Source organism: Pomacea canaliculata, linkage group LG14 (genome assembly GCF_003073045.1).
Source record: "Pomacea canaliculata isolate SZHN2017 linkage group LG14, ASM307304v1, whole genome shotgun sequence".
NCBI classification, from domain to species: domain Eukaryota; kingdom Metazoa; phylum Mollusca; class Gastropoda; order Architaenioglossa; family Ampullariidae; genus Pomacea; species Pomacea canaliculata.
Window position 1 is genome coordinate 16,744,707 of NC_037603.1, and position 443,838 is coordinate 17,188,544.

The 443,838-nt window shown below is 39.4% G+C and overlaps 8 protein-coding genes and 4 long non-coding RNA genes across 51 annotated transcripts; 6 read left to right on the forward strand and 6 right to left on the reverse strand.

Annotated features, from left to right (window-relative positions):
• Positions 1 to 9,504: 9,504 nt before the first annotated feature.
• Positions 9,505 to 36,168, reverse strand: LOC112555408 (protein Mo25-like). 4 transcript variants are annotated; one of them, XM_025223792.1, is made up of 10 exons: positions 36,056 to 36,101; positions 26,228 to 26,314; positions 24,066 to 24,265; positions 22,424 to 22,612; positions 20,629 to 20,793; positions 17,053 to 17,171; positions 16,421 to 16,589; positions 15,342 to 15,467; positions 12,842 to 12,985; positions 9,505 to 11,892 (listed from the first exon to the last, which is right to left on the reverse strand). In XM_025223792.1, the coding sequence occupies exons 4-10, from the start codon at positions 22,535 to 22,537 to the stop codon at positions 11,662 to 11,664; spliced, it is 1,068 nt and encodes a 355-aa protein (XP_025079577.1). In that variant the 5' UTR covers positions 22,538 to 22,612; positions 24,066 to 24,265; positions 26,228 to 26,314; positions 36,056 to 36,101; the 3' UTR covers positions 9,505 to 11,661. The 4 variants fall into 4 exon arrangements, with proteins under 4 accessions (XP_025079577.1, XP_025079573.1, XP_025079574.1 ...); XM_025223788.1 differs by lacking the exon at positions 24,066 to 24,265 and having other exon boundaries at positions 36,056 to 36,125; XM_025223789.1 differs by lacking the exons at positions 24,066 to 24,265; positions 26,228 to 26,314 and having other exon boundaries at positions 36,056 to 36,168.
• LOC112555405 (dimethylaniline monooxygenase [N-oxide-forming] 5-like) lies at positions 36,136 to 50,468 on the forward strand. Of its 3 annotated transcripts, none has more exons than XM_025223784.1 (11): positions 36,136 to 36,207; positions 36,949 to 37,069; positions 37,698 to 37,867; positions 39,621 to 39,773; positions 40,321 to 40,447; positions 42,039 to 42,209; positions 42,642 to 42,750; positions 46,978 to 47,127; positions 47,551 to 47,736; positions 47,881 to 48,014; positions 48,241 to 50,468. In XM_025223784.1, the coding sequence occupies exons 2-11, from the start codon at positions 36,963 to 36,965 to the stop codon at positions 48,452 to 48,454; spliced, it is 1,521 nt and encodes a 506-aa protein (XP_025079569.1). In that variant the 5' UTR covers positions 36,136 to 36,207; positions 36,949 to 36,962; the 3' UTR covers positions 48,455 to 50,468. The 3 variants fall into 3 exon arrangements, with proteins under 3 accessions (XP_025079569.1, XP_025079571.1, XP_025079568.1); XM_025223786.1 differs by lacking the exon at positions 36,136 to 36,207 and having other exon boundaries at positions 36,849 to 37,069; positions 48,241 to 48,290; positions 49,098 to 50,468; XM_025223783.1 differs by lacking the exon at positions 36,136 to 36,207 and having other exon boundaries at positions 36,849 to 37,069.
• A 515-nt stretch (positions 50,469 to 50,983) lies between these two features.
• Positions 50,984 to 152,990, reverse strand: LOC112555404 (sodium leak channel non-selective protein-like). Of its 4 annotated transcripts, XM_025223779.1 has the most exons (42): positions 152,739 to 152,990; positions 150,795 to 150,941; positions 150,042 to 150,221; positions 146,510 to 146,593; positions 144,263 to 144,411; positions 142,913 to 143,038; positions 128,943 to 129,091; positions 127,701 to 127,843; positions 125,426 to 125,530; positions 124,032 to 124,253; positions 123,042 to 123,209; positions 119,734 to 119,793; positions 116,870 to 117,001; positions 111,993 to 112,142; positions 101,796 to 101,930; positions 93,045 to 93,119; positions 92,734 to 92,807; positions 92,257 to 92,508; positions 91,626 to 91,736; positions 90,105 to 90,272; positions 83,465 to 83,644; positions 82,961 to 83,081; positions 82,669 to 82,800; positions 80,976 to 81,143; positions 80,535 to 80,639; positions 78,015 to 78,121; positions 76,619 to 76,739; positions 76,183 to 76,281; positions 75,865 to 75,958; positions 75,634 to 75,740; positions 74,737 to 74,811; positions 74,451 to 74,585; positions 73,066 to 73,137; positions 72,491 to 72,639; positions 67,112 to 67,205; positions 64,569 to 64,698; positions 62,994 to 63,109; positions 59,226 to 59,383; positions 58,442 to 58,592; positions 55,863 to 56,069; positions 53,989 to 54,091; positions 50,984 to 52,440 (listed from the first exon to the last, which is right to left on the reverse strand). In XM_025223779.1, the coding sequence occupies exons 2-42, from the start codon at positions 150,912 to 150,914 to the stop codon at positions 52,271 to 52,273; spliced, it is 5,397 nt and encodes a 1,798-aa protein (XP_025079564.1). In that variant the 5' UTR covers positions 150,915 to 150,941; positions 152,739 to 152,990; the 3' UTR covers positions 50,984 to 52,270. The 4 variants fall into 4 exon arrangements, with proteins under 4 accessions (XP_025079564.1, XP_025079566.1, XP_025079565.1 ...); XM_025223781.1 differs by lacking the exon at positions 111,993 to 112,142; XM_025223780.1 differs by lacking the exon at positions 101,796 to 101,930.
• A 406-nt stretch (positions 152,991 to 153,396) lies between these two features.
• LOC112555409 (putative nuclease HARBI1) lies at positions 153,397 to 172,727 on the forward strand. Of its 16 annotated transcripts, XM_025223793.1 has the most exons (15): positions 153,397 to 153,678; positions 153,927 to 154,128; positions 154,413 to 154,625; positions 155,569 to 157,293; positions 157,602 to 158,138; positions 158,239 to 158,310; positions 158,537 to 158,616; positions 159,023 to 159,102; positions 162,706 to 163,640; positions 164,735 to 164,890; positions 165,246 to 165,399; positions 166,031 to 166,110; positions 169,449 to 169,535; positions 169,768 to 170,013; positions 170,246 to 170,288. In XM_025223793.1, exons 1-3 carry the CDS (start codon positions 153,535 to 153,537, stop codon positions 154,589 to 154,591), a joined length of 525 nt encoding a protein of 174 aa, XP_025079578.1. In that variant the 5' UTR covers positions 153,397 to 153,534; the 3' UTR covers positions 154,592 to 154,625; positions 155,569 to 157,293; positions 157,602 to 158,138; positions 158,239 to 158,310; positions 158,537 to 158,616; positions 159,023 to 159,102; positions 162,706 to 163,640; positions 164,735 to 164,890; positions 165,246 to 165,399; positions 166,031 to 166,110; positions 169,449 to 169,535; positions 169,768 to 170,013; positions 170,246 to 170,288. The 16 variants fall into 16 exon arrangements, 1 of the variants encoding a protein (XP_025079578.1); XR_003097476.1 differs by lacking the exons at positions 153,397 to 153,678; positions 153,927 to 154,128; positions 154,413 to 154,625; ... (2 more) ...; positions 165,246 to 165,399; positions 166,031 to 166,110 and adding exons at positions 170,724 to 170,803; positions 171,405 to 171,471; positions 171,704 to 171,783; positions 171,880 to 172,107 and having other exon boundaries at positions 169,469 to 169,535; positions 170,246 to 170,491; XR_003097474.1 differs by lacking the exons at positions 153,397 to 153,678; positions 153,927 to 154,128; positions 154,413 to 154,625; ... (3 more) ...; positions 165,246 to 165,399; positions 166,031 to 166,110 and adding exons at positions 170,724 to 170,803; positions 171,405 to 171,471; positions 171,704 to 171,783; positions 171,880 to 172,107 and having other exon boundaries at positions 169,469 to 169,535; positions 170,246 to 170,491.
• A 1,377-nt stretch (positions 172,728 to 174,104) lies between these two features.
• Positions 174,105 to 175,102, forward strand: LOC112555412. 2 transcript variants are annotated; one of them, XR_003097496.1, is made up of 3 exons: positions 174,105 to 174,116; positions 174,682 to 174,748; positions 174,981 to 175,102. It is a non-coding gene; the product is annotated as an uncharacterized LOC112555412 (long non-coding RNA). The 2 variants fall into 2 exon arrangements; XR_003097497.1 differs by lacking the exon at positions 174,105 to 174,116 and adding an exon at positions 174,537 to 174,584.
• Positions 175,103 to 175,507: 405 nt separating this feature from the next.
• Positions 175,508 to 179,819, forward strand: LOC112555411. Of its 13 annotated transcripts, XR_003097487.1 has the most exons (8): positions 176,187 to 176,225; positions 176,457 to 176,536; positions 177,567 to 177,633; positions 177,854 to 178,100; positions 178,318 to 178,564; positions 178,785 to 179,032; positions 179,263 to 179,342; positions 179,443 to 179,819. It is a non-coding gene; the product is annotated as an uncharacterized LOC112555411 (long non-coding RNA). The 13 variants fall into 13 exon arrangements; XR_003097489.1 differs by lacking the exons at positions 176,187 to 176,225; positions 176,457 to 176,536 and adding an exon at positions 175,508 to 175,547; XR_003097486.1 differs by lacking the exon at positions 176,187 to 176,225 and having other exon boundaries at positions 176,331 to 176,536.
• Positions 179,820 to 202,076: 22,257 nt separating this feature from the next.
• Positions 202,077 to 385,754, reverse strand: LOC112554850 (myosin-VIIa-like). 3 transcript variants are annotated; one of them, XM_025222903.1, is made up of 48 exons: positions 385,602 to 385,754; positions 379,209 to 379,272; positions 374,671 to 374,931; positions 368,932 to 369,116; positions 359,738 to 359,859; positions 353,497 to 353,753; positions 339,106 to 339,259; positions 338,443 to 338,519; positions 336,246 to 336,502; positions 333,807 to 333,885; positions 330,160 to 330,291; positions 329,133 to 329,268; positions 323,979 to 324,085; positions 317,704 to 317,841; positions 310,443 to 310,688; positions 309,808 to 309,987; positions 309,394 to 309,489; positions 295,448 to 295,570; positions 294,171 to 294,278; positions 293,294 to 293,425; positions 290,643 to 290,720; positions 287,273 to 287,479; positions 283,020 to 283,106; positions 280,466 to 280,561; positions 277,961 to 278,196; positions 275,237 to 275,354; positions 274,036 to 274,164; positions 272,543 to 272,716; positions 271,691 to 271,918; positions 268,757 to 268,963; positions 256,453 to 256,661; positions 255,250 to 255,419; positions 248,766 to 248,950; positions 246,925 to 247,046; positions 245,393 to 245,553; positions 242,789 to 242,880; positions 241,621 to 241,682; positions 236,484 to 236,636; positions 235,727 to 235,832; positions 228,831 to 228,945; positions 226,218 to 226,304; positions 223,892 to 223,998; positions 221,814 to 221,932; positions 220,856 to 220,922; positions 216,696 to 216,812; positions 213,018 to 213,101; positions 204,299 to 204,418; positions 202,077 to 203,316 (listed from the first exon to the last, which is right to left on the reverse strand). In XM_025222903.1, the coding sequence occupies exons 2-48, from the start codon at positions 379,224 to 379,226 to the stop codon at positions 203,239 to 203,241; spliced, it is 6,522 nt and encodes a 2,173-aa protein (XP_025078688.1). In that variant the 5' UTR covers positions 379,227 to 379,272; positions 385,602 to 385,754; the 3' UTR covers positions 202,077 to 203,238. The 3 variants fall into 3 exon arrangements, 2 of the variants coding, with proteins under 2 accessions (XP_025078688.1, XP_025078690.1); XR_003097330.1 differs by lacking the exons at positions 202,077 to 203,316; positions 204,299 to 204,418 and having other exon boundaries at positions 213,070 to 213,101; positions 216,696 to 219,879; XM_025222905.1 differs by lacking the exons at positions 202,077 to 203,316; positions 204,299 to 204,418; positions 213,018 to 213,101; positions 216,696 to 216,812 and adding an exon at positions 219,886 to 220,491.
• LOC112554853 lies at positions 226,329 to 230,597 on the forward strand. Its single transcript, XR_003097332.1, has 3 exons — positions 226,329 to 227,959; positions 230,072 to 230,165; positions 230,255 to 230,597. It is a non-coding gene; the product is annotated as an uncharacterized LOC112554853 (long non-coding RNA).
• Positions 256,670 to 259,544, reverse strand: LOC112554852. Its single transcript, XR_003097331.1, has 5 exons — positions 259,489 to 259,544; positions 259,194 to 259,272; positions 258,767 to 258,994; positions 258,289 to 258,451; positions 256,670 to 257,883 (listed from the first exon to the last, which is right to left on the reverse strand). It is a non-coding gene; the product is annotated as an uncharacterized LOC112554852 (long non-coding RNA).
• On the reverse strand, positions 347,988 to 350,479 carry LOC112554851 (craniofacial development protein 2-like). The gene has a single exon (XM_025222906.1). The coding sequence runs from the start codon at positions 349,645 to 349,647 to the stop codon at positions 349,018 to 349,020; it is 630 nt and encodes a 209-aa protein (XP_025078691.1). The 5' UTR covers positions 349,648 to 350,479; the 3' UTR covers positions 347,988 to 349,017.
• Positions 385,755 to 391,218: 5,464 nt separating the features above from the next.
• Positions 391,219 to 414,765, forward strand: LOC112554989 (monocarboxylate transporter 12-like). 2 transcript variants are annotated; one of them, XM_025223086.1, is made up of 9 exons: positions 391,219 to 391,376; positions 393,343 to 393,569; positions 394,936 to 395,079; positions 397,438 to 397,682; positions 397,799 to 398,044; positions 398,294 to 398,537; positions 401,763 to 401,813; positions 405,108 to 405,291; positions 409,562 to 414,765. In XM_025223086.1, exons 2-9 carry the CDS (start codon positions 393,350 to 393,352, stop codon positions 409,584 to 409,586), a joined length of 1,359 nt encoding a protein of 452 aa, XP_025078871.1. In that variant the 5' UTR covers positions 391,219 to 391,376; positions 393,343 to 393,349; the 3' UTR covers positions 409,587 to 414,765. The 2 variants fall into 2 exon arrangements, with proteins under 2 accessions (XP_025078871.1, XP_025078872.1); XM_025223087.1 differs by having other exon boundaries at positions 405,108 to 405,262.
• A 7,085-nt stretch (positions 414,766 to 421,850) lies between these two features.
• Positions 421,851 to 432,043, reverse strand: LOC112555863. Its single transcript, XM_025224411.1, has 5 exons — positions 431,763 to 432,043; positions 429,864 to 430,015; positions 425,688 to 425,781; positions 424,102 to 424,171; positions 421,851 to 423,502 (listed from the first exon to the last, which is right to left on the reverse strand). The coding sequence occupies exons 1-5, from the start codon at positions 431,871 to 431,873 to the stop codon at positions 422,100 to 422,102; spliced, it is 1,830 nt and encodes a 609-aa protein (XP_025080196.1). The 5' UTR covers positions 431,874 to 432,043; the 3' UTR covers positions 421,851 to 422,099.
• Between the last annotated feature and the right edge of the window lie 11,795 nt (positions 432,044 to 443,838).

The following is a 443,838-nucleotide window of genomic DNA, read 5'->3' on the forward strand; positions in this document are numbered from 1 at the left end:
ATAACTGCCAACGAAGAATAAAATCAAATACAGAAAACACAAAGATGAACCAAAAAACAAGAGCTGAGAGTAACATGATATTGCAAAAGGGTGTGAAAAAGGACTAGTATTATGGGAAAGGTTGCTAGGAGTAATATTTATGGAAGAGGTTTAAAAGATTCAATAGTGGGTACATGGCGGATATGGGGAGATAGTTCCATCGCTGCACAATAACTAAAAATTGTCCATATGTTGTTGCTCTGATGATAGAGTAAAGAGACCGTCATCAGACTAGGAGTTTTCTAGCTGGGACGTAATGGAAGTTAAGTTCAGAGAAATAATTAGGACAGGACCCAGCAAAGAAATTAAAACAGCACAGAAAGTTTGTAGTAGGTGTGTGCAAGCATGCATCTTTTTGTTACAGAAATTTGCATTGTTTGAGCCTAACCAATTTTTTGTAGTGCTGTTGTATACAATACATTTATAGAGAATGTGGATTTAGTTCTGAAGCATCTTTAATATTTTTTTGTGTGTCCATTATCAGTGATTCCAAACAGAAATAAACATGGAGCAAGCTCTAGCAAACTTGCTGACGCTGACATAATTGCACCCTTGTGTATGAGAGAATGACATAATTTTGTAGGGTACCCTATAAATATGAGAGAAAAAAGGGTGGAGAGGCAAAAGAATATTAGGAGCACAGACACTGAACATGCAGCAGTCCTTACCGCTCTACTATACATCTATTTCACATATTAACTACATTGTTTCAATGATAGATTTGAATGAGCTTGACTCCAATGCAGCAGCAGATCCAATGTTGACAATAAAATCACAGAAGAACTTAAAATTTAAAGACCAAAGAAACCAGAATGAATGCTTTAGCCATGTAACTGAGATTCAAGGAACACTAAAACTGAACACTGGAAGACAAAAAGTGAAGATTATCCCTTAGGACTTATCATGTGTCTAGCAGGTACACGGACTTTTCGCCGACGGACGTTTCGCCGCCGGACGTTTCGGAGCCGGACGTTTTGCCGACCGGACGTTTCGCCACCGGACGTTTCGGAGTCGGACCATTTGCCGACCGGCGTTTCGCCGCCGGACGTTTCGGCGCGGGGCACTTCATTTCGGCATTTCACGCGGGACCTTTAGCCGAAGTCAAGTGTGGGACGCCCCTTCGCTCACACATTTCTCTCGCCATTGTATCAATGTATCAGTGAACTCTCTCTCACTATCCCTCCTCATATGAACCGTTAGCTCACACATTTCTCTCGCCATTGTATCAATGTTTTTTCTCAAAGCTGTTGCGCATAATCTGTGACAATCAAAGTGAACTGTCTGTGAAGTCTGTGTGTAAAATTTGTTTGAAATAAAGAATTATTGTGTAATCTAGTAGTTACTTTCATTCTTTGAGAAGTAAGTAAGCTCTCTCTCTCTGACATAATGCGACGAAACGTCCGGCGGCGAAACGCCGGTCGGCAAAACGTCCGACTCCGAAACGTCCGGCGGCGAAACGTCCAGTCGACAAAACGTCCGGCTCCGAAACGTCCGGCGGCGAAACGTCCGTCGGCAAAACGTCCGCACACGGTCTAGCAAGTAGGGAGCAAAACACTAGAATATTGTGCTACTTTTTTGCACCTGATCATGCCTTGATTACATGTGCAAAACAACTTTTGTAACTTTATTTCACAAACAGTTGGGCCTAAGATGCTGAAATTTACAGAGTAGATATAGTTTGCCAGTATTTTTCATTAGCTGTTTGGTACAATCTTTCGAAATTTCTGGAATTTACGATTCAACACATTGAACCCTAATTTTACTGCATAGCCACAGAAGGCAAACAGCTTTTATGTTTAGAATAATTGGAAAAGTATTAATCAAAAGTTCCAAAAAATTTAATTGAAAGTGAGGTGCATGGTGTTAATTTTGGTCATGGAGTCATCATCACTCCCTTGACTGGCACCAACCAGACACTGGGCATGCTGACCCACCCACGCCTCTGACCTGCTGGTACCGTCATAGAAAACAGATGAGACACAGAATTTGGTGAAAGCTCACCATGACCGGTTCTGTGTGATGTACAATCTTTCACATTCACCATCTAATTCTTTCTTTGCTTGTCCAAACAGCGCCCTGGAGGACTGTGTTCAAGAGAGTCTCATCTCATAATGTGACTGCATCACACCAGTTTCTGGAGTTTGACAGTGGCTTCAGGTAGCCCACCATCATGAAGACAGTGCTGCATATGAAGTCATTTGTTATTCTGTCTTTGTGTGTGATACAGAACAGCCGCTTTAAATATTTCAAATGCCTGGAAGCACCTCTTGTTTCTGAGTGAGGTTCACTGTTCAGTTGTACCACAAATTTGTATTACTGGACTGCTGGCAGACAATTTTTTCCAACTACTAAAATGAGGCATGGTGGCATGATACTAAAAAGCTTCCAGTGTATTCCTATTTCAGATTAACTACTAAAACGTGGCATGCTACTGCAAAGCTTCCGGTTTAGTCACATTCTTTGTTAGGCTTGCCGAGACTGACAGTGAAGAACTTCGCAAGAGACAGCAATCCACCTATACACATCCATGGTCGTACAGCAGGGTGGGGATGATAAAGGACATGTACAGTTTCACATTCCCTTCATGGTATTTTTTTTTTTTAACTTTCAAGGACAGCGACATATCACAGTTGTAAGTGCTAGTGCTTCACCAGCCTCTTGAGCCAAGACTTGGAACTGGTCGAAGGAGAAAAATCTGCAAGTTATTCAACTGTTGTCATTTTAGGTATTCAGTTTAATCACTAGTTTGTCAGTTCTGCACTATCTTGTAAATGTGTGCTCAAGTAAACTTGGGGACAATTTTGCAGTAATCCTACCAGATCCTAGAGTAACATTTGCTCGTATTTTCAATGTAACTGCATACTAAGTTGATAGCAAAGAGTACCTCTAAAACTTGTCATTTTACAGCCATGGCAAAATGCCTTTAACTTTTTATTTGTCATAGCTGACTGAAATATAAACAAAAAGACAAAACACTTCAAATCAGCAAGGAAAACTATTCTGCATTCATACTTAAAACAACCACCACACTGAGACAGCACTAATCAGAAAAAAAAATTAGCAAAGCATTTTTTGCAAATTTCCTGATGTTTTTCTTGCTATTTTTATGAATTTTTTTTCAAATATTGACTTTTCCAGGGGACTGGAAATTGTTCTTTAAAGTATACTGACAAAGGTTTTTTGTCCTGACCTGGTTGGACTCCATATATCTGTAAAAGAAGAAGAAACGTTCACAAGCATACAAAAAACATGCATGCAATAATGCACATGCACACACCCCATGAGTGAAAGCAAAATGAAGAATGATGAAGCAGAACAGGAGAAGTGCACTTCCTTAAGAGCGTAAAAGGTGCCTCAAAAGTTCAATGGAATGCTTCTTTTGAATCAAACATCGTGAACTTGTTTAACATGGTCATCTTGGCAAGCTAATGTGAAGACAATCTGTAAGCGTAGAACTACAGATACACTCTAGCCATTGTTGGTGAGTATATACATGCCATCATAGTGTATGAAGAAATATGATTTATCACTGATATCACAACATCTAAAAGTAGTTAAATAGCAACTTGGAGGTACATATAGCAACTTTCCAAAATGTCATACATTAATGTATTTTGACTTCAATGGTTAGGAAGAGACTAAAGAGTACATTTTCAGGTCACAACCCTATTAAGGCCTTCTTTCTGTGGGAAATGCATTTGTGATTATATGACATGTCTTACACAATATTGTCAAGATCAATGAAAAAGCATGAAAACCAGAGTGTCAAAAACTGATAAAACAATTTTATGTTGATAAAACATTAGATGAAGTGAAATGCAACAGGCAGAAGTTTGCCACAAGTACTGCACTAGTTGAAATGAACAACAGAGCATACAAAAAATATTGTTAATTTTTCTTATATGTGACATAATGCAAAGCTTCTACATGTATTTCTTCATTTCATGATACAACCAATCTGAGCTACATTTTTCCCATCTACAGTACATCCTAAAGAAAGTGTCATTTTTTTATTTTCATCTTCACGTCTACATAGCTTTCAAGATGCTATTATATGAGGAATAAAATCTGCTTTAAAGCTGTGTGTACTCCAACATTTCTTGTAGGATTACCATGGAACAACTGTGCAGCTCTGTATCCACAGGCAACAGATCTCTAGAGAGACCTTTTCCACTTTTTGTTTTGCTTTGTTGTGTACATCTCAGATAGTATGCATAACATGATCTCTACTCTCACAAAGTGGGTAGTACATAAGATGTCATGTGATTTTAAGTGATCCTTGCAAAAATTTAAGTAGCTCCTATTCCACAATTGGAATGTAAAATAAACACTTGTCTTTACAAATTGATCTGTGCACAGGCACAATTTCAAGTTCAGTAAATGCTCTTGAAAGCTGATCAGGGCGTCTGAAACATGTTTACCAGAAAATATTTTACATAAGTGATCCCCAAATACAGTCTTATTACCTTGTGATATCCATCAAACAAATTTTTGTTGATAACAAACACAAAGTTCTCAAAATCATGCAGCCATTTATTTGTTTACATTATTAAATTTGCAATAAACCTTTGCAGCAGAACTGCAACAAATTATAAGATTTTGAAATATTCTTTATTCAAAAAGCAAAAAATTAGTCTTCTAAGGCAAAACATTGCATATTGTTCAGTTCATTAAGCAAATAAACTGAAAACTCTAGTCTGCCAATGCCAGCAGGTCTTTTACTCTCTACATGAGGACTAAAATGCTTACAAAACACTCTATCTTTGTTTGCTGTTTGTAAGCTATTACTGCAGTGATAAATATTAATTTCATTCTGCTAAGAGTGCAGACACAAAGAGCTTGCATTATCAACGTTTTACTATGCTGTTGGGAAATGCTAATCAACAAAAGGAAATCAATATGCAGAATAAACCACTAAGCATGTGCTCAAGCACATGCACACATACATATACGCACACCTTCTGACCTCTGTTCCAACATTACATTAGCGGCACATTATATGTCAGGCAAGAACAAGAAATAACCCAGGGTTTTTTGGCAGAAAATAATTAAAGGAAAAATTCCTCATGCAAATAAACAAGGATTGGTGAAGAAAATAACACAGCAAAGCTATAAATGCACAAATTATCGATTAAGGCTTACCTTTGGGAGAATATGTAGAACACCTTAAATCTTAGCAACAATCTTCAAAACCTATTAGTATGTCACGTCATGACTAATGATGTTTCCTGCTATTCTACCAATTTAAAACAAAAGAAATTCAAGAACATAATATCTGCCAAATAAAGCAATCTAGCATGAGCACGAAATGTACATAAACAAGCATGAAATATTTTTGCTACAATTGTCACAATGACCTTAATTATTTATCAAAAGCTCTTAATTCCAGTACAAAGCAAATGTTAGCCATGATCTGACACAGAAATCACAACCTTAGCTAAAAAGAAAAGACTTTGCAGATGTACTAAAACTTTGTTTCAGATAAAAACACTGTAGTGAATAGTTTGTAGTAACTATTGTTCAATGTCCATATCTTCTTTAGAAGCAACAGCATTTACCTGTCACAGTCTTATCCCCATTCTGTGACCTTCACTGCTGCCTGGGCTTCAAGACCAGCTGAAGTGCAAACAGTTTTTTTTTTCATATGGTTTCATTAAAATATAGTAAAGTGTAAAATATCAGCTATGAAATTACTGGGGTGTGGATATATTAGCATTGTCAAGGCCAGTTCCTTTCATCTGTACACAAAGACAAAATTATCAACATCAAAAACAGGTCAAGAGTTCATCGTCCGGCACTCTGGGGGATGGCAAACAGCTCATGAGCAGTTCACCATTTTTAGTTGATGGTATTGAAGGCAGAGCCATCCTTTTACTACCATAACTTTCCCTGATAAATCAGGCAGCCATCCACTACAAAGTGTGCAGAGCACTTTTTCTAGTCAATGTCAAAATATTTCATCCATAGCCAGTCTCCTGAAAATATAAAACATTAAGTTGCAAACAAAATGTATATCATGAATAAGGGATTCCTGTCTTGCAAACTAGACTTCTCTCTGGTCATAGGAGAAAACCACTACAGAGGTCATAGCCAATGGAAAAACTTTGAATCACTTTGACTAATGACCTTCATGAGCTTCACTAGGATGCAAAATTCACAAATAAAAAAAAAGCTAAAATATAAAAAATAAATATAAAAATCAAAATGTGGTCCCTAACTCTTCAGTAAACAATTATTTCTCCAGCATAAAAGTACAGACTGAAATGGCATACCCTATAATGTGACCAATATTTTTGACAATTATTTATATAAAAACTGAATTTAGGAAGCAAATGCAAGGAAGTATGTCTTTGAAAGCCAAATGGACAAAAACACATTATATTTCAGCTGATGAAGAGTCTTCTCAACAGACAATGCTTATTATGTGATATGAACTCATGGTATCAAAACCATACTTGATTACTAGTGAACATGCACCTCTTCTCTGACAGTACTTACCTATGCAAATTTCATGTCTACCCTGTATGTACACCTGATCAGTCTACTTTGACAGTAGTTTAAAAATGCAAGGGAGCCCGGGAGTAAGAAACACAACAAATAAAATCAACAGTATTCAAGATAAAAGGTTGACATACATAATTTCTCTTGACTTTATGAGAGAAAACGAAACTGTTTTTATATCATTTTCTCAAAAACTTCCTGTAATGATTTTTTGTGAAGGAATTCAAAGCTGTTGAACTTCAGTACATTTTATTAAATTAGAATAAGAGGGATTCACTTTATCAAATTTACATCTACTTGATATCTAGCAAAAGAGAAGGGAAATTAGCTATTCCTGAAATTTTGATGGATGCACATATTTTTGTTTGTTGCCTTTTTGTATAAAACTGAGGATATGTCATGCACTAGTACTGGCATGATGGCCTGCTGTATTCAGCTGGCATTATCTGTGAGGAGCTACACATCAGCTTAAAGAAAGGCAGGCTTTGTGATCGTGCTTTAAGATGTGGAGAGTAATTGCGGGTTGGATGAATGCACAAAGAAATATTAAACAGTCAACTGACAAATCATATGAAGCTTATTGTATACTTCTGCTGCTACACATCTATTAAATGTTAAGTGCCATGAGCCAAAGCTTTAATTGAAAAAAAAATGGAATCACCTTTCTTTCTGATATTTCACAAATGGTTTGAATCTCACTATTTTGTAATGAATTTAATCTTTATTGAACACTATGCACCAGCTCAAGTGTAAGAAACTATGGTAAGAGGGAGGAAAATATTACAGTGCATTTCACCTGTAGGATCCCCAAATAACACAATGGCTATTGGATCCACTGACAGCCATGCTCTGGTCCCATATTGATTTCAAGACATGTCAATGGGCATCAGTTCACCTAATATACACCGGTTATAAAGTCAAATTGTAATGATTAATACAGTATCTCCTAATTAGTATGAGTGATAAGGTCAATCTGTAGTTACAGACACAAATGGTTTGGGTTCCCTTTGTAAATCACCAAACTTGCATAAATAAGTCCTAAGTACTGATATGGGTGCCAAGTTAATGAATTACTAGATTATAAGTCTACACAAGCTGATCCATTTTTAAAAGGTCTCTGCCATCCTGGCAGCAATATCTTTATCGAATAAAGATCCCATGTTCCTGTATTCCATCTCAGTAACCATTGTTAGTGGCAACACTTTTTATTCTGGTTCTTTCACTGCCATATGCAGGTATAATATCCTCATTGTGGCTCAATGAAGGTATTATAAATATAATTTAAGCTGCAATACCCATTGCTCTTCTTTTAACTAACTGTATGAGTCTCTTAAATGTAATGCTTAGGTGAGATACTGTAACTCATGAATTGAAAGTTACTGTGCCTAGATGAATTAGTTGACAAGCCGAATGATACAGAAGATTAGTGGGACAACAAAGTAAGATCTTCATTTCTTGCCAAAACCTGCTGTTATTGAAGAATACCAGATTATTGAAAAGCAAAACTGCAACTAAGAAAGAAAGTGTGAAAAGACCGATTAAGTCATGTGTGTACACTCTGTAATAATTCCATTTGACTGATCAAGCCAATTTCCAGCTATAAACATGCTAAGTTTTGGTCTCGACATGCTTAAAAGTAGAGTGCACTGCACCCACAACATGTTGACAAATACAGGAAATGAGTAAACATACAGAGCACATATAGTACTAAAACAATATATTCATATTCAAATAAGAAAATCTGCACTGTCACCTCAGCATTATGACTTGATGGTATAACTCATCTAGATGCACTTGAAAAATTATCTGGCTTACAAGACAAAGGGTGTTAGTGTTAAATTTTTTAAATACTAAAAATACAAAGCACATTCTGAAGAACCCAGAAATGTAGAAAAATATGAATTAGTCTTGATGCAAACTGCCATTACTACAGAAGTTCATTCTTCATACAGTGTTCCCTCGTTTATCGCGGGGGATAGGTGCTATGATCAGCCGCGATAAACGAATTTCCGCGAAATAGGGACATACATGCAATAATAATATATACATGTAAAACAATATCATGTGAGTGTAAAGTAATATATTAATCATGGTATTAATACAGTACAATAACAAATTAGTGTAAAAAAAAGATATAACTACTCAAAGAAACCAAAAAAACTGATGCGAACTGGGAGATAACAATCATGGCTCGTCGCTTACGCATAGCAATGGATTTCTGTCACACAATTATTTCTTTCTTTCTATCTACAAAATAACCATGGTATTTTAATAGAAATACAAATATAGCTAAATTTTTCGTCTTTTTCCTGTTGAAGTATCTATGGTATTTTGTAGAACGATAATTCCCAGCACGAAAATATCGATCGATACTTCACTCGAAAAAAAAAAATACCGCGAAGTAGTGAATCCGCGATAGATGAACCGCGAAGTAGCGAGGGAACACTGTACATTGCTAGCATCTGCTTCATAACACTTTAATCTCAAAGACGAAAGACAGCAGCCAATAAAATTAAGTAACTTTATCTCTAGACTCTTTCTCAACAAGTTCTTCCTCATTAGCTTCTGGGACACTCTTAGTATTAAATCCCATCACCTATCACCATATCTCAACATACAGAAGTGTGCAGTTTTTATAGTCTAGATTGTTTTTAACTACTAATGAATCGAGGAAAGAAATTTGACATCATGGATGTTAGTGGATGAAACAGTGGCAGGGGTGATTATCATGAAAAAAGCGATTTAAAGAAGAGTATAGTTGCATGTGACAAGCTCACTGAAATGTTTGTACAACAGCAAAAACTTTACAGTTATACTTTCCTTTTTTGTTGAGACAATGTTCCTGAAGATTACGCATTTGAAATAAGGTCCACCTGAACCAAAACTCTAAAGCGGTTTCCCGCTTTACCACACTTGCTGGCAAGCTGTGATTGAAATGTTTCAAGAAGGGTAAACAAAATAGAGTACAAATAAATCATTTTATTCCAAGAAAGAAAGTGGCATCTTTTTACTGTTATTAAAGAGATTTAATAATTATTAATTCATTAGAATAAAGAGAGGAACAAAGTAAACTAGAAAGAACCACACATTTCATCAATTCCAGTGATACCCATGGTCCTACAAACACACAAAAAGAAATCTTTCATTCTGCATATCCCATCACAGGTACCCATCAAGTCAGCTGTATACACCTGATGATTCTTTTCATTTTTTTTAAAACAGTGAAGGTATGCAGCCTGACAATGAAAGCTAAAAAAATTTGTACACACCATTTTACTGAGTTTTGGATAACCAATTGAAATTGTGTAATTTTCACTGATACTGAAACTCTCCTTCGTTGTATCTCTGCAGTCCTGTCTACAATTATGGGCTTTTCATTTTCTTGCTTATAATTGAAGCTGCGTTTATGAAACTGATTTCTTTTTCTTTTTTGTATCATCTTTAAAGATATTTGCCAGCATCGTGGTGCACACTTTTTGTATGCTTTTGTTTTGCTAGGAGCCATTGTGTTAAAATACACCTGTTAGTGATGTGAAGTATATCACATTCGCATATAAATGATGATGAGTGTTTGTATTGGGAACCCATGTTACAGCAAGCAGGACAGGAACACTTCCAATCAAGAAAACTAAATCCCCATTAATCACTACAAAGGAGATCATCCAATGTTTCTGGCAAAAATACCAACATTTAGTTGAAGATTCTGAAGACCTTGACTTATGATTAAAGATTTTCATCTCTGTACTAAACAGTAACCATGTGGATATGGATGTGTGCACTAATGTGAAAAAATGCAATAATTCTCTAATAGTGCAGAGTAACAACTGCCTAGGGAACACTATCATACCAGATAAACATATGCACAGAGAAAAGGTGATTACCGATTCAATTTATTAGCCTTTATGAAGAATTAAAACAGGCTGTCAATATTCATTAAGTGCTGACTACTGCAAAATTCTGATGATCATCGCGTCAAAATCTTTGACTGCTAATGACTGCCTCCATTTTGAGTATCTTTTTGAAACACAAATACTTATTAGAAATGCAGCCCATGCATTAAAATAAAAATCTGTGTAAATCTGCCTAAAGTGGATTAAGGGCCTGTGTACCATTAAGGGGTAATAGGCACAAAAAAAAAGAATTTGGGGTGAATAATAAAGGAGAATGCATATGTCATTGCAAACAAAAACAGTCCTCAGACATCCAGTAGTTACAATAGCAATGTTGATGCCCAGTTTACTACTTTCTTTGAGATTAAAAATGTCTTTTGACTGATATTTTCAAGTATTAATATCACTAAGAGTAACATTCTCCCATCACTTAGATTAAAGTACAACTCTGCTGAAAATTTTTTAAAAAAAAGATCAAATTATCTTTTGCATTAGAAATTTTTATTTGACACTTTCATTAGAACTTTTTATCAATTGGAAAAAAATCCATCTACCCAGTCCTTTATATTAAAGTTTCATTTGTAAGGTTTACAGATAATGATATCAGGAACAGAATGTATCACTTTAATCCTCAACCTTGGTCAGTGAGGCTCATCTTGAAAGTTTCACAACAGCTGGAGTAAAAGAACCATGGCACTTAACACTTTTTTGTTTTTGTCAACAGCTAGCTGATGGATGCTACAGTAAACTGGTCAAATATCAAAGGCCTGACAATGAAATGAAGAGGTGAGATTCAACTAACACATTCACTTTTATACTTTATTTTACATCAAATATTGTGACAGTGTTGACCAGTCAATGATATTTTTGTCAAGTGCAATGCAAAAAGTTGTCTACCCTAAAGACTTTAAACATCATTACAATCAGTGTACTGAAGATACAGCACTGAAAACCTACAAACAGAGTGCTGCTTTTCAAAATGTTATAACATATTATATGATTTACTTTGCTGTTTACAAGTATTAGGACATATTCAAACAACCTTGCTGAAAACAAAATAGGAACAAATGTGCACTGATTCCCACATTCTGCAACCAACGAACTTCTTCATAGATGAAAACCCCACCCCGAAATGCCATTCCAAACTTCCACAGTTCTTTTAACTCGCTACCCCTGAAGAAGAACAATCATCATAATAGACAAGCAACACTACAAGAAGCTTAAGCCACTGTTATGAAGCTGCATCTGTCTTCAAGTCTCCAGGAACACTTTTTTGTGAGTCAGCTGTGTCAGGGGCACGCAACTCTTTAATCTGCTTAATCAGGTAGGCCTTTTCATCGTTGAACTGCTCATCTTCGCTACGGTCTGTGTGGAATTTAGTCAAGAATTCCACCAGCTTGTCTTTGTTGCGTAGCAAGATGTCCAGAATAGGTTTTGGTTTGTTGGGGTTGGCAACAAAAACCTGCACAAGAAAACGCTATCTTAGGACCAGTATTAGTCCTCTAGTGCATATACTCTTGCTCAGTTTCCTCTGCACAATTGCTCAATGCTTTATTGGTGTTGAAAAACAAAATCTGCTAGTTGTAAATGCTTAAACATGTTATGATATGAATACTTAACTCTAGCTCTACCTGCAGGGATTCATCTTACATTTGATGTATCAATATCCACCTATACATGTGTGTGTCTGAGAGTTACAAGGTTAAGATGCTGCTTGCTGACAGTATTTCCATTTGCATAAATTTCCTACTGTGGAGATCAGCACCCTACTTATTTCACATTTTCAGACTTCTGCCACACATTTGAACTGTGAGAGGTAGAGTACAGTTCGATAAATCAAATTCTTGATAGCCACCTTTGTGCCCCACTCACTTAAAGATACTCTCTTGATATAAGACAGCAAATGCTTTTTGCTTTGCAGTGTGCTGCTCATTGAAGCATATCTACAATGTCAAACATCAAATAACTAACTACATACTAACAGCAGAGCTGTGGTGTTAACAATCCACCCAGATTAAAAAAAAATCACTGGTATCAGTATTATTAACAAAACTAATAGAAGGTAAGTGTTCTTAATTATTGGAAGCGTTAAGAGAATAATTAGACACAGAAAGTGACAGCACAGTGAAGGAATGAGGATATGGGCAGTGACAGCACAGTAAGAGAAGAAAATAGATATATGGAATTGCAATTTATTCAAAGGTATTCAAGAAAAACAACTATTTGTCTTATATATTTACTCTCATTTGGGATATTATCTTTTATTTTGTTAACTGAAAAATAATCCTTTTTCTGAGAATTCTTTAGAATTGTGCTACAAACTGCTTTATTCAACACACATTCAAGACATACAGCCACCTCACATACATCAATGGTTTGACTCTGTATATTTGTGTGCCAGTGACCAATACCTTAAACACATGGAAGGCCTCAAATTGGATGTTGCGTGACTTCTCTCTTAACATGATCATCATAAGCTTGAGATTATCAGGACTGCTAATGTAGCGTGTCATTGTCTGAAAGTTGTGACGATCTAGCAACAATTCTCCCAGCAACTGAAACATGCATGTTAATGCAGTTAAAATTATTAGTAATGCAAATGGATAAAATTAAATCAAAAGCAATATCCTCAACATTAAGCATAAGTTGGTTATTTTGTAAAAAATATCCAAGGTAACTGACTAATAAAATCAATCACTATAATAAATTTTATCAATACAAGCTGATCTTAATCCACTTATAAGACTGGCTAAAGCATAACTGCATCCTCTAGACTAGGACAGTGTCTGCACTAAATGCTTATCACAAACAGTGCAATAAATGTTGCAGGATTGTTGACAAACCACTAATTAATGCATGGATGGATGCAGCAGCTGAGAAGTTCTCCTAGACGCCTTTACTGAGTGACAGAAAGCAGATGAACCATGTTAAAGTTTGTCCAACTCTGGATGTTTGCCAGCTATTTCTTCCTTGGTCAACCTTGGTTGGCTTCCCTTAAAAGGATTCTAAAGGCAAAATAAAACTGCTTAGAATCACGTAAAGAGTAGGATAAATTTGAATCTCGTCTATTTATATGTGTGTTCATGGGGAAAACTTTGAAGGTTTTTAGTAGAGTGTTGTATTTAATAACAGAAATTACACGGGACTCTTTTTTTGCTTCCATGAAGTCTCGTTCTCCGTCACGTGACCCTATGACGTGTGGTTTCCATAGTGAGAACCAAGCCTCGAGAATGTGCTGCACCCGACTGCCCCGAAAAGATGGGAAAAGATTCAAAATTTTCTTTTCATCAGTTTCCGACAGACAGAGCCTTACAAGCCTTACAAGCAGAGTGTGTCATACGAATAAAAAGACGATGTCAAATTTTCGCAATGACCACAGACACTTCCTGTGCGTGTGACATCATAAGGAGACTGATGTCACAAGGAGACTCCTCTGCTTGATCATCTCGGGAAGATATCGTGGTTACTCAGCGGAAGGACACAAGGGTCGATTTCACTTGATTTTTTCAATTTTTATAAACATCGGCAACCGAAATACATGTAGTGCTAATAAGTGGTAATTAAGTGAGAAACGAATCCTTTATTTCTCCTCTATTGCTCTCGTGCTCTGTAATTGTAACTAAATATATTTTTGAAACGTTTGACCGTCGCCAGAGCCTTATCACAAGCCTTGAGTATCCCTTTAAGGGTGCCCTGAATCTACCTCAATAACTGGGGATGGGGAAGGAAAGCAGCCGGCCAACATACCAAAATCAAAGATAACCCCAATATTACCTTTATGAATCAGAATGCAGGAGGAGGTTTCCCACATAAAAACTTCACTAGAACAGTAACTGCACTGAAACAGCATTAGCAATGGAATTACAAGGCACAAAGGGAACTCTTTAGTATGCGCACCGATGAGCTTACAGGGTCACTCAAAATATAAGGAAGAAACATTAAGAATGTTTTCAAAGATTTTAACAACAGAATCATCAAAGCAGCCAAAGAAATTATACCATGAGATGTGAGAAAGAACTACATCCTATACTGGACAAGCTCAGCAAAGCCAGAGAGAAAGCCAATACCAACCCTAGCCAAGAAAACATCAAGCTTCAGTTCCAAATTCTAACAGAACATAAAACATTAAATCTGATGGTAAAGCCTTACCATCTTTAAAAATATAAAAAGTATCTGCCAATGGTATGGACCTGAACAAGGAAATCAAAGAGCCAGATTAAAAAAAAATGCTGACAAGTACAGTTTTTCCTATTTATTGTATTCAAAAATCTTTTATGCTTGATTTCAATATGCCAAACAAAAATGAGATGGCTTTTTGTTTATGTTTGAGGACAGAGATGTCTATTCAATTAAGCCATCTTTTCTACTGTTGTGTAAAAGTCATATCCATCTGATGTGTATAGGGCCAATTCTCTGACCACCCTCTAAGCAAAAAAAAAAAAAGTTTTGAAGGCTGTCTCTATTCTTTGAATGTCTACATGAAGTAAAGTTGAGTGCCTAATAGTAACTAAATTTAAAGTTTTTTTCAAGTTGTCTGGATTTGTTGACCAGGAACAAGCTGTGAATCATTCTGTAAAACAGGCTGTTTATTTTCCCTGAAATCACAACTTTGGAAACAAAGGGTTAAAAAAAAATTTGGTTGTCTTGCTGCCAATGCTTGGCCACTCATGGCGTTTGTTTACCTCAAGTAAGAGAGAGTCACTTGTGCTACCACCAAACCTTTTAAGGATAATACCAATGCCCCACTACCTTCCAAGAATTTTAATATTCATAGGATCAAGGATCAAACATATCAAACTTATAAATTTATATTTACACAAAATATTAGGGAGATACATCTGCTGTTCTGACAGAAACTATGTACAGTCAAAAGGAATCTAAGGCAAACATGCGCTACAAGAGATAATTTACCTTAAGCGCCTGCCTGCGTGTGACATAGTTTTCAGAGTACAATAAATGCTGATAATGCGTGAAGAACTTGTCATAGTTATTCTCCAAAAACTCCGCAGACAGTGCTCGATGCTTTGTTATCAACTCCTGTAAAAGAAAATTTATTCAATGAACTTTGTAAACCTTTTTTTCATGTCTAATTTAAACCAAAAGCTGGTACACTTATAGACAATGCACTCATCTTTGGAGCAGAAGGATGTAAATTCTAGTCTTGCATAGGCTGGAATTAATTAAAGCTCAAGTTGTTTGGATCAAGAACAGCACAATTTTCCTACACTTGCTGTTTTGATAGCTGACATTTTCTGAGCCAAGGGTTTGTCAGATTCACTTGCTCAACCATGCTTTAGCATAAGTGCAGGCAATTGGCTGCACACCAAGCCACTATATTTTGGGCAAGGTGGTTTCTGACAGTAAGCTATGGCATTATAATTAAATTTTCTGTTCTTTCACCAATTTTGAGTCTGAGGCATTAATTAGTGCAACAGATGTAACTTTTAAAGCAACATGCTTTAGCGTTTGGCTTGATCTTAAAGAGCATTTTAAAATTCCTAAAACTTTTATTTTTAATTTACTTTTAATTATGGTTGTATTTAAAAAGATTTACTGGCATCAGTGAGTTTTTCAACACAATGTTCTTTTGTACCAAGAGCATGCTGTATTAAAGTATTCAGTTTCTTAGATAACATTAAAACTGATTCAAAGTTCATAAAATATTCTACTGGACTTTTTTTTTTATAGTAGTTTCACATTTTGTTAGTGGACTCTCAAAATTCATAATTTGTAGGCAAAGTGTTAAATTCTTAAACTTTTCTAGGTCTTGAATGGTTATTTGGTTTTTTTGAAGTTTTCCTTTAAAACTTTCTATGACCTGATTATTGTGGGAAAAGTTTTAATTTAAATGACTGCATGGAAGATGATGGTAAAACGGGATGTAGTACTTAACAAGATGAGTTAGGATTGGTAAAAAGGAAAAAAATCATGTATGTGCATTTTATTAATGATATTTCTCATAAAAATGTCATTTTTATATACAAACTTACTTTAAACGTGGAGAAAGCATCTGAAGCAATGTCGAAAGTGGACACTTCCACATATTCAAAAAACTTGTAGAATTCTGCTGAATGTAACATGATCTTTGCCAGTGCCTCATACCGACAACACTCACGAAGCATCATGCCACAGCTGAGTGCTATCTCGTGTGTTTCATACCTGTTACAGATAGGCAACTTTCTGTGGCCATCAAAAACCATTTTTGTCATCTGATCTACTTCATACCTGTTACAAACTGTCCAGCTTTCTGTCCATCAAAACTTATTATACTATCTCATATTTTTCATACCTGTTACATACTGGCAAACTTCTCAGGCCATTCAAACCTCAATTGCATTTTAAAATAGCTTTATGAGCTTATTATAAAAGATAACTCTGAACTAAGAATGAAAAGGTCAGTTGTAGATGCTATTAAAAGTGGGGCTCAAAAAATTTCATATTTTATTAAATGTCTAAATGCAGCATGAAATCAATGGGAACATTAAGCGATGGCCAAACTGGCTGAATAATCAGAATATTCATAAATATTCAACCTAGAGGTATGAATAAAAGTAATATCTAGTGTAAAATAAGGATTTTAAAAACTGTAAACTTTATTATGTGCCAATCAATGACTATTTACCCTCTTATAAGTTCAATCAAAATGTCTGGTTTCATGCAGATATGTTCCACTGTTGGTGAGCGAGTGCCTATTTGGCGTCGAAGAAGATTATTGAAGATAACCACCACATCTTTCCTGCCCTGAAAAAAACCACAAAAAAAAAAATGTTAGCCTTAAAATATACAAAGGAAGCAAAATGTGTTTATATGAGGTTCAGCAAGTGTAGGTGAGGATAAATCTTTAGGAATATGTTAAAGGAACAAGGGAAATTTTTATAAGTGAGGCTTAAATGATAAATAATGCCATTCTAAATCATTTTCACTTAAAAATTTTAAGTGCAAACTGCTTGTTTAGTTGCAATCACATCTTTCCGTCAGAACTGGCTGAAATCTTGCTAGCAATTATTATACATGATATTTTTTAGGATGGAGGTCATACACAGTTAGATATACACAAAGTCTCCTTGAATGTCCAAAGCTGGCTGAAACAAGTGAAGAGACTGCAAATAAAACTACATGATAAAGGGACTGTGTGTGCAGTTAACTGCTGGTTTAGCTGGTCAGCAAGAAAACATATGTGCCAGGATTTCATTAAATTCCTCGTTTCAAAATATTTTTCCTTAAAATTTAGAGTGTAACATGTTTCTAACTTAGTGCTTAGCCATATCCCTAATATTTTAAATTCTGATGGGTTCCATTTAAACTTCAGGTGTAGGGAATATTTTATGGGTGAATTTTTTCTATTTCCTAACCAGATAGCTTCTGTTTTTCCGAAATTTATCTGCAGTCCTGACATTCTAGTGAATCTATTTAATGTAACCAAAGTGTTATTAAAAGATAAGTCATCACCTTCCATAAAGATTTGTGTGTCATCAGCAAACTGTAATATTTTGTGTTCTTTTTCGTTTATTCTAATACCTCTTATGCTAACATTCTTCCTTATCATTACTGCTAGGACTTCAGCACAAAGTATGAATAGGTACGGTGATATTAGATATTGGCTTAAACGAGTTATTACACCAATGGGAAGAGTGGCTGTGCTAAAATCATTAATACTATCAAAATTAATTTATTTATGGATACTGTGGCCTAATCCCCCTATCCAAGATATACAAGAACTCCAAAAGCAATGCTTTAACTTTGTGTGGGATGGAAAACCTGATCGAATAAACAGGAAAGTTGTAGTGAAAACTGTTCGTAATGGTGGCTTAAATATACCTAACATTTATCAATATATAAAAGCGCTAAAGCTAATATGGATTAAAAAGCTAAAATGTCACTGAACACCAATGGAAAGATGTAGTGATAAAGATATACCCAAAGCTCGTAGATATAGATAAATATGGCCAAAATGTGTACTATGACACACAACATAAAAATAAATTTTGGAAAGATGTATTAAATGCTTATAAGGAATTCTATTATTATGTCAAACCAGAGACATCAGAGGAGGTGATGGCAGAACCAATACACTTAAACAGTAGATTTCAGCTTGGCAAGAAGGATATTTTCTTCAAAAAACTGGGTTAGTCAGGGGTTATATAGAATTCAACATTTTTATAATGAATCTGGAGTACTTTTGTCCCTGGGTGAAATTAATGCCAAGTATGGAACAACAATAGATATAGTTACATACACGGGCTGTGCAAAAATAATTAAAAAATTTGTTCAGTCAATGGGCATTACAATTAGGAACAACACTGCACAAGAAACATCAAAAACTATTAAACTAATTAATTCTATAAAGAAAGGTTCTAAATATTATTATGAAATATTGACAGAAAATACAATCAGGCCCAAATGTTGTGAAAAGTGGGAAAATAAAATAGGGGCCCAATTACCCTGGAAAATAATATTTTCCAAGGTTCAAGGAATAAAAGATATTAAACTAAGATGGTTTCAGTGCAGAATTACCCACAGAATTCTAGGTACAAACTCCCTGGCAGAATATATGGGGGTAGAAGTTAATAATAAATGCACTTTCTGTGGCAACGAAAGGGAGACAATTGAACATCTATTTTGGCGCTGTAAGGCAACCAGACTATTTTGGACAAGCCTAGAAAAGGCAATAAGGGAAAAATGCTCTAAAAATAATAAATTAGCACTTAACGAATCTGTAATACTATTTGGATATGAAGCAAACTGTCCAATACATAAGACATTAGAGAATATACTACTAGACATCTCAATGACTTTAGACCGGTGGCCTTAACATCGTTGGTCATGAAAGTATTTGAGACAATCATCAAATCATTGATTCTTAATGCCGCTAACAATCGTCTTGATCCCTTGCAATTTGCATACCAGTCCAAGCGAGGTGTTGATGATGCTAAACTGTTCATCCTCCACACTGTAATCAAACACCTGGAGAATCCTCACGCCCATGCTCGACTATTATTCGCTGATTTCTCTTCGGCCTTTAACACTATCCAGCCACATATCCTAGCTCAAAGACTCCTCGACGAGTTTTCCCTTGATCATCAGCTAGTGTCATGGATAATTCACTTTTTGGTCGACAGGCAGCAACGAGTTCTTGTCAATGGCACTTTTTCCGACTTAACCACCACATGCACCGGCTCACCTCAGGGATGTGTTCTATCCCTGCTTCTGTTTATCCTGTATACCAACAGTTGTCGCAGTAGTCATGAGGGTCACTATCTTGTCAAATTCTCTGATGACACTGCACTGCTGTCTCTCCTTAGCGGGCCGGTGCACACTCACGGTGATGCTTTGGAAGAATTCATTGTTTGGTGCGATGACAACTTTCTAGAACTTAATGTGAGTAAGACGAAGGAGATTGTCTTTGATTTCCGTCGGAATTCTCCACCGTGTCCCGTCTGTGTCATCCATGACAAGGAGGTGGAAATTGTTTCTGCTTTTAAATACCTGGGCACCATCTTCGATAGGCGACTTTGCTGGGATGTCAACACTCAATCTGTCGTGAAGAAGGCTCAACAACGCCTCTTCCTCCTACGGAAGCTGAGGTCTTTCTCTGTCTCCCCCCAATTTCTTCAGCTTTTCTACAGATCATATATTGAGAGTGTGCTGTCCTTCTCGTTCATCTGTTTCTATAATAGTTTATCGGTGAAGGACAAGAGCAGCCTACATCGGGTGGTATCCACCTGCTCCAAAGTCGTTGGATCCACCCAGAGTTCTCTTCAGGATCTGTATAACAGGAGGACTCTTCTGAAAGTGTCTGCCATCCTTCGTGATGACAGGCATGCTCTGTCGGGTGAACTTGTCCAGCTCCCATCAGGTCGCCGATATAGTATGCCTGCATGCAGGACAAACCGACTGCGGCTGTCTTTTGTTGCTTCAGCCGTCAGACTTTTGAATGGATTATGAATGTGATGTGCATGCGATCATGTATGACTTTAATCGAGCTGGTATGATTGACTGCAACACGACTGCCTGTGGGTTGCATATATAATCGAGCTGCAACTGAATTGCCCTCTAGGGATTAATAAAGTATTATCTTATCTTATCTTATCTAGAAGCAAAGTTTTAGGTTGTAGGACATCCTACAACAGCCTCAGCTTTACTCTTTGCTAGTTAATTAGTTTTACTCATTTTCACTGCACAACTTGACAGTGCTCACCTCAAACTCAATCTTTGGAAGATTTTGCACAAGCATTAACAACATGTTTGATTGGTACATCTCCACTGCTAGCTGGGACATGTGCTCTGTTTGTGGCTCCTGTTCTGGGGTTCCATACAGCATTGTCTTTATGGCTTGGAGTGTTTTGCATACATCTTCAGAGGTCTGTAATGTACAAGTTCAAAACGCTCTTCTTTAAGAGGTCAGGAAAAAAGCACAAAACACTCAAGCACAGTCCACTAAAAAGAACAAAACAAAGATTCCTTATACCATATAAAAGACAGGTATCAGTTATCCATCTGAACATTGACTTGGACTACAAAAATAACAACATAAATAATGGTGAGTCTTTTTAATTCTAATGTTTGTTGCTAGTAAAATGTGACTTATTTCTATGCCCCATTTGTTGATGATATGAAATATATATATATTTTTTAAAATTTCAAGCATTGTGAGCATTTTGCTTTCCAAATATCATGACATAAGGTTTTCAATATATTCATCTATGTTATTTCAACCAGATAAATCAAAACAAAACAAGGAATATAGATTAATGGAAAATTTAGCATTTGAAAAAAGAAGATAAACAATTAATAAATTATTGAATTTATGTGAATGTGTTTTATATTTATTGGAGCTTTTCTGAATGAGAAATACTTGCATCCTGAATTAGGAAGGCCACATGATGTAATGGGGTTTTGTATGAGTTTATTAAATATTTCATTCTAGATGATGTTTTTCTTTATTCTCTTATCTTTAATAAAATACAATAAGCAAATGGATACTAAATCATGTCATGAAATTCATAGGAGTCATAAAGTATGAATTCAACAAATACTTTATAGGAAAGAGGTGAGAATTCATATTTACTTACCCTTTTTATGCTTTTGTTATTGTAAATTCATGCCTAAATGAGTAACTAATTATCAGTTTCCATTCAGTCTATTTATCTTCTGCTATTTTAAGTGCTCTTTATTATTATTATCTCATGACACTGATGCTACACTTTGTAGCTTCTAATCCACTCTCAGAAAGGTTTCTAACAAGTCCCTTCCAGCTTTTGAATTAAATCTTGAGACTAAAATATTGTAAAATGACGGTTATTTAACCATATCTGATTATGCTAGTGACTTTGCTTTCTTGATATTTGGCATTTTTAGTCTAGGTCTATGAAGCTGAGTGCTTGTGGGGTAAATGGCTATTTCTACTAGATTATAAATTACCATCATTAAGTCTTGACAACTACAGTGACTGTTTTGAACACTGCAATGTGAACTGAGTAATGTCACAAACACATCACGCTGTTCATAAATAAATATATTAGGAGAAAAAAATTTTTGGCTTCTTCAGGGATTGTTTTACTATTACTTTCCTTAAAGAGCTAAAATTGTCAACCACTAAGGTATTTTGTACTCCAACAGCCAAAAATGACAGTAAGTAATATTTGAAAGCTAATGTATATTTTGATAAAGTATTTCATTGTTTATGCTTAGATATATTGTGTAAATAATTTTTTTTTGTTATTTCTGTATTGTGACCTACTTTCATGACAAGCTTTCTATCCATACAGTTATCATTTTTCATTTGAATTTAGTTAAAAAAAAAACAACTCTCTCTTGCAAATCACAAATTGGAAAACAATATTATTTACAACTGAATTCCTTTTTAATCCCAAAAAATCACTGATACCTAAAAAAAAAAAAAAAATGCACTAACTGTCGATGATGGAAACAATTTAAAAAAAAAAAAAATATAAAGGTATATATTCTCATTTTACACTCTGAAATACAGTTACCTTTTTAACTTCCTTTTCACCCTTTTCACGGTCCTTGGCCAGTTGGGTCAAAGATTCTTTGAGGGTCTTCACCAAGTCCTGTGGACTCTTGGTTTTTGGTCCAAACAGTGGCATGGTAAGTACCCTGCTCCTTGTGTATTGCAGTCACAGTACAAAAACAGCTGACTCTCTGTCACCCACAGATTGTTGCTGAAATGATGAAACAACACACAGGATATGATGGTTTTAAACAAATCTGCTTCCTACAAATGATTTAACTGTCACTGTATAAGGCAGATGTTACAGTACCATCCAGAAAATCCATTTTAAAATGCATATAATGAGAAATTTTCTAGTTTCAGGCTACCTTCGCCTGTTCAAAACTTTGCACTTTAGAATACACTGCAGAAACAATCTGCCGATATGTACCTACCACAAGCTTTATATGCAGTTTCTTTTACTGCCCTGCCAGATCAGAAACACGTCTATGCATGTTGCTTTGAACTATTTTGTTAAAAGTATTCAGAATTCATGCACAATGCAGATATGAAAGACAAGACAAAACAAACATCATAAGAACACTCAGTTTTACACATAAAGATTTATTCATAATGTTTTTTTCTCTTACTAACTCAAAGCATTGGCATAAATGAATGCACTCAAGCACATGAATAATCTCACTCCCACACACGCGTGCATTTGCGCACACACAGTCTCCTCAAACTTAAAAAAAACAACTTTATGCACTCCATAAACTAGTCATTCCTCAATGAGAAATTTAAAGACCTTAAGTGAATGCACTTCCCAAATGCCATCTAAGTCCAGTCTGAAGTTATAAGCCGTTTTTCTAGCCCTTTAAACTATTCAGAATCTTTTTTTTGTAGTGAATATATTAACTTCCACTGAAGCAGGTGGCAGCTGTGCATTTCAGTCATTTTGACCTTTGTACGAAAAAAAAACTAGCACCCAATTAAATAAAGATTTTTTTTCTGCCAAGGATCTAAAATGAAAGATAACTGTATAAAACAGACAGTTAAAATCTCTGCTGTATTGTGGTCCACCATACCCTTGCATTTATATACACTGTATGAAGCAGGACTTAAAAATGTTACTGTATTCTGTATTATACGATCTCATGTATAGACAGTGTATGAAGAAAAAACTATATTTTTGTGCACAACACACATTCTTGCAAAATTGTTTGTTCTCTCTGTTTCCATTACATTCTCTTTTTCTCCCCTTGTTCTCCTGTCTTGTTAGTATACATATGTATATTTTTTCTTTACATGCTTGCCTGTGTGCGCATGTGTTGCATGCGTACCTGTGTGTGTGGTATGTCCATTTCTCCTCTCCTTGTTCTAGAAATGAACTTACATAGTAATCAACTTTTTATTGTAAGCTGTATTTTCACCAATGATTTTCTTTTGCGTCTGGGGTGCAGTATGTTTGTTGAGTGGAGATTTTGCATGTGTTGCACTATGTGCTCGAGGGAGCATGTAGTGTGTAGTGCTTCTGAGTGGTGTACCTTGTGTCCACTGCAAAAGTAGGTACCACGACAGCCGTTACAAGAGGAGGACGACATAGTGTGAGAAAGAGGGATGGCGCCTTAGAGGAGATCAGTTTGTATAAAGACATGAACTGACGGTCATTTCACAAAGACTACCAAGAAGTGGAGTCTTGCATGAAGTCATTCCTGAAGAGTCACCCACTACATGACAATGAGCATCAGCATAAGAAATGCCGGTTTGTTTGTGCCAGCGAATTTGTGTTGAATGGCTGCCTCTTCCTTCCACAATGGACAGTCTTTAGAAGCAGTGGGCCTAGGGTTTGCAGGAACTTGCCCCATGGCCATAAATCTGACAGCTGAAACAATGCAATGGAGAGGGAATAAAAATTAAAACCTTAACTTGCAGATGCCCGACCTAGATAAAGTCGAATATTTTGGGAAGACAAAAAGTAAGGCAGCAAATTAGTTTGTATTAGGTGACCCTCTGCACTGCTGTGACTCCCTGTAATGCTTGCTCTGAGCAGATGTCAACCTGACATCCCAGCTTGGTCAGGGCAACAAATAAGGCCCCTTGCAGAGTGAGGGATTAATAGACAGTCATTTTGATAACAGGGTCAACAAACACCTTACCATTTTAGAGGTTCTGTGCGTTCTACACTAGACTAGAAACTGTCTGGTTCTTAGGTGCTTTATAGACACAAAACCTGTGGAGATATTTGTAAAACCACAGTCTACCATGGAATAGGTGAGTGGCAAGAGCAGCCAATCCTACTTCTCACCCTCCACAACAAGAAAACAGGACCAGGCCCCCTCAATCATCTTGGACATACTTCTTGTTCTCTGAGGACAGCTCATTCTCTCAAAAGTGTTTTCCCAGTTTCGATATATTTGTAGTCTTAATGGAAAATGTATTGTTCATTTCTTCTGCTCCCTACCCACTATGAAGCCCAACAAGTGGTACCAAAAATGGCATCAGGGCTACAGAACATACTCGTCTACAAAGATGGAGATCAGATTGACCCAGGTCACAGCCTTCTAGCAAAGCTAGGGTATTGTACAACCTACCGAGCCTCACCAAGCATCCATCTAGAAGTCCAGGCCTTGTGTGTTGCTTTAGACTTGAAGTCCTGACAAAGACAGTGGGAGTTCTTTGATCTTTTCATAAAGAAATCACAGACAGAGGCAGCAGCAGCAGATATTCTTTAGTGGCTAGCACAGCTAGGAGGGTGGTAAGCCACAACAAAACAGCTTGCTTCCTTTGTGAGGCAGGTCATTTTGTTTTCAGAAAAGTCTAGTCAGAAAAAGTATGCGATGGAGATGTAGCAGTGCAGAATTATACTTAAATAAAGAATTCCCCAGTGCTTTTATTCTGTGAACATTCAATTGTGCTTTGGAACAAACTACAAGAATTTTTCTGCAAGATGCATGATGGAAAGATCAGTTACTGTGTGCTATGTTTTTTCTTTACAGTCAATTTTCCACCACCTTATGCATCTTTCTGGATGTGGTAAAAAAGAAAATCTATTTTTACAAAAACAATCTTTTCTGAAAACTTTTGTTTATGGTTTTAATGCCTACAGTTATGTCTCTAAATCTGATTGAAATTCTTAAATCTATAAGAGAGTTGTTACCAGGGTTGAAGACTCCTGTGTGCTCTGTATAAAAGACTAGAGAGTGATAATGAATGTATAATACATTAGTTTAATACTGGTTTTAAAATAATTTTTTACAGGTTAAATACAGAAGCAACGAATAGAGGGAAAAAAAATCATTTTGAGCTACAAAATCATCCATTAAAGTGGATGCTGATGACCATATTGTTTCATAATTTTAGTTTTTGTCAAAATCAGAATTTGTATCTCCTCACAAAATTAAAAGGGCTGACGTAATCTCCAGCTGGAAAAAAACCTAATGTTACGCAGGTTTTGTTTTTATTTAAAGCTGAAGAGACTGCTGTTTTGTTTTTAGCTAAATTACCATAAAACTCATCTTTATATATTTCTTCAGCTTCATCATCTAAGCCTGCATCTATACAACTGGCCACATGACCATCGCTAAAGAAGTGACTTACCATTTACCTAAACAAATCTATCTTTTAAAAGTGCACATTTATCTGATTTGAAGAACAACATTCGGTGCTAATGCAATTATCATATATCTGTCAGTAGAATCTTAGATGCTGGAAAATTTCAGGCCAGCCGCGTTTTTTTTTTTTTTTTAAAGTAGTAGAAAGAGCCAAACACAAAGTATGCTGTCTCACTAAAAGGAAATGAAGCTTTTGAAGGAATAACACAACTTGCAAGTGGATGGATACAGACCTGAATGGGACCACTTCAGACATGTGGAGAACAGACAGGCCTTTACCAAATAACTGCCTGCAAAATGGCTGGGGATTCTTTGCCCACCTGCAGAGAAGGCATGAAGATGAAACAATGCCAACAGAAGTCCAGGTTATATTAGAAGAAATGTAAACAAACCACTGCAAAGATGGGAACAATGCATAAAAGAAAACAAGGAAAAAGAAAATCCTCATCCAAATATAAGATCTTCTGAAGCATGTACAATCTCCCTGCAAACTACGTGAAACCGAAAGGATCTGAATAAATATCAAATAAGAGCCTAGACCACCAGCATCATACCTCAAAAGAAAAAAAAAGTCTGTACAAATCCAATGACAGAATGTAAGGCACTAATAAATCTTGCCAATTTTATATCTTATGAAAGCATCATCAAAACACGATAGCAAAAATGACATATGGTAGATACTGAAAAAAATAATAAACTGAATTTCACCATAAGGAAGTGAGGTCAGCATACTGTGCACAAAAGATAACGAACAAACTAACAGTTAATGATACAACAAAGAAACCCCAGCATCAGCAAACAGATGAAACTGTTGCCCATACCACTTGAGAAATCAAGAAAGAATATAAAGCCTTATTATCTTCCCTCTGCAGACTGACTACTGTGAAATTATTGCCAATATATATATTATAAAGAAGCCTATTCTTACATTAAGTGATATTTGAGTAACACTGTACTGTTTATCAATGAAGTAAAATTACTTTTAAATGGGCATCACTGTATAAACTACAAGAAGTATTATTAGCATGCAATGATTTGTCATATGCACAGATTTATGTGCGGGCAGGAGAGTATGGCCACCATCCTGTTGAAGAAGCGATGGCGCTGGATTGGTCACGTCCTCCGAGGCGGGAGCAACTCCATCATAAAAACTGCCGTGCACTGGACGCCAGAAGGAAAACGCAAGCGAGGTCGGCCCAAGATCACCTGGCGCCGAACTGTGGAGGCAGACATGAAGACCCAAAACCTCCGCTGGGGTACTGTGGGGAGTCTAGCCCAGGACAGGCAACCTTTGTCGCTGCCCTACGTGCCGACCGGCATAACGGGAACTAACTATGTGTTGTATTTACAGAAAAAAATCAAAAGACTTGTATTCATTACCTGATAATAAAATCCCATATCTGTCCGAGATCAAAACTTTTACAATGTCCTATGACCCCCAAATATTTGTCTAGGAAACTGAAGAGAGCCATTTCAATGGAATCAAGCAGATTTTACCTTCAGCAAAAGATTTTTGGTGTCTATAGGTTTATTATGTAGCTCTTCAGAGAGTCACTACAGTTCCCTTATTTTTAAAACTATGAGTGTGCACCATCATAATTATTAGTTGGTTTCATGTGGTAACTTTGTGGATGGCATGAAGTTATTATAATAAAAAGCAGTAACTTTTAATAAAGAGAAAAACAATTTATGCAGAGGCTTTGGCTATAAATACAATAACTTTTTGACAAAGAACAAATTTAATAACTTAAATGTAAAACACATGTATAAGGTAGGTTGGTTGGTTGTGTATCATGCCATTCCAGCAACTAAGGCTATATCACGGCGACAAAGTAATCTTGCTTTAAAAAGTTTAGGGGCATATCCCCCAAGCGATATAACCAAAAATCTTAATCAATAAAACCACACAAGAAGCGAGAATAATGTAAAAAGGTGAGTAAAGTGTAAGGAAAAAAAGGTTGGTCCAAAAAGCCATCAACAAATCAAAAACCCAAAACTATTAGAACATAAAAAGCTTCAATCTTATGACAGAGCCCTATCCTTCTTAAAAATGCAAAAATAGCTGCCAATGGCATAGACTTAAACAAGGAAAACAAAGAATCTGTTGTAAAACACTGCTGGCGGATACTCTGGAGTTCAGGACAACTAATTAAAACATGTACCACACTAAACTTTCCTTGACGGAACTGGGTTGCAAAGCTGTGTCCTAAATATACGTTTGTCAGAACTACCTCCTCTCACCACACAGAACGGCACAAAGATAGGTGGTCGGAAAGACAGGGAAGGGTGGCATGTAACTTATTTGGGCCCAGAGTGTCCCAATGGCATTGCCACAGCGGCTGAACATAGGAAGGAATACTGATTTACAGTCTGATGACAACAGCGATAAATTTGCCAGAAGACTGCCAGTAATTTGCCAGAAGAGTGACATGCAGCCTTGGCGGCCTGGTCTGTTTGAACACTGCCTGGAATACCAGGATGGCCAGGAGCCCAAATAAAAACAGTGTCCTTGTTTCGCTAAATGAGTGAAGATGACCCCACGGAATTTTACTTCCTGGACCATTGATAGAAATAGATGGTTTTGGAAACATACCTCACAGTTTACAAAGTGGATGAAAATTTGAGGAAGAGAAAATTTGAAGCCATTTTCTGTCCCCCACCTTTGTACACCATTTATGCACAGTTGAGGCCGGCTTTCAAGGCATGGTAGGGATTAGCCTCGAATGCAGAGAGCAAAGTCATCTACATACAATGAGGCCTCCAAACCTGTACAGATTTTAAGATTGAATCTATTTTGACATTGAAAAAAAAGCTAGTGAAAGAATGCTGCCCCGAGGGACACCCATTTCTTGTTCCTGAGGATCAGACAGGATAGACCCTACTCAAACCTTAGAGGTGGTGCGAAAGAAAATTAATGGAGAATAGCATAAGCCAAAAGCGTGAAGATCCAACAGAACACCTTGCTTCCAGGTAGTCGTACACCTTCTCCAAAACAAAGACAAAACAACCTAGTAACACTTCTGTCTTTATTTTTACTTTTCTGGTGTTTTATATATTTGTTCACTTTATCTTTTTCTTCTTTTTTTTTTTTTTTTTTTTGCTGCGCAATGAGCATTTTTCTGAATGGATACCTGCGCATTACAAATAGACATCATCATCATCATCAAATCAAAAATACACCCCTAAAACATGTTCTTTGATGATGATGATGATGGGGTCTTATAACGCGCAAAATCCGTATCATGGAGAAACGCTCAATGCGCCGAAAAAACAAAAAAGCATCCCTCACAAAAGTCTCAAAATGGACCAGATGGTCCATGGTGCTGTAGCATTTTCTGAAGCCATACTGCAGGCTGGAGAAGAGATCTTGAGACTTGAAATGCCAGGTGAGCTGGGCATTCACCATGTGTTCTAGGGTTTTGCACAGACAACTAGTAAGAGGGTGTCATGAACCACCCTGGTTTAAGGCCAGAACAACAGGGCTGAGGTCAGGTAGGTAATTATAGGTGGGCAGCAGTCAGTGAAAGCCTGTCAATTTTTACGACTTGACAGGTCACCTTGATGGAGGCAATTGAGGCGCAGGGTCGGGAGGTAAGATGTAGCAGTTTAGGGGTATAGAGTGGTAGGCAGTAGCTTCTCTAGTAATAGACCGATATCATCAGGGCAAGGTAGATTTGGTGCAGGGGGCTGTAGTAGTGTTCTAGTAGTATATAGTTTATGGTAGATGTTTAGTCATGGCCTTTTCCCGATACACCAGTGGAGATTACTTTCTCTGAGCGCCATACCAGCTGTAAGCAGAAAGTCCATGAGGGAGGCCCGTTTCACATGAAGGCGCAGCGCTACTTGGAATCTTGGAGAGTGAGGAAGGGATCTCCGTCCTCGTAGACGACAAGAAGGGGATACACCTTTGAACCGGCAACAGCAACTCTGCCACCCATTGCCTGAGGCAACAGCTGGGGGTAGCAAATACTTTGCCTGCATTTTCCTGAAGTCTTAGTTGTCTGGAGCCAGTGATAGAAAACTAAATACCAGAAGTAGACATCATGGTAGCAGATGACAAAGAATGACTAGTAGTGTGGTAGTGATGGTTGAATTTGCACTTAACACCATTGAAAAAAATCTTGAGAGTAAACTGTCCAGTGTTTGAATGAGAAAATGCATGGGGCCTAGGAAAAGAAGCTTTTTCTGCACCTCAAAGTTGTTTTACTTTTTCAGCATATGATCACCCACCACAAAATGAGTCCTAATGTTTGATACAAAATTAATACAAACAAATAACATATGAACTATAAAAGAATAAACAACAGTACTAATGATGAATAAAAACAAGTACAGAAAACGCAAAGAGGAGCCATATAACAAGAACAAGAGCTGAGTAACATGATATTGCAAAAGGAAGGGTCACTAGCATTATGGGAAAGGTTGTTAGGAGTAATGTTTGCGGAAGAGGTGCCTTTTCAGAGCACGTTTAAAGGATTCAATAGTGGGTAGGTGGCAGATATGGAAAGGGAGAGAGTTCCCTTGTTTTGCTTCACAGTAACTAAAAATCCTGTGGCCACATGTTGTTTTGGTGACAGGAAGAGTAATGAGACAATCATCAGACAAAAGGGGAGTTGTCTAGCTGGGATGTAAAGGAAACACAGTTCAGAAAAATGACCAGGGCAGGTGCCAGCAAAGAAATTAAAACACAGCACCGACAGTTTGTACTGGATGTGAGAACGGATGGGAAGCCAGTGAAGGAAACGAAGGAGAGGGGTGACATGGTGGTTTCCTAGCTCTAAGCACCAGATGTGTAGCAATGTTCTGTACTTTCTGGAGTTTATGAAGAAGGTATATAGGGCAGCCAGCAAGGAAGGAGTTGCAGTAATCGAGTCTGGATAAAACAAATCCATAGACAAGAGTGTTGGTAGCGCGCGTCGACAGAATGTGACAGATGGCGCTGATCCTGAGTAGCTCATAACAGGCAGACTGACAGACAGCTGTGACTTGTTTAGCAAGAGTCATGTCTGAAGTGACGATGAATTCCAGATTCGTGATGGAGGATACAAAGGTGTTGTTAGTTTTGCCCATCTTGGTGGACAAACGAGTGAAGATGAATTTCTTCTTCTCGAACATAGGAGGGCTTCCATTTCATCATCATTGAGTTTAAGTTTGTTTGTTACCATCTGGTGCTGGTAGCAGAGTGATATTCAGCTGATGGAGTGGAGCAATTCAGCTGCATATCATTGGCATATGATTGATGAGAAACGTTGTGAGACTGAATGCAAGATGAAAGTGGCTTCATGTACAGAATAAACAGAAGTGGACCGAGTACCGAGCCCTGGGGGACAGCACAAGAAAGTTGAGCAGGGTGAGATGTTTTACTACCCAGAATTATCAGAAGAGAAATCATCGGAAGAAGATGCCAGGATACTTCAGGTGCTGAAAGAGAAAGAATAGCAAGATAAGGAACAACTGTGTGAATGCAAACCCTGAATGCAAATAACTAGCTGCATCCTTTGGCTCCAAGAGCACGAAATCTCCAACTTGAAGGTGACCTAATGAACCTGTCTAAAATCTCTCTTCCAATGTATTCCTGACAGCCACCCACATTTTATGGTAAGTGGTGCAGGAGAATAAAGAGGACACAAACTTCTGCCATGTAACTAACTTTTACTCCTAACTGTGTGTTAAATGTCTGTATGAGTATGTATGCCTGCCCTTGTGAGCGAAGACAAATTTCTGTCCTGGGTCTCCTGGACAGACAATAAAGTCTGTTTTGATTTTGATTTTATTTAAGTTTTCTGCTTTGTTTAAAGATATAATGACATTTAAATAAAGTATATTGTTTACTGTCTCGTCTATTATCAGTAATATCTAAGTTAATGTGAAGTCACACCCCCAAGCATCAGCCAGTGGCACACATGCTTAGAAAGTTCACACCAATGTGCTTTATTTTAATTCATGAACGACTAGGGATACATTTAGGATCATTGGATAAGTTACTGGAAAATAATTGCTACTACTGATGTCATCCTCAATGGTTCCATTATAATCAAATAATAATAATAATGTGGTAGTTGATGCTAGTCCCATGACCTATTATGACAACAATTATCTGTTAGAAAGAGATAATGATCATCTGGATAACTGACAAGGATGATGGGACAGAGAAACAAAGATAAACACTGCTCATCTACATCCATCCCTTACTTGCTAAAGGAGGCAAAACAATCTGAAGTAGACAAAGATGTTGATTAAGAAAGGAGTTCATACTGCTATCACACTGCTAGGATTGCAGCCCAGAAACAAAACCAATTTATACTACACACATTCTTAAAACTGAAAAATGAACTGATCACAAACTCCCAACTCTGTCAGCTATATTTGTATCTATGCTGCTTCATTTCCCCCCACCCACCCAACCCCAAAAAGAGTTTACTGTTACCCTTCAAAGCACAATCATCACTTAATAATCCTCTGTCAATCTGCCCTCTTTTCGTAGCAAGACGACACTGAAATTCTGTGCTTTCACCAATTTCACTTTGGAAACACACTTTTTACTTAAAAACTACACTATTTTATCATTCTTAAAAAAATCCTAGATTACCTCTTCCCCACTGAAAATTTTTTAAAACTCATTCTATCTTTTTGATATATGATGAACCACATAGGATGCTGCATGTTGCGTAGATTAGATTTTGGATCTAAGCATGTCATGTCCTCTGGTGATGAGACATGTTTGTGTCATCCTGCATCTTACTCCCTGAATGTCACTGACTGCTGTTGCCTTCACTTCTTCAGTGCCAGGACTGTGCTTTCTCAATTGTGCTGGCCTCAAACTTCAAATCTGGTATTCTGAGGAATTTTTCTTTTTTGCTGGCCTATATGTGAAATTCAAGACATTGCTTGTACCTTGCTTTGTGAAGGTCAACTTCAAAGTCCACTGCTGGCAGGAAGGGAGTGAGCATAATGATAAGAACACTGGAACTTACTGTTTTACAGATCAGCATCCATATTATTATTATTTTTGTATGTTTTTCTCTTTAGTAAAGCGCTTTGAGCCTGCCTTTAATGGTGGGGAAAAGCGCTATACAATTCAACTTTATTATTATCATTTTTGTATCAAAAATAGTTATGGCCAGCAGTTCAACAGTTAAATGGCAATCTGCAGACACTTGTATCTCTTAACTTTTGACAACCAATTGTCACCGCAACTTTTATTCCATGTGCCATTCACTTGATAAACTCTGCTGGCTGCGATCTTGTACTAACCTGAGGTGGCCTAGGGTCACCCAATGTATCTGCTGTTGTTAGGAATGTGTGTGTGTGGGAGAGAGAGAGAATGTGTGTGTGAAAGAGACACTATTTCGACATGTACATTTATATTATCTTCTGTATCATGTATACACTATTGCTAGTATGAGCACTATTTTGAATTGCTCCTGGGGATCAATAAAGCTGTAGTGTATCTTCTTAGTCTGAGGCAAACAAATATGTCTGTCCCATGCAGCAACTTTCAAATCTAACTAACCCTGCTAACCCTGTAAGATGTCCATCATATTTAATAATTTTTACTCCAAAACTATTTCAACTAAAACGGATAATACCAATCATTTAACTAGGTGAATCACACTGAAGTAGAGTTACGTCATTTAATGTGTAAACTGGAAGACAGTCATTTTTTCTGGGTTATCTTTCTTTTCAAAACTAAGATCACACACGAAGATGACTAGCAGCTTTTCTTCTTTCAAAAAAAAAAGAAAAAAAAGAACCTACTTCTGAAGTTTATCTTGTCTTTCATTATCGTAAGTTATGTTTATTCATTTCTACATATTGTGTAGAACCCATTACAATCCACTGAATAAAGGACTAGACATCGCAGTGATCATAACTATATAATCCTGTGTCCAACCTTTTCTTTAAAAATAAAATTAGACATGCCCAGTTTCCTTTAAAAAAGTGCTTGTTTCATGCTGAAATAAGGTATAATTGGTTCTAACTTTGAACTTTAATTATAACTTTGATTTATTTTTTAGTCATGGTGGTTCGATGTCTGTGCTGGTGGGAATGGGTACCTGATTCCTCAAAGGGCTGGGGAAGGTAAGGCAGTGAGGGAAAAGAGATGGGCCTGCCCTTACAAGCTAGCCACAAGTGAGGTCTCTAACACCTTATTTCCCAATGGACTGAAAACATCAGGAGACAACTTTTACCTTTAGTTTATTTTTTTTATATAAATTCTTGAAAGTCATCCCTACACTCGCGGGGGTGGGGGTTGGGGGTGGGGAGGATATTGGTGTTTTACACCGATCCAGCAACTAAGGTTATATCACAACAAGGCAGCCAGCCTCGTAAACAGATGCCACACGCAGAAGAGAACGGCATGTCTGAGACAAGAGCTGAACCCAGGACAGCCAAGCCTCACTGTACTGGTGACAGGCACTAACTGTTGCACCAGTGGACCACGCCATTCATAATAGGGTATCTGAGTTAAAGGTCTGGACTCAAAGAGTTAAAGAGCAATATTATAGTTGGTTTTATCACCATGAGTAATGTTTATTTATTTCTACTTGATGACTGAGTGTATACTTACTTCCTGCAGGAATAAACTATCGGAGGGCAATGCAAAGTCTGTGTAACCCTGTAATACTGCCTTCTTTTGTTTTTTTTGTTTTGTCCTTCTATCTTGCTTAGATCATTCTTCAATTCTGTCAAATGGATGTTTTTGTATTTTCTAGGTTAAAGCTCAATCTTTCATGTATTTATAAAGATGTTTATTTTAAATTCTTTTCTGTGAAAACTGATTACTTGTATTTTCAAATGGCATGTTCTCAAGTAAAAAAAAAAATTGCAAATGCTTCCTTTGATGCTTTAATGTATGATTTCAGTGGCTGTTTCTCCTGTCTTATAGTGAAATGCATTTGAACATTTTGGTGCAAGTAATAACTTTAAACTGGGTATGTTCTGTTAGTTTAAACTATATTATTATGCAGTGAAGTGGGCAAAATTATGAAAGAACAACCTTTACTTCAGATGCAATTAAAATTCATATTTTCAGTGCACACACCTTTAGTATTATTTTTATATTAATGCACTAGACCACCAAACTGTTGTAGGTAACATTCAAATTACGAAACTAAAGTGCACAATGCTTCTAAGTAAAAGAAAACAAAATTTGTACAAACATGTTAGTCATGTAGCATGTATGGTGATATGTTAAGGTGCTTGAACAGATACACTCCACTGGAGTGGCTGAGCAGACTGAGCAGAAGGGAGTGGGGAGTTGAGTTTTGTAGTATTAATGACCTGTAATGAACCACTTCACTTTTTCCCATCAGTTAAAATTGGCCATGCAAGTAAGGTTCGTGACGTCACTTGCCACCCGAGTTCACACTTTATTATTCAATGTGTTTGCACGCTTCAAGTTAATCTGCTTTTATTGTTAAATAGGTGTACTGTCACCACCACACCCACTTTTTGCTGAAATGTGAAGGGAGATTACTCAAAGCACGTCTCGCACGGCCGAATTGGCAGAATACTTATATTTGTCCGTTTCTCTTTTCCAATTCAAGACTGTATCACAGTTTGCGACAGCGTTGTGCTTCATTAAGATAACCTAAGCCATGAACCTTTTTATAACAAAAATGACAACGAACGCATCAACCGTCAACATTTGGTGAAACTTTCAATTTCGTAATGTTTATTTCCCTCCCTCCTCCAAACCTTCTTTCACTTCATTTATTGAACGAACAATATCCATTTTCTCCTTCTTAAAGCAAATTTTGCAATTTGGCAAATGAAGACAGTTGAATAAGTTTACTCAGTAGCAGCAAGCAGGTACAGATAACTATATTATCATTGCGGAAGGTGAAAGAGCAGTGTTATTCAGTCAGCATGAATATGGCCGTCATTTCACTAAGAAGGGGACTAAATCCACGCTAGTTTACGAGTCATTATGCTCACAATTAAAACGGCACTGTATTCCCAATAAAGACCACATAAAATGTAGTCAAAAACATCACACAACTAATTTGTGCACTCTTAAAAATGTAAACTAATTAGTTATTGCTGGAGATACTTACTATAAAGATCGTGGAGCACCAGAGCTAGATCATGACGTCATAAGGTCTACTAATGCGCAGACCCGGAAGTGGTCTTGACTTACCAACAAAATCGCAAGGTGGAAGTGTTGTTGGTCGTCTGCTGGCAGTTTAATGTAGTCATAAAACGTACGGTGGGTGGTGATAAAGGTTGGCATTAGATGAGAACATCGCTCCATTCTAATAATGATATGATATGATATGATATTCTGATAATAATTCATAGTCTTACCTCCTCTTTTTTAATGATTCAACTGCATAACTCAGAATAACATTCAGTGAGGTCCATCGAATATAGTATATACATCACAGACGTATATATTAGTTCGTGAAATACATATATGATCAGGTACCCCCCAGCAAACACGCAAGAGTGGCCGAATCTTGCGTGTTTGCTGGGGCCATAGTCTGCAACAAATCTGCTAACAGTTTGATAGAAATTAACATTTTCTTCCAACTACTCAAAAAGACTGTAGCAAACATGCTTATACACAGCTTTAATCGACTACTAAATAAAATGAATTATGTTGCGAACTGCTAACTATAGTTTTGTTTTTCATTATTTACATTGGAGAGCTGTCTTAGCGCATTTTCACTATTGATACCACGGACGTATATTTAGTTCGATCATGGATTGGTATCGCTATCGCTAACAGTATTGGTGGACTTTACACCACATCACGCGCAGTCCGGTGATACAAATCCGGGCTTTACTCAGAACGCGCACTTTGGACCCGTGTAATACAGTTCGATCTCTTCTTTGTTTTAGAGATCATTACTAACATTTAACAAAATTCAGAGAAAAGTTATGAAAATGGCAGTATCGAAACGTGAGACTGACGTAGTTGTGATCGGTGCTGGTATATCGGGATTAGTGGCCGCCAAGTGCATGAAGGAAGACGGATTCAAGGTGACAGTCATTGAGCGTACAGGGGAAATTGGGGGTCTTTGGACGTTCAGGGAGCATGACTATGGAGTGATGCGTTGTACCCATATGTGAGTTAACTTAGTTTTAGTACACAAGATGGCACATCTGTGATGGGATCTCATAAGATAACCAGAAAATGTACTCATTACATTATTCACATGTAAGAGTACTTCAAATAAATTGTAGTTTATACTCAAAGTTGTTGGGACCAAGAACTAAAGATAATGTGCAGCAGCACATATTTTAATCAGGAAAATGCCATTAATAATTGGTATTAGCAAGCTGTTTTCCCCGACAAAAAAATTTGGATCAGTAAAATGGTTTGCTTTTGTCAGTGACTGAATAATTTGATAGAACAGATGCCAATCATATTTTGTATAGATTTGAAAATCAAATTTGTTAAAAAGTGTTCACTTTCAAGGAGAAAATTATCCAAAAAAAAGTGCTGTGATACCAACAGTACCATGTTTGTATATAACATTACCCTAGCATATTTAGAAGTCAGTTATTACTTGTTTTTTTAATGAACTGGTTTAAAAAAATTGTTTTGGGGATTACTTAGTGATTCTTAGAACCAAACATGTAAGTATATGTTGTTTTCATTACAACTTGAACATGGAATTTTTAGTGTCGAAATCAGAGTGTGTGCATCCGTGCGTGTGCGTGGGCATGGGCATGCATGCACATGTTTTGCAGAAATGTGTCCAAGTACAACTACTGTTTCTCCGACTTTCCATTTCCGGAGGATGTTGCTGACTACCCCCATCATAGTGATATGGCCAAGTACATTGTTAATTATGCACAGCATTTTAATTTGGTGGAACTCATTAGTTTCCATACCATAGTAACAAGTGTTATTCGCAAAGGTCAGTATTCTTATTGAAGACATATTTGATGATTAATGAATTGTTTGAATATTCAGTGTTACTTACCCTGAACTCACTTAAATATTTGTTCAGTTTCATGTATAATGAAATTTAAATAAAATAATCTCGCACAGATATTTTTCATCAGAGATTGAGAAGGCATTCCCATTATTCAAGAAATGTCCTATTGAGAGTGTATATTTTCCATTATTTATATTACATAACCACACAATTTTTTATTTTGTATGCCATGTTTTTAAATAAAAATTTGATTCAGTCTTTACCTAAACACATATTGTGACAGAAGTAACCCAGTTCCTTGACATAGTTTGTGGTCATTGTGTCTGCTGACTGGTGGTAAACTACAGTCAGCCATGCTTGTCATCATTACAAGCCGTGCACATAAATGCTGGAAGCCAACCACATTGAAACAGCATACCTTTTTGCTCTCATCTGAGTTGGAAGTGTAGGAGCAGCATTCACTAATGAACAGCATTTCTATCATGGTTCATAGATGCTATTTAACAATTTAAAGGATATGTAGTGAAATTATGATAATAAATATATGGTAATAAATACTTCACATATTAATTTGTTATGAAACAAACATTTTGAATTTTACGTTGACTTTGCCTTCATAATTCAGTCATTGTTACCCTTTACTTTTTTCAGCTAGCATTTAATTGACAAGCAAATTAACTTACCTGGATAAATTTTTTTTCATTTCTAATCTTTTACTTACAAGGGATGTTTTCCACACGTGCATTTTTTTTAATGACAGGTCAAATAGTGTTGGGCAGGTCTGTCTTATTTAATAAAAATGTTAATTACATAGAAAATTATTTTAGAGTATGTACCCTATTGAGACTTTATTCTGCTTTTGAATACAGCAGTTATTTCCCTAGTTTTTAAGTTTATAACACTTCAAAATGACTGTAAGTTAAAATGTTGATTGGCAGCTCCAATTACTCCTTTTACATGTTTCTCAGTCTCTGTCTATGCTCTTTTGTGTGTGCATGCACACCCTTCTTTTTGAATGCTGTATAGATGCACAGTGTTCAGTCCTAAACACATTTTTGCAGTACCCTTTTTTTTGTTTTGTTTTTGTTTTGCTTTTTTTGTTGTTTTTTTCTTTTTTGTTTTGTTTTACAACATTTATAGGTCAATTTTTGCCTGTGAATTTCTGATACAAAGCAACTTTTGTGTAATGTTTTGTGTTTCATATTATAAGATACATTATTGGTGGAGAAAATAAAAACTTGGGGAAAAAAAAAATGCAACTATTCATACTTACAGAATACAAAAAAAAAAAATGTTGATTGACAGCGAAGGGTCATACCCACTGAAACTGGCGTTTCAACATGTCAGGAATGGGTAATTAAAGGATCCTGTCGGAAAATAATTTGAATTTCTTTCATTTAAACTAGGAAGAGGTACTTCAGGTAAAAGAAGAATTGGTTTCTCTGATGTGAGAATTTGTTAGAGAAGTCTTGCTTATACGATACAAAAAATATTTTCTACATATAGGATGAGTGACTTTGGCAAGGGAAAGTTTTAGCTTGTTTGGAAAATTCACAGTGTATTCAGGTTTACATTGTACAGGTTTCATCGTATGTTCATCATTTCAGTTGTAAAATTCAGTAAAATGCTTTAACATTAAAATGAAGGATATATTGTCTGAAATTTTGAATTAACAAAATGGATCAAATTTCTGTTTGAAGTTTTTTATTTTAACAAATCTTTAACAAAACAGGTGAAAAATGGGAGGTGGTGATCAAATCTGTGGAAGATCAAGGTCACACACCTCAGGGGACTGAAGTCATTTATTGTCCATTTTTGATAATTGCCTCAGGCCATCATGCCAAACCTAGCCTGCCAAAGTTCTTGGGGCAGGAGACATTTAAAGGTAAATTATCAACAAAAATAGTGCGCTGATGCTTCTTTTCTTTCAGTTGAAATTTGTTTAGTTATCAATCTAAACCATCTTAAAAATTACTAAAATTATTTTATTGAAGAAGCTTGATGGCTGTGTGGTTAGTGTACTGGACTTTGGAGTGTGAGTAAATAGATTCAACACTTTGTTGGGTTAGTGACTGGAAAACTGTCCATCTGGAACTGAATATGTAACTCATCTTTCAGATAACTTGATTTTCCACATGCTATGCCCTAGAACCCACGACATTCTTTCAGTTCGATGACCTGTGAGCATGAAGAGAAGAGAAATCTACCTTTACCTGATTGCATTGAACAGGTGTCATGACTGCAGTGATACTAAAACTGTGTCATACTGTAGCTGATAACGTTTTATCATACACTTTTGAAATAACTGATATAAATGAATTGGGATATTTTTCCTACAGTTGTCAGATTCTGTGATGTACATGACTTTGATTTACTTCTAAATGTGCCAAATGTAAAAATGCATCCAAGTAATAAATTTTCTTTCCTTTAAGGGGAGATCATTCATGCAGTGGACTACAAAGATCCACTTACCAATGGTCTTGTTGGCAAGCGAATTCTGATTGTTGGAATTGGTAACAGTGCTGTGGATTCAGCTGTTGACTGTACAACAGTAGGAAGGTAAAGACTGAATAATGCCTGGTGCCTCCATTTGTTTGTTGCAGTCTGCATAAAATATTTTCATTTAATCTGCTATTCTGTTTTGAAGTAAAATGAGAATGTTAATGGTTGCTATGGCAAATATGATGTAAAAGATTATATGTACAAATATATTTTTGTCATTGTGGTACTTGCTCAACCAAATGTTTAAAGAACATGTTAAGTTAGGAAGTTTGAGACTAGTTGCCTGGGTTTTCCCTTATTACACTGGAGCTTTAAGAATAACCAGAGCCTGGAATTATGTATTAAGTAGAGGAAATGGGAAGGTCTAAAATTTGATCAAGAGAAAAACAGTAAAATGCATTTTAAGACAAGAAATGGTTTTTAACAGTAAGAAAATGCACAAGCACTAAAGCGTTTGAACAGCATGTGACAAAAATATTTAGCAATTAAAGATGCATGGCAGACAGAAGAGCAAATTGCATTCTGTCCTGGCCTGTAGCATTCATGAGAGAACAAACCTCCACAGAACTAAAAGGCAGTCAAGTCTCAACCTCTCATTGACACAAAGCTTGTAACAAGACAAGTTCAGCTTCTCACATGCTCTTCTTCCAATATCATGAAGAATATTGTTTGCTTAAATTGTATTTTCCATTTAAAATGTTGTATCTTTACATCTGTGTATATTTTGTGTGTATATTTTGTGTGTATATATATATGTAACCGAGTGGTGGGGGGTGTATGGTGACGACAATTAACACACGTCCAGCACTCAAATCAAAAAGGCACAAACAGTCAGCAGGTGTGTGACCCTTTAATGCTGGTAAAATGGTCAAGGCTGCGTCGTATCGTCCGAGGCTGAAGAAGTCAGCGCTGTCTCTGTTTCCGTTTTCTCTCTCTCCCAGTTCCCGACTTTTTTTTTTATGCTGCGCAATGAGCATTCTTCTGAATGGATACCTGCGCATTACAAATAGACATCATCATGATGTGCCAGCAAGCAGCACAATACGTTCTCGTAGAACGGGCCCCCACAGACTTGCTGCCAACAGTTGATGTGACGCTCGGGGACGGCAGTCCCTGCATGCTGGTGTGTTTGGGAAAAGGCCCGGGCTACCACTCTGTCCTAGCCTATATACCACTAGAGCACGTGGCCCCTCTGAACTACTATGAACTTGTCCTGACGCTATCTTTTACAAAGGGAACTACTGGGTTAGGGTTAGGTCGTAACTGTGTCCATCAATCAAGGCGGCCCGTCATCCCCCGATCGGCGATCACTCGTCACCCGCCTGTTGTTTCACCCTCGCTTCGGCTCTCTATTGTTCTGGCGATCACTCGTCACCCGCCTGTTGTTTCGCCCTCGCTTTGGCCCTCTATTGTTCTGGCCTCTGCTGCCTTGAACCAGGCTGGTTATATACCTATCGGGCGGGTACTTTTTGCAATCCTTTCGCGATCGCATGCATCAGCACTTTCGCCAAAACCTAACAAGCGCCGGACTATCGGTCCTCTACATCTACATAGTACATATGATATGGATAATCTGTATACATTTTTTTTTTTGGTTGTACCTGTGGATTTCTTTTATGTTATCCTATAAAGCATTTTTTGTATGCAGGTGCAAGTCTGTGGTCATTAGTACACGCTCAGGTGCCTGGATCATACCCAACTATATCTTTGGCTTCCCTGTTGATCTGTATGCTTGTCGTGCATTTTTCCTCTTGCCCTGGAGATGGGCTAACTTCATCTTGGAGAGAATCATCAAGTTTGTGTCAGGAGATCCTCGCAGGTGATTCAATTTTTTTTTCTGCCACCCACCTCTGCTATGAAATCTATACTGGGTCATTTTACATAACCTCTCTTATGTAGCCACGTGATCATAATTGTAGTTGAAACAAAACTACTTTAATATCAATAACAATAAAAATAGGTTGAAGCAGTTTACAAAAATATTGGTCATTAACTGCTGGATACATAGTGTTCAAAACCCTAATGCAAGGGAGATGTATGCAATTTTTTTTGGATAAAAATAAGGGCTAGACGTCACCCTTAGGCACAAAAAAGGCAGGAAATTCCCAAATGTCAGATTCTTTAAGCCCTTTGTTATCATTTTGTAAATTTACTTATTATTTCTGAATATTGATTTGCATGTTTAGGAGGGAGACATGAAGTAAAGAGGGCAATTATGTGTCATTTATTTATGTGTCAAGTATTTTGACAGGTGGGGTCTGAATCCCAAGATGAGAGCACTTCAAACACAACCCACAGTCAGTCCCACCCTCATCCACCATATCCAGAGGAAGAACATCAAGATTGTGCCAAACATTGCTGTGAGCTGCATTTTCAAATATTTCTTTTCTTGATAGCTGTCATAATCTTATTTTTCCTAGATGGTGGTTCATTAACATTAAAAGTACATGTCTTTTAAGTGCTTGCAACTTTTATTCTGTTTCCACTTTACAGCCTGCTTTGAATCAGTTTAACCGCTTGCATCTTTAGCTGGATGCTTCTGTAGTTATTCTGACACTTCAAGACAGGTACAGGATAAGTCAAAAACTAAAACATAAGATTTATTGTCAGGCATCCAAAGGGATGATGATGATGATGATGATGATGATGATGATGATGTAGTTTTATAACGCGCTAGTATCCGCATCACAAAGATGCGCTCAATGCGCGGTGATCCCAGCAGCCACCAAACTGCAGGTCAAATGATAACTTCAAATAAGTTTAAACAAGTGAGTCTTAAGATTTTTCTTGAAAGATGCAAGACTCCTTGGTCGAGAGGGGAAGCGAGTTCCACAAAAGCGGTGCTACATTGGAGAAGGATCTAAAACCCGCAGTCTTCTTGTTAGTATTCCCTGACTGAACACTCGGTCGTTCAAGTCTAAGGTGGGCTGCTGAACGAAGGTTCCGCTGAGGTTGGTAACGGCGAATGAGTTCTTGTAGATAGACAGGCGCAAGGTCGTGAAGACAGCCATATGTCAAAGTTAACACTTTGTGATCAATTCTTTTCTCCACAGGAAGCCAATGTAGGTCACGTAGTACAGGAGTAATGAGGTCAGTTGGTTTCTTTCGTGCAACAATCCTCGCAGCCATATTTTGCACTCGCTGAAGCCTCGACAGCTCGCTCTTTGAAATCCCCCAGAGGCAGCTGTTTGCATAGTCTAATTTAGAACCGATGAGGGACACAGCAACTGCATTTGCAGTCTTCTTATTAAGACTGGGTCGGAGTCATCCAAGTGTGCGGATATGGAAATAACATGCCTTGACTACAGAACTGACATGATCAGACATAGTTAGAAGATTGTCGACATAGAGTCCAAGGTTCCGTACGGAGCTGGAGAGAGGAATTCTAGCTTGACCCACTTGGATGGAGTCTAGAGAGACTTTGCTAAGGCTAAGCTTGGAACCACATAGCATCGTCTTCTCATCATTAAGCTTGAGTTTATTCCTCAGCATCCATGACTTGACCTCTAAACAACAAACTTCTACAGCACAAGCTGCCTCACGCACCGACTCACTGTCAGTACTAAATGAAAAATAGAGTTCAGTGTCATCTGCAAACATCTTACGGTTCACATTATGCTTCTCAATGAGAGGACCAAGGTGAGATGTGTAAATAGAAAATAGAACCGGGCCCAAAACAGAGCCCTGCGGGACACCGCACAGCTATGGAACTGTCACTGAAGAAGCTTGATTGACCATCACCCTTTGATTATTGTCACTGAGGTAGGAATGGAACCACTGCAAGGCGGAACCACCAATGCCCACCTCCATCTGGAGACGAGTTAGTAGAGTGGTGTGATCAATGACATCGAAGGCCGCACTCAGATGAAGGAGGACCACAAGAGTCACTTTCCCTGCATCCGCACTGCACAGAAGATCGTTCATAAGACGCAGAAGGGCTGTCTCACAGCTGTGCCTGGGTCTGTACGCCGACTGGAATTTATCCAATAAGCTGTAGCGGTCCAGGTGGAGTGTCAACTGCTGAGCAACTACACGCTCCACAAGTTTCGAAACAAAAGGCAAAGTCGACACAGGTCTATAGTTATTACACAAGCTCGGGTCCAAGTTGTGCTTCTTTAAGATAGGCTTGATCACAGCTGTTTTAAATTGTCTGGGTACAGTGGCAGAGAAAAGGCTAGCATTGACTATGCGTACGAGTACAGGAAGCAGAATGTCAAGGTGCTGGAGAAGAACACCAGTGGGGATAGGATCATCCACAGACGTGGTTGGGCTACAACGCCGAACTAATTTCAATAGTTCATCTTCTGTCACTGGTTGAAAGGTAGAGAGGGGCGTGCCACAAAACAAGTCACTGGTTTGCTCCACAGTATCAACCAAGTCACTGAAGCTGTCCATTATGGTCTTTATCTTTATCATTTCAAGTGGATGCTCACTTCTTTCTAGAGAACATTTTCTGTCAGCTTAACCCTAGTGTTGATATATGGCTCACAACTAGAGGTGCTTGTGGTTCCAAACACTAAAGATGATATGAACCCTCCTGCTTGGAGGCAACAAGAAAAAACTGACACCTAGCAGTCAATAGAAGCTCAAACATGGCATTTCTGCAAGTCATGTTCTTTCATTTCTTAAATTTTGTCAATTTTATAATTTCTTTTTTGCAAACTGTAAAACACTTTATTTCAAATTCATGTTTAAACATGTATAAGTTGTGAGTTACTAATATTTATATGACATCATAAGTGTTAAGATTCCACTGCCAAGGTGTTGACAGTTCAAGGTTTGGCTCGCCTCATTTCTTTCTTTTTTTTTAACTTTACAAATTTCTTTTGAAACTAAAAGGTCACAATTTCCTATGGGTTTCACTAGGTAGCATAAACTTACTCTGTTGCTTTATGAAGCACATGTTTCACGTTGCCTATATAAAGGTGATCATTCTGAAAGCCAAGCCAACAACTTGCCAGTTAGATCCAATACCCACAAGCCTTCTTGAGTGCTTAGGTATTTTACTTCCTTCCATCACAAACATTGTAAATGTCAACTTGTCATCAGATGTTTTCCTATCTTTGTTTAAAAATGCCCTGGTGAAACCACTTCTTAAGAAATCCACACTTGACATCAATGTGTTGAACAATTATCGCCTAGTTTCCAACTTACCTTTTTTCTCAAAGGTCATAGAGAAAGTAGGTTTTACATAGATCTGGGCCTACTTATAAGAGCACCAGCTCATTCCCCATTCTCAGTCAGCATACAGACCTTTTCACAGTCCTGAAACTACTCTAATTAAAGTGACCAGCGACATATTATCTGCCCTTGATAGTGGTGATGTTTCTGCCTTAACTCTATTTTGACCTGTCTGCTGTATTCGACACCATCGACCACTCTCTGCTCCTTCATAGATTACACACCCTGTAGGGGATTTCGGGACCTGTACTAGTGTGGTTCAACTCCTATCTCACTGATAGGACACGCAGACTGTGTTTGCTGATCAAACATCTCAGTCTGCTCCTTTTTCATGTGGCATCTCTCAAGGCTCAGTACTCAGCCCAGTTCTATTCATTCTTTATATGAAACCATCCAGTCTCACAGCATTTGTCATCAACCATATGTTGATGACCATGAACCTGTACTGCTCCACTCCATCAGCTGAGTCTCACTCTGCTACCAGCACCATAGAAGATTGTGTTAATGACGTCAAAGACTGGATGGTAACAAACTTAAACTCAATGATGATAAAACAGAAGCCCGACTATGTTCGAGAAGAAATCCATCTTACTCTTTAGATTACTAAATCACGGTGGGCGAAATAAACATCCCCTTTGCGTCATCCATTAGGAATCTGGGATTTATTGTCTTGGTGACTCACAACTTACACACGTTCAAACGTCACCACCAAGACATGACTCTTGCTAAAAAAGTCACAGCTGTCTGTCAGTCTGCCTATTATGAGCTATGCAAGTTCAGTGCCATCCGTCAACTTCTGCCTATGCACATTACCAACACTCTTGTCTGTGCATTTGTTCTATCCAATTTTGATTACTACAACTCCTTGCTTGCTGCCCGCCCTGCATATATTCTTCACAAACTCCAGAAAGTACAGAACTCTGTTTCACGTCTGGGAAACAGGACCATGTCACTCCTCTCCTTCGTTTTCTGCACTGTCTGCCCATCCATTCTCGCATCCAGTACAAACTGTCCGTGGTGTGTTTTAATTTCTTTGCTGGCACCTTCCCTGATTATTTCTCTGAACTGCTCTTCCACCACCTACCCACTATTGAATCCTTTAAACATGCACCGAAAATGCACCTTTTCTGTAAACATTACTCCTAACACCCTTTCCCACTATGCTAGTCCTTCTTCACATTATCATGATACTCTCAGTTCTTATTTGGTTCCTCTTTGCATTTTCTGTAATTGTTTTTGTTCATAGTTATTACTATTGTTTATTCTTTCATAGTTCATGTGTTATTCATTTGTTTTCCTGTCCCTCGTATGCTGTCCATGTCTCATTCTTGTTCCTAGGCGCTAAGAACATGCTGCTTAGGAGTGTGAGTATGCGCTTTACAAATTTTGCATTTATTATTATTCAGAAAATTGATGGAGACACAGTGCACTTTGTGAATGGAGAGAGCGGGCAGTTTGACAACATCATTTATTGTACAGGGTACAAGATTGATCTGCCATATCTTGCAGATGATATGCACAGTAAAGTGCTCGATGAAGGCAGCAATAATATAAAGGTACTAATAAAGACTTGCATATTTATAATTTTATGAAGTCCCTTGTTTTACCTTGTAAAGACTGGTTTTCATGGAAAAGTGAAATGGTTTAACACCCAGTTCTTGGGAAGAAATTATTTTCAAGCAATGAAAACCATATTTCAATTTACAAGTGGCCTTGCCCTGGCATACCTTTTTGAACTGCTGAAGATTAAAACTTGAAGGGCTAATGTTGCTTGTAAAAAGGTAGGCTACTACAGAAGATAAATAATGTTCCATATCAAAGACAATATCCTAAAGAGTGACTCATAGAGAAGATGATAAAGGATTAAAAATGAAAGGTAATCATTCACGATGTCTCTTGTAGAAAACAGTATCGATGATTTAAAAAAGAAAAAGACAGAAGGAAATTGTTCCAGGAAATCTTTTTTTTTTTCATGGCAGTTGTACAAAAACGTGTTTTCTCCAGCTTTGGGACCTAGTCTGGCATTTATAGGCTTTGTGCAACCTGCATCAGGAGGAGTTCTTACAATGTCAGAAACTCAGGCTAGGTGGTTTGGACAAATCTGTCGTGGCCGCGTTCAGCTTCCACAAAAACACCTAATGGAGATGGACATGGAGATGGAAATGGTAAGAAATTTACCAGAACTTGCACAGCATTGTTGTGGAGATGGACTTGTATATGCATATTTGCTTTGTGCCCCTCTCAGTGTGTGTGTGTGTGAGAGATGCGATAATTCTGCCATATATAAAGCAGTGTTGTTTTGTTTTCAGGTAGCACAGAAAGATCGATGGTACAGCTCTGCACGTCACACCATCCAGCGTGACCCTATTGTTTATAATGATGAGATTGCATCCTTTTTTGGAGCTAAACCAGACATAATCAAGCATCCAGCCATTGCATGGAGGTAATTTGTGTATATATTTATAAAAGCTATTTTATCCATATCTTCTTAAAACAAAATTCAAGTCTTCTGCAATAGGAGGTGTTAAGATTTAAATATCAAAGGATTTAGAAAATTTGTTTATAGAACTTTGCTTTTATTGTTAAGCTGTTTATTTGGATACTTTGATCTCTTTAACATTGTAAATAACAAGCCTTCCTTGAGTGAAAGTTTTGTCTTTCTTATTTAGATTACTGTTTAGCTCATGTGGAGCAGCCCAGTGGCGACTGCAAGGACCAGGTCAGTGGAATGGAGCAGCTAAAGCTGTACAAAAAGTGCCTTTAACAGACCTCATGCACTATTCAGGAATGGCTTTTGCACTTTTCACTGGCATGATTCTACTTCTTCTCCTTTACATAATGTGGTATATGATGTCATTGTTGTTTGAAAACTTCATCGTGTGACATGAATTTGAAGGACTCTTGTTAGTGACTTTACTTCTTTGTCACATTCTTCAAGCATCATGCCCTTCATATAAACTGTATGCTGTTCGGAATAATGTGTAAATAGCTAATTTATAATGAGATAAATATGATAGCTGATGAGTTTGGACATCATTTTCATGATTATTGTTTGACTGTTCCAAGCACCTGAGCTACTGATCGTCTCAAAGTGTTCGCAATAGTAGCAAAATAACAATAAGAGATAAACATTAATTTATTTGCACAATCATGTCTGAATGCTTTTTTCTTGCAATTGGTGAAATGGTTTGACATTGTTAAATGTTTTGATCTCATTTCTGCCGCTATTTGGCATCATGAGTGTATTTCGAAATGGTTTATACTCTTAACAGTTCTTTGTTATATGTTTATAATTAGTTTTCTGATAAAATTTGGAGAGTGGTGTCAGATCCAATTCCCACAAGCCTTCTAGGTGTGAAAAACCTTACCAGATTTAGGGGATTAGCTCTCTGGATTTTGGTCCATTTTGTTATATTTATAAGTTAATTTTGATTTTAGAGTCCATTGCTTGACCTGTAGTGATCTTAGTGAGGTGCTGGACTGTGTTTCTTGATTGTGACATTTTGTTTCACTTCTACTGCTTCAGTTGATCCGCTAACAGTCCCTTCTTTCTTCCACGACGCCATTTCCATCTGAGCCCAGTTTCTTGTTTGTGCACGTCGACAGCGAGATGAAACGTGCGGTGTGGCTAAACTTCTTGGCGACTTGAGTCTGCAAAACTGTTTACAGCTTGTGTAACCTGCAGAGATGTATCCTCAGCATTCTTGATCAGTTCTTTTTAATGATTTTTGCAGTCAGCTGTGTGCTGAGTGATGTTACTTTCGCACTAGTGCCACATTGGGCGCCAGAAATGTAACCAGCATGTCAGTTCCTGATGGCTAAATAAGGGTGGGCTAGTTGCACAAGAACACAACAAAGATGGAATTGCCACATAACCATAGATTTCATTCAAAGTTTCACTCCGTGGCTGGTCTGTCATCTCTCCACTCTCACTTCCAAAATCAAAAGGCCTTTCTCAACTGTCAAACTACACTACTTATCCTATCCCTGTCAAACGTTCCAGCAACCATCCCCCCCATTTCACACAGCCTGGTCATGACTTTTCCCTATCACCCGTGATGGCAGTGGTCACCCCTATCTTGCACTGTCTGGTAATGGCCTTCCCAAGTGGTTCCGGCGACTTTATAACTTCTGGTGTAACAATAGGTCCAGTATTGATGGGTGGACAGGTCAAGGCTGGCTATTACATACGCAGCAGGTGTGAGAAAGGGACAGTCATTGGAGCTGTTCGACCCCTACCCTCTACAAAAACAAAGATATAACTTAATATGCTGCTAGAGTGCTACACTTACAAATTATTTATTTAACCACCCTTTTCCTCGATTTTTGCTGCAAGTCTTGGTTTAGCCAAGATTGGTAGGTAGAATGAGAACTTCATGACTGTTGCACGCAACCATCTTAAAGAACTGAAAGGTGGTAGGGTCTTCATGAATACACTGAAAAAAAATTATACATCACACCTTTAAAATGTTTCAGTTAAGAATTGCGTACAGTTAAACATTATACGTTTCAAATTGTTTTGTGAATGTAAATAACTTTGATAGGTAAATAACAATTGCTTGTTATATTGTTATACTGTTTTATGATGCAGAATGTTTATAAATGTTTAATTCAATGCCTTAGATGTCTTTTTTGTGTGAAATTTATGGGCAGCTTTGATTTTTGAAAATGAAATGAAATATTCACAAAATTTGTAAAATTAATTAAAAATCCACTTCTGAAACTTTAAAGTGATTTACAATTGTCAGGGAACACTATTGATATGGGTGTCATCTAGGTGTGAAATTTAAAAGCCATTGGTCCTTGTGTGCAACAATGGCAGAATAAATGCAAAAAGGATAAAGCACTGTTTTAAAGATATTTATTTCAATATTTTAAATAAATAAATTTATAGGTGTTTAGTGTTATGGTTCCTGGAATGAAAGCATACTGATTGATCTCCTAACTACAATCCATCTCAGTTACGACCTAATTTTGGTGGATTTTAGTGAACAATAGGATGAAGCTGGGTAAACCTTAACTATCTGAAATTCAGAAATTCAAACACCCATTGTACATTCTAACAAGCAGACATGGAAATTCTGATGAGTACCAAGTTTTTGAGTTTAAACAACTGTTGTGAATGTAACAAGCTGCTAGTGCAACACTTCGTGAACTCAGTGCATTTTTTTCATCCTAAATGCTTACCAAACTTACTGTCTTGTTCAAAAGATACTTTATGTAGGTCTATGCGACCATTTCCTACATTTTTAGAGAAGAACACTTGTGTGGTGTTGGGTCCATGTACTAAAAGGCCCTTATGAAAAAGCAATATATTTTATAACAATTTGGCTATGATAAAGATATGGCCTCTATTGAGGTTATGTCATTAAAAATACCAAAGATACCCACTTACTATTTCAAGACAAAACATTTGTAATACTTCTTTATTTTATTGCAACCTCATTCACTTCTGCATGTTTCAGGTTAACTGAACAATTTTTACAAAAAACACAGATCAAAGTGAGACATAATCCCTGTTACACTTTGGTCACATCCAGCAGTAGCTCATGTTCTCAGTGTTGAGAAACACAATCACACGTAAATGGCAAAGCTTTAGCTCTTTACAGTTCATTCACAATGTAGACTATCTGTGTTAGAATCAAAACAGTCTTTTCAGTGCATTCTTTTCATGCACAACAATTTCCACATGGCAGAATGTGGGTTGTGTTACTACAGCAGTTTGTAAACTAAGTCTTCTTCGTTTCACACTAGTATTTCAACAATTTTGCAACGCTGTTTTACACAGTCTTCAGGGCTGCAAATTTGTTGAAATACTAGTGTGAAATTATCACTGATAATCTTCCTGATGGTCATAGACTGGATTATACCGAAAACGACCCAAGACAAAAAAACAACACTGCTATCCAGTAGACCTTCACTAAACAGCTAGAGGACCTGGACTTTGCAGATGACATTAGTCTCCTATCTCATCGGCAACAGCATGTATAAACCAAACTGAGTAAGCTAACAGAGGGAGCAGAGAAGACTGGCTTAAAGGTCAACAGAAAGAAGACCGAATGGATGAAAATCAACACCAAGCAGGAACTGACAATCCAACTTCAAGGGAAAACAGACCGCTTTGTGTATCAATGGAGCATTGTCAAAGACGATGGAGCAGACGATGACATCAAAAGCCGCAATGCTTTGAACAGCCTACACCCCATCTGGAACGCACAAGTATTATCCTTCTGCAGTATTACCTGCATCTTCAACACTAAGGCAGTCCTACTGTATGGTTCTGAAACATGGAGAGTGACAAACTGATGCTTACGCCATATTCTGGGAATAAAATGGCCTGAAAAGATCTCCAACAGCAGCCTGTGGAAAAGAACCAGCCAGAATGCCACTAGCCAAGACATCAAAAAGTGCTAATGGGGCTGAATAGGACACACCCTGCACAAACCAGCTGACACCATTGGTAGGCAGGCACTTGAATGGAAACCCTTAGGAGAAGAGAGTTGGGAGACCAAAGCAGACTTGTTAAAGAGCAGTAGAGAGTGAGGCAAAGGACGTTGGAACCATATGGCCCCAACTGAGGGGGGCTGCCCAAAATCAGGTCCGCTGGTGAGGTGTTGTTATGGCCCTATGCTTCTTGAGGAATACCAAGGAATAAACTCAAACTAATTTCAACAATTTTACAAGCAAATCTGGCCAAACTCATGGTGAGCTATTGTCTACACTAGTGCTGTATGTGCACTGTTCTTTCCACCAGCTATTGATATCTGTTGATACATTTTTCCCTACAAGGGCAGTATCTGTTGGGAATGATGGCAGCATTGAAGTTTCATCACAGTAGTATTCCGAAACCAGAGGCAGTGCTTTTCCACCTGGAAAATGGCATCCCAAAACAAGAACAATTGGATGAAGAAAAGCAGCATCAGTGAATAATACACATGTTAAATACATGGTTTCTCTTGGTCTGGATCAGTGATGCCCAACCTTTTTCGGCCTGCGAGCCATATCCATTTCGGACAGCCGTGTCGCGGGCCATATCCATTTCGGACAGCCGTGTCGCGGGCCACTTCACCGCAAAAATACAAAAAAGAAAAAACATAGAACAGATACCATTTTTATTAGAAGCAAGTTGTACTTTTAATCGAGGTACCCACAGGAAAATGACGAAATTCAAACGCTGTTTCGGTATTGCTTCCTTATCAAAACCCCATTGTTTTATACCTTGCTAGAAAGCCCGGAGTCTGTATTTTCAATCTCTTTAACGACTGATTCAAATATTAACCAATCAAAAGATCACTAATCCCCTGTGGAATGCGGCGTTCCTCGTTCTCAAACACTGGTTTCCTCCCAAGACGAAAATCTAGAATGAAATCCATCGAAAGATTGAGAGACGCCCCTACGTAGGGATAAATACTTCTTCTTCCCTTTTTTTCTTTTTTTTTTTTTTCCTTAGGTTTTCTTTATTACTAACATGCCGATTTCCTTTACTGTGGGCAGAAGCTTCGCGGGCCGGACGGCACCGTGTCGCAGGCCGGATATGGCCCGCGGGCCGTAGGTTGGGCATCCTTGGTCTGGATCATCACATTATTACTAACAATATTTCCAGCAATTCAAAGAATGGGTACAAATATATACTGATACAGTGTACTACAACTATTGCATATAAAATGTCTATCAACCACTAAGTCTTTATTGCCTAGCTATTTAGTAATGTAGTAACGGATGAAACCTTAAGGTGTTGGGGTGTAATGACTGATTATGTACCAGGACTGCTAGACTGAGGTATATTTTATGATGGTGGTGCTTCTGGGTTTCACTGTCTTTACTTTTGTGAATGCCAAGAGCTTACCCATCAGGGGATGAATGAGTATCCCAAATTTGATTAGGCACATTTATCAAAACACAAAATTAGATTTAAACGCTGAAATTTGACAATTTTAAGCCAAAGTTTATAAGATATCTTCTAAAACACAATTTCCATAAGTAATATATTAAAAATACGAAAAATTCTTGTTTGTCAAAAGAAACGATTTCAACTGATTCTCAAAGGTTTTTACCTATTGACTAAAGGCATCTCAACTACTTCCAGCTAGTATTTTGACATCAATTTTACTTATAATAATATGTTTAGCTGATGCATATTCCATGAAAACAAAACCTATAGTTTCAAAATAATCTGAACCATCCAAACATGATGGTCAGAATAAGTGAAGTTGGACATGGACTCAAATGATGTTGAATGAATTCAAAGAAAATTAGGCAGCAAATGCAGCTAATGTGAGAAGGACTCACATCAGATGCAAGGCAAGAAATTATTTCAAGACTTAGATAAAAATGCAGGTTTCAAGACATTAAGTGAATGATCTGTGTAAACAAAAACAAAACAAAACAAAAAAAAAACCCTGTGAAAAAAATATTACCTGTATTAATTTTGCTGCGTCTTCGGACACTAGAACGTTCCTTTTCACCTCTAGCGCTTCCTTCACTAAGTGTTGGTGTCAAAAACTTGCGTCCAGATGCACCCTGTGCCATTAAAAATATACAGTAATGAAACAACTCCACTGTTTACACTGTGTCAGCAACTATGTCTCTATTATGGCAAGTCACTTCATCGAAATGGTGAAAACAAGAATTCCAGATGACTACCACTAACAATATGAAGTGACAAAAAAAAAAAAAGGGGGGGGGGGAGGAAAAAGATTACTAAAAAGTTAAGTACAAGTACTGTTAAAACCAGGTTGTGAATTAAACCAAAACCTTAAATCTGATGGTAAAGTTTACCTTCTTTAGAATGAAAAAAAGCTGCAGATGGAGTGGACAAAAAAACACGCAAAATGTGCCAGTTGTAAAAAAATGCTAGCAAACCCTCTAAATGCCACAACAAGTAATTAAAACATGGACTACCCTAAAGTGTTCCTGACACCAGTGACAGAGTGTTGGGGGTTCACCTTGTAAAAAGGTGGGAATGCATGACATAGGTGTGTTCCATCACATTATGCACAGAACAGCAAGGAGGTGAGTGGTCATAAATAAGGAGAAAGGGTGGCAGGTAATTTGTTCTGGCCCAGAATGGCTCAGAGGAGTTGCTGCAGGAACCAAGGAGGGGAAGAGGCTCTACCTGTTGAAGACTGTAAGTGAAAGGTAACATGGAGGGATAAGTTTTGGCTCATTGGTATGGATGCTGAGGAGGAAAAAGAGCACGATAGGCAGGATTTCCAGAGTAATATGGCAAAGAAAAATCGGGGGTTCATCAGTATCTGCCTATAAACTTTTACAGGAGTGGTGGAAATGGCACCCAAACAGATGTAAAGCCCATGATGACGAATAGGGTCAAGAATTTTGTGATAGGATTCTGAAGCAGAGCCATGGATACAATACAAAATATCTTTATTAAGCCATAGTCTAGCCTGACACAACTCAGAGTATGATGCGTATGAAGACCATGTGATTTCCTCCTGCCCCCTCAACCAGCTATTTGAAGAATGTTCAATTAATTTTTTTTTTTACATGAGAGGCATAGAAATTTTATATGGGGAAAGGATAGTTTGTTAAAGATGTCCCCCAAAAAAATTTCACTTTAGTACTGTGCTGTTTACAGTGATGGGTCAGGAAACATGCCTCACATTTTACAAATGTGGATACATTCTGAATTTATGGGAGAGAATTTGAAGCAGAGAACAGGAGGGCAGCAAAGCAGCATATGCTGACAGGGAGCATGGGAGAGTTTGTTAGGAAAAAATATAGATGAAAGAGCCATTAAGAGTAAAGAGTGGGCCAGTTTAGTCACCCAGCCAGAGAGAGTGAGGTTCACTCCTGGCACAAGAACCAGGGGAACGTTTTTAAACCTGGTTGGAATTCAAGAAACAAAGATACAAAATGAAACAGGTAAGCAGCTGAGAAAAAGGAATTCACATAATAAAACAATGCTTAAACTTTTCAAGACAAATGGGGGCCATAAGTAAATCAGTGTATTTAGAAAGATCTGCTCCAGTTGGTTAAATAAAAACTTTTTAAGAAAGTTGCAAAATGTTTGGAAAGGCATGGCTATGAGGTAATTAAAGTTTAATCTTATTTCACAAATTTTAAAAATAGTGAGCTAAATCTTTATTCTAATTCAACAATATGCAATATTTTTTCTGAACAATTAACAAAGAATGCCATTAAACAAAATAACTTACACACAGAAAATGGAATTAGAGAAGGTAAATATATGCACAAGAGGGTCTCTGTACACTGCATACAAGTCAATATTTCCCCAAGAAAATCCCCAAAAGACAAATGAATGAATGCTAACCTGCAGGGCATTTGGTGGCTGTATTACAGGATTCCGAAGTTCTACATGCCCCTTCTTACGTGTGCGAGTGGGAACTGGGGTTGCCCCTTCCTCTTTAGTTTCTTCCTTTACTCCTTTGGTATCAATTAATCCCATACCCAGTTCAGTGACAGTGAACAGAGGTTCATTTGTTGCTCGTAGGTTGGAGATGATGTTTGAGTGCTCCTTCTGATAACAACAAAAATGTCATCACATGATTATCTACAGAACAGCAATTTAAATATTGAATTTCACATTAAAATTCTACAGCAGTTTGTATAATAACAGCTATTATTATAACAATAACAGAATTTAAGAGTGTGAAATTCTGTTTTACAAAGCAAACTTCATCTCTGAACTTTACCCAAAACAATATTTCTAGTTTATTTAGCCTGGCATCCCAATGGGATCATTAAAATCCTATTTTGTAAATGTGGTTAAGGCTGACTTAGATACCAGCAGAAGATCAACTGGTCAGCAGTTTGTTTAGATCCAGAGAGGGCTCTATTGTGGAGGAGGGTGCCACACCAAACCTTCCACCAGGCAGAGCCCAGCAACACAAACAATGCTGTCTTCTCCTCTGCTACCAATGGCACAAAAAACACCTAGGTAAAAATTAAAGGGGTGGGAGAAGTTTGGTGGTAGGACATCAAGAAAGAGTATAAAGAGTCATTATCACTGCAAGTCACACCACAGCACAGCCAGTGGATACTTAAATACACACTGAGAGGAAAGGACAAAGAGCCAATGAACAGGCATTGAATATTAAGATGGCCAACCCAAGCTACTGGCTGTGACTGTTTCAGCAACACGCTAGACTGCATCAAAGCCAAGACTTGGGTCTTAACCTATCTTGGAGACTGAGAGTCTGCTTAGCTGTATAGGTAACACTAGCAACTAGCAAGTGGTCATTATATTAAAGATATTAACAACCTATGATTGTGCATTAAGCACTATCTCCATCAAATGTATGTAAGCATATGCTGTGTGGTAATTTACTCAGTTACATTTCTGGTGATATTGCGGGACCTGAATGAAGTACTATAAGTGACCACAGCTTGGTGAAAAAGTGCTGTTCTTAGTGAAACCAGGACTGTTGCAATATGAAGCAGTAGCAGACATTCAGAGATGGAAGTAATGTCATGAACACTGTCTGCTAGAGGCTACAGACAACTTGGAACAACATATATAGCAGATAGCATAGAAGATCTCCAGCACCCAAACTCACTGCATGCAAAGAGGTGTCTGCAAAAGAGCACTCAGCACTGGTGTGCATGAAACAAACTTCATGGTCTCAGCATGAATGCCGATAATTTCAGTGTTTAGAAACTGTATAAGTTTGCACTGGGTGAATGCAAGTGAATGCAAGACCATGCAGTGCTGGAGAACTTATCCTGTCTGATATAAGGCACATGCAGAAGGTCAGCATGAGCAGATCATTAAGACCAACCGGGCTGATAAAGTTTTAACAACTCAGACAGATATCCTGAAGCAAGGCCATGGAGATAACAGTGGCAACTACCACCTTATAGTCAATATGAGCATGGACTAGCAACAAGTGCTGCTCACATGATCAGATTTGTGCTTATGCAAGATAATGCAGGTAGTATGGTTATAGGCTCTTTGAAACTTGTCAAGTGAGCTATTTAAAAGATCAACAAATAGGGAGTCTGCAAGTGGTTATTTGTTCTAGTTAAGGACTAACTTGCAATAAACTAAGCTCTACTACAGTGGGTCCTGGCAACATCAAATAATTACTTATTTAAAATTGTATAGTCTAAAAATAACTTATCTACATAAACAAACACTCAAAAATCCAAATTTTGCATAGCAAATTAATACATATCATCCAAGAAACTGAACAGTACAGGTCTTCTTCTTCTTCTTGTCCTCTTCATGCATCAGGTTGCACATAAGGCCTCGACCAGAGTCTGCCACTGATGTCGATTGGCTGAAACCCACTCTAGGTGACCCCATGTCCAGCCCTTCCCTTTCATCTCCCTTTCCACTGTTCGCCTCCAAGTTTCCTTTGGGCGGCCTCTTTTTCTTCGGCCATCTGGAGTCCATCGCAGGGCGACTGTGGAGAGGTCTGCTGTCTGCTGGCGGAGCACATGTCCAATCCATCGCCAATGCCTTCGTTGAACTTGCGTGGTGATGGACTCGGTTCCAGCCCTTCGGTGGAGTTCTTCGTTGGTGATCTTATTTGGCCAGATGTTAAGTAGGCGCCTGAGGCATCTGTTTTGGAAGACGTCAAGTCTCTTACAGATGGATTTAGTCATCTTCCATGATTCGGATCCGTAAAGGAGGGTGCTGATCACAGTTGACAGGAAGATTCTCAGCTTGATCTTCTTACTGATGTTTGTTGCCTTCCATGTGCTCCTGAGTGAGGCGAAGGCGTGGCTGGCTTTTGCCATTCGGGCTCGAATCTCCACCTCCGCATCCCCGGTGTTTGACATTTTGGACAGGTCTTCATTAAAGAATAAAAGGTCAAAGAAATAGTTCTATCAAAATATATGAGAATGTACAGAAAAAAAATTGATTAAAAAATACAGAATACTTGCAGCACGAATGCGCTTCAGGCACTTGTCAAGCCAGTTGCGTATTGTGAGTTTGGCAACCTCCTCCTCCACAGTGTACTCCAGCTCCTCTCGTGCTAGTAGTTCTTCTAACTGCAAGGACTTCCGGATATCCACAGACCGATAAGACAGCATGCTTTACAAGAAAGCAATTACAACATGTTTCATAGTCAGTAATGACATTGTACTTTTATATCAGCTATTTTAGATAAAGTATACTCACCCATATTGGATTATGTGCAAAGGCAGCAAATCTCAATGACCAAATGCTTCATTTAAGTTATGGCGGCATCATCATCATCAGATATTTGAATAACATAGTTTACATCCAACAAAAATAAATGTCAAAAAGGATTATGAGGATGGTTCTCAAGCTATAAGCCTGGCCATGTCATCTGTCTTTTTATAGTTTTATAGGTGGAAAGGGTCTTCATGAACACATTGTGTCCCATTTCTTATATTTTTGGCTATTCTCACACCAGCAGACAAAAGAAAGAGAATGAGATCACTTGCTTCAGAGGTCTGTAGCTTCATTATACCACACCATACAATGATCATAGAAAGCTTATACAGTCAGAACAATCAAGATTCCCATATTTTTAGATGTTTTCCATATTATTTCATCTTATAATTGGCAATGTTCAATGGACAGTGAAGTACTGCCAGTTAGAACAAAGGAAATTTGATCAAAGGTACAAACATACAAACACCATCAACTCTTTTACAATTACATAAAATATCTGGCAACAGATTTTTCATGGCCCAATACCTCAGAACATCATGGAAAGTAACTTCCCCACTGGGATGAAGTTTTTCAATCTCGTAGCACATGTGTTTGAACAACAGTCGATCCTTTTCAAGATCAACCTCAAGACGTCCTCGTAGCAGACGCAACAAGAATTTGACACGGTGAGCTGGAATCACTCCCTATTAGAAAAAAAAAAAAAAATCAAACAAAAACACAAATATCATTAGCATACCCTATAATTCAATGTAACATTTTTGGGGGGGGGGGGTTGAGTGAAATTCATGATTACAAGGGTTGTTCAAAAAGCTCTAAGCCTCACTCAGAAAGAAGAGCCATAGCTGAGCATTTTTGTTGTGGTAACACACTATCACTTCTTATAAAACTAGAAAAACTAATACAGATTTCTTTAATTTTTGTGCGGATGAGCCCCATACAAAGGTGAAGGGTAGTGCGACAAATCTGAAAATGGACAAGACAGAGGCCCAAGCAGTCATAAAGTATCTGCAAAAGAAAGGTATGACACCCAAGGAGATCTGAGGACATGGTCCAGACACTTGCTGAGGACTTCTCTTCCTATGCAACTGTGAAGAAGTGAGCTGCTGAATTTAAGCAAAGAAGGGTCCTCACAGAAGATGACCCTTGGTCAGGTCATCCAAAAACCTCAACCACTGATGATCAAGATGCTATTCACCATATGGTTTTGGATGACAGATGCCTTACTGTCCAGCAGATAGCTGTCCATAGGCTTTAGTTCTGGTTCAGTCCACACTGTGTTAACTGAGATCTTGGGGATGAGCAAGCTGTCTGCAAGATGGGTCCTAAGAATGCATATGCTAGAGCAGAAGCTGCAAAGGGTTGACATTTCCAGGACACTTCTGGCTAACTTCCATGATGACCCTGAGAATTTTGACCATAGACTGGTAACTCAAAATGAAACCTAGGTTCATCATTGATTCAACCTAGGTTCATCTTTGATTCAGGTTTAAACCTGAAGCAAAGATTCAAAGCAGTGGAAAACACTGTGGTCCTCCATCCCAGAAGAAATTCAAGCAGGCAGCATCTCTTAGCAAGGTGATTGCATCTGTTTTGGGAGATTCTGTGGGAGTAATCATTATAAACTATCTGGAAAAGGGAAAAATTATTAATGGACAGTACTATGCATCATAATTGACGCAAACGAAGGAAGCAGTTAAGCGGAAACGCAGAGGGGAGCTGAAGGTAGATGAGCTCTTGCTCAGGATAACGCGCCCATTAACTCTTGTCAGGTTGCAGTAGCTGAAACAGCTAACTGTAGCTTTGAATTGCTACATCATCCCCCTTACTCCACAGATTTACAGTGATACCTCGGTTCTCGAACGCCTTGACTTTCGACCAAATCGGTATTCGACCAGGAAATTCGAGAAAATTTTGTCTTGGAATCCGAACAAATATTTGGAACTCGAACATCCGAACGTCCGAGATGAGCCGAATGGCGTTCATTCTGCCCAGCGCGCCTTGCTTGCGTCATCAGTGTGAGTGCAGAGGAGAAAAAAACAGCAAACAATTGACAAATTCTTCCTTGAAGAAATCAGACAAGCAACTGCAGAGCAAGATTCTGATTCTCCTCAGCAAAAGATACAGAGAACAGAAACACCCGAAGAGCAGTTACCCTCTGTTTTTATTGAAGAGGACTCCCCTTCAAAACAATAACCATCCCCCTTCCCTCCTCCCTCCACATTCATTCCCTCCTGCCATAAAGTTTGGTACAGGTACAGTAAATGAAACAAAATTTACTGTACTGTACTGTACAGTACATTTTATTTTATTTCATTAATTTTTGTTTTAATAAATACACTTTTATTTCTTATTTCTTGTTGAGACTCGTGTTTGTCTACATATTATATACAAATTAGGCCAGTAAATAGGCATTTTCTGGGGCTTGGAACGAATTAATCCAGTTTCCATTATTTCCTATGGGTTTCATTGCTTCGGTTCTCGAACAATTTGGTTCTCGACCGTCCTCCCGGAACGAATTATGTTCGAGAACCGAGGTATCACTGTATCTTCATCTGACTTTTATCTGTTTCCTAAACTGAAATTCCACGTACATGGTCATCATTTTTTTTCGAGTGATGTCCCCTCACCTAATTGGCTGGAGGGGAACAGCTCTCTGTCCTTTTGTCTCATCTGTGGATCTATGTTGAGTTTTGGTTTCTCCTACTTAGATCATGAGTTCTCGTATGTACAGAAAGAAGTTGTATTAACCAAGCAGCTGCAACATGAGACTGTTCTCTCACATTAGTGTGGATAGTCATGCCTGTTATGGGCTATGATTCTTGCTGTCACCTCCTACATGCCTGCTTCACAGCAATCAAGCAGTCACATACATTTTGCAGGGTGTACAGCATGCTCTGGAATACTTGCATAGCAGAGGTGTCATACATAGGAGTGTGAAGGCTAGCCATGTTTTAATATCAGCTAGAGAATGGGTACATCTCACTGGCCTCCACAACTCTCCACAGTTGTAGGAGGTCAGTGCTTGTGGATAATTTATGACGTCCCCAACACGCTGATGGTTGCCTCCAGTATTTCAGTCCAGAAATTCTTGAACAGAATTTGGCTATTTCTCAGTGATTGTAAAACTAACCTGATGGTGTTACTGCTAGAATTTTTCAGTTATTGTTTTTGAGACCAACATTCATTATTATTATGTTTGTGTGTTTTTCTTTTTAGTAAATTGCTTTGAGCCCACCTTTAATGGTGGAGAAAAAAGCTTTGTAATAAACCTATTATTATTACTTTCGAAACAATGATGATGTCATATGTGCTGTGGAGGAGTTTTTGATGGTCCAGAATGCTACCTTCTTCCATGATGGGATTGCAATGCTTGAGCATCATTGGAACAAGTGCATTGATGTCAAGGGGAATTATATCGAAAAAATAGTGAAAAACTGTCTTGTTTCTGCGGCTCCTTCTTGGTGAAGCTTAGAACATCTTGATTGATCCTTGTATGCTAAAGGTGTTTTTTTATTTCTTTTAAAGAAACAGTAGAAAGAGATTATTATTCAAGAGAAGATATTGCTCAGACTATTTGTATGTATGTTTTTTTCTCTCTGATGTAACTGAGTGGTGGGAGGTTCAGGTGTTAGTAAGCAAGTCATCCTATATACTCAGTTACAAACAGGAGGTGGACAGTCGGAAAATGAAGCTGCCTTTTTTATTATTATTTCCTGGGCTTTTAAGCAGCAGCCATGGCAGTTTTTAATGGCATTTTGGAGCAGCATGAAAATGTTGTTGCTCCCTTTATTTACTCTTGTGGATACCTTTCTCTTTCAATGTTTTATTGGTCCAATTTGGAGCAGAGCCCCTGTCTATCTCTGCTTTACCCTTATATGTCACTGATCTAGATCTCAAATCTTTTTCATGGTAATAAATTGCCTAGTGCTGGCCTACACTATCCTAAATATTATACAAGGTAAAATGTCATCTTGCAATGGAATATAAGTACTACAAACCCTAAGTAATTTAAATGGATGATTTAACTGTTATAATTAGATACGTACCTTCACTGAGACAAATGTTATTAATTCTCCAATGTTGACTTCAGTGTTATTTCATTTAGCTCTGGTATCGTCAAAGACTTCTGATTAGGTGTTTTACTCAAGTGCAGTTTTTCCTTTGTCCACTTTCTTTTTTGGGAAATGTTATAAAATACTCACATATAACTACACTATATAGCCATGTATTATAAAATAGTTTAAAACTACACCATATAACATTGTTAAAACAAATGCCAAGAACTATGCATACCTTTCTGTTTATGTCAACAAGATTCCATGTGTTTTGGAACTGCCGGATATCATTGTAGCTAAGTAATGCATCCTCTTCATTGGAGTAAAAAAGAGAGAAGTTTTCCATGATGATGGCTGAAGACACAAAAAAATACTAATTATTAACACAAGATGAGAAAATGATAAAGCCAGGAACAATAAAAACCAATGGGACACAGAACAATATGAATTCAAGCTTTCAAACATGTCAAATGACCGATAAACATCTTAACCATCTGACTGTTACGATTATTTAGCACTCTAGTAGTGTACTAAGTTATGTCTTTGCTTTTGTAGAGGGTAAGGGTGGAACAGCTTCCAGGACTGTCCTTTTCTCATGCCTGCTGTATGTAATAGCCAGCCTCGAAATGTCCACCAGTGGCTACTCGCGACTGGACCTATTGTTACATCAGAAGTTATGAAGTCACCCGATCCACTTGGGAAGGTCATAACCAGACAGTGGGGGATGTGGGTGACCACTGCCATCACAGGGGGCAAGGAAAGGTCATGACAATGCCAGAAAAGAGGTGGGGAGGGGGGGAAAGGTTGTTGGAGTGCTAAACAGGGATAGAACAAGTAGTGTAACTTTACAGCTGAGAAAATTGTTTGATTTCAGAGTGACAGTGGAGAGATGGCAGGCTTCTTGTGTGGATAGACAAGATTTCAGTAAAGTAGTGGGTTGAGTAGCCTTCAGAGAATTCATAGCGTAGAGTTGAGAGCTTGTAGTCTAAGACTATTCTAGCTTTAACTGGTAGCTAATGAACAGAGTAAAGAAGTGGTGTGACGTTCAGATTTGCAAGTCTGGAAAACAAGATGAGCAGCTGAGCTCTGGACTTTATGAAGCTTATCAATGAGGTACTGTGGACAATCAGCTAGAAGAGAGTTGCAGTAGTCTAGTTTAGACAGAACAAATGAGCAGATGAGAATTTTGGTAGTTGAGATGGACAGATTAATGTAAAGGTGTTGGCAGAGGGTTTAGCAGCACATCTCTCACAGGTGTATGAGTGACAGATATCAATAACACTGCCCAGTTAAAAAATATCCTTCTTGCTCATTGGAGCTATATGGTGGTTACAACTCCTGTTATTCTGACTGCCAGGCACATGATCCCAACAATCTATTTCACAACAATATCTGCAATAGTTGGCTAATTAATACAAGAATTTTTTTTCTTTGCAAAGGTAGCAACCTTGAGATTATTTTTAAAATATACAGCAGCAAATACACTTTACAAAATTTGATTTCTCTAATAAAAGGAATAAAAGACTTCCAATAAACTTGGACTGTGGTCAACACATTGTACATACTTTCACAATCTCATTTGGCTAAAATCTTTTTTTCTGAAACCAGTGCATAAAAATCTGCCATGGTCACATATCCAAAGATGTGTCTTATTTAGGAATTAATGAAACTCAGCCTAACTTTTAGACTATCACAATAAAATATTGAAAGAGTACTACTTTTCCCTACCACTTACAGGTTTAACTAAATGCCCACAACCATTCAATGGATACAAGCGACAGATGACAGATGGAATTTAGCAAGTTTACCCTACCAACAAGTAGATTCAGCACAATGTAGGTGATGATAACATAGAAGGAACAAAAGTAAATGATGGAAGCCAGGCCATTGCCACAATCTGTTTCCCAGTAGTTTCCTCCTGGTGTGCAGAATGGTGGACTCACCTTGACACACAAAACATCAAGATTTTTCCTTTATAAGTACATGCACAACTAATTCTCACTATTACCGGTAGTACAAACATAAATTTACTACAAAATAGTATTTCTTCTTTGAACATTACCTGAAATAATTTTAGGAGATACAGGGAGTGTTAAAATTTCTCTTTTTCAAATTTTCTTTTGTGCACATACCAAGTTCCAGTCAGTCATTCATTAAATATGAATGTGAACCAGACATAGTAGTAATTTTTAACACCGAAAAAGGCTTGCAAGGATTCTTTAAAGGCCGATATCTTCCCACCTTGGGGAAGGGAGTGATTTTGCCCATGCGAGGGAAGGTAGGAGTGATCTCCACCCTGCCTTGGGGCCAGGGTAGCAATTAGGGAAAACTGACCGCTGGTAAAAGTCAGCACCACGTGTACTCCTACCTTCCCTCGCACGGGCGAAACCATTTTAAAAAACGCCCATCGTGACATCGGCCTTTAACATAGATATCACTATTCACTAGCTTCCAATCATCCAATATCTGAGATAAAATGCACTGAATAATTGCTCTCACTAAGCAAAAACATGAGATTGTTTCCTTTTTGAAACGAGTTTGGCGACATAACCATGCAGGGCTCCTACTGAGAGCTGGAAGCATGTAAAATCCAAAGAAAATTATGTGAGAAGATAAATCACACCTTCTGAAAGGCAGTTAATAAGGAAACTGTTCCTGATCAAGCTGCTGATGTAAAGTTGCATCAAGTTGTTCCCTGTTCCTATCATCTTTCAAACACCTAATGAGTAGATTTAGCAATATTGGAACTGGATGAAAAAAAATCTTTTTGGCTCCTTCCACAATAAACAGCTTCCAGAAGAATACTCCTAAAAGAGTGTATGTCCTGGCTTGGTAGATCTATAATCTAAAGGTAATACATTTTCAACAATCAGTCATTTTGCAACTGAGTCTGGACAAATGATGAAAGTTGGCAGCCTGTAAAAAATCTGAAGAAACAAGCCCAGGTCCCTAAAGATAGTAGTACACCTGTATGGGATTGGATTGGGCCCAACACAGGCATGCACGCACACATACATAGAGGCAAACACACTGGGGATGATGTCACAAGATACCTGACCATTTTGGGACCCTGTGCTCGAGGGCTCACCAAGACAGAGGGAGATAGGTAGGGGCCGCCTAACAACAAAGGAAGGGATCTGGGAAGTTCTAGAAAATTTGAGGGTAAGAGAAATACGAAGGTCAGGTGGCAGGCAACAGGAGTCAGTCAGAAGGAGAGCGCTGAGGATGAAGTTATATCCCAACAAGTAGAGAAACTAAGGTGACCAGACGTCCTGCTTTAGGCGGGACAGTCCCGATTTTGACCTCCTGTCCCGCCTGAATATCGGGGGGGACGCCCAATGTCCCGCTTTCTGGCAGTCCATCAAATGTCCCGATTGTCTTTAAAAATCACTTTTTTCGGCGTTTTTTGACGGTGACGACACCATCATCGGCACGTGTCCCGCTTTCGCCCCCGAAACGTCTGGTCACCTTAAGAGAAACTGAGTTATGTTTCATTTTGGAAAACTGTTTGACCACCCCTGCCATCTCCCCTGTTATAAGTGTTTAAAGTCAGCAATGACCTAACTTCCCATCTCCATCATAGAATGGTATTTTGGTTTAATGATGAAAATCAAAGTTAGTCTGTAGTACTAATCTATCTGTGGTCATAATCTGTGACATAATCCTTCAGTATTGTGACTGATATAATTTGCTCCTTAGTAACTTCACATGCTGCTCAAATGTTACAAGTTTTATCGATTTCTAGCAGAAGATTCTCTGAACTTTGTTTTCTTTAATAAAATGACTACATTTTCTATTTCATTCAAAAGCAACAAGTTGCTTCTGATGGCTCTTGCTACGGCCAGGGCTTGAGTGTCTAAATGATTCTTAGAGCTATGCCAACTAGAGCACTTAGCTCCTGGCAGACAGGTCTAGAGGTAAAGACCAGACAAAGAGTGGTTCACTGGTCCTCCAGGCCACAGGGGTTTGGGCAATTGACTAACAATTCATTCCCGTGAAAAAGATACTATTACATAAATGAGTCTAAAGACAGTCCACCAAACAGTGGCACTGGAGAGGCAGACCAACTGGAGTTATGATGGCTGGGGACCAGCGTTACAATGTTCCCAACCTGACAGCCCACATACTCTCACCAAACATCTCATTTCCATTAGTTGCTGGAAGGTGAGAAAGCTAAACCAAGTTAAAGTTAGCACAAAGCGCTAGACAGAGTACCACACATGCTATTGATCACACACACTCTTTACATTGCCACCCTTGCCTTTCAACATAAATGTATTAGATGGATGACATCAAGAACATGAGTGTAGATTGTACTATTAATTTAACAGAAGTCTTCAAGTGTCAATATCTTACCATACAGTCATGCATGATCTTGTTCCAATCCTCTCCTGTGACAATGCGGAAGAGTAGTAATATGGCATAAGATGCCGTCTCAAAGTTGACATGCCTGTAGAGACACATTGCAGATGCAAATTCCACAAAAACACAAAACTTGTATGGATGTACCAGACCAGCATACTAGGCAGGTAAACAAGTAGGTCGGGTACTATCAAGTAAGTCAATGGCTTACATATCACTGCTCTTTGTATTACTATTATGAGTTAGGTCTGACGTGCTCAAGAATTTAGCCATCAAAATTTTGAAGTCATCTATGAAATTTTTACAAATATTAATATTAGGTGCGATCTTTACTTGTCCTGGAAGTAGTTGCAGTAAGCACTACCATGTCAGTAAAACTATTTCTGTGAATGTTAGTAGTCATGTATTGCATGTAAATTTTGATGACCATTTCTTGTTCTAAAAATCTGATTACACTAGAAGAATTTGTAATATGAACACCACATATCTAATTGCAATCTTATAAGATCCCTTCTACTGTGCCTCACCTTTAGGAAAGGTAACTATAAAGCTACTAGTCTTTGTTTATATGACTAACCCTTAAAACAACATTATAATAATCCAGTCTTGAGTCTTTTTCATATTCTATTGCTACAGCCACTTTAGGGCTGATGACCATATGGCATTGTAATACTCTAAAATTGGTCAAAGAAGGGCTTTGTTTAATTGCATAAAAATGACCAAGGAGCCACAAAAACCCTTTTAATTAACCCAGAGCTTTATTCGCTTTGTTAATAACTTCTTTAATATGGAGCTGAATAAAATCCGTTATTTATAGTGAATTGTTATGGATAAAATGTTAAAGATAGATAAAAAGTTACTTTAAAGTCTTATTTAAATTTGGTTTGGCGAAACAGTAACTTGCTAAGCCTCAGTTGTATGATTTATCTGTAATCTGAGTTTTGTCTACCTACATATAAAGTCTGTTATTTCAATATGTTGGCAGTGCTGGTCAGCAGCTTTGATTGGCGTGCAAGTTTGTGTTGGTCCAGAGGGATGGAGTGGATGGCACCCAACCTCTCACTAGATAGATCTCAGGCAGCACAGTCTACACACAAATACACCCATGGCACAATAGCTATCCTAGTGAGAGGGAAAAGTGCCACAAGAGGAGTCAGCAGAGAGAAACTTGAAATAAGCAAGACACAAGTAACACTGCCAGCAAAATTTAATGCCATCTGAACCAGCAGCCCAGTTGAGTACTTAGCCTCTGAGGTGGAAAGTTTGTTTTTAATTTGCCCTGCTTGGCAGAGGTGGTACAGGTAGCTGCAGGCAGCCAGCAAGTGGTTGCTTTATTAAAGGTATCAATAACCTGCAGTTATCTTTGAAAAATCTGTGCGAGGTTACCTGTTTACATTGATATATTTTGTAAATTAAAAGTAAAGTTAATGACTGCTGGTGTAATTGACAAACATCCTTCCTTTAAGGGGGTATCCCATCTGTGCCTTGTGCTTAGTTGCATCTAAATTTGTTTAGTTAGATAACAGTAACTCAAGTGAGCTATATATCCACAAGTTATTGCTGCTCCCACTGAGGCCCTCAGACCTCCTACAACCATGGAACGAAGACTACACAAAATTTCACATCTTCAATACAGCTTTTTGCTGGTCATCTAGACTCCCACAATGAAATCATCAAATGATCACTGTCACTGGGTATGACTGCAGCATAGTATATGGAAGAATCTTGGATCTCAGTAAATGCTGACAGCTCAGGCACTTATGCCACAGGAGGAGCTGGTATATATACACGCAGTTTCCAGAGACCTACGCAACCACATCTGGACTACCAGCAAGAAACCAACGCTCTAACGACAGTGCTAATCTACCCCCACCTGCACAGAGTCATATGGAAAAAGACCTCTGTGAAAGCATTAACATGACTCCTATCCATAGGGGTCCCACACCATCTTCTTAAGTTATGGCTGCAAATCATTTCTTTTATTCATTGATTCAACTAAACATTAGTCAATGATCACATCTACAAAAAGCTCAAGGTGTCATTCTTACCAATCTGTGTCTATGGTCTCAAAGGCCAAACACCAGATTTTCTACAGAACTGCCCCCTGCTGTGGGATGCTTCGTGTGCATGCTTCTTTCCTCTTTCTTTTTCTTCTTCTTTTTTTTTTCTTTATCTTGTACGTGTTAGCTGTATAAGTTTCAGTCTGTGTCAGCATGTTTGCTATATGTATTTGGTGTCGATCTTTTATTTTTATTTTGGTATTTGTGACATTAGTGTTAAGTAGAAGAATATGCTACATAAATCCACTTATTATAACTTTATTTAAACTATATGAACATATATATTCTAAACTTGATGAACAGAAACTAACTCTGCCTGGAAGCCGCTTGGGTAACCTGCTGGTCCCAAACCCGGATGAAGGAGGAGGGTTGCGAGACAAGGTGGAACGGCAATGGTCAGACCAGACTTTCGTCAGGGGAGGCTATCATCTACTCTGGACATGAAGACCCTGACCATGACCACACACAAGGAGTAGCAGTACTGATGACACCAGAGGCTGCAAGATCACTAATAGCATGGGAACCAGTCTCCCCACGACACGTAAGCCAGGTTCAATTCCAAAGGGAGAAAGATCACGATCATCCAGTGCTATGCACCTACCAACGCAGCTAAAGAAGTGGAAAAAGAAGACTTTTACAACTCCCTACAAGCACTGGTTGATCGTACTCCAAAACGAGACCTAAAGATCATAATGGGCGACATGAATGCCAAAGTTGGAAATGACAACACAGAAAAAGGACATATAATGGGAAAGCATGGTGTGGGCAACTGCAATGAAAATGGTGAGATGCTCACAGACTTCTGCCTGTTCAATGACCTTGTAGTCGGAGGCACAGTTTTTCCACACAAAACCATTCACAAGACCACCTGGACTTCACCAGATGGACATACAGAAAACCAGATCGATCACATCACCATTAATCGCCAGTTTAGGAGCCTGCTGGATGTCAAAGTAAAGCAAGGTGCAGATGTAGCCACAGACCACCACCTGCTTGTGGCAACCATGAAGATAAAGCTGAGGTCTTTCCATGACACATCAGACAGATCGCACCACAAATTCAACGTGCAGTTTCTTAGAGACCGTAGAAAGCAAAAAGAGTTCAACTGCGAAGTTAAACACAGGTTTGCGACACTGGAAGGACTCCTGGAAGAAACAGTGGCCAACCACTGGACAGGATTATAAGAGATCTGGAAGACTGCCTGCACACACGTTCTGGGAAAAAAAAGGAAAACAGCACAAGGAATGGCTGACTCTAAGGACCTGGCAAAAGATATAGGAAAGGAAAGAGCTGAAGCAGAAGATCAACCAATGTCAAGACCAGCAGGAAAAAGAAGAGCTCAGAGCAAAATACTGGGAGATAAACAGAGAAGTGAAGAAGACCCCATGGGACGACAAGAGACAGTTCACACACAGGATGGCAGAAGAGGCAGAACAAGCAGCTGGGAAAAATAAGAGACTATACAAAATTACAAGAATTCTGTCAGGAAGGAAAAACACCAATGCATGCAGACCAATAAAGAATAAGAATGGCAGCGTCATCACCGGGGATGCAGAACAAAGATCAGGATGGGTGGAACATTTTTATGAAATACTTAACCGACCACCACCAACAACCACTTTGGACATTCCCCCAGCTGCAGAACAGCTCCAAGTAACTACCAACCTGCCAACCAAGCCAGAAATCATCAAAGCTATCAAGTTCTTAAATTCTGGCGAGGCAGCAGGCCCAGATGGCATTCCTGCAGAAGCACTCAAGGCAGACCCAACAGTCGCAGCAGAGATGCTACAGCCCCTGCTGAAGAAAATTTGGGAACAGGAGCAAGTTCCCGCAGACTGGAAGCTTGGCTACCTTATAAAGCTACCCAAAAAAGGTGACCTGACACAGTGCAGCAATTGGCGAAGGATTACGCTGTTGTCCATTTCAAGCAAGCTGCTGACCAGAATCATCCTGGAGCGACTGAAGAATGCCCTAGACAAGATTCTGAGGCAAGAACAGGCAGGCTTTCAGCAGGGGAAAATCATGCACCGACCAAATCGCTACTCTACAAAATATTATCGAATGGCAGTCGCCACTATACATACATTTTGTGGATTTTGAGAAGGCCTTTGACTCCGTAGACAGGAAAACCATCTGGAAACTGATGCAGCACTACGGATTTCCACCAAAGTTCATTGCCATCAACTGTATGAGGACTTGACATGCCAGGTGATAAACAACGGAAAGCTGACTGCCCCCTTAGCAATGAGGACTGGAGTGAGGCAAGGTTGTATGCTCTCACTCACAATCTTCCTGATCGTCATAGACTGGATCATGAGAACAAACACCTCTAACAGCAACACGGGCATTCAGTGGACCTTCGCCAGGCAACTTGAGGATCTTGACTTAGCGGATGACATCAGCCTGCTGTTCCACAAGCAACAACACGCACAGATAAAGCTCACTCGACTCGCAGAAGAAGCAGCAATGACTGGCCTGACCATCAACATCAAGAAGATGGAGGTAAAGAGGGTCAACAACAAGCAAGAAGCCCCACTCCAACTACATGGGGAATGCATTACAGAGTCTGACTGTTTCACCTAACTTGGCAGCATAGTCAACAAAGATGGAGGAATAGATGAAGACGTAAAAAGCCGAATAAACAAAGCCAGACTTGCATTCCACAACCTACAACCTATCTGGAACTCCAAGGCTTTGTCTTTACACACCAAGATCCGCATCTTTAATACAAATGTAAAGTCAGTCCTTCTGTATGGATCTGAGATATGGCGTGTGACAAATGCAATCACCAACAAGATAGAGACATTCGTCAACAGATGTCTGCGCCGCATCCTCAACATCAGATGGCCTGAGAAGATCTCCAATACAGACCTGTGGGAGAGAGCCAACGAAAACCTGGCATCCAAGACATCAAGATGCGGAAGTGGGGCTGGATCACGCCTTGTGAAAGCCGGCCGACAATTTAACAAGACAAACTCTGGGCTGGAACCCACAGGGGAGGCACAAGGTTGGGAGACCCAGAGAGAAGTGGAGGAGATCAGTTCACAGAGAGGTAGAGACAGGTCCGATGGCGGAGTGTGGTTGCGGCCCTATGCTCCACTAGGGGTGAATAGGAACAAGGAAGGAAGGAATGAACAGAAACTATGTTGCACAGCAGTAATAAGGACCTGCAGGTTAACAGGCTGAATTGAAATGTAGTCAAACTAAAAGTGATATGGACAATTTTGGAGTTAAAAGCAAGTTGTTTATTGATTCCTTTTCTGCAAAGGTGTACTATTTCCTTTTCCAGGATATACAAAATCAAGACACTTACCTCCCAAGATTGTATCCATATTTCACCGAACCAAACAGAATTACACCCATGTAGGCATAGAAAAGCATGAGAAGAAACATCCCCATGATGATGAAGAAGCTTTTAAATACAGACATCACCACAGTCTGCATCAGCATCTTCAGAGTGGCCTGCAACACCACATTCATTTGTAAGTTCAAGTATATTATGAAAAACTATATGCATACATTTCCCAATCCCATAAATGCCTGGACACACCTCTATTCAACTCCACCTGTGCATATGCAAACAGTTGCACAATCTTGCTTCCTACTAATGTTTCAAGCAGCTAAAGCAAGCTATAGTGGAATTCTACAATGAAAGAGATCAAGTTTATGTTGAATAATAATAGATATAAATAAATGTGAAATTGTAATACATCTTGTTTAAAAGCCTTTTTCTCAGAAAACACCTTGCAGCAGTAAAAATTCCATTCCAACTAGTAAAAATCAGCTTGTCAAACTCCTTCAAATCTTTGATCATCAATTGTGAAAACGAAAGTGACATTACTATGCTTGATTTGATGTGGGGGGTGGAGTGGAAAAAAGAAAGCTTACATGTTTTCCTGTGATGGTGAAAAAGCGAAGTACAATGACAAAATATCCAAGTGAATTTATGGGATCTCTCACCTGTAAAAATAGAATTATAAATGATCACAATTAGTGAATTTGTGAACTGACAACCAGGGCTTCTGCTAAGGCTAAATTCTTTGGGGTCCCAGGGACCCCTTCTTCAGATTTTTAAGGGGTCCCTGTTCTTCGCCCAAATTTGAAGGGGACCCCATTGACGAAAATTGAAGGGGTCCTCTGAACTTTTAATGCGTACTGTACGCAATTTTTTGCGTAAGCAGAAGCCCTGGACATCATCAGCATAACCCTTACAGTAGCCAGCCAATACTGTGCACATTTTTCTGCATATTCTAATCATTTCAAATGTGTGGCGAGGAAAAAAAAACCAGTGTCATTTGAAGCTGTATTATCTTTAAATGAAATTCTATTTTCATATATTAAATTCCACTAATCAGAATCATTGCTCTATCTCTCATTATTTATTCTCACAGAGTAGCTGGATTTTTGTAACCTAATAATGCCAAGTTCAGAAATAAATTTATAAAGCATGAAATTTTCAAAAATTCTGTTTACTCTATAAACAAATGTAATGTATAAAAATAATTCAATATTGTATTATAAGGAGACAAGATATTCAAAATGTTACCTTTGTTTATTGTAAAAACTGGTGCTAAAACCAGCAATACAGCTATCACTAACCTCAAGCAATTTTGTAGTACTTTCCAATAAATGAAAATAAAAGATAAGATGCTTAACACAGCTGTTAAATGGAACAACTTAAAGCAAAAGCTCAAAGATGAGTACTAGTTTTCTTCCCCATCTCTGTTATCTATTTTTGTACAGAAAACCAAGTACTTCATGCAAATATATGCGGAGACACTGTTTATGGAACATCACAATCAAAACAATATCAAATAATAATAATACAAACACGTGATTTATGTAGTGCATAATCACACTCACAAAGGAGCATGCTCTTAGCGCATGATTGAGACAAATAGGAGACATGGACAACATACAAAGGATGGAAGGTGAAACACTTATGCAGATAAGTAATAAAAGACAAAAACTGAAGGCATGAAGAAGAAATCAGGTAACAAATATAATATGAACTCAATCCTGATATAATGAAATGTCAGTTTCAGTAATGTCTGAGTATTTGCTGTAAAAGTTGTAGTTGGAGTTGTAGAATTTTGAAACTTTTACTAGTCAAGAAAAATACTATTCTAGGCAAGCAATTAACACATTCAAAAGAGGAAAACATTTTCTATGGACTTGTATTCCTTGAAAATTATTTCTTACATGACATTATGGCTGATACTTCTACTGTACTAAGTCTTAAATATCTTTCAAAATAACAAAATGAGACTAACTGATGCTTCTCTGAGATCCAAACTGTAATGCAGCACGATCCATATAACACCAACAAATGTGACCAGCATGTCGAAGCGGTTGCGGCGACTAGTCCAATAGCCCATAGGAGACAGTGCAACCATCTTCATTATCATCTGTCAGATGTATTAATTTTATTCTCCTGAGGTGATCATCCAAATCAAAACAGAATTTTCTGCTAGTCACACATCATTCTTAATATCAATGTTTATCTAAAAGTAATATAGTACACTCTACTTGTGGTAAATTGTGTAAAGTTGTCCTCACCTCAACAAAGAAGAGTAATGTAAAACACGTTGAAAAGCCTGCTAGCACAAACATCTGATCCCTGTAGTCTTTCCACTGTAATATCAAAAATATTAATGTCAAATCACAGGTCTTAACTTTGTATGCCCTTGTTGGCTTAATTAATAGTAATTCATGTTGATATTAATTTTTCGAAGAACAACATATGGTCATAGGATTTTTAGTTATTGTGCAGTGAAACAATGGAGCTCTCTCCCTTTCCATATCTGCCACCTATACCACTGTTGAATCCTTTAAATGTGCACTGAAAACACACCTCCTTTGTTTGTTTTCCTATAATTTGTATGCTGTCCATGTTTTGTTCTTGTTCTTAAATGCTAAGAGCATGCTCCGTAGGAGTGTGAGTATGTGCTTTACAAATTTTGCATTAAAAATTTTTTTTCTCTGCATGAACATGCTGTTTGGCCTAAATATTTAAAAACTCTTATGTCCAACGTCAATGCCACATCATGATTCACTCTAATTTAAAAAGGGCACTTTTAAAAATATGAAATATTTATATGAGTGAAATGGTTTTGATTTTTTTCCTCTTAAACATATAAAAAGTGAAGGAATGGCCAGGTTAAAAAAAAAAAAAAGTAAAGATGTAAAAAAAAAAAAAAAAAAAAATTGTAAAGCAAATAGGGTTGGGATATCAACAAGTTAAAAGTACACAATGACTAAACATTGTGTAGGATAAAAATAACAAATTTAAACTGTTAGAGTGTTAGTACTAAGTCTGAGTTTGCTGTGATAATCCACAGAGAATCACACTTCCTAATATTTGGTGAACAATTAATGGTACTACAAACACAGGAGTGAGACAGTAAACTTAACAGGGACAGAGAGGAACAAATTTAGGATGAGTTGTGCACTTACTGGAACAGACAGCATGAGACAGTTTGCAATGACAAGAAGTACGATGAAGCGTTTGAAGTACAAATGCTGGGTTATGTCATACATTAGTGCGCGAAATGCACTTCTTTCTGAAACATACAGCATAGACAGAACTGTTAAATTACAATATAATTTGTCCACTGGTACTTTTACAACAAGACAGGCATTTTACTGGAATCACTGATGACACCTGTGTTTAAAAGTAACACTTGCCAGGTCTAGGTGGTATGTGTAGTGGTTGAGCCAGTTTAATGCGACCCTTCAGATCTAACCAACGTCTTTGGTCTACTGTCAACAATGCAGTGCCCTGTAAAATAGATTTTGTAGTCAGATTTTTACATCACCTAGTTTCAATCATTTATAAATAACATATATGTCCAAACTGAACTATCAATCAATGTCAACAGCATGACATTTGTGTCCATGAAGGCACTTTCACCAAACCATGCATATTTTTAATAAACTGCAACAGTTTCATCAAAATTTGTTAGAATATTCTTGTAAGTCCTTAATAATATCAAAAGAACTAACCTTATTTTCACTGTAGTTGGCAATGACCACACCCACAAACAGTGTAAGACCAATCATGTACCCGATGAAGACAAAGAAATGGATATACACTGCTTCAGCCTTAAAAAATCAAAAAGAAAAGTATTGATCCTTATAATGAATTCACACTTTATCCAAAGATAAATTAATGCTTATGGTGAGCACAGTCTCACAGACTTCTCCAAATACAATTTGTGATTTTTATTATTATTTTAATAAGACATGCAGGAAAATTCCAATCATCACATCGCTATAGTAAATGTACGAATTTACTTCAAAAAAAACAACAAAAAAACATGACTAACAATCATTCCAGCTCCAGCAACTTTTAACTCATCTGAAGCAGAACAGTTCAATGATCATCCAGTTAAAGAAATTCTTGAACCGACTTGACATTGTAAAGACATGAGTGACTTACTGCTCCAACTCTGTCAATGATAACATCACGAACTTCCAGCCAACCTTCTAGAGAAAGAACCTCAAACAATGCCAGCATTGCATTACTGAGGCTGTCAAAATTGAAGTTTCGAGGATTTGCCCTGAATAAAGCCAAATAATTTTCAGCTTAAAAAAAATCATGATGATGTAAAACAGAGAAATTTAAATTGCCACAAAAAAAAAAAAAAAACAAAAAAAAAAACAAAAAAACCCCAAAAAATAATAATTACAGATGGAAGTCAGCTAAAATAACATCACAAATAAGAACAATCTTCAAATCAGCATGCTTTATTAAGTACCCACTCTTCAAACACACTTCTTCAGGTCAGACATGACTATATAGCAGTCATACAAAATATTACTTGTCATTTCTACCGGCAGATCTACAACTACCAACATGACAGCTACACACTTGGAAACTGGAAAATTTCTAAGCATGCAGTAATGGTAGTACCAAATTTTAAAGAAAAAAAAAAAATTCAAAAGACTGAACAAATTTGATTAGACAATTTAAGACGATTTGAAATATATCTCAGATATATTGACAAATAGCACTCTTTGATAAGAATGCAAAGATTGACCCAGATACTTACCAACAATGGGAAGGAACTGTAGGCAAATTTGGACAATTTTGATAGAAGCCCAAGACTCAAAGAGTTTGTACAAAGCCATAGACAGATGATACCCTCCATGGGGATGGGTTCTTAGCACTCTCCATAAAGTCTGATTCATAACTAAATTGACTTCATCCTGCTGCTAATGAATTTCAAATTCAGGATTAACAAGGTCATAGCCAGGTGCAGACAAAGCAACTATAACCTTGTCTTAATGAGCTTTAAATTGAACAAAAAACACCACTAAATCATCCCAAAGTCTTTTTCATTTGGACAAGATGCAAAACCTAAACATCGACAAAATCTTCAAGGTCCAAGTAAGAGATAAATTTGCAGTTCTAAATTGTTCTAGACTGTTATGTAGACAATTTCACTCAACATATTTAAGAGGTGCTACTTTCATCAGCTGAAGAGGTGTTAGGGAAGTAGAGAAAGAAAAAACAACCTTCAGTCACAAATGATATTTTAGATCTCTGTGACTAAAAGAGGGCCCTTACTGAGGAAAGAATGGCATGAGGTGACAACACAAAGGCCTACCAGTGTTGGGAGACCCTTGTCAAGATAGGTCAACACGATAGTATTTTTTTTTCATTTCATTTCCCTTTCTAGTACTTCACTACTGAGTCAATGCACATGCAGGAATACATGCATAGGCATCTTAATCTGGTAGATGCCTTTCAAGCAAACAAATGCATTTTTTCTAAAGTATAAGTGCATGCACACACACACACATAGGTGGAGGTGAGAAAAATCACAGCTGACCATGTGCGTGGAACCCAAAATCCTGGATCCTGTTGTTGGTCATCTGACTTTGGTAAAGCCATCTTGGATATATAAACTCTCATAAAGAAAATACCAGTGCAGTTTTCCTATAAGAAACAATGTACTGAAATATAAATTACTGATAAACCATAACTGCCATAGCCAACAAATATCATTATTTGTGTATAAACGTTTTCTCACAAGAACATGTACTACTAAATGGTATATCCCATATACCCCTGTTGACATGATGCTGACAGTTGATCTCCTGATGATCCAATAATGTATAAGGGTCATAAGGGAGCTAGTTCTTCAGTAGATAAGCATAACATCCATCTCTGAAAACACAATACAAGTGCAAAAAAATTCTATTTTGGAGATGTAAAAAGTGTGCGTTTAGGACAATGTCCAAGGTATATATTAAGGGAGTTGTCCACTAAAACAGTAATAATAAAGTAAAGAATAACAGTATTTGATGAGGGTAGCCTTGACGTTGGTATTGAAGTGTGTTAACTGACAATTATTGGTAATCTGTTTCACCATGGCAATTGATTTAATGAAAATGTGGATTGTAATTCATCAGACATTGTACTATCGTACTAAGTGTTTTTTGACTATTTTGCTAACAAGATTTCGGACAATTACATCCTTGGACTTGATATTGCTGCCTGGCAGCTTTTCCTGTGATATTCTTCTGGGATGCTCTCTATCCAAATTTCGACCAGTCTCTGATGCTGATATAAAGGCGATTATTCTGAAAAAACAACTTGCCAGACCCAATACCCACAAGCCTTCTTCTTGAGTGCTTAGATATTCTGATTCCTTCCATCACAAACATTGTAAATGTCAGCTTGTCTTCAGGTGTTTTCCCATCTTTGTTTAGAAATGCCATGGTGAAGCCACTTCTTAAAAAATCCATGCTTGATGTCAATGTGTTGAACAACTATTGCGCAGTTTCCAACTTGTCTTTTCTCTCAAAGATAATAGAGAAAGTAGTTTTTACCCAGCTCTGGGTCTACTTACAAGAGCACCAGTTCATCCCCCATCTGCTCAGTCAGCATATAGACCTTTTCCCAGTGCTGAAACTAATTAAAGTGACCACCGACATATTATCTGCCCTTGACGGTAATGATGTTTCTGCCTTAACTCTACTAGATCTGTCTACTTCATTCAACACCACAGAATCCTCTCTGCTCTTTCATAGACTATACACCCTGTACAGGATTTCTGGACCTGCACAACTCCCATCTCACTGATAGGACATGTAGACTGTGTTTGTTATGGTCAAACATCCCACTTTCTTGTGGCGTCCCTCAAGGCTCAGTATTTGGCCCAGTTCTGTTTACTCTGTATATGAAGCCACTTTCATCTTGCATCCAGTTTCACAATGTTTCTCATCGATTATATGCTGACAATGCACAGCTGCTCTACTCCACCGGCTGAGTTTCATTCTTCTACCAGCGCCATAGAAGTCTGTATTAATGAAGTCAAAGACTGGATATTGACAAACAAACTGAAACTCAATGATGATAAAACAGAAGCCCTCCTATATTCGAGAAGAAGAAATCCATCTTCATTCGTGTGTCCATCAAGTCACATCAAGGTGGGCGAAACCAGCATCACCTTTGCATCCTCCATCAGGAATGTCGGATTCATTGTCACTGCAGACATGACTCTTCCTAAACAAGTCACAGCTGTCTGTCAATCTGTCTATTATGAGCTACACAAGATCAGCGCTATCTGTCACATTCTGTCTACTCGCACTACCAACACTCTTGTCTGTGCATTTGCTCTATCCAGACTCCTTGCTTGCTGGCTGCCCTGAATACCTTCTTCACAAACTCCAAAAAGCACAGAACTCTGCTGCGCACCAGGTACTTAGAGCTAGGAAACAGGACCATGTCAGCCTGCCCTTCGTTTTGTACACTGGCTTCCCATCCATTCTCGCATCCAGTACAAACTGTCAGTGCTGTGTTTTAATTTCTTTGCTGGCATCTGTACAGATCACTTCTCTGAACTGCTCTTCCCTTACGTCCCTGCTAGACAACTCCTCTCCTCGTCTGATAATTGCCTCCTTACTCTTCCTATCACAAGAACAACAACATGTGGCCACAGGATTTTTAGTGTGCAGCGAAACAATGGGACTCTCTCCCTTTTCATATCTGCCACCTACTCACTATTGAATCCTTTAAATGTGCACTGAAATTGCATCTCTTCCATAAACATTATTCCTAACAACCTTTTCCATAATGCTCATCCTTTTTCACATCCTTGTTTTTGCAATATCATGTTAATCTCATCTCTTGTTCTTGTTATTTGGTTCCTCTTTGTGTTTTCTGTATTTGATTTTATTCTTCGTTTAATATGGTTGTTTATTCTTTTATAGTTTATATGTTATTTGTTTTCCTGTCCCTCGTATGCTGTCCATGTTTCATTCTTGTTCTTCAGCACTAAGAGCGAACTCTTTCGGAGTATGAGTATGCGCTTTACAAATTTTGCACTTATTAGTATATGACTCACTTTGCTCACAATCTGTCGATCATTGCAACGTGCCAGTTTACCACCAAGTAAATGGACTCCACAAATGGCAAACACAAACATCAGTACAATCAGCAAAACTGAAACCTGTTATTAAACCAGAAGAAAAAGCCATTACTTGTGAAAACACTTCAACCAGATCAGTTCTAGGCAGTGAAACCTGTTTGCTTGATTAACTCTCAAATGCTTTAAAGAAATTACTAAAGCAATGATTAGTTTTCTGAAAGTGAAGTTCATTTCAGATGATTCTGATTCACTGCTAAACGCTACTACTTTCTGATTATAACACTACTACTACAGAATGCACTCTCTTAAAAGCAGTTTTGCCATAAAATGACAGCAACAAATTGCAGATACCAGTTCTTTTAAAATGAAGAGGTTGCCTACAAAGCCAAGTCCACTAAAATTTTCTAATAAAATTACCAACAAAATCTCTTTAAAACCCCGGACCAGTTCATACACCACTTTACGCATGTGTGGTACAAGGCTGTAGATGCGTAATGGACGTAAACAGCGCAAAATCAAGAGAATCTGCTCAGGAGAATTTGCCTTTACGTTCTTGGGCAGTGCCAACAAAAACACCACGCTCACCTTCAATAGAATGAAAAAAAATAATCTAAGTTGTAACATGTTATTCACCTGGTAACATGAAGACAAATCTGTAACTAGATAAGATTTTTCACTGAAATTATTATTTTAACTTTCTTTTTTAATAATAACAATTGTCTAAAAACAATGACATCAATTACAAAATAAAGTTCTATAAACAGTTCTGTGCAATATGGTGCATCAAGAAAAATTTTATGATCAATAGAAAAAGAACCCTTTAACTTGCTGATACTATGCTTATTTTTAACATAGCTATTTTCTAATATTTTTAATACTGCAATTGAACCCTGCACTTATCACAGTGTTGTGGTGCAGTTTTAATGAAAGAAATATATGTTGTGGCATAATACTGCTTCATTTAATATACCTGGGATGAATAAATATGCTACCTGCTATCAAAGATTGGAAATGACAAACTGAATAATGACATATATCTTGGTGAAGCCAATAGTAGCATCAATGACAGTAACAATAACAAGAGCTACCATAAAAATTAAGTGTCTGTCAGAGAAAGGGTTGTAAATTAATCATGACTCCTTTTCATGTTTACATAGGGTTGGGGCAGTCTTGCAAGAACACCACCAAAGAGGACTTTTTCTATGCAGGAAAGCTAATGGTTTATTCCTCCAAAAAGTGGGTGGTACAAAGGCGACACTCCTCTTCTTAATTAGAAAATTAGGTTAAAAGGTGACTTAACTGACTATAAATCCAAACTTGCCCAAATGAATCTGAAGAAGTGAGACCAAAACCTCCAATCAAACTGTTTTTCTGTATAAATGTTAATGAAAGCAACACATTTTTCATAAAACATGGTGTACAAGGCTGGAAGTCCGGTGTTGTTGTAAGTTTTCACAGGGCCGGCAGATTGTTTGTTATTGGCGGGATCTGCTGAGGCATGGCGAAAGAGGATACTTGGCAGTGATTGGCTAGGGTTAAAACCGCTAATTGTCCTTGTCGCATAGGAGCATTGTGAAATGTTTAACCTTCCGAGAGGTATGTAAGGGCAGAGCTGAGACGAAATGGGAGAGCAGATCAGGGAGAGAGCACAGAGATGTGACAGAGAAGAGAAAGCCCTGATTTTTAGAGCCTCTGGTGATGCGACACAGCCGTGGCTATTGTACGAGCCTGTGTATTAAAGGGTCGCACACCTGCTGACTGTTCCTTCCTATATTCGAGTGTTGGAAGTTTGTTGTCATCACACCACAACCCCCTACCACTCAGCTACAATGTCTCAAACAATTAAATGAGATGACAAAGAAGATAAAGAATGTGAAAACTCACTGCAACTTGCAGTCTACCTACAATTTTGAAAACTTAAATAGATAGATAAACAGCCAGAAAAAAGCTCCTCTACTCTAAAACAGAAACTAAAGTAAAAGATGTAGCTTGCAACTCACATTTCAGTTTATTTTCTGAAAACTACTTTCAAGTTTTTTAAGAAGAAATTTTTGTTTTTTGTTAAGAAGAAATCATTAATATCAAATATTTTATCAACTAAAAGACTTACTCCATAGATAAAGAGATCAAGGACACCACTGAAATCATTGACGACAGCCTTGGGAGTGAAGAAAAGACCATTGGCCAAAACTTTCAAGGTCATCTCTATTGTCATACAGATGACAAATGCATACTCTGCAACCTGTAACAAAGTTGACATGAACCTCTGAAACAGGCAATATTAATGTGACTTCTGGTTAAATTAAATTTCCTGCTTCCTCATACATTCCTCCAAATGTCATCAAAAGAGCTGAATGAGTCATTTTAAAGGGGAAGAATCATATTGTAAGTTCTGGGAATACCTGCAACACGCCATTCTCTGTAATTCTGTTGCGTGGCGTCTCAAACATCATGGAGATGCATGACAAAATGGTGATAATAATCATCACCCAGTCTACATAGGATACTAATCCCAGCAGCTTGCTACAACACAAGAAAAGTGAAACATACCTGAAAACACACTATAACACTTATAGGTAATACATGCAAAATCTACCAGTGAAAATGAAAGAACTTAAGTACTGTAAATTGACTACAATTTTTATGATAACTATATAGACAGGAAAATAACAAAAGTATGAGAATTCACACTCATTTCAGTATTTAGATGAGTTGGAACAATAATATTTTTGACCAGTTGTACCAGGTGAACAAATGGTGGAGTATTTTAAACACATAGCTGAATGTCTATAAAGGCATACACTCCATATGTACATGCACTAATCTGGTATAAGAAGCCCCCCCCCCCCACACACACTCTCTCTCTCTTTTTTCTCATATATATTTATAGATATCTTCTGACTCACTGGAATTGTTTGTACTTGGACTTGGTTTCCTTTCCAGTGACAGGGTCTCGTGTTGCATAGTTATACTTTGCCTGCACAATCATCTCACACATTTTACGCAGACGACTCTCTCGGCCAACCAGAAACAGTGGTGTATCAAAGAATGGATGGTTTTCTCTTAAGTCAACCTCCTGCTGGTTCCTATCAATATGAAAAACATGATTTTTTGTTTGGTAGTAGAATATCATTTTTTAAAACACTTACCAGATGACATGACTATATTGAGATCACCCTATCAGCTACCTCCTCCATTCCAGCTGTATGCTTCTGATTGGACAAACATTGACCAATGGCCAATGACCACCCACCTCAACCACTTTACCTTCCATTTTTCCCTACCTGACCAGTAAGCTTACAATCACCAGTGAGAATGAAACAATGGCAATGGTGTCCGCTGTTTTGTGCAGGGTGTGTCCTATTTAGCCCCATTAGCACTTTTTGATGTTTTGGCTAGTAGCATTCTGGTTGGTTATTTTCTACAGACTGCTGTTGGAGATCTTTTTAGGCCAATTATTCCCAGAATACGGCGTAAGCATAGGTTTGTCACTCTCCAGGTTTCAGAACCACACAGTAGGACTGCCTTGGTGTTGAGGATGTGGGTAATACTGCAGAAGGATAATGTTCAGGATAATGTTCCTGATGGGACATAGGCTATTGAAAGCATGCCTGGCCTTGTTGATGCAGCTTTTGCTGCCATTGTCTGCTCCACCGTCCTTGTTGAAAATGCTCCCAGGTACACAAAACAATCTGTTTCCAGGATGTTCTCTCCTTCAAGTTGGATTGTCAGTTCCTGCTATTCTCATCAGTTCGGTCTTTTTTCTGTTGACCTTTAAGCCAGTCTTCTCTGCTTCCTATGTTAGCTTACTCAGTTTGGTTTGTGCATGCTGCTGCTGATGTGATAGGAGACTAATGTCATCTGCAAAGTCCAGGCCCTCTAGCTGTTTGGTGAAGGTTCACTAGATACCAGCGTTGCTGTGTTGTCTTCTGTCATCTTGCGCATAATTCAGTCTAAGATCATCAGTAAGATTGTCAGTGATAATATGTGACCCTGTGTTAAGCCAGTCTTCATTATGAAAGGTTTACTGTTTGACATTGTGGACAAGTCTTCGTACAACCTCTGGATAAAGTTTATGAGCTTAGGTGGAAAATGGAAATAAAGCTGCGCCTAACAGGTTGAGTTGCTTTGTTCTCCAGCAATTTTTCTGCTTTCTTGTGCAATGTCTTTGCTTATTCGTATCCACATATTTCCTTTAGTTACAAGTTGTATTTGTTTCTCTTAAACTTTTATTTGTTACCATTTTTACTGCTTGTAATTGCCTTGCTTTCTGTTTCTATGGATTTTACTGTAACGGTTACATTCTCCAACATTACTTTAGATCTAATTCTTACTGCTCCTTTTCTATTTTCTAAAACTTAGCCTCTAGTATTTATTATCTATTATTGTATTTGTCTTGCTTTATATTTTTTAAATCTCTCTGAATTTTACTTTTATAATAGTTCTTAATTTTTCCAAATCTCTTTTCACCAACACTTTCACTACATAACTGTACAGTTTGTCTACAGGACTTCTCAGTTAACATTGTTGAATCCCCTTGCTAACCTTGAACTTCCTGCCTGTTTAGTTGACATTTTGAGGAAACTTTTTCTTTACTATGATTTTGTGAATGCTGACACCCCATCAAGAAAATGGATTTGAATCCATTATTACTGTGCCGGTGGTCATAAACAACGCCCTTTGAAAAAAATCCACCACCTGCTCTGCCACAAGTCCTTATTCTGCTCCATGTACCTTGTCACCCAGTTATGGCACAGATCAGATTCTGCTTCTGCTAATGCTTTGCTGTGTGTTGTCAACTCTCTACTGGATCATGTTTCGTCCACATGTCATTTGAACACTCCCTTCTGCAAAGCTTGTAGTACTTTGAACATTCACAGCTATTGTAAAGATTCTCTGACTCAGCATCAGGATCAGTGTCAGCACGATCAAAGTGAACTACTTAATGTCATCACCTGTAACATCAGCTGGAAACAGGACTGACCAATTCAATATGGTCGTATGAGAACAGGAGACTGCCTAGTTTCCCCCACACAACAATTAAACAGTCGTCTCCATGCTGGGCTTTTCAATGCCCAATCTGTATCATCAGCACAACAGTCACTTAAGTGTTTTGAAATCATAGAGTTTGTAAGAGATTGCCAGCTCAATATCTTCATCACCACTGAGACGTGGCTTAAACAGCAAGGCGATGAGAGCATGTGTGTTGATCTAACTCCAGCAGGCTACTGTCTGAAATTATTCCCCTGTCCTACATGTGGAGGCTGCACTGCTATTATCTAAAAATCATCACTTGCCAAGTACCTGTTTTTTACTACAGCTTTATCATTTCTACATACATCTTTTGAATGCGTACAAATCTTTTTTGGCTCCCTATTGCTCGATACATCTGTTCTGCATCTATAGACCCCCTCTGAGTGCCAAGAACAAACTCACAGCCTCTATCTTTTTCTCAGAATTTCATGATATGCTGGACTAAAGCAATGCACTCAATGGACCTGCAGTGTTTCTTGGAGATGTTAATGTCCATTTTGACAAGTCTCATCCTAAAACAGTAAAAATATCAGAATTGTTGCACACTTTTAGTCTCACTTTTGTCACTTTTTTAGTCTCATCCAGTCTGTTCTGCAGCCCACTCATAAAAGAGATCACATCTCCGACTGGGTCACGCATCGACCTGATGACCAATTAGTGCAGTCAACTGATGTTTCTCAGGATCTCAGATATGAACATTACTGCGTTTGGATTGAATCTGATCACAGATGCCCATCATTGGTGCCAGTTTTTAGACTCACTTGCCCTTTATGCCATGTTCATATGCTCACATTCAAAGCACAGCTGCAAATGGCGCTGCTCCAGCCACCCTCTGCTGAGCAATTCGATGATCACCCCCCTAGTCTCTCGACATCTGATGCAGCAGTCCAAATGTGCACCTTGGTATTCACAGATCTGCATGTTCCAATACCTGAAGAGTACTCGCCGGTGAGCTGAGCATGTTTTGGTGGAACACTGGACTCAACATCCACAAAGAGACTTATAACGCTGCAAAGTGTAGCAAAATATATCAACAAGGGCAAAACATCATATCTTCAGGCCACAATAATTAATTGCATGTCCTCCAAGACATTTTTTGACATCTGCAGTCGAATGACTGGAATTAGCAAAGCAATACCGCTGCCCATTGCCTATCCTGCTTCACAGCTGCCGCAAGTGTTTTGTGGTTATTTTGCTAACAAGATTTTGGACATTCGATCTTCCTTGGATTCAATATCGTAGCCTTTGCAGTTCGCCTGCAAGCCACGTAGGGCCTGATGCAACTCTCATGCTTTTCAATGCTATCCTACAACACTTAGACACTTCTGGAACCTATGTTCGGGTCCTGTTCATGGATTTTCCAGCGCCTTCAACACAGTCCAGCCACATCTTCTAGTAAAGCGCCTACTAGACCTGGATGTAAACACCGGCCTAGTTCTATGGATTCGATCATTACTGAAGGATCGACCACAGCGGGTGGGTCTCAGAGTTCCACCGACAGGTACTGTAGGGTCCAGCAGCTCGTCTGAAGGGGTAAATCTGTCAGGGGATGGAATGATTCTGTCAGATGAGCAGATCCTCAACACGGATACCCCTCAGGGATGTGTGCTTTCCCTCATCCTGTTCTCTGTATATACAAATGAGATTACTATTAACAGTGCTATTCTCAAACTTGTGAAATATGCAGATGACATGGCCCTTGTGGGCTGCCTGAAAGATGAGCAGTCCCTGTCACAGTAGCTGGCCTGTGTGGGGAACTGGAGGAGTGGTTTGACCGCAGCTTTCTGGAGCTGAACGTTGAAAAGATGGTGGAGATGGCCTTTGGAAGAGCATGGGAAGGAAGAGATGGCACAACTCCTCTCTCCCCACTAATACAAATCAAGGGACAGCAGGTGCAGAGGGCTGTTGTGTTTAGATACCTTGGTACAGTGATTGACGGGAGGCTCTCCTTTAGTGATCACGTGAACCAAGTGTACAAAAAGGCCCGGCAACGGCTGTACCTTCTGAGGAGACTCCGCAGCTTCAACGACAGCTCTGGGGTGATTGAGACTGTGTACAGGTCTCTTGTTGAGAGCATCCTCTCATTTAACATCGCTGCCTGGTATGGTCACCTCCTCGTCAAAGACAAGGCAAGGCTGGCCAGAGTCATCCACCAGGCAAATAAAATTATTGGTAAATCACAGCTGCCACTTTCTGACTTGTACCTTCATGCAGTCAGAAAGATGGTACATAACATCATTTCGGACCTAACGCACCCTCTCCATCCCAACTTCCAGCTGTTGCCCTCAGGCAGGCGCTATAAAGTGCCACGTGTACGGAAAGCTGCCTACCAGAGGTCCTTTGTGCCAGCAGCCATCACCATCATAAATAAAGGCACAAGGACTCAGGAGGAATCAAACACAGTCTGATGAGAAGAGGGTGCTGCATCCATTATCAGCCATCACTTTGTTGAATGTTTCGAACAAACAATAATGTATCTTTACTCCTAACTGTGTGTGTTAGATGTCTGTATGAGTATGTATGTAACCCTGCCCTTGTGAGCAAAAGAAAAATTTCTGTCTTGGGTCTCCTCGACAAACAATAAAGTCTGATTTGATTTGACACTGACGTGATATTCTTTTGTGATGATCTCTGACCAAACTTCCACCAGTCTCTGATGCCGTTATAAAGGCGATTATTCTGAAAGCCAAGCCAATGTCTGGTGCTTAGAGCTATGAAAAGGACCATGCCACCCTTCTCCTTCGTTTTCTGCACTGGATTCCTATCCTTTCTCGCATTCAGTACAAACTGTCGGTGCTGTGTTTTAATTTCTTTGCTGGCACCTGCCCTGATCATTTCTCTGAACTGCTCTTCCCTTATGTCCCAGCTAGACAACTCCCCTCTTTGTCTGATGTTAGTCTTCTTACTCTTCCTGTCACAAGAACAACAACATATGGCTGCATGAGTTTAAGTTATTGTGCAGCGAAACAATAGCACTCTCTCCCTTTTCATATTCACCACCTACCCACTATTGAATCCTTTAAACGTGCACTAAAAACACACCTCTTCCATATTAGTTTTCATGTCCCTTGTAAGCTGCCCATGTTTTGTTCTTGTTCTTAAGCACTAAGAGCATACTCCTGTGAGTACGCACTTTATAAACTGTGGACCATCAGCCTCCAAATGACGTCCCTGTCGAGACTGTCAAAGGCCTTATCACAGTCTACAAAAGTTATATAAAGAAAGGATTGCCACTTGATAGACTGCTCAATGATAATACAGAGGGTGGCAATATGGCCTTTCCTGGCAATACCCTGCTTGTTCTGATCTCAATCTCTTGTCTAGTGGCTTCTTTGGTCTCTCTAGTATTACCCTTGTCAGGACTTTGCTGGGTTAGGGTTAGGGTTTGCAGCTTGATCCCCTGCCAATTGTTGAACTGGTAAAGATCTCCCTTCTTTGGTAACTTGACCTGGTGACCAAGCTTCCAGTCTGTTGGTACTAGCTCTTGTTCCCTGATCTTGTGTAAGAGGGGCTGTAAAATTTTTGCCATTGTTTCTGGGTCTGCCTTTAGTGCCATCCGGGTCTGCTGCTTTGTCACTTTTTAAGCTTTTGATTGCTTTCATGATTTCTTAGTGGGAGGGCTGGTGTTGACAGGACTTTGTTAGGTTGCTAGTGGTATGTCTGGTAAAGATGGTGGACAAGGTGGATTCAGGACCTCTTCAGTATCCATCCAGCGTCTCTTTGTCCTGCATCGCTTGTTATGGTCCTTCCATCTTTTTCTTTTGCTTGTTTGGGTTAATGTTCCTACCTGACAGAGTTCATGTCATTTTGTATAGTCGCTTTATGTTTCCCTGTATAGCTGCTGTTTTTGCTTGTTCTGTCAGTTCATGGGTGAAGCGTCTCTTGTCCTCCCTGACAGACCTCTTCACTTGGCAATTGGTTTCCCAATATTCAGCTCTGAGACCTTCCTTCTCTTGCTGGTCTTGATGCTGGCTGAGCTTCTGTTTCAGTCTCTTTCTTGATTCAGTCTTTGCCCAGGTCTCTGGAGTCACCCATTCCTTGTGTTTTTCTTTGCCTCTTTCCTAGAACCTCTTCTTCCAAATGCTCTTGAGTGTTACACAATGTTCTTCGACTGATTCTTCTGTCAGTCCTGAAAGGGCCTCATACTTATTCTTGATTTCACAGTTATAAATTTCCCTTGTCTCCTTGTTCTTGAGGTACTGAGTATTAAACTTGTGGTGTGGTCTGCTTGCTGAATCAATGAAGGACTTCACCTTAAGGTTTGTCTCTGACCTCCTGCAATATCATCGGATCATGAACACTGTAAATCACATGGTGAGTTAGTTCACCTCAGACCATGAAACAGCAGATTATACATGGTGAATTCTCAGTGCATTGTGTCAATGACTGAAAAACCTGTTAAAGTACTATTATCTATTAAGAGATTTTGACATTAAACATACATATGTACACAGTCTCCTCTCAAAATCAGAACAGTGTAAAACACATGCAGGACAGAACACCATTATGAACCTTTTGAGTTCTGCCTGTTGCTTCTTTTGCTGCAAGGTCTTGATGTCAACATCATCCATGCGACGGGAACTTGTCACCGCTGATGACAACATTGATATATCACCATTTTCTTTCATTGCTGGATGTGGTTTTAATTTCAGGCTGTTGGGACGTGATCCACGCATGCTTCTGCAAATATACCACTGTCACAATCAGTGCACATGGAAACAGTTTTGAGATTGGAGATGACACAGATATCTCTGTCACATTCCAACCAGCAAGTCTGACAAAACAGCTGCTTTAAAATTTAAAAGTGATCAAAATTCAGCTGAAGGTTTGAGAATAAAAATAGTCTTTCTGAGTTACTGTACTCATAATAAGGAGCCTGAAAAATATCAGAGGCATCAGACCCAAAGTGACACTTTTTGAGTTTGCTGCCGAAGTAACAAACTCATGTTGCTACAACATGAACTTATCTCCCCTACTACTCTATTTCATGAAATTCTCTTTTAACATTAGTTGGATGATGTATTATTGTTGCACTCTAGTAGTGTACTAAGTTATGTCTTTGTTTTGTAGAGGGTAGGGATCAAACAGCTTCCAGGACTGTTCCTTTCTCAACCCAGCTACATATGTAATAGTCAGCCTTGAGCTGTCCACCCATGGGTACTAGTTACTGTAACTATTTAGTATTATTACACCAGAAGTTACTAAGTCGCCTGACCCACTTGGGCAGTGCTTGGCAGGGTTGACCACTGCCATTATGAGGAGCAGGGAAAGGTCGTGACCAGACCGTGGGGGGGAAGCGGTTGCTAGAACATTCGACAGGGATAAATAGCGTAGCTTTACAGTTGAGGGAGGCTTTTGATTTTGGAAATGAGAGTGGACAGACAGCAGGCCAGCCGATGAGTAAAACTCTGAATAAAATCTACATTTATGCGAGAATTTCGATCTTTGTTGTGTTCTTGTATTTTTTTTCAAAGTCAATAAATGTAGAGTGGAAGAAGGAAGAGTCTTCCCAGCAGAGTGATCAGTGTATACAAAGTTTGCTGACCAGATGAGCAGAGTATAATGCAGGGAATGTGGATTGCCACTGAAGGAAGTTGGAAATGAGTCTGGAGAGTGAGACCATGGATGTGTATAGGTGGATTGCTGTCTGTCTGCCGAGACCAACACTTAGTCTCTTGCAAAGTTCTCCACAGTTAGTCTCGGCAAGCCTAAATAAGGAATGTGACTAAACCAGAATCTTTGTACAAGCATGTCTCATTTTAGTAGTAAACTGGAAAAAAAATCGTCTGCCAGCAGTCCAGTAATACAAGTTCGTGGTGAGACAGAAAGACAGGTAATCAGACAACAAAGATGTTTATAGAAAATACAGTTTGGTTTGTAAGTAATCAGTGATAGGCAACCACTCAAAAAAAAACTATGTAGGGAGGTGATATGATCAGTCTCGTGCACCTGGAGCACCAGACAGGTAGCAGCATTCTCAATGTGTTGAAGGGTGTAAAGTGTGGCAACAGCATGAGAAGAGAAAATTTTTACCTTCGTTCCATGCGAATATGGTGTTGATGACCCAGAAGAGACATTGTACGACCTCCAGCTGGTACCAGCTGTGCAGAGCCTCCACACATTATTTTCTGCTGCGTGGACTCACTGCCAACACATGCCATCCTCTAATGTACCCTATGGTGTACCTATTTTTGTGTTTTAGACTCTTAATACTAACCTGCAGCTTTACCAAAGCCAGCATACGATTACTGAAGATACAGCATCAGAAGAAATGTTTTTTTCATTGCCACTACATGTATTCAGTGATGAATTAGATGAATGATAATCTAAAGACAATAAGATAATTGCAAATCTTCTTCAAGAAATTTTCAAAAATTTAATAATCCAACTTTCCAGTGTTCAGTTGGTTTTCTTCATATTAATAATTTTTGTTAAAACTTTAATACTAAGAAGTGACTCTTTATCATTGAAAGTAAACTGTTTGAGGCTTGTTTAGTATCTATGTTTGTTAAACTTAAAGCTTATTACATTTGCACTTGATTCAAGAGTCACAAAATAACCATGACCACTAACCCCTTTACAGAATTGTTACTTATCATTATACAAAAAATACTTAGGATAAAGGAGGAGGAGATTTTTAAAGCCTTCAGAAAGTACAACTTACTGCATGATGGTGGAAATGCCACTCTTCTTTTCTACTGCACCTCCACACCGTGCAGTATGTTTCGGTGATTTTACCAATCTCATATGACTGGCATGCAGAAAAGGGGAGACAGAAGGCCCAGAATTCTGAGTATCCACAACTAAATTAAGCCCACTTTCTGGACAAGTGAACTGACGAATGAAGCTCTCTCGAACATCTGATACATTGAAATCTGATGGCATCTTGTACACCTTCACCATTTGTGGATGATCCCTTGATCATTATTAACACAGAATGAGTAACGAAGAAAATCTATTGCTGAAAAAACTGAATTATAACTTTTACACAAAGTGTCTCTAAAACTATTACATGATACATATTGTCAATTTCAATTACCATCAAACTTTCACATATGAAAGCATGAAATGATTTTACTGCACTTTTGCAGTTATCCTGTTATGATGCAAAAGCATTTTAATTTTTTTGTTTTAAACTTACGGAAACTTGGAGAAGATACGAAGTCGGAGAGGCAGCTGTTCCTGTGTCTCAGCACTCATTTCACGTAATTTAAGCTAAAACATAAAGCATGCATCCCCTACTCAGCCATCTAACTCCTCAATCTAACCACACAAAATATCTCTTCATTATATCTCTGACTAAACTAATTTAACTTTCAAAAAATACAATTAAAAAATAAAAAAATATCTGGACTTTTGGCTTTAAGAAAAAATTTAACAAGCAGGATTCTTACACTTTGAAAAGTAATATTTTAATATTTAACATTAGTACACATAAAAAGACATGCTTACCTGTTTCAGTTTCTTGATGTCTTCATCTAATTCAAGATTGTCAAGAATAACAGCAACAAACAAGCTGATGACAATCTAACAGAAACAAATACAGGAACATTTAATAAAAACTGCAGTTTCTTCAAGATGTCAGCATCTTTATTTATGTTATCATGATTTATGGCCATAACAATATCCTGCAGTCTTTTATCTGCTTACTGTTTTCATATGATTACTTTTGGCATGTCTATAACATATCAATTACGTTTATAAAAAAGCTAATTCACTTTCAACAATATGCTTTTTACTTAATAACACTCATTCACACACCTTATTATTTTCACAATATCCAGAAGCAAATTTAAGAATACGGTAGAATAATATAAAGGAAGCATGCATAATAGTTTTTCCACATTATGGAGCAACACAAAAATAAGCATGGAACACAAGCGCAATTCTAGCATGCAGGGTATGAAGAACTGTACAAGGCCACATTAGTGATCAGAGAAAAAGTAGGTGAAACTTATCATGTCAAATGTATTGAAGTTGTAACAAACAGTAGCAAAATCTGTAGTAAGAAGTTCCAAACTATGCCTTCTGAGCACTCTCAAAATGCTTTAACATCCTATGGTATTTTTAGTATGATGAGAAATGAAATTAACATTTCTCAAATGATTCCTGTGCTCTGTTTATATTTGAACCTGTTCTTTTTTAATATTTAAACTCCACAGCACAAATCTGCAATGTATTTTTATGAGTCATTCAAGTGACCACAATGTAAGAATAAGCTAAAAATGAGATATTTTATATTTCTAAACTGAATGTTTATACTGTGATGGTAATAAAGTGGAATTCAAAAATAATGATAATGTTTTTATGTCCACACTGATAAATAATAATGATATACCTAGTATGTCATCACTATAAAAATATGAATGATGGGTAGTAATCATGCTACCTAAAATGGTCTCGGCTTAAATATAAATTGCTGTGTCTAAGGTATAGTGAATGTTGCATTTCCCCTTCCCTCACAAATCACATGGAAATAGGGAGTTAGAAGCCCATTTATTACATGAACACAAGCACTACTCCCTCTTAGGCTGGTTGGTGAGAATTTTGGTTACTCTAAAGTCAATGTGAAAAAAATGGTGATAGAGTACACAACAATCACCACGACAAAGTGCAAGTTATATGATGTGAGGGTTGTTACTTATGCACTATCTCAAGCCCACAGGTCTTTCTGTCAGGTATCTTGAAAACTTAATTCCCCAAAAGATTCCTCATGGCTTATTGTTTTGGTGTTTATATCTTTTCTAGTCAACTAGGCATTCTAGTCTTAGCTTTGTACCAAGATTTGAAAGTTAGCTCAGTATAAAAATAAAGATTGCCATAGCAACAAGCAAAAGCTAATACTGGGATTGCAAAGAGAATTATTGATCGTATAACCAACTTATAGACAATAATAATAACCAGGCTCCTGATTCCACAAGATGCCAGAGATCATTTTTGTGTATACACTACACCTCCTGTGTATCAATGGCAACAATTCCAAGTGATAGGTGGTTAAAAATTTTCTTTCAATAAGCACCAGTACAAAACCAGTTATAACAGCTGGGTTTCTCTTAAACAACATTGGAGAAGAGACATAGGAAATGTTTTCATTAACTTCCTTGACCAAATCCCAAAAATATCCAACTTTCCATAGTCATACACAGATTCGATTCATTCTACACCTGCTGCGATATCCAGCACAAACTGTGAAAACAACTATAGTAAAATGTCCACTGAAAGTCTACACAAACATTTGATTTTTGGTTGAAGAATCAAAACTGAAATAAAAGGGCATGAGTTTGATGCCAGCAACACTGATGATGCAACCAAACAAAAGCTATATGACATAAGTGCTATTATCAACCATCAAAATACAACAGATATTCTTTCTATGTGAAAAATAACAAGGAAAAACTTGCTAGCTTTAGAACAGCCATTACTGAGGCACTCTTGTCAAAACCTGTTGCTAGTAAGACACATCAGACACCAAGGCCAATAGCTGCACAACTTTAAATTACAGAGCACCCGAACCTATCAGAACTTATGTTGACAATGACAATGGCAATTCTTTAATAAAAATAGGTAAAATAAGCAAGAAATGATTTTTTTCCATTTAGCCCCCGCCCTTATATGGGGAAAGAATAAACTAAGTAATTGAACTAATTAAGTACTATGAGAATAATTAGTAGTAAACATAAGGTAAGGTATCAAAGGAGAGTGGAATGTGAATATGTACAAAAGTTGTGGTTAAGAAAACCGCATTTACAAGGATTCCTTTAGTTGGGAGGTATCTCTATAGGCCTCCTCTAATTTTCTTGAATGTATTAAGTAGATGGTGTCGAAAGCAGTTCAGGTGCTTGAGATGGAGAGGGAGGCTGTTCCACAGCACACTCCCTGAATATTTCAAACTTGATGATGTAAAAATGTCTATTCTAGGGATGGGAATATTCAGTTTTGGATAAGTTCTAGTGGTATTGGAAGAAAATAGTAGGGAATGGACAATAGTTTGTAGGGTCACTTGGATCACCTGATTTATGTATTGGGATTACTTTTGCTTAAGGTACGTTGGAAATATCAATACAGAGGTGATACAGTTAGGTCAGGGTTTCAGTAAAGGCCGATGCTGAGAGCTTTAGAATTTTGTTGTCAATGCTGTCTGGCCCTCTGGTGTTAGTATCTTTGAGTTTGGCTTGATATATTTCCAATATACTCATTGGGGGACTGAAAAGAGCGGTATCAATTTGTTTTGATGTACAGAAGCTTTGTAGTTTGTCTACTTTGTTTTCTTGTGACTTGTCATTTAAGACTACCCTAGTAGAAATTCCTGCAAAGTATGTGTTCAGCATGTTAGTGGGTATTGTAATTTAATTGTGGGCCTGGTTTGTCTTGACTTAATGGTTAATTGCTTGCTTTCCAGATCAGTTTAGGGTTTTTTGCATTCTATGAGCTTGCTAAAGTAGTTACTCATCTTGCTTTGTTTCATAGCGGCGACATTGCTTCTTTATTTTTTGAACTCAGCTTCTTGGCCCCTCTTTTTAAGTGTATCTTACATTAATCACAGTCTGGAGATCTGGGTCAAACCAAGCGGGTTTAATGTTGTGTTTAACACATTTGGTCCGCAGCGGTACATGCTTATTGTCTATTATTAGACATTGGTTGTGCCAGCGATTGTGTCCTAGGGGTCTGTAATATTGTATATTTTATTCAGGGGAGAGTTGTAGGGATCAGCTAGAAATTTAGATTCCACAAAGTTTTTAAAGGAGTGATAGGTGATTGTTTTGTGTGAGCTTCTGGAAATTTTGGTTCCATGTTTGTGGCTTGTGCAACAGAAAGCATCCAGTACAAGAGAACAAACTGTCTGGCCATACAATAATTGTTGCAAGAGATTGTGATGTTTGATCACTCTGCCTCAGTATGCAGAAATTATAATAAGATTAACCATCCAAATCTTGAACATTCAGACCTCCCAGAGCCAGTGGCTCAATGACTCAAAGGATTTGCTAGTCTCATATTCATAAATTTCATAAACACATCAAAGAAAAGGTCTATGCTGTCAAATGTGCCAAACTCCTAATAGGTATGCCTGCCATTAACAAACTATACCAAATTTATGACATTGCAGAAACCTTTGCTATATGCACTATAAGCATTACAATAACGTGGACAACAGCAGGAAGAATCCCCTCTAAGCACTCTGAAGCTTTACAACTAAAGGACAATGACTGTTTGCATTTGTATATATACCTGTTTGTGATTTTGTTTTGTTTATTTTTTGTTACTCCTCAAGAAGCAGAGGGCTGCATATCAAGCTGTTTATAGGATCAGGGAAACTTTAGGAAGAACATGATACTGTATCAGAAGCCAATGCAAGTCATTCTCACAATCTTTCCTAAGATGCAATCCTACATTATCTTCCAGTCCCATGAAACTGTGAAGAAAATAAAAATGAGACAGAGAATAGAGACAAATAAACAAACAAACAGCAAGCAAAGGGAAAGAAAAGCCCAAATGACAGCCATTGAATGTTGTCAGAAGAGGCCACTCCAAAACTACCTAAAATTGACAGATAATCTTCAACAAATTAATAGCAATAATATCAGTTGATAGCACAGATCTAAATCTAAATTGTGCTCAGCTATGTTTATATAAAATAGTGCTGTTTGGGATAGGGCAGTGTAACGTAAAGTGCTGGGCTTGTTAAGCCACCCTTCATTGCTCTACACATTATGGAACTTGGGACTTTCTATACCTTGTCTCTAACCAAGGTATTGTAGCTACAGCAGTACCATTTAAAACTGATGTAAAATGTTCCTTGGGGTTATCCTGCGACGTATAAACTTCTACAGCACTATCAATATCTGGCTTAAAATCAGAGCTTAATTTGCACGAAGGTAGGTAGTTCAAAGAATGTGAACAGCAGACCAATCTGGCTAAAGGGTTCCTTATTCCTTGAAACTGCTTTATATACATGTGTTTGAAAATTTACACCTATAAAAGGTTTTGTATAATGTCAGATGTTCTATATATATATATCTCAAATATCTCCTCTGCCCTCAAAATGTGTAAATTCAGCTTCTAAAACCATCTACATGTTTTATTAATATTGGTCAGATGAACTAAAAGATAGAGTAATGTTTCTGTGCATAAAACTAAATCAGATCAAAACCCACCTCTTTAAGAAATATCTTGCATTACCAAGCATATTATTCTGGTACTTCAGCTCTTTATCTTCATCCATGCACTCAGTGCCAGTCTTGGTGTCATCCATTTGCTAGTGCTTCTGCTTTTTGAATGTTGGCTCATTTGTAGTCTTGTGTGTAGCACACTGAACTTGCATCCACTGAATCCAAAATTCATGCCCTCTGTATCATCAGAAACCCTTTTGCCTCAAGCCCCAGATATCCTACCCTCATGAGAAGGGGGGAGTAAAGACAGGTGGCTACAAACTATGGCTGCAAGCATCAAGTGCTTACTCCTGAAGGCTTGTCCCCTGGTGACACTATTTCTGATATAAAGAGAGAACAATCATAAAAAGAGGTTGTATTATGGAGACTTCTGATGACAGCAAGCTGCACAGAGACAGAAGACAAGGAAACTATATTCATCCATCATTGGCCCTAAAGCTATCCAGAGGAGAAGCTACTTAAAAGGCTATGACTGAACAATAAGAATGATGATACAAGTCTTGTGACATTCAGATTCTGAACTAATTAGTTCCTGCCTGATACTTGCAGACACTCTTTGAAACAGAAAATGGAAGTTAAAATTTAATTATGAGAAATTTAAAACAGGGTGATTCATTACATTATGTCAGCTATATAATGTAGGTTTTCTGGCATTACCATGTTGCTGGTCTGAAGATTATCTTTATAAAATGCTTTAAAAATTATGTACTCTGACAAATTTCATACAGTGGTAAGAAATATTTGTTGGTTGTCCTTGTATGGTGGCAACCTCTTGGTGATCTTCCAATGGGAAACAAGTATGATCCTGATCCTATTACAGTAAGAGGATTGGTGGTGATATTTACATGACATGAGATGAGATGAAGTTCCGTATAGAATAACCCAAGTCTAACACAAAGCTTAAGCTCAAAACTTTTACCAGTTATTGTCACACAATATGCTGCAAGTTTTTTTTTAAAGGAGGGGGAACGAAAATGGAATGATTTAAATTCCAAATTATGAGATCCTTGACACCCACTAATGTCTCAGCCAATAGGAGAGCTTAACCAAATATTACTCAGGGCTTCTGCTAAGGCTAAATTCTTTGGGGTCCCAGGGACCCCTTCTTCAGATTTTTAAGGGGTCCCTGTTCTTCGCCCAAATTTGAAGGGGACCCCATTGACGAAAATTGAAGGGGTCCTCCGAACTTTTAATGCGTACTGTACGCAATTTTTTTGCGTAAGCAGAAGCCCTGTTACTATGATACGCCATAACAGCAAGTCTAGTTTGGCAACATCAGAAAAACTAAGATTTTGACCCCCTTAAAAAAAAAAAGCAAGTGATCTTTTTATCACATTAACAGCTAGGTTATTCAACTAGATTTTAGGTACAGGTTAACCCTATCATCTGCAAAAATTTCCCTTTCAATGATATGGGAAGAGGTGTTACGCTGACCACAAGAAATATGGTTGCAACCCTCAATTTGCAGAAACCAGGATGTAATTGACAAAGCACCTCCAATTTTGTAACCATTTTCTCCATATAATCTAAATATCATATACAATATCTTTATATAACTTAAATATCACCTAAATATTCACATTCATATTAGCCTGATGTATGTTTCTTTTTTTCCCTAGTAGCTTCTTTACAAAAAGTTATGGCATTATCCTTCTCAAATTATGAAAATCATGCACATAAACAATAAAAGATACAGGTCCAAAACTAGTAAGGATGGAAATGTTTATACGCAAGTAAAACACCCAAACAAGACAAATCACTGGTCAAAGCCAGTCAGCCATGCTTATTGTCATCTGTGCCAGGCTTCTCCAGATTAGTGACATATTGGGCATACACAATAAGCATCAGCTACAGTTTGTTTTCAGCTTGTCAACATAAGCATGTAAATTGCTGTCTTTTAATTAAACTGTCAATGTGAAACACAAGGCACATTTTATACACAAACCAGCAGAATGAAATTAAAGGAAAAACAGCTACATCATGCTGTAGTTGGCTTTGTCATGCACACTGTAATGCTGCTGCTGATGATAATGAGTTTTTAATTATAGGAATATAATTAAGTTTCAGTTTAAAAGCTAGACAAACACCAGCATACTGCTTTCTTTACTGAATCAAAGGAGCACATTTTAATAAAGAGAAATAAAAAAATGATGAGATGTACAAGTAAAAGATACAAAATAAGTGAAATTATTAAATTTTAATTGCAAGTCAAAATATTAACTATTTTTGTATTAAAACAATGGAACATGCATTTGAAAATAAAAATAAAATTGTGTTCATCTACAAATATTATGGGGGAAAATGAAGGAAGGCAACATTTACACCACTAAAAAACACGTTCCATCCCAGAAAATGCCCTTCATGTAAAATTTTTGCAACAAAAGGTTATTAGATTAACATTTATTAACTTATATTAATGCTTTACACAGCACATCAAATACTTCGCTAAATTATTTTTTATTGCCGGGTTTCACTAATGATTCACAAGACCTCAGCAAATAACTTTCCATTTTTAAAAAGGGTTCAAAAACAGTTTTTTGACAGCACTAGTATAGAAAAACTTAATTACCATTTGCTTCAAAGTCCTGGCATACCTCTGATGTTTCTCTACATAACTTTCTAAATAGTTACACCCAGAGTGACAGAACATACAAATGCTCCAATGTTTTGATCTTTACTGTTATGTACAGTTGACATTTTCAACCTGATGCTGAGGTAACTAAAACTGTGTAGACTCTAGAACAGGGGTGGGCAATTAATTTTCCCAAGGGGCCGCATGAGAAATTGGGATGGTTTTTGAGGGCCGGACTAATATAGTTAACTCAGTTTTACCCAATACTGTATATATAGTATATATAGTATATATACTGGCGGGTGGGCCAGCGGGCGGGCCGGTCAGAGACAGGAGGCGGGCCGGATCTGGCCTGCGGGCTGGCCTTTGCCCAGGTCTGCTCTAGAAGGTAAGGAACAACCTTTGGCTACACTTATTAAAACCCAAATCCTTAGTCTTTGTGCTGATGATAAACAGCTATACAAATTGGATGAGTATATTTGCAATTTAAACAATAATTTCAAATCAGAAGAATGTTTAACAACATGTCCTGCAATAATAGTGTCACTACTTATTAAGTGCACTGGGTATTCTTACTGCTGCAAGCAAAAATATGTCTCTAACAATATTTTCATAGCTTGATCTTCCATATGAACTTCTCATAAAAGCTGATGCTTATGGATAAAATTGCACTATTGTTGGAAAATTAAGTTATTGAGGGGCAAGTAAATTTATTTAGTGAGCCTAAAATGTGGGTCATTCCACATAAATAAAAGGATGTTAAAAAAATAGGATACCTGACATCATTGTATGGCTATGATGATCCTAGATGAATTTGTTATAAGCAAACTCTTCAGTCATGCAATCTCAAAATATTAAGAAATATGCAAAATGACAATGAACATGTTTCTGATATATTTGTACAAAGCAATTACTATAACTCTTGCTTCAAATATGTAAGGAGATACAACTATATTTGGCAAATCACAGATAAATAAAAATGTGGAGAAGCATGGGCACAGCTTACCATAATACACAGGACCATTTCATATGGTGTGACAATAACAAGAACTATGCCTAGGATACATAAGAAATAAATCATCTGCACTGACATCAACTAAGAAAACACAATGGAGAGCTTCCACAGGATCAATAGGAAGAGTCATGTGAACGCCTTGTCTGAGACTGTTCTGTGACAATGCTGAGAGCAGCTCATGCACACATACATTTGATTTCAAATATTATTGCCCCATCTAAGGTCCCCGTCAAAAGCATGCAGTAATAATTAAATGTGTGCATGACTTGCTCACTCTGGTCACAGCTCTTGCTATATCCCACTGTCATGATGAGAACCACCTTGTCACAGACATGGCAAACAAAACACTCCTCCAAGATCACTGTGGACACAAGCAGTGTCTAACTCTGTCCACCTGCTTGAAGCTCCTCACAAAGGACGAGGAAGGCATAGCCAACCTCTCTACTCACCAGCGTGACAAAAAGGTGGTAGAAAATGAAATAAATGGCGACTAATGGTGCCACCCGTCCCGTTTGGATCATCGTAACGTGCATTACTTCAATCCAACCCTTTTGTGTTAGGATTTGAAACATCGACATAAAAGCCTGTGTCACCGTAAGCCCGCAGCCATGTTCAGAGAAGACAGAAAACAGAAGGTAGGTCAGTAATGTAGTCACTTGCAGCAATAATGTTTTGGAAAACTCTCTCAGTGAAATTATGGCAACCAGATTGAGAGTTCATATTTTTACTAGCCTGACAGTAATGTTCTTTTTTCTTTCAATATTCCATGGGAAAAAATATATATAAAGTATAACTTTTCAAGAAATCTGCCCATAATAATGAAGTCTGCACAAGTCTGGTACCATCTCACCAAGAAAGTTTTGCATGATTTAAAGGCAAAACTTTCTGCTAATCAATGCAGGTAACTGGATACATTCATCTAGGTAACCTGAAACACAAGGTTCAGTAAAAATAAGTTTTAAAAAAGGGAAAAAGTGGGTAGAAGATTAAGAAATAAGGAACACATTGTAGGACACAGAAATATGGAGGGAATGGTTGGGAATATACATCCTGAGGACATGTCGAGGAATTCGGCTGGTACAAGTCCATTTAAGTATAAATGTAGATCTATCCATTATATGCCACCTCTTGAGACAACCCAAGATTGTGCAGTATACAACCCATAAATATAGCAAGAGATCTCAGTATCAACAGTAGAGGCTGATGCCATAATCTTTCATAACACTTACTGTAACAAGATGCTATATGCATCCTGCTATTGTAGTATGTCCACATTTTTACTGTAATGCTGGGTGCCATATATATATATAAAGCATTATACTGATAGCTTCCTGCTGCAGGTGAAGGTGCTGTAATGTGGGCGACACATCGAGCACTGCAGTAAAATATATACAGCCAAGATGCTACATTAGATGCTTGAAATCACACCTTGTCCTGCTGTGTGAATGTCACATGTTCCAATACCACTGCACTGATAAGTGGCAAGACTCTCAAAATACCTTTTATATTGCAGTGTGTGAATGCTATGCTGATAGGTGACAATGGCAGTGCCACTGATGAAAGAAAGTGGAAGACAAAATCAGGGGAACAGTTACATTATAGTATATGTCATGGACGACAAAAACATTGACAAAAAGGTAATTGAAAGCAGAGTACTTCATGGGTCTATAACTCTGATGGTACATCTGCCCATCAGACAAGGTCTTTAAGTTTTCTTAATTATAATGTTGAAAGCTTGTTAACACATGATATTTTATTTGTAAACTGCTTTAAATCTTTTGCTTGGCAGAGACAATTGTTGAAGTAAACACTGATCTTTCAATTATTTTTCCAGAATATGTAAATTTCAGTGCCCCATCTAAAAAAATTATTTAGGCAAGGCTAATTTTCAACTGAGCTTTTCTTTCTGATGAAAGGCCGTTTTTCTCAGTTTGCAACCAAACTCAGGTCTAACTGCAACAATACAGTTGAGAACAGAAAATCAGTAAATTGTGACAAAGACATGTTGATAACATGCTATGTGGCACCAGAAGGAAGTCCTTTGTATAACTTGGCAGACAATAAGGATGGTACTCTTTTGCTAGATGAAAAAGTATTACACAATATAACAAATAAGTATATATAATTTTATATCGAGACTTGAATGCTAGGGCAGGTGCCGAGTTTAGAAGACATGACAAGCAACATATTAAATAGGAAGATAGCAAGATGTGTTGTGGAAAAAAAGTAACAAAACAACAGGTTGCCTTCAGACAGGTAGTAGATAGTAGGTGCCTTTTACTATTATGCAGAAACATCTCTTAAAGCATAAAAAAATAATGTGGCCTTCGATGGTTTTGAATGCGCCTTCGACTCAATTAATCGAAAATTACTATGGAACATTTTGATGAGAAATCGTGTAAATGGAAGAGTGTACCAGGCACTGTGAAGAGTCCAATCTGTGTATGTGTACACAGAAAAATCTGTAGACACTGACTTCAAATGTCCTAAAAGGAGTCAAGCAAGGAAGTCTATTCAGACTTCTGAGGTTCTTTATCAACAAATTAGCAACGGAAGTAAAAGAGGGAAGCATGGCATCCAGCTGTTACCCAAAGTTACAGAAATCTTTTTGCTGCTGTTTGCTGGTGAAAAAAAATTGTGGCCCAAAAGGCCACAACAAATCAAAACCTAAAACCAAAAAGTGATCGCTGCTGTGCAGTTTGTCGTATAATGCCCAGTTAAAATCTAATAACAGTGCTGGGCTGGCCACCAATCAATTTCCATAAAAAATGATCCTCACAATTTCCCCCTAGTGTCAGTCAAGGGTCTCTTGTAGTGCTATATCAAGAGAAAAGGCATTGGAGTTCTTCAAAGTTGACTCAGATCCCTCCACAGTTCCACTGAAGGATTGCTGACATTTTCTTTCTGTGAGGGAAAGGTGCAGAGTGCCTAACAGAGGGAGAAGAAGTAGGCAGGGGATGGGGTGATGGGGAAGGGGATGCTTAGCCCTGCTTGCCAAGAGAGGCAAAATGGTTAGAAACAGGAATTGATGGTGCTGCTATGGTAGCCTCAGATTTTTTCTGCTGAGTCGTGAGTTTTTCTGGCGATTTTGGTTTTGTTTTTGTGTTTTTGTCTGTCTGCAATATGGCATTCTTGTTCTTTAATGATTTTGTGTTGCTGGCGTGCAGTGTTTCTGACTGGTGAAGAGGAATACTTTGACTGGGATGCTTGTGTTTGTGTGGTTTGAGATGTTTTTGATAACTGGGTGCCATCACAGCCTGTACAAGGAGGAAGCATAGCCTGACGGACTAAGAGAGGACCCTCAGAAGAGACCCATGTCACATCCATCTGGATAGATACAGAGGTTGATGGTTGTCTTGCAAAGACTGTCGAGTAGGAAGGAAAAGCCACCCACTGTGACATCGAGCATTGGCATAAGAGAAGCCATATTCCGTGCATACACACTTCAGGCAGTCTCCGGAAGAAGCATCATGAGACCCGTCACAGTTAGTACATTTGGTGCTTAAGGAAAATCAGTTGCAGCATGGCCTGTACACAGCAAAAGCAATGGGCTTGGGACTTGCAAAAGCTACCCCCAAGACCATAACACTGACAGTTGAAGCAGCACAATGGTGAAGATATGAACAGAGAGACTTTGACCTGCAAATACCCAACCGCAATGAAATCATGTATTTTGGGCAAACAGAAAGTTAAGAAAAAAAATTTGTAGGGATAGATTTCCTGTCTTTCAGGATGACTCTGCACTGCTGAGACTCCCTGGGATGCTAGTTCTGCCTTGATGTTAAACTCTGACATCATGGAAAGATCAGGGCAAAGAATGACCCTGTTTGAAGAGATGAGGGATTGGTGCTGTGTTACTTTTATGGGTCGGTCGATGAAGTGTTTTTTGTCCTATCGGCGCAGTGCTTCACTTGCCTTCTGATTTGCGCGCTAGACGATGCAATTTCCAGAGACCAGACGTTTAATAGAGGAAAAGTTGGGAGAAATGTTTTTAAATCCTTTTGCTATTGTGAAAGTAGAAAAGGATGAGAGTGCCTGGTTGACTCTGCACCCTCTACCACAAGAAAACAGGGCCAGGCCCCCTCAGCATTCTTTCTCATGCTCTCTCTCACCTCAATCTCACTATATGAAGATTCATCCTCTCTTACTCATTTTCCCAGGTTTGTTTTAGCAGGGGTCCTAAAGAAGGCCACAGAGAAAAACCGTGTTGAAAGAAAGGCATGATGAGAAAATGAAGGCAGGAGAGAGACCAGTGAAGACAGAAGATAGGAAAGATAAAACTGTAGTGTAACAGGGAGATGTTTGTTTAGAAAAAGAATATAGATAAAAGGGCCAGATAAAGGAGAAAAAGAAAAGGATAAGAAAAAGGGGTAGGCCAGCTTAGTCACCCAGCCAATGAGACTTTGAGTGTTCACGACCAGCACGAGAAGCCATGCCCATGGGGGTAAAACTGACTGAACTTGGATAAAACTAGTATGATGGTCTTCAGAAAATGGGGTCATCTTTCATTACATGAACAGTGGTTTTAATGAAAACAAGGAAGTGAAAGTAATAGCTTGGTACCAATATATAGGGAATGTAATTCTCAACTAAGATGAGTTTGAATGTGATACGGGGCAAATTATGCATGAAAGGATGAGGGGGAATTGGTGTTTTACGCCATGCCAGCAACTGAGGCTATATTACGGCAAGGCAGCTAGCCCTGTAAACAGATGCCACATGCAGAGAAAGAACAGCGTGCCCGAGACGAGAAATGAACTCTGGGCAGCCAACCTTCACTGTATTGGTGACAGGCGCTAACCGTTGCGCCACCAGACCGCTATGAAAGGACGGAAATGTACAATAGAAATTTAAAAAGCTCTAAACAAAATGCTGACATAAAGTGCTGAAATTTGGGGCTGAGGCAAAAGTAATCATGCAGTAAAAAATTCACACTTTTGCTATATCTCACAGATGTACCTATCCATTCTTCAAATGTGATGTATGACGAGGTGGAAAGACATCCTTTGTATATGTATACATATGTAAAGTGCATTAAGTACTGGTTACATATAGTGAAATTACTTGCATCAAGACTTTGCAGACAGGCTTATGAGATGCTTATACAACAGCATGAGTCCGAAAAAAACAACTGGTTTGCAGATATTAAAAAAAAAATATTAGGAGAAAACGATTTTGGTATTATCCAGCTTCTCCAAGGAGTAGGGGATGTTTGCATCAGAATTTAAAGATCGTCTTACTATTTTACCAAACCAGACATTCAGAAATAGTTAAAAATATCAATCATGCTCTTCTTTCAGTGATAATATGCAGTCCGAGAAACATTTGTTATTTGTAACATTTAGGCGTACTGGTAAAATACTGAATACTGGTCTGACATCAATAAGAGGGGGTTGACCATGATACAACAATACAAACAGGTATCCAGTCTGTAACAAAACAGGTTTCACTGATGTTCACTTACTATACACTACTGAGACATACAAAACTACCTGTAAAAAATGTATAATTTCCTCCAAACTTCTGACATAAAGAGAGTAGAGGAGGTACTGACAATAAGGAATGAAGATCACATTATCTCTGTAGCAACATACATATAACTGAAGCAAATAACATTAGAGCAAAACAATTCCAGTGAACACAAGTTAAAAGGAACTGTGCAAAGTTATGCATTAATTTAGGGTACTGTGGACTAGGATATATGTTTATATGGGGGTAATATGCCTACATTAAGAGATGAACAATATACCTCCAGCATGATAATAATATATAAAGTTTTGGTGCCTGATGCTCAAAAATGTATCACTGGATTTGAATGAAATAAAAACATTTGTTCATGTAGGTTGGTTTTTATATTCTTATTTATTTCGTTAATATTATGCTTGAATCTTTCCTATGTCATAATGACTAAGTCAACATTATTAAAAAGTGTCAAGTGTCTCAAGAAATGGCATAAAAAGCCTTTAAAAATGACAACAATTTTGTAAAATTCTAGGTCTGTTAAAAGACTGAAGCATTTCACGGCACCCGAGTCTAGTAAGGATTGTGAGTTAAAGCCCTAGAAAAAAAAAGTCATTTTCTCACTAGCTGAGCTCTTCTTTGTTATGACATTCTACATTCATGCATGCTGTCTGGCTAATATGGCTTCATTAAGATGCAATAGCCATGCCCTGCTTTATCCACCTGTACATGGACATATAATGGTGAAAATGAAATAAGCAGAACAAACAGAGAGCAATGCTTCTTACTTTAGTCCAGGGTCAGATGCACATCACTAGCTAGATAGTTTAAAGCTGAATTTTTCAGCTGAATTTTTCAGCATGAAAAATGATGAGAATGCAAAAGGTTGAACTGGGATGGTAAGTGTGTGATCCCAGCATGTGTAATTAGGGGGATCTAATACACAGATGGAATATTACCAATTCTAATAGTTTTTTTTTTAAATATCAGGATTCTTTGTGGAATTATTGTTTTATAATGAACCAGCAACTAAGACTATATCCCAGAAAAGCAGCATCTCTATAAGTGTCTGCTAGAGACATTATACTTAATAGGAAAGAACAAATCGCTATGTACAAGCGACACTAGTGTCACAAACGTGCCACAATATGAGAATGAAAGTACTGGAGTATGAACAGAGTTAAAAGTGAGTAGCTCCAGAGAGAATGGGACCAATGGGCCATACTGCACCCCCCTTGTAAAAAGAGTTGTCACCCTGCTAAATGTTGTAAATTATAGATTGCATAATATAAAGAGGCAGTCATGAAAGAGGTAGGAAAAAAGGATAACCAGCAAGAGCAGGTGAAGTCAACAAAGCTTAGGAGACTGCATGGGGTCCTGCCTTCAGCCAAGCCACTGTGTGCACCTGTCACACCTATCATTAAAACTGAGGCGATTATGTTTTTAAGGACATGTTGGATTTCACCGTCACATTGTGTGCAACTTTCAATCCCCTCTGCCCCAAACTGAATATCAGCAATACTAGGTGGATATTTTGTGAGTAAAATAAGTGATGTTTATGGAGGTCAATCCTTACCTGCATCAATAATATTAAATTTATGTAATTGATGTATGTAATCTGAAGCATTGACCCCGATGTTTATCTAGGAAGATGTGTATTTACGCACAAGAACAAGAACCCATTGAAAACATTACATGGATGAGCAGGCCTAGCTCTCCCTCATTATGATACTATATTTTACATTGGCATTCTAAAGAAATCCTGACCTTATGCAAGAACTTGGTGTGGTTCAGACAGAATTTAATTCCCCTCTAAGTCCATCAAAGGGAACCCCTGCATAAATCAGTATATTATGAATAACTACTTTCACATCAAGAAATCACATCACTTCCACAAGAGGGTGGTCAAATACAATGGAAAGGAGAGCTTGGAGGGCAGAAAGAGAGTCTGAAATAATCTAAAAGTTGTGCTCCGAAGAGCGGTGAACATGCTGCAAGGCAAGCAAGATGGCGTGAAGTTCCGCTGTGAAAAGAGAACATCCATTCGCCAGTCGGACTGAAGGAGCCCATTACGGTTGGCAGGACGGAACTGCTACCGCAGCAACTGGGCCACCACTTGGGACTTTGGAGCCATCTGTAAATACAGAACAGAATCCAGGATAGTCAGAAAAGAGTTCATGAAAATGCTGGAGAAAGATGGGGTCACTAGTGTCGCCTTTTTTTAAAAGCTGTAAGATCAAGACGAATCTCTGGAACAGGAAGGGTCCAAGGAGGAGCTGGTAGTAGAGAAAGAGACTCTACCTGTTGAATATCTACTCCGGCAGCTTGTAGGTGAGGTGCTACACGGAGTGATAATGGCTTTTGTTCCTTGGTACAAATGGCTCTTTTTATGTGGTTTCAAGACACTAGATCACAGAAAATTCCTGTGAGTGACTAAAGATAAAGCTTTTAAAACCAGCATTATTATCCCTTGGAAAAAGTGACTTTCAAGCCTTTATCAGCTGGCTAAACCCCTTCTGTGATAGGTACAGTATTTTGGAAAAAGTAACTTATGGTGAAGTAGCCAATGTACTGTATGAGAAAGTGAGCAAGTGGTGTTCAGGTGAAATCAAGAAAATCCTCTCATTGTACAGTGAGTAGAATATTTTTAATGTGCACTAATTGGTGATTTTCTATCAGATGCTTTCCCATTACACTTTGGTTGTGAAAATGAATCTTCATTGAGAAGAAAAGAAATTCAAGCTTAGTCTGACGGCGCTGTTATGCTGCAACATGACATGCATTCTGTAACTAAAGCCTCTGATAAGAAAGTCTGATAGGTGATAGGAAAACCAGTTTAAGAATAAGATGTTTTCCTGCAGCTATAAGGCAAATAAAACAACTTGGATGACCCTGCTACTTTGCTGGTGGAGAAGTAAACAAAAAAATCCTGAAAGATTAGTGTGTTATCAAATAAAAATCATACAAAAAGTTAATTACATTTTGAGAATCCTGATAAAATGAATGACCTAATATAATGAGCTTTTTCTTTTATCTGAGCAAGTTTGCTATAATGAGATTCTGCCTGTATTATTATTTTGACATGCCAGCATCAAGTATCCAGCTGGGTCTGCCACTTTCAGAAAAATCTGACTGCTAGTGCAGAAAGCACTGCATGTGAACTTTCTCACTTATTTTCTCCAGTTAAGGTAAGAAAGACTGAGCATAAAGATGAAACCAGTTAGCTGAATGCCATGTGTTAGTCATCTAGTGTTTTGTGATGTACTGCACATCTGGCCCCAGATTATTTCTGTATACATGCAGACATATTACACAGGATGGAAAAATTAGTGTCGTTTAACACATTCTGGCAGAGGCTATGCATATGTGCTGCAACTTCAACAAGTAAACACAGTGGGCCAGACATATGTATGCACCATATCCAATACTTTTTACTCCAAAACAAAAAAGCATAAAATTAGATAATTTAATTAAGCAAACCATTTTAGAAAGAAAACTCAACCCTAAACACAGAAACAAAGATGTTGATTTAAGATCTAAATTATTCCATGTCCCTTTCTATTCGCGGGGACGTGATAGCACACATCAAGTCAGCTGGTGGCATTTTTTTTATTGGGGAACCAGTACTGTACACTAAAGTTTCTTTTAATCATCATGAGTTATATAACCCATATATATATAAAACATATATTCATTTCTGCATAGTGTGTGACCATCAGTATAACTGTGTACGTACGGCGCTAGACATTGCAGGGATATATTAAACTTGTGTCTAAAAATACTATTTTCTTAGAAATGTCATTGAATAAGCAAAATTTCCTTAGGGATCACAAAAATGTTTTGTTTCAAAACTGTTTCTGGACTGATGTAAGAACAGTTTATTAAACTTTAATTATGATTTTGGTTTGCCCTTCCATCTTGTCTCACTTTTTACGATCTTTTGAAAATACACAAACTTGAAATTCATGCCTATTGGGAAATCAGTAAGAATATTAAGGTTATGGAAAACAATCTGTAAACCATATAAATTCTCCTTACAGCAGAAACTATATACCATTAAAGAAATGTGGGGAATGTGTCAATGTTCATGCAGCTGCTGAAGCCACTTAGACAAAAAAACTTTTTAAAAGATACCATATGTAGGCTTTATTATTATCTTCTTAATAAGCAAACTGCAATTTAGTGCTGTCTCTTATCCCACTGAGGTCCAGGGGATATGTGACAGAAACCTTTGAAGGCTTCAATGTGTGCAGTACACTACTGCTACAATGGTGAACAAAAAAAGTTTAATCATATAACACACATACTCAGAGATCATCAGTTCTCTATGAAAAAGGGAAATGAGTTATCTTTTAACACTGACTTACAAATGCCTCCATGATAGTGCTTCAGAATGCCTATAAGAGATTGTTCTCTTGTTAACTACAGAGCAATCTGTGTTCAAACATACAGTGTTGGCTCAACTTACCTAGAATATATTCTCTCTTTAATATGCCATTAGGATTTATAGATTTCATTAATTATGCTGGAATAAGCTTTTCTACTTACTGTGATTATTCAAAGCTTCTTATGAAAAAAAAAACCCAACCCAAAAAACAACCGAATACTCATATACTCATCTATTATCCCTGTGACTGATTTTTTTACTTCAGTCTAAGCAGACTAGTAATATATGCTATACTACTACTTGGTCTATATTAGACTTTAGTCTTAGTGTTATTTTTGTATTTAGCTTTCTTATAGCACAAACTAATCTCTATTCTGACAACACCTTTTGAGTAATGTAACAAATTATATTTGCGAGACCCAAGATCTGAACTCATAGCCATGTTTATCCCTGTCTTGGTGGCAAGTACATCACCAGATCACTGGTAAAAACCTTGCCCCATGACAGGCATGTCTCTGAAGTACCAGTTCAGAATGTTAACCTCTTTGCTTCAGGATTTACTATAAAGAAACTATGTGCCTATTCATGTCCAGAAATCCACGTAGATTTTATAAGATTACATGAGCAGATCCATAGCAGGAATGGCAAAATTAGAATGGACAAATAGTAGTAACAGGGAGATTCAAGTTGTGGCAAGGCCGGCCACATGCTCTGGAAAAGGGTTGTGAAGATTAGGTAAAAATTAAAAAGTTTGATTAGTATGGAGAAAAGTAGAAGTAACTGACACTCATTCACTCACCCCATTCACAAAAAAATGGTACAGCATGAAATAAACAACCACAAGCACTTGCAGACCAATCAGGTTTTTCAGGCCATTTGAATCCATTAAGTCTGTGTGGACATCTGTCCACCCTTCCTGGCTCAAAATCTGGAACATGGACTTGAGTGCCTGTTGACCAAGGGATCAGACAGAAGGGAAGAAAGGTAGAAAAAAGCAAAATGGTGTTTTTTAAAAAAATGCATCTGTTTAATATTTAGACCATAATGCTCCCACAGACATGGATGACCTGTGAAAAAATGTTTAATTAAAAATAAATGGAACAATGTCCAGAATCATTTTCTGAGTTATGAGTGAATAGCATATGCTTAAAGGCCGATGTTGAAGTGGGTGTGTTTTCAAATGGTTTCGCCCCTGCGAAGGAAGGTAGGAGTACATGTGGTGGTGTACCAGTGGTCAGTTTTCCCTAATTGCTACCCTGGCCCCGAGGCAGGGTGGAGGTCACAGGTGATAAACCGAGCAATAAAACGTCTTTCTCAGCCGAGTACTTGGTGTTGGCGTTTAGAAAGCTGAAGTGAAACGGTTTGCAACGGAACATACTGTCAGGGTTAGGACCGACGATTGAATGTATTCTCCATCAAATAAAAAGAAAAATAAGGGAGAAAGAGATGAACAGCGGAAATGACACAAACATAAAGACAACTGAATTTTAAAACTTTATTTTTAATGCTTTCATCTATCTGTTTTTATCTCTCTATATCTTTCTTCACTCATAAGGGATGATAATATTCAATATTTTCAGGTTATTCCCCTGGTGACTGACATAAAATATATCTGTGTTTGGGTGCAATGTTCGTACCTGTAAAATGGGCAACAATTCACACCTGTAACACAAAGCCCATTCACCATCTACAATAGCGGCCCCACGGTCCATGTTTGTCTGTTGGTGAGTACAAGGCGAAGGACATTGTAGATCATGTTCATGCACATTCAGTCTCGTGCACCTCTTCACTCCAAGTGAACATTTCAAAAATGTGTGGACATGTGCTGATCATCTTTGGTTGTCCTCACGGACATAATATCGTCTGTATTCTGTAACTAGTCTCCATTAGGTCACAGTTATTCTGTAAGTGAAAGAATGTACCTTACAGTACATCGGGGATTATCCCCATTCAATATAAAAGATTTGCTTATTGTGCCAATGTGGGACATGTAAATGATACATTCGTGAAAACAGCTGCCACGGATCTGCAGCCGTTGACTTCTTGAAGCGCCAGTCTGTCGCAGTTTTACTTCAAGCGAAACAGTTTCCTCTGACCGACGGGATCAGTGTGATGACAGATGCAAGGCATGCATGTCAAAAAAATTCATATCACACTGATGATGTTACTCTGGTAGTATCAACCCACAAGGTTCTAAATCTTCAGCATATCACCAAAGAGGATGACATGTGCACCTAGCAGCACCTGGTGGTGGGTGCGAGAGGATGTATGAAAGTATGAATAAGGCAGGTGTTAGAATTTATGAGCATGTTCACGATCGTAACGTGACAGTTAATAAGTTAGTGAAAAATAAAGGTGTTAGAAACATTAACGAGAGGTGGCATGTTACTCAAAGTATAAAAGCTGGGATGAAAAAACTGGCGCAAGGTAGTAAAGACAACATCTGCAAGATGTGGCACCCTCAGCTCAGTGACAAGACAGCAGCGGTCAGAGATCATGTGTACTGGTGTATTAAACATTGCGATGGCGACCCTGTGAGACTAAGGCACTTGTTGGATGGATGTATTCCACACTTCCAAAACATCCATGACAAGTGTAACCAGCTCACCTTGATATCCCCACTTATGAGGAAAGAAAGATAAGAGATAAAGAGACAGACAAACAAGCAATAAAATTAAAGTTTGAAAATTCAGTTCTTTTTATGTTTATGTCAGTTGCGCTGTTCATTCTTCTCTCCTTCGTATAGTCTAGTTTTGTTTGTTTGTAGAGAATACACTCAGTCCTAACCCTGACAGTATGTTCATACAGAAGTCGTTTCACCTCAGCGCTCAGAGCCTACGGCAAGTACAATGGTCGGGTGAGCAGAGGGAGACGTTTTATTGCCAGGCTATTCGGCGGTGCCTGTGATGTCCACCCCACCTTTTGTCAGGGTAGTAATTGAAGATGATTGGCCGCTAGCATTCCGCATGGCGTGTGCTCCTACCTTCCCTCACATGGGCGATACCACTCATTTCCCCCAGGTGGGAGGATATTGGCCTTTAAGATTCCATAAAAAAAATAACTGAGAAAAAGTGAATACAAACCACATAAATCATGGTAATAAATCAACCAAAAGCGCTTTACACTGACCATTCCAGAGACAAATGAAGCCTGAAGTTTACTCAAACACAGAAACTAAGGAATGGTTATACCTAATAGTAGTTCTAGTGTGCTGAGAGAAAAGAATAAAGTACAGATAAAGACATTTTCTTCATAAAAAAATCAATTAAACTTGTGAAGCACATTTATAAAAGTCAATCCTCTGTAATATAATTAGCTTCATCATCTTTAAACTGTCAAAAACAACCAATTGGATAAAAAAATATGCAACACTTTCTACATTAGCACCATGCATACCATGGAAAATGCAGGAGGCTTTACCTCATTTGTTTTCACATTAAACAACAGATTACAGTTAAAAATATATTTGCTATGAAATAAATTTGTGCTATCCTTTAGGAAGATTTTTTCCTTAGTCACTATTCTTGAGTTTTATCTTTATAATTCTGAATAATATGATGAAACAATTATCCATTATCTCTGAATTATTTAAACACCTTTCTTTTTTCTATCTAAACATAACTATTTTTGTGTCATACTTCTTGCAACAATTTAAAGCAGAACATATAGGCTTATACCTGCTCAAAAATAATTCTGCCAGTTGAAGTGAACTCAATCAAGGAGTCTCTATGATGACTATTAATTATCAAGATTCACAATCTAATGTTCCAAATAAGTTAACTCTTAATAAATTCAGTGCATATAAAACAAACCCAAATAATCATGTGATAAATACAGTCGATAATTACCGAAGAAAAAGAATTCTGCACAACTAGCATAAAGTTAGAGACACTTACACCACTTTTTATTTTGCTATCCCTTTTTCATGCTTTAATATCAATTAAAAAAACAGATTGCACTTTCCTTGCAAAAAATGCAAAGTCTGTTGAAAGTCACATTAACCAACAAAAAAAAAAAGCATAAAAATTAATTTGTATTAATTATATTTATTATTAATAATAAACGTACAATTTACATCATGCATAATCAAGCTCAAGAAGAAACATGCCCTCAGTGCTTGAGACTAGTGGGAGACATGGACAGAATATGAAAGACAGAAGAATGGGAATGTGGGATAAATAAAGTGTTATCTTAAGTAACAAAAGACAAACATGACACAAAGCAGAATCAGGGAACAAACATTAAGGATAGAGAGGATCGTGAATCTGCAGAAAAAGATGAGCAAACAGACAAGTCAATAGAATATAATCCCAGCTATTGACAACTATGTTGACAATTGATTGCTATAAGGAGTAATGATCATAGAGCGGATGTGTTTTTTAGTGCACATTTCAAAGATTTAATGGTGGGAAGGTGGTAGATACGGAAGGGAGGAGAGTTCCACTGTTTTTGCAGAACAGTTAACTAAAAATCTGGGTCCCATAACAACTCTATGGAACAGAAAGCTCAAGTCTCAAAAGTAGGTTACAGGGCAGAAATTAAAAAAATTAAGCAGAACCATTACAAAGCTGAGAAACTAATGTCAGTAAGATTTTGGCATGGGATTTAGTCCTGGGTCTCCTATGATTTAAGACAGGAAATCTGAAATCCCTTATATTGATCAGAATCTCATCTAATTAATACTCATTTCAAAACCAAAATCATTCACGAAAGAAGATATTAACTATAGGCTACATTATGCTTTTGTTCAAGGTTACCCACCTATTCTTCAGTCAGGAACATTATGAAAATCAAAGGTAAAACTGGGAGAAAAGATATTTTGATCATACATTGCTCAAGTTGTCATGGGGACCTAATTTTAACATATTTAATACAGATGAAAAACAATGCAATACTTAAAACAGTACTATAGGTGGCACAAAGTACAATGTGTTTCAATATTTACACCTATTAACCTACAACAAATCATTGATGCACCATTTTAAAGAGCATTTTTTAAACATTTAAGTCATGTGATTTGCAAAGAATATAGTTTTCTTTTTTTGTTGTTTTCTTGTACTAATTTCATGTGAAATATTTGTATGGAATGGACAGCTCCTGTCATGAAAGTAGGTTATGAGGCAGAAATTAAAAAATATTATTTGCATAAAATATATATAAATCACCACACAATTAAATATGTTATTAAAATATACATTAGACTTAAAATGACAAACTATTATCTTGTCTTTTGGCTTTTGAAGTACAAATTCATGCCCAACTGTGTAATTGGTGACTGTCTCAAACACAGCTCTTGGCCAACTTTTTGCCTACTTTCAAACATAATAATAATGGGAACAAAATGCACAGTATCATGACCGAGAGATTGCACTGGGCAGACCAATAATGATAAAGGAAAATATAATAATATAACAAAATACCTGACTAGTTGACTACTTTAGCTCCTTCATGAAAGTAATTTATAGTAAAACAATCCCAGAACTAGCAGTTTATAATTATGCACACAGCACAATGTGTTTTGTTACTACCCAACTCGCCTCACAGTGTGCAAAACAATTACTGTAGATGTGAAGACGTTTACTTCTGCAGGAATGATGCATAAGGAAAGAGTTAAAAAAACTGATTTACTTAATGCATTTAATAAGCTCACAAAAATGATAAAAAAGTGATGTTTACCTGTGGAAAGGTAGCAAACTTGTCAAAGCCATCAATGAAGCAAAATAACTGGAGACTGATACTTGATGCAATGATAAGCAAACACATGGTGAAAAGAATAAGGCTTCCAAGTTTCTTGGGTGGCCCAAAGATCTAAAGAAAAGAGTAAATGTAGACCAAATACCATGAAGAGAACCAAACTTTCAAACTATGTAGACTAAAGAAGTATTATACATAAAGCAAAAAGATGATGAAAATACAATATTCGTTAAAATTTTCTTGGACATGTTTTTTTTCATTTCCACCCAACTGTTTGTTCACTTGTTGGAAAACAAAAGGTAGCTTTCTCATATTTCTCCTTTAGTGATTAGGGGATTCAGGTTAACTTATTTCTTAATTTACAATAAGTTAGTTATGACTCAGGTAGATGCCTTGTGTTGATCGAGGCTGCTTAAATTAGATCCTCTTTATGTATATTATCCCAGATTTTCTACATGATTAATGCAATAACGGTATGTACAAGACTATACAACATGTGTTTGCGGTAATGTTTATTTTGTTTTATCTAATTCCACTTAATCTATGATAAGAAACACTTGTAGCAATAAGGGATCAGACATGCAACTTTCATTTTTCACAGACGAGTTACATATTAGCTAATCTCCCACTTAGAAATACAATGTTATTCACAGCAATAAAGATTGCATTTCAGATGCTAGGATATGGATGACTGAAAATAAGCTAAAATACTTTATTTATTCAGATTTATAAGATTCTCATTTGTTCTTTAGTTTTGTTCAGATTACACTTCTACAACTATCTTCTTGCTGGTTGCCCACAACATTTTATTCACAAGCCTGAAAAAGTCCAGAATTCCATGTCTTGTTTCATTTTCCAGACTTGCAAATCTGAACATGCTTCATCAATTCTGCACTAGCTAGCAATTAAAGCAAGAACCGACTATAAAGTCTCAACACTCTACTATGTATTCTTTACTGGCTCCTCCATTTTTCTTATCTCTGTCCACACTCCTGGTTAAAACCTCTGCTCATCTAACTTGCACACTCTATTCCTCAAAGAAAAATAGTCACATGCAGACATTGTGTATTCTCCTGTGTTTCTCTATTTTGATCAAAAGGTAGCATTCAAATGCTCACTGAAAATGTGTTTTTTTAAAAAATATTATACTTGATCTTTTGTACAGGTAGTCCTCGGGTTACGACGGTCTCGAGTTATGTCGTTTCGTGGTTACGACACTCATTCCCACTTACAGCGACAGTGATAACAAAGAAACGTAGTGGGCTTATTATTGAGATGGAAAGATTATTGGCGCTTTGGTTGGAAGACCAAAATCAACGCCATATCCCTGTGAGTTTTATGGTTATTCAGGAGAAGGCTAGGCGACTGTTTGAGGCATTGAGAAGAGAAAAGGGGGAAGGAAGTGAAAGTGAAGAATTTGTGGCGAGTAGGGGTTGGTTTATGAGGTTTAAGGATCGTGCCAATTTCCATAACATTAAAGTGCAAGGTGAAGCTGCTAGTGCTGATGAGAAAGCAGCAACTGAGTTTCCTAATGCATTGGCTAAGATAATTGAGGAGGGTGGTTACTGTGCTCAACCAGTGTTCAACGTGGATGAGACAGGCTTGTTTTGGAAACGTCTGCCTAACCTAACACTGTTTATTACTGCTACAGCACTTACAGTACAGTATTTCATTATTAAACGTACTGTACTACAATATTTTACAGTACTTATGTTTATTGATAATTATGTAGGGTACTGTGTTAGGATAGGTGTTTGGATAGGCTAAATGTTTGTAGTACTGTACTGTTATTGTGGTATAGCACTGTATGAACATATGATCCGACTTACGTCGAAATTCGGTTTACGACGCCGCGTTTAGAACGGATCCCCGTCGTTAAGTCGAGGACTACCTGTATTTATTTTCTTACCATTATGCATTAACAATTTCCTTTTTATGTAGCATTTTATAAACAACATGCATTCTTGCAGACTTAATGTCTTACTTTAACCTTGATTACCTGTGGACTCTTAAACCTGCACCTCAGTGGCTGAATGTTTTATGCATCACAGCATTGTTAGCCAGTATAGTTATAGTTAGCCAGTATTTTTAATGTTGTTTGATTATTGGTCAGCACAAAGAGTGCAACCAGGTTTGGTTGTGATGCTGTGTGATAAAACTTATTTCTTATTATTATTAAATCTTACCTTGGTATGCATTAGCATCACTAGTTGTTATCTAATGCATGGAGTTATGAAATGTGCTTAAACCTTATGCTTTGTAACTATGTAGGATAGGCTACTGATTTTTCTCTTGAGATTAATACATAGTTGCTGTATTTATTAATGTAGTGAACGATGTTCTGATCAACATTGAATTTTCATATTTTGCACATCATCATGCAGTCGTTGATGCTAACCAATTTCGAGTACCTAGTATCTCTTATTGTTACTCCATCTGTGTTCAGGTAACAAGAGGAAGATTGAGAAAAACAGAAGAGAAGTTTTATGTTCGAATAAAAAGATGAAGTAAAAGCTTTTTAGGGGTCAGTTGCACGACACATTTATAATTTTAAATACTTTTAGGTCTTAAATCTATTTATCAGTTTTATACACACACAGTGCAAAGGACACTTTTAGAACTTTTTTTTAATAAAAATTGTTTTAAATAGGAGAAACTGTTTAAACCAGACTCTCTGTCTTATCAGGTCATTTTGCATATGTGCTTAAGCAATGCATCTAAATGACATGGGCATGATCTTTGAGAGAATGAAAGCAATTTTCCATCTTATGAAGTTCTCTTCTAAACCCTAACACCTATTCCCACACTTTTTATCTGTATATTATCTGTATAAGGTGAATACCTACCTTGTAGCAGAACCCTTCTAGCATTGGTGACACCTTGATAAGTCGCACTAGCCTCATCACCTGTACCCAAAGCACATGAAAATCTATAGCTGCAAAGATTTTTAATAATGCATGACTAAAATGCTTAGATTTCATGCAGAAGTAGCAGGGAATCCGAATATATTTTACAATTAAAAAATATACTGTAGTCATATAGAACATATAGCCCTGTAAATTACCTTAAAAGACCCTTGATAACCAAAACAACTTATAAATCAAGAATGGCAGATATATATATATATGCCAGTAAAACTGAAAGCATGCAAAACAACTTGGACTTCCCTGGTGGCCAGACGGAAAACTAGATTGACCATAATACAGTTGCTTGCAAGTGGAGAAGGAGTCTCCGAGATGTCCAAGTGAGAAGAGGTGCAGATGTTGCTTCAGACCACTAGCTCCTAGTGGCAGTCTTTAAGATTAAGCTGAAGTCTTTAACTGATCCAGCAGGAAGACCACACCACAAGTTCAATACTCAATACCTCAAGAACAAGGAAACAAGGAAAATTTATAACCATGAAATCAAGGATAAGTATAAGGCTCTTTAAGAACTTACAGCAGAATCAGTGGAAGTACACTGGGCAACACAAGAGCATTTGGAAGAACCTGTACAGATGTTATAGGGAAGAGGAAAAGAATACACAAGGAATGGATGACACAAGAGACCTGGGCAAAGATTGAATCAAGAAAGGGACTGAAACAGAAGCTCAACCAGTGTCAAGACCAGCAAGAGAAGGAAGGTATCCGAGCTGAATATTGGGAAGCCAACTGCCAAGTGAAGAGGTCTGTCAGGAAAAACAAGAGATGCTTCACCCATAAACTGATAGAATAAGCAGAGACAGCACCTATACAAGGAAATATGAAGCTACTATATGAAATAACACCAACTCTGTCAGGCAGGAATATTAAACCAAATGCTGGTGAAAGACAAAGACGGCAAGACCCTAACAAATGATGCAGGACAAAGAGACCACTGGATGGAACACTTCAAAGAGATCCTGAATCAACCTTGTAAACCACCCTTACCTGACATACCACCAGCAACTGAACAACTTCACATCAACACCAGCCCTCCCACTAAGACATAAATTATCAAAGCTATCAAAAGATTGAAAAGTGGCAAAGCAGCAGGCCCAGATGGCATACCCCTAGAAGCACTAAAGGCAGACCCAGAAACAACATCAAAAATTTTACAGCCCTTCCTATACAAGATTGGGAAACATGACCAACAGACTGGAAACTGGCTACCTGGTCAAGTTACCAAAGAAAGGAGACCTCTCCCAGTGCAAAAACTGGCGGGGGATCATGCTGCTGTCCATCCCCAGCGAAGTCCTGACAAAGGTAATATTAGAGAGACTAAAGAGACCAGACAAGAGACTGAGACCAGAATAAGCAGGATTTTGCCAGGACAGGTCATGCATTGACCACATTGCCGCCCTCTGTACCATCACTTAGCAGTCTATTGAGTGTCAATCCTACTTTTATATAACTTTAGTGGACGCTGAGAAAGCATTTGACAGTGTAGAAAGGGGTGTCATCTGAAGGCTGGTGATCCACTACGGATTTCCACCTAAGCTCATAAACATTATCCAGAGTTGTACAAAGACTTGTCGTGCCAAGTTATTCACAATGTCAAACAGTAAACCTTTCATAATGAAGAACACAGGGTCGCATATTATCACCGACAATCTTCCTGATGATCTTAGACTGGATTATGTGCAAGGCAACCCAAGACAACAACATTAGAATCCAGTGGACCTTCACCAAACAGCTAGAGGACCTGGACTTTGTAGATGACATTAGTCTCCTATCTCATCAGCAACAGCATGTATAAACCAAACTGAGTAAGCTAACGGAGGAAGCAGAGAAGACTATCTTAAAGGTCAACAGAAAAAAGACCGAAGTAATGAGAAGCAACAACAAGCAGGAACTGACAATCCAACTTCTAGGAGAGAATATCCTGGAAACAGATCACTTTGTGTATCTGGGGAGCATTGTCAACGAGGATGGTGGAGAGGACGATGACAACAAGCTGCATCAACAAGGCCAGGCATGCTTTTAACAGCCTACGCCCCATCAGGAACTCCTGAGCATTATCCTTCTGCAGTAAGACCTGCATCTTTAACACCAACATGAAAGCTGTCCTTTTGCGTGGTTCTGAAAACTGGAGAGTGACAAACATTATCAACAAAAAGCTCCAGACCTTTACCAACAGATGTCTACGCCATATTCTGGGAATAAGATGGCCTGAAATGATTGCCAACAGCAGCCTGTGGAAAAGAACCAACCAGAATGCCACTAGCCAAGACACCAAAAGTGCAAATGGGGCTGGATAGGACACACCCTTCGCAAACCAGCTGACACCATTGCTAGGCAGGCACTTGACTGGAACCCTCAGAGGAAGAGGAGAGTTGGGAGACCTAAGCAGACTTGGAAAAGAACACCAGAGAGCAAGGCAAAGGACATTGGAACAACATGGTTCCATCTGAGGGTGTGGCTGCCCAAAACCGGGTCTGCTGGTGAGGACTTGTTGAGGCCCTATGCTCCTTAAGAAGTAATGCTCCTTAAGGAGTAGCAAGCATTTTTAAAAATTATTATGTACTGTTTTTGAAACTGTTATTTTACCCTCTGCAGGGCTGGGCAATGCACAAATATTGTTCTTGATGCAAAATATCCTGCACATCCTCTCTTGTTTAAACACTCCAAAAGCTCTTGAACTAGCTTGCTCATACACATTTATCCTTGAATTTAACCAGCCACTGGTTTCTTGGTTACCTCATCGGTCATCCAATGACTGTTCAGAAAGCATCTTAGCCTCGCACTGTGATAACATCTACCCCTACTCCCCATAGCTGAATACTCTTTAATCTGTTATCTCCTTTCTACCCATAAGACACATCTTTCCTGTCATACAGGTGTTTTAGGAGTTTTAAAGCTAGGACCTAACATTTTCTTAGGAGTTTCCACTCCCAGCAATTCACTCAACAAAGAACCTGTCACTTTTTCCTGTGCAACATTACAACCAACCAGCTGCTTGTTGTGTTCCTGTGCAAAATTACAAATAACCCTCGGCATCTGGAATGAAATACATGGACTGACTGATATTTTGTAAATGTAGCTTCGTCCAGTTCTAAGTACCTTAAATGAAGTTTTGTTGGTCATCTTGTATCACTCTCAATCATGAAAAAGCATGAAAAAATTGCCACATGTAAGACATGGTCAAGATATAATATAAAAATCTAAAGATTAAAAGAGTAAACTCTCGAAGAAACCTGAAAGAAGGTGAGTGGAGTGCGGTAAAGCTCAGGTATGATGTGAAGGGTGGTGCCAAACACTAGCACCAACTCAAAGACATGAAGCGAACGTCGAAGGTAGCCACGTATTCCAAGACACCACACTTTAAATATTGCCTCCAGGTCAAAAAGAATGGTCAGCACAACCTGGTCACAGAAAAGGTGTATCTTTCATTTCTGTAGATTTATGAGTACCTATAACTAATGCACATCAAAATCTAGGTGTTGCTCTGATAAATCATCAATGTTGCTCTGATAAAGTGCTGTTCAGTTAAAAAGTCCTCAAGTTATGAATGTTATTAGCAGCTATTCACACATAGTTTGAAAATCATGTTTTCAAGTGTCACAACCTGTAACCACTATACTTCGTATAGCACTTGCATATCTTAGTGCAAAACATTCTACTGTACATGGGTGCATGCCACATTAAACAGAGAATCAATGCACATTATGCATACACTTGTAGTATGCTCATGCTGCTATACTACAGAATATCACTTCCTGACATCCTATAAAGCAGTGAAGTCTAGTGCTATAGTTACAAAGCAGTGAAATATAGTGCTGTAGTTATAAAGCAGTGACACAAACAATTTAAGGTAAAGTAACATCTGCAGGGTCTTGATATCCCTTCACGACTATGCAATACCTTTCAAAAAGAGTAGAATCTGACATTTTTTTATGAAAAGACTTATGCTTGAATGAGAGAAAGGTATAAGCAAAAGCACGATCTAATAAATACAACAAGCCTTCCTGCACATGATTATGGTTTTCTGACACAGTAGTTTTATTGTCAGGAAACCATTCTTACCTCCAAATAACATAAAAGACTTAGTGAAATAGTCAATAACTTCTTCCCTCAAATATTACAGTTTTGATGAGGTTGCAAATATGTCAAAGAAATTATAAGGAAGACTTCTGCAGTAGCTGAGGCTTAATTAAAAGATCAATATTTAAAAAGGTTATGGTTACCTCTGCATAATAAAACATATCCAGTTTATGTGCAGGCAGTTTGTCATAATGGTTGAAGCGAAGACTGGCTGCAATAGCTGCATCAACAAGAATAAGAATCAGAATGAGAGTGTGGAAGAAATTGCTTCGCAATACACGCTGAAAAATAGGCGGAGCTAGGCCTTGTGCTTTATTCTCATCCATCATCACCAAGCGCCACATAGTTCCATCACTCTGTATCACCTGGAAAGCATCAACAGATAATATTGGTCCTAGTATTTTGCTTTCTGAGCTTTGAAATTATTCAACAGTCAAAATCCATATAATTTTGTTCTAACATACAGATATATATATATACAAAACACACGTCTTTTCTAACAACAAAAAATCAATTGAGACTTGAAGAATAAGATCCTCAGAGGACCTCTAAAATATTGAGAAAGAAAGATTTGCACAACATAAAGAGCCAAAGTACAGTCAGCTTCTGCAACTAATTAAGCATGCATGCTAGACTGTGTGGTTTACATTCCATTCAGAGACAGAGTTTTCAATGAGAGTTGGTGTTGCTTTAAGGTCAAAAATTGAAGCTGCAGACAAATCTAGTGTTGTAGTTATAAAGCAGTGATCCACATCATAGGTAGAATGCCCTTTGGTTATCCCTTTAGCATCATCACCACCAAGCATGCACAAGCATAGCCAGGTAAAATTACAAAACATTTAATAACTTCTCTTCTCTTTCACAGATTGCTTTCTCATGTTTGCTAATATAAAGCTGCCACTACATGTATTATGTATTACTACTTTGTGCTTCTTGTCCTATAATGTGAAAATCGGACCTCCTACAGGGGAAAAAAGACAAACAGCTTAGTCACGTGCATGGTAGGTCCCTGGGAGTCTCTGCTTGCAACCACCAAGCAGCGGAAACTTAAGTGGTTCAGTCATGTGGTTCAACATGACACTTTGCTGAAGACAATGCTCTATGGATATGTTAAATCTGGCTGACAATAAGGCAAACAAAAATAAAGCTGGGCGACTAGCTTGAAAGAGTGGACTGGACCTTCTCATGTGGGTGAAAGACCAGCCCTGGTGGCACAAGTTCTCCTCTGCATGCCACCATGTCTCCCCTATGACTGGTACCTCCAAGAACAGTTACAGGATAAAATGAAATGTCTATCTGAATTGTTGACATTTCTGTCTGGTGAGTGGGGCCGTATGCTGTTTTCTAGAATGGATCACATGGTTTGCAGGCCAGGACATAGGTCCATGCAGTCTTCTGCAAGAATTTGCATTGCTTTTAACATTATCTCCACAAAATGTGTGCAAGTGTCTGCTATGTGATAGGTAACTCTTGTTACATTCATAAAAATTGCATAACATACCAACAATTAAAAAGACACACTACAAAGAAATTCTACCTGTGATGCATCAGATTCAGTTGCTCCACCTCGTGACCCCCACATTTGTTGGAACTGTACACGAATCTCAGCAAATGTCTCAATGATGACTGCAATGAACACATTCTGGAAAAAGAGAGGAAATCAATTAAGGAGACTGAAAACAACACTATTATGTAAGGTCAACAAAAGCAGGGATGACAGAAAATTTTCAACCTAGCTCAAACAGGTCCAGCAAACCATGAAAATCTAAAGATATAGCCACAAAATCCCGTTTATAAACATATCTATAAACATATTTATAAACATAAACATATATAAACATATCTAAAAACAATGCCCCCTTCAGCAGCTGTGAAACTCAATGAAGCATATGTGATCAGGAATTCAACAGTGCAGGCTGGTTAGCTAGACGGCAACATTCTAAATAGTTTGTGCATGAATAGAAAGTTTTCAAGTACCTACACCCTACAAATCTACAATAAACTACTATTTGTTGTCATAAAATGTTTTTCTTTGAAGACTTACCCAATGACATGACTATATTAAAGTCACTCTAGACAATTCAATCCCAGTTGTATGCTCCTGATTGGATAAATATGGATCAATGACTGGAAAGAATGCAGATTCAACCAAGTCACCTTCCTTCTCACCCTGCATGACCAGTGAGTTCACCTTTCATTTTTTAACTGGACCACAACTAAGACCCACTGTGGGAAGGTGAGAGGAAACTAGCTGTCATGTCATCTGGAAAGTACTTGAAGAAAGAAATTCCACCACCAAAAATGATATTTCTTCTCCATATTGTAGGAGACAGCATGAATATATGTAGAAAAACAAAAAGGTGATGGGAGTGGTGTCTGTGCTGGAAGGAGTTTTTGGAGTTGCAGCTAAATTGACCACACCCTCCAGTACTACCAAATATCCAGAAAGTGAAGAAGACCTGGACATAAATCTGGGCCCCATCAGAAGTAAAAGAAAGGAAGCCATCCAACAACTAAAAAATGGCTAAGCCCCAGGAAATGATGCCCTGAAATGTTGAAGTTGAAGGAAGAAGAAATCACAAAGCTGCTCAATAAGATCTTCCAGAAAATATGGAATACTGAGCAAACAGCAGAAGAACGAAAGAAGGGTATGATCATTAAACTGTCAAAGAAAAGTGACTTAAAGGACTGTAATAGTTGGTGATATATATAACCAATATCTCAGACAAGCAAAATCTTCCACTGAATCATTTTGAAAATGCCTACCATTGATGACATCATCAGGCGTGAAAGAGTAAGTTTTACAAAGGAAGGTCATGCGGTGATGAAATCTTCACTTTGAACCAAATTAAACAACAAAGCAAAAGAATGGAACAGCACTCACTACACAGTTCATAGACTTTACGAAAGCATTTGACAGTATACACCATCATTATGGAAAATCATGCATCAGTATGGAACACCAACTTAACAAACAACTGGCCATGAACTTGCTTATGAAACAAACAACTAAAGACAATAAGAGGAATCCACAAGCTCCTACATCAGTACTGGAAGACTTAGATTATACTGATGATACTGTTATGCTACCCAGTCAATACAAGGATGCTCAGGAAAAGATCAACAAAATAACCACAACTGTGTGAAAAAATAGGACTTAAAGTAAAAATAGACAAACAAAAGAAACGAGAGAGAACACCAAGTCAATATATAGAACCCATCACAACTGGTAGCACAGAAGCAGAGAAAGTCCATGAATTTACATATCTTGGCAGTCTAGCAACAACAGATGGAGACACAGAAAAGGATGTGACAGACTCATGAATGAAAATCAAGCCTTAGCCATGCTAAAATAAATTTGAAAGTCCAAAATGTACAGAAGCAATGTCATTTCATGGGAGTGAAGGTTGAAAGATAACACCAAAAATCAGGCAGAAACTAGAGGCCTTCCACACAAAATGTCTGAGGAAAATCTTAAAGATATTCTGGCCAAGCATAACTATACATGTTCTAACAAAGAAATCCTTATAAGAGCCAGCTGCATAAATATGACAAACCATAATTCGAAATTGAAGGTGGAAATGGCTAGGGCATGTGTGCATAATGAAATCAGAGGCACTACCCAAAATAGCCCTTCGTTGGACAGTTGATGGAAAGAGGAAACATGCCTACATGCACCACATTCTACATGCACCACTTCTTACAAAGAAGACTAAGCAACCACTTTTAAAAATTATTTTACTTTTTGCAGCTGCTGACTGTATAAGAAAATACAATTGATTCACTCATATATGAAGATGAGTTTTTCTTACCTTAACTAGCCAAGCAAGAAAAAAAATGAGAGAGATGAAATAGAGATACGCTTTCCAAGAGGGCAAACTGTCAATGGCGTTGTACATTATAAACACCCAGCCTTCCTGTGATCCTGCTTGGTAAACTGTAAATACACTGGTAGCTGAAATAAGAAAAAAATTATTTGGTGACAACACATTAATATAAGAAGTGTATTGATACTGTATTTTTTGCCATCCACAACTCCTGTTCTAATAGGTACACATTTTATTTTCTGACAGAATAACTGTACCTACTTTCAAAAATAAAATACTGACTGCCTGTTTACCTCCTTAAGGGAAGTAATCCATAAACAATTGATGTAGAGGCCAACAGTTTCTTCCTTAATATATTCATTTATTTTTGTAGTGTGATGAGTTTTGTGATACTACCCAGTTCATATAACAGTGTGCGAGCAATAGCCATAGCTTTGAAGATATCTGTGGGTGCTAACTGTTGAAAATTATATCACAGAAGACAGATTACTTTCTTGTAAGAGTGCCAATCAATTCAACTGAACACAAAAGTCAAAAATAGCAAATGCAGTGGTGTAGCTTCCTTTCAAAGACTAAGATGGTTACGAGTTACAGCTCATAGTTCACATTTACAAAGTCCTTTTTAACCCACAATAAAATCAGATAAATTAATACTAAATAGTTCTTGTCCACAGAGCAAATCATTTATAGATTGTATGATCATGAAGCAGAGAGGATAGATCGAGAACACTGCATAGACTGTGTGACCTCCTCATTGGCAAATAGCACATCTTTGAAACTAGATAATAATAAATGGTTGTGTTAAAGGTGCTAAAATTTACATAATATAAAATATTACAGAATATATTGTTTCTACCGACCAGATTCTGTGTATGACTCAGACTACTCAAGAAAGTGTTTAAATTGCTATTATTACATGTTTATTATTAGGAAAGGGTACTGCATTAATAACTGTTTATGGTATTTGTTGTTTCTTCCTTTTTTAAATAGTCTAAGGCCATTTGTCAAACAGCAGCAAACTGACTCTTCATGTTGATCACTTTAAATATAATGTATTTTTCAAAAAACTTCATGCACAGTCTTCAAACAATCTAAATAAATATGCTGTCTCATTACCAAAGCTTGGCATTATCAAATCGGTTCTGTTTACCCTAGTCAAAAGAAGTTACACAGCAAGGGATGGAAAGATCAAATGCATTTATTAAAAGTGAATTTATTAGTACAGACCAAGGTTGTCAAAACCATTGAAGCCCATGATCTCTGGTGTCAGGTTAAGAGACACACATGTCATGCCCTTAGGGCAGCTGTACCCTTCCCCTGGATTAGCAGCACAGTGTGTGTCTGGTACAGCCAGGTCAAACAATGAGATGTTATTCCTACAATGATAAACATGTAAAACATGAATTCAAATATGCAAATATTGCCTGCCATGAAATTTTAATTATTTGGTATGTATGTGGTAGAGGCTGACTAAGATGCCAGCTGAAGGCTGATTGGTCAGTAGCGTGGACAGGTAGTGTTGAATGGTATGCTGGTTTATCTTAGGTCCAGGGGGGAATGGAGGGGATAGCGAGAGAAGGGGCAGCACCCAGCCCAAACACCCTCCCTCCAGGTGGACACAAAAGCGCAGCCATCCTGTATGGCCAGGTATTCCAGGGGATATAAAAATGGAAGACGAGAGGTTGAGGGGAGAAGGAAAAGAGAGAGCAGCTTGAGAGAAGGACACGACAAGTCATCACCAACCAGCAGCCCAGTTAACTAAGGACTAAGTCTGTGCTTGGAGTTACGTTCTGTTTTAAGCTTCAGGTGGCCAGCAAGCGGTCACTGTAATAAAGACGTTCCAACGACCTATGGCTATGCGTTCGAGCATTATTTAAAGAGTGAACACGAGTGTGAGCCGCGTGGTAGGTCACCTTGTTACATATATGTGTGTGGTTGTGCATGAGAGACAGACAAATCTGTTATTGCTTTAAGCATATTGACTACAACAAAGGTTCAAGAACCTACTCAAATCTGGCTATACACCCATTTTCATTCATAATTCACCTGTATTCTTACACTCATATATGCATATAATTATACAGCGAAGACATAATAGAAAAGATTATAAGGTTGCACACCCCCTTCCACACACCTATAATACCTTTTACCTCCCTCCCCCAACCACAGCTCCTATACCCACCCTGACCCATCATTCTGTCTCTGCCTTCCTTATACACACATTCACCTTCACATCTTCATACACCAACACCCTTCTTCTCTTGGTCAGTTACCACACAGCTTAACAGTTCAATGTCAAACATTTTTCCTACATCAAGAATATAAAAGTCCAAAATGTCTAATTACTGACTCACTGATGCTGCTATATAAGGTCCTTACTTCAATATTTTACAGTATTTATCTCTCAAATTTGTACAAAACAGGACATATACTTAACACATGTACTTCATCCTCTGTCATACACCTTGGCACAAGGGACAATGGCGAGCTACTGGAGATTAAGTGAAATGGTTCCAATGACTATTTATCTCTAATACTCCTTTAAAATGAGTATTCGGCTTTCTTATGTTATTCTTGCTTAAAATATCAATATACTTTTCTTGTTCTATACAACCTTTGAAACTACCATACATATCAGACTGTGAGCTATTCTGAAGATCAGCATACCATTCCTGACAATAAATATCCCTTAGCCTATCTCTAAATTTCTTTAAAAACAGTTTCTCATTCTCCACTGGGTGAAGCATCCATACATAGCTAAAATCCACAGAAAATAGCACCCTATGCATTTTTGATACCCAGATATCATACCCCATCTAGCAGATCTGCGAATCAAACAGCTTGAAAAATATTTTTGCACACTTGTATTTCAGGATATTCATTCGGTTTGGTATTTTAATGGTCTCTCGTTTACCTCTTATCACTAATCACTCACAGCATTATTTACACCAAGCTTGGTAGAGAATCCCAGGTATGTGCATATATTAACTACTTCCAATTTATCTTTCCCTTATAGCGACTGTTCTCTAGCTGTTAGGTGACCTCCTTTACTAAAAAATAATTATTTTAGTTTTATCTAATTTAACCTTCAGACAATCTGGCTGGGCTGTGTTGTGGAGATTCTCAGGATGGACTGCAAGTGTACATCAGTAAGACGACTCCTGTGTTATGTTTTGTTGATCTTCATCACAGAGAAAAGTTGCTCACACAAATAAGCTCCATGTTGAGGACTTTAGCACACAACGATTCTTGGTGTATTATTCAGTGATATGCTTTCTACTCCCCACTACAATTTTCTTGGATATGTGACCACATCCTTGCAACTAGTCCACTCTTTGGGCCGCACATCGCTGGCGCTCCATCTGTTGTAAGTGCAACAAGTTTGTCCCAGGGCAGGTTCATGTCAGTTACACTTTGACATACGTTGTCAAAAATGTCCTTTCCTGTCGTTGTCCCATGCATGGATTTTATGTCTAATATTTCTTCTGTGATATTCAGACTGGAGTCGACTCCATGGATGAAGATGGCAAGTTGTGCGGTGTCAGTCGTGTCAGTGCTTTCATTGATTACAGGAGAGTAAGCAACGAAGTCTTTGCTTTTTTCGATCAGCTGTGTTTTCACATCAGTGGCCATCTCACAAATCCTATTAGCAACCATGTTTCTGCTGAGGCTTACATTTGCAAACATTTGCTTTTTGTTTGGACACAAGACTTTACACACTTTCATCATGCAACTTTTCACAAACTCTCCCTCACTGAATGGCCGGGCTGATTTAGCGATCTCCTCTGCCACAATAAAACTTACTCTCACAGCAACTTCACTTTGTGATGTTGCTATAGTGAACAATGTCTGCTGTGATCTCAGATTCCTCTTAAGTTCTTCCACTTTCTTTAGCTTCTGTTCTGCATTCAGGCTTTTCAACTTGTCCTGATGTTTAGTCTCGTAGTGCCATCTCAGATGATATTCTTTGGTCACAGCTATTGTATCTCCACAAAGTAGACACACTGGTTTACCCCTGATATTAGTAAACATGTATTCAGCCTCCCATTGGCTTTGAAAGATTCTGTTTTCAAAATCAACTTTTCTCTTGGCCATTTTAACGGCTAGCTTTAATTTAAAATTTGATTGGTATTGAAATTACAAAAATCCCTCCACTACACAGTGTAATGTTCTTGATCTTTATTAAGTAAATTAAGATTAAGTAAAAGTCTTTAGAAAAGTCACAACATGTGCTTAGCTCTGATCATCTGCCTTTGTTCCCCGACAGATGGCGCACCAATACCTACAACTAGCGTTAAGTTCGCACACTACACACAGCTTTCAATTAATTCTAATAAACAATCGCATGCTCTGCTCTGCTCAGTACTGTTTTCTATGATGTGTGTTGTTATTGCATCAGTATATGTATGTAAAAGAAGATGCACAGAGGGTAAATGTTAAAGGGCACCTATCCAGTGAACTGATATTGAATACAGGAGTGCCACAAGGGTGTGTTCTATCTCCAGTATTATTCTCTGTATACACCAATGAGATGCAAATAAATAACGGAATTCTCTGTTTAGTTAAATATGCAGACGACATGGCACTGATTGGTCACCTGAGAGATGAGAAATCTTTGGCCCACTATACCACACAAGTGCAGGCCCTTTGCGAGTGGTTCAAAAGCAGCTACTTAGAACTAAATGTTGGAAAAACGAAAGAACTAGTTATAGATCAGAGGAAAGGAAAAGAAATGTCCACTCCATTAGTAATCGGAAATGAAGAGGTTGAAAGGGTGACAACATTCAAATATCTTGGAACAGTAATAGACGATAGTTTGAATTTCACTGAACATGTAGGGACAGTGCATAAGAAGGCACAACAACGGTTGTATCTGATCAGGAAGCTTCGTAGTTTTAATGTAAGCGAACACATTTTGGTAGATGTTTATTGTGCGCTGGTAGAAAGCGTAATTACATTTAATATTGTGTCTTGGTATGGCCAGACAAGCGTGACAACCAAGAACAAACTGAGGCGCGTCATAAGCACAGCCAGCAAAATCGTAGGCTCACAACAGCTAACCCTTTCCCACCTGTACGATTCAGCCCTTGTCCGGAAAGCAACACAAATCATGCTTGACCCCACCCATCCACTCAACCCCCGCTTCGAGCCTATGCCCTGAGGACGGAGATTGAGAGTCCCTCTTGCGAAAAAGAACGTTTACAGAAGGTCATTCATCCCATCGGCCATCTCTGCTGTCAACAAACAAAAGACTATAAGCGACTAGTAGTGTTACACACAATGGGGATGACGTAATCCCATCTCTGTTATACGCTGTCATTATGTAGTCATGGAACTGATGTATTGTCCACTGATGTATTGTCCTTGATGCGGGTGTGTGTGTGTGTGTGGGTGTGTGTGTGCTCACTTCTGCCATTGCTGATGTTATTGTTGATGTCTTTGATTTTTACTCTGACTGCTTGCATGCTGGAAGACAAATCTCCTTTTCTGGACAATAAAGTAATCTTATCTATCTTATCTTCCCCTGTGGGACCCCGGGGTATGCTTGCCTAGCAAGCATTGTAAGAATAGGGTCCCTGCCATCCAGCCAGGCATGTCGTAAGAGGCGACTAAGGTGGACACCTCACCTAGAGGTAAAATAGGTTGTGGTAGGGCTAACAACCCCACCATGTAAAAAAAAAATCATGTTACAGAAACTAAAACCAGAGAACTCGTCACAGATGGCGAAGGTAATGAAGCACACCAGGAGACTGGACTAATGACGGACGACAGCCAAACCCGAAAGGGAGCTGGCGCCCCGACAGCGGATTTACTGAAGCCGAGGCAAAAGTTGAGGGTGGGGTGCTGGAACGTCCAGACCTTGTACCAGACTGGCAGGATGCTCCAATTAGTCAAGGAGTTTGACAACTACAACTTGGACATCCTGGGAGTCAGTGAGGTCAGATGGACCGGCACGGGAAAGAGGAGACTAGCGTCAGGACATACCATCTTGTTCTCAGGAAGATCAGACGCTCAGCACTCTGAAGGAGTAGCTCTACTCCTCAACAAGAAAACGGAAAAAGGCACTGCTGGAATGGAAGCCTTATGGACCCAGGCTTTTGAGAGCAAGATTCCATTCAAAGTACACCAAGCTGACAGTGCTAGCTTGCTATGCACCAACAAATGACTCTGAGGCAGAAGACAAGGATGCTTTTTACGATCAGCTCCAGGCAGCCTCAGAAAGCGTTCCAGCCCACGACATGTTGCTCATCATCGGCGACCTCAATGCCAAGGTGGGAAGTGACAACACCTACAGGGAGCATGTCATGGGCAAACATGGAATCGGAACCATCAATGACAACGGAGAGAGACTGGCAGACTTTTGTGAAGAAAACAACCTACTGATTGGAGGCACACTCTTCCCACACAAAGACATCCACAAGGCAACATGGACATCACCAGATGGGATCACAAAGAACCAGATAGACCATGTCATCATCAACCGAAAATGGAGGAGCTCACTTCAAGATGTTAGAGCCTACAGAGGAGCAGACGTTGCCAGTGACCACACTCTTGTGATAGCCACAGTTTCTCTGAAGCTGCGTCGATCACGAGGAAAACAGGCACGTCAGCAGAGAGTGGACTCCGGCAAACTAAAAAATCCAGCCACCGAAAGGGCCTTTGCTATGGAAGTAAAGAACAGGTTCCAGGCACTAGGAGACCAACAAGAGATGACCTTAGACGACTTCAATCGAGTCTTACAGGAATCAGGAGAAAAAATACTGGGCTTCCAAAGGAAAAAGAAAGAACAGTGGATCAGAGAAGAGACATGGAAGAAGATAGAAGAGAGAAAGTCAGCCAAACAAAGAATCAACAGCACCAGATCTGAACGCCTGAAGGAACAACTCAGACAAAGGTATACAAAACTAAACAAAGAGGTAAAGAGGATGGCAAGAACCGACAAAAGAGACCATATAGAGAAACTGGCAGATGAAGCAGAAAATGCAGCAAGTAAAAATGACCTGAAGACACTGTACAAGATAAACAAACAGCTAAACAACGGGTTTAAGAACAGTGATGTTCCAGTGAAAGACATGAGCGGTAATGTTATAGAGGGAGAGGCAGGAAAACTACAGCGCTGGAGGGAACATTTTGAGTCGGTTCTGAACAGACCAGATCCCCCTCAGCTTGCAGACATCCAGCCAGCAGCTATAGACCTTGACATCTGCACAGACCCACCAAGCCTGGAAGAAGTGACAGCAGCAGTCAAGACAATGAAGAGCGGCAAAGCACCAGGGGCAGATGGAATAACAGCAGAGATGTTGAAAGCAGATATAAATGTGACAGCTCCCAAGCTGACTGAAATCTTCAGGCAAATTTGGGAATCAGGGCAGGTCCCTGTTGCGTGGAAGACAGGGCTCATCTTCAAGTTACCCAAGAAAGGAGATCTTGGAGACTGCAATAATTGGAGGGGCATAACACTTCTTTCCCTCACCAGCAAGGTCTTCAGCAAGATTGTTTTGTCAAGACTGACGGCAACTCTTGAGAAAGACCTCCGACCACAGCAAGCAGGATTTCGCCCTGGGCGATCCTGCTCCGAACACATCTTCATTCTGCGACAGATTCTGGAGCAGAGCAACGAATGGAACACACCGCTGTACATCAATTTCATCGACCTGGAGAAGGCTTTTGACAGCATCCACCGCGAGTCCTTATGGAAGATCCTGAGACATTACGGAGTCCCTGCAAAACTTGTTCAGGTCATTGCAATGCTGTATAGCGATTTCAAATCCCAGGTTGTCTGTGACACGGAGCTCACAGACCCCTTCAACGTCAGTACCGGGGTGAAGCAGGGCTGCATTCTGTCGCCGTTCCTCTTCATCCTGGCCATGGACTGGATCATGAAGACTTCCACCAACAGTGAGAGGAGAGGGATCAGATGGACCATGACTATGACAGCAACAACAACGCTGGAAGACTTGGACTTTGCTGATGACATCGCCCTGCTGTCACACCGCCACCAAGACATGCAGGAAAAAACAAAGGCCTTCTCAGAAACAGCTGGAAACCTTGGCTTGAAGGTCAGCACAAAGAAAACGAAAAGTATGAGAGTGAACGCCAGAGTCCAAGACAGCATCAAACTAAATGGAGAAGAGATTGAGGAAGTTGACAGTTTCACCTATCTTGGGTCCAAAATGTCAAACACCGGGGATGCGGAGGTGGAGATTCGAGCCCGACTGGCGAAAGCCAGCCAGGCCTTCGCCTCACTCAGGAGCACATGGAAGGCAAAAAACATCAGCCAGAAGATCAAGCTGAGAATCTTCAAGTCAAATGTGATCAGCACCCTCCTTTATGGATCAGAATCTTGGAAGATGACCAAAACCATCAGTAACAAGCTTGACGTCTTCCAAAACAGATGCCTCAGGCGCATACTTAACATCTTTTGGCCAAACACCATCACCAACGAAGAACTCCACCGAAGAACTGAAACCGAGTCCATCACCACGCAGGTTCAACGAAGGCGTTGGCGATGGATTGGACATGTGCTCCGCCAGCAGACAGCAGACCTTTCCACAGTCGCCCTACGATGGACTCCAGACGGCCGAAGAAAACGAGGCCGCCCAAAGGAAACTTGGAGAAGAACAGTGGAAAGGGAGATGAAGGGAAAGGGCTGGACATGGGGTCACCTAGAGCGGGTTTCAGCCGATCGACATCGGTGGCGGACTCTGGTTGAGGCCTTATGTGCAACCTGATGCACGAAGAGGAATAGATAGATAGATAGATATCTATCTTATCTTATCTTATCTTATAATTAGGCAAAAAAGACACAAATTATCAATACACAAGCAGCAATTATTTCTACACTGTGGCTTGCTGTTTATACTCGGATATTTATCTCTTTGGCGGCAGTCATTAACTCTTGACGACGCAGGAACTGGACAGTCAATATTCCACAGTTGGCACATATCATCCACAGTCCACGTGTATAATTCACAGTTCACACGTATCATGCACAGTTCGCACATATAATTCTAGTTGGTAGGTATATATATAATCTCCTGTCCTTGGAGAAGCTATACTCCCACCAACTTGATCTTCACAAGTTTGCTTCTCACAACTTAACGTCTCATCGAGACGACTTCCGCTCGCCAGCCCGCAGATTCGGAAAGTGAGGAGTTTCTATTAGTCTTTTGCTGAGCTGCCTCATCATCCACGTGGGTTGACCCTAGTCACCCTTTGATCTCGGACCGATTCAGGGAAGTTAACAGGTACTAAAAATCTTCGACCCGCGGCCCATGTTCAGGCCAGCGTGTCCTGTGTCACAGGTCAGATTTATGAGCCCCGCCTTCACCATCCCTTCAGGTCATCAACAGGAGCAGTGGTAACTTGACCAGTGCACTGTTGGTGGTCTGTACAAACTTCACTAAACTCATCCCATCGCTTGCTGTGCTTGACGGGAACTTTTCTGTTCTTTGCCTTCTAACTGTCACCGTCGCCGGGCCATTAACAATGATTAACTAAAATTCTTTCGCGGGCCAGGTAAAATTTCATGGCGGGCCGGATGTGGCCTGTGGGCCGGGTGTTTGACACCCCTGCTTTAACACTATCATACATACTTTGAATGATGACACCCCCCCCACCCAGTTTACTGTATAGACCCATTTGTTACAGCACCTGCCATACACTGGTCTTTGGACACTATTGTACCTCTTCTGGAAGTCAATGAATGCCACATAAAGTTTCCTATTATGGGCAAGCTGCTTCTCCACTGAAGCATACAATATGGTTTACAGTTGAATAGTTCCTATGAAATTCAGCTTGTGCTTCCTCTACCAAATGTGTCTTCTGCCTACCAAGTTAGCCTTTTATGTATATGTATAATACTAGTAAAAACTTTACTTAGCTTGTTAGTAAAATCCCTCTATAGTTATGATAGAGTTATATTATTGACTGAAATGTGGCTCAGAGATCGTGGTGATGACTGTTGATCTAACCCCAGTTAACTACAGTATACGGTCATTCCCCCATGTTAGTCTTGGAGGAGGGATTGATGAGATCTTTAAAGCATCTCTTGTGAGTCACCTTGAGTTTGGCACCGATCTCCCCTTTTTACATTCATTTGAATTTGTTAATGCAAGACTTTCATTGCCAGCCAGAGTTCATCTCATGTATTTATACAGAACACCACCACCCCAAAAAAAATGTGTATGCCAAAAGGATAATGGACCTGCTCGATGTCTTCCAGTTCATCCAGTCAGTCAATGAGCCTACTCACGTAAAAAATCATATCCTGGGTAGGGTGGTGCACAGACCTGTTGATCATATGCATGATGGTTACTGTGTCAAATGTGCTCTCTTCAAATCCTTATTGTCAGCGGTTTGATCCATCAGCCAGTCATCCAGTACTGACACCAGTATTTTGCACTCAGTGCCATCGTCATGTCTATGTTTCATGATGATCTGGGAACCAAACTGGCCCTCTGCCCCTCAACCTCTGCTGACAGGCTTGCAGCTGTTCTCTGCGCCATGCTGGAAGCCCATGCTCTTGAGATGTGTACCCAAGTTCACTCCAACAAACATGTGCCATGGTACCCCAGCATTCATGTTGAGCTGCTCACTGCAGCTAAGGCACATCATCGACGAGCTGAGAGGTTGTGGTGTAGGTCTGGGTTGATTGTCTATAAACAGATGCTAAATGCTGCTAAGCATACAATCATTCACTTTGTTCATTCAGCCAAAACTAAATTCCTCCGTGCTCACGTCAGTACTTTTTTGTTGAGAAGGAGCCTATTTAGGAAAGACAACCATCTCTTGGGCCACATGAACAGGCTGCAACTGCCCACAGTCACTGCACCTGCTTTACTGCACAAGGCCTTCGGTGAGTTTTTTGTCCATAAAATTCTTGACATCTGGTTTAAAATTGATCAACTGCCTGTGCACCCTTCAGCTCTTGCTAACCACGTCGATGATCTGGCAAGGCCCAAGTACTCCTTTGCATTCTTTCAGCTGATCTCAGAAAGTGAGTTTAGGGCCATCATACTCCTGTCAAAACCCACAACTTGTCCACTGGACCCAGTTCCCATCCCACTACTGGTAGACTGTCTTGATGTCCTACTCCCTGCCATCACAGAAATAGTAAATGATAGCTTGTCCTCTGGAATTTTCCCGTCTACGTTCAAAACAGCATTAATGAAAAAACATCAACATGCAAGACAATTACTGCCCAGTCTCAAACTTGCCATTTCTTTCCAAAATTCTTAAGACAGTAGTTCTCAAGCAATTTTTATTCTATCTTAACTCTGAAAATTTGATTTGTCCATCACAGTCTGCTTTTGCCCTTTTCATAGCACTGGGTTGCAGTATTCCTGATTTTTAGCCGAAACAGGAATACTGGCCCCGGGGAAGCAGGCATGTGGGCGATAGTTAACCTTAACTGTTGCTACCCATGTTAACATAAGAGGATCTATGATGGTGGCTTGGTGGAGACCAATACTCCAGCCAACAGTCACAGCATTTCGATGACTTTCCCTCAAAAGTGTTTGTCTGACTGTCGAACATCTACCTCTCATGGGTAGTGCAAGTTCTGGTCACATAGCCCTTTGATTTCGACGGTGAAAGCAGACAGTCCTGACCACTCATTGCTGACTAGCCCCCTTGCTCAAGGTCATCTAACCCAAACGCCCATCATCCTGAGTCTTGCCCTCATTAGGAATGCTGAAGTCGTTTTGACTGCTAACTGGTTGCTCTGTCTACTCTGATGTCGTGCTGAGAAGTGTCTTCCAAGGTCCTCGTTTCACTATTTCCCTTTGCACATTCACAATGACACATACAAAGAGGGATGCCATTAGTCACTCACCATCCAATCATCAGGTAGCCAGCGTCGATGAGAGACCACCCCCTACTGATCCCTACAAGTGACGTGGTGGATAGGTGACTAACCTGGTAGACAGCTATGGGAGCCCCTGAGGTGTCACTCTGTCCATAGGCAATGTTGATGCTTCTGCCGGCCTGCTGGTCGCACTTAGCTGCTGTAACCACTTTGGGCTGTCTCCCATGTATAGCACCTCTGCGCTTCTACCTCCTACAACATCTCTACGCCAGCACATTCACCCCTCACCCTTTTTTGCATAAGGGGTCTCACTGATTTCTTCTTTGGTTATCTGTTCATTTATGGGCTTGCTATCTTGCACTGTCCCTATAATCACAGGTGTCACTTTCTACCTATCCCTCATTCAGTTCTGTTTTGAAATGATTTATCTACTCTTCCTCCTTTATTTCCTCCATTATAAATTGCCTCCTACATTTCTTTATTTCTTCCCAAAAGACCCTAGGATTGCTGGCAGCCTTCTCAAGAGACTTGATTTTTTGTGGATAAAGGACTGCTCCTTTTTTTAGTAGGTGCTTGTATACTTTTCTTTCTTTACAGTATGCTATCCTTCCTGTTTTCCTCCTTATACATTACCACTTAGCAGTAAGCAGAATGCACTTGAATAAAAGAGCAGCATAAGAAACAAATACAGTAGCATAGTAGCAAGTGACAAAAATAAAATACAGATAAGAGGGAGAGATTAACATGGTGAGAAAAGGAGACCACCAGAGGATCAAGCATACTTGTCCTCTTCACCATCAGTACCACTACCAAAAAAAAAAGCCTGTCACTTTTTGTCATTATAATCTTTAAAAACTCATTAATGCGCACTTTATTAAGACATGTCATGTTTCCAGTGTGAGACCTTACCAGAGAGCTTAGATAAAGAGAGGGTCCACTCATGACCGCAGGGAAACTCGTAGGTTAGAGTTATCTTTCGTAATGTGATGCTAAGAAACGACATGGCACAAGCAAGCGAAGGTGATCGTCTGAGGCAAGGTGGACAATTTTTTTCTGCAATTAACTGTCAAACGCCAGGTTTAAATTAACCTCAAAAGGAAAACGTTTCTACGATTTCCCAAAGGACGAAGAGAGGTAAGCTACGAATTTATTCTCAAATTACGATCCATAAGTGTACTGTAGTTGAGAGCAGTCTACTACAACACGTTTGCTCGATTTCTATGATTATTAAAATGACTTTACTGATTATACTGTGAAACTGTGTGATGAATTCTCACTTATCTGATTACAAACCTATTTAAATTTTTTATAGTATTATCATTTAAGGCATTCGTCACTGGGGTGAGGTGTTATAAAAATATTTGTTATTAATATATTGAAAAAATAATTACAACAGGTGCAAAATACGGATGAATTTTACAAGAAGGAAAGATTTTGACCATCCTACACCATCTGATGTGTATGGAAAAGGATACTGTCTTTGCTCTGATCATTTTGAGGAAAGTCAGTACAGCTGTCCAACCCAAAAAAAAAATCTTGTCTGGAATGCTGTACCCACAGTTTTCCCATTCAGATAATAATATATTCCATTATATATATTACTAAGCCATATTTTACCAACATTTATCATGAGAGATCACTCTAATTGGCACATTAGGCTAATGTTGATCATAGCTTGCACTGCAAAAGGTCTATTTGAATGCGTGTGTGTTTGTACAGATTCTACATATAGATCTACTGGATATTTTACCTTCTGTTAACTCCTTTTCATTATGCTAATAGGTGCAAAATCTGTAAATCACATTTCCATGTACCTGTATTAGTAGGTAACTTGATGAGAATGACTATGACCATGACAGTGATTGTTTAAATGACTAAGACGTTAGTGATAAAGATAATATCACTTTCAATAATTTTGATGATGATAACTGTAGTGATCCTCTAGCCATTTTCTCCATACAACCACCACCAAAAAAAAAACATTGCAGAAGAAAATGTGTTGCACTATATTTCAGGATATCTTGTTAAAAAGTTAATGAGAAAGATTTGTGATCAATGTAAGACAACTATTGCAGGATCTCTCACAGGATCAGAATCAGAAAAGTTTCTTATAAACAAGCAGTTTGGTGGACTCAATATTCCAAGCAAAATTCTGAGTGAGACAGTTAAGATATTAGAGTGTGCCTATTGTAAAAACATTGACCAGTTACTTCCTGGGGAAAAAAAAATAAAATCTCAGATGATTCGACTTCTGTGGGAAGAGCTAAGAACCATTGACCTCTGTTGTCCACTTGGTGCGTGTGATCTGAAAGGAAGTGTGATTAATCTATTTATTAATGTTAGCCTTCATTTTTCTCTTTTTTGAAAAAGGAACAAAAAGAAATCGAAAAATGTTGAAGTTGCATCATTTGTAGCTTTTAAGCTAAAGTAATTTAAAATTGTTTTAGAACAGTGTAAAAGAAAATGTTATAAATCTTTATTTAAAGTACATGTGTGAATGATCCCTTTTGAGTATCTCCTTGCTGTATATTTATAGTAAGCATAGCTGTTATCTTTAAATTGTCCACCAATGTTCCTACAATAAGGGATATACAGATATATACATTATTATTAATAGTAGTATTATGATTTGTTATTATGATTATTAGTAGTATTAAGATTTGTGTGAGAATTTATTGCTGCATGCTTGTAAGTAAACAGAAATCTATATGTCTCAGTATGTGAGCAAGTCTTCTGAATGTGGCATGTGTAAGTCTGTTTTTAACTGCTTTTCTGATATTCATAAATTCTCATAAATTAGATTTTTATGGATTTTAAACAAATGCAAATTTGTGCTCATGGATGAACTGTTTGAATTTATAAAAAGTTATCCTTTTTAAATATAGTCAGCTGTCATACATGTATTAAAACTCTTCCAAACTACCCTCATCTAAGCAATTCCCATGAAAAAAAGACACAAAAATCTGTTCTTAGATTAAACTCATTTCATATCGCAAACACCTAGACATTTACTCTAAAGATAGATAAACACTGCTAGCGACGACTTTGTTTAATAGTGCTTGATCTGCCTTGATCTGCAACTGCGTCACTACTTTTCTTAACAAGTAAGGACAAAGAAGGACCCTCTCTATATCTAAGCTCTCTGACCTTACTTTGCTACTCCTGCCCCTCCAGAGAAATCTTTATCGACATTAAATTCTCAAAAGTATGCCTATGCTGTAAGTTCTGTTAACTGAAAAGATGACATAAAAAACAACGGAATGAATGAAAAAAAAACCCAAAAAAACCTGTAATTATGGATGCATGAATGTTCCTTTACTTCGTCAGGCAAGATGATTTAAAAATTTATTAAAAAATCCAAAACAGTAAACAAAGTTTTTAAACTTACTGTGTGGAGTCATTTCGAACACAATGGTGCTTCATGAGACCAAAGAACTGCACGCCCACAAAACCATAAAGTGACATGAAGAACAAAAAAAATATAGTCACATTGTAGATCTGCTGACTCGATCGCCTGCAAAATCAAACACATTCTAGAACTGTAATAATCTGAGATGCAACAACTTACGGCTAAAAACACATAATATAAAACCTCCTTATTATTAAGACCTTCCTTATTGCAACCCCTCTTAGATGCAACCCACAAAATTTTCCAGGATGTATTTCACAATATAATAATTTCTATCATGACTACCTTCTAAACATGACTTACAACCTACAGTTTGTGCTCTATTTTGAGTGAATTGGGACCAATCTGGTATTGACTCAAAATGACTGGACCCATTCATTGTCGTCTGTGTTTACCAATGGCTAATCACCTAATTGTGCTTCGTTAACAACCTTTTGTAGAGGTCACGTGTTTATGAAAATTAGATTCTTGTGACCAAATGTTTGTGCTTTATAGTGATTTTTAGCAAAAATGACATTTCTCTTTTTCTACCACAGTTTGTGTGTATTGACTGATTGCTCTTACCTAGAGAGTCAGTTCCCTATAAATTTTCAAACGAAACAATGGCATAAAATGTTAGCAATGACTAAGTGAAAACAAAAATGATAAAAAAGCACTATGGTATGGTTTTAAGAGGCTTATTTTCAACACTTAAATAGATGAATTTGAATTTATAGGTTTATGAAGTCATAGTTCCTGGAAATAAAGCAGACTGATCAACTTCCCTATTAGCACCCCTCTCAGTTACAATTTTATTCTAATGGATTTAGGCAAGTCTTAATAGGGAGGTTTTACTGTATTCGTAACATTACTGTTTACCTAAACAACACTTTTATGCTAAAATAAAGGCTAAATTTTGCTTATATCATAAGAGCAAAATCTCATGCTATAAGATAGCCCTAGGCCTTCAGCCCATTTGAAGGCAAATATTACACACGTGTGCAAAGCTACGAAGCAGCAACAGAATTAGTGATAATCTGAAACAAAATATGCTTAAAACGTGAAGGCCCATATTTGCTTTCTAGTACATCTACAGTCCCCCTGCATTTACTTGCCAAAAAACTACTAGCGTCTGTACTGCAGTTATCTCAATAACTAGCATAGTAAGTATTATAAAGGATATATATCCTTTTCATTTAAATCAAGGGGTACAATTTTAACTTAAATATTTAAAAAATTTAAAGCTTTTCCCCTTAGCAAAAAGGAAATCTTAAAGTACTGTGCAGCTTCAATAATGGTGAATCTTTTGACTTAGCAACTTTAATTTAGCTTGAACATGGTCTGTCATACTTGAAGATGGAGTTTATTCTGTTCTTTGGCAACTGGAATTTGAGGAAGTTGCGAAAAACACGGATCAGAATAAGTGGACGAGGTGCACGTACAATTCTCATCACTGCCGCTCCGGATCCCACTCTCACATTATCAGTGATTTCAAATACCTGTGGAAAATATAAAATTACATATACCTTTCCAAAAAGTAATGCCTATTCAGTTAACATAAATTATAAGATTTTAAGAATAAGAAATTATGTAGCAGCAGATTGCTACATGTATCATTATAAAAGTAGGGGTGCAACCTAATGCTCATAAGGAAAATGAATCCAAAGTGAACTGGTCCATCATATCCAGGTGGTTGCATAACCCTTTCATTCCACTTTAACAGTTTTTCAAGCCACAAGACTAAGGCATGAGCCAGTAATCTGCTCTGAACTTAGGTGCATTAATCTTTAGAGCAATGGCTCCTCTGTTATACCCTCCACCTCCACTCCCCCCCCCCAAAAAAAAATCTTGCTAAACATCAAACTCAGTGCATTGTCCCTGCAGTGAGAGCTACTGCTTACTTTATTATTAATATTGGTTTCTATTTACTGATCCCTTTCAGAATAAGCAAATATGGTTATGTCACATGAAAAAAGTTTAATCATTTTGAAGATCTGTCATGAACCTGTTCTCTAAAGAAACAGGGAACAGGAAAATGTGAGTGAATGATGAGTGATTTGCAGGAGCGCCCATGGCCAAGCATATGGATGCACCATCGGAATTACTGAAAGGTGTCAAAAGTATAAATTGTAAAAAAGTAATTTTCTCTGTTGTTTTGTGTTTAATCATTCTGATGGAGTCTTATCCTTGACCAAGTCAGGAAATCTAAAAGAATACTTGGAAATGCGTCAACTTTTAACTTGCAATACTGAAATGAGCTTGTTGTTATAACAAACGTGTGTACTGATCTTCAAAACAGTCGTCTGAAAATGCAATCCACAAATTCCAATGACAAAGACAATGATCAATTTTATTTGTCCCAGTGGGAAATTTGAACATGGGAAGGTGCTCTAGTTACAAAGTAAAAGTTAGAAATAACAATAAGAAATGAAGTTCGTTGCAAGGTGCAGCGTTAAAAGATGTCAAAATGAAAAAAATATTAGCAAAGAAAAAAGAAGGTAAGTGACAATTATATATATATAAAAAAACCAACAAACTTAAATCAAGAATGATCATGTGCACACCTACAGCATTGTGCTCACGTGTGTGCACACACACTTACCACTGACACTTCATCTGAAGTTGAGCAGCTGGACTGCAGCATCCCCATTGCCCTTTTAGTTCAGAACAATTTTGCTGCATTGTTTTGTACAAAATTTATCCATAATTGCGTGTAACGACTGTTCGCTGACAGAAAATCATGGGTACTTACACCAGATTTGTGGCTTGAAAACATACCACAACCAAACATAGTTTAGTTTATTCCTTGTTGCTCTTTTGAGGAGCATTGGGCCGCAACAACACCTCGCCAGCGGACCCGGTTTTGGGTAGCCCTCTTCAGTTGGGCCCATGTGGTTCCGATGTCCTTTGCTCTCTATTGTTCTTTTCCAGGTCTGCTTTGCCTGATTGGCAATGATGTCCGCTGGTTTGCGCAGGGTGAGTCCTATCCAGCCCCATTTGCTCTTTTAGATGTCTTGTTTTTGATGTCTTTTGACAATTTGTAATGTTGTTTGCCTGCAGGTGATGAACAGATAGTAGTTATTATGTGTGCATTAGATGTCTGTATGAGTATGTATGCCTGCCCTTGTGAGCAAAAGAAAAATTTCTGTCTTGGGTCTCCTCAACAGACAATAAAGTCTGATTTGATTTGATTTGGCTAGTGGCATTCTGGTTGGTTCTTTTCCACAGGTTGCTGTTGCAGATCTTTTCAGGCCATTTTATTCCCAGAATATGGCGTAGGCATCGGTTGGTACAACCAAACATAACGCACATGCAACTCATGATTGCATACACAGGTAACCACGTGGTCTGTTTTTGCCAAAGCAGCGTCATCAACCAAGTGAGGCTCCAGCGACCTTTTCAGCTAGTGACCCAGAGGTTACATATTTCAGTTGAAAATTTTAGACAGATCCGCATCAGCAAAGGCAAAATAACAGTAGAAATCGTGAAACTTAGTAGTATGAGTGTCACTTTTGAGTCTGAATATATAGGTAAGAATACCTTTAAGGAAGCTGTCTGCCAAAGATACTTTTAAAATGACAAATCCATTCACATTACCTGCAGCAAAACAGATCCCCACAGGCAAAGAATCATTATACCGTCAAATTGGCACCACCGATCTTTCAAGTATGGTGCCTCGCCCTGTAACAATAAAGACAAGTAATTTATTTTATCTCTTAAGATCTCTCTATACGACAATAAAACAACTTGGCTGAATCATATAATGATAACACATTATAAATTTGGTTTTGGTATCGTTTGGGAAAATCAAGGAATTCAGAAAGTAAAACTGTTTTTTAAAGGAGTTTAAACTGAGGCTTACAGACTGTTATCAACAGGACTAGCACAATAAACTCGCCAGTAGCTCACTTTTTTCTGTATACTCTTATTTTAAAATAGCTATCTTGCTTAGTCCATGTCTCTTTGATCTCAGAAATATACGCTTTACAGACACCTTAGTCAGATTTTAGATTAGGTATAACAAACCTCAAGTGTCATAAATATAGGTACTTCAAACAACAGCTTTCTATGCAATGTCCTTTTTGTTAGTGTGATGAGACTGAACTTAACTTTGTACTTGTTGTCCTAGGTATACTGATTTGAAAGAATACATTCCACCCAAGTTCTTTAAATTTACTTCTAATTTTAGATTTTCTGCACTTATGGCTGATAATAATCCAGGCATAACACATCACTTTGCCATTTACCTCTACAAGGCATTAGGAGGAATAAGGATGTGACTCACTAGTTTTTATTTATATAATGTTGAATATGTATAACTGCTATAAGTTTCTTTTTCTATTTAATGAACTACCAATGTAACAAATCATGTGATGTTACCCTCTTGATATGAGCAGACAGAGAAATCAATAAAAATGTTCATTCGTTCTCTAAAGATCGATGAAGATTTTAACTGGAACAAAATAAACTCCTCTACCTTTGCTGTCATGAAACTAGAGATATGTATTTGTTTTGAAACTCAAAACTGAAGAATGTTTCAATAGTGCCAGGACATACTTCACATGTAACCCCTTCACATTGCGCAGAAGAATAAATAAACAAACAGTGTATCCAATTACCTAGCTGAGGCCATCTAATGGCAAGAGGAAGAAGGGTTAAAAATCAGTAGTGAATGTGGAAAATGTGATAAACATAACCAATGTTAATAATACATTAATCAAATGGACAGAGAGAAGCAACTCAGTTTCTAATTCATTTTCTGCATGTTCCTTCCCTAAATTATTATCTACAGACAATAGCCCATAACAAATAACACCCAACAATAGCATTAAGTTAAAGGCCAAAGTCGAAATGGGCGTTTTCAAAATGGTTTCGCCCGTGCGAGGGAAGGTAGGATTACCGGTGGTGTACCAGCGGTCAGTTTTCCCTAATTGCTACCCTGGCCTCGAGGCAGGGTGGCGATCACAGGCAATAAACCGAGCAATGAAACGTCTTTCTCAGCTGAGTACTTGGTGTTGGCGTTTAGAAAGCTGGAGTGAAACAGTTTGCAGCTGAACATACTGTCAGGGTTAGGACCGACAATTGAATGTATTCTCCATCAAATAAAAAGAAAAATAAGGGAGAAAGAGATGAACAGCGGAAATGACACAAACATAAAGACAACTGAATTTTAGAACTTTATTTTTAATGCTTTCGTCTATCTGTTTTTATCTCTCTATATCTTTCTTCACCCATAAGGGATGATAATATTCAATATTTGCAGTTTATTCCCCTGGTGACTAACATAAAATGCATGTGTTTGGATGCAATGTTCGTACCTTTACAAATGGGCAACAATTCACACCTGTAACACAGAGTCCATCCACCATCTACAATAGCGGCCCCACAGCCCAACATTGTCTGTTGGCGAGTACGACAAGGTGAAGGACATTGTAGGTCACGTTCATGCACATTCAGTCTCGTGCTTCTCTTAATATTACGTAAATCATGAGATGAAGTGGGAGGAGGGGAATTGGTGTTTTACGACGTGCCAGCAACTGAGGCTATATTACGGCAAGGCAGCCAGATGCCACGTGCAGAGAAAGAACAGCGTGTCCGAGACGAGAAATGAACTCTGGGTAGCCAACCTTCACTGTATTGGTGACAGGCACTAACCGTTGCGCCACCGGACCGCTTATAAATGAAGGGGGAAGGTGTTTGAAACATCGGCAAGATGTGGCACCCTCAGCTCAGTAACAAGACAGCAGCGGTCAGAGATCATGTGTACTGGTGTATTAAACATTGCGATGGCGACCCTGTGAGACTAAGGCACTTGTTGGATGGATGTACTACACACTTCCAAAACATCCATGACAAGTGTAACCAGGGCTCACCTTGATATCCCCACTTATGAGGAAAGAAAGATAAAAAGACAGACAAAAAAGCAATAAAATTAAAGTTTGAAAATTCAGTTCTTTTTATGTTTGTGTCAGTTGCGCTGTTCATTCTTCTCTCCTTCGTATAGTCTAGTTTTGTTTGTTTGTGGAGAATACACTCGGTCCTAACCCTGACAGTATGTTCAGACAGAAGTCGTTTCACCTCAGTGCTCAGAGCCTACGGCAAGTACAATGGTCGGGTGAGCAGAGGGAGACATTTTATTGCCAGGCTATTCGGCGGTGCCTGTGATGTCCACCCCACCTTTTGTCGGGGTAGTAATTGAAGATGACTGGCCCCTAGCATTCCGCACGGCGTGTCCTCCTACTTTCCCTTGCATAGGCGATACCACTCATTTCCCCAAGGTGGGAAGATATCGGCCTTTAAGCTTGGTATTCAACTGGTTTACCGAAATTGGACAATACTTTCACCAACAAAATGACACAAAATGGTAGTTGTTAAAAACAATTTCTTTCGACAGCAAAATCAGTTTTGTTTAAAATAAATTCATGAAAAAGGCAGACATAATTTTCAATATAAGTAATTTATGATGATGCCTTTCTTTGATTAAAATCAACGACAAATTCTTTTTACATTATTTCCTAAATATCTTCCATAAACTCGAGACACTTTCTTGTGAAAAAATATTGACGAAGGCACTGGGAAATGCTGTGCAGATCTAATGTTGACTATGCTCATTTCAAAAAAGTGTGCACTTGCAAACAGATCACTAGAAAAATTCATTTAAAAGAAAGAAAAATTCACTTGGTGCGCTTTTTTTTTTTTTGGGGGGGGGGGGGCACAGTACATTTTGCTTTTTTATATTTTTAAAGCTGTTTAAAAAAATGAATCAATTGGCAGCAGTGTGATGAAGAAAATGATGGTGCTTTGTCTTCTTGTATTCATTCAAAGCATTTCAAGTCTTCACTGAACCAGATTCAGGGTTTTTCCTTTTTTTAAGCATTATTTTGGTCTTTATCACAGCCTTATAGGCAGTATAACAAAAGTCATACACAGAACTACTATTTCCATTTCTGGAAGTAAAACTAATCTAGACACAGTCTTTTTCAAATACTATGACCCTACCTCCAAATTCTGCATTAACACAAACAATACTTAAATAGGTAACAAACAAAAATAATATTTTGGTGACCATAATAATAATAATAATAACAACAACAATAATTTGAGTTAGGCCTTTAAAACTTGAACACACCTTCCATGCTCCCCGAATCTGCATCTTCGCTATCATCTCAGCTGTGAAGAGCACAGTGATGACTGTGTCAACAGCAAAGGTCACATACATCAATTCTTCAATCAGTTTGAATGTCCCAGGTGTGTTCATGCTGACTGATATCATACTGATGAAGGCACAAAATCTCAGCAGTCTCCGTACCTGCATGATTGAATGCTATGTTAATATTTTTCTATTGTCTTCAAAAATCAAAATAGTTTGTTTTAAACAAATGTGTTTTGATCATATGTGACTTGTACTTTATATAAAAAGCAAATAAACTAAGACAACATCATTAGCACTGAATATGAAAAAAAATATATATAAAATGTGAACATATGATCCTTACAATAATTCCCAGTTTTAACCATAAATCAAACTGCAGAAAAGCCACAATAGGTGCAACAAAATGTGTGCAAACCCTTTACATGTAATGAAATCTCTGAAACAGTATTTTCCTATTATGCTGCCCGAATGTCCATTATATACCGAGAATTGCATGCCTGAAGATTTTTTAATAATTTATTACATCTCTTTTTCCATCCTTTTGATTTTTAAATAAAGCAAATATTTTAAAATTTGGCAGGTTTATAAAGTTTTTTCCCCATATACTTTAAAGTGAACAATAAACAGATTTTGTGCACATATAATAGAAATGCACAAATACAGGAATAGTACTTTTATTGGTTTCTGCATAATCTAATTTAAAAAAAAAAAAGTGGTGGAATAGGATACCCAGTTCTTGTTGACCCATTCTATTTCAGCATTGTCGTTGAGGTTTTCATCAGGTCCATAGTCAGCAAGGGGCATTCCATCTTTGTAGCTGGTCTTTCTATTAACCAGCATCATCCCCATGATCACAGCTGCTGTATACTATGATAACTGAAATAAATATTTTCATATCCTTGCTCACATTTCCTCTCTCTTTGTACAGTGAATAAACTAACCCTAACCCAACCCCATGACTATGCTAATCTAACCACAATCCTTTTCTGCTGGTATGGTTAAGGTTCCTTTCCCCTTTTAATCCTTAATCCATCCCCACAGCTACTGAGCTGCTTCAGGTTGCATATCATGGCTCTGATCAGTATGTTTTAACCATTTAATCTATTTTAATATCCTACACAGCAAATATATTCTGACTCATTACCCTCACAGGAAAAAAAAATATAGTATGATGTAATTGTCTGCCCATATGGAACAGCAGCGGGGATGTTCCACAAAAGGCAATTAAACGTGCAACAAATGATTTTGCTAATGTTTTGGATTTGTTTTTAGCGGTAGCAGTAAAGTACCTGTGATGTCTCAAATTGATGGCTTAGACCTTTCCATGCTTCCAGTTCAGTTTATGATGAATGCCGCTATCTTGCATTGCATCCAAGATGATGGATATCAGCTACTCCAGAAGAGCAACTATATAGCCTCACCAAGTGATAATTAACAAGCCGTGGATCACTAGATTGAATATATCTTGCACAATACAAAAGGGAACTTATTTATCTGTTTTTATCTTGATCCTCACTGAATACAGTATTACTGGAACATTACTGTTGTACTTTGTGAGAATGAGCAGATGACAAACGCAAAGGGAGTTTGGTATTTTTACAAGTGGTGTTTTTATCTCTTTTATACTTGTCCTTTCTCTCATATATATATATAAGCTGTCAAATTTGCAAAGATTGAACATTCATAAATTTTGAAAACCCTGTACGTCGAGCTGTGACCTGATCATTGGTGGGTTAATTATTGTATTGTTTTTGTATGATGCATTAAACAGTACTACATTGGTAAACCCTGCTTAAAAATTATTATTACTCATAAAATAAAATAAAATAAAAATATGCAATTAAAAGTCAATTAGTGTATGGTCCAGGGCTTCTGCTTACGCAAAAAATTGCGTACAGTACGCATTAAAAGTTCGGAGGACCCCTTCAATTTTTGTCAATGTGGTCCCCTTCAAATTTGGGCGAAGAACAGGGACTCCTTAAAAATCTGAAGGGGTCCCTGTGACCCCAAAGAATTTAGCCTTAGCAGAAGCTCACACATACGCACGTACGTCGGTATATTTGTCGTGTGCGTGGAATACGAAGGGAATGCCGTTCAAATTAGTCAATGTGAAAAGGAAATTTGTAGCGCTGATAAAACGCAATAATGTATATTTTGTTACACGTACCTTTAAAGTTAAATATAAAAAAAAAATAAGGAAGAAAAACACTATCTTTCAGTGTTGCTCCTTGACGCATAAGCAAATACATGTATACGTCGACTCAATGTTGTCATAACAAGATAACTGTTAGTTCAAACTCAGCTTCTGTAGTACCATAAACGTGTATCTACGTTTATGGTAGTACTATTCTTTTTAAATGTTATTTATGTGCTATACCTGGTTGATAAGTAAAATTTACGTTTGTGACGTATTATCTAAGCAAAATTGTAAACTTTATTTTATACGGCCACTTCTAATCGATTCTATCAAACGCTTTGCAAAAGCAAATTTCATGGAGAAGATGAAGATCGTCATAAAATCTGGCTCCATCAAATGAGTTAGTCTCCAAACTAAAGATGAAAATGCTGCCAGTGTAAACCGATGACCTACTAATAATTTGAATACTTTGTAATAACCGAATAGTCTGGATGTCATCGTTAATTTGTGACGGTTAAGTGTAAGCATTTACTTACCTTCACTAACATTCCATTTCCATTTCTTTGATAAATTAGCAGCACGCGCGCCTATTCCACAGTCCCCGGATTTAGACAAGTGCCTGGAAGCACAAACTTATATCCCCTGGACAGCTGGCAGACGAATTCCCCCCGCACTTAACTGCTAGAACGAGGCTCCATGCCAATAAGATTCCGGTTTTTTGACATTTAACCCTTACTAAAACGAGACATTAAACGACATAGCTTCCGGTTTATCGACTCAGGGTTTATAGGAGGGTAAGTTAGCACATTTCTGATTTCTTCGTGCGAAGAGTGACAGAAGATGGCAGCGAGACAACTGTTCTTTAGAATGATGATAAGAAGACATTTGAGGAGGGAACGTGTGTTTCGTGACAGACACAATCCTTTTGACCTGTGTGACGACGTTGAACTCTACGCTCGATTTCGCTTTCGGCGAGCCGATGTCATGTACCTGTGCGATTTAATACAGGAGGACATCGACCACCCAGTGCCGCGAAAGGGCAGTTGGCCACTGATCATGCAGTTGATGGTGGCATTAAGATTCTATGCCACGGGTTCATTTCAGATAGTGATCGGTGACATTTTCGGAATCGACCGATCGACAGTGTCACGAATTATTGCTCGCGTGTCACGAGCTCTGTCTGCACGTATCAACGAATTCGTGAAATTCCCCGCATCAGAACAAGAGGCACGAAAATTGATGGCTGACTACTACTAGTTAGCCAATTTTCCCAATGTTGTGGGGTGCGTGGACTGCACTCATGTGCGAATTGTAGCGCCTACTGAAAACGAAATGGAATTTGTTAACAGAAGGGGCTATCACTCCATCAACTGCCAGCTGATCTGCGATGCCAACTTGGTAATAACTCACTGTGTTATAAACTGGCCAGGATCAGTTCATGACTCGAGAATACTCAGGGAAAGCAGCATTTGGCAGGTGGGTCAAAATGATAGTAATAGATACATTTAAGTTTTATTAATTCCATGAGATCCTTTGACTGACATATTTACAGAAAAACACCTACATGTAAGTTAACATATGGTTTCTTGTGCAAATGCAAGTGGAGTGTGATGAACTGTAGTGAGTGGTGCTATAGCATTGGTTAGGAGTTTGTTTATTTACATGTAAATGATTGAACAATTTGCTTTCATCCTGCAAAAATTAAACAGTAGTTCATCTTTCAGCTGTTTGAGAGAGCAGCTCGGCCAGTACCAGGAATGCTGCTTGGGGACAGTGGATATCCACTTCGAGAATGGTTAATGACACCATTTCTCGATTCTAACACACGGGCGAAAGAAAGATACAATACTGCACACAGAACAACACGAAGCACAATTGAGAGAGCAAATGGTGTCCTGAAGAAGAGATGGCACTGTCAGAACTTAGGTAAACTGTTTGCTGTTGGTTTATTTTGTGTGTTATTTTGTGGTTTGTTACTGTTTCACATAATGGTATGAGAGTACCATAATATTTTGGTAGCAGGTATATAAATGCAAGACTTCTGTACCATTGTTATAAGACATTGTATAGAAATATAGAATTATTTATAATAATAATGCTAATATTCCAGGTACTTGCAAAATAATTGTGATTGTAAAAAACAAAAAGTGGCAAACAATGATACATGATCCAATTGCCAACATTAGCCTTAACTTTGTTTTTTTCTGAAGGTATGATCCTGCACTTGCATGCAAAATCACCATCTCCTGTATTGTTCTGCATAATGTTGCAACAACTCTTGGACTGCCACATCCAGATTCTGATACAGACAATGATGAATCAGATTCTTCAGATTCTGAGTTGGATGATGGAAATAATGAGCAAGATGGTGTGCAGTCGGGTCGTTTAGCACGGGACAGAATAGTTTCAAGATATTTCCAGCAGTGAGTTTTTCTCCTTACATATCAAAGCATGCAATAGAAGATAATTCAGAACATATGCCTTTTCTCTTCTGTTCTTTTTTCTTATCAAAATGATACACATAACCATCAGATGAAGCCAAGATAATAGAGTGAATAGGTGGAAGTGTCAGCAAAAGAGACATCAAACACATAGAGCGCTGTTATGTACTCTGTGCATCATGGTTTCATTTATTCTAGAGACTTCTCAGTCAATGTTGCAAAGTGTTACTAATGGACTGCAATGGAAAAATATTTCCACTGTTACAAATTTTGTCAGATTTTACTATGAAAAGTAGGTTGACAAAAACTGAAATAAACACATTGTGAAAGAATATTCAAGGTTTATTCACAGGCTGAGTTGAGAAAATTCAATATCCTTTCCAACACAAAAACTAACTTTTCTTATAATTAGGTCGACTCAAACTGGAAATGAAAACAAAATGCTCCAAAACAAGTTAGCTAAGGAACAATGGCTATGAAAACAAAACAATTCAAATAATGTGATTAAAACACTAGAAGATCTATAATGTATAATAATTTAAACACAAACTCGAAATTACTTAGCAATTATTGTAAGGAAAACAGTTAAGTCCAGTCATCTGTGTAAATCATAATTTTCTCATTCCTGAGTCATATTTCTTGCTGTTGATATACTCAAGTCAAGATCAACCATATTCTCAAAAGCTTTTTCTACGGGTACTTGGTGCTTTCGCTCTAATTCTTTAATTTCGTAATACAGCTTGATCTGTTCCAGTCTGGCATTGGTCTGCTGAATTTTAAGTAAAGCCCTACGTTCCAGAATAAAGTCATTCTCATTGCAGATCCTTTGCATCTCCTTGTCAATCAAAGCGATCTCTTTGTGATCTTTTACAGCCACTGTTGATTCTTGTTTTGAGTCGTTGCTGCATCGCCTTTTTTGTTGCAGTTGACGGAGTCTGTTCATTTGTTTATCTGAAGATGAGGATCCAGAGTTTCCAGTGGGTGCTACGGTGCAAGAGCCTCCAGTGGATGCTGTCATGGTGGACTGTAAAGTGGGAGCAGTCATGTTCTGGAGCCTTACGGTCTGTGCATTGGTTGAGCTGCAACTCAACTCACTTGAACCTGTAAAAACAACAAAATGAACTTCACTGCTGTGATGTTCCATGAGATTTTCTGATAGAGGCTGCATAAATAGAAAAAAAACTTGCTAAATGCATTCATGTCATCCCACTGTAACCTTGTACACAGGCACAAAGAAGCCTCCACTATAACAAAGCCTGCCTTCCTGTGACTGAAATATTTGAAATGCTAGTGGCTGTGTGTTGCACATGCAAGGGGCAATAAAATCGTTACTTATTCACATACCATACTGCTTGACCTTTTTGGCAGTATGACTTGTCGTTGTTCTCGATTGACCTACAAGGTCTTTTTGGTGTAGAAGCTGTAACAAAGTGTTTTTTCCCTTAAATTTAATGCACCTTTTGTAACATGGCATTGTTCTTTTCAGAAAAAGGAGACACAAATTAATGAACACAAAAACTCCTTCATGTAATTTTAATGTTTGCAAATTTCGTCATTTACTCCATACATAAAACTAACTTTCCAGCCTCAGAAAGATAAAAATATAAACAGTAAGGATGGGAAACATAGTTTCTGTAAATTCATACTATAAAGTGACCATTTGAGGGAATTAAAAATGTTAAGTGGAACATTTGGCTTAACAGTGGAGAAGTAGAATCTATGACCTGCAGAAGACAGATTTCATTTTGATGACATCATCATTTTGTTCATGTCCTTATTTATTTAAAAAATTCATTTGCAATTATTTACTGACTTTTTGGAAGTGATGATCCAGCCTCATTTTCCTCAGGCATGTCAAAATAAATGGCATCAGCCAAAACTGGAAACCGCCCCATGACACGGCCATGTGTATGGCCATCATGTATGTGTGTGTGCTTGTGTTATTGGATTATAGTTGGCTGGACATATGGAGAGCGACAACCCTGAGGGACGATGAACTGTGAGTAACGTACTCAGCGATTGCTTGTGCAGTCATAAGTTAGAAAATAGAACTGGAACCTCGTTGCTAGGAGAGAGTGCAAGGATCTTTATACTTTGTGAGATATTGGGCTGTTGAGACTGATCGGCGAACTGCCCCTGATGTAAGCATTGCATCTATAGTTAGAAGTTCGTCGCCATTAGAACGAGGCGTTGAGGCGAGTTGTTATTAATGCGTACTTGTCATGCAGTGTGTAAAGTCCTGAGGCACTCGACAACGCAATAGCCAAGATTTGGGCAGCCTCAGGCAATCGTTTTGTTGTGTGTTGAAAGAACACCCATTTGTCTGGCTGAGTGAGTTGTTAAGCCACCCCTGCCGTGACCATTTGTGTAGTAAGAGTAAGAGTCCAAAAAACCAAATCTTTCAACATCATCAGCAATACGTGACAAAGCATATTGTACATTATACACAAAAAAATTCCCTTACAATACAAACGCTCAGCTTCATGAACAAATAAACACAAAAGGTTATGAGCATAGTGCCAATTAAGTATTAATAAGTTCTATCTAATGATGTTCCATAGGAAATCCCACGGGCTGAGAAGACCTAGACACGTGACAATGAAGACAGCATCTTTGACGAGGTCTAGGCTGGAGGCAGTTTGACTCACTGGTACCTATGATTCTTTCTGTTTTCAAAAAAATTATTAAAAATATAAATAAAAGAGGTAGAAGAATAATTCAAACTGATAATGATAGAACAAAATGTGTAGAAAAGAACAATCTATCTGAAACTTGCTTTGAACTCACTTTTATTGTCAACCATACAGAATTGGGTATATAAAGTGAAGTTTTAAAAAAAAATTTCAGGCACATGTTTACACAGGTTATGTCATCTAAAAAAGAAGTTAGACTTTCAGGAATCAGAGTTTGATGTTTGAAAACAAAGGTGAACTGCACACACATTGTTCTTGTCCATAGAAATTTCCAAATGATGCAATTGTAAGATGCCAGAATTCTAAAAATCCAAGTAACAAGTCGCACACTTCTGGAGCCATGTATCGCCTCGCCATTTTTCCAGTGGAAAAGAACAGCACTCGGGGAAGTTGACGATATTTCTGTTCAAACTGTGTTCAGAACTGCCTAAGCTATCGTAATTAATCAATTATTTTGCTAAAAAGAAGCACTGTAGACGTATTAAAAAAACAATGCATGGGATAAATCTATCCCATACGTGCCAGGTGTTTTTGCGAGAGGTAGGACAAATTTGACCTACTCGTTCAAGAAGGGTTTGACCAGGAAGGAACCGAGGGTAGGCCATATTTCTTTGTATCAGCTTTTCTATTATGTATGGGTCATTTTTGCATGTTTGTTAATGTAATCAATCTAATTACGATTGTATGCTTATGCATCTGTATGTCTACATAGGCTATTTCTAAGGATCATTCTTCAATGGACGTCCCACAACGTCTGAGAAGACCCAGATATGTGATAATGAAGAAAAGGAAGAAATAAAAGGTTGGATGTGTTTCTTTGTATTAGCTTTTCTATTTTGTATCCTTTTGTGTGTTCTTACTAATTATGATTGTATACTAATGCATCTGTTCCTATTTTTTAGGCTATTTCTCAGAATCTCTCTTTAATTGATGTCTCACGAGGGCTTAGCAGACCCAGACATATGACAATAGAGGTGAGCATCATTTGATAGCAGGGTATACTATTAAAGGAAGAAAAAAAGAAAATGTGTTTGTATCTTTACTAAAGACTAACCATTCTAACCTTTAAACTAATACCATCTGTATGTCTGTCTATAAGGTTTTATACTTGTCAATTCATGCAAATTTGTCTGTTAATCTTTAATTTTGTTTTTGCATTTTTATGATATTTCTCATCTATTTTTGCATTGGAAATAACAGAAGCTATGGTCTTCCTGGACATGACAACCACAGGACAGCAGCTCTATACAGTGGATTGCATGACCACGGAGGAACAAGAGGTAGGATGTGTTTCTTTGTATTAGCTTTTGTATTTTGTATGCTTTTTGTGTGTACAATCTAATTATGATTGTTTGCTTATGCATCTGTACCTATTTTTGAGGCCATTTCTCAAGATGTCTCTTTAATTAATGTCCCACGAGGGCTAGGAAGACCCACATATAAGACAATTGAGGTGAGCATCATTTGATAGCAGGGTATACTATTAAAAGAAGAAAAAAAAAAAAATGTGTATGTATCATTACTAAAGACTAACCATTCTAACCTATAAACTAATGGCATCTGTATGTCTGTGTATGTGGTTTTATTGCTTGTCAATGCATACAAATTTGTATATGTGTCTTTAAGTCAATTTGTTCATATGTTTTTATGATATTTTTAATAATATTTTTAAATTGGAAATCACAGAAGCCACGGTCTTCCTGGACATGACAACCACAGAACAGCAGCTCTATACAGTGGATTGCATGACCAGGGAGGAACGAGAGGTAGGATGTGTTTCTTTGTATTAACTTTTGTATTTTGTATGCTTTTCGTGTGTTCCATCTAATTGTGATTGTTTGCTGTACCTGTACCTATTTTACTTTTTTTTTTTTCATTTTTCTTGATAATTGATTTTGTAGCTGAGTTGACATATCTCTCTGGAGGTTAGTTGATGTTTGTGAATTGATTTTGTTAACGCATGTGAAAGTCTGGTGAACCTGGTGCAGGTTTATAGCTATAGGTTTATAGTTACTGTGTATAGGGGAGAAAACATGGAGTTACCGGACGTAGACAGTTTTATAGCCCAGGGATAGAAAATGGGATACACTGATAGTGCCCTGCAAAATACGTCCAACAGTGTCTCGAGAGATTCGACGAAGAAGCAGAGAGAAAATTCGAGAGTAAAGAAGTGGTATGGGCAGCCAAGAAAGAAGAAATAGATGGGTTATCCAAGAAAGTAGAAGCGGATAGGTTAGCAAGAAAAGAGGAAGCAGAAACATTATCCAGAGAAAGAACAGCAGACAGATTAGAAAAAAGCTGAGGCTGAAAGGGCAGCTAGCGAAAGAGAAGCTGAGGCCGAACAAGGTGACGGTCCGGAGTTCGCCGATGTGAGCCAGGATGCAGGTGGGGGCACGCAATCACCTCGCAAGGGCGGGCCGCGTGACGGCCGCACGCGGTGTCACGATGGTTCTCCAAGAGATCACTATATACCAGGAAAAGGATCCAGTGGAGTGCGACCGCCCCACGACAAATAAGACCGTCACTTCACGATCACCAGAGAAGAGGGCGTCAACTTTAAATAAGAAAATCCAGTGTTACGCATGCAAGGGATTCGGACACATTGCCCGAGTTATGTGCAAACACACTAGGGACTAATATCCATAGGCCCGACTACACCATAAACATAGGTGGAAAAGACATGCCATCCCCTCGATCCGTATCAACACACCGGTTGAGGGATGACCCAAACCATCCACCACCTCGGATTTCCCAGAGGCAATGCTACAATTGCAAGCATTATGGTCACATTGCCCGGAACTGTCTCTACCGTAGGGCCCAATACCTGGGACCCAATAAAGTTATACTGAGAAGGAAGAGCCAGCGTATGTTACAAACAGAAACTCAATCTTCTAACTATGTCTGATCATGTCAGTTCTGTAGTCAAGGCGTGTTATTTCCATATCCGCACTCTTGGACGACTCCGACCCAGTCTTAATAAGAAGACTGCAAATGCAGTTGCTGTGTCCCTCATCGGTTCTACATTAGACTATGCCAACAGCTGCCTCTGGGGGATTTCAAAGAGCGAGTTGTCGAGGCTACAGCGAGTGCAGAATACGGCTGCGAGGATAGTGGCAGGAAAGAAAACAACTGACCATATTACTCCTGTACTTCGTGACCTACATTGGCTTCCTGTGGAGAAGCGAATTGAGCATAAATTGTTAACCTTAACCTATGGCTGTCTTCACGACCTTGCGCCTGCCTATCTGCAAGAACTCATTCGCTGTTACCAACCCCAGCGGAACCTTCGTTCAGCAGCACACTTCAGACTTGAACGACCGAGTGTTCAGTCAGGGAATGCTAATAAGAAGACTGCGGGTTTCAGATCCTTCTCCAATGTAGCCCCGCTTTTGTGGAACTCGCTTCCCCTCTCGACCAAGGAGTCTGATAGTATTGGATCTTTCAAGAAACATCTGAAGACTCACTTGTTTAAACTTTTTTGAAGTTTTCATTTGACCTGCAGTTTGGTGGCTGCTGGGATTACCGCGCATTGAGCGCATCTTTGTGATGCGGATACTGGCGCGCTATAAAACTACATCATCATCATCAAGTAGCTCAGAAAGAAGCAACATCTTCTGGCGATCGGCATCGATGGACATCACCGCGCCACTGTTACACTTGTGAAGGATTTGGACACATCGCCAAGGAGTGTCCCAACCATAAATACAAAGATCCCAAGAGTGGAAATGAGAAAAAGAGACAGCAAAGCCACTAATAATGAAAAGCTTGAAGTCGCTGAGATTCAAAGTGAGCTGTCACAACCAAAACAGCCGTCATTGCAGAGAGAATCCGATTTTCATGAGGTTCATGATGAACTGAATAACAAAATCAACGACCTACAGAAAGCCGTAGCAGAAATCAGAGACTTAAAGGAACATGAGAGAAGTCTGACCAAAGATCTTGAGAATACCATCACAAGAGTGAAATCTCTGGAGGAAAACATCGAGGCAGAAAGAGCTGCTCAACTGGAAACTAAACTTACCTCAGAAAACGTCCAGCTGCGTCTTAGGAACCTGGAGAAAACATTAGAAGTGGAGAAATCAGCTAACAAGTATGATGGGGCAGAGAAAGATTTGATAAAACAAGTCAGGGAACTCGAACATACATACGATGAGAGAAAAGCAAGGAAAGTGTATCTGAGAGGTCAACTTGGAAAAAGGAAAGAGGAAAAGAAGAAACAAGTTACAGTCATCTTATCTAAGGTCCATCAGAAGAACTTAATGAAGTCCAAAAACCGAGCTAGGAAAAGTCAAGAAAAGATGGACATTTATAGAGGACTGCTGTGAGACAGCTTCCAAACACTTAAAATACCAGCCTAAAGTTGTTAGAAATTGTACAAGCAATGATCCAGTATTGCGAGGAACAATTAATCAGAAGGTTGCGTGTTCGAATTATGACTTATTGTCATCTATTTCACCCAGCAAGAAGTCGAATTCGACATCAAATCTATTAAGGGCACTCATAATTCAACTGGCCGACGTTCTGTTGCGATCAAGAACCGATCAACAGATCCCATAAAGCAAAAGAGTTGTGTAACTACAAGAGGATTTCATTTGTCAGTTGTAAAGTCGTTGATCTGAAACATGAAGTGAACAGGGTACAATATTGTTTTTCATTGGCAGTATATTTTCTTGTAGTGATTGATTGTTCAGAAAAGATGTTATAGTAGTTGATTAGAAAAATGTTCTGTAACATTTTTATTTAGGGGAGGGAGGAATGTCACAGACCAGTCCGTGCCTCCTGTGGTTTTTTTTTTTTTTTTTGAGTATTGACGACCTTGATTCGCCTGAGTTTCGTAAGGGGGTGGAGGGGGAGCGGGTTGGCGTAGTGCCATGTAAAAATCCTGGGCCACATGTATTTTGGACATCACGTGTGTTTTGGACACCACGTGTAGTTTGGGCACCACGTGAGTTTTGGACCTCACGAGCGAAGCATGAAGTGCTCACCACTCGTGGAGTGTAACGGAAGAATTCTCCCTTTCAAGCTCAACAACAACAAAAAAAGCAAGGACAGGGCGAAGAGAAGGCGCGAGACAAGCGACGCAGCCGTGACTGTTGTTCTAGCCTGCATTAAAGAGTTGTGCAACTGCCGACAGGTTCTTGCCTTCCTGGTTTGAGTGCTGGACTGTTGTGGTCACTGTTCAACCCCCCTCACCACTCTGTTATATATAGACAAGGGTTGAAAGTTATATATAGACAAGGGTTGAAAGCCGAAGGGGGGCGATTTTTGGATTAACACGGTGTGTAAAAGTGAAGAAGCTGTTTGGAAGTTGACAGCTGGAGCTAGGTGTGTCGTGTACTAATGAGGGGAGACTCTGCACGGCCTTCAAGAAACGAGTGGGACCGGAGACGCTGCACAGTCTCCAAGAAGCTCTGCTATTGTATGCAGAAAGCGACTCTACTGCATTGAGCGGGGAGTGAGGCGCCGGGCTCGAGACGGCAAGGTGTGAGATCCGGAGTCGGCGCGACGACGACGACGACGACGACACCAGCAACTGGAAGGATGGTGGCCGAGTAGAGGAACCCTAAACAGCCAAAACAGCCAGAGAAGTCGTTACGACGACTGGAGCGCCGGGAGTGAAGGCCTATCTTCCGAAACTCTACTGCTGTGTGTGGGGAGCGAGGAGGGCAAGAGCCGGCGTGAGAAACTTCAGGAGAGACCTGACTAGAGCAGAGCAGGTGCCAAGGACTGGGCACCATCGTCACCCACGTCGAGGAACAGTAAGACTTTCCTACTCCTTAGAAGAATTATCAGGGTAAGAGCATAGTATTAAGTAGCGGTGCATGTGCACCCTTAGTATTGTCCCTATGCGCATCGAAATCTGAACTTATATAGGTCCTATATAGGTTACCTATCTTGACAGGGGAGAGTACTCTTACCAACCAAGGGCTATAACCCCTAATAATGGCACGTGACTTTTAGCCAATGGTGTATTACGTGATCGGAACTGCGCGCCATTTGCAAAGCTGTGTTTCTACACTTTGAATTAAGGTGACCAGACGTCCCGCTTTTGACCTCGTGTCCCGCCTGCTCATCGGGTGGGACGCCCAATGTCCCGCTTTCTGGCTTTCTGGCAAGTCCATCAAATGTCCCGGTTGTCTTTAAAAATAACTTTTTTCGGCGTTCTTTGACGGTGACGACACCATCATCGGCACGTGTCCCGCTTTCGCCCCCGAAACGTCTGGTCACCTTACTTTGAATTATAATTAAGCTTCTTCACCCGTCAATTCCAATACTGATACATGGGTTGGACTCTTCAATAACAGTACGTATAATTTATATACTCTAAATTAGCATAGTTATTGAGATTTTAATTCCAGAAGTTCAAGAAGTCCAAGTTCAGTGCAGAATATTATGCTAAGAGAAGAAAGATTAGAGTACACATTAACGCAATAAATGCAAAAGTTTTCTAGAGAGAAGTAGAAATCGGGCCCAGCAGTTCTGAACGCTTGCAATTTGATAATTCTTAAGCCGTTAGCGATACAGAAAATTCGGAGCTGTCAGAATTTCCTCAAATAAATTGCGATTAAGAAAGTGTAGGTCATGAACTTTACCATTCGAAAGCAACCGGCCCTGCGTACCGCAACGCGGACGCGCGCGGGCGCCTATGACGGGCGGGCCGTACCGTAGCAAAATTTGAGTGAGCGCCCGCGGGCGCACGCGTACCTCCTCTAGAGGTAGTACGCCACGGGCGCAAAGGTGGCCGCCATGGTTGTAGAGTTTAGGCGTGTCGATGATATTCACGGTGGATCTTCTAATAAATAAGTATTTTGCAATAGATAGATATATACGACGACAAAGAAGTGTATTAAAAGTTCAGATTTCATCGTCATGTCTTTCTAGAGATGGTAGATTAATTTGCCTTCGACCTTGAAACTTCGAATCGGGACGACAACAACAAAAAGTCTACTCGTCATTTGTTTTTACGTGATATGCTTGACTACCGCATTGTTCTTTCCACATAATCTTTAATTCTCATGGACTTTTTCCTCTTTTAGTTCCCACATGAATGCCACTAGAAGTATATTGTTTGGCGCTGCAATAGATTGCTTCTATTAATTCGTCGTCGCTGTCAAATATGTCCATCAACAAAATTATATTCTCTACTTCGTTGTCAGCCGCCATTTTAACAGGCGCCCACGGTGGGCGAAAGGTATCACAGGCTCTCTAGGGCGTGAGTGAGCGCCTGCGGGCATCCGCGGTGAGCGCCCGCGTTACGGTACGCAGGGAAGAATTTCGACAGTTCCTTCTGTTTACTGGTATAGTAGCGTTAAAAGGCCATGTTTCTTATAGGCAGTATCATAATTTTTTCTCTTATTTATTGTTTTTTTGTTTTGTTTTGTTTTTTTGTCTTGCAAGTCCTGGGCTGTGTGTGAGCTGGGATCACCGCGCTTTGAGCGCATCTTTGTGATGCGGATACTAGTGCGCTATAAAACTACATCATCATCATCATCATGAGCTATGCTGATTAGGCTCATAACCTTTCATGTTTATGTGTTCAAGAACATTTGAATGGTAAGGGATTTTTGGTGTATTATGTACTTGCTTTGTCACAAATTGCTGATAATGTTGGCAGATTTGGTCCTTTGGACTTCTGTGCCTCTGAATTTTATACCATTTTAAGCCAGCTTAAACTAGTTCAAACACCAAACTTTCCACTGCAGCAGGTAATTAAGAATATTTGACAAAGTGCAGCAGAAAGATTGTCTTCCCAGTGGTGAACCCAAAAAACCTCATAGAGATAGTCCATTGTCAACTGATTGTGACTGGAAGTATCAATTCAGACAAATTAACTTTAATGGTATTTTCTCTAAAACAAATGGTAATGACTGTATAAAATGGTCAATAATTTATTTTACTGTTATTCTAGATAGCTGGCTGCTGCCTTTTAAAGATGAAAGTGGTCATAGGACGTGCAACTGGCCCCCACGACCTGTTGAACCAGATGCAAGCTTCATTAATTAGAGTTATAAAGCCAGATTCCTCATGTTCTATGCTTCCAGTTCTCCTGCACAAGTCATTAAGTAAGTGCAATTTATTTTTTGATTCATAATATTCATAATTATTTCTTGTGTAGAAAAAAGTTTATGAAGCATGTGAGAATTAATGGTCAAAATGACTGCTATGTCATTGTGTGCTGCAGGAGAAAAGAAGGAAAAAAAAAGACAATACCTGAACTGTTTGAACTCTATAACATGTCATTACACTTCAGATAGTGTAACTTTGGTTGTGTTGCTGCACTATAAGAGTGAAAGTGACTAAAGCGATTATATTAAAGTGAAATTTATGCTCTGCTTTTGAACTTGATTTGTGCAATCTTATTTGCCTACTTTTTAAAATATTTATTTCCATACAGCTAGTGTGGCTTTGGTTATGGTGCTGTGCTGTAAAAGTTTATTATTGTTAAAGGGAAATTTATAATGTACTTTTGGTCTTGATTTGTGACATCTAATTAACACATTTGCCATCATGCCTACAGCTCCCATTGTCTGGTGTTCGTCCTGCCAGCACAGGGACCCACAACCCCATTTTGAAGTCATTTTGTTCATAATTATTTTAACATTTTGCATAAAAATTTGTATGTGTGTCTTTGAGTCAATTTGTTCATGTGTTTGTATGATATTTCTAATAATATTTTTGCTTTTGAAATCACAGAAGCTACAGTCTTCCTGGACATGACAACCACAGGACAGCAGCTCTATACAGTTTATTGCATGACCAGGGAGGAACGAGAGGTAGGATGTGTTTCTTTGTATTAACTTTTGTATTTTGTATGCTTTTCGTGTGTTTCATCTAATTATGATTGTTTGCTTCTGCATCTATACCTACTTTTGAGGATATTTCTCAGAATGTCTCTTAAATTGATATCTCTCGACAGCTAAGAAAACCCAGACAGATTCATTATAGAAATGTTGAATTCTATATACCCCCTTACTAACCCAGTTTTTGAAGAAAATAGCCTTCTGGCCAAGCTGAAATCTACTGTTTAAGTGTATTGGTTCTGCCATCACCTCCTCTGATGTCTCTGGCTTGACATAATAATAGAATTCCTTATAAGCATTTAATACATCTTTCCAAAATTTATTTTTATGTTGTGTGTCACAGTACACATTTGGGCCATATTTATCTATATCTACGAGTTTTGGATATATCTTTATCACTACATCTTTCCATTGGTGTTCAGTGACATTTAGCTTTTTAATCCATATTAGCTCTAGCGCTTTTATATATTGATAAATGTTGGGTATATTTAAGCCACCATTACGAACAGTTTTCACTGCAACTTTCCTGTTTATTCGATCAGGTTTTCCATCCCACACAAAGTTAAAGCATTGCTTTTGGAGTTCTTGTATATCTTGGATAGGGGGATTAGGCAGCAGTATCCATAAATAAATTAATTTTGATAGTATTAATGATTTTAGCACAGCCACTCTTCCCATTGGTTTAATAACTCGTTTAAGCCAAGATTTCATTAAATTCCTTGTTTCAACATATTTTTCCTTAAAGTTTAGAGTGTAACATGTTTCTAACTTAGTGCTTAGCCATATCCCTAATATTTTAAATTCTGATGGGTTCCATTGAAACTTCAGGTGTGGGGAATATTTTATGGGTGAATTTTTTCTATTTCCTAACCAGATAGCTTCTGTTTTTCCGAAATTTATCTGCAGTCCTGACATTCTAGTGAATTTATTTAATGTAACCAAAGCGTTATTAAAAGATAATTCGTCGCCTTCCATAAAGATTTGTGTGTCATCAGCAAACTGTAATATTTTGTTTTCTTTTTCATTTGTTCTAATACCCCTTATGCTAGCATTTTTCCTTATCATTACTGCTAGGACTTCAGCACAAAGTATGAATAGGTACGGTGATATTGGATCCCCTTGCCTACATCCACGTTTTATTTCGAACCAATCTGATAGTCTTCCATTAACCATAACCGCTGACTTAATGTTTTGGTAGAATGTTTTTATCCAGTTACAGATATCAGTCCCAAATCCAAGTGTCCTTAATACTTTGTGCATAAAGGACCAGTCTATGGTATCGAACGCTTTCTCATAATCCAAACTAAGCAATAAACCCGGTAGATTTTTGTGGTCGAGGTATACTATCAGGTCATATATAAATCTAATATTGTCCCCAATGTATCTATTTGCCATAAATCCTGTTTGGTCATCTGCGACCAGTAATGGAAGTACTTTTTTTAATACGCGTGGCTATACACTTTGAACCTATTTTATAGACCACATTTAAGAGGGATATTGGCCTCCAGTTTTTAATAAATTCTCTAGCCTTATCACCCTTAGGTATACAAGTAATGAGTCCTTCCTTCTGAGGATGTGAAAGTTCCCCATCTCTGAAAGCCTCGTTGAGTGATCTTATGATAAATGACCCTAATTTCTTCCAGAAAAACTTAAAAAATTCTGCTGTAAACACATCGGTTCCTGGACTTTTCCCATTTTTCATACTCTTAAGGACATTTCCTGCTTCTTCTATGGTGATTTCTCCTTCCAGAGCTGGTGTACTTTTGTCCCTGGGTGAAATTAATGCCAAGTATGGAACAACAATAGATATAGTTACATACACGGGCTGTGCAAAAATAATTAAAAAATTTGTTCAGTCAATGGGCATTACAATTAGGAACAACACTGCACAAGAAACATCAAAAACTATCAAACTAATTAATTCTATAAAGAAAGGTTCCAAATATTATTACGAAATATTGACAGAAAACACAATCAGGCCCAAATGTTGTGAAAAGTGGGAAAATAAAATAGGGGCCCAATTACCCTGGAAAATAATATTTTCCAAGGTTCAAAGAATAAAAGATATTAAACTGAGATGGTTTCAGTGCAGAATTATCCACAGAATTCTAGGTACAAACTCCCTGGCAGAATATATGGGGGTAGAAGTTAATAATAAATGCACTTTCTGTGGCAACGAAAGGGAGACAATTGAACATCTATTTTGGCGCTGTAAGGCAACCAAACTATTTTGGACAAGCCTAGAAAAGGCAATAAGGGAAAAATGCTCTAAAAATAATAAATTAGCACTTAACGAATCTGTAATACTATTTGGATATGAAGCAAACTGTCCAATAGATAAGACGTTAGAGAATATACTACTAGAAGCAAAGTTTTTTTATCTATAAATGTAAAATAGAGAAGAAACAGCCAGACTTAAGAGTTTTTATTCTGCAGTTAAATAGAAAATACAAGATTGAGGAATTTAGCGCACTTGTTAATATGAAATTGCAGGAATTTATAATAAGCTGGGCTGATTATATGAATTTTATGAGTTTATCTGAAAATATATAATTTCACGACTTTGTATTAAAAAAAAACAAAAACCAAACAAACAAATAAAAAAAAATCAATGTGACTGCCTGGTGGGGGGAGAGGTAAAACAAGAAAAGTAAAATATATTTAATTTGTTCTGCATTTAGTTTTAAAAGTCCTATTTTCTCTCAACAAACAAACATCTGGGAGGTTCAGAGAAAAATAATTAAATGTTAAACAGACATTATTTCCTCCATGTTCTACCAATTATCACGTCAATTACTGTGCAACTTCTAATTGTTTTTATTGATATGTTATTTATGTGGGTACTGTTTATTGATTTGTTTGCAGTCCTATGCTCCAGTGGGGGCAAACAGGACTAAGAAGTCTGTTTAGTAGTGATGCTACATATGCAAACTTTCGGAATGAAAATAATGATTTCATGTCAAAGTTTCAGTGACTAACATTTTGTTTAAGTTATTTTTGGTGTTAACTAAGATGGGTCATTTAATATGCCATTTCCAGAGTTTTTCTTGTGTGAATATTTTTTATATGGATATTTTCTGAGTTTGGGAAATGGTCAAATTGTGAATGAAACCTATGAGTACTGCCCAAATTTTGCCAGTTGTAATCATGTTGTTGCCACATGTTATTGGACAGTATTGGCATTATGCTTTCTTGGGGAATCTCTCCTACTGGTCAGTTGATACTTCAAACAGGAGTGCTTATCTCTGTGGGCTCTGTGTTTTATTTTGTATGCTTTTTTGTGTTTTCTCTAATTTTGATTGTGTTCTCAGGCCTGTATACCTCTTCACAGGCTACTTCTCAGACTCTTCAATTGATGTACCACAAGCGATGAGAGACCCAGACATATGACAATAGAGGTGAGCATCATTTGTTAGGAGGATGTATCGTCAAAGTAAGAAAAAAATTAAATGTGTTTGTATCTTCACTAAAGACTAACCATTCTAACCTTTAAACTAATACCATCTGTATATCTGTGTTTGAGGTTTTGTGCTTATCAATGAATAAAAATTTGTATGTGTGTCTTTGAGTCAATTTGTTCATGTGTTTGTATGGATATTTCTAATAATATTTTTGCATTTAAAATCACAGAAGCTACGGTCTTGCTGGACATGGCAACGACAGGACAGCAGCTCTATACAGTGGATTGCATAACCAGGGATGAACGAAGAGTAGCATGTGTTTCTTTGCATTAGCTGTTTTATTTTGTGTGCTTTCTTGTGTTTTCTCTAATTTTGATTGTGTTCTCAGGCCTGTATACCTCTTCACAGGCTACTTCTCAGACTCTTCAATTGATGTACCACAAGCGATGAGAGACCCAGACATATGACAATAGAGGTGAGCATCATTTGTTAGGAGGATGTATCGTCAAAGTAAGAAAAAAATTAAATGTGTTTGTATCTTCACTAAAGACTAACCATTCTAACCTTTAAACTAATACCATCTGTATATCTGTGTTTGAGGTTTTGTGCTTATCAATGAATAAAAATTTGTATGTGTGTCTTTGAGTCAATTTGTTCATGTGTTTGTATGGATATTTCTAATAATATTTTTGCATTTAAAATCACAGAAGCTACGGTCTTGCTGGACATGGCAACGACAGGACAGCAGCTCTATACAGTGGATTGCATAACCAGGGATGAACGAGAGGTAGCATGTGTTTCTTTGCATTAGCTGTTTTATTTTGTGTGCTTTCTTGTGTTTTCTCTAATTTTGATTGTGTTCTCAGGCCTGTATACCTCTTCACAGGCTACTTCTCAGACTCTTCAATTGATGTACCACAAGCGATGAGAGACCCAGACATATGACAATAGAGGTGAGCATCATTTGTTAGGAGGATGTATCGTCAAAGTAAGAAAAAAATTAAATGTGTTTGTATCTTCACTAAAGACTAACCATTCTAACCTTTAAACTAATACCATCTGTATATCTGTGTTTGAGGTTTTGTGCTTCTCAATGAATAAAAATTTGTATGTGTGTCTTTGAGTCAATTTGTTCATGTGTTTGTATGGATATTTCTAATAATATTTTTGCTTTTGAAATCACAGAAGCTACGGTCTTGCTGGACATGGCAACGACAGGACAGCAGCTCTATACAGTGGATTGCATAACCAGGGGTGAACGAGAGGTAGCATGTGTTTCTTTGCATTAGCTGTTTTATTTTGTATGCTTTTTTGTGTTTTCTCTAATTTTGATTGTGTCTCAGCCTGTATACCTCTTCACAGGCTACTTCTCAGACTCTCAATTGATGTACCACAAGCGATGAGAGACCCAGACATATGACAATAGAGGTGAGCATCATTTGTTAGGAGGATGTATCGTCAAAGTAAGAAAAAATTAAATGTGTTTGTATCTTCACTAAAGACTAACCATTCTAACCTTTAAACTAATACCATCTGTATATCTGTGTTTGAGGTTTTGTGCTTCTCAATGAATAAAAATTTGTATGTGTGTCTTTGAGTCAATTTGTTCATGTGTTTGTATGATATTTCTAATAATATTTTTGCTTTTGAAATCACAGAAGCTATTCGGTCTTGCTGGACATGCAACGACAGGACAGGTAGCTTCAGCTCTATACTCTTCAGTGGATGATGCACAGCGATGAGAGACCCAGACATATGAGGAACATTTTGAGAGCATGTGTTCTTTGCATTAGCTGTTTTATTTTGTATGACTTTTTTGTGTTTTCTCTAATTTTTGTGTTCTCAGGCATGTATACCTATTCACAGGCTACTTCTCAGACTCTTCAATTGATGTACCACAAGCAATAAGAGACCCAGACATATGACAATAGAGGTGAGCATCATTTGTTAGGAGGATGTATCGTCAAAGTAAGAAAAAAATTAAATGTGTTTGTATCTTCACTAAAGACTAACCATTCTAACCTTTAAACTAATACCATCTGTATATCTGTGTTTGAGGTTTTGTGCTTCTCAATGAAAAAAAATTTGTATGTGTGTCTTTGAGTCAATTTGTTCATGTGTTTGTATGGATATTTCTAATAATATTTTTGCTTTTGAAATCACAGAAGCTACGGTCTTGCTGGACATGGCAACGACAGGACAGCAGCTCTATACAGTGGATTGCATAACCAGGGAGGAACAAGAGGTAGCAGGTGTTTCTTTGCATTAGCTGTTTTATTTTGTATGCTTTTTTGTGTTTTCTCTAATTTTTGTGTTCTCAGGCATGTATACCTATTCACAGGCTACTTCTCAGACTCTTCAATTGATGTACCACAAGCGATGAGAGACCCAGACATATGACAATAGAGGTGAGCATCATCTGTTAGGAGGATGTATCGTCATAGTAAGAAAAAAATTAAATGTGTTTGTATCTTCACTAAAGACTAACCATTCTAACCTTTAAACTAATACCATCTGTATATCTGTGTTTGAGGTTTTGTGCTTCTCAATGAATAAAAATTTGTATGTGTGTCTATGAGTCAATTTGTTCATGTGTTTGTATGATATTTCTAATAATATTTTTGCTTTTGAAATCACAAAAGCTACGTCTTGCTGGACATGGCAAGACAGGACAGCAGCTCTATACAGTGGATTGCATAACCAGGGAGGAACGAGAGGTAGCATGTGTTTCCTTGCATTAGCTGTTTTATTTTGTATGCTTTTTTGTGTTTTCTCTAATTTTGATTGTGTTCTCAGGCATGTATACCTCTTCACAGGCTACTTCTCAGACTCTTCAATTGATGTACCACAAGCGATGAGAGACCCAGACATATGACAATAAGAGTGAGCATCATTTGTTAGGAGGATGTATCGTCAAAGTAAGAAAAAAAATTAAATGTGTTTGTATCTTCACTAAAGGACTAACCATTCTAACCTTTAAACTAATCCATCTGTATATCTGTGTTTGAGGTTTTGTGCTTATCAATGAATAAAAATTTGTATGTGTGTCTTTGAGTCAATTTGTTCATTGTTTGTATGATATTTCTAATAATATTTTTGCATTTAATCACAGAAGCTACGGTCTTGCTGGACATGGCAACGACAGACAGCAGCTCTATACAGTGGATTGCATAAAGGGAGAACGAGAGGTAGCATGTGTTTCTTTCATTAGCTGTTTATTTTGTGTGTTTCTTTGTGTTTTCTCTAATTTTGATTGTGTTCAGCCTGTACCTCTTCACAGGCTACTTCTCAGACTCTCTCAATTGATGTACACAAGCATGACCCAGACATATGACAATAGAGGTGAGCATCATTTTTAGGAGGATATCGTCAAAGTAAGAAAAAAATTAAATGTGTTTGTATCTTCACTAAAGACTAACCATTCTAACCTTCCCAAACTAACTACCATCTGATATCTTGTTTGAGGGTTTGTGCTCCAATGGTTGTATGGATGTCTTTGAGTCAATTGTTCAATGTGTTTTGTATGGATATTTCTAATAATATTTTTTGCTTTTGAAATCACAGAAGTACGGTCTTGCTGGACATGGCAACGACAGGACAGCAGCTCTTACAGTGGATTGCATAACCAGGGACAAGAGGTAGCATGTGTTTCTCATTACTGTTTAAATTTTGATGTCTCAGGCCTGTATACCTCTTCACAGGCTACTTCTTCAGTCATTCAAATTGAGTACCAGCGATGAGAGACCCAGACATATTACAATAGAGGTGAGCATCAGTTAGGAGGACTGTATCGTCATAGTAAGAAAAAAATTAATGTGTTGTATCTTCACTAAAGACTAAAACCCATTCAACCTTAAAAAACCCATCTGGTATATCTGTGTTTGAGAATCTTTGCCTTCTCAATGAATGAAATTTGTAAGAGTGTCTTATGAGTCATTTGTTCAATGATATTTCTAATAATTTTGCTTTTGAATCACAGAAAAGCATGTCTTGCTGGATGAACCAGGACAGAACAGCCTCTATACAGTGTGAGCATAACCGGGAGAACGAGAGTAAGCATGTGTTCCTTGCATTAGCTTTTTATTTTGTATAACTTTTTTGTTGTTTTCTCTAATTTTGATTGTGTTCTCAGGCATGTATACTCTTCACAGGCTTTGACTTCTCAACTCTTCCAATTTATGTAAATACTGCACGCACACCCAACTCCACATGAGAACGACACACATATGACAATGTATTTTGGCAGAGATGAGATGTTACATCATTTTTTTGTAGGAGGATGTATCGTATCATAAGTAAGAAAAAAATTAAATGTTTTGTATCTTCACTAAAGCACTAACATTCTAACCTTGATAAACTAATACCATCTGTTATATCTGTGTTTGAGGTTTGTGCTTATCAATGAATAAAAATTTGTATGTTGCTGAGTCAATTTGGTATGTGTTTGTGATGAAATCTGTTGTATATTCTAATAATATTTTGCATTTTGAAATCACAGAAGCTATGGTCTTGCTGGACATGCAACCAAAACAGACAGCAGCTCTATACAGTGGATTGCATAACCAGGAGGAACGAGAGGTAGCAGTGTTTCTTTGCATTAGCTGTTTTATTTTGTTGCTTTTTTGTGTTTCTCTAATTTTGTGTTTCTCAGGCATGTATACCTCTTCACAGGCTACTTCTCAGACTCTTCAATTGATGTACCACAAGCGATGAGAGACCCAGACATATGACAATAAGGTGAGCATCATTTGTTAGGAGGATGTATCGTCAAAGTAAGAAAAAATTAAAATGTGTTTGTATCTTCACTAAAGACTAACATTCTAACCTTTAAACTAATACCATCTGTATATCTGTGTTTGAGGTTTTGTGCTTCTCAATGAATAAAAATTTGTATGTGGTGTCTTTGAGTCAATTTGTTCATGTGTTTGTATGGATATTTCTATAATATTTTGCTTTTGAAATCACAGAAGCTACCGGTCTTGCTGGACATGGCAACACAGGACAGCAGCTCTATACAGTGGATTGCATAACCAGGATGAACGAGATGTAGCATGTGTTTCTTTGCATTAGCTGTTTATTTTGTATATGCTTTTGTGTTTTCTCTAATTTTGATTGTGTTCTCAGCCTGTATACCTCTTCACAGGCTACTTCTCAGACTCTTCAATTGATGTACCACAAGCGATGAGAGACCCAGACATATGACAATAGAGGTGAGCATCATTTGTTAGGAGGATGTATCGTCATAGTAAGAAAAAAATTAAATGTGTTTGTATCTTCACTAAAGACTAACCATTCTAACCTTTAAACTAATACCATCTGTATATCTGTGTTTGAGGTTTTGTGCTTCTCAATGAATAAAAATTTGTATGTGTGTCTTTGAGTCAATTTGTTCATGTGTTTGTATGGATATTTCTAATAATATTTTTGCTTTTGAAATCACAGAAGCTACGGTCTTGCTGGACATGGCAACGACAGGACAGCAGCTCTATACAGTGGATTGCATAACCAGGGAGGAACGAGAGGTAGCATGTGTTTCTTTGCATTAGCTGTTTTATTTTGTATGCTTTTTTGTGTTTTCTCTAATTTTGATTGTGTTCTCAGGCATGTATACCTATTCACAGGCTACTTCTCAGACTCTTTTCAATTGATGTACACAAAAGCGATGAGAGACCCCGCAGACATATGACAATAGAGGTGAGCATCATTTGTTAGGAGGATGTATCGTCAAAGTAAGAAAAAAATTAAATGTGGTTTGTATCTTCACTAAAGACTAACCATTCTAACCTTTAAACTAATACCATCTGTATATCTGTGTTTGAGGTTTGTGCTTCTCAATGAATAAAAATTTGTATGTGTTTGTCTTTGAGTCAATTTGTCATGTGTTTGTATGGATATTTTCTAATATATTTTTTGCTTTTGAAATCACAGAAAGCTACGGTCTTGCTGGACATGGCAACGACAGGACAGCAGCTCTATACAGTGGATTGCATAACCAGGGATGAACGAGAGGTAGCATGTGTTTCTTTGCATTAGCTGTTTTATTTTGTATGCTTTTTTGTGTTTCTCTAATTTTGATTGTGTTCTCAGGCATGTATCCTCTTCACAGGCTACTTCTCAGACTCTCTTCAATTGATGTACCACAGCGATGAGAGACCTGCAGACATATGACAATAGAGTGAGCATCATTTGTTAGAGGAATGTATCGTCAAAGTAAGAAAAAAATTAAAGTGTTTGTATCTTCACTAAAGACTAACATTCTAACACTTAAACTAATACCAAAAATCTGTTATCTTTGTGTTTGGGTTGCATAACCAGCTTATCAATGAATAAAATGTATTCTCAGACTCTTCAATGTCTTCTGAGTCATTTAAATGTTCACTATGTGTTTGTATTTTGATATATTCTAATAATATTTTTAATATTTTGACTTTTGAAATCACAAGAAGCTACGGTCTTGCTGACATGCAACGACAGGACCAGCAGCTCTATACAGTGCATTGCATAACCAGAGGAAACAAGAGGTAGCATGTGTTTCTTGCATTAGCTGTTTATTTTGTATGCTATTAGCCTTTGTGTTTTCTCTAATTTTGATTTTTCTCCAGGCCTGTATACCTCTTCACAGCTATTCTCAGACTCTTCAATTGATGTACCACAAGCGATGAGAGACCCAGACATATGACAATAGAGGTGAGCATCATTTGTTAGGAGGATGTATCGTCAAAGTAAGAAAAAAATTAAATGTGTTTGTATCTTCACTAAAGACTAACCATTCTAACCTTTAAACTAATACCATCTGTATATCTGTGTTTGAGGTTTTGTGCTTCTCAATGAATAAAAATTTGTATGTGTGTCTTTGAGTCAATTTGTTCATGTGTTTGTATGATATTTCTAATAATATTTTTGCTTTTGAAATCACAGAAGCTATGGTCTTGCTGGACATGGCAACGACAGGACAGCAGCTCTATACAGTGGATTGCATAACCAGGGAGGAACGAGAGGTAGCATGTGTTTCCTTGCATTAGCTGTTTTATTTTGTATGCTTTTTTGTGTTTTCTCTAATTTTGATTGTGTTCTCAGGCATGTATACCTCTTCACAGGCTACTTCTCAGACTCTTCAATTGATGTACCACAAGCGATGAGAGACCCAGACATATGACAATAGAGTGAGCATCATTTGTTAGGAGGATGTATCGTCAGTAAGAAAAAAATTAAATGTGTTTGTATCTTCACTAAAGACTACCATTCTAACCTTTAAACTAATACCATCTGTATATCTGTGTTTGAGGTTTTGTGCTTCTCAATGAATAAAAATTTGTATGGTGTCTTTGAGTCAATTTGTTCATGTGTTTGTATGGATTATTTCTAATAATATTTTTGCTTGAAATCACAGAAGCTACGGTCTTGCTGACATGGCAACGACAGGACAGCAGCTCTATACAGTGGATTGCATAACCAGGGATGGAACAAGAGTAGCATGTGTTTCTTTTCATTAGCTGTTTTATTTTGTATGCTAATTTTGTGTTTTCTCTAATTTTGATTGTTTCTCAGCCTGTATACCTCTTCACAGGCTAGCTTCTCAGACTCTTTCAATTGATGTACACAAGCGATGAGAGACCCAGACATATGACAATAGAGGTGAGCATCATTTGTTAGGAGGATGTATCGTCAATAGTAGAAAAAAATTAAATGTGTTTGTATCTTCACTAAAGACTAACCATTCTAACCTTTAAACTAATGCCATCCGTATATCTGTGTGAGTTTTGTGCTTCAATGAATAAAAATTGTATGCGTTCTTTGAGTCAATTTGTTCATGTGATGGATATTTCTAATAATATTTTTGCTTTTGAAATCACAGAAGCTACGTCTTGCTGGACATGCAACGACAGACAGCAGCTCTATACAGTGGATTGCATAACCAGGGAGGAACAGAGGTAGCATGTGTTTCTTTGCATTAGCTGTTTATTTTGTATGCTTTTTTGTGTTTCTCTAATTTTGATTGTGTTCTCAGGCCTGTATACCTCTTCACAGGCTACTTCTCAGACTCTTCAATTGATGTACCACAAGCGATGAGAGACCCAGACATATGACAATAGAGGTGAGCATCATTTGTTAGGAGGATGTATCGTCATAGTAAGAAAAAAATTAAATGTGTTTGTATCTTCACTAAAGACTAACCATTCTAACCTTTAAACTAATACCATCTGTATATCTGTGTTTGAGGTTTTGTGCTTCTCAATGAATAAAAATTTGTATGCGTGTCTTTGAGTCTGTTTGTATGGATATTTCTAATAATATTTTTGCTTTTGAAATCACAGAAGCTACGGTCTTGCTGGACATGGCAACGACAGGACAGCAGCTCTATACAGTGGATTGCATAACCAGGGAGGAACAAGAGGTAGCATGTGTTTCTTTGCATTAGCTGTTTTATTTTGTATGCTATTTTTGTGTTTTCTCTAATTTTGATTGTGTTCTCAGGCCTGTATACCTCTTCACAGGCTACTTCTCAGACTCTTCAATTGATGTACCACAAGCGATGAGAGACCCAGACATATGACAATAGAGGTGAGCATCATTTGTTAGGAGGATGTATCGTCATAGTAAGAAAAAAATTAAATGTGTTTGTATCTTCACTAAAACTAACCATTCTAACCTTTAAACTAATACCATCCGTAATCTGTGTTGAGGTTTTGTGCTTCTCAATGAATAAAATTTGTATGCGTGTCTTTGAGTCAATGTTTGTATGATATTTCTAATAATATTTTTGCTTTTGAAATCACAGAAGCTACGGTCTTGCTGGACATGGCAACGACAGGACAGCAGCTCTATACAGTGGATTGCATAACCAGGGAGGAACAAGAGGTAGCATGTGTTTCTTTGCATTAGCTGTTTTATTTTGTATGCTATTTTTGTGTTTTCTCTAATTTTGATTGTGTTCTCAGGCCTGTATACCTCTTCACAGGCTACTTCTCAGACTCTTCAATTGATGTACCACAAGCGATGAGAGACCCAGACATATGACAATAGAGGTGAGCATCATTTGTTAGGAGGATGTATCGTCATAGTAAGAAAAAAATTAAATGTGTTTGTATCTTCACTAAAGACTAACCATTCTAACCTTTAAACTAATACCATCTGTATATCTGTGTTTGAGGTTTTGTGCTTCTCAATGAATAAAAATTTGTATGCGTGTCTTTGAGTCTGTTTGTATGGATATTTCTAATAATATTTTTGCTTTTGAAATCACAGAAGCTACGGTCTTGCTGGACATGGCAACGACAGGACAGCAGCTCTATACAGTGGATTGCATAACCAGGGAGGAACAAGAGGTAGCATGTGTTTCTTTGCATTAGCTGTTTTATTTTGTATGCTATTTTTGTGTTTTCTCTAATTTTGATTGTGTTCTCAGGCCTGTATACCTCTTCACAGGCTACTTCTCAGACTCTTCAATTGATGTACCACAAGCGATGAGAGACCCCAGACATATGACAATAGAGGTGAGCATCATTGGTTAGGAGGATGTATCGTCATAGTAGAAAAAATTAAATGTGTTTGTATCTTCACTAAAGACTAACCATTCTAACCTTTAAACTAATACCATCTGTATATCTGTGTTTGAGGTTTTGTGCTTCTCAATGAATAAAAACTTGTATGTGTGTCTTTGAGTCAATTTGTTCATGTGTTTGTATGGATATTTCTAATAATATTTTTGCTTTTGAAATCACAGAAGCTACGGTCTTGCTGGACATGGCAACGACAGGACAGCAGCTCTATACAGTGGATTGCATAACCAGGGAGGAACGAGAGGTAGCATGTGTTTCTTTGCATTGGCTGTTTTATTTTGTATGCTATTTTTGTGTTTTCTCTAATTTTGATTGTGTTCTCAGGCATGTATACCTCTTCACAGGCTACTTCTCAGAGTCTATCTTCAATTGATGTACCACAAGCGATGAGAGACCCAGACATATGACAATAGAGGTGAGCATCATTTGTTAGGAGGATGTATCGTCAAAGTAAGAAAAAAATTAAATGTGTTTGTATCTTCACTAAAGACTAACCATTCTAACCTTTAAACTAATACCATCTGTATATCTGTGTTTGAGGTTTTGTGCTTCTCAATGAATAAAAATTTGTATGTGTGTCTTTGAGTCAATTTGTTCATGTGTTTGTATGGATATTTCTAATAATATTTTTGCTTAACTCATTGCTTACTGGGGCGATTTTTGGAGCTCAACTCCCGCCGTACGCACGGAAATTCACCAATTTCAAAAAATCATAAAAAAATAACTGTTACAGATAGAAAAAAATTTAAACTAATAATACGAGATCAAACAGTGTGAAACAAAACTGTTTACATCTGAATCCTTCATGAACAGTCACTTATTAGGTAATCCAAAGCAAATTAGGTAGGTATCATGGATTTTTAAAAAAAATTTCAAACAGGGTTGCGCAGGATATATTATGCTAGCACAAGTTACACTGCCATCACACTTTGATAACCGCATATAAACTTGAAATGAATAAACATTGTTCTTGTCAAAATAAAAAATCAGATTGATGCATTTAATAATAATATCGGTATGCAAAGAAGGTACAGAGCCGCGCGACGACGCTTCATGACGGAGCACCGAATGCCTACATAGCAAATGTTCACCGGTGTTTTAAAAAAATTATATCTGTTAAACTACACAAACGACAAATATATGCGATACGCCGTTTAAAAGAGCTTAAAAACATTTGTGTGATGTTAAATTCAAGAATTATAGGTCCTGATTTCTTGTAGTAAACTCACATCAAAGAAAGTAACTGTATTGGGCAGATTTTTCCAAACGTATCGGAAGGTAACACAAGACAGAAATTAAGAAAATTTTTTTTACATAATATATACAAGCATAAAGTACCAACCAAGATCATATTTTAATTGAATAAACATTAGAATTTAAATATTATTTACTGTTTACTTCTCATTTTCTGTTGTACAAATCCACGACTCTTCCCCCCCCCCCAACGAATGTAATATGGCGCCAGAAGGAAAACGCAAGCGAGGCCGGCCCAAGAACACCTGGCGACGAACTGTGGAGACAGAGATGAAGACCCTAAACCACAGCCGGGGTACTGTGGGGAAGTTAGCCCAGGATAGATAAAAGTGGAGGACCTTTGTCGCTGCCCTACGGCATAACGGGCGGTAACACGATCGGTTGACCTTTTCACCCTTTAAAGGGAAGTAATCGCTGGAGGAACAAGTCCTAAAGGTTCCCCGTGTTTTCTCCCTTATTCGTTCATTTACGCGCAGGTTGACCTTTTCACCCTTTAAAGGGAAGTAATCGCTGGAGGAACAAGTCCTAAAGGTTCCCCGTGTTTTCTCCCTTATTTATTCGTTCATTTACGCGCAGGGTTGCGAATTGTACTGACACCATATGCGATGGCAGCGTATTACCAGATAGATGCCGTTTTTTGGGACGCCGGTGATGGACACGTAAGCTATGTGTTAACGTGAAAGAAATAGAACGATGGGAGAATAGAAAGATAAAACACAAGATAAATGCACTGACACTTAGCCGACTGGACAGACGATCCGGTAATCCAATTCGTGGCGTTGTAGATAGTATCCGTTTGCTATCCACATACACGCATAGATGACCGGTGGCACAGCTACAGGTTACAAGTCCTGTACTTCAAATGCTCCGCATAACTCTAGCCTTGGGCATGGGAAGTGTCGGCGACTGTTACGCACGAGATGCCTCTACGTCCAGAATGTCCTCTTACACAGATTTTTTTTTCTTCTACGCCAGGGGTGTCAAACTCAATTACCCAGGGGGCCAAATCTCACATTGTCCACAAGGTGGCGGGCCGAAGGTTATTATTTAAGTCCGATAACTTTTTATTGAACAGTAAAATACTAAACTTTTTGTTATTAATTTTGTGTAAACAAAATCATACATTAAAACAAAATTAAAGTAATAACAAACCAAGGCTTAGCAGTTTTTCTTCTTAATTTACTTTGTCAAAAGTGGACGTTTGACATTTTTTCTTGGCAAACAAGTTCGTTTATGTTTGGAGTAAGTTTCTGTGTTGTGGCGATTCTCAGGATGGACTGCAAGTGTACATCAGTAAGACAACTCCTGTGTGATGTTTGCTGATCTTCATCACAGAGAAAAGTTGCTCTCACAAATATGTACTGCCAAACATGCTCAAGATTCGAGCCTAGTCACCCTTTGATCTCCGACCGTTTCAGGGAAGTCAACAGGTACTAAAAGTCTTCGACCCGCGGCCCGTGTTCAGGACAGGGTGTCCGTCTCAAAGGTCAGATTTATGGGCCCCGCCTTCACCATCCCTTCTGGTCAGCAACAGGAGCGGTGGTAACTTGACCAGTGCACTGTTGGTGGTCTGTACAAACTTCACTAAACTCATCCCATCTCTTGCTGTCCTTGACGGAACTTTTCTGTTGTTTGCCTTCTACTTGTCGCCGGGCCATTAACAATGATTAACTAAACTTTCGCGGGCCAGGTAAAATTTCATGGCGGGCCGGATGTGGCCCGCAGGCCGGGTGTTTGACACCCCTGTTCTACGCTTTTCCTTCTTACACCTTTCCTTATCTTCTTCAGTATCCATCTTCTCCTCATCTTTCTTCATCTCCTTTTCCTGCCTTCTCCAGTGTCTCTGCTCCTGATTTCTCTTGACCTTCTACCGGGTTAGACGATTTGGTGGATTATAAATCACTGTTTGCGCTATCTGGACAAACTGATTTTCAAACTTCTCACTGTTAATCTTTTCTGTAAGAGCCGGCGTATATCCTTTATCCATCACCGCTCGAGAGAATACACTGTTGCGGGGTGACGTCCTCTGAAATGCCGCAAAAACCTGCTCGCGTCGGGAAAGAATCCCGGCCAGGAGAAGTCGTTCGCCACTTTGTATTTAGTCTTTCTGACTCCGAGGTGACCAGCCATAGGGGTGTCGTGCGCCAAACGCACCACGACTTGGTGTACCGCCTTCCCTTCTTTGATGTGAATATTCCTTTCCTCCACCGGTAGATGGCTTCTGGCTTCGTCGCTCGACTTTCGCCTCCCTGCTTTTTTTTTTTTTGTCGTTCGCCTCTTTCACACTTGGAGACCAGCTCTTGATATGAAACTGGGTGGTCTTCTGTAGAGACTCCACTGGCCCGTACAGCTTGTTGTGCAGGGTCTCCGACTGTTGCCACGTCTCTTTCCTCAGGGTACGGAGATTCCTACAGTCCTGTAGGATGTGTTCTACAGTCTGGTCTGCCTCTCCACATGAGCATCTCGGGGACGGCCCTTCTTTGATGTGGACTCTAATGTTCCTTTCCTCCACCGGTAGATGGCTTCTGGCTTCGTCGCTCGACTTTCGCCTCCCTGCTTTTTTTTTTTTGTCGTTCGCCTCTTTCACACTTGGAGACCAGCTCTTGATATGAAACTGGGTGGTCTTCTGTAGAGACTCCACTGGCCCGTACAGCTTGTTGTGTAGGGTCTCCGACTGTGGCCACGTCTCTTTCCTCAGGGTACGGAGATTCCTACAGTCCTGTAGGATGTGTTCTACAGTCTGGTCTGCCTCCACATGAGCATCTCGGGGACGGCCCTTCTTTGATGTGGACTCTAATATTCCTTTCCTCCACCGGTAGATGGCTTCTGGCTTCGTCGCTCGACTTTCGCCTCCCTGCTTTTTTTTTTTGTCGTTCGCCTCTTTCACACTTGGAGACCAGCTCTTGATATGAAACTGGGTGGTCTTCTGTAGAGACTCCACTGGCCCGTACAGCTTGTTGTGCAGGGTCTCCGACTGTGGCCACGTCTCTTTCCTCAGGGTACGGAGATTCCTACAGTCCTGTAGGATGTGTTCTACAGTCTGGTCTGCCTCTCCACATGAGCATCTCGGGGACGGCACGAGGTGCAACTTCCTGTGTAGGTGGTGAAGCAGCCTGTTGTGCCCGGTCCTGAGGCGGAAGATAGCGACCTGGTCCGGTCTGGACAGCTGATGTCCAGTGGTTGCTGTGGCCTGTACAGAGACTTAATGATGGTTTTCATCTCTGAAATGTTGACTGCATTGTCTTCTTGCTCGTCCTCTGCACCCAACTTAGCCATCCTGTCAGCTTCCTTATTCCCATCTATCCCGCAGTGTGATGGGATCCACTGCAGAGCCGTTCTGAGGCACTTGATGTTTAGCAGCGCGGCTTCCAGGTCTGGCAGTTTGTTATTGTTGACTGCCTGCAGCACCGACAGAGCATCGGTCAGAAAGACAACCTGTCATGGTCTGCTCTGCTGCTGATGATGTTTGCTGCGTGGACCAGGGCTTCTACTTCAGCTCTATAGTTTGTACAGTGGAGGCCAGTTGGTATTGCTGCTGCCTGCCACTGTCCATTTGGGAACTGGATGTACACGCCGGCCCCTTCCCTCTGGATAGCGTCTGTGGCTGACCCGTCTGTGTAGGCCCTTATCCATGATTCCTGGGGGTACCTTTCTTCTAGCATGGCTAGCGTCAGGGCTCTCTTGCTCACGTCGCTATGCTCATCCTGTTGTGAGGTGAGGAACTGTGGTGCAGATGGTAATGTTCCCTATTCTGTCTTTCCAAGGAGGAGGATCGAGGTAGAGAGTCGGTACCTGGACCTGTGCAGGAAGCTTTGTTTGGTATTTTCTGTGTAGTGCCTGCGTCTCTCACACAAAGCTGGATCTTTTCAGCCTTCCCGAGGACAGCTGTTTCTGTCTGGCACTCATCAGGTGGTTTTCACTGTGCCTGTACTTGGTGGCCTGCACTAGTGCTTTGCATTCCCTTCTCTTGTTTAATGGGGGTATGCCTGTTATCTGCTCCATCTTGTCTATTGGCGTAGATCTCATGGCGCCTGTTATGACTCTCAGTGCTTGGTTCTGCACCTTGTCCAAAGTCTGAAGGTGTGACTTGGCTGCTGTCATCCAGGTGCTTGATCCGTACTCTAGGTGTGGTCTTACAGTACCTTGGTACACGGTCTTCAGGATCTTTTCGTTGGCGCCCCAGTGTGTTCCTGCCAGCTTTCTCATGATGTTCAGCTTTCTTCTGGCTTTTGCTTCTGCGTTTAGGATGTGTTGCTTCCATGTCAATCTTTTGTCAAAAGTGACTCCCAGGTACGTCTACTGGTCTTCAAGTGTCAGTGGAGCGTCTCCCAACTTTAGTTTGCCAGCTTGCGCTTTGGTGGAGAGAGAGAAAAGAGTGGCTGTTGTCTTGTCACGGTTGATGGTAACGCACCAGTTGTCTGCCCAGGCTGCCACTTTGTCTAGTGCAAGCTGCATCCTGTAGGTTTCTGTTGTTGCATATTCTTCTGAGCACCATATGACCAGGTCATCTGCATACAGTGCTGCTTGGACTCCCCTTGGAAGCCCTGCTTGGTGCTATGACTTTCGGCCAGTTTGCGTAAACGAACAAGGGTGGGGAAGACTGGATCCTTCATGAGCAGTGGATCCGTGGAAATATAGTGTCCAACTTTACCATCGGAATTGGGAATGTCCGCTTTTCTGACGACGAGGCTAAAGTGACTTCAACTGTCTTGTCTGCAACGCTCAGGCACCAGGTCTGACTGCATAACCGTGATTGAAGCGGCAGTGTCTCTCTGTGCAGCCACCTTTTGACCTTCAATAATTACTTCACACTCGAATGAGAATGGTATTTCACAACAAGCTGCGCACAACACTTTATAATCACTCTCCTTGTGATTGGTTGTGTAAGGAAAGTCTTGGATCACTACAGCCGCTTTCTGATGTATCTGCTTGTAGTTTCTCCACATATGAAGCAGGTTATCTTCCTTGCTCCCTCTTTGTAGCGTTGGAATTCTCTCGTTGGCATCGATCTAGCTTTGCTGTTTGATACAGACTTTGTTTCTTCCTGTGGCTTCTCTTTGGGTTCGAATCTCTTCACCATCTCGTTAAGGTTGTAGGTTGCCTGTTTAGCAGATTCAACACCAGCGCATGTTTCAGCGCTCTGGCTGGTTCGTGTTCCACGATGAACCTCGCTTGTCAAACTCAATTACCCAGGGGGCAATGTCACATCGTACACAAGGTGGCGGGCCGAAGGTTATTATTTGTCCGATAACTTTTTATTGAACAGTAGAAAACTAAACATTTTTTTATTAATTTTGTGTAAACAAAATCATACATTAAAACAAAATTAAAGTAATAACAAGCCAAGGCTTAGCAGTTTTTCTTCTTAATTTTTTTGTCAGAAGTGGACGTTTTGACATCTTTTCTTGGCAACAAGTTTGCTTATGTTTGCAGTAAGTTTCTGTGTTGTGGAGATTCTCAGGATGGACTGCAAGTGTACATCAGTAAGACGACTCCTGTGTGATGTTTTGTTGATCTTCATCACAGAGAAAAGTTGCTCACACAAATATGCTCCATGTTGAGGACTTTAGCACACAACTATTCTTGGTGTATAATGCAGTGATATGCTATCAACAGCCCACTGCAATTTTCTTGGATATGTGACCGCATCCTTGCAACTAGTTTACTCTTTCGGCCGCAACTCTTTACAAACTCTCCCTCACTGAATGGCCGGGCTGACAGCGACCTCCTCTGCCACAATAAAACTTGCTCTCACAGCAGCTTCACTTTGTGATGTTGTTATAGTGAACAATGTCTGCTGTCATCTCAGATTCCTCTTAAGTTCTTCCACTTTCTTTAGCTTCTGTTCTGCATTCAGGCTTTTGAACTTGTCCTGATGTTTAGGCTCGTGTTCAGGCCAGCGTGTCCCTTGTGGGCCGGGTGTTTGACACCCCTCGTCTAGAGGAAGACCTGCGATAAACTTTTCTTGTAGGAACGTGTCTTATTTCTTCATAGGTACTTTTCCTTCCCGCTAGTTCTTGCCACCTGGATAATCACAATTTCGTCCTGTATTTTCTTGGTGCATGTGAACCTTTTCAGGTACTCGTCTGCTGTCAGACGAAATCTGTTGAGCAGGGCCTTCTCTAAGATGTCGGTGTTACGCTCTGTGACGGTTCGATTGGTGATAAATGAGGAAGAGAATGGGTTAGTTGAAGATTCCCCCGATCTCCGTCTGTCGGTAACTTGGCTCGTTAAATAAAATGTAGAATCTGCGATGTCAACTCTCCGGTAGCAAAGTCACTTCAATCACCGTGTGAACACACAAAAAACAACTTTATTTAATACTTCATACAGCAGTTTACACTGTAATATATACTCTACGCTTTGTGTCAATGTTTGAACCACTCAAACGCTGAAACAACATAGCAGGCTAACAGCCACACAGGCTTACTACAGCTTCGTACTTTCAATTCACGAAGAATACTAAATTCCCGAACATTCGACCACACAGGCCTACTACTGCTTCAGACTTCCAACTCACGAAGAATACTAAATTCCCCAATATTCGACCATTGTCGAGTCAATGTTCACTCATCTGTGTACGTTACACCACTCTTCCAGTTTCTGGACCTCCGCTCCTCTCCTGTTTCCTCTAGATGCTAAAGTAAAAGAAAATGATGCGACTGACGTCAACACTGCTATTCCAAGGTCACATACCTTCGCCGGCGGCCTCGCACAGACAAAACATGAAATTAGTAACCCTCCTACACCCAGAATTTTCTCACGGCCCATACGATGGCTAAACACTCTTTCTCGATAGAATCTTCTCTCGGCCCTATTCAGCTTTCTACTTGCGTAGTAGACGGAATAGTTTTCCTTTGTGTTCCTGCATCAAAACCGTTCCCAATCCCTGTATCCGACGCAACGGTGCTCAAGATGTACCTCTTGGAAGGATCTGGTAGCCACAACACGGTGTCACTGGTCAGGAATTTCTTAACGGAGACAAAAGCTCGCTCTTATGCTTCACTCCACTCGAGTAAATTTGGCTGTCCTTTCTGTAAAAGATCCGTGAGAGGTGCCGTCACTGCTGCAAAGTGAGGCATGTACTCACGATACAAAGATGCCAGGCCAAGGAAGGAACATAACTGCTTTTTATTTTGCGGCAGTGGCAAGTCTCTGATCTTGACATTGTCCTCGTGCACTCCCTTCACTCCGCACTGAAGACGGATACTCGATAAAATCTACGTCATCAGTGCCGAGTATACAATTACTGGGCCTGGCAGTTAGAATGTTCTCGGCGATGCGACCAAGCAGCCCACGGACCACGCGGTGATGATCTTTCCAAGTCTGGGTGTGAACCAATATATCGTCCGATTAATATACTATACCCTCCAAGTTGTGTGGTATCTTCTTTAAGCCCCTCCTCAGCGTCGCATCTGAATTCTTCATTCCAAATAGTGTTTGGGTCCCTTACGAAAGCTTCGAAGGTTTATCATCCAAATTGTAGCCATTTCCAGAAAATGCATTTGAATTTTTTTTTTTCTTTTTTCTTTCCTGCTGACTGAGTTTTACTCTGGAAGCCTACAATAGTTTTTGAAACTGCATCAATCAACAACGTGTACAAAACTGCATCAACCAAAAGGGAGAGACATCGGAAATCACTGCAATTTACTAGTTCTTGGAAAATTCGATGGGGGGACGTGGCACAAGGAGGGGTGGTACAGCAAAAAAAATAGAGCTCGCCCGTGCCGATCGGGTGAACCTTCCGCACGTGGAAACCGAGGAATCGGTTGCAGAGCGAAAAGCAAGCGCCGTTTAGCATGCACGTAATTGCAATGATAAGACATTAGTGTGTTGTAAATTGTATTGTTACATGTCATGTTGGATGTTTCAACTTTCTGACTGAGCCTTAGTAAAACTCGGTGTTCAGGAGAAGAATGTTTCTCGAAACATCCAAATGATAGCCATCAGGAAAGAACTTTCTAGAAAGTTCGATTGAAATTTTTTTTTTTCCTCCTGCTTACTGAGTTTTGACCTTGAAGTCTACAATAGTATATGAAACTGTATTAGTCAACAAAGGTGTATGAAACTGCATCAACCAAAAGGAGATACATTGGAAATGACTGCAATTGCTTGGAAAACCTTCCTGCCTTAGGAAAACTCGGTGTATGGGAGAAAAAGATTTTTTCAAAACATCCAAATTGTAGCCATCAGGAAAGAACTTTGTAGAAAGTTTGATTGAATTTTTTTTTTTTTTCCTCCTGCTTAATGAGTTTTACATTAGAAATGACTGCAATTGTTTTGAAAACCTTCCTGCTAGGGTAAAACTCCGTGTTGGTGAGAAACCGATTTTTTCAAAACATCCAAATTGTAGCCATCAGGAAAGAACTTTGTAGAAAGTTCGATTGAATTTTTTTTTTCCTCCTGCTTACTGAGTTTTACTCTGGAAGTCTGCAATAGTATATGAAAGTGTATCAGTAAACAAAGGTGTATGAAACTGCATCAACCAAAACTTTCTAAAAAAAACTCCGTGCTTAGGAGAAAAAGATTTTTTCAAAACATCCAAATTGTAGCCATCAGGAAAGAACTTTGTAGAAATTTCGATTGAATTTTTTTTTTTCCTCCTGCTTACTGAGTTTTACTCTAGAAGTCTGCAATTGTATATGAAACTGTATCAGTCAACAAAGCTGTATGAAACTGCATCAACCAAAACTTTCTAAAAACTCCGTGCTTAGGAGAAAAAGATTTTTTCAAAACATCCAAATTGTAGCCATCAGGAAAGAATTTGTAGAAAGTTCGATTGAATTTTTTTTTTCCTCCTGCTTACTGAGTTTTACATTGGAAATGACTGCAATTGTTTGGAAAACTTTTCTGCCCTAGTAAAACTCCGTGTTCGGGAGAAAAAGATTTTTTCAAAACATCCAAATTGTAGCCATCAGGAAAGAATTTCTAGAAAGTTCGATTGAATTTTTTTTTTCCTCCTGCTTACTGAGTTTTACATTGGAAATGACTGCAATTGTTTGGAAAACTTTTCTGCCCTAGTAAAACTCCGTGTTCGGGAGAAAAAGATTTTTTCAAAACATCCAAATTGTAGCCATCAGGAAAGAATTTCTAGAAAGTTCGATTGAATTTTTTTTCTTTTCCTCCTGCTTACTGAGTTTTACTCTGGAAGTCTACAATAGTATATGAAACTGTATCAGTCAACAAAGGTGTATGAAACTGCATCAACCAAAACTTTCTAAAAACTACGTGTTCAGGAGAAAAAGATTTTTTCAAAATATCCAAATTGTAGCCATCAGGAAAGAACTTTCTAGAAAGTTCGATTGAATTTTTTTTTTTTCCCCCTCCTGCTTAATGAGTTTTACATTGGAAATGACTGCAATTGTTTTGAAAACCTTCCTGCCTTAGGAAAACTCGGTGTACAGGAGAAAAAGATTTTTTCAAAACATCCATATTGTAGCCATCAGGAAAGTACTTTGTAGAAATTTGATTGAATTTTTTTTTTTTTTTCCTCCTGCTTAATGAGTTTTACATTGGAAATGACTGCAATTGTTTGGAAAATCTTCCTGCCCTAGTAAAACTCAGTGTTCGGGAGAAAAAGATTTTTTCAAAACATCCAAATTGTAGCCATCAGGAATGAACTTTGTAGAAAGTTCGATTGAATATTTTTTTTTTTGTTTTCCTCCTGCTTACTTGAGTTTTACTCTGGAAGTCTACAATAGTATATGAAACTGTATCAGTCAACAAAGGTGTATGAAACTGCATCAACCAAAACTTTCTAAAAACTACGTGTTCAGGAGAAAAAGATTTTTTTCAAAATATCCAAATTGTAGCCATCAGGAAAGAACTTTCTAGAAAGTTCGATTGAATTTTTTTTTTTTTCCCCCTCCTGCTTACAGAGTTTTACATTGGAAATGACTGCAATTGTTTTGAAAACCTTCCTGCCCTAGTAAAACTCCGTGTTCGGGAGAAACCGATTTTTTCAAAACATCCAAATTGTAGCCATCAGGAAAGAACTTTGTAGAAAGTTCGATTGAAATTTTTTTTTTTTTCCCCCTCCTGCTTACTGAGTTTTACTCATACAATATAGTATACAATAGTATATGAAACTGTATCAGTCAACAAAGGTGTATGAAACTGCATCAAGAAAAAGGAAAGACATTGGAAATGACTGCAATTGCTTGGAAAATCTTTCTGCCTTAGGAAAACCCCGTGTTCAGGAGAAAAAGATTTTTTCTAAACATCCAAATTGTAGCCATCAGGAAAGAACTTTGTAGAAATTTCGATTGAATTTTTTTTTTTTCCTCATGCTTACTGAGTTTTACTCTGGAAGTCTACAATAGTATATGAAACTGTATCAGTCAACAAAGGTGTATGAAACTGCATCAACAAAAAGGGAAGACATTGGAAATGACTGCAATTGCTTGGAAAACCTTCCTGCCTTAGGAAAACTCGGTGTATGCGAGAAAAAGATTTTTTCAAAACATCCAAATTGTAGCCATCAGGAAAGAACTTTGTAGAAATTTGATTGGATTTTTTTTGTTTTTTTGCTTTATTTTTTCCTCCTGCTTACAGAGTTTTACATTGGAAATGACTGCAATTGTTTGGAAAATCTTCCTGCCCTAGTAAAACTCGGTGTTCGGGAGAAAAAGATTTTTTCAAAACATCCAAATTGAAGCCATCAGGAAAGAACTTTGTAGAAATTTGATTGAATTTTTTTTTGTTTTTGTTTTTTTTTTTGTTTTCCTTCTGCTTACTGAGTTTTACATTGGAAACGACTGCAATTGTTTGGCAAACCTTCCTGCCCTACTCCGTAAACGGGAGAAAAAAAGATTTTTTCAAAACATCCAAATTGTAGCCATCAGGAAAGAATTTCTAGAAAGTTCGATTGAATTTTTTTTTTCCTCCTGCTTACTGAGTTTTACTCTGGAAGTCAATAGTATATGAAAGTGTATCAGTAAACAAAGGTGTATGAAACTGCATCAACCAAAACTTTCTAAAAACTCCGTGTTAAGGAGAAAAATATTTTTTCAAAACATCCAAATTGTAGCCATCAGGAAAGAACTTTGTAGAAATTTCGATTGAATTTTTTTTTTTCCCCTCCTTCTTACTGAGTTTTACATTGGAAATGACTGCAATTGCTTTAAAAACCTTCCTGCCTTAGGAAAACTCGGTGTACGGGAGAAAAAGATTTTTTCAAGACATCCAAATTGTAGCCATCAGGAAAGAACTTTCTAGAAATTCGATTGAATTTTTTTTTCCCCCTCCTTCTTACTGAGTTTTACATTGGAAATGACTGCAATTGCTTTAAAAACCTTCCTGCCTTAGGAAAACTCGGTGTACAGGAGAAAAAGATTTTTTCAAAACATCCATATTGTAGCCATCAGGAAAGTACTTTGTAGAAATTTGATTGAATTTTTTTTTTTTTTTTTCCTCCTGCTTAATGAGTTTTACATTGGAAATGACTGCAATTGTTTGGAAAATCTTCCTGCCCTAGTAAAAATCAGTGTTCGGGAGAAAAAGATTTTTTCAAAACATCCAAATTGTAGCCATCAGGAATGAACTTTGTAGAAAGTTCGATTGAATATTTTTTTTTTGTTTTTCCTCCTGCTTACTGAGTTTTACTCTGGAAGTCTACAATAGTATATGAAACTGTATCAGTCAACAAAGGTGTATGAAACTGCATCAACCAAAACTTTCTAAAAACTACGTGTTCAGGAGAAAAAGATTTTTTCAAAACATCCAAATTGTAGCCATCAGGAAAGAACTTTCTAGAAATTCGATTGAATTTTTTTTTTTTTTTTTTTCCTACTGCTTACTGAGTTTTACATTGGAAATGACTACAATTGCTTGGAAAACCTTCCTGCCTAGTAAAACTCCGTGTTCGGGAGAAAAAAATTGTTTCAAAGCATCCAAATTGTAGCCATCAGGAAAGAACTTTCTAGAAAGTTCGATTGAATTTTTTTTTTTTTTTTTTTCCTCCTGCTTACTGAGTTTTACTCTGGAAGTCAATAGTATATGAAAGTGTATCAGTAAACAAAGGTGTATGAAACTGCATCAACCAAAACTTTCTGAAAACTCCGTGTTCAGGAGAAAAAGATTTTTTCAAAACATCCAAATTGTAGCCATCAGGAAAGATTTCTAGAAATTCGATTGAATTTTTTTTTTTTTTTTTTTCTACTGCTTACTGAGTTTTACATTGAAATGACTACAATTGCTTGGAAAACCTTCCTGCCTAGTAAAACTCCGTGTTCGGGAGAAAAAATTGTTTCAAAGCATCCAAATTGTAGCCATCAGGAAAGAACTTTCTAGAAAGTTCGATTGAATTTTTTTTTTTTTTTTTTTCCTCCTGCTTACTGAGTTTTACTCTGGAAGTCAATAGTATATGAAAGTGTATCAGTAAACAAAGGTGTATGAAACTGCATCAACCAAAACTTTCTGAAAACTCCGTGTTCAGGAGAAAAAGATTTTTTCAAAACATCCAAATTGTAGCCATCAGGAAAGAACTTTCTAGAAATTCGATTGAATTTTTTTTTCCCCCTCCTTCTTACTGAGTTTTACATTGGAAATGACTGCAATTGCTTTAAAAACCTTCCTGCCTTAGGAAAACTCGGTGTACGGGAGAAAAAGATTTTTTCAAAACATCCATATTGTAGCCATCAGGAAAGTACTTTGTAGAAATTTGATTGAATTTTTTTTTTTTTTGTTTTTCCTCCTGCTTACTGAGTTTTACTCTGGAAGTCGAAACTGTATCAGTCAACAAAGGTGAATGAAACTGCATCAACCAAAACTTTCTAAAAACTACGTGTTCAGGAGAAAAAGATTTTTTCAAAACATCCAAATTGTAGCCATCAGGAAAGAATTTTCTAGAAAGTTCGATTGAATTTTTTTTTTTCCCCTCCTGCTTACTGAGTTTTACTTTGGAAATGACTGCAATTGTTTTGAAAATCTTCCTGCCCTAGTAAAACTCAGTGTTCGGGAGAAAAAGATTTTTTCAAAACATCCAAATTGTAGCCATCAGGAAAGAACTTTGTAGAAATTCGATTGAATTTTTTTTTTTAATTTTTCCTACTGCTTACTGAGTTTTACATTGGAAATGACTACAATTGCTTGGAAAACCTTCCTGCCTAGTAAAACTCCGTGTTCGGGGGAAAAAAATTGTTTCAAAGCATCCAAATTGTAGCCATCAGGAAAGAACTTTCTAGAAATTTCGATTGAATTTTTTTTCTTTTTTTTAATTTTTCCTCCTGCTTACTGAGATTTACTATGGAAATGTCTGCAATTGCTTGGAAAACCTTCCACAAGGTGCCGATCGTGTGAACGCTTCGCACGTGGAAACCGAGGAATCGGTTGCAGAGCGAAAAGTAAGCGCCGTTTGGCAATGATGTACATTTCCTAGCATTGTAGTGTGGTGTTAATTGTATTGTTTCATGTCTTGTTGAAAGTGTCAACTTTCTGTGAATAAGTGCCTGCCTTAGTAAAATTCGGTGTTCAGGAGAAGAAAGTTTCTCAAAACTTCCAAATTGTAGCCATCATGAAAGAACTTTCTAGAAGGTTCGATTGAAATTTTAATTTTTTTTTTCCCCTGTGTTTTACTATGGATGTCTACAATAGTGTTTGAAACTGCATCAATCAACAACGTTGTAATAAACTGCATCAACCAAAAGGGGGACACATTTGAAATTGCAATTTACTAGTTCTTGGAAAAAACGAAGGGAGGCGTGGCACAAGGTAGGGGTGGTACAGCAAAAAATGGAGCGAGCCCGTGCCGATTGTAAATTGTATTGTTACATGCCCTGATGAAAGTTTCAACTTTTTGTGACTGAGTGCCTGACTTTGTCAAAGGAGTGTTCAGGAGAAAAAAGTTTCTCAAGATATCTAAATTGTAGCCATTAAGATAGACATTTATAGAAAATGCATTTGAAATTTTTATTTAAAAATTTTTTATTCAATTTACTTTTACTATGGAAGCCTACAATAGTTTTTGAAACTGCATCAATTATAAACGGTGTATGAAACTGCATCAACCAAAAAAAGGAAAGACATTTGAAATCACTGTAATGTACTAGTTCTTGGAAAAGTTGAAGGGGGGAGTGGCACAAGGTAGGGATGTTAAGGTGGTACAGCAACAAATGGAGCGCTCCCGTGCCGATCGGGTGACCACTCCGCACGTGAAAACTGAGGAATCACGAAATTGCAATGATGTGACATACCCTAGCATTCTAGAGTGTTGTAAATTGTATTGTCCTGTTGGAAGTTTCAACTTTCTGTGACTGACTGCCTGCCTTTGTAAAACTCGGTGTTCAGGAGTAAACTGCATCAGACAACAACGATGTTTCAACCGAAAGGACATTGGAAATCACTGCAATTGACTAGTTCTTGTAAAACCTTGGGAAAATCATAGCTAGCGTAGGTCTATTGGATCTTATTTGCCGACTTCCCTTTCCTACATTGTTCTATCGACTAGAGTCTGTGCACCTTGGAGACCTGAGCGGATATGGGTACGCCCTGGCACGAGAATCACACCGTCTATTTAAGATTCTCAAGGTCCGACGCCAACGCACCGGACACCGCAAGTTTCCCGTGTCCCTATCTACGGGCAAGCCGATTCCAGCCCTGCGTGCCGCAAAGCGGGAAAACGCGTGCGCCTATGACGGGCGGGCAGTACCGTGTCGAAATTTGAGTGAGCGCCCGCAGGCGCACGCGTACTTGCTCTAGAGGTAGTACGCCACTGGCGCAAAGATGGCCGCCTTGGTTGTCTAAACGTGTCGACGATATTCACGGTGGATCTTCTAATAATTATTTTGCAACAAATAGATATATACGACGACAAAGAAGTCAAATTTAAATAGAAATATTTATTACCTTATTATTACATTTGATTTTTTTTTAAAGCAATCTAAATATAAAGCCTGTTTGAGTTTCTGTGGGTAATGTCTTGGGTTTTTCTGGATGCTGCATGCAAACTGATCACTTAAGCTTCAGCTTTGTTAATTTTTTTTTTAAATCAAGCAACTGTCATAGAAACTCATCTAATCTAAAACCTATCATGAATAATATTCATTAACAGGTGCTATTTCATTCTTAAAATGTAAACAATGCTTATACTGAATCATGCTTTTATCAAATTTTATTATTATTCAGCTAAGATAATGTTTATTATGTGTTTTAAATTTATTGACTTACAAAGTACAAAAACTTCTGTTATACTGGCAAATTCTATTTCAACATTAAAAACCAAACCCAGTAATCTCAGTAGTTCATAATAAACAGTCTACAAAATCCTCAATGAAAAGAAAATAGTGTACATCTATGTATATTGGTGTGGTTATCTCAAAATCTGCAATGTTCGCAATTTGAAAACTAATTTTACATAAAAATTGTATTGCTATTTTAAAAATACACACAAACAAGATGTGACAAAAAGACATGTAACTAATGTTTTAACATGATCTTGTAGCAGAAAAGAATAAACGTTATTTTCCCAAGAATTTTACAATGAAAAAAAAAAAGCCCATTACAGTTTGTTACTTAAATACTACTAAAGAAAAGCTCAAAATAAAACATTGACCTCCCTGTTGGATCACCACCTTGCCGCGGTCGGGGGGCTTGCGTGTCTCTAAGAGCTATGCCGACAGGAGCATCAGCTCCTAGCAGGGTCACCCATGTCGGACAGGTCGAAGGGTAGAGACCAGACAAAGAGTGGTCCACGAGTGCTGAAGTCGGAGGTGGTGGGCCGCAAGGCGCACTCTGAAATAACCACACCACCACGCAACACAGCCTATGCCACTTGGAGAAAGTAATGACAGAAATGGTGCTCGCCCTGTGAAGATCCGCCAGGCAGGTGCAGTGCCGGGCTCCGTGCCTCAAAGGAGCCCACCCTCAGCTACTGGAGGTCCCTTCAACTCATCTTGTGGAGCCAGGGGAAGAGGAAGGAAAGCGACTGGCCAGCGTACCACCAAAGCCAAGGACAACCCCAACCCTAACATCATGCATTGGAATGCAGAAGGGTTACCAACAAGAAGACAGAACTAGAACAGTTCCTGCACCAGAACAGCATTAACATCTGCTGTATACAGGAAACACACCTATAAAAAGAAAAGCCCTTCAAGATCAGAGGGTACCAGACCTTCAGGAGTGATCGTCAGGGGAGAAAGAAAGGTAGAGTGTTGACCTTAGAATTAACATGAATGCTAGCGAAACGAAAAGATACATGGATGAGGCAGAATACATAGAAGTCAAGGTCACCATCACAAACAGCGTCCTCCACATCATCAACTACTACTGCCCGTGACAAGATACTATCCCTTGTCACTATCCAGGTTCCAGAAAGCGGCTTCCTCATCGCCGGAGACTTTAACAGCCAGTCCCAGAGTTGGGGATACATCCTTGACAAGCGAGAAGATATTGAAACTTGGCAAGACGAGAACCATCTAATCCTTGTCAACGACCCCACAGATCCACCAACCTTGTACTTGCGCCGCTGGCATACAACAACAAAACCAGACCTGGCTCTCTGCACAGACGACATCCACAAGAATTTGAGCAGAACAGTCTTAGACCAGCTGGGAGGAAGTAACCATCGCCCAGTACTCCTTACCATCACAGGAAGTACGACACCTGAACCCCTGCAGCACGCCAGATGGAATCATTAGAAGGCACAGTGGGGGCTGTTCAGAATACGAACAAATGAGCTCACGAAAGACATCAAGGTGGAAGGACTAAACATCAACAACGTCGTCAAAGATTTCAACGCCAGTATCATCAAGGCAGCCAAAGAAACTATCCCACGAGGGGTGCGAAAGGACTACACTCCGTACTGGACTTCAGAGAGCCCACGATGACCTGACAAAAGCCAGAGAAGAAGCAGAAACCAACCCCAGTCAAGAAAACAACAAGCTGCAAGAAACAAATGCCAAACTGCTAAGAACTAAAGTAGAGTGCAAGAGAAGAAGCTGGAGAGAAAAGACAGCAGGGCTGAATATGGAGAGAGATACCACCAAGCTGTGGAGGCTGACCAAGGCACTAAATGATGAGGGTAACAAGGGACAGAAGATCACCCTTGAAGAAGATGGACAGACATTGACAGATAAGGTAGCAGCAAATGCATTTGCGCAAGCATATGCAACGGAGAGCAGCATCACCATCCCACCGCATCTGCAAAAAGAATTCAGAAAAGAAGAGAAAGAAAGAACAACAAATGGGGACGTCCACGAGTCGATGCAGCAAGATATCACCATCCAAGAACTAAATGCCATCAAACAGCTGAAGAAGAAAAAATCTCCAGGTCCAGACAACATAACGAATGAGATGCTGCAACACCTTGGCAGCACAGCCCTCACTAAACTACTGGACATTTTCAACCTTAGCTGGAGAGAAGGCCAGGTATCTCAGTGCTGGAAGGAAGCCAGGATGATCCCTGTTCTGAAAAAAGGGAAGAACAAGTCGCCCCATCAGCCTGATAAGCTGCGTCTGCAAGACCATAGAGCGCATCATCAACCAGCGCCTGCAGTGGTACCTGGAATCTGAAAACATCATCATCATCCCAGAGCAAGCAGGCTTCAGAAGATACAGAAGCACCGAAGATCAGACAACGCACCTGGCGCAGGTCATTGAGGATGCTTTCCAATCCCAGAAGGTCACCCTAGCGGTCTTCATTGATATGCAGAAGGCTTTCGACAAGGTCTGGAAGGATGGACTCCTGGTCAAGCTCCAGCGAAACAACTTCGGCAACATGTCCTACTTGCACAACAGAAGAGCCAGGGTGCTTGTAGACGGACACTGTGGTGCTACGGCACGGAGTACCACAGGGGGGAGTACTCTCGCCGACCTTGTTCATACTCTTCATCAACGACCTGGTACCAGAGCTTCCAAGGGGAGTCCAAGCAGCACTGTATGCAGATGACCTGGTCATATGGTGCTCAGAAGAGCATGCAACAACAGCAACCTACAGGATGCAGCTTGCACTAGACAAAGTGGCAGCCTGGGCAGACAACTGGTGTGTTACCATCAACCGTGACAAAACAACAGCCACTCTTTTCTCTCTCTCCACCAAAGCGCAAGCTGGCAGACTAAAGTTGGGAGACGCTCCACTGACACTTGAAGACCAGCAGACGTACCTGGCAGTCACTTTTGACAAAAGATTGACATGGAAGTAACACATCCTGGACGCAGAAGCAAAAGCCAGAAGAAAGCTGAACATCATGAGAAAGCTGGCAGGAACACACTGGAGCGCCAACGAAAAGATCCTGAAGACCGTGTACCAAGGGACACCTAGAGTACGGATCAAGCACCTGGATGACAGCAGCCAAGTCACCTTCAGACTTTGGACAAGGTGCAGAACCAAGCACTGAGAGTCATAACAGGCGCCATGAGATCTACGCCAATAGACAAGATGGAGCATACCCCCATTAAACAAGAGAAGGGAATGCAAAGCACTCGTGCAGGCCACCAAGTACAGGCACAGTGAAGACCAGGCACTACACAGAAAATATCAAAGCTTACAGCACAGGTCCAGGTACCGACTCTCTCCCTTGATCCTCCTCCTTGGAAAGACAGAACAGGGAACATCACCATCTGCACCACAGTTCCTCACCTCACAACAAAGGATGAGCATAGCGACGTGAGCAAGAGAGCCCTGACGCTAGCCATGCTAGAAGAAAGGTACCCCCAGGAATCATGGATAAGGGCCTACACAGACGGGTCAGCCACAGACGCTATCCAGAGGGGAGGGGCCGGCATGTACATCCACTTCCCAAATGGACAGTGGCAGGCAGCAGCAATACCAACTGGCCTCCACTGTACAAACTATAGAGCTGAAGTAGAAGCCCTGGTCCACGCAGCAAACATCATCAGCAGCAGAGCAGACCATGACAGCCAGGTCGTCTTCCTGACCGATGCTCAGTCAACAACAACAAACTGCCAGACCTGGAAGCTGCGCTGCTAAACATCAAGTGCCTCAGAACATCTCTACAGTGGATCCCATCACACTGCGGGATAGATGGGAATGAGGAAGCTGACAGGATGTCAGAGATGAAAACCATCATTAAGTCTCTGTATAGGCCACAGCAACCACTGGACAGTTACCATCAGCTGTCCAGACCGGACCAGGTCGCTATCTTCTGCCTCAGGACCGGGCACAACAGGCTGCTTCACCACCTACACAGGAAGTTACACCTCGTGCCGTCCCCGAGATGCCCATGTGGAGAAGCAGACCAGACTGTAGAACACATCCTACAGGACTGTAGGAACCTCCGTACCCTGAGGGAAGAGACGTGGCCACAGTCGGAGACCCTGCAAAACAAGCTGTACGGGCCAGTGGAGACTCTACAGAAGACCACCAGTTTCATCTCAAGAGCTGGTCTCCAAGTGTGATCAGGCGAACGACAAAAAAAAAAAAAACAAAAAAAAAACATTGACTTGCAATAACTTGGATTCACAGAAGCATGCTCAATAAATGCTTACTTAATAACTTATTTCAATAAATGTGAGCTTCATAGCATGAAGCTTGTAATTTACAAAAGGAAATTACAACAAATATTCAGTAGATTTGAATAGTTATTCATCATTTAAAAATAAACATAACCTATGATAACAAAGAACAACTTAAGAGTCTGAAATAGGTTCAAAAATGATGAAATTGCTAGACAACCTGTGTGTGTGCACTTATGTTGCCATAATTCTGTAGACGAATGATATATCCGGAAAATAAAATCTTCAAATAACCATTTTCCTGTTTCTATGTTAAGAGATGAAGCTTTTTTTAAAATGTGATTTACTTTAATGAAATGACTGGATTTAATCCCCTTAAGTTTACACAGTTTTGTAGTAAAAGTTATTAAATATGACAGATGCTAGTGCGCAGCCTAATAAAGGGGCTGGACAAACTGTTTGGCCCAATCTAAATGTGTTAAAATCTAAAATTGCACAACTTATGGGGTACTCGGTATCATGACTGAACGTTAACAAAATTTGCACACAAATTTTCAGTAAATAGAATTCTTGTCATGAAAGAAAGCAGAATATTCACTATAGATCAAGATGATTAAAATTAGAGTGACAACAAAAAGTTCGATCCACATAAAAACAGAAAAATGCAGTTGCAACAAGCAAGAAAATAGCAAGGGAAAAACAATTTAAATATGCAATACGAGACTCCTTTCTCCAATATTTTCATAAAAAACACAAAAAGAGAAAATTCAGCAGAATAAACTGTACACAAAGTAAATGTAATGCAGACAGGCAGCAGAATTTGGTAATAATATAATTGATAGCAAATATGAAAAATGTTGAGTTCCAGAAACTTAATTATACAAACTTTATTTATCAACTACATTTGAAACATAGTCTTTGTGTTTCCTGAAACCTGTAAAAATCCACTTCACACACAATGGTAGAATAATGTACTAGTCTTTCAATGTTTCTCTTCATTGATATAATAAGCACGCATAAAATGTAAGGCACAATGATATCAAAATAGGTTGTCAGCATAGCTGAAAACAAAATGAACCAGTGTTACACGATGGAATAAGAACCGCAGGTATGCAGGAGAGGGAGAGCTAAACAAATCCACCAGTAGTCATCTTTATTTGCCAGAAATTCAGCTTTGGAATTAAAACAGGGATTCCCCCTTACCTATTAGGCTGAATGGGGTATGTCAGTGTTGGTCGTGGAGGTATCTTTTGGTCCATGATCTACATCCTCCTTTAGTTCCTCTGCATGCTGGATTGTCTGTGGCTTTACGCCTTTTTTCTCTTTGAATGGACGGATGAGATCGAAGTTTTCATTGGCTAATGGTCTCTATATCCTGCCACTTCTTTGACTGAGGTAATTTGTAGCATTCACTTCAAACAATTGTTGCCCATCCAAGTAGTGCTTTGTAAATACTTTTTTCAATGATGTAATGCTTCAGTCTTGCTTTAACTTCTTTGCTTGGATGCCTTGAACAATTGATTATATTTAGATCTATAGTCATTAACACAAAACCCGGAGCTCCCTTTTGCTCTGGTTGACGATAGCTTTCTTGTACATCTTATTCTTTATGCTGACCACCACCTGACTTTTATCCCTACTGCATTTTTCCTGAGAGAGATTGGCTATTGTGGCATTTTGTGTTGTTGTGTCACATCATGTTTTGTTCCTTTCTTTGACTGTGATTTCATCTTCCTGTGCAGCTCACTGAGCTCATTTTATTGACACGGAAGCCTATTATACAAGTGCACTCTTATTATTGTAAAGTGCTTCGAGTCCATCTGATACTGGAGAAAGGTGTTCTAGAAATGTGCTTATTATTTTAACTAAGATGTAATTTGATTTGTGTCCAGTATTAAAACATCTGACATCGTGACATCCAGAGCAGACTGAGCAAAGGCAGGGGCATCTTTTGTAGCCTACGCAACATGTGGAAGTCGACACAGTACAGCATCAATACCAAGCTGAGACTTTACCAGAGTCTGGTCATGTCCACTCTACTGTATGGCTCGGAGTGCTGGCGAATGACTGACAGCGACCTCAACAAACTGTCAGTCTTCCACACCAAAAGCCTGGGCATCTTCTGGCCAAGGACAATCTCCAACGAAGAACTACTTGCCCAGTGCGGGCAGGAGAGTATGGCCACCATCCTGTTGAAGAAGCGATGGCGCTGGATTGGTCACGTCCTCCGAGGCGGGAGCAACTCCATCATAAAAACTGCCTTACACTGGACTCCAGAAGGAAAACGCAAGCGAGGTCGGCCCAAGATCACCTGGCGCCGAACTGTGGAGGCAGACATGAAGACCCTAAACCTCAGCTGGGGTACTGTGGGGAGTCTAGCCCAGGACAGGCAAAAGTGGAGGACCTTTGTCGCGACCGGCATAACGGGAACTAACTAACTAATAAAAACATCTAAAGGTATTGTCCACATACATAAGGCAGCTATCACCTATTTCATTTAAGAGACGAGAAAATCTTACATCATATAAAGTTAAGGAATGCATCATGGTTGGCATTTACACATATAAAAATTGTACGTCATTAAAAAAAAAAAAGAATATATCTTAAGAGCAGCAAGAACATATTGGTAAGTTTTATGTACTATACTGTTGCCATCATGTTATGCCCTGTTTTATTCTGTATTAGTTTTAGCACAACCTTTGATCATTCTGCGCAATACATAAAATAAAATTAGGAATGTCTTCACAAAAATAGGTCTAATTCCTTCATTGTACTGAATGTGTGCATCACAACTACATAAAATCCATTGTCAAATCCATGTTAATTAAAAAATATGAAGTATTAAACAGTCAATAACATTTTAAGTGTTTCCTTACTAACAAAACGGAAGTCAGTATATTCTTTCCACACATATCCAAAACATTTATGGTGTGTGCTTAAATGGAATGTACTTTTAATAGTAGAAGAAAAGAAATTAACCTTGTATGAACATCACCATTAGCATACCTAAAACCTAGAAAAATATGTTACCACCTCTGCCTGCTATAGACTCAATGGTAAAAAAAATGTAAGTTTCTCCAAATATGAAATCTGGCTGTTTAATAAAATCTTCAAGAGACAGTTTTCACTGAACTATACTTTACAACATGGTATGTAACTAACATGACCACTGATTTCCCTGAAATATTTTTATCTCAGATTTATTAATGCTTTGCAGAAATATATAAAAATCAAGTGTAAGACAGTTAGTTATATGGTACAACTAATGCAATATTTAAGAAAGCAGATCACAGATGTTCTTCCAAATTCAAAGCATTCATTTATCTATGGATCATCTTAGGAACTGGCCTGGTGGCTGTGAACTGTGAATGCTAAGTGCTGTCTTGGGCATCCAACTGTGTGGCAAACAGAAAAGTGCTTTACATGAGCACATACTAAGCTGAAGAGAAGAATGGCTCCCAGAAGATGTGGACGTGCTACTGGTACTTTTGGCGGTTCATGTTGGTAAGCATGAGGCTGATATAGGACGTTAGAAGGTCATCCATTTTGTAACCCTGAAAAATATTTCCAAACATACTTTTGCTTAACATATGGACATAACGGACGTTCTCCCTCTGCGCTGCTAAGCAGTGGAACTCTCTTCCACATCACATTCACCACTCAGACTCAAAGGCTACATTCAAATGCTCTAAGAAAACATATCTCTTCACAAAGGACTATCCCTGAATTACTTAACTTCCTGGTAATATTATGTTATGCTAACCATAATGTAATGACTTCATCTTACAGTTTATAGTATCTACATCCCTTCATCCATTGCTTTACGTTGCTCTTCACTGATCTGCGCAGAAAGTGCGATCTGTCTTGGTTGTGATGCTGCATAAGTTCACATTATTATTATTTTTATCACTGTGTTCAGTAATTTAGCTGTCTGAAGATTATGGTTTAAACCCCATACTCATAGACTTGAAGGTTACTCAAATCATTATATGAACTGTAATTTTTTGGTGGCCGACCTATCCCATTCCAATAACTTACTCCCATGCTGAGCAAATATGATGAACATTGTCCATAATTTAGCTCACCAGCAGCAAACAGATTTTGGTTTCTAGATATAAACAGGACAGCTATAATCGTACAGAACTGTTTGTGTCTGGTACAAACTATTTTTGTTAAATTCATAATCTGTAAGTAGATGCAACCAAATCAGAACTGAATACCACCAATGATAATTTTTTTCATTGCACATTTTCTTTACAAATGAATGTAAGGTAATATTTTTGATCGAGGAATGAATACATTTGACTTGTTGCGTTGTTTGCTATTTAGCATTTGTTAAAGTTGTGTTTCCTACTTTAAGGTTAGGATCTGAACAATCAATACTTGTCAGAGAGTCTCATGAACTGGGAGTTTGACTGTTGGGTTAACTTAACCAGCTATCCAAGCTACAGCAATTTTACCAAATGGGTAAATTGCCATGAATGTGAGCCTAGAGAAATATACTACCCCACACACAATGATAATCTCAAATCATACCAATGATGTCTCACAAAGAAGCTTGCTTCCACGAACAAGATTTCCAATGGTCATATGGAAATATGTGTTGCCACTGCTCCAGTTAGAAATTTTTGTGAATGGATGTGTAGCAAGTATTTCCTAGAACAAATATTTCAAAAATTACACACTAAAGAAATTCGTCAACCTTTGGTTCTGACATTTAGTCTTAAGATTACAGAGAAACCTTGTATATTAACCAAAGAAATAAACAGATGACACTTCTGGGGGCTATGGAAGCTTTTCCCAACCTGAAAATGATAATAAATGCACATGAACACGAGCGAAACATGGACAGCATACAAGGGACAGGAAAACAAATAAATAGCATATGAACTATAAAAGAATAAACAACCATACTAAATGAAGAATAAAATCATATACAGAAAAGACAATGAGGAAAATAACAAGAACAAGAGCTGAGAGTAACATGACCAGGGCTTCTGCTAAGGCTAAATTCTTAGGGGTCCCAGGGACCCCTTCTTCAGATTTCTAAGGGGTCCCAGGCTAACTCTAAGGCAGACCTGGGCAAACGCCGGCCCGCCTCCTGTCTCTGACCGGCCCGCCCACCAGTAAATATACTATATATACAGTATTGGGTAAAACTGAGTTAACTATATTAGTCCGGCCCTCTAGAACCATCCCAGTTTCTCATCCGGCCCTCTAGAACCATCCCAGTTTCTCATCCGGCCCCTTGGGAAAATTAATTGCCCACCCCTGCTCTAAGGGGTCCCTTTACAATATGAAAAAAAAACCCCAACAACAAATCAACATACTTTGTTCAACTGCCTTTCAGGCACACAAAGCACTGTAAGGTCTAGTCAGAAACGGCGAGATTTCTGTGCCATGAAGTCTGCGCAAGCATCTGTGATGAGCTTATGCTCACTGTGCTTGGGGTGCTCGCTTTCTTTACGTTTCTGAGACAATGATTTTAACCACGCTGTCAACGACATCTTTGAAATAAGTTAATGGAACTCTTCCCGGTAAGGGAAAAAAAACCTCAGTGCAAGGGAAGTTACTCTCGCCTTGTAGCAGACGACAACAATAGACTGGGCTACGATGTCAGACACTACACTTACCCAATTTTGTATCTGTTCTTTGCCCAAATTTGAAGGGGTCCCCTTGGACCCCACTGACGAAAATTAAAGGGGTCCTCCAAACTTTTAATGCGCAATTTTTTGCGTAAGCAGAAGCCCTGTCATGATATTGCAAAAAGGAAGGGTGAGAAAAAGGACTAACATTATGGGAAAGGTGGTTAGGAGTAATGTGAGGTGTGTTTTCAGTGCACGTTTAAAGGATTCAAGAGTGCAGAATTTTATGAAGGTTTACATACCAAAGTAGCCCTTCATTGTTCATATGCCACCTATTTGCCTACAGATAAATGCCCGATCAAAGAGCATAGCCAATGCTGGAGAGGAAAAAGTCAGCAAGAGTGTGCTACTCTGGTCAGGAAAGCATGACTGAGAAACCGCCTTGTAACGTTTTGTATGAAGAGTGCAGTTATGAATGCGAGCATGAGTGTACATCTACATGTAACTACACTCAGGGCACTCTTCTACCCTTTTTTACACAAAAAGGTCCGGCCAACATTTAACACATTTAATTAAAAAAAAAAAAACAAACGATGAAATGAAAAAAGAAGTTCTGTCTTCTCTCCGTATCTATCTATCTATTCCTCTTCGTGCATCAGGTTGCACATAAGGCCTCAACCAGAGTCCGCCACCGATGTCGATCGGCTGAAACCCGCTCTAGGTGACCCCATGTCCAGCCCTTTCCCTTCATCTCCCTTTCCACTGTTCTTCTCCAAGTTTCCTTTGGGCGGCCTCGTTTTCTTCGGCCGTCTGGAGTCCATCGTAGGGCGACTGGAGAGGTCTGCTGTCTGCTGGCGGAGCACATGTCCCATCCATCGCCAACGCCTTCGTTGAACCTGCGTGGTGATGGACTCAGTTTCAGTTCTTCGGTGGAGTTCTTCGTTGGTGATGGTGTTTGGCCAAAAGATGTTAAGTATGCGCCTGAGGCATCTGTTTTGGAAGACGTCAAGCTTGTTACTAATGGTTTTGGTCATCTTCCAAGATTCTGATCCGTAAAGGAGGGTGCTTATCACATTTGACTTGAAGATTCTCAGCTTGATCTTCTGGCTGATGTTTTTTGCCTTCCATGTGCACCTGAGTGAGGTGAAGGTCTGGCTGGCTTTCGCCAGTCGGGCTTGAATCTCCACCTCCGCATCCCAAGTGTTTGACATTTTGGACCCAAGATAGGAGAAACTGTCAGCTTCCTCAATCTCTTCTCCATTTAGTTTGATGCTGTCTTGGACTCTGGCGTTCACTCTCATACTTTTCGTTTTCTTTGTGCTGACCTTCAAGCCAAGGTTTCCAGCTGTTTCTGAGAAGGCCTTTGTTTTTTCCTGCATGTCTTGGTGGCGGTGTGACAGAAGGGCAATGTCATCAGCAAAGTCTAAGTCTTCCAGCGCTGTTGTTGCTGTCATAGTCATGGTCCATCTGATCCCTCTCCTCTCACTGTCGGTGGAAGTCTTCATGATCCAGTCCATGGCCAGGATGAAGAGGAACGGCGACAGAATGCAGCCCTGCTTCACCCTGGTACTGACGCTGAAGGGGTCTGTGAGCTCCGTGTCACAGACAACCTGGGATTTGAAATCGCTGTACAGCATTACAACGACCTGAACAAGTTTTGCAGGGACTCCGTAATGCCTCAGGATCTTCCAAAAGGACTCGCGGTGGATGCTGTCAAAAGCCTTCTCCAGGTCGATGAAATTGATGTACAGCGGTGTGTTCCATTCGTTGCTCTGCTCCAGAATCTGTCGCAGAATGAAGATGTGTTCGGAGCAGGATCGCCCAGGGCGAAATCCTTCTTGCTGTGGTCGGAGGTCTTTCTCAAGAGTTGCCGTCAGTCTTGACAAAACAATCTTGCTGAAGACCTTGCTGGTGAGGGAAAGAAGTGTTATGCCCCTCCAATTATTGCAGTCTCCAAGATCTCCTTTCTTGGGTAACTTGAAGATGAGCCCTGTCTTCCACGCAACAGGGACCTGCCCTGATTCCCAAATTTGCCTGAAGATTTCAGTGAGCTTGGGAGCTGTCACATTTATATCTGCATTCAACATCTCTGCTGTTATTCCATCTGCCCCTGGTCCTTTGCCGCTCTTCATTGTCTTGACTGCTGCTGTCACTTCTTCCAGGCTTGGTGGGTCTGTGCAGATGTCAAGGTCTATAGCTGCTGGCTGGATGTCTACAAGCTGAGGGGGATCTGGTCTGTTCAGAACCGACTCAAAATGTTCCCTCCAGCGCTGTAGTTTTCCTGCCTCTCCCTCGACATTACCGTTCACGTCTTTCACTGGCACATCACTGTTCTTAAACCCGTTGTTTAGTTGTTTGTTTATCTTGTACAGTGTCTTCAGGTCATTTTTACTTGCTGCATTTTCTGCTTCATCTGCCAGTTTCTCTATGTGGTCTCTTTTGTCGGTTCTTGCCATCCTCTTTACCTCTTTGTTTAGTTTTGTATATCTTTGTCCGAGTTGTTCTTTCAGGCGTTCAGATCTGGTGCTGTTGATTCTTTGTTTGGCTGACTTTCTCTCTTCTATCTTCTTCCATGTCTCTTCTCTGATCCACTGTTCTTTCTTTTTCCGTTGGAAGCCCAGTGGGACCCCGGGGTATGCTTGCCTAGCAAGCATTGTAAGAATAGGGTCCCTGCAATCCAGCCAGGCATGTCATAAGAGGCGACTAAGGTGGACACCTCACCTAGAGGTAAAATAGGTTGTGGTAGGGCTAACAACCCCACCATGTAAAAAAAATCATGTTACAGAAGCTTTTCTCCGTAGAAAGTTAATAATTCCCAAGGCATTTGACACTCCAATAGACAATCAGGTAATCCGGTACGAACAGTCAGATGATTTGGTGTCCCCACACACTGTTAGTACAGAAGTCCGTCAAACCAACGATCACAGAGTTATATCCAAGGCATGGGTGTTCCCCCCCTGTGGGACCCCGGGGTATGCTTGCCTAGCAAGCATTGTAAGAATAGGGTCCCTGCCATCCAGCCAGGCATGTCGTAAGAGGCGACTAAGGTGGACACCTCACCTAGAGGTAAATTAGGTTGTGGTAGGGCTAACAACCCCACCATGTAAAAAAAAGTATGTTACAGAAACTAAAACCAGAGAACTCGTCACAGATGGCGGAGGTAATGAAGCACACCAGGGGACTGGACTAATGACGGACGACAGCCAAACCCAAAAGGGAGCTGGCGCCCCGACAGTGGATTTACTGAAGCCGAGGCAAAAGTTGAGGGTGGGGTGCTGGAACGTCCAGACCTTGTACCAGACTGGCAGGATGCTCCAACTAGTCAAGGAGTTTGACAACTACAATTTGGACATCCTGGGAGTCAGTGAGGTCAGATGGACCGGCACGGGAAAGAGGAGACTAGCGTCAGGACATACCATCTTGTTCTCAGGAAGATCAGACGCTCAGCACTCTGAAGGAGTAGCTCTACTCCTCAACAAGAAAACGGAAAAGACACTGCTGGAATGGAAGCCTTATGGACCTAGGCTTTTGAGAGCAAGATTCCATTCAAAGTACACCAAGCTGACAGTGCTAGCCTGCTATGCACCAACAAATGACTCTGAGGCAAAGACAAGGATGCTTTTTACGATCAGCTCCAAGCAGCCTCAGAGAGCGTTCCAGCCCATGACATGTTGCTCATCATCGGCGATCTCAATGCCAAGGTGGGAAGTGACAACACCTGCAGGGAGCATGTCATGGGCAAACATGGAATCGGAACCATCAATGACAACGGAGAGAGACTGGCAGACTTTTGTGAAGAAAACAACCTACTGATTGGTGGCACACTCTTCCCACACAAAGACATCCACAAGGCAACATGGACATCACCAGATGGGAGCACAAAGAACCAGATAGACCATGTCATCATCAACCGAAAATGGAGGAGCTCACTTCAAGATGTTAGAGCCTACAGAGGAGCAGACGTTGCCAGTGACCACACTCTTGTGATAGCCACAGTTTCCCTGAAGCTACGTCGATCACGAGGAAAACAGGCACGTCAGCAGAGAGTGGACGCTGGCAAACTGAAAAATCCAGTCATCAAAAGGGCCTTTGCTATGGAAGTAAAGAACAGGTTCCAAGCACTAGGAGACCAACAAGAGATGACCTTAGACGACTTCAATCGAGTCTTACAGGAATCAGGAGAGAAAATACTGGGCTTCCAACGGAAAAAGAAAGAACAGTGGATCAGAGAAGAGACATGGAAGAAGATAGAAGAGAGAAAGTCAGCCAAACAAAGAATCAACAGCACCAGATCTGAACGCCTGAAAGAACAACTCAGACAAAGATATGCAAAACTAAACAAAGAGGTAAAGAGGATGGCAAGAACCGACAAAAGAGACCACATAGAGAAACTGGCAGATGAAGCAGAAAATGCAGCAAGTAAAAATGACCTGAAGACACTGTACAAGATAAAAACAAACAGCTAAACAAACGGGTTTAAGAACAGTGATGTGCCAGTGAAAGACGTGAACGGTAATGTCATCGAGGGAGAGGCAGAAAAACTTCAGCGCTGGAAGGAACATTTTGAGTCGGTTCTGAACAGACCAGATCCCCCTCAGCTTGCAGACATCCAGCCAGCAGCTATAGACCTTGACATCTGCACAGACCCACCAAGCCTGGAAGAAGTGATAGCAGCAGTCAAGACAATGAAGAGCGGCAAAGCACCAGGGGCAGATGGAATAACAGCAGAGATGTTGAAAGCAGATATAGATGTGACAGCTCCCAAGCTGACTGAAATCTTCAAGCAAGTTTGGGAATCAGGGCAGCTTCCTGTTGCTTGGAAGACAGGGCTCATCTTCAAGTTACCCAAGAAAGGAGATCTTGGAGACTGCAATAATTGGAGGGGCATAACACTTCTTTCCCTCACCAGCAAGGTCTTCAGCAAGATTGTTTTGTCAAGACTGACGGCAACTCTTGAGAAAGACCTCTGACCACAGCAAGCAGGATTTCGTCCTGGGCGATCCTGCTCCGAACACATCTTCATTCTGCGACAGATTCTGGAGCAGAGCAACGAATGGAACACACCGCTGTACATCAATTTCATCGACCTGGAGAAGGCTTTTGACAGCATCCACCGCGAGTCCTTTTGGAAGATCCTGAGGCATTACGGAGTCCCTGCAAAACTTGTTCAGGTCATTGCAATGCTGTACAGCGATTTCAAATCCCAGGTTGTTTGTGACACAGAGCTCACAGACCCCTTCAACGTCAGTACCGGGGTGAAGCAGGGCTGCATTCTGTCGCCGTTCCTCTTCATCCTGGCCATGGACTGGATCATGAAGACTTCCACCGACAGTGAGAGGAGAGGGATCAGATGGACCATGACTATGACAGCAACAACGCTGGAAGACTTGGACTTTGCTGATGACATTGCCCTGCTGTCACACCGCCACCAAGACATGCATGAAAAAACAAAGGCCTTCTCAGAAACAGCTGGAAACCTTGGCTTGAAGGTCAGCACAAAGAAAACGAAAAGTATGAGAGTGAACGCCAGAGTCCAAGACAGCATCAAACTAAATGGAGAAGAGATTGAGGAAGCTGACAGTTTCTCCTATCTTGGGTCCAAAATGTCAAACACCGGGGATGCGGAGGTGGAGATTCGAGCCCGACTGGCGAAAGCCAGCCAGGCCTTCGCCTCACTCAGGAGCACATGGAAGGCAAAAAACATCAGCCAGAAGATCAAACTGAGAATCTTCAAGTCAAATGTGATCAGCACCCTCCTTTACGGATCAGAATCCTGGAAGATGACCAAAACCATCAGTAACAAGCTTGACGTCTTCCAAAACAGATGCCTCAGGCGCATACTTAACATCTTTTGGCCAAATACCATCAGCAACGAAGAACTCCACCGAAGAACTGAAACGGAGTCCATCACCACGCAGGTTCAACGAAGGCGTTGGCGATGGATTGGACATGTGCTCCGCCAGCAGACAGCAGACCTTTCCAGAGTCGCCCTACGATGGACTCCAGACGGCCGAAGAAAACGAGGCCGCCCAAAGGAAACTTGGAGAAGAACAGTGGAAAGGGAGATGAAAGGAAAGGGCTGGACATGGGGTCACCTAGAGCGGGTTTCAGCCGATCGACATCGGTGGCGGACTCTGGTTGAGGCCTTATGTGCAACCTGATGCACGAAGAGGAATAGATAGATAGATGGGTGTTCCCACGGACTGTTGACCGGTGGTTTATATCCAAGGCAGCATGCTATTAACACAGTGGTGCACTGAGGCTGATGTTCAGCTGGTTACATATCTAAGTGAATCCCACGGGGCTTATGTCCAAGACGGGTTATCTTCAAGCGTATCCCAAATGGGTGAAACATTAACACAGAAGATCATAAAATATTTGAAATCCAAGGCAACACAACTGTGGTTCACAACTTTGTAGGTCAACTTTGTTATGGGTAATTTCCCAGTAAAAGCATTGGACCATCACTACCCTTCGGTACCTGTTGATTCAGCACTACCCAAGGTCTGGAACTAAGAAAATTAAGGGTTCAAATGACTGGAGACTTGGCAGACAGCAAACATGTGAGCTGCATCATAGCAAGAGAAGGTTAATGAAATGGGTGAAAAGAATCAGTTTATTCAATAACACCACTAAGAACATAAAAAAATACAAGGAAAAAGGGGTAGTATGTTAAAGAAAAGGGTGTTGTGGCCAAAGTCTACCATTAAACCAGAACCTAGAAAGCCCCCAAAACAAAACCTTAAATTGGATAATAAAGCTCTACCATCTTTAAAAATGGAAAAAAAATAGCTGCCAAAAGGATGGATCTAACTAAACAAGAAAAAAAAAATCAGCTGTAAAAAATTTCTGGCAGGGTACCTTGGTGGCCAAGACATGTAATTAAAACATGTACAATAGTAAAAGGTGCCTTGGAACCAGGGGCACACTGGTGGTGGTGGTGGGGTTGCCTAGTAAAAGAGTGGGAAATTTCAGACCTCTAGTATACTAGGAAGTTGGTGAGAAATCAATTACAAAATTCCAACCAGACAGAAGGACGCAGTGTGTTAAAAGAGTGTAAAAAAATAGCGATCACTGACACTTCTGACATGTATCTGCATGCTTTCTTCAGAAGCAAAAGGCTAAGTGACTGGTGTGTGTTAAGTGCACGCACACCTCCTTGTGAATTCAGGGCATGTGACTCAGCTAGCTGTTCCAAAGGAATGATAGTAGTCAGAGAGGGGGGCGCCTTTGTGCGTGCCTTACATATGTTCAAATTTCATGGTATGTGTGCTGTCTGTATGTAGATTTTGGATCTATTCACTTCTGCTCTTTAAACTTAAGCATTACAAAGAAAAAGAAAAGGATTTAAGGTGTTTGTGCAGTTAATCAAATCTTATGGTCTCCTAACAGGATTTTTCTTTAATAAACACTTATCACTCCAGTACCAAGTTACTATGCTGATCAAAAGACAAACTTGCCTGAAAAACATGGTATTTTTTGGTAGATTTCAAAAAGTAGTATGACAGTACCAAAGTAAATGTGAGGTGTCTAGAATTTTACACAAAATTTAAAGGTAAGAGTCCTTAATGAATAATGAATAGAAAAAAAAACACTGAAAATTTACAGGTGACAAAATATATACTATATAAATCTAATGAGACTACATTTTACAAGTCCATGACCAATACCTTGTTCTGGGGATGTATTAAGTTCACACCATTCTTGTTGATGGCAATAAGCAGGATTTCTGGATAGTTAGGCTCTGTTGTTTGCTACCAAAAAAAAATATATATTTGGGATTAGTGGTTGCTAAAAACAAAGATATATATAGAAAATGATCAATACTATGTAGCTAGTGCACCCCTCTGTGGAGCAGAAGGTCACACAGGGTTGAGGTCTGTTTGGACCTGTGATCAAAATACTTCCCATATCCACCCATTAGTTGCCCGGTAGAAATTGGTATCTGACATCACAAAGGTAAAGGCAATGGAAAAGGGTTGGACCATGTACTTTACATGTTGTAAACCACATATGTTCACTGTTTAACAGCCACTAAGCTATAAGATTCTTTACCATTCTTTTACTAGTTCTGATAGGCAAGACTGCAAAAACTTGGGAAATTGTTTCAACAAAAAATATCATTACACATGGACATAGGTAGCCATGTGTCTACTAGTCTGCATCGCTATTTAGACATGCATTCATGAACGGACTTGAGTCGTGTGCACCGCGATTGTGTCTGATATTCACTGAATGATTTAGTATTTAGTATAGATTCTACCTCACTACGACTTTCTTACCATTATCCTTTTGATGCTGTGTTCATGCTCAAGGGCAGTATTTTCTTTTTTCTACCTTGTATTTGTGCTCGTTGCATTGTCTCTGTATAACTGTTAATAAGTTTGGTCTGTGTTTGTTTTTTTGCTTCAATCTGTATTTTGAAGTGACTTGTTTTGACAAACTGTCCATGCTGTGTTTTGATTTCTTTGCTGGCATCTGCCATGATTATGTCGCTGAGCTGCTCTTCCCTTATGTCCCAGCTAGACAACTCTGCTTCCCGTCTGATGATCATCTATCACCAAAACATCATATGGCCACATGATTTTTAGTTATTGTGCAGCCAATTAATGGAACTCTCTCCCTTTCCATATCTGCCACCTACCCCCTATTGAATTCTTTAAACATGCACCGAAAACACACCTCTTCCGTAAAAATTACTCCTAACACCCTTTCCCATAATGCTAGTCCTTTTTCACACCTTTCCCTGCTCCTCTTCCTTTTGCAATATCACGTTACTCTCAGCTCTTGTTCTTGTTATTTGGTTTCTCTTTGTCTTTTCTGTATTTGATTTTATTCTTCCTTTAGTACTGTTGCTGTTTATTCTTTAATAGTTTATATGCTATTTTATTTCCTGTCCCTTGTATGCTGTCCATGTTTCATTCTTGTTCTTAAGTGCTAAGACCATACTCCTTAGGAGTGTAAGTATGCGCTTTACAAATTTTGCATTTATTATTATTATTTTGTGAAACGCATTGAGTTAACTCTGTGAGAAAGGCATTATATAAATCTGCTTTTAATAATATTTTTTATACTGCGTGGTTTGAGATGCGTTTGATGAGTTGGTGCCACCACAGCCTGTAGAAGGAGGAGGCATAGAATAATGGACTGGGACAGGGCCCTCAGAAGAGACCAATGTCATGTTCGTCTGAATAGATACATAGGCTGACGATCATCAATGGCTGCTGAGAAGGAAATGGAGCTTACAGTAGAAGATGCTTCTGAGGAGTCACCACTATGTGACTGGGAGCATCGGCGTAAGAGATGTCAGATTCCATGCATATGCCATGAATGGCTGTCTTTTCGTTCCACTTCGGGCAGTCTCTAGAAGAAGCAACGTGTGACCTGTCACAGTTAGGACATTTGGTGCTTGAAGAATAATCAGCTGCAGCATGGCCTGTATCACCGTAGTGAAAGTAGAGGGCTTGAAATATTGTCTTCTATGTCCCCTCTACCACAAGAAAATTGTCCCAGGACACCTCAAACTTCTTTCTCATGCTCTCTCTCACTTCGTCCTCACTATCTGATGAACCATCCTCTCTTACATGTTTTCCCAGGTTCGATTTTTTTTGGTGTCATATTAGAATGGGTTGGGGCTTTATTTTTCCCACCCACCATGGAGTCCAAGGGGATGCAACCGAGAGGTACTACTTACAGCATTTCCAGTAGTGTTGCACCTAGGATACATAATATACTCTAGCCTTTTAAGTATGAAGACCAGATTGATCCCAGCCGCATCTTTCTAGCAAAGCTAGGGCAATACATGCCCAGCCCAACCTTCTGTCTAGAAGTCCGGGCCAAAGAGGTGTTTGTATGATGGGCTGCAATCCATCAGGAATCTCAACCTCCAGGATCTCACTTTCCCCCGACATAGGTTGCCCTGCCAGAAAATGCAGGGGGCCTAAAGGAGGCCACAGAGAAAAACTATGTCAAAGGAAAGGCATGATGAGAAAAAGAAGGCAGGAGAGAGACCAGTGAAGACAGAAGAAAAGAAAGATGAAACTGTAGTGTAACAGGGAGATGTTTTTTTAGAAAAAGAATATAGATGAAATGGTCAGGTAAGGGAGAAAAAGGAAAAGTATAAGACAAAGGGGTGGGCCAGCTTAGTCACCCAGCCAGAGGTTGGGTGCTCACCCCCAGCATGAGAAACAGGGCCCACAGGGGCTTGTAATGTGGAAACATTTGTCATGTCTGAAAATCTTGGTAGTTTCCTAACATATGCTTAAACATCTACCTCTGTCTATATCACTCACTTTCTCTGGATCAATCATTACAATTCCAAGTCTGTAAAGGATCCTTGGAGTAATTTTTGACACTTCATTGTGTTCAGAATTATATTTACTCTGTCCCAGTCCATTTTTCTCAAACTGTGTAGGATTAGCCCTATTAGAATCTCTCTGTAGCTTCCATCAAGCAGCCCATGTCGACATTTGTATTGTCTAGGCTTCACTATTTTAACGGTGTTAATCTCTCTGAACACCTGCTCAGAACAATGATGTTCCTATTGTATTCTGCAAGCATAAAGTTGATCATGTCACACGGCTTCTGCAGTATCTGCACTGGATGCCAGTTTATCTATCTGTGTCACCCTACAAGCCCAGCAAGTCAATTTGTTTTGCCCATGCTGGTTTTCTCACTGTCCCACATATTAGACTGGAGAGTTTCAGCCATTCTCTTTCACTGGTCCCAGTATCTGGAATACACTGCATCTGCCTTTTCATACAGTGGACACTTTTTGAAAACACCTAGTGTAATTGGTTCCCCCTATTACTTTCTCCACCTTCTGTTTGTATAATTGCTTGAATGTGATGCCCTTCTCTGTCATATGGCATCACTACCTACTGTCCTTTACATCTTGTAAAGCACACTGAGATCGACTCCATGTGGGGAAATGCTTTATAAATCCTATAATTATTATTAAATTTTGTAACAAGTGACACAACATTAAATAATAGCCTGTGATTTGGGTTATTTCTTACATAATGTCAAATTTACTTAAAGTCAGTTCATGGTTTATGGCTAATGAATGCAATTAAATATATACACTTAGCAGCATTTAAAAAAAAAAAAAAACTAAACTAGGGAGCGGAGAGATTTTGTGATTAGGAATCAATATTCTTAACTTAATTCTTGCAACAGTTTTTTTTTAATGAGAGACGGTAAAAAGCATGATAGAGTAACTGCCAGGGAGATATGTTTTTAAGAACATCAACATCCTATTCTCTTTTTCTTGACTACGCACTGTTGTCTCCTACAACACAAGTCACTTAAAAACAAAAAAATTAAGAAAAAAGGTGAAGTTTTACTACCTTGACCTCAAAGAAAGCAGAACCAAAAGTAGGCCACCTGTAGATAATCTTCAGGAAGTCAACTTTAGCATCATCGCAACTTTTACCTGCATCTCTATTGAATGCTGCAATAATCACCTACACAAACACATGCAAATACATCCAGAACACATGCATGCATGCGCAAACACACATACACACACTATACATGTCAAGTACTTCAGAGCCAGAGTTACAGATTTAAAATAAAAACCCATAAAAAACCATAAGAAACCACAAGATTTGACAAATCTTAAAAAAAAAGAAAAATAACCACACAAAAAGCAAAAATATGACATATGCAAGAATGGCTTAATTTTCCAACTTGTTGCTTCTGTTTTATGTTCAAGAATATTTGTTCAGATTTTATGTTATCTAGCCCATATCAACATAAACTATCACAACAACAAGCAGCCTTAAGAAGTTTAAGGTTTATAATACTTGGATAGAAATTTCAGGTCTTTTTCTGGACATTTCCAGCATCAATTTTAAGTTTTCCAGCCAGTAATCCACTTCAGCAGTGATCGTAACTATATTCTGAACATTCAATTAACACTTTAATAATAATTTTAAAAAATATCTGAGGACAGAATTTTTCTGAATCTTTAGACTTTAAGAATTTTTCTGGCTCTTTAGACTTCACAACTAGGTCTAGCCAACACCTTTTTAGTTAAGCTGACCAAGTATACTCCTCCTATTTTTCAAGAAAGTTGTGAAGCAAACATTTTTATCAACTGAAGAAAAATTTAACAAGAGATAAAGGGCATGCAACTGCTTGAGAAGAGTGTAAAAAAAAAAAAAAAATCTTAAAATTTCCATGTTAGGTGAAAGGACATAACTAAATGAATTTTCCAAAATCTGATAGACCAGCGAGTCATTTAAGCAAACTCCTCAGCTTTTCTACTAACTGGAATTGGTATTTGGATTTTGGTGACTTTTCTGATTTTCCCTGACCTTGGGAAGGGGACTGTAATATGTGAATTCAAAAATTTATTTGGGGAGCATGTGCCTTCCTGGCTGTGATTACATTTTATTATAATATTTATTATTTATAATTATTATGTTGGCTTAAAATAAACAACTAAAAAAAAAAAAAACCAAAACAAAACAAAAACTGCCTTTATGGCTGATATGCTATAAACAGCAAGTAAGGTTTAGATACTGAACAAGCTCTTATTACAGGAATTATTCAAAGAGCTGACTTGTCAAGTATGTACGTACACAGAGTTCAACTAAAATATATTCAGGGCAACCAGCAGAAAAAGACACATGAAGCTGAATTTGTCAGGAAATACTTACAATTCTAAGTAGTAGAACATATTATCAGAGTGAAGAAAAAGAAGCAAAGACAATTTGTGGGGAGAAGGCAAGGGTAAGTAAGGAAGTAAGGTAGAAGACACAATAAAAGGAAAAGTCTGTTGATCAGGCCAGATCATGTACAGAAAAGGGGGGGGGGGGAAATTGGTGTTTTAAGCCGTGTCAGCAACTAAGGCTATATTACGGCAAGCAGCCAGCCCTGTAAACAGATGCCACGTGCAGAGAAAGAACAGCGTGCCCGAGACGAGAAATGAACTCAGGGCAGCCAACCTTCACTGTACTGGTGACAGGCGCTAACCGTTGCGCCACCGGACTGCTTCATGTACAGAAAACATTGAAATGAGCTAAACTTATTAGAGTTCATAAAGACAGCAGAGAGCAAGAAGCTCAAATCTTGAGCTTGTGTGCATAAATTAATAATATACCAGAACCACTCTTGATACATCATTAATTTTTTTTGTTTGCAAATTAAAAAGAACATTGATGTAAAAAAACAGACTTTCCACAAATATTTCTCTAGACAGTGTTTCTCTTTTCTTTATATTTGTAGATTTAAATGAGCTTGTCTCTAAGTCTTCATTTGCCATTTGCACTAAATAAGGCTTATTCAAATTGGATGATTTCTAATGATTTCTTATGGTTTTTAAACAAACCACCCCCCCACACACACACATTGCTATCCTGAGCTTTATTGATAAGATCAATTCATTATTATCTAAGATCAAAATGTGGAGGTAGCTATTATTTATATTAAAAAGCTTTAAACTGTTAACTTGGAAAATGTGCGAGTAAGAAAGAGAAAGAAAATGAGAATAAAATGATTCTGCATTGCTTCCAATAAGTGAAATTTATGAGACTTGTAAAGCATACTGATCCCATAAAAACAACTCAAGGCACTTGGCTTGGAAAGTCATTTCAAATGAGACAGTCTTAAGCAGCTAGTTGAAAACACTTAAAGACCTACCCAACCTGTGACACATATGCTCAAAGTCCTTTTTTATCACTTGTTAATACATTGAACATGAGATCAAAAGGAAAAACATGAATCTTGAGAAATTAAATAAAAATGATTTCTTCAATTGTTCATGTTAGACAACACTACTGAGTAGCTGCCTGAGCACCTGAAGTTATACTGATAAATGTACTTCAAATTCAACTTTTCAAAGCACAGTATTATAGCTTTGACCAGCAACACAGTAAGTTGCTAGTAATATGCACACAGTAAAGGATAAGGAATATTGGCAACAGTGTTTCAAAAAATATTTCCCTAATTTTACATTTAAAAAAATTGTGCAGGCAAAAAGTCTCTTTTTATCTAATTGTTATTTATGCCAATGATCGTATGAGTAACTATGCCCACATAAATGTGCAAATTAGTCCCAATTGTAAATTTTCACACTTGAGGCTTTTGTGACAGTACATAAGTTAACAAACATAAATTGTAATTGTCATCTGCAGCTTGCAAAATCTTATCAACATCAACGATGCTTACCATGTGGTATTGTGAAATCGTTCTTCATCATCTGCTTTCTGAGTATATTGTATTTTGAATTTCTGAACCTTTACAATCAGTGGGAGTGAGATTTTCCATAACTTTGAAGAAATTGCTAAATTTAAAATTAGATAATAAATAAACTGCTGTGTTTCAGACACTGAAGTTTACAGAATCTGTTTATTATCTTGGACCAATAAGGCAGGTCTTCAAAAAGGCAGCCTGGTGGGTGGGGGCGGGAGAGGTGTAAAGGAAGAGTGTTCTCAGCCAAAGAATCAGCACATGAAGGTTTGCTGGCCAGCAGGGACTGTTGAGTCACAGTGTATCACCTGCTGAGTGAAGTGGGTAAGATGAAGTCTGAAAAGTGAGACAGGCAGAAAAGTTTTCACAGTGATGGCGACATTTATAACAAAAGTACTGTTTGGATATGGTTTGTGCAAGACAGATTGTGAAGTAAGCAAAGCAAGGAGGTGATCCAGGTATAAGAAAAGAAAGGAGAGAACTAGCTTGGTGACATCAGTATTAAGATATCGATGAATAGGCAGGCAGGCTTTGACGATGGAAAAAAAAAAAACCTGAAGGAGATTTGAGGGACTGAATGGAAAGGGTGGAATTGAGAATAACACAAAGATTCTTAAAGCTGAGAATAAGGGGATCATGGTGCCAGACATAGACTAGAAGAAGAGACAGTGGATAGAGAGCTCTTTGGGACCACGATCAATGCTTCAGTCTTGTCAGCATTGTTTTCAGTGTTGTTTTTCAGTTATCCCCTTTTGGATGTCAGAATAGCAATGACTGATGTTGTCGATTTCTGTCAGTGGTGAGCTGGCACTTAGTTGTAATTGTGTGGCTGAGATAGGGGTGTATAATGACTTATGACAAGGGTTGCATGTACACACTGTAAAGGACAGAACACTGGAAGGAAATAGAACCAATGATGACAATCTGAGATCAGACGCAGAGATATCTCTGGAACAAAAAAAGGGTTATGTCTTGAATTTCAAAATCAACAAGTCCTATTTTCAAGGTATTTCTTCTTCTCAGAAGATAAGAAAGAAAATATAATGATCCAAGCCTTTCACTAACGCCAATGACAGAGCAGCTGGATTTTAGTCTTTCCTTTGTTTTTGTTTTTTTATTTTTTTTGTCATTTGTCTGTTGACAAATATACTGGGCTGTGTTCGTATGTGTGTTTTGCACCTCTTTTTTTTTTTAGCCTTTTCTAATGTAAAGCACATTAAGCCTTCTGCTAAGTCAGAAAATGTGCTTTATAAATTCTCTTTATTATTAAGGTGATTACACACATGCAAGATTGAAAAAGATGAAGATTTACCCTTTTCCAATCATCAGGAGACTGTGCCTTTAACATATCATTTGGGATGAGCTGTCTGAGATTTGCCCTTCAAAGAGTAGAAAAAGAAAGAAAGCATTGTAATTTCATACTGCTGAACAGTCTCAGTTTGATACCTTTCCATCCTGTCATCTGCTAATCTTGCCTGTTCCCATGTTTTGTATCAAAACAGATTTCCTCCATGGCCATGGATCATATATATTTTTATTTCACCACCATTGCCTCTTGTTCCTTTGTGTTGAAGGGGTGGTAGTGAGATAATGAACTGGGAGTCTGTTAAAGTGTTCATAATTTTTTAAAACATTTAACTGAGGCACCCCCCCCCCCACCAAAAAAAAAAAAAAATGCAGCACTGTCACATTCCAATCAATTTTATCAGCACATCCTTATCAAAACCTGCATGTATCTATCATCAGTGGGTTTTTTTGACTTTACAGTAAATATGCTCTTGTTGATTTGCCTTGTTAAAAATGAACAAGAACCCAATGGAAAGGGGAGATGGGGAGTGGGGAAGAATTTCAGGAATGACAAACCACAGATTTAGGATGAAGCCATAATGTTTACAGAAACAATGCACTCCTTCTACTTGGCATCACTTTTTCTTTATTTTAAATTAAATGTTGATATGCTGTTAATATAGTTGCCAAAATATGCTAAAAAGAAAAGTTGGCTCATTCTGCAAAGCCAAATAAAACAAGATTCTCTATTTGTGATTTGTGCCTGCTCTTCATGTTGCTTATATTCCAATCACTTTAAGTAATACTAGACTTATTCAAAGGTAGACTAGAAAGCAGGCTAATACTTGTTACACAAACTGGAGGGTCTCTGTAGATAAAAAGAAAAAGCCTTATAATATTATTCTGTTTTAAAAATTGTGGGCAATACTAAAATTTTAGCTATAAGTCATGTAGAAGTAATATAAAGATAAAAAAATCCTTACGGAATGTTCACAAGGTGTTGTTTATTATCCCCATACTTAACACGGTAAATTATGGCTCCCAGCTGAGCTGCTTCTTCTTTATTACAGTTGTGATAGCCTCGCAGATATTTTGGAAGTTCCTGTTAAAAGAAGAAAACTTTTATTTTAAAACTATTGATTGGAGTTCAGCTGTTGTTGCAGACTGTTAAAACATAAATATATACTGCTTTATGAACATGTAAGATACTGTACAAATATATCATGTTGCTTGGAGAGACTATGCCAAGAAAAAGATTCTTTCTGCGACAATTTTTGTGCACAAAAGATCCAGCGGATCATATTAGTAATTCAAGTGTCAGCCTATCAAGTGAAAATAAATGTCAAATGGTAGATTGAGACAAATACTGCCTTAAGTACATTGGTGCTCTAATTTTAATGACATCATTTTAAAAAGTTAATTTATCCAACTGCATTGCATTAATTCTGTAATTGCTGATGTGTGGGTGGGTGTAAGAGAGACATGGCAAGCTTTTTGTCCCCACATCATACTGACTATGCTTATAAGTAGGCCAAACAAAACAAAGCAAAAAATTTATAACAGTTTAAAGAAAAGAACACATCCAATGCATAAAGATTTTAAAACTCATGCATTAACAGCTGGTCTTCAGCATATTACAGTATGCAAGGAAACATACAAGTACAACACATTTCACTCCTTTGAGACAAATTGTTTTCCTAAAATGGAATCTAAATCAATACATAAAAAGTTACCTGCAAAATTACTGCTAATGTATAACTGAAATTTTTTGTTTCTAAATTAGAGAAGTTACCAATCTGAAATATGTTTTCAAGCTCTATTCCCAACATGTATGCAAGTATGTGTATCTGACTCTGACATATTTATGGTAGTTGTCTGGTGTTTAGGGTGATCTGTGCAGAGCCTTATTAGGCTGATTCTGTTTTCCTGTCTTATATTTGGTTCTCAGTCACTTAATCCCCAGACACTTAATCCCAAACGCTTCATCCTTAAAATGAAATTTTAACTATAAAAATTATGAATCCGGAGAAAAACTTAATTGAAATTCAAATAATTATCTTCATATAAACATCACAATAAGTTTTACAATTAAAATAAATATTGAAATACATTAATAATATTTAAATCATGCTATTAACTTCAACGTCATTTGAACATCTACAACATTAGTTAAAGTATTTTAATTGTAAAACTTATTGTGATGTTTATCTGAAAATAATTATTTGAATTGCAATTAAATTTTTCTCCGGATTCATAATTTTTATAGTTAAAATTTCATTTTAAGGATGAAGCGTTGGGGATGAAGTGTCTGGGGATGAAGTGTCTGGACACCCTTATATTTTTCGGTATATGATTACTTTTTTAATGACTATTTTGCATGAAGGAGAGGTCGTCGCATTCTCAATGAAATCACCTACCCAATACAGACTGTCTGACCCCTTCAAGTCATCATGTTTTGCCACTTTTCCAAATAATTAAAAAAATAAGTATCTGCTATAAAAATGTAATTTAAGATTTATCTTAATAACAAAATAAGATAAGGCAAAATGCCCTACCTTTAGGCCAAAGCACATTATCTTTATTTCTTAAGAATTCACACATAGAGGCATATCTTAATCTGCATTTCTAAATAGTGTTTCTAAAGTAGTGTCACCATAAATATGCAGTTTTATTTTATACAGGATAGCTCTAAAGCCACCTTAGCACACTGAAATCATCTGAAAGTAAGTGGGGAAAAAAGGGAAATCACAAGATCTGCAGCTGAAGATGGCCTAGAATGTGAAAATTGGATAGACATGGTGCATTACCATGTGTGGTCATCATTTTTTTGCAGCTATATGAGAATGGAATTATGGTTGTAAACAATTATAACAGCAAAAAAATATATAAATTAAAAACACTTGACAAATTTGCAGAGTGCACCTGCTGCAGCATGGCAAATTACTGGCTATGAAAAGCCAGTTACTTTGACTGAGCTAAGACTTTAAAAAAACTGAAATGTCCAGTTGTATATCTCCTTAAATAGAAAAACAATGAAATCCCAGAACAACAAATTTCTCACTTGATGATAGTGGAAAATGAGATCTGCATTGATATCTTGACCAGGCACTGTATTGGTCCACAACTTCTTCATAAAGAAAACTTGGTAAGTGAATTGGGGAGGTGCACCTGAAAATATGACAAAAATGTATTATAACAATGTACTGAGCTAGATGAGAAATTATGCAAACATTTGTGGTTAATATAGCCAACATGGGCTCATTTAAATAAATCAACCTAACTTGCTGACATTTGGGGAATGCGGTAGATTCTCTTTGTCTGTGAATGCATCAGTGCGGTGTGTTGGATGTTGGCTCCATCTGCTATGAATGCCACAAACTAGACTCCAGAAGAAAGCCTATTAAGCTATTTAATGGTAACATTACTGCATAAACAAAACAAGAAAATATGGCTTCATTTTATTATGATATTTTTGTATATGGTTTTGGCATGGTGTGGGAAAGTCAACGTACTGGAGACGATAAACTTTTTTTTACAAAACCTGAATCGGAGACGGGTAAACTGCCATCACCAGGAGTGACATGATGCAATTCAAAGTAGGCCATTGTTGCTACAGGAAATCTCTCAGAAAAGTAGAGGTCAGCAGTGAGTGAAAGTCGTAATACGCCCATTAATTGTAAGGTGATGGTATACCTATCTCAGGACAACAGCAATTGCTGTTATTGCAACTGACTGGACACAGGTAGTGAATAGGAGGCCAGATGTGAATGACACCAGTCTCAGATTGTGTTACTGGTGGAAGGGTGCAAGTAAGTGTAAGTGGTAAGTCAAAGTAAATGCCTGTCTGTCATGTGTTAGCTAGGTAGAGATTGGATGTAGCCAGGTAGTGAATGGTTGGAAGTGAGTGTATAGTAGGCTTGACCAATCATCAGAAAGGATAATCATTGGGGATGGGGATTTAACATTGTGACTGACAGGGAATTAGCATCTTCACACTAGGTTCTCGAGGAGGATGGTAACAGAGATCTGTTCAAGGCTGTTCAGATTCTTTCCTGAGAGTTAGTCTTTGGAATCATGACTACTCCAACACAACTGACTCAAGAGGTGTTTAAAATCCACTCTTATAACAGAGTGCTCAACAGTTCATCACCAGTAGCTATTTGGTCGCAAACAGTAGAGGATGAGGCTGGTGGATAAGCATTGGTCCTTGTTAGGTGCTGTTAAGCTTGAGACAGCAGTCCAGCCTTGAGGGACGTGAGAGACACGTGGTGGCACACGGCAGGCCAGATTCTCAGCGCTCATGAAGGAACCGCTACGATCGACGGAGGGATAACAACAGATTCTCAGACATCAGCAATATCAGAGGGCCTTCTACGTGCTAAGAGACTTTGTGTGAAGAGATAAGTGGCGAGTGTGTGTTACACGAATGTAGTGTGCTGTGTGCATTAGTTTAGATAATTACGGCTCACAAAATCTGGACTAGGGATAGAGAAGCAAGAGGGCACTTAGAGAACGGCCATATTTGGAATTGCATAATCTTGTTAATTGGAAAATGCTCGATTATTAATAATTTCTTTATCACACTAAATTGCCTTGTGCTTGTTATTGGGGATGCGTGCTGGGAGCTCAGAGTCAAGAAAGTATAATTAGCAATTTAGCATAAGTGTTCGCGTACGGTAAATGTCGGTGTGAGTTGGTTAGAGTGTCGACAGTGTGATCAGCCCGAGGCAGCAGCAATCGAAATCTGACCATCTTTGCATGCTCACGGAGTTCTCAACAGTTTTTTTTTATTTATAGTTTCTTTGTTTGAACTGGGAATTGATTTGTTTGCGTTTACTGCTTGCTGTGACATTTATATATATATAAATACAATTTTCATTGCACAAGTTTGCCACTTCTGATGGCAATTTCTGATTTTCTGAATACCATGTTTTAGCTTCTAGTGGCAGTTTTTATTCATAATGTTCTCCACTATTTGACAGCTATTGATCTTCAATGACAGTCATTGTTATGGTGACTACTGTGTGTTGATGCATTTGCATTAAACACATTTGCATTTGACAGCTCTTACAGTCATTGTGCCTATGTGTTTGCATATGTGGGATGGGTGGAAGACAAAGGAATGTGGATTGGTGTGTGTGCATGTGAAGTCTGATTGTGCTTGCATGCCATTTGCCTCTATATTGCATGCACCTCTGTATGTGTATAGATACACAGTGCTTTGAGCTTGTCTGTTGCTGGAGAATTGTGCTTTATAAATATGATTTATTATTATTATCCATCACTTTTATTAGTAAAGAAAAAAATGAATACATTTTAAGCAGAAGTATATGGTTTTGTGCTGCTGCTGTAGTTTTTCTTGTTATTTTAAACAAATTTTAAATTACCATCTCTTGCTGGTCTTGCTTTACGAATCCAGTCAGTCAAATGCCTGACAAAGTCAAAGAAGAAATCCCCTTCTGGCACACTAATGACTGCAATTAAAAAACCCAGTACAAAGAAATGACATCAGTTAATACATATAACCAATATTTTCTTAAACTTTCACCTGAAAGTATTAATTAACAAATTGACAGAGTAGAAAAGACAAAATACAAGCAAAACGCAGTCAACAGCTGCAAAAGCACATGAGTCAGTTCTTTTTTTACCAACCATTGATGCTTCTGGGTGAGAGGAACTCTGATGCCACTAAAAATCTCACAGACCTTCCTGAGTGGTGACACATAGTTTGCAAAGACTCCTTTCATGTCACTTATTAATATGAATCTCTCAAAATTTAATAATGTTCCAACACCTGTTCAAATCTTCATATTAGTGTGAAACCATGTGCATAGGGAACAGTGTATAGCTGCCTACTGTAAAGAAAAATGCATTTTCTTGTCCAACAAAATGACAGATTCACTCCCAAACTTTCAGTGTTTGTTGTACTGTGCTCTCAGAATATGTCACAACCATATCATACTAGAAGTCTGTACAAAGCAGTCTCAAGTTTGTGACGTGTGACAAAACCTTGTAAAAGGTCAGTGTTTTGTCATTGAAAAGAAAACAAGCATCATTAAATCTGATATTTTCTTGTCAGTGCAGACAGTAAGTGTCCATAATCAAACCAAAACAATGGGAAAGTCTATAAAGTTAATCAATGTTTTTATCACAGTTTGCAATTTGAGGATATTTGTTTGAATTTTATGTAGTACCAGCAACTATTGCAATTGGAAAAAGCAAGGTCTGTCAAGTGGTTGTGTGAGGCATCTTGTGTGTTGGTAAAGTGTCTAGGTACTTGCCACCTCTTTCTGGCAAGCCTTACCATTGGCTAGTATCACTGTTTCTACAGCATTTGTGAAGAGACAGAAACCTGCATAATTCTCTCCTGCAGTATTATTAACCTCTCCACAAGTCTTTGTACTGTCTCCAAGTGGTGACAAGTGAAAACTCTGCCCCCAGGCCAAACTGCAAGGGCTCAGAAGAATTTGGCCTCCAGATGTGTGACATGCATGGACAACCCTTTTTGTAAACATGTCCTGGTACCCTACAAACCAAATCCCCAGCTGTGGAAAAACAGCACCTGGGAGAAGCAAAGTATGTCAGTCATCAGTCAGTCATTTGTCTGGTACTTGTCACTGGGGGGAACACGGAGAGATAAGGCAACTGATAGGGCCCACACTCTCACCTATTTTAGGCCATTGTGATATGGTCCTGCACAGGATGAACAAATAGTAACTCCTTACGTGTTTAACAATACGCTGTCATAGTTGGAGCACTTGTTTGGAACAGAATATGAATAGGTAGTGATATGCATACTGTAAATCAGGGATGCCCAACCTACGGCCCGCGGGCCATATCCGGCCCGCGAAACTTCTGCCCACAGTACAGGAAATCGGCATGTTAGTAATAAAAAAAAAAAATCTAAAAAAAAAAACAAAAAAAACAAAAACAAAACAAAAAATAAACTGAAAAAAAAGGAAGAGGTATTTATCCCTACGTAGTGGCGCCTCTCAATCTGTTTTTCGATAGACGAACATTTCGATTCAGTGCTCCGACTTGCCAAATGCTCTACGATGCAGCCAGACATTCTGAAGTTGGTTTCGGGAAAACAACTTCAAATATCCCACTAATTAGTACATAATTAATGGTAAGTACAACTTTTTTCTTATAAAAATGCTCTATTTTTTTTTCTTTTTTGTATTTTTGCGGTGAAGCAGCCCGTGACTCGCATGTTGGAAATGTATATGGCCCCCAGGCCAAAAAAGGTTGGGCATCACTGCTGTAAATCATTAATCACAAAAATGTATTTTTAAGACTCCTCCTTTTTCTTTTTCCAAATATTTTTTTACATGCTGCTCAACGATAGCTGTTGTTTTACTTAGTCATCAGCTGAAGATTGCAAAATATGATGAACCGTGACAACTGTTAACAAATAAAGTGTGGGGATGTTCTTCATCTTCCTAAATGGCTCCTTGGTATCGATCACTGTGCTTCCTGATTCTGTGCTGTCTTATCTGCCTTATCACAATTATGTTCTCCATCTCCAGAAGAAAATGTTAACAAAAATCTTTAAAATCTTTATTTTCCATGATTCACCCTATTTTTTTTATATCATCAGCAATGCCCTTCTGTCATTGTTGTATCTCTTTTTCCACTAATAAAATATCACCAAAATTATGGCAATTTGCCTCTTCTATCTTACTGGCACTTTTGCAAAAGAAAAGACATAAACACTTATAATCATATCTGGGTTAGTGATTTCAGAGAACATATGTCGTGCATAAGTGTTCGTATAAAGTCTGCTGCACACACTATATTAAGTGCCTTTATTATATCATGAAGTCTATGAATTAAAATCAGACATGCTCATGCATTAACATACTCAGATTTTTGTACAAACATATTATGAATATGCATACATATATTTTTAGATAAAGAATTACATACACATATATATGTGCATGGACATGCAAGTAGTAGACAACACACATACATAGATATGCATACACACGATTCACCTTTGTCAGCTATCTTGACAAATAGGCTGAAGCCTTCAGAGGATTTCAAAGCAAGCTTAGTGGCAATATTGTGACAAAAATCCTTTGCTCTTGTGCTTGATTCAACCTCAAATGCCTGCACAAAAACACACAATTACTCCTTTGAATTAAAAAAAGAAATAACAAAAACCAGTCGTTTACTTCAAGCACTTCTTCTATAGCAAAACTTATTGGTACTAAAACTGTTCCGATTGATATTTTTTTCAATAGCAGTGCAGACAAGGTATATCTTGAAAACATTTAAATTACTTGAATCCTTTAGTATATTTTGCAATCTTCACAGCATGTAAAACTATTTTTTGATAAATCTGAGATCTGCATAGAGAGGATTGGTATCTCATGGCATGTGCCAACAGTTCATCGGTTGGAAGCCCCATTATCATCTGCAGCATATATCAAAGACAATAGATATTTCTGATGTAAAATAAAGTCAAAATGTAGAGTCGTGACATTAACCAGATTTTGTTTGTAGAAGTTTTCTAAATGAAAGTAATTAAAGAGCATGGTAAAACATTTAGAATATAGAGCAAAACATCTATTCCTGAAAGAAGGTTAATTTCATAATTTTGTATGCGATACAAAGCAAATAAAAAAAGGTAAACAGCATAAAATTAATAATGGTGGTCATAAATAATTTATTGTATGGTGATGTTTTCTACAATACAAACCTCCAATTATGGTATTAAAATTTCAACATCTGATAACTGTTAAAGAGGAACTGTTTCTAGGAAAGTAATCCTCTGCATTGGCTTTGTTCTTGATATAATACATTGTGATCATAGGATATAGAAGGCTGCAGCTTATTCGATCTTATTTCTTGATTGTGACAGTGAGGTTGTTGCAATGATACCATGACACAAAGTATTTTCTGTGTGACTGTATGCTGATTTTTTTCCTAATGTCTAAACTATAAAAAAAAAATTACTTATTGATCCATAAATTTGCATTTTTGAGGAAGTTGTATATTGAATCTTTTTTCCCAAGTAAAAGAACGGGTGGTCCTGTGATGCAACGGTCAGCACCTGTCACCAAAGCAGTGAAGGTTAACTGTCCTGGGTACAGCTCTGGTCTTGGGTACGCTGTTCCTATGTTTACAGGGATGGCTGCCTTTCCATATCTTAGTTGATGGCTTGGTGTAAAACATGAATCCCCCCACCCTAGATAAGAGGACACAAAAAAGGGTTTGTTAATTTTTCTTTCAGATGAACACTGATTTGTCAGACCAAGTCTGTGAGAAACTGATTGCTGACAACTGCATGCCTTCAGAGGTGAATGAAGCTTGCAGTACTGTTGACTGTAAGTTTGGTTTTTTTTTTGTTTTTATTATTTCACAGCATACAAAAATGCACTGTTTCTTAGAACAAGAATTTGTATCTCAATTGCAGTTCCTTGAAAGATGCCTTGAACTTCCTATGATGTGCTTCAAGAACATCAGCAAGGAAAAAGTATGTGCAAAATTTCCTGTGGCAATGGCAGACCAAGACAACCTAGATCAATTGATGAGATGAGCACTTCGGTTGCTTCACCTTGACTGTGTTTTGAAGCTTTTACTATCATGATTAGCACTACCTTTGATAAAAATACAATACATAGAAAAAGGGTATCAAACACTTAAATGTGGACGATTAAAGGACAATACGAATAAAAAGAAGCAGTTTTGCAAAAAAGCTGAATGCTTCTCTCTATCTTTTCCTCTTAGTGCATCAGGTTGCACATAAGGCCTCAACCAGAATCCGCCACCGATGTCGATCGGCTGAAACCTGCTCTAGGTGACTCCATGTCCAGCCCTTTTCCATTCATCTCCCTTTCCACTGTTCTTCTCCAAGTTTCCTTTGGGTGGCCTTGTTTTCTTCGGCTGTCTGGAGTCCATCGTAGGGCGACTCTGGAGAGGTCTGCTGTCTGCTGGCAGAGCACATGTCAAATCCATCGCCAACGCCTTCGTTGAACCTGCATGGTGATGGACTCGGTTTCAGATTCATAAAGGAGGGTGCTGATCACATTTGACTTGAAGATTCTCAGCTTGATCTTCTGGGTAATGTTTTTTGCCTTCCATGTGCTCCTGCGTGAGGCAAAGGCCTAGCTGGCTTTTGCAAGTCGGGCTCGAATCTCCACCTCCGCATCCCAAGTGTTTGACATTTTGGACCCGAGATAGGTGAAACTGTCAACTTCCTCAATCTCTTCTCCATTTAGTTTGATGCTGTCTTGGACTCTGGCGTTCACTCTCATACTTTTCATTTTTTTGTGCTGACCTTCAAGCCAAGGTTTCCAGCTGTTTCTGAGAAGGCCTTTGTTTTTTCCTGCATGTCTTGGTGGCGGTGTGACAGAAGGGCAATGTCATCGGCAAAGTCCAAGTCTTCCAGCGTTGTTGTTGCTGTCATAGTCATGGTCCATCTAATCCCTCTCCTCTCACTGTCGGTGGAGGTCTTCATGATCCAGTCCATGGCCAGGATGAAGAGGAACGGCGACAGAATGCAGCCCTGCTTCACCCCAGTACTGACGTTGAAGGGGTCTGTCTGTGAGCTCCGTGTCACAGACAACCTGGGATTTGAAATCGCTGTACAGTATTGCAACGACCTGAACAAGTTTTGCAGGGACTCAGGATCTTCCATAAGGACTCGCGGTGGATGCTGTCAAAAGCCTTCTCCAGGTCGATGAAATTGATGTACAGCAGTGTGTTCTATTCATTGCTCTGCTCCAGACTTTGTTGAAGAATGAAGATGTGTTCAGAGCAGGATCGCCCAGTTGTGGTCGGAGGTCTTTCTCAAGAGTTGCCGTCAGTCTTGACAGAACAATCTTGCTAAAGACCTTCCTGGTGAGGAAAGAAGTGTTATGCCCCTCCAATTATTGCAGTCTCCAAGATCTCCTTTCTTGGGTAACTTGAAGATGAGCCCTGTCTTCCATGCATCAGGGAGCTGCCCTGATTCCCAAACTTTCCTGAAGATTTCAGTCAGCATGGGAGCTGTCACATTCACATCTGCTTTCAACATCTCTGCTGTTATTCCATCTGCCCCTGGTCCTTTGCCGCTCTTCATTGTCTTGATTGCTGCTGTCACTTCTTCCAGGCTTGGTGGGTCTGTGCAGATGTCAAGGTCTATAGCTGCTGGCTGGATGTCTGCAAGCTGAGGGGGATCTGGTCTGTTCAGAACTGACTCAAAATGCTCCCTCCAGAGCTGTAGTTTTCCTGCTTCTCCCTCGATAACATTACTGTTCATGCCTTCACTGGCACATCACTGTTCTTAAACCCGTTGTTTAGCTGTTTGTTTATCTTGTACAGTGTCTTCAGGTCATTTTTTCTCTGACTTTCTCTGGTCTATCTCCTTCCATGAATCTTCTCTGATCCACTGTTCTTTCTCCTTCAGTTGGAAGCCCAGTATTTTCTCTCCTTTTTCCTGTAAGACTCGACTGAAGGCGTCTAAGGTCATCTCTTGTTGGTTTCCTAGTGCCTGGAACCTGTTCTTTACTTCCACAGCAAAGGCCCGTTTGGTGGCTGGATTTTTTCAGTTTGCTGGAGTCCACTCTTTGCTGACGTGCCTGTTTTCCTCGTGATCGACGTAGCTTCAGAGAAACTGTGGCCATCACAAGAGTGTGGTCACTGGCAACGTCAGCTCCTCTGTAGGCTCTAACATCAAGTAAGCTCCTCCATCTTCGGTTGATGATGACATGGTCTATCTGGTTCTTTGTGATCCCATCTGGTGATGTCCATGTTGCCTTGTGAATGCCTTTGTGTTGGAAGAGTGTGCCTCCAATCAGTAGGTTGTTTTCTTCACAAAATTCTGCCAGTCTCTCCGTTGTCATTGATGGTACCAATTCCATGCTCGCCCATGACATGCTCCCTGCAGGTGTTGTCACTTCCTACCTTGGCATTGAGATCGCCGATGATGAGCAACATATCATGGGCTGGAACACTCTATGAGGCTGCCTGGAGCTGATCGTAAAAAGCATTCTTGTCTTCTGCCTCAGAGTCATTTGTTGGTGCATAGCAAGCTAGCACTGTCAGCTTGGTGTACTTTGAATGGAATCTTGCTATCAAAAGCCTGGGTCCATAAGGCTTCCATTCCAGCAGTGCCTTTTCAGTTTTCTTGTTGAGGAGTAGTGCCACTCCTTCAGAGTGCTGACGGTCTGATCTTCCTGAGAACAAGATGATATGTCCTGACGCTAGTCTCCTCTTTCCCGTGCCGGTCCACCTGACCTCACTGACTCCCAGGATGTCCAAGTTGTAGTTGTCAAACTCCTTGACTAGTTGGTGCATCCTGCCAGTCTGGTACAAGGTCTGGACGTTCCAGCACCCTGTCGCGTGTAGCGACGAATCCAGCCGCTCCCAGTGCCGAACAAACGACATGTACACGAGATAATACTACAAATACATATTTAATGAAAATAAAATAAAAAACACCCCCCCCCCCAAAAAAAAAAACCCCAGATGAAATAAAAGGAATAAAGGAGGAAACACAAAAGAAAGCAATGGGTCGGGGACACCTACATCTAGCACGCACTACTCCCTCCCTTTCCCATTCGTACCCTGAAATGTCACTCGAATGTTCTCAAACAGATGCCTCACAGATATACGTTGTTCCGTTCTATCAACGGATACTCACACCGACAATCGTCACTCGAATGTTCTCAAACAGATGCCTCACAGATATACGTTGTTCCGTTCTATCAACGGATACTCACACCGACAATCGTCACTCGAATGTTCTCAAACAGATGCCTCACAGATATACGTTGCTACGTTCTATCAACGGAACTTTTCTTCCTGCCCAACCTTCCTCTCTGGTGACCGGTCTCTTTCCTCCTATGTTTATCTTTTTGTTTTTCAAAGAAAAAAAAAAAAAACCGTCACAAAACAAAATTGCGTCAGACTCAACAGCCCCCCTCCCCTCTAGGACTAAAGCTCAGGCTGAGCCAGCATGCGACATGCGACACACCCCACCCTCAACTTTTGCTTCGGCTTGAGTAAATCCGCTGTTGGGGCGCCAGCTCCCTTTCAGGTTTGGCTGTCGTCCGTCATTACTCCAGTCTCCTGGTGTGCTTCATTACCTCCGCCATCTGTGACGAGTTCTCTGGTTTTAGTTTCGGTAAGATATTTTTTTTTTACATGGTCGGGTTGTTAGCCCTACCAGAACCTATTTTACCTCTAGGTGGTGTCCACCTTAGTCGCCTCTTACGACATGCCTGGCTGGATGACAGGGACCCTATTCTTACAATGCTCACTAGGCAAGCATATCCCGGGGTCCCACAGGGGAAATGAATGCTTACAGACTGAAAACCAAGTGGAAAGACAGGAGATCTATTAAAGTCACTTTCTTTGTTCATTCTGAGCAGTCTCTCAGCATACTAAGAAAGTTCACACATTTTTCCATTTTCCATCAACACACTCAGCATTTAAATCTAACTGTGAATATGTGGGTGCCTGCTGACTTGCATATAATATGCCTAAAATACATTTGGTTTTGTTCATTTCTTGTTAAGGCAAACAATTTTTGCAATGATTTGCTGGTCACACCTTGTGAACACATCTGCTGCTCAGGTTTGTAAGAAAAATGTTAAGCTTCAAATTTTTAATGTTAACAGCCTTATTTGGTGAGAACATAGACTATACTTACACATTATTAGCTACTCCAGCTGGAGCATACCAAATGGTTTTTCAGCCCATTTTAGGATTACCCCAAAAAAATTTATAAATTAGAATTGACTGACAGCAGAGACATCTAAAACACATTATTCCCCTACTAACCCTGTTCTGAAATAAGTGGTGTGGGTAAAGTTAAATTTATTAGTAATTCTGCTTTAATACAGAAAAGTTCACCATCACCATGCCTACATTTCATTCCAATAAATGTTATGGAAATTATGCTGGAAAACAGTTGAGTTGAAGCAAGCTTTTATAAGCTATACACATATTTCTCCAATAAATTAAAAGCATGATAAGTGTAAGGAAATGGAAAACTGATTGCTGAGGTCAATTTTGCACATGATATAGCCAACACACAATAACAAAACAGCCATGTTACACAGTCCACAGCTGAATGAACAGGTATTTGCTTCAGCAATTAGTAAGAGAATGTTATTTCAATAAAACCAAAATAAAAGACACATATACCTGATGTCAGGATGCATTTTGGGGCAAAAATGCCAAAAGCATAGAGTGGCCCTTTCAACATTAAAATTGTTATCCCCTCTATACATAGAATGGATAAGTGGATGAGTGAGTGAATTTGGTTTTACTACCAAAATGGACACAAAAATGACAGCCTCCAACTGCTCCATTGGCATGCACCACACTTATATACAGCAGAGTTAGCAGCAGGCATAATTTATTTTTCATAAAAATCAGCAAACTAAAGAGATCGTCTACTCTAATCACACCAAAAATACCCTAAAGCGAGCTATAAAGAAACTGCAGTTCAGACACATTTTGTTGCAATCTGCAATGCCAAAGCATTTTTTTACAAATATATACAAGACAAAGTATTTGAATTTTCATTGACCGTTTGACGGAGATCCAATTACCATGATAATGTATTTTTACTCCTAACTGTGTTAAATGTCTGTGTGAGTATGTATGCCTGCCCTTGTGAGCAAAAGAAAAATTTCTGTCTTGGGTCTCCTTGACAGACAATAAAGTCTGATTTGATTTGATTTGATACCAATCCTTTCTATATCTCTTACAGATATTGAACAAGTCAAACAGTAATCTTTCAACATATCATAGTAACCATATTTTAATACTAAAACTAGGAGACTCATATAGTGCACTGAGATTGTAAAACAGTTGAAGTCTAACAATATTTCAATAATTATAAATAGCATCACAACTATCATGACTTCTCCTAATAACAGAATATGTACTTTACCTCATCAGAATCATCAGGAAAATAGACCTTGTGAAGTATCTGTGTTGTTTTATGCTGGATAGCCTCTACCTCAACTTGATGTGGTGGGTACTTGCGTGTTCCATTTCTGAGCAGACATATTTCATGACTTTCATGATTATGGAAGGCAAAGTACTAGGTAAGTACTATATTCTCAGCACACAGGTTTAACATATAAATGTATGACTACAATGGTTATTCTTAAATCTTAATTCTGAAAAAAATTGAACAGTTAGCAATTGTCTGTTGTTAATTAGTTCTGAAATCTCTGTACTAACTCTGATAGTGTTCGCTATGATTTTGTTCTTCTCCATGCTGATCTCCACTCTATACACACTCACACTGACAGCAAATTTGTTGGTGATGTTCTGTAACAAAAATGCTGCCAGCTATGAGACCTATGTCATCAGCAAAAAAGGGGGTTATGGAGAGGCCTACCTCCTATGGACACTGAGGATCCTGGCTCACACCCACCTCACATTCCTGGCTCACATCCACCAATATGGGAAAGTTTACCCACTTGCTTCTTGAAAAGTACTGAGCTTCTGGAGCTGTTATACAGTGCCTTGATGGTGCAAACCAGTCCTTATTCCGTGTTAAAGGAGTGCAGCAGGATCCCACCCCAAACTCTAACCTCTTTATCAATAACCCTAGTGTATAACTGGTTGACAGAAGTGCCACATTCACACTGTGCACACACACACACACACATGCAAACCGTATTTGTATTGATACTTACCTTAGGGTCTTTTGCAAACGACTGATGCAGTCTGCTGTGATTGGGTGAGATCTAGTGCGAAGAAATTGATTTAGCTCTCGGAGCAAGTTGGTGCTTGGTGCAAAACATCCTGTAGCTAGCCACATCAATTGCCAGCCTCTCTCTTCACTCACCCTGAAACCAAATTAGAGCATTTCACCACCTTACAAATGATGCTAATATATTTACACTAGCTGAAAATCCGTCCTAGTTAATAGGGTTTTATGACCTTTCTTCTTCCCAACAAGCTCTCTAATTTTCACTTTGATAGACCTCAAGATAGTGATGTGAAGCGGTTGATTGAGGCTTTAGATAGCCGTGGTCTTTGTCAGGTGATTGATAAACCAACTCATAGACTTGGACACATTCTTGACTGGGTTATCACTCGTGCGCCATCAGAGTCACTGGTCAAGTCAGCTGTTGTCGAGGATTTTTTGATTTCAGACCATTTTGTGCAGTCCTTGGTGACTGATCTCTCTCGACCAAGGCGTAGAAAGACATCTGTTTTGTGTAGAAATTTGAAGATTGACCTGAACGCTTTCAGAGAAGGCCTGCTTCAGTCAAAGTTGTTATTAGATCCTCCCACAGATGTAGATGAGTTAGCAGAGTTATATAATCAGACTTTACTAGAGCTGCTTGATAAGCATGCACCTGCAGTCAGCAAAATTGTTGTAGATAGACCAGATTGTGCGTGAAGCCAAGAAACAGAGATGGCTGGCAGAGAAAAAATGGAGAAAGACCAAACTTGAGATTGACAGACAGCTGTATAAGTTAGCCAGAAATAAATATGTTTGTGCTGTAAAAAAGGCTAAATCGCTATTCGTGCAGGAGCAGCTAGAGGCTGCGAGTGGAAATCCCAGAAAGACTTTTGACATTGTGAACAGCTTGTTGGGTAAGAACGGGACTAGTCCGGTTCTTCCTGAGGTGGATGTCAAGTCAGCTGCTGATCAGCTGTTTTCCTTCTTTGTTAATAAGATAAAGGAAATTAGTGCTGGACTTCAGAGTGCAGCTTGTGAGTTGCCAGAGTGTGAGGAAGATTATTCTGTGCCATTTGCTGGTGTTCCGCTGACTTCTTTCACGTGTATTGATGAGAGTTACTTGAGGAAACTTGTAGCGAGATCAACTAAAACTTCATGTGCCGTTGATCCTGTACCAACTAAATTTATTATTCAACTTCTGGACATTCTATTTCCTGTCATCTTGGACATTATTAATGCCAGTTTGAGAGCAGGATGTGTTCCATGGTGTTTTAAACAGGCTGTTGTGAAGCCCTTGTTGAAAAAAACGAATCTGGATCCCTCCGACTGTAAAAACTATCGTCCAGTGTCAAACTTATCATATATTTCCAAGCTACTGGAGAGGGTGGTTGCAGAGCAGCTTATGACCCATTTTATTACTTATGGCTGCCTAGATAAATTTCAGTCAGCGTATCGTCCTGGCTTCAGCACAGAAACTGCTCTTCTTCGTGTGACAAATGACATTCTTTGTAGTGTCAACTCTGGCAACTTAGTGCTGTTAGTATTACTCGACCTGAGTAGTGCGTTTGACACCATCAACCACCGCCTGCTGCTCCAGAGATTGTCGTCAGAGGCTGGTATCCAGGGCGCTGCACTGCAGTGGATTGCCTCCTATCTTGCCGAGAGATCTCAGAGAGTGATTGTCGGCTCTGCAAGCTCTGAGGCAGTTCCTCTGGTGTGTGGCGTACCACAGGGCTCCGTTTTGGGTCCATTATTATTTTCGGTATATGTTTCACAGCTTGGACGGTTCATTGAACGCTTTCAGATGGGACGTCAGTTCTTTGCGGACGATACACAGATTCTGAACAGTTTCCCCCCCGACCCGGCAGCGGCTAGGATTGCGCTTCAATGACTTGAATCTTGTTGTGTTGCGGTGAAGGCGTGGATGACCAGGAATCGTCTTAAAATCAACGACGACAAGACAGAAACGTTACTGTGTGGCCCCAGGGCCAGAAGGGAGCAGATTGGCAATAGTGCCGTGCAGGTCAGTGATGCCTCCATAGCCTTTGCTGACTGTGTACGGGACCTAGGGCTGTTTATTGATGCAGAGCTCTCCATGTGCAACCATGTCAGTTCTGTTGTGGCTAAGTCCTACTACTTTTTGAGGACTTTAGGTCGACTACGGCCCATGCTGACTCAAGCTGCTGCAAACTCACTTGCTGTGGCTACCATCACATCACGATTGGACTACTGTAATAGTGCATTGTGGGGTATATCTGCTACTCAGTTGGATCGACTCCAAAGAGTTCAAAACACAGCTGCCACGATTGTCACCCGTGCAAAGTCGTCCACTGAGCACATCACCCCTATCCTACAGAGCCTTCACTGGCTCCCAATGCACAAGCGCATTGATCACAAAGTACTTTCCATTGCCCAGTCCTGCATGTCTAAAACTGCTCCTGACTATTTGCAAGAGATAGTTCCTCCTTATCAGCCGTCGCGTAGCCTGCGCTCAGGCTCCCAGTCACGCTTCTGTCTCCCTGCAGTGGAAGACACCAACAAGAAGCGCACTGGAGCCAGGGCCTTCAAAAATGTGGCACCTAAGCTGTGGAATGCTCTGCCATCGTCGCTCTCCACCATCACCTCACCAACCACGTTTCGAAAAAGACTGAAGACCCATCTGTTATTTAAGACAGACTTAAACAACCTAGCAACACTTCTGTCTTTATTTTTACTTTTCTGGTGTTTTATATATTTGTTCACTTTATCTTTTTCTTCTTTTTTTTATTTTTTTGTTTTTTGCTGCGCAATGATCATTCTTCTGAATGGATACCTGTGCATTACAAATAGACATCATCATCATCATCATTTTGAATGCTTGGCTACCCTAAGTTTTGTTAGATTTTGACTGAAGACACCAAACATCATTTGGAGTCGTCTGTTCCTTTAATCTAAAAGCCCTTTTCTGCCAGGCTAAGAGTTCACAGTCTCATATTTGTAGCAGAATTAAATACTGATGGCCTTGAAGAGCATTTCAATTTCTTCTGAAGTTTCTTGATCATAGCAAATTCAGTATGGTGTACTCCAAATTGTTACCCTGTTCTGGTTAAGTTGCGTTATCTGTATGCCCTCTTGTTCAGGCACAATACTGATAGCTTTTATTTTTGTTCTTGGCTCCACATCACCTTCAGAGGCTATTTCATAAGAAGAAAAACTTTAGCAAATACAGATGGATAAAAATGGCATACCATTACCGTACTTTTACAGTAAAACATATTTGGATGGTTGGCTGGTTCAGTTTTATGCCATGCCAGCAGCTAAGGCTATATCAAGGTGAGAAAAAGTAACTTTATAAATGTTAAAATACAAGACCCCAATGTGACATAATAACATTACCACTTACAATAAAAGCTAGCACAAGCAAAAAGGGTACAATAAAAGGGTAGGTAATAAGTTAAAAAAGGGTGTTGTGGTCCAAAAGGGGACAAATATGCCAGAACCTTAAAATCAATCAAATAAAAAGCAATCAGCAAACAAAATAATAAAAGCAAAAGAAATAAAATGAAAAAAGTTATAAAAAGGGGAAAGAGCAAAGAAAGTGAAATATGCATCTAGCTTAGGGATGTGCTTTATTATTAAATCTTTAGAAAGACAAGTTAGGGCCTGCAGGTATACAAAAATTGCATCATTACTCCCAACCAAACCTGTTGGAGAGATATGGGTGAGGAAATAATATACAACAGCAAACCATCTTTGGTTCCAATGACAAAAAAAAAGCAGTGTAGTGTATCACCCTTCAGCAAAATCTCAGTTTGGTATCCATCTTGGATACCTAGAAAAGTTGAGGCAATAAAAGACGATTTTGGATGAATGGTGAGATATGTGAACTGACAGCTTCATGGGTTACATTGACAAACTGTCACACTGACACAGAAGATTTCTGAATGCCCCAATGGGCGAGAAATTGTCAGTAGACATGTTCAGAAACCCTTCTGTCAATTGCAACAACACCTGAGACAAGCTGTTCAGTATCTGCCCCCTCAAAGACTAAGTAACAGAACTAAGAAAAGATATCAAAACCAATGTCAGAGAAATCCTATCGCTAAACCATAAATTAAAAAATTTCCAAAGAAATCTCACTTCTTCTATAAGTTCTAATAACATTTTAAAATATTCCTGATACTTTGAAATGTCTAACAAAGTATTAAATATTTTCCAAATTACTGAGCTGAACTCAAATTACTGAGCTGAACTCATTACAAGATATTACTTCCCAAAATCTGAGTAATCCTTTCATTCAAGATAGGTTACAAATGCCAATATGCATATTTAGAGTTTGCAACCGTAATAGTTTATCATTCATGTCAGTAGAGTGACAGTCAATGGGATTGCTGACACCATGTAATAATTAGGTGTATCCATGGACTTTCTGAATTTGCACGACAAGGTTTTAATCTCCTTGGCTTTAACCTTGAGCATTACGTGGGCCTGAAATTCAATGTAAAAATCAGCTCACTGTCAATGTTTCTAATGTTTGGTATTTTATATAAAACAGTTACCACCAATGTTTGTTTTTTTGGTGTTTTATGCCATGACAGCAACTAAGGCTATATCATGGCAAACAGTTACCACCAATGGCACTAGTGGTTTTATGAAAAATTGTTCACAAGCATCACTTGTGGTACTCTGAAATAACTCTAGATGCAGTATTAAGCCTGAGTGCCACTTAGCAGGGTTAACTTTTGTTTAAAATAAAAGACCAAGCACTGCTAACCTATGAGGTTAACTTTTAGCCTAATCTGTACTATCAAGGAAACAAATGATAAATTACAACCAAATAGTTATATGAAAATAAAACTAGGCCTTTTATTGTAGTAAAACAACCCCAACCCTAACTTATAAGAATGCTAACTTAATTATTGCTTTAAAACAAGTATGTTATGTTTAGAATAAAAACCATCAATAATACTATAACAGGGCTTCTGCTAAGGCTAAATTCTTTGGGGTCCCAGGGACCCCTTCTTCAGATTTTTAAGGGGTCCCTGTTCTTTGCCCAAATTTGAAGGGGATCCCATTGACGAAAATTGAAGGGGTCCTCCGAACTTTTACTGTACCCAATTTTTTGCGTAAGCAGAAGCCCTGCTATAAAATTAGATACTTACACATTTCGATTATCAGTGAGCTGCTTCATAAGCTGACAATAAATCTCATCTCGCAGTATCTCCTGCAAGACATTTTATTTTAAAGTTAATTTTAAATATTAAAAGAACCTTTTCTTTTCCTGTCTAAAGATGTCTGAATATGTAATAAACTCCTTGAAAACTGTTATAAAACATATAAGTACAATACTTTATCAAACTGGTAATGTCGATAATATATTAAACTTTAGGTGCAGGGACAAAGTCGTCACGAATAAATCATACCGATGTCTTTTCCTAAATACACCAAAAACAAGGATTTCTTGCAGCATGAATCTAGAAGTAGATCTTGGACACACAGCAGGCACAGTAGTACTTTGTTAAAACATCCTTAATGACAACTAAGATAACTATAATTCACAGTGATTTTAAAACATTACAACTGCAAATAGACGGATCTGTTTCACATCATTAAAAATTATCATAGCCAGACCATTAATTAGTCACAGCATCTAAAAATCCTAGCGTCAGTCTTTTCTCTTTGTGATTCACAGAAAGACGATGGATGTTCTCAAGGAGACATTTTATGTAAGGCGATGCAATAATATTTGAGAAGGCAAACACAAATTTCCTGAAAAAAGATGTTTTGTATTACATTGTATTTTGTATTGTGATTCCTTGCAAAACAATCACCTGTGATTCTGTGCAACTGACCATTCTCTTTTTAAAAGACCCATTTAACTTAAAATAGCTGAATTAAAAATGGTATGCATTGTCTACGGACTATCTTTTTGGGACCACTGCACAATAAGCCATTGTGCATTGTTCTTTGGAGTTTCTCCTTTTCCTATTTCTGCTTTTAGTTAACAACAAAGGTGACTGCTTGCAGTTTTAGTGTATGATTGACATTCATTCCCTCTAAAGCTTATGCTTTTATTATTAGTATAAATATCATCAGAATCTTCTGAAATTTGAAAATATGAAGTTATTAACTTAAGACAATAAGAAACATTACAAAGAGTTAGGTTATGAAGTAAATAAGCTGTCATATGTATTTCTGTAGGTGATTTTTAATTTTTATAATTGTACTTTTAAGTACTTAATCCAAAATATGATTGCTAATTACTAACAATGTATGGTACATATTTCTGCACTCTAGATTCTGGATTTTGTGCAAGTATAATGTACTTACATTTCTTAGAGAAGCCTCAAAAATCTGGTCTGTGAATTCATTGGCTACCCTGCCTTTGCGGCTTGGATGATCTCCCATGTACTTCAAAATAGCTTGTCATGGATTCAGGATTATAATGCTTAGAGGCAATTATACTACTGTTTTCCGCACTTTGAAACATGAAACAGTAATGCTTGCATAAGACATCAACAGTCATTCTCTAAACAAGAGCTGTGCCTGATGCTCAAAATAAGTTGTAACTTTACAAATGTTACTTAGAACAGTGGTTCTCAAAGTGTGGTCTGCGGCAAAGAAGAACAGAAGAAAAAGATGCAAATGATCACAAATAGATGTCAAATAATGCAGAAAATCAGCATAAGAGAAATAATAATCAGTCAAACTAGGAGACAACAATAATGATAGTAATAATCAGTTACAGAAAATTACATCCTGGAATAATACATGTTTTAGGATGAGTCAAAATACACTCATAAGCAAGAAGGAAAATAAAGAAACCAATTAAAACAAGTGTGACCGTTCATATTTGAATTTCATCATAACAGTTAAGTGTGAAAAGAATTTGTAAATAATTCAAGATGTAGGCAGTCAAATGACCCTGAATCAAAAAGTCACAGGAACCCCTATAGCTTTTTGATACAGTCAAGAAAAATATTCTGTGCACCTTTATCACAAGTGTCAGTTGAGGAATAACTAGCTACTCCTGTTGATTTGTCTGTTGTGTTTTATGCTGTGCCAGCAACTAAGGCAATATCATTGTGAGACAGTCACCTGATGAAATGTGGAGATTAACAGACTTCCCAGTGGTAGAAGGCAATAAACACTAAACAATTTGAACAAAAAGGAAAAATAATATAAGAAAGAAGAGAATAACCACTAAATCTGAACAAAAATATAAAAGGGTGAGTAGTGTGTTCAACGGTGTTGTGACCCCTGAAAAGTATATTATTAAAATAAATGATGTGAACTAAAATAACACCTTAATTCTAATTGTACAGTTTTATTATTTTGAAAATGAAAAACATAACTGTGAATTGTACTTACTGAATAAAAAAAAAAAAAAAAAAAAAAAGCATGTCTCCTCCTAAGTCTACTATTACTAAGTACTACCTCCTCCTACTGCACAGAACAGCAAGAGAATGGGCAATCCAAAAGACAGGAAAGGTCAGAGTGTAACTTATTCTTGCCCAGAGTGTCCAAGCCACATTGCTAAAGAGACTGAAAATAGACTGTGAAGATAAACTTACAGCCAGATGACACAAATGACTGTAAAAGACAAAGTCTGGCAAGCCACATGAACCATATGGAGCTGGATGATAAGATGGTCAAAACAATAAGAAAGAAGAGATTGGAGTGCAGATAGTGAGTCTGAAATGATTAAGAAGTTCTGCTTCAAAGATTAGTGAACATGCTGTAAGGCTAGACAGATGGCATGAAGTTTCAAAGTGGTGTCCCTTCGCCTAACAGGCTTGATGGGGCTAGTTCTTCTCATTTTTGTTTTTTTTCTGCTTGGATTTGCTGTGCTTGCAGTGCCTATTGTACCAGCCTACACTTTTTGATGACCTCCTTGGCATTGTGTTGGACTGTTTACTTGACTGAGGCCTACTGTTTTTTTCCTCTACTGATATCAACTCTCTTATAGCTGTTAGTCTTCTCTAGCTAACACCATCGGCCCTATGCTCCACTGGGGGTGATTAGAAACGAGAGAGCTAACACCATCAAAGTTTCTTCATTTGTTCAAGTTGTCCCTGTGACAGACTTTCCTTCAAATAGTCATGTGCTTCAACTGCAAATTTCTGATTTAATAATAATAATAATCATTTATAGAATACTTTTCCACTGATTTGACCAAAGTGCTTTAAAAAAATTATATACAGAAGTAAACTGAATCACTAACAACCATGCACAGCATTTACATGTAACAGACGGGCACACTTCTACAACAGAAATATGTGCCCTTTCATGCATAGAGTTAATATAGACATAAAACACATAAAACAGCAAAGTGTCCCTGAATCCAAGAGCAAACTGGTGGGGGTTAAACTCATTACTTTCTCCTGTTGCACAGAATGGCCTGGAAGTGGATGGTCAGAAAGACAGGCAAGGATGGCATGCAGCTTATCCTGGCCCAGAATGTCCCAGTGTCATTGCCAGAGAGACTGAATATAGGATGTTAAGATAGACACAATCAGATGACACTAGTGACTGCAAATTAACCAGGAGAATGGCATGTGACATGCTCTGCTCAAACATTGCCTGGGATGCCAGCATGGCCACAAGCTCAAATGAAGATGATGTCCTTGTAGCAACAAAGAACCAAGAACAGAACTTGACTTCATTTTCAAATCATCTCAAGATGAAATCATAGTGAATGGATTATACAATCATATGGTTCAGCAACAAAGGAAAATTTCTATCTCTGTTAGGACCAGACATAGACAATAAAGATGTATGTATATTGTACATTTTCTTTTGATACTTCTTGGGATACGACATGCATATTTTCCCATCACCACATACTTATGTCAGAAACATAACTGGCATAGGAAAAAAAATAATACTTATAAAAATAGAACATACCCAATTAAGCAAATTGTTCAAGGATACAAAGAAAACATGAGCATGCATCTGTGCTAAGCTCTTCCTTGCCAGCCAGTTTTTTTAGCAGAGGTTGCTTTATGGGTTCTTTAGAGTAATGCCACAACTCATCTGAGTGCTTTCGTCGTGGAGTTTTTAGTGTACCAGTCAGTGTTCTTTTTGGAGGCAACCTGTTTAACAACAACAAAAATCTCAGTATCTTTCTTTAAATTTAATTTTGATCCCTCAGTTATTGTTGGCAAGAATAATTTATTGTGGTTTTTTCCCTTCTAATAAAACCTCTTAAAATTCATCTACAGTAATTCAAATCTTGGCTTTAATCAGTCAATAAGCAGTTACTGCTACCTATTTCTACCAGAATGCAGTAAAGTATGAGTAAAACAAAAAGTAAGCTTCATGCATTAATATCTATTTGGAAAGTTCAAATTACTATCTTTTAATTCCGACACCCTTAAATTATTAGGCCTTGCTCACAAAGATACAACAAAATATTTCTAAACATCTTATGACTGTGAATTAGCCACAGTGGACTCAGTCCATAAATAACAGTTATATAAGATTTTGTATGTGCATCCCTTGAGTAAAAGCTCATTAATGTCATGGACCAGTTCATGCCTATGTTTCAAAGTTGGCAGCACTAACATATGAAAGAAAGAGGTGTGAATTGGAGAATATGGTTTGGAATAGTAGTATAGTGTACAGTACAGTATTTGTTTCTTAGTACAGTATTTGTTTCTTAGTCTGTGAAGTCCTGAGCCACTCGATAATGAAATGAACATGATTTTGGCAGCCTCACGCAATCGTTTTTTGTATGTTGAAAGAACACGCAACTGTCTGGTGCGAGTATGTTGTAGAAACACCCGTGACGTGACATCAGGCACGTCTTCTTCCTTCGGTCTTCCCGGCCTAAGTAAATTTTCTACCTTGTTCCCCCCAAAATCTACTGCTGAACCATGTTCACCAAATACTTCGTGTCATGGTTAGCCCTTTCCCCTCTGACATTCTCATTCATTCTATATACACTTGAAGTCATTAGGTCGCAAAAGGGTTAAAATAATCAGAAAAACATGGATGTTTGTGCAAAAGAGGTATGTCACGTTTTGCGCTGCACATATTTTTCGTTTTCTGTTGAAAATTCTTAGAACAGATTTTAAAAACATGAAATATAATAAGCACACTTCAGAGTAACACATAATAATCAAACATAACCAACAACTTTTCTATAAAAGAAAAGAATATCCCTACCAAATTTGGTGAAAATCAAGCAGCGAGGATTTATATAGGTTTCACACAGAACCACAAGCATTTACAGATCATCATTACACACTATCTTATTTATAAGATGATAAGATGATAAATAGATTTTGGAGATAAGCGCAAGAAATTTGATTCAGGCTTGTGAGCTTTCCTGCATTGAGAAAATGAGAATACCTGGAATCACAACAGAAATAATTTTAAACAAGTCCCATTTACCAGTACATAAGTGCACGAAAGAAAGAACTACAGGCATTCAGTAATGCAAGTATACACTATATGTATACCTGAAATGGTCCATGGCAAAACTTTCTAATGTATGAGCTGTTTCATCCACTTTTACAGAAATTTCTTCCTGAGTTGGAAGTAGAATATGTTCTGAACTTTGTCCAGAATGTACAAATAAGTTCTGTAACAAAGATTATTTATTAGCTGGTGTAATATATTAAAAAAATAAACATCTATAAGCATTAATATTTTTACAGGTCACATACAATTCTTAAGGAATAATTACTAAAATACTGAAAAATTTTCTAGTTTTGAAACACTGTAGAAAACTAAGTAAATGATTTATAAAATGAGCTGATGAAAATAAGAAGTTGTGATTGTTTAGTTAGGATGCCAATAACTCCCTCTAATAGGGAAGCTCAGGGAGTTTTCAAAGGTTGCTTGGCTAATTGAGTTTTATGCCATGGCAGAAACTAAGAATAGTACAGGGAGAGAAGGCTACTCTATCTTAAAAGGGTAAAAACAAGACCCCTAAATGACACAATACCACCACTAAAAATATAAATCAAACATAAGGAATCAGGATAAAATAAAAATGTAGGTAATATGTCAAAAAATAGTGTTGTGGCCAAGAGTTACCACAAAGCTAAAACTTTAATTCTCTATACAATTTGATTTTGCAGCAGCAAAATGTCTTCACAGCTACAGTGTGTTTTGTATTTGGTAATATGGACAGGGGAGTGTCACAGAACACATCACACTGTGCTTAGATAAATGAAGATATAAAGGGGAGAAACTGTTGACTTCTTCAGGGATTAACAATTACTCCCTTAAGGAGAAGAAATATTTTGCTATATTTGAAAGTAGACAATAATAATAATAAATGCAAAATTTGTAAAGCGCATACTCACACTCCTAGAGAGCATGCTGTTAGTGCTTAAGAACAAGAATGAAACATGGACAGCATACGAGGGACAGGAAAACAAACAAATAGCATATGAACTATAAAAGAATCAACAACGGTACTAAACGAAGAATAAAATCAAACACAGAAAAGACAAAGGGGAACCAAATAGCAAGAACAAGAGATGAGCTTAACATGATATTACAAAAGGAAGGGTGTGAAAAAGGACTAGCATTATGGAATGATGACAATGAGTCAGTTGGTCAAGAGTCACATTTGAGACAATCTTCTTCTTGTTTTTATTTGCGCCCCAGTGGAGCATAGGGCCGCAACCACACCCCGCCATCGGACTCGGTTCTGGGCATCCCTTTCCAGTTGGGACCATATCATGCTAGCTGTCTCTGCCTCTCTGTGGACTGATCTCCTCCATGTCTGTCTGGGTCTCCATTTGAGACAATATCAGTTATTTAATTTGGCATGTTGGAGTATACAATCAAGTCAAATAGACAAACTGGCATAAGAAATTCATAGTAGAACAATTCCTAAAGATACCAACAGTTTCTTCCCCTATTTATTTGCTGATATATGTTTTGTGACACTACCCTGTGTACATTACGGTGAGGACACAAAACACTGGGAAAGAGTTAAAACATATACAACAGTAGACAGACCTTGGCACTCAGGACAAAATGAATGGGGTTCACCTCATAAAAAGAAATACATGGCATAGTTGTGTCCCATCTTGTCTATTAAGTGCTACCTTCCTCCCACCATACACCATGGCATGGAAGTGGGCAGTCAGAAAGACAGAGAAGGATGGCATAAAACTAAACATAGAAGAATATCAGACCTAACTTGTTTGCTCATTAAGGTAATATGGGAAGATTGGAAAATTTTAATGCAAACATATATATAAAATAAAATGTCAGTCTTCTCAAACTAAAGAACAAATACTAAATATATCATAAAAATACTGCTCTCAAATACCTTACATACCAAAATTTCTTCTGGGGGTCTTGTGATTGTAGGAAGGACATAGACACATTCAGCAGGAAAGTCACCCTTTTGAGCAGTTCGAATATTTTCACCAGAGCACCACCCAGAATTCATTGCCATCTCACCATTGAACTGGTCCAAAACAATAAGGTCGCCCTTATGGAAAGTCAGGAAATTTGATCCATCTGCAATAAACAACATTACTTGCTGTGCTAATGAAAAATGCACTGCTACAAGCAAAGCTTTAATGGCTCTCTCCACATCCTACACACAAATCTAAGGTTTGATGTAAGTGAGAGTGACTTGCCCTTACCTGAAGCAAACAAACCTGATCAAGACTAAGAAGCTGTGTGCTATCAAGCTGCTGTGAGCATTTAAAAGCTATTTTCATAAGACTTTTTTCGGTGACCATTATATTGTCCATATTCTGTGGAACAATCTCCATAAATTCACCTGGGGTTTATTTTGATCGGTAAATAAATCAAAGCAACTCACTAATAGTTACTACACTATCACAATTATAGTACACTTTCACAGTTATTGATATTGTCGTGAACCTTGGGGAATGAATGTGAAGTAGTACTGAGGATCATGACTGCCACTACCTCGGGCTGATTACACTCTCAATACCTCTGCCATCTCATGCTGACATATTTATGTATGCAAAAAACTTAGACTAAATTGCTAGTAAGGACCCAATCTGACTCCGAGCCTCCAGTGTATGTACCCAACAACAAAATCAAGGCAATTTAGTGTATCGAGCAAATAATTAATATTTAAGAGCTTTTACACATTAATTTACAAATGATACAACAACTTCAGAAGTCCACCGATGGCTGTTTTCTAGGAGTCCCACTAAAATTCCTTAATGCTAATCCAGTTATCATGAGTCACTACCTTAACTACTATACACAACACACTTCATGCGTTTGACACACACTCGCCACTTATCTCTACACACAGATGTCTCTTGCCATGTGGAGAGCCCTCCGATGTTCTTGACATTTGGGAATCCATTGATATCATATCGATCGTTGTTGCCTCTTTCATGAGCATCGAGACTCTGGGCACAGCCATGTGCCACCACATGTCTCTTCTATTGACTCTAGGCCAAACTGCATTCTTAAACTTAACAGTTCCTAATAAGGGACCAACGCTTGTCTACCAGCCTCAAGTCTCTGCTGTTTGTGACCAAACAGCTAAACAGCTACTGGTGGTGAAGCCTTGAGCACTCTGATAGAGCAGGTCTTTACACACCTTTGAGATGGCTGTGCTGGAGTAGTCACGATTCCAAAGACTCAGCAAAGAATATGAACAGACTTGAACAGACCTCTGTTACAACCTTCCTCCTTGAGAATCCAGTGCGAAGACGATTCCTTGCTGATCACAATGTTAAATCCCTATCCGCAAGGATCATCCTCCCTCATGATTGGTCAAGCCAACTACACACTCACTTCCAACAACCACTTGCGTCCAGTTGGTTGCAATAACAATAAGCATTGTTGTCCTGTGATAGGTATGCTGTAGCTTTACAAGTAATGGACTTATTTTGGCCTTTGGTGATTGCTGGTCTCTCCTTTTGTGAGAGATCTGTAGCGAAAACTGCAGTTCCACATTCTGAATTAACACTTGGCCTAGATATATTCTGATGTAAGCTGTCAGTGATTCCTGGGGAGATAAACAGCAGTGAGACATTTTTGTCTGTTGTCCATCCTGACGCATGGACAAAAGGACAACCGCTGTTCACCTATGTAATGCAACCTTCACAGCTAGCCCATTCCTATAGTTACCTATTCCACCTTATGATAGCCTTTTTAACAGTGCATTCGCCCAAATCACACAGGAAGCAGAAGTGCAGCACCAACATTATAGCCCTATTCCTAGTTATCTCATGACAGCGATGCTAACAAAGAATAGTCTCAAAGCCCTTAAGACTTTTTTTTATATGTAGCTTGGTCAAAATATTGATAACATACATCAGTTAAATGTGGTTGCTATTTAACAGCAACAACAGTTGAATAAAGGCATCTCTCACTCCATTATCATTTTAATTAATGGAAAGGCAGCTCTTTTCGTTTTGTTGAAAACAAATAGAGAAATATAACATAAAAAATAGTGCAGAATGCAGTACCAAAAATTTAGTAATTTATAAAATGTAGTGTTGATAGTAAAGTCTGCATCAGCAGTTACTGATTGCAAGATCTACCGTGAAATTGATAACAGGTCTACTTATCAGTTTAAGTTTGAGAGATGCTCTCTTCCTTCCCATTATGTCTCTAAAGTTACAAAAAACTGCACTTATTTTTAAAGTCAAAAGCTTATTTTTTTGTATGTTTGAGAATAAAACATGATGTTCAATTATTTTAAGCATTTTAAATCACAATTGCTGAATGAGAAACTTTGTGACTGTTGATAATGAACTAAGGCAAAGAGATAACTAACACAAGGTTCAAGGAGAGTTTTGGGGGTCTAAAAAGGTCCTGCATTTTGACAGTTTGCAATGCACTGTTTCATTACTTATCTGCAAACTATTAGGCTAATTCAATTTTATGGTTTCTTCTGAAAAAGACCTCTATAGCTTATTTTTTATTTAGCCCTTTTCTGCTGTTTGACTCTCACTTGTACATAGGCAAGTGCATATAGACTCACATTCTGAAAGAAACATACAGATATTCATTGACATATTCATTTACACATAGATGTTTGTCAAATTGTGCTTCAGTTGTCACCGGTATTGGCAGAAAGAGCAGCAACTCATTATGCTGGACAAATCATATAAGAATATGTTTAATGGCTAAGTGAGAATGGATTCTGAATATGATGGCAATGAAAGAGACAGAATAAAAGAAAGATTAGGCCTGTCCTATACATACACACTAACCCTCTTCCTGACTTGCTTTCTCTTCCACACTCCCTTTCGATCACAGACACAGACACTGCCTCACAGACAACAAAAGGTCACAATCAACTAGTATTGGTCCTCATGCAAGCTATGGAGGTGTTCGTGAGGCTATCACTTCAGCAAAGAAACTATATCTCTACTGGGAAGTTCTGGCCTGGACTAAAGGGTGTAGCATCATCCAATGAATTGTAATGGATCAACAGGTACATTTGGGGTTTTGTAAAATCAGCTATGCTGATTTCAAAAAAGTAAAGCAAAAAAAAAAAAAAAAAAAAAAAAAATCTGCAATGAGCAGAACACCTCCCTTTTTCTGTCCCAAAAATGCAAAAATCATGTTTTTTAAACTAAATGTTTCCTTTTCTGTAAAAAGTTCTACATTAAATAACTGTAGGAGATCAGTTTCTGATAAGACTTGCACTGTCAGATGATAATTATAAGCAGTACAGGCACCAGTTCTTATTTCTTGTCATGCAATAAATGAAAGTCTTAAATGATGGCATAAAGTCTCTTGACTTGATGACAGCTCAAATGTAACCATCCCTTGCATCTATCCCATAGACTGATTTTCATTCACTGTCTTGATACAGTGGTACCTCGACATACGAGTTTAACTCGTTCCGTAACCTTGCTCGTATGTCAAATTGCTCGTACCTCAAAGCAATTTTCCCCATTTGAAATTAATTGAAATGCCATTAATCCGTTCCAGCTCCCAAAACACCACCTCAGTTGTTTTTGTTAAGTGTTTTTGAATAAGAAAAATGTATTTACAAGAAGAACCATTTATTTATAAATAACAAATGCATATTCTATAAAAACACAATGAAAGAAAAAGTGAAGTTCTTACGGAAGTGCTTAATTTTCGTCACTGGTCTTCGCTTTTTTCGTCACGCTTTGCTCATTTTCACCTGCAGATCGTTTAAAAAAATTGCCCAAGGAGGTTTGTTTCTTCCTCCCTTTCAGGATATTGCGGAAATGAGTTAGGCAAGTTTCGTTGAACAACTCTGATGCATGACCTTTATCAACTCCTTCTGTTTAAGCACAGTACATATCATTGATGTGCTACGCCCGTACGTCCTCACCAAGTCAATTACTCGCACATCTTGCTCACGTTTTTCTATGATTTCACGCTTTAATTCAATAGACATCATCTTCTTCTTCTTCGGACCCATGGTTATACAAATAAATGTGATAATGTTTTGTAAATGTACAAAAAGCAAAAAACGCGAAACCAACTTATCAAAAATGCTTCGAAAACGATGGAAACAAGCACACAGACTGAGGTCTAGTCTGAGGTGGGAGAAACTGTTAGACGCTGCACACGACACTAACATACAATGCATGTATGTTGGAGTCGTGTGCAGCGGTGTAGTGTGCGATTCCTCGTATCTCAAATCTTGCTCTCATCTCGAAGCAAAATATCGCTCGCTGGGCGGCTCGTATCTCAAAACACTCGTATGTTAGGGCACTCATATGTCGAGGTACCACTGTACAAAGTTTGACTCCCTGAGAGTGGCAAGGTATCTGACTGATGAAGGGCTGAGTGAAAAGCTGCTGGAGTTCTTCATCTGAGAGGTGCTTCCAATGTGAGTTCCTCCATTGATGGCAGTAAGTTTTGCAATGTTTGAGCATTCTCCTTTAGTTTGTGGTCGAAATTCTTTGACTTGCTGTTGAGACCCACCAGCTGCTTGGCGAATGGTCTTTATTATGTCCACTGCTCCCTTACTATTGACTTCATCGTTGTCTCCAAGTATCAACAGAAGTACATTTTCCTGATGGGCCTGGTATGCGTTCCGTTGCACTACGAGCCATGTTATAATCCTGCAAGTCAGTGATAACAAACTCTGTTGGTTAATTTTTTTTAAAACAAGTTAATGGTCCGTCAGTGCATCTTGGGCAACACTTGATGCTAAACCATGTAGATCCACAACAAGCAGACAATGAAGTGTGACAGGGAATACAGTTCATTACTTAGTTGCACTGCTGCCACATACAGCTGCCATATACTGCTAGAAGTTGCAAATCATCTGGCCATCGACATGGGCCCAGGCTTTTTTTGCAGTAAATCGTCACTGATGCTTCCCTTTCTAATAGCTGTGATCATTTTGTACAGGGAGGCTTCGTCATTACTAAGTTTTCTTTGATTTCTGAAAGAGGATCTGCAGAAACTGACAATGATGCATGATTAGCCAATGCATTTCCAAATGGTCCTTTCTACAGTGTGGGCCCTTCAGCTGGACCAATGAGTGTTTTGTAGTGTTGGCGAAATGGAAGCTTGGTCAAGTGTAAAGAGCAAATGAATCACTGCAAAGGGCAAGAAGTGTGAAGCTTTAAGTGATGTATTGCCCCACCGTGGTGCCCAGAGTTTACAGCTGTGCTGTTGGCTCCCACTACCATGATCTTGTCTGTAATTCCCCTTTCTTCAATTACAGCCTCAACCAGCCTTGTTCCAATGTTAAATGGCACAGATAGAAAGTTCCGAATTATTTCATGGTGTTCTTCAATTTTCTTTATACTACACCACTTGTCTCCCCTTTTCTCTCGCCAGTGTCATGTCTTGTGCCCATCATAAAATTGTGCCACGATTTCTTCTTCATTGTTTATAGGAGTTTCTCTGATAGCCCTTCTCAACTTGTTGTTGAGCCCTCAATACTTTGTGATGATCGACAATAGTGATGCAGTCTTCCAAGCTATAGTGCCATATATGCCATAGTCCACCAATGTTGTTGTGCTGATGACTGCAGCTGCCCTATTTGATAATCCATGTGGAAGAAATGGTTGGTATTGGTACCATATTCCTGTCCTGTTGTTGGAAAACATCAGTCCACTCATCAACATTTTCATCATCATCATTGTTGGCTTACCATCATCATCATCATTAGCAGCATCAGCCTCTTTTACACTGGTACTGCAGGAAGCTGACCCTCTGCTAGCACTACTACAAACACTTCTGCAGGTGAAAGTAGGTCCTCACTTGCCCTCTTCTTTCTGCTTTTTTAAAACCAATTTAATTCTTTCCTCCAATCTTCCCTTGCTTGTTTTCTGCTTTTGAACACAAGGTAACAGCTAAGAGAGACAGACAGGGGTATCCATACTGCAAAGTCTTAGGTAAAATTCTTGGATCATTGCAATGCTTATTGGGACAGCACAGACACCACTGGCTGTGACATTATTATCATGTGGGACTATAGGACTATAGATTCAAATAGCCAACTTTGCAATTAGATTTAAAAAAAATTAATGACTGTTTCAGGTGTTGAAATTTACAGAATATATTCACCTACCAGAATACAGACAGATCTTTAAAATGCTTATTTTGCTGAATCAGAATTAAATTTTTGTTCATCAAATCAGACACATAACTGAAAACTTCATCCAAATGTTCACTCATAATGTATATACTGTTGGTGACATTATCACCTAGTTAAAAATTCACTGCATGTCTCATATACTGTGAAAAACTTCACATGCTCACCACTAAACTTTGTTAAATATGATCCTAAAGCTTATATTATTGTAAGAGAAAAATTAACAGGAGTAATTAATGAAAAGAAATCAACAGCAATGCCACAAAGCATTCTTCACCTTGAGAGGAGTAGTCCTGAATAGCAATGACAAATTTTGAACGTTTCTTCAAACCTTCCAGGAAAGTGACAACTAAGTCACGGATGTCTTCTGCATTTGGAGAAGTGAATGTATACTCATCTCCTTTTACAGTTGCCAGCGTAAAGCTTTGTCCATGCATTTTTCCTGTTCTGTAAGAAATTGACACAAACTAAATTTTCTTGCAGTTATTTTAAACTCCTGAAGTTAATTAAATGCACATATAGTACACAAAGCAGTATGAGAAGATATCACACCATCTCTTTTCTCGATACAACTTGAGTCTAAAAGAAGTTATCTCCTAAACACCCGAAAGATGGTAACAGAGACATGAAACAGTAATGTAGCCCCTAAAGTGGGCCACCAGTAAAGGCTTTAGATTAATTTAAACTTTAAACCTGTAAGTGCAAATTGACACCTTTTTTTAAAATGTCATAGCTGCTGATAAATCATAAATTTATACAAGGTATTCAAAGGGTTAACTAGTGTCTGACCCACTGATGTGCAGAGTATATATGCAAAAATGCTCAATTGTAGAAGGTGCCAATCCCAAGTACAAACTAGAGAGGGTTCACACTTTAAAAGGTAAGAACGCATGGTTGGTTGTTGCCAGCAACAATTATGGCAAAAGAAGGGTTCACTACATTAAAAGGGTGAAAAACAACAACCCCAGGTGATATGATAGCACTTCCCATTGCACTGTAGCAGTCTCATAGAGTTTGAATGACAGAGTGAGCAACTCCCAATCGGTAGCCAATTTCTCAAAGAACTACACCCTCCTGCAGCCATGCATTGACCATCCCTTTGTGGTGAGAACTTAATCATCGTCTCTGACACATGATTAAAAAAGCCCATAGAAACTGACAATAAATACCCTCCCAGGCCTCTAAAATTGTGGAGTTGTGCTGACAATGGGCAGGTCTTGCAGGTGCACTGCAAATTTTCTACTGTTCAATATTGATATTTGTCATAGTATATGTTGCAATTGAATACATTGTTTTGTGGATTCAAACACTTTTTGTTTTTGACTGTTATACTGAGCATGCACAAGACTAAACTGGATCATGATCAAATTCACGTTGATTGTTCACCCACACTAAATTCACTAAAAAAAAAAAAAGATTGCTCCCTGCTGTTACAAACAGCGTGAGATGTCCATTACACCTACTATTTTTTAAAACGTACCGACTACTTGACACTGCCGTGATTTCTGGAAAGGACAGTTCCAGAAGAACTTGTTCTTGGTCATCAACCACATATACTCCTGTCCAGTTTACTGCAATAATGACATCATTTTTGGGAAGACTGGGTCCAGAAAACTTGTAAGCTTCATAGAAACGTGAAAACAGCAGGGGCCACTTGTATTTTGCATAGCTCACAACATCTTCCTTTACCTGTGAAATGATGTGACAACAGATAAAAGGAGAAGCATTACTTTGTAGGTATGTGATTAAATATCTGTGGGCAAAATATCAATTTTGTACAAAAATTTCTTCTTCACCAGACAGCCTTAACTATATGAATATCACCTCTATATGAATATCCCCTCTCTTCAATTCCATTGGTAAAACTCTGACCAATGAACAGAATGCTAGCTTATCCACCTATCCATGCAATGATTACTGAAATCACCTGACTAGTTTGCAAGACAGAGGCAGTTTGTTGCATTTTAGGCCATTTCAGCAATGAAGGCTACATCACGGCAAGACAAAGTTACACTTCATGAAAACAGCAAAAAACAAGACAAATCTATGTGATACAGTAATAATACTAATCAAACTTAGTGTTGAGTAATTAGCAGCCTCCCAGTTGCTGTTCTGCTCTGGAAGCAAGGTTCAATCTGTGGTAACAGGTTGCTCGAGTCAACTAGACACTTTACTGCTCTGAACAGTAACTAACCTAGTGGTGACAGGATTGAAACAGTTTTTGCATAACTTTTCATTAAGAAGGCCCTCCATGCAGCAAAGGAAATTCTGTTCCATTCAGCAAAGGATAATTCTGCTCCACAAAGCAGGCAATACTGCTCTATGAAGCGAAGGACAATTCTATGTCAGAACTAAGTGGCATACAACTGTACAAACAGGTGTAGAGTGTGAATGTGTTAATGTTGGGTAGCGTGGAAAAATATGTGATTTAGATTAGTAATAGGAAGGATATCAATAGGTATTTTGGTATATTCTGATTTGGAAAAAATATCAAATACATCAACATAACCCTATAAATGCAAAATAAATGGATTAACAATGAGTGTCTTGCAATGATTGCATAAGAAACAGCAAAAACGTTCATAAAAAATGCAAAAATGTTACAAAAAACAAACATATAACTTTTTGTTTACTGATGTTTATTTAATTGTTAATTAAAAAAATGATTATTTACACAAATTCGTAAAGCACTGACCAGTACAGGTTTATGTCAGAGTTTTCCAGACAAATATCAGTTGAAATTTTTACAGCTTTAATTCTCCTGTAATTCACCCTCAACCCCAGAATTATTTACAGGCTTTAAAAGTCTTTCCTTTCTCCCATTTTCGCGCTCTCGCCCTAGTCAGCCAGCTCGAAATCTGAATTTGCAGTTCCACTTCCGTAGCATCAGGATAACTTTTTCTTGCAGCATCTAAAAATAGAACAAATATAAGAATATGAAGTCTGCATAAAAATAATCATTTAATTGTAGGTCGCTGAAATTAAAAATCCAGAATATACGGTGAAATAAAGAAAGGTACAAGCAAATTATAAAGATATGTAAAGTGGCATAAAAATTTTAAAGCGTTATAAACAGAAAGGAACTACAAGTGGAGCTGCATTTGAATTTCAGTTAGAATTTCTATTGGCAGGAGAACTCTATCCATAAACTGTCATCTTAATCCCTTTCTACACAGTATTAACCAGCTGATTAAAAGGACCAGACATTGCATAAACATGTGTACATATTTTAAAATTTGCAATGTAATTTGACCACACTGAAATATTTTTTCTCAATGACTCATGAAAACACAAAGTCAAATATTTAAATCCTTACCCTGAACTGTTCTTAAAATAAAGGGGTGGTTCTTCAGCCCCTTCTTTCCCTTCAGGCCATTATAGTTGTAACACCGGGCTAATTCTGCTGAAAATAGCACAGACAGTATACCCCTGACTACGAGCTTTAAGCTAAAGCCTCCCCTCATCGCCAAATAGCATTCCTGGAAACAGACAAAAATAAACATCCTTTTTTATAATAAAACTTGCTATGGTCAGTATCATGATACATGTTATGAGAACTAGTATTATAAGACCAAAATATGGATGAAAACCATCAAGGAAGTTTCATATTTTTCTTCGTAACCAAGCTAAAGTGGTTACAGAAAATTTATTATCAGCTGTAATTCATGCCACCATAACAATGCTTTTGTTACTTTTTAGTACTGCAGACATTATACAATATAATGCTATGAAAACCTTTAAAGGGAATAGCACACAGACACTTGACTCCTAACAAATCAGAATAGAGTACATACCAAGCGTGCACGTTTTCCTGGATCTGTCTTTAAATCCAACTTGAGACATTCTACATCCTCTGAAGATTTTAAGGGAAACTGTAACCCTTGTGGCAGATGTCAGCTCCTTTTCTTGGGTTTGGCACTCCATCTGCGCAAGCCTATTTTTCATGTCTTTCACGTCAGTTTTCATCTCTTCCAGAAGAGACAGTATATGCTGTACAGCTTTCTGTAGTTTATCTTGTTTACCTGGAACCAACAAACGCAATAGCAGAAAACATGTAAAATGGTGATCCTTATTTATTTCAATTTTGTTCACCATGGCAAAAGAAGCCTGGGATTTTGCACTTCTAGTTATCTTTCACAAAAACACTGTTCAAAAGTCTTGGCCGAGGGTAAAAACAAACAAAATGTTAAAATGATTATGAGCAAAATGACTTCAAATTACCTTCCAAGGGGTTGGGGGTCCCTGTGCTGGCAGGATGAACACCAGACAAGGGGCGCTGGAGGCGTGAAGGCAAAAGGTGCTAATTAGATGTCACAAATCAAGACCAAAAGCACAGCGTAAATTTCACTTTAATATAATCACTTTAGTCACTTTCACTCTTATAGTGCAAAATCACAACCAAAGTTACACTGTTTGTGCCGTAATGACATGTTATAGTGTTCAAACAGTTCATAAATTTTCTTCTGCACAAGAATTAATTATGAATATTATGAATCAAAAAATAAATTGCACTTACTTAATGACTTGTGCAGGAGAACTGGAAGCATAGAACATGAGGAATCTGGCTTTATATGAAGCTTGCATCTGGTTCAACAGACTGTGGTGGCCAGTTGCACATCCTGTGATCACTTTTATCTTTAAGGCCAGGCACCGGTCGAAAAAAAAATTTTTTTGTTTCACGGGATAGCGCGGATTTTTTTTTTTGTATCAGCTATTTAGCCCTTGAATGAAGTTTCAAAAAATGGTTTTACTGCACTCGTCGCACTATCGGTTGCCATGGAAACAATCCAAAATGGCGCCAAAACAAACAATTTTAAAAGCATAAAACTTTTTCAATTTTGTGAGTAGACTCAAAATTTTGTTTGAAATAGCTAGCTTTAAGACAGATCTACAATCGTATGACGGGGATTTTGCAAAATCGGCTTAGTTTATTTTTTATGAATTTTTTTGTTAAACACTCGTTAAATTTTAAGAAATTTTGATTTAAAATGGTATAACTACCAAACTAATGAATATTTCTTTAAAAGCTGTCATAGAAATGTTTAAATTTGTATGAAGAAAAGCTCAACCAAATTACAGGTGTATATTTCTCACCTATAAAAAGTTTTATCCTTTTGAAGTAAACAGTCTTTAACCAAAACAAGAAACTGAGAAATCGCGGAAAGAAAAACTGAAAGCTTAGTAACTTCTAAACTACTCAATATTTTTTTAAAAGCTCTCATAGAAATGTTTAAATATGAATAAAGAAAACTTCAACCCAATTTTAGGCCTGTATCACATGCCAATATAAAGTTATAAGCTTTTGAACTAAACAAGCTTACTAAAACAAGAAACTGAAAAGGCGAAGGAAAACAAAGTGAAAGCTTAGTAACTACTAAACCACTAAATATTTTTTTAAAAAGCTCTCACTGAAATGTTTACATATGTATGAAGAAAACTTCATTCAAATTTTAGGCCTGTATCACATGTCAATATAAAGTTATAGGGATTTTAAGAAAACAAACTGTAACAAAAACAATGAACGGAAAAAGCGCGAGCAGAAATATCAAGCTTAGTAACTTTGTTTTATCTAAGCCTTTCATGTAATTTACCTGTTGAATGAAAAATATAACCATCTTTCAATGTGTTACTACGTATAACTTTAACATTACTAATAAAATTAATTATTTTGTTCACTTTAAGAAAAGTCAACATGGTTGTGTTGTGTACCCAACTGCTGACTAGGCTTCAGAGAAGTACACAGTAATAGAAACAATGGTGTTTGCAAACATTGAGCAACACAGTTATAGGTTTAGTTAGTTATATAGAAGTTCAGTGTCCACTAGCTTCATGGTTTTTGCCATCTTTGGTCTTTTGCTATCTAACATTTAGTGATGATGTCACATATTGCTTCCAATTTTTGCGAGCATCTACTGAAGTAGCAGCATTAGTAGGAAACACTCTCATCTTTATTAGCCTTCAGTTGCAGGGTGATGGGATGAACATCAATTAAAGAATTATTTCAAAAGCTTATAGGGGAGTATAACCAATTCTTGCAGCCCTATGCTCCACTGGGGGCGAATAGGAATAAGAATAACCTATTCATGAAATCTAGAGATGCATCATTGTGCACCAGAATTTGGGCAGCTGCTCATGTTCTGTTCCTCTGTATGCTAGGATTATTTTATGAATTACTTCTGTAGTCACATGGATTAAAGATGATTGATTTTTGTGGTAGGGGGTATCTTATTTTCTGTCAAAGATTTCTGGGAAAAGCACCAGCTGTCTGCATGGCCTTTTAAGGGGCTGACAATGATGTGCTCTCTAGACACTGAATGGCTACAAACTTGACTAGATAGCAGTTTTCATTCTGTTTGTTAAGAATGCTATACATAATTGTCTTCACATTCTGTTTGTTACATTTGGTTGGAGTAAGACCATCCAACCCTCATCCAACCTTTGTTTTCTGTGCAAATGATGTAAAGCTCTGTTTCCTTACATTCCAGACAAAGTACTTAAATCACTAGCATTGCAAGTTCACTTAAATTTGTAAACGTTCACATCTAGTTGTGATTACTACCGAGATTTGCAGCAGAAATTAAAACTTCGCTTTATTTTCAGCTCGCTTACCACATGACTGATGGTGAGTTCGACCGCCGAATTCGGTTCACTAAGTTACTTTTTTTAGCTGCTACGACGGTCTAAGAATGTCCACGTGGTTTTTATTTTTTCGCACGTGGTATTGTGAGAAGAAATGAGCGTCTGACAGGCACAATGAACATTTAATATCAACGTTAATGTCTTAGAAAAGAAAATATCACAGAACTAGCTTTGATTTACTGTCGCCAGTTGTTTACATCCGGAGGCCATGACAGATGCATTGCGGGATACCCGAGCACAGCCGAAGCGTGTTCGTGTGCCCTATGACCCCGTCTAGGTCGGCATTAGTGAATTCTGATTGGCTATATGCAAAGTATGTTACGCATGCGTCCATATAAGGAAGTTTCCGACCCTTTGTGTCGTCTAGAAAAGAGCTTGTATCATAGCGTGGGGCCTTCTATGGGTTCTGACACAGCCTTTGTTTGAAAATTCATGTCATGACCTTTCGACCGATATATGATGTGACCCAGTTGCCCACGTGGCGAGGTGTGTTGCTATGTCTCAAACATTCTCTATTCTCGCTAATTCTGCACTCGGGAAAAGTAAATAGGATAGAAGTAGATGTTTTCATTGACAAAATAGACATATTTCTAGATTGTTCTATGAAAAACCACTTGGAGAGTGAATAGAACAAAATATGAACTTTGACAGTATGAAGTAATCTCAAAATGGCCAAAATTAAAAATTTTTGACAATTTTTCGACCGGTACCTGGCCTTAAATGCCAGCAGCCAGCTATCTAGAATAACAGTAAAATAAATTATTGACTATTATACAGTCATTACCATTTGTTGTAGAGAAAATGTCATTAAAGTTAATTTGTCTGAATTGATACTTCCAGTCACAATCAGTTGTCAATGGGTGGTTTTCACGTGACGTCATCAGTTTTTGCGAGCTGCTTCAGCGGCCATTTTTCTTTCCCTACTAAAGCAGTGGTTACGGAAGCTTGCTGGCAACCGATCGGTTATCATGGTCGTCTGCGGTATAAAAGGATGCGGAAACAAACCCTGCAGTAAACAAAATGTTCCTCTAGATGTATCTTTTCATAAGATACCCAAAATTATTTTGAACCAAGGCGACGAAACAAGAAAACTTACAGAAGAACGACGTCGTCTGCTTTACCGAGAGGATATTACAACAGAAGACAAGTGGAACAAAATAGTTATCTGTTCGAAACACTTTGTTGGCGGTAAGAAACCAGACGCTTTCCAAATTGCTAAAGTATTTAACATTGTTCTGCATGTTGTACACATTGTGATAAATATTTTCTTCATTGTAGGTTGGTGACAGTTCACGTGATTTGAGTGAACATCAAAACAAGACTTTCATTATGCATGACCACGACTAATAAACTATAGCTATAGAGAGAGAGGATAAAAAATGTTATTTCTATTTCATTATTTTTCTTTTTAGACGTGTATTTGGTTTATTTTGTTTCAGTGCTGATTATTATTATTTTTTGGTAGTTAATATCACAAAGATGTAATTCATGGGTTGTTTTATTCTTGTGCCTAGGAAAGCCAGCATATGTGAATTTCCGGAACAGCCCTTCGTGGCTTCCCACTCTACACTTGGGACATGAGCGATCAAGTACTTGCTCAGAAGCTGAGACTTCGAAAAACAGGTATTTGAGGCTTGTGTCTCGCAAAAGAAGTAATGCATCTGTCCCTACTCTACATGCTGCAAGCAAGAAGCGAAAATCAATCAGCAGTGAGACAAGCCAGGAAGAAAAATTATGTGAAAGTGATTTTGGTTGCTCAAGTGCTTGCAAAGAAAGTTTACATGGTGACATAGAAGATTCATGTTCAAATGATCAGAACACTCAAACAGATTTTGGTTGCTCAAGTGCTTGCGAAGAAAGTTTACATGGTGGCATAGAAGATTCATGTTCAAATGATCAGAACACTCAAACAGATTTGACTGGACTAAATATGGATGCAATCATGCAGGACTCTGAGACCAGACTTCTTGATTCAGTTAAAAACAGACAACATTGTTCTATTTATGAAAGACAGGTGTATGTTGAAGATGAAGCTAAAGTTCCATTCTACACGGGGCTTCCTTCATTGGCAGTAATGGACCTTATTTTCAGAACGGTAGAGCCATACATGTCTAATCAAACACAGTCACTGTCCAAAGAGCAAGAGATTTTGCTGTGTTTAATTAAGATCAGACTGAACTACCAATTCCAGGATATAGGGTATCAGCTGAAAGTATCCGTGTCAACTGTGCAAAGGAGTTTTCATAGAACTCTTGATGTACTTGTAGCACGGTTGTCTTTTTTGTTGCACTGGCCTTCAAGAGAAGCTCTGAAACTGTCTATGCCTATGTGCTTTAGAGAAAACTTTAAAGATAAAGTTGCTGTTATTGTTGACTGTTTTGAACTTGAAGCACAGAAACCCTCGGGCCAAACCAATCAGATCCAAGTTTATTCCAACTATAAAAAATATCATTCTGCCAAATATCTGATTGGGATCGCACCACAAGGTTCAATTAGCTACATTTCAGAATCATTTGGTGGCAGGGCTTCAGACAAACACATCATTGAAAATACTTCTTTGTTGTCCAACTTGTTACCAGGAGATGTAATTATGGCCGACAGAGGTTTCAACATTGAAGATGAAGTTCTTTTTTATCAAGCTAAATTAATAATTCCAGATTTTACCCATGGGAAAAAGCAACTTCACCCACTACAAGTTGAAAATTCGAGAAAAATAGCCTCTGTACGAATTCATGTTGAGAGAGTTATAGGCTTTGTTCGCAGAAAGTTTGGAATTTTGCAGTCTAAAGTGCCTATTGACCTGATGGCAACAAAGCCTGGTGATGATAATCCAGTCATAGACAAAATAGTTCGACTTTGTTGCTGCATTGTAAATTTATATAAATCCATAGTGCCTATTGAGTAGCTATAGTGCAATTTTTTAGTTTGAAATCAGCATTTATTTTCAGAATGCATGCTTGCAATCTGCATATGTTTACATTACCATAGAAGTTATTCTCAGATATAAAATGCACAATTACCTTACTGTAGTTCTTTTTCTTTCGCACTTTATTTATAATAGCATGACGATATCCAACTGATCAGTTAAGTTACTTGGTAAATTGATGTGAAACTGTGAACAATATAGAATTTGTTCTTTGCTGGAGATGTCATGCTTTGTATGATGTTGATCAAAATATTTGCTGTTGACAGAATATTGTTAATAATTTTTGCTTATTAACAGGCTACTCAAACATGTATAATTGAATCAAATGTTATTGTCATTTGAATGCAAATGCCGTTTGCTTCCTCAGAAGCTAATTCAGAGCAATATTGATGCCAGAGCTTCTTTGTGGATTTTAGATTACCTAACCAATAGTTCTTCTTAGTAATCCATATCAGTGATGTTATTTAGATTGGGATTTTGATATGTTTCTTCTTACCCTGTAATGATTTTTTAAGTTATGTTCTGTCTAGTTAACTAGTTTTCTGAAAAGAATTAATAAATATGCATTTGAATGTGCAAAAGTTCTTGTTTGATGTTAAAGAAGAAAGAAAGAAAAGGTGTGACTGGAGATTGGGGTAGCAAGCAATGAGTGAGAGGAGGTGAAACTGGACACTTAATGAAGGGGAGGAGGATTGTGTTTCTTATTGAAGGGAGAAGCCACTGCCGGGACAGTGTGTTTTAATAGGGAGAAGAGAAAAGGATTCGGAGAGAGGTGGACGCTTGTTTAAGAGTAGAGAGCCATTTGCTAGACAGTGTGTCTCACTAGTGTGTAAGAGATCGAGTACATTTTAGTTTGGAGGTTGTGTTAGTCGAAGTGTGATTGCCAAGACAGTGAGTTTTAATAGTAGATTCCGTGGATTTTTGTGATTGTGCTAGAAGAGCCATTGCCAAGACAGTATGCTTCATAATGTGTAGAAGATTCAGTGGAGATATGTGATTGTGTTAGAAGAACCATTGCCAAGACAGTGAGTTTGAATAGTGAGACATAATAGATACAGGATTTTGTGTGATTGTGTTAGAGGAGACATTGCCAAGACAGTGAGTTTTAATAGTGTGCAAGGAGTTCGGTGGACTTGGTAAATGTGTTTGACGAAAGGAAGAGCCATTGTTATAGTGACTGTGTTTTCATAGGGTTTTTTATTTATTTATTTATTTATTTTTATTAATAAACATAGGCAGACTCGTATAGGCAAAATCGTTTTGTTTATTTGAGTGAAAGAGCACGCAATTGTCCGACTCCGCTGGTGTGCTCGAGAGACGCTAGCGGTGTCGTGACACAAGCCGATATAGAGCCGCTGAAGAAACGCGAAGCGTTAGGGAAGGAAGATGGCGGACAGTGCCTCGTTGCTAACGTGTGTATCACGTGAGTGAAAACGACCCATAGACTACCCAGGACTTGCAAGACACACACACAAAAAACAATAAATAAGAGACAAAATTATTATACTGCCTGTAAGAAACATGGCCTTTTAACGCTACTATACCTGTAAACAGAAGGAACTGTCGAAATTCTGTTGCTTTCGAATGGTAAAGTTCGTGACCTACACTTTCGTAATCGCAATTTATTTGAGGAAATTCTGACAGCTCCGAATTCTCTGCATCGCTAACGGCTAAAGAATTATCAAATTGCAAGCGTTCAGAACTGCTGGGCCCGATTTCTACTTCTCTCTCGAAAACTTGTGCATTTATTGCGCTAATGTGGACTCAAATCTTTCTTCTCTTATAGTATTCTGCACTGAGCTTGGACATTTCTGGAACAAAAATCTCAATAACTATGCTAATTTAGAGTATATAAATTATACGTACGGTTATTGAAGAGTCCAACACATGTATCAGTACTGGAATTGACGGATGAAGAAGCTTAATTATAATTCCTGTTGCGAAAATCTTATCTTATCTTATCTTATCTTATCTTATCTGAAAAGAAACACAACTTTGCAAATGGCGCGCAATTCCGATCACGTGGTACACCATTGGCTAAAAGTCACGTGCCATTATTAGGGGTTATGGCCCTTGGTTGGTAAGAGTACTCTCCCCCGTCAATATAGGTAACTCATATAGGGCCTAGATAAGTTGAGAGTACGATGCGCATGGTTGGGCAGTCCCCAAAGATAGACCGGAACACCTGCAAGTCTTACCTTTCACTCCTCTTTCCTGAAGTCATCAGAAGTTCCGCACTTATGCACAGGGGAAAATGCAGCAGAGTTTGAGGACAACAACACTAAATTTTTTAAGTTAGTAGTTACGCATTTAACCCTCTTAGCATGATGGGCCACGATCGTGGGTTTGTCAGGAAGCACGAGGAAATTTTCATTAATTTTATTGCAAAGTTCAAGTTTCTCCTTTCCAAAAATTACAAGTTTTTTTAGTCTGCTGTTTATCTCAGAGTAGCAATAATAAAAAAACAAACTTCCCCCAGTCGTCTTTACAGTCTTCAGTTATTAGTCGGTCATTGTAATGTTATATTTTTATGTTGTGCTAAGGGTGTTAACAAAAAAATATCAGAGTCAGTTGAATTAAAATAATATATCTTTATAAATATATTTATATATTTTAGGGAAAATTTGAGATCAATTTATTTAATTACTGTCACAAACCTGTTCTCTCGCCTGGGATGTGTACAGCTGGGACTCGACTGGGGTTTTGATGCCCTATAGTTTTCTACTTACTCTTGTGACTTATGACCATTGTTACAGGAAAAGTAAGGATGGTACTTTTTCCTGTATTTAAATTGAGTGACAAACATAAGTCTCAGGCGCCTATGGCATTGTCAATGGCTTGCTTCTGGTCCTTAATCTACAGTGCCAACCTCTCCAAGAAACTGAGTTTTGCAGTTGAAGATATTCAAATGAAAGAACTTTACAGTTATACGTATACATAACGGAGGGCAGAGAAAAGGAAGTTTTAACTTAAACTCATAAGATGTTGTAAAAACCTCACTTTAGCTTAAGACATCTCCTGAGGATATTGTAACTTGCTGTTTGATTTTACTTTGTGTCTATCTGCTGGGTAGTGGCAAACTATTGTCCTTTCAAAGTTGTATTGTTACAGGTCTTTCAGAAGATTTGTGTGCTGAACTGTAAGAATATATCTGTGAACTGGACACGAGTATTTCTGTAAAAGCATATCTGCGGATTAAACTCTATGGAAAAATAAATTTTTTGACTAAACTATTGTTTGAAAGATTCAAGACTACTCAACAGTGGATACACTTTTGTGGTCCTACAACCATGACATCATGAGAGTTTGTAAAGATAAGTTTTCATGATTTTTATACACTGTCATACAGTCATATTATTAACATGATTTGTCTCTTTACCTTTATTATATTTCCTTATTTCTTATAGTACCTTTCTTGCTTTTATGGATCCAAGTGACTGAGTTTGAGCTTTGCAAAACATTACATTGCTTGAACAGATCAGTTGCAGTCCTATAGTCTTTATCATATCACAATCATGCTTGTTGTGGTCTGTAGATGGGAGGGTAACAGTTAACAGAGCATTAATAAGCTTGCCAATGCTATTGTGTGGAAGGAAGGAATGACACATGATGCACAGTCAGCTAGGTTATATGTATTAATTTGTCACCAAAATTGTTCTGCATGATTCACATCGTTACTTGACTTGGCAAATGACTGCTACATGTTTGGCTGCATGTGCATTTGCAAATGTAAATCTGATGAGCCCTGAAGCAGGCCACATTATTGGTAATATGTAGGCCTAGCTTTATTGTTTAAATTTTTAGCTACAAAAAGTGTTAAGCCTAAATGTAAATTTTTCCAATATTTTTGTTGATAAATTGTTCACTTTTGGGTGGAAAAGAAGGTGCAGCATTTGTCTTTCACCTATTGTGTAATGCAGCCTAGCGCTGGCCCTGGTGGAAGTACTTTACTAAGCCAACCAACCAATCCTATGCACAGAAGAACTATGAAGTCACGAATTTCTACGGAAATACCTAATTAACAAATGATTGCAACTCTCATTCTAAGGAGTCTATCTTTTTTTTTTTTTAGCTCTATCTATGCATGTGGGTTTGTGTGTTAGAAGGTTATTTTCTTGGAAACAGATCTTTAATGATTATGCCTGTTAAGAACAACTCCCCCCATTAAAAATGCATCAAGCAACTATATTATTAAACATTACCAAGCTACAAAGCTTACCTTTTCAGGTTTAATACGCTCATTTGAGAAGTATGGGCTGCGTAGCTTGCTTATGATACCCTTCATCCAGTTTTCTGCAGCATTTGGTTTCTGCAGATAAGCATCTGGAATGTAGGACCCTAACAATGTCTGCAGTCTCTCTGGAATCAAGCTGTTACCATACTCCACAAAATACTGTTGAGCTGCTATCATTGCCAAATCCTCCTCCTTCAGGTAAAAAAAAATATATATATATATACCACAAATACTAAAACTGGGAGAAAAAAGGACAAAACTATAACAATAGTATAAAAAAGTGGTTTGGCAAATTACTTGAAAAAGTCGACATGTTTAATAATAATAGCATGTGAAGCATCAAACTCTTACATTAGTGCAGTGCAGTGAGATTAAACTGACATAAACATACTTTCCACTTTTAATGTTAAAAATATTATGTTAGACAAAAGTTAGTTATGCCCAATAATACACAAATCATTGCAACATTCAGTGAATGGAATTTCACATTTGGTCATTTCTTCTAATTGAGACAAAAAATATACTTTGATTTCTTCCACTTATTTAAAAATCTGACATTCAGTCTCCCCCACATTCACCTAACATTTTTTCCTTTCACTGAACTGTATAGTCCACTCTTTACTTGAATAGATCAATGTAACCTAACAATTGATAATTGTAAGACCTTATTGTCAACAAATACTTTTTGAATGATCATGTGGTTCATCAATCACTGTCTACATTACCAATCACTAGTTTAGTAACTATGCAGTGTTGAAGTGGTGGCAAAACTGTTTTGGGTCAAAGCAACCATAGAAATCAGAAAATGGGCACTAAATGTCTATTTTACCCATTAGCCTCCGTTAGTGAGGATATGCCAAAAAGGCATAATATTTGTTACTGCCTGCACAACTTAGTTATTGCTACCAAAAGATCTCTTTCCCTCTCTACCATTCTTTCCTTCTTTTCCCTACAGATACACATAAATATATAAATAACACATAAATGGCAAACATGCAGACTGTATTTCAGCCATATTCTGACAATGAAAGAAGAATGGCATGCATTGCAGTTTTTTGGTGTATTTTTCATATGACACTGCATAATTTGCATTTTCTTCATAGACAAATTATTGCAATACTGGAAACTAACATTCACTAAAACAACACGATGAGGACCACAGGTTAGCTGTATACAGAACAGATATCCTAGTTGTGGTGAACCTCGGGTAAAGTGTACACGAAATGGCTAGAGGTGTCCCAGTTGCCGCTGCCTTGGGCTAATTGCACTCTTGATGCCTCTCTGCCTCTCATACCAGCATTTATATGTATGTGAAATGCTTGCACTAAATTGCTAGTAAAGATTCAATTGACTCAGAGCCCCCCAATAACAAACTCAAGGCAATTTACTGTATGAAGAAAATTATTAATACTATAGATATTTTTACACATCAATTTACAAAAGATGCATTACATAAGATTCCAAGTATGGCTTGTTCTCTCAGAATTCTATTGCAATTTCTTATGGCTAATCCAGGTATTGTGAGTAGAAGGTAAATTCTTTGTTGGCCACATTTAACAATATGTTCAGTATTTAAATTCCATTTGAGCTGGCAATCAAAAACAGTTCCCAGATACCTGAAAGAGTTAACAGTTTTTAACAGGTTTACTGTACCACACTGGGAGCAAGAAAATCCTCTTTGATTCTCCTAAAGTCTGTGTTCATTTCTTTTGTTTTGTCTACATTTAGCTTTAGAAAGTTCTCATCGCACCACTATACAAAATTTGTCATGATCTTTCTTGCGTTTCTGCAAAAAAGTCAACAATGCAGTATCATCAGAGAACTTAATGAGGTAGCTATTCTTCTCCATACTTCTGCATGATAAATAACAGGGGTGATAGACAGCAGTCTTGTGGGGAGCCAGTACTTCTAACAACAGTATCTGAATAATTACTATTAACACACCCTCTACTGTTTGCAAGTCAAAAAAATCCACTATCCACAAAACCAGTTGATGTGGAAGATCAATGTGTGCCATCCTCTACTTCTTTTGTTTTCTTTAGGGTAAGTTCTCAGAAACCAAAATCTTAATGTTATCAGTGATTCATCACTGCCTCTTGAAAATTCCCATCACTGCAGTCTGCAAGTACATCTTCCTTGAATTTTGCAGAATCAGTCACATCAGACCCTGCTCATCAGTTGCCACCACTCATGCCTACATTTGTGTTGTCCTATCTTGTCTCCTTGAACACTTTATCTGTTGATATTTGTAACAGCCTACCCGACCAGTTCAAAGGGATCAGAACAATGCCATTTACATTATTTTCCACAGGCAAAAAGACCAACCATGTGACAATCCTCTGCAAGCTGCACTGGCTGCCATTTCAAGCTTGCATTGACCACACAATTACCATGCTATGCTACCATTCTCTTCATGCCCAGCTGCTGCAAGATCTGGTGCCTTGTAATCTAAGGTGTCTCTTCAATCTGCTAGTGCAGACCTCTCCGTGCCATAAATTAGAAAAAGGTAAATTTGGCAGATGTTCATTCTCGTTTTCAGTTCATTTGGAATTCTCTGCCTCCTCTTTGATTTTTGACATAATTTGTCACTTTCAACTCAGGCCTCAAAACATACCTATTTCAAAAATACCTCTGTGCAGCCAGCAAGCTCTTCTACTCATTTTGTTTTTTGCCACTGTGCAACTTGTATGCTGTTGCATGAGTTTTAAATTGTGCAGGTTGTCTATGTTAAATTTTTTGTTCACTTCCTCCACACAGGGAAATACATTTAATATTATTTTTGAACTGCTCTGCAGTGTATGTGACTACATTTTCTGAGCATATTTTTCTTTTCAAATTAAAATGGACTGGCAGTGATGAGAAAATGTGTTTGACAAGATTGTATTATAATTAAAGAGACAAAGAATCCCAAATTCTCACCTTATCACAACGATATTCACCAAACTTGATACCACGCACTACCTGCTGAAATATTAGATTTGTGGCTACATGATCCTCACTAGGGTCATGCCAAGGTGCAAAAATCTCTTTACGGAAGAACAGGCGCCAAGGAGCATTGCGCTCCTGTGCTCCTTGTTCTTTGGCATACTGCTCACACTGTGAAATGGCATCCATTACATGATCCCCACCACTGCCAAGTGAAGAGACCTGAAACAAAATATATGGGTCTAGTATTAAAATCCACTTCATTTGCAGAATATCTTCTTGTAATTTTTATCAATTTCAATACCACATACTTAAATTAAAGAAAGAAGCCAAGTATTTTCTTGTAAAACTGGGGAGGATGGAATAAAGAATAATTAAATCTTCAGAGACAATGTTGGAGTGGGTTGATAGCCTTGTGGTTCATGTGCTTGACGTTGTAGCAGTGTATAGAAGGTAAAGGGTTCTACGGCCTGATGTTAACTCTAAATAGTTTATTATGTCTAGGGTTAGGTGGAAGGTGGAATCCACTTTTCCCTTTTCATTGCACTTTCCCTTCCATGATAAATCAGGTTCCCTATACAGCCTTCAGATTAGTGACCTCAGCACATCCTCCATCAGATTATGACGCCTTTCCCATGTTGCAAAAAGTGAAGATATTTGAAACTTGTTCATGCCTGTGACAGGGAAACTATCTACTAACAGTGAATGGGCATCTGATCCATTGAGGATGCTTGGTTAATGAATAAAAACAAAAAAGACAAGAAATAGACGATAATGCTTTGAGTTTTAAATCAAAGATATATGCACAAAATATGTCATCTGAAGATTTTCATGCAATTTTATTACCTTGTCAAAAAGAGCAATGTATAAGGAGAATCCAAACTGATCACGAAGACCAATTTTGTCAGACAGCTGCTGACAGAGTTCACGTGCAGTTGTTGCTGAATCTGCAGATAATGTCTTTGTATTCCCATCCATAAAGGTGATTGGCAGTAACAATGGTTTCTTTGATTTTGTTGCCTAGATTAAAATAGCAAACAAAATAGTAACTGCCTTAAGCAGCAGGACACAAGACTGCTGCTATAATTATAATACAGCAAAATGTCCATACAGTACTCAAAATAAAAAGTTTTTGAGTAATATTTAACAAGTTCAAGGATTCAGCAATTCAACAGCTGCTTGTTATGTCCTTCTGTTTCTAGTTCATGCAGGTCATGTGACCAGCTACTGTATAATGTTTACATGTCATGCATGTCAAGTCCTACACATCTAGATAATATTAATAGCTATGATTTGTTTTTCTTGTCTTCAATCCTTTGGTTTAGTACAAATTTCCTGCAGATTTTATGCTTTTACCTTATATACTGCATTTTCATATGCCAGATTTCTTTTTTGAAAACCAGTAGTTTGAGTTTGTTCCTTATTTAAATGTTACTTCTAAAATGCAGAAGTCATTTTTCTTCTTTTTTGCTGCTCATAGAGTTGCCTACAAAATGTCTCTTTGAAAAACTTTAAAGAGCACGAAAGCTGTCAGAACGAAAGCAGTTCAAACCAATGTTAATATGCTAGTCAATCCTTGTAGCTGACTGATTTCTGGCATAAAAAGAGACAAAGAGGGTATGCTAGAAAGTAGTAGGAAAGGTACTGTCATTACTTGCGAAAGTAAATGGTTGCTATGTATGTAAGAAAATAAACATTGAAATATTTAAAATTAAAGTAACAAATACTATACAGATTTATTAGATAACAATTAGATAATAATTAACTGTGTATTAGAAAAGAATGCAAATGAAAAAGGAAAAAAATACAGCACGTGACACTTAAATGTCAGCTACTGCTTTGGGAAAAAACAAAAAAACAATAAACAACTCGATCACCAATAAAGGTAAAACCAATTCACAGTTGGTTGACTTTTAATTAAGAAATAACCTCTGACTAGCTGAATCAGATTCAGATTGGAAAAGATCTCTAAAGAGATAAGAACACTTCGTAAAAAAGAAAGAGACAGAGAAATCCTACAACTCCAGCACTTAAGTAAATGACATGTATGACATGTAAAATTCATATTTTTTGTATGCTAAACAAGTAGGAAGAGAACATTTTAAACCCCAAACCAAAAAAAAATGAAATAAATTTTTAATATTTGAAACATATTAACCAGTATTATAATGACTTACTGGTTTACTAATATTAAAAAACAACACTTTTCATTTGGGCATTAATAATATAGGAACAGTAAAATTTAAGTGTAGTCATCATGTTTTAGTTTGAAATATAGCCAGCTGAAAACAGGTCATTCAAACTTTAATATTAAAGGAAGTATGGCTTTCATTATCTACCTGAAGCTCTAGCCAGCTTGGTGGTTGATTTCGAGGACCATTGTAAAATGTGCGCCTCAGTCTGTCTTCACAATAAGGTGCATAACCTGGTGGTCCTTCTCGTATATAGTTGCGCAAATAGTTGACAAGCTAAATAACAGATTCAGCAAGCATGTCAAAAACCCTGACATCTTTCACTTAATAATACCTAGTAATAATGAGTCATTTTTTTGAGCAGCACATTTCTTTTCATTGATGCTCATAACTAATTCACTGCTGTATATTTTCACCATCATAAGTTTTTATAGCAGTTGCTATAATAACTTTGTTGCTAAGTCAGGTTTGAGTGAAGTGCAGTCTTTGCTGATAAATGTTGACATTGACAATTTTGAGAGAATTCTGTCCCTTTGCCTAACAGGCTGAGGGGATCAGCTTTCCTTAATATTGTTTATGTTCTGTTGTCGCGCTTCAATTTGCATAACGTGTTGGACCTTCATGTTTAAATGTGCTTATGCTGCATTTTCTTCCTCTTCTGCTTTGCAACCAGATGGTATATAATGTTATTTTGAAGTGTGAACTGTTTGGATCTATTGGCTGGATTCCATTCCGCCCACTTCACTCACTTTGGCAGCAACCTTGAGCTACATTGACTAAACTGAAGTGATGACACCCATGTGATAACATTTCTTCATATTCTAAAGATTACTCAATATCGTCCCAGTATTCTCCTGATGTCACTAACCTAATTCTCTAGAGTCGTTACTGTTAAATCTACAGTTATCACCCTTTACGTGCTGTCGGAATGCAGCAAGTCCTCGCACTGTTCTTCGTTCTACATCTTTGTTACTATTTTTTCATTTTGTTCTACATAATTGTTACTTTTTGTTAACTTGTTCTACATTTTTTTACTATTTTATGATCTTGTTCAGCGCAGTAAGTTTGCCTTTGGCTGAGATATTGAGCTTTATAAATTCCCACTGATTTTATTCTTCATTTAGTACCTTTTTTTCCATTCTTTTATAGCTCATAAGTTACTTGTTTGTTTTCCTGTCCCTTGTATGCTGTCCATGTTTCTTTCTTGTTGTTAAGCCCTAAAAGTATGTTCCTTAGAAGTGTGACTATGCGCTTTACAAATTTTGAATTTATTATTATTATTATTTTAACCTGGAATAGCATTGTTTTTATCCTAAAAACTGCAACAATTTAAGAAGAGGAAAATCACCTTCTCTGAAGGTGGAAAGCAGCCAACACAAAGACACAGAAGGATCCAGCCTCTAGCATGACTGCTCTTTGAAGGATTCTGAGCCAGTTGTTTACAGATCTGACAGTAGATTTCATCCCTATTACATGAAATAATCATCTATTTAACGCCTTCAATAGAGACAAAATCAATGCAAATGAACATTTCAAATGAAAGTGGTGGCACAAAGTAATGTTTAAATATTTATACCTATTAACCTACAATAATGATAATAACGTTTTAAAGAGCACTTTTTAACAGATGAGATTTTCAAGAAATAGTTTTTGTTTTGTTGAACTAAATCCAAATGATGGTAACTGTATGCAACAGACAGCTCCTGTAATAAATGTAGTGTACAGGTACTTCCTACTTTTTATTATTCGTGCAGATATGCCTTCAAAGACTGTCACTAGTGTAGTGCCCCCAATTTGCAATTACTAAGTCCACTTGCATGTCATCGACAATCTCCAGGATGTCATTACGTCAAAATCTTAAGTTGATAGAGGGCTACATCATCCCATGAATCGATGGAATTAGTTCAATCACAAAAGGGTGGTTACAGAGCAGCTTATGACCCATTTTATTAATTATGGCTGCCTAGATAAATTTCAGTCAGCGTATCGTCCTGGCTTCAGCACAGAAACTGCTCTTCTTCGTGTGACAAATGACATTCTTTGTAGTGTCAACTCTGGCAACTTAGTGCTGTTAGTATTACTCGACCTGAGTAGTGCGTTTGACACCATCAACCACCGCCTGCTGCTCCAGAGATTGTCGTCAGAGGCTGGTATCCAGGGCGCTGCACTGCAGTGGATTGCCTCCTATCTTGCCGAGAGATCTCAGAGAGTGATTGTCGGCTCTGCAAGCTCTGAGGCAGTTCCTCTGGTGTGTGGCGTACCACAGGGCTCCGTTTTGGGTCCATTATTATTTTCGGTATATGTTTCACAGCTTGGACGGTTCATTGAACGCTTTCAGATGGGACGTCAGTTCTTTGCGGACGATACACAGATTCTGAACAGTTTCCCCCCGACCCGGCAGCGGCTAGGATTGCGCTTCAATGACTTGAATCTTGTTGTGTTGAGGTGAAGGCGTGGATGACCAGGAATCGTCTTAAAATCAACGACGACAAGACAGAAACGTTACTGTGTGGCCCCAGGGCCAGAAGGGAGCAGATTGGCAATAGTGCCGTGCAGGTCAGTGATGCCTCCATAGCCTTTGCTGACTGTGTACGGGACCTAGGGCTGTTTATTGATGCAGAGCTCTCCATGTGCAACCATGTCAGTTCTGTTGTGGCTAAGTCCTACTACTTTTTGAGGACTTTAGGTAGACTACGGCCCATGCTGAATCAAGCTGCTGCAAACTCACTTGCTGTGGCTACCATCACATCACGATTGGACTACTGTAATAGTGCATTGTGGGGTATACCTGCTACTCAGTTGGATCGACTCCAAAGAATTCAAAACACAGCTGCCACAATTGTCACCCGTGCAAAGTCGTCCACTGAGCACATCACCCCTATCCTACAGAGCCTTCACTGGCTCCCAATGAACAAGCGCATTGATCACAAAGTACTTTCCATTGCCCAGTCCTGCATGTCTAAAACTGCTCCTGACTATTTGCAAGAGATAGTTCCTCCTTATCAGCCGTCGCGTAGTCTGCGCTCAGGCTCCCAGTCACGCTTTTGTCTCCCTGCAGTGGAAGACACCAACAAGAAGCGCACTGGAGCCAGGGCCTTCAAAAATGCGGTACCTAAGCTGTGGAATGCTCTGCCATCGTCGCTCTCCACCATCACCTCACCAACCACGTTCCGCAAAAAAACTGAAAACCCATCTGTTTCTTTCAAACCAGTCTTAAACTACCAAGAAACCCTTCTGTCTATTTTTTTTTACTTTTCCTGGTGTTTTATATATTTGTTCACTTTATTTGTTCTTCATTTGTTCTTTTTTCTGCGCAATGAGCATTCTTCGGAATGGATACCTGCGCATTACAAATCGACATCATCATCATCATCATCATCATCATCATCATCATCATCATCAAAATACTCTGTTGCTGCAAAGATTTCTTTCCGCTTCATACAGCATCAAGTATGCAGCAGCCATCTTTAGCAAGCCTCTTGCGAGTTACAGCCGGGGAGGGCCGTCTCTACATTTACAGGCAGATCGGCCGGCTAGAGGGGCTGAAACTTGACACATGACTCAACCTTTGCTGCACATAAAGGCTGGGGCGACCTTTGACGACCCCCAAGTGGCCTCGTGGCTCGATGAAACTTCGGCACCAGGACATTAAAACATGTACAACAGGAACAATTCCCTGACGCCAAGGACAAACTGGTGGGGGTTCACCTCATAAAAGGTGGGATTTTGTTTCCTTGTTAGTGTTTGACACCATGCCAGGAACTAAGGATATATCATGGCGATAAAGGTTATTAGTTATAAAGTACCACTTTTCTCCAGCCTCACAAAACAGCATAGAGGTGGGCGGTCTGAGAGACAGGGAAGGATGGAAAGTAATTTGTTCTGACCCAGATTGTCACATTAGCATTGCCATTTACCCATGGCATAAGATGGATTTGCATCGGGTAGTATTCACCCCTGATAGGACCAGATGTAAATCATATGCTGAAGATGTAACAGCATTCCATAAACTTCATCTGCAAACTGAAACTGTCTTGCTTTTTTATTTGATCTACATTGATGTGCTCTTTACCTTAGGTCTGGACGTAAAATACCATGTCCTATGATGAAATGAAGCTTTTCTAGGTGAGACATAGGCCGATCTTCCAAAAGGGCATTAGAACCTCCTCCATTATCATAGTCTTGAAGTTTGCCCCTCACTTCCTCTGTCAGTTTAGACTTCTTCTTCAATGTCAAAGAAACAATTTTTCTCTTGGGTGATTTTCTCAAAGTACTTCGAGCATATGGAATCGTGTTTGCTTCACGTTCCTGCAAAACAACAGGAAAAAATACATATGAACCCTTTGGAAATGCCTGTGGCATTTGTATTCTGACTCTTGTAACTAAATAACAGCCAATAAGCAGCTAGTGACTTCATAAACTGTTGTCGGTTTTCCTTTTCTCTTTTTTTAAGGCCATATCATGTCAAAAGAGTTAATGCTAAAACTTAAGTCAGCAAATAAAAATCAATGATAACTGAATGTGTGCAAAAAAAGAACAATGGTAACTTAATGTGTGAATGTTTTATTTGTGTTTCTGTAAAATGTTTTTCACCAGAGGAAGAAAAAATGGGAAAAGAACAATTAAAACCCTACTGTTAAAATAAATTGTTACAGGTAAAATTAATTGGTAAAAAGTGCCAAAAAAAAAAAACAACAACTGAAAGACAAATTGCCTAATAATAGCATGCAAGTACTGAGGTGCAGGAGTCATAGGCACTTTTTAATTAAAAAAACAACATAATGCCAGTTCCCTGATTTTTCCTTGACATTTTGTGGTAGGTTGGTTGGTTGTTTTACACCATGCCAGCAACTGAACTTCAGTTTTTTTATTCTCATGAAAGTGCAAGTTTGTTTATTCCAGGAAGTTCAACTTTTCATGGTTCATAGGCCTAGCTGTTTTAAAAATGGTTTATTTGATACTCATTTCTGTATTTTTATCAACAAAGTCCACTTTTTCATCTTCTCGGCAAGTCATAAATAATTACATTGGGTGACAGCTCTGTCCCTTTGCCTAACAGGCTGAGGGGATTGGTTCTCCTTGATTGTTTATATCTTGTGGTTGTGCTTTGATTTGGATAAAAGTGCTGGACCTTCATGTTTACATGTACTTATGCTGCATTTTCTTCCTCTTCTGCTTTGCAACAGGATTGTATATAATGTTATTTTGAAGTGTGAACTGTTTGGATCTATTGGCTGGATTCCACTGTGCCCTGCATCACTCACTTCGGCAGCGACCTTGAGCTACAGTCAATAAATTGAACTTTTGCAGTTTCATATGATAGCATTTTTTCATATTCTCTAAATTACTCAATATCTTTCCAGTATTCTCCTGATGTCACTAACCTGATTCTCTGGAGTTGTTACCATTAAATCTACAGTGATCACCCTTTACTGCCAGAATGCTGAGTCCTTGCACTGTTCTTCGTTCTACATCTTTGTTACTATTTTGAGATCTTGTTCTACATCTTTGTTACTATTTGTTAAGTTGCTCTACTTTTTTGTTACTACTTTGTGATCTTGTTCAGCAATATGAGTCCACCTTTGGCTAAGATATTGGGCTTTATAAATTCCCACTTATTATTATTATATTATACCCTTACCGCATTTGCTTCCCTTATTTGTTTTGATTATAAAACACTACCGTCCAGCATCTTGGTTGCTGACTCACTTGTAATCCAAAGTGATATGTCTTGAATGTCTCAAAGACAAAGGAAATGATCTTTGACTTTAGGCTGAACAGACCTGTTGTGGTTAATGGCACTATCCATGGTGATGCCATTGAGATAGTCAACACTTATAAATATTTAGGTATTATCTTTGATGATAAACTTAAATGGGATGTGAACACTGACATGATCCTCAGACAGAGCCAGCAACGCCTATACCTGCTACGGAAGCTTCGGTCTTTCTCTGTCAGCCCAGTCATTCTCACTCGGTTCTATCAGTCCTTCACTGAGAGTCTCATCACCTTGTCTTTCACATCTTGGTTTCACAACCTCTCCGTAGGGAACAGGATATGCCTTGTCTCCCTTGTTAAGATCTGTTCCAAAATCACCGGAACCAAGCAGAGGGATTTAGCCCTCTTAAATAAGCAGCGAATCCTTAGGACGGCATCTCGTATCCTAACTATTCCTGGTCATGTGTTGGCGAGTGAGTTCTCACTTCTGCGGTCTGGTCGTAGATACGCTGTACCGGTAAGTCGAACGAACTGTTACCGTAACTCGTTTATTCCGCGAGCCATCCACTTTTTCAATTCCACTAGTTGTGATGATGTGTCAGCCTGAGGTGACCTTGTGCGGGGTGCCCACTGAACCTCCTGTTGCTGTGTTACTATATGAGTGGGTGTGTGTGCACATGTGTGTGTGTATGTCGCCAGAATCTATTCCCTTTAATCTCTTACATAACCTTCCCTCTAGTGTGCTGGCGTGTCATCATACCTGTAATTGCCCTTGCGGATAAATAAAGTTGTATTGTATTGTATTGTATTGATATACTAATCCAACATGTTTAAAATGAAAGCAAAATTTAAAACTCACCAGTTCTTCACCCATTTTCATGGCATCATCTAAATCCTTCTTGTTGAATTTACGTCCCAATGTAGAATAAATTTTGGTCATCACAGGAGTGCTGTCCTATAATAATAAAGTAATCTTTTATATTGTCATTAATGCATTTATTTAAAGCTCTAAGTTACAGCAGATACTAAAAATAAATTTACTCAAACTATTCCAGTTCAAAATCATCTTTTCGTAATTTTAGACTTACAAAACCATCACTCTAACAAAAATTCAGGAAATTCAGAATGGCTTCTAGAATGGAAATGGATGATACAGTTGACAAAAACAGTCTTTGACTCTTCTGTGCCCATTCATGTTTTCTCAATATAATGTTTTGGACCAGACTATCCTCAATTCAGTAGCATCCCCAACCCCACTGGAGGGAAGAAAACAAATGGATAAACACATTGAATGACAAGGCTTGTGCCATTTAGAGAATGTTGTAAGGGGTCACACAACTGCAGCAGACCAGCTTGTTTGTTGTATGATGGGGTTCCTGGTGTCCTATATAGATTGCAACCACACTCCAAATTGGTATTGCGCTCCATGAATAATATTTGGAGAAGCTTCCTAAAGTACTTGTTCTTGAGTGCTTGGATTTTCCTCTCTGTATTGGCAAGCACAGAACAGGTATCACATCCATCAGCTAAATGTCCTCTGCAAAGTGTAAGCTACATAGGGGCCTCCCACTGATGAGAGGTCTAATGGTCACAAAGGGTTTCTAACATATTCTCCACGATGATGTTGAGCAGCAGATATGAGAGTACCCTTGGCAACACCTAGTGTTGTCTGAAAGAAGTCTCTCAGTTGTTATATAATACTTCTTAAATATTCTTGTCTACAAAATACTGCAATCACTGAGTGTTACAATGACTTCAATAAAAATGAGATGAATTTTTGCACCACATTGCTAAAGCCACTCGTGCCAGACTCTGTCAAATGCCTTTTCTAAAGTCTGTCAATTTGAGGAAAAGATCTCTAATGTTGTAAAAAAAAAATTCTTTTTTAATTAGAATGTCACAGTTCAAGATCAGTTCAACTGTGTTCTTTCCTGGTCTCAAGGTTAGTTTGCTGGTTGCTTGAGCTTTATACTGTTCCAGCAACTAAGGTTATATCATGGTGAAAGAAGGTAACAATATGTTAAAAGCTGCATCTATTTGCCCTCTGGGATAAATCAAGTCTTAAAGCATGGAAAAACAAGACCTCAAGTGATACAATAACACCATCATCAGTGATAAAAGCCAACATCCAACATAAGAAAAGGATAGATAATATGTTAAAAGGGAAGTTGTGGCCCAAAAGCTATCATTAAGCAAGAACTTCATACCAGAATCTGAATTTGTTTGCTGTATTTTAATGCCGTGCCAGCAAATGAGGCTATATCACAGCAACAAAAAGTAATCTTAACATACCGCTTGGGAAGTGATGATGATGATGATGATGTAGTTTTATAGCGCGCTAGTATCCGCATCACAAACATGCGCTCAATGCGCGAAGTGATGCGGGAGGACAGAGAGGACACAAACCTCTGTCGTGCAAGTTTTCTTGCCTGTTTAAAAATATAACAAGCATGAGCTCTACTGCGTTTAAAACTTATCACATTTTCAGGAGTAGGTTGGCAAAAGGCAAGGCGCTGGGCCTTCTGAGCGTGCTGGGCCACCCTACACTCCTCTGTAAACCAGGGGACGTGGACGGCTGTTACAATGCCTTCGTGCAGGAATCGTCTCTGAAGCAATTTCATTTAAAACCAAGCTGAAGAGCTTAGCAGGATGCAACGTGGGATCCTTGCCAAGATCTTTCACCTCGAAATTAAAACTAGATTTGTAGGAGGCGGGTGGAGCAGAGGGTCTGAAAGGCAGGCCAATCTGCCTTAGTCAGATTCCACCCGCCTTTATAAAAGTTATCATCCTGCTCGACACTAGTTAAAAATTGTAAAATTATAGGAATGTGATCGCTGCCACGCAGGTCATCATGTACAGCCCAACTGAAATCTAACAACAGTGCTGGGCTGACCACTGACAAATCGAAGGCTGACACTGTGCTACTGTATGGACGGCAAAAGGTGTTAGAACCATCATTCAAAAGGCAGAGATCACTTTCCATAAAAATGATCCCAACAACTCTCCTCTGGTGTCATTCAAGGCCCCGCCCCACAAGGGATGATGTCCGTTAAAGTCCCCCAGAAGGACGGGAGCAGGAAGTTGGGTCAAAAGACCCTCAAGGTCCTGTCGGGATATTTGAGTAGAAGGAGGAAGATAGAAACAGTAAATAGTGATAGTAAAATAATGAAAGTAATCCTTTAGAAATAACATGAAATGCAAGAATAACATTAACAAAACCTGGAACAATCATTGCCACAACTTCTTGTCGTGAAGTTTAAGTTATAGTTTTGTGTTTCATCATTGGAAATAATGCTTACTTTTCTAAGTATCCATTGCAGGATACTTCTACAACAATATATTTGACACCCACACTTAATTTAAAATTATGTTTGCTGAATTTACATTTCATATTACAATCGGAAAAATAAAACCTTTGTTTCTGCCATTGCAGTGTGATACTTGGGTTCTGGCAGATCTCCCATGAAGCGCAAGATGACAATCCAAACAGCCAGAGCAGCCTGGAAGTAAAGATTCAGAAATATCCTATCCCATCAAATATAATTTAAACCTTCAGAAGAGAACATTTCAAATCAAATCAGACTTTATTGTCTGTCGAGGATACCCAAGACAGAAATTTTTCTTTTGCTCACAAGGGCAGGCATACATACTCATACAGACATTTATACACACAGTTAGGAGTAAAGATACATTGTCATGGTAGGTTGGATCTCCATCAAACGGTCAATGAAATTCCAATACATTATATTTCTTGTATATATTAATAAAAAATGTGTTGGCATTGCAGAATGCAACGAAAATGTCTGAACTGCATTTTCTTCATCCTCCTAGTACTAGTTCCTATGTCAACAACAGGTACTGTAATATGGTTATTAAGGATGTGTACTCACAACCTTGAACTTCTCATGATTTCGCTTCGCCCATTTCACCTCCCGAGAGAATTCCCCCAGTTGTTTTTTACCCTTGTGTATATTCATCCTAGGGCAAATGTTTCCAATGCGTTACGGTGCATCGCAGATGTGACTCACAATCACGACTCGATTTTTCCTGATGCTCCTAAGTTTATATTAGGAGATTTCAATCACTGTGACCTAACATCGGTTCTTCAGACCTACAACCAGTATGTGACATGTCCTACTACCCTGCGTCAGACCACACTCGACTTTGTTTACGAAACTGTACCACGTGTGTACAGATCTCTACCCCTGCCCAGTCTGGGTGCGTCCTATTATCTGAGTGTGCATCTAGTACCCGTTTATAAACCTGTGTTCAGACAGATGCGCCGAACAATTCATTAACACTCAATGCTGGACCTCAGACAGTGTTGCAAGCTTACAAGGCTGATTTGAATGTACTAACTAGGATGTCTTTTTAGAAGCATGTCCTAATCTGGACGACTTAGGAAACATCATCTCTTCATATATCGCCTTTTGTGTAGATTGCACCATTCCATCAAAGAAGTTTGTGCTTTATCCTTACAACAAACCTTGGGTGACCAAAGGTCTAAAAGCAGTGCTTAACAAAAGAAACATGTGTTCTTCCCGGGTTCTGCCCACGACAGAAAATTGGTACATAGAGAGGTCCGTGATGCTATCCGTTGGGCCAAGGTGAAGCACAAGTCAAAAATAGAGTCTCAGTTTGCTACAGGTAACATCCGAGTAGATTGGCAGGGACTCAAGAACATGGCCAATATTGACAATCGGAGTAAGGGGTCGAAAGCCAAAATCTTGATCTCAGGCGTTCACAGTTCGGCCCTATCTAATGCCCCTAATGCTTTCTTTGCTTGTTTCGAGTCTCATGACTTCTCAGTGCAAATTAAAGATGTGCTTAGTTCTCTTCACCCTGTACAGACGGTTGAGATTTGTCATGTTCGTTGTGGAGCTATTTCAGCGAGTAAATATTCGCAAGGCCTCCGGTCCAGATGGTATTTGTGGCAGAACATTACGTTCCTGCGTGCACCAACTTGGAGGTATTTCTCAACATCTTTTTCAGCGCTCTATGGATTTATATGGCCGGTAGTCTGGCGTTGTTGCTGGTTTTGGCGGGATCTGCTGAGGCATGGCGAGAGAGGGCAAATAGAGGTGATTTACAATCCTTTTGATAAGCACTATGACAGGTACAATTAAATCACATAATTTACGTCTATATTTTCAATTCTATTATTATTTGAGATTATATTTTCACAGCCTTTGTTTTGTTATGACTATTAAAAATTTTTGCAGAAGTTGGGCGTTGAAAGTGTTAAATACATTAATTCTAAAATAGACTTTAAATGACTGACTTGTTTACTCTATAATGCAAACTCTTACAGAAACATAAAAAAGAAGTAAAGTACATTTTGAAAATGACTGCTTGTTCATTGGAGCACAATCATTACAACCCAAATTTACATCCCTTTAGCCGTTTCTGCCACCTGCCTGTGTAGAAAAGATCCTGCCATGACTACGTTAACCCAAAATCTGTATATATTTAATACAAACAAAAAATAATCAAGACAAAGGCTTTAAAAAATGATTTATGAAAAAATTGTGTTTATGTGCTACTGTGAGATTTGTTCACTGAATGTGTACTGCCAAGTGGCCACTTTTGTTTAGTAAGATGATGGCTGAACTTGCGTGAACAACACATGGCTGTTAATGACATTTAATGTCAATAGCTACTCATGTCATCAATGATTGTCTTTTTGTGCTTTGAGTGATTTTACTTCGGTGTTGAGATGATGTAGACTGATGCGCCATGGCAAGGTTGGTTTGACTCAGGTGTGTGATAGACATGACTAGAGAGATATTGATCAAAATGACTGGTGACCCAATGAACAAGTAGACTTGATCAAAATATGCTTTATATTTCCATAAAAAGTTATAATACAGAGCATTTGGTCGGCTAGAAACATTTTATAAAGTACTTGTGCCTGATTCGCACACTCTAGTGCAAACAGGATGGTGTCACAAACACATTGTGCTGAGAATAAATGAACTAATAAAGAAGGGAAGAAACCGTTGGTACCTTAAGGAATTGTTCTACTATGAATTACTTACTTTAGGGAGTTAAAATAGTCAGCCAATCAGGAATTTTGTTATAATTGAAAGTAGGCAATGAATCAGTTGGTTAAGCGCAATGTTTATTAATATTATATATATAAATTAATATGGTGTCCTTGCATGCCTATATGTAAAGTGCCTTGAGTCTCGCTGATGCTGAAAAAGGCGCCATACAAATGTGCTATGTGATATTTAGTATTATTACGTTCAAGGCGGTTGTCAATTACTCAATCTGACATGAATTTGTACTCCAACAGCCAAAAATGACAAGAAAATAGTAAGTAATATTTGAAGTCTAATGTATATACTGATAAAATATTTCATTGTTTGAATATGTTGTGTCAAGATATTTTTGTTAATTTCTGCCTGGTAACCTACTTTCACAACAGGAGCTCTCTGTTCCATACATTTACCATCTTTCATTTCAATTTTGAACAAGAAAACAAAAAAATTCATTTCTTGCAAATCACATCACTTAAATTTTGTTTAAAATGCTCCTCAAAACAGTGTGTCAATAATAGCTGTCTTTATTGGAGGTTAATAGGTGTAAATAAACGAAAGACCTAGGTTTGAGAAGAAAAAAATCCAGCTTCACTCGTTTGTCCACCAAATCACATCAAGGTGGGTGAAACAGACATCACCTTCGTGTCCTCCGTCAGGAATCTGGGATTCATTGTCACTGCAGACATGACTCTTGATAAACAAGTTACAGCTATCTTTCAGTCTGCCTATTATGAGCTATGCAAGATCAGTGTCATCCGACACATTCTGTCTATGCACACTACCAACACTGTGTCTGTGTGTTTGTTTTATCCAGCCTTCATTACTGCAACTCTTTGCTTGCTGGCTGTCCTGCATACCTTATTCACAAACTCTGCTGCACGTCTGGTGCTTAGAGCTAGGAAATGGGACCATGCCACCCCTCCCCTTCGTTTTCTGCACTGGCTACCCATCGTTCTCGCATTCAGTACAAACTGTCTGTGCTATGTTTTAATTTCTTTGCTGACATCTGCCCTGATTATTTCTCTGAACTGCTCTTCCCTTATGTCCTACCTAGAGAAATCCGCTCCTCGTCTGATGATTCTCTTCTTACTCTTCCTGTCACCAGAACAATAACATATAGCCACAGGTTTTTAATTATTGTGCAGCGAAACCATGGAACTCTCTTCCTTTCTGTATCCGCTACCTATCCACTATTGAATCCTTTAAATATATACTGAAAATGCACCTCTTCCGAAACATTACTCTAACAACCTTTGCCATAATGCTAATCCTTTTTCAAACCCTTCCTTTTGCAATATCATGTTAATCCCAGCTCTTGTTCTCGTTATTTTGGTTCCTTTTTGCCTTTTCTGTACTTGTTTTTAATTCATCATTAGTACCGTTGTTTATTCTTTTATAGTTCATATGTTATTTGTTTTCCTGTCCCTCATATGCTGTCCATGTTTTGTTCTTAGGTGCTAAGAACATACTCCTTAAGAGCATGCACTTTACAAATTTAGCATTTATTATTAAATATCAAAACACATTGTACTTAATAATACCACTTCAGTTCTGTGATGAATCGCTTTGCTTTTTGTTAGTAAGGAATGAGTCAACATACTGCTTGTTGAAGAAAAACTCACCAACTGGTCACCCTCATTATGAAGCGGTAAGAGAGGTTGTTTTAGGGCTCGACGAATGTAGGTATGTGTAGCATTGTACTGGAAGTACATAGCTGCAAACTTAGAAAACTTGTACTCAGAAATATCAATATCACCATCATCTCTGTCTGCAGGCATAGGAATGACTGTTGATATCTCCCCTGGGTCAACAGTTCCATTTTTCAAGTACTGTAAGAATAGAGAAAACAAAATAGATAAAGTAAAAGGATAGAGTAACCAAAAAAACATATTGACAATTAATACATATCAAGAACTTTATTACTCAACATACCAAATACATCTTACTGTATTCGATTCTAAGGAACAACAAACGTTACTTCACAGTAAGAAATCAAAAGAAGTCATAACCATACATCATTCAAGATTCACATACATTAAGAACAATATATTTTCAAGAAACTGGGTTCTGACCCAGAATGGCATTGCCACAGAGACTGAACACAGGCTGTGAAGATAGACTTAAGTCAGATGACACCAGTGACTGAAATTGACCAGGACACTGGCAAGCAGCATTGATGGCATAGCCTGCTTGAAAATTGCCAGGAATAAAAACAAGAGCCACATGGAGCTACACCACAAGAGGGTAGTCAAAATGACAGGAAAGAAGAACTTGTAGAGCAGAAAATGAATGTGAAATTATCAAGACGTTTTGCTCTGAACAGCAGTGTACATTCTGCAAAGCTAACAAGACTGTGTGAAGTTCCACAGATAAGATTAAGCATCAGGTTGAAAAGGATTGTTGTGGTTGGCAGGATGGAATTGCTGCTGCAATTACAGATCTACCGTTTGGAACATTGAAACCATCTGTAAAGATAGAACCAGGACAGTCCAAAAGAATTTCCTGCAAGTGTTGGAGAAAGAGATGATGTCACTGGTGTAGGCTGTGAGATCTGTATGAATCTACTGAAAGAGTCCAAGGAGGAGCTGGCAGGATGGTTGGTTGTGTTTTGCACCATGCCAGCAACTAAGGCTATATCACAGAGAGATAAAACAATCATACATTAAAATGTTTAGGAGCACAAAAACCAGAGGTTATATGATAACAACATCCTAAACAATAAAAGCCAACATAAGCAAGAATAACTTAAAATGGTAGATAATAGGTGAAAGAGGGGTGTTGTAACTTTAAATTCCTTGCCTCCATACAGTGTCGTAAGCCCTTTCTAGGTCAAAGAATACTCCTATGACACGTTCTTTCTTAATAAAGGTGTCTCTTATAAATGTTTCAAATCAGACCATTTCATCTGTAGTGCTACAATTTTTCTGAAAACCAAACTGAACGTTTGAAATGAGATTCTGGGATTCTAGCACTTAAAGCAATTGTGAATTTACCTGCCTTTCTAAAACTTTGCAGAGACAATTTATTAAAGCAATGGGATGGTAACTTTTTGGATCTGAGGGATCTTTTCCTGGTTTTAGTATAAGGACTGTTATAGCCTCGTGCCAAGCCTTAGGAAAGTTTCCCGAGCTCCATATACGATTGAAAATCACTAGAAATGTCCTCATTGCTGATTGTGGGAGCTTAATTATGATTTGGTATGAAATACTGTCTGGTCCTGGGGCCAAGTGGAAGCACTTTGGAAGTGCTTATTTATGTTCAGACACCAAGAAATCAGTGTTGTAGGCTTACAAGTTATCAGACTGGAAGCTGCATCATATTGATTCTTTGCAAGCTTTCACATGTTGAAAAGCTGCAGAATACTGTGATGAAGAGGAAGTCATTTCCAAAGTAGAGCCTAGCTGATTTGCAATTTCTTGATGTCAGTAAATTTTGATCTACTCTCAGGCGTCTAATTGCTCTACTTATATCCTTTCCTTTAAGTGAAGAAGTTTAGACAGTTGTATGCAATCTGAAGGGAGTTGGCATTAACAACATCTCAGTAAAGCTGGTCAAGCAAGAGCCACCCAAGCAAATTGATACTAAAATAATCCTGAATTTTATCAATATCACCATTGAAGAACTGCTAGCAGAAGAACAGACTGACTTCAGACCAGGCAGAAGCACATTTTAACAGGTCTTCAAATGTCAAACTAAGCATATTTTAACAGGTCTTCAAATGTCAAACTGTGAAAACAAATCTACAACACCTGCGAGATCACTTCGCAACTTCAAAAGGGTTTAAACAGGCATTTGAGAGTCTGGGACAAGAGTCTTTGACAAGTGATGCAAAAATTAAACATGAAGTTATTCAAGCATTGTGAAAGAGCTCAATGAGTGCAGTACTACTGAATAATCAAATGGGAGCTTTCTTTCACACAACAGTGAGGATTTGTTATGGGGGCTTCTATTCACCTGTTCGACATCTTGCAAAAATACTTGATGACCATCACACCTCTATTTTCATAGGTAGGAGGCCCAGTAATGGTCTTTTTCATCAGATTTGCTGCTGTTCAGACTGTACAAAGTCCCTTGTAGTTTGTATGGATGCAAGAGGTGGACTCCGCTTGCAGATACAGAGAGGAGAATATAGGCATTTAAGACCAAGTGCCTGAAGAAGCTGCTCTGAATCTTGTACATGGAATGCAAAACCTATAATTTGGTACAAAGCATGGTCATAGCCCTGTTAGGACACCAAGAATCTCTTTTCACAACTTTGAAGTGCCCCTGCTGGTTTGCTTTGGAGATGTGACAGCATGACTCTGTCAGTTCTTCAGGGTACCTTTGAAGAGGATTGATACCAAGATGGACAGAGAAAGAACTAGTTTGCAAACATCAAGGAGTGGAGTGGTTGTTCTATACAGGAACTGTTCGTCACTGCTCAAGAAAGGTCTAACTCTAAAAGGTTGGCCACTTCATCTATCTAGCTATTAACCCTGATGATCGCTATCAATGGACCAGCTTAATTGCCGCCAGTTGGTAACAGTTAAGGCAGCGGTTCTCAACCTTTTACTTGTGACGCCCCCCTGACGAACAAAGGTACGTCTGTGCGCCCCCCTTAGCCAGCAATATAAGCTAATTTCACTAATACCGGTATAAAAAACTTTAAAAAAATGACCACCTTCGCGCCCCCCTTGTAAGCACGTCGTGCCCCCCAGGGAGGCGCACCCCACAGGTTGAGAACCGCTGAGTTAAGGGATGTAGTTTATGCATATACATTAGGCCCGATGTCTACAAGGCTGTTCCACATAATCAGACAGAAGCATGCATCAAAACAAAGTGCTGATAGGCTTGCAGCCTACAAAGTCCAATTCTAAGTCTGAAAATGGTAAGATTATGTAAATAATGATGCTGACAGGTAAAGTGCAACCATGAAGGAGATACAAGTATACATCTTGGTAATTATAAACACTCAGGAGACTGAGAAGAGAATGAGAACATCTTTACACTTACCCCAAATGCTGTTGTTGTTTCCACTTCAGTTCGCTGATTACTATCTGAGCCATCACCGAAATCAAAGAGTTTATCAACCTGGTTAAAAATAAGTATAACCATCAAAATTAGACATCAAAAAATCAACCATTACAGTTTTAGTAACACAATAGAAAAATATGTATAAATAAAAGTAATATAAAGAAACAGATTACAAAATAATTCATTAAGAAATGACATTTTCCCCACACTCATAATTCACCATCTGACACTGAATTTAATCAACTTTCATTTTCTCTCTCCATATATTATTGAATATTGACTTTTTGTTTTTATGGTTCTAAAAAACAGATCAATTGAAGCTACTACTTATACTAAAAGTTATAGATTGTAGAATAATAAATAATAATAAGCATTATACACCATTTATAGTGAACTCAGTACATTTGAACAAAACAGCAGTGTACGAAATGATAGGGGTAAGGCATTTTACACACTGGGGTCAGAGGAGTTAAGCAGTGTCCAGTCTGTGTCCTATGGCATGATGCACACATAAAAATTATGGTTCATTGGTTGAGTTTTATTCCGTGCTAACAACTAAGGCTAAATCATGGCAAAGAGAGACTTTCACTTCATCAAAATGCTTAAAAACAAGATGCCCAGATTATACATTAGCAACACCAATAACAATATAAACAAACAAGAAGAAAAAAGGATGATATGAAAGAGAAATTAATGTGTTAAAAAACTTTGTAGTACCTTAAAAGGCCACTATTATACCTGAGGCTGTGAGTAAAACAGCAAAGTGTCCCTGATACAGGGACAAACATGGGGATTAGCCTCATAAAAGATGAGAATGCGTGACTACTATGTACTACCTTCAGTCCTTCTATATGGATCTGAGACATGGCATATGACAAACACCATCACTACCAAGATTCAGACATTCGTCAAAAGATGTCTGTGCCACATCCTCAACATCAGATGGCCCGAGAAGATCTCCAACATAGACCTGTGATAGAGGACTAACCAAAAACTTGCCAGCCAAGACATCAAGAAGCGGAAGTAGGATTGAGCAGAAGACTGGCAAGTAGCCCAGACTCCTGGTCTATTCAAACGCTGGGATGCCATCACGGCCACGGGCACAACTGAAAACAATTTCCTTGTTGTGCTGAAGAACTACATGAATGATATGAAGCTGGACCTTAAGAGTGAACACAACAGTAAAAAAGAGCTTGGAAAGCAGATAGCAAGTCTGAATCACAAGGCTAGCAAGATGGAACAAGATAAACTGAAAACACCTGTTCCAAAGACAGGGTGGAGTTGCTGTCACAGCCACAAGTCCACCACGTGGAACACTAAAGCCATCTGAAAGATAGAACAGAATCCAGGATAGTCAGAATTTCCTAGAGGCATTGGTAGACCTTTTTGCTGTCACCCCATGCCATACCTTCCTTTATGTTACAGTGCTGGCTCTCAATCCAGTACTCCCTAAGCTGCCTTCATTCCTTTCTTGATGGTACACTTTACGGTTCACTTCTTTGTATTTGGAAACTGCTTCGGGTTTGCTTTTCCTTTCTCTCTTCAAAGCCCTACTTTGGTCACAGAGATCTAGGATGTTGCTTGTGACCTAATGTTGTTTCTTCTTTTGACACCCTAAAACTTCCGGGCTGTTGACAGTAGCATCTCTTTGATTTTTCCAGCTAGGGTGTATATATCACAGTCCACCAAGTTCAGAGCAGTGAATTTACCTCTGACTGTGGCCTTAAAGATCTCTTCGATGTTTGGGTCTTCTCCCAAAGTGAATTCATGGTGTGTTTGAAAGGCACTTTACTTTCAGCCTCCCATTCATAAAGATAAGGTCATGGTGACTATGTCAGCGCCTGGATATGTTCTCATATTGACCTTCTAGAATTGGTTTTGAAGTCTAGGCAGAAGGATGAAGATCTGATTATGGACCAAACCATCTTGAGAATTCTAAGTGGCTGTCCTTGATTTTTTGAGGGAATGTAAGGTACTGGCTCAGGTGAGCTAATGGCCCTGCACAAACTCTAAATGTCTGAAGCTCCTGTCACTGATTATTATTATTTCACCCACCAATCCTGCCCATTGCATTCCAGTCACCAAGTTCAATGTGGATGTCCTTTTTCCATGTTACCTTGTCTAGTTGTAGAACTCCCCTACTTTGTTGTCTTTATGTGTGGCAAATGTGTCAGAGATTATACTTCAACAATGGTGACATCTCTTGCTCACCAAAGGAGGTAAAATGATTAGATGCAGAAACAGAACAGAATCAGCAGCTGAGTCCCCAGATGTGTGATGCCGAGTTTATGTGGATTTTACTGGTAATGTTATTGTTTTTGGATGTGTGGCTTTCTTGTCTCTTTGGGGTGTAGTACATTTCCTATGTTGTACTATGCGCTTGTGGGCATGTGATGCTTCCAAATAATGTAGGGTGTGCTGCTTCTGTTGACTGCATGGCATCTCTTTTTATTGACATGATTTTGGAGTAAAATTATTGAATATGGTGCACACACATCTAGCCCACTATGTTTAATTGCTGAAGGTGCTGCACATATTTATATACTGTGCTGTAAATGAATTAACACTTAAAACAATAGCAAGATATAAAAAATGGAAATGTAAATTCAAGGTCAAAATGAATAACTTACCAGATCAGGATCACTTATAGGGTCATTTCTACTGCGTTCTGCTTCTTCAATCTGCATCTTGCGGATGAGTGCCTCTTGCCTCTGCTTCTGCACTTGTTCTTCAACCTCTCTTTCAATTGCTATCAAACGTTCCTGCATGCATAACAATTTATTTTACATGATATTAGGACATATTCATTCAAGTTCTATATTAACACAAACCCAAATTAGCACAAACAATCACACATTCATCAATAAATGTGTGTCCCCACTATATGTACAATCAGATTATAAGTGAAATGTCAGGCAGGTTTCCTGGAATGTCTCACACCTCCAAATAATGATCTTAAAGAGTTGTTGATTTATAATTTCTGATAACATTGGATAATGAAATTGGGATTCCAAAAAAGCAGAAAGAACCAGTTGAAATATGGAGATGTTTCTAAGTAACAAAACCGTGAAGTCAGAACAAATGTCAACAAAAATGAGCCAGTTACCATAAGCAAGGCACACAGCATGTCACTAGCTTCTAGCTAGATGGCTACTACAGGTAGTTCAGCTGACTGCTTAAGTTTTTCATCTAGTTAACACCTGATGATGTTTTGTGCACCAGGCTACAGTTAAATGCAGGATGACAGTGCAAAACAAAATCTGCAGCACTACTGATGGCCTTGATACAACTAATTTACTGAACCCAAAGGGTAATTTTTGCATTGTGCACTAGACACCACAATGACTGCAGCAGCCACTGAACTCATGTCAGGTAAGCCCCTCTTGATAACTGAAATTGACCTGACATAAGCTCATAATCGAAACAAGCTAAGAAAATTTAGTTAAGAGGAAGCATACCTCAAAAGTAATAATACATGACTCAGAAACACACAAAAATCCAGTTAACCTGGTGGTGACGTTCTGCCTCTTCTTTAGCTTTTTTATTGTTCATTTTCTTCCTGAGTTTTGCTTCCTCTTCCTGACGCAAACGCTCTGCTTCCATCCTCTTCTGGTGCTATAAAAAAAACAAAACAAACAAAAACCCAACAATAAAGTAGTAAAAACTAACTTCACATTTTAGAATACACATGTAGATAAATTTACAGTCTTAAACACATCTGGCAAGTGTTCTTTGATCTGGGCATATAGTAATACAACCTATATGAGGTATATAGTGCTGTTTTGCTGCTGAAGGAGGGTGTGTGTGTAACCAACACGTCAGTCTCTAATGGCTGCATAAGGATGGGCTAGTCATTCAAGAATACACAAAGATCGAAAGTGCTGCACAACTGTAGATTTTATTCAGAGTTTCACTTGGCGGCTGGCCTGCCGTCTCGCCACTCTCACTTCCAAACCAAAAAGCCCCTCTCCACTGTAAAGCTACACTACTTATCCCATCCCTGTCGAACGTTCCAGAACCATCTCCCCTTTTTCCCATGGTCTCATCCCAACCTTTCCCTGCCAAGTGGCTGTGTGGTCACCCCCACCCCGCACTGTCTGGTCATGGCCTTCCCAAGTGACTCAGGCAACTTCTGTAACTTCTGGTGTAAAAAATTAGGTCCAGTAGCCAAGGGTGGACAGTTCAAGGCTGACTATTATGTATGCAGCCGGCATGAGAAAGGAACAGTCCTGAAAGCTGTTTGACCTGTACCCTCTACAAAACAAAGACAAAACTTAGTACACTACTAGAGTGCTACACTTACCCGAAGCAAGAAAAAAAATGTTTCCTTTCAATTTTTATTTGAAAGAACAGAAACATCAACCTGAGAATAAAACAGATGTCCCCGTGAACGAATCTCTACAGTCAAATGCAGCATCATATATATATATAGGAATATTTAACCATTTAAACACTGGCTACCAAACAAGTAACCTACACATCCATAAAAATGTTTAAAAGAAATAAGAAGTTAACCGTTAAAACACCGGTTGACATATACAGGTAAACTATACATCAATTCCAATCGTCAAAATGATGCTTTAGCAGATACAAATAGTTACACATTGAACATTGTGTACTTTCGGAAAGTATGTTAGCAATACTACCATTCTGCCCACATAGACAAGAAATGTAATCAATCATAAACTCTATGTTTTAAGTGTATATCAGCAGAATATCATAAACAAATTAAATTAAAAATTATAAATCATATAATCTACATAATGTATTCATGAGCTCCTTACCTCTATTAACAACCGATGATATCGTAACCGAGCAATGATGGTACGCACAGCTGCTTGAATCTGAACAACTGACAACATGCGCTTTTGCACCCATTGTCGCACCAGATATCCACGACACACTTTCTGCAAAATTAATATGACTAAAGGTAAAAATTTACAACCCCAAAAAACATAAGAAGAAACCTTTTAAAGTCATTCCATCTTACTATTTTAAAACCCATATTTAAAGTAACACTATATTTGTGAAAGTAATAAAGAACTCTATTGACAACTCAATTTATCTTTGTAAATAAAAACAGTCACCAAAAGGACAGTAATGGACAGATGGATGGTTCTCGTGGCTATAGAAGTTGGCTAAATTAATAATTATAATACAAACAATAAAAGTATTTCTGTAGTGCATTTCCTTGCCAGCAGCAAGCTCAATGTGCTTTAACATAAGCAATCAGCTTAACAGTATCTCTGTCACACATAAATAAGTACACAGAGCACACAAGAAAAAACCCAGCATCCAAACAGGAGTTGAAGGTATGAGGTTTTACATGTGGAGCAACTAGGGTTATCTTATGATGATTGGTTGTGTGAGTTATGCCAGCATATCACAGGTGGAAAGGGTGAAAAATAAAGACCTCTGGGTGACACAATAGCAACACCCTTAACAATAAAAGTCATAAGTAGTTTATTCAAGTGGCCATTGCCCTTTTTGAAGGGGGAGCAACAACAAAATAATACAATATTACATACATCAATACATGGTTATAGGAGTAGATTTACGAAAAAATATGCATTCATAATTGCTTATTTGTCTTCTATTGTAGATTTTCTAAACTGGGAAGCATAGAAGAGATACAATGCCAGATTTTTAACAACTTTTTCATTTGATGAGGCTAGCAGCAAACTCATTTTGAATTTATTTGGGCTAGTATGCCATTTTTTTGTATGTATCTTGTTCTAAAATGGTGTGGGCTTCACAACATAAAACAAAATGAACTTCATCTTTCTCATTTAATTTACATAATGGACATAAAAGGTCAAGTGTAGTATATCTTCTGTATCTAAAATAATGAACTGCAATGTTAGATACACCCATCCGAAATTTAGCAAGAATTGTCAACAGATAGTTATCAAGGTCTATTTGTAAATATTTCTTGACAGCTCCTGAAGTCCCATAAGTCCGGGGTGTCAAACTCAATTACACAGGGGGCCAAATCTCACATCGTACACAAGGTGGCGGGCCGAAGGTTATTATTTAAGTCCGATAACTTTTTATTGAACAGTAGAAAACTAAACATTTTTTTATTAATTTTGTGTAAACAAAATCATACATTAAAACAAAATTAAAGTAGTAACAAACCAAGGCTTAGCAGTTATTCTTCGTAATTTATTTTGTCAGAAGTGGACGTTTTGACATCTTTTCTTGGCAACAAGTTCGTTTATGTTTGGAGTAAGTTTCTGTGTTGTGGAGATTCTCAGGATGGACTGCAAGTGTACATCAGTAAGACGACTCCTGTGTGATGTTTTGTTGATCTTCATCACAGAGAAAAGTTGCTCACACAAATAGGCTCCATGTTGAGGACTTTAGCACACAACGATTCTTGGTGTATTATGCAGTGATATGCTTTCTACTCCCCACTACAATTTTCTTGGATATGTGACCGCATCCTTCCAATTAGTCCGCTCTTTGGGCCGCACATCGCTGGGGCTCCATCTGTTGTAAGTGCAACAAGTTTGTCCCAGGGCAGGTTCATGTCAGTTATATTGTGACATACGTTGTCAAAAATCTCATTTCCTGTCGTTGTCCCATGCATGGATTTTATGTCTAATATTTCTTCTGTGATATTCAGACTAGAGTTGACTTCACGGATGAAGATGGCAAGTTGTGCGGTGTCCATCGTGTCAGTGCTTTCATCGACTGCAAGAGAGTATGCAACGAAGTCTGCTTTTTTCGATCAGCTGTGTTTTCACATCAGCGGCCATCTCACAAATCCTATTAGCAATGGTGTTTCTGCTGAGGCTTACATTTGCAAACATTTACTTTATGTTTGGACACAAGACTTCACACACTTTCATCATGCAACTCTTCACAAACTCTCCCTCACTGAATGGCTGGGCTGATTTAGCGATCTCCTCTGCCACAATAAAACTTGCTCTCACAGCAGCTTCACTTTGTGATGTTGCTATAGTGAACAATGTCTGCTGTCATCTCAGATTCCTCTTAAGTTCTTCCACTTTCTTTAGCTTCTGTTCTGTATTCAGGCTTTTCAACTTGTCCTGATGTTTAGTCTCATAATGCCGTCTCAGATTATATTCTTTGGTCACAGCTATTGTATCTTCACAAAGTAGACACACTGGTTTACCGCTGATATTAGTAAACATGTAGTCAGCCTCCCATTGGCTTTGAAAGACTGTTTTCAAAATCAACTTTTCTCTTGGCCATTTTAACGGCTAGCTTTAATTTGAAATTTGATTGGTATTGAAATTACAAAAATCCCTTCACTACACAGTGTAATGTTCTCGATCTTTATTAAGTAAATTAACATTAAGTAAAAGTCTTTAGAAAAGTAACAACACGTGCTTAGCTCTGATCATCTGTCTTTGTTCCCAGACAGATGGCGCACCAATACCTACGACTAGTGTTCACACACTACACACAGCTTTCAATTAATTCTAATAAATAATCGCGTGCTCTGCTCTGTTAAGTACTATTTGCTATGACATGTGATGTTATTGCATCAGTATATGTATGTAAAAGAAGATATAATTAGGCAAAAAAGACACAAATCATCAATACACAAGCAGCAATTATTTCAACACCGTGGCTTGCTATTGATACTCGGATACTTATCTCTTTGGCGGCAGTCATTTACTCTTGACGACGCAGGAACTGGACAGTCAGTATTCCACAGTTGGCACTTATCATCCACAGTCCACGTGTATAATTCACAGTTCACACGTATCATGCACAGTTTGCACATATAATTCCAGTTGGTAGGTATATATATAATCCACTGTCCTTGGAGAAGCTATACTCCCACCAACTTGATCTCCACAAGTTTGCTTCTCACAACTTAACGTCTCATCGAGACGACTTCCGCTTGCCAGCCCGCAGAGTCAGACAGTGATGAGTTTCTACTAGTCTGAGGCTGAGCTGCCTGTAAAATTTCATGGCGGGCTGGATGTGGCCCGCGGGCCGGGTGTTTGACACCCCTGCCATAAGTAGAATAAAAGGAAAATCTCTCACTACTATTGATGTTGTCCTCCCACTCTTGCCATCTACACAAAACTTGTCGTTCTTTAAATTTGATTATAAACATTCTTTCACATTGTACCCCTTGATTTAACCACACAACACCCAACTCCAATGAAAATAACTTTCTTTTAATATTAGATACCCAGTTTGATTTGCCTTTTGTATCTAAATCAAATAACATTCTGTAGATTTTACGGGGCAGTCTATCATCATTCATTCTAACTAGTTTCAGCCAATATCAAACACATTTATTAATTGAGTTTATTGTAATTGGGTGTCAATGTAGTTCGCCATACACTAAATCATTTGGGGTTCGGTCATCTAGCCCTAGGAAGAGTTTTAAGGCAAAAAGGTGGACTTCTTCACAATAATGAGATGCCTTGTCTAATCCCCATAGTTCTGCACCATATTGCAATATAGGTTGAACTTAAGCGGCAACAAGTTTCAAAAATACATCTACACTTGTGTTATTATACGATCTAAGAGTTTTCATTATTAAAAGTAAGCCCTTTTTTCCTCTGTTTGCCAAGTCCTGGCATGCGGCTGAGAAGCTAAGCTTAGTAGAGAACAGCAATCCAAGATTTTTGTATACATTAACAACAGGCATTACAATACTGTTATAAGTCCAACATTCTCTTGTTCCTAGAAACCCACCTTTGCGAAAGACTACAATATTACTTATATCTAGATTTACATTCAAGTCCAGGGTAGATGCAGCTGTACTTAAGTTATTCAACTGGTTTTGCAGCCCAATCACTGTTTTGGGTATCAAGACAATGTTATCTGCAAATAGTAATATAAACAGTTCTAAATAATCTAAAGATAAGGAGGCTCCATGCTTTCCATTCTGGATTATCTTGATTGCCATTTCGTTGATAAAGAGGGAGAATAATACAGGACTACATACATCCCCTTGCTTTCCCCCTTAGTACAGTTTATGTAGTCGGTTAACTGTGCTCCACAGCTGATTCTTACTTTTACATTATTATACATGGCTTTCAAAGATAGAAAACAGCTTGCTTGGGACCCCGTTTTTTAACAAAACATGCCATAGTAAACTTCTGTTTATTGAGTCGAACGCTTTTTCAAAGTCAATAAATGCTACGTTATGACTGAGAGCAAACTGTTTTTGAATCAAACCCAACAGAGTAAACATATGGTCCACAGTTGAGTATCCTTTCCTAAAACCTGCTTGGTATTCCCCCACGACCTGTTTTTCATCCATCCAATCATGCAGTCTACTGTTAATTATGAAACCATACACTTTACTAGCTACATCACAAATGGAAATACCCCTATAGTTGTTAGGGTTACTCCTATCTCCTTTTTTAAATAAAGTTATCATTATTGACTCTGTCCATTTTTTTGGAAAAACACCCTTATTCGTTAAAAAAATTATGGAGAAAAATCTACTACAATAGAGCATGAATGTTTTAAGAGTTCACCAATCATCATATATGGGCCTGCAGCTTTATTATTCTTAATTCTTCGTAGAGCATGCAATACTTCTTCTTTTGAAATTGGTTGGTCAAAAATGTTGTCGTTAACTTCTGGTGTATCATTGCTAGAGCAGCCAATGTCTTTATCAAGTAGTTTTTAAAGTGCTGATATCAGGTATCAAGGGAAATCTTGTTGTTATAATTACTACCTTTGTAGACATTTATGTAGTGTGGTCCAAAACGTTTGCTGGTTTTTTATGGCAGACTTTAACTTATGTATTATAGTTTCATTAAATAACTTCTTTTTTTTTCCAGTAAGTTCTTATATTCTCTTCTTATTTTACAATACGTATGTCTGTCATCCTCATGAAGTGTTTTTTTTAAATGTTTTAAGGGCTTTCCAAACCACCTGTCTTTCTTTTTTACATTCATGGTCAAACCAATTGTCAGTTTCTTCTTTTCTACAAATATTGACACATTCTCCATTCACTTGGCATTTTCCTTAATACATCCATTAAATAGGTTCAAAGCCCCATTTATGTCTGTGTCTATCAATTGAATTGCCTGACTTTAATTGCCTGGCGTTTCCTCTTCACTGTCGTCATCCTGAAGGTATGGCGCCTCCCGCAGTTGAATGTCCTTTATCTTGGAGTATACCAAATGATCGTCTAGGTACACAAGAAGGACTGAAATTAAAAAGTTCGGCATGGTGGTCTGCATTAACCTCTGGAAAGTGGCTGGTGTGGACGTCACGACCCATTGGCATCCTGGAACGGGCGTGTTGCCAGCGGCCCTAGCCAGTCCTTTTGTTGACAATGTCTTCTCAAGATGAGCTTCATGCATGGTTGCCTGTACTGCCTGCGCCACATCTGCGGTAGAGTCCATTATCTGATCAAAGACGTTCTTCCCTAGTAGAAGCGACACGCGTCTCCTGCGCTCACTTGTGACCACATCGACCAGGTCCTTGACCACCAGGATAGGAACGTCCTCAGACGCTGGCCGTAAACATATCCACCACCGCCACTCCTGAGTTTGTTTTAGCTGTAAGTCCTGTATGTGCCCTCGTGCCCACTCGTCAGTGACCGTCGTTACCTCACTGCCGGTGTCGAGCAACGCCATCACTCAACTGCCATAAATGACAACCTCCGCCGTCGGACACTTTCCAGTCAGGCCAGCTACACTTTATTTCCCTGTCATCCTGTTACGGAAAACGGGGGCAGTCACTTACCCTGACCGGTCGGGCTGCAGTCCTCCGAGATGGTGTCAATCGCCGCCACTTCGACGCTCTGCGCCGCCTTCTACCTCGCCTGCTTAAATTCTGGAGCTTCGCGGTGTATTCGTCGACCACCTCATCACGTTGCTGTGGCACTGATGTCGACATCTTTCCGTTCGCCGTACGCCTCCACTAGGACACCCAAGATCTTTCTCGGCGTATCTCTTGTGTCATGCGGAAGCATCATAACTCGACGTCTGGCAGGTCCCTCCAGCGAGCTCAAGATGTAACCACGAGCCGCATTCTGACACATCGGGTTTATGGCGAGAGCTAACTCGACCTCTGTTTCAATCTCGTCGACACTCGTTGGTCCACCGGCAAACTACTGAAAGCGGACTAACTAGTATGCTCGTAGAGCCTCTGCCCACCCAATGGATAGCATCATGGTCCTCTCTATGTACTAATCTTCTGTCGTGGGCTTCTGCCCGTGATGAACAAATGTTTCTTTTTGTTCAGCAGTGCTTTTAGGCCCTTGGTCACCCAAGGTTTGTTGTTAGGATAAACATACACTGCTTTGATGGACTGGTGCAATCAACACTATTTTACTCCTCACTTTTACTCCTAACTGTGTGTTAAATGTCTGTATGGGTATGTGAGCAAAGACAAATTTCTGCCCTGGGTCTCCTGGGCAGACAATAAAGTCTGTTTTGATTTGATTTGATTTTGATTAAACTATATAAAGTCTCTTCTTTATTCATATTAGTTATAAATAAACTGATTGACAACTGGGTCATGTGAAAGTCTATCTGACATAACAGAATGGCTATCAGGTACAAGTAACTCTGTGATAAAGTCAGCATCAGTAGTATCATTATTATTCAAGCACCCAGTCCGACCATTCAAATCTCAAGCTACAATGACATGTACATGTATCCCCATTTTCTTGCATACACTCCACCAAGCATTCTTCGATGATGGAAATACCATTGTTAATACCAAAGTATGGGTAAATGGGGGGGGGGGGGAATTGGTGTTTTACGCCGTATGGGTAAATGGGAGAGCCTTCAGGTGGTACATAATGCACATATATAAATAATATCATTATCAAGATTAAACACGATTTTGTTAATTCGAAAAACAATCAGATTATGAAAACTTGTGTCTAATATATGGAATCAGGTTATTGTTAATAAGACTTAATAGATCTCCCGAACGACAACCTTGGTTATTAAATTTAATAGCCGGTTTGTAGAAAAAGTGATAATTTGAAAAGATTGTAGAAGTAAAGTTTTCCATAAATGTTTCAACAAGGCAAATAAAGTCAAATGACATTATGAAAGATAGGAAATCACTGTTCATTAATTTACCTTGCAGTCCACATACATTCCAATGTAGAAAGGAAAGCTTATTATGTATGCCAGCACTTTTCATCACCACTGTTTCCACTTCCACAATCAGGGTAACGCATTTGTTTTTGTCTGTCTTCATTGGGATCTATGTCCTTGGACTTGTAAACACTCTCACACGACCAGTGAGTAACACCAGGTATACTCGATGGACTCTCGTCTCTTTTATCAGTGGAAGCGGAATGATCAGCAGGGCGGCCAGAATTTTCTTTCTTCAGTAAGGGTACCCTTTGCAGCAGCAAAGAATTTCTTCCCATCAATGTACAGGTGATCAAAAACCATTTTCACCCTTTTTCCTTCACTTCTCACTTTCTCCATGTGTCAGTCAGTCAGTTTGGCCTTTCGCCCCTCCTGGTGCATAGGCCATCGACTACAGTCCTCCAACGCCTCCTGTCCTGGGCTACCGTCACCAGCTGCCCCCATTCGAGTCCGGTGAGCTTGGTGTCGGCGGCGAGGTCCCGTCTCCAGGTGTTTCTCGGCCTTCCTCGCTTTCTCTTTCCCTGAGGGTTCCATGTCAGCGACTGTCTCGTGACGTTGGATGCTGGCTTCCGTAGGGTGTGCCCTAACCAACCCCATCGTCTCCGCAGGATTTCTTCCTCCATAGGCTGCTGTTTTGTTCTCTGCCACAGGTCGGTGTTGCGTATTTTCTCTGGCCAGTGAATTCTGAGGATTCTACGCAGGCACTGGTTCATAAACGTTTGAATCTTCTTCATTGTGCCCTTGGTCGTTCTCCACGTCTCTGCTCCGTATAGTAGGACTGACTTGACGTTGGAGTTGAAGAGACGGATCTTGGTCTTGTAGCCGATGTTCCCGGAGTTCCAGACCCTTCTAAGCTGTATGAATGCGCCTCTTGCCTTGCTAATCCTCGTCTTTATATCCGCATCTTCATGCGTGGGGTCAGTAATTTCCTCATTTCACGCACCTCCGATGATAAGTCTTCTCCAATAAAAATTTTTGATCCTTTTAATTTGTACTTAGCTTTCATGACATTTACTCTGTAAATGATGGGAGAGTTGTTCTTGTTGTTCAGTCTATGTACCCGATCAAACTCTATATTGTCTGGAATTTCAAGTTTGTTTTTAAGAAATGTACTCACAATGGCTTCACAAACGTCTGGCGTTTCGTTGTCCTTCTTAGGAAAACTGAAGACTAGTAGGTTGTTCCTCTTTGATCTACCTTCGAGATCGTCGATCTTCCTGTCCGCTCACTCAATTTTCTCTGTAGACATTTGTTTTTTGTTTTTTATTCTTGGAGTTGTTGAAGCTCCTGTTGAATCACAGAGTTTTCATGGCGTAATTCTTGCATTTGCGTTTGGAGAGTCGAGCTTGAGTCGTTTAACCTTTTGATATTATCTTTGACTTCGTCGAACTTGGCGTTCATGTTCTGCAGCACTGACATAACATCTGATAGGGTCGGCTCTGGTCTGTGCTGTGTGTACTGCACTATCTGCCCTGTCTGCACTTGCACTCCTTGAAGCGCTGGCAGTAGCTAGTCGTGTTTGTCTCGTCGTGTCTTTACCAGTGGGACCAGGGTTTGGCTCCACATCGCCACATAACATGAGTAGAAGCGAGAGCAACATACCGAACACTGCAGCATCTGTTCGGGACTTCAACGTAATCATGGTGAACAGCACAGACAGTTTTTGTTTTGCTCTCTTCAGCAAAAAGTCGATGAATATTGATGTAAAAGATCCACAAACTCTTCGAAAAACAAGGTTGTCTGAAGGCATAATTGTAGCACACTTTACTTTTTGAAACTGGTCAAATTATTATATAATAAATAAAAATAGCTGTTATGAGAAGAAAGCAATCGAAAACACATCTTGTCGCTTCCGTGAACCGTGTTCACCCTCTCCCCCCTCCCTTTTTAACAATAAAAGCAAACATAAGAAACAAAAATATTATTTAAAAGGATAAGTAATATGTTAAAATGGAATTTTACTTCCTGGACCACTTTTAGTTTTGAGTCATTTACATAAATAGATGGGTTTGGAAACATGATATGCGGTTTACAAAAGTGAACATAGGCCGCCTTTGTGGCAGAGAAATTGAAGCCATTTTCTGTCACTCATTTCTGTACAATGTTAACACACAGATGAAGACGACATTTGAGACATGATAGGCTTGGTTGTGTTTTACGTGGTGCCAGCAAATAAGGCCATATAACAGCAAGAGAAGGTAATGAAAAACAAAAACTCCCTGGTGATATAACAACATCCTTAATTATAAAAGCCAACATAATGAACAATTGTTTCTTAGTGTTTAAGGCTATATCATGGTGAGAAAATGTATGGAGACATTAAAAGGTTAGGAAATAAAATCCCTATGTGATACAGTAACAACTTCCTTATCAATCAAAATCAACATAATGAACAAGAATAATATAAAGGGGCAAGTAATATGTAAAAAGGGGTGTTGTAACCTAAAAAGCCACCTTAAACCAGAATCTAAGAACATAAAAACATTAAATCTGATGGTAAAACCTTATCCTCCTTGAAAGTGAAAAGAATAACTGCCAATGGGATGGACCTAAACAAGAAAAACAAAAAGTCTGTTGTAAAAAGAATTGCTGGCGGATACTCTGAAGACCATGCACAACAGTAAAAAGACCTTGGAATCAAGGACAAATAATAAGTGTTTCTAGTTTCTAGTGCAGTTCAAATTCACACAGGATTCATCTACTTTTGTCGTTCCAAAAGACAGCTAACAGAGCACCATGGCTGTTCTAGTGGAAATTCTTGATTTCAACACAGGCCTTGCTATAAGCATTGCCTCAGTGTTGTTGCTGAAGAGGCTTTCTGTGAGACGACCTGCAGGTGTAACTCCAGAACCCAGGTTGGCTGTACTGCTGCTGATGAAGAAGAAAGATCCTTGGCAGCAATTCTCAGCATGGCGATGACAGTATGGTAACATGATCAGTCTGTACCTGGGAAGCAAGCTGGTCGTGGTGTTTAACAGCTACACAGTCATAAGGGACACACTAGTAAAAAATGCCGATGCCTTCTCCGAGAGGCCATATAGTTTTCTTGAGGATAGACCAACAGCAAAGGCGTTGTTGACACTTCTGGTGTGGTGTGGAAAGACCAATGAAAAGTTACTCTAAAAATCCTACGTGAGCTAGAGGTAGGCAAAAACGCCCTGGCCGTAAAGATCCGAGAAGAGGTCAAAGAGTACATCAGGGTCATATAAGAGAGCCAAGGTCAGCACTGAATCTAGCCCACTTGACCCAGGCAAGCGTGTCAAACAACATCTGCTCCATTCTCTTTGGCAAATACTTCAAGTATCATGATGATCTCTTTAGAAATAACATGGTGTTTGGCAGATACATGATCCCTAAAGCCACTTTAGTTATCCCCAACCTGGATTCTGTGATGAGACCTCCTAAGATCTCGGTGTCCCCCAACAGAATCCGACCGTTTCATTGGAGAGGATGACTGTGGCAACCCAAAAAAGTTCATTCCCTTCTCTATAGGTCAGCACGTCTGTTTGGGTGAGATGCTAGAATGGAACTATTTATTTATCTGTCAACAATGGTACAACACGTCTGATTCCTGCCTCCGGAAACTGGAGAGCTTCCACCATTGCAAGGCCTGATGAGATTTTTCTATTCTCCTGAAGTTCAAGGTTCAAGCTGTGCCTAGGATGTGTTCCACAAAAGAAATATTTGAATAAAAACAATAACAGACCTGACATTACTATCTCAGAGGGCACCAAAACACATCTACAGTGATTCTATAATTGTTTTTGAGATCAGCATCCATTCTTATTATGTTTGTGTGTTTTCCTTTATAGTAAAGTCCTTAGAGCCCGCCTTTAATGGTGGGAAAAGCTTAGGGGAAAAACCTCCCAAGTGATATAACCATAACATTGTTTTTTTAAAAGTCAAAGAAAAAAAAACAAAAAAAAAACCAATATGTGAAATAGTGGATCAAATGTAAAAAGGAGTGGTGAAGCCAAAAAAGGCCACCAACAAACCAAAAATCAAGAGAAAATAATTATCACAATATAAAATTTCTTAAATTTCATGGTAAAGTCCTATCCTCCTTAAAAATGTAAAGACTGTTGCCAATGGGACGAACCTGAACAAAGAAAACAAAGAATTTTCTGCAAAAAAATGCCAACGAATAGTCTGGAGCTCAGGACAAACGATCTGATGTGTACCACACTAAAACTTCCCCTACAGCATGGACAAATAGGTGGTCCTTGCATGGTATAGGTATGTCCTAACTTTAATCTAGCAAGGACTACCTCCTCCCACCTCACAGGATGGCATGAAGGAAGGCGTCAGAAAGACAGGGAAGGGTGGCATAAAATTTATTTTTGCCCAGACTGTCTGAATGGCAATGAAATAGGGACTGAACGCAAGCCGAAAAGATAGGTTTACAGTCTGATATAGTCTGATACAGTCTGACTATAATTTGCCTGGGGACTGACATGCAGCTTTGGCAGCCTGGTCTGCTTAAGCATTGCCTGAGATACCAGCATGGCCAGGAGTCCTAATAAAAACCGTATCCTTGTTCAGCTGAATAAGTGCTGCATGAATTTTATGAATCTGGATCACAAGAGGGTGGTCAAAATCTTTGGAAAGAAGAGCTTGGAGGGCAGAATGAGAGTCTGATATAACGAGGGATGAGAGCAGCCGAGCTGGCTCCACACCCTCCCTTACGGGACCAGGCCCCTTCGACATTCTTTCTCAAGCAAACTCTCTCCTAATCTTCGCTATCTGAAGATTCCTCCTCTCTGGTGCTTTCATTCCTTACACTCCCCACCCACCATGGAGTCCAACAAGGGGATGCGACCGAGCGGTGTCAGACATTTCCAGCAGGATCGCACCAGGGATACATAAGGAATATACTCTAGCCTTCTCAGTATGAAGACCAGATTGACCCCAGCTGCAGCCTTCTAGCAAAGCTAGGGCAATACACGGCCAGCTGCTTCTAGAAGAAGTCCGGGTCAAAGAGGTGTGTTGGTATGATGGGCTGCAACCCATCAGGGTCCTCAACCTCCAGTATCCTATCCTCCTCTGACACGGGTCGCCCTGCACGGCAAACGCAGGGGGCCTAAAAAAAGGCCACAGAGAAAAATTGACATCAAAAGAAAGGCATGGTAGGAAATAAGATGGGAGAAAGGCCAGCGTAGGCAGAAGATAGGAAGGATAAAATTGTATGTCAGGGAGATGTTTGATCAGAAGAAGAATGTAGATGAAAGGGCCAGGTAAGGGAGAAAAAGAAAAGCATCAGAAAAAAGGGGTGGGCCAGCTTAGTCACCCAGCCTCGGGTGTTCATCCCCGTCATGAGAAGCCGGGCCCAAGGGGGCTAGGGGCTTGAGAAACAATCATCTGCGGCATGGCCAGTCCCAACGCAGCAAAAACAGCTGGCTTGGGACTTGCAGAAGCTAGCCCTGTGATTGTAATACTGACAGTTGATGCAGTGCAACAGAGAAGGGATGAAGAGTGATACTTTGATCTGCAAAGACCAAACTTCAATAAAGTCAGGTATTTTTGGTAAACAGAAAGTGAGGAAAAAGAGTATTTGTGGGTAAAGACTTGTCATCTCTCTTCGGGTTGACCCTTTAGACAGCTGTAACTCCCTGGGATGCCAGTTCTGACATTTCAGCATAGTCAGGGCAATTAATGACTCCCTTAGAAGATTTAAGGGACCTGTGCGTTGTCACCTTAATGACCAGATCTACAAACAGTTTACCATCCCATTGGCAAAGGGCTTCAGAAGCTTTTTGGGTTCTGCACTGGACCAGACATTGTCCAGCATGAACAGAATTAAAGAAAAGCCAGAAGAAATACGTTAAGCCCTCTGGCTATAGCAAAAAGGGAGGGATGAGAGCAGCTGAAATGACCGTGCCCTCTGCGTGAAAACAGGGCCAGGCCCCCTCAATAATCTTTCTCACATTCTATTGTACTACATCCTCAATGTCTGAAGATACCTCATCCTTACACATGTGTTTCCCAAAGTTTAAAATTTTGGTAACCATTATTAAAGGTTGTTGGTTTATTCCTTCTGCTCTCTACCCACCAGAATCCACCACAGGAATGCAACCGAGTGGTACCACTTAGGGTATTTCCAGAAGGTCACACCACGTAATCATCAGGATTCAGAGGGGAAAACCAGACTGACCCACCGCCTTCTTACAAAACTAGGGCAATTGATTGGTGTGAGTTATACCACCCTCCCATCTAGGAGCCAAAGATAGTATGACTGCAATCTATCAAAATCTTCAGGATAACATCCTCCTGTGACGTGAGTTGATCTGTAGGGCAAATGCAGGGGGTTTAAGGAGGCCAAAGAGAGAAAAGAGATGAAAAAGAAGGCATGATGGAAAATAAAGTCAGAAGAAAAACAAGTACAGTCAGAAGATAGGAAGGATAAAAAAGGAAAAAGTAGAGTTTGTAAGAAAAGAGGACATGTGAAAGTCTGATAAGGGAGAAAAGGGATGAGTAGAGAAAAGGGTGGGCCAGCTTATTTACCCAGACAGAGAGAGGTGGCATGTTCAACCCCAGCACATGCTCAACCCCTTGGGGGCAACCCATCTTATGAAGAAATGTTGTTCTTAACCTTATGAAAGCAATTCTGTTAGCAATGTAGTGAATTCAATAAAATGCAGCATAAAAGGGTCACTTCATACCTGCAGATTTATTGTCCAGCTTCTGATCACACAGAAATGTGCTGTAAGAATCCGTGAGCGGATGACAGCCTGAAGTCTCATATAGCCTTGTCTCATCTGCGATAAATAAAATTTGCTGCTTCTAATCAGATCTTACAACAAGGGATAACAAACAAAGCTATTTTCTCACAAAAGCAAAATATGTCACAAAACTGATACTTAATATTGTGACATGTTAATTGCAATGACTTTTTTGTACAAAATGTAGCGAGTTAAAAAATAAAAAAAAAACTAAATGTTTTGATTGTGACTTATTTTGTGATGATTATTCCTTATTAATAGTATAATAAAATTGCAATCTCTTTCCTCAATAACTTCTTAGTTCATCTGTTACAAGTATATTAAGCTGTTATTTCTCTGCTCTATTTTCCGTACCTTGATAAAGTGTGAGCGCTCAGCAAATGCACGCCAGCAAGTCTGAAGAATGACAATATTTTTACGCATGCGTAGGAAGCGCCTGCGATAATGCCATGATCGAACGGCATTCTGGATCACAAGAATCTTGTGAGTCAGTGACAACTCTCTTTGCTGCTCCAAAAATCCATCCTGAGCATCCTGTTGTTCACAGGGAACCATACCAAAAAAATACATAAAATCATTATATAACAAATATAAATCTTTGTGAAACTAAACTTTTTAGATATTTTGTCATATTTTAAAAGTCAAAATGGAGTGCTGTATGGTTAGGATATGATATTATCCACTTCCAAAAAGAGACAATTCTTTTTTAAATCAGCTACAAAAAAAGGGCAAAGGTTTATACCTTTGTAAAAAGGAAGTAACTACATGATTAGGGTACAATTCACAAAAAGAAATTCTTTCCAATAAATTACAAATGTAATAACTTTTTAAAAAAGTGCTGCTTTATTCCCAGCATACCTAACCACTTACAAAGATGGCAGGAAGTAAAAAACATGCTAGAACACATGAGACCTGAAAACTTCTTTTATATGACAGATTCAGACAAAAGATTTGATGAAGAAATAAAACAAATGGAGACACATACTCACCTTTAGAAAGACTTTGGTTTTTCCCATTTGATAATCTGCATCCTTCAAAACTTCCTTGCAGATGCGAAGAGCAGCTTGTCTGCAATCTTCCTTATGGGATGGACCTATTCCATTTACAAGAAGTCGATATCGATCCACAAATTTATCAAAATGATGTCGAATAGGATATCCTGCACGTCTTATGCGAATTGTCTCCATCATGCCTGAGTAACGCAGTTGTCTACAGCATAATTCTCTGTCAAACATCTGAAAAAGCATTAAAACAAAATGAAGACTCATGAATTCCAAAATATATTTAACAATAGTTAATTAGAAATAGTTCATTCATTGTCCAGCTATATATTAAAAAAACCAGGAAAAATCTACCTTAACAAGTTCTGCCCATCCTTGGGAACATTACCCTGCTTGAGGATAGTTAAAAAATTTTTTATAAAAAAAGTAACCACTGCTACATAAGGTCATTGTTTAAGGTCTAGTAACATGGGGCTGATGAATGATAAATCTACAGTTGAAACTGTGCTCCTGTATGGTTGGACAAAGGCAAAGATCATCTTCCATAAAAATTGATTCCAACAATTCCCCTCTGCTGTCACTCAAAACCCCACCCAACAGTGGTGGTGCACAATGAAGTCCCCAAAAGGAGGATGGTGGTTGCTTGTAATTTATGCTGTGCCAGTAACTAAGGCTACATCATGGAGACATAAAGTAATCTTACCTTAACATGTTTAGGAGCCAATCCCCCAAGTGATATAACCACATAAACTTAATCAATAAAAGCCATCACAAGAAGCAGGAATAATGTAAAAGAGTGTGTAAAGTGTAAAAAAGAGTGTTGTGGCCCAAAGGGTCACCAACAAATCAAAACCCAAAACTGGCGGGACATAAAAAGCTTAGATCTTATGGTAGAGCCCTATCCTTCTTAAAAATGTGACAATAGCTTCCGATGGGATGGACCTAAACAAGGAAACAAAGAGTCTGCTGTAAAAAAAAAACTGCTGCTGGATACTCTAGAGTTCAGGACAAGTAATTAAATCATGTACCACACTAAAATTTCCTTGACACCAAGGACAAACTGATGATGGTTCACCTTGTAAGAGGTGCGATTGCGTGGCATAGGTGTGTCCAATCCTTAGTCTAGTAATGACCACCCACTCCCACCCCAAAGAATGGCACGAAGGCAGGGAGTCCAGTCTAAAAAACAGGGAAGGACGGAATGTAATTTATTTTGGCCCAGAGTATCCCAGTGGTGTTGCCACAGGGACTGAACACAGGACAAGATAGATTTACGGCAGGGGTAGGCAACTTCTCCGGTCGGCGGGCCAGATATGGGGAAATGAAGTCCTTGGCGGGCCAGATTACTGGATCAATACCTTAATCGCGTGTTTATCTACCAATGCAAGGAATAAATCGTGTTTAATGTAAACTTGTAAGCTTTAATTTTAAAGCATAGAGACCGAAAACAGTATTTAATGATGTTAACGTAATGTACTTCAACAGCTGCTGAAGTCAATAAGACAGCTGCGGTCGATCAAAGTTGTCAACAAGTTGCTTGAACTCTGGCTGCATGTCGGACATAGAAATCCTCAGTAACGACTGCACGTGAACATCAGTTAGGTTGGAATGCAGATTTGTCTTGTTAATGTTCATGGTCGAAAATGTTTGCTCACAAATGTATGTAGACCCGAACAGAACAAGTAGTTTCATGGCCATCTTTCTCAGGTTGGCAAACTTGGACTCATTCAGTGAGGCATAAAATTTGTCAATGCTTTCAGGTTGGAATTTCTCTTTCAGGGTAGAGGCACACTGCAGGTCAATCAATTCCAGCTGTAGAGCATCCGGCACCTTTTCAAAGTCAGTTGTAAACGGGGATGACAAGATATCAAACTCAGCAGCAAGTTTCTGGAAGTCCGCAAAACGACGAGCAAATTCATTGTCTAGTGCAGATATCATATTGGTGTATTTCTCAGTTAACATCATCTGGGGTGCCATAGTCTCCAGTGTTGGAAAGTGTGTTGTGATATTCTGACTGAGCTGGCGAGAAAGCAGTTGTAGCTTCATCCTGAATGCCTTCACTGTTGAGTACAAGTGCCCTTCCCTTGAAGTCTGGTGCTCAATTCATTCATATGTTCAAAGAGATCAACTGCAAACGCCAGCTCTGATAGCCATTCCGATTCTCTGAGTTGAGGATATTCTGTATCTTTCCCTTTGATCTCCAAACACAGTAAAATTCCCGTTTTCAGGCCCCAGACACATCTCAAAACTACCCAAAACAGCAGTATGATACAAAACATCACTGTGATCCGATCTTCCAGAAGTGTGATAAAGTGTCTGTGATTTAGACCTCTCGCCCTGATGAAATGAAAATTTTCACAACTGCATCCACAACATGTTTCATGTCAAGCACACTTTTACATAGCGCTTCCTGGTGTAGTATGCAATGTAGAAATATCAGCTCCCTGATGCAAGCGACCTCTAAAACATGGTCACCCAATGTCTTCAGTTGACCAACTTTCTTTCCTGTCAAAGATGGACAACCATCTGTAGTAATACATGTGTAATGGCCATTTTCTGCCATGGTAATTGCATTGTATGCATGGCATTTTCCACACATTCAAAAATATCTTCTCCGGTAGTAGTGTCTTTCGTTGATTCCATTGACAGCAATTCTTCTGTGATTTCAAAGTTTTCTGAAATGCCTCGTACAAAGATGAGCAACTGTGCAGGGTCATCGATGTCAGTGCTTTCATCCAATGCCAAGGAAAACAGCTGAAATGAAGGTACCCGCCTTTTCAGTTGTGATGTCAGGTCTTCACAAATTGCTTCAATGCGGCGAACCACAGTTCTTCTCGACAAACTGACTTCTTCAAACTTCTTTCTTTGTTCTGGACAGACTTGTTCAGCTCCATGGAGCATGCACTTGTTGACAAATTCACCATCACTGAACGATTTGCTGTGCTTGGCAATGTTGTATGCGACCACAAAGCTGGCATGAGTAGCAGCTTTCAGGGCTACTTTGGTTTTTACGAATACATTCTGCTGCTTTACAAGTTTTCTGTCCAGTTCTGTTGCTCTTGTTTGCCGTTCCGCTGCTGATAAAGTCCTGCCATAGCCTGCCATAGCCTGCCTTAGCCTGCATGGTTCGTCGCATCATGGCGGCTAACGTTGTACTCTTTCATCACGGCAACACTTTCACACAACAAACATACTGCTTTCTTGCCGACTTCTAAATCTAATTCTAACTGAAAACAAAGAATCAAAAAAACAAAGAAAACAAAGAACCAAAAAATAACTAAGTCACTACTATTCGACGCAGTAAGCAAGTAAATAGTAGTGGGAGATTGCGGCAGAATGTGGCCACGGGCCACGTTATCATGTACGACCAGAAACAGTCTGCGGGCCAGTCAAAATCCCGTCGCGGGCCAGATCCGGCCCGCGGGCCGTATGTTGCCCACCCCTGATTTACGGTCTAATGACAACAGTGAGTGTAATTTACCAGAAGACTGGCATGCAGCTTTGGCAGCCTGGTCCACTTGAAAATTGCCTGGGGTACTAGCATGGCCAGGAGCCCAGACAAAAACATCTTTTTCCGTTGGAGAAGAGCTGCATAAATAGTATGAGTCTTGACCACAAGAGGGTGGTCAAAATGATTGGAAAGAAGAGCTTGGAGGGCAAAAAGGGGGTCTGAAATCACCATTTATTATATTAATTATAATCAAAAAGTCATGCTTCAAAGAGTGAATGTGCTGCAAGGCAAGCAAGGTGGCATGAAGTTCTGCAGAGAATATAAAGCAGCCTTCCGCAAATTGGTTTGAAGAAGCCTGTTGTTGTTTGCAGGATGGAACTGACACTGCAGCTGCAAGGTCACTGTTGGGAACTTTAGAGCCATCTGTGACTATGGAATAGAATCCAGGATAGCCAGAAAGAAGTTCCTGAAAACGTTGAAAAAAGATGAGGTCACTGATGTCACCTTTTCTGAAGGCTTTAAGATTGAGATAAATCTCTGGAACAGGAAGAGTCCAAGGAGGAGCTGGTAGAGGGAGGGGCTCTACCCGTTGAATATCTACTCTGAAAGATTGCAGGTGAGGTGCAACATGGAGTGATAATGGCTTTTGCTCCTTAGTACAAATGGCAAACAGGGCAGCACGCTGTGATCCAAAAACAGCATGGCAAGCAGGTTTCCAGGGTGAACTTTTAAGTGACAGACATAAGATAGGATAAGTTTCAGATGATGAAGAAAAAGTGGAGGCTCATCAGTTTCTGCATACAAACTTTGTACAGGAGTGGTTTGGAAGGCACTCAAACATATCCGGGGCCCTTGGTGGTGAATAGGATGTAGAATTTTGTGGTAAGACACTTGAGCAGAGCCACAGATAATGAATCCATAGTCTAGAATGGAGCAGATTGGGACATGATGCAGATGAAGCAGCCGTGCAGTCTGTCCCTCACCCCCAGCTGACATGGTTGACTAGCAGGTTTGAGGGAGGCAGCCCTCCGCAATTTTTTGTATTTTTATTATTTATTTTATGTTGTGTTTTTGGTGCCTTTTGTGTGGGCTGATGCTTTTTTTTTCGTTGAACATTGCTTTGCAGGACTGTCTGACTTTTGTCTTCTGCAGCTTTTGGATTTTCTGTCAACTGCTGGTCTTTTCTGCCTACTGGGTTCTTCTGAAGATCTTGAAGATCACACAGTCAGTTCTTTATTTTAAAAATTTTCATGCTGTTTTCCTCTGCTTTGAGATTTCATCACTACCAGCAGTCTTCTGCCAATTTCAACTCTGTTGACCTGAGTCTCTGTGGATCTATTCTATTTCCTACTGATGACAAAATGGCTTTCTGAGCTGTAGATCTAGACTCATGGCCGTTGAGAGCCCTGGGGTAGACGACTTGCTAAAACTAGTAGCTGGTCTTCATAGATTCAAGAATGACAAGAAGCTAAAGACAGACCAATCAGTCACAAAGCATTGTGCTTGTTCCGAATATCGACTGTCTGATTCTCCACCAGTTAGTCGGTCTTACGACATCTACTCCCCACCACTGGCAGTAAAGGTGAATGTCACTCTCAACTTCAGTGAGTCATCATCAGAAAGTGGTCATTGTGAAGTTTGACAGTGTGGCCTGTGTCTATAAGCTATATACAGGAATAGACAAAGGTCACAAAGATACAACCACAGCACATCTAGCTCAGCACTCATCAACAGGACTGCAGGTGGCTAGAAAACTTAGATCGCAAGTTCTCTTATGTACAGAAAGTTGTATTAACCAAGCAGTTACAAAATGAGACTGTTCTCCCACATTACTGTGGACATATCTTGCAGGGTGTACCGCATGCTCCTGGAATACTTGCACAGCAAAGGTGTCATACATAGGAGTGTAAAGGCTAGCCATGTTTTAAAATCAGCTAGGAGACAGGTATGTCTCACTGGCCTCCACAACTCTTTCCACAGTTGTAGAAGGCCAGTGCCTGTGAACAGTCTATGACTATCCCAACATGCTGACGGTTGCCTCCAGTATTTCAGTCTGGAAATTCTTGAACCGAATCTGGCTATTTCTCAGTGACTGTAAAACTAACCTGATGATCTTACTACAAAAATCGACTATTTTTTTTAGCAATTCTACAATTGTTTTTGAGACCAGCATCTAATATTATTATTATTGTGTGCTTTTCTTATAGAAAAATCAGCATATTATTATTATGAAATGAATGCCTTAGAAATCACTCATGATCCACAACAATGGAGACCATTTGTAGACTCTTCGAAACTGAGTCTTAGCTCTATGTTTTTGCACAATGGAAACCATCTTCCACATATTCCAGTAGTGCATGTTGTCCACATGAAAGAGATGCATTAGAACTAAAAGCAGCTATTGATTTCCATTGAGTACAACAAGTACAGCTGGGACCTCTGTAGTGATTTTAAGATAGTGGCCCTTTTAACGGGACTGCAGCAGGGATATACAAAATATATGCTTCTTATGTGAGTGGGCCCTACTTTCAGAAGGAATGGACTCGCAGACAAAATGTAGCAGTTAGAGATAAGAATATCCAGCACCCAGCTCTGATGAAGGCTCATAAAATTCTGCTACCACTCCTTCACATCAAACTAGGGAAGAACTTTGTGAAAACCATTGACCAAACTTCACCAGCTTTACAATACCTGCATGAAAAATGTCCTCCACTGAGCAAGGCAAAAAAATTAAAAAGGGAGTTTTTGTGGGTCCTCAGATTTGAGAGATCTTCAAAGATGACCCCTTCAACAACTTGCTGCAGGGTGATGCGAAACAAGTGTGCAATGCTTTTCGCCTAGTGTCTACAAATTTTCTCGGGAATATTATGGCAGAAAACTATGAGGAACTAGTAGAAGACATGATGTTTTATCAGAAACTTGGCTGCAATATGTCTCTAAAGATCCATTTCCTTCATTCCCATCTGGATTTCTTTCTTGAAAACTGTGGTATGGTTAGTGATGAACATGGTGAACATTTTCATCAAGAGATCGCAACAATGGGAAAAAGATACTAGGGAAAATTGTCCACTACCATGCTGGCTGACTACTATTGGACATTCCTGATAGATCCTCCCAATCAGCTGTGCAGGCAAAGAAATCTAAGACATAGTTCTATGATGATTTTTTACAGGTATTAACCATAGGTCAATTACTATTAGCATGCATTTCATGATGTACACGATAATTATTGCAGATTACCAAAAAACTAGAGCCAGTTTTGCATTTTGATTTTTATATTTGTGGAGTACATAAAAATTGATAAGAAATTACTTATTTTATTTCAGTAACATGACTTTTGTAAAAATTTGTTGATCAGTGCAATAATGACCTCTTAAGATACCTCACTGTTTTGTGAATATGCTGAACTTTAACAGGCTGAAACAACAGTGCCACAACTAGTCCTTGTTACTCCTTGAGGAGAACAGGGACACTATGCCACAATTAGAACATAAATATATAATCAAACTACAACATACAAATGAAAACCTAAAAAAGGATGAATTAAGTCTTAGCAACTAAAATCTTGTTTGCATCATCAAAATATCAAAAAGAAAAGCTTGACAATTTTTGAAACTCTAGAGACCATTGCACATTATGCTTTTTAACATTTTGTTTTTTCACAAAGTGATCAAATAAACATCATCTTGATGCACTATACAAGGAATATAAGAAATAATAATAAGAAATAAGAAATAATAATAAAAAATTAGAAATATAATTTAAAAAAAACGATATAATAGAAGAAAAATATCTAACCAGTGGTTTCTTGAACTCATTTGGTTTGATGCACCGCACAAAAAATGGCTGGCAAAGACTGAGTGTCTTCATCAAAGCATCCAGTGACTTTTTAAACTGAGAAGCAAGTGTTGGGGCCCTCTTCCTGGTGTCTGTTCCCTGCAGTCATTGAAAGAAAATATTAGTTTTATATAAAAATCTTAATACCTTTTTAATAAAGTTCAATATTGAGGATTATATATTTAAAAAAATGCGTTGGCATTGCAGACTGCAACGAAATGTGTCTGAACTGCATTTTCGTCATCCTCCTAGTACTTTGTCAGTTGATACTACTATCTGTTCATCACCTGTAGGCAAACAACATTATAAATTGTCATCTATGTCATCTATTGGCCTGTGACAGAAATCACTGCATTTCATTAATTATTTAGATTGAGCGCAGTCTTGTTTGTTCGGAAGGGAGCGCACATTCAACAAGGTGATGGCTGATAATGGATGTCAGCACCCTCTTCTCTTCAGACTGTGTTTGATTCCTCCTGAGTCCTTGTGCCTTTGTTTAGGATGGTGATGGCTGCTGGCACGAAGGACCTCTGGTAGGCAGATTTCCATACATGTGTCACTTAATAGCGCCTGCCTGAGGGCAACAGTTGGAAGTTGGGATGGAGAGGGTGCGTTAGGTCCGAAATGATGTTATGTGCCATCTTTCTGACTGCATGAAGGTAAGTCAGAAAGTGGCAGCTGTGATATACCAATAATTTTATTGGCCTGGTGGATGACTCTGGTCAGCCTTGCCTTGTCTTTGACGAGGAGGTGACCATACCACACAGTGATGTTAAATGAGAGGATGCTCTCAACAAGAGACCTGTACACAGTCAGAGCTGACGTGGAAGCTGCGGAGTCTCCTCAGAAGGTACAGCCGTTGCTGGGCCTTTTTGTACACTTGGTTCACGTGATCACTAAAGGAGAGCTTCCCCGTCGATCACTGTACCAAGGTACCTGAACACAGCAGCCCTCTGAACCTGCTGTCCCTTGATTTGTATTAGTGGGGGGAGAGGAGTTGTGCTATCTCGTCCTTCGTATACTCTTCCAAAGGCTATCTCCACCGTTTCTTCAACGTTCAGCTCCAGAAAGCTGCGGTCAAACCACTCCTCCAGTTCCCCCACGCAGGCCAGGTACTGCGACAGGGACTGCTCATCTTTCAGGCAGCCGACAAGGGCCATGTCATCTGCATATTTCACAAGTTTGAGAATAGCACTATTAATAGTAATCTCATTAGTATATACAGAGAACAGGATGAGGGAAAGCACACATCCCTGAGGGGTACCCGTGTTGTGAATCTGCTCATCTGACAGAATCATTCCATCCACTGACAGATTTACTCCTCCAGACAACCTGCTGGACCGGTTCCCAGTCACTTAATCCCCAGACACTTCATCCCCGACACTTCATCCCCTAGACTTTTAATCCCCAGACACTTCATCCCCAGACACTTAATCCCTAAACTAAATCCTTAACTATAAAAATTTTGAAGTCAGCGAAAAATTTAATTGAAATTCAAATTCAAATCATGCTTTTAACTTCAACGTCATTTGAACATCAACAACATTAGTTAAAGTTCATATAAGCTAGTAAATTTAATGTTCTTCAACAATATGATATGAAAATTGTTCTTGAGTGTTGGGGATGAAGTGTCGGGGATTAAGTGTCTGGGGATGAAGTGTCTGGGGATTAAAAGTCTAGGGGATGAAGTGTCGGGGATGAAGTGTCGGGGATGAAGTGTCTGGGGATTAAGTGACTGGACACCTGCTGGACCCTATAGTACCTGTCGGTGGAACTCTGAGACCCACCCTCTGTGGTCGATCCTTCAGGAATGATCTAATCCACAGAACTAGGCCGGTGTTTACATCCAGGTCTAGTAGGCGCTTTACTAGAAGGTGTGGCTGGACTGTGTTGAAGGCGCTGGAAAAAATCCATGAACAGGATCCGAACATAGGTGCCAGAAATGTCCAAGTGTTGTAGGACAGCATTTAAAAGCGTGAGAGTGGCTTGTAGGCAAACTGCAAAGGATCCAGGCAATCAGCCATGGTGGGGAGTAACAATCTTCCCTCTCCAAACACTTGGCCACAGGTGTTTTTGCCTTTGCCCTGAACTCCTTCTCCTTTTCTTTCACTTTCTGTTTGTCTCCCTGCATAAAAGCTATCTTCTTTTCATTGTGACAGTGTTCCAGTTCTTTACCCAGCCATGGTTTGTTATTCGAATAGCTGCAGATCTGCTTGGTAGGGATGACAGACTCTTCACAGAAGGTGATGTAAGAGGTGATTGTGTCTGCCAGACAGTCCAGGTTGGCTCCACAGGTAGTGAAGAACAAATCCCAGTCAGTGGCCTCGAGGCAGTCTCTGAGCAGCTCAGTTGCTTCATTTGTCCAGGTCCCATAGTGTTGTTGGCTTTTCATGTTTAAGGAGCTGTCTGTATGTGGGTAGCAGATGAACAATGTTGTGGTCCGATCTGCCCAGCGGCGGTACACGGACGTTTCACCGCCGGACGTTTTGCCGACCGGACGTTTCGCCGCCGGACGTTTCACCGCCGGACGTTTCGGCGCGGGGCACTTCATTTCGGCATTTCACGCGGGACCTTTAGCCGAAGTCAAGTGTGTGACGCCCCTTAGCTCACACATTTCTCTCGCCATTGTATCAATGTTTTTTCTCAAAGCTGTTGCGCATAATCTGTGACAATCAAAGTGAACTGTCTGTGAAGTCTGTGAGTAAAATTTGTTTGAAATAAAGAATTATTGTGTAATCTAGTAGTTACTTTCATTCTTTGAGAAGTAAGTAAGCTCTCTCTCTCTGACATAATGTGGCGAAACGTCCGGCGGCAAAACGCCGGTCGGCAAAACGCCGGACTCCGAAATGTCCGGCGGCGAAACGTCCGCACACGATCCTTCTAGTTCGAATGTTTCCTCATTGGTTAGCCATGTCTCCGTGAAACAGAAGAGGTCACAGCGTCGGTAGTCCCCATCAAATTTAATGAGCGCAGAGAGTTCATCCTGTTTGTTGTGAAGGGAGCGCACATTCGACAGGGTGATGGCTGGTAGTGGATGTCGGCACCCTCTTCTCTTCAGTCTGTGTCTGATTCCTCCTCTAGATCCTCTCAGTTTCTTTTTCTGTTCCCGCCTGTTGTCGGAATGCCACTGGAAAGCAAATCAAGGGCCTGTGTGGGATTGCAATGCTAGACGATTTCTTGTCCCTGTCCCACCACAGTTGCCCCAGGCAATGGATGCAGCGACGATACTCATAGTAGAGATGATTTGTATGCCTTTCTGTAGATGACCACACTGGACCGGTGGCACGGTAGGGTCTGCCAACCGCTGCCTCGCACGTCTTGCTGCCGGACACAGTAAACTCCCTCGCTTGTCGTTGGGAGAATCAGCCTCTTGGTTACAGCGCACACCCTCCTCTCTACTCCACCAGATCACACGTGCCAGCAGGTAGTGATACGTTCTGACTGAACGGGCTTCCCTATTTCAGACCTGCTGCCTGCGACTGACTATCACTCAGAGACGACGTCTCTGCTGGAACACGAGGGAAAAAGCCTCGACTACAGTTCGGCTCTAGCTTATAAACTACCGGGCCACGTTGCCCCTTTCAATTCTATCGAACTAGTTCTGACGCTATCGAACTCTGACTAGAGGGACTACACCCCATCGCGCTATACTCGAGATACCCATGATCTATCCACGCTCCTCTTCCCACGGTCGGCCACCTCAACCTCCGACTGTCGCGACACTTGGTCTAGCTCTCCCATTCCGCACCGGAATTCCAGTCGGTGGTAAAGAAAACAAACTCTGTTCTCAGGGCCAAGTGTACTGGCCTTTTCCAATAGCACCCGTGAATTAACGTACCCGTGAAGTGGTGACCGCGGCCCCCCATTTCGTAAGCGGCCTCGATTCACAGGCTCAGCCACCACAAAGGAAGACTTACCCCTATTGTCCACTCAGCCTGGTACCGCCTCAGGGTACCAACTACCCCTCTTTAAAGTTTCCATTACTAGTTCGGCCCTGTTTTCTGGCCTTGAACCAGGCTGGTTCATGACAGTGGGTTTCAGCCGATCGACATCGGTGGCGGACTCTGGTTGAAGCTTTATGTGCAGCCTGATGTAAGAAGAGGATTAGATAGATGGACAAACGGGTGGTGTTTCACCTCGTAAGAGGTGTTCTTGTGTGGCATAGGTATGTCCTAACTTTAATATAGCAAGGACCATCTCCTCCTGCCTCACATGATGGCCCACATGTAGGCGGTAGGAAAGACAGGAAAGAGTGGCATTTAATTTATTTTGGCCCAGAGTGTCCCAGTGGCATGGCCATAAGGTCTGAACCTAGGCCGAAAAGAAAGGTTTACAGTCTGATGAAACAAGTGACTGTAATTTGCCTTGGCAGCCTGGTCTGCTCGAACATTTCCTGAGATACCAGCATGGCCAGGAGCCCAAATAAAACAATGTCCTTGTTTCGTTGAATGAGTGCTGCATGAATTTTATGAAACTGGACCACAAGAGGGTGATTAAAATCATTGGAAAGGAGAGCTTGGAGGGAAGAAAGAGAGTCTGAAATAATCCAAAAGTTGTGCTCCAAAGAGCAGTGAACATGCTGCAAGGGTAGCAAGATGGCGTGAAGTTCCACCGTGAAAGTAGAACAGCCATCTGCCAGTCGGACTGAAGCAGTCCGTTGCGGTTGGCAGGACGGAACTGCTGCCACAGCGACTGGGCCACCACTTGGGACTTTGGAGTCATCTGTAAATATAGAACAGAATCCAGGATAGTCAGAAAGGAGTTTATGAAAATGTAAAGGGGTGGGCATGCTCAGTCACCCAACCAGAGGGGAGGCTGGGTGTTCACCCCTGGCAGAATAAGCTGGACCCATGAGGGACAACTGCCTCACAAAGCTTTCAGGGAAATCTAATAATTGATAGTGGGTGCTCTATTCAAATATTGGGTAGCGAACCTTTAAACAAGGAATGCAACTACGGTCACTGTTTGTATGCTTCTACAGAAGATTGTTACACTGAATCCAGACAGGATTGTTATATTTGCAGGGAAAGTCTGTTCTTGCTGAGACCAAGCATTTATATTCTCTTCATCTTAAGATCATTATCTTCAAATTCAAGTTCACATGCTCCAGTTAATGCAACCATGCATCCAGGCTGTGTTGTTCAAGCTCTCCTTCAAATTTAATGTTTCTGAAATACAATGCTGAACATCCTCCACCTTTACAACTCCAAGTTATTTCACCTTAATTGTTAAGGCTCATTTGACCTCCTTATATCATTTCATGCTGGCTGTGAAAACTTAAACCTTTACCAAAGCTGTGGCAGCAACCACTAAGTTTCTCTCTGGCTCATATTCCTCGGAGCAGGATCCTGTCATCATATTTATTTGCACGTCACTGCCATTTGTTCATTAATTATTAAAATATGAATGTACAAAATGTTGGTCAGTCCTTTTTGTTGGAAAAGACAGAAATCTGCACATGTAGTGTCATAATCATAACATTCACACAAGCTTTGCAAACATCTGAATCCACAAATGATTAACACCCCTCTCCTATTTAATCTTTATTTCTGATACTATGCATAAAATACATATGAAAAAACAATTGCAGCAACAATTTTTGATCTTATTGCCAAATGTATACACCCTTAAATCCCACTTACATAGATCTTTATATTTATGTTAATATTATATTTCTCTTCCAGTCCTAATATGAGGGTTTTTTTCTTTCAAGCTTCTTCTATGTGGTATACCTGTCAAATTTTAGGCACTTTTATCAAGCAGCAGCCAAATTACAGGATACAAGGTAAAGGCAATCTCCTAACCTTTTCAGGTTGTTGGGGGGCAGGGAGATGTTAGAGACCTCACTTTTCTCAGGGCCAGCTTAATCTACCAATTGCCTTGCCTTCCCTAACCTTCTATGGAGTAAGGTACCCATTCCTGCCTGCTGGGTCAACTGAAGAATTTTTTCTGCGCTAATCAGGCATTGAACCAGGCCCCTCTCAGTTCTGAAGCCAGAGCTCTAACCACTCAGCTATCTATTTCCCCAAAATGACCTCATAAGTGGCCAAATGAGCGCATCAATAGGTGGAGATTTCACACATTTCTGCAGTTTGTCATTCCTTTCCAGGATATGCAGCACACTACTACCATACAAAAAGCATGCAGTCTGCAAAGGAATGCATTTATAAATTTAATAACAGCAAAGCAATACTATGCAGTAAACTTCACTAATATCTCATAATCTTAGTAATTACCATGGAGATATCAGAAGAGAAGAGCATCTGGATGAACTTGTTCCTCGAAGATTGGATTAAATGCACAAGGTCTGCACTGAATGTGTCTCGATTTTTCTCCAAAAATCCTGAAATCACCATATTCGTTTACAATTTTGTGCCCAAACATATGCTCCAAGTTTCTGAAAGCATTTGTGGCAATAGGTGATTAAAGTGTGACTCCTGTCTTGCTTTCTGATTTCTTGCAGACCACATTTTTCAAATTAAAAAAAAAAAAGAGAGATAGGGCTCTTATGAACACCATTTAATTTAAAATAACAAACCTGTAGTTAATAAATGAATATATCAAGCACAAAAATATGTGCATATATATCTTAAATGCGAATAGATGATAAAAAGCTGCAAATGCTGAAAATTATTTATTTCTTTTCTGATTGAAATATGAACTTCAATCTAGCATTCATAATCACATCCTATCAGTATTCTTCCATTCTTAAACTTATTTCACACCTTTTTTTCTTACATCCTGAACCTTATTAAATATAGAAATTTTACTTTAACCAATTGTATTATTCTTATTTCACTAAATAAAATTCATCAACTAAATACTTTTATAGAAGAACATGTGCTTTAGCAGAATCTCTGATCTTGTAAGATCATGACTCTCAAAACAATCCACACAAAGTAGAAATATGTAAGCAGCAAGATAGGGGATTCTAGCATGCTTAATCCTTTCCGGTATTTCTGCTCCCAAAATTACAAATGGTTGCAACCAAGCAGTACCATCTAGGCTATTTTTAGCAGTCGCACCAGGTCTACAGAAGGAACATACTCCAACCTAGAGAGATGGAGACCAGATTGATCCAGGCTGAAGTCTTCTAGCAAAGCTAGAGCATTGCACAACCAGCCAATTGATTTGTGTGGGCCATGCCAACGTACTGTCTTGGAGAAGTCTGGGCCAAAGAGGTATGTTGATATTATAGATCTTAACCTCCAGGACCCCATCTTCCAATTTAAGTTACTCTACATGGGGAATGCATGTCACCTCTGACTGAACAAAGATAGAAGTGGACAGCTGTTTTGATATAACTACTGAGTAAGAATTGGAGCAGTGCACAGAAGCCATTCCTGTTAAGCACCCTGCTACGCAGCAGTGCGAGAGAGCACCAGTTTGTGTTAAATGCCGTGCCAGGAACTAAGGCTAGATCATGCCAACAAAAAGTAATCATAACTTAAAAAGTTTAGGGACGAAACCCTCCAAGTGATATAACCATAACATTCTTTTAAAAAAGTCAACGCAAGAAGTAAACAATATATAAAAGAGTGTGTAAAGTGGAAAAAGGTATGGCGAAACCCAAAAAGACCACCAACAAACCAAAATACAGCAGTTATCAGGACATAACATTTCTTAAATCTGATGGTAAAGTCCTATCCTCTTACAAAGGTAGGCAGTCAAAAAGACAGAATGGCGGCATGCAATTTATTTTGGCCCAGAGTGTCCCAGCGGTGTTGCCACAAGGACTAAAAGTAGGCCGAGAAGATAGGTTTACAGTCTGATGAAGTAGGACTCTCGAACAGACCCATAGATGATGGATCCATAGTCTAGCTTGGAGCGGACCAGGGCACCATACAGACGAAGAAGGACTGTGCAGTCCACTTCCCAGCTGACATGGCCAACTACTTGGAGAATGTCCAAGGCTTTCTGACAAGAGAGGTGTAGAGATTTGATATGAGACAGAAAAGATAGTTTACAGTCAAAGATGACCACAATTTTACTTCCTAGACCATTCTGAGTACCATGCCATTAAGAGAAATAGATGGGTTTAGAAACATGCCTTGCAGTTTACAAAAGTGGATGCATACTGATTTCGTAAAAGAAAAATTGAAGCCATTTTCTGTCACCGACCTTTGTACAGTATTTACGCACAGTTGAAGCTGGTGTTCGAGGCACGGTAGGGGTCGGCCGCGAATGCAGAGAGAAAAGTCATCTACATATAATGAGGCCTCCAAATCTGGACAGACAGATTTCAAGACTGAATCTATTTTGATGTTGAAAAAAGAGTTGGTGAAAGAATTCTACCCTCAGGGACACCTATTTACTGTTCCTGAAGGTTCAGACAGGATAGACCCTACTCGAACCTGAAAGAGGAAGTGCGTAAGAAAATGCTTGATGAAGAGTGGCATATGACCCCAGAAGCCAAGGGCGTAAAGGTCCAACAAAATGCCTTGCTTCCAGGTAGTGTCGTATGCCTTCTCCAAATCAAAAAACACCCCTAAAACATATTCTTTGCCAACAAGCGCATCCCTGACAAAAGTTTCAAAACAGACCAAATGCTCCAGGGTGCTTGGGCATTTTCTGAAGCCACATTACAGGTTGGAGAGGAGACTTTGAGACTCGAGATGCCAGGTGTTCTACAGTTTTGCACAGACAACTAGTATGAGCGATAGGACAGTAAGAATTGGGATCAGAAGGATCTTTGCCAGGTTTTGGGATGGGCACTACGAATGTCTCTCTCCACGAGTGAGGGAGGGGGGGGGGAATTGGTGTTTTACGCCGTGTCAGCAGCTAAGGCTATATTACGGCAAGCAGCCAGCCCTGTAAACAGATGTCACGTGCAGAGAAAGAGCAGCGTGCCCGAGACGAGAAATGAACTCAGGGCAGCCAACCTTCACTGTATTGGTGACAGGCGCTAACAGCGCTAACCGTTGCGCCACCAGACCGCTCCCCACGAGTGAGGGAAACAGTAGGACATCCAAATAAAGTTAAAGATGTCTAAAAGGAGAAGGAGAGAGACCTGTAGAAGATGAGAGCAGTAATAGGAAATGTTATCTAGACCTGGTGCTGAGTCTTTGCACTTCTGATGGGGCCTGCTATAGTTCAGAGACAGAAAAGGGTAGATTGTACTTTTCGGAGTTATCAAAAGAAAAGTAAGTCACAGCCAGAACATTCCTGAACCCGAGCTGGAAATCTGGAGAGTAGTGCGAAGAGGAGGAGTTGTGAGCAGTGGTGGATGCCAAGGAATTTGTAACATCCCATGCCTCTATGAGAACAGTGTCTCCAACCTTCAGATTGCCTATCAAGCCAGCCTGAAACCTTCCCTTTATCTTCCTCATGGCCGCCCATACTTCTAAAGAGTGCGCTGGACCACCCTACACTCCTCTGTAAACCAGGGGACACATGGATGGCTCTTACGATGCCTTTGTGCAGGAATCGTCTCTGAAGCGGTTTCATGTAAAATTGAGGTAAAGAGACTAACAGGACGTAACATGGGATCATTGTCAAGGTCCTTTACCTCGAAATTAAAACTAGAACTACAGAAAAGGAGGGTGAAGCAGAGGGTCGGAAAGGCAGGCCAATCTGCCTTAGTCAGATTCCACTGACAAATCAACTGATGACACTGTGCTACTGTATGGATGACAGAAGGTGCTAGAGCCATCTTTCAAAAGGCAGCGATTTTTCCATAAAAAAGGATCCCAACAACCCTGGTGTCAGTCAAGGCCCCGCCCCACAAGGGGTGGTGCTTGTTGTCCTCCAAAAGAAGGACGGGAGCAGGAAGTTGGGTCAAAAGACCCTAAAGGTCCTGCCAGGATATCTGAGCAGAAGGAGGAAGATAGACGCAGTAAACAGTGATAGTCTTGTCCAGGGTAACCCGGGCAGCAATAGCTTAAAGTGGAGTGGAAAGTGGCATCTGCCTAAACAAAAGGTGGGAGCAAAGGAGAAGAGCAGTCCCACCTGAAGGGACATCAGTCTGAGAGAACTGACGTAAAACTCGAAAGCCTTTGAAGGAAAAAGAGGTAGAAGGCAGGAGAAGAGTCTTCTATGATGCTATAATATCAGTAGAGAAACGAGATGCTAAGCATAGGAGTTTTTCAAAGTTGGCTCAGATCCCTCGACAGTTTGACTGAAGGATTGTAGAGATAATTTATCTGTGAGGAAAAGATGCAGAGCTCCTCACAGAAGCAGAGGGAGGAGAAGAAGAGGGGGTGGCCGGATAGAGAAGGTGACACTAAATGTCTCTCATCCACATCCATCTCCTGCTTGTGAAGAGAAGCAAAGTGATTAGAAACAGGGATTAATGGTACTGCTGTGTTAGTCCCAGATGCTTTCTGCTGAGCAGTGGGTTTTTCTGGTGATTTTGGTTTTGTTTTTGTGTTTTTGTCTGTGGTGTGCTTGGTGATTTTGTGTTGCGTGCTTGCTGGAGGGCAGTGTTTGTGACTGGTGAAGAGGGATGCTTGGACTGTGTTACTTGTGTGGCTTGAGATGCTTGTGTAGTTTGAGATTTTTGTGATGACTGGGTGCCACCACAGCTTGTAGGGGAGGAGGAGGAAGAGGAGGCATAGCCTGAAGGACTTGGACAGGGCCCTCAGATGACACCCATGTCATGTCCGTCTGGATAGATACAGAGGTTGGCAGTTGTCTTGTAACGGATGCTGAGTAGGAAGGAAAAGCCACCCACTAAGCGACAACAAGCATTGGCATAAGAGAAGCCATATTCCGTGCATACATTTCCAGCAGTGTCACACAAGGGATACTTAAGGAATACCCTCTGGCCTTCTCATTATGAAGACCGGATTGACCCCAGCCACAGCCTTCTAGAAAAGCTAGGGCAATACATGAAAAGCTGGTTGATTGGTATGGGCCACACCAACCTACCGCTGAGGAGAAGTCCAGGCCAAAGAGGTGTGCTAGTATGATGGGCCGCAACCCATCAGGGACCTTAGCCTCCAGGATCCTATCCTCCCCCGACAGGGGTCGCCCTGCACGGCAAACGGAGAGAGCCTAAAAGAGGCCACAGAGAAAAAAAAGACATCAAAAGAAAGGTATGATGGGAAACAAGAAGACAGGAGAAAGACCAGCATAGACAGAAGATAGGAAAGATAAAACTGTAGTATGACGGGGAGATATTTGATTAGAAGAGGAATATAGATGAAAGGGCCAGGTAAGGGAGAAAAAGGAAAAGCATAAGAAAAAGGGGTGGGCCAGCTTAGCGCAGCCCACGGGGACGAGCACCAGTCTGGGATACAATATATTTCAAGCATATATGTTGGATGACTTGTTTTTCCTCCCTTTTTTGTGAAGTTTCAGATTTTTTTATTTGTTATTTCAAGACCTTGTTGTTCTTCATAATGGTATTTGGAATTTCAATTGTCAATATAAATTCCACACATACATACCTCGACTATCATAGAAGACCACCCCTGCAAAATGGTTGAGACCAAAAGTGCGGTTGACTTGAGCCTTCGGCTTCATATAGTGTGGATGAGATGCATGATTTAAGTGCAGCTTATCCAGCATGGTCTCATCTGTACCCTAGGTTAAACATAATTTTCATGTGAACTTACCATCACACATACATTTTTCAGTGTAATTAATGGAAAGAGTATTTGGTGTAGGACATTAAAATAGTTTGCTTGTTTCTTTTAGATAACTGTTTTGCACTGATGTGGACCATTATAAAAACTTTTTAAAACTTCGATTACCAATATATCATAAGAAAATGTTTAAAATGATAATGTATTAAACGGGACATAAACTACTCTATTATAACATTTCTTTCAAGAAGGCCAAGATTAACTCTGATATAAATGGACTGAACCAATATCCAGGAAGGATAATGTAAGTAATAAATCAGTTGAAGTGAATTTGGAACACAAAAGGTATTTCACTTTAAGTGCTGGACAAAACGCAAAAACAGAAACACATAAATAACTGTATGACTCTGTTGCATGCACAGAGAGAGGTCTATATGCAGTATACACAGACCTTACAATTTTGGTATTAAGAGAAACAAAAGCTTATGGCTAAATTCCCTGTTGCTATTTCCCATCTGCTGTGAAGATTGTTTTGCAATGTTTTTTTTAAGACTTTATTACTAATGCAATTTAAGACAGTTCTACACAAGCCATTAGTCATTCACTCATAAACAATCACAAAAATTTCCTTGCAAAATTTGTTTTTTGATATCCTTTTGCATAGTCTCTTTGTTGCTCAACTGTTCATATTCTGATAATCTTTTTAGTTAAATTTCCTCCATGATCCTCCATAATACAAGTTACTTAAATAAATGCCACAACACAAAATATTTTTAGCATCAACCACCTGTATATACCTAAAAAAAAATCAATAACATGCAAGAGAAAAATGTTCTCAAATGGTTTTAAAAAGCATTTGTGAAAACTAAACATGACATTTTTCATTTACCTTTGGAAACTTGCTTTCTTCATCAACAAGTGCTAAAATATTCATGGGTTTCACAGCAATCAGATCCAAAGTCTCCTGATTGTCAACAAATTCGATGTGCTGCCAGTTGATTCCTTCAAGATTGTATTCTTGCTGCAAAAAATAAATAAATGAAGGTACAGTAAAACCTCCCTATTGAAATCACTAAAATACACCAAAATCAGGTTTGATTGTTAGTGTTTTACACTGTGCCAGCAACTAAGACTACATCACAGTAAGAAAATGTAATGTTACATTTTAAAAAATAGGTTGAAACACAAAGACCCTTGGTGACATGATAACAAGAAGACTGCGGGATTTCGATCCTTCTCCAATGTAGCCCCGCTTTTGTGGAACTCGCTTCCCCTCTCGACCAAGGAGTCTGATAGTATTGCATCTTTCAAGAAAAATCTTAAGACTCACTTGTTTAAACTTATTTGAAGTTTTCATTTGACCTGCAGTTTGATGGCTGCTGGGATCACCGCGCATTGAGTGCATCTTTGTGATGTGGATACTAGCGCGCTACAAAACTACATCATCATCCTAAGCATCAAAAGCCAGCACAAGGAACAAAATTATAAAATAGCAGATAATATGTTAAAAAAGGGGTGTTGTGTCCTAAGAAGCCACCAACAAATCAGAATGTTAAACCAAAAATGACATAAATATGAGAAAAATAAATGGTTTTGAAACCCTTATCAACAATAAAAGGGGAGAGGGATAACTGCAGCTGGACTGGCTCTGTGCCATCCACTACAAGAAAACAAGGTCAAGCCACTCTCACACTATCTTGCACCTATCGTCACTGTCCAAAGACTCATCCTGACGTACATATCTCCCAAGTTGTCATTTATGGGGGGAGTGCCATAATGAAAGGAGTTTTGGTTCCTTCTGCGAGGAGTGGAAAGGGGTATCTGGCTCAACAAATGGTGGGAGTGAATGAGAAGAGCAGTCCCACCTGAAGGGACATCAGTCTGAGAATCCTGATGTAGAACTCAAAAGCCTTTGAAGGAAAAGGAGATAAAAGGTAGGAAAAGCGTCTCCTGTAGTGCTATAACATCAGAAAAGAAAAAAATGCTAGGTATAGTAGTTCTTCAAAGTTGGCTCGGATCTCTTGACAGTTCCACTGAAGGATTTTCAACATTTTCATCTGTGAGGATGAGAAGCAGAGCGCCTGACAAAAGCAGAGGTATGAGAAAAAGAAGAGAAAGGCAGGGGATGGTGGGATGAGGAAGGCGACAATAAATGTTGCTCTTTCACATCCATTCCCTGCTTGCTAAGAGAAGCGGTTAGAAACAGGGATTGATGGTGCTGCTGTTGCAGCTCCAGATGTTTTCTGCTGAGTAGTAAGTTATTAGGGTGATTTTGTTTTTGTTTTTGTGTTTTTGTCTGTCTGCAGTGTGATATTCTTGTTTATTGGTGATTTTGTGTTGCATGCTTTCTGGCATGCAGTGTTTCTGACTGGTGAAGAGGGATGCTTGGACTGTGATGCCTGTGTGGCTTGAGATACCTGTGTGGTTTGAGATTTTTGTGATGACTGGGTGCCACCACAGCTTTTAGGGGGGAGGAGGTGGCATAGCCTAAAGGACTTAGATAGGGCCCTTAAACTGGACCCATGTCATGTCCATCTGGATAGATACACAGGTTGACAGTTGTCGTGCAATGGCTGCCGAGTAGGAAATGGAGCTTATACTAGAAGATGCTTCTGAGGAGCCACCCTCTACACAATGGCAAGCATCGGCTTAAGAGATGACAGATTGCGCGCATACATGCTAAATGCTTTCCTCTTGCTTCCACATTGGTCAGTCTCTGGAAGAAGCAACGAGACCCATCACAGTTAGCACATTTGGCACTTGAGGAACAATCAGCTGCAGCATAGTCTGTATCACCCCAGCAGGCTTGGGACTTGCAAAAGCTAGTCCCCATGACCATAACACTGACAGTTGAAGCAGCGCAACAGTGAAGGTATAAACAAATAGACTTTGACCTGCAAATACCCAACCTCAGAGAAGTCAGGTATTTTGGGCAAGCAGAAAATTAGGAAGAGTGTATTGGTAGGGATAGATTTTCTGTCCTTCAGTATGACTCTGCACCGCTGACCCCCTGGAATGTTAGATCTGCCTTGATGTCAGGCAAGGTCAGGAGAACGAATGCCTTTTTTAAAGAGTTGAGGGATCGGTGTGGTGTAACTTTTATGGGTTGGTCAATGAACCGTTTTCCATCCCATTGAGGCAGTGCATCACTTGCCTTCTGATTTGTGCACTGGATGAGAAATTGTCCAGAGCACAGATGTTTAACAGCAGAAAATTGTTCAGAGATGTTTCTAAACCCTTTAGGTATTGCAAAAGGGGAGAGGGATGAGAGCAGCTGGGCTGGCTGTGCACCCTCTACCACAAGAAAATGTTGCCAGACCCCCTCAACCTCACTATTTGATGATTCCTTCTCTCTTACGCATTTTCCCAAGTTTATTTGTTTTTTGTTTTTTTGTGCCATAACTGAAAGAATAGGGTTCACTCCTTACACTCCCCACCCACCATGGAGTCCAACAAAAGGATATATGACCGAGCAGTAACACTTAGGGCATTTCCAGCAGTGTCACACCAGGGTACATAAGGAATATACTCTGGCCTTCTGAGCATGAAGACTAAATTGACCCCAGCCATAGCCTTCTAGCAAAGCTAGAGCAATACGCGACCAGCTGGCTGATTGGTGTTGGCCACACCAACCTTCTGACTAGGAGAAGTCCAAGTCGAAGAGGTGTGCTGGTATGATGGGACCTCAACCTCCAGGATCTCAACTTCTATTGACACTGGTCACCCTGCACAGCAAATGCAGGAGGCCTAAAGGAGAGGGGGGGGAAATTGGTGTTTTACGCCGTGCCAGCAACTGAGGCTATATTACGGCAAGGCAGCCAGCCCTGTAAACAGATGCCACATGCAGAGAAAGAACAGCGTGCCCAAGACGAGAAATAAACTCTGGGCAGCCAGCCTTCACTGTATTGGTGACAGGCACTAACCGTTGCGCCACCGGACCGCTCGGGGGCCTAAAGGAAGCCACAGAGAAAAACTATGGCAAAAGAAAGGCATGATGTGAAAAAGAAGGCAGAAGTAAGACCAGTGAAGACAGAAGATAGAAAAGGTAAAACTGTAGTGTGAGTAGGGAAATGTTTGTTTAGAAAAAGAATATAGATGAAAGGGCCAGGAAGGAGAAAAAGGAAAATCATGAGAAAAAGGGGTAGGCCAGCTTAGTCCCCCAGCCAAACAGAGACTGGGTGTTCACTCCCAGCATGAGAAGTCGGACCCATGGGGGCGAACAGAAAAGACACACCAATGGAAAAGATGTCATGGAAAAAAGAAAGGTAAAAGATCGGGATAGACAGAAGACAGTAAAGATATAACAATATGGTAAAAGGGGAGTTTGTTGGAAAATATAGATGAAAGGGCCAGTAAAAAAAAAAACACAGAAAAATAAGAAAGTGGTGAGCCAGCTCATTTACCCAACCAGAGTGAAAGCTCACCCTGGTATGAGAAGCCAGGCCCACAGGGACTGGTACTTGTAGGTCAAAGATAGATTGAAAAAGAGATTTCTGCTCTATTTTTTTTAACAAAAACAAATTTCAAAAGTCTCACCTGCTCAAGCTTGAAAATATGTCTGACAAAGAACTGCTGAAGATTTTCATTGGCAAAGTTGATACACAATTGCTCAAAACTGCAAAATGATAATTGAAACCCACACATAAAAAATTAAGATTTTGGAAAAGAACCTGAAAAACAGTTTGATGCTGTTTATCTATGGTTAAAATCAAAAGCCTGTTAAATAGGATCTAGAAACAGAAATGACAGTGCCTATTTGCAGCTCTTAAGATGTGCTTATGTAAAACTGTCTCATTAATTTCTTCCAATAAACAACTTAACATTTTCTTGTATGAATTAAAAAACAGGTGACGGATAAAAAAAAATCCAATTAAAACACATAGATACGTGGTAATGTGCATTTTTTGATGAAAATATTCTTGCTGGGCCTTAGACACAGCATGGATGTTAAGAGTAAAAAGTCCATGACACCAGGGATAAATTGATGGGGATTTGCCTCATAAAAGGTAAGGATGTATAAAATAAGTGTGCCCCATCGTATGTACTATCTCCTCCTATCTTACAGAATGGCCGGAGATGGGTGATAAAGATAGGGAAGGATGGCATGCAACTTATTCTGGCCCAGAGTGTCTCAATGGCATTGCCAGAGGCACTGAATAAAGGCCATGAGAACACTCGAACAACACCAGTGACTGCAGACCAGGAGATTGGTCTGGTCTACTCAAACATGGACCAGAATGCCATTATGGCGAGGAGCCCAAATGAAGACATCATCCTTGCTGAGACGATACAGTATTAAAAAAGTGTGTTGTGGCCTCCTAAAAAGCCACTATTAAGAAAGAGGTTGTAAACTGAAATACTCAATCTGATGGTAAATCTTTATCATCTTCAAAAATAAAAATCATCTGCTAGTAGAGTCATCATGACCAAGGCATATGTACAATAAGTCATCTGAAAAAGGGCTGGATGTTACCACAAGTAATTACAGCATTCAAAACAGTAATGTGTCCCTGACACCAGAGACAAAGTGGTGGGGGTTTGACTTATAAAAGGTGTGACTTACCCAAGGTCTGCAAAGGTTAACTTCCTCCCACTGATAAAAGACAGGCAATAAGAGGACAGGCAGAAAGACAGGGAAGGATGGCATGTAGCTTATTCCGGCCCATAGTATTCCAGTGGCATTGCCAAAGGGACTGAACATAGGCCATAAGAAGAGACAGTCTGATGACACCAGTGACCACAAGGAACCAGGTGACTGGCATGCTGCCTTAGCAACATGGTCCAATCGAACATTGTATGAGGTGCTGATAGGCCAGGAGCCCGGATAATGTCCTTATTGCAACGAAGAATAATTGTATGAATATTATAAAATAAGTACACAAGAAGATGGTCAGACTGGTGAGTAAAAAGAGCATGACAATGAGCCAGAAATCATTAGGAGGTTCTGATGTGGAGATTGGTGTGCATACTGTAAAGCAAGCAGAATAGCATGTAGTTCTGCAGAGAAAATGGAGCCATCAAGGCAAGCAGAGGATGCATGTTGTGGCTGACAGGTTGGAACTGCTGCTGCAGTGATAGGAACACTATCTGTAATCATGGAGCCATTGGTATAAATGGTACTAGAAGAAGAACCCAGCATGGTCACAAAGTGGGAATTAATATTTTATGTCGAGCCACCAAGTAAGGCTATATCAAGGCAAGGCAGCAAGCCCTGTAAACAGATGCTACTTGCAGAGAAAGAACAACGTGCCCGAGACGAGAGCTGAACCCAGGACAGATGATCTTCCTTATATTGGTGACAGACACTAACCACTACGACATCAGACAGTTCGGCAAATGCAGGGGACCTAATAAGGGCTGAACAGAAGAGAAACCAAAGGAAAAGGTAGGATGGGGTCAGGAAGACTGGTATAGACAAAAGATAGGAAACAGAAAACAGTTAAACAGGTGTACAATTGACTGGAAAAGATAATAGATGAAAGGTGCAGTAAGAGAGAAAAAGAAAACAAGAAAAAGGTGGGCCAGTTGTCACCCAGCCAGAGAAGCCACGCTCATGTGGGCTTTTTAGAGTGGGATTTTCTACCTGTGTTAATTACAGGTTTCCCTAATTCCACTTTTTACTTTTTACTAATTTGTACAGTTATTTTAACTCTCCCACTTCCAATGGGCCAGTGTAGCAGATCTGTCAAATTGATCGTGTACAGCTATTTGAACACAATAATTCTGAGTTAAATGAGTCAGCTTTAAGAAGGCCTATTTCTGGCAGTGCTGTGTACAGGAAGTAAAATGTGACTGGTGATTTGTTTACATTTATATTGATGGCAGTTGATCAATAAGAGTATTCCACAATATATCAGGGACTGAAATGTTAACTGCAAAACTGTAACACAATTGAATACAATCTGAAAAAAAGTTGTAGTTTTATTGCATTTTTCATGCATCTCAAATAAATGAATACTGAAAGAAAGGATTTACCTGTTGTGATCAAAGTTTTCGAATCCAAAGATATCCAGAACACCAATTGATCGACGATAGTTACCAGCCTGGACAGGTTTGTAGATAGCGGCATTGATTTTTTCCACAATCCAAACAAACATGCGGCCATATATACCTTTGACAAATGCATCACGTACATCCAGAGCAGCAGTAGTGTCCATGGTTGATGTGACACTTTCACCTCTTGTGAATATAGTCTTTGTTGTTAATGAATCAATCAAGTCTTGTGCACTCACCTGAGTCAAGATACCATAAATTAAAACCAAATGCATTCAATGGTAGCATATTTATAGGCAAATAGTTCAAAAACAAACCATCATGACAACTTATTCCACTGATTCATTCACATCTCTGCATGCAGCTTTATAGCAGGTTTTAATGAAATGTTACGTTCAAACACAAACAGTTATAACACTAAATAAATCACCGAAATTCACATAACACATTACAAAGTATTTCTTGAACAAAACAACAAAAATTTTCTTGTAAGAAATCTGGATGAAGACTTTGTGCAAATTGATTCACAATCTGTGGCTTTGAAGTCTGAAAGTAAGTCATTTAAAAACTATGAATATAGTGGCAAAAAAAAAAATAGAGATCATTTACTTGAAGTCTGAAAACAACATAATATATTCAAAAAATAAGAGGTAATCAAACAATACAAATGTAACTGAAAAAAGAGAAGCTTGTTCAGAGCCTGTGGCCACCAACAAGGTTACTTTTGATATGTAACCAGCATGTCAGTCCCTGATGGCTAGGTAGGGGTGGGCTAGTCATAGAAGAACACAGCAAGGTCAATATTGCCATACAACAGTAGATTTTATTTAGTTTCACTCGGTGGCTGGCCTGCAGCCTCTCCACTCTCACTTCCAAATCCAAAAAGTCTCCTCAACTGTAAAGCTACACTACTTATTCTATCCCTGTCAAACATTTCAGAACCATCCATCCCCCCCCCCCTTTTCCATGGTTTCGTCACATCCTTTCTCAGTCCAAGTGGTGCCACTGCTCACCCCCACCCCACCCTGTCTGGTCACTGTCTCCCAAAGTGGCTCAGGCAACTTCGCAACTTTGGGTGTGACAATAGACCCAGTAGCTGGTGGGCAGCTCAAGGGCGGCTATTACACATGCAGCCGGTGTGAGAAAGGGACAGTCCTGGCGCCATTCGACGCCGACTCTCTACAACCAAAGATATAATTCAGCACACTACTAGAGTGCTACAGATAGTATAAAGGAACAGTTTTCAGAAACTGGCAACCTAAGAAAGAAATAATCTAGGTGGAAAAAAAAAACTTCTACTAAGAAAGAAATAATCTAGGTGGAAAAACATAAACTTCTAGCAAATTCTCTGCTGGTTGATTTATTTTGAGTTTTATGCCATGACAGCAATGAAAACCGAGCGAGCAATAGCAAGAGTAACATTTTTCTGAAATGGTGAAAAACAAAATTGCCAGATAACTTAATAATAAAATTACAATAAAATTAATTTTATGCTATGCCAGCAACTATGGCAATATCACAGCAAGATGAAGCAGCTTCTTGCTAGATATCATTATTATTTGGCATTCATTAGACAACAATTTTGCATGTAATGTTGCATGCATCCATGTTTGTCTGTGTTGTCTTTTTTTTTTTTTTTTGGGGGGGGGGAAGGGGAGAGGGTCAATGCTAATGCTATGAGCCTTTACATAGGACTTGTGCTACATAAATTCACCATACTATTATTAAACATAAATGCTGTACTTGTTAAGCAATTCTAAGCTGCCCATATGGTTGATTAGAAAGTTGTATTCATCTGCGATATCTCTCCCTACTCATGATATATTCTGATATATTGTGTGGTGTGAATACCACAGATGCCCAGAATCCTGTGTGGTTTCTTCTAAGTTCAAGGTGTCAGATTTAAATTGTTCAGATCTGTACTCCATAAAAGCAGCGATATCATGTAGCATTACAAATTTACGTATACATTCAGCGGACTGTTTACTCCAAGACCTAAAAAAAGTGTTCGTATAAAGTAGAATTTGTAATCACTACACCTAAACAAGACTAGCTGTTCCTAATCTTCAAGATGAAAAATACTTTTTGTTAACAGGTATTACATATTTTGAAACTAAATAAATTGTATTCAATATCTTTCTGTCCCCGACCCCAACACCCCCTCAAAAAATTATCTCACCTCTAGTAGTTGGGCAGCTTTGTTGATATAAGAAATGTCCTTAATTTCTGTTGCATCAATGTTATCCAGCTCGATAGCTGCACATCAGACAATTTTACAAATCTGGTATGTTCATCATTCCAGCAATTCATCTCAGTTCAAGATTCATTATTAGGAATGAAAAGTTGGACAGCTGTCTCTTTGTGTCATCATCAAAGTGCATTTTCTTAATATGCCTCCACTATCATTAACATAGGATGCTTTAGGATAGAAATGATAAGATTCAAGAACGCAAATTGAAGATGAAAACCTGTACTTCTGTAAACAGACACTGACAAAATCCTTAAAAAACTACATTAAAATATCTAAGAAAGATTTCAGCAATGAATGTAAATTACTTGAGATATCACATTTACAATTCTCTTCATCCTCAGTAAAAGATGTGAAAGAGCACAAAAAATTATGAAGGGATGTACTAGATTGCTAAAAAACTTTTATAATTCTCATTCTTGAAAAGGAAATAACTCCTGTCACAATTTTTCTTTGACCAACCTAAAAGCAGAGCCCCGACATTTTTCTATGAATTTTCTCAGCACTATCAGTAGCAAAAGCACAAAAGATTATCCTTGAAAATGCCATTGCCCAAGATGGGGCGAAAAAGTTGAAATGCCCAAAAGTTCTCACCATTATAGCGAACATTTCCTAAATGTAGCAATGCTGCTAGAATCTTGAAGACTTCCCAAACTTCTGCATCAGAAAACATTAAGACTTTCATGGCTGATCGGATGTCGGCAAAGTCCTTGATATCATCACGTCCTTCACAAGCTATGCTTCCACCCTAAAAAAAAGTGTTTATATTGGTGTTCAATACACTGCCATATACACCTGCTGAAATATCATTAACACTAAAAAAAAAAAACCAGTTGCTGAATGTCAACAGTCATTAGCTAGCAACATGATGGATACAATTTTTGGTTATTAGCCCTCTTAAAATAATGGGCCATGATTGTGGCTTTGCCGGGAAGCACAGGGAAGGCGATTTTCATTACTTTTATTGTTACAAAGTTTAAGTTTTCTCCTTTCCAAAAATGTATTGGTTTCTTTATCTATATTTACCCCAGCGCAGCAATAATAAAAAACAATCTTTATTCACTGATGTCTTTGCAGTCTTCAGTTATAAGCTAGTCATTGTAATGTTATATTTTTATGTTGTGCTAAGAGGGTTAAAGAGAACAGGTCTAATGACTGATTTTTGTAGTCATGTGGTGAGTTGCAGTAGGCCTTATATTGTTTCATGTATGAATGGTGTCTTGTATCTTCGAGTGTTTGTATTGTACAGAAGTCATTTTCAGAAAAGACGTCATATAGAAAGAGGCAGCTGGATAATGCTCAAGTTGCTGAAATTAAATGGACAACCATCTATAAATAAAAGAGTAAAATTTGGTTTCTGCCATCCAGTGGATGAGCTGTGTTGTCATTATCTGGTAGCATCTTCTTTAACAGTGGACCCACAGGAGTTCTTCCAAGAAATGCCAGCTGACAATCAGATTTTGTATGCATCAAATTCTCATGCATGGTCTTCTCTTATTATCTTTGTTAGCAGTCCCTTTGTTTGCATGGATGTTAAAAGGCATCTTGCATATCTTACCTGACAAAACTAGAGAGATTTAGCACCTCTTTTGAAATTACCTTAGGACATCTGTTAGAGCAGCTGTAATTCCTTTATCTTTTGTCTGAAGGAGTTTGTTGAGATTCTATTTGTAATTAGTCGCATGCATATGTCAGGAGGTGTGCGGATGACTAGTAGTCTAGGGTGCTTATGTAGTTTATAGTAAACCACTAATTTAACAGTCTCTCACACAAAATTTATAAACATTTATTAACTCTTTGGGTCCAAAATGGACAAACATATCTGACCCCTTCAACAACTATAAATCTGTGCACATGTGAAGACTTCTAACAATTTTTTCACAATTTTCAAGCCTATTTCTAATATTAATTTTTTGTTTTGCATCCTAAGTTACTTTTATCGATTTCTACATGGTGTTTGACCAGTATAGTCAACTGAATAAAGGACTAGACATTTAAATGATCATCAGTAATACATTGTTGATACTTATTTTTTGAAAATATCGTTGGATATACCTAATTTCTTTTGGATCTCTAACAAAACTTGTTTCATGATGAATTGAGGTTGAAACAGATTTTTCATCCTAACTCTGAGCTTTAACTATAATTTTGATTTATTGTCTTATGTTTTGCCATTTTTTTTAGATTTGTACCAAAAAATTCTTGAAATTTGAGCGTACCTGGGTATCAGAGTCAAAGGTCAAGGTCTTGACTGAGAGTTAACAATATTCGGTAGACCTCTTTCATTTCTCTTCACTACTATGAAATCCCCAATGTAAACAGCGATGACGGCATTGCGCACAGTGACCCAGCAGTCTCCATGAAGAACAGATTCAGGGAAGATAATTACATATATGCGATGACGAAATTTATTTTTCATTAGTATTTTTGCAGTCCAGTAATGTGCATACCATCATGATAATATTGTTTTCAGTGTGTACTATCAGTGTATTATCTTCGAAGATTTTTTTTGGTACATAATTTTTTCTTCTTAAACACTAGCAAGCAAAAAACAATAGGCCTACATTAGTAGTTACACTGATCTTTATCTTTTTATAGTATTATTGTTTGAAATTTTTTAAAAATCTTCTTCCATTTGATCTTTTTTTAAACTGTTTTTTTGTTTTTTTTTGGTTTGTTTTTGTCTATACTACCTGTAGGCAGTCAATATGACGTGTGAACAAGAGTATCCTTACCACCTTTCTCTCTTTCACACACACTTATCAGAATTATGAAAATGCAGTCAGATAAATTAATGGTCATGATGATATGAAAAGTAGCGCATCAATGTACTCAATGAGAAGGTCTGCATCAAGCTCACATTTAAAATGTTTTTGTACTTGACAGTTGCTAATGATCCACTGGGTCTACGGGTGTTAAAAATAATAAAAATAAATACAATGTATTAATTAAAGGGATTCTAAAGGCAAAATAAAACTGCTTAGAATCGGATAAAGAGTAGGATAAATTTGAATCTCGTCTATTTATATGTGAGTTTATGTGGAAAACGTTGAAGGTTTTTAGTAAAATGTTGTGTTTAATAAGAGAAATTACACGGGACTCTTTTTTTTTTTACTTCCACGAAGTCTCGTTCTGTCACGTGACCCTATGATATGCGTGGTTTCCATAGCGACAACCATGCCAAGAGAATGTGAAAAGATGGAAAAAGATTCAAAATTTTCTTTTCATCAGTTTCCGAAAGACAGAGCCTTATAAACAGAGTGCGTCATACGAATAAACAGACGACGACAAATCTTCCCAATGATACAGATACAGACACTCCTTGTCGGAGACTGATGTCACAAGAAGACTGACATCACAAGAAGACTTGTCTGCTTGACTATCTCTGGAAGGTTTCGTGGTTACTCGGAGGAAGGACATAAGGGTCGATTTCACTAGACTTTTTCAATTTTTATAAACATCGGCAACCGAAATAGTGCTAATAAGTGGTAATTAAGTGAGAAACGAATCCTTTATTTCTCCTGTATCGCTGTCGTGCACTGTAATTGTAACTAAATATATTTTTGAAACATTTGACCGTCGCCAGAGCCTTATCACAAGCCTTTAGAATCCCTTTAACAGTCAGTCCTTAAAATAAGGGTGTCATGAAAGGTACAACGAAGTGAAAGTTCACTGTAAATAAAATAATAAAATGACATGAGCAATAATTTGAGACTTTGAAATACAGGAAAAGTGGCCAGCTTATGAAAACATTAGACTAAAATGCACATATTGCAATGTTTAGGGAAACATTTAAGTGAGCATTTAAGAACACAGTACAAAGCAATTTGCTTCAAATTATTTTTCAAATTACTCAAGTAAATCTCAAGTCATTCTAGGATGAAAACAAAATCAATACACAGATAAATAACAAAGAGTGCTACAACATGAAAAATAATCACAAGTGATTCAATTTTATAAATTTTCTGTTTCACTTAGACAACTGACTAGCAAACAACCTTGTATAAGTGCACACCATCATGTTCAAGGGGCAAGATTTAACAAGAGGGCATATGAACAGCTGTTTTAGGCCTGTTTGTCTGAAACTGCACCATTAGCCTTGCTGTCACCTTGTCTATGTGCAAAAAAAGTCATGTAGGAAATGAATTTGTCTTCCAACACCTGATTAATGTGGAACTGTGTGCTTGGCACAACCAGACTTTCATTTAGCGTTGGGTATTGCTTAAGAGTCAGAAATTGTTAATGTTCTGCACCAGAGAGCCGGTCGGTGAGTTTTTCTTTACAATCACTGCAAACCTTTTCCCACAGTTTAAAAGTCACATAGCCTGCAATGTAAAAAAAAAAAAAAAAAAAAAAGACATTATCCTGAGAAAGCTGTAAATTAATGTCTGGCACAGATGGTAACGGTTGTGAAGTTGGACACAGCGAGTGTCTTCATTAATTTCATCTTGTGCAAATGGTTAAGATGCTTTTCTTGTTGTATGAATGCTTCTGTCCATCAAAGAAATCAGAAAGAAACGACAAAATGAATTAGTATTTATCATAAAATTGATCAACCTATCAACATTATCAAATCTGTGATCACTTTTGACAACACATACTATGTATACAATTGTGAAAATTAAGTGTAGCAGATGACAGTGTTCAGCATCGATAATCTTCAGCATGCAATATTTATGTCTATAAAGAAACTATTGTGAAAATAATAATCATGTGCTAGCCTTGCTTCATCCAGCAGAAATCTGAAAAACGATTTTCTAGGACATCTGTAGCGGAAATTAGTGCAATTAATGGCACTACAGTTGTGTCCACCAGCTCGAAACTTCGCTTGAGCCACCATCATGGAGTCCTTTAGGTGATGCTCGCTTCGCTGTCACCACGGGAAATCTCGTATGACCCATCTTATAGTATTAACTATCTTGACCCTGAAGTGTCAATGAATCAACAACAGTTATGGCATCGAGGCTAGCTGACTGTAAGTGCTTAAAGGTGGAACTTTTCCATCCGGATGGAAGAGAATGGTATCCCCCGTGTGAGGGCAATAGGCAGGGTAGACATCACAGGCACTGCTGACTAGCCTGGCAATAAAATGTCTTCACCCGACCAGTACTTGCTGTAGGGTCTGAGAGCTGAGGTGAAAAGAATTTTATCTGAACATACTGTCATGGTTAGGACTAAATGTATTCTCCACAAACAAACAAAACTAGAATATATAAAGGAGAGAAGGATGAACAGAGCAAATGACACAAACATGAAGACAACCGAATTTTTAAACTTCATTTTTATTGCTCTCTCTAAATCTCTTATCTTTCTTTTGTCATAAGCGGGGATATCAATATTTTGCTTGTAGTCCATGCTTACATGTACGGTCTATGTGTGCATTCCACCGAAGTTTTGAGTGCGATGTGCATGTACGCTAGTGTTCACACTGTAGTATTATTATTTTATTTTCTAGTTTTTATGTATACTTTGTTTCTTACACTCTGAATCTGGAAAACGACAGTCGTGTCCACCTCATGAATTCAGTGTCCTTTCTACTACACCATTTTCTTACCACTCTGCACTTCAGTGGCAGCTACTCATCATGCACTTTTGGGAAGTAATCTGTAAATGTGCAATAACACATGGTGTGGTTTGTTTCACTTTGGACAACCCAACAAAAACAAGTAAGAGAGGGAAAAAGAGTAATAACAACAAAATATAGTTTGTAACTGAAATTCATTTATTTGCACAGTTTCAAAACCTTACCCCTTCATCTCATGATTTACATAACATTACAAGGAATTCAACTTTTCTTATTGGCAGGTGAAGTACAGGTATGCAAACAAAATCAGTTGCTGGAGGCACTGTCATAAAGATTGATATATAACAAAGCAAAATCAACAGTATAACAAGGGAAACACAAAATTTAATACTGCTACTGATCCTACAATGGACATCACAGAATAACAAATGTGTAAAGTGAACAAGATAAAAATCCGTTATAACATGCGAGTGGGTCTTGCAGTTTTAGACTGGAGTGAACATGTCTATAGAGACAATACATTTCTCGATGTGGAGCTATACTGTGGAATCAAATTTTTATTGTTCAATGACACATCTCCAGATATTCTCTACTAGTTTATAAGTTTTCTTTTTTAAAGTGTGTTGCCCAAGTCGTCTCTGGTTGTGCTGTACACTTGCTTTGTTGTAATTTGAAGTAGAATCTCTATCAACATGTTCATTCCAGTCTAAAACAGCAAGACCCATGTGCATGTCATAGTGCCTCGTGTTTGTAATATAATCACACTTAGGCAGATTGATCAGACACACATTGTTAAAATTTTAAACAAAATATGTGTCCCTGAACAGCGTGTAGTCCTCTGGATGTTTATAAGGACATGGCCGTGCAGAAAGTCGCTCAGAAGCTTGACAGCAGCAGGATCAGTTAGCAGCATTACAGATGGTATTGCGATTGCCTGCATGGTGAGGCTTAGTTACACTTGTCATGGATGTTTTGGAAGTGTGTAATACATCCATCCAACAAGTGCCTTAGTCTCATAGGGTCGCCATCCCAATGTTCAATACACCAGTAAACATAATCCCTGACTGCCGCTGTCTTGTCACTGAGCTGAGGGCAACATGTCTTGCCGAAGTTCGCTTTACTACCCTGCACCAGTTTTTTTCATCCCAACTTTTATACTTTTAGCAATGTGCCACCCCTTGTTAATGTTTCTAACATCTTTATTTCTCACTAACTTAATTAATTGCCACGTTATGGTCATGAACATGATCCTGAGTGACGACACCTGGCGCATTCATACATCCTCTCACACCCACTGGCTGGTGTCGCTGGGTGCAAACGTCATCCTCTTTGGTGTTGTGCTGAATATTTGGAACAGTGGTTCTTAACCGGTGTAAATTCGTGTAATTATGTAAATTCGTGATGACATGCCCCGCTTATCCCAAATTCCTTTTTCAAATGACACCATCAGTGACAGAATAGAGTGCATGAGTAAAGACATCTTGGCTCAAGTAGTCGCAGATGTAATTTCAAGTCCGGCAACATTCAGCCTTCAACTCCACGAGACCACAGACGTTTGTAATGTAAGCCAGCTTGCTGTTTTCCTGTGCTATGTGAAAGACAACATGATAAAAGAAGAGTTTTTATTTTGTAAGCCTCTTACAACAACTGCTAAGGCAGCCGATGTGAAGAAGCTTGTGGATGACTTCCTCAGAGACAATAATCTTTCATGGGATATGGTTTCTGCAGTTTGTACGGATGGAGCTCCAGTCATGCTGGGAAGAAAGATTGGTTTTAGTGCGCTAGTAAAAGCTGATGCACCACACATCATTGTATTCTGCACAGGCATGCATTGGCAACAAAAACCTTGAATCATTTTTTTTGCCATGCGTGTGGAATAAGCCTTGTTTTTGCAAGAGCACATTGTTTCAAAAATCCTGAGTTTATTCTCATTTTTGAGTACATGGCTGATATATTTGCAGCTCTAAATCATCTCAATCAGCAGATGCAGGGTGGTGGAGTCAACATCTTGGAAGCAGAAGAAAACCTGAAGGCTTTGCAAAAAAAAAAAAAAAAACTACCGTTATGGAAACGACCAACAGAGAACAATAACTTCGCAAACTTTCCCCTTCTGGATGACTGTGTAAGATCGAAGATGTGTCTGGAATCGGAGACATTTCTGTATCCATGGAACTGAAGCAAACAATTGCCAGGCACTTAGATGACCTTGCAAAGTCTCTCGGCGGATATTTCCCTACAAGAGAGTCATATCCAGCATGGGTGAGACAGCCGTTCACATTTGCTGTTGAGACAGCAGATGTCAATTACGAATACCTCGACGAAATCATTGAAATTCAGCAGAGCCATGTTCAACAGCAACTCTTCAGAACAACAACACCCAACGTTTTGGTGTCAACAGTTGGAAAGGTACCCAATTATTGCTAAGAAAGTTTTATACCATTCGTTACAATATATCTCTGCGAGCAATCCTTTTTGAGGATACTGGACATAAAAACAAAGAAAAGGAACAGACTTTGCTGTGAAAGTGACATGAGAATAGAACTTGCCAAGGTGAAGCCATGCATATCTGAACTGGTCTCTCAAAAACAACAGCAGAAGTCACACTGATTTGCAGGTATGTAATTTTTGGTGAGTTCATGCACTGTGTTGGTTTTGTTCTTTAATCAAGGTGATGTTCATGCACGGTTCATTTTAGATTAGATTAGATTAGATTATTGCCCATTATGCCGGTCGGCACGTAGGGCAGCGACAAAGGTCCTCCACTTTTGCCTGTCCTGGGCTAGACTCCCCACAGTACTCCAGCTGAGGTTTAGGGTCTTCATGTCTGCCTCCACAGTTCGGCGCCAGGTGATCTTGGGCCGACCTCGCTTGCGTTTTCCTTCTGGCGTCCAGTGTAAGGCAGTTTTTATGATGGAGTTGCTCCCGCCTCGGAGGACGTGACCAATCCAGCGCCATCGCTTCTTCAACAGGATGGTGGCCATACTCTCCTGCCCACACTGGGCAAGTAGTTCTTCGTTGGAGATTGTCCTTGGCCAGAAGATGCCCAGGATTCTTCACAGGCTTTTGGTGTGGAAGACTGACAGTTTGTTGAGGTCGCTGTCAGTCATTCGCCAGCACTCCGAGCCATACAGTAGAGTGGACATGACCACACTCTGGTAAAGTCTCAGCTTGGTATTGATGCTGTACTGTGTCGACTTCCAGATGTTTCGTAGGCTACAAAAGATGCCCCTGCCTTTGCTCAGTCTGCTCTGGATGTCACGGCCTGCTCCTCCATCTTGCGTGACCACGCTGCCCAAGTAGGTGAAGCTTTCAACCATCGGCAGGTCTTCTCCCTCTATGCTGATCGGTGTTGGATTGGTGGTGTTCAGGGTCATCACTTCTGTCTTTGTCCGGCTGATGTGCAGTCCGACCTGCTGCGCAAAAGTGTGCAGGCGAGTCGTCTTCTCCTGCATGTGCCGGTGGGTGTGTGACAGCAGGGCCAGGTCGTCGGCAAAGTCTAGGTCTTCTAAGTTCGTGGAGAGTGTCCATCGTATGCCCCTTGGTTCATCTTCCGTTGTATGGCGCGTTACCCAGTCAATGACAAGGTTAAAGAGCAGGGAAGACATCACGCAGCCCTGTCTCACTCCGGTCCCGACCTCAAAGTAGATGTCACTGTTTCCAACACAGCATGAAAAGTTCGCATAGAAGCTTTTGATCAGCAGTACAATTTCCATTGGTATTCCGTATGCTCTCAGGATGCGCCAAAGGCTCTCTCTATGGATGCTGTCAAAAGCCTTCTGGAAATCTACGAAGTTAATATAGAGCTGCCTCTGCCACTCTGTGCACTGTTCAATGATGTTGCGTAGTGCGAATATCTGGTCGGTGCATCCTCTTCTTCTACAAAAACCAGCCTGTTCTTCTCTAAGTTGTGTGTCCACTGCCTCTGAGATTCGTTGGATGATGATCTTTGTCATGATCTTGCTTGGGATGGACAGGAGAGTTATTCCTCGCCAGTTGTTGCAGTCGCTAAGGGATCCTTTCTTTGGGATTTTGACTATCACTCCTCTGGTCCAGTCATCTGGGACTTGCTTCCCTTCCCATACTGCGGTAAATAGGGGTTGCAGGATATTGGCTGCCAAATCTGGGTCTGCCTTGAATAATTCAGCATTCAGATTGTCCTTACCTGGTGCCTTTCTGTTCTTCAAGGACTTAATCGCTGTGATGATTTCCTGCTTCTCTGGTGGGGCGATGTTAACGTCGAGGTCCTCAATGGCTTCTTGTATGTCGGCTTCTTCGGAAGGTGGTGGTGGTCTGTTCAGGATCTCTCTGAAGTGTTCAGCCCAGCGTGCTTCTTGTTCTCTCTCTGTCGTTAGCAGCTTCCCTCCCTTGTCCTTGACTGGGGCATTGTTGGTGCTGTGGAATTTGCCGCTAATTGTCTTGGTGATCTTGTACAGCTTTCCTTGTTCTCCTTTTCTTGCTGCTTCTTCGGCCTCACTTGCTAGGTTGTTCAAGTAGGCACGCTTGTCTGATCTCGCCGAGCGCTTCACTTTCCGGTTCATCTCTCTGTACTGTAGTTTGAATGTCTCTTGCAGTCTTTCAGATCTGGTGCTAGCCACCTTCTTTTTAAGGTCTCTTCTTTCCTCTATCGCCTTCCACGTCTCTGGTGTTATCTATTCCTTCTTCTTAGTTCCTCTCAGTCCAAGACTCGTCTCGCTGCTTTTCTGGTACACTGTTCTCACAAGGTCCCATCTCTGGTTTATGCTTTCTGTGTCTGCCTCGCAATGGTCTGTCATGTCTGCAAGTGCCTGAAACCTGTTTTTCACTTGAAGAGTGAAGGCATTTTTCAGCTTGGGGTCCTGCAATCTTTCCACATCAAAGCGTCTGTGTGCTGCTGACTTGCGTCCTGTACTTCGCAGTTTCATTTTTATGTTTGCTACAACAAGGTGATGGTCACTTCCAACATCTCCTCCTCTTCTCACCCTGACGTCAAGCAGGGAACGTCTCTAGGAGCCGTTGATCATTAGGTGGTCGATCTGGTTACTGTCCCTACCATTGGGTGAGCACCATGTTAGCTTGTGGACGGTACGGTGAGGGAATAGTGTTCCTCCAATCACCAGGTTGTACATAGTGCATAGCTCCACTAGTCTCTCTCCGTTCTCGTTCATGCAGCCACAACCATGTCTGCCCATAGTTCTCTCTACATGGGTGTTGTCGTTCCCAACTTTGGCATTCATGTCGCCCATCACAATCAACAGGTCATGATTGGGTGCTGCACTTACTTCTGCTTGCAATTGATCGTAAAAGGTGTCCTTCGCCTCATCATCGCCATCGTTGGTTGGTGCGTAGCACTGGATCAAGGTCATGTTGCCATGTCTCCCTCTCACTCTGGCTGAAATCAGTCTGCTGTTGATCGGCTTCCACTCTATTAGGCACTTATCTGTTCCTTTCCTCAGGATTATGGCTACTCCCTCATGGTGTTGGTTGTCCTCTCTGCCAGAATACTGCACTGTCTCTCCGGTCTGGGTCTTTACTCTTCCAGAACCTGTCCATCTGCTTTCACTTACTCCAAGGATGTGTAAGTTGTAACGCCTCATCTCAGCTGTAACTTGTGCTAACTTGCCTGTTTCATACATGTTTTCATGCACTGCAGGGTGACAGTTTAGAAGTCCGTTGAAGATGTCCACAGACAGCAGCCCGCCCTCTGGCCTTGCTTGCCGCTCTAAAGACGTACTCCCACCCCTCTGTCTTCTCGTCCAGATGCGATGATGTGGGCCGGCCACTGGTCACGTGAGCTCCTGCTCGAAGGTTCCTGCTCTAGGTGTTCAGTCCAAGGCCTTTCCGCACACTGGTGCAGCAGGGTCGCGAGTTCACTCGCCGACGAGATGATGATGATGGTGCAGGGTGGACGCTCGACACGATGACGGACAGCAATGCGAACAAAGGATGTGAAGACACGGTGACACGAAGGAAGAGCGAAAAACAACAACAGATGGAAGAGTGAAGATCACGGTTTATTTTGCATACCAGTAAAAAAAACCATATACCTATGTCTTGAATTTGGAAAAAAATGTTATTTGATTTATCACTAAAGAAGGGTTTGGTGAATGTGCATAAAAAACTGATGGGTTTGGTACCTCAAACAAGGTTAAGAACCACTGATTTAGAACCTTGTGGGTCAATACTACCACAGCAACATCATCAGTGTGATATGAATTTTTTCGACATATGTGCCTTGCATCTGTCATCACACTGATCCTTCAGTCAGAGACTGTTCTACTTGAAGTGAAACTGTGACAGATTGGCGCGCATCAAGAAGTCAACGACTGCAGATTCGTGAAACGTAAAAAATGTATCATTTACATGTCCCAAAAGTGGCACACAGCAAATTTTTTATATTCTTCTTCTTCTTTCCTATACGCCCCCAGTGGAGCATAGGGCCGCAACCACACCTCGCCATCGGACCTGGTCCTGGGCATCCCTTTTCAGTTGGGACCATGTCATGCCAGCAGTCTCTGCCTCTCTGTGGACTGATCTCCACGTCTGTCTGGGTCTCCCAACCTTGTGCCTCCCCTGTGGGTTCCAGCCCAGAGCTTGTCGCGTTAAATTGTCGGCGGGCTTTCATAGAGTGTGGCCAATCCAGCCCCACTTCCGCTTCTTGATGTCTTGGCTGGCAGGGTTTTGGTTGGCTCTCTCCCACAGGTCTGCATTGGAGATCTTCTCAGGCCATCGGATGTTAAGGATGCGGCGCAGACATTTGTTGATGAATGTCTGTATCTTGTTGGTGATGGCATATGTCACCCGCCACGTCTCAGATCCATAGAGGAGGACGGACTTTACATTGGTATTATAGATGCGGATCTTGGTTGGTAGAGACAAAGCCTTGGAGTTCCAGATAGGTCTGAGGGTGTGGAATGCAAGCCCGGCTTTGTTTATTCGGCTTCTGACATCTTCATCTGAACCTCCGTCTTTGCTGCTGACTATGCTGCCAAGGTAGGTGAAACTGTCAGACTATGTAATACATTCTCCATGTAGTTGGAGTGGAGCTTCTTGATTTGTGTTGACCCGCATTACCTCCGTCTTTTTGATGTTGATGGTTAGGCCAGTCATTGCTGCTTCTTCTGCGAGCCGAGTGAGCTTTGTCTGTGCATGTTGTTGCTTGTGGGACAACAGGCTGATGTCATCCGCAAAGTCAAGATCCTCAAGCTGCCTGGCGAAGGTCCACTGAACGCCCGTGTTGCTGTTAGAGGTTGTTCTTCTCATGATCCAGTCTATGACGATCAGGAAGATTGTCGGTGAGAGCAGACAACCTTGCCTCACTCCAGTCCTCACTGCGAATTTGTTATATTGAATGGGGATAATCCCCAATGTACTGCTAGGTACATTCTTTCACTTACAGAATAACTGTCACCTAGCGAAACTAGTTACAGAATACAGACAATATTATGTCCATTATGACAACCAAAGATGATCAGCACATGTCCACCCATTTTTGAAATCTTCACTTGGAGCAAAGAGATGCACAAGACTGAATGTGCATGAACATGATCTACAATGTCCTTCACCTTGTCATGCTCACCAACAAACATGGATTGTGGGGCCGCTATTGTAGATGGTGAATGACTACTGTGTTACAGGTGTGAACTGTTGCTCATTTGTAAAGGTATGAACATTGCACCCAAACACAGATGTATTTTATGTCAGTCACTAGGGGAATAAACTGAAAATGTTGAATATTATCATCCCTTACGAGTAAAGAGAGATATAAAGATATAAAGACAAATAGACGAAAGCAATAAAAATAAAGTTTTAAAATTCAGTTGTCTTTATGTTTGTATCATTTCCGCTGTTCATCTGTTTCTCACTTATTTTTCTCTCTATTTTATGGAGAATACATTCAATTGTTGGTCCTAACCCTGACAGTATGTTCAGTTGGAAACCATTTCACTTCAGCTTTCTAACTGCCAACATCAAGTACTCGGCTGAGAAAGACGTTTCCTTGCTAGGGTTATTGCCTGTGATCTCCATCTTGCCTCAGGGTCAGGGTAGCAATTACGAAAATTTGACCGCTTGTAAAAGTTTGCACCGTGTACTCCTACCTTCCCTTGCACGGGTGAAACCATTTAAAACTGTGTGATTGACGTGCGAGTATTGAAGAGGGTTTCCCTGCAAACTTATGTTATGTTGATGTGGTTAGCAAGAGTTCAGGTTATGCCCATGTACCCGGTTCCCTGGGGCCAGTATTCACATTTCAGCTAAAACCCAGGAATACTGCAACACTGTTGCCCCTGGGTCATGATCTTAAATATGATTTGTTGTTTACGACATAGGAGGGCTGTGAGAAACCATGGTGTATTCTAATGGTAATTTTGTGTCAGCGGATGACGCTGATAGATGATAATTTTGTAAGAAAGGCACTGGAGGGGCTACCTGATTGGTAACCTGGGAGATGGGGATGAGTGTGAGTTTTTGCTTGGAGGGCCGTGAACTGTAATGTGCTGTGTCTACAGGCTTGATAACCTTCAACAATCGTTCAATTGTCCTCTAAAATCATCTTTGGAAATCGTCTTCTGAAATTGTCTCCAAAGATTGTCTTGGGAAATCGTCCTCAGAAATGATCTTCAGAGATTATCCTACAAAATTGTTCTAAGAAATTGTCTTCAGAAATTGTCAGAAACTGTCATCACATCTGTCTTCATCTGCAAACAGCAGGTGACAGACATTGCAGGCAAAACAAGGACCAGGGCTGTGCCCCCCTTTCTGTACTTCTCCTACAGGAATTATCTGCCTGTGCTTATCAGGCCTCTCTAGGCTATCTAGGTACTTCTGCCGCAGCGTTTGCCCTGGGCAGTGGTTGGGTAAAGTGCATTTGACACTGTGATGTCAGGGAGCTGTTTTGCTCTGTTTGTTGTGATTTGTGGGTGAGGTTGTCTGATTAAGCAATGTCATCAAGTCCTTTTTTGTTTTTCGTCTCTATAAATTGCTAGTTGATTAATAAACCTGCATTTTGTAATGTTCTCATTTGCATTCATATATTTCTTCACTGAGGGGTGACTGGTTTTGTTGCTAGCAATGGGCCTGTTCGAGTGCCTGTTGTGTCTGTGAGTGTGCCTGTGAGAGTGACACTTACCACCTTTCAATCTAAATTTAAGATGCATCTATTTGGAATGACGACTTCACTTTGACCTTGTCCTGACCATGAGTGTACATAACGTGTCTCTGTGTGCATGAGTGTATGTTGCAGAAGTGAGAGTGTCAGCACTATGAGCAAATAAATCCCCATTATTATCTTGCACAGGAAACACAAAACAAATGACTATAAAACATGGTCAACACTCCCATGAGGCATCACGAACACCTTTTCATTATTGCGATGGGTTTTCTTTTTTAATGCTAGGTGAGGCTGCAAAAATGTGGTTGAATCACATTAAAATATGTTAAAATTTTAAGGGATGCCTACTAAATAGTCATAGATAGATATTTACTTGTATAAGGTAGTAGTAGTGTGTCACTGCTTGAAGTTCCAGTTTCGCACAGTCCTCACGAGACAATCCAGCCAGCATACAGTAGAAGATGTGGTAATTGCGTTCATCATGTGCTTGATTGACAATGCGTGACTTCTCCAGAAGATATTGTTCAATTTTGGCTCCCTCTATGACCCCTTTTTGGTTGAAGTGAATGTCAATATATTTGCCAAATCGACTGGAATTGTCATTTCGAATGGTCTTTGCATTGCCAAATGCTGAAAAAAAAGAACACTGATAACAAATACAAATAGAATTTACAATGTTTCAAAAAAATCACCTACTTTTATTTAATAACAAATGACTATAGAGTAAATATAATCATGCTGAATTCAACTTGTGATAGTGATGCAAGTAAAATAAGTTGCCACACAAGAATTTAAAATGTCCGCACAATTACAAGTTGCAGTAATGGAGGAAAAAATGAGCATTACATTAAAAAAAAATGTACTGATCACATTGTCAATATGTAAAAATGCAATAATAAAGCATGATGGTAATAATAATAATGACTAATAATAATGCAAAACACTTGTATAGTGTGGACACTTGTATAATGTGGACACTTGTATAGTGTGTGGAATCTCAGCATGCAGCCAAGTTTGTCTCTAAGCTTCACATTATCAGGTTATGCCTATGAAATAAAATTTGCAATTCATGTGTTTGTTGTGTCCTTGCTATGATGAATGTTTATTAGCATTTTACACTGTGTCAACAACTAAGGCTACATCATGGCAAGACCCCCTGTTGGATCACCACCTTGCCGCGGTCGGGGGGGCTTGCGTGTCTCGATGACCCTAAGAGCTATGCCGACAGGAGCATCAGCTCCTAGCAGGGTCACCCATGTCGGACAGGTCGAAGGGTAGAGACCAGACAAAGAGTGGTCCACGAGTGCTGAAGTCGGAGGTGGTGGGCCGCAAGGCGCACTCTGAAATAACCACACCACCACGCAACACAGCCTATGCCACTTGGAGAAAGTAATGACAGAAATGGTGCTCGCCCTGTGAAGATCCGCCAGGCAGGTGCAGTGCCGGGCTCCGTGCCTCAAAGGAGCCCACCCTCAGCTACTGGAGGTCCCTTCAACTCATCTTGTGGAGCCAGGGGAAGAGGAAGGAAAGCGACTGGCCAGCGTACCACCAAAGCCAAGGACAACCCCAACCCTAACATCATGCATTGGAATGCAGAAGGGGTTACCAACAAGAAGACAGAACTAGAACAGTTCCTGCACCAGAACAGCATTAACATCTGCTGTATACAGGAAACACACCTATAAAAAGAAAAGCCCTTCAAGATCAGAGGGTACCAGACCTTCAGGAGTGATCGTCAGGGGAGAAAGAAAGGTGGAGTGTTGACCTTAGTCAGAAACAACATGAATGCTAGCGAAACGAAAAGATACATGGATGAGGCAGAATACATAGAAGTCAAGGTCACCATCACAAACAGCGTCCTCCATGTCATCAACTATTACTGCCCCAGTGACAAGATGCTGTCCCTTGACACTATCCAGGTTCCAGACAGCGGTTTCCTCATCGCCAGAGACTTTAACAGCCAGTCCCAGAGTTGGGGATACAACATCCTTGACAAGAGAGGAGAAGATATTGAAACTTGGCAAGACGAGAACCATCTAATCCTTGTCAACGACCCCACAGATCCACCAACCTTGTACTTGCGCCGCTGGCACACAACAACAAAACCAGACCTGGCTCTCTGCACAGACGACATCCACAAGAATTTGAGCAGAACAGTCTTAGACCAGCTGGGAGGAAGTGACCATCGCCCAGTACTCCTTACCATCACAGGAAGTACGACACCTGAACCCCCGCAGCACGCCAGATGGAATCATAAGAAGGCACAGTGGGGGCTGTTCAGAATACGAACAAATGAGCTCACGAAAGACATCAAGGTGGAAGGACTAAACATCAACAACGTCGTCAAAGATTTCAATGCCAGTATCATCAAGGCAGCCAAAGAAACTATCCCACGAGGGGTGCAAAAGGACTACACTCCGTACTGGACAGCAGAACTTCAGAGAGCCCACGATGACCTGACAAAAGCCAGAGAAGAAGCAGAAACCAACCCCAGTCAAGAAAACAACATCAAGCTGCAAGAAACAAATGCCAAACTGCTAAGAACAAAAGTAGAGTGCAAGAGAAGAAGCTGGAGAGAAAAGACAGCAGGGCTGAATATGGAGAGAGATACCACCAAGCTGTGGAGGCTGACCAAGGCACTAAATGATGAGGGTAACAAGGGACAGAAGATCACCCTTGAAGAAGATGGACAGACATTGACAGATAAGGCAGCAGCAAATGCATTTGCGCAAGCATATGCAAAGGAGAGCAGCATCACCATCCCACCGCATCTGCAAAAAGAATTCAGAAAAGAAGAGAAAGAAAGAACAACAAATGGGGACGTCCACGAGTCGATGCAGCAAGATATCACCATCCAAGAACTGAAGAATGCCATCAAACAGCTGAAGAAAAAAAATCTCCAGGTCCAGACAACATAACGAATGAGATGCTGCAACACCTTGGCAGCACAGCCCTCACTAAACTACTGGACATTTTCAACCTTAGCTGGAGAGAAGGCTGGAAGGAAGCCAGGATGATCCCTGTTCTGAAAAAAGGGAAGAACAAGTCGCGAATCTTGAGCTACCGCTCCATCAGCCTGATAAGCTGCGTCTGCAAGACCAAAGAGCGCATCATCAACCAGCGCCTGCAGTGGTACCTGGAATCTGAAAGCATCATCATCCCAGAGCAAGCAGGCTTCAGAAGATACAGAAGCACCGAAGATCAGACAACGCACCTGGCGCAGGTCATTGAGGATGCTTTCCAAGCCCAGAAGGTCACCCTAGCGGTCTTCATTGATTTGCAGAAGGCTTTCGACAAGGTCTGGAAGGATGGACTCCTGGTCAAGCTCCAGCAGCAACATGTACCAGTGGACCAAGTCCTACTTGCACAACCGAAGAGCCAGGGTGCTTGTAGACGGACATTGTGGCCGTAAGGTGCTGCTACGGCACGGAGTACCACAGGGGGAGTACTCTCGCCGACCTTGTTCATACTCTTCATCAACGACCTGGTACCAGAGCTTCCAAGGGGAGTCCAAGCAGCACTGTATGCAGATGACCTGGTCATATGGTGCTCAGAAGAGTATGCAATAACAGCAACCTAAGGGATGCAGCTTGCACTAGACAAAGTGGCAGCCTGGGCAGACAACTGGTGCGTTACCATCAACCGTGACAAAACAACAGCCACTCTTTTCTCTCTCTCTCCAAGCGCAAGCTGGCAGACTAAAGTTGGGAGACGCTCCACTGACACTTGAAGACCAGCAGACGTACCTGGCAGTCACTTTTGACAAAAGATTGACATGGACGCAGAAGCAAAAGCCAGAAGAAAGCTGAACATCATGAGAAAGCTGGCAGGAACATACTGGGGCGCCAACGAAAAGATCCTGAAGACCGTGTACCAAGGTACTGTAAGACCACACCTAGAGTACGGATCAAGCACCTGGATGACAGCAGCCAAGTCACACCTTCAGACTTTGGACAAGGTGCAGAACCAAGCACTGAGAGTCATAACAGGCGCCATGAGATCTACGCCAATAGACAAGATGGAGCAGATAACAGGCATACCCCCATTAAACAAGAGAAGGGAATGCAAAGCACTCGTGCAGGCCACCAAGTACAGGCACAGTGAAGACCACCTGATGAGTGCCAGACAGAAACAACTGTCCTCGGGAAGGCTGAAAAGATCCAACTTTGTGCGAGAGACGCAGGCACTACACAGAAAATATCAAACAAAGCTTCCTGCACAGGTCCAGGTACCGACTCTCTCCCTCGATCCTCCTCCTTGGAAAGACAGAACAGGGAACATCACCATCTGCACCACAGTTCTTCACCTCACAACAAAGGATGAGCATAGCGACATGAGCAAGAGAGCCCTGACGCTAGCCATGCTAGAAGAAAGGTACCCCCAGGAATCATGGATAAGGGCCTACACAGACGGGTCAGCCACAGACGCTATCCAGAGGCGTGTACATCCAGTTCCCAAATGGACAGTGGCAGGCAGCAGCAATACCAACTGGCCTCCACTGTACAAACTATAGAGCAGAAGTAGAAGCCCTGGTCCACGCAGCAAACATCATCAGCAGCAGAGCAGACCAAGACAGCCAGGTCATCTTCCTGACCGATGCTCTGTCAGTCAACAACAACAAACTGCCAGACCTGGAAGCTGCGCTGCTAAACATCAAGTGCCTCAGAACAGCTCTACAGTGGATCCCATCACACTGCGGGATAGATGGGAATGAGGAAGCTGACAGGATGGCTAAGTTGGGTGCAGAGGATGAGCAAAAAGACAATGCAGTCAACATATCAGAGATGAAAACCATCATTAAGTCTCTGTACAGGCCACAGAAACCACTGGACAGTTACCATCAGCTGTCCAGACCGGACCAGGTCGCTATCTTCTGCCTCAGGACCGGGCACAACAGGCTGCTTCACCACCTACACAGGAAGTTACACCTCGTGCCGTCCCCGAGATGCCCATGTGAAGAAGCAGACCAGACTGTAGAACACATCCTACAGGACTGTAGGAACCTCCGTACCCTGAGGGAAGAGACCTGGCCACAGTCGGAGACCCTGCACAACAAGCTGTACGGGCCAGTGGAGACTCTACAGAAGACCACTAGTTTCATCTCAAGAGCTGGTCTCCAAGTGTAATCAGGCGAACGACCAAAAAAAAAAATTATGGCAAGAAAAGGTAGAGAGACAAAGGTTAGGAAACAAAAGCCCTAGGTGATACAGTAATGTCCCACTAACATAAGAAATACATATATTTTGTATATCCCTGCTGCAGTCCCGTTAAAAGGGTAACTATCTTCAAATGACCACGGAGGTCCTCGCTGCATTTGTTATACGCAATGGAATTCAGTAGCTGCTTTAAATTCTCATACATCTCTTTTATGTGGACAAGTGTTACTGGAATAGATGGAAGACAGGGTCCATTGTGACAAAAGAATAGCTTTAAGACTTAGTTTCGAAAAGTCCAGAAAAAGTCATCTTTGTTTTCTTTGTTTAGGTCCATCCCATTGGCAGCAATCTTTACATTTTTAAGCAGGATAGGACTCTACTATCAGATTTAAGAATTTTATGTCCTCATAACTGTTATCTCTTGGTTTCTTTGGCTTGTTGGGTTTTTGGCCTTCACCACTCCTTTATACACTTTACCCACTCTTTTACATTATTGTGTACTTCTTGCATTGGTTTTTAAGAGTGTAATGGTTATATTGCTTGAGGGGGGGTTTGTCCCTAAACTTTTTAAGGTAAGATTACTTTTTGTTGATATAGCCTTAGTTGCTGGCACAGCGTTAAACACTGCTGTAACTCAAACAGGACAATTGTATCTCTTTCACTTAGGCCATCTATATAGGCTGTATAGAACTCATCATTCATGCTTGTGTGCCTATTGCTGTCTAAGACAGCATAGGACAAAGTTTCCCAAGATTGCACATGCAGCAATTCTGAAGGACTGGACTGACATGCACTGCCATGGTCAATTCTGCATCAACGTCCCATCAAAGATCATGCACAATATTGAAGAACAGAAAGGAGGCACCTCCCACTTGCAAGCTGTTGATACCAATCAGTTCATGCCTAATTTACAGTGTTACTGAGAAACAAGGTAATAGAGATCTTGATTTAAGACCAAGAACAGCGAAGGTATAAAGAACATCCTTTTTAGGTAAGAAAATTCTGGAGGTCTGAAGAACCACATCTGAGAAAAGGAACACTTGCATGAAGCATCTGATCTAGATCTACTGGCCTTAACCCATCATAGGTCTCTTGAAAGTATTATTTTGGTGGATTTGCACTTCTTTTCTTCTGATGTTTTGAGAGCAACTTTTGGATACATAATTTTTATTTCATATGGCCTTCTATAGACAAAAATGTTGCATGTTATGTTGTATGCGCCTGTGTATGTCTGCCTTTGTCTTTTTTTCCTATAAAGCACAATGAGCTTGACCACAGAACCGGAATATGGTACTGTGTAAGTTCACTTTATTAAAAGCAATGACATTTTAACTTTACAAATTGTTACAAAAAAAAAAACTGGATCACTCCCACGGTCAAAAACATTTTCTGAGTTAATATCTTCCAAAAATCATTTCATGAAATAACAAAAATGAGTAAAAAAAATTTATTTGGTACCTTCCATTATAGGGTTAGCTTCAAGAATCTGCTGCTCAATCCATGAGTGCTGGCCACTAACAGCAGCCATAAACTGTAAGATCAGTTTTGTGCTCTCTGTCTTGCCTGCTCCAGACTCACCACTGTGCAACAAGAAAAAAAAAATGTCCTTGTCATTAGTGACAACAATTCTGACATTCAGTAAATCTGATATGCAAAGTGACATCAATATTTTTCTGGTAAACTAGAAACATAAAACAGTTAGAAAAATGTTCAAGGTTTGCACAGAATGAGGAAGAAAAACTAACCCACATGAGCTGATAAAAAATATTATTTCTTAAATAGGAATAAAACCAGAAGTTAACCACCCCCTCTTATCTTTGATATTAAAACATAAAGAATACCTTGTTTTAAAAAACACACATTCAAATGTAATAAAATCATTAAAACAAAAATGTCAAGTTACATGGAATGTACGCTTAGTATTTAACCCTTAGAGCTGGGGAACCTCAGGGAAGGCGATTTTCGTTACTTTTATTGCAAAGTTTAAGTTTCTCCTTTCCAAAAATGCATAGGTTTCTTAGTCTAATGTTTACCTGAAAGCAGCAACAATAAAAAACAAACTTTCCCCACTGTCATCTTCACAGTCTTCAGTTATTAGCCATTTCTTGGAGTACTTATACTTTTGTGTCGTGCTCAGAGAGGTTAACACTCATAACAACTGTAAGATATCTGATGTCAACAGGTGTAATTGGTGAAAGATACTCAAATACTACATAATATATCACATCCCATAGTCTATTTGTAAGAAAAAGGTTTCCTTAGTTTTATAATAAATATTTTATTTTGCATTCATATTCATATTTACATGCATTATCACTCTCACAGCATTTCTTTATTATTTTTTAAATTTAAATTTTAAATTTAAGTTTTATTTAACCCTCTTAGCACGATGGGCCACATTCATGGCTTTGTTGGGACGCACGGGGAAGGCAATTTTTATTACTTTTGTCGAAAATGTTCAATTTTCTCATTCCCAAAAATGTATAGGTTTCTCAGTCTAATGTTTACCTCAGAGCAGCAATAATAAAAAACAAACTTCACCCACTGTTGTCTTCACAGTCTTCAGTTATAAGCCAGTCATTGTAATGTCTTATTTTTGTCATTCTAAGGGGGTTAACTTCTGGCTTTACCATGGCTCCAATAACATGTTACACAAAGCAAGCATGCTACAATGCATCTAAAATGATTAAAATCTATGCTGTGTTTACCTTACAATATCTAGTACTCATAACAAACTATGCATCATAAATGCATGTAAACAATGACATGCAATGGTGCACCTTTATGGATATGCAACCTGTCAACAACCAGTAAAACAAATACAAATCACTTGTACAGGCCAATTTTAACACGTTAAATTAACCAAACCTCCACTTTACCATTTAATGATACGTATGTTACTTATGACATTCAAACTGAAGCAAAATCTATCTTATAGTGATTCTCTCATCCATCACATTGGTTGGTGGTTTCAGTTTCACACCATGCCAGCTATATCATGACAACAGAGTGTCACATTTTTACATATTTTTTAAATGGTAAGAAATAAGACTTCCAGATAATATAGTAATAAAACCACTAAATAAGCAATACGATCTAAGCCTCCAAACATGCCATTATTAAAACAAAGGTTTGCAATTAAATTAAAATTGCAAATCAGATGGTAGAGTTTTGCAAGCAGTCATGAACAATGAAAACAATGAGCTAGCTGTAAAAAAAAAAAACTACTGTTAAATGCTCTGGATGCCAGAACAAGCAATTAAAACATGTAAAACAATAAAGTGATCTAGGCACCAAGGACATATTGATGATGGTCTGCCTCATAAGAGGTGGGACTTCATAGCACAGATGTTTCCCTTCCTACGTCTACTTAGTACTATCTTCTCCCACCACTCAGAAAAGCCAGGAGCGTGGCCAGAAAGACTGGAAAGGATTGCATGTAACTGATGCAGGGACTGAACATAGGCCATGAAGATAGATGACACAAGTGACTTCAACTGACCAGGAGACTGGCAATAGCCTTGGGGTCAGATACACAGAACTCCACTAGCATGCTTGTTGGCTAAATCAAGCAGTTTAACAACTTTATAAATCTGCAAGGGCAATTACAAGTAAGATTTATAGGTGTTCATGATCTAGCAATATACAGCTGAGGTGTGTTCAGTGTCTATCTATTCCTCTTCGTGCATCAGGTTGCACATAAGGCCTCAACCAGAGTCCGCCACCGATGTCGATCGGCTGAAACCCGCTCTAGGTGACCCCATGTCCAGCCCTTTCCCTTCATCTCCCTTTCCACTGTTCTTCTCCAAGTTTCCTTTGGGCAGCCTCGTTTTCTTCGGCCGTCTGGAGTCCATCGTAGGCCGACTCTGGAGAGGTCTGCTGTCTGCTGGCGGAGCACATGTCCAATCCATCGCCAACGCCTTCGTTGAACCTGCGTGGTGATGGACTCGGTTTCAGTTCTTCGGTGGAGTTCTTCGTTGGTGATGGTGTTTGGCCAAAAGATGTTAAGTATGCGCCTGAGGCATTTGTTTTGGAAGACATCAAGCTTGTTACTGATGGTTTTGGTCATCTTCCAAGATTCTGATCCGTAAAGGAGGGTGCTGATCACATTTGACTTGAAGATTCTCAGCTTGATCTTCTGGCTGATGTTTTTTGCCTTCCATGTGCTCCTGAGTGAGGCGAAGGCCTGGCTGGCTTTCGCCAGTCGGGCTCGAATCTCCACCTCCGCATCCCCGGTGTTTGACATTTTGGACCCAAGATAGGAGAAACTGTCAACTTCCTCAATCTCTTCTCCATTTAGTTTGATGCTGTCTTGGACTCTGGCGTTCACTCTCATACTTTTCGTTTTCTTTGTGCTGACCTTCAAGCCAAGGTTTCCAGCTGTTTCTGAGAAGGCCTTTGTTTTTTCCTGCATGTCTTGGTGGCGGTGTGACAGCAGGGCAATGTCATCAGCAAAGTCTAAGTCTTCCAGCGTTGTTGTTGCTGTCATAGTCATGGTCCATCTGATCCCTCTCCTCTCACTGTCGGTGGAAGTCTTCATGATCCAGTCCATGGCCAGGATGAAGAGGAACAGCGACAGAATGCAGCCCTGCTTCACCCCGGTACTGACGTTGAAGGGGTCTGTGAGCTCCGTGTCACAGACAACCTGGGATTTGAAATCGCTGTACAGCATTGCAACGACCTGAACAAGTTTTGCAGGGACTCCGTAATGCCTCAGGATCTTCCATAAGGACTCACGGTGGATGCTGTCAAAAGCCTTCTCCAGGTCGATGAAATTGATGTACAGCGGTGTGTTCCATTCGTTGCTCTGCTCCAGAATCTGTCGCAGAATGAAGATGTGTTCGGAGCAGGATCGCCCAGGGCGAAATCCTGCTTGCTGTGGTCGGAGGTCTTTCTCAAGAGTTGCCGTCAGTCTTGACAAAACAATCTTGCTGAAGACCTTGCTGGTGAGGGAAAGAAGTGTTATGCCCCTCCAATTATTGCAGTCTCCAAGATCTCCTTTCTTGGGTAACTTGAAGATGAGCCCTGTCTTCCACGCAACAGGGAGCTGCCCTGATTCCCAAATTTGCCTGAAGATTTCAGTCAGCTTGGGAGCTGTCACATTCACATCTGCTTTCAACATCTCTGCTGTTAAGAGGCGACTAAGGTGGACACCTCACCTAGAGGTAAATTAGGTTGTGGTAGGGCTAACAACCCCACCATGTAAAAAATATCATGTTACAGAAACTAAAATCAGAGAACTCGTCACAGATGGCGAAGGTAATGAAGCACACCAGGAGACTGGACTAATGACGGACGACAGCCAAACCCGAAATAATAGGAAGGTTCTTCATAGGTCATGCATACATGGCAGATAAACTAGAAACATGAATTTCTTGCTATATGTGTAAAGCTAATAATTTCAAATAACCAGTAGAATTTATTGTGTATGGCATATGAAATAAATGAGTAGCAGTGACATACCTGTACACAGGAATGCATATATGCAGCCAGACCACAAGAGAACTAGTATGCCAATACATAATCAAAAATAGTAAGGATATGGGATGCCTTTCTAAGGATTTGTTGAAGACTGCCAAGTCTTCCTTGCTTCTGGTGATCTTGGAACAGATTCCACAAGCGAGACAAGGCTATTCCCAGCACATTGCTAGTTTTAGCCAAGGTGCATGAGACACAGTTTAAGTAAACAGACTTCTATTTTTAGTCCCCATAACCTCAAAAAAAGGTCCTTTAAGTACCTTTAAATCCCTTTAAAGGCACCTAGCAATGTCAGCACCAATCTAAGCATTGTATTCATAGCATATATGAGCATTACATGCTCCAAACGCAAAGTAGATATTTTCTAGATACAAGTGTCAGTAAATCTAGCCATTTTATTACTGCTGACTCCCAGTGGAAAAGGCCAGATTCTAAACCAAAATATCACTGTTATAAAATGTACTCATGTAATTTTTACTTAAAAATGTTATCAGTATCAATCCTTACCAAAAAAAAAAAAAAAAGAAAAAGAAAAACAGTGTGCCATTGCTCACATGAATATACGCAATTTATAGTTTTGGAATAGCTTACTTCATCAAAAAACATACTTATTAATATTTGGAGCCAGTCAAGATTAAGAGTTGTAAACATAAATTGAGAAGTATTCAAAATTGTGTTTACTCATTAGGATTAGGTTCTTACAGTTACAAAATGAACTTAAAAGTTAGAGTGTCAGCAAACCAGATAAATGGCAAAACAGGCAGTTCTGTAGCTGGACACTGATGGTTCTAATTATGCTTTTTTAAAAATGGTAAAAGGGCTATTTAGGGAGAGTTGGTGAAATAAGAATACAGACAAAAGGGCTGGTAAAAGAAAAAAAAAACAGCAGAAGAGAAAGGGGTGGGTCAGCTGTCACCAAGCCAGAGAGAGGTTGGGTGCTCCAGCATGAGAAGCAGGGTCCATGGGGACAAGTATACAAGAAATATAAGTCTTAGTAAACAAATAACACAATGGGATATGCTTATGCACTTGGTTGCTATTTCCATCTAAAATAGTATGTACCTCCAAAAAATATTTGAAAATAATACATCTGATGCTCCATTAGACACTGATAATGCCCCAACCTATCCTGCAGCCCATTATTTGAAGAGAGGCATTAGTGTATATGCCTATAACTTTGATGGTACTATTTCAAATATTTTTGAAATGACTTTCAGAAGCTGATAGAAGCACAAGCTTGAATTAATGAAGCAGGACAGAAACCCCTACATACCCAGTTCCACAAACTATTACTTCAGGCTGGCTTCTTAAGATCTATACTGAGTGCAAAATTACTTTTCAGTGAGTGTGTTTAATTCCTTGTGAAATTTCTAAAACCTGAAAAAATGACCAGTTTGCAAGGTATAAGCCTCTGAATGTTAAAGTTCCCACTTCAGAAAGTGGCCATGACCTCATTTCCTATGATATCACAAAAATAGGCTCACTAATTGGGTATCAGACAAGATCAATTTGATCACTGCTCCTTTTTTCTCTATGGTCCCATTATCTGAAATGCCTTGCCCTAGTACTTTGCACAGGCCACATTAATGGCTTTCATAGTTGTCTTAAGAACCTATGAATTTCTTCAGAGGCTGGTAGTCTCCTACTTTACTAGCTACTTTTCCTTCCCACCCCACCTCCTCACTATTTTTTTTTTTTGTATTTTGTAGGCTATTAATGTATTTGTTATTTATACTATTTTTAACAGTGTTTATTGTCAGTGCTCTTTGACTTAAAAACTTGGTCTGCTTGAACATTGCCTGGGATACCAGCATGGCCAAAAGCCCAAATAAAAACAATGTCCTTGATATGGCCACCAGAGGGTGGTCAAAATCCTTGGAGAGCAGAAAGAGAGTCTGAAATAATCAAACAGTTGTGCTCTTAAGAACGGTGAACATGCTGCAAGGCTAGCAAGATGGCGTGAAAATAGAACAGATATCTGGGCTGAAGCAGTCTGTTGCGGTTGGCAGGATAGAACTAATGCCGCAGCAACAGGGCCACCACCTGGGACTTTGGAGCCATCTGTAAAGATAAAACAGAATCCAGGGTAGTCAGAAAGAAGTTCATGAAAGTGTTGGAGAAAAATGTTCGCTAGTGTACCCTTTTTTTAAAGGTTGTAAGATCAAGATGAATCTCTGGAACAGGAAGGGTCCAAGGAGGGGCAGGTAGTAGAGGGAGAGGCTCTACCTGCTGAATATCTACTTTGGCAGCTTGTAGGTGAGGTGCAGCAGAGTAATAATGGCTTTTGCTCCTTGGTGTGAATGGCATATAGGGCAGTACACTGTGGTCCAAAAACAGAATGGTACACAGTTTCCAGGTTGACCTTTTAAACGACAGACATAGGATGGCATGAGTTTCAGATGGCAGAGAGAAAGTGGAGGCTCACCAGCTTCAGATTACAAACTTTGTATAGAAGTGGTTCAGGGGGTGGGGGGAATTGGTGTTTTACGCCGTGCCAGCAACTGAGGCTATATTACGGCAAGGTAGCCAGCCCTGTAAACAGATGCCACATGCAGAGAAAGAACAGCGTGCCCGAGACGAGAAATGAACTCTGGGCAGCCAACCTTCACTGTATTGGTGACAGGCGCTAACCGCTGCGCCACCGGACCGCTAAGTGGTGCAGAAGGAACCCAAACAGATGCGGAACTCTTGGTGGTGAATAGGATCGAGAATTTTGACGTAGGACTCTTGAGCTGAGCCATAGATGATGGAGCTATAGTCTAGCTTGGAGCAGACCAGGGCACAATACAGATGAAGCAGGAGTGTGCAGTCCACCTCACCAGCCTATCAAGACAGCCTGAAACCTTCCTCATGGCCGCCCACACCGCTTGGGAAGTGGTGCGGGAGGACAGTGAGGACACAAAACTCTGCCACGCAAGTTTTCTTGCCTGTTTAAAAAAATAACGAGCATGAACTCTACTACGTTTAAAACTTATCACGTTTTCAGGAGTGGGTTGGCGGAAGGCAAGGCGCTGGGCCTTCTTCCAAACATGCTGGGCCTTCTTCTAAGCACGTTGGGCCTTCTTCCAAGCACGCTGGGCCACCCTACACTCCTCTGTAAACCAAGGCACATGTGGACGGCTATTACGATGCCTTTGTGCAGGAATCGTCTCTGAGGCAATTTCATTTAAAACCAAGCTGAAGAGCTTAGCAGGATGTAATGTGGGATCATTGTCAATGTCTTTTACTTCGAAATTAAAACTAGAACTTTGAAAGAGGCGGGTGGAGCAGAGGGTCTGATAGGCAGGCCAATATGCCTTAGTCAGATTCCACACACCGTTATAAAGATTATCGTCCTGCTCCACACTGGTTAAAAATTGTAAAATGATAGGAAAGTGATCGCTGCCGCACAGGTCGTCATGTACAGCCCAGTTCAAATCTAATAAAAGGGATGGGCTGACCACTGATAAATCGACTGACACTGTGGTACTATGAGGATGGCAAAAGGTGTTAGAACCGTCGTTCAAAAGGCAGAGATCACTTTCCATAAAAAATGATCCCAACAACTCTCCTCTGGTGTCAGTCGAGGCCCTGCCCCACAAGGGTTGGTGCCCGTTAAAGTCCCCCAAAAGAAGGACGGAAGCAGGAAGTTGGGTCAAATCCTCTCAAGGTCCTGTTGGGATATCTGAGCAGAAGGAGGAAGATAGACACAAAAAAATAGTGATATTGTCCAGGGTAACCTGGGCGGCAACAACCTGAAGAAGTGGGAAGTGTTATCTGACTAAATAAAAGGTGGGAGTGAATGAGAAGAGCAGTCCCACCTGAAGGGACATCAGTCTAAGAATTCTAATGTAAAACTCAAAAGCCTTTGAAGGAAAAAGAGGTAGAAAGTAGGAGAAGGGTCTCCTGTAGTGCTATAATATCAGAAGAGAAAGGATATGCTAGACATCAAAGTTCTTCAAAGTTGGCTTGAATCCCTCGACAGTTCCATTGAAGCAAAGCGGTTAGGATTGATGGTGCTGCTAATCGCTACCTTCACAGTTCTTATATTGGTTTCAACATTATAGTTAAGCACTGTTTCAACTGTTACTGACAAATGGGGTAAAAAAAGTAGTTTGTGGCTGCCAGTTGCTCTTGACCTTACATTCTGTTGTGATTGTGTTGTCTATACTAGTATGTACAGATCTTAAACCTGCATCACTATATAACTGTAACTAACCATACTGTATCAACAAACATGTGCCTTGATGACATCCATCACTTTTTCAAAGTTACATTTGATTCATCTGGTACTTGTGTTGTTCATCTTGACAATTCTTCGTTCATTTTTTTTCATGCTGTGAGCACATGTATTGAATTAGGTGATACAAATATAAATGTAGTTTCTTGGGTAATATCCTATGCTGAACTTCCCATATAGTCAAAGCTTTATCTCAAACATATATCCCTGTAGTAATATGGTCTGGAAAATAGTATAGTACTAAAAAATAACACTTACATTGCTCAGTCTAAAAGGGCACCAAGCTCATGTGCTTCACAAAAAAGAATGACACAAAAGATACTAAACTGGGAATTAAAAGAGGAAAGTTATGTGAAATGAAAGGACAATAAATGGCCACAGCCTGGTATTGCTTTTTCACAGTTCAAGATGACTGATTTTAGTGGTTTAGATAAGTATTCCATAAAAGCACCGATGTCATCGGTGACATTACGAATTTACCTATGCATTCAGTATATTGTTTACTCCAAACTGAAACAAGAAAAGTGTTCATATAAAGTACAATTGGTAGTCCCCATACCTAAGCCAGGAAAACAGCCACTACACCTGCAGAAAATGCAGACTTCAAACAGGATATCCAACAGTTTCAGTAGGATTTTTATATGGCAGGATGAGGAAGCCCTATCACTCACAAACACATAAAAGACACAGCAAAAAAGAAAAAGCCTGTATCCATACTGATGCTGATGTAACTTTTGTGAAATTGTCTCCCATATTTCATAGTCCCGATTAAAGTTATATCACTATTAAAGGCAGAATGTATCGTGGTTATTAAAACAGACCATGAACAGATGAATGTCATCTTTTTAAAAAGTATCAACTAAGATTATTAGCACCCAAATTTGCTGAAAAATAATTTTTAGAGGAATTTAAAAGGAAATCCAGACAGCGAGAACACACACATACATGCACTCACCTGATGATTATACACTGGTCATGCTGGTACCGCTGCATGTTGTGATATGAATTGTCAGCAATAGCAAAGATGTGTGGTGGCAGCTCTCCAATTTTTCTGTCTCTATACAGCTGAATCTGTTCAGTTGTGTAGATAGGAAGGATCTCATAAGGATTGACAGCCACAAGTATAGATCCTGTGAAGGTCTGAGGAAAAAAGTATAATCATATTAGGTTATTTTGTAAAACAATACTTTGTTGCTGTGCTAAAAGAGTAAAAAGAAAAAGTAAAATTATTAGCAAGATGTAGTTTTAATATTTTAAAGCCAGCTATAATCTTAATGGTTCAAATGCATTTTTTGTCCAATACAAATTTGTCATCAAAATAATATTTCATATTGATTCCTACACTGACCTATGCATTTGAGGGAGATGTCACACTTATGTGGTGTAATAATAATAATAAGGATTTATATAGCATCTTTCCAAAGATTTGCTTATAGTGCTTTACATAAATTATAAATAGACAAAATCATCAACAACCAAGCACACTTATTTGCATATAACAGACACACTTGCGTCTACAACATACACTACTCATATACAAAGGAAATTACAGACATGCACACTCATGGTCAGGAGAGTGTCACATTAATAGTCATCATTAATAATAATAAAAAATGCAAAATTTATAAAGTGCATGCTTACACTCCTAAGGAGAATGCTCTTAGCACTTAAGAACAAGAATGAAACATGAGCAGCATACGAGGGAAAACAAACAAATAACATATGAACTATAAAAGAATAAACAACAGTACTAACAAAGAACAAAATCAAATATAGAAAACATTAAGAGAAACTAAAGAACAAGAACAAGAGCTGAGAGTAACATGGTATTGCAAAAGGAAGAGTGAGAAAAAAAGACTAACATTATGGGAAAGGATGTTAGGAGTAATGTTTATGGAAGAAGTGGGTTTTCAGTGCACGTTTAAAGAATTCAATAGTGAGTAGGTGAAAAGATGTGTCTAAAGTTTAGGTAAGACAATCTGAGTGACAAAGGCTGATGGGTAATCCGTTCCAAGTTATTGGGGCTTGCCAGAGAAAGACCTCTGTCCATGTATCTTTTAGTTAGTGGAACTCAAAAAAGCTTGGCATCAGAAAATGAGCGAAGAAGTCATGCGGGTATATAAATGGGAGTCAGTTTGGAGAGGAACTGAGGACCAGTGCCAGAAATGGCAAAGTCAAAGTGGACAGTTTGTAGACTATACGATCCATGACTGGCAGCCAGTAAAGAAAATGTATGATAGATAATATATGTTCATATCTAGATGGTCTGTAGGTGAGGCGAACAGCAGTATTCTTGATCATTTGAAGTCCAGAAGATTCTTGGGAATTCCAGCTAAAAGAGAATTCCAATAGTCCATCCTTGACAGTATTTCTGCAGACATGAGAAATATGCTGATGAAAAGTCAAACTCTGATTGAGAATAACACCCAAGCTGCGGACAGAGGTGGAAAATAGAAGAACTTTATTGAATAGGCCATCAGCCCGTTTCAAAGAAAACATTTGTTTGTGTTTATGTTTAATGCCATCCCAGCAACTAGGGCTATATCACAGCAACAAAAGATAATCTTAGCATAACAAAAGGTAATCTTAACTTAACAAGCTTAGGGGAAAAAACCTCCCGAGTGATATGACCATAACATTCTATTTTAAAAAGTCAACACAAGAAATCAACAATATGTAAAAAAGTGGGTCAAGTGTAAAAAGGGTGGTGAAGCCCAGAAAGGCCACCAACAAACCAAAAATCAAGAGAAAACAATTACCAGGATATAAAATTTCTTAAATTTGATGGTAAAGTCATAAGCTCCTTAAAAATGTAAAGACTGCTGCCAATAGGATGGACCTAGACAAAGAAAACAAAGAATTTTCTGTAAAAAACTGCAGACAAATAGTCTGGAGCTTAGGGCAAACAATCATAATATGTACCACACTAAAACTTCCCCTTTAGCATGGACAAACAGGTGGTGGTTCACCTCATAAGAGGTGTCCTTGTGTGGCATAGGTGTGTCCTAACTTTAATATAGCAAGGACCACCTCCTCCTGCCTCACAGTATGGCACGAAAGTAGGCAGTCGGAAAGACAGGGATTTGTTTGTTTGTGTTTAATGCCTTGCCAGCAACTAAGATTATATCACAGCAACAAAAGGTAATTTTGACAAATTTATGGAAAAAAACCTCCTGAGTGATATAATTCTAACATTCTTTAAAAAGTCAACACAAGAAATCAACAATATGTAAAAGAGTGGGTCAAGTGTAAAAAGGTGAGGTGAAGCCCAAAAAGGCCACCAACAAACCAAAAATCTAGAGAAAACAATTACCAGGATATAAAATTTCTTAAATTTGATGGTAAAGTCATATGCTCCTTAAAAATGTAAAGACTGCTGCCAATGGGACGGACCTGAACAAAGAAAACAAAGAATTTTCTGTAAAAAAACTGTCGACGGATAGTCTGGAGCTCAGGACAAACGATCATAATATGTACCACACTAAAACTCCTCTACACCGTGGACAAACTGGTGGTGGTTTGCCTTGTAAGAGGAGTTCTTGCGTGGCACAGGTGTGTCCTAACTTTAATCTAGCAAGGACTACCTCCTCCCACCTCACAGGATGGCACGAAGGTAGGTGGTCAGAAAGACAGGGAAGAGTGGCATATAATTTATTTTGGCCTTGAGTGTCTCAGTGGCATTGCCATATAGACTGAACGTAGGCTGAAAAGAAAGGTTTACAGTCTGATGATACCAGCAACTGTAATTTGCCAGGGGACTGACATGCAGCCTTGGCAGCCTGGTCTGCTCGAACACTTACTGAGATACCTGCATGGCCAGGAGCTAAAATAAAAACAATGTTATTGTTTCGCTGAATGAGTGCTGCATGAATTTTTACGAAACTGAACCAAAAGAGGGGGGTCATAATCGTTGGAAAGAAGAGTTTGGAGGGCAGAAAGAGAGTCTGAAATAATAACAAAAATAGTGCTCCGAAGAAAGGTGTACATGCTGCAAGGCTAGCAAGATGGCGTGAAGTTCCACAGTGAAAATTGCCAGTCGGACTGAAGCAGTCTATTGCGGTTAGCAGGATAGAACTGCTGCCGCAGTGACTACGCCACCACTTGGAACTTTGGAGCCATCTGTAAAGATGAAACAGAATCCAGGATAGTCAGAAAGGAGTTCATGAAAACGTTTAAGAAAGATGAGGTCACTAGTGTCCCCTTTTTTAAAAGCTGTAAGATCAAGACAAATGTTTGGAACAGGAAGGGTCCAAGGAGCTGGTAGTAGAGAAAGAGGATCTACCTGTTGAATATCTACTCTGGCAGCTTGTTGGTGAGGTGCTACACAGAGTGATAATGGCTATTGTTCCTTGGTACGAATGACATACAGGGCAGCAAACTGAGGTCCGAAAACAGCACGGTACACAGGGTTTCCAGGATGAACTTTTAAACGACAGACATAGGATAGATGCTAGGCATCGGAATTCTTCAAAGTTGGCTCGGATCCCTCAACAGTTTCATTGAAGGACTGTAGACATAGTTTATCTGTGAGGAAAAGAAGCAGAGCGCCTCGCAGAAACAGAGGGAGAAAAAAAAAGGCAGGGGACAGCGGGGTGTCACTAAACGTCAGGGTTAGTGCGCTCATCCACCCCCATGCCCTGCTCACCAAGAAAATCAAAGTGATTAGAAATAGGGATTGACGATGCTGCTGTGGTAGTCCCAGATGTTATCTTCTGAGTAGTGGGTTTTTCTGTCGTTTTTTGTTTTGTTTTTGTGTTCTGTCTGTGGTGTGGTATTCTTGTTCCTTGGTGATTTTGTGTTGCATGCTTACTGGCGTGCAGTGTTTCTGACTGGTGAAGGGGGATGCTTGGACTGTGATGCTTGTGTGGCTTGAGATGCTTGTATGGTTTGAGATTTTTATGATGACTGGGTGCCACCACAGCTTGTAGAAGAAATAGGAAGCATAGCCTGGCGGACTGGGGCAAGGTCCTCAGAAGAGACCCATGTCATGTCCGTCTGGATAGACACAGAGCGGACGGTCGTTTTGCAACAAATGCCGAGAAGGAAATGGAGTTTGAAGTAGAAGGTGCTCCTGAGAAGCCACCCACTACACGACAGCGAGCATCGGCGTATGAGATGCCAGATTCCGTGCGTATACGCTGAATGGCTGCCTCTTCCTTCTATTTCGGGAAGTCTCTAGAAGAAGCAGCATGAGACCCATCACAGTTTGCACACTTGGCACTTTCAGAAGAATCAGCTGCCACATGGCCTGTAACGCATGGCAGCGCAACGGTGAAGGTATAAATAAAGAAACTTTGACTGCAAATACCCAACCTCAATGAAGTCAGGTATTTGGGGCAAACAGAAAGTTAAGAACAGAGTACTTGTAAGAATAGATTTTCTGTCCTTTTTAAGAATGACTGTCTACACAGCTGTGACCCCCTGGGGTGCCAATTCTGATTTGATGTCAACTTCTGACATCCCAGCAAGGTCAAGGCAACGAATGACCCCCTACCTTGAAGAGTTGAGGGACTGATGTGGAGTTGCCTTTATAATCCGGTCAACAAGCTGTTTCCCGTCCCATGAGCGCAGGGCCTCAGACGCTTTCTGATTTGTGACGTGGACAAGATATTATCCAAAGCGCAGACGACTAACAGCAGAAAAGCTTGTGGATATATTTCTAAACCCTTTTGCAATAGGTGACAGGGACGATAGCAGCCAGTCTGGCTATGCGCCCTCCACCACCAGAAAATGGGGCCAGGCCCCTTCAACATTCTCTCTCACGCATTCTCTCACTTCATCCTCACTATCCGAGGATTTATCTTCTCTGATGTGTTTTCCCAGGTTCTGTTTTTTTGGTGCCATGATATAAAGGAATTGGGTTCGTTCCTTCTGCTCCCCACCCACCATGGAGTCCAACAAGGGGATGCGACCGGGCGGTACCACTTAGGGCATTTCCAGCAGGGTTGCACCAGGGATACACAAGGAATATACTCTGGCCTTCCAAGTATGAACATCAGATTGATCCCAGCCGCAGCCTTCTAGCAAAGCTAGGGCAATACATGGCCAGCTGCTTGGTTATTGTGGGCCACACCTACCTCATGTCTAGGAGAAGTCTGGGCCAAAGAGGTGTGTTAGTATGATGGGCCACAACCCACAAGGGACCTCAACCTCCAGGATCCAATCTTCCCCCGACAAGGGTCACCTTGCACGGCAAACGCAGGGGGCTTAAAGAAGGCCACAGAGAAAAAAATTACATCCAAAAAAAGGCATGGTAGGAAAACAGAAAACAGGAGAAAAACCTGTGTAGACAGAAGAAAGGAAAGATAAAACTGAAGTATAAGAGGGTGATGTTTGATTAGAAAAAAATATACATGAAAGGGCCAGGTAAGGGAGAAAAAGGAAAAGTATAAGAAAAAAGGAGTGGGCCAGCTTAGTCACCCAGCCTTTCTCTGGCTGGGTGTTCACCCCCAGCACGAGAAGCCGGGCCCAATGGGGCTCAAGGGAAGCAGAAATGCATATTAAACATTCAGGTTCATGTCTCTATTAATCAAAAAAGGTAATCAAACTAGAAAACATTTTTGATTCCCCAAAATACTTTTAAAATATCACTACCTAGGATCCATTCAATAGCCTAAAAAAAAATAATTCTAAATTACAGTAAAATAAGAGCTTTCACACATACACACACAAAATAATCATTGCCTTAACTTACATAGATGCAGTGATCCATGTATCTTATCAGGAGATTCCTGAGGATGCCAGCTTCATTAAGGTCACCCAGAGATATCATGTCATCCACTCCATCAACTGAAGTTGGATGCATGTGACGCATCTGTCGTTTTCCATCTAACCAATGCTCTTTACCATCATCGTCCACCACTTTTATACGGCCATGGTCTGACAGCTGTACTTTTGCGCCAATTGCTACAGCAAACTCTCCAAGCTGTTCGGGGTCAATCCACACAAAATCTCCCTGAAAGATAAAGAAATCTTTTCAGACAGCTGTTGATGTTTAGTAGTCATATCATGTGAACAAACAAACAAAATCAAAAGTAATAAAGAGGTACACAGCGTATTCAACTATGCCAATGAGAGCTGTAAGAAGCGAACCTTTCTTTTCTTCAAGAGTATATAAGTTGCACTATTTATATGTAACAGGATGACCTACCACATGACTCACACTCGCGTTTACTCTGTAAATAATGCTTGAACGTGTAGCCGAAGGTTTTTGGAACCTCTTTATTGCGGTAACCGCTTGCTGGCCACCTGAAGGATTTAGCTTAAGACAGAACATAGCTTCGAACACAGACTTAGTCAAGTGGGCTGCTGGTTGGCAATGACTCTTCACGTCCTTCTCTCGGGCTGCTCTGTCTCTTTCTCTCTCTCCTCTTCTCCTCAACCTCTCGTCCTCCCTTTTATATCCCCCCAGGAGGAGTAATGTGCCACGGGTACCCGGCCATACAGGATAGCAGCGCTGGCTGTGCTAATGTATCCATCTAAAGGGAGTGGGTGTTTGGGGTGGGTGCCGCACCTTCCTTCTCTCGCAGCCTTCTCCAACCACTGGACCCAAAACAAACCACCGTGCCAATCAGCTCTACCTGTCCATGCTACCGACCTATTGGCATCTTAGCCAGCCTCTACCACATGCGTCCCCCAACAAAGAAATGTCCTCCTCGGCATTTAACCACATGTGCTAAGCCATGAAAAGCAAAGAAAAACTATGTACATACTACATACAAATAAAACTACAGGAAACAACTTTCCTACCCTACACCCAGGCTGTGATGTACCCCTTTCCCTAAGCCTAAACTCAATGTCAACTGACAGCTGGGGGTCTCTCCCAAACATTACTGAGTATGAGGAGAACCGAGTGGATTCATATCTGGTGCAGTTGTTAGCATGCACGAGTAGGGGGATTGGTGTTTTATGCCGAGCCAGCAATGAAGGCTATATCACGTCAAGGCAGCCAGCCCTGTAAACAAATGTCACTTGCAGAGAAAGAACAACGTGCCCGAGGCAAGAGCTGAACCCAAGACAGCCAACCTTTGCTCTGCATTGGTGCCAGGCGTTAACTGTTATGCCATTGGACCACCCTGCGTGCATGAGTGGTGCAATATATTTTTGCCAGTCCGGTTTTTGATGTGGCTCTTGAGTTCCCCGCATGATCAGCAATGTGCGATTAAACCACTAGCCAATGCCGTTGCTCATAGGGTGGTATGGGGTACTCTAAGATTTCTGGCATTCTGTTATCAGGCACGATTCTTTGAATATGACTTTTGAAATTAACACCTTGATCGGAATGCAGCCAGTGGAGAATCCTGTAGCATGCAATGAAATTATTAAACAGGGCTTCTACTGTTGTTTTTGCTGTCATGTTTTTGCTTGGTATGGCCTGTGCATATCGGGTGAAGTGATCTGCAATAACTAAGATGTGCTGAAAGACCCCCTTAGCTGCTTCTAGGGTAAGGAATTCGATGCACACTAGCTCCAGTAGTTGAGCTGTAACAACATTCACTCATGGTGTACGACTGTTAGCTGGCGCCTTTCTGTGAAGACATTCCTTTTCTGCAAATGTCTTGATGTAATTGTCCACATCACCAGACATCCCTATCCAATAGAAACTGTCTCGCAAAAGTTGGAGCTTTTGATCACAACCTGGGTGGCCCACATCATTGTACCATATTGCAACACTCTGGGCATATAGCTGGATGGCAGTACTAGCTGTTTGTGCGGCTGCAGATTAAGACTGTCTCGCAATATAAGACCCCCATCTATCAGCCTTAGATGGTTAAAGTTTTGTTGCAACGCACGATGGACAGGTCCCACTTTTCCTTCACATGACAGAAGCAGCTGGCATTTTTCTATGCAGTCCACCCAGCATGAGAGAACAGGGTCGCATCTTTGGGCCTCTTTCACATCTGTTATGGGCAGACTCTCCAAACTCAAACTTGGCGGCATGAAGTTATTGTCAACCACCCTCATAGAGAATGAAAGACATTCTACATATGCAATGGGCTGTACTGAATTACACAAGGCTCGCACAGATTCTTCTTCAATGTGATGGCACGAGTTAGACTTAGATTATTCATAAAAGTAAAGAAGCGATCTGTGAACATTGAAGTGTGAATATTGGATTACAAATGGTGAATATTGGATTACTAACTGCGAACATTTATGAGGCGAGCAACATCGAGGAGAGATAATTAAGATTACGTTTGGAGCTAAATATAAACCATTTCTGTATACATGTACTGTTTTATTACATTCTTTTGTTTCATATATATATCTACAGTGATCTATTTTACTGATTTGGTGAATGGACGTGCAGCGAGTGTTGTAATTAGGTGTGGTTGAATGCTTGTCAAAAGTTATCCATTGCGCGACAGAGGCTTCAAAGGTTACAGCTGGCCAGCCTGCCAAACCTTTACAACTGGCCAGCACACACAGCTTTTACAGTCATACATGCCTAGTGGAATGCCGCGATGATGCTCTTCGTTAACTTGATTTCACGTTTCATCCTGGCTGTGTGCCACACATCAATGGGGTTGTTGCAAAAATTAAGCTCATGCTTATTAAGAAGCTGTTGCAGCTCCCTTGTCTGAGCTTGCGACAGATTGTCATTGTTAATTTGTAAATGATCTAGCCCTGAGTCTGATGCTGTGCTCTGCACTGGTTTTTCTATCATTGTCACAAGCTGCACTTCACACAACACTGCATGGGATGGAATAATCACTGTTTGCGTTGTCACATTGGCCACATCCACGTCAACAGAAGGCGTTATGTCCACTAGTCGCCCAACACTTCCCTTTAGTGCTGGCTGCACAATAGCACAGTGGGCTGATAATCAAGGGGCCTGTCCACATGTCCAGGTATGACAACTGCTGTGTTGGGCTGTAAAATGATGTCCTTGTCGCTGTTATGTATCACTGCCAGGCAGTTATTATTATTCCTAGATAGATTCTTTTCCCACTGTACAATGCACCGGTATAACAGGTGCCACAGTGTGCTCAGTGGTGCTGCCTGCAGGAAGCGGGCTTCATGAGTCTAGGTAGCTGCAGAAAGTGCATTAGCACGTTCGTACCAATTAGAACAGGTACATTTAGTAATAATAATAAATGCAAAATTTGTAAAGCACATACACTGCTAAGGAGCATACTCTTAGCGCTTAAGAACAAGCTCCACATCTCGACATCCTCTCCGTCCTGCTGTTTGGCTGCGTTAAACTCTGCCAGCAGGTCCTTGCCACCTCTCACAGTGCCATAAAGAGAGTCGAACTTGGAGATGATGCTGTCTGCTGTAGCGTTGACACCAAGGCACATGGCCACTTGAGCGGCCTCACCTCACAGCAATCGGTGCACCGCCTCCAGAACTGCATGCCGGTCGTACGCTGCATCCGCCTTACCACAGTTAACTTCAAACTTCCACAGTTCATACAAACCTTCACTGCCCTTTGGTTGCTGACCACCACTGAAAACCGAAATTCTCGGCAATCTTGTGTTCTGTCTCTTTCCACGCAGCAATCTCCTCTGGATGCAAGGCCACATAGCTGTACATCCATTGCTGGAGATCTTCTATGTCGTCTGCTTTCGGCGCTGCTTCCAGTTGTCTGAAGGCCTCCAGCAGATGATGTCCGCAATCTCCTCTGGATGCAAACAACACCACTGATTGTGTTTGTGCAGGTGTAGAGACTGACCTCACACCAGCAGCAAATTCAGCAGATTGGCCATCATGTTCACCTGACTTGTTTTTAACTGAGCATTTCTGGGATATCATAAGCTGCTATGTTCAGGCCAGCCTCACACAGACAGCAAGCATAACCCAGCTGTTCCAGTTCTTGTGGCTGGCCATCCCTTTAGTGACTCCGGATACACTTGTTTAGACTAAGCGAAAAAGACCCACTGAATGTGTGGCAGCAAATGACAGCTTTGCACATTCTTGGCTGTGTCAAATTGCACTGACAGTTCCAGTGATTCTTTTTTTTTAAATTCAGGAGTGGGATTGACTGTCCATCTTTACATGCAATGCAAATGTAACAAGCAAAGTTTCTCAAACTTTGCTGACAAATGATGAAATTCAAATACACTACGACTATTGCAGCTGGTTTCTGTGACTTATTTTCTATCTGACCCTTAACTTTTATTGAATAGCATAAATATAGGAATATGTGCAATTCCAGTTCATACCCATGTATCAGCACAAAATCCTCACCCACCATCCCCAATAAATTTCTCCTTAGCTATAAACACTCACCTTTGAAAGTATCACCATTGTATTATATTCTTGTCAAAATAGCCCCACAAAGTATATGATGAAACTGCAACATATGCATGAAAATTTTGTAAAGATACAAATCACATTGTTTTCTCTTACTTCATTATGATCTTGTCATGTCTACTGTTACAATTTATTTCAAACCAGAAAATTCTAAATTTGAAAATCATATGCACATGGCTTTCAATTCAAAACAGAATTGGTTATTAGTAACATCAATATTTGAACTCCAAACAGTTCAAAACACAGCCGCCAGGATTGTCACCCGTGCAAAGTCGTCCACTGAGCAAATCACCCCTATCCTACAGAGCCTTCACTGGCTCCCAATGAACAAGCGTATTGACCAAAGTACTTTCTATTGCTCAGTCCTGCATATTTGAGACTGCTCCTGACTATTTGCAAGAGATAATTCCTCCTTACTAGCCGTCGAGTACCCTGCGCTCAGGATCCTAGTCACGCTTCTGTCTCCCTGCAGTGACAGACACCAACAGGAAGCGTACTGGAGCCAGGGCCTTCAAAAACGCAGCACCTAAGCTGTGGAATGCTCTGCCATCGTCACTCTCCACCATCACCTCACCAACCACGTTTCGAAAAAGACTGAAGACCCATCTGTTTCTTTCAAAACAGTCTTAAACAACCAAGAAACACTTCTGTCTATATTTTTTACTTTCCTGGTGTTTTATAAATTTGTTCATTTTATTTTTTCTTCTTTTGTTTTTTCTGCGCAATGAGCATTCTTCTGAATGGATACCTGCGCATTACAAATCAACATCATCATCATAATATCAATTATTAAGCGGCCGCCGCTGGGCAGATCGGACCACAACATTGTTCATCTGCTACCCACATACAGAGAGCTCCTTAAACGTGAAATACACTATGTATTAGGACTTGGACAATTGAAGCAACTGAGCTGCTCAGAGACTGTCTTGAGGCCACTGACTGATTTGTTCTTCACTACCTGTGGAGCCAACATGGACTGTCTGGCAGACACAATCACCTCTTACATCACCTTCTGTGAAGAGTCTGTCATCCCTACCAAGCAGATCTGCAGCTATCCGAATAACAAACCATGGCTGGGTAAAGAACTGAAACACCGTCTCAATGAAAAGAAGATAGCTTTTATGCAGGGAGACAAGCACAAAGTGAAAGAAAAGGAGAAGGAGATCAGGGCAAAGGCAAAAACATCTAGAGTGGAATACAGAAAGAAGGTAGAAAAGCAACTGAGGGCAACGCAAGGGAAGCATGGAGGGGCCCGAACACCATGATGGGTAGAGCACAACAGACATAAAGAGTAAAGTGTGATGACCCGGTGACATTTGTTAATGAGCTCAACACTTTCTATGCACGGTTTGATGTGAGACTTCAGCAATGAAGCAGAAAATATCTGTTCTTCACTGTCGGCAGCCACTGTCACAATCTGTGAGGGAGATGTTGTTAAAATTCTCTCTCATGTCAACCCACGTAAAGCCCCTGGACCTGATCATGTGAGAGGCAAGGTACTCAAAAAGTGTGCTAGTCAGCTAAGTGGTGTTTTTACCAGACTTTTCCAACTCTCCCTTGACTCTCATAGTGTCTCCCGCGTGTGGCGAACATCAACAATCATACCAGTGCCAAAGAAGCCTCATGCTACAAACTTGAAAGACTTTCGACCTGTGGCTCTCATGTCTGTTGTGGCCAAGTGTTTGGAGAGGGTTGTGGGAAGATTGTTACTCCCCCACCATGGCTGATTGCCTAGATCCTTTGCAGTTTGCCTACAAGCCACGTAGGGGTGTGTCTGATGCAACTCTCACGCTTTTAAATGCTATCCTACAACACTTGGACACTTCAAGCACCTATGTTCGGGTCCTGTTCATGGATTTTTCCAGCGCCTTCAACACAGTCCAGCCACACCTTCTAGTAAAGCGCCTACTAGATTTGGATGTAAACACCGGCCTAGTTCTATGGATTAGATCATTCCTGAAGGATCGACCACAGAGGGTGGGTCTCAGAGTTCCACCGACAGGTACTGTAGTGTCCAGCAGCTCGTCTGAAGGAGTATATCTGTCAGTGGATGGAATGATTCTGTCAGATGAGCAGATCCTCAACACGGGTACCCCTCAGGGATGTGTGCTTTCCCTCATCCTGTTCTCTGTATATACAAATGAGATTACTATTAACAGTGCTATTCTCAAACTTGTGAAATATGCAGATGACATGGCCCTTGTGGGCTGCATGAAAGACGAGCAGTGATGCGGATACTAGCACGTTATAAAACTACATCATCATCATCATCATCATCAGTCCCTGTCACAGTACCTGGCCTGTGTGGGGGAACTGGAGGAGTGGTTTGACCGCAGCTTTCTGGAGCTGAACGTTGACAAAACGGAGGAGATGGCCTTTGGAAGAGCATACGAAGGACGAGATAGCACAACTCCTCTCTCCCCACTAATACAAATCAAGGGACAGCAGGTGCAGAGGGCTGCTGTGTTCAGGTACCTTGGTACAGTGATCGACAGGGAAGCTCTCCTTCAGTGATCACGTGAACCAAGTGTACAAAAAAGCCCAGCAACGGCTGTACCTTCTGAGGAGACTCCACAGCTTCAACGTCAGCTCTGGGGAGATTGAGACTGTGTAGAGGTCTCTTGTTGAGAGCATCCTCTCATTTAGCATCGCTGCCTGGTATGGTCACCTCCTAGTCAAAGACAAGGCAAGGCTGGCCGGAGTCATCCACCAGGCCAATAAAATTATTGGGTTAGGGCACTTTCTGACTTGTACCTTCATGCAGTCAGAAAGATGGCATATAACATCATTTCGGACCCAATGCACCCTCTCCATCCCAACTTCCAGCTGTTGCCCTCAGGCAGGCACTATAAAGTGCCATGTGTACGGAAATCTGCCTACCAGAGGTCCTTCATGCCAGCAGCCATCACCATCCTAAATAAACGCACAAGGACTCAGGAGGAATCAAACACAGTCTGAAGAGAAGAGGATGCTGACAACCATTATCAGCCATCACCTTGTTGAATCTGCATTCCCTTCCGAACAAACAAGACAAGCTCTCTTAAATAATTAAAGAAATGCAGGGATTTCTGTCACAGGCCAATAGATGACATAGTTGACAATTTGTGATGTTATTTGCCTACAGGTGAATGAACAGCTGACAAAGTACTATGAGGATGAAGAAACTGCAGTTCAGACACATTTCATTGCAGTCTGCAATGCCAACACTTTTTTTTAAATATATACAAGGCATAAAAAGTATTTGAATTTTCATTGACCATTTGACGGAGATCCAACTACCATGATCTTTGCTCCTAACTGTGTGTGTTAAATGTCTGTGTATATATGCCTGCCCTTGTGAGCAAAAGAAAAATTCTTGTCTTGGGTCTCCTCGAAAGACAATAAAGTATGATTTGATTTGATTTGATTTATTATTACTATTTAATAAAAATGATCATGAATTCAAGTATTTCTTTCCATATAAGTGCTTGCCTGTTACTTTATTCTTTTCAGCGTGTTTGTTTGGTGTTTGTATGATGCTTGCAAATTGCATGTTCTTGCTTACACTGTAAGTTACAGTACTTGTTTATGCAATATAAATGAAAAAAGTATTAAAAATATGGCAAGCAAGCTTGGACTTTGCTCAGCACATTCAGCATCCCAAACATTTTCCCTAAAACCATTGGTAACTTGTAACCTTCAGCTATTATTTGCCAAATTTGGTCACAAGTTTAACTTTTGTCTAGTTAAAGGCTGTCCAGGTAAAGTGCAGAAGCATCAAGCCTCTAAAGTGACCCTAAGTCCTATTGCAATTGCAAAAGTGTTGACAAACAAGGTTTTGGATTTACTTCAACATGTTGACTTAAGCTCCAATACCCAAAGCATTTCTTCAAAACCACTTGTTTCCAGTGACTTTTACACCACCTTGCCAAACTTTCCATAATATTTGTCAGAACAGCTTTCAACAACATTCTTAACCACAAGATACTGTATAAAGGATTTAGCACTACCAAATTTTTAATAAATATACAGAGACCTTAGCAGTGATATATATCCATAACTTAGTTTTTATGCAGAGAGATGATTTTAGATTTGTTTTTAGAGAACTGATTAAGGAGTTGACCTGTGTCTATGACTTTGAGAAAGGCATCTTGTTTTCAAGTAATAGAAATAGTGTGCTGCTTTAGTGTAAAGGAAACTCTTATTAGAAACAAATTTCCATTTTTTAATGGCAAATCATTGCAAGTGACACATTTTGACAACCCCCTAACTTTTAATATCATATAAATTGTCTTCAATAACAGACCAAGTATATTTACTGACATAACTGACAAGGGTGGAAGCACAAGTTGTTTTGCTCTCCCTAGGTGCAGGCATCCTCATTATGCCACAGTGCTACTAGTCAACCAGCTATGGCTGACCCATTGGCTGTGGCTTATTTGGAGATGGACGCCACCAAGCCTATAAGCCCAGACACAGGACCATGGATATTCAGCACAAAAGAAAGGTTATGTCAGATCAGTCAACACCCAGCAGAACACTGATCGTTCACCCTACTGGTGAGCTCCAGAAGAAATGTGCTACTGAAAGCAGAACAGATATAAAATTGAGAGAGAAAATATCCACTGGTATATGGAACATTTGCACATCACACCATTGGTAATGGTTGCCGCCTGTACATAACTATGCCTGCACTTGGATGACCTTGCTTTGGCCTTGTTGATACTGGAAATGCCTTGGAAGCAGAATGTATTCAATTTCATCATGGATCAAACCATCTGAAAATCACCAAGTAGCCATCGCTGACTCCCTGTAGGGATGAAAAGTATAGGATATGTGAGTGTGGCTCTGTGCTCTAGGAATCTCATAGTTCATAGAAATAGGCAGGATAAGTGCCTTCAAAAAAATTAATCCACAGTACAGACAAGCTGTACTAAATGCAAGCATAAAAGGCAGCCAGTGGATAGAAGTGACATTATCATGTTTCATTGCTTTGAGCATCAGATGTGCAGCCCTTCTGTACTTTCTGAAGTTTGTGAATGAGGTATGCAGGGCAGCCCAAGAGCAAGAAATTATAGTAAACAAACCTTAAGCCCCTTATCACAATGGCCTATTATCATGGCTTTGCCAGGACACATGGGGAAGGTGATTTTCATGCAGACAAGAATGTTAAGTTTGCCAAGAATGTGGTGGACGGCACTAATCTTATCAGTTCGTAATAAGCAAAATGGCAGATTGCTGTAACTTGTTTGTCAGGGGTCATGTCAAAAAAGATGATGAAACCAAGATTGTGGCCTTCATCTCTTATTTCCCCAAACCATGGCCACATGTCTATCTTTGCATTAAGCAACTTTTAACAAACTTTTGATAAGTTCTTCAGTGGTTTAACAGTCTCAACATCAACTTTATTTTTACTAGGAAAGTAGAGTGCTAATTTTCAATTAAATGGCCTACAACAGTTTCTAAGTTTTGGAGCATATGATTTGGGTAAGGGCTTTATCTTTTCTTTTTTCCTTTCATAATATCTACATTCACAGCAGAACAGACATGCCTTAGCTTGTCCCCAAGAGCCACTCTGACACAATCAAAGAGAGAGAGAGAGCTGTCATGGCTGGGCCATGAAGATACTTAACAAAATCTTGCCAAGAATATTCTGTACGGCATACTGGAAATACAGAATGACAAGCAGACAATGCAACGGTCTGTAAAGTGAACCCATCTCTGCATCTAGCAGAGGTCAGGCCAATACAAAGCACCCTGCCAGCTGTAGCTTTTATTAAATTTTATTTGATTACCTTTAACTTTATTTCTTAGTAGATGTTTCTCACCATCCAAAGGTGTGACTAATGTATACCTTTTATGTAAGTGTCCTCATTTACCCGTTGTAACTTTCTGATCGTATACGACGTTTTGTCCAAGTTATAACTGATAACTTAAAACTGCTATGACGGTTGCAACAAAAAAGTCATGAACAGTGCCGACATAATATCGTTAGGTGCATTGCTAAGAAGCCAAATCAATCAAGCAATCAAACTGAAGAATGCGATAAATACAATAATACTTAAAATTCTTACATTCGGCATTGGTATTTAGAGGAACTTCTAATGAACTTTGACAACCGTGACATTCTTACCTAAACAATAAAATATTAAGAAATATGATAATTAAGTTTAAATATCTAAGGTTTGTTTAAATAGTTTTAAGCTGATTGCTAGGTTTGCTTGCTGCAGGTCTTTACTTCTTCTAATATTGGTAATACTTTTATAGACTTAAGTAAAAAGGTTCTATTTCTATCAGCTGAAGAACCGGTTCACGATTTACTTCCACTGACAGTCCGCTTCTGAGTAAATTCACAACCGGCATTACTAAAAGTAATCCAGATTTTATTACCTTTAGTTTCGACAAACAGCCATACGCCATGCAATGAATCCCAAGATGACAATGCTACATTTCTTCCACCTAAGACTAGGTTCACACCTGATGTCGATGGGTCACACCCTATAGGTACCTCATGAGCGTGTCAGATGACGTCATTTCGATGTAAAATTACGGATGTCGCTTGTACACATTTTTAATAACAATAATGCAATTGATAAAAGAATTAAAAGAGGTGATGTGTCAGACACGTTGTTGCCATTTTTTAAAGAAATCAAGACATGTCTGTTAGACATTTTATTTGATGAAAGATATATTACTCTTAGCGTGCAGACTTTCGAACTTTGCTAGTCTGTCACGTGACAAGTGTTATTTTAGTTGCATTCAAGCTGGTTGGACAGGCTAAGAGTACGGACGTGGAATGTTCATGCTAAGAGAACCTAAGACTGCTCGGTCTTACACAATACTGTTAGCTTATCACAAAATTTTGTTTAATGTTTGCAATGCTGTATACATAAAATTGTGCTGGCTTTGCACACTGAGCCATCGATATATATTTATCGACATCTTTCAGTCGCCGCATCAGGAGCATAGGATTGAGCTGCTTGACGTTGCGTATCAATTAAGTGATTTGCAAAGTTAGGTGGACAAACAACCTGACGTTTTTCATTGATTACAGCTGATTGGTTTATTGATATGGTAAAAGTTAATCTTGTCTTAATCTCATTGATCATTAGATAGTCTGGACTTTTTCGCTTTAAATGAAAGATAGTAAATCACACAGATCGAGTAAGTATCGGCGAAACTACATTCGCAAATGGACATGTAAACTTATTTTGAACATTTCTCGATCGCAACTGCACAGACTCTAGTCTTGAAAAAAAGTAGTTTTTATTAAAATGGTAACTTCCCGACTTAATACGCATCTGAAATTTGACAAGAAAAAAATATTATTTAATTTCAATGGACTCTACCTTATATTTGTTAAAGGCTTTAATACTCTTATTAACTAAGATTAACGCGATCGTGACATGTACGCATACATCCTTCTCAGTCGAATGGACTAGGTGGGTGTGTCAGACGTGAATGCTCTTTCTCTCCATCTTATCATCTCCAGATCGACATACTTTGCTGGTACACAATTTCAACTGTGATCGAGGCACATATATGGACCATCGTCTATACTTGTCATGACTATATTCTTTACAAATATCTGTTTTGAAAAATTCACGAAACACTACGTTACGATCGATGTGGTTGACAGGTCTGGAAAGCTATAGTGTCGTAATTGTGTCAAAAGCTTTTCTAATTAAAACAAAAATTCCAAGCGCGTTGGTTTAATTACTGTATAAGCCAAAAATACGTAAGTTGTGGGGCCACCATACTTTCTCAGCAGACGATCGATTCCCTTCCAGTCTATTCCATAACTCAATATCAGCTAGTATCACTTTATCTGACCATTAATTGTGATTCTTAACAGTCTTAAACAACCCAAAAACACTTCTGTCTCTAAATATTTTTTACTTTCTTGGTGTTTTATATACATGTATTTGTTCACTTTATTTTTTCTTCTTTCATTTTTTGTGCGCAATGAGCATTCTTCTGAATGGATACCTGCGCATTACAAATCGACATCATCATCATCATTCTTTGAAGACTGGTCACCGCCCATCCTACCACCCCCACCCCTCGACACCAACTATTCATGCAAGGAGGCCGATGACGCAGTTCATGACGGTCATCCGCCACTTGGGTCATGCGCCTTACGATGGGTACTCACGTGAGGTGTAGGCAGGGGGTGGAGGACGGAAGAAACGTACAAAAGCAGTGAACAATTAGCGCCAGGCACTATTTTTAAAATATGCGTTCCCACTGCACATTATTTTACTTCAGTCTTGGACGAGATTTGATACCTCTGGGTCCAACACAATACAGACACTGATTCTGCTATTATAATTTTGTGGCATTTTACTTTCGTATAGTGCAGTGATGCCCAACCTTTTTCGGCCTGGGGGCCATATACATTTCCGACATGCGAGTCACGGGCCGCTTCACCGCAAAAATACAAAAAAGAAAAAAATAGAGCATTTTTATAAGAAAAAAGTTGTACTTACCATTAATTATGTACTAATTAGTGGGATATTTGAAGTTGTTTTCCCGAAACCAACTTCAGAATGTCTGCATGGCTGCATCGTAGAGCATTTGGCAAGTCGGAGCACTGAATCGAAATGTTCGTCTATCGAAAAACAGATTGAGAGGCGCCACTACGTAGGGATAAATACTTCTTCTTCCTTTTTTTGGGTTTACTTTTTGTTTTGTTTTGGGGTTTTTTTAGATTTTTTTTTATTACTAACATGCCGATTTCCTGTACTGTGGGCAGAAGTTTCGCGGGACGGAGGTTGGGCATTCCTGGTATAGTGCAGATTTGAAACTTTGCCCTCTGGCTCATCACACACAATTAAAGGAGGCTGATCTGTAAGAGTATCACTTAACTATCTTCGTCGTATAAAAACAATACGTTTACGGAGTATATGCATGCTCGTTTTTGGTGTCGAAGTTGAAGTGTACTTATGACAATATCTTACGCACTTACGCAGAAATTTGTACAGCTACTACAGCAGCGGTTCTCAACCTGTGGGGCGCGACCCCCTTGGGGGTCGCGACGTGCCTACAAGGGGGTCGCGAAGGTGGTCCTTTTTTAAAAGTTTCTTATACCGGTATTAGTGAAATTAGCTTAGATTGTGTAACCGAGTGGTGAGGGCGATCAAACTCCAAATCTCTTCTCCCTATTCAAGTACACTGTCTCGGCATGCAGTGACTTCTCACTTCCAAAACTCAAAACACAATCCCCCTCTCAACAATTAAGCCTCCAATCTCCCTCCTCTCGCCTTTTGCCCTCTTTCTCCCCCAATCTCTTATCGCTGACTCCCCTCTCCCTCTCCAGTCACACCTCTCTCTTTTTAAACATCTAAAAGGCATGCATTCAGGAAACGTCCATCATTCACACCCTTTCCCCTCGCACGTGCTCAGTCCTAGTACTCTTGGTCCCTGACAGAAGGCCATGACCAGACAGTGCGGGGTGGGGGCTTAAGAACGACAGATGACTGCTGCTAATGGCATATTTATCGGACATATTTGAGAAGCTGAACGTTGTGAATACTTTTCTGCAAGGGAAAGACACCACCATATTACAAACAACTGACAAGATGAATGCTTTCGTCCGAAAAATTTCGTTGTGGACGCAAGAGAAAATATTTTTGATATGTTTCCGTGCTTGTGTAAGTGCAAGGCTGACGTTAACTTGAATCTTGATCAGGTGAAGAATGTAATTATTGCCCATCTAAACGGACTGCAAGAAAGGTTTCAGCATTACTTCGCTGAAACTGATGTGACTAAATACGATTGGATTCGTAATCCATTTCTGGCTGATCCTAGCACAAGCGGGTTGTCCACGCAAGAAGAAGAGCAGCTCATCGACCTTTCGAGTGACCAGTCCCTGAAAATGGTCTTCAAACAACACCAGTGCCAACATTCTGGATTAGCGTCAACGGTGCTTTCTGAGAAAGCAATGAAAGTTCTTCTGCCATTTTCAACTTTGTATATGTGTGAGCAAGGATTTTCAGCATTGACAGCACTGAAGTCGAAATACAGAAATCGTGTGGACGCAGAGGCTGAGCTGCGAATAGCAGTGGGTACGAACATCGCACACAGGTTCGCTTCTCTATTCAACAGCAAGCAGGCTCAACCTTCTCATTAATCAAAGAGAGTGTCCAATAAAATTAATAAAATAATATTTATTAGCACCACAGAATTTGCTTTAGTAAAATTTCATTAACAGTTATACTTCTTGCAGATACGAACTTTGTTCTTCCGTTGTTGATTTCCTCGACGCGGGGTTGGAGGTTAGCTAAGGCTCGCCCCCTCTTCCACCGACCTAGCAGGCTAAGGGGGGTCGCGGACGTACCGGTGTTTGTCAGGGGGGTCGCCACAAGTAAAAGGTTGAGAACCGCTGTACTACAGTGTATATACGCCTAACTCGAGCACTTGAACTGTATGTCTTCTAGGTAGGCAACGGAATTATGAATAGTTAAATGGCCACCATATTGTTTTTCGTAATTGTGTAAGTGAGAGTTGTAGGATTTAGCGTGTCAGTAGCCATGAATAGCTTTTTTCCCCAGTCGCTATATATCAGTGCAAGTATGGTATGCTTTATTGTCATAGGTTGTCAACATTGTCGCAGCATCACACGTACGTACGGGAGTGCGAACGACGCCAAATTAAATTACACGATAACTGTTAGTTTAAAACAAAATTTAAAAAATAAATATTTCAAGTGTGAAACGAAAGTATACAAACTAAACTTTAAAAAATCAACATCGTCTAACCAACACATCATGATATACATGCAGTCGGACCTCGATAAGTCGAACTCAAAGGGACCCGAAAAAAAAATCGACTTACGCAGTTTTCGAGTTAGGGAAAATGGCGTAATAGGCACAGGTATTTGACTGGGAACTAACAATTAATTCGATATAGGGAGGTTTTCGACTTAGGGAAGGTCTACTAGCTTATCGAGGTCCGACTGTACTATATGTCCTTAATTGATAATTACGCAGTGGTGGGCTGATCGCACAAGATGGAATTTGTCGCACATCGGGCTATACTTAAAAGCAATAATTAATGTTATACAGCGGGTTATGTTAATTAATATGCAGATTACGGCTGTCTTTATCGGCTTATGAGTGTAAACAAAGTGCCCGGTGTCGTGAGCCCGCCTGGATTAAAGTCGTTACCCTGGAGACTGGATAAGCGGCGTAGTATACGTGCCCTGAAACATGGATCGATCGAGTGTCCGCGGGGTCTGGATGCTGCTTTATAACTTCGGAAACGAAACACTTTTCTTCGAGTTCACCATTTTGCCCTGATGAAACAACTCGATATCATGCTTTACAACTTTAATATACAGCCTCTAAATACAGCGCTGTACTGAGGATATGTACCCCTTCCCTTTTTTAATGGCTTTGGCTATAACTACGACTGATCATTCTGTCACAGGTCACTATATCTTCAAGTTCGGCATAGATTCTCCATTATGACATTACAACTCAAGAAAAGATCACGGAGACTTTTCGAGTAATTGCAGGGCACTCACGCAACCATGGACGTGTATTAATTGACATTAGTAATTCGTGATGCAACAGCACATCACACTGCGCGAATGGCGTATACGTACATACGTTTGTCAGAAATTTTATCACAAAAACTTTAACCCATAAACTGGATTGTATGAGCATTTGTGCCTTTTCTACGTGCACAACGATCTTCTTAACTTTCGGAGCGTTAACGAACTCAAGGAGAGCTTTTTATAGAAAAAAGTATACATTATATGTCGTCGAATGCCAGTGGAAACAGCTGATTTATTGTTTAGCGTTCGAAATCTAAAGCGTCTAGCGTGGGAAAAATAATTTTAATAGCAAGGCTCGTTCATAATTCCAGTGAAAGCTATTCAGAGAATTCGTTTGTAAAGGACATCAAGTGTGAAAAAATGCATTATGCTACAGTAGTTCCAAAATGATCGAAGCTCTTCACAGATACCGCGATCGCGGACATAAGACACATCCGCGGCATGACCCGCATAACCCATGACCTCATTGTGACCTTCACATTGGTTTCTCTTTCCTGGCGAGACGACTGTGGTTGCCATTTAAAAATGTCAATCTTTGATGTGCTTAACATGGCTCTAAGTATCTTCTTTTGACAGTCATTCATCCTTTCTCATTGTATTGTAAGGTAAGGGTCTTAAAATGAAAGAATGCCATTTGTATTTGGGTTCTTTGTGTCGTATCGATGCGGGTATTCGAGCGTAAAGCAAACCAAACGTCAGTGTGGTGTGTTGATATTTTGAGTCCCCACGTCAGCGCTAGTGTAAATTGCTCCTAAAACCAGAAAGGAAACCTTAGCGTGTCGCCTGCAAAGTAATAAAATTTATATAGTTAACATTGTGGACACTGTGGGGTGTTTGAAGTTGGAAAAAATGACGCGCTTGTGCTCTTCGTATAAGACGATCGTTCTGAACCATCTCTCCATATCTTGAATCACATCAGCACGTCGTGAAAATCGTTCATCTCAGATGGTGTCGCTAAGAGTGATTTATCATCTATTTGTGACAATGATCACATCTCATTACTTTCATTGCTGGATTTGTTGCTGTGCATGATACACTGCCTCGTTTTCTTAAAAGTGTGTCTATGAAGCTGTTTCAAAACCCATCTCTTTTAGAAATAGCTTTCATAATCAGGTGAACTCTTCTGCAAGCTCCTCATTTCTTTATCTTTATCCATTAACTTTTGTTCATGTTTTCCACATTGTTATCTATATGCCATATGCTGTGTTTCTTTGTTGTATAGTTGACTGCACAGCACATTGAGCTTGCATCCACATGCGTTATAAATTCAGTTATTGTTATAAATGTGGTAGATTATTGAATGGTGGACACCATATTCTGGAAAACTATTTCTCAGCGCTAAACAGAAACTATGCTATTTATTTTTATTTTAGATGTTGGAAAAAACAAGAATAGTACAAACTCGTTAGTTGCTTTGCCGGCCAATGGCCCTGAATGCTTTTATGAGGATTAGTTTTGTTTAGATGACCTTGAAGATATTTGTTTTGTTGTCAGTGTGTTAGGGGTGAGGGCTATGAGATAGTATTGGTGCATGAGTTTTTAAAAAATTTTCAATGGCCTTGACGTTTTCTTTGTAAGATGTATCAGCATTTGTAAATAAGTTTAGTAGTAATGGTATGTGATAGGGTTGTGTGTATGAGTAGGTGGGAGTGTTTAGGTATGTGATTTATCTGCAGAGCTTTTTTGGAGATGTACATAGAAATCTCATAACTTATATCTGCAGTGATTGTGTTATGTTTAGGAGATGTACATAGAAATCTCATAACTTATATCTGCAGTGATTGTGTTATGTTTAGTTACTTCAACTATATTCTCCTACCCTTGCTGAAGCTAAAGGTGTTGTAGCAGTAAAAAAAACCACTTTCACTCACACACATACACACACCACAAATATGAGCATGTTAGGAGTGACTAGGAGATGTTTCCAGAGCTTTTTTAAAATTTGAGCACTCGTTTGTTTCCCACTAATAAAGAATGTACTACCAAACTTGTATCGTAAAGTTTAGAGTGTTTATACTGTAGTTATTGTAGTGAGTGATGCACGTTGAAACAAAAACGATACAGATTTTAAGATTATCTTTATCTTTTTCTATTTCATTGAAGTAGAAAAAAAAAAGTTATTTTCAAAGGTCAAATAACCTGTAAGTTGAAGAACAAGATGGTAACTTATTTCTAACATCCACAAACAGGCAATTAGTGCTTGATCGTAAAAATAAACTTAGTGGGTGTCACTGAGATAACATTATTGTAATGAAGTAACTAGTTAGTGATGATTAGGATTAGTTTGACATGTTTTCCTGATTTTGTTAATAAAAATGTTGCACCATCAGACATAGTCTCTGAAACTGTTATATTGGTAAAATATTAATATAAAGTATGACTTCATTACGTGAAAAACGAAAACCCTGTTTATTAAATAATGACAAAAAAAATCACTTATTTAAAATCTTTTCTTGGATAAGAGTAGGGTTTTTTTTTCTTTAAAGGATATTGCAAAGGAGGTTGTAGGATTCTCAAAGCTAAAACCTAAATGTGATTACAAGTCAAATAAATGGGGAATTTTTTTTCCAGAGCCTAGATGATTGTGGTAACAGTGAAGCAGAAACTTACAATGCAGGAAGAAGAGGGGTGTGAACGATGGCTGGTGGTAATTGCAGCCTTTTTTACCCAGTTCATCATCTGTGGAGTCACTTACAGCCTTGGTATTTTTCATGTGGTTTTTAAAGATGTCTTTTATGAGTCACACTTTGACACGTCATGGATTGGATCTATTTTGCTGTACATCACAGCACTCTCAAGTATGTTTATATTTATGTTTATTCATATTTATTTTTAGGTTTACTTTTACACATGATCTGTAGGGTCCTTACCATTCTTTATAAGTTATGTCAAGTCTTGCTGTTAATGTTTCAGAGTCTTTTCTCTTATTTATACCTGTTGCAGCTGTAGTTATTAGGATTTGCATAGGAAATCCTGCAGGGTGTAGTACAAAGAAAAGAAAGAGAATGGAAAAGTATTCAGCAGATTTTAGGTAAGAGAGAGGTTGAGATTTGGTAAGTTGCCCCTGCAGCCAACAAATGAGTAGGACATAATGATCTGTGTAGTCTGAAACACATCACTTTGACTTGAAACAAAATTTGATTAAAAAAGAAAGATTAAAAGGAAAGGTGTTTGATCAGCAGATCTAAACTAATTAGTAGACTCAGGAGCTCAATACAATCACTTGTTAGAACTATATGAAAATGCTGGGTTGGTAAGAGTGTTATATAGTAACCCCAGTAAGTATGCCCATTATTACCCAGGGGATGCCCTTATAAGCAGAGCGCACTGCAGCCATGACATTTTTAGGATGAGCAGATATTCACTAGGACGGTAGTGGTGGCACAAACTACTTTGTATTTACAAATCCACATATTATTATTTAAATATTTACACATATTAACCTAAAATATAAACCAACATTGACACATCATTTTAAACTTTGTTTCTTAGACATTACAGTGATGTGATTTGCAAGAAATATAGGTTTTTTTTTTTACTTAGTCAAAATAAAGTATATATGCATTAGAATTCACGTATTAATTAATTTGTATTATTTTTGACTGTTTGAGTACAAATCCATGTAAATCATTGAGTCGCTAGAAGCTGTCCTAAACACGGTTCTTAACCAACTGACTCATTGCCCATTTTTAAATCTAACAAAAATACATGATTGTTTGCCTATATTTTAGCATTGTAAGGAAAGTAATGCATAGTAAAACAATCGCTGAAAGAGCCCACAGTTTCTTCCATTATTTATTTACTTATTTTTGCACAGTTTGACTCTCCCCAGTCTGCATTATAGTATCCAGATAGTGTGCTTATCAAGACATTTGCTTCTGCAGAGGATACAGAGAGTATGAGTAGAAGAAGTAGTCTACAGGTGGAAATGACTTTGCATAAGCAGAACAATCCAGAACAGAAGTTTACAGTGCAACAAAAAGCACAGAGACATAGTGGACACTAATGTTGATACAGATCTAGGGATGAGACAAAAGACTCAAAAATGTGCAAATTATTTAACTAATGGGGATGAGCTTAACACATATGTAAGAAAATACCAGAATGAGTTAAAGGTGAAAATGACTCATTTTTTATTCAAGATTGTCCTGACTTTGTTTTCAGGTGTGATGTTCCGGTTTGTCACCAGTTACTGGGGCAGCAGAGTCAGTGTTATGCTTGGTGGTTTTCTGGCTGCAGCAGGACTTGCCTTGTGTGTTGTTGTTCAAGAACTTTATCAGTTATATCTGGCATTTGGTCTTTTGACAGGTAGGTTTCCAGCAATTTATGCAAACAAAAATTTGAGGGTGCTCACTTCCCAGTGCAAAGCCCAGCATTTCCTATCACATAGAAACGTGAATTGCGTAACACCAGGTAGTGGCAGTTCCTTAGTGGTGGACACGGAAATGCACAAAATACAACAAAATAGGGTGTTTTTAAACTGTTTTTTGGTGCATATACATCAGTTTTATTGTGAGAAAAATACATGAAAATAAAGATTGGACTTCCTACTGTCCTATTTCATTTTTGGATCTTATTGTTCTATGTGATGAAGACTAAAACAAACAACTACCTTAGACTCTTGCCTGCTTTCTGACAGTGGCCATTTTACAATTTACAACAAATAGTTTACATATTCCTGAGCAGTCCTGCCAAATTTTATAGCTGTATCTGTTGTATTTTAAAAGACACACATGTTTCTAACAAGTTATGTTAATTTCACATTTTTTTCCCACCTAACAAAATTAGAAAGTTATCAAAGTTTGGGGCCACAGATAAAAAATTATTTGGACACTAGTACACCTGGTAAAAATGGAGTACAAAGTATTTGCTACTGACTGTAGGTTTTATCATTTTGGATATGTAATAGTGCATTATTCTCTTGAAGTGAAATCACATATAGGCAAAGTTTTAAATTTCAGCTTATTTTGGATCATGTGTTTAAGGTTAACTAATAATTGTAAGCTGTTGATTTTGTTTGTCTCAACTAGGAGCAAATTATAGTTGCAAATTGTTAAGTTGTCATTGTTATCGTCAATTGTCATAAAAATGGCAAGCTTGCAAAGTTGGAAAAAAACATCCTCATAATGTGATTAAAACACAACTTCACTCCTTTGAAGTAATGTATTTCTGCTTCTAGAAATGATAGAACCTTACTTAATAAATAGAGCTTTAAATTACATATAGAAAATCTGGTAATGGAGCTTAAACATGTAAATGATTTGCTGGTGGGAGTTAGCAAAAATTAGGTCAGGAGTCTTATTGCATGAGATATTTTGAGGTTAAATTCACATACTTGCGCACACACAGATGATCACATCTGTTTACTTTTTCATGAATTGGGGGAAAAAATACCAAGAATGAATCATATGCCTGCACCAGAAGAAAAATAAACAACAAAAATGACTATATATGGAGAAAAATTTCTCTTATTAAGCTATGTACTAACCAGAATGGTATGATTTGTTATAAATTATCAGTGTCATAAAGCTTTTATTCTATATTTGCTTGTCATCAGATGTATCTCATAATTGAAGGGTTATTGAAACCAGGGATGGAAATCTCCATAATATTAACTAATTCATGCATCAGTTTATACTTGCTTTGTGACAGGTTAATAACTTAATATAACCTGTAACAAAATTAAATGATGGTCTAAAAAGGAAAAAATCTATTAATTTTTATTGAGGATATAAAAACCCCCAGTTGGGGATCTAAAATCCCTTGCATTTTGTAGAAGGAAAACATTGGAAATCGCATAAGTTTTGTATTCTCTTTTAGCGGAGACCACAGCGTAAAGCTTAACTGTTTAAAAATATAAATTAAATGCTTATTCATAGGAGACATTTATGGCCCTTGAAACATGTGAAAGTTGTAGATAAATATGTCTTCACCATCTCGCACAGCATATATTTTTGAGCACCTTGTAATTTCTTGAACATTCTTATCCATGAAAGATACTTTTGCTGGCCATTCTAACAAGAGTTAAAATGAAATTAGTTTTGTATAGCATAACACAGTGATGCACAACCTTTTTCGGCCTGCGGGCCATATCCATTTCGGACAGCCTTGTCGCGGGCCATATCCATTTCGGACAGCCGTGTCGCGGGCCACTTCACCGCAAAAATACAAAAAAATAGAGCAGATACCATTTTTTATTAGAAACAAGTTGTACTTACCATTAATTATGTGGGATATTTGAAGTTGTTTTCCCGAAACCAACTTCTGAATGTCCGGCTGCATCGTAGAGACACCAAGTCAGAGCACTGAATCGAAATGTTCGTCCATCGAAAAAAAGATTTTTTTTTTTTTTTTTGTTTCTTTAAAGTCTTCTTTTATTACTAACATGCCGATTTCCTGCACTGTGGGCAGAAGTTTCGCGGGCCGGATGGCACCGCGTCGCGGGCTGGATATGGCCCGTGGGCCGTAGGTTGTGCATCCCTGGCATAACACATCTGACAGAGAAAACCATTGCTGCTTTCCAAAGACCATGGATGAGCATCTCTATTTGAAGGTTTACACTTTGCAAATGGAATTGACTTACTAGCTAAAACTGTGGGAATTTTTAAAAGGTCCTAGCTATTTTAGCTCATAAGCTGGTGTTACAAGAAATTTATATTTTTACAGGTGTTGGTTTTGGTTTAGCCTGCTCTCCATCAATAGTTGCTGTGGAACGTATTTTTATCCATGGACGTTACCAAGCTCTGAGTGTGGTGGTAGCTGGCATTGGAGCAGGGATTATTACCTTCCCCATCCTAATTCGTTATCTCTTGGACTACTTTGCATGGCGTGGAACCATGCTCATTCTCTCAGGCATTGCGCTAAATTTGTGTGTGTGTGGTGCTACTATGAGGCCTCGTCCCCATGATAAGGTAAAAATCCTTTTCTTGAATCAAAGAAAAGTATGCAACTTTTTCAATTTCTGTTTATTTGTATGTGTGGAATATGATACAAATCTTACATGGCAAACTGATTTATTTATATTTAGGAGCTGAGGTTGCTTCCTTTGTTGTCCTGTCATCCTATGCGTCATCCACTTTTCCATGGCATGTGTATTGCAAACCTCTTCTGGAGTTTTGGATCAACAGTGATCTACATGTATCTTCCTGCATATGCCCTGTCCCAAGGCACTTCTTTTGAGACTACCACACTGCTAGTGTCCTGTGTTGGCATGGCCAGTTTCATTTCTCGCTTGATCTTTGCATTTATGGGACACAACTCCACTCTTGATGAGGTAAAATTATCTGCATAGGAAGGGAAAGAAATTATGAAAATCATACTTAACAGTTCCACAGTCCCCTTTCAAAAACAATTCTCAGCTAAAATAATATTTTCAAATTTACATGCTGCATGGTTAAACATTTCTACAGTAGTCCCCTATAAAATATCACTGCATTTTCACTTGAAGTTAAATTTAAAATGTTTTAAGACTTAAATGATTTACCAGGATGTTAGGTTATAACAATGTATTATATATCTGCAGGTAACATCTGTGCTCTGTTCAGTTGGACTAGGTGTGGTCATCACAGGTATCTGTCCTCTCTTATTTGAACACTACCCTGGACAGATTGGCTACACTTTACTCTTTGGATTTTACAGTGGTTTTTGGACCACCTTTCTTTCTCAAGTATCTCGAGAATTGATTGGACCTGAGTACATTGCCCTTGGTAATGGATACTTGTCTTTCATGGTGGCACTGGGTTCACTGACAGCTGGTCCCGCAGCAGGTAAGAATATGTAAGAGAATATAGTTGTAACATAATATAAGGTTTAACATAATATAAGGTTATAAAGGTCTATAAGTTTTAAAATGTTCCAGTGTTTTCTCATCAAACACAAATGGACACAGGGAACTGGGCGTGTGAGTGACAGTTATTTTACTACCAACGTTAACAGTCCTGCAGGAGAACATTATGTACAGTATTCACATATCAATTACTTAAAATCTTGCCACTCAGCTCATGAGCCCTCAGCTCTGCTCTTCCCTGAACAAAAGACAACAACCTGTGAAACAAAATACAGCATGAAAAGGGTCCCAGTACTATCTACGCTACAGTAAAACTTCTTTATTAAGACCTTTCCGATTACAGTGTCGTAAACTCCAGGAATGAGCATGCAAAGATGGTCAGAGGTTGCGATTGGCGCTGCCTCTGGCTAATCAAACTCTCGATGCCTCAACCAACTCACTCCAACATTTACTATGTGCACACACTTACACTAAATTGCTAATTACACTTTAATTGACTCTTGAGCCCCCAGTGCACTTCTCCAATAACAAACACAAGGCAATTTAGTGTGATGAATAAAATTGTTATAATAATTGAGAGGTTTTCCAAACAATTTACAGAATGATACAATCTCAACTATGGCTGTTCTCTAGGCGTCCTGTTATTTCCCTATCCCTAGTCCAGGTATCGTGAGCCACTAACTACCTTAACTACCACACACAGCACACTACACTTGTCTAACACACACTGGCCACTTATCTCTTCAAACAAGTCTCTTGTCTTGTGAGGACCCTCCGATGTTCCTGATGTCCGAGAATCCGTTGTCGTTTGATAACGTCAGACGTGCTGCCTCTGTCACAAATGCAGAGACTGACACTGCCATGTGCCACGACGTGTCTCTTCCTCACCTCTTAGGCCGTAACAGCAGTCAGAGCTTGACCACACCTAATTATCTATCAGCCTTCCTCTGCTGTCAGCGGTCCGGTGGCGCAATGGTTAGTGACTGTCACCAATACAGTGAAGGTTGTCTGCCCAGAGTTCATTTCTCGTCTCAGGCACGCTGTTCTTTCTCTGCACGTGGCATCTGTTTACAGGGCTGGCTGCTTGCCGTAATATAGCTTCAGCTGCTGGCACGGTGTAAAACACCAATCCCCCCCCCCCTCCTCTGCTGTCTGTGACCAGACAGCTGCTGATGATCAAGCGTTGAGCACTCTGTGGTAGAGCTGGACTTAACGCACTTCCTGAGTCAGTTGTGCTGGAGCAGTCATGATTCTCAGACAGACTCACAGTGGAGAATCTGAACAGCCTTGAACAGATCTCTGTTACAACTTTCCTCCTTGAGAACCCTCGTATGCAATGCTAAATTCACATGTCCAGTGATCTGACTCTCACGATTTGCTGACATAACCTACACACACTCTCTGTCATTCCGTTACTAGCTATGACCAATCATGACCTAGCTAGTACATGATGGACAAGTGGACCACAACAAAGACGAAATGAACAGTACAAATGAGAAGTTTAATAAAAATGTAGATAAATATGAGAAAGAAAGAAAAAAATAAATTGGAGAAATATACTTACACTCACACGCACATGTAAGAAAACCGGGGACTACCTCACGCAGAAAAAAAAAGAAAAGGTAACGAGGAATGTTTTTTTAGGACCGACTGATGAAGAAGACAGAACGAAGAAATGAATGGAGGACAAAACTTAGAACGGTTGAGGATACGCTCACGCTGCGGTGGAAAGAGCAAAGAAGATGATGTGACGAAGTAGAAGAAACGCAGTGACGACAAGAACCAGGACGAGTTTGAAAAGATCACACGAAGAAAGAAGATGACAATGATGATAAAGATGACAAAGATGATAAAACTGTTGAAAATGCATACAATAGCATGTACACAAAAGCTTGTGGAGAAAACAAAAGAACATAGGTCACTAGGTGGCCTCAGCATGAAGCAAAAACTTCCCTCTCTAAGGTATGACCTAATGTAGCCCTATTTTCTCCTTTCAAAATTGAACCCACAAAAAGGGTGCACGCTCAAAGAGCTACCCAGCAGGCATAACTCTAAATCAACAACCAATGGGGTACTCTAATACAACCCCTTTCTTAGCAAATAACATTGTAATCCTAGTACACAGTAGACTTACATACCCCCACACATACACGTATGCGCAGCGCAACAGTACTGGAAGCCCACTCCCGTCTCAACAGACCCTTGTGGTCACCAACCGGCTTCTGTACTTGTGCCAGCCCCAGGATTTCCACTGGCTCCTGGTGGTCACTACTGGCTACTGGGTTCATCAGCAGTACCAGTCTCCCAGTGCACCCGTAGCTTGTGGTCACTCCTGTCTGCTGTGCAAAACACGGCACCTTGCCTACGCGTACGGTCTTTCACCGCTTTCTCAAAACTACCTGCTCCTCTCAGCGCCTTAGGAAGAATGCCTTGAGGGACACTACGCTCTGGGGTTCGCTACATTGCCTCCCAGGGGCAGGAACCAATGGCCAGTGCCCACAACATCCACGTGAAGGCTTTTCGCGCCAAAACTGCGGACAGGGTTGTGAGGGGCAATGAACAGTACACCCCTAATGCTAGAACAAGCAGCAAACTCAGCACTCAAGCAGACGACCCCTGTCGTTGCATGGACATGACGTCAGGCGTTGCTACAGTCAGTGAAAAAAGGCCTCGACCTTTCCCCACAAACCGGATAAAATTAGCCTGGAATATGATATCAAACGTCATCTGCTGTAAGCTGCCTATTACCAGTGCATCCCAAGCACTGAGAGAAAGGCAGGCACAGAAACATCCGACACATGACACACAGCATAGGTGTCGTATATCTCAAGCTACTTTCTGACCTAGTTGTGCAAGCATTAAAATCATGGGCATATTGAGCTGCGTGCAAATGGAAGTTACACTTAATTCTAATTTATTTTGGATAAAAAATTACACCTAAGACTGAAAAGGAATGTCAGTATACAAACTTAGGAGACAAAGATCAATGTGTGTGGGTGAAAAAATTACAATGATAAAGGAAATATTAACATTAATTTTTTTTCATAGTCAAATCATAACATGGGTGGTGGTGATGTTGAATTGGCTGCCCCCCCCCCCCCTTCACACTGTGACTGTAGAACAGATATAATTACATGGGCTGTTACTGTAATCTGTAGCAAATAAAAGAAGTAAGTCTTTTAATCACACCATTTTTATTTTGCAGGGCTTCTTATTCAGGAAGAGAATGAATTCGAGCATGCTTTTTATTTAGCTGGTATGTTGTTCTTTTTTATTGCCATAAGAATACTTTTTAATTGCTTTTAAAATTATATAAATTAATAATTTAAATGGGAGGGTTGATATTGTGTCACAGGTATAATCGGAGTGGTAGAACACGTATTTGTCTGACCCTGCAAGGGTGTTCAAAAGGTAGTGAGCAAGAGACACTTCGCGGTGTCGTGACAATTTGGTGACCCTGACGTGACTTGTCTGTTGCGGGTCTGTCTGTGTTGTGAAGAAGTTGTCTGACTTTTTTTTTAAGATTTATAGAATAGAAATAAAGTGAGAATGGCTGGTCAGGAACAAACTCCAAAATGGTGTATTCCTGAACTCCCTATATTCCAGGAAGACAGAGACGACACAGATGCCTATTTATGTAGATTAGAAACACAAGCCCGAATACTGAACTGGTCGACAGAGATGTGGCCACTGTATTTGGCCACTAAATTGCAAGGCAAAGCTTTGAATGTGTACTATGGATTTCAAGGGAGAAATCAACTATGAGATGTTAAAAAAAGAACTATAAGTGAATTTTCAGTATACCAAAGAAGCGTACAGAGATTCCAGACAGAGTGGCCTTGGATGAGCCGATGACCCTTTTCCTGATTCAGTTGGCCAGCCTGGCTGATAGATGGATTTCCGTAGCCAACATACTGAAAGACTACAATCGTTTAAAGGATTTGATTCTGCATGAACAATTTTATCAAAGTGTCTTTAAGAATTTAGCTGTTTTCCTGAGAGCTAGGGACTTGCCCACAGCCAAAGCTTTGGCAAAACATGCTGAGCCTACCGCATGGCACACCCCAATAAGTCTCTGGCGAGGAGGACAGGGACTTCCATGTTTGTCAAACAGCCCCACCCTCATCTCCTTCTACATGAGGGCAGAGAAATAGATGCCCAGCAACACTCCTAAGAAACAGGGCTATAGGATTCCTTATTCCTACAGAGATGGTCAAAGACACACTCCACCCACTCGACATTATAATAATTCCTCGTCACCAACACATTGGCTGGAGCAGGATGACCAAAGCAATCCATCACGCTGGGCACCTCCAAGGCAATGTTACAATTGCCAATGATATGGCCAAATAGCCCGGTATTGTCACTGCTACAGGGCCCAAGACCCCAAACCCAGCGAAGATATCCAAAGAGAAAAGAACTCATCTCCAGCAAGTGTCGCCGTTACGTGTTCAGCCTCAGACAAGAAAAGTGACAAGTGCATCAATACCAAGGAAAAATTAGAAGGTAAGTCACTCGTCATGATGTAGATTCTGAGATAACCAAGGCTGAACACGAATCATAAACAAAACAGCCATCGATGCAGAGAGAATCTGCTCTTCAGGAGGTTCATGATGAACAGAAGCACAACCTCAGTAACCTAAATTATGAGACCTTACAACAAAATTTGCAGAACTCTAAAGAAAAATACTGAACATAGTGAATGCAAACTGCAGACAGATTAGTGGCCAGGAGCAAGAAATTGCTCGGCTTAAGGCTGAGACGAATGTTTGCCGCAATGAAAAAGATCAGTTGGCTATAATGTATCAACAACAGTGGGTAACCATTGGTGACTTTGAAGAAAAGGTTCGTGAATTTGAATTTGGGCATAAAAATCAGTCTGATGACCTACAGAGAATCATAGCAAAAATCAGATTATTCAAGGAACTAAAGAAACTGAAGAAAGATCTTGAGAATACTGCAACAATATTGAAATCTCAGGAGGAAAACATCAGGGCAGAAAGACTGGCTCATCTGGAAACTAAATTCAACTCAGAAATCGTCCAACTGCATGTTAGAAACCTAGAGAAATCTCTGGAAATAGAGATATCAGCCAATGCTGAGAATAACAAAGCGGTGGAACTATTGACAAGACTAATAAGAGAACTCGAAAAAATATATGATGATGAGAGAAAAACTAAAAAGGTGTATCTGGGCATGAAACATCACACGTGGGGTGAGATAGAGAAAAAGATGACAGTCACTGGCATCTTGTCCAAAGAGTTTGAGGTCCATCAGACCTTCAAAGAACTCAAGACAGATCTGGGAAAGGCCAAGAAAAGTCAGGCATTTTTAGAGGACTATTATGGGACAAATTTCAAATAATTAGAATATCTGCTGCTAAGTTTTGATCCGGAGTGCAAGAACAAAAAGACAAAAATTGCAAGAGTTCTCAAAAAAAGAAGTAAATGGCACCATCGGCTCTTGTGGAAAACTAAAGTACACTTTGAGCACCTATTCCTGTAAGCTGGACACAACAGTAGCTTCTACCTATGCTCAGTACATACGCAAAGCACAAAGGCAAGAAATTGACAGTGACAGTGGGTTTGATGTTTTATCACGTTACCATACAATTTGTAGTAAAATAATAAGTCAAACAAGACATCTCATCCAGTTTTATACCCATTTTAAGAGAACTGTAAAACTAATCCTTGGATGACTCTGTAAGGTATAATTTCAAGAACAGAGAACATAAGCATTCTATGACTGTAAATTTTAGAAAGGGACGTGTGGTGAAAAAAATAGAAAAAATTTTAGGTAATATTTTTTTTTATGAAATGGGGGAGAGATCTCACAGATCTAGTCGGAGTGGTAGAACTAAGCGCACGTGCAAGGAAGAAAGAGCGTGAATGATGTAAGTTTTGGGAATGCGTGTATCCATGATGTAAAAAAGAGGTGTGACGAGAGAGGGGAGAGCAGTTAGCTGGGAGGAGAGAATAGTTAGAGAGCTAGGGTGAGAGGATGTGAAATTGGATGTTTAATTATGAGTAGAAGATATTGTGTTATTTGAAGTGAAAAGCCATTGCTGAGACAGTGTGCTTAAACTGGTTTACAGAGGACCCAAGGAACTCATTGCATTTTGTGGAAGTGTTATTTGAAGTGAAGAGCCATTGCTGAGACAATGTATCTAAAGGAGTAGTTTAGAGGTAGAGGAAATAAAGTACATTTACAGTCTGCTTTTATATGGTATCTCAACATATTAATGGCCAGCCATTGCGTTATTCGCTGTGTTACTACCTTGAGGAAATAGATCGTAGTTAGGACTTTTTTAATACGTAATTTGGGTTTTGTTTAGTAAAAGTAGGCAGATTTGTTCAGGCAAGTCATTATGTTTATTTGTGTGAAAGAACACGTATTTGTCTGACCCTACAAGTGTTCGAAAGGGAGCAAGCGAGAGACACTTCGTGGTGTTGTGACATATTGATTAATGAAATATTGATTTAAAAAAGGTCAAAATGTTGGTATGCAAGTAGCTTTATATTATTCAATTGTTATTCCTGTTGGTTTGTAGGTGCCTGTCTGCTTTGGAGCTCCATCATCATGGTCATGTTCAAGTTGAAACGATGTGTGGCACCTTCTCGTGATGACTATGATAAATTAAAAGAAAAAATGACAGATGTGCAGAAGGTGCCACTGATGCTGGAGGATATAAACAGCAAGGAGAAGGTGCAGATGCTTGCTGATGAGATTGTCGTGTGCGTATAACCTGCATCATTTGTCCAGCTCACTTACCTATCTTCTGCTGACAGTCTTTTGTTAATTGCAAACTTGTTTCAGATTGTAACAAACCAAAAATACTCTGCAGAGGTCTAGTGAATGTTGGGGACTTGCAGTTAAGGTGTATAGTTTATACACTATAGCAACAGAAGATGTTACAAAAGTTGTTGAACATTGATGAAGTGTCTCATTTCCAAGATCCTGTGATTAATTTTTGTCTTTCAAGGCATTGGAAAGTAGCAATTTACTTTTATCAGTCTGAATATCATTGGATCATTATAACAGTATTAATCTTGCTGCTTAAAAGGTTTGTCAGAACACAGGTTGCACTTATATGATGGATATTTTCCACTCATTTAGATACAGCATATGTAATCTTGCCTTTGATAAAACTTTGTAAGGCACTGTTTTTATGGACAAGAATCTGTAGAAATGGGGTTTAACAAAGTGACACTTAACCCTTTGGCTGCTTATGACCGAATATTTGGTCGCCTATGGGTTTGTGTGCCCACTGACCCCAAATTTTCGGTCGGTGGAATGTTCTATTTTTAAAAGAGAAACTAGAGTGCCTGCTGTGTAACGGTCAGCAGAAATGTGATTCCCCCTATTTATAGCACTAGCTCTGATGCCATGCTTGGTTTGATTGGCATTTTATTGGGCTTAAATAGAGCAATCCCTCTCTAGAGTTTTCCAACCACACAGAGTCAATGCGAACGGTACCCGTTCTGGGACTATCGTGTAGAACGTGCTGCGGAAGGCTGTGCACGCTATAAGAGGCTGTAGCAGAGATCCCAAACAGTAATTTGGATGCTCTACAATTGGTGAATCCCCTGGATCAGGAACGGGATAGCAGTGAAAGTGACTACAACATGTTATTAAAGATAAAGATTCTGATTCTCTTCATTTTGACAACAATGACGATCATCTCGATTTTGATCTGACAAAATAAGAAGAAAGATCTGCCGACAGCAGTGAGACATACAGATGGTGGTGACTTGGTTGCACAATTGCCTGAGGTATCCAGAAGTAGGAAACGAATTGCAGCAGACGGGAGCACAGTCAAAGATGGTCGAGCAGCAGGTGGCGGAAGGGGGTGTGGCAGAAGACATTGCTTGATGGACTCAGAAACACTTCTCAAATGTGCCTGATACCGTGAAATGTGGAATGAAAACATCCCTGCAATGCAGCAATGAGTGCCAGCATTGGGTCTTTCGATTTTGCTGCTCTGAATGTCCTTCCATGCCATGTGTGTCGAACCCTAGCTGCTTTGGAATTTATCATAGCAAGCTTGCCTACTGGAAACAGAATATTTCAAATATGATACAATGCACAGGCCCAGCAATGGCATTCAGAGCAGCAGAATGTTGAGTACAATCTTTTGTGTTTAAATGTTGAGTTTGTTTTTTTAAACGACAGTGCTTGTGACTTGTGTTAATGATCCACATAGCGGTCCGGTGGCGCAACGGTTAGCGCCTGTCACCAATACAGTGAAGGTTGGCTGCCCTGAGTTCATTTCTCGTCTCGGGCACGCTGATCTTTCTCTGCACGTGACATCTGTTTACAGGGCTGGCTGCTTGCCGTAATATAGCCTTAGTTGCTGACACGGCGTAAAACACCAATTCCCCCCCTTTAATGATCCACATGAACCGTTGAGATGAACCTGCCGCAGGTTTCTCATGGCAGGAAACACTTGTTAGTGAAGACGGGAATATTTCTGTGAGAAATGAGTTGAGGTTTTCAACAAACAGTAAACCCTGAACTTTATTTAGGCTGTGTTTTTCACTTTCTGAGTGACATCCACAAAAGTTACTGACTTTTGAATTCAAGAAGTACTCTTGAGTATTTGATTGTGTGCGACATTGTTTGCACATTTAGCTGGTTTTTCTATATAAAAAAATACAATACATTTACATAAAATAAAAATCAAAAGAATCTTATTTTTTGTATTTTATTGGCCTCACTTATTAGAAAAATCACTTCTCTCTATGAATTGTGTGGGTTTTATATGCTTTTCGTGCATGTACAGAACTCCAAATTAAAAAAAAAGAAAGACCTAAAAGTCATCAGAATTCTCAGGTACAGGCATGGGCACGCTCTTCATTAGCGTCTGGCAATCAATGGGTTAAGGAGGGATGTTCCCTTATGCATCATAATCACTGCTTACCATTATCTAATAATGGGTGAGCAAAGATTCCATGATCCATATGCCTACATAACTGATAAGCCCTAACCTCAAAGGCAAAACAATAATAGGCATCAGCTAGATTATTAGGGATAACTGCTGTCTGCACTAATGGCAGTCTCCTTGGAGAAATTAGGTGGTCAGAGATTGGTGTTAAATTTTTTTTCAATGATAATGGTTATTTATAGAGTGCTTATCCTGACCATCAAAGGCAGCTGAAAGTGCTTTACAGAATGAAATATACAAAAATAGAAGATTTTTAGAATGTGGTCTTGACTGACTGAAGCTGGCTGAAAGAAGGACAGCTGAAACTATTCCACACATATGTCTTCCTTACCCTGTCCTACCTCATCCTGGATACTGACACAAAGAATCAGCAGCCCTGCTTCAGCCTGGGATTCCCCATGGCAGAAAGGAAAAAGATTCAGAAGCTCTGCCTTGACATGTATTTTCAGCAGAGGCCCTTGCAACATAGGGTGAAACAGTTGAATAGAGTCCCTGTAATGAGGTTTGTCATGGTGACATGTAGGAGAGAGGGGAGCAAGGCTACTTAGTCTCTAAAAGTCTAGAAAAGTGACACCATCCATGATCTGTCTGAGAAGGCCCCTACTGTGCCCTCTGTGCCACCAAAGATACAGGGCCCATTTCAGCTAACCTCATGCAACTGTTATTTTTGAGGGAGCTTTTGAGGAGAAATGGGTGCAGAAAGACATCTCTATGAACCAGTGTGTTTTATTGGACTGGTATGCTTAGTATCAGTACATGTAATGAGATCCTGGCTAAATTAGTACTCTCTACCTGGGTATTCCCCCACCCCATTGAAGATCACTTCACTATCCTGTAACATGCTAAAATTCACCTTAGTGGTACTATTGAAAATCATTTTGCTATGCTAAAATTTACCCTAGCAGGGTGGTACATGAACATATTCTTCTGCTTGAACAATTGTGGTGAGGGTGGGGGATTTGGCCCATGAGCATATAAGTGAAAAAAAATGTGTGTGCACATCAGGATCCAGCACTTTGCAATATAATACCCCTTTCTTAAAGTCTCAATTGCTTGGTTTGGAACACACTGCTGCTGGCAACCAAAAAAAAATATGGTGAGCATTTTTTCTAGAGCTCAAACACACATGAAAATCTGAAGACTCTGATCCTTGTGTAACCTACAACATTGAATCCACAAGCTTGACCAACAAAATTACCAGAGGGGTAGGGGGAAAGGTGAAATTTTTGTTTTAGGCCAAGCCAGCATCTAAAAATATATCACAGTAAAGCAGCCTGCCCTGTGAATAAGTGCCACATACAGAGATTTCAAATCCATCCCCATCTTTTTAAGAAATATCTTACATAATCAAGGATACTATTCCACCCTTTGCTTTCATTCATGCACTTAGTTCATGTTTGCCTTGGTGTCATCTGTGTATAGTTAACTGTTATTTTGTTTGTAGTCTTTTTGTTTACTAGTATCCACATTGGTAATTCATTTTTTAAAAATTCATTTGTTTGAACATTTGAAGTAAGGATTGCGAAAATGTGTTCATCATTTTGTCAGCCTGCTTGAATTTTTTTCTCATTCTGTCTTTACTCTGATAGAACATGCCCACTCTGCATACATCTCAATTTTTTTAATTCTGTGTATATTTTAGGATATGCTTTTGAATACCTACATAACATTGTTGCCATTCTCTCATGTTTTTCTTTTTCACCCTCATCTTTTACGATAGTCTGGTGGGGCAGCTGTAAAATGCTTATCAACAGGACAGGATTGCGAGTTATTTACATCGCACTTCAGTCACATTTAATTTTTTTGTTCTTAATTTATTTTGGTATGGCACCTGTTTAAAGGGCTAAACTAACTTCCCAAGAATAGAGCTAGCCAACCAGCAACACTTGGTGAGGCCAACATGTTATTCTTTACCCATCAGACAGAACTGTCTTTCTTAAAATTAGATAATTTAGTATTATCTTTTGAAACATTACTTTTTACAAAAATGTGTGAAAGTTAAGCCGGGCAATGAGACAGCTGTTAATAAATGTGCTTTTTTAAAAAATTTTTGTCAACAGTGACACTGTCATCACCTCTGTGTAACAAAGATGGAGAAGACCAGAGTCAAGGATTGGATTGTTATAACTCAGTGAAGTTGTGAATGTTGACTCTTACTGTAAAGTGAAGGAACATTGCTTCAAAGGCGAAGAAACCTATAAGAAAGCCGTATTCGGTGTTTATTTATTGAGGAATCTATCTGTATGTTTGATTCCATTGCACATCTGTTTATTTAGGCTTTTTCCTGTTTCATAGTATGCAATGTTCGTAAGTTTTGCTAATGTGATTCTCGTGATACTCATCTTGCTTACTAGAATTGAAAATATATAACTGAAGAAAATGTTTTTTTGCAAGAATCTTTTGTACTGTGGTGATGTTTTGGTAAGGTTAGGTAACATTAATGAATTGGTTCTGCTGAAAGATTAGGTATAGCGAATGTGCTATTCTTCTTACAGTCATAATATTGAGGACAGACTTAGTCCTAGATCAGTTTGGTGAATAAATCTGATGACACCTGGACCAGCCATATGTTTGAATTAAATTATTACTCACCTCTTCTGTAAACATTACTTCAAACACCGTTTCCCACCTTGCTAGTCCTTTTTCACAGCCTTCCTTGATTGTCTTCCTTTTGCAATGTCATATTACATTTTCTGTATTTCATTTTATTCTTCATTAGTACTGTTGTTTATTCTTTTATAGTTCATATGTTATTTATTTGTTTTCCTGTCCCTTGTATGCTGTCCATGTTTCGATTGCATTCTTGGGCGCTAAGGGCATACTTCTTAGGAGTGTGAGTATGCACTTTACAAATTTTGCATTTATTATTATTAATTTCATAGTATTTTTTTGCATTCCAAGTTAATTTCATATTAATATGTTTTGTTACTTGGAGATTTAAAAGTAATATTTCTTAAATTTTCATGAGTTTCTGAACATTTTAAAGTGAAAATTGGCAGTTTTGATTATAGTTATTTGTGAATTTTCCACTTCACTAGAACTAGACATTAAACACAACATTCTACTAAAAACCTTCAATGTTTTCCACATGAACACACATATAAATAGACGAGATTCAAATTTATCCTACTCTTTACGCGATTCTAAGCAGTTTTATTTTGCCTTTAGAATCCCTTTAATAAGTTTTGTCCATTGACATGTATTGAACATTTTAAAGAGTGTGCTATCTTTGAATCGGATACTGCTATATATGGCAGACCTTTTTCCCTTGGATTGAAGGTTAGAATATATCGTTAAAGGTTTAATCCATTCTTAATGTAAATATTTTTCCATTTCCTCCTACCCACACAAATGAAAATTTGAAAGCTTTTTATTGCTTAGGTTTCACTTTAAGGATAAGTATGAATGACTTCTCATTTTAAGGGTGGATTCACCAAAATATGTGTTCTGAGCTCATTCTGGTTAACAGTATGAAAGAAACAAGATAGTATTCAGGATGCTGTTAAACTTTGCAAGGGTGTCATGAAGATATTTAAAGCAGCCAGATAGTGGAGTAAAGTTAGTCCCTAATAATTCTATTATTTAGGAGTGACGTATTGAGACTTTTTGTTGTTAGAGTGGCACCATCTTTTCTCCCTCACTACCTTTCCTTTCTCAGCCCTTTATAGATCAGGTACCCATTTAACAGAGGGAAAACTTGTTGGGGAAGCATGCTTCACAGTACAGTAATTAAACTGGCTAGTGTGAGTGCTTCCAATCTCAGAGGCCCTTTCCCTACCTACTCAGCTGTTAACTTTACCAACCAGATTATATGTGCAGACATTGGTATGCAGATAAATTGTGTTCTCATTGCCAGCTTTTAAAATTTATTATAAGGCACCAAATGGATTTTCTTGTACAGCAAAACAGAATAATTTTATAGACACATTGGTGGAACTAACAAAAACCTGTAGTTAAAATCTGATGTAGGGACACACTTCATTTCGACAACTGCTTTCAAATGATGTTTGTCCCCATGTCAGAGGTTTGCACTTTGATGTTCACAGCCAAACATAATTAAGATAGATGCGTGTGCACAGACTTGACAACAAATAAAATAGCACAGATGTTTGTTAGAAAAATTATATGCGGGATAGAAAGAAAAATTGCGTGCAGCATTTATAAGTATGTCCTTGAGACCAGGTTGGACAACTATGTCTGGCCCTTTTAGCCCCTACTAAGGTATAATCATAATGGCATTATGAGTCTGCTGACCAGTAAGACCTAATCCTACACAGATACTTAAAGACAGTGATTCTTAACCGGGGTTCAATCGAACCCTAGGGGTTCAGTGAGTCGGTCTCAGGGGTTCGGCGGAACCTCTGCCACGGAGGTCAAGACACACCTATTCATGATGACACTAAAGAAGGGTTTGGTGAATGTACATATGAAACTTGTGGGTTCGGTACCTCAAACAAGGTTAAGAACCACTGCTTTAAGATCATCATAAAGAATTTTTGTCCAGTCTACACAAACGGAACATGATCTTCATTGAGAGACAAAACTAATGTTGCTCAATCTAAGATAAAGGAATGTGGGGTGGACTGTAGAAATTACAGTGTTATAATATGTCCGCTAACCACTGCACAGAACCAGTCACTGCTAGAGTAAAAATTCTTAAAGTATTTCAAAGTTGCACCAGCCACCATTCTCCCACTTCACAGAATGGCATTTGGAAGATCTTTGTGTCTACAGCCATAACCAATACTGTAATGCAATGTCCTGTTAACTTCTTCATAACTTTGTATTAAAAATGTTCCTATTCTGTGAAAAAGACAACATAAACAAGTCTTTTTTCAATGAAGTGACCACGGCTTTTGTTTTAGAAGTTGTTACAAATGCTTGTGATAAGTTGACATGTAGGGGACTAGAAAAAAATAGGGCCTCTCTGGCAACAAAAGTGAACGATTTTTCACCATTCGAAAATGAACATCACTCCTAAAATAATGGAACAGGCTAAGGCACGAATTTTGTACCCATACCTTGTCCACAATCACTTTTTCAGGTGTTCACTGATCAGAGGTTGTTTTGAGTTAAAAACCGATCCATGCGGACCAAATGTACTGTGATGGGATATGTTTGCTGCTCAGATGGCTTACACATCACATGTAGTAAACTTCAATCTGTAAATTCTCTCTACAGCCATATTTTGTGACTGTCAGTAAAACTGTCAACTTAGAAACTGCTGCTTTAGACTTTTAAATCATTGGGGATTTTTGTTGATATTTTTAAAAAGATTTTAAATTTAACCTATAGCATAAATTCCATTTTAGTTAATGAACAGTATGTTTATGGACTTGGTCATTGCAGAATGGTTGTATTAAGATCATTTGTTGATGAATTTCTCTGTTTTGAATTGTTCATATTTCCTTCTGTAATGTTAATAACAGAGAGAAATGGTATAATATGTTCATTATACCAAGGTGCCTCTGTACATTGCTTTACACGTGTAGGTTGGGCTGCAAGAGACATTTCATCCATGGAAGTGCCCAAGGGTCTGTTGGCCATCTGAAATCTCTGGCCACTTTGATAAGATTTTATTTTCATCAAGTAACATTGCTCAAAGTACATGTCTTAGTGATGGCCACTACTTTCTAGACCAGTGGTGCCCAACCTTTTCTTGCCTGAGAGCTCCACTGGACATGTTATAAAATGTTGTGGGCCAGAACATCGCGGTTTTGCCAGAATCATGATGTTAAAATAAAATTATGTTGTGTCTGGTCATAATGAGCGGGCCAGACGAGGCCCACTGGCCATAGATTGGGCACCCCTGTTCTAGACAGCCACACTACTATGTGCACACCTATGTACAACATAATTTCTCTCCCAGCACACACACACATGCTGTCTGTCTCTCTCACACACACATTTAAATCGTTCCCATACTTGCACGCACGTACACACACACATTTGTGTAGATGCATATGGAATTAAAGCGTCAGCATATAGTTCTGATGGTGCAAACTATGGATAGTTTCAGTCAGTAGTTCAGCTAGCTGTATGTACCATCAGGTTAGTCAGACTTTGATATATGGGAAAGAGAAACCTATGCTAGCGTGTGGTACATGTGCAGTTTCACTTTCTGTTTCTGTAAGTAAACATTCTTATAAAGTTTCACTGTTATGAATTGAATTTTGTAACCATTGTGTAGATATATCTCTTGGTGGGTAGCAGCATTATGATGTGTATTAAACCTCACACTCAATGCAGCCAATATCTGCCACATTGATCTAGCCTGCGAGATCCAACTCTGATATTTCTAGTAGTTGAACATGTTGAACTCTTGGAACATAGAATATTTGGTGTGTGAGAGGGCGTGGGTGAATGATAATTGTTTCTAGAGTTTGCTTTGTAGCATATAAGTACTGAGGGTGTGTGAACAAAAAGAGTAATACAGAAAGTGAGCGCACAGAGCTCATATGTAAGGATTAATTATCAGACGTGTTGTCTTTTGCCAGCATGTGGTGCTGTTCATATAAGGTGTCATTGATGCTTGGTTTTTCATTGTCACATTTAGTGTGTCTGCTGATTGTGTGCTTGGAGAAAATCACGTACACTCTGTAAATAAACAGGTTTGAATTTTGACAAAGATTTGTAGATGTGGTTTGATGAAGATATTGGCACTGTAGATTCAATCACCTACAAGCCATTAATGACAATATAAGGACCTAGGCTTTACACGTGGTCATTAACACCATCTTTCCACCTTCCACTATAGCTTTCACCTTTTTAAAATATAGGTACACTTCGATATAAGGAAATCAGAAATGAATGCTTATGCTGCCAACAATTGCATGTCTTTCAAAATTAAGGTGTTCCTAAGTTTCAGCTGTTAAATTTGCTCTTTGAACACATTGTATTGTAAAAGAGAACTGAGCTCTTATGCAGCCTATTTTGCAGAAAATGATGGAACTAGGAGTGGATCACTGAACCATATGTAAAAATTTATATTTTTAATATATCAGTAATATAGTACTGCTTGCAAGATAATTACAAAATACTGCTTGCTGGTACCACCAGCTGCTGATGCGTGGTGGAAAAAACAATAAGTAGACAACATTATTCATTCTGATATACAACTGCCTAAATTGCTCACATGTGAAATTGTATGATTATGTTAAAAGGAAAAGTTATGGTGTATGGCATGTGTTTCAAAATGTGTACTGTCTCATTATAAATTTGGATAACTTTCATATTTTCCAGTTAATAAAAGATAATAGTGTCCTTTGAATGTAATTTTTTTTTTCAGGTGGCATTTGACCACCTTAATGAAAATAAGCTGAATTGAACCAATTTTCAGACTGTGGACTTAAGATAAAATCCCATACTGGGTATTGTTTGTCCTCTAAACTCTAGACAGCTCTGGTAAAATAAATCATTCAAAACAATTACAATAAAAGATCACATCTTCTCACAATTTCAGTGGGAAAGTTAAGAAATGTCAGAATTGCTTTCATTATCTAAGATAGTAGATTTGAATGTTTTGTTAAGTTCATAGATGACTTGGGAACCCTCTGCTCCTCAACCTCACCTGACAGACTTGCAGCTGTTCTCCGCTACATGCTGGAGGCCCATGCTTCTGCTGTGCATACCCTAGTTCACCCCAACAAGCATGCGCCATGGTACCCTAGCTTTCGCATTGAGCTGCGGAGAGCTAAGCTGGATCATCGAAAAGCTGAGGTTGTGGCGTAGGTCTGGGTTGACATAAACAGATGCTAAATGCGTCATCCACCTTGTTCTTTCAGCCAAAACATTCCTTCATGCTCACATCAGCACTTGTTCATCTAGTCAGAGGCTGTTTAGGACCTGCAACCACCTGTTGGGCTGCACAAACAGGCTGCAACTGCCGACAGTCATTGTAGCTGCTTTACTGCCTGAGGCCTTCAGTGAGTTTTTTGTCCACAAGATTGACATCCAGGCTAAACTTGATCGACTCCTTGAGCACCTTTCAGCTTTTGCTAACCACGTCAACGATATGGCAAGGCCAAAGTTTTTCTTTTCTTCCTTTCACCCAATCTTGGAAAGTCAACTAAGGACCATCATATTCTAGTCAAAACCCACAACTTGTCCACTGGACACAGTTCCCAACCAGTTACCGGTAGACTGTCTCGACATCCTACTCCCTGCCCTCACAGAAATAGTAAACAATAGCTTGTCCTCTGGCATCTTCCCAGCTACCTCCAAAGCAGCCTTAGTTAAACGGCTGTTAAAAAAGGCCTACCCTCGACATCAGTGTATTACCACCCAGTCTCAAACTTGCCATTTCTTTCCAAAATCATTGAGAAAATAGTCCTCTAGCAACTTCTATCCAATCTTCACTCTGAAAATTTGATTTCTCCATCAGTCTGCTTATCTTTCTTTTCATAGCAGTGAGACTGCTCTGCTTAAGCTGACAAACAACATTTTGTCTGGCCTGGATAGAGGTAAAATCTCATTTCTAAACATGTTAGACCTGTCTGCTACCCTTGATACTATAGATCATACTACGCAAGGACACCTCTTGTGAGGTGAACCACCACCTGTTTGTCCTTGGTGTAAGGGGAAATTTTAATGTATTACACTTTTTGATTATCTGTCCTGGGCTACAGACCATCTGCTGGCAGTTTTTTGCAAAGAATTCTTTATTTTCCTTATTTAGGTCCATCCCATCAGCAGCAATCTGTACAATTTTGAAGAGGATAGGACTTTATCATAAAATTTAAAAATGTTTATGTCCTGTTATTTTTTTCTTGATTTTTGGTGTGTTGGTGGCCTTTTTGGGTTTCACCACCCCTTTTTACGCTTTATCCATTCTTTTACATTTATTTTACTTACTGTAATGGCTTTTTAAAAATGCTATGGTTATATGACTTGAGAAGATTTATCCCTAAACTTTTAAAGTTAAAATTACTTTTTGCCGTGATATAGCCCTAGTTGCTGGCACATCATTTAACACAAACAAACAATCAGGCTCCCCACTTAACTGGTTTCAGTCATATCTCTCAGATTCTCTGTTATAGCGGATGGCTGCGTGTCTCCACCAGTCTCGATATGCTCAGGAGCCCTTCAAGGTTCTGTACTTGGTCCCATCCTCTTTATCATGTACATGAAGCCACTTACTACTCTAATTTAATCTCCCTCTACTGTATGTCTGATCAATCCTTTGCTGACAACACTTAGCTATATAACAGCTGTTCTCCTTCTCAGGCACACACTGCTATCCAGAGCATCCAAGACTGTATTTCTGATATTAGACCTTGGATGACTCAACAAGTTAAAACTAAATAACGAAAAAACAAAAGCTTTTATTTTTTCAAAGAGGAGAACCAGAGTTTGCTTTTTCTTACGCGACATGAATTACAAAGTACCTAAAATGCAGCTATACTTTAGAAAGTAGAAGATTGGTTGTAATCACTTTTATTAAAATTGTTTATACTTCCAAGTAAAATGCAAACCTTTTTCAGAAAATCTTTTATCTGGTGTTTGGCATTCTACATTATTATATTTGCAAGGAAAATGGAATTCCTATCTGCCTCGTCATGAACCGGTGAAGTTGTCCCAACAATCGAGTGGACTCACTGTTGCATAACGCGCTCAGCCTACATGCTATTCAAAAACAGAGATGACAGGAAATATTGTAACTGCATGGGCCACCTGCCACACGCTCGCATACACTTTATGAAGATAATGCTTAACGTGTAGCGGCAGGTTAGGCACTGTAAGGAATTAAAGATTGACAGCTCTTTCTTCTGTGGTAGGTGGAGCATGGCCGTTTTTTTAGTTGGTGGGGCGGTTTGTCTGGTTAATTCCGATAACTAAGGAAACCAACGTAACTCTAGCCTCTTAAATAGTTGACCGATTCTTCCCATGTCGGAGTATTAACTTACTAGAGGGACAAGTGGCGTATAGCCACACCAGGCTTAGATATAACAGTGTGCAGAATTCGATAATGTCCCCTAGGAACTTATCAAAAAAAGGGAAGTGCCCACGAAACTGTGTATCAAAATCTGGCAAACCAAAGAGTGGCCACGTGAATGGTTACAGTTGTTGGTGGTGCATATTGAAAAATCCATACTCTTCGGACAATTTTCCTTCTGTTATTTTATAAACATAAAGCTTCTGTAAGTCAAAACAAATTGATACCGCACTTTCCATTCCCCCAATGAGTATATTAGAAGTATATCAAGCACTTAACAAACTCACTCAAAGATACTAAAACCAGAGGACCAGACAGTATCAACAACAAAATTCTAAAACCTTCAGCACCGGCCATTACTCAAACCCTGACCTACCTGTATAACCTCTGTATTGATAAATCTTACCTCCCAACGCACCTTAAACAAGTAATCCCGATACATAAATCAGGTGATCCAATTGACCCTACAAACTATCGTCTAATCTCAAGCCTATCACCTCTCTCAAAACCCTTGGAAAAACACATCTATAAGCACCTACAAGAGCACCTTATAAGGTATGAACTTCACACAAACCAATCCGGCTTTAGGCCTCGTCACTCTTACCACACTGCACTTACGTCTATGGTGAAACAATGGCTAAATAATATTAATGACAATTTATATTTGCTGCTTTAGTTGTTGACTTTGCCAAAGCCTTTGATGTTATAGATCATAATCTGCTTATCAGAAAACTAAAATTATATAAACTAAGTATCGGCAGCGCCAAACTCCTTACCTCCTTTCTCGATAATCGAACTCTGACAGTTGCTGTAAACAATCAACTGTCTGATCCTCTTGATGTTAAATTTGGTGTTCCTCAAGGGTCATTATTAGGACCTCTTCTTTTCTCCTTATACATAAACGATCTTCTTCTCCACATATCCCAATCTTGTAAAATGTTTGCACACGACACCACAATACACGCACACCACCAACAGATTGAGTCACTTGCTTCCCTCCTACAGCTGAGAGCCGAGGAGCTTCAGGCTTGGACTTATTCAAACCACATGTCACTCAACCCCCAGAAAACTGAAGTCATTTTGAGAATTAAAGACTCAGGGGAAACTACGTTTAACTGACTGTACTGGGCCGCGGTGCGCGGTTTTTTTTTTTTCTGCTGTATTATAATTTGTGCGCGTTTGCGCTTTGTTTTTATTTTCTTTGCGGGGGGGGGGGGGTGCAGTACCTGGTTGTTGGTTTGTTTTGTTCGTTTGTTTTTTTTTGTGAGTACTCGCATCGGTATTTTTTTTTCTTGGTTGTATTAGGTATTTGGGTGTTTGGGTATATATATATATTTTTTTTTATTAAACTTCGTATTTGTGTCGTTCTTTTCGTCTTTGTCATGGTCTTCGCTTGGGCACGGGTTCGAGAAGTAAGTCGCATCCTGCCTCCGGCTGAGTGACTGAAACGAAGGAGAGATGTGCGACAGCGAAATATTGGTCTTAATCGAGGAGGTTACCGGGGAGAAGAAGAGGCTTTACCAGAAAAAGAAAAAGATGAAATAAGAAAGAAATGAACGAATTTAAGATCTTCCATAATTTCATTTTGATGTCAAAAACATCAACCAACGGACAGGGGGCCACCAGAAACACCCGTGATGAATGGAGAAAGTGATAAATATTTTGGTAGATGATTTCAGAGAACTGATGAAAGGCACAAACATCGAAGGTTGGTCTTTTTGCTTACCTGTGTAGACTTCTTCTAAGCCTTGAAATCATTCTTAGAATATCAAAATTAGCTGACGCCGCAAGCTGTGCAGTGGTTTTATTTTGTTTGCTGATTTTTTTGGGTGGGTGGGTGGGTACTTCAGTGCATTAATTTTGTTTTGGTGAACTCCATGGTGGCCTTGTCCCCAACCCAGAAACAAAGGAGCTAGGCTATGTGTACTGCTAGCAACGAGGTGGACAAAATAATAATAACAACAATAATAAGTGAGAATTTATATAGCGTAATACCACAGCAAAAAAGCAAGCTAACTGCACTTAACAAGATCCCGAAAGAGAAAGATATAGAATGTAAAAAGTGCTAAGACACACCGCATTCCGGCAGTTTAGGGCGATTATTGTAAATTTAACGGTAGCGACTCCAGAGAAGAAGGGTTAGTGACATCAGGAGAAAACTGAGAACATATGGATAAATCTTGAAAATATTTAGAAATGTTATCATATGAAACTGCAAAAAAGATGTTCGTCACTTTAGTTCATTCATATGGACAAAGAAGCGCAAGAGTTAGTGTAGGATCCGTTTAAGTACTCGGATCATCAAATTGAGGATTTTCTACAAGTATGCAAAGACTACCGTTATGCAGTGCTATGCGCCTACAGAATAAGCCACAGAGGACGAAAAAGACCTTTACTACCAAAACCTTTAAGACCAAATACTCAAAACACTTCACCATGATATTCTCATTGTAATGGAGTGGGGGGCACTTAAACGAGAATGTAGATTATAAATGCTGCTTGGGAAAAGAGAAATGGCAATAGGAAACAATTCGTGGACCTATTTCTAGCAAATTATATGGCAATTGGTAGTATCATCGAAGGCCGCACACAAGCTGACTTTGATATCATTGGGCGGGAGACAGCAATCAAATGATCCAAATATCTATCAACCACGAGAGCCAAAACTAGTGTTGTGTGCGTCAGGATGGGCAACAAAGCCAGGATTCAACGAACGGGAGTCAGTATGGGATTCGTGAGCTCACCCGTCCTCATTGTCGCTGTCATGAAGTGGGTGATACGGAGAGAAGACACCGAGGATTAGTAAGAGGACTCACAGTCCGACTGATGATGATGATGATGTAGTTTTGTAGCGCGCTAGTATCCGCATCACAAAGATGCGCTCAATGCGCGGTGATCCCAGCAGCTACCAAACTGCAGGTCAAATGAAAACTTCAAAAAAGTTTAAACAAGTGAGTCTTAAGATTTTTCTTGAAAGATCCAATACTATCAGACTCCTTGGTCGAGAGGGGAAGCGAGTTCCACAAAAGCGGGGCTACATTGGAGAAGGATCTGAAACCCGCAGTCTTCTTGTTCGCATTCCCTGACTGAACACTCGGTCGTTCAAGTCTGAAGTGTGCTGCTGAACGAAGGTTCCGCTGGGGTTGGTAACAGCGAAGGAGTTCTTGCAGATAGACAGGCGCAAGGTCGTGAAGACAGCCATAGGTTAAGGTTAACAATTTATGCTCAATTCGCTTCTCCACAGGAAGCCAATGTAGGTCACGAAGTACAGGAGTAATATGGTCAGTTGTTTTCTTTCCTGCAACTATCCTCGCAGCCGTATTCTGCACTCGCTGTAGCCTCGAATATTGACTCTTTGTAGACGACACGGCTCTGCTTTCACTCTTCTTTCTCTATATAGGATGGCCAGGCACACAGGCCTACTGCCGAAAACCAACTGTCAACGCTGGCTCTTCGTGCCACACCGTGGACCTCTGTCTATATCAGCTGACGGACTATATACAGTGAGGGTGATGCTAACAGGAAATCTTCTCGGGTGGGCAAAGGCCAGGCCTTTCCCAAGAGGAACAAAGCGTTATCAAGTTCACGCTGAAGGTGAACCACATCTTAATTGTTGATAATTATGTAATATTTGGTTGGAACTGATGATAATGGAAAGAGTTGTGGCTGTTGTAATAGTAATAAAGTTCAATACGATTATTCATTAGCCAAGTAAGCATTTCAGAAATTACCTAGGAGGAATTGCCCAGGAGAGAATTACATAGGAGAAGGAATTAGCGAGGGAAGGAACGACGATATGGAGAGTATCGTCAGCAGTTAGGTGTGTCTGCTTCGTCAGCACCTACTGTTCGGGAGTTTGAAAGTGTGAGGATACGCTTTGACGTCAGCCTGGAGTACTGACCTCGTCAACCCCAGCGGCCCCAGATTAGAAAGTTTCAAGTTTCGAGTGATCGCTTGTATCCGTCTTCGCGTATTCAAGGAAGTTTCAAGGAAGATTATTTAAGGAAGCGTAGATGTGTGTGTGTGTTAGTGTGTACGTCCCTGGACATCACCGACCGTAAGTGAGAATTTTGGGAACTATTTAAGTAACATTTGTCTGTATAGATTGAAAGACGGAGAAGTTGAAAGTCGTCTACGACATTGATGTGCAATTATTTTTTACAGTCATGTATATGTATTGATTTAAGTAAACGTTGTTGCCCTACCGTAAAATAAATACAAGCTTCTGAACAATATAGTAGTGTAAGCCCACGTACAAATCTTAGTGATCTGTTGTCAGAAAGGACACATATGGGATTTCTTAAAAACAAACACACATCATAATCTGCACTTATTATACACTTTTTATGATCATAAAACAAAAATTTTGTTCGTTTTAATTAATTTCAAAACCATCCTCAATTAACTGCAGTTACACCCTGCAATGAAACACAACAGAGTCTTTCATGTTCCGATTGTTTAAGGTTTATTGTCAAGTTCCACATTTGCATTCGAAATTCGAATAATAGCGTATTTTGTTTCCGACGATTTCTCATAAAAATAAAATGCCAAAATGTCTCGAGTGAGGTTGCAGTTTTGTCAACTGCTGTGTTGTAAACTTAGTGGCTGCTGTCAGATGCTCATTAGCACTGAGGTCGTTACTGAGCCGTTTCTGGAAAGCATCGTTAAGCTCTCTTGTAAAATGGACTCTTGTCTTCGTGCTGGTGATTGTCGAATGTACCTCCGTAGTGTACAGGTCTTGGGATTACATTGTCGCTATCCGCTTTCTGTTTATATAACGCAGCTTCCTCAATAATTTCTCGTTTATATAATGCATTGTTTTCATGTTTTCGTTTGTAAAATTTACTTTGCTCATTGCGTCTTCGTTTGTAAAATTTACCTTGTTCATTACGACCTCGTTTGTAAAATGCGTTCTTGTTATCAAATGCCCGTTTGTAGAATGCAGTTTTGTCCTTAAGTGCTCGTTTATAGAACGCACTTCTAGCATTGAGCGATTCACTGAAGAGAGCACTGTTATCACCAGGCGAACGTTTGTAGAACATACTGTTATCATCATGTGGTCGCTTGTAGAACATACTGTTATCATCAGGAGATCGTTTGTAGAAAGCACTGTTGTCATCCGGCGTTCGTTTGTAGAAAGCTCTGTTGTCAGCGAGTGATCGCTTGTACAAAGCACTATTTCCATTGGAGGATCTTTTGTAGAATGCGGCGTTGCCATATTGCATTCGCTTGTGAAATGCCCGTTTTTCACCAACCCTTTTTTTGTAGAAATTATTGTGATCATCACTTGCTCTTTTGTAGAAAGAAATGTCATCAGCGCTTCGTTTATTATTGTGTTCTCTGCTGGCCTCGCTTCTTTGTTTGTAGAATATGCTTCTGGCGGTGGGTTTTGTATTGTACAATGCTATTCTCTTCTGGCGTGACCGCTTTAAAAAAGCGTTATTTTGCTGGACATTTTTATTGATATCAAATAATTTGCATAATTCACAGTCAGTGTTGTATGTCTTCGTGGAATATCCAAGCAAGCCATCATCTTGTTTGTAAAATTTACTTTCCACTGCGAAATTTTGGGATTGGGGTTGACCCGGTAGACCTTTTGAAAATTTTCTATCAGGCTCGAGAGGATTTTGGAATTTGTTGTGAAGGATATTGTTAAAAGCTCGAGCAGAAAAAGCATCTTTCAGTTTTGGTGCTTGTTTAATAAGTGTGTCTTCGTGGAGGTTCTTGCAGTAAAAACTTTTGCTGCCTCCCACACACTGAACAAAGCTGCCATTTTCTTGATTTTCCACTATGCCTGGATGCGTTTTAACTACATCGGCCTTATTGACAACGACACGGAGAGGATCTCGTTTGGATAATGCAGGAGTTCGCAATCCACGTTTCTTTCCAAGGGTGTTTATGTTTCTACCATTTTCCGATTTACGCCTATGGAAATCTTCAAGGACTTTTATTCCTGAAACTCCTATGTTATTAATTAAAGTCTCTGGCGGAATTCTTGCTGAGTCGTTTTCGTCTGTATTGGCATTGTCGATGCTATTTCCATCCATCGTAGAGGAAGCATCTAAATCTGAAAATAGCAAAAATAGCAAAACGACTGTGGGAAGAGTGTTTCATTAATTAATTATAGTACGATATACCTATTCTAAAATATTGCAGTACTCGCTATAATTTGAGGGATTAAGTACATAGTAAAATGACGTAAGTAGAAATCTACCCAAATATACAGAAAAACATATTTAAGAGAAATTTGTATTTTTGCTTTTCTTTGTTTTTGTTTTTTTTTCTGAAGGAGCTGCATCTTACCGAGAAGTCTTAGCATTCCTTGTACCTTTGTTCTGCCTTTCACTTCTGAAAATCATTTTATTTGGAATATTGCTTAATCTTTTCTTCTACACTTATCTGATAATCTATTATCTATCATAAATTACGTAATTTACACGCTTCATGCTTAATATTGAATCTCATTTCGGTTTAGGGATATGTTGATGCCTTGAATTTTACTAGTGGCAGATGACACAGATGTAGTCTTTGCTTATTTAGAAATATGGATACATGCATAATTACAACAGTGTGTTTGTGTATATAATGTTCCTTTAGGTGTATCTGTGTGAAACCAGTACAAAAGGGACGAGACATCAGCATTAACAATAAAGCGTAGGTACAAACCAGCACACGAGTCTTCGTAATCCCAAAGAGCTGTCTGACCGCTTGAATGTTTAATGCATCGACACTGAACCTGTCGAAACATCAAAATCTTTATCAATATCGTCTCCGCCAACACCAAGATCGAGTACACTCTTATCTTAATCGCTGTTCACAACTAATTTAAAAGTCGTAAATTAAATGGCATAATGATATTGTAGCGGGAGCGCTGTTTAGGTCAGCATGCAGGTACTGCTGACAGTGCCTAGTCCCTCCACCCCACACCACCTTCCACACCACGCGTGGTCGCGCGAGCGGCGCGCAGCAACAGCGGGTGACGTAGTAATCAAGCTGCCCTGTACAAAGTGCGGGCGAAAGGCAGCGCCCGCGCCTTTTTCTTTCGGTACGAGAACTGTTGGGTCCTGTTGGGTATGGCAGTAAGAACGTTTTGAGACTGAACTAGCGAGAAGTACCTTAGTACCGCAAGGCGCTCTGGTCCGCTGGAAATAGCGGCTCGCGAAACTCAGTCTCTTTCCTTTTTCCCCTCCCCAGGAAGTCGAGTTAGCGAGAAGTACCTTATAGTACCGCGAGGCGCTGTGGTCCGCTGGAAATAGCGGCTCGCATCACTCAGTCTCTACGGAGTTAGGTGTTAGGTTTTGGCTAGATAGGTAGGTGGTTGTTTTGTTTGGTAGTTGTTTTGTATATCTTGTAAATAAATTTATGTCTTTGAACTGTAAGTACTCGTGTCAGCGTGTCAGCGAGTGCTAGTGCGTAGTACGCATGTCTCCGCCGTGTGAGCGCGTGTGAGGTTTGTGTACTGTCCATGCATGTAGATGTGACAACAGCAGCAGAGGAAAGAACACGCGAGAAGGTCCGGCGGGACTGACGCACCGATTGAAAAGATACTTTGCATGTAGTTAGAAAGTAAAGCAGGGTCTTTTGTTGACTCCAAGGTTGGCTGAAGTTCGGGTGCGAGTGATGGATAGGTTAAAAAAAAACACACAACGCGAGGCAGGTAGAAAGTAGCCGACGCACCCGACCAACGAGAGCCAGAATTTTCATAGAGTGGAAAATTCTCCTTGGGAACTTCCGTCCTCTTCCCTGGAACAGCAAAGAGGATCGGACTGATCTGGCGCTAAGATAGGGTGTTAGCGAGAGGTGTCGGTCAGTCCGGTTACAATATTATCATCAAAGAATTATATAGTTACGGAAATTGCGGTATGGCATTATCATATTAAACAGCATGTTACGTATTCAAATAGCCTTAGTGATCGAAGATAAATTGCATCGGGTATTTGTGCAACTGTCCATGAATATTTTCTTGATACTTTCCTTATTTCACACTGGTATATATAATCCGTTAAATTATCATCTCTTGCTTGGAGACGTGGACGCTTGTACTTTAAAACTTTAAACCATTTCTGTATATCTGTACTGTTTTTATTACATTCTTTTCATTCATGTACATTGAACTATTTCTCGGATTTGGTGACTGGACATGCAGTGATTGTGTTGTAATAAGGTGTGGGCGAATGCTTGTCAAAGAAAGTTATCTATTGCGCGACAGAGCCCACATCCCAACCTTTTACAATAACACATAATCAAAATACCTCTGGAGTCTTGGCATCTTCAACTGCTGCCTGAACAACGGGTTGTCCTGTTGTACAATCGGGAATGTCATGTAAAGGATGACAAGTTCCGTACCTGAAATAATAATTGATTTTACAACGTGATTCGCGTGCGCCTACACACACGTACGTAAATGCAAACGCCAAGTCAAACGTGAGCCCTTGCCTAAAAAAAATGTCAAGTCTAGCGATCAATCTGTTTAACGGGCTAGAACAACTCTTTACAGACGTTTTATACAAGTGAAGCGAATGCCAACATTTTTACAGACTGTGTACACATACGTGACAAACACTAATTAATCCCACACTATTTACACAAGCTACCACCTTTTTGCGAAGGCCTTGTACACACAGAAGCACACACCGACTATTTTACAGACTGTGTGCACTAGCTGCGATGAGAGTAGGCTAATCGATAACTATTTAAAATATATGCTTCAAGCAAATTTTACACCTTGCATAATTGTTTAGTGTATGCACCGGCCTAAGAGTGCAAAAACATTGTACTAAATTGAAAGGTTAGGATCTTATTTTCATAGTTGAGTGGACTTTCGTCCATGTCACAAGCCAGTGTGTTTTCCCGTTACAAAATGGGTGTGTTCTCCAGGGACGAATGCACACTCATCCGTGAATAGAATGCATGCAAGCATATAATATCAATACACCAAGCCGTGTTGAATTTCACGGCAGTCACACAAGGGTCCTGAGAATGAGTAGACATCTTTTTTCTTTAAATACTAGTCGCTTGCCTAATAATATCCTAAAAGTAATGTCAGCATAGTATTTTCATGCTTAACTTTAGTTGTCAAAACAATCTTCAGCCAATGCTGACTGTTGCAATGACTTGATGAAACATCACCAAGAGGGGATACATTTCTTGCTGATAAAAAAAAAAAAAAATCAATTCTGACCTCAGTATTAGAGGTTGTCTTTCTTACAGACAGTCTATGTCTACAAGATGTAGAATTTTGCGATGCCTTTAAACATTATTGAGCAATTAATTGTTATCAATATAATCTCTAAATTTCAGTCTTGTTAAAAGTTTTATTAACCGCTGAATTGGCCTTCGATCTTTTTTCAACATGTAATTAAACCTCTTATATAAAAAGAAAAAGTAGTCTTATAATTTAAAAAAATGCTAAGGAAAGAAATTTCAAAGATAGAAAACGTTCGTGCGGTCTTCCTAATTAAGCATATTTTTTCAAAAAACCCTATGCATCTAGCCTTAGGTCCCATTTTTCTAAGAAAATATTTTATCTTAGTCTCTATCAAAAGTTATTTTACTAATTCAAGTAAATTTTTTTTACTAACATGGTTCATCATCTCTCTCAGACTCTGGGCTTAGGTCCTCTTGCAGTTGGTGAATGCCCAGCCCCTCTGGCTCGCCCTTATATCTTATGATTTCTGTTTCCACGACTCACTGCCCCTTTGTTTGTATTTTTTTTCGACTAATTCTCCTCTATACCCTTTCATCTCTTCTATGCTTCTATCTTCTGTCCTCGTTTTCTAAATACATGTAAACCCCTTCGTTTTCAGCGGGATTTTACTCAGGTTACTCTGGACAAGACTGTCTTTATCTGTGTCTGCTTTCCGCCTTTTGCTTCTCCGACAAGACCTAGATGGATTTCTGACCCTAGGTAGAGTGATCAACTCTCACTTAGGCTGAATGGGGAAGCGTGTGTGCTTATGGGGGTTTTTGGTCTACGATGTGTTCGGATTTTATATCGTCAACTTGTGGATCTTCATTCACCTTCAGTTTCTTTCTGTTGTATTGTCTGTGGTTTTCTGACTTTTTCCATTTTGAGTGGACAGGTAAGGTCTAAGTTTTCGTTGACTAACGATCTCTATATCATGTCACCTCCCTCACGGCCCGTAATTTCTAACACTGATTTGAACAATTATTGTACATGCAGATAGCGCTTTGTAAATACTTGTTTCAATGCTATAATGCTCAAGTCCTGCTCCAACTTCTTTGCTTAGATGTCTTATTGAAACGATGGAACAACAAACATTTACATTGACATTTACAGTCTGTTATCATTGATTGGGTGATCTCCCTTTCGTTTACTGGTTGAAGATACTTTCTTGTAAATCTTATTCTTTATGCTTATCACCACCTGGCTTGATGTCCATACTGCATTCTTATGAGAAACTGGCTTTGCTGCATTGTGTGCTGTTGTGTCACATTGCGGCTCGACTTCTTGATGAGGAAGTGCGTTATACAAGTGCACTCTTACTATGCCAGGGAAGTGTGTTACTTCCCTTGGTCACGTGGTTGGCGAGTGTGCCGGAGAGTGTGACCGTGCCCGCCTAAAGTGAAATCCCCGTGCAACCGCAAAAAAGTAGTGACGTCAGTTCATCTCACGCTCTGGCTGAGTGAACGGGGAGTTAGTAGACGGATGGTCTTGTTGTAAGTGTGGTTACAGAGACCGTGGAATAAGTGAACTAAGTTCCTTGCCTAGCCAAGGTAATAGATTAAACATTTGCTGAAGTTCTAAATATAAAGTAGCGTATTTCTAAATTGTTTATAGAGGTGACTTAATTTTCTAAAAGAAAATATATTTTTCACTTGACGTTATGGCACAGTAGATAATAGTATAAGTTATAAATTCGCTAGACTAATTAGTCACCGAGTTACAGGAACTTCTGAGGGACCAACTGGGAGTGTGGATTCCCAACGAAACCGCCGAGACGGGAGGTTTTGCTGTACGTGTGGTTATAGAGACCTGGAATATATGAACTAAGTTGCTTGCCTAGCCAAGGAACTTCGGAGGGAGTCACTAAAATGAACAAAGTGTGAAAGTGAAGTCCCTTACGACGGCAAGGCGCGAGAGGTCCTGGGCCAGGGGAGGAAGAGCCCTCTAGTTGTGTCTTGTGTCGGGCGTCCTGAAGTGTTGTTCCGCGACCCCAGCGTTCGGAATAGCAGTTTGGAGTGTGTGTTATGGTGTAGCACTGTGTGTACCAGCTACGAGATCCTGATGGAATATGTGCCTTAGTGTGTTTCGGGAGTGTGTAAGTGAACCTGTACGCTCGTCGTGGACTGAGTGGGAGCGTTCCTGACGCAGAGATACGTCGGACCTTTTCATGTTCGTCGAAGTGACACTGGCGAACAGTAACAGTGTTTTCATATTTTCTATAAATTATCTGGGAAACATTTTGTATTTTGGACCGAGTTCCAAAGCGGCGCTCCGTTTCTTGGTGCAGGACTGACCAGTTAGAAATGTACTTTGAATGGTTTTGACGAGTGAGAGGTAGTGGTGATTTTTATATATGTTTGAGTCAGTGGAGGAAAGCTTGTGTATCTTTTCTCTACGTGGTAGTCTTTATTTTTGCTTTCTGTGTGTACGACCTGTTGCCAACTATCCGCCAAGAGAGAGGATAAGTAACAGCGGACTGTCTATCTAATCCTCTTCGTGCATCAGGTTGCCCATAAGGCCTCAACCAGAGTTGTCGATCGGCTGAAACCCGCTTTCCTTTCATCTCCTTCTCCAAGTTTCTTTTGGATGGCCTCGTTTTCTTCGGCCGTCTGGAGTCCATCGTAGGGCGACTCTGGAGAGGTTTGCTATCTGATGGCGGAGCACATGTCCAATCCATCGCCAACGCATTCGTTGAACCTGCGTGGTGATGGACTCGGTTTCAGTTCTTCAGTGGAGTTCTTCGTTGCTGATGGTATTTGGCCAGAAGATGTTAAGTAGGCGCGTGAGGCATCTGTTTTGGAAGACTTCAAGCTTGTTACAGATGGTTTTGGTCATCTTCCATGATTCTGATCCGTAAAGGAGGGTGCTGATCACATTTGACTTGAAGATTCTCAACTTGATCTTCTGGCTGATATTTTTTGCCTTCCAAGTGCTCCTGAGTGAGGCAAAGGCCTAGCTGACTTTCGCCAGTCGGGCTCGAATCTCCACCTCCACATCCCCAGTGACCTTGGCATTTTTACTCTTGTGATATTGATGTGCACGACAATTTTAGCTCTTCTGACCCATATAGACTAGAAAAATTTTATGATAATCATGTCACAAGGAGAGTTAGCTTTGAAAAAAATGTTTTTCGGGATTGTTTACATTTTCAGAATGAACGTTTGTCTTGAAATTTTTAATATTATTTACAGCTATATTCAATCCTGAGCTTTTTTAAGAGCCACTGACGAATAAAACTCACCAGATTTGTTTGTCAATCTGGAGACTGGCATGACCAGGATACACAGCGCACTCAGAGTTTGGACATAGGCAATGACGCTTCACTTCAGTCACAATATTTCCCGATGCTATCATGGTAGAACATATGGACTTTTCTGTCTTGCATCCTGGCAGCTGCAATAACAGGGAAACAAGTAATAAACTAATAGCTTTAACAACACTGTCACCACACTGAGTATGTGTTTCTGTATTTAGATTGAAAAGTTTCTCTGAAATGAATTCCAAATAACAAAACCATGATATATAATGGAATAAAAATAAGTGTGTTTACACCGATCTGTACATTTGAAGCTTTACATTTACAAATATGTTTTTGCATTAAGCAGCCTCTTCTTGTAAAGTATAATAAATAGATTGCGATTAGTTCCCATCTCAACATGTTTTACACACGTCTTTCTATTTTTCTCGCCCTTAAAGTACCTACAGCAATTCAATTTATTTGGTTTTGTAAGTGCTTTTGATGCACACTGAACTGGTTGCCATTCATTCATCAGACATTTTTCTTGTTTAAATTCTAAATTGTCTCGTTTGTTTGTGGATCAAAGAAAATTAGCACAGGAGGCTTTAATATCATCGTCTGGCTTTCTTTTCCATCATCGTCTTGATTTCTTTTTCATGTTCTTCCTCGTGTCTATGTGAAATGAACATTTCTTCAATTAATCTTGATGTGATTGTTTTTCAGTCGAATGTCTCTTTGTCTCTCTCTGTGGTGAGTGTCTGTGTGGATGTGTGGATGTGTTTGTTTTAAATGCGACTAGCCGTGAAGGCGCTCCAGTGGGGCCTATTCTGCGCCCCTTTCAGCAGGTCACCCATCTGGCTGTCAGTCCCCTCCTTAACGTTTGGCATCCACCCTTTCTTCTCTTTATCCTGTCAATGTCTTCCTTCCACACATCCTGGAAGACTATCTTGACTGTAATGCTGTTATTAGAATGCGTGCCACGCAACTACCATCCTTAAAGAGCATCGCACCCACGTACTTGAAAGTCCGTACCTCCACAGAGTGCACGTCACTCAAACAGACCTCTGCTTTTCCTTGTCTAACAGTGTTTACTATTACTTCGCCCTTGTCCGAGCTGGTTTCCACTCCATCTGCGCTCGAGCTGCGGAGAGCCTGCAAGTCACTATTGCTGCCTGCCATCAGATTGATGTCTTCAGTAAAGCGAATGTTACTTAGAGGTCTTTCCCCGATGGACACGGAGGTGAGATACTCATGTAGCGTATCTCAAATGATTCGCTCAAGATGTTGACCAGCACAAGGGATAGTGATAGCATTTGTGGACTCCCTCTGTAGTAGGAAATCGCTCTCCCGCTTTGCCATTCAGCAGCACAGCGCTCCCAAAGCTACCATATAGCTATTGACCTGTACGACTATGTTGAAGCTCCACATCACTTGCCATTTGTTTGGTTAAGAAGGGACTTTATGATTTTAATCTGTAAACGTGTATTCATTGGCATTTTTATTTTCCCGAGAGCTGTAAGTCAGCATGCGTTGTTCAGACACAAAGGTGATACTGAGCCTTTCCCTTAAAAAAAGCTGGGGTCTCCTATTGATGAGCCTAACCGTAAGAATCTAAAAATATATGGATTATGTGGGTGAATGTATTCAAATGTTATTAATAGATAACAATTATATAAATGGTATACACATTTGTCATTACAAAAATTGCTTTTTAATATCTTGTTCTTGTATAGGTAACGAAGTTATAACTTTACTCCTCTCTAATAGTATCAATGATTTTGTCCTGCTTTATTGCTTACTCACAAAAGCAACTATTGTATAAAGACATTAAAAAGACAATGTGTAACACCTGTACAATGATTTTTTGGGGGGGGTTAATTTCTGTATCATCAAAAGTCTCACCTTTTCCGGGCTTGTCGTCGGATTAAAAAGGGCAGCACGCAATGAACCTGAAGCAAAAGACCCAGAAGGGAACACGGAAACAAAAAGGAAGAAAGTAACAGTTGCATACATTTTGCTGTTCGTACATACACACTTCAAAAACAGTGGTCGGTACCACGAAGCGGCTTGTGCAACTGTCACTATGTGTTGTGTTCGTCTCTTGTGACGCTGTATTAACGAGATAGGCGTTTTTGTGTCTCTTATAGACTTGGTGCTTCATAACCACGCCTCATAGCCATTGTTGAAACGCCCACCGGGAAATAGTGCCGCGCGAAGCTGCGCAAATTGACAGCTTAAACAAGAGCTCTAAGAGACTGCGGAGGTATTCACTGCCTCAGTATCGATAATAAAAAATGCAAAATTTGTAAAGCACATACTCACACTCCTACGAACAAGAATGAAATACGGACAACATACAAGGGAGAGGAAAACAGACAACATATGAACTACAAAAGAATAAACGATAGTACTAACGAAGAATCAAATCAAATACAGAAAAGGCAAACAGGAACGAAATGACAAGAACAAGAACTGAAAATAAAAAATGATATTGAAAAAGGAAGACGAGCAGGGAAGGGTGTGAAAAAATACTAGCATGGTGGGAAAGGGTATAAAGAGTAATGTTTATGGAAGAGGTGCGTTTTCAGTGCACCTTTAAGGGATTCAATAGTGGGTGGGTGGCGGATATGGAAATGGAAAGAGTTTCATTGTTTCGCTGCACAATAACTAAAACTCCTGTGGCAATATGTTGTTCTGGTGACAGGAAGAGTAAGAAGACAATCATCAGACGAGGAGCGGAGTTGTCTAGATGGGATGTAAGGGAAGAGCAGTTCAGAGAAATAATCAGGGCAGGTGCCAGCAAAGAAATCAAAACACAGCATGGACAGTTTGTACTGGATGCCAGAACGGATGGTAAACCAGTGTAGAAAAGGAGAAGGGTGGCGTGGTCCGTTTCCTAGCTCTAAGTACCAGATGTGCAGCAGACTTCTGTACTTTCTGGAGTTTGTGAAGAAAGTATTCAGGACAGTCAACAAGCAAGGAGTTGCAGTAATCAGGTCTGGATAAAACAAACACACAGACAAGTTGTTGGTAGCGCGCATAGACAGAATGTGACGGATGGCGCTGATCTTGCGTAGCTCATAATAGACAGACTGACAGACAGCTGTACCTTGTCTATCATAATAGGCAGACTGACAGACAGCTGTGACTTATCTATCAGGATAGACTGACAGACAGCTGTAACTTGTTTAGCAAACGTTATGTCTGCAGTGACAATGAATCCCAGGTTCCTAACGGAGGACGCTAAGATGTTGGTTTCACCCACCTCATGTGACTTGATCTACAAGCGAGGAAGGTTTGATTTCTTCTTCTTGAACATACAAGGGCTTCCGTTTTTTCATAGCTGAGTTTAAGTAAGTTTGTTTGTTACCATGCAGTATTTGACTTCATTAATAAAGACTTCTATGGTGCTGGTAGCAGAGTGAGACAGCCGATGGAGTGGAACAGCTGTGTATCATCAGCATATGATTGATGAGAAGCGTTGTGAGACTGAATGCAAGATGAAGGTGGCCTTATATACAGAATAAACAGAACAGGGCCGAGTACTGAGCCTTGGGCAACACCACAGGAAAGTGGAGCAGGAAGAGAAGTTTGACCATCAACAAACACTGCGTCCTATCAGTGAGATAGGAGTTGAACCACGATAGTATAGGTCCTTAAATCCCGTAGAGGTTGTGTAGTCTATGAAGGAGCAGAGAGTGGTCCATAGTGTTGAATGCAGTAAACAGGTCCCTTGTTGAAAGCATTTAACATCGCCGTCTGGTATGATCACCTCCTCGTCAAAGACAAGGCAGGCTGGGCAGTCATCCACTAGGCAAACAAAATTATTGGTACATCACTGCTGCCGTACATCACTGCTGCCACTTTGTTACTTGAACCTTCATGCAGTCAGAAGGATTGCATATAATGTCAGTTCAGACCAATCCAATCCAATCCAGTCCAATCCAAATCCAAATCCAATCCAAATCCAAATCAAATCAGACTTTATTGTCTGTCGAGGAGACCCAAGACAGAAATTTTTCTTTTTCTCACAAGGGCAGGCATACATACTCATACAGACATTTAACACACACAGTTAGGAGTAAAGATACATTATCATGGTAGTTGGATCTCCGTCAAATGGTCAATGAAATTTCAATACCTTATATTTCTTTATATATATATTTTAAAAAATGCGTTGGCATTGCAGACTGCAACGAAATCTGCCTGAACTGCATTTTCGTCATCCTCCTAGTACGCCGGTCTTCACAACAAAAGGTTTAATGGGTTGGGCATTGTGAATAACTTGGCAGGGCGAGTCTTCGTACAACCCTTGGATGATGTTTATGAGCTTATGTGGAATGACGTAGTGCAGGGATGCCCAACCTACGGCCCGCGGGCCCCCGTGGGCCATATCCGGCCCGCGACGCGATGTCATCCGGCCCGCGAAACTTCTGCACACAGTGCAGGAAATCGGCATGTTTGTAATTAAAAAAAAACTAAAAAATAAATAAATAAATAAATAAATAAAAATAAATAACGAAAAAAAGGGAAGAAGAAGTATTTATCCATACGTAGGGGCGTCTCTCAATCTTTTTATTTTTCGATGGACAAACATTTCGATTCAGTTCTCCGACTTGGTGTCTCTACGATGCAGCCAGACATTCAGAAGTTGGTTTCGGGAAAACAACTTCAAATATCCCACTATTTACCATATAATTAATTGTAAGTGCAACTTGTTAAAAATGGTATCTGCTCTATTTTTTTTTTCTTTTTTTTTTTGTATTTTTGCGGTGAAGCGGCCCGTGACACGCATGTCGGAAATGTGTATGGCCCGCAGGCCGAAAAAGGTTGGGCATCACTGCCGTAGTGGATCATCAGTCTCCAGATGACTTCCCTGTCTACACTGTCAAATGCCTTCTCAAAGTCCACAAAAGTTATATAGAGGGAGAACTGCCACTCGATAGACAGCTCAATGATGATATGGTGGGTGGCAATGTGATCAGTGCATGATCTATCCTGGCGAAACCCTGCTTGTTCTGGTCTCAGTCTCTTGTCTGTGTCACTAATGTATGATGATGATGATGATGTAGTTTTGTAGCGCGCTAGTATCCACATCACAAAGATGCGCTCAATGCTTAGTGATCCCAGCAGCCACCAAACTGCAGGTCAAATGATAACTTCAAATAAGTTTAAACAAGCGAGTCTTAAGATTTTTCTTGAAAGCTGCAAGACTAGCAGACTCCTTGGTCGAGAGGGGAAGCGAGTTCCACAAAAGCGGGGCTACATTGGAGAAGGATCTGAAACCCGCAGTCTTCTTGTTCGCATTCCCTGACTAACTCGGTCGTTCAAGTCTGAAGTGTGCTGCTGAACGAAGGTTCCGCTGAGGTTGGTAACGGCGAATGAGTTCTTGTAGATAGACAGGCGCAAGGTCGCGAAGACAGCCATATGTTAATGTTAACAATTTATGCTCAATTCTCTTCTCCACAGGAAGGCAATGTAGGTCACGTAGTAAAGGAGTAATGTAGTCAGTTGTTTTCTTTCATGCAACTATCCTCGCAATAATGTAATGAATTATTATTTTTATTTCAGGATTGTTTTGCTCGTTTTCGAAAATTATTTGATTTTTTTTTTCAGTGAGACATATTGTAACGATTCGCGATTCAAAGCGAATATTGTTTCTTGTTTCTATATGTTTGTTGACTTAGGCCATAGGTCTGAGCTGTAATCCCAGGGGAGAGCAGTCATGCGACTGATGACGAAATCTGCATGTGAATTGTTTTACGTCATTCATTGCCATGGATTTTGACGTAAGACAAAGTTGGCTGGTTGGGATGCAAGCGTATCCTAGCAACTACCATAGACATGCTTAATGAAATATTCCACAACTCCCAACATTGTATCTGAATATTATATCAAAGAGAAAAGAAAACATTTTTAATAAGCACCAGAAGACAGTACTTTCCATGCTGTAAAACAAATGCCCTAGCAGTCCTGAAAGACCTCAATACAACGTGTTTAACAACGATAAGGACTTAAAAAAAGAAACAAAACTATCGCATAATCCTCGACATAAAACTGTTAGACTTCATGCTGTTACGAGAACAAGCATGAACATTTTTACAGAAGGCTGACAACAATTCTCAAAACAGAACTTCAAATGCAGTGTCATCACCGAAGCGTGTCGTCGAGAATGGGCTTGCTTGCAACCTCCGGATCAACTGTAAAACTTCTATTTGAAATAGGAATCATTGAGCACAGAAGCAGAACAAAGAGCGGCAACCAGTCTACCTAAAAGGTCTTTTAAAAATCTACACTTGTCTGTATTTTTGACAAAAGTCTGCCCAGATTGGATGAAAGACAAGTAGACGCACGAATGAATGGACACACAGGCAGAAAGCCAGCAATCATTTCTAGTGGATCATCTTTTGTTAGCTTTGTTTGGTGTTTGATTCTTCCCCGCAGAGTATTGTTTTCATTATCTGCAGGCCAGGGTTTACTTTAATTCATCTGTTTGGTGCTATCGAACTGATCGATTCGGACTAGTTGTCGTTGGCAGGGTGCTGAAGAAAGAACCGGAATCTGCCGAGGTGCACGCATGGATACAGCTTCCTGCACAAATAATTACAGCTGCGAATATAAAACATGTTAATGTAAAACTGGAACGGGATTACCATTTCTTATTCAAGGTCGTGATAATGAGCTTTGCTTATCATAGCAACGCAAGTTTCTCCGGATATTTATTCTTTTATTTGATTATTTCCACTACAATTATAATCTTTAAACACTTTTAGAAGCATCATCAGCTCTGAAACTAAAAGGATATGCTACATGGGAACAGTCAAGCAAAGACTGCCTTGTGATGAGGAGAGTAATGTAGCTAAAGCTAGTTTTTCATGCCGCATCAGTCGCTTTTCCACGTGTTACTATATACTGTGGGATTAGTTTTATTGAACTCGGTGGTGCATGGCCGTATATACTGCACTACTGTTGGATAATTTACTGTGTTATGGTCGGTAATAATATGATTTGAATGTGAAAATGTGAAATAACAGCCGGTCACGGCTATAGCTTCTATCCGTCTTGTGGTAGGGATTCGACTTCATGCCTCAGTAATCTTCATATATTTTGCTTTCCCTGCCGGTCACTGAAGCGATTGCTCTCTCAATTTTACAGCCTTCCATCATAAATACTTCTCGTAAATCTAAGAATAGCAACAAATAACAAGAAGACATAGCCCAGCCCTAAACTGACATAAACACGGACTACACAGATAGAAGAAAGGCCCCACCCTCCAGCACTGGAGTCTAATACTGAAAAATGTTTCTAACGCCATTTAAATACAGTGTCGGAGAACTGTTTATTTCTCTTCCTCTTAAGAATAAATGTATTTAATGCTAATCAAGTCTATGCGTGTCACGACCTGACGTCGGACTTGCGCATTCTTTTACGAAAAACTACGAGATCACTTCAGGTTGGGACGTTTCTTTTACTAATACACATAAAAACATAAACAAGCATACACAGGAGAACAGCAGTTTCCACAATTGTTAACTTAAATCCACTGGTAGCTACGACAACTTGTCAATAACAAGGCACTGGTGAAGATACGTCTTAAAGAGCACCTTTCAAATCGCACGAAAGGTCCACGTGCACAAATATTCAGCAACACACAAATCAAGGAGTAAGGGTGCACATGCTGAAGACAGGCCTTCTCTAGCTGTTTGGGATGGTGGGGGGTTCCTCTACTCGGGCCACCATCATTCCAGTTGCAGGTGTCGTCGTCGTCGTCGCACCTACTCCGGCTGTCCAACATCTAGCCGTCTCGAGCGGCGCCTCACTCCCAGCACACAGCAGTAGAGTTCACTTCTCCGCAGACAATCGCAGAGCTTCTTGGAGACTGCAGCGAGACTCTCTGGTCCCACTCGTTTCTTGAGTCTCACGAAGACACCTTGTTCCCGCTAGCAACTTCCAACACAGCTTCTTCACGTTTACACACCGTCTGTGTTAATCCAAAGATCGCCCCCCTTAGGCTTTCAACTCTCGTCTATATATACTCCTGTCACACCCCACTCGGGGTGAGCACTTCATGCCTCACTCTCGAGGTCCACAACTCACGTGGTGCCCAAAATACACGTGGTGTCCGGAGACCCACGATTTCCAACTATAACAGGACAATCACGCCCTCAACCTTCCATCCGTCCTCTCTTACACTGTTGACAATTACATGGCAGAGGGGCGACACACAGGGCGGGCTACTCCACCCTGCTCCCCTCCACCTCCTTCTACCATATTCAGGTGAAGAAACACTGGAGGCACGGACTAGTCCGTGACAATGCGCTTGACTTAAACGAAGATTTTCCAAATGTAAGGGAACAGCTCAGTCTGGCACAGCAATATTTCCTCCAGTAGACCCATGTATAAGGTTGTGGAAGAAAAGGCAGAGAGTTAGAACGCGTGAATTCCGCAGAAAAGTAGGGTCTCACTCTCCAACAACTAGAAGTTAGGTCTCCTGTACGAAGAGTGTCCCGAGACGAGATCTGAACCCTGAGCCGCCCACTTCAATGGTGACAAGCGAGCGTTTTAACCTCTGCGCTACAGGATGCCCTATGTTAACATTGTCTTCACCCCTTGCATCGGTGATATCATTGGTATAGCATAGAAATTATTTATTATTTTATTCTTCAGTCTTTTACTTTAGAAATTCTTAAATGTTTACAACTTGTAATTTCACACTTAATTATATTTAGTATGCTTGTTAATTAGGTTAGGGCTAGACAATAAGTACATCCAGAAGCACCGCTCCCAGAACCAAAAGTGGACCTAGGGTCAAGGGGTCAAGGGGTGCGAGTCATCTTCCTCAGTACATGGTATATTTCAGCCGTGAAGGCGTACGCACACATTAATTGCTGCCAAAGCTGGACCTCGATACCACGGGATCGCTCAGTTGAACAGGCGTGGAGCGGGTGTTTTTTTTTCTGTAGATGCGACAATCTCATCGAGGCTACCCGCTCAGTATCTTTTCTATTTTGTTCTTCAGGACATTCCTATTCTCGACGACACTGGTGCGGTTGGGAAGCGCTGTTGTTTGTATTAATGAACAAGCGGGTGCCACGAAAAAAGCTCTTCTTTCCCTCCGCACGTAGTTCTCGCAGTATCTGGGCAATCCCAGGCTTCTTTAATGTTAATACGATTTTCATGTAATGCACTTCTGATCTCTTTGTTTCGAATGATGTTCATACAGTTTGTCTTGCAAGGACCACATACGCACAATAATACACCGCGTCTGTCACTTCGTTTGAGAATCATTCTCGCTCTTTCTACCATGCATCTTTTTCGCATGTATCAAAATACCAATGCACTGACTTAAATACATGGCAATGAGAACACAAACACACACATACAACACACACCGCTAAAACTAAAGATGAAGACATTTTTACTTTGTTCAATACCCTTCCGCAACTCTCTGGCGTGGTCTTTTTCTACAGGCAAGAACATAGGGTAAGGTTAGTGGTAGAGGATAGGGTAAAGTAAAATGGTAAACCTAGAGACAACCCACAGCAGTCTGAAAATGGGTACATGAAAAATAGAAACAGACGAAAAACAAAACACTTTATTCCATTTGCTTTAAAAGTGTGATTTAAAAATGAGTTATATAGACATGCTTAAACGAGGATTCATTGGTACACTTATACTTTAAAATTTATATTATAACTTTCCATCTTAAAATAAACTAAAAAACTTTACAAAGACCTTGGAAGTATGTTTTTCATCAGTCTGCTTCATCCCTTCACATTAATGGGTTTCGTCCCTTTGCACATGAGATGTCTTGGGGAGTTTAAAAGTTTAAATGACAAATATTAAAATTTAATAGTGAATTTTTGTATTTTGCTTTACTTTTGTGACATTGCTGTGACGACAGTTAAAAATGTAATTGTTGAACTATCACTCTGCCTTCTTGGATTTCCTTGTCTTCGCTTCAGATGTCGACGTGGGCACGCAGTTTTTTCTCTGCACGTGGCACCTTGCTTAATGGCTCGGCATAACCACCACTCCCTCAAACACAATTTACGTGTTTACACTCCGGTGCAGTGTATAAGACTTGCTGTCTAGGATGGGCAGTGAACTGTAAGAAGAGCATGACAAACTGAAGCCGACCCTCTCTTACGTTGTTCCATTATATAAAGACAGACTAGAGATAACTGTACACATCCATTTTCGCAAAGCAGTTGAAAAGCGTTATGGGTGTTACTCAAAGGCTTTTAATTTGTATAGTAATTACTGGCGCACAACTTAAGACTTCAGAAGAGCTCTAGAAGCAGACAACCAGCTGCAGCGACAGAGCAAGGCTTTTAGCTAAAAGCACTTGACATTAAAGAACGTTGGCTAAATTTATGAAACATCATATATTTTGGGTGTTGTAAGTAATGTGGGTGTGCAGTGCGAGTTACCATTTGAACTTTTTACCAGCATGTTTAAATGAGCTAAAAACGTGTATGCCTTCTGCTTTATTTTGGTAGTTTCGAGACTGGTTTGAAACGAGTCCTTATTTGTTTTAATCACAACTGATTTATTCCTCTTAGACAAAATATACATTTTAGTTAAAAGAATTCCCTTCTAATTTTGATATATAGTAAAAACCTTTCACAAGCTACCCCTAAGTACTCTCCAGCTAGAGACCGCAATAAGACCTCTAAAAATACACGAGTGATTCCCAGTCAGCATTAATCCGTGCAATTATGGGAAGCAGAAGTGGATGGCATTGGCCGTTAATGGTTTGGGAATGCAAGAAACATGGATTGAGGCAAACCATCTAATGGTGAGTGGAATTACAATAATGAGTTTGTCAAGTTTGAATTATTAATGTAAGCGTCGTTTTATTCTTTGTGGATTTATTCAGTAAGCCCATTTACCTTACCTTTTGTACTAAGGATGAATTGGCTACTTTCAGATGAAATTAAAAGTAAGAATTAAGTTCGTTGCAAGATGCAACGTTAAAAGATGTCATACATGATATAAAACAAACAACAAACTTGTTTGCTTTTACATATTGGCATGGAATAGAGTTTACCTGAGCTTAATAATACAAAATCTCTCGTTAGTACATGTTCGGGTATTGACAAAATGCTAGAAGCTTTCTTTACTATATTTGTTGATCACAGAAAGAAGCTAAATCCCTCTGGGCTTTCATGTTTTGCTTGCTATGATTGATGAACGAGAGCTTCGTGAATCTGATGAGATGCGCTTATTTTAATTACATGTGTATACCGACTACTATTTAGTTGGCCAAAAATGTTCTCAGGCACACGGTCGACTTTTTTTTTTCTCTTTCTAGCTGTATAAATATAGATTGAATTATATACGCATAAAGGGCGGCACGGTGGTGCAACGGCTAGCGCCTGTCACCAATACAGTGAAGGTTGGCTGCCCTGAGTTCATTTCTCGTCTCGGGCACGCTGTTCTTTCTTATATACGCATAAAGGGCGGCCCGGTGGTGCAACGGCTAGCGCCTGTCACCAATACAGTGAAGGTTGGCTGCCCTGAGTTCATTTCTCGTCTCGGGCACGCTGTTCTTTCTCTGCACGTGGCATTTGTTTACAGGGCTGGCTGCCCTCCGCCAAGGACGATCCCAAGCCCGGCTGAAAAAGGAGGAGGGTTGGGGGTGGGACCAGCACCCCGTAAAAGCAAATCCTTGCTACCAAAACATCGACAACAGTTAAGACTGTACGACAACAGTTAAGGATGTAGTCGATGGCCTATGCCCCAGGAGGGGCGAAGGGCCTAAAAATATATATATAATATAAATAATAATAATATACGTATAAAATGCATTGTATATTTATAAAGACAAAATTAGAGAAAATTGACCGCTTGGCGCCCTATAGGTAAGAAGCACTAGTACAGCTGCAACTAAACTAAGATTAAAAGATACCTGTCTGTTTTATTACATTATTAAACGGCTTGGAGCAATTCTTCCTTATTTATAATTTTTAAGTTTTTTACAATAAAAAGATTGCATTTATTTTGTGTAGTTTTTATTACTATTACTACTGGTTGTTCCATTTAGATTCCTTACCAGTGTTTTTTTCTTAAGTAAGCATATTTATATTCTGCATCAATTGGTCTAAAAATATGCTGGCATATATATATATTATCTGAAACGCTGTTAACAGAGACTGTCTCAGGTCCTGGCATGACCGGCCAGCGAACAATAAATACGCCCATTACTTCACAATCTGTGGCGTCTTGTGGTTCATAATAGATTCGAAGGTGTATCACACTGATGTACACATGGTCATTAGTATAGCACTTTCTAGTTTTAGAGTGCCAGTTGGCAGATGTCATCATAATGCAGAGTAAGGAAAGCTAGGACCCACGCAGCAGAAGCACTAGTCAGTGAATGAGGTCATGGAAGGTGAGACACTTCCTTGGTAGCTATACTCCAGGAGGCAACATAGCAAAACGAGGCTACCCTTAAGAAGTAGTCGACCGTTGAACAAGCTCGCACTAGTGAAGTACTCCAAAGGAAGTTTGTGGCGGGGAGACGAGCGATGACTGAAGCTACAACAGGTGTAGTGGCCAGGAGCAGTCTTTCTAGTTACAACCCTGACGGGCGAGACGCATGAACAATGCCAATGACAATATCAACTTTATTTGTTCCAGTTGGCAATTTGAAAATGGGAAGGTGTTCTGGTTACAAAAAGAAAATTAGAAATAAAAAAAAAATAAAGTGTCAAGTGAATAAGTTGATCCAGTGTCAACATATATATATATATTTTTTTCTTCTGGTGCTCAAAATGCTCACTTTATTAATATCGACATTTGATTTTTTGAAAGTTTTTTCCAAACCATAGAGTTATCATTTTTATTAATGATTACTAGCCACACAAAGCAAGAAAATGAGACCATGTCACCATGTCATTCTTTCCTTTGTTCGCTACACTGGCTGTAGTATTAAGTACAAGTTGTGTGATATCGTGTCACAGAAGAGTCAGCATGGCGCGGGTAGTCGATCCACACTTGTTGCTTGAGAAATAAAGGTTGGTGGGGTTTTTTTTTTCGTTTTTTAAAGATCGCTGGAATATTATAGAAAGAGGAAAAGGATATAATTAGCCGTCACTTTACCTCCGATGTAGAGTGAGGGAGTGGAGTCTGCGTCTTCCAAGTAAGGTGAGGAAGCCACATTTCTTTTGTACTTCGGATTTTTGTAACATTGGAGTATGTTGCATTGTCAAAATGTCGTTTGTCACCTTAAGCAGGGCAGTCTCAGTGCTATGAAAAGAGTGATAAGCAGACTGTGATGGAGGAATTCTTCATAGTGAAGAATGGATAGAAAATGCTTGAGGACTACCTTCTCAAGGATTTTGGAAAGAAATGGCAGGTTTGAGACTGGGCGGTAATTGTTTAACACGTTGATGTCGAGGGTAGGCTTTTTAAACAGCGGTTTCCCTAAGGCTGTCTTGAATGTAGACGGGAAGATTCCAGAGGACAAGCTATCATCTACTATTTCTGTGAGGGCAGGGAGTAGGACGTCGAGACAATCTACCAGTAATATGGGGGAACTGGATCCAGTGGACAAGTTGTGGGTTCCGACTGAAGTGTGATGGTACTAAGCTCACTTTCCGAGATTGGCTGAACGGAAGAAAATGAGCACTTTGGCCTTATCAGATCATCGACGGGGTTAGCAAGAGCTGAAGGGTTCACAGGCAGTTGATCAAGCTTGACCTGGATGTTAAGAATCTTGTGGACGAAAAACTCGCTGAAGGCCTCAGGAAGTAAAGCAGGTGCAATGACTGCAAGCAGTGGCTACCTGTTTGGGCGGCCCAACAGGTGGTTGATATCCTAAACAGGCTCCTACTCGACGAACAAGAACTGATGCGAGAACGGAGGAATTCAGTTTTGGCCGAATAAACAATGCGGATGACTGCACGCTTGGAAGCATTTACCATCTGTTTATGGACAGTCAACCCAGACCTTACAACGTCTCAGCTCGTCG

Excerpts from the sequence above, each read along its gene's own strand:
- LOC112555863 (XM_025224411.1), bottom strand. The coding sequence starts at position 431,873 with ATGTATGCAACTGTTACTTTCTTCCTTTTTGTTTCCGTGTTCCCTTCT. Across the intron at positions 424,172-425,687 it reads AAGATGCCAAGACTCCAGAG|GTTCAGTGTCGATGCATTAA; the intron begins GTATTTTGATTA and ends ATGTTTCGACAG. Across the intron at positions 423,503-424,101 it reads TTACGAAGACTCGTGTGCTG|ATTTAGATGCTTCCTCTACG; the intron begins GTTTGTACCTAC and ends TGCTATTTTCAG.
- LOC112554989 (XM_025223086.1), top strand. The coding sequence starts at position 393,350 with ATGATTGTGGTAACAGTGAAGCAGAAACTTACAATGCAGGAAGAAGAG. Across the intron at positions 397,683-397,798 it reads GGCCTCGTCCCCATGATAAG|GAGCTGAGGTTGCTTCCTTT; the intron begins GTAAAAATCCTT and ends ATTTATATTTAG. Across the intron at positions 398,538-401,762 it reads GACAGCTGGTCCCGCAGCAG|GGCTTCTTATTCAGGAAGAG; the intron begins GTAAGAATATGT and ends TTTATTTTGCAG.
- LOC112555409 (XM_025223793.1), top strand. The coding sequence starts at position 153,535 with ATGGAATTTGTTAACAGAAGGGGCTATCACTCCATCAACTGCCAGCTG. Across the intron at positions 153,679-153,926 it reads GGGAAAGCAGCATTTGGCAG|CTGTTTGAGAGAGCAGCTCG; the intron begins GTGGGTCAAAAT and ends TTCATCTTTCAG. Across the intron at positions 154,129-154,412 it reads ATGGCACTGTCAGAACTTAG|GTATGATCCTGCACTTGCAT; the intron begins GTAAACTGTTTG and ends TTTTTTCTGAAG.
- LOC112555408 (XM_025223789.1), bottom strand. The coding sequence starts at position 22,537 with ATGCCACTGTTTGGACCAAAAACCAAGAGTCCACAGGACTTGGTGAAG. Across the intron at positions 15,468-16,420 it reads ATGCTTTCTCCACGTTTAAA|GAGTTGATAACAAAGCATCG; the intron begins GTAAGTTTGTAT and ends TTTCTTTTACAG. Across the intron at positions 12,986-15,341 it reads CACGCAGGCAGGCGCTTAAG|TTGCTGGGAGAATTGTTGCT; the intron begins GTAAATTATCTC and ends TGCATGTTTCAG.
- LOC112555404 (XM_025223779.1), bottom strand. The coding sequence starts at position 150,914 with ATGGGGATGATGCTGGTTAATAGAAAGACCAGCTACAAAGATGGAATG. Across the intron at positions 101,931-111,992 it reads ACCATTTTTTTGTGAATGGG|GCTTTTATGTCGATGTTTCA; the intron begins GTGAGTGAATGA and ends ACGGTGACACAG. Across the intron at positions 76,282-76,618 it reads TCATTGACAGAGTTGGAGCA|GCTGAAGCAGTGTATATCCA; the intron begins GTAAGTCACTCA and ends TGATTTTTTAAG.
- LOC112554851 (XM_025222906.1), bottom strand. The coding sequence starts at position 349,647 with ATGTATGAAACAGGCAAGTTAGCACAAGTTACAGCTGAGATGAGGCGT.
- LOC112555405 (XM_025223783.1), top strand. The coding sequence starts at position 36,882 with ATGAAAATGGCAGTATCGAAACGTGAGACTGACGTAGTTGTGATCGGT. Across the intron at positions 37,070-37,697 it reads GTGATGCGTTGTACCCATAT|AAATGTGTCCAAGTACAACT; the intron begins GTGAGTTAACTT and ends CATGTTTTGCAG. Across the intron at positions 39,774-40,320 it reads GGGGCAGGAGACATTTAAAG|GGGAGATCATTCATGCAGTG; the intron begins GTAAATTATCAA and ends CTTTCCTTTAAG.
- LOC112554850 (XM_025222903.1), bottom strand. Across the intron at positions 271,919-272,542 it reads ACATTGCTCTTTTTGACAAG|GTCTCTTCACTTGGCAGTGG; the intron begins GTAATAAAATTG and ends ATTTTGTTTCAG. Across the intron at positions 226,305-228,830 it reads TGTCAAGATAGCTGACAAAG|TCATTAGTGTGCCAGAAGGG; the intron begins GTGAATCGTGTG and ends TTTTAATTGCAG.